General features: G+C 42.2%; 3 protein-coding genes across 19 annotated transcripts in view; all 3 read right to left on the bottom strand.

The window, feature by feature from the left end:
* Positions 1-233978: 233978 nt before the first annotated feature.
* On the bottom strand, positions 233979-390741 carry NEK10 (NIMA related kinase 10). 9 transcript variants are annotated; one of them, XM_069958654.1, is made up of 38 exons: positions 390561-390741; positions 354465-354577; positions 353180-353240; positions 347808-347923; positions 344688-344786; positions 343678-343762; positions 342738-342779; positions 339648-339726; positions 337845-337912; positions 334236-334315; positions 333910-333996; positions 332106-332330; positions 329080-329219; positions 327522-327583; positions 326285-326368; positions 323594-323658; positions 319202-319304; positions 318979-319107; positions 317419-317556; positions 315933-315978; positions 312511-312632; positions 311515-311617; positions 300852-300927; positions 287891-288020; positions 283684-283754; positions 278969-279182; positions 262826-262883; positions 262703-262735; positions 261530-261598; positions 259239-259290; positions 254390-254427; positions 254162-254302; positions 251973-252073; positions 249672-249782; positions 240984-241083; positions 238478-238530; positions 236587-236642; positions 233979-234384 (listed from the first exon to the last, which is right to left on the bottom strand). In XM_069958654.1, exons 2-38 carry the CDS (start codon positions 354536-354538, stop codon positions 234333-234335), a joined length of 3363 nt encoding a protein of 1120 aa, XP_069814755.1. In that variant the 5' UTR covers positions 354539-354577; positions 390561-390741; the 3' UTR covers positions 233979-234332. The 9 variants fall into 9 exon arrangements, with proteins under 9 accessions (XP_069814755.1, XP_069814752.1, XP_069814753.1 ...); XM_069958651.1 differs by having other exon boundaries at positions 262703-262883; XM_069958652.1 differs by lacking the exon at positions 390561-390741 and adding an exon at positions 367948-368110 and having other exon boundaries at positions 262703-262883.
* A 6025-nt stretch (positions 390742-396766) lies between these two features.
* SLC4A7 (solute carrier family 4 member 7) lies at positions 396767-500306 on the bottom strand. 9 transcript variants are annotated; one of them, XM_069958645.1, is made up of 28 exons: positions 500130-500306; positions 454893-454974; positions 449772-449915; positions 446807-446945; positions 445419-445579; positions 439997-440185; positions 435737-436063; positions 432181-432296; positions 427902-428059; positions 426551-426638; positions 426206-426352; positions 424123-424226; positions 421348-421522; positions 418937-419070; positions 417521-417766; positions 416110-416215; positions 414673-414834; positions 414369-414482; positions 414001-414162; positions 410463-410714; positions 410100-410168; positions 409081-409254; positions 408873-409004; positions 408703-408723; positions 406595-406695; positions 404736-404843; positions 404159-404203; positions 397851-397938 (listed from the first exon to the last, which is right to left on the bottom strand). In XM_069958645.1, exons 1-27 carry the CDS (start codon positions 500175-500177, stop codon positions 404191-404193), a joined length of 3672 nt encoding a protein of 1223 aa, XP_069814746.1. In that variant the 5' UTR covers positions 500178-500306; the 3' UTR covers positions 397851-397938; positions 404159-404190. The 9 variants fall into 9 exon arrangements, with proteins under 9 accessions (XP_069814742.1, XP_069814745.1, XP_069814743.1 ...); XM_069958641.1 differs by lacking the exon at positions 404159-404203 and having other exon boundaries at positions 396767-397938; XM_069958644.1 differs by lacking the exon at positions 404159-404203 and having other exon boundaries at positions 396767-397938; positions 440036-440185.
* A 76076-nt stretch (positions 500307-576382) lies between these two features.
* EOMES (eomesodermin) overlaps positions 576383-576716 on the bottom strand; it is a 4272-nt gene continuing 3938 nt past the window's right edge. The window contains exon 6 of the mRNA XM_069960411.1: positions 576383-576716. This exon is cut by the window's right edge and continues 424 nt beyond it. Within this exon, the coding sequence (XP_069816512.1) occupies positions 576402-576716 (315 nt within the window). The 3' untranslated portion in view covers positions 576383-576401.

Raw genomic sequence — 576716 nt, 5'->3', positions numbered from 1 at the left:
TCCTCAGACAACCTGGTTTGTTCCACTGACACCAAGCAGACATCTCCTGCCACTGCAGGACCTGCGACCATTTACCCCCACCCCCGGGCACGGACAGGGCCTTTATTTATCATCTTGTTATGTATCTTCTACAGTAGTGTGCCTCACCTCCTTGAGGACCCCAGCAGAAACGCGTCGGAAGGTGGGGGACCCACATACTAGGTAGGGTAGAAACAGGGGTAGTACAAAGGGGTAGTTCAGGGAAGGGGTTGCTCTTTTTAGGGTGAGTGCTCCGCTGGTCCCTGTGCGAGCAGGGGTAGTATGGCCAAAGGGTCTCCAAAAGCTGGATTGTGGATTACTTCTGCTGCCACTTGAACATTATGAGAGGAACATCACTACGAATCTCAAGGACATCTGATTGGTGAGATACAACCCATTTTTCCTTTTCTTAGTGTATACATGGTTACTCAATAACTCTTAGTAAAGGTCCACTTACCGGGATCTATTGTCAGGTCAAGGCCCGAGCTGAACATCAGTAGTAAACGTGTTTTGTTAACTTTTCACAAACGTTGTTGAACTATTTACATACAGAACTGATGCTTATTAGTGGAAAAACTGGCATTTTTTCTCTCTCACTAGCTCTTTGAAATTAGGTACAAAGGGGGTGACTCCCCCCAGTAGTATATAGCCCCCCTGTGTGCTCTCCCCCAGTAGTATATAGCCCCCCTGTGCGCTCTCCCCCTGTAGTATATGGCCCCCCTGTGTGCTCTCCCCCAGTGGTATATAACCCCCCTGTGCGCTCTCCCCCTGTAGTATATAGCCCCCCTGTGCGCTCTTCCCCTCCATTATATAGCCCCCCTGTAGTATATAGCCCTCCTGTGCGCTCTCCCCCTGTAGTATATAGTTCCCCTATGCACTCTCCCCAGCAGTATATAGCCCCCCTTTGCGCTCTCCCCCAGTAGTATATAGCCCCCCTGTGCGCTCTCCCACTCCAGTATATAGCCCCCCTATGCGCTCTCCCCCAGTAGTATATAGTTCCCCTGTGCACTCTCCCCCAGTAGTATATCGCCCCCCTTTGCGCTCTACCCCTGTAGTATATAGTTCCCCCTGTGCTCTCTCCCCCTACCATATAGCATTAAAAAAAACTGTTATACTCACCTGGGTCATAACACCCTAAAATCTTCTGTCAGTGGACATTTAGGAGAACCTCATATACCTTACACCAATGGCCATAATAAACAGTTACAGTCATAAAAAGTACTGTATAAGGTGTATGAGGACCATAAACTATTGAGGGATGCATTGCTGTCTTTGATCCAGATAAGGTGGTGTGTTATCAGTACATCTTTAGCATACATTCTAATGTAGACATGGATCCACAGAGCCCTATTACTCCAACAGATTATCTGTCAGATAATAAGATTAGTCCACCCTTCAGGATATCATCAAGGATATGCATTTTTAAATAGGGGACATTCCCTCTTCCCCCTACCAACAATTTCACTGGAGTTCAGAAAGCATCATTTTTTTTGGAATGATACTGTGTTGATGAAAGCAAGATAATCTTTAACCCTCTCGCGCCGCTGCACAGTAAGAGTTACTGCAGAGGATGACACAGGCGTAGGAGCTACGCCTGTGTCACCCGCGGCGGGTCCCGGCTATCAGTGATAGCCGGGGACCCGCCGCAACTCTCAGCACCGAAGCGCGGTTAACCCTATAGCTACTGCGGTCAGCAAGACCGCAGTATCTATAGGGCTCTGGAGAGACAATTCTCCCTCTACTGAGGGAGAACTGTCTCTCTGGTGTCCATCGAGGCTCTGCGAACTGATGACAGAGTCCCGATGGTAGTCATAGAAACCAGAAGCCTCAGGCTTCCGGTTTCTATCTACGGAGGCCGGCAGGGGGAAGGAGGGAGGGCAGAACGCGTGCCGGGCATGCGCCTGTCAGCTCTGCCTCCTCCCCTCTCTCCCCTGCCGCTGATACAAGTTTGTAACAGTGGCAGGGGACATCGAAGAGGCGGCAGAGCAAAGAGACATCAGTTTATGGGATCTTTATGATCCCATAAGCTGATGTAAATTAACGACCTGGGGATTGAAGCATCAATGATCCAAGGTCGTGAAAGAGTTAACATCAATCAAATGGCTACATGTTTCGATGCTGGACCTGCACCTTCATCAGACCCTAACAATATTTAACAACATCAGGGGCATATATACAGTACACTAAATACACACAAATAGGAACATAGGTTCATCAAAGGTCAAAATAACCACAGACTTATAAAAATAGTACTCCAAAGTTAAAGCGGTATTCTGGGAAGAATTGCGCTCAGAAAGGTGCTGAAGAAGTTTTATGGTCTTAAATCTTCCTCTTTTAACTTCACCACAAGTATACCTTCTGAGACGACAAGAGGTGGGCACCAAGCCAAGAATATTGCATGTGCATCTATTAGACATTGCATCACACAAAATAATACTTTTTCTATTACTCCTTTTGTACCAATAGCAGCAGGGAGAACAGAGGAGCTGCCAGATAACATCGATCAAGCAAAGCACTTACTTTAAGAAGTGTTACTGTATGAGCATCAGCCTGTATTGCGGCGTTCTAGTATACTCAATTCCTCTCAACCTTGTTCCAGAGTACACTTGACAATACCTCATGCAACCATCTGGCTGTAGCCGACTGGTTCACTCATAATCATTGCATTATGAAAAGGAAAATATGCAAATATCTTACACACGTTTAAGTTTAATTCCTCACCATTTTTATCACTGTTTACTGTCAGTTAACAGAAACATTATTGTCCCTATCCAGAGAATTAAAGTCTATCCTGATTATGTGCGGCTCACATATACATACAGGATTATGCGGATCTGTCAGCTCCCCTGATAGCTCTGTGTTTTGTTAAATACTTGCATTTCTCTCTCTCTTTTTAAAAAAAAAAAAAAAGCAATTCTAGAACATTTTCTGTGATCATTCACAGAAACTGACTCATTTCTCAGTAGGTTGAAGTCCATATAATTATTACACATAGAAAGATATAGTATATACATTTCCAACAAATTATTGTCGTGACATTTTTTTTCCCTGAGCTAGGGCTGTATTACACTCAATAATGTAAATGAGCGCTGATCTGTTAGATGGGCACTCGCCTCCTGAGCCTATTACACGGCTCGACCATCATGCAGCAAGGGGTGCACGAACATTGTTAGCGATCTCCATGCAGCCTTTGCCTAGTGTAAAATAATAAGGTTCATACATACCTGACCACACTCCCATGTGCTTCTGCCCGATGCCTGGTACCTTCCTGTCTTCTGCCTTGTCCCACAAACATGATCAGCCGATGATCGTTGTCATTGATGGATTGCTGTCTTTATTACACAGAGTGACTGATTTGGCAGATTATCGCTCTGTGTAATAGGGCCCCTAGTCATCTCATGACAGATTTTAGGATATATTGAGCCATGAAGAAGGGTCAGGAAGGACACACATAAAATTATACCACACAGTGAACACAGTAGAAAAAAGTCTGTTTATTCTGTCTTTATCATATAGTAAATAGATTTTTAGAACAGGGAGGTAGAGCTTGTTCTGTCCTCTCCAAGCATTGACCTCCAAGCATTGCAGTTTAATGCAATTTCAGTGCACTAAAAAAAAAAAAAAAAATAGAATGTGGTTTTACAAAACAAAGGATTTCTTTTTTAATGTGAAGACAAAAAGATTTTTTTTTAATTTGGTATCACCATAAAAGAAGGCCCACCATCACAGAAGGCCCACCTGTGAAAAGACCTTACTTGGGATTGTCTGTAATTTTTGCGGATCAGTAATTTTTACAGGTGAATCGTCTGTAATATCTGCAAATCCATAAAAAAATATAGGTGAGTAATCATTTTAAACCATTTCCACTCATCTATCACCTTCCCCTTTTTTGGTGATCCACAAACAATACAGTTTACGAATACAATATAGATGCATTACAGACAAATATTTTGCAGATTGTGGAAGATTGCAGACATCATATACGGTCCTGAAAAACTACTGAACATGTGAGTTGGTGCAAGTAAGTTTACTAAAAAATTTGGTTAGTGGGGTTTCTTGAGTTTTACTGCAAAATTTGCAAACTTTGCAAACAGAACCTTAACAAACAATTGCAGTTGCTTAGCTGTTTTGGTGAGGAATACAAAGTTTGTTCATCTATATTTTCCTGTCCGTGCTCCCCTGGTGTCCAGGTCTTCAGTTTCTTTAGCCACCTCCAGTCTGCTCAGGCAATCACTGACTGAGGGACAGCGGAGCTGCCAGAGATTGGCTTAGCAGGCTATAACTCTTAAGACATAAGTGGCAGCCTGCTGAGCCAATCACTGGCCACTGCGCTGTCCCAAATCATGACCATTGCTTGTGGATAGGTTGGTTTCTGTAACCCCATTGGAAGTCCAGCGACACGGTATCCAGTTGTTATCGGTTTTCCATGGCAGCCAGGGCCTTCTGAAGGCCCCCAGCCATGCCAAGCATACACCTCTATACAGCCATGCTGAAGGCACAGCTATATACTTTTCTGTCTGCGTAATGCTGAAATGCAAAATACACTTATCAGCAAACAGGAGATCACTGGCGAAAGTGCACTAATGGAACTGATGCAAACTGTAAAATAAAATAAAAAAATGCTAACTAAAATATAATTTAAAAAAAATCCTCACACCCTACCCCAAGAAGTCAATTGGTTGATAGCACCAGAGAGTTATATTCCTTTAGGAGACAAGCTGATTGCACTATATTTGTATGCAGCAAATCCCCTTTGTCTTTTAGTAAATGCCAGCTTTGCCACCTCCTCTGTTTGCTTATGGTTACATGTAATTTACATGTATTGTTACGTGTGGTATTTACACCTGCTAGCAATTAAAGGGAAGTAATAAAGCATCTGTTTTTATATAGGATCCAAGATATTTTAAATAATCATACCATTTCTAAATGCTGGAATGTACAAAAGGTTGAGACGCAACAGGTGCACATGAAAATGGTTAATTATTGGCGACGTTTTCCTGGCATCAGTGATTTCTCAGGAAGTAAAATTACATGCTGCTCTTTCATCTAAAATGTCGAAAGCTAAACAAAATCTGCAGGAAGCAGAAAAAATAGAAAAGGTCAGTATTGTATATTTCAATTAATTTGGGGCAAATGTGGTAGTTTTTACATTTTGGCACCATTAGTCCTATTTTTGACTTAGCATGAAAATGATTGCAATTATTGGCTAAACAGTTAATTATAGGAAACAGCTGTCAAAGCATGAGCTCTAAAATGGCATGTACCTTCTGTGGAATTATCTCTATTGAATAAGAGGATTGATGCTAAATACACCATTCTTTCTTTGTAACTAAGCTGAGACCATGGTAATAAAAGCTGAAATTAGTCATGAATTCTAAGCATTATAACACAAGGCAAAATTACTTGGACATGTTTAGTTACAATTATTGGCAACATAAGTAGACCAACTACTGATGAGGTTTTTAGGAATAAATACTTTTTTACATGGGCTATATGATTGTTGAATACTATGGTTTTTGAATACTTAAGAGAAGTCGCCCCCTGTAAATCACTCAGAGAAGGCATCCCCTGGGCGTAACTGGGTGTAACCGCACTGTAATCACCATGGGGGACATTTATGAATCGTACAGCAGGGGAGAAGGTGCATATTTGCCCATTCTCCCTTGCGTACTTCCTGCCGTATTCTCCACTCTTAGGCAGGCAGGGGGTGCAGCAAAGTGGGGAGAAGTTGTGACCTCCTCCAGCTTGTTTAACGGCATAAATCGCAGTAGAAGTCAACACCTGCTCAGGAGCAGGTGTAGATTTTTGCGACAACAAGTGCCGACGGGAGGGGCCTAATTTAAGACCAGCATACTAGTAAGTCCTCCCATAAAATATTGTGATATACATTGTTCTTGATATTTTATTCAGTAGCAGTGGTGGCATAAGTCAGCATGTGGTGCTATTAGTAATTATGTGGTGGCATTATTTGTCCCTTGTAAACTGGTACTGTTGTCATTTTTGGTCTTAGTTTAATGGATTTGGTTTGCAGCACTGTGGTAGTATTAGTGGTCATGCTGTGGTGGTAATAGATGCCCCTTGTATACTGGTGTTTTTGGTAATATCGTTCTCTGCATATTATATTTTATTTCATGAAAGTAATTTATTACCATTAGAACTCTTTCCACATATTCCACATCTGCCTTAAACATTTGCACAGTACTGTGCATTAGTAATATTTCAGGTGAACGCCATTCATCACGCTCAAAAAGCATTTGTCTGTGCCGACTCCACAGCTCACATACCACCTTGCTAAGTTCAGGTGTCAGTCATCATGTGACCTCCACATATCATTGGACCTTGGACATTAATTGTACAACTAGGTTTTATGTCATAGTACATGTGGAAGGTAACATGGAAAAATGTAGGTCATGTGACTGAATCCATGTTTAATCTAAATACTGTCTAAGCTGGGTTCACACTATGTATATTTGAGGCTGTATTTGGTCCTCATGTCAGGTCCTCATAGCAACCAAAACCAGGAGTGGATTGAAAACACAGAAAGGATCTGTTCACACAATGTTGAAATTGAGTGGATGGCCGCCATATAACAGTAAATAACGGCCATTATTTCAATATAACAGCCGTTGTTTTAAGATAACAGCAAATATTTGCCATTAAATGACGGCCTTCCACTCAATTACAACATTATGTGAACATAGCCTTTCTGTGTTTTCAATCCACTCCTTGTTTTGGTTGCTATACAGCCTCAAACATACAGCCTCAAATATACGTAGTGTGAACATAGCACTCTGTGTAACAGCTAAAAAACTGCACAAGACTTATCATGTATTTCTAACTATAGCAACACATCTTAGCATGCCTCTCAGTCTTTTGGCCCTATTCCACGGGTCGTTTTAGAGGAGCAAACGAGCGCTATTAGCGCTCGTTTGCTCCTCGTTCGCCGCTCGCTGCCGCCGCTATTCAACACGGCTGCAGCGAGCGGGTGAGTGCGGGAGGGGCGGCGGGGAGCTGCGGGGGGGCTGCTCGGAGGATCGCTGATCATCTGGGCAGCCCTTAGGATATAGCAGCGTCTGCTGCCGATGCTCCTATTCAACGGAGCGACGGCAGCAGATCGCTGCTATATCAGTCACTTGTTTTTCAACATGTTGAAAAACAAGCGACTGCAACGATCAGCCGACATGAACGATGTCGGCTGATCGTTGCACTCTATTCCACGGAACGATTATCGTCCGTAGTGGTCGATATCGTCCGAAAACGAACGATAATCGTTCCGTGGAATAGGGCCATAAGTCTAGGAGCTTCACATCTATTCACTTAAACCCCTTTCATGACCGCAGTAAAGATTAACTCCCTTAAAGGTAAACTATCAACAGGCTAGAAGAATCTAACTGCTGATATGTCCCTATAACACATGGGATGCCGAGGATGAAGGTAAATGTCTCACCATCATCATCGGCCCCGACTTCAATGTACTTTGTAGTTTAAACCATATGCAAACGAGGCGGTATAGTGCCCTGGGGATAGGGCTACTACCTAGTGCACCAATCTACCCCTGGCCGGTGCACACCTTCTCATAAATACTAATCCAGTGCTCTGCAGTGATAGGTGATATGGCAAAGGTAGCGGTAAGTGTGAGTTCGACTGCTATTGACTTGGCGAGGTTAACCTATATGTTGTCTATACCCAAAAGACAATAGAAATATACTGGAGGAAAAAGAGGGGTAATAGGTCCTCTAGACAAGTCTGAGTGAGATGAATGATGAGATGTAATTATGAGATATATAATGAGATAAATGATGAGATGTAAAGATAGATTATGAGATATTTTTACTGATAGATAAGAAATGTAATATATTTTATGTAACCAAAAGCATAATAAAAACAAGTATTAGATCACAAATGACATGATATATCACGAATAAATAAAGATATGAACCAGAAAACATGAAAGTAATGAAAGGTGAAAAAAATAAAAATAAAAATGTAAAAAATGGAAAATAGAAAAATAGAAAAAATAATAAAAATAAAAATAAAAAATAAAAATAAAAATAAAAATAAAAAATAAAAATATGAAATGAGAAAAAATGAAATAGATGAACAGATAAAAAAAAAAAAAAGTATGGGTAAAAAGTTAAAAAATTGTGCACATAATTGGTATACCAAATAAACTCAATTCATCAGTACTATATGTTAAAATTCATAATTCATAATGATATATAGTAAATTAAAAGCTGAGTTCATAGTATGACGGCGCTTTTGTATCACTTGGTTGTGTCACACGAGTGTAGATGTGTGCTACTCCAAAACAGTTATAAAGTCTTGAGTGGTGGTACTCATATGGCGAACTGTTCTTATGGCAAATGTGCCTGATATACAGTCGGCTGGAGTAAGTTGGATGATGATTATTGCGTATATAAAGCGATGAGTATACAATTTGCTGATATATTTGTGTGGTGTATGTTACACCTCTCACCGTTCCTGCGAGATGGATAGTCCCCGGAGCGGCTGGCTCGTATGCTCAGATTTGCCGGTCTCGATCGGGCTATTCCTGTGCTGGGAGCAGATGCCGTGCTCAGATGCTGGGAGCGAGTGTCATCCTAGCACCTGAGGATGACACTCGCTCCCAGCATCTGAGCACGGCATCTGCTCCCAGCACAGGAATAGCCCGATCGAGACCGGCAAATCTGAGCATACGAGCCAGCCGCTCCGGGGACTATCCATCTCGCAGGAACGGTGAGAGGTGTAACATACACCACACAAATATATCAGCAAATTGTATACTCATCGCTTTATATACGCAATAATCATCATCCAACTTACTCCAGCCGACTGTATATCAGGCACATTTGCCATAAGAACAGTTCGCCATATGAGTACCACCACTCAAGACTTTATAACTGTTTTGGAGTAGCACACATCTACACTCGTGTGACACAACCAAGTGATACAAAAGCGCCGTCATACTATGAACTCAGCTTTTAATTTACTATATATCATTATGAATTATGAATTTTAACATATAGTACTGATGAATTGAGTTTATTTGGTATACCAATTATGTGCACAATTTTTTAACTTTTTACCCATACTTTTTTTTTTATCTGTTCATCTATTTCATTTTTTCTCATTTCATATTTTTATTTTTTATTTTTATTTTTATTTTTATTTTTTATTTTTATTTTTATTATTTTTTCTATTTTTCTATTTTCCATTTTTTACATTTTTATTTTTATTTTTTTCACCTTTCATTACTTTCATGTTTTCTGGTTCATATCTTTATTTATTCGTGATATATCATGTCATTTGTGATCTAATACTTGTTTTTATTATGCTTTTGGTTACATAAAATATATTACATTTCTTATCTATCAGTAAAAATATCTCATAATCTATCTTTACATCTCATCATTTATCTCATTATATATCTCATAATTACATCTCATCATTCATCTCACTCAGACTTGTCTAGAGGACCTATTACCCCTCTTTTTCCTCCGATAGGTGATATGGATTTAACTACAAAGTACATAGAAACAGTACAGCAAGAAGCTTACCTTCATTCCCAGCACCCCATGTCCTGTGGGACATATCAACAGGTTAGATCTTTCCCTTTAATGTTGTAGTCAGTTTTCATTTTTGTACTTTTTATTGGAACATTTTATTATACAATGTACTGTGAAACATAAAAGTTATTTGGGGTGAAACTGAAATAATAATAATAATAATAATAATAATTGATCACCGCTCGTTTACATCGTTGATCGGGCCCTCCTCGGCCCGTGGAATAGGGCCCTAAGACCTGGACCTATTTTTATCGTTGCTCGTTCGCAAAACGTTCGCAAATTGTTCGCATTGAATAAGACATTGTTCGGTTGTTCACAATAGATACGAACGCAATAGCGAATAAATAGTGAAGAAAAACGATCGCAATTACGATCATAAGTAACGATTATCGTTCCATGGAAATGAGTGAACGTTTTCAGGTCTTTCGCAATAGCGGTCGTTTGAGATCGTTAATCGTTAACGATTATGCAAACGATAATCGTCCGGTGTAATAGGGCCCTAAGACCCTGACTTTGGAGAATCTTTTTGAGGAAGATCCTGAGAGGCAACGAGTTGAAGAAAATGTTGAGAGGGCCAGACAGGGTCAGCTTCTTGCCGCAGTAGGGGATCGTACTGCATGGCTATGGAGGAAGAAAGCTTGGGAGAGGGCAAGTTTGTCTCTGATTACGAAGATGATGACGTTGCAAACCCCAGATGGAATCCAGGTCAACAAATAACATCCTCGGTGTCATCATCAGAGGATGAAACTGTGTCTCTGCCACCGACCCAGCATCAGGTCCCACTTAAAGATTCTGGGTCAGGAGGGTAGGCCTAGATGTCAGAAAGGCCCTGGCACTCAATGGGCACCACATGGCAGCAGCTGCAGCAGCTGTCCAGAAGAGGTTACCAGTGTGCCTGCCCGGAGGAAAAGTCCACTGACATCAGTGGTGTGGCAATTTTTCCGTCTTGGTGGTGGAAAAGTTCATTCTGCCATCTGCAACTATAAAGTTGGTCAGGTTTGGTTCAAGGCACCATTTCTATGCGTCAGCATATGGAGCGCCACCACCCCACTGCCTGGAAGAACTGGGACCCCCAGGGCACATGCCAATCTCCATCAAAGTAAAGTCCCCAATAAAATATTCACCCACCTTAAGTAATCTTTTTTTTTTTTTTTTTTACGTACTAAGTTATTTTACCCCTTATGCCAAAAATTAATAGGGTAATCCTGTAGCAAATACCCATAGTCAATTCAGCTATATGGGGGAAGAATCAAACTGGTGTTAAGTAGAATTTCCTCAGTTGCCCCTAGCAACCAATCAGATTCTTCCTTTCATTTTCTAAGGAATCTGTGAGGAATGAAAAGTGGAATCTGAGTGGTTGCTAGGAGCAACTAAGCAAGTTCTACTTTGCACCCCTTTGATAAATCTGCCCCTTTAAATTTAGTGCCCATGCCAAAACATTTCCAGCATATCATATATTATCCACAGCAGCTTAATGCCTTGCCAAAATACAATATGCCACCCATGCCCCAAAACAGGATTATCCAGACACACATCTCCATGACTATGATTCAAAAAGAGGACATTTTCCTTTTTGTTAACCATAGCCGTGAGTTTTCACCCCTGGCACTTGAGCCAAGGAATCTTACCATTTGTGTCCCATTTTTGCGGACAAGCATGATAACTGGACAATAACTGTTGTTGGGGCTTTTAGGATATCACAAGGATACTTAGAGCTCACACAAAGGTTCCTAATAGGGTACTTACTGTTTGACATTTTAATGGCTCTTGTGATTTTTTGGGTGGTTTCAGTCTATAAGACGGGTTCTATAGAGTAGGGTATACTGTATATCACAGAGGATGATATCCTTTAAAAGTGATATAAGAAACTTCTAAAGCTACTACCAGCAGCTATCTTGCCTTACCTTGTCTTATTTATAGTGCATTCATTTGTGAATAGTTGCTTTATGGCAGGCATGTCAAAACTTTTTTCGAAGACTGCCAAATTTGATGAAGTGAACATGTGCGAGGGCCAACCATTTTACATGCTACATGCTATATGCTTTATAACACAGGCAGATAATAGCAAGCTGTGAAATAATCGCACATCAGATAATGGAATTATAGCACAGTGAAAGGCAGTCAGGGGTTAATGAAGGGTATGACAGCTTGCTACCACAGATTCCTATATGCTCCCTTTATGTATCGTGAGTGTATAGCCCTGCTTTTCTTAGCCTACAGTAGCCAACTCCTCTACAGAGACTACCACTACCTATGTATGGCTGCAGAAATTTTTTGTTCGAGGACCCTGCTGGTCTAACCCTTCTGGAAGAGTGGGGTGGCGTTGGAACTTTTAATATATTGTCAGGAACCGGTGACACCAGACACACAGAGACAGTGAGCCCTAAGCTCAGCCCCGCCCACTGACTCTACCTACTTGCCCCCCTAGGCTAAACCCTAGGGCAGCAACTGGGCGGCGGTCCCTGTACTGGCTTGGTGGGACAAAAAGACAAGACAGACAGACAAAACACAATAAAGAATGGTCAGCAATCCGGGTCACAACAGTCTGGCAGCAATGGTACAAAATCAGGATCCAAAAGAGTAGTCGAATAACAGGCAATATGGTCGGGGGCAGGCAGCAAGCAAGCGAGGTCAAAAGATACAGGCAGAAATCAGGAGAAACAAAGACACAGAACCACAAGCAGGCAAAGACTAAGTCAATAACCGGCAAGGCACAGGCAGAAGCTGAAATCTTAAATAGGAGACCAGGAACCAAGTCCAGAAGATGATAGGAGGGACCAGCTGTCAATCACTGAGGCAAAGGCAGGTTAACCGTTACATGACCAGGGAAGCTTAGAAGCACAGACATGGGTGGGGCAGTGAAAACAATTAGCAGACCACTAGGAAAAAGACACAGTTCAGACAGGGCAAAAACAAAGGCAACCAAAACACAGAATAAATGGAAGATTATGGCCAAAAGCGGAGTCTCAGTCGTACCTTACGCACCGAGGACTGCGCCAAAGTTGCATTCATGACATATATATTATTTATATAAGTTATATATAACTAAGCTGAGGTCATCAGCCTCCTTGACCTCTGAGGAGTTGTAAGAATCTCCAGCCCTAGAACTCACGACGTGCGAGATCTCCAGCTGGCCGGATCACGGTCAGTACTCAGTACTGAAATCTCGGAAAGCCGAAATCTCGCAATGTCCGAGATGTCAGTACTCTAGTGCACGAAAAATGAAAGCCGAAATCTCGGACATCGCGAGATTTCGGCTTTCCTTTTCCGTGCACTAGAGTGGCGTGGCGACGAGAGCGGCAGCAGCAAAGCCGCAAGATATCTGCTGCTGCTGGATACCTGGGGGGGGGGGGGCGTAAAAGTTCGGAACGCGGGCCGCAAATGGCCTGCGGGCCGGACTTTGGACATGCCTGCTTTATGGTTTCTGCCGCCTATAAGCCTTAGCGGATATGCAGCTTTTTTTAAGCCACCTTTTAGTACAGGGTGGGCGATAAGCATGGATACAGCCTGATAAAATGGAAGTGGTTGCTGATATCACCTTCCCATTTGTGGCATATTAGTACATGGGAGGGGGAAAACATTTGAGGCCGGGTGACCATCTGCAAAGCCACCATTTTGGATTCAACAAACAATGGTGTGCTCATTTTTAACAGCTTTATTCATTGTGGAGTAATTGACACATTTGTGACATGGAGCAACAACAGTAACCTTCTAAAGGATGAGCCCAATGTGAAGGCACCATTCGGGTGAGGTTTTTTGCAAGTGACCAAATGAGGGTAGAAAGGTCACTCCCATACCCCATCAGGTGTATCCTCCTTCTTTGTTCATTTAATCTGGAGACAGCTTAAACATCCCAACAAATGCATGCATGGGTTATAGCTTGCACTTTGTTGAATCACTATCCCGGTGTTGATTTGTATCCATGTCTTGGAAAAAGCCAGAGGCTCAGATTCAGCAAGGTTTTTATACAAAATATTTCTACCATATTTTATTTTTTTTTAAAGATAATACAGTACAGTGGGAAAATCTTCTCCAACTTAAGGTTTTGGAAACTTTGTCACTCTTTTATTTAAAGGGGAACTCCAGATAAGAAAAACTTGTTTTTTATTAAAAGTTATATAGATGTGTAATTCTACCACACTGGTAGCTGATAGAAATCAAGGAAGTGAAGAAAAATGGCCCCTGTGCCAATCCACATTGTCTCCTGCTCCTTCTGCTATCCCCCTTTAGGAGACAAATCTTCCGTGCCTCTGTCTCACATTGTGTGTGTTCGCTGAGATCAGGCTGATGATGCAGACAGGGGGGCAGGGCGTGATGTTACAGGAGGCTTGGCTGGATCCCTCAATCCCCTGAGTGATTCACCATCTCTGACCGGACAGAAGCAGGTGCAGCACTAATTTTACTGATTGTAAGGTGGGGGACTGTGATGATCAGCTGAGGGAAAGCATTGCATTCTGGGAGCTACTCAACCAGGAAGGACAGAAACACAATACAGAACAAACCCCCCCCAAACAAATGGATTTTTGGTAGTTTCAAAACTCGGATAGACAGGTAAGTAATGCGTTATGCTTCTGCAGAAGTTTCATTTTTTTTTAACCTCTACCTGGAGTTCCCCTTTAATATAATCAATGTAAAGCCTTCTTGAATCTGGACTTTTCTCTCTTCCATTCTCCATCCCATGGTACATGGTTTTGCGGTTGCGGTTTTCTGGTCTATTTAAGTGTATCCCAATTGACAAGGTGTTCATTTCCATTCTTTGGCAGTTTGGTGGCCCATTCAGCTCAACTGTCGGTTTGCAGGGATTTTACATGGCATATTTTTTTAAAAATTAAGTTTTGCTTGTGTTTATTTATTGGGGACTTTCTTTCTCATATATTTTAAAGAAAAAAAAGGAAAGTCCTGTTACAGTTACTCAAACTAGTAGCCCATGCAGTTTAATCAACACATTTAAACATATCAGTCACAAATAAAACAACATAATGTATGTCAGAGGGCTCTTGTGGTCACATAAAACTAAATAAAATCACACTTCTCAGACTGTAAGGCTATGTTCATACTACGTTAGAGACCGGCCGTTCCGTGATCCGGCCGGGTCACGGAATGGCCGGTCTCTGGCCAGATCATCTTTACGGCCACAGAGCTCTGATGCGGGAGCATCACAGAGCTTCCCATAGCGCACAGTGAAGCAAGCAGCCGGAGCCGCTCGCTTCACTTTGTGAGTTATTTGGGGCCCCGTATGGGATCCCGGCCGAAGTGTACAATGTGTATACGCTCCGGCCGGGATCCCATAAAGAAACAGGCATTGTTCCACTGCGACAAAAGTACGGCCGTTGTTGCCATCGTAGTGTGAACATAGCCTAAAACATCTACTAAATACAGGAAAAACAGGAATAAAAATGTCTCTTGGTTAGAGAATCCTGATGTGCAAACTGTACCAAAAGGATAGCTGTACTTCAGATAGGAGATTCCAACTCCCCTCATGCACTGTGACCAGGAAGAGAATGGTGGTTGTAGTGTAGTGCCGCTGTGCACAAATGCTTTGGTGCCCACAAATCCACTCGTGTCTGTAAAGGCTATCACATCACATTACAAATCAGATCAGACTATATGATATGTTGTATAGTCCTTTCAATCACAGCTTGAGAACATACAGGGTGTGCCACAGTGTTTTCCATGGTTATAGCCCGCTAGGCAGTTCATGCTGTAGAGAAACTGTGGGTAAATCAATGTGATTGCAACCTGTATCGGGGATGATGGTGGTAGTAGTGCTCAAGTCTCTGTCAAGTCAAGTGCTGCCAACATCAAAACCACAATAATTTGCATGTTTTCATAGGGGGAGAGATGGATAGTGCTTTTGCACTGCTCACCCCGCTCAGGGTCCGGTTGGCTGGGTACGATGTCCTTGTGCCCACTGCTCCATCTCTGCAACTGTTCTCCCCGGTATTGGATGTAACTCATTCTGATTGCGCTAGTAGCATGATACTCACGGCACAGACAGCAGCGTTAGTTGTATTGGGGTAATCACAGTAGCGGTGATTGTGAATGTTACTGGCAGTCACTGAAGTTGGTAAGCTACTAGAGGAGACTGTGAATACTGGCCTAACACATTGTTGGGGTATTTCTTCCCCTTCATCAGTGGCTTGGATGAAGGGCTAGATTTCCTGTTCAGGTTACAGAGCATGCTTAGAATTGTGTCCCACACAAAGTTCTGAAGATGTTCATTTTGTCTAAAGGCCGTATTACACCAAACGATTATCACCCATACTTGGCAGATTATCAGCAGATTATCGGCTGTTTGGTGTAATAACGCTACATGTCGGCTCATTGTGGTCTTTCAATTGGTTGAAAAATCACGATCACGAAAGCCATGGTCTGCTGCCGATGTCGATGTGTAATAGGAGTGGCAGCAGCAGACCGCTGCTCTCTTTAATGCGCCACACAGACTATCTAAGCATCATCAGGGCAGCCCCTCCCGCAGCTCCCTGCGCGCCCCCCCCCCCCCCCCATTTCCTTCCACTCACTGCCTGTGCGCGTAATAGCACAGACAGCAGGAGAGGAACGAGCAGGAAGCGAGCGCTAAGCTGACAGGTCGGCACTCACTTCCTTCTCTTAACCACGCTGTGTAATATGGCCCTTAGGGTGTGTTTACACAGACAGATTTATTTGACAGATTATTGAAGCCAAAGCCAGGATCAGACTATAAACCAAGAACAGTTCGGCATAGAATGGCACCCCCATAATATTGTACGAAAAATAAACTTTAAAAAATTTGAATAAAAAATATGTAATGATTGTAATGAGTAAAAACAAATCTACAGTAGTCGATACATTCGCTTTAATGTGTGCAGACAGAGCTGTGTGTGTGAATATGTTGAGATTAAGTGTGTGTCCCGCTGCTCAAAAAAAAAAAGGCTAGTGTGGTAGGCTAAATCCCCAAAATGTGTTCTTTTAGTGCAGAAGACACATTTTAGAAATAAAACCACAAAGACATACACAGTTTTTAGACAGGAGTTAACAGGAGTTAACTTTAACACAATTCTAGACTCAGACCTTGATTTTTCCTCTGTGGCTAGATGGTCTTCTTTGACTAACTCTCTGACTAAAGAAGGTTTTTCTGATGTTTGGAGCTGTCAACATGTTAATGTTAAGACAATCCTACTCAGAAAAGGTTTCTTCTTGTTAAAGAGTCACTGTCGTATTTTTTTTTTTGCAGAAATCAATAGTCCAGGCGATTTTAAGAAACTTTGTAATTGGGTTTATTAGCCAAATCTGCCATTATCTGCATGTAAAAAGCCTTTTCCCAGGTCCCCCCCTCCTTCCTCTTTTTCATCCACTCTGAAAAATCTGAAAATTGTGACTTGTTGCAGGAGACGTCCCCTGTCTGCTCTAGGGAGAGGGGAGGGGGGAGGAGGAAGGAGGGAGTTAGCCGGCAGCAGAAAGCAGATAACAGAGGATTACAGGCACGGAGCTGGGTGACAGCTGTAATCCGAGCTCAGACAGGTCACTGGTGATGGTCAGAACAGATAACGGGTGAGGGATTTGTAGATTAACTCTTTGTTGTCCTGTTTTGGTCTTTTCTTTAGCTCTCTCCATAGGAGAACAATGAAGACAGGGGGGAGAGCTTCAAACTGCTTTTTCATGATAAAAATGCATTTTTCGGATAATAAACCCAATTACAAAGTTTCTTAAAATCGCCTGGACTATTGATTTCTGCAAAAAAAAAAATCACGACAGTGACACTTTAAATATAAAAGCTCTACTTCAAACAAGTTCTTCTCAAATTGGCACCACCACATAATACCACTCTCCCTGTGCCCTTCATAGGCATATAGAGGCCCAATGGAGGACACACAGGGAGGGGCATGGTCGCATGTTCCCCCATGCTCGGCCATCTTATGGATAGAATCATAACAGAGCAGGACAACCCAGCCTGGAGTAGGAGAGAGAGATTTTAGCTCTATGGAGGTACACAGGGAGCTGCTGTCAGTAATTATAGTGAGTATACTTACTAATACTGTACACTCAAATTTTTTTCTATAAAGTGGCCAACCCCTTTAAATAACTCCAAATCTATCCATCATGAACTCAGCCAAAAACTGTAACAGGAACTGGTTTCCTTTTTGTGTACAAATAAAGAGTCTATATGTGATCTATTCCAACTATGGAATTCTCATGAACAATGTCCCCTCTAAGCATCAGCCACTGCTAAGCAGAATGGCAAGAGAGTTGGGCAATGTTCAAGCAAAGTTGGGCAAACCAAAGACCTAACACAGAAACGTAGCCTAGCACAGGAATGTAGCTAATGTAGCATAGCAAATTATAGTGGAATAGTTAGTGTACTTTCACATGTGCATCTGTTTTAGATTTGATGCAATATTTAGAAATGTAGTTATATTGGTTTACACAGCATCAGATCAGCATCTTTAAGTGATTACAGTGCAGATACATCCACATCCAGTCACATGGGACGTCTTCTCTGATCAGAGTCATTCACTTTTCCTTTCCAACCAGGTTGGGCCATTTTAGGTTCCTTGTTCCAGCACATATAGTAGTTAAAGAGGCTGTACCACCAAAGCATTATTATAGAGATATACCTACCATCCTGTCGGTGCTGCTGTGTAGAATCCTGTGATGTGAAGCTTTTGTCCCTCCGTCGCTCGGTTCCAGTTATTTTCAATGAAATGTAGATTTGCTAATTGCCCTCAGTGAAGCACCTCCTGGAATTCAAAACTCCTCTCCTCCTGCCCTGCGCCAGCCTCTGCTCATGCTCATGCTTAGAAGCCTCTGCTCCTAGGCTAATCCTGAAACCCCTTCTCTTCTATACTAACCCCTCTATGCTGCTGCGTTGGAGAATTGTTAATACAGTGGAGAAGCATAGAGCGCATAGAGCGGGGTATGAGCCTGCTCAGTAGGACTCATACTCCACTCTGATGACGGCGATCGTGATCACGACGTGATGGCAGAGTCGCCGTGAAGAAGACAGGAGGCGGGGCTGTGCAGCAGGCCGGACTTGGTTTAGAAGAGGAGAGGTTTCAGGATTAGCATAGGAGGCGTGGCGGCATGACAAGAGGCTGTTGCGTCACAGAGGGGGGGGGGGAGAGGAGTTAGAATTCCAGGTGACGGGCTGGCCTCCAGTGCTTCCCTGAGGGTAATTAGCATATCTACATTTCTGCAAAAATAATGGGAACCGTGTGATGGAGGGACAAAAGCTCCACATCACCAGATTCTACATAGCAGTGCTGACAGGATGGTAGGTATATCTCTATATTAATGCTTTGATGGTACATCCTCTTTAAGCCCTTTTGTTCCCACTATATAGTTGTAAGGCTCTTCTGTGCCCTCTGTGCAGTCCCCATATCGTGTCAAGCCACTTTATTTAGTATTAGGTCCTTCTGTGACATCCCCATATAGTTTGAGGCCCCTTTGTGCAGCCCCTATATAGTATGAGACTCCTCTCTGTGCAGCCTTCCATATAGTATAGGCCCCTCTTTGCAGACCTATATAGTATAGACCCACCCTAAAGTAGATGGCTCCCTGTGTAGTGCTTCTATGGTAGATGGTCCCCTTTGTAGGTCCCCCTATAGTAGATGACCCCCTGTGTAGTCCCTTTATAGTATATGGCCCACTGTATAGTGCCCCTATAGTAGATGGCCCCCCTTATGAAGGTCCCCTTATAGTAGATGACTCCCTGTATTGTTTGTATATGGTAGATGACCCACTGTGTAGGTCCCTCTATAGTAGATTTCTCCCTGCTTAGTCCCGCTATAGTAGATGTCCCCCTGTATAGTAAATGGCCCCTGTGTTGTCCCCCCTTAATTAGATGGACCTCTTTGCAGCTTCTCTTAATTAGATGGCCCCCTGTGCAGCTGCCCCCCTCAATTAGATAACCCCCTCGCTGCCCTGCGTAATTAGATATTGATGAGTACCTGTCATCAAAAAATTTTAATGTGTCAAACAGACATATTTAAAGATTTTTCCAGTCAAGGTGTAAGTGTTCAGACCCTGACTAATCCATAGAGCGAGCAGGGAAATTATCACACTGCCGCATGCTCCTCTCCCAGCTCTGTGTTTTACTAAAACCCTTCAAAGAGCCAGAAGTCAATGTACTGTGTTCTGTGACACTATAATGTAGAATGTGGAAGAAACTAGATCTTCCCTTTCTTTATACCAGGGCAGTAGGGTGGCCCCTATGCATAGTAGAATGGTATAGCGTATGTATGTGTCTGTGTAATGCATACATGATTGGCTGAGAATGAGTATGAGAAATACTAAACATGGCATTGGTTACCTGAGACACACCCATCATTGTGACATATGACACAGTACAGCAACATTAGAATGATCTTCTCATAGTTTTCTTTTTTTTTTTTTTTTTTTGCACTTTCACTATATTTGCATATTTTAGAAAGGCAGTCCCTTTTAAAAAAAAAAATCTTTTGCTGTGTTGTTTCTTTCTAAATACTCTTGTACTGAGACTGGCCTGTTAAAATGCAATTGGGTGAAATGTAATTGTAGCAATTTACTGGATATTTGTTCGCTAACCTTATTTTGGCTACACATTTTAATGGGATTAGACACAGCAGTTCTATAGCAATCTAAAATATTGCTCTACTATTTGGCTCATGGTTGATGTTCCTTTTCAGATTGCAAACGATTAGAGTGGAAATGTGAAAAAAATTAACTTTAACCAATTATGTTTTTAATGAAAGCTTGAAAGTCCCAGAAGCTTCTGACTCAGGGGTTTCTGCATTATTAATAAACTAATTCGGAAATCTGAATTATGGAACTGTTTTGCCTGATGCTTAAAGCATTACGACGGGACAAAAATCACTGGGGAATTCTGTGACCTTAATACAAGGGAGGCCCATCTCTGCACACAAGAAGGGGTTATTATCCTTTTTAAAGCATTTTGAATGTCACATTTAACTAAGAAGGCAGGGAGACACTTGATCAGATAATACTGTCCATAGTGGTCATTCATTATGTGATAGTCATTTTAGTTCTGCAATGAGTGTATAAAAGTAATGGGCAAGGAAGGTTAAATAGATAATGAATTCAGTTGGAAATGTTTAGTGACTCTAAAAATAGATAGCATGCAAGGTGATTGTGACCTAGCCATTGTTTTCTACAGGACTGTTTCTTTTTATAGACGTGAGTGCCAGAAAGTGTTTGTTAAATTATGTCACAGACAGTATTGGCATTTGGCTCTAAGTAGTGGCTGACTAACCAACAGTCTAGAAACAGGACAGTTCATATACATCTAAAAAGACATGTGGCTGTCTGTGTACACAAGGTTGAAAACCAAACATGTAGACTATTAGAAGATCCACCAAAAGCAAACTTAAAAAGATCCTCAAATGTACAATAAATTGTAAAAAATTATATATATATGTGTATATTAATTTTCCCCTTTTTTAATTGTTTTTATTTTATGATGGATGTGATTATTTGAGTTTACAATCCCCTTTGCTATCTCCCATGCTTAGTTTTATAAATACTAGTTAAATAGTTTGACCAGCCACATATTGGATGTAAACTTGAAATGAGAATGTTTTGACTAGAGATGAGCGAACCGGGTTCGGGTTCGAGTCGATCCAAACCCGAACTTTCGGCATTTGATTAGCGGGGGCTGCTGAACTTGGATAACGCTCTAAGGTTGTCTGGAAAACATGGATACAGCCAATGACTATATCCATGTTTTCCACAAAGCCTTAGGGCTTTATCCAAGTTCAGCAGCCACCACTAATCAAATGCCGAAAGTTCGGGTTCGGATCGAGGTTCGCTCATCTCTAGTTTTGACAATAGTAACCTATATGATTTTAAAATTTACCTTGGGAAAATAGGAAACATAAGATCTCATTGCTTTTCTACAGGCAATACCTATAGCTGCTAAGGAAGAATACACCTTTTATAAATTATTGTACAGTCTCTGTGAATTGGGATTTTAGAGAAACTATAGAAACCCTCAATAATCCTAGAAGTTTCTACACCCCAATGGACAGCTAGCTAATGAGTTGTTCATCTTGAAAGATTTTTTTTCCATTTAAAGTTTTAACTTTAAAAAGTTGCAGGAAACACTGTTGTTAGGATTATCATCACAAGTACATCATAGTAAATGAACCATAAATTCTCAGATACTAAGGGTCGCATGTTGTCCTTAAATAAAAAAAAATCTATTATCTGGTTTATTCCATTTGATGTCTTTTGTGTCCTCATTTGATGTTGGGATAGGATCTCTTGGTAAAACATATTATTGAGTCAGCTAATATGTTGTTAGATATAGGATGACAAGTAGCAGTTTGGCCTCTTGCATGCTCCTAAAATAAATGCATTAGGCCTGTAGCACTATGCTGCTCATGGAAATGGCTGTCAGACCATTGTAGTACAAAAGACAATGCCAAAGGGGAGAAGAGTTCCATCCAACTTGACAGTTTAATTACTAAAAGCAGATCTACCCAGCACCATCCCAGTCCTAGCACAATATAACTGTTTCAGAGCCAAAACATTGAGTATTTCACGTGGTAAATATGTTATAAACCTAAAATGCACATAAATTTACATGAGGCTATCAGTGAATGGTCGGTAAAATGAATCAAGGTTAACTAATGCAGTAGAGAACCTGCAGTCAAGGGTTTATATTCACATTCTGTACTGGTTTTATTTGATTTTTGTTTGCCATACTTCAGTTGAAGTTTTAATTATTTTAAGAATTAAGATTATATTAAGATTTTATACCTTAAAAATTTACAGAAAGAATGTTTTAAGTGATACTGTCACCCCCTTGCTCTATGTGCTGTTCTCCACACCATTCACAGATGCTGCACATTTGATATATGTCTGTATAACACTTGTCTGTGTCTTCTTTCTGCTCTAAAATTCTTTCCGTGGAATAGGGCCTTAAGCTAGAGGTTTAATATTGGAGCAGCTAAGGCTTAAGTGGGCCCCCAACCTGTGCAATGTATATTTAGAGTTGCAGAGGCACAACCCTAATTAGCTTTGAACAGGCACTGTCGACTGTATGAGTGATTACCCTCTGATTGCAATCATTCCCTTTCATTTTCCTCTCCTTTTGGCCCAGACTGCCATGAGGGCTTCTTCCAGCTACAACTTGTCTGGGCAGAATTTACCATTCAGGTATCTTTGGCTGCATGCTTTTTGAGCACCCTACCTGCCTCTACGTCACCTTCTTCATTAACCTCCCAAACTGCTGCTCCTTTAATACTACCATTCTGCTTCTTTCCCCAGTACCTTGTCTGCTTCCCCTTATACCTAAAGTTACACCTTCCACCACCCACCACCAACCCTGAAACAAAGAGTGGCAAATAAAGAGTGGTAATAGTGATGAGCAAACTTGAAAAACGTTCGAGTTTGTCCTGGTGGCTGGAGAAGTTGAATGCAGTTCTAGGGCTGCCAGGGAAACATGGATACATCCTATGGCTGTATTCATGTTTTCTAGGACTCCCTAGGGCTGCAACCAACTTATCCAGCCACCAAAAGTCAAATGAGCATTCTGGTTTGAATGAACCAGAACATTTGGTAAGTTCACTTATCACTAGTAATAGTGTCTTACACAATAATAATAGTGATGATAATTGTGCCCTTGTTTGTTGCCCACATAGTAATAGTGCTCTTCTTTTTGTCCACACAAAGCAATAGTGTCCCTTAGGGCCTTCCTCACAGTAATAGTGCTCCCACACCAAAAAGGTGCTACCTTAGTGCTCTCTTTACATCGAGTCATTAAATTGGTAGTGCCACCCCTTACTGCCCTTACACAGGAATAGTATGCCTTCCTCAAACTAATAGTACTCCCATAGTGCACTCCTAAAAATAATAGGTCACCCAAGCAGAAAACAACACCTTTATAATGCCTCTTCACATTGATAGTGCCCCCGCACAGTTTAGATGTCTCTGTACAATAATCATGCTCACCCCTAAAAAATACTTCCTCTACCCCAACTCTCCTAATAAGCAGAGCAGTTAAGGCCATAGGCTTTTCCGTTTTATGGCCTTCACTATAATCAGTGTAATGCTGACAGTAGTGATGATGCCACTGCATGTACCATAATGCATCTTGTAGGCAGCAGCCTAAGGATACAATTATTATTTTTTAAAGATGGCCGCCCTCTCTGGCCCTGCCAGCTACACTCCGCCATCCACATCCTGCGCAGCTATTCCTTACAATTTTTGCATAATTTGAGCAAATTTGTCCATATAGCTAGAGTATAATAGTAATTAAAATATTATTATTTACACGATTAAATTCAAATATCTCTATTTAAACCCCTATATTTTCTAGTCCTATCACATTGCATAATGAACTCAATGCCTTATCACAGAAGTCAAATTCTTGTACCAACATTATAGGATTACAGTTATGGAAAAGGAGAATTGTGTTTGTACTGAGCATGTAATCGGACTTAAGCAAAACCTCTCTACACAAAGCTTCCAACCGTATAACTTGTATTCATTTAACCTTTTTCCACTAAACCCCTTATCTGGTCAGTTCCAACACCAATACAACTTACTGAGAAACAGAATGATACTATCAGGATAATATTGTCACCCTATAGTTTTACATCACAATTTGGAATTAGTCATAGATGCTGGGGGGATTAATGTGAATGCAGCAGTGGGCCTGGCAGGAAATGTGTGAACACTAAAGTATGAGTCACGAGTCTGTTGTTCCATAACAGCAGATAGCGCAGATTGAATGGATAATGCTTCATTGAGAGATAAAGAAACCCTAAAATATATGTAGCTATGTGTAACAAAGCAAATACAGAAGTAAATATTTGTCTCCTTACCGCATATGTGCCTCACAAATATGTGTCTCATCCTAGTATAAATGCTAACACAAGACTCATGTTCTTTAATTAGGTAGAAGCCATTCTGACACCTGGATCATCTAGTTATTTATTTTAATTTTTTTTGCATCCGTTTAAGAAACAAAGTCATCCATCCCCCATATGACCCATGTGAAGAATCGAGCACCCACTTCAATCTACTTATCAAACAAATCTAATGTATAATTAAATTCAGCCTAATAAAGCACAATCAAGTCCTATTGCAGCCAGCTACAGTATGTTACATTTAAAAATCAGTATGTAAGAAATTCTGCCACAGCAGTAAAGTAGATGTTACAATGTTTTTGGGACTACAAGTGCATCTCAATAAATAAGAATATCAATTTTTTTTTTCTTTCCGTAAATTAATTCAAAAAGTGAAACATCTATACATTGCAAACAGAATTAACTTTTTCAAGTGTTTATTTATGTTGATGTTTGGCCCCATATGCTGATGATTATGCCTTACAGCCAAGGAAAACACAAAATTCATTATCTTATCTATTAAAGTTTGGTAGAAAATGGTGCGCAAGCATCCGGGATAACTGCAGCCTTTATAAGATTAAACAAAGGGCATTCAAAAATTTGGGGGAGATTCACAAGGAGTGGACTGCTGCTGGAGTCAGTGCTTCAAGAGCCACAACGCAGACGTATCCAGGATGGGGGCTACGACTGTTGCATTCCATGTGTCAGGCCATTCATGATTTAAGGCCGTATTGCACATAGCGATTTAAAGATTGGCTATACGTCCTTTTTACGTTGTTATATGGTCGCTAATCGTTTCTCAGGACAACCCACAAAACATGTTTTATCAGCAAACGACTTATTACACGAACAGATATGCAAACGGCGAACTACCAACAATAGTTTTTTAACACGTTGGAAAACATTCAATGTTTGATCACTGGGTGTTATTACACAGACAGATAATTGCTCATTTTCAATCGTTATATTATTTTTTTTTTAAAAAAAACAATAATCACTCTGTGTAATAGGGCCAAGGAGAAGAACTGGACTGTTGCTCAATGGTCAGACGTGGTGTTTTTAGAGGAAAGTAAATTTTGCTTTTCATTTGTAAATCCCCAAGGTCCCAGAGTCTGGAGGAAGAGTGGAGATCCAAGCCGTTTCAGGTCTAGTGTGAAGTTTGCACAACCAGTGATGGTTTGGAAAGCCATGTCATCTGCTGGGGGAGGTCCACTGTGTTTTATCAAGACCAAAGTCAGTGCAGCTGTCTACCAGGAAATATTATATGCCGACAAGCTTTTTTATTTTCCAGCAGGACTTGTCACCTGTCCACACTGCCAAAAGTACCAATACTTGGTTTAATATCTACAGTATCACTGTGCTTCATTGGCCAACAAACTCGCCTGACCTTTAAGCCCATAGAGAATGTATAGGGTATTGTCTAGAAGAAGATGAGAGACACCAGACCAAACAATGCAGACAAGCTGAAGGGTGCTATCAAAGCAACCTGGGCTTCCATAACACCTCCATGCCACACCATGATCGCCTCCATGTTACGCTGCATTCTGCAAAAGGAGCCCTGACCAAGTTATGAGTGCATTAATTGTACATACTTTTCATTTTGGCCAATATTTCTGTGTTAACAGTTTTTTTTTTGTTTTAAAGTTGGTCTTATATAATATTCAAATTTTCAGAGATAATGGATAATTTGGGAGGGGGGGGGGGGTTGGCTGTTAGCCATAATCAACATTAACAGAAATAAACACTAGAAAAAGTTCACTCTGTTTGTAATGACTCTATATGTGTTTTACTTTTTGAATTAAATTACTGAGAAAAAAAAAACTTTTTGATGATATTCTAATTTAATGGGACGCACTTGTATATTCTATTATATTGTATATGATATTACAATGAAACTCTATAAGTTATTTAGAAAATATTCTTGCCTTTAAGTGGTTTGAAGAAATTACTATTCAAGAGTAACGTCCTTCATCACTTGCAAACATAAAAAAGGTGAACTATTTATGCTGTATAAAATAAGGCCTCTTAGAATTATCACATTATAAGCAACCAAGGTAATTTTGGCATTATGTGTCAGTATGGGGTAAAGGTTTTCTGGGGTGAAAACTAATCTCAGCCATACACTATTTCATATGTCTTGAGCCATAATTGGGATTCCTGAGGATATTGGTATATTAATCAGGGCATATGAGTTTATTTTAACCAGCTTTGAGCAAAACATTGTGGCAAAAAATCAGACAAGTTCTCCTACTTACAGTAAAGTACATATTATTACAAAATGCTGTATATTCATACCATTATCCTGAGAACTTAAAGTAGTATTACGATTTATTTAAAAACGTTGACTGGTAAGGGGTGAAAAATAGCAAAGCCTTTTTAGCTCACCTGGTCCAGCGCTGGTGACCCATTCCACCCTGATGTCTGTGTTTTCTTACAATGATGATGTCCTCTCCTCTTCTCTCAGAATACCCTTTATTAGAGGAAGAAATGCATGCTATCCACAGTGCCTGTTACTGCACTTAAAAGACAAACATATTTTTATAGGTTATTGAAACAAGGCCTATCTGGTGCACGTAAATTATCTAGAAAAAAACAAACAGTTATTTACTTATTGTTTTACACATAACTAAAACTTTATAAAAAATATATATATCTTAAGCATACACAAGTATAAGGAAGTGCATTAACCAATGGAAGAGTAATACACCCTATAGCCAAAAATTAAATATTAAATGTGATATTTAGTCGAGTAGGACAGTTGGGGGATGAGAGGAGAAAAGTGGAGAGAGAGAGAAAGAGAAAAAGAAAGAGAGAAAGAGAGAGAGAAAGAGAAGAATGGGAGAAAGGCCTTGAATTAGGAACCCTCTGAAGAGATACCATGACAAGCCAATCAGGGTGTCCAGGTTCGAACATACACAGGATGTGTGAGATTTGCTCAGCTAGTGATTTCTTCCAGATATCTTCCATTTAACAGATTTAACTTCGGTCTATATTAAAATGTGAAGTTTAAGGAATTTGTTAAGTATTACCCTTTAAAAAAGGAAACTAACTAAACAGATTATATAATAGAGGTGTCTTGGAACCTCATTGCTTAAGCAGGGTTTAGAGGCAGAAGAAGTCTTATAAAACTTAAGGCAAAGTGGCTAACATTCAGCAGCCTTTTACTAAAGTGACTGTCCCAGCAGCTGAAAGATACAGACAGGGCACCAGGATATAAGACCAACATAAACACTGCAGTGGCATCGGTGGTGGCCAAAGAAAGAGCAGCAGAGATGAGGAAACATGTCACAGCAGTGGGAGACTATGGGAATTGTTCAATAACAATTTGCTAATAAAATAAATAAAAATAAAAGGTACCAGTGATCAGCGCTGCCCAAAAGGAACATCCACAGCCGTCAGATAAAATAAAAGTAGTGATTTATTCATAAGCACTCATATGACTTGTTTCGGAAACAAAACAGGTTCCCTTTCTCAAATCAAAGTGCATCTCAGTGAGTCATATCAGTGCTTTTTATGAATAAATCACTACTTTTATTTTATCTGACGGCTGTGGATGTTCCTTTTGGGCAGCGCTGATCACTGGTACCTTTTGTTTTTATTTATTTTATTTGCAATTCGTTACACGGGCCCCTTATCGGGAACATCCCGTTTTGGTACTATCAGCCCCTGCAGCCCTGAAATGTCCTAGCCTCATTTCCAGGAGACATCCTGTGGACAATAACCACACTGGTACCCCCACAGATTTGAGGGGTGATATGCAAAAAGCTCAATGGGCAACAAGGTGAGCAGCCTGTATTATTATTACATTTCCAGTTTTCTCTCAGAAGGTATCACACGAGGCGCAGGGCCTTTTTCTCTTTCTTTTATTTTAATAACAATTTGGTAGACAGCATTGTGGAGGACTGCTACTTAATCTATGTGCACGTCACCCTGTGTATCCAGTGCCACCATCACTCCAATGTACTGCATGAGGGAGAGTGGGTGAGTCACTGAGGGGAGGACTACAAGTCCCAGCACAACACAGCTGTAGTCCTTCCATAGTACATATAACACTATCAGATGTCTGCAGCAGGTGCCCCCACCTCCATGCCTGACATTATCCTACAGTGTAATGAGAGCAGATGACTGTATCTAATCCCACTGTGTGTGATACCATCTGTTGGGGCTCTGTATCTAATCTTACATTGTAATACTGTATGCTGGAGCTGAATCTGATCCTGCTATGTGTGATACATCTGCTAAGGTGCTGCTCAGTGAATGGAGGGACGCAGCCAGGGAGATGAGGGATAGGCCATGCCCACTTTCATGCAGCCAGGAGAAAAATTCATTTATTCCTCTGAGCCAAAGAACTGGGGATATTTCAGCGAGCGCACACACTGCACACATCAATGCAGTTTAGGGCTCTTTTTAAAGGGTAACACATGGGCTTTTTATTTGAGGAATTTCATTTTTTGGCTACTGAAATTATAGTTACGCTTTAAATTAGATTCTGCCTCCATTCAGCTAACTGGAATTACTAAGAGGCAAAGGCCTCTTAGTGAATACAGCAGGGTCTGCGTCTGCTGCAGAATTCTACCCTTGCTCCAGAGCAGGTATAGATTTCTGCCATGATTTCTGCCTGTTTTAATGCATAAATCATAATAAATTAAGCTTGGGATGAGACTACGCCTCCTTCCCGCCTTGCCATGTAATCTCACCCGCTCATTAGGCTGGTGGGCTGTATGTCCTGGAAAAGTGCAGATTTTTGCTCAAATAGGGTGGGTTCCCCAACAATTTGCACATTTTCCCTGGCGTATGCTGGAGCTTAATTGATAAATGTGTCGCTTTCTGTCTATTTTAGTTCACGGATTTTCAAATGAAATTGCTGAAAAATATTAGTACAGGAAGAATCCTACTGTAAATGCAGCACTCTCTTTATTATCAATAATCATACTTTAGGTTTGCTTATATATTTTATAGCTCATTTTGCAGTTTTGCAGAAAATAACTCCACAGTAACAATGAAATAGTTTTCACTGAAAAAATGTCAATTTAATGGTTGTTAATAAAAAAATATATAGCTTACTTTACGTCAACAAAACAATGGTGCATTACTAAATGAAGCAGCTTAATGTGCAAATTGTACATTACGCAAGTACAATAACTGCAGGCGTAAAGCTTTCTGAGACACGATATACCCAGGCATGCTGGTTTATAATAGTATACTGTATTCTTCAAGCCCAATTTGTGGGATTGATTTCTTCTCTACCTAATCTATATCTTTAGAACTAACAAAAATACAGCATCTTGACAAAGAAACATTACCCCTTTCATGTGCAACATTTCTATATCCAAAATAACACTCCATCTCCCATGGCACCTCCTGTCACCACAAGTACGAAGCTTTAATAAGATATGAAACAAGGATTTCATCTGTTCGTTTGTTACTAGCACGTTTCACTTTGGTTATCATTTTTCATAGATCTCAGTCATGGAGATAAAAAAAAATGGTGTTTCAATGTTATTAAGATTTAAATAAATGACTTGATACCATAAGTTACAGTGAAAGTAACATATTTCATTTGGTCTGTTATATTCAAGGTCCATAAATCTACTAATAAATCGACCAATTAGAGTAAATTAAAATATAGACCTTTTTAGTAAAGCTGCTCCAGTATCTATCAATAAATATTAATTCATGAGAGGGAGCTTGGGAAGGGAATGTTAGGTTTTGGCAGATGAAAGATACTTGTATGATTTATAAATTAAAGACTAAGAATTAGCAAGAAATCAATAATAAGAATATAATAAGAATTTATTAAGAATAACACTCAAAAAGTTTAGAAATTTCCTTGGTCTTTCAAAGAAAACCCTATACTGTTGGGAGGGAGGACGACTACAATGACCTTATGTTGGTTTGGTACCTGTCATTTCATTTCAAAAAGTGGCACTATTTCTGGCCATCACATAACTTGTATATGGCATTTTCCATCAGATTTCTACTCTGTAGTTTCCATGTAATTTTCAGTTGTCCCTGAGCCAGTGGTTGAGCCTAATGCCTAAGGTGTCTGGCAGACACAAGGGATCCTACAATTCCATGTCTCTATACACACAAGAATTCGCAGGATGGAAGGCATTATAGAGTAAGGCTATGTTCACACAATCCAAAACAACAGCCGTTGCTGCATTGAAAATAGCATTGAAATAAATGCAGAACAGCTGGAAATAATTGACATGTCAATTTTTTCCACAGCCGTAGAGGACAAAGGCGGTTGAACAACGGCCGCTGTTTGCATTGACTTCAATGCAACACATTTCAATATGAAAAGAAAAGCCGTTGTTTTGATTGCAAACAATGCTTATTTTTTTCATAACAAATACATTGTGTGAACATAGCCTAATGGCGAATCAAGAATACAGAGGATCATGCAGTTATATTTCTAAATTATAACAGGCCTCTGTCCACCCATAGGGAAGCAGCCCTTGAGTTTGTAAGTAGGGGTGGAAAGGACCATGTGCCCAGAGTAGTCTAGTGTGGTAGTTGAGTGTAGACAGCTGTATGTTCCTCTCTTTGCAAGAACCAAGAACCAGAAGTATGCAGTGCTAATCCACAAAGGGTGCGAAATTTCAAGTTCCATAAGAAATATAGTCTTAAAATTCTAGAGCATAATTCATTGGGGGAGATTTATCAAAGGGTGTAAAATTTAGATTGGTGCAAACTACCCACTGCAACCAATCACAGCTCAGCTTTAGGCAGTGCTGAAAGGAAAGAGGAGCTGTGATTGGTTGCTGTGGGCAGTTTGCACCAGTCTAAATTTTACACCCTTTGATAAATCTCCCCCATTGTGTACATCCATAGGACAATCAAGAGGTTGAAAATTTTCTTACCTGTAGTTCTCATTTCCTGAACCGGAAGTATGCAGTGCTAAACCAAGGGTGCAAGTTTTCAACTTCCTAATTGCCCTACAGCAGCACACAATGGGAGTTTATACTCCACAATTTGAAGACTATTTTCCTAATGGTGTGTAGAAACCCGCAGATCTCCAAGAGAACCCAGTACTCTCCTCCTGTACTTACAGAATAGCTTGGGTAGGGGCCTTGGGTACATGCCACAGCAATAAATGCTCACATGGAGGGGGTCTGATGTCAGATTTTTCAGGGCCATAGAAAAGCCCAGACATTGGGAGACATTGGGAGATCCTCGTTCCCTGGATCCTTTGGCTGGCCCAGGGGGTTTAAAGGTGAGAGTCCATCTGCACTTTCATTTATTCATACACCTCATATATAACAGGATTACACAAGGCTCCATCCTCCTGGCCTTTTTCTCTCTCGCATATTTATAGAAAAGCTAAGGCCCTCCTAACATAATCCAATTCCATCCTGGCATTTGTCTGTCGTTTTGAGACATCTGGGTAATAGTCCCTTTAAACCTTTACAGTCTAAGGCTCGATTCACACGTTGTAAGAGTGCGGCTGTATTTGCGGCTGTAATTGTGCGGCGGTATTTTTGGTGGTTCGTGTGTATGCTTGGAAGTATAGGATATGCGGCTGCACAGTGCACACTATGTATGAATCTACGGCCCTATCGTAAACGGACCCGTAAAAAATGAACAAGACCATTGTTTGCGGCTGAATATGCGGCCGTGGATTGACAGGCGGTCCGTACGGAGTACTTCAAAAATAGCCGGCAATGATGCCGAATGCCGATGCCTCTAATAGTTAATATATTAAATAATTCAAACACATTTTCTTTGTATTCAAGACACTTTCGTTGATCAATAATTTATTTCTAACGAATCCATCATTTTGCAATTAAATATACTGTTAAAAAAAATAGATATATAAATAAATGTATATTTATCTATATATTTATTTTTTGACAGTATATTGAATTGCACAATGATGGATTCGTTAGAAATAAATTATTGACCAACAAAACTGTATTTATTTCAACGAAAATGTGTTTTTTTAATTAAATATTAATTAGTACAGGAAGCTCTATAAGCCGTTAATTCATATGCCGGCAATAGAGCATTCTGTACTAATCATCACTTTACTTTAATGAAAACATCAAATGTTTCTTCTAATTATGTTATGACAATAGCATTATTAGAAGAAACATTTAGAATTATATGTGCGCTCAGCTGATTGGCTGTTCGGCTGAGCGCACATATAATAAGCCGGTCCGCAGCACAGTGACTTCATTGTGCTGCGGACCAGCGAAGAGGACACATCAGGGTGAGTATAGAGCTCTCCACACCCCCTCCCCAGCACTGCACCCCTCCCAGCAAGGAAGGGGGGGTCAGTTAACCCCTTCCTTGCTGGGATGGGTGCAGTCTGACATCAGTCTGGCCCCCAGGGGGTTAAGGGGGATGCAATACATCCTCCCTTAACCCCTTGGGGGCCAGACTGTAAGCAGCGATCTGTAAAGATGCTGCATACTGTAAGGTGCACAACACCGCTCACAATGATGGGTGTTGTGCTCCTGTTTGTGTGTTTTTGTGTGTTTCTCCCTTTTTGTTTTTCAGATATCGGTATCCTGGGGATTACGTCGGATTCCATGGACTACGTCGATGACCAGCGTTTTTTTAATGTTTTTTTTAATAAAATGGTCAATGAGGGGTGTGGGGGTGTTTTTATTTGAATAAAAAAATTTGTAAACTTGTGTCTTGTCTTTATTTCTTTACTTTATAGACTTAGTAGTGGAAGCCGTCTAATAGACGGAATCCATTACTAAGTCGGGGCCTAGTGTTAGCCGGTATAAAATGGCTAACACTAACCCCCTATTATTACCCCAGTACCCAATGCCACCAGGGGTACTGGGAAGAGCCGGGTGCCAGTGGTCCTGGAGCGTCAAAATTGGCGCTCCTGGACCGGGTGGCAGCAGGCTGGTAAGATTTAGGCTGGGGAGGGCCTAAACCAATGGCTCTTCCCACCCTGGTGTTACCAGGCTGCTGTCGTTTGGTTTTTAACCCGGCTGGTTATAAAAATAGGGGGGACCCTATGCGTTTTTTTTAAATTATTTATTTATTTTAAAAAAAAAAACGCAATCCCCAGGATACCGATATCTGAAAAACAAAAAGGGAGAAACACACAAAAACACACAAACAGGAGCACAACACCCATCATTGTGAGCGGTGTTGTGCACCTTACAGTATGCAGCATCTTTACAGATCGCTGCTTACAGTCTGACCCCCAAGGGGTTAAGGGAGGATGTATTGCATCCCCCTTAACCCCCTGGGGGCCAGACTGATGTCAGACTGCACCCATCCCAGCAAGGAAGGGGTTAAGTGACCCCCCTTCCTTGCTGCGAGGGGTGCAGTGCTGGGGAGGGGGTGGGGAGAGCTCTATACTCACCCCGATGCGTCCTCTTCGCTGGTCCGCAGCACAATGAAGTCACTGTGCTGCGGACCCGCTAATTATATGTGCGCTGAGCCGATCAGCCAATCAGCTGAGCGCACATATAATTCTAAATGTTTCTTCTAATAATGCTATTGTCATAACATAATTAGAAGAAACATTTGATGTTTTCATTAAAGTAAAGTGATGATTAGTACAGAATGCTCTATTGCCGGCATATGAATTACCGGCTTATGGAGTTTCCTGTACTAATTAATATTTAATTAAGAAAACACATTTTCGTTTAAATAAATTCAGTTTCGTTGGTCAATAATTTAATTCTAACGAATCCATCATTGTGCAATTAAATATACTGTCAAAAAATAAATATATATATAAATATACATTTATTTATATATATATTTATTTTAACAGTATATTTAATTGCAAAATGATGGAATCGTTTACATTTAATTATTGAACAATAAAAGGGACTTTATTAGACAGAAAATGTGTTTTATTAATTCAATATATTAACCATGAGAGACATCGGCTATAGTGCAGAGGATCGCAAACCCCGGTAATAGCGATTCATGTAAACTGTGTTCCCTGCTTTCCCAGATGCATCCAGAGGTGTTTCCATCACTTTCTTAACATTTTATTTGTTATTTTTAGTTGAACCAGATTTCCAAGTAAATGACCGTATGTTTTGAGCCGCATGTCTATTTTTTCCCACGGCCGGAGTTTCACCCGCACATTTACAGCCGCATAAAAAATACAGCCGCACAGTTACAGCGTGTGAATCCAGCCTAATGGTGTCAATATGCTATCATAAAGAAATGTTTTTTTGTTGCTATAACATTTAAAAGAAGAATCAGTGGATCACAAGCCTTATCCTGCAGGGATCCTTACTTACACATACTTCCTCATGCTGGTATCCTTAGGTCAATGCCAGTATTCCTACCAAAGGTTTTATTATCTGCCAACCTTGATCAGGAAATCATCCTAGCTCTGGTTGAAGATACTCCAGATCTAGATCTTTATCTTTTTTATGTCAAAAGGACCATTTAATGCTTTTTTAGTGAGAACAGCAGAAGCCAGAACCTCAGAAGCTCTCTTCATGCTCGACTCAGGCTCAGGCTGCGGGCAGCCGGACTATCGCGCGACGACTGTTTACACGTAACGATCGGCGAATTTTTTGCGAATGACGATTTGATGACATGTTGAAAGATCAAAACGAACGATTTCTCACTCGTCGTTTGATCGTTCGCTGCGTTTACATGTACGATTATCGTTGGAATTCGAATTCGTTCAAATTCGCACGATAATCGTTACGTGTAAACGTATCTATCAAGGTAGATGATGTCAAGTTAAACTCTGAGGAACCAGCCTGTCCACACTGCAAGGGTCATTGTCTCAATTCAAGGTCTGTGAACCACGGAGGTACTACACAAGTCTAGTCAGGGATTTGAAAAGTTGCCTCTTGCCGAAAGTGCTCCCCTGCTTCCAGCAAGTCCTGCTTTCAGATAACACCAAGAACTTCCTGGGCAGTGTCTTTTCATGTAGTCGCCCTTCTCTCTGCTGCAAAGTTTTTCTATATAGTTTGTTTATAATTCTACAGTTAACCTGCATATAGCAGGGGTATGTGTATCTTAAGGGGAAGTGTCTGACAGATTTGCTCCCAAGCTATCTCATCTTGTGAAAATGGACTGTGTATCTTTGCCATATTGCACCTTAAAGACTTTCCAGTAAAAGTTAAAATCCCCCCCTGACTCCTTGTGATGAATGTCCTCCACCAACACAAAGTAGGAAGGGGTTAACTGAGTTTAATTTTCAAAGGGCTTGCTGTGACTGTGGTAGACACTAGCTAGCAGGTCCTGTGACAAGTGCCACAGTAGTATCGCATCACCTGCAGATCCCTGCACAAAGTCACTTGTGATAATTACTTGTTGCTGTCGATAAACAACTAAATCTTCTAAAGTAACAAATTTGGACACTTCAAGATTCTTTAAGAATCCTTAAAAAAATCTATGGAACATTTCTTTCTTTTCTTCTATGAATATTAATCTGTGTGTATTCTAGTTTCCCATTTGTTTTGCCTCTTGCTTATATGCACATAATAATGCTAATAATAAATATATTAATTTTAATGAATCCTTACAAAGAAAAGAATCATAGCCACTCCGCAGGCAGCTGTAGATGTATGTTACGGTAGATGCAAATTAGATGGTATTTTTCTTTAGTACTAAATATTGAAGAAACACAAAATCAAAGTCATATAAAAATAATCCTCACGAATAGAATTGTTTACATAAATACATCCACAACTTGTGCGCTGATAACAGAACAGGGTAGTTTATTTTAGTTGGGCAGAGCACTTAGTAGACCAGACCACTCATGTTTGATCATGGAGGAGGCAGCTGTATCATGTCAATTTATCTCCGGCACTGCACATCAAGAACATAAGGGCCACCAGTTGAGTATCACTGCCATTTTATTTAGCTCTTATTTTAATTGCATTTATTCGCAAATTCTAACATGTTATTCAGCCTAATATGTAAAACAAATTTGAGATAAACGGTGGGAATTATATTGCTGTCTACAGCAAGGTTCTCTTTATTCCCCATAGCAACAAAGCAGAGCTTAGCTTTCATGCAATCTGAGAGGTGAAAACTGACCTGTAATTGATTTCTAAGTACAACAAAGAAAATCTTAAGTCAGTGTGATTGATAAATCTCCTTGAAACACTGCAGTAGATGATCTTAGCAACCAATCAGGGCACTGTTTTCATCTCCAAACCTGCAAAGACTGACTGATTGACTGCTATGGTCCCCACCTTTCTTTTCCCCATTAAAGGGTTGGTGACCTTTATGCACTGTAAAACTCCAGTACAGTCATGTGTATCGTGACCCTCCCCCCCCCCCCCTTCCCCACTTAAGAAGCTATGTATGGACAGGGGAGCCGTCAGCCATAGGAAACCAGAACAGGGTATCAGCGGGGGTGGAGCAGCATAGTAATAACATGGAAACAACAATGGATCTGCAGTAAATGCACTATATATCATTAAATGCTGCACTATAAATTTAACTGGAGTTTTACAAAAAGTGTGCCAAAGTGCCACCCCCTTAACTTTTATGCCTTTTTTTAAGACTAATAATTATCCTTCTTAGTATATTTCATATATAAAAACTGTGATCGAAAGGAGGTATAGCAAGCAGATTCCTAATTCTTTTTTTATGGAAAATCTGAAGATGGAACCTAATTGTTTGCTGTGGACAATCTGACATGTTTAGCGCACTCTTTATGCATACAGCTCACTCATAACTCACACATTGGTGGATACAGTCATTATTAACTGTAATTAAAGTATAATCCTTTAGCTGCGTATAATAATAAATAAGCTTTGACATGAACATTTGTCTATGTAAATCTGATTTTTATTAGGACTTAGGAAGGACATATCATTAATCATCTTGAGATACTTAACATTTTACACGTGATTTCATCTCAAGCATTAGCCATTAGCTTTATATATATTTAAATTGATTTATGGTTTTATACATTTCCCTCTTATTAAGGAACACATTCAGAGTGTTTAAATAGAAGTCATTTTATCAGTATCATTCTTTTTTTTTTTTTAGTTAGCAAATCTTAGAATCTACATTAAGTGGGCCAGCTAGTTTAACCCCTTAACGACCGCGGGCGTAAGTGTACGCCCCCAAAACCTGTGCCTTAATGCAAACGGGCGTACATTTACGTCTGCGGTTTCCCCGATCGCTGCGTGTACACAGCGATCGGGGAAGATGGCCTGCTATAATGTATAGCAGGCCATCCCTGCTTGTCGGCACGGGGGGTGATTAACCCCTCCCGTGCTGACGATCGCCGCTATTGGCTGATCAATTCAGATCAGCCAATGGCGGCGATCTGCAGCTTTCCGGGTCATCGGTGACCCGATGGCCCGGAAAGCAATGGCGGTCGGTGCTGTCTGAGAACGGCACTGACCGCCATTACTGTTAAAAGTAATGGTGGCCACAGTGCCACGTCCTGACCGCCGGGACCGGCCGGCCGTTCACGGCGATATAAGTACCCCATGAAAGGGTTAAATGCTTTGGACACCTCAGCTAGGACACCAGAAGGACACCATTTTCCAGTGTGACACCTGTCCTGATCCCCCCGGCCTCTGCATACAGGATCGCTTCAAGGCGCACCACACGTCATTGGAGTTCTACATATTCTAAATTGTGTCCCTTCTTCCTATTTCAGGGGTCACGTTGATCCAGGGATTATTCTGATCGCCATTATGGAGTTGGGAAGGAATTTTTTCCCAGTGATGAGACTACTGTCGTCTGCCTCACGAGGGTTTTTTGCCTTCCTCTGGATCAACACAGGTTGAATTTGATGGACACCTGTCATTTTCAACCTTATAAACTAATAATTGGCCTAATACCCCCAAATAAATTAATAATTGTCCCTTTTACCCAGCTAAATAGGTATGGCCACCATTCCCATTAGAGGATGCCATGATGCAATTACAAAGCCTCTGTGCGGCCAGGACAGTAGAAACCCCCCACAAGTGACCCCATTCTGGAAACTATACCCCATAAGGAATCTAACAAAGGGGGCAGCGGGGATATGGCCCCCTTGGTGACGGCCACATTTTGGACGTGAAAATGAAAAAAAATGGTATTTTTTATTTTCACGGCACATGTTCTACATATGTGCCTGTTACCAGTGGGGTCCATATGCTCACTGCACCCCTTGTTAGATTCCTTATGGGGTATAATTTCCAGAATGGGGTCACTTGTGGGGGGTTTCTACTGTCTTGGCAGAACAGGAGCTTTGTAATTGCGACATGGCCTCCATCCTCCATTCCAGCCTCTAAATAGCGCTCTGTCTCTTTGGTGGCTTGCCCTGTGCCCATATGGCACATTATGTCCATTATGTGGGGTATTTTCGTACTCAGGGGAAATTACCCTACACGCTTTGCATTTATTTTCTTTTTTAACCCCTTGTGGAAATGGAAAAAAATCAAGGCTAGAGCAACATTTTGTGTAATTTGTTTTAAATTTTTACTCTAAATCATTGATCTTGTCTTGATTTTTTCATTTTCACAAGGGGCTAAAAATAAAAAAAACACAAATTGTATAGAGCAATTTCCCCACATGTGGACGGAAATACCCCACATGTGGACATAAACCGCCATGCGGGTGCAGGGTAAGCATCCAAAGGGAAGGAGCGCCATTTGTTTTTTTGAGGCTGGATTTGGCTGGAATGGATTTCGAGGGGCCATGTTGCATTTAAAAGGTCCCTGTGTTGCCAAGACAGTTAAAACCCCCCACAAGTGAACCCCTTATGGAAACTACACCCCTCAGGGAAAGTAACAAGGGGTGTAGTGAGCATATGGACCCCACTGGTGACGGGCACAAATGTGGAACAATGTGGCGTGAAAATGAAATATTAAATTTTTTACACTATAATGTTGGTCTAGCCTTAAATTTTTCATTTTCACAAGGGGTTAAAAGAGAAAAAAAACACACAAAATGTGTAGAGCAATTTCCCCCGAGTCCGTAAATACCCCACATGTGGACATAAAGCGCCATGTGGGCGCAGGGCAAGCCTCCGAAGGGAAGGGGCGCCATTTGGATTTTGGAGGTTGGATTTGGCTAGAATGGATGATGAACGCCATGTCGCATTTACAGAGCCCTTGTGCTGCCAAGACAGTGGAAACCCCCCCACAAGTGACCCCATTCTGGAAACTACACCCCTCAAGGAATCTAACAAGGGGTGCAGTGAGGATATGGACCCCTTGATAACGGGCACATTTGTGCCGTGAAAGTGAAAAAATGAAAATTTTCACTTTCACGTCACATTGTTCCACATTTGTGCCCGTCACCAGTGGGGTCCATATGCTCACTGCACCCCTTGTTAGATTCCTTGAGGGGTGTAGTTTCCAGAATGGGGTCACATGTTGAGGGTTTCTGGTGTTTTGGCATCACGAGGGCTCTGTAAATGCGACGTGGCCCTTGAAATCCATTCCAGTGAAATCCAGCTTCCAAAAGCTAATCGGCGCTCCTTCCCTTTGGAGGCTCGTCCTGCGCCCGCTTGGCACTTAATGTCCACATGTGGGGTATTTCTGTACTCGGGAGAAACTGCGCTACATGTTTTGTGTTTTTTTTTTCCTTTTTTCCCTTTGTGAAAATGAAAAATTGAAGGGTAGAACAACGTTTTAGTGTAAAAAATACTTTTGTCTTTTTTCACGCCGTATTGTTGGGAAAATCTGTGAAGCACCTGTGGGGTCCAGATGCTCACCGCACCCCTTGTTACATTCCTGAGGGGTGTAGTTTTCTGAATGGTGTCCCTTAATGGGTGTTTTTTAGGTTTTGGCACCCCAGAGCCTCTGCCAACCTGAAGTGGTACAGTCAGAAATGACCAAATATAACGGAGCCATTAAAATGCACTAGGCGCTCCTTTATATCTAAAGCTTGTGGTTGCGTCAAATAGCGCAATAGGGCCACATATGGGGTATTTTTATAAACTACAGAAACGGGGCAATAAATATTGGGGTGCATTTCTCTGGTAATAAGTTTATAATTATGAAAAATATTGGATTACAATAAAATCTCTGCACAGAAAATTAAAATTTTCAAATTTCTTACACACTTAGCTTTTATTTCTGTGACTCCCCTAAAGGGTTAAAAAAACTTTCTGGATGTTCTTTTGCAGAGTTTTGGGGGTGCAGTTTCTGAAATGGGGTGCTTTGTGGGGCTTTCTAACATACAGGACCCTCAAATACACTTTGAACCTGAACAGGTCCCTAAAAATATCTGATTTTGAAATTTTACTGAAAATTTGGAAATTTGCTGCTAATGTTTTACGCTTTCTATTGTCTAAAAAAAATTAAATATAGTTTAATAAATGCCACCAACATAAAGTAGACATGTTGCTAATGCTATTTAATATATAATTTATGTGGCATAACCATTTTCTGTATAAGCAGAAAAGTTTTAAAGTTGGAAAAATGCATTTTTTTTACAATTTTTCACGTTATTTTGTTTTTTTTCATAAAGATTTGTTATAAGTATCGACTCCAATTTACAAGAAATGTAAAGTACAATATGTCACGAGAAAACAATCTCAGAATCAGCCGGATAGGTGAAAGCATCCTGAAGTTATTAATGAATAAAGTGACACAGGTCATATTCATAAAATTTGCTCCGGTCCTTAAGGCCATTTCAGGCCCGGTCCTTAAGGGGTTAAATATTGACTACAAACTGACACTTTTTTTTGTTTCTTCAATTGCACATGCGCTGTAGCAATTCCAAACGGTGCAGGCCTAGGGTCTCTACAGCACGTACAGTTGAGCAGAGATTCGGCCCAAGGGCAGTACAGGAATACCACTACAGAGACATCACAGGCCTAGGGCATAAATGCTTTAGGCCCGTCTCATTGACACCGCTACTGAGGAATAAAAGATGATTTTTCACCCAAAAGACGAGACCAGCAGCATTTTGGAAAAGACATCCAGGAAGGACTTTACCTCATCTAAGAAACAGTATGAGTAGTCTGGGAGTGGGTCAGTGGGTACAGATTCCCTTTAAATTACCCATGGGGGATGGATGGAGTGCAAGATCCAAATCAGAGAAGCCACTCTCCCAACCTATGTAATATAGAAATACAGAAAATTTGTCAGCACATCTAATAGAAGTAGTATAACTAAACAGGTGCGCATCTTATCTGGAAATCTGGACGGATTTCTGGATCATAGAGGTACATTAGTGATGGACACCCTTAAGGATTTTTCCTGAAGGGTTTTTGATCCAGAAAATACGTCAGGATGTTATAAATGCTATCCTATTTTCATCTGAAAGCATCTGGAATTCTGGATTGGTTGAGTAAGAGTGCCCCCTGTTGGGCCCAGCACTGGGCCTCAGCAGCAATCCCTATCCTAACCCTCAGACCTCAGCAGCAGTGATCCCCCGTAATGACCACCCCCTAACCCCAGACCTTAGCAGTAGGGATGGTCCGAACCTGCCGAGGTCCGGGTTCGTACGAATCTGAACTCTCGGCAATGATTCCCGCTGTCTGCCCGCTCCGTGAAGAGGGTCGATACAGCCGGAGGACCTCCTGGAAAACTGGGATACAGCCATAGCCATAGGCTGTATCCCAGTTCTCCAGGTGGTCCTCCGGCTGTATCCACCCTCTCCACGGAGGTGGAAGACAGGGGGAATCATTGCTGAGAGTTCAGGTTCGTACGAACCCAAACCTCGGCAGGTTCGGACCATCCCTACTTAGCAGCAATCCCTGCAATCCCCCCCAATACATCCCCCCATGACAGCAGCAGTGATTCTCTGCCCTTCAGCCGGACCTCAGCAGTGTTCGACCGTCGTCCAACTCCCCCCCAGCGTCCAGTAAATCGAGGACAGGTGAGACTACACAAAACATTACCCTGTAATAGTCCTACTATTGTAGCTGCAATAGTTTGGCTGTTTTGTTGAGATTCATTTGCATGCGATTCGCGAATCTGACCAAATATTAGCAAAACAAACTCATCTCAACTCATCCGTATTTTTTTTTTACGGAAATACGGATGCCAATCAGGTTACAGTCCATAAAAGATAGCAAATCACATTGATTTCTATGAGAGGATCCGAAAAAAAAAAAAAATAAAATCCTAGGACATGTCCTTTTTTTCCAGCCTTGGTTTGCGTCCTTGTAATCTACTGATCCTGTAAATAGCCCAATAGACAACAATGTTCACTAACTTGAATATGGAAATACAGATCCATAGATACTTGTAAAAAAGGCCTTAGTGTTTGCATTGTGCTGCTGTACAGTTTTACATTTTAAGGGACAATACCCCCCCACCCAATAAGCTGTCGGATCTCTTCCACCTCTTTCCCTGACCAAATGATCCCCACCCCCCAGAAAGTGAAATAAAGGAATACTAAAATACTAACCTATTGACTGTCAACCACGTCAACTTCTCCCGGCGCCAGCTATATTACTTCCATTGGATGCTGCATTTCTATATTATATAAGGGCAGGAATAAATGCAGGAAAGGCTGTTTTGCTAAATTTTAACATACAGTAAGAGCCAGGAGAGGCATCAGGGCATCAATCAAACAGATCAACTTCATATACCTTACAGAGGTTATAAGTATGAAATATTGACACATGTGTTAGGGTCCCTGGCCCATGGACCCCTGCACTGGTCCATTGAGCAAGATTCTATTACAACACGGGAACAGGGACTGGTAAGTATATTTTCTTTATTATCCTCCCGCACCCCCCTGCCTGTTTGAGATGTTAGTTTTCTGGGAGTTCTCCTTTCAAGAAACTTAAGTGGCACGCTATATATGCACAATTTACTAGCAGTGTGCTAGCATCGCTGGTCACATACACAGCTCTGTGCAAAGTTGTTATAGTAATAGGAAAGGTTTGGTGCTGGTTATATGTGGTTTATGCAGGGTGGTCCCCGAGAATCACATTCCTTGGTGGGCCCAGGGTACCCCAGTCCAACCCCACTCTGTGTAGCTGCTTTGACAAATCTGCTACTATGACTTGCTATAGTCACAACGTAGTTCAGATTTTCATTCACGACATTGCCAAATCTTCTGCTGCTAAGCTAATGGGTAAGGATGCAAGACTTCAGTAGTAATGGCCATTTTGTAGTCACTAATGCTTCTTCATAGTCGACTTGCCAGTTACGCTATATTTTATGTAATGAAAGAGTGTCAGTCAATGTATAGACTTTTCCTGCATTAAAAATGTAATGTACTTCTCTTTTTGCTGGACCACAGTTAGGATGTTGTGGATTTCATGTGGATTTGCAGTGTAGATTCCATACCACAAAATCATGGGAAATTACTATACAACTTTCTAAATATACCAGAAAAAGTTTGCACAAAAATCAGAAATTGCAATGCATAGAGCTTGATCCACACCAAATGTACATGTAACATATGTAGATTTTGCACATGTTAATTGTGGATTTGTAACAAAATCTGCAGAGTAAATTATTTGCCACATCTGAACCCAACTTTAGAGAGTTAAAGAAATATTTATCATTTATATATCAATATCATTTATATCTGAAATGTATATTAGTCACATTTACCCTCAGAGTTTATTTGCAGGAAGCATTTTTTGTAGTTTACTTATTCATACCTTTTGTCACTGCCAGTCATTTGCAATTCTAGACACATCTCTGACAGTACAATCTGACACATTCACTTTGGCAATTTAGCATCTTTTGATTCACTTGGGTGCACACAGACATGATTGCTGCATTTTTTATATTTGATTCGAAGGATAACTCTTTGTACTGTAAACACCAGAAATAAGAGAATATCCTGCTATTATACAAATTAGGAAGAAAATAGCTTTAGTGAACTTTTATGTGCCAGTAAAGGATATCTTACTGTAGTTGAATAACAGAGTTATTTGGGCCCTTAAATGGTTGTCTAGTACTGAAAACCCGTATTTGAATACCCTATTGGTAATTCTGTTCAGGATCCTCATCTATAAACCAGATTATAGGTAGGATTATAGGTCAGTATTTTGGTCAGTATTTGCAGCCAAAATTAGGAGAGGAACCAACTGAGAAAAAGTAATGGAACAGTTCCGCAGTTTGGCACACAATTTTTATTGGACAGCCATCATTTAATGGCACATATTGGCCGATACTTTAAAAAAAAAAACTGTTTATTTTAAAATAATGGCCGCTATAAAATTAGACGTCAATATGATTGTGTGTGAACATAGTCTTACTGTGTTTTGGGTAAAAAAAATACTGATCAAATTACTCAGCAAAATGCTGTGTGTGAACATAGCCCACATAGCCTAATAATTGCCACATTTTCAGCAGATTTTAAGGTTAGTCAAAAATAGTTGAAATAAAAATATTTTTCTAGGATTTACATCAGTAGCGTTTACATATCAGAACATCTGTTAGTTGGCATCCCTGTTGAATTTTTTAAGCATAATGGAGAGTTCATAAATGGAAGTTATTAGCAAATAAGAAGCTATACTAGACATCTTACTGTGGGCCAGTGATGTGTTAAGATGATTCAGACAGCTAAATATTAAATCATTATCACAAAGCATGTTACATTTAATATGTGTTATAGCCACTTTGTTAATTTTCACTTTATCCTTATAAAACATGGCAAGAAGGCCATATTCTGAGCAGGTGTGAAATTTTAATCAGTATTAATGAGAACAAGAAATCACATGCTCATGAATGAGTATATCCACAGTGTTAACGAAAACCATGACACCATCAAGCTGTAGGAAGTCTGCTAGCTATCAGAAAGAGAAGCGTGTAAAACCAAGAATGATCTAACGTTATCGATCATCTAAAGACCAGAGTCTTGTACAGGTTCTTGCAACCCATTGTAAAGTGAATAGAAAAGGGAATCCTGGAATGGTTTAATGTTGTGGTTATGCTGTGTTTACACAGAACGATTATCGTGCAAATTTGCACGATAACGATCGGATTCGAACAATAATTGTACGTGTAAATGCAGCGAACGATCAAGCGACGAGCGAGAAATCGTTCATTTTGATCTTTAAACATGTTCTCAAAACGTCATTGGTCGTTCGCAAACAATTCGCCGATCGTTCCGTGTAAACAGTCGTTCACCGATTTAACCTATGTTCGAGATAGGCTTAAGCGATTGCAAAACGATTTTTCCGTACGATATATCGTTCCGTCTAAACGCTGATCGTTATAAAAAAAACGTTACTTCGAAATTGATAATCGTACGATCGGGCGAATTATCGCTCCGTGTAAACGCAGCATAACACTACCTGATCAATTTAATAAACGAGTGCCTATCTGCTAGGTCGTCATTCGTTTACTGAGCCTATTACATGGCTTCATTATTTTGCCGCAAGGGCTGCACAGACATCGTTAGTGATGTCCGTGCAGCCCTTGCTGTATATAGTAAATAGTAAATGTTACCTCTCCATGCTCCGCTGTGTCTTGCTGGGTTTTCTTAACTCCCCGCAACCGCCGGTAGAACTGATCTCTGAATTGACAAGCCGCTCAGTCAATCATTGGCTGTGGCGTTCCCATCCCAGCCCCTGATTGACTGAACGGCCCATAACTTCAGAGAGCGGCTCTAAAGTTGTACCAGCGGCTGCAGGGAGCAAGGAGAACCCAGGAGGACACAGCGTAACGTGTACAGTTTATTACAATTCTTTACAGATTCATCAGGCCGCGCATCACTTTACAGATTCATTCGGCCGCGCATCACTATTACACGTAGCGAGGCACACCTGGCAGCTGATGATTTTTGGTCAGGAGCTAAAGAGACGATCAACCTATGATCATTTTCATCGGCTAATCGTTGTCTTTATTACACAGAGGGATGATCTGCCAAGTCGGCCTGATATGGCAGATTATTTCTCCAGATAATAAGGCCCTTAGTTTCAGTAATGTGATTTTTTTAACTTTTGTGCTTAAATTTGCTTTCAGTATTGATTGTTTAACATATGAATTTCCTTATCCAGCCACCAATATCATCTGGCCATTTGCCTACCTCTTATTTGCTTTGCCCTCCCTTTTCATCCCTTTTCTAAATACGCTACCATGTCTGTGCATATCTGAATAACGCACATTTAAGATGCTGATAGTATAAACACAAAATAAAACTGTTCCTCTCGTTTCACATTTGGTACCCTATGGTAATTTGCATTTTTTACACATGATGTACAGCATCTTTATCAGTAGCGAGAGAACAGCATGAATAAGTTTCAGAGATGCAGAAGCACACTGTTCTGTGTACTGCTATAGGACTGCCTGGAGGTATAGCACAACTGCACTCAGAGGGTCAATTTTAGAGCTCATTAATTAGCTCATACTCTTTAATAATGTTACTTCCCTAATTTAAAGAAGAATGTGGCAGAATATCTCGTTGGAAATATAGTACATAAGCAATGACAAGTGACATTTTACCAATATAATACTATAGTATTATATCAGTAAAATGTCACTTTGTCATTGCTAGAAGGATTATAGAAAATGAAGAGAATGGAAGAGAAATAAACAAAAGGAGAACACTAAAGAGGTGCAAAAAATGGGACGAAGAATATTTTAGAGATTCTAGAGGGGGAGATTTATCAAAGGGTGTAAAATTTAGACTGGTGCAAACTGCCCACACCAACCAATCACAGTTCAGCTTTCCTTTCAGCACTGCCTAAAGCTGAGCTGTGATTGGTTGCTGTGGGCAGTTTGCACCAGTCTAAATTTTACACCCTTTGATAAATCTCCCCTGTAATGTCTTAACCAGATCCAATCACCAAGTGGGGGAATCAACTCCAACCAGAAGAGATTTCTATAACTCCAAAGCATCCAGCAAATATGTTTCTGATATAGCATACTTTATATGCATACACATACAGGAGGCAGACACATACAGCTTACGGCTGGGTTCACACGCTGTAACTGTGCGGCTGTATTTTTTATGCGGCTGTAAATGTGCGGGTGAAACTCCGGCCGTGGGAAAAAATAGACATGCGGCTCAAAACATACGGTCATTTACTTGGAAATCTGGTTCAACTAAAAATAACAAATAAAATGTTAAGAAAGTGATGCAAACACCTCTGGATGCATCTGGGAAAGCAGGGAACACAGTTTACATGAATCGCTATTACCGGGGTTTGCGATCCTCTGCACTATAGCCGATGTGTCTCATGGTTAATATATTGAATTAATAAAACACATTTTCTGTCTAATAAAGTCCCTTTTATTGTTCAATAATTAAATGTAAACGATTCCATCATTTTGCAATTAAATATACTGTTAAAATAAATATATATATAAATAAATGTATATTTATATATATATTTATTTTTTGACAGTATATTTAATTGCACAATGATGGATTCGTTAGAATTAAATTATTGACCAACGAAACTGAATTTATTTAAACGAAAATGTGTTTTCTTAATTAAATATTAATTAGTACAGGAAACTCCATAAGCCGGTAATTCATATGCCGGCAATAGAGCATTCTGTACTAATCATCACTTAACTTTAATGAAAACATCAAATGTTTCTTCTAATTATGTTATGACAATAGCATTATTAGAAGAAACATTTAGAATTATATGTGCGCTCAGCTGATTGGCTGTTCGGCTGAGCGCACATATAATGAGCCGGTCCGCAGTACAGTGACTTCATTGTGCTGCGGACCAGCGAAGAGGACACATCGGGGTGAGTATAGAGCTCTCCCCACCCCCTCCCCAGCACTGCACCCCTCCCAGCAAGGAAGGGGGGGTCACTTAACCCCTTCCTTGCTGGGATGGGTGCAGTCTGACATCAGTCTGTCCCCCAGGGGGTTAAGGGGGATGCAATACATCCTCCCTTAACCCCTTGGGGGTCAGACTGTAAGCAGCGATCTGTAAAGATGCTGCATACTGTAAGGTGCACAACACCGCTCACAATGATGGGTGTTGTGCTCCTGTTTGTGTGTTTTTTGTGTGTTTCTCCCTTTTTGTTTTTCAGATATCGGTATCCTGGGGATTACGTCGGATTCCGTGGACTACGTCGATGACCAGCGTTTTTTTAATGTTTTTTTTAATAAAATGGTCAATGAGGGGTGTGGGGGTGTTTTTACCAGGCTGCTGTCGTTTGGTTTTTAACCCGGCTGGTTATAAAAATAGGGGGGACCCTATGCGTTTTTTTTTAATTATTTATTTATTTAAAAAAAAAAAACGCATAGGGTCCCCCCTATTTTTAGAACCAGCCGGGTTAAAAACCAAGCGACAGCAGCCTGGTAACACCAGGGTGGGAAGAGCCATTGGTTTAGGCCCTCCCCAGCCTAAATCTTACCAGCCTGCTGCCGCCCGGTCCAGGAGCGCCAATTTTGACGCTCCGGGACCACTGGCACCCGGCTCTTCCCAGTACCCCTGGTGGCATTGGGTACTGGGGTAATAATGGGGGGTTAGTGTTAGCCATTTTATACCGGCTAACACTAGGCCCCAACTTAGTAATGGATTCCGTCTATTAGACGGCTTCCACTACTAAGTCTATAAAGTAAAGAAATAAAGACAAGACACAAGTTTACAAATTTTTTTATTCAAATAAAAACACCCCCACACCCCTCATTGACCATTTTATTAAAAAAAACATTAAAAAAACGCTGGTCATCGACGTAGTCCACGGAATCCGACGTAATCCACAGGATACCGATATCTGAAAAACAAAAAGGGAGAAACACACAAAAACACACAAACAGGAGCACAACACCCATCATTGTGAGCGGTGTTGTGCTCCTTACAGTATGCAGCATCTTTACAGATCGCTGCTTACAGTCTGGCCCCCAAGGGGTTAAGGGAGGATGTATTGCATCCCCCTTAACCCCCTGGGGGCCAGACTGATGTCAGACTGCACCCATCCCAGCAAGGAAGGGGTTAAGTGACCCCTCCTTCCTTGCTGGGAGGGGTGCAGTGCTGGGGAGGGGGTGGGGAGAGCTCTATACTCACCCCGATGTTGTCTCTTCGCTGGTCCGCAGCACAATGAAGTCACTGTGCTGCGGACCGGCTCATTATATGTGCGCTCAGCCGATCAGCCAATCAGCTGAGCGCACATATAATTCTAAATGTTTCTTCTAATAATGTTATTGTCATAACATAATTAGAAGAAACATTTGATGTTTTCATTAAAGTAAAGTGATGATTAGTACAGAATGCTCTATTGCCGGCATATGAATTAACGGCTTATAGAGCTTCCTGTACTAATTAATATTTAATTAAAAAAACACATTTTCGTTGAAATAAATACAGTTTCGTTGGTCAATAATTTATTTCTAACGAATCCATCATTGTGCAATTCAATATACTGTCAAAAAATAAATATATAGATAAATATACATTTATTTATATATCTATTTTTTTTAACAGTATATTTAATTGCAAAATGATGGATTCGTTAGAAATAAATTATTGATCAACGAAAGTGTCTTGATTACAAAGAAAATGTGTTTGATTAATTTAATATATTAACTATTAGAGGCATCGGCATTCGGCATCATTGCCGGCTATTTTTGAAGTACTCCGTACGGACCGCCTGTCAATCCATGGCCGCATATTCAGCCGCAAACAATGGTCTTGTTCATTTTTTACGGGTCCGTTTACGATAGGGCCGTAGATTCATACATAGTGTGCACTGTGCAGCCGCATATCCTATACTTTCCAGCATACACACGAACCATCAAATATACCGCCGCACAATTACAGCCGCACATACAGCCGCACTCTTACAACGTGTGAATCGAGCCCCCAGATGTAGGTAGCGGACTCACTCAAAGGCAAGAAAGGGCGTACATAATAATAATAAAAAAAAAGCTGTACCTTTTATATTAAATAGTAGTTATGGCTATTTCTATATATGTTTTCCAGTAATTGTAATAGAGGATAAGAAGGGGGGAGTGGCAGCAAATATCTGGTACAGGTTTGTGGAGCGATCAGTGTTGTTATCAACTTACTGTACTTGGACCATGGGAGTATAGAAGAGAGGCGTCTTCACATTGACATGAGACCACTACTCCCTTTAGATAATATTCCTTTGTATATTTTTATGCCCCCAACATTTTTTTTTTAATATTTTAGTATTTTATTACAATTGGTATTACAACTTGACAGCGTACCTTACACATTTGCATGTAAACTAGGAATAGGCATCTCTGTTAATGATGAGCGAGCATGCTCGTCCGGGCTTGGTTCTCGTTCGAGTATTAGGGTACTCGATGGTAGTCATTACTCGGACGAGCATCTCGCGATACTTAAGAAAATCTCATCATCCGTATCCTGTAAGTTTGGGCGCTATTTCTCAGCCAATAAACATGCAGGAGACTCTTTGGTACATCCTGCGATCACGTGGGACCCATACATGTCGATAGCAGCGATTGGTTGGCCAGATCAGATGACCCTGCCATATACAGTAAAATGCGCAGCCGGCAGTACTCGTTTCAGACACATGCTGTGAGTGATCAGGGACAGAGCTGCTTCTTAGAGAGAGCGTCAGTGTAGGATTTAGCGTTCCAGTAGGCAGGGAATACTAGCAATACAAACAAACAGCCCTTTTCAGGACTTCAACTCGTTTTTTAATAGTATTATTACAGACTGCTGGCTGGGACTTGCAGTGCTGCTACCACGATATCAGCAGCACACTGTGGTGACCGGCTGCTGGCAGAAAGGGGACATTAGGTGTTGCATACAGACCCCTAAGAAGTGCTCAGTGTACTCTTTTTTGATTTGGGGGCTGGTGGTCCTGCTGTACTACATTGGATTGCTGGGATTTGTAGTACACCTTTATAAAACTTCACTGTTCATTGAACGGGGGTATCACAGCGTGTATCTAGGTCCAGCCACTACCAGATAGTACTGTACAGCCCCCCTAAACTAGTGGGTACTACACTGTATTGCTGGGATTTGTAGTACACCTTTATAAAACTTCACTGCTCATTGTAAGGGGGTATCACAGCGTGTATCTAGGTCTAGCCACTACCACATAGTACTGTACAGCCCCCCTAAACTAGTGGGTACTACACTGTATTGCTGGGATTTGTAGTACACCTTTATAAAACTTCACTGCTCATTGTAAGGGGGTATCACAGCATGTATCTAGGTCCAGCCACTACCAGATAGTACCGTACAGACCCCCTAAACTAGTGGGTACTACACTGTATTGCTGGGATTTGTAGTACACCTTTATAAAACTTCACTGCTCATTGTAAGGGGATATCACAGCGTGTATCTAGGTCCAGCCCCTACCAGATAGTACCGTACAGCCCCCCAAAACTTGTGGGAGCACAAGTATTTTTCCTGATTTCTGTTCCATACTGTGCAGTGTCCATAAAATGGTGAACCCCAGGAGGCCGTGGTTCAGGGCAGGGTGACATAGCAGCACCTGTTGAGGAGGGAGCAGTGGCACACCGCAGACGTCCACTCCCTAGCTTCTTTGCCCAACTTACGGGGTCTCAAGGTAGACCGATATTGAAACTGCAGCCATAAGAACAGGTGATCATGTGGATAGCGGATAATGTGTCCAGTAACTTATCCACCACCCAGTCTTCCAAGCAGTCCACCCACGCTACCCAAGGGAGTGGAACCCTTGCTCTATTAGCTCAGCCTCCTTCCCCACAACCTGGCCCCTCCAGGGAAAGAAGGGATTCAGATCCACCACCATGCTCCCAGGAACTCTTTTCTGGACCCTTCCCTGAGTCAGAGCAACCGGAGCAGTCGATCTGTCCTGATGCTCAAACTATGCAGCTTACGCAGTCAGTGGGTGATGAGAGTGGGGACTTGCAAGCGGGGTTGGAAGAGGTGTCCGATGATGACGATGAGACCCGGTTGTCAGACAGTGAGGTTGTTGTCATGTATGTAACTCAAAGTGAGGAGGAGAGTGAGGAAATGGAGTTGACAAAAATGACGTTTAGGATACACACCGCCACAGTTAATAGTTTGTTAATGGTGTTTGTGCCTTAAAGGGGAGGGTAACTATCACTTCAGAGAAAGATTGACGTGACTATAACTTTCATATTGACATGTCAGCCTCCTTACCTCCAACAGTTGCCAAAATAGGGCAGAGGTGGTCAGGTCGTCACCTTTTTGTTTCTGTTTGTCTATTCGGGAAGTAAGCAAGTAGGGTTAGGGTCAGCACTTGGACCCTAACAAGTTTGGTGACATGTCAGAAATTTGGAAATGATGGTTACCATTCAGTTTAATTTGTTGGGATATATACATATTGTAAGTTTGCACAGTATGAGAGAGAAATCTATCTAGCTGTGCTCATGCTTATTTGTTAGCACTTAAACCAGTTAGCACTTAGAATTGTGACTTGTCACATTAGTCAACTAGGGATGTCACTATTGATGGGTTCATAGTTTTCAGTTTATAGTTCACATTGTAAAAGTTTAAAGTTCTGCACTTATCTCACTTTTCATTGGTTGTTGTTTGATTGCACAATTTGTGTTCACTTTTGCCACTTTGATAGTTTAGAAGGATGTGTGCTCCCCCCCCCCCAAACATTTGCACTATGATGTACCACACCATGTATAGATATAGTGTACTTTTTTCTTAATTTAATATTTTCTTATTTTTTCTTAAAGGGGAACTCCAGATCGAGGCAAGAAAAAATGAAACTTCTGCAGAAGCATATAGCATTATTTATTACCTATCTATCTCAGTTTTGAAACAACCAAAAATCCATTTGTTTTGTGTTTTTTTGTTCTGTTTTGTGTTTCTGTATTTCCTGGTTGAGCAGAGGTACTACAGGTTCCAGAATGCATTGCTGTCCCTCTGTTTTAATCAGGCTGTTGCACAGAATTAGGCACAAGGGTGCCATTAGGCAGCCTCAGAGACATGCATACATGCTGCCCCTGCTGTTTCCTGCCCATTTCCGTTGTGTTTCCATCAATTTCTGAGGTTGACAGGTTTTCACATGACCTTCCCTCTACCGAACTTGAGTCTCCTGCAAAAATACTCGAGTCTCCCATTGATTTCAATGGGGTTCGTTACTCGAAACGAGCACTTGAGTATCGGGAAATGCCTGTCTCGAGTAACGAGCACCCGAGTATTTTAGTACTCGCTCATCACTAATCTCTGTGTCTCCATAAAATACACAGTTCACGTTCACTGTATAATGCACAAGTGTTCTCAAAGATTTCAAGTGGTCTCTTCTGACATCTTAGTAAATGTTTTAGTAAACACTTGCCTTTTACCCTGAAATAAAATTTCTACAATATTTCCATGTAGTGTTTTATCTCTATTGAGCCTCCAGGAATGATATAAATAAATTGATAACTAGATGTTGCATTTGCTCTTTTGTCTCACTGACCAAAGGAATTACTAATAACAGCACTACAAACCTTGTTTTTTGGAGTTCCGTGGTGTCAAAATAACACCAACCTAGTCAACACCCAAATCTACTCCTCCCCCCCCTTCCGCCATGACAAGGGCTGTTCCTCTGTCCTAGTATGACCCAAGATGTTCATGTTTTAGGTTGTCTTGCTGTCCCTACTATATCACTTCTTTTGACATGAAGATGTGGAGCCATGTCAAGAAGGATGTAAGCAGTGCTTTTCTTTTACAACAATTCATATTTAAAGCGACTCTGTATCCACAATCTGACCTTCCTAAAGCACTTGTACCTTCGGATAGCTACTTTTTGTCCTGCAGTCCGTTCGGCAGGTAATGCAGTTCCCTGATGAAGGTGTCCGTGTACACTGAAATGCATAGGATAACTTCTGGCTTGCACTAGGATCCACACCTAAGGAGAGTGACGTCACTCAGGATCCCACTTTTTTGCCACGGAAAACTGGACTGTGTGAACTTATGTGCAGTGCTACCGGCCGCAGCATCTGCCGAGTTCAGAAGATTTCTTCCCATTGATAAACTTCTCTACACTGCATAAAAGCTGGATGTGGACTTCGTCTGAACTCCATTGATATCGGCATTTGGGCAAGTGACATATTCACCTTTCCAGCTGGATTTCTATACAGGTATTTGTCACCTATATAATCCTCCTTATTCTGACTGACCCACTAATTATCTGCGGCATGTGTATCTATATGTTTAGGTAATGCAGTTATTGTCCTAAAAAAAACTTTTAAACTTGCAGCCCGTGCCAAACGGGAGTATCTGTGCCCTAAATTTGCACCTCCCCTCCTCCCCACCCACTTCATCATTAGGAATGCTCCAGGCAGATTGCCTCCTATTCAGCACCTGTGTCAGCCCTGCACATAGGCTGGATCGTTAAGCACCTGTGCAATGTTCAGCATGGAGGAAATATTCCAGTGGCATTCCTAATGATGAAGAGGGTGGGGAGGAGGGACGGAAGGGTGGTGCAAAGATAGGGCACAGATACTCCCATTTGGCATGAGGCTGCAAGTTTAAAAGTTGTTTTTTAGGAAAATAACTGCATCACCTGCCGAAAGAACCTTAGGACAGATCTTGGATTAAAAGCAGCTATCCGAAGGTACAAGTGGTTTGGGGGGTCAGATTGTGGGTACAGAGTCGCTTTAACAATTAAATCATGGTTATCTATAAAAGTTGTGGCATTATATTTTGTGTTGTGCATGGGGAGAGGGGCCCTGTACAGTTTTTTTTTCTGTTGGGCCCCAAGAATCCTAGTTACACCCCTGGGGGGATACCTACATGGGGGGGGGGGGATAACTACCATGGAAGATGACTACATTGGTGGGAGGGGGAAAACTCTCAGGGGAAAATACTTACATGGGAGAAAGGGGAGTAACTAGCAGGGAAAATGCCTACATGGATTACCTAAAGGGGATGCTTACACTGGGAATACTACATCCTGTAAGGAGACCAGCAATACTACCATATCTCATTCAAATCTCAAGCAAATCTCATTAAAAACAGCCAAACTATAGTAGTACTATAACAGAGTAACTATTTTTTTCAACAAATGTTGTTGTTACAGTGTCAAAAATTAGAAAATGACAGTTTAAAAAAAAATTTCATTGAATTTCTGCTATGGAAAGCAGTGGACATTGGTATATCAGCAGCATAAAATAGGAAAGCTTCCTAACAAAACATTTCACAGGTTCCAATCCCCCTTCAAATCCCTTTTCAACTCCCCATTCTTTGTCTCCCCCGTCAATTTAAGTGGCATCAATTTAAGTGTTAATTTTATTTCAATTAATTTAATTTAGTTTTATTTATTTTCAATTCATTTTTATTCAAATGGACATAAATGTTTTAATTTTTCAATAATTCAGTTTCAATTTGAGGTTTTATTTATTTTTTTAATTAATTTCAATTTAATTTGAAGTTTTAATTGTTTGGTCGTTACGAGCGTCCAGTGCGCAGTAGCTAAGTAGTCATCCCCCTTTTGGTGGTGTGGCAGCAACACGCAGTAGAGGTCACACCACTCTGGACCTCACCCTGTTATGACGACGTAACACACCCTATCCCTTGGTAATAAACTATTTAATACGTTCCAATCATCCTTCAAGTACACTTTCATCTCCCCTTGTGTTGCAATAAATTGTCCTCTGCAAGGATGTCGAAGTGCCTAAATAAAGTCTGTCCCTTTTCAGGGTTCGCCAGTGGCAGTGGGAGGAGTAGCAGTCAAGGGTGTGGAAGTGGTGGAACATGTGGTTGAAATAGTGCCCATCCTAACTGGCTTGGACGAAAGTTGCAGCTCTCATTAAGACCCAGTGGTGAGGTAAATACTAGCCAGGATGGTATTGTGGAAATGATCCTTCAAAGTCCAGCTCCACAGCATCAGTAGTAAATCTCAGAGAAAGCAATCATCAGAAGGGTCCTAACAAAGCCATGCCAACAACAATCCCTGCTAAGGTCAGGACATTTCCTCTGCCCCTTCTCCCCCAGTTGTCAGGGCCGTATTTACCACTAGGCACCCCTGATCCGGTGCCTAGGGCAACACTTATTTTTTTAGTCTCCCACCTTTCGTTCAGACTTGCCAGTAAATCTAGTGTATTTTTGAAGGGGTGGGGGGTGTATGGTGCTATTGGTCAGGCCTGGTATGGTATGTTGCTAATTGGTGAGTGAAGATGGGGCGTCTTCAGGTTTAGTGCCTAGGACAGCAGCAGCTGTTAATACAGCCCTGCCTGTTGTGTGTCTGCCACAAGTCAGCTTTAAAGGACCATCAGCAAAATAGCTTCTGTCAAGCCTAGCTCTCCCTCTAGACTCTCAGCCACTGTGCTGTTTGGATTTTTTTTGAGGATTGTCAGGACAGTCAGGGATTGAAAGGCAGCATTGAGACTCCAGGGGTTTCTTGGCCACAAAGAAGCCAGGAGAGCAAGGGAGGGTCAGCCTATGACAAAAGTACGGTATCACACCACATGCCTCTGAAAGTGGAGGACTTAGGAGAGGATAACTTTGTCCTAAACTATGATGAGGGGATGAAGATGTATTTTTTCCACCCAGCCAGTGTCAGGTCCCATCTACAGCTCATCGTTCCAGAGGCAAAAGGAGGAGGGGTACAGTGTCAACTAGTTGACAGACAGTTGTTAAGGAAGGCATAGGCACTCAACAGGTACCCCAAGGCATTAGGACATTGCCACAATTTTTCCAAACAGGGAATGGACTACTATGCCACGTGCTGCTGTGGCTTAACCCAACCCCAGATGGCCCAAAAGGAATTTATTGGTTGATATGACACTCAGTACCGTACCTCATTTTTTCCAAACAGGGAATGGACTACTATGCCACGTGCCTTTGGGGGTTAACCTCACCCCAGATGGCCAGAAAGGACATTATTTCTTAATAAAACACTTAGATAAGTCCTGTAATCTTTACAAACAGGGAATGGATGTTATATGCCACCTGCCTCCGTGGGTTAAACATACCCAAGATTGCTAGAAAAGATGTTACTTCTTAATAAAACACTTAGGAAAATGCCACAATTTTTCCAAACGGAATTGACGTACTATGCCACCTAAAACCAAAAAATAACTAATGAATGCAAGACCAAAATATAGAAATGTTATCTTTTATTGATATATCAAAAAAATTTATTAAAAATACATATCAAAGGAGCTGGAGCTATACAAATCCCCAACAAACCAGTGGACACAAGGTTCAATTATATAGAGTATTAAATCACACAATAAATAACAATAAATACAGAACCTATATATATACACATATAATGGGCACTGGGTAAGTATTGCATAAAGTAAATAAACCTCCAAGTACTATGCCACCTGCCTCAGTGGGTTAAATTCACCCAAGATGGCCTGAAAAAATATTGTTGGGAACACACTAAACACAGTGAACTGATGGAAACTAAAAGTGCCTCAGTCAATCAATAGATAAACAGAGTGACAGCTCCTATACTAAAGCAGTCCTGCCTCACTGCAACCTACTCTAAATTGCCCTGCCTGAACCTTTAATGTCCCTCTCTCTCTCTCTCTCTCTCTCTCTCTCTCTCTCTCTCTCTCTCTCTCTCTTTCTCTTTCTCTTTCTCTCTCTCTGTCCCTCACCACTCTATCCAGATCCATAACTAGAAATGGATGGGCACCATAGCAAACTCCTGCAGCTGAATGTCCAACTCTTTGGGGAACATTAATCAAAATGTGCCCCAGGTGTCCACAATGGAAAAGGGGCAGATTTGTCCCTTTTCAGTGGCGTACACCAGCTGTATTCCCTACTTGCCTGATTGGAAGCAGGAGGGGGAGTGGTAAGATGGGGAGGAGGCTTAGTGTAAATCATGGCAGAAATCTACGAATTTACTAAGAGTTGTCCGCCTCCTAGTAAATCAGTCCGGGAAACTGGAGGCAGGGCTTCATATAGGACTGGCATACTTGTACACCAGTCTTGATAAATGTCCCCCTTTCTGTTCAAACTCTAATGAAGTGAATGAGTGGCATTTAATTGACATGCTGCCACGCTCTCCCCCCGCTTGTATCTTGGGATCGGATCTCAGCAGTGAGACGATCAGTGCAATGGCCATGCACCCCTGCCCTGATGCATGTTTCAGAGTTTTCCTTCGTTCACACCTTGACAAAGGCAGATACCAAAATATGCGTCGGGGCATGAGCGAGTGGCAATCCAGGAAATACCAGTATACATTACTGTCTGAGACATCATCCATCTTTACAAGCAAAACTGCCAATCACCTGATTGCTGAAATAAACTAAAGTGTAACATAAAAGGGACACATTTATGGTGCCTTTAATGTGTGGTGGGGACCCTTGTAATTAATAATGAATCCAGCATTACTACCAGCTGCTGAAGAACATCTTTGGAAGTGGACTTTATGTGGAATTATACAGCAGAAGGACAGCAAGAGGGGACAGAAAACAAGGAAGACATCTTCCAGTACATAGATCATTTGGTAGATGTTCATAGCATTAAAAATCAGAAACTAGCATAAATAGCAGCTGTGCAGAAAGTTTTTGGAAGCAGACCTATGCAACACCTGATAAAATTGCAAAATGGGGCAATATATAAGGGAAACGTTTTCTATTTGCAATGGGGTAGGGGGAATTATAACTAGTACAACCCAGCATGAATTGCAGCTGTTGCACACACACACACACACACACACACACACACTCCACTGACACAGACACACATAATAGACACACACATGATAACCCACACACAACTATAGATCTGTCTCTCCCTCTTCCCCTCAGGTTACACAGCATCTCTGTATGCTGCCCCAGAGGTGTCTGCTCAGCAGTGTTTCAGGAGCCGTAAGGAGGGAAGTCTGAGGTACTGGGTCTCTAATGTAGTGGGGTCGGGTCTCTAGTGTAGTGGGGGGGGGGGGGGGGCTGCAGTATACACTATTCCCAGGTTAGCCAGTTTCAGGTCAAAGGTCCTGAATGGTTAAACATGGACATTGCAGGGCAGAACAGGTTACATGCCCCCTGATGTGGAAAGCTCCGTTATGGCTGCTACTGGGGTAGTTCCGCCTCTGATCCACATGCTTCTTTTCCTCACTCCAGCAACTGAATGACGATTTTCTGTTCCCTGCTGCACTATATTGAAGGGGAGTGGCCATCAATAGGGGAACACTGAAAAAAGGTTTATGGATATTCCCATGCTCATGCCACTGTCCTAAAACAGTTTAAAAATGTCTAAAACCGACATTTTGTTAAAGGTTCGTTCGAAGTCAGCAAAAATTTCGGTGAGTCAACAAACCAAACTTTTGCTGAAGTTCGAGATGAAGCCGGGTTTGATGAGTTCGGTTCGCTCATCGTTAGTTAATATATATTCTATATTTTAAGAAGATGTCTCTATTTATGGTATAATTGTAAGTTTCCTATTACCTGTCTCTTTATCTGTCTATCTATCTATTTATGCATCGTTTGTGCTTATAAATCTTAAGTAAAAAGACTATTCATAGTCAATTCTATACCAGCATTTTACTCTAAGAAGAGACAAAGGGCCAGAACCTGCATTACAGCATGCAAAAAAAGGAAGAATCTATCTCACATTTCTCAAGTCAGACTAATGAATGCTGGCATGAGAATTACAAAGTTAGCGTCTTCATTAAAACTTCAATTTCAGCTAATGATCAAGATAGCAGAAGGGAAGACATTTCTTCCAAGATAACAATGCTGTGACTTTACACACAACATCGATATATAATGCTCTCGTTTACACTATAGATGAGACTATAATCGCAATTTTTTTGTGAACTTTTTACTATGTAAACCTAAAAAAGGCTTAATAGAGAGATAAAGTATTCAGTTTAAAAAAGTTGAATTTTATGGTTAACATATAAATTATTCAAAGTAATTTATAGACTTCCCAACCATTTTTTGTTCTATATAGACCTATTTGACCGTGACCCAGTAGCAGTGAGACAATATCTTGTACCCAGCCTCCTGGAAACAAGAACTCAACAAGCTCTTGTTTTCATAACTGGCCCACAAGTCCGCTGAGTCGAGGTCAGGGTCAAGCTTAGATCCTTCTCCTATTTTAGCAGGTAGGGGGTAGGTAAGGCTCAGGTGGAGAAATCAAATCAGGGTATACTAATGACAGAGTGTAGACCAAAAACAAAAAATTCCCAAAATATATAGTCCGCACAACAAGATACAAATAAAACAAAAAAGGATCCACAAAGGGATACAAAGAATGCAGGACAATCAAAAATAAATATTATTGTAATCTTTATTTAAATAATTAATACTTAAATTAATTCATTAAAACAATGAAAAAAGATGAAACAGAACCATACAATAAAGAAATTGGTGAGGGGATATACATATATACTTTATGGAATAATATATTGCACATGCATAGAGAATGCTCATAGAAAAAAGTATAGATGTTGTAATGCAGGCAGCCTCCACTAGATGGCGAACAAATACAAATGCAGGAAGAAAGACATAGAATGGCAAGAGAAAAATAGTTTTTTCTTCAAACAGGCAAAAACCTATAAAGTGCCAAGGGTACTAGATAGGTACCAAAGAACAGGTGAAGTCACCCAATCATGTTACATGTATACTAACCCAGGAGGATGCGTGTATTCAGCCAAGTCCCTCTCACCCACTCACCCTACATACGTTTCGCTTAGCTTTATCAAGGGATGTGAGTCGAGGTCAGGGTGAAGCTTAGATCCTTCTCCTATTTTAGCAGGTAGGGGGTAGGTAAGGCTCAGGTGGAGAAATCAAATCAGGGTATACTAATGACAGAGTGTGGTATACTCGGCCCTCACTACCACAGAGGCACTTGAAGTAGTTTTTTAAGGGCAGGAATTGAGTAAGAGCAGGTAGATACTAAAAAAAGTGATTTAGCTGGGTTATTCTTCAAGCGCCTTGGGGGACAGGGTCTAACATGGTCTCCAATTCAGATAGTGATTTCCAAGCCGAGGTGCTGGTAAACTGTGAGGCTCTAAATATCTGAGCCTTAAACCAGGTTTGGAAACCTGGATCTGTGATCCTAGGAGTGAATTTTGGAGGCTTAGGAATGGGGACCTGGGTGAGGATAAGGCAAGGAACTGAGCACGGATGCCCGAATAATCACAAGCTCAAATTGTAGCACCTATGGGAGAGACCAAAAATCTGTGAGCAGTTGTTGGGTAGCCATGGTATGCAACTCTAGGGGCTGCCAGAAAAGGACTGCTAATTAGTTACTCATTTGCTAAGAGAGCCATTACGAGTCTACAGTTTACAACTTTGGTCAGAAGTGACGCCAAATAGTATCCCTGCGAGTTCGGGAGCAACCCCAGGGATTTTTTGAGATGCCCAGGTTTAGAGCCCAAAATAAATTTAGTTTGAGTTTCAACACAGAGATTTGAAAAAAGATTAAGTAATCCTTACCAGGAGGTACTGAAAAGCGTAAAAAAGTTAGGGCAGAAGGGTCATCTTAAATATTGCAAAGCACCCACATCAAAGTGACCCCTTTACCCCAAAGCCTGATTGCATGATTAAACAGTGGCCAGCAAGGGCAGAAAATTAAACCTGAACAGATCTTTTGTACTAGCGACGAGGTGGATGCCAAGATACTTGATAGAGCCAGATGCCCAACAAAACCTGAAGGAGGACCGAAGGGTGGAAACCATGACCTGAGACAGAGAAATGTTAAGAGCCTCAGTTTTCAAAAAGTTTATTTTAAATTTAAAGAGAGAGGCAAAAATCTCAAACTTTCACATAAGAATCAGGAGTGAGACAATCGGATTCGAGATAAAAAATTAGAGGTCATCTGCACATGCTGCAACTCTATAGCCGGTCTCTCCCACACAACATCGCCCCCCCCCCCCCAGGTCCTTGTGAGCACAGACCTTACCTGGAAAGGGTTCCAGAGGCAGAATGAAAATAAGTGGGGGCATAGGTGTATGTTGAAAATGTCTGAGAGGATGCCGTTTACCCGAACACTGGCAGATGGATTTTGGTAAAACAGAAGGATCGAGTTCGGTAGGGTTGCGCCAAGGCCTAACACTCAAACTTTTCCTCCATAAACATCCATCCAATTGACCCCATCAAAAGGCCTTTTCAACATCTGTCGAAAGGAGCATCAGTGAGGTCTTGAAAATTTGTGCCCTATAGACCAGGTCAGCTGCATGCACAGTGTTACCGTGGGCCTAAGACCAGGGCAGAATCCTGTTTGATCCAGGTGAATGACATCATAATGAATGGACATTGCAACGTTTTGATTTATTTTTGGAAAGTGATTTTCTCCCAACAGTGACATCACACCCCATAGAAACAACAATAAAATAACAATTAAACCTGCCGATAAGGGAGGTGCAATCGTTATTTTGGACACTAGTGACTATCTACAGGAGGCATACAAACAATTGTATAACACCAAAGTATATCTCCTTTTAGCTCAGGATCCCACTCTCAGATTGAAACACCGCCTCAAGAACATCATTGATAATGCATAAACCAACCAGATTATAGACAAAAAATTGAGAGGTTTCCTTTGCATTGAACCTCCAAGGATACCAAAACTCTATCTCTTACCTAAAATTCACAAAGGTTTAACCCCCCCCCCCCCCCCCGGGTGTCGGATTGTGTGAGGCCGGGGACCGATTACCATATGTGTTTACTAGGGATGAGCAAAAAGTTTGGTTCAGTTCAATGCGGCGAACTTCTGTGAAGTTGGAACTAAGTGAACTAAACCTAAAACAAACCTTGCTATAACGGCTGAATAATTGCAGCTACAATAGTGGGTGTCTGATACGGTATAGTTTCATTTAGTTGCAATTGCTATTACAATGAAAAAAGTGGAAAAAATCAAAGTGCAAAAATAGTGAAAAAAAATTAGCCGAGGTGTAAGTGATTACATGGGACATAGGACACAAAGTTCCTTGGACCCAGTAGGGTGGAAAACAGACATTTGACAGTGGAACCAGCACCAGTAATAGTACTGTATTGGACCCAGTATGGTTGAAAACAGACAATTGACTGAGGAGGAGGAGGCAGCAGCACTTGATTGCACCCAGGCCAGTATGGTTGAGAAGGGACTATTGGAGGAGGCGGCACCACTTAATTGCACCCAGCCCAGTATGGTTGAGAACAAACTATTTGAGGAGGAGAAGGAGGCGGCAGTACCTGATTGCACCCAGGCCAGTATGGGTGAGAACAGACAATTGACAGAGGAGGAGTAGGAGGAGAATGTTCAGCCTTGGAGTGGTGGCCTGGGAATCCTCGCTGATGATGTTAATTAGCGCACTTTCCAGAACACGGACGAGTGGGATGATGTCGTTGAATCCATAGTCATGCCTGCTCACAGAGTCGCGTCCTCAAAAGGGATCAACAATTGGCAGGAAATGTTCGAAGAGACCTGTGCACTATGATGGAATGTTGACCCAATGGGCAGTAACAGACATGTACTGCCCTTGCCCATAATTAAAGGACCAGACATCAGCACTGGGGTGCACGGTCTTGGACACCAAGAATCCCAATGAAACGCCAACATTTTTCTTCACAACTTTGCAGTGATGGGACAGCTGATGGGACTTTTTTTTTTGATGCGGCTAAACAGGGTTTTCCTATTTTTTGAACCTTTATTGTAAAGATATGAACTGAGATTTTCACTTAATAAAGTAGATCATCTTGAACACTGAAGTTGCTTTCATGTGACTTGGTTGATACTCACAGACAGCTGTAACATTACATTTTTGATTAGGCAGCACCCAGGAGACTAACTGAGGAGACTAACTTAAGGTCTCACTCTTAACAGGGGTGACGGCACACATCTTGATATTTACAGAAAACCAGGATACAAGGGATTATAGGAGTAATAATCCCTTGTATCCTGGTCTATTCCGTGATTTTATTTGTTATTGTTATTTTAACCAGATTCTTTACAAACTTCCTCAAAGTTCGGTTCGGTGACGAACCGAACTTTTTCCAAAGTTCGTAACGAATCTGGTTCATTATGGTTTGGTTCGCTCATCCCTAGTGTTTACTATGAAGTGAAAGAAACCACAGATATTCTCAACAAATTGAATATGATTGAATATTTTGAGAACATGATACTGGCCTTCTTAGACATTAAAAGCCTATACACGTTAATACAGAATGACAAGGGTATGTTAGCTATGAGGAATTTTTTTGTAGAATTCTTATTTTTCTGATAAAGCTTTGTCTTTCATTTTTTTAGCTTATGGAGTTTATTCTTACCTGTAATTATTTTTCATTAGACAGGATGTTTTACTTACAGCAGATGAGAGTTGTGATGGGCTCCAATATGGCACCAAGGTATGCAAATTTGTAGGCAACACTTGAGGAAACATCTATGTGTCCCACCATGCCCGCCATTGCAGTGCTGGTGGAGATACATAGATGATGTCTTCCTCATCTGGACTGGGTCAGTTCATGAGCTCCATGAATTTTGGGGCTTCCTCAATCAGATGGATCCTGACATTCAATTTACTTTAAATTAGATACATACCAAGTTACATGTAAAACCGACAGACAGAAACACTTTACTTCAAGTTGAATCTAGCCATCCTCCCAATATGAAAAATAGTCTCCCTAGGAGTCAGCTCCTTCGAGCTCGACGTATCATCAGTGAAGAATCGTAAGTACCTCCTACACTTCAAGTGTATGTCACAGAATTTCATTGACAGGGGTTACTCTAGAAGATTGGTTGAACAACAATGCTCAGAGGTTACTCAGACAAATAGACAGTAACTACTATGTAAACACCAATCCAAGTCTAGTTCTAGTCTCAACATATAACTCTATGAGTCCTTTAATTTCCAGAATCATTAATTAACACTGGTATGTGGTCAAAAACAGCTTCCCACAGATTTCCAATTTCCAGGAGAGATCCCATATGTCCTTTAAGAGGGCTAAGAATCTGAGCGACCAACTAGTTAAATCAGAGATCTCTAGGGACAAAAGTGATACAACATTATCTTCTACCATTTTAGGGCCCAAAGTCATTGGTTGTTACCTGTGCCATAGCTGTGTTAGTTGTACATATATTTTCAAAAAAGTCCTACATTTACTTACCCTACCACTGGGAAGACAGATATTTTTATTTTTTACCTGTAGCTCTAATTGAATTGTTTATCTACTGTGGTGTCCATGCAACCTACCATATTTTTCACTTTATAAGAAGCAAACGACTAAGACGCACCCCTGATTTAAACCACTGAAAACAGGGAAAAAATTTTTCATGCTAATTAAACTTCCCTGGTGGTCTTAGGTCATGAAGGGGATAATGCAGTGAAGGGGTCAAGGTTTATTGAAATGACAGGGCCTTGCACCTACACATACACAACTGCTGCATGCACAATAAACACTCAGATCTGCTACAACATACACACTCAGCTCTACTACGTCATATACACCCAGCTACACCATACACACTCAGCTCTACTACGTCATATACACCCAACTACATCATGCACACTTGGCTCTGCTGTGTCATACACACGCAGCTCGGCTGTACAAACATATCTACAGGCACACACAATGTTGTATCAATACACATACACACACACCTCAGCTACACCACCATAGAAAAAACAGTTCTGCAAAATGCACACAGACAGACACAGACAAATTTAAATACAGATTGTATTTACCTGCAGTATAACAGTATTACTACAGGTATAGTGTAAAAGTAATTTACAATGGTATTGCCAACAGACACAATTTTTATAGATTTGTATGCCTCTATAGAGATTAAAACTTAATGCTTTATTTTTCTTGTATATTTACCAACATAATAAATTACAGCAATATTATGCCATCATTATACAGCATTAACTCCAGAATTGTACAGGTAATGTACAGTAGTTATGATACATTAAGTGCAGGACCTTCCAGGATGTCAGTGATGTGATTAGTCACATGGCTGTGACATCACCAAAGGTCCTTCATCTTGGGGGGCGGATCCTGACCGGGGATGGAGTAAGACGTGTGTGGTGAGAGCTCCCGCATCCCGGAGTCATATACATGCTCCTGCGGGCTGGAGGACAGCAGCACCCACATACCTCGCATACCGGAGGTTCGAGGACGCGGCGGGGACCCGATATGGCTGGCAGGACCACAAAAAAGAGCACCCGGGAGCCCAAGGAGACCGTGGCACCTCCACACAGGGTCCTCTGAGATAGCGCTGGCTCCTCTGTGGAGCAGTACGGTAAGGCGCCCGCGCTGAATGCGGCAGAAAAGCTGGCTGCATATGCCAGGAATCAGCCTGAGGAGAACAGGGGAAGCCTTCAGGATTCCTTTCTGCAGGCAGAGGAGAACCACATTGCAAATAACTCTGCCGCTACGGCAGTTAGACTTAGAGAAGCCCAAAAGGCACTTACAGACTTTTACTTAGAATCAGCCGCCCACAAAAGAAACTTTGCTGAACACATGTTCTTTGTGGAGGGGGAGCGTACTAGGCATCTTTTATCAGTTATTACTAGTTCCCATAAAAGCCCAGCTTTCCTTACCCTTATAGCTTTCCCTGCTATACTGGAAGTATTTTATTCTTACTATACGAACCTATATAGCTTTAAATCTGAAGCCACCCCCAATCACATTAAGGAATTCCTGTCCTCCATCTCTCTACCTGCTCTAACTCCCGATGTCAGGGAATCATAAGATGCCCCACTGGCCTTACAAGAACTAGAGGCCTTAGCCTCCTCTATCACCAATAACAGAGCACCGAGGATAGATGGGCTACCGGGGGAACTGTTTAAAAAGGTCAGGGAGGTGCTATTACCCAAGTTGCTGGAGGTGTGGCAGGCCTTCGTAGAGTTAGGCTTCTTAGTCCTTAGTCCATGAGGGAAGCAATAATAATAGTTCTGCCCAAGCCCGGCAGGGATGCGTTCTTGCCGGGTTCTTATAGACCCATATCTCTATTGTCTACAGACATTAAGATAGTGCCCAAGGCCATAGCTAATAGACTCTCTCTCTCTATATGAGAGCCCTAATCCATCCCAAACAAACGGGATTCATCCCTGCCAGGTCTACTGCCATGAATATTAGGCGTTTGTATGTCAACCTCCAGTTGCCTCTGGAGAATCCGGGGAGTAGGGCGGTATGTTCATTCGACGCTGTCAAAGCTTTTGACAGCGTCCAGTGGCCCTTTTTGTGGGCGGTGTTGAAGAGGATGGGGTTTGGGCCACAATTTATTTCCTGGATCCAGTTGCTATACTCCTCACCATCAATTGGTTGGGACAAGTCGGCGTTGCTGCCGCTCGATGTAGATGTGGACCACATGCCTACTTTTCCTATCCCTTCCTATCCCCCTACCCCAATACGTTACTTTCACAAAATGCATAGTCTATTCAGACACCTAATCTGGGATTCCCATCGCCCTCGTATAAAGTTAGAAACCCTACAGAGAGCTAAAACATCAGGAGGTTTGGCAGTGCCCAATGCCATGATCTACTTCTTAGCCTCCCAACTGCAGCATCTCAGAGGGTGGGAAACTGACATGCTACCAGACCATACTTCCCAATTGTTACAGGCCCACTTTGGTACAGGGAAACTGTTTGAGGTCCTGGAAGCTAAACGTTTCTCCACAGCTGCAGCAGGAGTGCCCACGATCCAGCTTTACCATAGAGTCTGGTGGAAGGTTAGAGACATTACGGGTTACCTGGATGCTCTGCATATGCCTCTATATGGGACACCCCCTGGTTGGGTGAGCTATTCTTCTTAGAAGGGTTTACACAATGGCGGGCACTTGGTTTTAGAAGGGTTGGGCAGTTGTATACTAATGGCCGACTTAAAAGCTTCCAACATTTGAGTGAAGAATTCCCCATACCTAAGACGCACTTTTATAAATATCTGCAGCTGCGCCACACGTGCGAGAGTGAGGGGGACATTCTATCTCGGGAGCGAGTTGTCATCCCCCCTATTAATATAGTAGGCACATCTAAATCCACATCTGGTTAAATTTCCATATTGTACACCCATGTACATGATAAGTTTCTAGAGAAACACCCACTGACCATTAAGGAGAGGTGGGAGGCCGACCTGGGCCCCCTAGAGGATGAGCTATGGAAGGAAATTCTGGAAATGACACCCCAGTTATCCGTGGGGGAGCAGCACCACTTGTCCCAGCTATACCTACTACACCGTGTTCACAGAACCACTGAGTTCTTATATAGATTGGGGATTCGCCCCGATGCTTTGTGTCCTCGGTGCGGAAGGACGAGGGAGGGGTCCTGCACATGTTCTGGCGATGTCCTAAACTAAAAAAGTATAGGACATTGTATAGGACATTGCCTCCATCGTCCAGAAAGTCTATTCTGTTCAACTTGATCAATCTCCCTTATTCTGTGTTCTGGGCTACGTAGAAGATATAGCTTTAACCAACCCTGAAAAACTAGCTGACGCTAGAATATTATATACAGTATGGCCAGAAAATTAATAACCCAGTCCTGGCTCGACCAGGACCCCCCAAGACGTACGGCCTTGGTGGGCAAGGTCAATTGGCTTATTGCCAATGATAAATATGCCTATGAAAAGCGGGAGGCAATGAAAAAAATTGAAAAAATCTGGGCCCGCTGGCTAGATACCCCTGACATGGCGCCATGATCGCTTACTAGAGGCAGAACTGCTCCCTCAACGGGCACCTGAACATAGTTCTGTGAGTGGCACCGCAATGGTGTTTTCCTACCACTTGACTCTCTACTACCATTTAGATTTTTCCAGTTACGATGGAAGACACAGAGACTTTTTTCATGCTAACAGTCTTTATTATCATACATTCTTTCCTTCAGTTGGACATTTTCCATAATATGTTGGACATTGCCAATACGGTTTTTGTACCGTCTGTTGTGTTTTGTTCTATGCAGGGACAGGACTACTGTTCCGTCCTTCCCTGTTGTTGTTTGTTTCTAAAATGAAAAACTTTCAATAAAAACTATTTGATTAAAAAAAAAAAAAAAGGTCCTTCATCTCGGTAAGTTGCCGTGCATATCCCCTCCAGATTTCTCTCCTGTGGGGCACTGATATCACTGATCAGTACTGACAGGAGAAGGGAGAGGACTGCACAGCTTCTCCAGTCATCAGCACTGTGCCCGACCATGAGGGAAGGAGTCACGGCAGTATGACAGTGTTGGGCTGCCCTGTCTCCTGAATATAAGACACAGGCACTTTTTAGCAAGATATTGCAATTAAATGAATAGAGCTTTCCTTAGAGTGAGGTCCCCAATGTAATTCAGTTACATGCTTTTTGCTTCTCCCTTTGTGTATACCTTTGTTGAACACATTCACACTACTCACTACTCACTTATACATATCCTGTTGAATTTCAATTTTTTTTTTCAGATCCAAACCAAAGCCTTCAGATAGAGAACAATTGGATCGCAATCTCCAGCATCTGGACACCATTGCTATTCTCCTTTCAGCCACCTGTCATCAGTTTTGTTTTTTACTTTATTTTTATTCCAAATGTTGCTGTTTATTTTTATTTTTATTATTTTTATTTATTTTTTATAAATATTTTTATCTTTTCATTTATTCACTCAGTCCTCCATTTATACATCCATTAGCCTTTCCAGTTGGACACTGGGTGGTATGTTTGTATCCTTTCCCCTCAGCGCCCCTACAGGTATGCACGGACCCTTTCCTGGCTGACCAGACTGGTGTGCTGGATCAGCAATCCCTGCTATGGTGAGAACTCACATAGCTACACAGTTTGTGAATGATCCCGCCTGTGCTAATTGGTGCAGCCCTGAAGTCTTGGCCAGTATTCAGACTAACCAGTGCGTATGTGTTCATGATGGTCTCCCGATTGTCCACAGATGCGCTTAAGGGCAGCTAGTATATTTATGTTTAGAAGGTCTTTTATGATCTTTACACATTCATGATACATTTCTGATATAAAAAAAAAAATTCTAAAAATATATATATTTTTTAAAAAATCCATTTTTTTCAGTCTCTGGTTTACATTTATTTTGTGGCTATTTACCTCCCTTATACTTGCGAGTCTTTATGAGACCACACATAGGCTAAACCTATGGACATGCACTTTGTTGCGTATCACCGAGTTTGCACCAAGGAGCTACTACACAGGTTGGCTAATTATCCTTTTTAGGCATGTAGTATCACAGTATCGCCTCCAATATGTGACTATGTATGTAACTTCAGATATTTGCTTTTTGCCTTTTTAATTTACACTGTTGATCTGCCTGATATTATTACACGATCAAGCTATCGTATTTTTGAAACTTTTGTTCCCCTCTATGTTTAACACTTTGCTGTTTTGCATTTTTTGTTCACCTTGTTTTCACTTGTGCTGTCACTAATCATGCAAACATAATTGTATTTCACATGTGTGTACAAATATCCTGAAAATAGGGATGTTTTCATTTGTCTTGAGAACGGTGCCGATTGTAGGCGCTGAAATGTTGCTGCTTTTATCCTTTGAGCTTTAAATAAATCATGTTATTCTTTTGGAATGCTGTCAACATTTTTGTGGACATAAATTTTCTGGTGGCTAAATTCTAGATATAAATTGTATAGGTTGTTAGTGGGGAGGAATGTGGGAGTGTGGGGATGGACTTATGGTGTGTTTTATTATAATTAGTTGATTTTTATTTATTTATTTATTTAAGTTCAGATATGGTAGGTGTGTTTTTGAATTTTTTTATTTACATTATTGATGTTAGAAATACATAGCAATAAACGTAGCCATTTATCATGTTTGCCATAGTGTGGGTGCTAACGTATTGCTGTCTTATTGTGATGGCTTCAGACAGCAACTGTTGACTTTCAGCAGTGGCAATGTTTTTTCACGGGTCCCTATGGAGGAGGCAGAGGAAGATGTGAGGGACCTACTTCTTCCAAGTGAGGCTGCTGACCCCTGACTTGCAGAGATGGGTCTGAGCAATGGTAGCTGTAGCTGTTGGTGGTTATGGGCAAGAAAAGGCATGGGCGTCCAGGTTCTTACTTACAGGCAGTTGATCAACTTCATTTTCACAGATGCTACAGACACCTTTATGGTCTTTTAAGCCACAGACACAGAAAAACTGCCACACTACAGATTGCAGTGGGTGGTTCCTTTTTGCAGGCTAGACTGTAACTAGTAATTGTGCCTTCCTAAACACCAGTCTGTTGAATAGCTGACACTGTACCCCTTCCCCTTTTGCCTCTGGAATGACGAGCTGTGGATAGGACCTGACGCTGACTCTGTAAAACAAATCCATCGTCATCCCTTGAAGATGATGATGACATCTGGTGACCAAGATTTCACATCATTGTAGCCTGGAACAAAGTTATCCTCTCCTAACCTTCCTCTTCTAGTTGCATGTGGTGCGATCCTGTACTTTTGTCATAGGCTGCCCCTCCCTTACTCTCCTGACTGCTTTGTGGTCTAGAAACCAGTGGAGTTTCTGCCTTCCAATAGATGACTGTCCTGACATTCCTCCAAAAGATCTTCAGTGTAGAGCAGCTAAGACTCTGAGGGGAACGCTAAGCTTGACAAAAGCTCTTTTGCTGATGGTCCCTGAAAGCCGACTTGATGCCGAGACATGGCACGAATTGGTGTTGACACCACTACATAATGACCCTACTGATGAGTGCTGGCTCTGGGATTGACTACTGAATGCCATGGAGCTTAAACTGTAACCCTTAAAGGACTGGCCAATTAAAATTTTTGCTTTTTCGTTTTTTTCCTCCTTGTGCTTAAAAGGCCATAGCACTTGCATTTTTTCACCTAGAAACCCACATGAGCCCTTATTTTTTGCACCACTAATTGTACTTTGCAATGACAGGCTGAACTTTTTCATAAAGTACACTGCGAAACCAGAAAAAAAAAATCAATGTGTGATGAAATTGGAAAAAAAAACACATTTCTTTTATTTGTTTTTTTTTCTTTTTTACGCCGCTCACCCTGGGGTAAAACTTGTTATATATGTTCCTCAAGTTGTTACAATTACAACGATATGTAACATGCATAACGTTTATTTTATCTGATGGCTTGTAAAAAGATCAAACCATTGTTAACAAATATATGTTCCTTAACCCCTTCCCCCAATATGACGTCCAGGGACGTCATGAAAAGCAGTGCCATTCTGCATCATGACGTCCCTGGACGTCATGCCTTCTCTGCCTCCCCCTACTGTCCCTATATGAGATCTGGCAGCAGGAGGAGGCTGTGTCACACAGCCTCCTCCTGCTGCCCCTGCCCGGAGGGGAGCCGCGCTCCCCCCGGGCAATTAACCCTATAGACGCCGCGGTCGTTGCGACCGCAGCGTCTATGGAGAGATCCGCAGGCTCCCTCGTCCATCGGGCAGCAGGAGGAGGCTGTGGCACATTGCCTCTTCCTGCTGCCACTGCCGATGTCCTCTCCAGGCCCCCCGTCCTCCCCGTGCTTCCAGCGCCCCCCCTCCCCCGCCGCCCGGAGCTTACAGCACCATGCCCCCTACCCGCGTCCGGAGCTTACAGCCCCCCACCCGCGCCCAGAGCTTACAGCCCCCCGGCGCGCGCCCGGAGCTTGCGGCCCACCATCTCCCCCGGAGCCAGCAACCCCCCGGAGAAGCCCCCCCGCCGGGAGCTTCCAGCGCTATCCGCCTCCGCCTCCCCCACGCCCGGAGCTTCCAGGCTCCCCCCCCCCAGAGGTGGCCCCCGTCCGGAGCTTCCAGCACCTCCTGGGGGTTACCATAGTAACCCGGACGCTACCCGGTGCGTCTGGGTTACTATGGATAGTAACGATCAGGACCCTGCACTGCAGGGACCTGATCGTTTGAATGAATGGTCAGTGTGTTACACTGACCACTCATTCAGTATATAATGCAGTACAGCACAGATCAGGTGCTGTACTGCATTATATATATACCTGCAAAAGTAAAAGTAAAAAAAAACACACACACACAAATAAATAAATAAATACATACATACATACATAAATTAAATAAATAATTAATTAAAATAAATAAAATATATAAATATACACATTCCCCATCCCCCTTTATAAATGATCCCCTATAAATAAGATACATATGTTTGGTATCATTGCGTCCGTAATGACGCCGTCTATTAACCAGTTACATTATTTAACCCACCTCATTAACGCCATAAAAAAAAAATGAAAAACTAATCAAAATAAAAAATTTTTTTGTTAATCCCGCCCCTAAAAAAATAAAGAAAACAGCTATCAAAACATCACATGTACCCAAAAGGTGTACCACTAAAAACTTTAGCTTATGCCGCAAAAGAAAAATCCCTCACATAAGTCCCTTGGCGAAAAAATTTAAATATTACTGCCCTTACAATATGCAAGACACAAACAGTGTATATAGTATCAATGGCATAAACTATAACAAAAGCTATATAACATGGATATCACTGTAATCGTACCGACCTGACGAATAAAGATAACATGTCTTATGTGACGTATAGTAAGCTGCAAACATAAAAATGGTGAAAAAAAGCTGCTAAATTGTGTTTTTTATTCGTACCACCTCATAAAAGATTAATCAAAAAATTATCAGGGTGTCACATGTTCCCCAGAATTGTACCAATGGAAACGTCAACTTGTCTTACACAAATATTTTGGCACCGCAAGGCCTCTGTGACATGATATACTGGCTAAAAAAAACCTGAAATAAAAAAAGGCCCCAAAATTCTCCAGGTCTCTGTCATGTCTGCAGCCTGTGGTTGAGTCAAGTGACGGACTGCAGCCACATATGGCGGATTTCTAGAAACATTGGAACAAGCAGAATAAATATGGAGTTCCATTTCTCAGTTAGTATTTGCTGTGTTAGAGGAAAAAATGGATTAAAATGGAATATCTGCCCAAAAAATGAAAATTTTAAATTTCCCCTCCAACTTGCTTAAATTTCTGTGAAAAACCTAAAGGGTTAATAAACTTATGAAATGTTACTTTGAATACTTTGAGGGGTGCAGTCTTTACAGTGGAGAGATTTATGGGGGTAACTAACATACAGGCCCCACAAATCCACTTCAGAACTGAACTGGTCCCTAATAAAATCAGAATTTGAAATTTTCCTGAAAATTTAAAAAATCGCTGCAATATTTCAAAGTCCTCTAACATCCTAACAAGTAAAAGGACGTTCACCAAATGACGGCACCATAAAGTAGACATGTTGTAGATGTTGCAGTAATAATTATTTTATGTGATATGACTATCTTTCTTAGAACAAGAGAATTTTGAATAGAAAGAAATGTAAATTTTTCAAATTTTTGCGCAAATGTTGTGCTTTTTACAAAAAACTACTGAGTGTATCAACAAAAGTATACCACAAACATAAAGAGGAGTATGTCACAAAAAAACAATCTCAGAGTAACCGCAATAGTTAAAAGCATCGCAGAGTTATCACTACAAAAAGAGAAACAGGTCAGATTTGAAAAATAGGCCCTGGTCATTAAGGCCAAAACAGGCTGCGGAGGCAAGGGGTTAAAATCGCTTCATTCCCAGGCTTATAGCACTCTTATGTACATAAATCATCCGCCAAAAAGAAAGGAAGCTGCGGGCACTCACCGTTCAGTAGACCAACTTTATTCGTGTAAACTGTGTACAGAGTTCATCGTGGCAGGTAAGATGCGGAGAGACGCCAACCCCCCTGCTATGACAGGCGTTTCACGTGACTCTACCGCGCTTCATCATTATAGCACTTTTATCCTTTGGTCTATGGGGCTGTTTGAGGTGTTATTTTTTGCGCCATGATGTGTTCTTTATATTGTTACCTTGATTGCGCATATGCAACTTTTTGATCGCTTTTTATTACAATTTTTCTGGATTTAATGCGACCAAAAATGAGCAATTTAGCACTTCGGGATTTTTTTTGCGTTTACCCTGCAAGGTCAGGAATGTGATAAATTATTAGTTTGCTTGATTACGCACGCGGTGATAACAAACATGTTTATTTTTATTCATTTTTATTTATAACATCGGACCGTGCCCACAATACCAGCCTGGCTAGTATTCACCTGGCCAATGGGTCTTACTGGGAGCTGCAGCCTTCATCAAAGCCTGTTGGGATTGCCACTAAAACAACCCCTGAGTCGTTCTTGAAGGCTGTTAACAATGGTGGCCTGTCAGTTGAACTGTTAGAAGACTTCAGCTGATGCTTGGTCACTCTGGGGGAGATTTATCAAAGGGTGTAAAATTTAGACTGGTGCAAACTACCCACAGCAACCAATCACAGCTCAGCTTTAGGCAGTACTGAAAGGAAAGCTGAGCTGTGATTGGTTGCTGTGGGCAGTTTGCACCAGTCTAAATTTTACACCCTTTGAAAAATCTCCCCCATTATGTTTATATTAAACTCTAAACTTAATTGAAATAAAAATGAAATTGGTGGCATTTAAACTAATGGGATACAAAGGATGCCACACAAGAGGAGTGGAAAGGGTACTTAAATGGTTAATTAGTTTATTTTATGCCTCTGTCTCACCAATGTCCACTGCTGTCCATGGTGGATATTGAATAATTGACTAGCTGATTGACATTTTTTTAATTGTTATTTTCCATTTTTAGACACTAAAACTGTAAGTGGGGGCTCCCCAAGATACAGTGAAGTCACGAACGGGAAAAGCAACTCTAATGCCAGTTTAACTTAAACTACACTTTACTGAAAAAAACACAATTGTGTATACCAAAGGTGATAGCAATTTAGATAGCTCCTGTGCTACACAGCATGTCGCCCAGATATATGTTGTACTAGAAAATGTACCCGGCGCTGCCCGGGTATAAAGTGTCAGTGTGTTAATTAGATTTATTCTAAGGTGCCCAGGAGGCCAATCTATGTCCTTGTATAGCAAAAGAGGATTGTATCAGCTCACCCTTTGTCCTTGGGTTAAGGCATCAACCATCTTGAAGCACGGAAAATCGAGTCGGGCCGACTCCCGATGCATATATCAAATACAAGTGAATGCTGTTCGGCTCCATATCATAAAATCTTTTCTTTATTGTAACATGTTAAAATCTGTACATGACAGTATCATAAACGCCAACGCGTTTCGGAAAAAGCATCCTTAATCATGGCATGTGATGCAGTAAAAAACACTTCTATTTATACAGACATTTAGTGGGAATAACAGGGGGAGGGAACAAGAAAAGAAACAGGAAAAGGCAATGCTCTATGCCAAACACCTGTGAGAGCATAGACGTGGAGTTACACACATAAAACCAGGGATGGATGGATTACCTGGATGGAAAAAACGCATGGTAAGCTAAGAAAAAACGCAGCATGTGAACATATTCCAAAAATAAAAATTCAGGAACTAGGCTAAATATAGTTTAACACACAAAAAATTAACACATTATAGAGAAAATGTAATATATATATAGTAAAGAACATTCCAAATAAGTGACTAGCACATGATAACTAGTAAATATAGGCTAGATCGTTCTTCATATTAAGACCGAGTGGTGAACGGCAATCTAATTCTAGAACCCAAAAGGCTTCTCGTAATCTAACCTGATGTAGCCAATCCCCGCCTCTCTGTGGTCTATTAACCCTTTCGATGTCGCATACGGAAAGAGATGACACATCTCCCCCATGTCGCTCGACAAAATGTCTGGAGAGGCCAGACATGGGGCGATGTAACATCATTCTGGTGGCCACTGATATGTCCCCAAGAGGTTCGGCTATCCTTTTCTTAAGTTTTCGTATTGTACATCCTACGTATTGTACGTTACATTCTGTACATGTGGCAAATATACCACATGATTAGTTTCACAATTGATCAAGGTGGAGATATAGTAATTCCTCTTCGTTACACTAGAGACAAAGTGTCTTTGAGCTGTCATAAATTTACAAATAGGACATCTGGGGGGAGAGCACCTAAAACAGCCCGTAGTAGCTAGCCAGTTACTTGCAGTTTGTTTTTTGAGGACAGTAGGTGATAAAATATTAGCAAGGGATCTGCCCCTTTTGGCTACACACCTAATGCCTTGGGACAACACAGCAGCACATTCCCCATCAGGAAAAAGCACAGGAAGATTTTTGTGAATCACCGCTTGTATATCATAAAACTGCGTACTGTAGGGAGTAGAAAAAGTTATCGGAACTCTCTGAGTGTTTCTTTTTTGATATTCTCTGTCACGAAGATGGTAATCGCGATTATGTGATTCTGCAATCTTCCTTGCTCTAGTGATGACATTCCTAGTGTATCCCCTTGCCTGCAGTATATGTGTGAGATTATTGCATTGGGAGAGATAAGTGGAATTGTCAGAACACGCACGACGTGTTCTGACAAATTCTTCAATGGGAAGGCTTCTGATAGTATGCCAGGGATGACTGCTAGATGCATGCAAGATGCCACCATTTTCTGAGGTGGGCTTGCGATAAAGGGAAGTGGCAATGTTACTGTTCCCACAATCGGCAATTAGAGTAATGTCAAGGAAAGAAACAGTGTGTGAATCTGAGTGTATTGTAAAGACTAAATTAAGGCTGTTGTCATTAAGAAATGAGAGAAAGGGTGTGATATGACTCTGCTCTCCCCGCCATATTAGGAGAAGGTCATCTATATAGCGACAATACCAAAATATGGAATCTCGGTATGGATTGGATTCTGCATATAGGTGAACCTCCTCCCAATAGCCCATGTAAAGATTAGCCAATGAAGGGGAGAACTTGGCTCCCATGGGACAGCCCTCCGTCTGTAAATAGAATGTACTGTTAAAGCAAAAAAAGTTGTGTTGTAACACAAACTCAACCACCAGAAATAATGTAATCTTGCAATATTTTTTCATAATTGGTGTATTTCTGAAGGTGGAAATGTAATGCTACCAGGGCCAAATGGTGAGGAATACATGTGTATAGTGCGGGGACATCGCACGTTACCCATGTGTAGGTGGGTGCCCAAGTGAGACCGTCAAATGCCGCTAGGAGAGACTTGCTGTCCCTGATGTATCCGGGAATCCGGACCACCAGGGGTTGAAGCAAGTCATCAACCCATGAGCAAAGTCTCTCACACAGGGAGCCCACTCCGGACACAATGGGGCATAAGGGAGGTGGGAAAATCCCTTTGTGGGTTTTGGGGAGGGCATGAAATGCTGGTACCATAGGATGTTCTACAAATAGAAAATCATATTGACGTTGTGTGATAATGTTAGCATCTAAACCACATTTAAGTATCTCAATAAGTTTAGTCGTTATCCAGGTGGTGGGATCCGAGGACAGAGGTCTGTATGTGCGACGGTCAGACAGCATGTTGTTGACCTCTCGCTCATACAAAGCCCTGTCCAAAACCACCACTGACCCACCCTTATCCAAAGGGCGAATGACTGTGTAGGGGTTTTCTGCTAGATCTTTTAACCCTCTCCGTTCAGCAACTGTTAAATTGCAGCCAGTATTTTGCTGTTTGCCAACAAGATTCCGTAAATCCGATTCTACCCGGGACTGGAAAATGTCCATGGCAGAAACCCGGGACTGTACGGGATAGAAATTCACATTAAGTAATTTAAGACGATTCGCAGTGGAATGTACTTTAGGAGAGGGTTCATCCTCCTGTAAGTCCATAAGTGCCTGTACCGCAAGCTGCTCCTGAAAAGTCATAGATAACAAAGCGGTACCACGACCGCGTGTGTTAAGATCAGGAGCAGTAAATGCGGCAGGGGCATCCGAATTAGTGGAATCAACATGTAAGAAATGTTTTTTTAACTGTAATTAACCGAATGAATTTATTCACATCTCTGATAGTTTGGTACAAATTAAACTGGCTATCCGGCACAAAATTCAGTCCTTTCCTAAGTACATTAGGCTGGGCACTATTCAGAATGCAAGCCGACATATTATATACATCAAATGTAGTCTCTAAGTCTCACAGTATCATTGCTTACTTTGTCTTTTTCTTCGGCAGTTGTTTGCCCTTTGCTTTTATGTTTCCTCCCTGCCCAGTGGCGGTATCTCCGTTTTTTGGCAAAGGAGTAGCAACATGGTCAGAGACGCCATCTTGATCCCTTTGTACGGACTTTGTCTTGGGGCGGTAATAGGTATAGGTTTTGTGGTATCTGCGTTGTCTCACAGGTGGAGACTGATTATAGTCCTCAGAAGCGGAAAGCTCTGTCTGCGTATCTGATGTCTCACCATCTGTGGTACTAAATGTTACAGACCTCTTAACCCCCGAAGCACCTGGGCCCGTGTTGTCCTTGAGGATCGGGCGTGGGGTTCTAAGACGTCTGCGTTTCTCCTGCCAGGTGTAACTCCACGTCTATGCTCTCACAGGTGTTTGGCATAGAGCATTGCCTTTTCCTGTTTCTTTTCTTGTTCCCTCCCCCTGTTATTCCCACTAAATGTCTGTATAAATAGAAGTGTTTTTTACTGCATCACATGCCATGATTAAGGAAGCTTTTTCCGAAACGCGTTGGCGTTTATAATACTGTCATGTACAGATTTTAACATGTTACAATAAAGAAAAGATTTTATGATTTGGAGCCGGACAGCATTCACTTGTATTCAATCTATGTTTTTGTTTTTTTTGTTTAAAGGAGAAGTCCGGCGAAAATTATTTTTTTATATGTTATTACTGATGGAAAGTTATACAATTTTCTAATGTACATTAATTATGGGAAATGCTCCTATACTGCTATTTCCCTTAATTTAGTGTACCAGGAAGGGTTAGAATTCTCTCAGAAGCAGTGACGTCACGACGAAAGGTGTAATTCCCATGGAGTGTCCAGCAGGGGGCGCACTATATATATATAGAAGTCAATGAGTACCATTGACTTCTATATATAGTGCGCCCCTGCTGGACACTCCATTGGAATTACAATGGATGTGTATGTAATGTAATATACAGTGTTTTTGATTGAATACATTTATGAAATACTTTGGGGAGCAAGGACACTTGTATTCAATCAAAAACACTGTATATTACATTACATACACATCCATTGTAATTCCAATGGAGTGTCCAGCAGGGGCGCACTATATATAGAAGTCAATGGTACTCATTGACTTCTATATATAGTGCGCCCCCTGCTGGACACTCCATAGGAATTACACCTTTCGTCGTGACGTCACTGCTTCTGAGAGAATTCTAACACTTCCTGGTACACTAAATTAAGGGAAATAGCAGTATAGGAGCATTTCCCATAATTAATGTACATTAGAAAATTGTATAACTTTCCATCAGTAATAACATATAAAAAAATAATTTTCGCCGGACTTCTCCTTTAAGGGAAAATTGCCAGTAGCCCTATATGCCCCTATATAGCGGGCACTGTTTATGTAAATTGTAGCTTATGCACATTAGAAATAAACTAAAAAACTTCAAACATCCGTCCTTTATACCTGTAGTGTATATTTTAGGGGTCCTGTGTACCTGTAGTTTATAGTTGGTAGAGGTCTTGCATACCTTGAACAAGCAATAATTTTACCAACTAGCGAGCTCAGGTAGGTCGTCCGCCATATACCTATTAATCCCCTAAAAAAACTGGAACAATGATGTGGGGGTGCATCTCATGGGTGTTTGTAGTGTAACACAGCAGCTTACAATCTTATAAACTATTTACACTGTTCCCTAAACCACAAAGAACAATATAACTAAACAAATAGCCGAATATGCTGTGATGTTCCTTACACAATATAATGTAGCCTGTCACAGACAATAGCCCTGACTAAACTGTCCACAGGCCCAATATCTTTCCCAGAAAGTTTGGCGTGCACGCTTACTGACCCGGGTCTCCTTTAGATAGATGGCTGATCATGGTTACTGAACAAGGGGGTCCCTCTTGCCAAAGTCCTGTAACAAAGATGGCGGTCGTTTCTTTGCACAACTGGATTTGACACAGTTCCTATGCTGTCTCAGTAAATATCTCAACAGGACCTAGTATAGCTGCTATCCACAGCAGTTATGGGGTCCTTAAAGGAGGATACTTCATGTGGAGGGCATCAGGTCTTTCAGTGTGCGTCTGCTACAGCCAGCTGTCTCATCAAAATGGCTGCTCCAGACTTCCCTCAGGTTACATCTTACAACTGTCTGGTTCGTCTCCCTTAACAACAACACAGGCTGTGTACTGCAAACACTGACATCTTGTGGCCAAATGCAGAACTTCAGTTTAAAACCATATGTCATACATACTATTGTTACATCTCACTGGTTGTTTCACCATCTCACATAACAACAACATCTGTGTTACAGCTTGGTGCACTTCAGGAGCTTGGGAAAGCCTCTTTGACTCTTCCTACTATATCATAAAAGCATGTTTCTACATCCCTGAATCACAGACAGATATATGAAAGGTATTATGTGTCTCCCTGTCATAAAAGCTATCTAACAGTATCAGCAGTTTGGAACGTGAATTGCAGCTGACAGATTCCCTTTAAGAAAAAGCTAAGGAATCTAGGTAGATCCATACACTGATTTTTCAATCAACAAAGTAGAGTTGTGCCAAATTGCATTCTTATATTTAATACTTCTTCATTTATGGCAAATTAAAGTAGCTTTATTAAAAAGGAGTCGGGAATGTTTCCATAACAGATATAAAATGGGGCATTCTAAGGATTACTCCGAAAATAATAAAAGACCTTTTCATCTGAACAGCACTTTATAGATATTGATTTCTTTTATTCTCAAACAAACTACTATTGATAATTGTAATCCCAACAGTAATCCCAATATTAATCAAAACAGTAATCCCAATATTAATCAGAAATGTAATCTGAAAAAGCTTACTCTTTTCTCAGGCATAAAAAGAAAGCTTAACATTACATGAGTGGCTCTGATTGTTCACATCTTTCATGTCATTTACATTTTCTTATTGGAATAGAACCAACACTGAAGAAAGATATGTTCCCTAGAAAGAAAACCAAATCTAAGTTATTATTCTGGCTAGGATTACTGTTTATTATTTCGTTTTCTTCATGGTGTTACTATTCCCTGTTTCATATAGTCTGAAACCTCGCAGGAATATTGAATCTCTTTAGACAGAATAAATAAGTAGGCATGAAGATTCAAGCAAGACTGTCTTGGTAAAAAGACAGGTGAAAGGTAATAGATCTCTCTGTTTACCTGCTAGTCAATGTGTTACTTCAAAATAAGTCTTAGGACATTACATGTGTACCAAGTAACCACAGATCACTTCAGGACTGATCTATTTCAGCCTTTTAGACATCAATACAGAATTGCCTCATATCTCCCTATCTCTTTGCTGATTCTATCTGTGTTCTGTTCCAGTGAGTCTATATCCATGGCATCTGCTCTGTACTGATAATGTCCAAAAGACTGAAACAGATGTGTCCATGGATTGAAATCTCTCTCATGTTCACCCTGATCAGAACGGTCTTGTTCTGAGGCTTTTAAGTCAGACATTGAATTACAAGACGTACTGTACAGGACGTAGGCACCTTGGGCTCACCTGTGAAATGTATTCTGTGTACCTGACTACGCAATGTAGACATATTCTCCCAAACTGTGCTGTTATTATTCTGCACATTGGTGATATAGTGAATACATTCTGATGTTACTTGTAAATTAACCTCTTAAGGACCCATGACATTCTAGTACTCCCTGGAAGCCTGTCACGTAAGGATCCAAGAAGTATTGGTATACCATTAAGTTCTGCAGCTTTATGAAGTGATATCAAGAGCTGAGCTTGCTTCATAAATTGTGAGGACATCAATGACAGGCAGTAGTATGCTAATAAAAACTAGAGATCGTGGTACAAAAAAATGCAAAAATTATGTAAATTGCAAATTTTCCTGGTCCTTAAAAGGAATCTGTGATCAGGTTTATGTGGCCTTAAATGAGGGCAGCATAAACTAGTGACAGAAATACCGAACAGATCAGTGTATTACTTACATCATTCTGTTCAGCCGTTCTCCTAATATGCAGGAGAATAGGATTTTTGCCACACCCCTCCCCCCGCCCTCCAACTGCTGATTGACAGTAGAGTGCCTATACACAGCATGGATAGATAACTGCCAATCAGCAGCTTATAGGCTGAGTTTTCTGCTTCTCATGAATATTGAGGACTAACAGGCTCATGCACATAATGGGGAGGACTACTTATTTTTCATGTTATTCAGAATGATATCTCTGAATCAGCTGCACAGATGCACAAGTGATACATCATTCTGTTTAGCTTCTCTGACACCATTTTATGCTACCCTAAGATAGGACAGCATTAACCCACTGACAGTGTCTTTAAGGCCACTGTGTCCTTAAGTGGTCAAAGGGGTACTCTGGAGAAAGAAAAATGTTTTCAAACCAACTGGTGTTCTTTATAAATAATAGAAATTATTCTTCTGTATGTCCTGCAGGAATAACTCTACCAAACTGAAAAGAAACCTTTACTTCCTGCAGGACATACAGCAGCCAAGAAGTACTGAAAGGCATCAGATTTTTTAAAAGAAGTAATTTTTTTTTTTTTTATACAAACAAAATTTTTATTGTGGAATTGAGCAATGCAGCAAGAATATCAGTAAACAGACGATACATTGATCATGGACACGTAGGTCCTAATGAAGCAATCGGCATGAGAATACATCTGTTAGAAGGGAATAACATTTTCCACATGTTTTAAAGTTTTATGCTGAAGATTGCTGAAATGACAGTGGGTAAACCATGAACAAAACAAAACAAAAACAGAGAACAAAAACTATTACTGGGTATTGTTGTTCCGAGATAATGGTATTGCCATATAAGAGATGTCCCCCAGTGTAATTTAACAAATCTGTATAACTTTCTGACATCAGATGATTTGAAATTTTTTCTTCCACTGAGTACCCCTTTAGGTTTATAGGAACTATCTCTAAAGGAAAATGTTGCCTTTAAATCACATTCAAATAGCACTATCTTCTATTGGATCTTTGGGATATGGTACTATCCCAAAGAATAATGAGCCTTAAGGGTATAAACCCACACACCGTATACACAGCGTATTTACTGCTGCGATACGCAGCGAATACGCAGCAAAAACGCAACAAATACGCAACAAAAACGCAGCAGATTAGATCTAAATAACTGAACTCAGCATTAAATCTTCACCATCAAACTGCTGCGTATTTGCTGCGTATTTGTTGCGTATTTGTTGCGTATTTGCTGCGTATACGGTGTGTGGGTTTGTACCCTAAGAAATGGTTTAGACTACAATTAATTTGAAAGAGGGAATGTGTCACCCGAAAATGATCTATTGTTTTAAATAAAGATTTAATTCTAAACATATTTCCGAGAATTTATTTTATTTTTTTTTTCAATTTTTCCATTTTACAATTAAAGGACAATTCCGACCAAAATCTGCTTTTCAACACGTTATTTCATAAGCTAAGTTAGACCAATGTTTAATGTAAACTCACTATGGGAAAACATATACAGTGGTGCCTTGGATTACGAGCATAATTCGTTCTGGGACTTTGCTTGTAATCCAAATCCACTCTTAAACCAAAGCAAATTTTCCCATAAGAAATCATAGAAATGCAGACAATTGGTTCCACTCCCCAAAAATAATGATTTTATATTTTGAGTAACATGTAAGACAAATGAAACAGACATTTATAAACAGCTGAATATGTGATATTATAGGTTACTGTGCAGTATAGCAATCAGCATGTGGAGTAAAATGTATAATAAGTGCATAAACCTGAAACACAGCAGCAGTTTGTAGATACAGGGTGGAACTGCAGATCCCTATAATGCAGTAGCGTAGTACAACATGCTAGAATAGAGAAGCAGGGCTGCTGTCAGAGGTCTGTGTGGTCACATGACAGCACATGGAGAAGGGGTGTGTGCTCAGCATGGACCAATCAGGACTGACAGAGACTGCAGGGAGCATGAAGGACCGAGCAGTACAGATGTGGGTACATACATGCAGCACTCTGTCCGGGGAGAGAGGGGTTACAGATATGCAGAGATTACCTCCACAGTTCCGTCCCCTGATGTGAGCCCCAGCCTGAAGTGGATTTGCTATGATTTGGAAGGCAAGGGAGACTTCCTAGGTTAGAGTACAGGGCTGTAGACCCCGCTATATACTATGTACCTCCCCAACTTGCGCTCCCACCTAGTACAGGGAGCTCTTAAACCAAAAAAATTCTCTTAAACCAAGTCACAATTTTGAAAAACTGTGAGCTCTTAAACCAAAACGCTCTTAAACCAAGTTACTCTTAAACCAAGGTACCACTGTAGTGCTATTTCCCTCAATTTAGTAGACCAGGCAGGCTTCAATTTCTCAAAAAAAATGTGACATCACAACCCCGTCTATACCTGAAGGGTCCAGCAGTATATGTAGAAATTACATGTAAAAAATGATAACAGGGCCCTTCCTGCACTTTCTGCTACAGTTCTGCCATAATTTGCAAAACATTGCTGCTTTTTTTGCACAAATCAGGGCAAAACTGTGGTAAGGAGACAATTAAATAACATAAAAGAACATACTGAAGGACCTTATCATGTGACTATGATATCACCACAGATCCTGTACAGTCTGCACTATGGAGGAGCAATACTAAAGATATAGTTACAGTGGAGTAGGGGGGGGGGGGCCCAGGCTTGGCGAACAGCCCGGGGCCTATGGTAAAGTTAATCCGCTCCTGCCTGCCACCCCCTGCAGCTGCCTGATCGCACCTGAACCACCAGCCTCATCCTATGCAGAGGGGCGAATGCTCCATATTTACCAGCCTCTAACGCTCCGACGGCTGGGTAAAAGTGCTATCGTGCAGCCATGGTCACGATCGTGCGGCCTCCTTATATACTGGTGCTTCAATATTTACCCTAATACTATTTAAAAATCAAATCAAAAGTTTGCTATGGGGCTCGGCCATTTCTAGTTAAGCCCCTGCTTCTGACTCTTGACAGAACTGTAGTTAACCCCTTGTCTGATGATTTTTGGATTCTAAATCTATGGTCTCCTGACTTTGTGACTCCAGAGTGTAAACTGGTGTAACCCAATATACATTATGCTGTATTGGTCAATTGGTGCACTCCTGTTATCGACCTGAGCTAGCTGCCTTTTCTCTTGCTCATTCCTCATTGCTTCTTTTTGGCCTTTGTTTCACATTAATAATTTCAGAAATGACTCCACAGATGATGCCTGAATTCCTAACGGGAAAGTCCATCCGGCCTTGCAGCAGGCTCTGATAATTATTAAGGGGTTGCCTTAGAATCTGTCAATCTGAGTGGAGATATATATATATATATATATATACACTGTATATGTATATATATATTATACCTTTTATTTTTCAAAAGAGAAGAAAAGCATACACTTACAAAAAAAAAGAACCAACGGTAAAAAAACCCCCACTAACATATATTCCCCTCGACCCTCCCAACCGTAGATTTTGGAGAGGTATTATATTTTTGTAGCCTTTTTTTTATCTCATGCGGTTGTCATCCCTAAACCTTGGTGTGTATCATAACAGTTTTCTTGTCGTATATATGAGGTGTAATATTGCACAGCTGTCCAAGACTTGTTACAAATCAATAAAAGGTATATGGTATAAAAATATATTTACTCTGTTGAGCACATGGTGTTGGATTTAACATTATTTCCCACTAGAGTAACATAGTACTGCAGGTTTGTATTAAGTAAATGATAAATCAATGTAATCCATATTAGGGGCAATATATTATCATTAGTTTCCCAATCCCTCCTATGTGACAGAATTATGGCAGAATAAAACATTAAGTGATAATTGGCATTAAAATCAAGTATTCCTGTGATAATACAAAGAAAGACTAAATCATAATCATGATAATGGCCATAACAATTAAATATGCCAGTTATAATAGCCTGGGATAATCTGTCAGTTATAAGAATATAAAAAATCTAATAGTTTAATAATAGTATGATATAAGCTAATATAACAGTGATAAAAATAAATTAAAGGGAGAACAAGAGAGTAATAAAAGTCTACACAGTTTACGATTTTTCAAGTATAGTAAGAATTATCTTAATAAAACACAGGGGAAAATCCCTCTCAATAACTTGATCTCATATTGTTAAGCTTTCATTTTAAGTGAGTAATTTGATAAAGGTCGTCTGTGATTAGAATACAAGTTCTGCTTTTTCTTTCAGGAACAGCGTTATTCTTCTGCATGGGCCTTGCCTGGAAATGTATTTTACACACGTGAAAGTAAGCTGTAGCACCAAAACTACCAAATGGGCAAAAGTAGACTCTTCTTTCTAATCCTGGACAAAACCTTTAAAAAATTTTCTGCTATTCTTTTTTTGCATGGCTCTCTGTTGAATGTTTTATGCTATTCTATATAGGCATGGCTCAATGAATTATGAATTGAATGAATTTAGCAATAAATGTTTATATACATACATTTATTTTGCATGCATCCACTACATCTATGGTGTAATACATTGTATATAGAAGCTAAAATACCTGGATGCAGACTAGAGATGAGTGAATATACCCTTCTGAGCTCACTATTTGCTCAAGTATCACAGTACTCGAAAGTACTTGATAATTTTTAGGACTATAAAATATAATATATAATATAATATTATATAATATAATATATAAATATAAAAAAATATTGTATTTTCCAGTGTAACCAGTGTCATAGGGAGAAGGTCTAATGGTGGTGACTGAGTATATGCTGTTGTATACTACTTGTTGTATTTTCATAATAAAAAAAATAAATAGGCAAAATAATTGGACATGGACATACTGATAAAAGTGCAGGCACAAGCCAATTGGCCTGGGTGGTTTGAATCAGAGCCTGCTTCTGAGGCACAAAACCACAGCCTTTGCAGGATTCCTTGCCACCACTTCCAGTTAGCAGGGGAATTCAGTACTATTTACTAGTGAATACAGAGCAGTGTGACCAGGTGTTGACGAGGATGGCAGATAACACAGCCAGTTTGCCACCACGCACTCTGAGCTAACAGTTCAGCTGGCACTAGAGGAGATTGTGTCCACTGATCCCCAAAGCAAAAGCTTTCGATGTCTCAGGGTAGTGGAGGAGGATGTAGATGAGGAAGCAATTGGTCTGACTGGTGAGCTGACTGGATCCAGTGTTCTAGAGGCAGAGGGATCTGCAGCGCCAGCTGCAATAGGCAGTGGTGTGGCCAGAGGGAGAAGGCGGGCCATAGCAAGTGCTCCCGCTCGCAGAGGGGGAAGGTTTTCTGCGGTTTGGCATTATTTTGATGAAAGTGCCAAAGACAAACGATTTGCCTTTAGCAAAATGTGCTAGGCAAAGATCAGCAGGGAAGCCACCACCATCAGGCTGACCTAGCTTCACTAGCATCTGCCGACGCATGTTGGCAAAGTACCCAAATAGCTGGGATGAAGGTTGTGCTCCTTAATGAGCACTTGTGGGTCACACCACTGCTTCCTGCCTGTACCTCACCCACAATTTTTTTAGAGAGTCACGACAGTCTCTCACCCACAATTTTCTTAAAGGGTCACAACAAGCTCTTGCTCACAAGTTTTTAGATGGTCACAACAGGCTCTTACCCTCAATTTTATCAGGGTCATAGCAGGCACTTATACACAATTCTTATGAGGGTCACTACAGGCTCTTATCCACATTTTTAACAGGGTTACAACAGGTTTTTACCCAAAGATATAATGTGGGTCAAAACAGGCCCTAATCCATAATTAAAATCAGGGTAACAACTGGCTGTTATCCACAATTATTATAAGGGTCATAACAGGTTCTTATCCACAATTATAATTAGGATCACAGAAGGCCCTTATAATGAGGGCCATGAAAGGCTCTTATCCACAATTTTACAGGGTCACAACAGGCTCTTACCCGCAGGTATAATGAGGATCACAACAGACTCTTATCCACATTTTTTAACAGGGTCAGAAGAGGCTCTTACCCACAATTATAAGGTGGGTCACAACAGACTCTCAACTACAATTTTTACAGGGGGCACCATCAGACTCTCTCCCTCAATTATGAAGAAGGCTGCCACCAGGCCCTGGCCCAAAATTTTTTACAGCCTTTGCATGAGGCTCTTCTTTATGAGAAATGAAACGTGTATGGGATTCCCTCTTTCCTTTCAATTTTTGGCAGCACTTGCACTTGGTGCATTGGCTTGATGAGTCTACAAATCCATCCTTCAAAATTTAAGCATGATGGGTCTGACCATGTCACACACAGTAACCGGTGGGTGTAGTATGAGTTGCCCCTTGTCTACAGCATATATGGTTCTTAGAGATGATGGGAACTAAAGTAAGAGACGGGCCAGCTTTTATTGAACTTTATCTTGGGTTGGGTGGGCAATATTGTCAGTATGTAAAAATTCGTCCATGCATGCTTCCCCTGCGGTGCCTGTTTCCAGCACTTTCTGAGGTTTTCAGGTGTGCCAAGCACCCTCCTCTTTGCTGAATAGGAGGCCCCTGAAAATATGTTCCACTCTCCCATTGACTTTGGAAAATACTCAACTTGAGTAAAAAGCATTAAAGCATTTCAGTACTCGCTCATCTCTATAGCTGAATTTTTTTTTCTTTTTATTTTATTAGTGATATTTTACTATGTTTGTGCTTGTTTGTAAGCAGTTCAAGCTGAAGAATTTCTAACTGGAAAACATTTATGCATTTTCTTAATTCTTATGTTTTTTAGCTTCCTACTTTGCATTAATGTATTCTTTCTCCAGGACAAATAAATAATAAATTATGTGTGAAGCCAACGTGAATACCAAACACAAAAAACGTGCAAAAAAACTTTATGCCATGTAAACAAAGAGCTTGTTTGTAGTGTATTACCTATAATATGGGAATCTATATGCGTTACTTATAACTTCCACTTACAGCAAACATTCTTAAACATAGATCGTCTCAAAATGTTAACAAATTCCATCTTAAAGTGACAAATAAGTATTTCAATGTGCGTGTTTCCCAGAACAGTTCATTTTATATATTCTCATTAAATACACTCATTAATAATAAAAAACAGCTGAATCTAATAGCATCCATCCCTTTAAGATATATTGCAATTCACTTTGTAGTATAGACATTTCCTTTGACATAGCGTCTTGCATAAATTTAATTAATAAAACAATAATGAAAAATAACTGGAATTGAGCGCAAAGCCTTCAAAACCATTCACATTTGATAGTCTTTTAGAATACCCATTGCCTCTTTCATTTTATTTACTGACTGTTCTCAACACTTGTTTGAACTATGGATTCCCTGAGCACCGATCACAATCATTAATATAGACAGAGTTTTACTGAACAATGTAGACAAAAATGAATAATAAAAAAAGGGCAGACAGTACATGCACCTTACCTTGTAATGTCAATAACTGCAGCTTCTCAAGTATACCGCAAGCAACCAGTAAATCAGTTGTTGGTTAAAGTGTAGTGATGAGCGAGTGCTAAAATGCTTGGGTGCTCGTTACTCGAAACGGAGGGAAGGTCGTGTGAAACCTCAGAAATTGATGGAAACACAACAGAAATGGACAGGAAACAATAAGAAAATATTAAATTAAGAAAAATTGACACATGAAAAAGAAACCAGACCGGTTTAGAAACGCGTTGTGTCTTCATGAATTTTTATATTACTAATGAATTTTAAATAATGAAGTTTTTTGCATCTCTTCTGGATCTGCGCCCAAACACACCCTGGTTGGAGGGAGGTCTGTTTTATTGCTATCCATCTTGTATGGTTTACCTGGGAGCGGCAGAGATCCTTCTCATGCGGTTGTTGAGTGTTGTGCCTCCTCTTGCACAACCCCACAAGGTGAGAGTTTTCATTAATTTCATTAATTTCTCTCACCTACCACATATCCTCTTGATCTGTGCTATGGAGCGCTGTTCAAATTTCTTTTTTATCCTAAAGGAGGGAGACAGATGGATCCTTTAAAAACACCAATACCAACACCAAATACTACTTGTCAGTCCATCTGCACAGGATTCTGCCCAGGACCTCACTTCAGGTGTTCAATAAGTGGACTGAGATTTTTATTTTTTTTTAAACTCTTGTTGGCGCCTACTATCTACCCCTGTGTTCTCATCTGGTCTTTTCCCTCCTATGACTCAGTCTCACTCCTCCCCCTCCTAGGCCCTATGCAACTTACTTGAATTGTTTGGCTCTTAACCAACAGAATCCTTTCCAATCAAAGTTCTACCATTTAACACCTTTTTCCCCCTGTTATCTACCCCAGAGAGTATGAAATCACAGACAATAGCCCCGTAGTTAGCGGCAAAACTCTTTCATTATGTGAAGGTGGTTGATCCCCTTAAACGAGCCCTAGTGCCTTTTACTTTCTTGACGGAAAAGTTCTCTTTACCTTTACAGGTCCTTTCCTTATATGAAGAGTACTATGTGGCTTCTCAAAGTTTTCTAAACCAACGTCCTTTGAGTGGCTGATTAAATTCCCAGTGTCCACCAGGGGTATTATTATTGCGATCTATCACATCTTATCCTATCCCTCAGACTCCCCAGAGCTAAAGTATAGCTACATGATTAAGTGGGATACATACTTAGATAGTGATCTCCCATTAGAGATGTGGCAAATTATCTGGTCATAGGCGGCTAAACCCTTGTCCTGTGTGGCCTGTAAAGAAAATGAATACAAAATTCTTATGCATTGGCCCTACACTGGACCTGCGCCACTATCTATTCCGACTATCTAGTTCTTTAAAAAAAAATAAAAAAATCCCAAATTACTCCCCCATAAATAACTTTGGATAAAGTGTCTATATTACCCAAAACTTAATTACCTTGTAATAATGTATATATTAGATTTATTGCAACAGGAAAATATCCTCAGGCTTATGCAAATATCAATAAAGCTCAATTCTTTACAAATTTGATACATATTTGATTCAATTTGATAAATTTGATTTAATACAAGTGAATTTGCCCTCTTAACTCCTATTACCGCCTATTGACCTATAATTTATCCATCTCCTTGTTCACCTTCTTATGTTGAAACACAAAAAATGGCATTTATATTTCCTAATTTAGAATTCTGATTTTTAAGCACTCTGGATGTCTAAGGTGCCGGTTATAAACAAATGCCAAAATGCAAATCAATTCTTTTGATTCCTATTCTACTCTACACTGATAAGTAATTCTACCCTTCACTTAGTTTATCAAATTCTTAGAAATCAGAACCATTATTCCCCTGGAGTAGAAGGTATGAAAAATGGTAGTGATATATATATATATATATATATATATATACACACACACACACACACACAATTTCTATACTTTGACCATTCTGATTGAAAGTGTGTATATCACATCCCTCTATGTTGACTACTGCTGGGACTTAACTGGCATCCATGTTAACTACTGCTGCTCCTGCCTGGCCTCCATGTTGGCTACTGCTGCTCCTGCTTGGCCTCCATGTTGGCTACTGCTGCACCTGCCTGGCCTCCATGTTGGCTACTGTTGCTCCTGCCTGTCCTCCATGATGTCTACTGCTGCTCCTGCCTGGCCTCCATGTTGGCTACTGCTGATCCTGCCTGGCCTCCATGTTGGCTACTGCTGATCCTGCCTGGCCTCCATGTTGGCTACTGCTGATCCTGCCTGGCCTCCATGTTGGCTACTGCTGATCCTGCCTGGCCCCCATGTTGGCTACTGCTGATCTTGCCTGCCCTCCATGTTGACTACTGTTGCTCCTGCCTGGCCTCCATGTTGGCTACTGCTGATCCTGCCTGGCCTCCATGTTGACTACTGCTGCTCCTGTACTGGCCTGAAATGACTATTGCTGGACCTCCACTGGCCTCCAATGACTACTGCTGCTCCTTCACTGAATTTGTGACTTTTTTCCTGCATAGACCCTGTAATGGTGAATATTGAAGTCTAAAAAAAAAAATGAGTTTGAGGTATCGAAAAGATAATGATGTTACTGACATGTAGAGCCCTAAATTCAACCAAATACACTACCCCCGTATCATATAGATGCTTTAAACTAGGAAATCCGAAGAAATCAGAAATTCGGTCGAACCGAACTTTCCGAAAAAATCCGAAACTCCGGTCGGACCGAACTTTTGAAAAGTTTGCTCATCTCTAGTGATCGGCTGCTGGCAGAAAGGGGACATTAGGTATTGCATACAGACCCCTAAGAAGTGCTCAGTACTCTTATGATTTTGTGGCTGGCGGTGCTGCTATTGTCGATTGTATTGCTGTGATTTGTAGTACACCTGCATAGAACTTCACTGCTCATTGTCTTGTGTAACAGTTGCCATAGACCACAGCCCACCACTTACACACAGACTCTATAGACAGCCTCCAAATACTAGTGTGACACTGACCACCAGTATATTTGCTGATTTCTGTATTTACTACTCAAGGCATATCTAAGCTCAGTAGTGATTGCCCAGTGTAAGGGGGTGTCACACAGTAGTGTATAGCTGCAGCCACCACCAGATTGTATACCACAGCTTCCCATAAACTAGTGGGGCCACAAGTATATTTGCTGATTTCTGTCTTTCTTACTCAAGGCATATGTAGGCTCACCACTGATTACTTTGTGTAAGGGGGTGTTATACAGTGTATAGGTGCAGCCACCAACAGATTGTATACCACAGCCTCCAGCTATCTCAGCCTTGACTGTGCAGTGTGCATAAAATGATGAACTCCAGGGGTAAGGATCGAGGATGAGGGCAGAGGCCGTGGTTCAGGGCAGGGTGACACAGCAGCACCCCTTGAGGAAGGAGCAGTGGTACATGGCAGACATTCACTTCCTAGCTTCTTCGAGCAACTTACGGGGTCTCATGGTAGACCAATATTGAAACCGCTGCAGTGTGAACAGGTGATGACGTGCATAGCAGATAATGTGTCCAATAACTTATCCACCACCCAGTTTTTCACGCAGTCCACCCACGTTACCCAAGGAAGTGGAACCCTTGCTACAGCAGCTCAGCCTTCTTCCCCACAGCCTGGCCCCTCCAGGAAAAGGAGGGATTCAGATCCACCACCATGCTCCCAGGAACTCTTTTCTTAACCCTTCCCTGAGTCAGAGCAACTGGAGCAGTCGATTTGTCCTGATGCCCAAACTATGTAGCTCACATAGTCAGTGGGTGATGAGAGCGGGGACTTGCACGCAGGGTTTGAAGATGTGTCTGATGATGACGATGAGGTTCTTGTCATGGATGTTACTCAAAGTGGGGAGCAGAGTGATGAATTGGAGGAAGAGCTGGTGGATGAGGACGAGGTAACTGACCTGAGCTGGGTGGATAAGCCTAGTGAAGAGAGTGGTTCTGAGGGGGAGGCAAGTTCAGCCACAGGACCGGTTGGAAGAAGAAGAGGGGTGGGCAGAAGGAGAAGCAGGGCCAGAGCAAGTAGACTGTTTCAGTGAGTCATACTCCCTTGACCAGGCCTAGATGATCGCAAGTCTGGAGGTTCTTTAAAGAAACTGCGGATGACCAACGGACTGTAATGTGCAACATTTGCCATACCTGGATCAGCAGGGGAGCCATCACTACCAGCCTAACTGCTACCAGCATGCACAGTCATATGAGTACTAAACACCCCTGCTCCTTCCCCTGTGTCTTGTGCTTGCTCTGTCAATTTCCCCGCCAAGGCCTCCTCCACACCCTCCAGCAAGGTTTTCAAGCGCAGCGTTCAACTGTCCCTACAACAGACCTTTGAACGGAAGCACAAATAAACTGCCACTCACCCACATGCACAAGCCTTAAATGTGCACAAGCCTTAAATGTGCACATAGGAAAACTGCTGCCCTATCGGCTGGTAGAGACAGAGGCTTTTAGTAACCTCATGGCGGTGGCTGTCCCTCGGTACTCTGTCCCCAGCCACCACTACTTTTCATGGTGTGCCGTCCCAGCCCTACACCAGCACGTGTCAGATATCATCATCCGTGCCCTGACCAACGCGGTCAGCGACAAGGTCCACCTAACCAGGGACACGTTGACAAGTGCTGGCGGGCAGGTACACTATATCTCCCTGATGGCACATTGGGTCAACTTGGTGGAGGCTGGGACAGAGTCTGACCCTGGTTCCGCTCATGTGCTGCCCACACCAAGGATTGCGGGGCCTACCTCGGTCGCGGTCTCTCATGATTTGTTTACCTCTTTCTCCTCCTTTTCTTCCTCCTCCTTTCTATTACCCTCCACGAGCACGTCGCCTCCATTTAATAGCGCTAGCTGCATCAGCACTGCGGTCGGTAAGCATTAACAGGCGGTGTTGAAACTGCTGAGCTTAGTGGAGGAGGAATTGGTGGAGGAGGAGGAGGAAATTGAGAGTCAGCCTATTGAGGAGAGGGAATTCTTGCGTGTTGGGACCCTGGCGCACATGGCTGAATTTATGTTAGGCTGTCTTTCCATAACCCTCAGGTTAAAAAGAAATTGACAACACCGATAACTGCGTGTTCACCCTCCTGGACCCTCAGTACAAATAGAACTTTTCCACACTCATTCCTGCTGAGGAACGCAGTATGAGAGTGAATCAATATCAACAGGCCCTGGTGCAGAAGCTGAAAGTTTATTTCCCATCTGACACCACTAGCGCAAGAGGACAGAGTTCTGTGGGTCAAACAGCGAGGGAGAGGAGGGGTGGAGCAGGCAGCTTGTCAAGGGGCAGGGGAACACTCTCCAAGGCCTTTGACAGTTTCATGGCACCCCAGCAAGACTATATCAACCGTCCCCAGTCTAGACAGAGTAGGGGGGAGGCCTTCATAAAGATGGTGAGAGAGTACCTTACTGACCATACCAACATCCTTCCCGATCACTCTGCTACATACAACATACTGGGTTGCAAAGCTGGATATGTGGCCTGAACTGGCGTTTTACGCCTTGGAGGTGCTGGGCTGCCCTGCCGCTAGCGTGTTGTCAGAGTGGGTCTTCAGTGCAGCTGGTGCCATCATCACTGATAAACGCACCTGCCTGTCAACTGACAGCGCTGACAGGCTGACGTTTCTAAAAATAACAAAGCCTGGATTTCACCTGAATTCAACTGTCCACCCGGGAAAAGCAGCTCAACATAAGGATTCTTGGTATCTTCTCTCCTCCTCTTCCTCATCCTCCTTCAATTCTCAGCCAACAGCCAATTCTTCTTCCACCATGCTGTGTGTGGCATAATTTTTGGGAGGCTTACCTGCTACCGCACTCACTTTTATTGGTTCTCTATGTCCTCACTGCCATGCTGTGTCAGACTAAGTTTTTGGTTGGTTCATATGCTACCCGTATTTTAATGGTTGACAGTGTTCTCACTACCATGCTGTGTCAGGCTAAGTTTTTGGTTGGTTCATATGCTACCTCTGTTTTAATGGTTCACTGTGCTCACCGCCATGTTGTGTCAGGCTAAATTTTGGGGTGCTTCATATGCTAACTCTGTTTTAATGGTTCCCTGTGTTCTCACCGCCATGCTGTGTCAGGCTAAGTTTTTGGGGTGCTTCATATGCCAACTCTGTTTTAATGGTTCCCTGTGTTCTCAATGCCATGCTGTGTCAAACTAAATTTTGGGGTGTTTCATATGCTAACTCTGTTTTAATGGTTCCCTGTGTTCTCACTGCCATGCTGTGACAGGCCAAGTTTTTGGTTCATATGCCTACCTCTGTTTTAACCAGGCTGTTGCCCAGAATTTGGCATAATGGTGCGATTAGGCAGCCTCAGAGGAATCCATGCATGCTGCCCCTGCTGTTTCCTGTCCATTTCCGTGGTGTTACCATCATTTTCTTAGGTTGACAGGTTTTCACACAACCTCCCCTCCACCAAACTTGGGTCCCCTGCAAAAATGCTTGAATTTCCCATTGACTTCAATGGGGTTCGTTACTCAAAATGAGTATCGGAAAATATTCGTCTCGAGTAACGAGCACCCGAGCATTTTAGTATTCGCTTATCACTATTTGCAACTATTTAAAAAAATCACACAAACTGGTGCAGTCTTACACCTAGTCAGTACCAAGTGAATTTGTTGGTGTAATTTTTTGCGAATATTCTATTAAAAAAATTATGAAAAGTTTGTTGAATTAGTCCTATTTGTCAGGGTAACAAAAAACAGGCAAATTCCTTTCAAAACAAACTTTTTAAAATAAATAATTTTATCATTTAATCATTTAATAATTTTATCATATGTATTGTGCAATTTTTTTTTAAGTTCCCTTAGGTTGGAATCACACATGGCAGTTTTTTGGGGAAAAACTGCCACTGCAGTTTTTGTCATAAAACCAGTAGAGGATCCAATAGTAATGAGTACAAGTCCTCCCTTTTCCATCCCATTTGAATCCACTTTTGATTTTAGCATGATGTGGTAGTTTTCCCCCTAAAAAAACTGCCATGTGTGATTCCAACCTAAGGGAACTTGAAACTGCACAATAAATATAAGGTTTAAATTATAAAGTATTTATTTTAAAAAGTTTGCTTTAAAGTGAAGTCCCTGGTGTATTCAGCAAACCTCTTATGCACCAATATAATATACATACTTATTAAGATTATAATAACAGAATCAAGTGTATTTTTAGATATAGATGTTCACTGTATTGAAAGCACAGCTTGCCTTAGACAACATTCCACATACACACACCACAGTAGGTTCACAATGACAGGTCCTTGGATCATTAATACTGTTATTTTGCCACCCTCTCTATTAATATATGCAGAATTGTTTTATATTTGAAACAGCAGATGGTTGTAAAAATAATTGATTATTTTTAGCTTTTATTGCTCTAGGAAAATGAAACACTGTTGTATTTTACATGTATTGTAAACATGTACAATTATTAGAATTTACCTTTACATAATTGTATAATAAATACAATTGCTAAATATTCAGTGGGTGATCTGGACTATAACTTTAGAGAATGATCCACATTGATTCATGCCTACTGCTGTGTAATTGCAGTAACTAGAAATCAATTGGAGCGCCTTTCTATTCACCTGGATGTTGCCATAAAACAGGTCGGCACTGGCTCACATATAACCTTGTGTAACAATAAAAGACAACTTAATCAGAGCTGAGCATCTTGTTCATCTTTAACTTACATCAATAAATGAATTATGAAGAATAAGCTGTAGAAATGTTAATGTGTTTTTCAAAGCATGATTCAGGCAGGGAACACAGAGATTACAACTGGTGAATGTGCACCACAAATTGCCATGTAAATATGACATTTAAAGGCACTGGCTGTTCTTTTCTATTTATTTTTATATTTGTTTCATCTAAATGTTAAGTGATTTATGTTTAAAACACAACCCAATATGGTTTATAGAATAGTAACAATAAGTCTCTACACAAACCTGGGTTACAGGGAATTGGTCAACTGCAATTTAGGCCCTAAACTGCAGCCACTCTTAGCTGTTAGGGTACATGGTAGCTTTCATATACAGTATCTGTCTGTGCTGCCATATCATAGAAAAAATACTCTCCTTCTTTGGTACAAAGAGGTTTCGGAAAGCTGTAACACCTCCTTACTCCCCTTTCCATACCTGATCCTGCTTGGGACTCAGATTCCAGGTGTCAATAAATCAGGGAGGGAGGGAAAGGAGATATTCCAGCTAATAGTTTTTTAATAGTTTGTAAAAGCCTCTTTGACTCTTTGCCCCAGAGAATAAGCATTTTACTATTACAGAAGCACAGGTGCATATATGAAAGGTACTATGTGTCCCCTTGACCTTACAGCTATCTAACAGTGTCAGCAGTTTGGAACCTGAAATACAGGTGACAGATTCACCTTCAGGGGGTCCTATAGATACCCTAATCATCTACTGCACTGTATCAGATAAAAAACACATCTGGTGGTAAAGAGTATATCTTTATTATTAAAAGGGGAATTCCATCTGGGACCCCTTTTTTTTTACAATGCCCAGATAGAGAGTGGATAAAAAAAAAAAAAAACATTAAACCCAGAGCTAGCGCCGCATTCAGCCGCTCCAGTCCCTTCCTGGTCTGAGACAGGACTTAATACATGAACAGGGAGGACTGCTCAGTCATTAAGTGCCAGAGGCGGCACAACGTTACAGCAGGTAAATGGTTAATTGGGCCTGCCTATGTCATGTCTTAAGTCTCAGACCAGTAGCGACTGGGGACTGGGGGACCAGAGTGTCGGAATGTGGGCACAGCAGGGGAGGTAAGTGGACGTTATTGTTTTCATCCACCCCCCCAAGGCATTGTGAAATAAGGGGTCCTGGATGGAATAACCCTTTATAGGGAATGTATCATGAGAAAATCACTTATTGTTTAAGGGTATAAACCCACACACCGTATATGCAGCGTATTTACTGCTGCAATACGCAGCAAACTCGCAGCAGATTAGATCTAAATAACTGAACACAGCATCAAATCTGTACCAACAAATCTGCTGCGTATTTGTTGCGTATCTGCTGCGTATACGGTGTGTGGGTTTATACCCTAAGAAATATTTTTATGTTAAACATATTTTTTAAGAATTTTTGGTGAAATTTTTCCTATTTTTTTATTTTTCTATCTATATTATATAATAATCCTGAGATCTTGGAGTTTTCAGTCTCACCACTGGGGCTTGAACTAAGCAGCGACTTCCTGTTGTGTCTGTAGTTATAAGAGAAGGCTGCTGTAAAGTGATCTGTACAGCATTGCAGCAACATGTGACACTAGTAGAGGAGACAATAGTAGCTCTGTGTGGAATGACCTCTTCAAAGGTCAGTATTATAGCCCTTTCTTAAGTAAAAAATAAATTTAGGTGACACATACCCTTTAAGAGAAGTAATGGGCAGTGGTAACATGATATATTTATAACAGAATAGTAATAATATAATATAATATTTAAACCCTATGCTGTAAGCTTTTTACAGCAGTCACTAATGGGCCTAATTCTAACTTATATGCCTTTTTACGATGTGGTCAGAATACAGTGGTGTGGGGCTTGCCGGAGATCAGATGTCAATAGACCTTCTGATGAAGCCGCTGTGAATGTCAGAATGCATAAGGTGTTCTCTCCACACTGGTCTATATGAATTACAACTTTTTGGTAACTGTATCATGATACTACATTATTGCTGGATAATGGATTGGTACACTTTCTCATTTAGCCATTGGTAGTGAAGATACAGTAGCAGGATATCCGGACTTTATTTAAAGCTGGGTATGTGTATGTTTGTTTAAATGTTTTGGCTCTGAATGGAATCCTTTGTGATTTTGGCTTGTTTACATTGGGCCTTAACTTGAAATTGTGTCTGTTTGATATCATATGCTGATAACATTATTTTGATGTGCAGACAGTTTTTTGCATGCATGTGCCTTTGTTAGTTTTGGGAAGTGATTCCCCGTGCCCACACATGACATCCACTGGCTCCTGCTGCATGCCTCCATATGAAGTCATAACAGTGTCCTGCAGTGATGTCACTCGGAGCAGTGCACTTAAAGTGTACCTGTCGTTATAACTTTCAAAATCTAAATCAACAGTACATATGATATAAAGCAAGTTTGCAATATACACTCATTATTTTTTGTTATAATGCTGTAAAACAAAGCTGAACTTACTAGAAATCCAGGTCCAGTCTCCTGAAGGCGGATTTTCTGACTTGTTCTGGATGAAAAAAAAAACAGACTAAACACAGGAATTCCAGCCAGAAAACAGGAAGAGCATTTTTTTCCATGATTTTTTCCATGCCAGCTGCTCAGCCGCGATTGGCTGAGCATAACTGTGCTCAGCCAATCGCGGCTGAGCACAGTTATGACGCGGCAGAGGGGGGCCGGCATGAGGGACGGCAGGAGTGGGTCGGCCGGCCTTGCGAAGATGACGTCTTTGACAAGATTACAGGCGGGGTCGGTCGACACGGATCAGGTATGTATACTGCACTACACTTCCGGGTACATGGGCGGGGGTTGGGGAACACAGGAAGGGGGTCATTCACATACATAACATACATTACAAAGTTGTTTAACTTTGTAATGTGTGTTATTTTGTGAATAATTTCTTAGCGCCGCACTACCCCTTTGAATAGTTGTCAACTAGAACCAAATGGCTATCAGTTCATTACTGTGGGTCAATCAGCTAAAACCTCTAGGATCAGGTTTATTTCCAGGGAAAGCTATGAACTTCTGTTGCGGGAATGACATTGGTGGCTATGTAAGGCATGGTTAGCCTGTGTAATCCAGAGCCGCAGCTGCTTTTTGTAGCAAATCTCTCTTATTCGGGGGGGGGGGGGCGTTTCTTTATGATTTTCACATACCCTAAAATGTTATATAGACAGGGGTAGTGCAGAATTCACCTTCATCTGCTGGAGCATTATTACAGTTTTTAATTATCTAATCATTCAATTTTAATGATAGTAGCAGAATGAGCATTGAACTATCCTACTTTCTGCACAGCAGCCATCTATGTGTATAAAGAGCAGCTAATCCACATGACTAGGACGGCAACACTGCCAACGTCGGATTGTGCTTATCATAGTGCAAATTGTTCCTGATATGTGAATACTTGAGAGTTATTGTCTCCGTTATGATGATAAACTTTTTCTCCCTGAGGAAGAAATCAGCCAGAGAACCTCCAGCAAAACTTGATGATGCGATGAACCCTTGCGAGTCAAAATTCTGACTCCCCAGAGACTTTTGCAGACTTGAAACATGGAAGGTATTACAACATCGATAATGCTACAGAAATAAGTGAGGTCAAAGAATAATACTAGAGGAAAGAAAATGTAAGACAGGAGTTGAGAGAAATCATAATGTTAATGATTATCTTTCCCTCCTCAGAAAGCACAGCTGTAGTCACACAGGCAGTTTAGACTTCAAAGAAGGCCAAATGCAGGGTCAGGAATTAGAGGTTTTAAATCCATTTAAATGGTAAAATAATCAAATTGCTTTATCCTGATTATGTTTTAATCCCTTATTAATGTCAGTTCTCTTTACATAATATGCCCCAAGGTTACACATATTTAGGCTTTCTTTTTTGCCATGTATTATTTTCTTAATAACTTTGTACCGACCTTCAGGCACCTGCTTTATCTGGCTGAGAGTCACATTCTCTTATTTATATGAATTCATATTGAAAACATCTGAGACTGGCCTCAGGAAGCACAATGCTTCCATAGATGCACATTACAATATGGCAATCAATAAAACGACACAACATTTGTTTTCACTGGACCAATTAATATACAACTATTTTAATTGGAATAATTTACTCATTATGTTTAGTTTCTGGTTTCAGACAATTTAATTTTTTTTATCGAAAATAAAAATGGTTGATTGGAAATTAAGTATAGGATAAATGGAAATTTAAAGTGGATCACATTAAACACACTATATATCAGTAGAGATGAGCGAGTACAAAAATGCTTGAATGTTTGTAAGGGTGCTTTTACACAAAGAGATTTATCTGCCAGATTTTTATAGCCAAAGCCAGGAATGGATTTAAAAAGTGGAGAAATCTAAGTTTTTCCTTTATGACCAGTTCCCTGTTTATAGTCTGTTCCTGGCTTTGGCATCAGGAATCTGGCAGATAAATCTCTCTGTGTAAAGGCACCCTTACTCAAGTCAAATATTTTCCAATGCTTGAGTGCTCAATTTGAGTAACAAAGCCAATTAGTCAATAGGAGACTCAAGCATTTTTTTCAGGGGCCTCCTCTTTGGCAAAGGGGAGTGTGTCTGTTGCACCTGAAAACCTCAAAGTGACAGAAACACCACGGAAATAAACTGGCACAGAAGGAAGAGCATGCTTGGATGCATTGAAGATTCTCAGTTACCTAAATCATGAAGAATATAGTCTTCCTAAGAGGCCCTGGAATTTGTATGAAAATTATCACCCCCGACATGGTGAAGCAGTGACAATAAATAGTAACACACTTTTGTGGCTATGAAATTTGGTGCTGACCCCTGTAAAAATTGATATATTTATATATAATTAGTTATAATTTGAAATAATTTTTTTTTTTTAATTACATTTAAATTGAAATTTGACATTGGTGGTAGGATGACACCTGACACTTTTGTTAAAAGGCCATAGATATTGGGGTAAAATAGAGAAAAAAGTGTGCCATCAGGAAAATGTAATGACCCTGGTCACAAGCACTGGCCTACATGTCAGTGGTAAGTAGACCTTACCTTTAATCATGTTGGTCAGAGCACAAGTCAGAGAAATTCTTTTAATAAAATCTGCTGCATCTAAAAATACTTTTAGGGTGCGGTCACAAGTACAGGATACGCAGCAGATAGCCAATAGCTTTGATCATCCAACTTAAATCAAATCTGCTGCAGATCCTGTATGTGTAAACGCACCCTTTGGCTACGTTCACACCACGTCAAAAATATTGAAAAGGCGGACGATTTTCATTTTTAAAAAGACGTCAGTTTTTGCCGCGATTTAACTAACTACAATGGCAATGCATTGAAGTCAATGAGAAGACGGACGTCCAATGCACACAGTGTATTGAATAACGGACGTTTTTGACGCGGACATCAACATAATGAACATGATCATTATTTTTGGACGTCTTTTGCAAACAGCGGACCTTTTTTATTAGTAGTCTACACACAGTTTTCCTTTTGTCACTGTTCTTTCTCCGTCTTTACTATTAAATTGAATAGACTTTTCAATTAAGACACACCCAAAGTTCAATTAGTAACCCAAACTAGAATAATGTACAAACACCAGTCATTACACAAAGGGAGGGCCAGGCTGATAAATAACATCCGTTATTTTAGACTCAAAATAATGGACGTAATTTTAACCTAAGCTGAAAAAACATTGTGTGAACATAGCCTGAGACTATGTTCACACGTGGTAAGACACTGGCCGTTCCATGACCTAGCCGGGTCACGGAATGGCTGGTGTCTGAAAAGATCATCCCAGCCGGTACTGCAGTATCAGCCTGATGATCTTCACTGCTGCTGAATTCGAAATGCCCGCTGCACACAATGGAGTGGTGGCCAGAGCCGCAGGCTCCATTGTGTGAACTGACAGGGTTTTCTGCGGCCACTATTCAGTGAATAGCGGCCGCAGAAAACTGGGGGAGATTTATGGGGGCTAGGTTCACACTATGTAACTGTGCGGCTGTATTTTTTATGCGGCTGTAAATGTGCGGGTGAAACTACTGCCGTGGGAAAAAATAGACATGCCGCTCAAAACATACGGTCATTTACTTGGAAATCTGGTTCAACTAAAAATAACAAATAAAATCTTAAGAAAGTGATGCAAACACCTCTGGATGCATCTGGGAAAGCAGGGAACACAGTTTACATGAATTGCTATTACCGGGGTTTGCGATCCTCTGCACTAATGCCGATGTCTCTCATGGTTAATCTATTAAAATAATAAAACACATTTTCGTTGTAATAAAGTCCCTTTCGTTGTTCAATAATTAAATTTAAACTAATCCATCATTTTGCAATTAAATATACTGTTAAAATAAATATATATATAAATAAATGTATATTTATATATATATATATATATATTTATTAAATTATTGAACAACGAAACTGATTTTATTTCAGCGAAAATGTGTTTTATTAATTAAATATTAATTAGTACAGGAAGCTCCATAAGCCGTTAATTCATATTGCCGGCAAAAGAGCATTCTGTACTAATCATCACTTTACTTTAATGAAAACATCAAATGTTTCTTATAATTATGTTATCACAATAGCATTATTAGAAGAAACATTTAGAACTATATGTGCGCTCAGCTGATTGGCTGATCGGCTGAGCGCACATATAATTAGCGGGTCCGCAGCACATTGACTTCATTGTGCTGCGGACCAGCGAAGAGGCAACATCGGGGTGAGTATAGAGCTCTCCCCACCCCCTCCCCAGCACTGCACCCCTCCCAGCAAGGAAGGGGGGTCACTTAACCCCTTCCTTGCTGGGATGGGTGCAGTCTGACATCAGGGAGGAATACATCCTCCCTTAACCCCTTGGGGGCCAGACTGTAAGCAACTATCTCTAAAGATGCTTCATACTGTAAGGAGCACAACACCGCTTACAATGATGGGTGTTGTGCTCCTGTTTGTGTGTTTCTCCCTTTTTGTTTTTCAGATATCGGTATCCTGGGGATTACGTCGGATTCCGTGGACTACGTCGATGACCAGCGTTTTTTTTTTTTTTTTTAATAAAATGGTCAATGAGGGGTGTGGGGGTGTTTTTATTTGAATAAAAATTTTTTTTTACTTGTGTCTTGTCTTTATTTCTTTACTTTATAGACTTAGTAGTGGAAGCCGTCTAATAGACGGAATCCATTACTAAGTTGGGGCCTAGTGTTAGCCGGTATAAAATGGCTAACACTAACCCCCTATTATTACCCCAGTACCCAATGCCACCAGGGGTACTGGGAAGAGCCGGGTGCCAGTGGTCCCGGAGCGTCAAAATTGGCGCTCCTGGACCGGGCGGCAGCAGGCTGGTAAGATTTAGGCTGGGGAGGGCCTAAACCAATGGCTCTTCCCACCCTGGTGTTACCAGGCTGCTGTCGTTTGGTTTTTAACCCGGCTGGTTATAAAAATAGGGGGGACCCTATGCGTTTTTTTTTATTATTTATTTATTTAAAAAAAACGCATAGGGTCCCCCCTATTTTATTGGTAACACCAGGGTGGGAAGAGCCATTGGTTAAGGCCCTCCCCAGCCTAAATCTTACCAGCCGGCTCCCGCCCTGTCCAGGAGCGCCAATTTTGATGCTCCGGGACCACTGGCACCCGGCTCTTCCCTGTACCCCTGGTGGCATTGGGTACTGGGGTAATAATAGGGGGTTAGTGTTAGCCATTTTATACCGGCTAACACTAGGCCCCAACTTAGTAATGGATTCCGTCTATTAGACGGCTTCCACTACTAAGTCTATAAAGTAAAGAAATAAAGACAAGACACAAGTTAAAAAAAATTTTTATTCAAATAAAAACACCCCCACACCCCTCATTGACCATTTTATATAAAAAAAAAAAAACGCTGGTCATCGACGTAGTCCACGGAATCCGACGTAATCCCCAGGATACTGATATCTGAAAAACAAAAAGGGAGAAGCACACAAAAAACACAAACAGGAGCACAACACCCATCATTGTGAGCGGTGTTGTGCTCCTTACAGTATGCAGCATCTTTACAGATCGCTGCTTACAGTCTGGCCCCCAAGGGGTTAAGGGAGGATGTATTGCATCCCCCTTAACCCCTTGGGGGCCAGACTGATGTCAGACTGCACCCATCCCAGCAAGGAAGGGGTAACTGACCCCCCCTTCCTTGCTGGGAGGGGTGCAGTGTTGGGGAGGGGGTGGGGAGAGTTCTATACTCACCCCGATGTGTCCTCTTCGCTGGTCCGCAGCACAATGAAGTCACTGTGCTGCGGACCCGCTAATTATATGTGCGCTCAGCCGATCAGCCAATCAGCTGAGCGCACATATAATTCTAAATGTTTTTTCTAATAATGCTGTTGTGATAACATAATTAGAAGAAACATTTGAAGTTTTCATTAAAGTAAAGTGATGATTAGTACAGAATGCTCTTTTGCCGGCATTATGAATTAACGGCTTATGGAGCTTCCTGTACTAATTAATATTTAATTAATAAAACACATTTACGATTAAATAAATTCAGTTTCGTTGTTCAATAATTTAATTCTAACGAATCCATCATTGTGCAATTAAATATACTGTCAAAAAATAAATATATATATATATATATATATAAATATACATTTATTTATATATATATTTATTTTAACATTATATTTAAATGCAAAATGATGGATTCGTTAGAATTAAATTATTGAACAACGAAAGGGACTTTATTACAAAGAAAATGTGTTTTATTAATTTAATATATTAACTATTAGAGGCATCGGCATTCGGCATCATTGCCGGCTATTTTTGAAGTACTCCGTACGGACCGCCTGTCAATCCTCGGCCGCGTTTCCAGCCGCAAACAATGGTCTTGTTCATTTTTTACGGGTCCGTTTACGATCGGGCCGTAGATTCATACATAGTGTGCACTGTGCAGCCGTATATCCTATACTTTCCAGCGTACGCATGAACCACCAAAAATACCGCCGCACAATTACAGCCGCAAATACAGCCGCACAGTTACATAGTCTGAACCTGGCCCTAGGCTTAGGGCAATGGAACTTTAGCATCTTACAATAAAAGAGCTTGTTTTTTTTCAGAGGAGATTAGCCACCTGAAATGTATATTATTTTTTTTTCTAAAGGTACTGTAAACGGGTAAACAATGTAGCAGCACCCAAGTCCATATATTAGCTGTCTCCCTCACTGACTGTGCAATGTATAGGAGATTCATCAATCTTCCTTTATGCTTAATAGGAGATTTTTTTTTTTACTGGTGCGTTACATTCAGCAGGAGACACAGCTGAGAAGTTTGCTACATAGCATCTGTAGCTCAGCAAATAACCAATAATAATCCCCTGTCACATAGACCAATATAGCAACTGGTGTCAAGTATTGTTTCAGTCGTAATCTCTTCATCATGCATCCCTCTTTCCAGATGCTAGTAACAGAATTATAATCTTTAATTTCTTAGTCACTAATGTCTATTTAACCCACGCAAGCCCACCAGACATCAGATTTAACACTGTTAACATTTCTAATTCTATTGATGGTATGGTTTTTTTGCTGCTTTGACACTTATTTGTATTTGAAATTTTTTTTTTATCATTTAAAGATGTTTTATTTGGAAATATTATTTACGGTTTTACAACCATTTAAAATATAGGTATAACATAGATATAATCTGTAAGTAATAGCATATCTGTAAGTAATAAGATATATTTAAATTTTAAGGCTATGCTCACACAACGTATTAATTTAATTAACAATGGACGTTATTTTCAGTGAAAAGTACGTTGGTTGGTTATGCAATTAATATGTTTGCATTCATTTCAATGCAACAACGACCATAGTGTATTCACACAGTATACCCTATGGCCGTTGTTGAACTGTGGTCGTAGAAAATAACGAGCATGTCTATTTTCTACGACCGCAGTTTGGCGAACAGCAGCTGTAGAAAATAGCTATTCTTTACATTGTGTTCCATGCTGAATTAGATTGTGGGCACACCCAAGGTGTCTGCAATCCAAGGGGGAAAAAGATAATGTGGGAGATTTATCAAACTGGTTTAAAGTAGAATTGTCTTAGTTGCCCCAGCAACCAATAAGATTCCACCTTTCATTCCTCACAGAAAAATGAAAGGTGGAATCTGATTGGTTGCTAGGGGCAACTAAGACAATTCTACTTTACACCAGTTTGATAAATCTCCCCCAATGTTCCTGCGGCTGATATGGCAGTGTCGGACACAGGAACATGTAACACAGCGGCCGTAGTTTGCCACTGACTACAGCGGCCATAGTAAAATACGGCTGCTGTATTATGGTGTGTGAACATAGCTTAACCCCTTGCCTCTTCAGCCTGTTTTGGCCTTAAAGGAAATCTGTCACCCCGGCTCTCAAGGTGAAGCACGCCAGACCCCCCAGTGGAGCCCCTTATACTTACTGCTTCCTCAAAGTCGAATGTACTGCATGAGGGAGAGTGGGTGAGTCACTAAGGGGAGGACTACAAGTGCCAGGACAACACAGCTGTAGTCCTTCCATAGTACATATAACATTCACTATAAGATGTCTGCAGCAGGTGCCGCCACCTCCATGGCTGACATTATCCTACAGTGTAATGAGAGCAGATGACTGTATCTAATCCCACTGTGTGTGATACCATCTGCTGGGGCTCTGTATCTAATCTTACATTGTGATACTGTATGCTGGGGCTCTATCTGATCCTGCTATGTGTGATACATCTGCTAAGCTACTGCTCAGTGAATGGAGGGAGCAAGCCAGGGAGATAAGGGATAGGCCACGCCCACTTTCTGTCAGCCAGAAGAAAAAATCATTTATTCTTCTGAGCCAAACAACTGGGGATATCTCAGCGAGTGTACACACTATCAACGCAGTTTAGAGCTCTTTTTAAAGGGTAACACGTGGGCTTTTTATTTGAGGAATTTCATTTTTTGGCTACTGAAATTATAGTTACGCTTTAACTTATTTGTTTATTTATGTATTTGTTTAATTGTGTGTTTGTTTAACCCGGGCGTATAGTTAAGCCATGGAAGTCTGTCCCCAGACGACCTAGGGCGTAACTGTACGCCCTGGGTGTTTCTCCCGCTATGAAGCGTGCTCCGGAGCGCGCTTCACAGCAGGTGGGGGCCGGCTGCAATTAGCAGCCGGGACCTCACCGGTAATGACACGCTGCAGCGATCACGCTGACGCATGTCATTAACTCCTTAAACGCCGCGATCGTGGCGCGACAGCGGCGTTTAAGTGTAAGTGACAGGGGGAGTCCCCTGTCACTTACAAATCGGGACCCCCGCAGTGTGACTGCGGGGGTCCCGATTGGTAAAACGGACTGCCGGAGGTCTCTTACCTGCCTCCGTGCGGTCTGATCAGCGATCTGCTGCACTGAGCCTGCACAGGCAGGCTCAATGAGCAGATCGCCGATAACACTGATCAATGCTATGCCTATGGCATAGCAATGATCAGTGTAAAAATCCAAGTACTGGATGTAAAAGTCCCCCAAAGGGACTTCAAATGTGTAAAAAAAAAAAGTTAAAAACACTAACACACTACTCCAAAACCCCTCCCCCAATAAAAGTTTAAATCACCCCTCTTTCCCATTATATAAATAAAACATTTAAAAATAAATAAACAAATAAACATATAATATACCGTAGCGTGCGTAATTGTCTGATCTATTAAAATAAAACAAGCGTCATTGCGAACGGTAAACGGCGTACACGAAAATTGGGAAAAAAGTGCGCGGATTACCGATTTTATGTTACATTATATATTTAAAAAAATTAATAAAAAGTGATCAAAAAGTCCGATCTTCACAAATATGGTATTAATAAAAACTAGAGATCATGGCGGAAAAAATGACACCCCATACAGCCCCGTATGTGAAAAAATAAAACCGTTATAAGCGTCACAATAGTCCCATTTTATTTATAATTAATTGCCAAAAAAAAGGATTTCATTTAAAAAAAAATATATAACATTAGAGAATCTGTGTAACCTGCATATGGTTGTGTTCGGGCTGACCTATAGAATAATTGTGTCATGTCGCTTTTACCATATAGTGCATTACGTAGACACAGGAACCCCCCAAACGTTACCATATTGCATTCTTTTTTGAGATTTCTTCAATTTATATCTTCATAAATAATATATTTGGAATTCCATCATACATGTTATGGTAAAATGAAAGACGCCATTACAAAGTAAAACTATTCCTGTAACAAATAAGCCCTTACATGGCCCTGTAGATAGAAAACTGTAAGTGCTAGAGCTCTTAGAAGGGGAGGAGGGAAAAACGAAAACACTAAGATCAAAATTTGCGCGGTCCACTGGGTCATTTTGGGCCTGGTCCTCAAAGGGTTAACTTTCACTTTACAGGTACATCTATAATACATTACAGCACATGATCAGTGCTGTAATGCATTATAGAATGAATGAGCTGTTAGAACAGCTCATTCATACGATCAGGGCCTGATTCTTCTCATCCATAGCAGCCCAAACGCATAAAGCAGTGTCTGTGTTGCTATGGTAACCCCCGCATAGCTCACGCGGCTCCAGGGGGGGTAAAGGGGGGGGGGGTCGGATGGAGCGGATCTCCCATGGACCAGGGTGCCTATGAGGTTAACTGCCTGGGGGGAGACCCTGCTGCCCGATCGCCATTAGGAACAAGGGGGGAGGCAGGGACAGCATGACGTTCCAGGAACGTCATTTTTCAGCAAGGCGTTAAAGGTACTATTTCACTATATGAACATTTTATATCTGTTGGAAAAAAATGCTTTGTAATCAAATAAATGTGTAGACCTTATGTATGAAAACTATCACGGAGAAGAAGTAGGCTTGTTACCTGTGGAATCAACAGAGGGGAAAGATATTATAGAATGGCCATTGAATACGCATTCAGGCTGGTTACACCGAATAAAATGTTTGCAAAAATGCAAAAAAAAAAAACAACCTACCATGGCTTTTTGAGCCAAAACATCATAATCAGATGTGAGCTGTGAGTCAAGGGAATTTTATGAAATGCCATACCATTTTTTCGATGGTGCTTTTCTCTATTCTCTTCCATTTTGGGGGGGTTTGTTGCAGTTTTTCCAAAATGCGGCGTGGTGAGGGTTTGACCTTTTTTTTTCTTCATTAAATCATTAGTATGTTTCTCACATGATCTAGGCCCTGCCGATACAAAACCTTCCATATTTTTTTATCATTCCTGAAAGTGTCACTCGTTTAAGAAAATTTTTGACATGTTATAGAGACATGTCAAAAGTTTTTATTGGTCTAAGTGTTCAGACTTGTACCGATCAAGAGAAAGAGCAGGGAGAGGACCGCATTGCAGCATGTCCTCTCCCTGCTGTGTAAGAAAAAAAGAGTCGGGCTCCATAGACTTACATTATAAGCCTTCCTCTCCCCACTTGTACTCCTGATCGGTACAGCTCTCTGACCGATCAAAACTTTTGACATGTCTCTATTATATGTCAAAAGTTTTTACAAACAACAGTGACACTTAAGACTAGGTTCACACTATGTAACTGTGCGGCTGTATTTTTTATGCGGCTGTAAATGTGCGGATGAAACTACGGCCGTGGGAAAAAATAGACATGCGGCTCAAAACATACGGTCATTTACTTGGAAATCTTTTTCAACTAAGAATAACAAATAAAATGTTAAGAAAGTGATGCAAACACCTCTGGATGCATCTGGGAAAGCAGGGAAACAGTTTACATGAATCGCTATTACCGGGGTTTGCGATCCTCTGCACTAATGCCGATGTCTCTCATGGTTAATTTATTAAAATAATAAAACACATTTTCATTGTAATAAAGTCCCTTTCGTTGTTCAATAATTAAATTTAAACTAATCCATCATTTTGCAATTAAATATACTGTTAAAATAAATATATATATATAAATAAATGTATATTTATATATATATTTATTTTTTGACAGTATATTTAATTGCACAATGATGGATTCATTAGAATTAAATTATTTAACAACGAAACTGAATTTATTTAATCGAAAATGTGTTTTATTAATTAAATATTAATTAGTACAGGAAGCTCCATAAGCCGTTAATTCATAATGCCGGCAAAAGAGCATTCTGTACTAATCATCACTTTACTTTAATGAAAACATCAAATGTTTCTTCTAATTATGTTATCACAATAGCATTATTAGAAGAAACATTTAGAATTATATGTGCGCTCAGCTGATAGGCTGATCGGCTCAGCGCACATATAAAGAGCCGGTCCGCAGTACAGTGACTTCATTGTGCTGCGGACCAGCGAAGAGACAACTTTAGGGTGAGTATAGAGCTCTCCCCACCCCCTCCCCAGCACTGCACCCCTCCCAGCAAGGATGGGGGGGTCAGTTAACCCCTTCTTTGCTGGGATGGGTGCAGTCTGACATCAGTCTGGCCCCCATGGGGTTATGGGGGATGAAATACATCCTCCCTTAACCCCTTGGGGGCCAGACTGTAAGCAGCGATCTGTAAAGATGCTGCATACTGTAAGGAGCACAACACCGCTCACAATGATGGGTGTTGTGCTCCTGTTTGTGTGTTTTTTGTGTGTTTCTCCCTTTTTGTTTTTCAGATATCGGTATCCTGGGGATTACGTCGGATTCCGTGGACAACGTCGATGACCAGCGTTTTTTTTTTTTTTATAAAATGGTCAATGAGGGGTGTGGGGGTGTTTTTATTTGAATAAAAAAAATTTTTAACTTGTGTCTTGTCTTTATTTCTTTACTTTATAGACTTAGTAGTGGAAGCCGTCTAATAGACGTAATCCATTACTAAGTTGGGGCCTAGTGTTAGCCGGTATAAAATGGCTAACACTAACCCCCTATTATTACCCCAGTACCCAATGCCACCAGGGGTACTGGGAAGAGCCGGGTGCCAGTGGTCCCGGAGCGTCAAAATAGCGCTCCTGGACCGGGCGGCAGCAGGCTGGTAAGATTTAGGCTGGGGAGGGCCTAAACCAATGGCTCTTCCCACCCTGGTGTTACCAGGTTGCTGTCGTTTGGTTTTTAACCCGGCTGGTTATAAAAATAGGGGGGACCCTATACGTGTTTTTTTTAAAATAAATAAATAATTTTAAAAACCCGCATAGGGTCCCCCCTATTTATATAACCAGCCTGGTTAAAAACCAAACGACAGCAGCCTGGTAACACCAGGGTGGGAAGAGCCATTGGTTTAGGCCCTCCCCAGCCTAAATCTTACCAGCCTGCTGCCGCCCGGTCCAGGAGCGCCAATTTTGACGCTCCGGGACCACTGGCACCCGGCTCTTCCCAGTACCCCTGGTGGCATTGGGTACTGGGGTAATAATGGGGGGTTAGTGTTAGCCATTTTATACCGGCTAACACTAGGCCCCAACTTAGTAATGGATTCCGTCTATTAGACGGCTTCCACTACTAAGTCTATAAAGTAAAGAAATAAAGACAAGACACAAGTTAAAAAATTTTTTTATTCAAATAACACCCCCACACCCCTCATTGACCATTTTATAAAAAAAACAAACAAAAAAAAACGCTGGTCATCGACGTAGTCCACGGAATCCGACGTAATCCCCAGGATACCGATATCTGAAAAACAAAAAGGGAGAAACACACAAAAAACACACAAACAGGAGCACAACACCCATCATTGTGAGCGGTGTTGTGCACCTTACAGTATGCAGCATCTTTACAGATCGCTGCTTACAGTCTGGCCCCCAAGGGGTTAAGGGAGGATGTATTGCATCCCCCTTAACCCCTTGGGGGCCAGACTGATGTCAGACTGCACCCATCCCAGCAAGGAAGGGGTTAACTGACCCCCCCTTCCTTGCTGGGAGGGGTGCAGTGCTGGGGAGGGGGTGGGTAAAGCTCTATATTCACCCCGATGTTGTCTCTTCGCTGGTCCGCAGCACAATGAAGTCACTGTGCTGCGGACCCGCTAATTATATGTGCGCTCAGCCGATCAGCCAATCAGCTGAGCGCACATATAATTCTAAATGTTTCTTCTAATAATGCTATTGTGATAACATAATTAGAAGAAACATTTGATGTTTTCATTAAAGTAAAGTGATGATTAGTACAGAAAGCTCTTTTGCCGGCAATATGAATTAACGGCTTATGGAGCTTCTTGTACTAATTAATATTTAATTAATAAAACACATTTTCGATGAAATAAATTGAGTTTCGTTGTTCAATAATTTAATTCTAACGAATCCATCATTGTGCAATTAAATATATTGTCAAAAAATAAATATATATATAAATATACATTTATTTATATATATATTTATTTTAACAGTATATTTAATTGCAAAATGATGGATTCGTTAGAATTAAATTATTGACCAACGAAAGGGACTTTATTACAAAGAAAATGTGTTTTAATAATTTAATATATTAACTATTAGAGGCATCGGCATTCGGCATCATTGCCGGCTATTTTTGAAGTACTCCGTACGGACCGCCTGTCAATCCACGGCCGCGTTTCCAGCCGCAAACAATGGTCTTGTTCATTTTTTACCGGTCCGTTTACGATCGGGCCGTAGATTCATACATAGTGTGCACTGTGCAGCCGTATATCCTATACTTTCCAGCGTACGCATGAACCACCAAAAATACCGCCGCACAATTACAGCCGCAAATACAGCCGCACAGTTACATAGTCTGAACCTAGCCTAAGGGTGCCCCCAGACACAGCTTTTTCATGGTGTTTTTGTGGCCTCCAAAAAAAAAAACGCCAGTAAAACTGCCAAAGATTATCATGTTTTTGACTTTAGGTGAGAGTGGGGTTTTTTTTTTTTTTTTTGCCTTTGAGATGAACAGAAAAAAATTCCATAAAATTCTATTGGAGAGAAATATCACAGTTCACAGAAAAAAAAAAAACCCTGCAGCATACTTCATATTGGAAAAACTGCCACAAAGCCAAAAAATGCCACAGAAACAAAAAGCCAAGTACTGCATTTCTTAAAGTTCCACTGAGCGAGGGCAGCTTTTTTTTTTTTTTTGGAGTGTTTAAATCTTGAATTATTCTTTACTGAGTTAAACTTTACTAGATTTTTTTTTAGATTACATAATAAGAATTCTATTCTTTGCATATAAAATGATTTTATTGTAATATATATATATGATGAAGTAATTAAACAGCCTTCCATAAATGCAAATGGAAGACATGGTTCCAAGAACTGGATATACTGTATATTTCTAAAAATGTGTGGCTGCCAACAAGCTTCTTCAGCAATCCCATTATTTCTGAGGAACCTTCTAGCTACTACACATTTCCTGATGTTTATGACAATTTAGGGTTCTTCCATCTCAGCCAGGGAATTTTGCAAACTCTTTAGATTTGACGACTTTTCCACTGACTTTCATGAACAGTGCCTGTGCCATACCCATCCCAAAAGGATATACTGTAAATTTATTAACTGAACTAGTAACTGGTAGTTATTTATTGAGAAGAAGCCATTATTAATTTTCATCTGTCCCAAAGGTATAACACTGAATCTTGTTTAAAGCTCACCTGAACATCAGAAAGCTATGTCTGATCCCAGGCATACTCAACATAGTATTAGCATTTGGGAACATGACACCTGAATAGATAGTCACAATATCTTGGTCAGTGAGTTTCTAGTTCAGCTGTCAACACTGTCTAGGAGCAAAAAAGTTCATTAAAATGCAAATTAGATTGTGTTGTATTATTCATTTTGTATTCATCAGTGCTCAATCATCTTCAAGAATGAAGCCCTTTATTAGCATATCATGGATTTTAAATATGTTCTTTATGTTACAGAATATGCATGACTTACTCCTGAACTGCTTAAGTGAAATATGCAGTATTGCAATGTAATTCAAGGCAGATGAACTTATAGACTGATGGAGAAATAGCTGAAGGAAAAAAAGAATCATATATATATATATATATATATATATATATATATATATATATAACTGTAACGCCTGGAGTAGTGGATCCACTGGACCGGCACCAGCGATGGCACAAACCTCACCAGGGAGCGGAGTCTAAGGGGCCGCTGGTTTTCACCAGAGCCCGCCGCAAAGCGGGATGGACTTGCTGCGGCAGACGACCCCCAGGTCGCTACCCCTGGCTTGGTTGCTGGTGACGGCAGGCGAGGCGTGACAGGAGCAGGTACTGACAGTGGCGTGTAAGCGTACCGCAGGTGACAGGCTGAACACAGGAACAGCAGAGAGACGGGAAGCAGGAACCAGGGACTAGGAGTAGGGACTGGGTAGCGGACAGGAGTCAGGAACAAGGACTAGGGACCAGGTAGCGGACAGGTATCAGGAACAACAGGGAGCTGGGCCAAACGCTATGGGAAGCATGTAAAGGCTCCAACACTAAGGACAGGGCATGCTGGGATTTATAGGGGAGTGATTGGTGCCACTAACCAATTAGGAGCGCACTGCCCCTTTAAATCTGAGACAGCCGACGCGCGCGCGCCCTTGGAGGCGGGGACGCGCGCGCCGGCCGTCACAGACCGCGACATGCACGGAGGAGAGGTGAGGCGCCGCAGGGGCCGAAGCAGCAGCAGCGCCGGGTCCCTACACAAGGACCCCGGCGGCTGCACGGGACAGGAGGCGGTCGCGGCGGCAACCCGGGACGCGGGAAGCCGCCGCGGCCGTGACAGTACCCCCCCCCCTTTGGCCTCCCCCTCTTTTCTTGCCTGCAAATGGCACAGGAAGCCACAAAGTCTTTGACATCTTGAGATAGACTGGGCCACCAGTAGTGGCGAGAGATTCGTTGGCCGGTCTTACGGACTCCAGGGTGCCCGGCCTCCAACGAGGAATGTCCCCACTTCAAAATACCTCTTCGAAGCGCAGGGTGAACATGAGTCTTTCCGGGGGGTACTCTCCGAAGAGTGGAGGTGACGACTGGTACTAGGCGATCAGGCGGTAAAACGTGGCAAGGGAATGTGGGTCTGTGGACGAGGACCTTCTGTAAGTTCTCCCGGTGGTGAGAGGACATGACCTCAGTCTTGGGTACGGAGAGAGGGTACACCTTGGCAGAGAAGGCATCCGCCGAGTTTTGGTCTTCTGCCGGTAGGCCGGATAGAGGCTTGGCAGGGACAGAAAACGACATAGTACACTTGGTCTGAGGAGACTTGAGACACTGGTTGGAACAGTCCTGACCCCAACTGAGAATCTCCCCGGTTCTCCAGTCCAGCTGAGGGGCATGTTCTTGCAGCCACGGGAGTCCCAGGAGGACCGCGGGGGAAGAATGGGGCAGGACGTAGAAGGATATCTCTTCTTGATGTAAAGGACCCACCTGGAGGACTAAAGGTGCGGTCTGGTAGTACACACGGTCGGTAAGAATTTCGCCCGTGACCGAGGAGATAGTCAGGGGCCTGGCTAGTCGTGTCACGGGTAGCCGCCATCTTTGGACCAATGTTGCCGCAATAAAACTGCCTGCTGACCCAGAATCGAGGAAGGCAGTAGTCTGATGATTTTGTCCTGAGGGAGTCCGGATGGAAACTGGCATAGACAGACTTGGAAAGGTGGCATTCACACCTAGGGACACCTGTCCCACCGGACCTAGGTGCGAGCATTTTCCGGATGTTTGGGGACGTAGGGGACATCCCAGCCGGAAGTGATCGGAACCACCGCAATAGAGACAGAGATTCCGCTCCAGGCGCCGGATTCTTTCATCAGGCGTCAGGTGAGCCCGTTCCACCTGCATAGGAATCTCAGGAGAGGGCTGGGACATCGAAAGGTCAGGATTCTGGAAAACCGGCGCCAGCTGGGGATGGCGACGGGAACGGCTTAGTAAATGTTCATGCCGAACCTCCTCCTCCCTCTCCGAAAAACGAGTATCAACTCGGGTGGCCAGTAGAATGAGTTCGTTCAGGGAGGTAGGCAGGTTTTGGGCAGCGAGCACGTCTCTCACTCGACTAGACAGACCCTTCTTGAAGGTGGCCAATAGGGCGGCCTCGTTCCAGTCCAATTCAGCTGCCAGGGTGCGGAACTGGATGGCGTAGTCACCAACAGAGGAGCTGCCTTGAGAGAGGTTGAGGAGAGCAGTCTCGGCTGAAGAAGCACGGGCAGGTTCCTCAAAGACGGAGCGAAACTCGAATAGGAAGGCCCGGAGATTGGCAGCAACAGGATCATCACGGTCCCACAGTGGCGCGGCCCAGGCCAGGGCTCTACCTTCCAATAGGCTGATGATGAAAGCCACTTTAGAGCGCTCGGTGGAAAACTGACTACTCAAAAGTTCAATGTGCATGGTGCACTGAGTCAAGAATCCTCTGCACAACTTAGAGTCCCCAGAGTACTTGCTTGGGAGAGCCAGTCGGAGTGAAGAAGAAGCGTCAGGAGGTGGTGTGCGCTGGGCAGTAGTCTGCTGCTGTAAGGCGGTAGTGAGTTGCTGGATCTGCTGCGACTGTTTCTGGATTTGTTGCGCCTGCTGAGTGACCACTCTGGCGACGTCACGGAGATCAGGCACCTCGCCGGGATCCATGGTTGGAGCCTACTGTAACGCCTGGAGTAGTGGATCCACTGGACCGGCACCAGCGATGGCACAAACCTCACCAGGGAGCGGAGTCTAAGGGGCCGCTGGTTTTCACCAGAGCCCGCCGCAAAGCGGGATGGACTTGCTGCGGCAGACGACCCCCAGGTCGCTACCCCTGGCTTGGTTGTTGGTGACGGCAGGCGAGGCGTGACAGGAGCAGGTACTGACAGTGGCGTGTAAGCGTACCGCAGGTGACAGGCTGAACACAGGAACAGCAGAGAGACGGGAAGCAGGAACCAGGGACTAGGAGTAGGGACTGGGTAGCGGACAGGAGTCAGGAACAAGGACTAGGGACCAGGTAGCGGACAGGTATCAGGAACAACAGGGAGCTGGGCCAAACGCTATGGGAAGCATGTAGAGGCTCCAACACTAAGGACAGGGCATGCTGGGATTTATAGGGGAGTGATTGGTGCCACTAACCAATTAGGAGCGCACTGCCCCTTTAAATCTGAGACAGCCGGCGCGCGCGCGCCCTAGGACGCGGGGACGTGCGCGCCGGCCGGCACAGACCGCGACATGCACGGAGGAGAGGTGAGGCGCCCCAGGGGCCGAAGCAGCAGCAGCGCCGGGTCCCTACACAAGGACCCCGGCGGCTGCACGGGACAGGAGGCGGTCGCGGCGGCAACCCGGGACGCGGGAAGCCGCCGCGGCCGTGACAATATCACGCAGTGGGGAAAAAAGTATTTAGTCAGTCACCAATAGTGCAAGTTCCACCACTTAAAAAGATGAGAAAGGCCTGTAATTGACACCATATGTAGACCTCAACTATGGGAGACAAAATGAGAAAACAAATCCAGAAAATCACATTGTCTGATTTTGTAAGAATTTATTTGCTAATTATGGTGGAAAATAAGTATTTGGTCAGTAACAAAATTTCATCTCAATACTTTGTTATATATCCTTTGTTGGCAATGACAGAGGTCACACGTTTTCTGTAAGTTTTCACAAGGTTGGCACACACTGTTGTTGGTATGTTGGCCCATTCCTCCATGCAGATCTCCTCTAGAGCAGTGATGTTTTGGGGCTGTCGCTTGGCAACATGGACTTTCAACTCCCTCCAAAGGTTTTCTATAGGGTTGAGATCTGGAGACTGGCTAGGCCACTCCAGGACCTTGAAATGCTTCTTACGAAGCCACTCCTTTGTTGCCCTGGCAGTGTTCTTTGATCATTGTCATGTTGAAAGACCCAGCCACGTTTCATCTTCAATGCCCTTGCTGATGGAAGGAGGTTTGCACTCAAAATCTCACGATACATGGCCCCATTCATTCTTTCATGTACCCGGATCAGTCGTCCTGGCCCCTTTGCAGAGAAACAGCCCCAAAGCATGATGTTTCCACCCCCATGCTTTACAGTAGGTATGGTGTTTGATGGATGCAACTCAGTATTCTTTTTCCTCCAAACACGACAAGTTGTGTTTCTACCAAACAGTTCCACTTTGGTTTCATCAGACCATAGGACATTCTCCCAATACTCTTCTGGATCATCCAACTTCAGACGGGCCCAGACATGTACTGGCTTAAGCAGTGGGACACGTCTGGCACTGCAGGATCTGAGTCCCTGGCGGCGTAGTGTGTTACTGATGGTAGGCTTTGTTACATTGGTCTTAGCTCCCTGCAGTTCATTCACTAGGCCCCTCTGCGTGGTTCTGGGATTTTTGCTCACCGTTCTTGTGATCATTTTGACCCCACGGGGTGAGATTTTGCGTGGAGCCCCAGATCCATTTTCTAATTATTGCTCCCACAGTTGATTTCTTCACTCCAAGCTGGTTGCCTATTGCAGATTCAGTCTTCCCAGCCTGGTGCAGGGCTACAATTTTTTTCCTGGTGTCCTTTGACAGCTCTTTGGTCTTCACCATAGTGGAGTTTGGAGTCTGACTGTTTGAGGGTGTGCACAGGTGTCTTTTTATACTGATAACAAGTTTAGACAGGTGCCATTACTACAGGTAATGAGTGGAGGAAAGAGGAGACTCTTAAAGAAGAAGTTACAGGTATGTGAGAGCCAGAAATCTTGATTGTTTGTAGGTGACCAAATACTTATTTTCCACCATAATTTGCAAATAAATTCTTACAAAATCAGACAATGTGATTTTCGGGTCCCGACTATTATGTTCCAATATATATTATATCCCACATGCATGAAAACAGCAAGATTTGACTGTTCTACCCAGAAAACCTACATAAAACGTAGAATTTAGTTTGATTCCTAAGTCAATAAAGTTAATTAGAGCCTTGAGGAAAAGGTGTTTGCTAGAAAGAAATTTGCATATATGAATAAGATACTCGCATCATGGGGGAGTGAGAGGAAGACACCCAGGCATGAATTAGGGAAGGTGTTAAAAGACATTTCCCTAGTTTTTCCTGTTATACATGTATTGTTGAGCATGGCATTTCATTGTGATTTCCATACTTCCATAACAGTGTACACCGTGGCATACCAGAATTAACAAACATGTCTGTTTCCGTTAGCAGGCTATTCTGGTGGATAAGTATATTAAGCAATATGCATTCTAATTGCATATGGATAATAGATCAGAGAATAGAAGCAGCACAGAACATTTGAAATCTGCCTGCAGTCATATAAGAGCATCTCAGCTGTATATAGAAGACATTGCAAACTAGGGAATCTCTGTTTTATTTCTTAAGAAAATAATTTACTGGAAAATTCTCGAAACACTTCAGTTGTTTCCAAATATAAAATAATGCACAATGGGAGCGATAATCCTCTATGAATATTGGATTTGCTGTTTTGTATTAGCCAGGACTTAAAGGGGTACTCCAGTACTAAATTAAACTATCACCCTAAGATATATAACTTTCTAATATAGTGTTATTACCAATAGTCCTCACTTCAGTGGCTTTTCTGGCTTTTCACCACAGTACAGTGTGCTGTTACAGGAAGAGAATACAGTGTGCTGTGTGGTGTTACAGGTGGAGATTACAGCGTACTGTGTGCTGTGAGGTGTTACAGGTAGCATACAGCATATTGTTTGGTGTTACAGGTAGAGAATACAGCGTGCTGTGTGGTGTTACAGGTGGAGAATACAGCTAGGGATAGTCCGAACCCGCCGCGGTTCGGGTTCCGCTGAACACGAACGCTCGGCATCGGATTCCCGCTGTCTGCCCGCTCCTTGCAGCGGGCGGATACAGCGGGAGGAACGCCTGCAAAACTGGGATACAGCCTATGGCTATGGCTGTATCCCAGTTTTCCAGGCGTTCCTCCCGCTGGATCCGCCTGCTGCACGGAGCGGGCAGTAATCATTGCGGTGGGTTCGGGTTTGTATGAACCCCGTCCGAACCAGGTTCGGACCATCCCTAAATACAGCGTGCTGTGTGGTGTTACAGGTAGAGAATACAATATGCTGTGTGGTGTTGCAGATAGAGAATACAGCATTAAACACCTATCAACACATCTGGCATCAATAAGGAAAATCAGATGAAAATTTGAATATGTATGCCCAAAACTTTATTGAAAACATCGCAGAAGAAAAGGGGAAGGAAAAACATTAAAATCAAGACCTGGGAGGTGGGAGACCATACAAGAGGACAGGTATATGTTAACAATAAAATGCAAGTGCAAATATTAGGTATAAATACAGTAACTCATTACAGCCAGGTTGTAAACCAAGAAATATATATAAAGTGCAAGTGCTAAAATGTATAAACCACAGGCTGTATAAGCTAGATGTTCACCATATGTAAGCAAGTGCACACGAACAAAATTACCCGGGGATATAATCCCTAAAGCTGAGGCCTCCCACCTCACACTCCAACGTCGTTTCGCTATACCGCTTCCTCAGAGAATACAGCATGCTGTGTGGGTGTTAAAGGTAGAGAATACAGCGTGCTGTGTTGTGGGACCACAATGACATGATGCAGTGCTGCAAATGATAAAACACTTCAATTAAATAATTCAGTAACATAATGAAACCAGGAAGTACAACCACAGAAAAACCGAACCTTGATACTGATTTAAAGCAAATGTACCAGGTACATCACTGCAATTTTTTTACCTTAATCAATCGGTGCCGGGATGCTGGTGACACGGTCCTTTGAATTGCCACACCGACCCCCCAGTGCTCCGTGATAGGCCGGTGCTTGGGAAAAGACTTACGCCGAGCAGGGGCGGATTAACTTTACCATAGGCTCCAGGCTGTTCATCCAACTGTTACTATGGCAGCACTAGCGTAGTGTTCATAGTAGGTAATGTCATAAAGCTGTGATTTTTTGCAAATTATGGCACAACTGTAGCCAGGAGACAATACATCACTGAAAATGTCTTTTTGGGTGGCCATGGGCCCCCCAAAAGCTCAGGCCCCGGGCTACCGCCCAAAATGGACCTATTATAATCTGCTACTGACGTCGAGCGTGGGAATTGGATGGCAATTCAAAAAATGGAAAACGCTGTCCTTTAGATACACCAGACTAATCAGCCTTATACACTTTATACATTTGATGACTATGCAAGTTTGCACTAAGAATGATACATTTTTAGAAAATTTCTGCCACTGTGTTTAGTTGTTAAGATCCCACCTTCAAAAACCATAATGATATAGAACACATCAGACAAAGGACAACAAAAAGGTGTCTCAAGCATACAACATATAAAAAAGGGTGAAAGAGAGGTTTTCCTGTGAAAAAAATCCAATGGAGTACTCATTTAAGAGTCTCCACTGATTGCCCCCTACAACCTTACCTTACCTAACCTTACAGCTATCTAACAGTGTCAGCAGTTTGGAACATAAATTGCAGCTGACATTCTCTTTAAATTGCAGCAGCACAACAAGGAAACACTAAACCGCTACTAAAGATAATAACAATGATGATAACAAGCCAGTAGCCTAAAGGGAGGAGAGAAGGAAAAAGAGGCAGCACTGTGTAGAGTATTAGGAACTGGTATTTATTCAAAGGACCGCTGCCCAGAGATTTAGTTATGCAAATGGATGACATCAATTCCCTGATTTTTACTTTTAGGCATAGTATGGGCCCTCTGGAGGAGGAAACAGGAGGTTACAGAAACACAGCCCAAACTTTCTATGTACACACTCCTGTACATACAAAAATCTACCTTCCTAAATAATGTGCTCCATCCTGGTGTCTTTCAGAAAAAAAGACAAATTTGGTCAGCTCTCCTAGAACACCATTCACACTAGGAAGGAGCACGTTGCTATGGCTAAAATTACCAAAACACTGAAAAATGCAAATGTTAGGACTCGGGCCGTGCGTTCGACTCCTGACACCGCCGATGCATGCGGTCAAAGCATACATAACCGCTCAGGCCAATTGCTACGGGCGCGACGTCGGCGCCCATAGCGGCTGGACTGCTTCTTGTGTTTTTTACCAACTCGGCTCTGCTATTCTGTGTTGTAGCAGAGGCCAGAGTTTCACTCCCCTGGCAGAGCAGCATAGGTGTTGTGTGTGTTTAGCTGATTGTAGATTGACAGCTGACACTGCCAATCAGCTGTCAGTAATTTGAGTCTGGGGCCTATAAGTATCCTCCCCAGTCTACTATGCCTTGCCTGTGAAAGTTCCTGGCTTGTCTGGTGTTACTTGAGCTAGCATTCCCTGCATTTCATATTCTGGTTACCTGACCTCTGGTTTTGACTATTTGACTATCCCCTTGGACACGACTTGGTACTTCATTGCTCGGCTGGTTTTGACTTGGTTCTCTGACTTTTCCTTATTGTGTGTGTATTGTTCTGTGTATCCACTTTAGTAAGATCAGGGACTGCCTTCAAGTTGTCCGTTTGCTGCTAGATCATCTGAGGCAAGCAGGTAGGGGCAGTGGGGCGGGTGCCAGCTTCAGGGTTCACCTGTCCTTGTGTCTCCCTGTCCCAATCCTAACAGCAACAGCTCACCGCAATGGCAAGATACAGACCCACTACAGACATGAAAATAGTTAAAAGCAGCCCCCCCCCAACTGCTTAAAAAATAATAATGAGGGTTTTGGTTACCATTTGCAAACAGTGTAAGCCACCCCACCACGATAAGGTGGCCTCATATTCGGGGCAGACCCTACACTGTACTATGGCCTCTCGTAATATGCCTATGCTCTGGGCATGCAAGATCCCAGTGTCTCTGTTACGAGGGCCAGAATTTCCTAACAGACAGTAAACAGCAGATTGCAGGGAATTAAGAAACTTAGTTTCCAGGACTTTTTCCACTGTGTACCTCATGGAGATAAAATCAGACTCTCCTCCTCCAGGCTGTGATGTCCTGCTCTGTGGTGATTCTGTACATGAGATGGCTGACATGGAGGAACATGTGACAATGTCCTCTAAAGGCATATACAGGTTTACTGGTGGACACTGAGGGCGGGGCATTGTTACATGCCCCTCAATGCTTGGTCATCTTATGGACAGAATCACCATTCCATATACAGACCAGGATGGCACAGTGTGGAGTAGGATAGTCTGATTTTAGGTCTATGAGGTGCACAGGGAGCTGCTGTCAGACTTGCCAGAACTGTGCACTTGAGATTTCCCCAGAATGGCTTAATGATATTGAAGTCAGGAGACTAAGATGGCAACTTTAGAACCTTTACTTTGTTCTGCTGTAGCCAGTGACAGGTTGACTTGGCCTTATGTTTTGGATTGTTGTCATGTTGGAACATCCAAGTACGTCCCATGTGCAGGTTCCAGGCTTATAAGTGCTGATAACATGCTGCATTCCTTGTAGCTAACACATCCCCAAAACATCAGCGATCCAGCTCCGTGCTTTACAGCAGGAATGGTGTTTTTTTTTATTATAGGTCTTGTTGACACCTCTCCAAATGTAATGTTTATGGTTGTGGCCATAAAGTTTGATTTTGGTCTCATCACTCCAAATTACCTTGTTCCAGAAGTTTTCTTCAAGTGTCTCCTTATTGTGCATCTTCAAACAGATCACTCCAAATTACCTTGTTCCAGAAGTTTGGTTTTTCTTTGTATCCCTAACAATTTTCTTGGAAGTTGTGGCCGAAATTTTAGTCAATTTGTGTCAACTTCTGTGCATGTTATCAGGCCAAAATCACCAAGGTATGTGAACTTTGGATGTTTTCGGTTGTTATGATTGACCTGTGATTGGCTACAGCAGAACAAAGTGAAGGTTCTGGAGTGGCCATCTGAGTCTCCTGACCTCAATATCAAATCTCAAGCGCACAGTTCATGCAAGACAGCCCAGGAATTTACAGGAACTGGAGGCTGCAAGGGTATGTAACGTTTTGAGCACGACTGTAGTGTGATATAGGGGACAAAAGCTCTGTGTCACTGAAGTATCACTTACTGCACTTAAGACTTAGCACTTAGAGTAGGGATGATATTTCTTTCTATCCCTCTCCAATGTAGAATGCCATATCAGAGGGAACATAATGAGGCCTTTTTTATACTAAGAAAATGTACATACAAAGTGGGAGAAGGCGGCCATTAAACATGAACTGAGGGGGGCATCTGAGAAGGAGTAGAAGATGCTTCGTACAGATGATGCTGAAAAAATGTTTACAAATAGAAAAATGAATGAACTGCTCTATACATTCACTATTGAATCCTCAATTGTGCTTTCCAGCATCTGAGCAAAAATATAACTTATTTTTCTCAAGCTAATTTCACAATTTCTTCTTAATTCACTGTCCCTGTCAGAGATTCTTTGAAACATCCAGAGATGCCATCATCCCAAGTTATGCATTATTTCACATAGCCGGGCATTTTTGCCAGCTTCCAAATGTTAACAGCCTCTGACACAGCAGTGAGCTTTCTGTGTGTGCTGTTTATAAAGGTCATTACTGAACTGTCAATGAAAAAGGTCATTCCTTGCCCGGCTTGATTTTGACATGTACTGTGCTGCTGTGACAAGCCAAATCTTTTGCAGTAAGAAAACCAGCTTTATGCCCATGATGCTACTGTAGCTTGGATGGATTACATTTGAATGTGCACTCATTGTCATATGCCACCATGAAATGAAAGAGAGAATTCATTGAGTGTTTGAAGACACATGGGGGATGATGTATAAAAATGTCAAAAGTGTTGAGATAGCCTAAAGCAAGCAATCATTGGGATAAATGAAATTGTTATATTAGCTAGAATTGTGCTGGAGTGATTATAATGTGGTTTTTATTACCAATTATGTAGCTACAACTTGTAACTTAATTAACTCTACTTCAGTAATGAAAATTTAAAGGGATATTTTGGACATTATATATTGACGGCCTATTCCCAGGATAGGATATTAATGTCTGATCAGTACAAATACCTGGCATCCTGTTATTCAGCTGTTTGGCACATACAGTACATAATGAACATGGTTGGAAGCGTGGGACGTTCATTGTGTAGTGGTGGCGCCAGGCTACTGCAGCTCATCTCCCTCTAAAGTGAATAGCAACAGTACCACCACTACTCAGGAAATGACACTTGACCTCCGGACCTATGGCCCGGTCTTCTTTTGCATCAACACTGCAGGGTAATACACTGATAGGTAATTTCATTATGTCACTAAATTAATACTTACAGTTGCCAAGCCAGAGCCTTGACTAGAACCTAAAATCTCTGGAGAAACCTGAAAATGGCTATATACTGACTGTCCCCATGCAACCTGACAGGTTAAGAGGATCTGCAGAGAAGAATGGCAGAAATTTCCCAAATCCATCTGGAGACCATCATCATCCACAAGACTGGAGACCATCATCGTCAAAGCTGCTTCACGTAAATACTGAGTAAGGCTTATTCATGCGTACTGTAAATTAGGGGTCCTATAGACAGTGAAGCTCTGTACTGGTGTGTTTCCTCCGCCCAGCATGATTTATTATCATGACAGAAGTGGAAAAACTCTTTGAATCTCCATGGCACTGTAGTAGTGATAGAACCGCATGGCCATTCAAAGAGTTTCTCTGCTCCCAGCATGATATTGATTCATCATGTTGGGTGGAGAAACATCCCATCACAGGGCTTTCCCATCTGCAGGGCCCTCAATTTATGGGGTCGCAGGATGCAGAATGATACTGAGGATTTAAAGGATTCGGCTGTACACATACAACTTATATAAATATAAGAAATAAGCCTGTAGATATATAAGGTTATATAGGTTCTGCAAGATGGAAATAAACCATTTACAGAACCCCACATTAATAAGTTTAAATGGGCACTAACTACTCACAAGCAAACATGTAAGTTATTTATTGCCTCCTAAAAATGTGTCTAACACTTCAGCCAATAGAGGCCTCACTTCCACTAAATTTGCTGTTCAATGCCTGTTGTTAGTCTCTCTTTATAAACAGAGACATTAATAGAGACAAGGACAGCAGGTGAGTGGAGCAATGCTTATCCAGGTTGCTCCTGTCTGCTCATACAGCCAGTGCCCCAGCTTCAAGCTACAGAATCACTACAAGTAAGTCAGTCCCTGCTTTATTGTGGTCAAATATCTTCCATAGTTTGTTAGATACACATATCTACACTTGTGTCTGTTCAGATATTTCTCAGTTGACATGCAAAAACAATTTTATTAAGTAAAAATCCATTATATTACATACACTCATGTGTGGGCTATAGTCATTGGCAGTATAGGAAGTGAGTACAACATAGAGAAGTGCTGGCAAGAAGGTTCATGCCCACTTAAAAATAGAGAAACGAGAGGGTGACAATTAGAAAAAAACAACAACATAACAGCAAATCTATGGCTCATTACGAAGTAATAGCAGTGCATATTTTTCAGATTCTGTTGAAAATGTAAATGCCCTTTAATTTTCCATAAGAATATATTAACTTACATTTACCTGTGTTTGATTCAATTATATGGATTAGCATACATTTTGTAGCCGTTAAGTTCCATCATGTCATTGTATTATACAGATTCCAATCTAATTTAAGTTATTCCAATGACATTTTTTTCTTGGAAGTATCCCTATTTGCTTAATCCTATCACTTCAAGAAATTAATTTTAGCAAAAGAAATATAACACTTTCATTTTACTGTCACTTTTTTATGTGCTGTTTAGAATTTCAGAAAAAAATGCTGAAAGAGCTTAAAATAATTTTGTTGATAACTACCCTTAGAATCTCACATGGTTTTTATTTTACACAGGGGCTGTCCTGTGATTTCTCCTTGCATGATAACAGACAAAAAAAAGTGTTATTGTGATAATAAAACGTGTTGATGGCTTACTGAAATGCAGGGAAGTAACATGAGGACGGCTGAAAATTTACAGCTACATTAACACTTGCCCCTGTGTAGTAATAAGTAGCTTGCCCTGGTGATCACACCTTCAAGGCAACAAGACCTATTTTCTATTAGACAAGTAAATAAGTAGGAAATAAAAATAGGAAATGTTTCCACTTTTCAGTATAGCTAAAAAGTATGGGAGCAATAAGTAACTCAGCTATAGAGCTATAACTATAGATATAAAATATAACAGATAGCAAATAAGGAAAACATTCAGTGGTAATAAAATACCATCCGTGTTCTTCTTATACAAGCGCAAGTGCAGTATGTGCAATAGGTTTCAGCTTCTATGACACTGAATACATATCATATAGCCAATAAAAAGAGATAATATAATATGTGTAGGAAAGAAGTGACAAAGAAACAGTTATCATATGCAAAGAATTTTAAGATTCTAAGCATTTTCCAAATTCTGCATAAAATATCATCTGGTAATGCACTCTTTTTGTCTTCAGATACCCATATACTAGAAGCCATTAATTATTCTGTTTAGGTTAATTTTAGCAGACAGGCATCTCGGCGCTCCGGTCTTCGGTTCCCGGCCGCTTCCTTGTGTCTGACGCGGATTTAGCGGACCTGAGACGTATCACCGGGGAGGTGAGTGGATGTCGTTTCTCTCAGCCACCTCCTCCCCGGTGTCAGGAAAAAAAGTACCCCTTTAAAAAGTTACACACAAGAGTTGTGAGCAAATGTAAGTACTTTTTTACATCATTTAAAAAATGGATAGTTCATAATAGCCGTCCAATCAGCTGAAATCAGCTGATCCGTGACACCGCCCCACCCAACACTACATAGGCTGAATGCTTCCTGGAGGCGGGCAGTCAGCATGTACTCTATTTCTGACAGATAGTGAAAGTGAAGGGGAGGAGAAGAGGGGTAGAGGAGAGGTGCTGGAGGTGTAGTGGAGTAGTGCAGAGGGAGTAAGGTCCTGGGAGGAGGATTGCCCAGCTTGCATGGTGCTAAAAACAGCCCTGAAGCTAGAAGGGTTAGAATTAGAGATGAGTGAATCGGAAATTCATTTTGCGAAGTTCGCAAATATTCGCACGAATTTGCGAATCGCATACAATCGAATTTCATTAAAAATAGTGGTGAGCGAACATGTCGCTAATTGTTCATGTTCGCTAATACAAACAATTTGATGATCGGAATGGTTATAACGATCATTTTTGAACATGCGGATGTTTTCAAAATATTCGCGTAATGACGCGTAACAACTGCGTAATGTTCGCAACTGCGTAAGTGTAACCTAACATGTACAATCGCTATTGCGGCCGCCATGTTTTACGATTTTGCAAAGCAAATCTGTCGAATTCGCATATCGCAATGAGGCGAATTAATCGCCCAATTTGCGGAGAATAGTAATTCGTCAGATTCGCTTCACTCATCTCTAGTCAGAATTTTCATGTTGTATAGACAAAGCAGGAGCTGTATACATGAAAACTTCAAGGTAAAGCATGTTTGTGTTGTATACTCAAAGCAGGAGCTGTATACAGGAGAACTAAAAGGTCCAGCATGTTTGTGTTATATACACTACCGTTTAAAAGTTTGGGGTCACATTGAAATAGGGGGAAAGATCAGAAGCAATGTAAGAAAATATTATTTTACTGAAAGAGTAGTAGATACCTGGAACAAACTTCCAGCAGAGGTGGTTGGTAAATCTACAATAACAGAATTTAAACACGCCTGGGATAGACATATATCTATCCTAAGATAATAAGGAAGAAAATACTAAAAGGGCGGACTAGATGGACCCAGTGGTCTTTTTCTGCCGACAATCTTCTATGTTTCTATGTTTCTATGAAATGTCCTTATTTTTGAAGGAAAAGCACTGTACTTTTCAATGAAGATAACTTTAAACTAGTCCTAACTTTAAACAAATACACTCTATACATTGCTAATGTGGTAAATGACTATTCTAGCTGCAAATGTCTGGTTTTTGGTGCAATATCTTCATAGGTGTATAGAGGCTCATTTCCAGCATCACTCCAGTGTTCTAATGGTACAATGTGTTTGCTCATTGGCTCAGAAGGCTAATTGATGATTAGAAAACCCTTGTGCAATCATGTTCACACATTTGAAAGCAGTCTAGATTGTTACAGAAGCTACAAAACTGACCTTCCTTTGAGCAGATTGTGTTTCTGGAGCATCACATTTGTGGGGTCAATTAAACGCTCAAAATGGCCAGAAAAAGAGAACTTTCATCTGAAACTCTACAGTCTATTCTTGTTCTTAGAAATGAAGGCTATTCCATGCGAGAAATTGCTAAGAAATTGAAGATTTCCTACAACGGTGTGTACTACTCCCTTCAGAGGACAGCACGAACAGGCTCTAACCAGAGTAGAAAAAGAAGTGGGAGGCCGCGTTGCACAACTAAGCAAGAAGATAAGCACATTAGAGTCTCTAGTTTGAGAAACAGACGCCTCACAGGTCCCCAACTGGCATCTTCATTAAATAGTACCCGCAAAACACCAGTGTCAACATCTACAGTGAAGAGGCGGCTGCGGGATTTTGGGCTTCAGGGCAGAGTGGCAAAGAAAAAGCCATATCTGGCTGGCCAATGAAAGAAAAAGATTAAGATGAGCAAAAGATCACAGACATTGGACAGAGGAAGACTGGAAAAAAGTGTTGTGGACGGATAAATCCAAGTTTGAGGTGTTTGGATCACAAAGAAGAACGTTTGTGACGCAGAACAAATGAAAAGATGCTGGAAGAATGCCTGACGCCATCTGTTAAGCATGGTGGAGGTAATGTGATGGTCTGGGGTTGCTTTGGTGCTGGTATGGTGGGAGATTTGTACAGGGTAAAAGGGATTCTGAATAAGGAAGGCTATCACTCAATTTTGCAACGCCATGCCATACCCAGTGGACAGTGCTTGATTGGAGCCAATTTCATCCTACAACAGGACAATGACCCTAAACACACCTCCAAATTGTGCAAGAACTATTTACAGCAGAAGCAGGCAGCTGGTATTCTATCGGTAATGGAGTGGCCAGCGCAGTCACCAGATCTGAGCCCCATTGAGCTGTTGTGGGAGCAGCTTGACCGTATGGTACGCCAGAATGCCCATCCAACCAATCCAACTTGTGGGAGCTGCTTCTAGAAGTGTGGGGTGCAATTTCTCCAGCTTTCCTCAACAGATTAATAGCTAGAATGCCAAAGGTGTGCAATGCTGTAATTGCTGCAAAAGGAGGATTCTTTGACGAAAGCAAAGTTTGATGTAAAAACAATGTTATTTCAAATACAAATCATTATTTCTAACCTTGTCATTGTCTTGACTCTACTTTCTATTCATTTCACAACGTATGGTGGTGAATAAGTGTGACTTTTCATGGAAAACACAAAATTGTTTGGGTGACCCCAAACTTTTGAACAGTAGTGTACATATAACAGGAGCTGTGTGACTGAGTCCTGTGGGCTGCAGCGGTGGCTAGCCTAGCAGCCCACAGTGACAGAAAAAAAGTATAGTAACAGGTGGGACTGAGCCCCTAGAGGTGCTGTGGGCCCCGGTACTTTCCCTAGAAAATCGGGGGCTGACGCCAACTTTGCCTGCCATACTAAACACCCTCTCAGATGCGACACTGCTAGCTGGGCAGGACAGCAGGGTCAGAGGGCCAGCTTTGGCCAAATATCGACCTTCTGTGCCCAGAACTGCATCGGATCAAAATATTTAAGGGCAAGGGCCAAGTATGACTCGACCTGTAATTTCAACTGCTGCTGGATGGAGAATTCAGTGTATGGCTGACTGGTTTCTTCTTTTCTTTTACGCTATTCTGACCCCAGCTTTTGTATCCCAACTTTTTTTTTTGTTATCTGGCTCCCCTGACCTTAGGCCATCATGACCTGACTGTTTTGTGGCTTTTGATTTGGTACCTCTGCCAGCCATTTGCGGTGAACTCGGCTTGCCCCTTTATGGTTTGTTCATCAAGTCAGTGTTTTGTGTTCCCAGTCAGACTGTCACCCAGTTGCCTGCAGTCACCTAGGGCTTTTCAAGGCAAGTAGGCAGGGGCAGTGTGTGTGTGTGTGTGTGTGTGTGTGTATGGGGGCAAATTTAGAGTTTACACTCCTTCTCCAACCCATCTCTTCCCTGATCGAGTTGTGTTTGTGGTATTCTGACATTTACCTTGGCTTCCCTGACCCACAGTCTAAAAAACTTGTCCAATTTCCCATGAAAGCAAGGGTCATCCAAGGTGGCCAGCCATTACTCATCCCTTCTACGGAAAGGGAAAAATATGGTTCCCAGCTGCACAGAATAGATCTACTATCCACTAATGGGTTTTTCTGCCTGTCAATCATCCCTGCACTGTGCAGACAGGCATAGAGCTGTGACTTTTCTAGGACTGCTCCCCACCCAAATGCCTAGTTGCCTCCCCTCTCCTGGCCTTGCGCAATGGAATAAAAGTCTTTTTTCCTTGATGTAAAACTACCGCTGCAGATGCTGCTGGTAGCCTTGGGGAGCTGCACAGTAGAACTATACTCAGATTAAAGGGAACCAATGAGCACGATTGTGCGGATATGGCTCCCAGATGCAGAGTGTCAAAGCATCATATGCTCTGACATGTGAGTGTCAGAGATAATGCCATTGACACTATAGTCGTTGTGGCTGACCAACAGAGTAGCTTTCTCAAATGTTACCAGCAAACGACAGTCATCACTTCTCATCTGCCAATGGGTGACCTGAAAATTACAGTTCAGCAAGGATAAAGACTTGCTTGTTAAAGACCGTTGTTATGGTCGAAACGTTGCATTTCTGTCCCAGATCGTGTGAACAAATCTGACTTGACTATTGACTATACCACAAATGCTGCAGGACTCCTCTTTTGTCTATGTCCAGTGCCCACACCTGGAATTGTAGGCCTTCAAGCATGCATCCTCCCTCTACATAAGCCATTTTGCAGGGACGTGTCAAAAGTTGATTTTTGTCACAGTGTCTTTTTTGGGGGGGAATTAAAGTGGGAACTAAAGGAACCTGTCAGCTGGGATGACTGTACTGAGCCTGCCCGACCCCCCCGGTTGAGCCCCGGATACTTACCCTTTCCTGCAAGTCCTGTTCCTGGATCTTGTCCCTGGACAGAGATCTCGCCATCAGAAGCCGTGCGCGCGCTCAGCAGAGATGAGTCCGATGCCCTTAGAGAATGACTGCTCCAGTCATTCTCTAGGGGCATAGGACTCATCTCAGGTAATTAGCATACAGCTTCCGGCGCCGATATCTCCGTCCGGGGACCGGGTCCAAGAGTGGGACTTGCAGGAAAGGGAAGGTATCCGGGGCTCCACCAGGGGGTCGGGCAGGCTCGACGCCATCCTCCTGGGTTACAGGTCCTCTTTAAAGGTAAGCTGTATTCTGAATCTATAACTGTATCCTTTCTATGTGAGCTTATTTACGGATGTGCCTGGACTGAATATGTCTTGAATGGATTTTTGGAGTGATATGGAGATATGAAGTTTGTACATTGTTAACTAAATAATAAAATAAACAATCTTAAAAATAAAATAAAAATGTGCGTAGCCAAGAAAATAATAAACAGATGAATTGCAATGATCTAATTTTACAGACAGACATTACCAGCTCCACTAAATATCATATAGCAGTTGCGTGCTTTGTGGGTATGTACAATAAAAGGAGTCACAACTGATTTCCTTGCTTTGATTGTTATATGTAAAGAAAAGGTCAAATGTTTAAACATAGGGCAAATATTAAATATTTTGGAGTCACAAGTAAAACAGAAAAAGAAATGTGAGGCCTCAAGTCAAAAACTTTATTCTTAAGGGAAGCAAATAAATGAACTTGTGTTTCCTGGTCAGATCTTATGCACAGAGGGGATAAGTTACAGGCAGTGTGGTCTGTTACTAGCCTCTCTGCCTGTCGATCATCCCTACAAGCGTGCTGACAGGCAGGTGACTAGACATGGGTGGAGAGCTGCCCAGATGACTACCTCCCCGCCTCTGCCTGTCACGTGCCTGGGGAATATAGCATCTGCAGCAGCCGCAGCAGGTACAGCGCCGGCTGCTTTATACAGCTTAAGGCTATTTTCACACTACGTATCTTTCCGTCCGTAGTGCAAACCGCGAATATACGCCCGTAGTTTTGAGGTTGATGCGTACCCTTGAAAGTATACGATATACGCCCGCACAATGCACACTACGTATGAGCTTACGGCCGGATCGTATACGAAATGAAAAATCGTATATGAAAAATTAACACGACCATTGTTTGAGGACGGAAATGTTCCAACTCACGGCCGTGGATTTCCTTGCAGTCCCGTACGGAGTACTTATTTCAGCCAAATTGAACTTGATTTTTCGATCAAAAAGGTTCTGTGAGTTTTATTGGGCTGGGCAAAGATTTCCAAGTAAATGACCTGTTTCAGATCACTTCAAATCAAGCTAGGGAAGCATAACTGTACTACGGGCGTATGTTCGTGGTTCGTACGCATCCGGCCGCATGTCGATTTTTCCCACGCCCGTAGTTTCAGCTGCACAGTCCCAGAATGTTCAGTCCACTGCACTCTCTCTCCATTTTTATGTCATGGCACAGCAGGGAAGAGTATGTGCCAGAGAAGTAAGGGAAAGGAAGTTAGGCTGGGTTCACACTACGGAACAGAGAATTTCTGACGGATTCCGTAGCGCTTACCTACGGCATCTCTCCGCCCGTGCCGTAGACACCATTGTATGCACAGGCGGATTCCAAGTTCCGCCAAAATACTTGACATGTCATTTTTTTCGGCAGATAGCAGAATCTGGCCGCGCATAGAATGGTGTCTATGAAGCCAGCAGAGAGGCACACAGCCCTGAACGGGTACGCTCTAGGGAATCCGTGAGAAATTCTCTGCTCGGGTTCCGGCGTGTGAACCCAGCCTGAGAGTGTGCATGTGTGTGTGTACTCAGGGCTGATTCTAGCTTTTCTGCCACCTGAGGCGAGAACTGACAAAGCCCCCCCCCCCCAGGCCAAAAAAATAAAATCTTTTTTTTTTTTTTTTTGAGACAATTCTCGATTTAAATCTTGATTTTTTTGTTTTTTATGTTAAATAAGCAGAAAAAATACACCAAGACACAGATAAAGCAGTACTAGCAGCTGTACTTGAATGAGCTGAAAAATTGCATTTCAGCATTATATCCCTGTTCCCCCACATTCCCCCTACAAGATTATCATGCCCCCTGCCCTCCCCACATTCCCTGTAATATCACCATGTGCATAGGACCCCTCACATTCCCCATGCAAGAACTCCAGCACTCCCAGGTCCCCCCATTCAAAATGATTAATGCCTCAGCTGAGTATCCTATCCTGTGACCTGACAGCAGTCTAAACTGCAGGGACCTCAGAGCAATAGTCAGGGAGAGAAGATCCAGGACAGGCACAGTGCAGCTATGGGACACCACTATAGATAACCTCTGACCTCTGACATCAGGAGCCAGAGAAGAGCCATAAAACGGGCTGCTCTGTTAACTCTTTCAGTACTGCAGAATGTAGAGTATTACTGTGCATCACTTACATTCTGCAATACAGAAAGAGTTAACAGCAGAGCAGAACATTACTTTTATGCCTCTTCTCCTGCTCTTGCACTATGCTGAGGTCAGCTCGGAGTTGCAGAGAAGACATAATATAGCGTCCCCGCTGCTGTTAACTTTTTCTTTTCTACAGTGTGTAAGTGATGCAGAGTATAACTCTGCATTATTGAAAGGGTTAACAGCAGGAGACACTATATCTATGTCTTATGTGATGTGAATACCTGTGAATACGAGGCTTCCAGTGCCTACTCAGCGCTTCTCATGAGGCAACTGACAGGAAACATGGCTGGGCACTGAGCCGTAACTAGTTGTAATGATAAGGACACAGGACGCTGATGCCGCCCCCCTCAAGGGCTGTGTTATCTGCCGCCTGAGGCGAACACTTCACCTCGCCTCATGGCAGATACGGGCCTATGTGTACTTCTGGCAAACAGCCCAGCTCTGGCCCTGCCATGTGACATATAATGAGAAATAGCAGTGCACCATCAAAGGGACTCAGGGGCTTAGACACAGCAGTGACAGCACTAAAATTACCTTTGCAGCACTCTGAAAGGTTAATTCTTTTGAAGCAATGGGTAGCTTTAACCTTCCTAGTTGTTGAAAAAAGTTTTTTGTCTATCTCTTGATGGCAGTGTTTTAATTGTTTTTAATTAAAGCGAAGTTTTACCTCTCATTGTGGTTTGCATCTCAGGTCAGGTCATTTTTCTGTGTGGTTCATTGTGCTTCACCAGTAAAGTAGTACTATACCGCTAGAATTTCCATACAATCTATAGCTTTCCTGTATCTCTATATTGTTATATCTTTAGACTTATAACACAACAGAAAGCTCGGTAGGCACAAAATAAACTGTGCCAGAATTGCACTAAAAAAGGAGTACCAGAAATGCACTTTTTACACCTTTCTTTACAATTTTAACCCCTTCCCGTCATCTATCTATCTATCTATCTATATATATATGTTCCTACTGCACATACAGTACCCCCTGCAGTAGGAATGTATATATACGTTCCTGCTTCCTGATAGGAGCGGGACCGCTGCAGTGAGAGTGGTCCCGCTCACATCAGTGTTGGAGGCCGGAGGTTATGAGAGTCAGCTGCGATCCCACAGCAGACTCTCATTAACCCCTTAAACGCCGTGATCTACAGTGATTGTGGCGTTTAAGGTGCTCAGTGACAGATCTAAAGTGATCAGGGCTGCGAGGGTCCTGATCGCATGTGTCGACAGGCGGTAGTAAGCTCCTTACCTCCGTCCTGTCGGTTCGGCGATCTATGTGTAGAGTCTGCTCTCAGGTAGGCTCTATACATAGATCGGCGATAACACTGATCTATGCTATGCTATGGCATATCATAGATCAGTACATGCAATCTAATGATTGCATATTTTACAGTAAATGAAAGTGTAAAAAAAAAAAAGTGTAATAAAAAACGTTTTTAAAAGTATTTAAAAACCCCTTATAAACCCCCCTCAATAATAATTTAAAAGACCCCCTTGCCCATTATAAATATAAAAATATATAAAAAATAAATATATTATACAGTGTAGCATGCAGAATTGTCCGGTCTATTAAAATATAACATTATTGTTCCTGCACGGTGAATGTCGTAAACGGGAGGGGGGGACGCGCCAAGATTGCTGATTTTATTAAACTATATGTCACAAAAAAAAGTTATAAAAAGCAATACATTTTTTCTGTTACACCAATATGATATTAATAAAAACTAGAGATCATGGTGCAAAAAATGACACCCCAACCAGCCCTGTGGGTGGAAAAATAAAAGCACTATGGCTCTTAGAAGGCGGGGATGAACATTGCATTAATCTGACCCGGACTTTTGTGCATCAAAGGGCTCTGTCTTGAAGGGGTTAAACGCTGTCTAGAAAACGTGACAATACTAAAACAGTTAAATAAAAAAGTGCCAGATATATTAAAGCCACAAAACATTAATTTGTGTAAAGTACTCTGCCAAGCCACGTACTCCATCATGAAAAATAATGCATCTTACAACAATGCTGTTAAATACATTCATATAATATCACATTATCCTAGATTTGACCTAATATTACACTATAATCAAATTTTTCATACACTTTAGTTAATGAACCTTTATATGAATATGAATAAGCTTTTGGTGCTATTCTTTTATTATTGTTTATCTATAATCCAAAGTTATTGTCTTGCTATTACACTCTGTTTACTAGAAAAATCATAGTGAATTCAACTTAGATATTGTGGAAGAGAAGTCCTGTAATGCTTCAAAGTATATCTCCTACATAGTCCCTGTGGAAATCCCCAGACAATAACTGACTAGTGTAAGTAGCATCTGCTACACCACTATTTATTGATGAGTTCACGGGTACGCGGACACATGGTTAGTGCTTCATTGTTTTTCTTCCATAAATTTTTTGTTGCTGTTCCTTTTGTTTCCCTTCTGGTATTTTTCATAATTTACATTCACAAACTGTTGTAGGGAGGTCTGGCATAATTAGCTACAATCATGACAGATGGGGTGATAAGGAGAATGGATGGATGGACAGTCTCTTGGCTAATGGAGTAAGAAATTCATACTGAATATACTGCAAGTGGCAGCCAATAACAAGCACTTGAGGCAAACAAATTCAGAACACTAAAAATATCCTCTTCTTAATCATTTCGCTTTTACAGTCTAGTAACTGGAGTTCTTCATGCATCGCAATTGTAATCTGTCCTCAGACACGTGGAGAAGTAAACAGAACGGAGACGTATATGTATACACATACTGGGGGAGGTCATAAAAACTGTCTAAAATAGTAAAACCCTCTTTTTTTTCCCATGAACCAGTTCATCTTTTGTTTTACCAGAGCTCATTAAAGTGTACCTGTCATGGTGGCCCGCTTCCGGTTCAGAGGCAAGTGCCTATGCAAAAGTTTGTGTCTCTATGGATAAAGACATGCAATGAGACTTTAATGTGTCTAATTAAAGGGCAGAGAGAGCATACTTTTTACAGGGGAAGCTACCTCTAGTTGAGATACAGGGTGGACACTACCTACAGGTGGGTACTACTTACATGGATGCCTTGCCTGCATGACCAGCCTACAAGGGGAGCAGCCTACAAACTTTGGTGCATAGTAAATTCACAAGATATCATTTACAAAGTATATGTGCCAAAACTAACCCTTATTTCTGACCAGCTGTTCTTGATCAAAATCAATTTCACTAAATGTACTTAGTTAAATATCTTTCATACACATTTTTGCCACGCAATAAACTAAAAAATAGGTAGAAAAGAATATCCAGTTTTGTCTACATCAAGATAGATATCAATTTTAATAAAGGAAGAATGTCAAAATAGTAAATAACGTAAAATAAAAAGCAAGTGAGTCAGGTAAAAAAATGCGAAAAGGGGACTGCAAGGTGCTCTGGCTGGACCCCTCTACTATGCTCGGTATTATCTTCACCCCTCTACTATGCTCGGTATTATCATCACCCCTCTACTATGCTTGATATTTGGTATTAAGTGAATATGCTGATTTACTGTGTTTGATTTTTGGCAAACATGGCGACACACTTTGTGACTAGTGATGAGGGAACATCCCAATGTTTAGTTCAGATGCCGAACATGAACATAAAAAAATTATCACGATCGGTTTGTGTTGGCTGAACATTCATGAACAAATAAGAAATGTACAGTAGAAGTGCACGATTTGGTCTACGCACATGCGTACAGATTATCGAGTGCAAAGAGTAAATTATGCAGTTGCATACACATTTGTGTGTACACAATTGCATACAGATTACGTACGTTTTGGTCTAAAGTTACACACATGCATACAGGTTATCAGATGCAAAGCGTAAATTATGCAGTTGCGTATGTCGGCAAGTTCAAATATGTTGTAAAATGATCGTTATAACCATTACTGTCATCGAACAAATTCTCCTGGCCATACAGTACTAATTGTATTGTCATTAATTGAAATATTAAAAAATAACCCCTAGAGCATTCTGGACAAAATTTATACCATTGGGAACGTTTATTTGCCCAACTCCAACCAGGGGAAGGCGTTTGTAGAGATTTGTCAGAAAGCGGACTCCTTTATTGAAGGGACATTTGTGTTGGGTGGTGATTTTAATATTGTTAAGGATTCTTCTACTGGTAGATCTTCGGTGGCTAAATCCACGATTTCTACTGTCCAGACTGCCTTGCGCTCCTATAGATTGGTTGATGTTTGGCGCTTACTTCATCCTAAAGATTAAGATTTCACCCACTTTTCTGCGGCTCATGGATCGTACGGCAGGCTGGACATGTTTTTCTTCTCTCACTCCGCTATGTTATTTTAGCCCTCTGCTTCTATTGGCACGGCAATCTGGTCGGATCACTCTCCTATTTTTCTTTCATTAGCGTTGCCCAGACTGGTGCCTCGAGAATGGATGTGGAGGCTCAATGAGTCCCTATTACGAGACACGGTTTGCAAGGCCGCTGTAGAGCAGACGATCAAGCTATTCCTTGATAAGCATGCTAATGATCAGACGGCGTTGCCGTTACAATGGGAGACTCTGAAGTGCATGGGCAGAGGGGAGCTTATTAACCAGGGGGCGAGGCTTAAACGCGAACATGGTGCACATATCCAAAAGCTCTTAACCAAAATAGAGGAACTAACTGCTATACACAAGCGACAGTCTACACCAGAAAATATTTTGGCGGTTACTGTAGTGCAAGAAAAACTGCGCAATTTACTATTGCGTAAGACCTTATGGCAGAAGGAGAGACTACGTAGCTTTCAGTATGAACACGCCAACAAGTCGAGCTCTACTTTTATTCCCACTATCCGTGGACCCGGCAGTGCAGAAGTGTCTCACCCTTGGCAAATAGCAGACCTGTTTAAAGCCTACTTCTCGGAGCTTTACTCGATCAAGGGTCGATTTGAGGATTTGCCTCCATCTTCCCTGGATGATAAAATGACAAACTATATGGCAGATACTGCTTTGCCTACGGTGGACCTAGAGCAGGCGGAACTATTGATTCTGCCTTTTCTGACACAGAGGTGGACATGGTATTGAAGTCGCTGAAGGGGGGGGGGGGGGGAAACCCTGGGCCAGATGGCTTCACTGCAGCTTTTTATAAGACATTCAAGGGTAGTCTTCTCCCCTTCATGACCCGCTGTTTTAATGCCATATCCCCTTCCTGTCCCTTCCCAAAACAAGCATTGGAGGCACATGTGGTGGTCCTTCCCAAACCTAATAAGGATCCCAAGATCTGTGGGAATTACCGCCCTATATCGTTAATCAATTGTGATATTAAAATTTACTCCAAGATCCTTGCGGTTCGGCTGGGCCGCATTATCCCTGCAGTCATACATGGAGACCAGGTGGGCTTTGTTACGGGGAGGGAGGCAAGGGACAATACCCTTAGGACCATCGGTTTAATATCCCACGCCCGGCGCAGTAAATTTCCCATGTGCCTTCTGTCAGTAGATGCAGAGAAGGCATTTGACAGAGTGCATTAGAAGTTTCTTAGAGCCTCTTTGGAGCAGATAGGCTTGGGCCCCTGCTTCATAGATAGGGTTATGGCCCTCTATTCTACCCCAACTGCGAGGGTGCGAGTCAACGGAATTCTTTCTGATTCATTCAATATCCGAAACGGTACTCGCCAGGGCTGTCCCTTGTCTCCCCTCCTATACATCCTTACTATGGAACACTTAGCTGTAGCACTTAGGAAAAATCAGGATGTTCTGGAAATTAAAATTGGGAGGGACCACTACAAATTAGCCCTATATGCCGATGACTTATTACTTTACGTCTCTTCCCCTGTGACCTCACTGCCTTTGGTTTTAAGAGAATTTGACAGATTTGGCTCCTTGAGTAATTTTAAAGCTAATATGTCCAAAACAGAGGCTTTAAACGTCTCGCTGTCTCCTGCGGAAGTGAAGAACCTGAAGGGGTCTTTCTCTTTCCTTTGGCAGTCAGACCACTTGATGTATTTAGGAATTCAGGTCCCCTCTGAACCACACCTTCTATATTCCTTGAACTATTTGCCGATGCAGCGTCGTATTCTAATGGACCTACAAAACTATATTCACAAACCGACATCGTGGTTTAGGCGTATGCATGTGGTGAAGATGGATATCCTACCCAAATTACTTTATTTGTTTCAGACGGTCCCTATATGCACACCCTCTGACTTCTTTAGAGTGTTGCAACGAGCAATCTCAAAATTTGTGTGGAATTCCAGCAGACCTAGAATTCGTTTTACCACACTTACCAAGCACAGGCTGATAGGGGGTGCTGCTCTGCCTCACCTCAGATTGTACCACGCCGCGGCGGCCCTGGTAAGGGTCTTGGATTGGTCCAGGATTACTACAGTCAAAGGTTGGGTCAGGTTGGAACGTGCGTTAGCTCCGTTTGATCTTGCCTTGGCTCCTTGGCTGGCACCTTTTGATCGAGCCTCGGCTTCTGATTGGCCGTTTTTAGTATCCCACACACTGCATATTTGGGATCATTGGGTGGACACGCACAAGATATCTAGTAGACCAGGACCTATGACTCCCATTTTGAGAAACCCGGCCTTTGCCCCAGGACTTGTAGCGTCCAGATTCCTCATTTGGGAACTATCAACACTGCCACGTCTTAGAGATGTAGTCATTGAGGGGACTATCCCTGATCTATCCACATTACAATCCCGGCATCAGGAGACGCGCTTGTCTTGGTTGGAGTTGGAGCAGATTCAATCCTTTTTCAGGGCATTGTTTCCCGAGATGTCATACTCTTCAGACTGCTCTGAGTTTGATAATCTCTTCTTGTCCAGTTCTGAGATCCCACATTCGTTATCACAATTGTACCAACTACTTCTCCAAAAAAGTAATGGCGATCCGCCTCCCTTCTTCGCACAATGGGAGCGGGACTAGGGGACTACATTCGAACAAAGTACAAAACTTAAGATTTGCACTTTGACCCATGGCTTGTCCTTGGCGTCTAGGGCAAAAGAAAAAAATTATAAGATTCTGGCTAGGTGGTATTACTGCCCTGCTAGACTGCATCGGATGTTCCCCATGGCCTCCGACCTTTGTTGGCGATGCGAAACAGCCACAGGGACATTACTACATATTTAGTGGGAGTGCCCGGCCATAAAGGCATTTTGGGACTGTATCTTACAAATTTACGAAATCTATTCAGGGAAGAGAGTGGCAAACACACCTCAAGTGACACTATTATCTGTGATACCGGGTCCGCTTGGACATATCAAAAAAGGTATGCTGAGGCACATGCTGACGGCAGCCCGCTTAGTCATCCCACGGCATTGGAAGTCACAAGTGGTGCCTACTTTGGTGGAGTGCCTGGCGGAACTGAGAGAAATCGGTAGAATGAAGGAAATAGTGGCTGAGGCGCATGACCATTCTGCTAAATTTGACCGGATCTGGTTGCCCTGGAAGACGTTTATGGACTCTCCAAGATTTTTGGAGTGTGCTGGTTAGGAGGCGGCCCCCCTCCTCCTTGTAGGGTGGATTGTTGTTTGTTATCCCCCCTTTTTTTTTTTTTCTCTTTGTTTAGTTTTCCGTGTTCCCCTGCTACCCCTTTCCTTCCCTTCCGCTTCCTCTCTCCTTCTTCTTTCTACCTATAGTCTTCGCTCTTTTCTTTCGATTCTTTCTTTCTTGTCTCAAGTTTAAGCGACAGGTTGGTTACTTTAAATTACACATCACGCTCGTGGTCAGCTAGAATTTATTGTGCATTGGCTTTCTTTCCTTATAAAAATCTGGGGTTCTGAGTGTCATAAGACTGGGCTATGACGACATAGTTTTAGCAATGTTCTTTATTGTCAATTTTGGACTTGTCATTTGTTAAAGCGCCAATGTAAGTCTATTGGATAATGTGGAATGTTTCCATTTTGCATATGTTGGAACCTCTTAATAAAAACTGATTGAACATTAAATGTCTGACGGACAACTAAGCGACACAACAATATATATATATATATATATATATATATATTTAAATAATATTTCTTGCATATACAGCAACAAACTAACTTTATTGATCTCTAATAAATAAAAATAACCTGTAGCCAATGCCCAAAAAGTAAGATGATACCAGCAACTAGCTTAAGTCTCCTGGATTACATGTGTTTTTTTTTTAGTTTCTTAATAAGCCATGCCATTCCAGAGGTATTTGGGTTTGGCAGACAAATCATCTGACAATTCAGTTAAAGGGGTATTCCCCCCAAAATTATTTTTGCATTAATACGCTGCCCACCCGTAGCTTTCCATCTTTCCAATATAAAGTTATTATGGATTCTACACAGTTTTGCTGTTATCCAGCTGCATTCACCCCCACGGATTGCCGAGAATCATCAGACCTCAGTCCACACCGACACGCTCCCAGCTCCTGGCCCCCACCCTCCGTGTCGGCATCACGTGTCCTCAGTCCCAGCACAGTGAAGTGACTGAGAACACTGATGCGGTGGCTGCTGTTAGAGAGGGAGACAGCGGCTGTGACTGTCTCCCTCTCTAACAGCAGCCACTCGGTCACCCCCAGCCCAGAGCTCACCCCCTGTGTCCAGAGCCTCCTGGCACCGTCCAGCACTCACCCGCGGCAATCTCCGCCCCCCCCCCGCGATCGCCCGTGACTAGCTCCGCCCCCCGCAATCGCTTGCGGCAAGCTACGCACCCCCGCAATCGCCCGCTGCAAGCTCGGACCCCCGCGATCACCCGCGGCAAGCTCCGCCCTCGGCAAGCTCCGCCCCTGAGATCGCCGGTGACAAGCTCTGCCCCTTGCAATCGCAGCGTCACCGCCAACTCAGCTCTGCTACACCGCCAGCGCCGACTCAGCTCTGCTACACCGCCAGCGCCGACTCAGCTCTGCTACACCGCCAGCGCCGACTCAGCTCTGCTACAGCGTCAGCGCCGACTCAGCTCTGCTACAGCGTCACTGCCGACTCAGCTCTGCTACAGCGTCACCGCCGACTCAGCTCTGCTACAGCGTCACCGCCGACTCAGCTCTGCTACAGCGTCACCGCCGACTCAGCTCTGCTACGCCGTCATCCCCAACTCAGCTCTGCTACGCCGTCATCCCCAACTCAGCTCTGCTACACCGACACCGCCATCTCAGCTCTGCTACACCGACACCGCCATCTCAGCTCTGCTTCTCTGTCATCATCTCCTTCATTGTCTCAGCTCTGCTACTTCACCATCATCAGGCAGAAGCATTGCATGATGGGAAATGTAGTTTCCTATCTTGGATATAGATCGGCTTTTAGAAAAACTTGTAACTCAGGAACGGCAGCAGCTAGAAAGATGGGAGACATCTCAAAATACTCAGGGGGACTTGGTGAGTAAGACCAGCTAGGTTTGGGAGCTTTTCATTTTTTTAGCTCTTGGGGGGAATATAATAGTGTGATTGAATATCAGGTGATAGATGTGATTATATAGTCAGAGGATAGCTGTGTTTCGCAGCTACAGTGTTACTGCACTGTCCATCCTGGTTCCCGTGTTCCTGCTGTGGTGTTTCCATGTCCTAGTGTTCCTCATGTCTAGTCCTACACTACTCCTATATTCCTGCATGATCCAATCCTTAATGTGAACCTGACCCAACCTGTTTCTGTACCACCTACCCGTTCATGCACCAAGTTGCCTGCAATGTGTGACTTGCACCATGTGACCCTCACCTGTGTCTCCTTCTGTCACCTGCATCTGGTGTGTCTTGTGCACTGTCTGTTTGGCAACTTGGGTGGTTACCACCCTTGCCATCTGGTCTGTCCAGACCTGCTGCAACGTGTTTTGTTTGTCTCAAGAGGTAGCGACCTGGCGTGTCCTTCCATCAGGAGTATCTTGTGAAGAATGGAGGATATGCTTAGACAATGCCTTTAGGGATAATTGGTCATGTGACACAGTCCTGTGATCCTGACAATTTTTTTGGAAGCTGTATTGGTATACTTAATTTTTCACGTACTGCTTATTCCCTTTTGCCTAATGTTTTATATACAATGGGTAGTATTGAGCGGTGAGGCCGAAATGTTCAGATTTGACAATGTTCTCTGAACCCATATGCTCAGTATTAGAGTTCAGCCTCTCCGTTCAACACTAATAATGATGACACATTGTCAGGGACAATCGGTTGTGTATTTGCCTCATTTTAAAGGGGTTTTTCCAGGTGTCAGTAACAATCTGTTGTGTATTTGTCTAATCTAAAGCAATCAATATTTGGTGTGACAACTCTTTACCTTCAAAACAGCATCAATTCTTATCGCCACACTTGCACAGTTAAGGAGGAGGAGTGTACAGGAACTCAGCAGGAAGGTTCTTCCAAACATTTTGGAGAACTAATAACCTATCTTCTGTGGATAAGCTAAATTGTAGAACATGAAGCTAGCCAGATCTGTCCTCATGCTTTTACTTTATTTACTAATATCTGGCCTTCCTATATTATTTGGATGTATAATTGTCATTGTATATTTGTCATTCAATGCCATGCTATTGGGGCATGTAATAGTTTTCATGTTGTCCCATGTAGGTTTTGTGTTTGTCTAATGTCTGCTCAATCTATTGTTTTTGACCATTTTAGTTCTATAAGATAAGAAGTCCGGCTACTAAAGGTCATATACTGTACTGAAAAAAAGTTCTAGTTGCTATTTTATGCTTTATTACACTATCACACTATATTTTGGCCTTGTTATATGTTAAAGTTTTATAATGTAGATCACCTGTGATGTTCAGACAAATTTTAATCAACACTGGTTATACTTTTTTTTTGGGAGGGGGGTTGTTCTGTTTTTGTAAAATAGTCACTTTTACTTTTTTATTTTCTAACCCTGTCCAGTATCAGTAGATGCTATATTCACTGTTTATAGGGTGAAAACAATTGGGATATAAAATGTACAGTGTACATATGATTTCCAAGTGCCCTGTAAAATACAACTTTTTATCTTTCTGTGGGAAGTTAAATTATATGTGTGTATATATATATATATATATATATATATATATATATATATATATATATATATATATATATGGCCTCCTGCAATAAATGTCACCACCTTATACCAACATTTTGCTTCTTTGGTACCGATCAATTCCCAGCTGTAGTGGCAGAAAAGGACTCCATTAACAACCTGAAGACTAAAGACGATAAACATTTAACACTAAGCTAAAACTTGCTGACTGAACGTTGCATCATTCCCAAGGGGAAGTTTTTGAACTTGCAGTTTAGTGAACTGTCAAAATGTAATTTAATATCTTCACTGTAAAAATGTGTTCTGTGTTCCAGGTCATGTATGAAAAACTGTGATCATATTCTGCAAACCATTCAGATGCTATGCCAGGGTAATGGGCAATCAATACATCTATAATATATAATAAGATACCTCTATAATTAAAGAATTTTTGTTTGGTTGGTTCTATTCTCCAATAATTGCAAGATTTTCATTAACATAGAAATAAAGCATAAAGAATGTACAGAGATTTAAGTACAGTAAAGAGTCAGAAAGGGCTAGAAAGACACCGAAGATCACTTGCAGAACATATTGCTGAAAATCATATAGCTTCCATATCTAACCAGAGAAGTGTATAAGAAATTCTACTATTTTCCCTTTCAAAAGACCCTGTAAGGCATTAAATGTGACCAGCCTATACTAATAATTCTTCATCATGACCTGTACCACATAAACATTAAGTAAATGTCAAACCAAACCAAAGATGGACCAGAAATTGACCAAAGACGGACATATAGGAAAAAGTAAAAGGATTTTTTAAATCATATCATATAAAACACATATAAGTCACAAATAGACAAACCAAAAATCGTGTGATTTATGTGATTATTGATAGAAATTCTTTTACTTTTTCCCATACGTTTGTCTTTGCTCCATTTCTGGTCCATTTGTTTATCATATTTGGACGTGGTTATTTTGGGCTTCTTAGGTTTTACGTTAAGTAAATAACAGTGAAATCCTCTGATTTTAGTGGCATGGGCTATTAAATATATATGGGGGGTCTATATCATGTGTATGACCGATTTTAAAAAAATAAGGCTACCTGATTATTATCAACCACAATAATTAGATGACAACCAATTTTTTATCAGACAAATGTTATCAGCCATCTGTATGAAGCCTAAAATCTCACCCATGGACTACCCAAGCCAAGCCTTGGCTCTAAAATTCGATGCCAATAATCATGGCGTGGCAAATCAAGTGATCATATCAAAAAATTATTTCTTTAAGAGGGAAAATAAACAGTATGGGAATATTATTCCATATGTTAGATGAGTGACAAAGTCATTATGGTACAAATCGGGGCAGTTGCGGCACACTCATGAACAGCGATCATCAGAGCAAAAGTGTTCACGGTCTGGTTGACCGCACGCTGTGTTGGAACTCACAGCCATCTTAGTAGGATGGAATGGCAATATCATGATATCCCAGCAACCAAATAGCGTCATGAAGAGAGGTAAACAATGAAGTAAATGTGCGATCATATCTAGTCCGATAAGACTAGTCCAAATAATGAATCCCAATCTGGCGGCATCCTCTCTCACAGGAGCACAAACCTGAGGGATCCCTGGTCATCCATGGGGGCTCATCAGTGATGGGTAAATAATAGGAACTGCCGAGCGGTCATATCTAGTTCGATGAGACCAGCCAATTATCACAGACTTCCAAATAAAGAATCCCGATCAAGCGGCATCCCCTCTCACATGAGCACAAACAATGGGGATCCCTGGTCATCTGTGGGGGCTCATCAGTAACCGGCCGTCGGTTCAAAGATGCAAGGTATAGGTTGCGGTTTATTCATGAAGAAACGTAGGTGTGAATGAGCACTGCTGCTGATAATCACTGTCAGTGGGAATCCGCACGTTCTGTCCCGAGCGATAGGCTTGCTAACATGGTAGTCTAATAAAAAAAGAGAAAAAAAAATTTTTAGTACAAGAAAAAAATATACAAATGAACAAAGTATCCATGATATTCGAATCCTGGGCTAATGCAAACAAAGGCAGATAACATGATTATGAGTCTCTATCTAGTGTAACAATACTTGGGCAGTATTTTAAAATCGACATTAAGTCCATTTGGTTTTAAAGAATTTAAACGAAATATCCACTGTAGCTCTCTTCTTTTGAGCATGGAATAGCGATCACCGCCAGAGGGCAGGGGGGGAATCTGATCAATATCAATGAATATAACTCTAAGGTCACTTTCTTTATGTTGACAGTCTGAAAAATGTTTGGACACCGGAAGGTCTTGTTTTTTTACTCCTGATCGTATATCGGTGTTGATTTAATCTAGTTTTAGCATCGTAAGTGGTTTCACCCACGTACATTAAATTACATGGGCACAACAATACAAATATTATGTAATCAGAATTGCAATTTTAGAATTTTTAATCTTGAAGATTTTACCCATTATAGGATGTTGGAATGGTGGACCCCTTTGAACATTTAACAATTAACGCAGTTGCCCCATGGGTAGCAGCCTACCGTGCGTGGACCAAGGAAGGTAAGTGTTGGTTGTTTTGGTATTGAAACATCAGTCTTCACTACCAGGTCTCTAAGATTGGGTGCCCTTTTGTATGACATAAGTGGTCTGTTATTCAGACCTTCAATATCAGGATAGCTGTTTGGTATGATGTGCCAATGTTTGTCGATGATACCAGCTATTTTGAGGCTAAGTGAATTGTGCACAGTGACAAATGGTATGCGATCCATATCAGTGCAGACTCTATGTTGTCTAAGTAAATCATCTCGATCCAGTCAAGTTACCTCTTCCTTATGTCCGTGATAATTGGCTGGTCTCATCAGACTAGATATGACCGCTCGGCAGTTCCTATTATTTACCTATCATTGATGAGTACCCATGGATGACCAGGGATCCCTCAGGTTTGTGCTCCTGTGAGAGAGGAATGCCGCCAGATTGGGATTCTTTATTTGGAAGTCCGTGATAATTGGCTGGTCTCATCGGACTAGATATGATCGCACGTTTACTTCATTGTTTACCTCTCTTCATGACGCTATTTGGTTGCTGGGATATCATGATGTTGCCATTCCATCCTACTAAGATGGCTGTGCGGTCCACCAGACCATGAAAACTTTTGCTCTGATGATCGCTGTTCGTGAGTGTGCCGCAACTGCTCCGATTTGTACCATAATGACTTTGTCACTTATCTCACATATGGAATAATATACCCATATTGTTTATTTTCACTCTTAAAGAAATTATTTTTTTTATATGATCACATGATTTGCCACGTTTGTTGATTTCACGATTGTTTACCACGCCTACTTTGCCTGATGTCACTAATTGTTACTGATATATAACACTGGTTTGAAAGCATGTATCCACTGGCTTGAAAAAGGTCCTATTGATGAAGCGAAACGTCTTCCTGTGTGTTTACTCATGCAGTAAATTTTCACTTAGCTTTTTTCACCTTTAAGTCTGGAGTGCTGCGGTCATTTTCCAAAGTTTATTTGGCTACACCTGAGGATCAAGGTGGGACGGCAGGCACACAGCATATACTACCATCTTTGAGTGCTGCGGATAATTGTTTCTTCTACATATATAGATATAAATTTGTATGACAGCTTCCTTTGCATCACAATAGCTTACAGTCAGATAAAGGTCTCAGTGATGCAGAAAGGAAATAGTGTACAGATAGACGCATTTACTGTAGTTGGCTGTAGTTGGTTTTAGAATATATGGGACTCAACTCTTTGTAAAATGAGAATGAGACAAATAATGTCAATGTCAGGATTGTGCGGTAACCTGGTGTGCACTGGGCCTGTTTTTACTTCTATGTGCCACACCCGCTTGCTTCTCAGCTTCCTGGCAATGCGGGAGTTAAACTGATTACTGGGAGACTTGATTAATGCAGCTGAGTAGGTCTTTAGACGGACTGGTTTCTCTGCCTATCTGAAACCTGGAACATCTGAGCGCCGGTCCAATGGGGATCCAGACCGGGCTCTTATTCAGCATCAAAGGAAGCTAAGGCACTCTCCCAGCGCTGGCTAATTAGGTTCATACCCTGATCCCAGCTTCACCCTGTCTATTCCTGCGATCCCCCTACCTAATCCCTCTGCTTGCTAGACTTTGTTACCTGACCTCTTGCTTGACTTTTTGACTATCTGATTGTTACCTGATTTTGTACTGCGCTGCCCGTTTGGTTCTGACCTTGCTTGTTTGACTATCCGCTATTGTGTTTGTTTGTCTGTCTTGTTCTGTGTGCATGGATCCAGTACAGGGAACATCTTCGTGGTTGTCCATGGCCGCCTAGGGCCGTTTGAGGCAAGTAGGTTGGTGGGTTCAGTATTAGGGCTCACTGTCGTGTCTGTTTCCTGCCTCCCTGTCCTGACAGTCAATTATACTAAACTCTTTGGGGGACATTTACAATGATTGTGCCCCAGTGTACATCAGAGAGAAGGCGCAGATTAGCCCTTTTTTCAAGGTTGTACACCTGCCATATCGTCGGTTCCCCTGATGCGGGGGGGCATGTGTGGCGAGTTGGGGAGGTGTTAGTTATCATAAAAATCTGCATCTGCTAGCAGTAGGTGTAGACTTCCTGCACAGAGCCTATGCCAGGCACAGGACTTGCCAGGTTTTCCTAGGTGTGTTTCTTAGTAAATCTAGATGGGGAAAAGGGGGAGGGCTTTATTTAAAACGGGTGTAATGGTACACCGGTTTTCAAAAATATCCCCCTATATGTGGACTTGGTAATGAAAGTCATAATTAAATGTATAAAATATGATGTGAGCCCACATATTACATATTGCATCAGATTTACCCTTGATAAATTGCACTTCATTGCTCTTACAAACACATCTTTGGTCTCCATTTGGTAGCAGATGTGGGTGATTAAAAATAGACCAAAGTATGTCATACTTGGCATCATATATGGGTCAGCATGATTCACTTGGCAATAGATATAAACTAGCTTTGTATACATGTGACTCTGAATGGTCCACAATTTTATAAATTTATTCCTTCACTAGGTCACCAGTTATGCCAAGGTGAAGTTTTTTATGGCATTCAGTTTACATATATAGCATACAAAACACAAAAATCACTGAACTCAGGGAGAACAGCGAAAAAAATCCAATGGAGTACTCATTTACGAGTTTCCACTGATTGCCCCCTACAAGCCTCAGTTGCGAGTCTCAAAACACGGGAATAGCCAGATATCCCTCTCTCCAGAGAAGGAAGCCTGTTGCCAAGGAGGTGCCTCCTAGTGGGAAGAGCACCAAACCACCCTGATATGTAGTCCTTCAGGTCCTCACTCTGTTGCGAGCTTTGGGACCTAAATAGGGAAACACCAGGGTGACCACTGTAAGTCAAAGTCTAATTCTACTAAGTAATCTAAATTATATCTATTTTTTAAAAGTAGGGACCGGAAAACAACTGCTCCAAGGCCTCTTAGCTAGGGAGCTCACCTGAATAGAGCAGTGCTGGGGCAGGTGAGCATTTGTGGGGAGCAGGGGCAAGGGCCACTTTTTGTCAGTGTTTCACAACCTGTGGCTCTCCATGGGGTCACAAGCTGAAGTTTTGCACCTTGGCTCCTGCCCTTGTAGCTTGGCAAATAAAGGGTAATTATTTATTTATTTATTATAATTATTATTTATTCATAATTTTTAATTATTGATATTAGCACTTAATTATTATAGAGTGTAATTATTATTATTATTGATAATAATAATAATAATACTACTACTACTACTACTACTACTACTAATAATAATAATAATAATAATAATAATAATAATAATAATAATAATAATAATAAATAATTGATATTATTATTGCTGTTATTATTATTAATAGCTTCCCTTTGATGAAGTGGGAGACATAGTAAGGGTGGACTGAGAATTATTAGTCTTCAGGGAAAAAGGGTAATAGTAAACATACAATACCCTTATAACTTCTCACTGGTGTCTACATTGTTGTTCAACAACTAGATATGGATGCTTTCAGTATACCTTCTCCTAGCAGCCAGAATGTTCTCATTTGGCTATAATACAGGAGGTATTAGATTCAGTGCACACAAGGCTCTATTCACTGTAGCAGAATGGCTTCTGTTCTAAACAGAAACCATGGTGCTGTCATCCATCATTTCCAGCATCCAAATGGTTGCTGACCAAAACCAATGACCAGGGGCGTAGCTAATGTCTCCTGGGCCCTGGTGCGAGAGGTCAATGTCAGCCCCCCCCCCCCCCCTTTCACGACCAAGTGATGCTATTTGTATATATATATATATATATATATATATATATATATATATATGTGTGTGTGTGTGTGTGTATATATATATATATATATATATATATATATATATATACACCAAGACAGATATTACCAATAACACCAGCATATAGGAAGAGAAAATATTATCACCATACATTTTACCACTATACTGTTACTGACCAAATCCTGTACACTGGGACCAATATAACCAGTATATAGGCAGAAAATATTATCACCACACCACAACCACGACCATCACCACCATATTGTTACTGACCAAATCCAGTATACTGAGACCAATAAAACACAGTACCAGATAAAAGTAACAAACAACACCACCAGATACTGACCAACACCACCACATACTGACCAACACCACCGCTGCTACTAAATAACCCACTGTACAAAGATCGCTATCACCTCATACAGTCATATACAGGTAGCCCCAGCTCTACACAGGTTCTATACACTATATACATTACAGTGCAGTTATATAAAGTGACTTACAGGGGACGTCTTCTCTGATCAAAGTCGTTTTCATTTTCTTCTCCATCTGCCCTATGCCATTATGAGAACTTCTCTGAGCCACGAATCTACATAATCTGCCAAACAGATATATTAGGCTCGTCACTCTGGCACCATCTTCATCTACAAACTACAAATCTGTATTGGCCCCTTTATGCCCTCATTTAGTGGGTAGGCTGACTGTATGTGACCATCCTTATAGTATATGCCCCTCTGTGTATCCCCTATAGTATATGCCCCCCTCTATGTAGCTTCCTTATAGGCCCCCTCTCCCCCTATGTTCTTCCCTTATAGATGGCCCCCCTCTCCTCACATTACTTATACCCCCTTATAGATGCCCCCCTTACTTACACTCCCTTATAGATGGCCCCCCTCTCCCCCCCTTATGATGGCCCCCTCTCCCACCTCCCTTATAGATGCCCCCTTACTTATACCCCCTTATAGATGGCCTCTCTCCCCCATTGATGGTCCCCCCTCCCTTATGGATGGCCCCCTCTCCCCCCTCCCTTATGGATGGCCCCTCTCTCCCCCCTCACTTATAAATGTCCCACTTACTTATACCCCATTATAGATGGCCCCCTCTCCCCCCTCCCTTATAGATGGCCCCCTCTCCCCCCTCCCTTATAGATTGGCCCCCTCTCCCCCCTCCCTTATAGATTGCCCCCCACCCCACCCTTCTTATAGATGGCCCCCCTTTCCCCCTCCCTTATAGATGCCCCCGTTCTCCCCCCTCCTTTATAGATGGCCCCCCTCTTCCCCCCTCCCTTATAGATGGCCCCCCTCTCTCAAAAAAAAAACACAACTCACCTGCCATCCGCTCCCTCGTCAATCTTTTTTCTTGGTCTGTCCCTGGCTGATGCGCAGCTGCAGGGGGTGTCCCATCCTATCCCCGGCAGCGCAGGGGCGCACAGGGAGCTCTCTGATGCACCCGCTGCCGGGGATAGGACCAGACACCCTCGGCAGCCATGCATCTGCCGGGGACAGTAAGAGCCAGACTCTTGTGACTGCAAGCAAAACAATTCTTGCGGTCACAAGAGAGTGCAGTGGCGAGGGGGGCGGGTCGCAGCGGCGACAGCTGCGACCCTTGTAGATACGCCACTGCCAATGACTTATAATGGGGTCCATAGGTCTTCTGTTGAGGTTTTTCTAATTTTGACAGCACTATTCTTATCTACAAAAGCAAGAGATCTTTATAAGGATGTAAGGCCAGCTTCTCGAGCGAGGTTGGTGCCCCCCAGTCTATTTTTAAGATAGATTCTATATTTTTTAAGGATAATGTTAGTTTGTATACCTAAGGAAGGTAGAAAATTACATCTACAGTACATCTTCACCTAGAAGATTCTTCAATGTTGTATTCTCTGTTATAGGACATCTAGTAAATTTTAATAATTTTATTGCTATTACACTGTCCGACAGTAAAGAATGGAGAATTATTTTGATCAGCTCGTGACTATGCGAGCAGCTTTATTAAACACATAATAAACATTCTGACTTTGTTTTATTTACCTTCCTCTAAGTATCGCAGTTCGTCACTCTGCTTCCACACTGTTCCGCATCATTAACTAACATTCTAAATCTTTTGCACCATTTGCAGCATGAGCTGAATTACATATTCCTGACTGCACGAATAAAACACAATTTATACAGCCATATCAAAGATTAAAGAGCCCAGAGCTCCATGCTATGGTAGTCTATGACTCAGCATCTGTCAGCAACCTTGTGAATCAGTACCAGGAGTAATACTACACAACCTGCTAAAACTAATTAATGCTACTCTCATGTTATCCAGTCAGTGGGAATGAGCATGTCAGATATGAATGAACTGCATTTACTTTACATGCTGGATTTATACAGTTAACCAAAATGCATAATTTCAGATGTTTAATGACACATAACAATTACACTTGCAGCAAGTGAACCCATTTTAATGAATTTCTTCATTGATTACTATAAAATGTGGTCTGATTATTGTCTATGTGACAATTACTAATAATTAATATTATATATTTATTATATTCTACTGTTAGGCTATGTTCCCACAGTGTTTTGGTCAGTATTTTGCAACCAAAACCAGGATTGAAAATACAGAAAGGCTATGTTTACACACTGTTAAAATTTAGTTAATGGACATCATTTAATGGCAAATAACAGCTATTATTTCAAAACAACAGCTTTTAAATGGCAGCCATTCCCTAAATTTCAACAGTGTGTGTACATAGCCTTTATGTGTTTTCAATGTTTTTGGTTGCAAAATACTGACTGAAATACTGATGAAAAATACTGTTCTATGCCCTAGTTTTTATTAATTTGGTGTGTGTGTTGGAAGAGGGGTAGTCTTATACGGCGCGTATATCTCAAACTTTCTATTTTAACTGGAAAAGTTGGGGGTCGTCTTATACGCCTAGTCGTCTTATATGCCGGAAAATATGGTAGTTTGATCCATCTTCAAATTCATTATTTCCTTAAAGATTGCAGAATGGCCGTGTCTTACAGTAAGGACGATGTTTCAGGTATCGGCCTGTAGTGTTTTCTTATCTGTACACATAGGGGGACATTTATCATGCCTAAAATGCGTACTTTTTGGCGGAAAGTGGCCAGATGCGAATAAGTTTATTCGCAAATGGTTGTTTTGCAAATAAAATATTTGCATCGGGTCACTTTCCTCCTGGTACACCAGCGGGCCCGGGAGGGGAGGGGGGGGGGGAAATAAAGGTCTGCTTAATTCATCATTTTTTGGGGCAGAAAAATAAGCAGGAAACCTACTCCAGCTCTGATCTGGTGTAGGTTTCCTGCCGCACGCACTGGTGAGCACGGGATTTATGTAGAGGCAGTCCGCCTTTATATAAATCTCCGTACTGTCGAGGGTGCGGGAAAACGCTGGACTTAATAAATGTCCCCCATAGTGTTGTCTAACCTGCCCTTTTTTCCAGAAACATTTTGAAATTTCAAGCCAAGTTGAAGTGGGATGCAAAATGTAACTACTTTATTACTGCTCCACAAACTTTCCAAGATACCGGCGGAGATAGTAGAGTACAGCAGTCGGTCACTCACAGAGAAAGTGAACAGAGTGGCAGTCACACAGGCACGCTACCACTATGCTCGCACAGGGGACTTGGGGAGTGCTTTTGTCATGATCAGTGGGTGTCACAGTGGAAAGACTGCCAGCAATTATACATTTAGCACAGTTGATGGATGTCGTTAGTTACCAAACCCCTTTAAACCACGTATTGCTTTGAAATGTCTGTCCCTAAGGGTCATATATATATAAACACATTGTAAAACCCATTACTGAAAAGAAATGTAAATGAAAATGGGTTTTCTTGACTCCATGCCATCTTCTACTGTAGCTCAATAAAAACTCATATATGTCATCTTATTATTTTTTTTTATGACTGTATGAGACCTTGTTCCTAACAGTCAACTTTCCTCACTGAGGTTCCCTTCTGATTATAAATGAATGAATTCTACTCAAGTATGATCGAATGTCCTACATAGAATTCAGGAGAGTAATCTGCCGGGAAAAGGTGTAGAAAATACTCTCATTCTGGTTTCTTTTGCCGTCATTTCCATTTGAATTCATCAGGATCTTAAAAGAAAAGATTTTAAAAAAGAAAACCGAAAAAAATATGAGGGTATAGCTGCTTTCTCCTCTCCACAACATTCATTCTGACATGTCGGTGGCACTATACTGAGGATACTGGCATTGCTGCTAATTAATGACTCTCTCTTTTTTTAATTCTATAGGGAAATGTTCCTTTCAAACAAAATCAGGGCTGAATGAACTTGGAAAATTGCTCTTGAGAATATTCTTCTCATCAAAGACACAGAGAGTCATGGGAGGAAAAGAATGACTTTGGAAAATAATATATAAAAGGTTACTGGAAAATAGATGCTGCTCGTAAAGTAGTGTCAGAAAAATAATAGCAAGCTTAATGTGTTCTAGAACCTCTGTTTTTAGTTTATTGTCTTTCAGACATAAATTCACACTTTTCACTCCTCCTTGAAGAAATGATAGATAATGTGGACAAGGAGCCAGGAATAAACTGTTACGTACAAATTCTTTAAACAGTGTTTTGATTTAGTCTTGTGCAAGAGTCAGCCAGAAAGGACAGCAATCATCAAGAAGATTTATTGTCTGTCATGAACAGAAAGTAGCAGCTATAATTGTTTTAAGTTCTTTTGATAAACAAAGACTATTCTTCAGCCGAATTGCTTGGAACAAGCATCCTAGCCAGCCTGCATTTACATTTTGCAGGTACCTGACATCACAGATGCCTTCTACCTACTCTGCCTGTATTTCTCCTCTCTACTAGTATAATCTCCTAATATTTCCTAGTCAATTAAAAAATTATTTATTATTGTATAGTTGTACTGTACTGTAATCTATGCCCTTAAGGGGTTGGCAACTTTATATAATTCCTATGATTGCTGTCTGTTAGTGACGGGAGTACACTTACTAATACTGTGCACTGAACAATTTTACTATAAAGTAGCCAACCAATAATATTATGTTAACATATTCCCTCTTTACCTGGGCAAAATGTCTAAGTACCATATTTTCCGGCGTATAAGATGACCCCAGATTTTTCCAGTTAAAATATTGAGTTTGGGATATACTTGCCGTATAAGACTACCCCTCTTCCACACTTTCCACCTGCTGCTTGCTTGCATGTATGTGACTTTTTGATTACTTTTTAGTACAATTTTTCTGGATTTGATGTAACCAAAAATGTACAATTTAGCACTTTGGCATTTTTTCCGCTTACGCCATTCAGCGTGCAAGATTAGGAATGCCATAATTTAATACTTAGGGTGATTCCGCACGTGGCGGTATCAAATATGTTCAATTATTTATTTATTTATTTACAATCTGGGAAAAGGGGGATGATTTACACTTTTAGGCCTTGTTCAGACGCTGTATGACACGGCCAATGTTTAACGTGTCAAAAAATGGACAATGCCTCAGATGTTAACCCGGCCGATACTGCAGTATATTTTACTTGTTTTAATAATAAACACGTTGTGTGAACGTGGCCTTAATATGGAATGGGATTTTTTATTTTTAAAAATAACTTTTTTTTTTTCTTTTTTACTATAATTGCTTATAGCCCGACTAGGGGGCACTAATGTACACTTTATTGAGTCCTTGCATAGATCATTGAAATACACATACAGCATATGACTGGGATGCGACCGCTCTTGAACTCCCCCCGCCATATGCGGCAACTGCACATCAGACGACTCCTGCATATAAGACGACCCCCTACTTTAGAGCAGATTTTCTAGGGGCTAAACAGTAATCCTATAGGCTGGAAAATCTGGTAAATTATAAAGGTCTTGCAGTCCACTACACTACTCAAAAGTAGGCTCTGCAGGCCTTTTTATTTGAGAGCACTATTACGCCCTCCTGACTCAAGACTCAGTGTCTTATCAGATCACACCTGTAATAATTTACATATCTGCCGGAGACATAACTGTATGCCAAGTTTTGCAGCAATCCTTTTATCCTTTTATCATTTTTATCTGGGTGTATTATTTTATTTTATTCCTTTACCAAAGAATAAACCTTATGTGATTTTAGTTAGCAGTCTATATATTAAAATATGCTATAACTAACAAAATAATAGATATGCACAGGAACCTAGCAATGAATTATTATCAATAATACATTTTCAAACCTATTTTTTTTTTCTTACTGTGTTTCGGTGTTACATAATTGCTTTAACTCCGGCTTCTTAACTTTTCATATGCAAATCCCTGTTGTTTTCTGTATCTAAAACACTATGCTCCTGCCTCAACCCACTGGTGACCAAAGGCCAGAAATGATTCTCTTCATTGAACAATAACTGCAATACCCGTTCCACTTGACAGGCACCAGCTGAGGCATGCACACTGGGGGGACAATATGGATGCCAGTGCTGGCGGTAACACAAGTACATGTCAGACTGCCACAGTCATATTAGAAGAGCTCATTCTAAAGATTTAGCTCAGGCTGTTTGTTCGCAGCAGATTATTCAGGATACTACCCAGGCAAGTGACAGATGAACAGCTTTTAAAAGGTATTTAATGAGGAGCAATAAATGCAATTCACAAATGTGTTTGTATAAGCCTAAGATGGTGATTTGTGAAGATTAGTAACAAAATTGTCTCTGATCAGTAACAATAATGGTTTTATGCAGGGGCGGACTGACCATTTCAACCTTATGGTATTACCCGGGAGCCAGTGGCATAGCTATAGATGTCACGGCACTGGGTCGCTAAGTCAGAGGAGCCCAGAGGTTCCCTTTGCCCTCCCTGTTGCTGTATCACTTTGTCACACAAACTATTGCTGGGACGCTAAATGGCCATAAGAAGAAAGGTGACAACTGAACTAAAGTGTCAGAGGGGTGGGCTGGGGATTCCAGACAGTGCGGCTGATTTAGTAACGTGCTTCCATCTGACAAGTGTCGGTTTTGTGTCCATTTTCCCTGTTTACTCTTTCGCCTTATTTACTAATAGTGTGGATGGGGGACATACTGATGGAGGGTACATAATGTGAATGTGGGATGGGTGGATGGGTGGTACACAGTATGGATGGAGACGAGCTGATTGGGCGTACATAGTGTGGATGTTGGACACACTATGTTGGACATAAGGGTGAGGGGCTTACATTGTATGAATATGGGACATGCTAATACATTTAGGTCATATCCTGCAGATACAGTATCAGCTAATTAAGGGCGCACTGGCCCTTTAAATCTCACTGAGCCAGTGTGCACATACTTTATCATTACCTTGAATATCCAGAGACAGCAGTCCTTTTTGGTCAGATTTTGCACTGTGAATTGTCCCAATCTGTACTTTTTAAATCCTGGGCCTATAACCTGTTAGCAGTGGATTCCTGCCTAACTAGTAATTATATGGGATGGTGACAGGCTATTGTAAAGCATTAGGGCTTGAAGGATAGTGGCGTCAATGTCCCAGCAAGTAGACATGTCCACACGAAGAAGCATAAAATCAGCAATTAGCAGCTGATGTGCTGGCAGATTTGGGAATTTTTATAGCCTGCTCTAAAATGTAGGAAGTGTCACCTCCAATAAGGTAAAAGCAGTTCATCCGCATGTTTTACCAATCTACAACTTGTTGACATGTGCAATGAAAAATGTGAACTTTGCTTAATCATGCCGTGTCTACTTGTCAGAAAGATGCCGCTATGATATATGGATTGAAATCATATCCTGCTTGTAAGATGACCCAGAAAGTTCTGAGTGGTTTGGCTAGCTGCCGTGTTTATGAGGTAAGCGCAAGGGAAACAGTTATCACAGAAGTACAAGGTTATCTAAGATAGTCAAAGACATGTCATAGACTTATAACCTATGATTCTAGCACAGTATAGACACCTTGATTTAGTTTATTTTGAAGCCAAATTCAAAGTTAATAAAAAAAATCCTAATATTGAGACACTTATTGTGAATAATAGGTCAATGTTCACAATACACACACATAGACCACAGTATACAGTAGAGTCTGAGAGATACCAAAAAGACCTGATCCTAGGAAAAGGGAAGAGAAAAAAGGACATCCATGCACTGTGTGTTCTGATACCTTTCTGTCACAGCATTAAAGGGGTGTTGTAGTTTAAAAAAAAATTATTTAAAAAAAACCTTGATCCCAAAACATGTAACTTATTAACCCCTTAGTGACCAAGCCTATTTGGGCCTTAATGACAAGGCTCATTTTTCAAAATCTGACCTGTCTCACTTTATGCACTTATAGCTCAGTGATGCTTTAACGTATGCTAGCGATTCTGAGATTGTTTTTTCGTAACATATGGTACTTTGTGTTAGTGGCAAAATTTGGTCACTATCTTGAGTGTTTTTTTGTGAAAAACATCAAAATCATGAAAAATTTGCACTTTACGAAATTCTCTGCTTCTAAAAAAGAAAGTCATATCACATAAATTAGTTACAAAGTCACATTAACAATATGTTCTCTTTATTCTGATTTCAGGTCGGTCAGGTCTGGTATGACGGTGTTTTCCAGTGACAGTATGGCGGTATTGTCTAGGTCTTGTGTGGCGGTGTTGTCCAGTAACAGTATGGCGGTACTGTTCAGGTCTGGTATGACGCTGTTATCCAGTCAAAGTATAGCGATATTGGGCAGGTCTGGTGTGGTGGTGTTATCCAGTCACAGTATGGCGGTATTGTCTAGGTCTAGTTTGGCGGTGTTGTCCAGTAACAGTATGGCGGTACTGTTCAGGTCTGGTATGACGCTGTTATCCAGTCAAAGTATAGCGGTATTGGGCAGGTGTGGTGGTGTTATCCAGTCACAGTATGGCAGTATTGTCTGGGTCTAGTTTGGCGGTGTTGTCCAGTAACAGTATGGCGGTACTGTTCAGGTCTGGTATGACGCTGTTATCCAGTCAAAGTATAGCGGTATTGGGCAAGTCTGGTGTGGTGGTGTTATCCAGTCACAGTATGGCGGTGTTGTTCAAGTCTGGTGTGGTGGTGGTAAATGTGATGCCTGGAGCTATTGCCTACTAATCTACCAATCTTGTGGTGAGAATTCTGTCAGACAATATGCATTGTTTCATTGATTCAATGTGGAAATTTGTTTATGTTTTAAGCAGTTAAAAACCATGAAAAACGTGACTCAGACAATGTTTCTACATGTAGAGAAATGCATGTGGCCGAAACCAGGCTCCCATTTCTTCCCCAGTAGGCATGTGCTGTTACCAGGATTAGTGGCCATACACTTATTGGTTACCGCATGAGGGTTTGGTTTCGGCTGCATGTGGTGACGTACAGTAAATGTGGGAACATGGCCTAAGACTGATCAGATATCAATATGATGTTCAGAAACTAGAAAATCCTGATGCTAATTGGTGAATGAAGATGGGTCATCTTCAGGTTTAGTGCCTAAGGGTAGCAGCAGCTGGTAATACGGCCCTGGTACCAGTTGTGATTCCTCAGAGTGAGAAACAAGTGTTCATTATTCTATAAAGCTTACTATAGGAGTGAAAGTGGCGGAATATCAAGTGGAGCCCAGCCCCAAACACAGCTTTAAATTCCACATGTCCCATTGTTTGAATGGGATTACTTGCATGCCTTTGCTTTCCGCCCAAATAACTGACATGTCAATTCTTTGGGCGGAGAGCGGAGGCAGGCAAGAAATCGCATTGAATCAATGGGACATGCAGAATTTCAAGCGGCGTCCCCGGCGCTGACTCCTCGGTAAAATTCCGCCACTTTCGCTCAGTGTGAATGGGCCCAAACTGGGAATAGACTGCCTACTGTATCCTGTGTATTGCACTACAAATATATTTCAGTAAAGACTTTGCTATGAGAAGCCATGTCAGTGTATCCAGAAATGGGAGCATACTACTCCTGGCCACCGTGATAAGTGGCCCAGCGGTACACACCACCTTACCCAGCCACATAAATATCTGGTCACCTGGGTCACTGCAAATTATAAAATGAAGGGACTATGTAATTGAGCCTATATCTTGGGGCCTCTTGCAGATCACTTGGTCCCAGGCAGCTAAATTTTCCTCCAGTATATTCTAAAAGGAGAACCAGTGCAATATTTTTTTTTTCTGGTCTCACACTCCAGACATCCTCCACCGATTTTATTGTAATATTGCATGTTTCTCTCGGCAACAGAGGCCCTGCCTCATATTTTTGGGGACTGCTGTTTATTAAAACTCTAGTAAAGGGGTATTCAGTGCCCACTAGCCATAATATATCACCAAGTAATTTCCTTGGATCCGCTCTTTTATATCCTTAATTCCCCCCCCCCCCCCCCCCCAAAAAAAAGTGTAAAAATATGCGTTGGTTTTCCACTTGGCTGCTTCTCCATATTCTTACCACAGCTAAATGCTTATTAAATAAATACTGGACTTCTGGTTCCGGCGCCATGCAGTGAGGACGCACGAGTCGGCTGCTCCGCGCCCGCCACAGCTCTAGAACTGCCTGACACCCGCACCACGGTTGCACCCTGATCCCTGAACACGCCAGAAGGGAGGGGAAGCTACATGGACCGATTCGTCCAGACGATGAAGACTAAAACCCACAGTAAATCACAGGTCAGACCGGGCAAAGATATGGCCCCTGCTCCGTCCAACATGGAGGGTGCGACGCCACGTGACTCACGAGATAGCTCTCCGTCCCGCTCCTCCACTGGCCTCACTGATTATGAGGAGAAAAGAGAGCCGTTTAAAGTGGACTATAAAAAGTTGGCCAGGAAGGTGGCAAAACAGATTGTCCCTGAGATCCAAGATACGCTGGCGGCAACCATCGCGTCGTCCCTGCAGAAATTGCAGGCAACAGTGAACAAACATGGCGATCACTTGGTGGAGGCAGAGAAACGTATAGTGCTACTGGAGGAACAGATGGAGGCTGCAGAGTCCTCTTATAGAAACCTGCGCTCTGACATTAACAAACTATGGGACAAGGTGCAAGACCTGGAGGACCGCTCCAGGCGCAATAATTTGCGCATAGTTGGCGCAGAAGGACTTGGCCAAGTTATGTGAGTCTACCATACCCACGCTGTTGGGGATTTCTCACAAATGTAAAGGCGAAAGAGCCCATCGTCTGGGTACTGGGCTTGGGGACACTTCCCATGCCTCACTGCAGCACCGTACGTGTCCACGACAAGTTATAGTGCGCTACTTAGATTACTCGGATAGAGTGGAAATTCTACAAGCCTTCCATAAGCAGCAGCAAGATCTTAAATACCAGGAGGCCAAATTGCTTATTTTTGGTGACTTTTCTGCTGAGACCACTAGGAGGCGCAAGTTATTCTCACCCATCTGCTCAGCCCTCTTTAGGAAGCACACACGCTTCGCCCTGCTGTATACGGCAACGCTCCGAGTTTTCTACCCGGACGGGTCCTATTCTACATTCCACTCACCGGAAGCGGCCAAAGCCGGTCTGGATGAGATCTTACTGGACATGCCGCATACGCCAGGATCGTCTCGACGCTCCAGATCACTGCCACCTACCCGTGACAGCAATAGCAGCCCTCCTCGCACAGCGCAACACCAGGAGGGAGATTGGTATGATGTGTCGAGAGAACAATGACACAGCCGTTCTTCCTTACCGCGGGACTGACCTGGGCCGGAGATGACAGTCTAACTGGGGTGGGGTCGTGAGTTAGACACCTCAACCAAGAGTTGGTGTGAAATGGTTCATCCTGAGGGGATCCGCTAAGGGTCACGCAGTTCAGTCTTTGTTTCAGTTCTACAACGGTTATGTGGGTACGGTACGGAGTATCCGGAAGATATGAGACTCATAACACTTAATTGAGCAGTTTAGTGCCTGTGTGGAAAAAAGTGAGGTCCGTAACCTAATGCTAGCTGGATACTGCTGTTAGGTGGGGTTCCAGTGTAGCTGGTATCTTTTTGTTTAGGGGGAGGGTTGGAGTTGGTGAATTGGCTAAGGGTAGAGGGGCGGGAGGGGGGGGGCAGACTCGTGGAGGGGATCCTGTTTGTTTTCTAGTTTATCTGCCATTTATCTATAATGTACACGCCTATGTTAAAGCTAGTTTCTTGGAACATTAAGGGATTGCGGTCCCCACAAAAACGGGTGCTTATGCTACGCCACCTCAAACGTATGAGGTCGGACTTGGTCTTACTGCAGGAGACCCACCTGACTCAGGACGATTATTTTCGTCTGAAGAAGTTGTGGGTAAAGGAGGTATACGGATCTCCTGCAGTAGACCACAAGGCGGGGGTGCTAATACTAGTGAGCCGTTCCTTCCAGGACGAAGTCATACATGTGTTGCACGATAATGCCGGCAGATTATGTAAAATCCATATCAGAATGCTCTCTGAGGACATGGTCATTTATAATGTCTACGGTCCGAATACTAACAATTCTCTTTTTCTCTGACCTCACTGACCAGATCTTGGCCGACCCAGTGCAAAACAAGCTGATAGCCGGAGACTTCAATGAGGTTATGACACCCTTGGAGGACCGCTCTAGATTCCGTGGCTCCCATGCCTCCGCAACACCGTTGCTGACATTATCGCAGCGGGCTTCCCTGACTGACATGATATTTTAATCCAGACTCAAGGGAGTATACATATTATTCTGCCCCGCACGACTCTTGGTCGAGGATTGATTATATTCTCTCATCCTCCTCCATCCTTCCTAAAATTCTGGCCCCTACAATAGAAGAAATGGTAATATCTGATCATACCCCCATATCATGCACCATAGCTACACAACTTCCTAGGGGCAGTGACTTCATTTGGAAGTTCCCTATAGGCCTAGCCAAAGACGAAGGTTTTAAAACCCTTATTAAAGGATGGTGGCTAGAATATTCCACCTCCAAGGCCGAGCATACAACCCAGCCTCAGTTATTCTGGGACGCAGCTAAGGCAGTTCTACGAGGACGAATTATGGCCTATAAATACAGTGATTCCCTTAAGGAAGATTACACTAAATTTCTAGTCACCCCCTCTGATGCCACGAGAGTGGCCTGGCAACAATCCAGAGACCAATATGAGCAATGGATGAAAAGGAGGGAGGAGGTGCATCGGTCCTACTATGAGGCTCTGTTGTTCAGGCATAGGAGCAAGGCCAGTAGACTTTTAGCCCGATTTGCTAAAGGACCGTTTTCACAGCACTCTATCACACAACTAGTCGACCCCCAGGGAACATTACATAGACACCCTGCGCGTATAAATGATGTTTTCCAAGACTTCTATAGACGCCTTTATGATAAGGGGTCGGGGGGGGGGGGGATATAAATAACTGTGACTGGCTGACTGACCTTAACTTACCGACATTATCGGACACTGACAGGGAATTTCTGAATAAACCGATATCTGGAGAGGAGATTGGGGACGCCATATCACATTTAAAGTCTCACAAGGCACCTGGTCTGTCTGGAGACTTTTATAAAATTCTTGGACCTAAAATCACACCGACTTTGAAGGCTCTATATGACACCTATCTCTCTGCCTCCCCAATACCCAGCTCTTTTAATACGGCCTATATTAAGGTTCTCCTGAAGCCAGGAAAAGACCCTAAGACCCCAAGTTCATATAGACCAATTTCACTATTGAATTTGGATATCAAAATAGTGTCTAAAATTCTGGCCGACCGGTTAGCCGTGCTTATGCCCTCTCTTATCTCTTCATCGCAGGTAGGCTTCATTAAAGGGAGATCAGCGGTGATGAACGTCCGCAAGGTAATGGCCGTATTGGACAAAGTCAAGGCACACCCTGAGAAACAGGGTGGATGTTCAAAGTGATGGGGACAATGGGCTTCTCAGGAGCTTTTCTTTCTTACGTTCAACATCTGTACCACTCTCCGGTGGCCAGGATCCATACCCCTGGTTTCCTTTCCCCTTCTTTTACCCTGTTCAAGGGGACGCAACAGGGTTGCCCGTTGTCCCCTTTGCTTTTTAACCTGGCTATCGAGCCGCTGTCTCGTAGATTGAACTTAGCCAGGGATTTTGACGGGATCAGGAGGGGGGGGGGGGGAGGAGCTGCGGGCCATTTTGTTTGCAGGCGACTTACTTATTTTTCTAAGCAACCCAACGAGGGACCTGGGTGCGGTCTTTAGACATTTAGAAGAATTCGGCAATATGGCCGGCTTCCAATTGAATAAGGATAAAAGTGACTTACTTAAGCTAACTTCTTTCCCCATTAGACAAAGCCTCCCGGTCCGCTGCACTTCTGAAACCATCACATATTTAGGTATAAAAATTGGACGTTTCCCCAACTCAATATATAAGCTTAATTATCCTCCCCTGATACATAAAATCCAATCAGAGTTGCTCAAGTGGGCCAATTTGCCACTATTTCTTATGGCCAGAGTGTCCTTGTTAAAAATTATTGGATTTGCCAGACTACTGTATCCGTTCCAGACCATTCGGATCCTTCTGTCACGGCCGCGGCGGCGTCCCGTGTTCTGGGCCGCCGCCGCAACCTCCTCCTGCCCCATGCAGCCGCCGGGGTCCTTGTGCAGGGACCCGGCGCTGCTGCTAGTTCGGCCCCTGGGGGCGCCTCACCTTCCTCCGCTCCTGTCTCTCACTGTGCCGGCCGGCGCGCGCGTCCCCGCCTCCTAGGGCGCGCGCGCCGGCTGTCTCAAAATTAAAGGGGCAGTGCGCTCCTAATTGGCCTTTATGTCAATCACTCCCCTATAAGTTCCAGCCCTGCCCCCTTCCAGGGGTTGGAGCCTCTACATGCTTCCCATAGCGTTTGGCCCAGCTCCTTGTTGTTCCTGACCTTAGTCCTTGTCCCTGTTTCCTGTCTTCAGTCCTTGTCCCTAGTCCTTGCCCGCTGCCTTCCCATTGTTCCAGAGTCCTGTCCGCCACCTGCGATCTCGTCTACAGTCCTCTGCCTGCATCTCCTGCCTACTGCTCCTGCCACGCCTCGCCTGCCGTCACTAGCAACCAAGCCAGGGGTAGCAACCTGGGGGTCGCCTGCCGCAGCAAGTCCATCCCGCCTTGCGGCGGGCTCTGGTGAAAACCAGCGGCCCCTTAGACTCCGCTCCCTGGTGAGGTTAGTGCTATCGCTAGTGACGGTCCAGTGGATCCACTAAGCCTGCCTGACTAAGCCTGTCCCGTCGCCATCACCAGCTGGCGCCGGTCTTCCAGAATCCTGACATTCCGGTGTCCCAGCCGTCTCCTGAGGTTCCTATGCAGGTGGAACGAGCTCGCCTGACGTCTGATGAGAGAATTCGTTGTCTGGAGCTGAATCCCTGCCTCTACTGCGGTGGCCCTGAACACTTTCGGCAGAGATGTCCCCAACGTCCTCAAGCGTCCGGGAAATGCTCGCACCTTGGTCCGGTGGGACAGGTGTCCCTAGGTGTGAATGCCACCTCTCCAAGATTGTCTATGCCAGTTTCCATCCAGACACCCTCAGGACAAAATCACCAGACTACTGCCTTTCTCGATTCTGGGTCAGCAGGCAGTTTTATTGCGGCAACATTGGTCCAAAGATGGGGGCTACCCGTGACCCAACTAGCCAGACCCTTGTCTATCTCCTCGGTCACGGGCGAGATTCTTACCGACCATGTGTACTACCAGACCGCACCTCTAGTCCTCCAGGTGGGCCCTTTACATCAGGAAAATATATCCTTCTACGTCCTGCCCCATTCTTCTCCCGCCATCCTCCTGGGACTCCCTTGGCTGCAATTACATGCCCCTAAGCTGGACTGGAGAACCGGGGAGATTCTCAGTTGGGGTCAGGACTGTTCCAACCAGTGTCTGAAGTCACCTCAGACCAAGTACTCTATGTCGTCACCTGACCCCGCCAAGCCTCTATCCGGCCTACCGGCGGAAGACCAAGACTTGGCGGAAGCCTTCTCTGCCGAGGAGGCGGACTCTCTACCATCTCACCGGGCGTACGATTGTCCCATAGACCTCCTTCCTGGTACTTTTTCTCCACGAGGTCGGGTGTACCCTCTCTCCGTACGCAAGACTGAGGCTGTGTCCTCCTACATCCGGGAGAACTTACAGAAGGATTTCATCCACAAATCCACATCCCCTCGCCACATTATACCTCCCGATCGCCTAGTGCCAGTCGCCACCTCTACTCTTCAGAGAATACCCCCTGGAAAGACCTATGTTCGCCCTGCGCTTCGAAGAAGGATTTTGAAGTGGGGACATTCCTCATTGGTGGCCGGGCACCCTGGAGTCCAAAAGACCGGGCAACGGATCTCCCGCCACTACTGGTGGTCCAGTCTATTCCAAGATATCAAGGATTTTGTGGCTTCCTGTACCATCTGTGCCAAAAACAAGTCCTCCCGACTAAGGCCTGCCGGCCTATTACAGCCCTTGCCAGTTCCAGACCTTCCCTGGCACCACATAGGGATGGACTTCATCACTGATTTGCCTCCATCTGCAGGCAAGAAAGAGGGGGTACTGTCACGGCCGCGGCGGCGGCCCGTGTTCCGGGCCGCCGCCGCAACCTCCTCCTGCCCCATGCAGCCGCCGGGGTCCTTGTGCAGGGACCCGGCGCTGCTGCTAGTTCAGCCCCTGGGGGCACCTCACCTTCCTCCGCTCCTGTCTCTCACTGTGCCGGCCGGCGCACGCGTCCCCGCTGTCTCAGAATTAAAGGGGCAGTGCGCTCCTAATTGGCCTTTATGTCAATCACTCCCCTATAAGTTCCAGCCCTGCCCCCTTCCAGGGGTTGGAGCCTCTACATGCTTCCCATAGCGTTTGGCCCAGCTCCCTGTTTTTCCTGACCTTAGTCCTTGTCCCTGTTTTCTGTCTTCAGTCCTTGTCCCTAGTCCTTGCCCGCTGCCTTCCCATTGTTCCAGAGTCCTGTCCGCCACCTGCGATCTCGTCTACAGTCCTCTGCCTGCACTATCTCCTGCCTACTGCTCCTGCCACGCCTTGCCTGCCGTCACTAGCAACCATGCCAGGGGTAGCGACCTGGGGGTCGCCTGCCGCAGAAAGTCCATCCCGCCTTGCGGCGGGCTCTGGTGCAAACCAGCGGCCCCTTAGACTCCGCTCCCTGGTGAGGTTAGTGCTATCGCTAGTGACGGTCCAGTGGATCCACTACTCCAGGCGTTACACCTTCTTAGCCATAGGGACGTATCAGCATTAACCTCAGCCTTCTCTAAATTTATATGGGCCTCTAAACGTCCCAGGATTGCAAGACTGAAATTGGTACTGCCCAAGGAGAAAGGAGGTCTGGCTCTACCAGACATACGGAGCTATAATTTAGCATGCCTATTAAGGCACAGAGTTGACTGGCTCAGAGGCTCTAGCAATCACTCTAATTTTCTACTGGAATCTCGCTTAGCACACCCCTGGTCGCTAAATGGCCTACTCCATACGAGGTTCGGGGCACTCCCGTCACATATTAGATCTAGTCTAGTCTTCTGGGATACCATCAAGGCCTGGCATCACAGTAGAAAATTATTGGGACTACATAGCTTGATGAGCCAACATATGGATCTTTGGCACCTTCCTGAATTTCCGCAAGGCCGTCAAAATGCATTGTTCTCCCAATGGAGGGAGTGAGGGGTTCGGACGGCAGCTGATGTGATGCAGATGTCGGGTCAAAGATACTTGACCTTCCCAGAAATGCAATCCAAATATGGATTAAGCCAGGGGCATTTCTTAGCATATCATCAGCTGCATTCCTTTCTTTCCTCCAGATTATGTAATCTGAATAAGGAATTCACTGCTAACCCATTGGCAACTTATGTTATGACAACTAACCCTGTTCATACCCTTTCCTCTCTCTCTAACACCTTGAGAAATGCCATCACGAGCGGCCCTTCCCACACTTTGTTCAAATACTGGGAGGATAAACTTCCCCTTCCTGCCCTGACAGATCTGATTTTGAAGGGGTGGGGGACGGTCCGGAGAGCTATTATTAATGAGCAGTGGAAAGAGACCCAATTGCGCATAATGCATCATGCCACATACGGCTTCCCTAGAAATGAGCTGCATCCGGACAGAATAGATGCCTGTCCGAATTGTTCTGAATATGGTACTGATCTTTACCATGGCCTCTATTCCTGTCCAAGGGTAGCTACTTTCTGGCGAAACTTACTCTCCTTTATAGGTTCTAAGCTACACCTCACTGTACCCATGGACCCGCATTTGCTGGTACTACATATCTCACCAGATAATTTGCAAACTACACAGTTATTACACATCTTTATATTAGTAGCAAAACGCTGTCTCTTGTCCCGTTGGCTGGTATCGGATATGCCCATAGTGGAACATGTTCTCCAACAGGTTAAGAGATATCTACTTATGGACCAACTAGATGCTGAGCCGGCCGGGGAAAAACGGGTCAAATCGTTCTTTAAAAAGTGGAAAAGGTTTATTGTCACTTTTCTCTTACCTCCGGAAATTCATGAGATTGTCCGACCGTTCAAAGACACGACATAGTACATGAGGAAGGATGTAGCGGGTACCTTGGGGGTTTTGCGCATTCCCGATACCCGGGTAGGCAGATAATACCTTAAAGACAAGTCTCCTGCTGGACCTCATTATCCACGAGTCTGGGTGGGGTGGGGGGGAGCTGTGTGTAGGGGGGGAGGGGGAGTTGGGTGGGGGGAGGGGGGGTGTTACTTTTGTCTTTTATATAACGTGTTCGTTGACACCGCTTATTCACCGTAAGGTGATTTGTTAGACATTTTCTTTTACGAACGGCTGTCTGCATACAGCCCCTGTATTGCGGTTGTTCACCTGTGACATTATTTCCAAACAATAAAATTAAGTTTGAAAAAAAAAAAAAAAAAAATACTGGAAACAAAGATTTATTCCCTCTCCAGTAGAGCTGATCAATTGATTTCAAGAGATCGGTAGGTTGGAGTACTTGTCAGACTCCCAGGATGGAAAAATTCCAGAAAATTTGGTCTCCCTGAGACTCCTTCTATGAGCTCTACCTGATAGGATGATTCCCCTTTACCTTTTGTTTCCTTTCTTTGTCTGTGTGTATTGTAGTTGTCTCCCCCTTGTTATTGTTATTTTTAACATCTTTTTATTTGAGCTTAAACAAAAAGTTTATATAAAACAATCTTAGCATTGCAGCGCTGATTTTATAATTTTATAGTTGTTACATCATGTACAAGGAACAACGAATCTGTGCAATACATAAGATTATGTGAATGCTCCCAAATAAGTACAAAATTTTTACACTCATCACTGTATGTCCCAGATGGGAGTTACAAATTATCTTAATGTTGGCTCTAAGTGGGAGAATTATTAAGGATGCGACCCTTAGGAAGAAGGGGCAGATTCTTACCTTCTCCCTGGCGTACTCCAGCCGTAACCCCCACTGGCCAGATGGTGGTAATGGTCGGGCAGATGGGTTTGTAGGGGGACGCAACAAGGCAGGCGAGCTAGCGTGGCCTCCTCCTACGCCTAATATATCAAGATTTATGCCAGCCTTGATAAATGTCCCCCTAAGTGTCCATATTATACTACCACCAAGTTCGAATCATGGTGGATCTATCGAGAATAATTTTTTCTTTCCAATCATTTATTGTTCCTCTCACGCACCTAACTTGTGGTGTGAAAAATTATCGGTGTCTTTATTATATACCCTCAATGTTTATGTAAAAGATGAGATGTAAAGCAATGGAAGCTTGCCAACTTCTTTATTTTTTTGAATCATATAGAGAAATTTTTTTGTGTTTCTCCTTATTGTTAAAATAATACGATGGTGTTGATGGTTAGGCTGCCAGGTGGTCATACCAAATCTTATAAATGTTCCAGATCTTTTATTTTTCCCAGATGGTGATGGTAGGTGTTTTATTTTTTCAGGTGGTGATGCCTGGGGGAGATGCCTGGGGATGATGCCTGGGGGTGATGCCAGGGGGTGATGCCAGGTAGTGATGCCAGGTGGTGATGCCAGGTGGTGATGCCAGATGTTTAACTAGTTCCAGATGGTAATGCCAGATGGAAGTCTGCTTTTTTTAAAAAAAGCTGTATGGAGTTGGAGTAGAGAGACACCAAACAATGATGTTAAAGAAAGAGGTGAAGGATATCTTTATACTTTTATTACAGTTCACATCTCATAGCTTTTTATAGAGACGAAGAAATAAATAATTCCTTTCAGAATATTCTAGGACTAGAACTGAATAAGCTGTAAAAACTCTTTACAAGTTCTAACAACACAGTAATTGCATATATGTGGGGGTAATGGTGCGTTTACACAGAGAGATTTATCTGACAGATCTTTGAAGCCAAAGCCAGGAGCAGACTATAAACAGGAGAACAGGTCATCGAGGAAACACTGAGATTTCTCCCCTTTTCAAATCCACTCCTGGCTTTGCCTTAAAAAAATCTGTCAGATAAATCTCTCTGTGTAAACGTACCATTACCAACCTTAATTATAGAGCATCCACTTCTGAGCACTCCATACGGTCTCCACCCCACTACTAATTCCTGCCTCTATATAGTCTAAGGCATGGGTCTCCAAATTGCGGCCCTCCAGCTGTTGCAAAACTACATTTCCCATCATGCCTGGACAGCCAAATCCAAAGCTTTAGCTGTCCAGGCATGATGGGAGTTGTGGTTTCGCAAAAGCCGGAGGGCCGCAGTTTGGAGACCCATGGTCTAAGGTGTATAGCGGCTTCTAATGGAACTAGTGACCCTGCAGGCATACACTTAGTGCTCTACATTACATACATCTATTGTGAACAGCACATTACAACACAGTATTAGGCTATGTTTACACTACATAGGTTACGTAATAATCAGGGCCGTTGTTGCCGATTTGCAACAACGGCCGTGATTACTACCGAACTTACATGTTGCTGCCATTTATGAAATCCCGGCCGGAGTGTATACACATAGTATACACTCCGGCCGGGATCCCTAGCGGCACTGCAAAAAACTGACATGTCAGTTTTCTGCGTCTGCTATTCATTGAATAGCAGACGCAGAAGACGCAGCGGGGAATTGAAATGCTTCCGTGCTTCCTAATTAATTAGAAGTGAAGATCATCCGGCCGCTACTGCAGTACTGGCCGGGATGATCTTCCCTAACACCGGCCATTGCGTGCCCCAGCCGGATCACGAAATGGCCGATGTCTTACGCCATGTGAACATGGCCTTACAGCGCAAGTAAGACTCTGTAAAGGCAAATGTAGAGCATTGTGGTTCACCCCTATACAGCAGCAGGGATATAGGAGGAGGTTCAAACTACATTCGGCACCTTTGTTGTAGAACTATCTTGCATATAAACTCTGCCTGCATCATTATTTGTCCCCTGTAAAATCCTGGACAGAAGTGGAAACCAGAAGGACGCTACTAAAGTGAATGGGGTCTGTTGGGCTTCATTGTGTCTATTAGTGAAGAGGAGGATCTGACATAGTGTGAACCTGGCCTAAGCAATAGGTGGAGGTCTCTGTTTCTTCTCCGGTCTTCTAGATGTTCCCTCCACTACAAATAGAGTTTAGGATAGTGTGCTGGACAAAAGATTTTTTTGAACATGGGCCGACTATCGGAAAGGAGTGTTGCTAGAAATGCTCTTTGGGCCCATAATCATGGCACGTAAAGGTGACAACGATCAGCCAAAGAGCAGGAAAACACTAGCTCAACGGCTGATCGCATCTTTTGTGTGGGTAGTAAAATCTATCGCTGTCTAAATTACTGTGTTCCAAGAAGTTTTCCCCCTGACATTTCAGAACAGTAGGTAACGGCGGCATTGTGTAGAATGAGTACAATAAGGATCTTGTATACTCACGGTTTAGTCCACAATGTTTGGGCGGCAAAAGCAGAAGAAAGATCTTAACCTAAGGAATAAGAAGAAGAAAGCTGACATGAAGAGGCCCTTAGAGACCCCTGGGGGAGGAGCGCACTGACCAACTCTCCAGCGAGCATTTCACATTGTAGGAGGTGAACTCTCTGCACAGTGTACAGTCTGTACAGAGGTCGCCAGTCCCCATCCAATGTGGCAATGCCAGGTGCTGCAGCACCTCCCAGTCTGGTGATTGGGGCCCATAAATCACAGTGGCATCTTTGTGCAGAAGGATATGCCCCATGACTGGCACCACTAGATGGCACCTGTGTGTGCAGATATATAGTAAGTGCAGACAGGTTTTATATCAGTGTATCCTATTGGGGCAGTAAGATTTTTATATGGTGGTGTGATCTATAATGTGCCTGTATGTTAGTGTATTGCATATCTCTAATTTCATAGCCAGCCTCCTCTTGATTTTTAGGGCATGACGCTCCTTCATCCTCTCTTTTTCAAGCTCTCTTAATCAGTCTCCTCCCTATTGTACATGAAACATACATCATGTTATATGTAACTATATAAAGACTGGGAAACATTATCTCAGTCTCTATCGCCAATGTGTGCAGATACAGTATATAGTAAGTGCAGACAGGTTTTATATCAGTGTATCCTATTGGGGCAGTAAGATTTTTATGTGGTGGTGTGATCTATAATGTGCCTGTATGTTAGTGTATTGCATATCTCTACTTACATAGCCAGCCTCCTCTTCCTTTTCAGGGCTTGACGCTCCTTCATTCTCTCTTTTTCAAGCTCTCTTAAACAGTCTCCTCCCTATTGTATATGAAACATACATCATGTTATATGTAACTACTGTATATAAAGACTGGGAAACATTATCTCAGTCTCTATCGCCAATGTAAGAGGATCACATAATGACTGATAGAAAAGTACAGGATCTTACCTGATAGGCTCCAAAGTGGGGCACCAAGTCTTTTTCTTACAGCCACCACTGGTAGAGGACAGAACTAGTTAGAATAACATAACATAAATGGAATTTACAGAAAATATTCGATGTTTGGAATTTTTTTTTCCTTCTTCAAGGAAGACTCCACCATACCTAAAAGCAGGAGGGGCCAAATGGATCAAGGAGAGCCATCTGCAGGAGAAGTTAGAAGAAAAAAATTGACAAGTCTTCCACAACTAGTGATAAGAGAAAGAGATTGCTGATCTCAGGGAGACCAGCCAAATGATAACACTGCCGGCTGCTAGTGAAAGCGCTCAATGCAGTGAAATCCTAGGTGAAACTAGTAATACACAGAACTTCCCCTATTTGTTTCACGAAGCAGCCTTGAGGTATAAGGAGATAAGTGGCCATGGGAGATAGGGAGATAAGTGGCCATGGGGTATAAGGAGATAAGTGACTGTGGGGTACAAGGACATAAATGGCTATAGGGTATAAAGATATAAGTGACCGTGGGGTATTAGGATATAAGTAGATATAAGGACATAAGGGCCATGGGGTATAGAAAATTAAGCGGCCATGCACAGCATCATTATTCACCTCCATGGTTATAGAGTACCCAGTGAGGCACAGTGCATTACTGTTTACTGTACTGGAGCCTGGAAACCTATCACAATGATAGAAGTCCCGGCCCCGTTTTTTGTGGTGTTCTTTGAAAGAAAAATAGCTCATGGATTGTAATCTCCTTATCATTTCTTATCCATGAGGCAGGGCATATTGATGTTACTATGGGGGAGGGGGCGGGGAGGTGATACCCATGCCTCGTCAGGTTCGTTGTTCTCATCAATCTGGGATTTGTCAATCCTGTTAAAGAGGAAAAAGGAGAATGATGATTAGTAATCTCTTATAGCAGCTATATTGGGTTATCTATTTAAAAAAAAAGTTGGATTTTTTTTTTCCTTTTACAAGGAAGACTCCACCATACCTGACAACCTGAGGGTACGGCGGTACCAACAACAGCCATCTGCAGGAGAAAACAGAATAAGAAACCTATTGACAAGTCTTCCACAACTAGTGATACAAAGAACTGCCCATATTTTTTACAGAAAGTGACCATGGGGTATAAGAGGTTAAGTGGCCATGGGGTATGAGGAGATAAGTGGCCATGGGATATAAGGAGATAAGTGGCCATGGATTATAGGGAGATAAGAGGCCATTGGGTATAAGGAGATAAGTGGCCATGGAGTATAAGGAGATGTGGCCATGGGGTATAAGGATATAAGTTGCCATGAGTTACAGGGAAATAAGTGGCCATAGAGGATATGAAATTAAGCGGCCATGCACAGCATCATCATTTACCTCCATAGAGTAACCAGTGAGGCACAGTGCATGGCTGTTTACTGTAGCGGAGCCTGGACACCTAGAAGTCCCGGCCCCATGAGGTAGGGCATTTTGTTGTCACCATACCTGGTGGTATGTGTGTGGGTTTGTTTTGTTTTGTTTTGGGGGGGGGGGTGTTGATACTCACAACTCATCAGTGTCATCATCCATGGATTCATTAAAGCGTAACTGTCATTTCAGGGTCATTTTTCTGAAAACATTAAATATCTATAGTACAAACGATTTTAAGAAACTCTGTAATAGGTTTTATGTACTAAAAGAGTTTCCTTCTGTACTGAAAAAGCAATCTCCCAGCCTCCCCCCTCACATCAAATGAAGCAGGATTTCTGTGTCCATTATGTGGCTATGGAGAGGGGAGGGGCTTGTAGGAGTGACTGAGCACGGAGCAGTCCTGCAAAGCACAACACCCTGCAATCTTCTCTCAGTAAGTTCATAGATAAGCACTGACCTTTCTGACACCTGAATTTAGCGTTTTAGGTGCCCAGGGTCTACAAACAGCTAACCTTCATGTCACCTCTTCCTGCTCCCTCATCTCCCTCAGCCCCTCCCCCCTTCATAGGCTTACAATGGAGAGAGCAGAGCACGTCTTCACTGGCTTCTCTGTAATGAAGACGTGTTTGCCTGATAATGCACAGATAAGAAGTCAGGGGGGGGAGGCTGGGAGATTGCTTCTTGAGTAAAGAAGGAGGCTTTTTTGGCTGATGAAACCTATTACAGAGTTTCTTAAAATCGCCTATACTACTGATTTCTGCAATAAAAAAAACATGACAGTTACTCTTTAATCCTGTTATAGAGGAAAGACGATGAGAATTGGTAATCCCTTATAGCAGCTATATAGGGTTAGGGGCTGTATTATAGCTTTCTGACTTCTCGATGCCACCATGCTTCCTGCCTCTGGCTGTGCTGGGCATTGTAGTTAAGCCCCAGCCACTGGAATAGAGTTGTGCTGTAATTCCTTGCACAGGGGCTAGGGACACCATTGCGCAGGAAAGAACTGAGATGGCACTGCTGCGAGGATGGGCAGGGGGTTCACTAGCGACCACAGTGATGGCTGATTATAGTAATCGCCCTCACTCCGGACATAGGAGAATCCTGACTAATGAAAGGCGCTAGGATCTGAACACTCAAGCAACAATGGTGCAACTAGACCGTACAGTGAGAATAAAGATTTACTTACCAAGGTTCTGGATCCTCAACTATAAAAAAAAACAGAGATGAGATTTACTGAGGTGTTCAGTATAAGTGAAAACACCCAATCTGAAGAGGCTGGTGGGGGTTGGCAGAGAGGCTGGTGGGGAGGATCATGGAGAGACTGACAGGAGGATGGTGGGGGTATGTAGAATGGCGAGGGTGGGGGGATAGATGGCGGGAGGGAGTAGGATGATGGGGGTGGGGGGATGGCGGGGGGCGAAGGATAGTGAACGGCGGGGGTGGACGGTGGTAGGAGGTTGGGATGATGGTGATGCTCACAGTGCAAGTCGCACCTTGTAGACCATTTCTGTAATGATAAAGGGTGAAGTGAGTTAGTGTCATCGGAGTCATTGGAAGGTTTCAGCTGTTACATTGTAATGCATAGAGAATACACTGAGGCCACACTGGACACCATTGTGCACCCCCCAACATTTCTGGCCTTAATGACATCACATCAAAACTCCTTTATGATATCTCTTCAATAAATATATATATATATATATATATATATATATATATATATATATAAACAATTTGCAGCACAGCAGTAACAGAGGAAGACCAGCAGGGGGCAGCACCAGAAACACACAGCAGGTACCTTGCTGGAGATTTATGGCTCTATCTTACAGTAAGTGTCATTGTGTTAATTAGATTTGTTCCAAGGTCGCCCAGGAGGCAAATCTATGCCCTTGTTTTTTTTGTTTAAGTGGAAATCGCCAGGAGCCCTATATATCCCTTTATACGCTATATACCCCGACAATTCTGCAGTGTTTATGTAAATTGTAGCTTAGGCACATTAGAAATAAACTAAAAACTTTAAACATCCTAAATACCTAATAGCCAAACTGAGATGTCATGTGATCAGACTGTATACAGAGCCTGGTTATATACAACATTGGCAGTTTTATATACAGCCTGGTTATATACAAAGATTGTCAGTGTTATATACAGCCTGGTTATATGCAACATTGGCAGTGTTATACAGTACACAGCCTGGTTATGTACAACATTAGTAGTGTTATGCTGAGCCTGGTTATATACAACATTGGCAGTATTATACAGTAGACAGCCTGGTATACAACATTAACAGTGTTATACTGAGCCTGGTTATATACAACATAGGCAGTGTTATATACAGCCTGGTTATATACAACAATGGCAGTGTAGAGGACCTCCAGTTCCAGCACGCACAGGATGGCAACACTGTGAAGGAGCTCCCACTGTAACTCGCCATAGACTCAGGTCCCAGCTGTTACCCATTACCACGGTAAATACCAGAACACCTGACATACTCCTTTACCCGTTAGGGACATGGAGAAACAACAGCAGCGCGCTGGGAAGCTACACAGAGCCCCCTCTTCCTCTATACCTCTCCCACAGAGGGAGAAAACAAAATCCAAGATGGCGCTGTCTCCTCACACAGCAGCACAGCACCTCAGGAGACCCCAACACTGAATCTTTTATCCCTGGACAGTCTATTTCCTGTAAATCACTGGCCATAGAAGTGGCCAAAATAATAATAACAGACATTACTGCTTCCTTGGAAGCCACTATAATGACCTCACTATCAGGGAGACATTACAGGGAGACATTTCTCACCATACCTCCCAAATACATGAATTAGAAGAGCGCCTAGAGTTAGCGGAGGATGAACTAGCCATGACTAAATCTAAGCTACAAACAACTAAGAAACTTACTGCAACATTAACCCCTTCAGGACCAGACTAATTTTCGTTTTTGCATTTTCGTTTTTTCCTCCTTGTGCTTAAAAGGCCATAGCACCTGCATTTTTACACCTAGAGACCCACATGAGCCCTTATTTTTTGCGTCACTAATTGTACTTTGCAATGACAGGCTGAATTTTTGCATAAAATATGCTGCGAAACCAGAAAAAAATTATATGCGCAGTGAAATAAAAAAAAAACACAATACTTTTTCTTTGGGGGGGTGTCGTTTTTACGCCGTGTGTCCTATGGAAAAACTGACATGTTATATATGCTCCTCAAGTTGTTACGATTACAATGATATGTAACATGTATAACTTTTCTTTTATGTGATGGCCTATAAAAAATTCAAACCATTGTTAACAAATATATGTTCCTTAACCCCTTAAAGACAGAGCCAATTTAGATTTTTGCGTTTTCGTTTTTTCCTCGTTGTGCTTAAAAGGCCATAGCAGTTTCATTTTTCCACCTAAAGACCCACATGAGCCCTTATTTTTTGCGTCACTAATTGTACTTTGCAATGACAGGCTGGATTTTTGCATAAAGTACACTGCGAAACCAGAAAAAAAATTCAAAGTGTGGTGAAATTGAAAAAAAAAACGCATTTTGTTTATTTGGGGAAAATGTATTTTTACGCCATTCGCCCTGGGGTAAAACTGACTTGTTATATATGTTCCTCAAGTCGTTATGATTACAACGATATGTAACATGTATAACTTATATTGTATTTGGTGGCCTGTAAAAAATTCAAACCATTGTCAACAAATATATGTCACTTAAAATCGCTCCATTCCCAGGCTTATAACGCTTTTATCCTTTGGTCTATGGGGCTGTATCAGGTGTCATTTTTTGCGCCATGATGTGTTTTTTCTATCGGTACCTTGATTGCGCATATACGACTTTTTTATCGCTTTTTATTTCAATTTTTCTGGATTTGATGCAACCAAAAATGCGCAATTTTGCACTTTGGGATTTTTTCGCGCTGACGCAGTTTACCGTGCGAGATCAGGAATGTGATTAATTAATAGTTTGGGAGATTACGCACGCGGCGATAGCAAACATGTTTATTTATTTATTTACTTTTATTTATAACCTGGGAAAAGGGGGGTGATTCTGACTTTTATTAGGGGAGGGGTATTTTTTATTAATAATGACACTTTTTTTTTTACTTTTACACTTATACTAGAAGCCCCCCTAGGGGACTTCTAGTATAAGTGCTTTGATTTCTCATAGAGATCTCTGCAGCATCGATAGATAGATAGGCACTCGTTTACTTCCGGCTGCTGCAGCCGGAAGTGAACGAGTGCGGAGCCGGGGACGGCGCCATCTTGGAGCGGTCCCCGTCCGGCTTCAGAAACGGAGATCGCTCCTCCGGGATAACGTCCCGGAGGAGCGATCTCCTCCACTAGACACCAGGGATAAGCTGCGTCTGGTAATCGGATGCAGCTGTCATGTTTGACAGCTGCATCTGATTACTGTATTAGCAGGCACGGCAATCGGACCGTGTCCGCTAATACATGCGGTCCCGGGCTACAAGCGGCACCCGGGACCGCCGCGGTTCAGAGCGGGGTCGTCGCGCGGCCCCGCTCTGAACGTCCTTAACGGCAACAGGGCGTAAATATATGCCCTTTGTTGTTAAGGGGTTTAAATCGCTCCATTCCCATACTTATAGCACTTGTATCCTTTGGTCTATGGGGCTGTGTGAGGTGTCATTTTTTGCGACATGATGTGTTATTTCTATCGGTACCTTGATTGCGCATATGCGACTTTTTGATCGCTTTTTATTACAATTTTTCTGAATTTGATGCAACCAAAAATGGGCAATTTTGCACTTTGGGATATTTTTGCGCTAACGCCGTTTACTGTGCGAGATCAGGAATGTGATTAATTAATAGTTCGGGCGATTACGCACGCGGCGATAGCAAACATGTTTATTTATTTATTTATTTATTTTTATTTATAACCTGGCAAAAGGGGGGTGATTCTGACTTTTATTAGGGGAGGGGGCTTTTTATTGACAACAACACTTTATTTATTTTTTTTACATATATACTAGAAGCCCCCCTGGGGGACTTCTAGTATATACACTTTGATCTCTCATTGAGATCTTTGCTGTATAGTTATACAGCAAAGATCAATGAGATCGGCACTCATTTGCTTTCAGCTGCTGCAGCCGAAAACAAACGAGTGCCGAGCCGGGGATGGCGCCATCTTGGAGAAGTCCCCGGCCGGCTTCAGTAACGGAGATCGCTCCTCCGGGACAGCGTCCTGGAGGAGCGATCTAACCCACTAGACACCAGGGAAACGCTGGATCCAGTAATCGGATGCAGCTGTCATCTTTGACAGCTGCATCTGATTACCTTATTAGCGGGCACGGCGACGTGAGGAACCGGGCTACACCGCGGCCCAGCTCTGAACGCCTGCACCCGCGCGAGGACGTACAGTTACGTCCTTGTGCGGGAAAGGGTTAAGGGACAAGACAGATGATCTAGAAAATAGATCAAGACGGAGTAACCTTCGCATAATAGGTCTGCCTGAAAGCATACCATTGTCACAATTATCCATCATCTGTACCTCAGAATTACCACAGACCCTAGGTTTACAAGGCTCTTGTCAAGTAGAAAGGGCACATCGTATAGGCCCTCCAGCAAACACTCTAACCCCTTCCAAAAAGGCGACTACTAACAAGCCGAGACAAGTAATAGTCAAATATCTTAATTATGCAGATAAAGCTGCTATTTTACAGGCGTTCAGAAAAATGAAGACTGAAGTTCTTATAAGAGGTCACAAAATTCTGACATTCAATGACTATTCTGCTACAGTAGTTCAAAAACTAAAAGCATTTGCACCAATATATACGGCTCTAGTACATCAGCAAATTAGATTTGCACTCCTCTTCCCTGCTATTCTAAAAGTCTTCAAATCAGATGGATCTACCAGTGTATACCAGACCCCTGAAGAAGCTTCAACTCTCCTAGAGAATTTGAGAGACCCGACTTTTGCTACTCCTCCTGTGGATAAGAACAAGAGACGACGTTTTGATAGTCCTGCATCTCCTTCAGTACATATGGAGTGATGAACTATACTGACTAACATGTCTAACAAGAGTCATCATCTTACTTCAGATATTTATTTATCTCTCCTATTCCTTTATATTCCATCATTTTCTCCCTTTACTTATGCTCCTCCTATTCTACTATTCCATCATTTTCCCCCTTTACTTATGCTCCTCCTATTCTACTATGACTTCCTAAGGTTTCACCTTAAAGAAAGAGTTTTCCTTTACCAAATTAGTCATGGCATTTGTTTACTTGTACAAATCCTGCTTGAATAGGAAAATGTATAGGAAGAGATATTGCTATGTAGTATTATTGATAATAGCAAGTTACGTTTTCTTGCCATGTTTCTATTTGTTTTCTATTTCTTCTTTTTCTTGTAGCTTTCTATTTTCTCACCAGGCTATATGCCCGCTCGGAGTCAGCGAATACTCCGTATGTTTCTGTGTGAAAAAAGTGAAGTCTTATACCAACTTTCTTTCGCTTATTTAGTCGTAAGATTTAGATATATTGCAATATTATTGCTATACTGCTCTCTATATATATTATGTAAGTTTTTTTTTCAGTTTTTATGCTCTCGGGTCTAATTGTAACATGAATCTCTCATCTATATTTTTCTTATCCCTACTACTGCTGTGTGCTCTTGGGGTGCCTGTCTCTTTTCACTTCATTCGCTTCTGGCTTTTATGAAAATCTTTTCTTGGAATGTGAAAGGTTTGCGCTCTCCTTCCAAAAGAGCGCTCATCCTTAAACACCTTAGAAGACTAGGAGAGTATGTGGCGTTATTACAGGAATCTCATTTGTCCGAATCAGATTATGAAGAATTGAATGAAAAGGTTTTGGGTTGGTAAAGTCTTTGGATCTCCTGCTCAAAATAGGAAGCGTGGTGTGGTAACTCTTATTCATAGAAATTTTGTCCACTCTATTGTTTCTCAAACCTCAGACTCAGAAGGGAGATTTCACCACATGGTTTTGGATACTCCATCTGGACATATAAGCTTATATAATGTTTATGGCCCTAATAACAGACAAGCTCCATTTTTCCAACACTTAGAATCGAATTAGCTAATTTAGCAAAGGGTAAACGCCCTATTTCCCATATCAAAAATATGAAAGATTATAATTAGAGATGAATGAACCTCGAGCATGCTCAAGTCCATCTGAACCCGAAAGTTCTGCATTTGATTAGCAGTGGCTGCTGACGTTGGATAAAGCCCTAAGGCTATGTGGAAAACATGGATATAGTCATTGGCTGTATCCATGTTTTCCAGACAACCTTAGAGCTTTATTCAAGTTCAGCAGCCCCCGCTAATCAAATGCCGAACATTCGGGTTCGGATGGACTCGAGCATGCTCGAGGTTCGCTCATCTGTAATCATAATGGTTTATTACATTCTGATCTAAAAACTATTTCTAATATTCTTCAAAAATTTTACCGATCCCTTTACTCCTCTAATCTTATAGATCCTTCAGCGGGTCAATAGTTTCTCCAGTCTCTGAATCTTCCCAAATTGGATGAATCTTCTCTGGCATCATTAAATGCCCCCATTTCTCCTGAAGATATCTCTAAAACAATATCTTACCTTCATAATAATAAAACACCAGGGCCAGATGGTTTCAGTGGAGAATTATATAAAGTTCTAAATACTGATCTGGTTCCAACTCTCCAAAAAGTATATCAACATATAATAGATAATAAATGCATGTTACCTTCAGGGGAAATGGCTTATATTAGATTACTGCATAAACAAGGAAAAGACCCACAACTTCCATCCTCACATCGCCCCATTTCTCTTATAAATCAAGGTTTAAAAATTCTTACGAAAATTATGGCTGACCGGCTTGCTTTATTTCTTCCTAAGTTGATTAGTAGCCACCAAGTTGGCTTTATAAAGGGCCGCTCAGCGATAACTCATATTAGGACAGTTCTAACTGTACAGGAAGTAGTAAAGGGAAAATCAAAACCATTCACCAGGACTGCTTGCTTTAGACGCCGAAAAGGCATTTGATAATCTTAACTGGGAATGGATGGAAATGACCCTCTCTCCTTATGGCATCAGCGATCTGTTTCTCTCATGGCTCTACTAGGCATTGCTCCCACCTAGCCAGAATCCTGCTCCACACTGATGAGGGGCAACACCCCGAAACAGCTGTATGTGGATGGTTACCTAGCCTTGGTTTATCCCTTGTCATTACACTGACATATAGGGCCACTTAATATGGTGGAGCTGCCGCTTGCCTGGGTCCTTCCCGGAGGGATATCTGGCTAGTCCTGTGTTTTGAGACTCTTCAGTGAGGCTCCACAGGCTCCTCTATTGCATACTTATGGCATTACAGGACCTTTTAAAGATCTTATCTCTTATCTACTATATACAATAACCCAACCGCTCGCATTCATACACCTGGATTCTTGTCTGACACTTTCCCAATCCTTAAAGGAACCAGTCAAGGTTGCCCAATGTCCCCCCTTCTTTTTGATTTTACATTAGAGCCCTTAATTAGATTTCTTCTCCTCACACCTGAATTTAAAGGCATTCAAGTAGTCAATGAAGAAGTACGTATAGCTTGCTTTGCTGATGACACCTTATTATTCCTAGAAAATCCCACATCACACATCCCTGGTGTTTTAAAAATCTTGAAAAACCTTGGCTCATTTGGCTTAATTTTAAAATTAATATTACTAAAAGCCAATCGTTACCCTTAATACCACACCTGGCTCCCCATATTTACCCTGAAGGTATAGGTATAGCAATACATCACCTTTTATATTTAGGAATTCAAATTGGACATGCCCCTTCTTCTCTCTACTCATTAAATTATATCCCAATCTTCCAAAAAATAGAACAAGAACTTGATAGATGGAAAAATTTACCCCTTTCAATCTTAGGCCATATTCATCTTATTAAGATGATGTCATTTGCTAAACTATTGTATCCCTTACAAATGATCCCCTTACTACTAAAACATAAAGATATTTCCCGACTCAGATCAGCCTTTACCAAATTTGGAGGTCAAAACGACCAACAAGAGCATAAGATACTCTCAGCTTCCCCAAACATAAAGGTGGTGCCCAATTACCTAATATCAGATTCTATAATTTGGCCTCCATTTTCAGACACATCAGAGACTGGATTAACGGTACTTCTTTCTTTTCTAATTATTCCTTGGAGTCTGCTGTTTCTTCTCCTTGGCCTTTGGCCTCGCTTCTTCACTTCTCTATTTCAGAACTACCCTCACATTTAAAACACAATGTTATTATCACTGATACCGTCGCCACATGGAAAGCTTTAAGAAAAATTGTGTAAACTCCCATTTAGTCTTTCTAAGTTTTTCCCATTGTGGGACAATCCCCTTTTTCTACATGGTAACATCAATCCTGACTATATGGTATGGAAAGAAAAACAAATCACTTAAGTAACTTACTGGACTCAGATAAGGGAGAGTTGTTATCTTGGGAAAAATTTAGAGACATGTATGATATCCTTCCCCATCACCAGGTTTTATTTGAACAACTGTGTTCTTTTGCTATTAATAGAGTTAAATCTTGTGCGACGGCAGAAACAACTAATGATTTAGATTTTCTATGCTCCAATTCTTCTCCCATCTTATCTCTTTCACAAATATACCGTAGGATATGTGTTGATTCCTTACACAAATCTCCTCCCCCTTTTCTACGGAAATGGTCTGCAGAAATACAAACAGATAATTTGGAACAGGAACAAAAATTGCTAAATAGCATCCGATATGTTACTGCAGCCACTCCCAGTGTGAGATTGAGGGAAATCCACTTCCGGCTACTCCATAAGGCAATTTACGCTTTTAACTTTTCTTACTCCACCATGCCAGATGATTTCTTGACATATTGTCCAAAATGTAAAGAACCTAGCGCAGATTTATTACACTGTATTTGGTCTTGTTCTCAAATTCAAACATACTGGCAATTAGTACAAACCTTTATTCAAAATACATGGAATGAATCCATACCTCTAACTCTACTCAGTTATGTTTTTCATGTTGTGGTGGCCGGGGATGGCGATCCCTCTGAAAAACCTATAGCCTCAAAATGTATTCATCTTACTCTGTTATTGGCCTTAAAAGGCTTATTAAACCACTGGATCTCTGACACACTTCTCCCACTTCCCAACAAAGATGTTTCCACAAAAAATTTCATTAAAAAATTGAATTTTTTTCTCATAAAGATTATGTCGCAGGTGGAGAGGGAAGCTGTTATGAAACACTTTTGTAATACTGTTTGGTATCAGACGGGGAGGCAAAGGGCACCCTAGGAGTACTGAGTTACTTAATTATATTAAAGATAGAGATTCTTTATCTATATTTCTTTCTATCCTGTAGAGCATTCATTTTTGTTCTTAAAATTCTATTGTTCTTTATAGCTAAATTGTTTTCAAACTTACTATATTGTATCCTATTTAAATCTTCCTTTGATATGTAACTGTATTGTTATTGATAAAATTTGAAAAATCTAATCAAAATATTTGGAAAAACATTGGCAGTGTTATACTGAGCCTGGTTATATACAACATTGGCAATGTTAAATACAGCCTGATTATATACAACATTGGCAGTGTTATATACAGCCTGGTTATGTATAACATTGGTAGTGTTATGCTGAGCCTGGTTATATACAACATTGACAGGGTTAGTGGAGGTCCTGTATACCTGTAGTATATAGTTGGTGGAGGTCCTGCATACCTGTAATGTATAGTTCTGCTATGGTGGTGTTAATCAGTCATTGCATTGTGGTATTTTTTTAGTTCTGTGGTGTTAATCACTCAATGTATTGTAGTATTTTTTAGTTCTGCTATGGTGGTTTTAGTCATGGTATGTGGTATTTTTTTAGTTCTGATATGTAGGTGTTAATCACTCATTGTATTGTGGTATTTTTTAGTTCTGGTATGGCTGGGTGTATTTAATTCTGCGCATTTAACAGACTTCTGCACAAATAACTATGTTAGAAGATCAGAATTTTATCAAGATAGTCATTGGCGTTTACATGTGTCTGAATGTGTTAGCACAACTCATTTCCAGCATTTACTGAACTCTTCATAGAAGCTATTTAATAAAAATAAATTTTTCTGCTTCACAAAAGCTAACAAAATATTCTAGAAGGTGGACAGGAAGGAACAGTGTAGGGTTATGGAAAGGTTTCATATTTTCACATGGAAACACTAATCTGAGTCTGATAGCAGCACAGATTAAAGAAACATGCCGGGCCTTTGTACAAAGTCTACTATTACAGTGAGAAGATTTTCTTTGTATATTAAGATAGCAATACTTGGTATCTACAGCAAGAAAGTGTAATATATTACAAGAGATTTCTCTGAACTAATACAATAAAGTGTTTTCAGAGGCCACTGTTGTAGAGGAACTTGCCTGTTCTTATCTGTCCACATGGCGCGGCAAAAAATTTACAGCTCTCAGACTATGGCGGCACAATTTATTTATTTTTTCTTGTGCAAAAGTACAAAAATACAGATTGCCCCCCAAAAAGAAATAATCATCAACATTCAAATAGCTACATGGATGGCAAAATTAAAAAGTTGTGGCTCTTGGAAGGTGGGAATAAAAAAGAATGCCATCCAGAAAGAAAAACTAAGAGGTGGTATCCGGCCAAAGATTGATGATTTTGGTGCCAAGTTTGCCCAAGCGTACACCACGAAGAACTGCCTTAGTTTTTACTTTGCGCTATCTGATGCACATTAGGGCCTTTTTACACTATCTGATGGTAGGGAGAAAGAGAGTGTCAATCACTGAGATCGGCACTTGTTTGCAGAGCCGTCATAGGGCTTGATGAACGATGGCTAGATTGTTCATGCAGCCATTTAAATGCTTTTTTATTAGCTGCACATCCCCTGTTAAAAGTGTTACATTTATGGTTATTTCATATAAATACTAGTAATAAGCGGACATCCCGATGTTCAGTTCGGATCCCAAACATGAACGTTAAAAAAAGTGATTGCGATCAGTTCGTGTTTGCCGAACATTCACAAACAAATAACTAAAGTACAGTAGAAGCGTACGTTTCTGTCTAAGCAAATGCATACAGATTATCAGGTGCAAAGCGTAAATTACGTAGTTGAATACGCATTTCATTTGCATTTATTTGCGTACACAGCTGCATACAGATTGCATACGTTTCAGTCTAGAATTCCACACATGCGTACAGATTATCAGGTGTAAAGCGTAAATTACGCAGTTGCGTACATTCGCAAGTTCGAATATGTTTGAAAATGATTTTTATAACCATTCAGATCATCGAACAAATTGTTAGTGATCGACGAACAATTAGCGTTATGTTTGTTTGAACATAGGAACATTTACGAGCATGTTCGTTCATCACTAATAAATACATAGAACTTGTGAATATCTTATTCTTTGTAATACAATACATCTTATTAGGTAAAAGTCATACGTTCCCTATATTTACATAGCCATTAGTTCCTATTCTGGTAAATGTTCAGAAATCTAGAAGAGAGAGGGGAGGAGGGGGCTGCAGCTGTACATTTTCACTCACTGTTTTAATTCATCACAGGAGAGGACTGGAAAGGCCCAACAGATTCAAATTAAGAACATTTCTGGACAAACTAGTTGTAATATAATATAAATATACAACTACCTAAATAGTGATTTTCTCTAAAGATAGGTAATCTTGAATGTATCCTCATTCTGAGGGGATTTGGTTAAATTATTACCAAGCATAAATTAAATTTACAATGTAAAATATACCAATATATTGAATGTTATAGATTGGAGAGAGCGGAATGAAAAGGTATTTCAGTTCTATCTGCTGAACTACTGTAAGATCATATAGCAATTTCCATGGGATTATAAGAGCGCTTGAATAACTATTTTCTCCAACAACACTTAGAATCTCAGGAGACTAAGGAGACTTTTGAATGCAATTCTATATCACAATATGCATGAGTAACTATAATGTTCTTTCTTAGGTCTGTAAAAATCCAATGTCTTTCATTTTACTGCTTCTGTGAATGTATAATACACTATGGGATGAATCTATACTAGTGCTTTAGAATGAGCTGCTGTGTCTTAATCTCATAATGAATGACTATTTTATTTCCCATCAATCTGCATTCAATACCCAATACTTGAAATGTGAAAACAGAAATTAAATTTTTGCTAATTTATTAAAGAGAAAATACAAAAAATTTATGTAAGTATTCAGATGATTTGTTATGACATTTGAAATTTAGCTCTGGGGGCTTCCCATTTGTCTGGATGATCTTTAAAGGGGTACTCCAGTGGGGGGGGCACTTTTGGGCTGGGAGTGGGGAGGAGGTGGCCTAGGGAAAAGATGTCCACTCACCTCCCCGGTTCCAGGAGGCGGGATCTGAGCGGACTTGAAACGGATCCCGCCTCCTTCACTGAGTGGCTGAGCAGGGAACCGGGCACTGGAGCGTCGCGATGCGGGACCCGCTGCTGGAACCGGGGAGGTGAGTGGATGTCTTTTCCCTAGGCCACCTCCCCCCGCTCCCAGTACAAAAGTGCCACCCCCCGCTGGAGTACCCCTTTAAGATGTTGGAAGCAATCAGGCCTCTTTCTATGGCTATGTTCACACAACATTTTTTCAGCTCTGTTTAAAATGACGTCTGTCATTTTGAGTCTAAAATAACAGACATCATTTAGCAGCCTGGCCTCCCCTTAGTGCAATGACGGCTGTTGGTACATTATTGTAGTTTGGGTTACTAATTGGACTTTGGATGCGGCTTAATTGAAAAGTCCATTGAATTTAAAAGTAAAAACGGAGAAAGAACGGTGACAAAAGAAAAATTGTGTGTGAACTAATAAAAACACGTCCACTGTTTGCAAAAGACTTCCGAAAATAATGATCATGTTCATTATTTTGACGTCCGCGGTAATAATGTCCGTTAGTAAATACATTGTGTGCATTGGACATCCGTCTTTCCATTGACTTCAATTCATTGCCATGGCAGTCAGTTAAATCCCGGCAATAACAGACTTTTTTTTTTATTTCAAAATGGCCCACCTTTTCTCTATTTTTCAAGTTGTGGGAACATAGCCTATAGCTGGTCACCCCACCAAACCAAAGTGATCAGGGGAGAAGAGCCCTGGCAAGAGAGGTGACCAAGAATCCAACAGTCTCCATGCGCCATGCATTACGTGACATTTAATGACATTTTTGACATGTCTAGTCTGAGTCTAGCCTAAAAAGTCAGAATAATTAGATCCATGCAATATTTTAGTTTTTCCTTTCCAATAAAGTAGCAAAGACTTCTGAGATTCTGCTTTTGCTTTGTCACTATAAACTATAAAGTACACTGCAAAAGCAGGAAAAAATTCAATGTGTGGTGAAATTGAAAAAAAAAAACACATTTTGTGTATTTAGTGGAAATGTGTTTTTACCCCGTTCGCCCTGGGGTAAAACTGACTTGTTATATATGTTCCACAAGTCGTTACGATTAAAACGATATGTAACATGTATAACTTTTATATTATGTGATGGCCTGTAAAAAATTAAAACCATTGTTTACAAATATATGTTCCTTAAAATCGCTCTATTCGCAGGCTTATAGCACTTTTATCCTTTGGTCTATGGGGCTGTGTGAGGTGTCATTTCTTGCGCCATGATGTGTTTTTTTCTATTGGTACCTTGATTGCGCATATACGACTTTTTGATCGCTTTTTATTAACATTTTTCTGGATATAATGCGACCAAAAATGCACAATTTTGCACTTTGGGATTTTTTTGCGCTTACGCAGTTTATCGTACGAGACCAGGAATGTGATTAATTAATAGTTCGGGCGATTACGCATGCGGCAATAGCAAACATGTTTATTTATTTATTTCTTTACTTTTATTAATAACCTGGGAAAAGGGGGGTGATTCTGACTTTTATTAGGGGAGGGGGCTTTTTTATTAATAACAACACTTTTTTTAAAATTTTACACTTATACTAGAAGCCCCCCTAGGGGACTTCTAGTATAAGTGCACTGATCTCTCACAGAGATCTCTGCAGCATAGATATGCTGCAGAGATTTATGAGATAGGCACTCGTTTACTTCCGGCTGCAGCAGCCAGAAGTATACGAGTGCCGAGGTGGGGACGGCGCCATCTTGGAGCGGTCTCTGGCCGGCTTCAGTAACGGAGATCGCTCCTCCGGGACAACGTCCCGGAGGAGCGATCTCCCCACTAGACACCAGGGATGACGCTGCAAATGGTAATCGGATCCGCAGTCGTTAAGGGGTTAAAAAGGAACACTAAAACGAAATATAAAATCACAAGACCTCCCATCAAAAGAGATACCAGACGGGACTAGGTGCAGAGTCCACGGACAGGGTTTCCGGGAGGAATCTTGGCACCGATTCCATAGCAAGCCGGAGCGGGGAGCAGGTGAAGTATATGCTCCGGCGGCGGCGTGGTTAACAGGGCAGGCTGCTGACATAAAGCGTGCATATGTGCATCCCGCTGCGAGTTTGTCTGCCCATACAGTATACAGAGCAGGGATCCGCAGTGGACCTTGCTGCGAATTTGCAGCGAGAAATCCGCTGCGTATCAATTACGTGTGATTGCACCCTTAGGCCGGGTTCACACTACGTAAAAAACACGGCCGTATTTCATAACAACGGCCATATTTGCGCAAACAACGGCTGTTATTTGCAAAATAATGGCCGTGTTTTTTACGTAGTGTGAACATAGCCTTAATGTGACCTGTTGACAGGTTGATCTTTTTTTTCTTTGTTTTCTTTCTTTTTAAGATGAGCCAGACCATTAAAGTAAGAGACCTCCTATCAGTCACTGCTGGGCTCATATGTTATACACCCCACATATGACATAGATACCTACAGTATGTTCATTGTTGGGAAACTTAGGGATTCTCTAGACTTTATCTATATTTTGCTTACCACCTTCTTAAAGCTCCGTTACAATCAATGGAGCCTCGTCATAGAGGGGTGGTGGATTCCTCCCACTTGGGGTGCCCCGACCCATCTCCAGTGCTTCAGCCCCGGCCTGGTACCCGTGGATAGAACGGTGCTGTACACGGGAACTGGGCCGCGGTTAAAAAAATTTACCGCGGTACTTGCTTCCCTGGGCCGGTATCGATCTATCTGTGGGTCATGTTAAAGCGAATGCACCTTATGGTACATTCGCTTTAAGTTTTGTTTCTCCTTCAGTACAGACACCACTTTTAGATTATATCCTGTTCTGTAGGGTTGCAATAAAAAGTAACACCTATATATATAAATAACACAGGATCTAGAGGTAACATCACAGATCATATACAGTACTCTCCTTCCCTGTACATTGACCTCTGCAAATATCTTTAAGGGCCTTATTTGACACCCATTAACTTCGCATTGTAAGTGAGCACCGATTTGCTTGATCAGCGCTTGCTTACCGAGCCTATAAATGGCGTGATAATAGTGCATGTGGAGCTGCACAGACATCATTAGTAATGTCTGTGCAGCCTTTTCTGTTGTATGTGGGGGGAGGGGGCTACCTTCTCTTGGCTTGCACTCCACCCATGTCTCACAAGTGTTATAAATAGAGATTTGACTCCTATCTACCCAGTTGTAGGCTTATATAGCCCAGGAGAGGCCATTGCTAGTGTGAGAATGCTAGACTAGGACCATGTCTCTGAGGACACCTTAACCTGGTGACATGGTACACTCTGATCAAATAGTTTGCTAAGATCCTTATTTTTTAATATGTATAGAGCAGGTTTTTATCGTGTGTATGCCGGGGGGAGTATGTAGGGTAAGCCCTTGCACCTGTAGGCTGCTGTTGCACTTTCTGATTTATTTTTGAACCTGTCTCTGAAGTGACAGCTCAATCACTGAACGAGATGGGACAGCTGTGCAGTGATGGCTTAGCAGGCTGTCACTGCTGTGACGGGTTAGGAAGTGTCAGCGGTGTCTGCGGGCAGCAGAGAGAGCATGGGGAAAAAGCAGGAGGACACTAGAGGAGCGTGGAGATGTAAAGTTATAAGCGCTTGCAATTTTTTTTATTTCTTTTGTCTCTCAGTAGTGCATTACAGTAGGTTATTGTATCTAGTAACCTTTTTTCTGCTAATTCTGTTATTGATTGTTCCTCTGGCTGTTTATTTTGTCCTTATGTTCTTTCCTACTCACCCAGCTAGACAACCACTTGTGTAGATTGCAGCCTAGTGGCCTGCATCTTTGCTCCATGTTTGTGCGCTAAAGATCCAACCCAGGTCACTGGTGGCTGAGTCTGGCCAATCTTAAGGAAGGGTCTGGTGAAGTCTCAGGGGATAGTGTTAGACTCTGCCAACCAGAGTGTAGTGCACAATTGTAATCTCATTATTATTATTATTATTATTATTATTATTATTATTATTATTATTATTGTTATATTATTATCCCTATCTGAACCCTAGCCATGGTTAATGGTTTCTTATAGCCACATGACTGTTATAAAGAGTTGAAATGTTGTGCATACTTCAAAACAAAGGCTCAGGCAAGATTGTTGCCTAAAAAATGATGTGCAAAATTCAAACCATATATATACATACAGTGGTACCTTGGTTTAAGAGTAACTTGGTTTAAGAGCGTTTTGGTTTAAGAGCTCACAGTTTTTCAAAATTGTGACTTGGTTTAAGAGCATTGCTTTGGTTTAAGAGCTCCAAGAACTGGGTGGGAGGTGAAGTGGGGGAGGGGCATGGCCTGAACAGGGTGCTCTACAGCACTGTACTCTGACCCAGGAAGTCTCCCTCACCTTCCAAATCATAGCAGATCCACTTAAGGCTGGGGCTTGCATCAGGGGACAGGACTGTGGGGGTAATCTGTCCATAGCAGTAAACCCTCTCTCCCCGGACAGAGAGTGCTGCTATACTGTGCCCACACCTGCCCTGCTCATTCCTTCATGCTCCCTGCAGTCTCTGTCCGCCCTTGTGTTTCCCATCCTCTCCAATACTGTACAGTAACTTATCATATCACATATTCTGCTGTTTCTGAATGTTTGTTTCATCTGTTTTACATGTTGTTCAGAATAATAACTCAATATTTTTGGGGTGTGCAACCAATTGTCTGCATTTCTATGATTCCTTATGGGAAAATGTGCTTTGGTTTAAGAGTGGATTTGGATTACAAGCGTGGACCCGGAACGAATTATGCTTGTAATCCAAGGCACCAATATATATATATATATATATATATATATATGTATATATATATATATATATATATATATATCCATAGTTTTAAATCTGTAAAAAAAAAAAAAAGTAGCCCTCTAAGAGCTTGTTTTTTCAAAGATGTGCCACACTTAAAATAATCATATTCATACACAATATTTTGGATATATTAATACACATTAGTATTATATTTTTAGTAAAAGAGAAAGACCTGGTGTAATGTTGTGCATGACAAGAGTCAGTCTCTATGGGAAGCACAACACTGTTTCATTTCTGGGCTAGGATCACAATAATGGCAAATATGCCTTACTATGCTCTAATGGTTAATATGCCTGACTATTTTGCAATAGAAACTAATATGCCATAAATAATCTGAAACCATTAGGAATCCACTCTGCTGAATGGAGTACCAAGGGAGAGGCTTTCCCTCATCTTCCCCCTGGCTTTTGGCTAATAGCTGTTGACAGATTGAGTTCTTACACTTAAGAGTAGATATTTTTATCGTCCAGCATGTGGATTGTACTTGGGGCTTCAGCAAACAGTTTTCCCTCTTTTTTAGAATTAGACTTTATATTTTCTACATAGATACAAGCAGAGTCTAAACTATTGACCCATCATTGACCCATCATTTGATTTGATTTTGTTTGGTGCAAGAATATTTTTTTCACATAGTATTCTAAACTAAATATACTCATTACACATTTATAAATTCAAATTTAGCCTCATATGATCAGCAGGACTAGAGACAAGCTGCAATGATTTATAAAGAGCTTTCTTCTAATGGAAACATCCAAATCAATGTAGACAATATGCTGTTGAGCAAGTGCTTTGCAGTAGTTTTCCATATTAAATAGATGTCCTTAAAAAGACCTTTTTATTTCTGTACTGTTCATATTGTCCATATTATGTATGCATACCATTAAGTCGAGTATTCGTCGAAAAAAACACTTAAAATTTGATTTACCCAAACACCCCCCACACACACACACACCCACACACACCTTTCTTGGTGCTTTTAACTAATAACTATGCGGGGGGGGGGGGCAGGCAATAGGAGCGCACAGGAAGTGAAAAAAAGCATCAACATTCATTGGCTGGCTAAAGCATGTGACCTCCACAGTACAAGAATAGTGGATTTCAGATTCATTTTCAGATGCTAATTGGAGCTAGACAGGGAGACAGTGTATAGCAGGGACAGTTAGGTGTTAGGTGATTTTAGCCCTTGTTAGGGCTAAAATCCTATAGACAGCAGAGCTTTAACAACAGATATACAGCTATTAGTGCTGGAGTGCACTGTGAGGAATAGGCTGCAGTGTATCTATTTGCTCAAAACTTTAGACATCGGGTATACAGCTGTATACTGCCAGTGGGAGAAATAAAAAATGTTTGGTACTACTGTTTTGCATTATGTGTGTAACATAAACCAGTTGAATGTCTGTTGCCTTAAGGCATTCAAAAAACTTCATATATCGGGTACACCGTTTTGCGCTCTGTGTATAACAGAAACCAAATTTAAAGAGACGTGTCTGACCACTTCTCACACACATACACAAACAATGACAGTTAGCGGTGGGTGCTGTTTGATTTCCCCCTTGCCTATTCCATCTGTGGTTGTCATAGGCAGCGTGATTTAGGGTGCATAAAAATGTTTCTTTTGCTTAAAATGTGGCTTTCTGTCCATACTACTGTAAAGGAAAGAAAGTATCCATGTATTTTTTCTATGTGGCCGAGAAGGTGCTAATTTTCTTGAATTTGTTCTGTTTCTGTGTTCTATTTTGTTCTCAGGTGTCTGTGCTTGGAGATCAGGGGGATGGTCCAATTACGTTCTGGATCAGAACCCTGGCTACCTCAGAACTACCCCAGTCTGTGTTCTCATTGCTGGTTATTGACTTTGTCTCTGCCTGCTTGTGTTCTGTTTCTTTGCATCTCCTGATCTTTGCTTTGTATCTTTGACCTCTCTTGCTTGCCGCTTGCCCCTGATCATATTGCCTGTGTTTTTACTATGCCTATTGGATCCTGATTTTGTACTTTTGCTGCCCGATCCTTGTGACCTGGATTGCTGACTATTCTCATTGTGTTGGTTTGTCTGTCTTGTTCTGTGTGCACATATCCAGCGCAGGAAACGTCATCGTGGTTGTCCACGGCCGCCTAGGGCCGGTTGAGGCAAGTAGGTAGGGACAGTTGGTGGGATCAACATTAGGGCTTACTGTCTCTTCCCCTGCTGTCCAAGTTGCATTCCAGAGGTGTTGGCATCATTTCCTGAGGTGTCATTGTGGACTTGTGGTGGCCTCCAAGTGGTTGAATTTTGGTTTCCAAGAAACAAGCATTTTTCTCCTATAGACTTTAATTGGATTCGATATTCAATTGAATAGTCAAGTATCGTGGTCTACTTTATTTTACTACTCGTTCATCTCTTACTATTAATACTAAGTATTGATTTTTTTTGTATAAATTTTGACAAGTACATACACTTTGACCTGAAAACTGACGTTAAACACATATTTTGTAAAGTAATTCATTGTATCAATCATATACCTGTTGTTTACCTTTACCATGATAGGTCTTCCTCCCCGGCTGAATATTTATGGCCTCTTACCTTATTTCAGAGAATATACTGTAAAAAGGAGGCTAATCACAGTGTCCTTTGCAGACAACAGGGTGAAAGGACCTTGGCTCCACCTGGACATTTTGTGCAATGCGGAGGCATCATTGGATTATTAGCTCTGCAAGGAGCAAACAAAATAAAATCTATAATTTAAAGTGGATTCTGATCTGAATCAGACAGGATGCTGGATTGAAGGAAAGTGAAATAAAAAAGTTCTGATTCTGACGAATCTATAGTATAGAGGCATAAGTGGCATAGGGTCACAGAGGTCGCAGTTGTGACTGGGACCCTAAGCCAGATGGGGCCACAGATGATGTGTCCCCTTCGCCATATTTATGCTTACTGGGATGCTAGGAGAAATGTTATTATTTTCATGGTCTGCTGCATGATACACCATGTGTGGTGGAATATCTGGTGGAGATGTTATGACAGCTCAGCCAAAGATGGTATTAAGCTTGTCCATCGCCCAGGTGTGATGTTGATACCTGCTTGTTTGAGTAGCTGGCTGTGTTCAACTGACCCACCCGGACTATCGGTACCCCAACCCACAAAAAAGGGGAACATAAGGCAAGGTGTGTATGGATGCTGGTCCGTACAAAGTATGACAGTCTCCCAGTGTTGAAATATAGAACAGCTTTACTGTACAGTCTTTCAGCAGTACAATACACTTTTAAAGAATAGATAAATCTTTGGTACAGACTCTTAATACTTCAATTTGTAGTGCCTAGGGAGGTACTTGAAGAAGAAGAGTAGAAGAGAGGTAGCTGTAGCGCAGAGAGAGTAGAGCAGAGGAGAAGAGTTTGTCGAAGGAGCCCCAATCCAGTGTAGCTGTGTAATCTGCCGCAACTTGAAGAGAGACTTTATAGTAAGAAGTTTACTTGTAGTTGTGATTTTACTGTGTCTGACCACCTTGTGCCCTACAGTGTCGAGTGACCCGTCCTGTCAGGGTAGTACAAGCCCCAGTCATGGTTATCTGGGCTTAGCTTAGTGTCTGGGGTTGTCCCAGTTACCTGCACTATGAGATAGGATACGTAGACCTTCTTTACGGTAGCTTTGTCCTATCCAGGCTAGTTCCTCTTGTACTTAGAATACTGCCCTATGTTTTTTTAGACTGTACCAGTCGGCTGGCGTCCAGGCACTTCATTTAAAGTGGTACTCCAGCAAAAAAATTCTTCCAAATCAACTAGTGTCATAAAGTGATACAGATTTATATTTTACTTTGATTTAAAAATCTGAAGTCTTCCAGTACTTATCAGCTGCTGTATGTCCTGCAGAAAGAGGTGTATTTTTTCCAGTCTGAGAGAGTGATCTCTGTTGCCACCTCTGTACATGAGCACTAGAAAATTCCAATGGAAAAACTTTCCTGCTTTGGACAGTTCTTGTCACAGACAGAGATGGCAGCAGAGAGCACTATGTCAGACTGGAAAGAATACACCACTTTCTGCAGAGTATACAGCAGATGATAAGTACTGGAATACTTCAGATTTTAAAATAAAATAATTTACATATTGTATATCTTCCTTACACCATTTGATTTAAAAAAAAGAAAATATATATATATATATATATATATATATATATATATATATATATATATATATAGATATATTTCACCAACAAAAAACCCTTTAAAACCTCTTGGATCTGTCATAATGATAGTGATAGTGCCTGTGATAGTTTTAAGTTTTGCCCTGCTACACTAGGGTTCCTTATTGTGCTTGTTCCCTGACTTTGGCTTTGTTTTTGTTCTTCACTTCTAACGGTGTTCCCGACCTTGGCTTACAGTATTCCCTTTGGTTTCTGATTCTGTACTTTGCTGCTATCTTGGTATTGATTCTTGGCCTGTTTTCTGGTTGTCCCTTTTGTACCCTAAATTGTGGCCTGACATTTCTGTTTTGGCTCGAAATTTTTGAATTCTCTCGCCCCTTGACGGCCCCAGCACTTAGCAATGTAGGGACCCTTGCCCAGTTGTCGCTTGTGGCCTAGTAGAAAACCGGCAAATAGGCAGGGACAGAGGTTGTGTATATTTTAAAAAAGAATGTGGTGGTGTCCATAAACTTACAAATGTTTTTTTAGGAACATGTTTCATGTAAATGTGAAACGTACATTAACCTACTGTGACGTCATCCCAGCCTAAGGGCCCATTCACACTGAGTTAAACCCCCACCGCGGCTCCGCTCTGAATTCCGCCTGCCTGTCTCAATGTAATGTATAGAACGCCTCCACTCTCCGCTCAAGTAATTGACATGTCGATTCTTTGAATGGAGAGTGCAGAGAGCGGAGGCGTACAACACATTAAATTGACACACAGAGGCAGGCGGAATTCCGAGCGGAGTCTGCGGCAGGGGTTCCGCTCAGAATTTTTGCCTGTTTTACTCAGCGTGAATGGGCCCTTAGATTGTTAGCTGGTCCCTCAGATGTGTATGGTTAGGCTTACTATACTAGATATATACCAAGGTCCAGGAAAGCAGGTGATGCCCCAGATTTTGGTTGAGAACATCACCAGGATTTTCCCGGTTAGAAGCAGTTTCTGCCGGTTATCATACCTGGACTAGATTGATGTTTGGTTTCCTGCTGTTGCATGTTTACGTACAGATGCTGTATCATTTTTCTATATTTCACATCAAACAATGTCTCTCTGTTTACTGCCAAAGTAATAGCCTGCCAAACTGCTATAAAAAGCATGGTTCACGAATCCATTCTGTGCTTCCACAGATTTCTCAAGGGAAAGGAGAAACAAAGCTGTATGTACCATACAGAGAAGAGGTCAGTGCGATACAATACCTCTCTTTGTTTCATCGCAGCACACACAAAAAGATATGACATTCTGGCTAATAGAAAGTATGAGTAATTACATTTACATAAAGAAAATGTCCCCAAAAAACAAAGAAATACACAAATTGATGAATATACATTGCAACACATGGTAATAACCATATTGATTAAGTAAAAGTGTAAAAGTCACAATAAGACACTTTTTTATCCTTTTTTTGCTACCATAGTACCTGTTGAGCCTACACTAGGGCCATCTTGGTTTGTAGCTAAAAAAAATATGTTCTATACTGCTCTCTTGGTGCATATGTCAGGACTGTGCGCTGGCGCTCCTCGGTTCGAGCTGTGCGGCCGAGAAGGCGCTGAGTTGGTGCATTCCAGAATCCTATCTGAACACAGGTTTATTTGAGGTTTGTTTAGCCCCACCCGTCTTACTTGTTGTGCCTTGGCAGCTTAAGGGTTAATCTGCTGCTGTGCAGGTGAGGTGTGAGGAGGATCAGGGGCTGGTTCAATTAGCTGCTGGACTGAGTTCCTGATCCTGTATAAATAGTAGGGAAGCCCAGCATTCTGAGCTGTCTATTAGTTGTTACTAGTCCCAGCTCCCCTGCTCCTTTCCCAGGGTTCCCCTGTCCTAATACCCTTGCTATTGTTCTGCCAGTTTTCTGACCTTTTGCTTGACCTCCGATTATCTGCTCTCTTTCTGATTTTGTACTGCGTTGTCCGATTGGTTTTGACTTGGCTAGCTGACTCTCCTCCATTTTGTTTGTTTGTCTGTCTGAGTTCTGTGTGTTCACCTACTCAGTGTAGGGACCGACTCCATGGTTGTCCCCGGCCAGTTAGGGCCGTGCGTGGCAAGTAGGTAGGGACATTGGTTGGGGCAAGTTCAGGGCTCACTGTCTTGTCCGTGTCTCGCCAGCCTGACAGCATATGAATATGTGCTGCATACACTTAAAAGGAACCTGTCATGTTGACAGCACAGTCCATACTGTGGGTATCATTTTGTACAGCAGAAGGTGCTGAACATGTATGTGCCATAAATGTCATTGGCTGGAAAATCTCCTTTAACCCCTTAACTGGAGATGAACGAATTTACATTAATAACAAAGTGAAGCACTTCATTATCGCTGCAATCCATTTATCAGCCTGCTGCGGTTTAATTCACTGCAACTCTACGCTGCTCTTCCCCGGCTGCTGGGAAAAGCTATATCCAGTCCTAGGAAACTTCTCCCAGTTTCCCAGGACTGGATCCAGCTTTTCGTAGCACCTTGGGAGGAGCGGCACAAAGCAGCAGTCAGTTAAAAGGCAGCACGCTGATATATGGACTGCATCGATAATCAGGTGCAATCCACTGTAAATTCGCTCATCTCTACCCTTAACGATGGATGGCATAAAATTCTGCCGTTATCTGCAAGGGGCTGTAAGAAGTAATCGCAGGAGCTTAGCTTGGTTCATAGAGGATGAGGATTGGCTGCTATTAAGGATGGTCTGAACCTGCTTCAGTTTGGGTTTGTACGAACCCGAACTCTCGGCAATGATTCCCGCTGTCTGCCCGCTCCGTGGAGACTGTGTATACAGCGGGAGGACCGCCTGGAAAACTGGGATACAGCCATAACCATAGGCTGTATCCCAGTTTTCCAGGCGGTCCTCTCGCTGTATCCACCCGCTGCACAGAGCGGCCAGACAGCGGGAATCTGATGCTGAGCGTTCGGGTTCATACGAACCCGAACCTCGGCAGGTTCAGACCATCCCTAGCTGCTATTAGCAGGCAGGTCCTCACATCCTCACGTCAATGACCGGCCTCCATTTACTCTGTAAACAACACAGTCTCAGCATTTAGGTGTAAGCGACAGAAGCCACTCCTGTCACCGATCAGTAAATCACACCCATTTCCTATTTTATAAATAGAACACATAAGTTAATAAAAATATTATATATAATAATTGTCTGATCTATTAAGTATAATATTGTTGTTCCCGCACGGTGTACAACATAAATGAAAAGAGGAAAAAAAGGCCAGGAATGCCAATTTTATTTATTTATTTTTTTTGTTACATTAAATATCAGAAAAAACGTATAAAAAGTGATCAAAAAGTACCAGCTGCACACTATGGTACCAATAAAAACTAGAGATCAAAAACGACTCCCTTAACAGCCCCATAGGTTGAAAAATCCAACTGTTCTAAGAGTGACAATAGGCAAATTTTAATCATAATCATTTGCAAAAAAAAGGTTTTGCTGTTAAAAGATAGTAATGTTAAAAAAAGCTATGTAAACATGCACATCATTATATTCAGACTGACCTATACAATAAAGATAAATTGTCAGTTTTACCTTAAGGTGCATTGCGTAGAAAGTTAAAATTTTTTATTTGATTTCAATTACACCACATAAATAATATTTTTTGGGTTTCATCGTACATTTTATGGTGGACTACAAGGTGTCATTACAAAGTACAATTGTTGCTGAAAAAAATCAAGCCCTTACATGGCCTTGTGGATATCGCTTATAAGGCAAGAAGGAAAAGAACTCAATTGCAAAAATGAAAACTAACCTGGTCATTTAGGCCATTTAGGGCTGGGTCATTAAAGGGTTAAGTGGTATTCCTATTTGAAAGGCTGTGTCAGGCAGCAGAAACAGCGCTCTTCAATTTTGTTATTTGGCTTTTATTAATGGAATAATAAGTGTACCCCAATAAAGGTTCTAGGCCTGTGAGCACATACTTTCTCAATTTCTTATTGCACTGTTATATTTTGATTTTTCGGTATCCATAGTATTGGTAAAGGGGTACATCAACATCAGGTATAAAAATGAACACCTCCTGCACCTCCCTTTCCTCCCTCCCTGCATCCTGTGCACGGAATAAACGCCAAGCTACAGAAGTTACCAGGTGAGTGCTGATTTCCTTCTAATATTTTACCCGAAAAATGAACTTCCTGCAGAAGCATAGAGCGTTGATTACCTTGCTGCCCCAGTTCTGAAACAGAACAAAAAGATATAACAACAAAAAAGTGTGGTACCGTTTTAGCAAAAAAAAATCTATATGATGGTAGCTTCTTTTGTGTCAGGTCCCCAGACTCTTTAGACATCTCACAGCTGGTTCAACCATTAGTATATTGTGTGTGGAGTTCTCCTAATTATTCACCGACAAGTGAACCTACTATAGGGGTCGGGCGTGCTGAAAAATCTTCGCTAGTCAGGAGAGATAACCAACAGGCAAACAATTGTCTGGCTGGGTTATTGCAGGTGTTTGGCCAGCCAGTATTTGTGGAGTGATACCTTTTGGAGCACAGATGCTCCTCCATTATGGAAGTTTACAAAACGTGTCTGATAAAGGGGCCTCTGTGCTTTAAAAGCATGCCGATCTAATATTTGGTTAGCCAATAAAAAAAATTACTTAAAAAAATATATTTTTAACACAATTTTTTGTACTATCAATAATGAGTATTATTAGTAGTAGCAACAAAAGTAACTATAATGTTACAATACAACTTACTTAACCCTAAAACTTCAGTACTGGGATGAAGAAATGTTACCATCTGTATTTTTCTCCAAGATTACACTACAAGTGATATTCAATTTACTTACATGGATGCTAATATTTAGTATATAGATGCTGATATTTTTTAATATCATGTTATCCGTGTGATCACAACCGTTCACATTGATGTATCTCTCACGTTTTAAATTTTGACTTACAGGCTCATTATTTGGACTGACTGCACAGCAACAGTTCGGGCGATATCCTCATCTCTAGTCGAAATGTACTTTCAAGAATTTGAATATGTACTTGGGAATCTACTGAAGTTTGTAGATTTTCCACTATTTTGCATGCTGTCGGCCCTCTGGCATGCATCAACTTTTACTTTGCCATACAGATCCTTACTTAATGGTGGCGGTGGACCCCTTATCACAGGGACATGTCAAAAGTTTTGATCTCCACTGATCACTCCCCAACCCACAGCCATATCCTAAGCAGCTCTATTATAAGTCTATGGGCTGCCGGGACGAAGATGATTGACAGCAGTATTCTCCTGCATTTTTTTTTTTAAAGATACACCTGCTATTTAACATGTTAAAATGTTAAAACATGTTCAAATTCAAACTCACAAATTCCATACACTATGGGGGACATTTATTAAGTCTGGCGTTTTCGCAAATCGGCCATTTGCGAATAAAATAATTCGCATATCGGCACTTTACGCCGAAAATCATCAGTACGCCGGATGATGCATGTCCCCCAATGTCCGCACACTTTGTGATGCACAGCTATAGGAATAGTATGGCAGTGTGCCAGCACATACTTAAAATGATCATGTAACGAATTGGAGATTTATATTACAATTCCTACCTGTCGTGGATGGAGCCTTAAAAGAAACGTTCTTCTACAGGAACTGAGCTATAATGCAATCAGGGCACAGTTATACAATAGCTGATGGCAGATATTTTGCATACTGTTTGCTGGAGAAGAATGTGATTTGAACCTGGAGAGGTATTATATAAATTTAATTTGAGAACGCTGCTCTAAGCATGAATTTAGTATGCAGTGTCATAGAAGCAATTTAACTTTTGTGTTGATTTCATTTGTGAGATAACTAAATGTCATTCGAGAGCCTTATCGTTCGGAATTCATTTGCACACTCTTCTGTTTCCAGCCGGAGCTCCGTGTTTTCTTACCTGAAGTCAAACTTTTTCCGGATGAAATTAATTAGCTGTCTTTTTGTTTAACTTTCTTTAATTAAAACGAAATTCAACAAAATCAGATGTATTTCCACAATGACGAGATGAATTTGGGGTTACTCATATTATAATAGACATTTCCAAAAAAGGAGACTTCAAGTGTCTCTGACATTCTTTTTCAGGGTGTCCTATTGCAAGAGAAGGTTTCTTTACTTGGTGCAGAGCTGTCATTCGTTTTGACAGATGGTTTTACCAATTGATGAGGAAAAACATTTTTTTGCAAGGCCCTACCTAAGGTGCTGACAGTGTGTTGTAGCTGGCAGTGAGCATGGTGCCTTTTGGTAATTTTCCGTGCAATGGAGTATGCACAATCTCAGGTCTCCTACTGTAATGAAGTATTAAAGAGGAGTTGTTTGTGCCACACTCTGGCACACCTCACCACTCCCTCCTCCCTCTTCATAAATAATCGATGCTGCCTGGCCTCCTGCTCGCTCAGCAGTCAGCCAGTGTCTTTGATAGATCAGTCCTCTGTAGGCAGTTTATGTCTGAAATAAACATTCAGATATAGTTGCATCTCTACCAACAAATGTGTTGTAGCTGTGGTCTAGGGGTAACTCACCTTCCTAGTGACCTACCAGCACTTGATTTCCTGGTTCAAATCCCCTAATGGAAATAAAATAGAGGTCTTTTTTTCTTCTTCTTCTCATTATTGTATCATTTTTAAGGCTATATTCACACAGAGTTTTTTTTTCTCAGTATTTTTGTTAGTATTTTGCAACCAAAGTTGGAAGTGGATTGAAAACACAGAAAGGCTATGTTCACACTCTATTGAAATTGACAATATGGCAGCATGCATTTTGGGCTCTAGTGTTTTTATGCTAGTTTGCACTGATTATTGGTTTGGATATGACCAGCACCATTATACAAGTAATTCTGCATACCAGGCTACAACATGGTGGCATATAGAGATGTGCAAATTTAAACTACGAACGGTGATGCGCTTAATTTGCTTTGCAGTCGGCTGCCTTTGATCACCATGCTGCTCCCTGCCGCTCAACTCTGGGTGCCTGGGAAAGCTTGATCCAGTCCAGGGAAACTTCTCCCAGTTTCACAGGACTGGATCCAGCTTTTCCAGCCACCAGGCGGCAGGAAACAGTTTGAAGATTAAAAAGTCCTGTCACCCCCTCTGCCGGCCCTATACTCACCTAATCGCATCGGGTCCCGCTTCCTGATGCGGTCGGGTCACAGAGATATCAGCTCCCGAAGCCCGGCGCGCGCGCGCACACAGCGGAGTCCGACGCTTGTAGAGAATGAATGGGGAGTCCGATGCTCCGTCATTCTCTATGGGCATCGGACTCTCCTGTGAGCACGCGCGCCGGGCTTCGGGAGCTGAAATCTCCGTGACCCGACCGGATCAGGAAGTGGGACCTGGCGCGATTAGGTAAGTATAGGGTGCTCTAACAGGGGGTCGGGAGCCTGTCACCCCGGCACGGGGGGTGACAGGTATTCTTTAAAGGCAGCTGGTGCATAAACCGACTGCCGAGCAAATGAAGCACTTTTCTTTGTAAGTTAAATTCGCTCATCTCAAGGGGCATGCATTTTGGGTTGTAGTATTTAGTGCTAATTTGTACCACCCATGGCTGAGCATGTGCGAAATGAAATCATAGAAAGATGTTTTTCTATACAATTTATTCTGCTCATCACTGTATAACCTATAAAAGTCTACAGTATATGAAAGTCTTTCTATTTTGAGCTACAATTTAGTGACATACATTTTGAGCTCTAGTCTTTGGACATGACCAGTGACATCTTTCTCTATGCATGCATATAGGATTTTATAATATATAAAAATATATATATATAATGTATATATACCTTGTTGGGAATATTTATCTATGACCCTTGAGAAACTCAATCTTATATTGACAGTATGGTTGGGATTTGGTTGGGCTGCAGGTTTTAATTTTTTTATTTGTTTAATGGATGCTTGAATGCTTACAATTAATCATTCATTCATTCATTCATATAATCATACATTATTTATTGCATCAAGCCTATAAGTCTACAATTACTGTGAACCAAAAAAGTTTTCTATAAATATCTATAGGTATTTTCTCAGTTTTATTTTTCCTTTAATCAGATCCTTCTTTTTCACTTTTTTTTATTGTTTGTAGTGTTTAATGTGGATTTAAAAAAAAAAAAAAAAAAAAAGTTTTATGGTAAAATGATGATAGGTGTGGGGGGTGCTTTATTTATTCCAGGTTTTCTTCTTTTACAGTAGTGAGGGGCCATAAATGCAATCATGGGAGGTTGTCAGAGGCGGGGGCCCATTTAAATCTCCCTCACTGGGAAGACGGGGATGTCAGCTCCTGTTCTCCTATTGGCTGGCCAGCCCTGGGATTGACAGGAGTGGTGCGGGAGCATGGACAGGTAAATTCATAACACCAGTTTCTTTCAATAATCCGTGGTGACTCTAATCATGCAGTCATGTTGCATAGTGGATATATTTGTGATTTTTTTTTAGCCATTATAAATAGCTGTGTGATGGTGCTGCAAGAAGGTGCTTATCCAGGGTCTTGACATGCTAATAAAATGAGTGGAAATGATAACCTATTCATCAAATTGTAGTGAACTATTATTTCCATTGTACACTATACCTGTCTCACGCACTCTGCTGAGCAGGCAGGTACCAGATACATAACACATCCAGCAGAGACAGGAGGTTTGGGAAACTGACAGAGGCACGGGAGCAAGCTCAGTAAGCAGCTGCAACAATATTAAAGCCCTATGTGTCTAATAAGAGAAGAAAAATAATAGGTGTAGAATATAAAAAAATAAATAGCGATTGCTTTTAGAATGTAGAATTACGAAACTTTTACGAAAGTAATGAAAGGGTTAATAATTAGAGATAACCTCTACCTGGAGTTCCCCTTTAAGTAAGAATTAGAGATGAGCGAACCGGGTTCGAGTCGATCCAAATCCGAACGTTCGGCATTTGATTAGTGGGGGCTGCTGAAGTTGGATAAAGCTCTAAGGTTGTCTGGAAAACATGGATACAGCCAATGACTATATCCATGTTTTCCACATAGCCTTAGGGCTTTATCAAACTTCAGCAGCCACCGCTAATCAAATGCTGAAAGCTTGGGTTCGGATCGACTCGAGCATGCTCCAGGTTCGCTCATCTCTATTAATAATACTTTTTACCATTCATGGTCTTTTTATTTTGCAGAAGACACAATGAGTTCTGTTCTGCTATTTAAGGAAGCGGCCCGCTCAGGACCTGTAAGGTATCTTTTTCTTAAACTGTAAACTCTGACCTCTTTTGTAGTTGTGTATCTCTTCTTCCCGCTTCTATTCTTATGCTAGTTAGGCCCAGCATCCTATCTTCACTCATCTTCTTTTAAGACATTAAGAGAAACCTTTGGATGAAATCTTCAGTTCCCTGGTAATCTGACAAATAGAATATCTGTAATATGAATTTTACAAACCAGCAATAGACTCATGTGGTTATTAGGAAGTCAGTTTTGTTTGGGTCACTTTTGAAGCCAGGATGCAGCTGTGCACAACATGTGGGTTTCTTCTTTGCCTGACATTTAATTTTAACTGTAAGCATGCCTATGTAGGACAGGTATACAGCAAATGATACTTATTTAACATAGAGATGATGAGCTGCTATTATTAGTCAGACTACTGCGGCGTTTACACGGAACGATTATCATTTGAATCTTCACGATAACAATCGCATTTGAGCGATAATCGGCTTGTGTAAACACAGTCAACGATAAATATATTCATCGTGATCTTTCAACAGGTTCTCAAATCATCGTTGGTCGTTAACTGAAAATTCGCAGATCGTTTGGTGTAAACAGTCTTTCAACGATTCACCCTATGTGTCAGATAGGCTTAAGCGATCTTAAATCGAGCACAATAATGATTTTTCTGAACGATATACCATTCCGTCTAAAGGCTGATCGTTATAAAAAAACCACATTGTTACTTCGAAATCGTTAACCGTTCGATTGGGCGAATTATCGCTCCGTGTAAACACAGCATAACAGCATGTGATTAGCCTCTGCTAATGGTGCCAGAGGCTGTTTTTCTGATGGCCAAAGACTACCCCTTTAATCACACTATAATATATGTGCTGTGAAAAAATGGGACAATAATAACATTGCTAGAATATTTTATTACACCTGCAATTTGTTCCACCAGACATCTTTGGACCCCTGCTTGTCCCACACCTGCTCTACCTGTTCCCCACCCTCCACACAAATCTTCCCTCCTGTCGCACCCAGGACAGTAATAGAGCCTCTACACTGACCCCTCTCCTAGGAAGTGAATATAAAACCACAGGTAAACAGCTCACCCTTCTCCCAGAGGAACTCAGACCCGTGCACGGTACACTGTTTGGCGATAGCCGTTCAGGAACCAGGAAAAGAGGGATGTCCAGTTGCTCATATAACGAAGTTTATTGAAGACACAATTAAAAACACTCCATAGTCCTTGTAACACCTACATGTTTTGGGCTATGCGCCCTTATACGTGGCATACAATCACTTGTTACACACTTCAATAAAAAGGGTCTTACAGATACCACATAATCACATGACCCATACCCAGGACATGTACCATTACAATAATCAATAAGTGAGTATAAAGTCCTGCCTCAAATTCAGTCTATTAGGCATTCGGGTAGCAAGAATAAACATCCAATAAGATTCCCGATTCAGGAGTTTTCTTCTGTACGTCTCGCCCTTTAAAAGAACGGATTAGGAGACACATCTCTGATAGGGTAGAAACATTCACAGCAGAGTTATGCATATCAGAGATGTGTCTCCTAATTCGTTCTTTTAAAGGGCGAGTCGTACAGAAGAAAACTCCTGAATCGGGAATCTTATTGGATGTTTATTCTTGCTACCCGAATGCCTAATGGACTGAATTTGAGGCAGGACTTTATACTCACTTATTGATTATTGTTATGGTACATATGCCAGTGCGCACCCATGCTGGATGCGTATTGACATAAACCACATCACTTTGTCCCCAATGTATTTTGTAACTATGTTTAAAATGGATGAATTTATTTCAATGATGCATGGGCCATTTCGTGTTTTAAATGTGTCCTGGGTATGGGTCATGTGATCATGTGGTATCTGTGAGACCCTTTTTATTGGAGTGTGTAACAAGTGATTGCATGCCACATATAAGGGCGCATAGCCCGAAACATGTAGATGTTACAAAGACTATGGAGTGTCTTTAATTGTGTCTTCAATAAACTTCGTTATATGTGCAACTGGATCTGGGGTGGAAAATATATATGTAGAAGGTGGAGGAAAGGGGCACTCACCAGTTATCAGTAGCAAATTTTTTACGTGCTGTAAAGTCCATTACAGAGCAAGGGAGAGAGATCATGCATAGTACGCCATGCAGCGACGGCCCGTTTCACGCCAGTCCGGCGCTTCGTCTGGCTGCGTCCTGGAGCTGGACATCCCTCTTTTCCTGTCTCCTAGGAAGTGCCCCCATATTATCTCTATACTGCCCCCACAGCTCATATATTTAAAATATAAAAATAGCATGCTTGCAGGCACACAGAACATAACCTGCACACTGGGGGATGGAGTTTGGTGTGTGTGTGTGGGGGGGCCACACAAGCTAGAGTTTAAAAAATGTTGAGATGAAGTGCATTATTATAATGGAGAATATTTTAAATCAACACGGAGAAAAATATCAGGTTTGTGATGGACATCTTTTATTGCCTATGAAATTAAGGGGCGGTTGGGGGAGGGGGGTTTCCAGGACTTTAATATGGTCTATCAATAAGATAGATAATCAATATCAGATGGTGGTCTAACTCCCAATCTTTGCTCATTGTAGGCTATGTAGTCATATGGACGGTCCTATCAGTGATTGACAGCCATCTATTTATGTTACGCCCTTGACCTGCTCTTTGGGTCATGGGCACAGCCATCCTCCCACTCTTCTCTCTCCTCTGTCTGTGGTCCGCGCTGCATTCTGGGTCTCTGGACCCCGGCATGTGTGCAGGGTTGGCCCCCAGTCTCCTCGCTTCCATGGGACGATTATCGTTCAGATTATCGTTAAGTCGTTCGAATCTAAGTGATAATCATTCGGTTGAATAGCAGTTAAGGATTAACGACCGAACGAGAAATCGTTGATCGTTTAATAAGGCCTGGACCTATTTTTATCGTTGCTCGTTCGCAAATCATTCGCATTGAATAAGATGTTGTTTGGTCATTCGCAGTAGTAATGACAAGACGACCGCAAGAACGATCATAAGTACCGATTATCGTTCCATGTAAATGGATGAACGATTTCAGGTCTTTCACAATAGCGATCGTTTATCGTTAACGATTATGCAAACGATAATCGTCCCGTGGAATAGGGCCCCTACCTTTCCTCATTCCCAACTCCCCTGCTTTCTCCTGGCACCCTTCCTGGACGCATGCATCTCAGCTTGTTGAAATTTAAAGGGCCAGTGTGTCATTAATTGGCTATTGTTGGCTACTGACCCTATCAAGTGCTGACCTCTTCCTAGGATTACTGGCAGATGTTTAGTGCATTTTGCCTATTGAAAAAGTGTACAAGAGTAGCAACATGGGGGTCGCCTGTGGCGGCAAGTCCTTCCTGCCACTGTTGAATACTAGCTCCCTGGTGTGGCTTAAACCATTGCTTTTGCTGTCTCAGTGGATCCACCATCTCAGGTCATTCCAATCTATAAGGGCACATGTAGAGGGAACTGCCCATTACTGAGTACAACCACCAACATGACTACTAAAATAAGGAAAATACTCAAGAATGACTAGTAATATGGAGAAAATAATCAAGTTGGCTTTCCTACTTAAAGGAGTTGTCCAGCTAGGATCCTTTGTTGCAGAACACCCAAGGAGGGGATGAGTAAAAAAAAAAATACTATACACTAACCTACAGTACCTGGCTCCTGCACTGCTGTCTGTACTCCATTGCTCCCATCCCTGATGTGTGATATGAGCATGCTTACAGGTTCTGAAAAGTGACGTAACAATTCAGCGGCTGTAGCAGTGCCTTACATTCCCCAACTCCTCCTCTGCACAATTTAATGTAAGGATATTAAGAGTGGACCTTACAACTTTCAGGAGGAATAACACACACATAGCACACACACAGCACAACAAAGAATTAAAAAAATTTTTTAGAATTGATATTTTATGGGAAATACAACTATTAAGAGTATAAAGCCAAGTCATGCACAAATATCCAGTAACTATAACAGTCTCTGCTAGCCTTGGCATGCCTTATTTCTCTGTGCAGTGTAGATTAATATCTACAGTATAAGGCTACAGTATGTTCACACTACGTAAAACTACGGCCGTAGTTCTCGCCACAGAACTACGGCCGTAGTTTTGCGGGGTGGGACATAGCCTTGTGTGCAATTGGATCCCGGCCGGAGCGTACACACATCGTATACGCTCAGGCCGGGATCTGTGCGGCGCCGGAAAAACTGACAGGTCAGTTTTCTGCGGCCAGAATTCAGTGAATTCTGGCCGCAGGAAGACCTGTCAGTTCACACAGTAAAGCGAGCAGCTCCGGCCACTCGCTTCACTGTGGGCTATGGTAAGCTCTGATGCGGGCGCGCGCTGATGTGCCCGCATCAGAGCCCTGCAGCCGGAAATATCATCTGGCCGGTACTTAAGTACCGGCCGAGATGATCCGGCCAGAGACCGGCTGTTCCGTGACCTGGCCGGGGTCACAGAACGGCCGGTCTCATACGTAGTGTGAACAAAGCCTAAGTATAGAAACGGGAATAGAGACAATCTAGGACTTTTCTTCCAGCCAGGGTTTTTTATTTTCTTCAAGGGGGAGAAGACTGCCCTACCTGGAAAATGTGAACCAAGGCTCAGACACTCATAAGAACCTGCGAGAATGACAAGTAACAGAATTGTTTGTCTTTGACTTTAGTTTATAAGGAAATGTGAAAATACTGAAAGCTCTCTGAATTCCAAGGAGAAATGACTTATTACATTGGAGAGGTTTTAAAGTAAATCGTGATCTATCCAGGTCTGATTATACATGTAATAAACTAAACAAGACGCAGCAACAAATCTTAAGCAGCCTTTCCAAGAAGCGTCAGGGTGTCATGAATCAGAACCCGGCTAAGCAATTCTACACATCAACACAAAAATAACTTTCAAGACAAATTGTCAAAAGTCTGTCAGCAGTAAAACTAAGATAAGACAAGCGCCATGTACAGGAGAAATAATCCTGCTGAAAGGTTTCCTGTTAGAGGTTCCTCAGAAGATATACTCTATCACCACAATAATAGGTAAAGTGAAGGTAACAATTAAAAAATTCAACTTAAATTCCACCCGAGTCCTGACTATGCTGTCCATTATATAGTGAATATTATATTATTAAGGCAAAACTTAAATAGTCTGACACTGTACAAAATGGGATGCCAGGCGCATAGAAAGGTACGCAATGAAATTACATAGTAGACTACACTATTTTATAGAAAGATATACAGTAAGGAAATGCCAACTGTGCAGCATAAGTTTTTCTACAATGTGGTCCTACGGGTGAAGTGTCCCACTCTATGCCTATACAGTGGAATACATAGCAGCCTGCTGTTGGAGGTACATGAAAACGAGAGCTGAAGCATAATGGGAAGCCAGCCTGTCGCGCCCTGCACTTTAGCTATGAGCACTCATAGTTAAAAGAAGCAAAACTGACAGAGTGGGAGCTATTGCCTCTGTCCCTGTCAGTCACGCTTGTGGCTGAAGGCAGTGTTTTACCTGCAGTCACAAGAGGCCACTCTCTCCCTAGTCTAACGCCGGCACTCAAGTGATGTCCCTTGACTGCTGCTTGCAGAGAAGAGGAGATGCGCGGACATCAAGTGAGTATAAATGTTTTTTTTGTTATGGAGGATGCTTACTAGGTGGATATGGGGTCAGCACACAAGGGGTATATACAAATGGAAAGCACACAAGGGGTATATAGTACTGAGTGAGCACAAAAGGGTATATACAACTAGGGGGAGCACAAGGGGTTTATACTACTGGGGCAGCAAACAAGGTGTCTACTACTGGGGCAGCACACAAAGGGGTCTATACTACTGGGGTAGCACAAAAAGAGGTCTATACTAATGGGGCAGCACACAAGGGGTCTATACTACTGGGGAAGCACACAAGGGGGTCTATTCTACTGGGGCAGCACACAAAGGGTTCTATACTACTGGGGCACAAAACAAAGGGACTATACTACTGGGGCAGCACACAAGGGGACTATACTACTGAGGCAGCACACAAGGGGTCTATACTACTGGGGCACAAAACAAGGGGTCTATACTATTGGGGCAGCACACAAGAAGACTATTCTACTGGGGTTAGAAAACAAGGGGTCTATACTACTAGGGCAGCACACAATGGGTCTATACTACTGAGGCATAAAGGGGTTTATACTACTTGGGCAGTGCACAAAGAGGTCTACACTACTGAGGAAGAACACAAGGGGTCTATACTACTGGTGCAGCACACAAGGGGTCTATACTACTGGTGAAGCACACAAGGGGGTCTATACTACTGGGGCAGCACTCATACTGATGAGGAAGCACTAAGGGGTCTATACTAATGAAGGGGTACACAAGGGGTATATTCTACTGGGAAGTGCACTAGGGGTTTATACTACTGAGGGAGTACACAAGGGGTATATACTATTGGGGCAGTACACAAGGAGTCTATACTACTGGGGCAGCACACAAAGCGGTCTATACTACTGGGGCAGCACACAAAGAGGTTTGTACTACTAAAGCAGCACACTAGGGGTCTATATTACTGGGGCAGCACACAAAGGGGTCTATACTACTGGGGCAGAACACAAGGGGTCTATACTACTGTGGCAGCACACAAGGGGACTATACTACTGGGGCAGCAAACAAGGGCTGTATACTACTGGGGCAGCACACCTACAATCCACTTGATCCCAAACACCGGTGAGTGAGCACACCTTAATTAGCATAACAATAAAATACATAAAAGGTTAAAAGCACAACATGTTTCCAGGCCGGGCCAGCCTCTGTCCAATTTACCTTTGTTTGTATTCTTCTTTTTGATACTTCTACACCATGGAGCACTGTCTATACTACTGGGGCACCAGACAAGGGGCCTATACTAATCGGCACTGCTGTGGCTATTGAGAATTATTATGATCTGCTGTTAACATCTTGGTGCCAGATACCCCAGGATTCCTTCAAAGGTCTTACAATGTTTATGCCTCTATGGGTCAGGGCCATTTTGGCAGCAGAAGAGGCACCTACACAATATTAGCCAGATGGTTACAGAACATTACTCTCACTCATGTCGCAGACCACCCAGACCCAAACCAATTTTTTTTAAAGTGACAATAATGCATCAAGCTTATGGCTGTCCTTAGCTTTATATTTCCTTGGTCATAAAAGTTCTAAGTAAATGCATACTGTACAATAACATAATACATTTGTAATAAATGATGTGCTTTCCCCAGTTTGGCATGACAAGAGGGAATTGAATAAACATGGCCTAAGTCATTAGTAAAATATACTATAAACTGTATATACTAACTTTTAGAATTGGCATTCACTGGTATACATAATGCATGAAGAAGAAAAATTTTAAAAGATTTAGCTTTAGCCAATTCAAATTAGTGTAAGAACAATACATTAAACTGTATCGAAGCTGCACAGGACCAGACAATAGGTATATCTGAGAATTTCAACAACAGATGGTATGTGCTCAGAACCTTCACAATGGTGACCTTACAATGAAATATTAACCGAAAGAAAAAATTAGTTTCAATAAATCTGACTAATAATTCTCATGAGGAAGACATGGCTTTAAATCATGTCCAAGGTAACCAGAAAGACGTGCATAGTTCTGGACCAGGAAATCTATATGAATATAGTAATTCCATTGGGTTTGAGTGAGAGACTGCGTTTATTACTTCACATAAGGATAGAGTCCATATATCACTCCATTTTTTTGGCAATTGCTATGCAAGCTGCTATTATGATGTGGGAAATAACCACTGATGAATCCACTGGCAAAGATTTAGGGGTAACTTACTAAGACTGTGTGAGAAGTGTGTTCCGCTTGTGTGTGGTATTGGAGCAATGGGTGTAATGCATGTTTCTAACATATGAGCCACATGTATGCATCTAGCATGTCAGTGGTCTGTACAGCATAGGGGACATGTATTACATGGCGTAGACACTATTTTGTGCTGTAAAGGGGCCCAGTGTGCATATATTTATATTTTATTTGCATTGGACCCTTTTGTAGGGCTTGCTCCAGATGTGGGGATGGAAAGGGGGTGCATATGAAGGGGCACTGCCTCTGTGTGCACTGTATTTAAACTTTTTCCGCCTGAAAAATGTCAGTGAAACCTACGCTAGTTCTGAGCTGGAGTACAGTTCACTGTGTGCGAACAGAGAGGCTCTGTGCACGTGGGATTTATGCAGAGACGCGCTGCAGAACTACACAAATTTTTTAGCCCAGCGCAAAAAACGCCAGACTTAATAAATAAATGTCCGCCCATGTGTCTGATATGTGGAGTGTGTGCCTGACATATGTAATATATAAAGTTTGTGAGTGCAATATGTTCTAATACAGTACACTAGAAAATGTACCAGATGTCCTTGTTTTTTTCGTTTAGGGGAAATCGCCAGTAGCCCTATATGCCCCTATAAACCCGACGGTTCTGCACTGTTTATGTAAATTGTAGCTTATGCACATTAGAAATAAACTAAAAACTTCAAACATCCATCCTGTATACCTGTAGTGTATAGTTGGGGGGGCTGTATACCTGTAGTGTATAGTTGAGGGGGTCCTGTATACCTGTCGTGTGCAGTTGGGGTGGGGCTGTATACCTGTAGTGTATAGTTGAGGGAGGTCCTGTATACCAGTAGTGTATAATTGGGGGGGGGGCTATATATCTGTACTGTATAGTTTGGACTGTATACCTGCAGTGTATAGCTGGTAGAGGTCCTGTATATCTGTACTGTATAGTTGGGGGTCCTGTATACCTGAAATATATAGTTGGTGAAGGTGCTGTATACCTGTAATGTATAGTTGATGGAGGTCTTCTATACCTGTAGTTTATAGTTTAAGGGTCCTGGATACCTGTAGTGTATAGTTGGTGGAGGTGCTGTATACCTGTAGTATATAGTTTGGGGGTCCTGGATACCTGTAGTCTATAGTTTGGGGGTCCTGTGTACCTGTAGTATATAGTTGATGGAGGTTCTATATACCTGTATACCTGTAGTGTATAGTTGGTGGATGTCCTGTATACCTGTAGTATATAGTTGTTGGAGATCCTGTATACCTGTAGTGTATAGTTTTAGGGTCCTGTATACCTGTAGTGTATAGTTTGGGGTCCTGTATACCTGTAGTATAGAGTTGGTGGAGATCTTGTATACCTTAAGTATATAGTTTGGGGGTCCTGTATACCTGTAGTGTATAGTTTGAGGGTCCTGTATACTTGTATATAGTTGGTGGAGTTCCTGTATACCTGTAGTGTAGAGTTTTGGGGTCCTGTATACCTGTAGTATAGAGTTGGTGGGGGTGCTGTATACCTGTAGTGTATAGTTTTGGGGTCCTGTATACCTGTAGTGTATAGTTTGGTGTCCTGTATACCTGTAGTATATAGTTGATGGAGGTCCTGTATACCTGTAGTGTATACTTTTGGGGTCCTGTATAGCTGTAGTGTATAGTTTTGGGGTCCTGTATACCTGTAGTGTTCTATAGTATATAGTTCAGGTGTCCTGTATACCTGTACTGTATAGTTTGAGGGTCCTGTATACCTGTAGTATAGAGTTGGTGGAGGTGCTGTATACCTGTAGTATAGAGTTGGTGGAGGTCCTATATACCTATAGTGTATAGCTTTGGGGTCCTGTATACCTGTAGTATATAGTTGGTGGAGTTCCTGTATACCTGTAGTGTATAGTTTTGGGTCCTGTATACCTGTAGTATATAGTCGGTGGAGGTCCTGTATACCTGTAGTATAGAGTTGGTGGAGGTCCTGTATACCTGTAGGGTATAGTTTGGGGTCCTGTATACCTGTAGTATATAGCTGGTGGAGGCCCTGTTTACCTGTAGTGTATAGTTTTGGGGTCCTGTATACCTGTAGTGTCCTGTATACCTGCAGGGTCGTGTTTACCATTAGCCACTCGTGGTCTGCCTAGGGCAGCACCTTGCATGGGGGCAGCACCAGGGAGCAGGGGGAAGGAAACAACTTTTTAATTTTTTTTATTTTCTAGTCTTCCACCTCCTGTTCAGACTTGCCAGAAAATCTAGTGTCCTATCGAAGGGGGGGTATGGTAGTATTGGTCAGGTCTGGTGTGGCAGTGTTATCCAGTCACAGTATGGCGGTATTGGTCAGGTCTGGTATGACAGTGTTATCTAGTCACAGTATGGCGGTATTAGTCAGGTGTGGTATGGCAGTGTTATCCAGTCACAGTATGGTGGTAATGGTCAGGGCTGGTATGGCAGTGTTATCCAGTCACAGTATGGTGGTATTGGTCAGGTCTGGTATGGCAGTGTTATCCAGTCACAGTATAGCGGTATTAGTCAGGTCTGGCGGTGTTATCCGGTCACAGTATGGCGGTATTGGTCAGGTCTGGTATGGCAGTGTTATCCAGTCACAGTATGGTAGTATTGGTCAGGTCTGGTATGGCAGTGTTATCCAGTCACAGTATAGCGGTATTAGTCAGGTCTGGCGGTGTTATCTAGTCACAGTATGGCGGTATTGGTCAGGTCTGGTATGACAGTGTTATCCAGTCACAGTATGGCGGTATTGGTCAGGTCTGGTATGGCAGTGTTATCCAGTCACAGTGTGTCAGTATTGGTCAGGTCTGGTATGGCGGTGTTATCCAGTCTCAGTGTGGCGGTATTGGTCACTTCTGGTATAGCAGTGTTATCCAGTCATAGTGTGGCGGTATTGGTCAGGTCTGGTATAGCGGTGTTATCCAGTCATAGTGTGGCGGTATTGGTCAGGTGTGGTATGGCAGTGTTATCCAGTCACAGTGTGGCGGTATTGGTCAGGTCTGGTATGGCAGTGTTATCCAGTCACAGTGTGGCGGTATTGGTCAGGTCTGGTATGGCAGTGTTATCCAGTCACAGTGTGGTGGTATCGGTCATGGTCTGGCAGTGATATCCAGTCACAGTGTGGCAGTATTGGTCAGGTCTGGTATGGCGGTATTGGTCAGGTCTGATATGGCGGTGTTAAATGTGGTGTTATTACCTACCAATCTATCATGATGTTAATTGGTGAGTGAGGATGGGGCATCCTCAGGTTTAGTGCTTAGGGCAGCAGCAGGGTAATACTGCCCTGTATACATGTATACTGTATAGTTGGAGTAGGGGGTTCTGTTTACCTGTAGTGCCCTGTATATACATGTACTGTATAGATGGAGTAGGGGGTCTAACAGTTATTTATGTGGATCTGTTGTGAGGCAGCTGGCCGTAGCAACCATTCAGATTCTAGCTCCCTGTGAAAATGAAAGTAGTAATCCTATTGGTTGCTAAGGCTCCCAGCTGCCGTTTACTGCTGGGCATAGCTGCAGCTAATTATGTCACCTGTGTGTGCAGTGTGGACATTTTCCCATACATTTCCATGGGGCGGTCTTCCCCCTCCCCTCCTGTACATTTGGCGGGGATGGGACCTTCGCTTTAACCTTCCCGGGCACCCAATGTATCTGTGTGCCAAATTTGGGGTCAAACGGTTCAGGCATTTGGAAGTCTATATGGGACAGACAGACAGACTTTCATTTTTATGATATAGATGTTGTGCCATAGTGACTGTCGAAGAGGCATTTGTAAAAGAAGTATTTTTTAGCAGAATTGAAGCTGCTTCATGCCTCTCAATATATACTGCATTGGTGGTGGGGGGGGGGGCACTACACAGGTGTATGAATATGCCTTTGTTGAGTCCCCTCTGCACTGTTGGTAAAAAAAAAAAATGTATATTTTGTAACTGGATTGCAAACTGGTTAAAAAATTATACCCAGAGTGTGTTGGTAAATGATTCCTGCTCTGAATGGTTCACACAAGTGGAGTACCTAAAGTTTTGCATTGGTTCTGCTTTTATTGAACCTATACATTATAAGGCCATGTTCACACAACAGCCGTGATTTATACAACACATACGCTAAATGTGAATGAATGGAATCTCAGCCGGACCAGGTATACATAGTAAACGCTGCGGCCGGGATTCCATCCAGCCGCACAAAAGTCTGACATGTCAGTTTTCTGCGGTCGCTATTCATTAAGTAGCAGCTGCACAGAACATGGCAGTTCACACAATGGAGCTTCGACCGCACACTCCATTGTGTGCAGCAGTAAATTCAAATGCAGGCGCACTGGTGCGCCCCCATCCGTATTCAGCAGAAATGAAGATCACCTGGCCAGTACTGGTGATCTTTAGTAACACCGGCCGTTCTGTGATCCGGCCGGGTCATAGAACACCTGGTGTTATACATAGTGTGCACATGGCCCAAGGGATTAGGTAGTGGGGCAGTTGTCTCCTGGGGAAGACAGGCATTGTGTAGCAGGCACACACAGGTTGCAGTCCACACCAAAAGTTGGTTTAACTGAGCGCAGGCAGTTTTATTTTTTAAGGTTATAGGAAACAGAAAACAAAACAGAAAATACAAACTTATGCCTGTCTGGTTTTAAGATTACTCTAAGGGTGTGTTCACAATGAAGCAAATGTGGCGGAACTCTACGGCAAAGCTCTCTGCTGCGGAATCCAGCCTGCCTCAGTGTGACACTGTTTCTCTATGGGACATGTTAATTCTTTGAGCGGAGAGTGGAGAAGAGTGGAGCTGCGCAAGCCGTCCCATAGAGAAACAGCGTCACACTGAGGCAGGCGGGATTCCATGACAGAGAGCTCCGCTGCGGAATTCCGCCACGTTTACTCAGTGTGAACATACCCTAACTCAAACTCCAAAACTGTCACGGATCGAAACTTTTGACATGTCTCTATGACATGCCAAAAGTTTTCCTTACTGACAGGTACACTTTAAAGAGACTCTTTCAGTAGATTTATGTCCTATCTAAGGGTAGCATAAACAAGTGACAGAGAAGCTGAACAGAATGATGTCTCACATTGTTCTGTGCTGCTGATCCAGAGATATCCTCCTGAATAACCTGTACAATAAGTAGTCCTTTTCACTATGTGCATAAGCCCAGTAGTCCTGGATATTCATGAGAAGCAGAAAATCCACCCACCAACTGCTGATTGGCAGTTATCTATCCATGCTGTGTATAGGCAGTCACCTGTCGATCAGCAGCTGGAGGGCGAGGGGAGGCAAGGTGTGGCAAGAATCCTATTTTCCTGTATATTAGGAAAATGGCTGAATAGAATGATGTAAGTAATACGACCTGTTCAGCATTTCTGTCACTAGTTTATGCTGTTGTAATTTAAGGTGGCACAAACCTAGTGACAGATTCCCTTTAAGGCTACGTTCACACAGAGCAAAAGGAGCGGATTACGCAAGGAAATATTTCCGCCTGAAATCAACTGACGCTGAATTCCGAGCAGAATATAAGCAGAATGCAAGCAGAATCCCTGCGTATTCTGCTAGGAAAGTGTTCAGCTCGTAATCAGCTCTTGACAAATTCAGCGCGGAATACTCGAGGAATCCGCGCTGAATCCGCATGCATTCAGCTCTGAAATTCAGCGAGTATTTGGTGAGTAAACTAGACTATACCAGAACATATACTAGAATCCTCCCCCCCCCCCCTTTTCCCCATTTCCGCGCTGATTCAGCGAGTAATTTCCGCTTGTATTACGCATGTATTCCGCGCTGAATCCGCGCTGAATCCGCGCTGAAACAGAAAATCAGAGCCTCATTGATTTGTATAGGCTTCCGCTAGCGGAAGAATGAACATGTTCATTCTTCTGGCGGAAAGCGGATTAGTTCAGTGCGGAAATTCCACTGTGTGAACTGCAGAGCAGAATTTCCATTCAACACAATGGAAATTAGCTCTGCACCTATTTTAACGGCTGAAATTTCAGCGCTGATTCAGCGCAGAAATTCAGCTGCTTTTGCTCAGTGGGAACGAGCCCTAAAGATGCACCAGGACTTGCTTTAAAGTCAAGAAGGTGGTTCTCCACTATTGCCCCTTAAACCTCTGTTTTCTACGCACAAATTTGTAGGGACCTGTCAGGAAGAGCAGCCTCCTTGACTTTATTCCAAAATCTGAGCTCATTCAGTCGCCAATTTGGAGTGGGAGGGAAATATTTCCTTTTTAGGGTAAAGTGGTGTTATGGGTGTCTGCCCTTCCTCTGAATCGAAAGGAAACAAAGTTATAAATTGACTCTGCCTCTATTCTTCATCCACATCTTCTAACTTGGTGAGCTTGTTGCTATTGCATGCTGCCCATACTTTGGGCAGTATGAAACTGAAGACAGATGAACAGAGCCAAAATATTGAAAAATAAATTGTGCCAGTGAGGAGAGTTTACACATTATGGAGAATGGGTGGTTTATCATGTACGGTATTCCTTTCATAATCACTTTTTTTTTAAACTTTTATTCTGTTTTTATAGTTTTCATTTTTTAGTTGGCATTTTTTAGTTTTCATTGTAATTTCCCTGTATCTGAAAAAAATCAAAGCAAAATGCTAAGGAGACTACTCAAATAAAAAAAATTATTAGCTAGACTACTAATGAGGTCTGACTTTGTAATGTTTTCAATCGGAACTAGAAGATTTTTTTTGTTTTGTTTTTTTTTGTGTTTTTTTTTCTGGGGAGAGTTGTATATATACTGCTGTTAAAAATAATTGGCTGCAGATAAAAGCAGCAAATCTTGCCCAAGTTCAGTTTATTTGCTGTTTGCTGGTTACAGTGTCATGTACCAAAGAGATCATTAAACAGGAAACAACACAAGTTGGCATATGAGTATTAAATGTATGCACAATGTATAAACTTCCAATTCTTTTATATATACAAGTTTGGCTCCACTTTTATGTGCATGTGCTTTATTACTTAGTATGTTATATATATAACTCTCAAGAATATGTAAGAGAAACAGACCACTGATCTCAGAGAGACCAGCCAAAGATAACACTGCCGGCTGCTGGTTAAAGCGCTCAATGCAGTGAAATCCTAGGTGCATTGCCCCCCTTAGAAACATAAATATGAAAAAAAGACAAGGGATGGAGCTCCATTTAAGAGTCATGAAACAAAGGACTAGCCAGATATCCCCCCAGGAAGGGCCAAGCCAAGGGGTGGCTCCTGTAGGGAAACCACTAAACCACCGTATTAAGTGGCCCTATAAATCAATGTAATGACAAGGGAAAAACCAAGGACAGGTGTCCATCCACAGACAGCTGTTTTGGGGTGTTGCCCCTCATCAGTGTGGAGCAGGATTCTGGTTAGGTGGGAGAAATGCCTAGTAGAGCCATACAGGAAACAGATCACTGACCCCCGGGAGACCAGCCAAACACTGGTCGGCTGTCGGTAAAATCACTCAATGCAATGAAATCCTAGGTGCATTGCTTCCTGGGAAACATGATGATGCATGATGTGCTTGATCAAGCACATCACGTGTCTCACTTCTGATATTGGAAAATAATATCAAGCAGAACTTAGAAAATGCAGTAGATCATGATTTTGAGTCCGACAAAATAAATGTACACGTGTGGGAAATGGACAAAACATAGCCAATAATTGTAACATGTTGGTATATGTCAGCATCCCATTTTGACAGGATGCTGATGTATGCAGTATGATGTCTTATATATGGTAAAATCATGATGTGAACTAGGGATGGTCCGAACCTGCTTTGGTTCGGGTTCGTACGAACCCGAACTCTCGGAAATGATTCCCGCTGTCTGCCCGCTTTGTGGAGAGGGTAGATACAGCGGGAGGACCGCCTGGAAAACTGGGATACAGCCATAACCATAGGCTATATCCCAGCGGGAATCCGATGCGATGGGCCGGATGAGCGGCGAGATACACTGCTAATCCAGAAATTAGGGTTTCCATGGATAGGGAGATGCAATGATGGTAAGGCGCGTGACTCCCATAGTATAATAATGTGAACTAGGTGAGATAATGACTTATAGAATATGCTGTATTTTATGTTTAATATTATCAGGAATAGGGAGGAGGTGATATGCAGCTATAACCTATTGTTTATGGCATGATCCTGTACTATCTGCCTCCAGCTTCTGATGACAGTGATATGACTACTGACCCTACTTATTCCTCTCTAGGGCCTTATATGTGTGCTAAGTTATTGGTGTGAAAACACTACTGAATATCTTTTACTAAGTATATTTAACATATATAATTGAATAAAACAACCAGTCATTGTTCACTTACAGATTCCCTTTAAGAAAACTTTGCTACATAATGAGGTAATTACATAAAGTCAATAGAACACATAAAAGGTAGCTACCAATTTCACTGAAAACCTGTTAATCATTTTTCCACTATTATTTAAATAGCAAGATTATTTTAGCTTTTATACCTTTTCACATTGAACAGTGGTTACAGTTTCTCATGTCTGGAAAATCAATGTTAAATTTATTAGCCAGAGCTCTTACCATTTTGAGAATGCTATGGATACAGCATTACAATGCGTAATATGTTCTCTTGTAGAAGCAATATTCAGTATATAGCGGATGCATTTTTTTTTTTCCAGAAAAATGGTAACTGAGCCATTACAAGACTGCAAATTGACTAGGAATGTTGTTTGGTTCAATATCTCCTTGGCTTTTATGATGATGTTTAGAAATAATGATACATTCATCTGAATATTTTATTTTGCGGTTGTCAAGATGTGCCGTGGAATGGAGTACACAGAGGCATACAAATCAAGAAAATATACTGCTAAAATCAAAATGTGGAATAAGGAGAAGTCAAGAAAGCCAAATGAGATTCTAAGGAAAACCAGGTGAGAAAATCTATACAATAAAAAGAAAATGGACACATACTGATAGATTTATTATTATCAATTATAATAACAGTATATGAAATAATACACTTACATTCTCATATTCTCATCTATAGCAGCTGCCTCAAAACCTACTGTATATTAGGGCCTCTGACCAATAGTCGCCTTATAATGGTTCCACTCATATATACACAACCAACAAAAAAAAACCTTATTGAAAAGAGAAAAAAAATGACCAAAATTATACAGCCAAAAGACTGATACTTTATTATTTCATAAATCCCAAAACAATCCCATAAAAACAACATATACACATAGGACACTTAAAAACAGCGTGCAGGGGGCCATACCAAAATACCGTACAACCAGAATCAAATTAAATTACCCCAGAGGGGGAAACAAGACATGTAGTAATGAATGGGATTCCAAATAATTAGATAAATATACCATAAAGTGCAATGTGCATATAAACTTGTAAACATATGGTACTGGGTGTAAATATGGTACAATCCAGTGGCTAAATTGCCTGTCACAAAAAATCACAAACTCAGTCCATTACCACAGATAAGAATCCCATTCCCCCATGTAACACATCCCCTGCACCTCACCCTCCAACGCGTTTCATAGACCTTGATAAAGGCTTGGATCTCCTTAAATAACCTTGCCTCAAGCTATTTTCACATATTAATTTTTTTTTTTTATTGTACTAAAAACTTTTATTTTTATTGTGAGGATTAAGCTAGAAGATGATTCACAACATAGGAACCACTGGAACACCTGAGAATATAAAGCGAATGTCAACCTTTTAACACCATTAATTTTTAAGCCCCAAATTCTGTGTTGATTGATTTCATAATAAATCCTTGTAAAGGTCAAAGCGCCATGGTTCTTACAGAGCTAAAAATCACTTGTTTCACTTTCTAAACAGTCATTGACCCATATGCAGTACAATTCTAAACTATGTGCTGCAGGCAAGGCATATAAAGGTGAATTTTAAAGAGTATTCTGGCCCTAGCGTAGTGGCTGGGAATAGAATAAAAATGCATACTTACCTAGCCCCAGTCCCCTGCTGCTCGCCAGTAGCTCCCAGTCACCTTCTTTCAGTCCCCCGATCTTATTCTGCCGGCAATGACTGGCTAGAAGGCAATAAGTTCTACTCCTGAGCACCCATCTTGGAAGCAGGAAGAAGAGAAAAGATCAGGTGATCATATGGTACAAAATGGGAGCTGAGGGAGGGCAGTGGGGAACCTGGGCTATGTAGGTATGTTTTATTTTTATTTTTTTGTTTGACCTCCCAACCCCATGCCCAGGCGGAATATTCGTTTTAATATCCTTTTAAAGTACTCTTCTGGTATAAGCATTTATCAGAATACTGCAAACACATATGAAGAATAGGTTTCATTACTGTACTCTGGGTAATAGAATCCTCCTACTAATCACAGATTATCTTTTATATTATCTTTACTATTATGAAGTGTTATTTTGGCTTGTAATGAAAATTCCTGATTTGTAGATATTCTGGGTTATTTGACTGTCAGAGTAAAAATAAAACATTAATAAGAACAGTAAACCTTTTGGAAGGCAGCCCAAATAAAACATGACAATCTACTAACATTACTCCATAACTTTAAATAAGAGTGAATATTCTCAACAGTTCTCTGCTTTCTCTTTTGTTTTTGGTCTGGATTAAAAATTGATGGATTAATGGAATATTGCTGTAAATAAGTTATCTAATATTACTTTTACAAGAAAAACAATGGTAAACCATGGCATAAATCAGCACAATAATATAAGGATAAACAGTCATTTACCAGTACTTTTATTTAAAATATTGTCCAGAACACAATCACTGGTTAAATTCCCAGAGTAGAAAATGTCAGCATGATTTTGGAAGGAGAGGTCATTAAACTGCCCGTGCAGGATCAGTCAAGAGGAAATGAATCCTGCCAAATAATTCAGATCAAACTGGCATGCAGACTGCACATGACACCAGCATCTAGATCATTAGGGAAGTGTTAAATTAGGTTTTAGAAGAGAAACAATACAATTAAAAACAAAAGACACTACTAGTATAAATGCCCGAGATATAACCCAGAGGTACCAGAAGCCACTTATGTCTGATGCATTGATCTGTGTAAAAAGTGACATTATACATCCACTGCTCATTGTGTATGAAGAAAGAACAAATGCATGAGAAAACTGTGAGATTAAAAAACAAGTACTGTAAAGCTCCCACAAAAGACTACCTCTTTAGGATGACCACCTCTAATTCTTATTACTGCTGCAAGTCTCGGCCTGACTGCAGGTCTAATGACCCAATCTGACACCTGTCATTTCAGAGTGATTAGACCCACAGTCAGGTCAGGACTTTTGTCCATAATATGCCCATATGAAACCAGCCTATTTTCAGAGGTCCACCCTTTAAGAACAATTTTTACTGTAATTATACAGTAGGTGGCTGTCCTTAAGAAGTTTCACTGTATTTCAATGATGATAAAACAGAGGTTTCAAGACATACTGTTCCGCAGGGATGGGGAAACTTCAGCCCTCTAGATGTTGCCAAATTACCATTCCAATCACGCCTAGACATCCGAAGCTAAATTTCGGCTGTCCGGACATGATGGGAATTGTAGTTTTGCAACAACTAGAGGGCCGGAAGTCCATGTCCCTGCTGTACAGTTTGGCAGATTTTTGTTTTTCGTCTAATGGGGCCAATCAAAAACATGTGGGGAGTTTTATCAAACATGGTGTAAAGTGAAACTGGTTCAGTTGCCCCTAGCAACCAATCAGATTCCACCTTTCATTTTCCAAAGAGTCTGTGAGGAATGAAAGGTGGAATCTGATTGGTTGCTAGGGGCAACTAAGCCAGTTTCACTTTACACCATGTTTGATAAATTTCCCCCATGGTTCCTAAAGCTGAAACGTTACCAGTACAGCTGTATAGTGCATTACTTTACGAGACGGTTATGTTCACCATTCGAATAAATTTGGCAGAATTAGCACAATTTTTAAATACAGTACTGTAAAGACTAAGCAAATGTAAGGTATAAAAACAGGAATGCTACACATGTGCAAATCTAATCAAGATACTGAACACACAAAACACATCAAAGTATAAAACTACATTCAATAATCCAAAAGCTCAACAAACAAAAAAATAAATAAAAGAGAACTGTAGCACAAAGGCATGACTAGAGTAACTACGTCACAAAAACTACATAGACATATTAACATGTATCCCCTGCAGAATAATTCACAGCCCCCAAAAACTATGTAGATGGAGAATAATAAGCAGCAGTTTTAAATTAAATACATACATCTCTGTGAAAACTTAACACTAATAAGATATAGAAGCCATAATTACTAACAATTCAGTAGGAAATTATTAGTTTAGCTACCCATCCCCATGTGTATTTGCTGACATCAGCAGCTTCATCACCCCGGATACCCTATGCTTCCACTCTACTTACTCTTAAGACATGTTAGGTACATTTCTCTTCCTTATATCACCTGGATACACTTTCAAAATTGCGGAGTTCAAAGCAATCTACTTGGTGTATTTCATTTCTTTGTAAAAGGAGTTTGATATGCTTTGTTTAGTAAATCTCCCAAGTGTCATATTGTATTTCTAAATATTATGCAAATATATCACCATCACAGTGACAATTAAAGCCGTCACATCCAGCTAGTATTCAACATATTGGGAGAGTATTCCAAATAAAGAAATTGTGCACAGTTTACAGCAGGACTTCAAGCGCCTCTGTACTCACAATCTGTCCCCCCCCCCCCTTCAAACCGCTTGTACCTTTCAGATAGCTGCTTTTAATCCAAGATCTGTCCTGGGGTCCGTTCGGTAGGTGATGCAGTTATTGTCCTAAAAAAACAACTTTTAAACTAACTTGCAGCCCTGTGTCACATTGGCGTGGCCTAGAGTGTCTGTGCCCAAGCTTTGCACCGCCTCTCCGTCCCTTCTCACCCCCCTCTGCATCATTAGGAATGCCCTGGGCAGGATTTTTCCTATTCATCACTTGTCTGAATACTGCACAAGTGCTGGATCGTTAAGGCACCTGTGCAGTGTTCACATACTGTAAGTGATGAATAGGAAAAATACTGCCCAGGGCCATTTCTAATGATGAGGAGGGTGGGGAGGAAAGACGGAGAGGCAGTGCAAGGTCTGGCCACACAGACTTCAGGCCACCCATATTTGGCACAGGGCTGCAAGTTTAAAGTTTTTTAGGACAATAACTGCATCACCTGACAAACGGACTCCAGGACAGATCTTGGATTAAAAGCAGCTATCCGAAGGTACAAGGGGTTTGAGGCGGGGGGCCGATTATGGGTACAGAGTCGCTTTAAGTATTCTAATAAACCATAAAAAATTGGTGATTGTGTAGGATTTCTATACTGACCCCCCTTATAGCCATAATTTTACACTGCATTCAGTCAGAACATTAGTGGTTTAATATAAAGTGTGCGTAGGTTAAGGTTTTTTTATGTTATTTTATTTTAGTTATAAAATTGCCTGGAAAACAGCCAAATGTATCCATGTTTTCCAGGCAGTCCTCTGGCTGCATCCACCTTCTCCAGGCAGCAGGATTATGCCGGTCATTCGGGTGCGTGTGAACATGAGATTTTGATAAGTTAACCCATCTCTAATTATTATATCTGTTTAACTGGTCCACGTTATTCTGCAATTCTCTTCTTAAAGAATAACTATAGATGTAAAAAAAAAAAAAAAGTAACATCTCGCAGCAACAAGTCAGAAGTTTTAATTGGTTGGGTTCCAGCTGGTGAAATGATCACTTAAACGACCAGGCCGCAGTTGGGTGCTGTGTCCATACATTTTTGCTTGTTGCCGCTGTGCTTGGACCAGCACAAGTAATATACTCTTTAATAAATATCTGAAGGCAGATATCATCCCAACCAAACAAAGGAAAGATCCTACATCCCCAGGTGCCAACTGCCCGATCTCCCAAAGTAACCTGGATCTTAAGTTGGTTTCCAGACTTTGGGCTGACCAGTTTGCCACGATTACTGCCAATCAGGTAGGATTTATACAAGGAAGATCATGATACGAAAGGTGATAGTGGTGCGGGTTATATCAGGTGCGACCCTGTTTCCCATTCCATTCCTAGCTCTGCTAACCATTGATGTTGAGATAATGTAGACTGCTCCTTATGCCCTGAAAAAGGGATGTGGCAGTTCTCCCCATTGTTATTTAATATATTGAACCCTTTTTTGCGTATGGTGGAGGTTAGTGATATAAAGGGGATCAAAGTTAGTTAGAGAGAAGGATGACTGCTTTAGCTGATGATTTGCTACTTTTTTTTTGTCATAGCCAGTGACCGATTTGCCATCCATTTTTCAAATGCTAGACATTGTAGATAAGCACGCTGGTTTTAAAATAAATGTGGAGAAAAGTGAACTGCTAGACCTCTCCCCAGCACATGATTTAAAACGTCCTCCGTCTGAGGTGGGTGGGCTGACCATTGCTATTAAACCCATTAAATATTTGGGAATTTACATAGGGCGCAGACACCAGAGTCTATTTATCATTAAATCTACCCATCGTTATTCCAGAGAATATTTTCTGAGCTAAAAGAATGGGGTCATCTTCCATTATCATTTTAGCAGGTGCCATCTGGTTAGGATGCTTAGCTTTTCTAGATTTCTTTACCCATTACAAACTATACCACTGCTTCCCTGTCACTGCTTTGCCCTGAGATATTAAACATAGTTTGGTACTGGGTGATATATTGGCAACCTGGAATTGTTAGGAAAATATATAATTTACCTCAGCTAATCTCTAGGTATGTCTCTCTTTGGAGACATCCAGAGTTTCCTCAGGGGAGAGACAATTCAATGTCTGTAAAGTAGAGGGAAGCAGGAATAGGCTCCCTTTACCATTTATTTCATGCCCAGGAACGCAGGCTGCTTATATTCTGTGAATTTTGCACCAAATATTCTCTTCAAAGTAACCAGTTTCTAACTTGTCATCAATTAGTTGGCTTCTTATGTTCTTGGTTGAAGGACCTCTCATGCATGACACAATTGACTGAGGATAGTTAAAGGGGTACTCCAGTATGAGAAAATTGTATTTAAATGAAACTATCAGCCCAAAATATATAACTTTCTAATATAATGTTATTACCAATAGTCCTCACTTTAGTGGCTTTTCTGGCTTTTTACCACTGACAGGAAATGGAAAATGGAAGGACTATAAATTTTGTATTGACCCCCAGCTTCTCTCACTTGTCAAAGCATCATCTCTGATGTCACAGGAGGCTTGGCTGGATCTCACCAATTCACCATCTCTGACCAAGTTTCTCCAGCCTACACCGGAGCAGATAAGGAAGTGACAGAAGCAGCTGCTGAAACTTTACCGATTGTGCTAAATTCACACATGTTGAGGTTTCATTGCAGTACTGCAGCGTCTTCACAAAAATGTTGCACTACTGCAAATTAATTATGCTAAATGGTACAGAGGATCAAAGCTGGCACTGCCAATCCCACATGGACAAAAAAAACTTTATTGTGGGGCTCAATTTTAAAGATAAAAGATGCTTGATCCTAATGAAATGATGCAGGACTGCAAATGATAAAGTACTGCAATTAAATAAATCAGTAACACAACGAAAATGCAATGTGTGAACACAGCCTAGAGGTTCTGCAACAGCTTTGGGCAGGGAATGGGCAGGGTGAAGGACTGTGATGAACAGCTGAGGGAAAGCATTGCATTCTGGAACTTATAGTACTGAGCAACTGCTCAATCAGGAAGTACAACCCCCAAAACAAATGGATTTTTGGTAGTTCCAGAACTGGGTCAGACAGATAAGCAATGCTATTTGCAGCTGTTTTTTTTACCTCTAGCTGGAGTACCCCTTTAATAATTTACCTGCAAATCCTACTTTATCTTATTTATATGCCAAACTTGGGGTCAGAGTGGCCAATCTGGTGTGTACAAATTTGTTTTTGTTTAATAAATGGGCCTTGATATTTAAAGACCCAGATATCCAAAAAGAAACTTGAATGGATAGGCCGTTGTCTGTAAGGCATTCCCGAGTACAAGATGGAGGGAGACATACTTTAGGCTAATACATAAAACTATTCTTGGTTTCAATATCCCTCCCCACCCACTGGCCCCAGTTAGGCTGTTGGTGTTCCTGAAATGCCATAAACCGTCCACGGATTTGACACAACGAATCTGTCCCATCTGCTCTTTTATTCTTCTATTCGGGCATTGTCTAATTTCTCCTATATAGAGGAAATTGTCAGGACACAAAATTGCATACACAATGGGGGGCATTTACTATGTATTAGTTAGTTTTTTACCCAGCTGAAAAGGACTGATTTAACAAATATTCATATATTTCTCGGGGAGGGGGGGGGGGGGGGAATCACAAAAAAAACCCTGCTACTGACCAGACGTACACCTGCACCAGTTTTTGTGATTTTTCTTTTTTTATTTGTGCACATGATAAATTGGGCACAAATCCCAGAATATGCTAACTTTTAAATGAATACTCAAGACAGGTATATAAAAATAAATTTCCTAGCAAATAATGGTTTATAATTAGAACTTAGTGTAGAAAATGGGCACAATAACCATATATTCACTAAAAAAATAGGGACAATACCCTTGATAAATGTTCCCCAATGTATCTAGATTGACAAGAGATTAAAGTTTGTTCACCATACAGTCAATCCCAAATCTCTGTGTATTCACAAACATTTGGCTGCAAATAGTGTAAATACCATACCTGAAGTTGCAGTGTGGTACAGCATTTCTCAATCAATTGGGTCTATTTTGAGATGGCCCATATTGTCCATGAACCATCTAATCTCTAAGGTTCTTAAACCTATGCAATGAAATGAAAAGGTGGGAAACTAGAACTATCGCATAGCTGATCATCCTCCACTTGTACATGCCAGTGGAGATTTATTATGTTCCTTATACACTCAGCCATGGAACGTAATTAAAACAAAAAGATACAATTTTTTGACCTCTTATCCTTTTTTATCTCTAGATTTTTTTACATCAATTGTTTGTGATTCGATTTTACTGCTTTCTTAAAAGCATGACCTATGACCCCCTTCAGGTATCCATGTTCTTTTAAACAGTGCATCAATTCTTGTGACTGTAAAAGAAAACAGCTGTAGTCACTGTTGATGCATTGTAAATGTCAACACTGTAATGATTTTTTTCACCTGCATGGGATGATAACTGTTAAAATGAAATAGCGAGTTGGCAGCTATATGTTTCGTGTACCTCTTTGTAAGAAGGGGCCGAGAGGAAGCGGGCCGCAGGTGTGCATGCGAAACAGTCATCCCCCGCTAGTCCGCATCCCAGCATCAGTCATGTAATAAAAGTTTTTCACTTTTGGTAATGTATGGTGAGTGCCACCTCTCTTCTACTATGAAAATGGCTCTTTCTATTAATGCTGCCATTACACAAATAAAATGTGTGAGCATGTGGCATGTGCGAGAAAATAATGACACAGCATACAAATAAAAACATACCATCTACCAATCAAAATAACGTATTTTTTATTTGCATCTTCCCTCTGTGCAAAACATATGTTCAGATACCATCAATCTGCATTAAAGCTGTATTATACATTATCACAGCAGGCCTAGACTAAAGGGAGATAAAGGAAGTCTTTACATTTAGATATAAAAGATATAGAATTCAATTTATAGAGCATTTCGATATGCAAAGCATCTCATAACAAGCGCAGCTCGTCGGATAATACAGTCACTTGCAAGTGTTCAGAAGTTTTCCTGCGGGATTTATTTAGTCCTTATTATCTTATTTCATATAGGTTAAGCAGCTTTAAGTTAACCAACTATTTCAGTTGGGAGAAAACACAGTAACATTGAGGCTTGTAAAGGTGAAAGCCATCATCGTTTTATTGTTAAAAGGTTCTTGACTCCCACTGGGAATGAGTAGTATCTAGAAAAAGACAGATATGATAACAACAAAATATAATTAAGTGTCTTTGTAAACAGGATAAGCCATGCGTTCAATAGTCAGGCTCCTCTCAAATGGCAGAACTAAGTTTGCAATGACCTCTGTCAGATGTAAGCTATCTACTTTGGCTGATTGATTGATAATAGAGGAAGCTATAGGTTACTAAATGTAGCTCATCTTTATTTCAATGCTACAAGATGAGAGCTCTATAGCAAGTTGTGGAACATTCAAAGTTTGCTATGATAAAGAAGAGGAAAAGTTATTCTTTGTCATACTTTTGCAGAACCAGGGAACCTCACTAAGGATTCTAATATCATTTCTATTCTTCTAAATATGCCAGTAACATAATAGTAAGCAGGCATTAAAGTTAAACACAACCTTATTCATACTGAAGCTGTCGATCTGCTTGGCCAGGGATACACTTCCAGTTAGATTAATGGATTTTTATATAATACATGGATGGCTTGAGACCTCCAGAGTCAGCCCCCTGCCCCACTGAGACATCTATATGTGTTTGCGGGGCAGGAGGCAACAATATTTGGGAGTTTAAATTACTGTAGACAATCTCTTTAACTGGTGTTTTGGTTGTAAATGTTATGTTTCCGTAGCATGGGACGCCAAGGATAAAGGTAATTTTTTTCTCATGGGCATTTTTGGGAAATCTGAACTGTATTTACTATGCAAATTAGGCACACTTTTGGTACACTGGGATGGGATCAATACCCTTGGTGCACCAATCTGCCCTGCCCCTCCACAAATATATATCCAGTGCTCTGCAGTGATGAGCGCCTGATGACATCATTGCAGAGTGCTGCACCAATATTCACTAGGAGGGGCGAGGCAGATCAGTGCATTAAGGGCGTTCCCCGCTCGCTGCTTGCACTATTACACACGTCAGCAGCGAGCGGGAAGAGCTGCGGGGGTCTGCTGCCTTCGCTCCTGTTACACGGGACGTCGGCAGCAGAACGTTGCTATCTTAGTCTTTGTCTTTCAACATGATGAAAGACAACGACAGACAATGATCAGCAGACATCGTTCGTGTCGGCTGATCGTTGTCTTCTATTACACAAGGGGATTATTGTCCGTAACGGCCGATATTGGGCGAATACAGATGATAATCGTTTACTGTAATAGGGCCTTTAGAGACACAGGTCCTTGTTAAGTAGCTCCCTACTCATTGTTTAGTTAGTTTATATACAGTATGCTATATGCATCCTGTATACTATAAATATCTGTTATGAATTAGGGTGAGATAATTACTTTTCTCTAAGACTTACCAAGGGGATGACAAATGAAACTGTTTACATGATTTAGGAAAGTGTGAAATAAAGTAAGATTTTTTTTATTTCTTTGTGTAGTTGTTCTCTATATATGCCTCATATACATCTAATAGTGGTTACATGAGTTGTAAGGTAGTGAAGAGACATCTATCCTTTTTGAGCCATTGCCACGTTCTAGTGCCCCCAGAGGTTAGCTAGGATTTATTTAACATGACTAGGTGAATAAACAGGAGCAACAGTTATTGTCAATACCAAGGAATGTAAAATGTCTATAGCATGTGGATAAGGCAGCAACTATTGATAAAAAAGGCACCGTTATGTTTTACTGAAACTATTTGTGTGCCTTTATATGTGCAGGTAGTAAAGATATATATAAGATGAGAAGGGGGTCACTAAGGGTGGAGTTTGAGCAATTAAGGTAATCTTCTGAGAGTGGGTTTCTAAATCGTATCACTTGTGGAAGAGTGTTGATGACAACAGGCTAAGACTGCTAAGAGTAGTCTAGAACACACTGAACTTTTTTTTTTTTTTGTGGTCAGATGTTCAAGTCTGAAATATGAAACACATATAATGCATTTTTTCATTGTGGTGTCTTTTTTTTTCTTCTATTGGTGGATGGTTGACCAAAGTGTGTGTCAGAGAAGTGCTATGGACAAGTATGGATATAACTTGTATGATGATATAATATCATTGAAATTAAGGTTAATGGGACACCATAAAGACCAAACGGACCGCAGGACAGATCTTGGATTAAAAGCAGCTATCTGAAGATACAGGCGGATTGGGGGGGGTCAGATTGTGGGTACAGAGTCACTTTAAATATACTGTAATCGTAGTATAGGATAGGGCGGCAGGAGGCAAGATGTATAAATACTTTTTTATTTTTCTCCCACAAAAAACTTACCTGTCTGAAGTTAAATTATAGTAGCCACTGTCCTCTAAAATTTCTTCAGTCATTGTCTGTATATTAAGAAAAACACAACATTTTTTAAAACACTTTTTTTTTTACAGACTGTATATATTGAACATATAAAGTTTATTATAATGAAATTGTATGGTCGAAGTTTGAATTCTATAGAGCACATTATTTTATCGGAGGATTGAAAAGTCCCACTCATGATTTTTTTGGTTTTAGAAATTCAAATGGGCAATAAAGCAAGTGGTACTAAAAGATCCTGCTTTTACAATAAAATAAATATTCTCCATCAAGTCCCCCTGAAAACATTGGTAACTCCATTTGTATTCAGGTACAAAGACAACAAGCAAAAGATAAAGCTATCAGTGGCGGTCTTTGGCACCAAGCACCCCAAGCAATCGCTTGGGGCCCCCAATATCCAGGGGGGCCCACATGCCCCGCTCTTGCGCTCAAGACCGCTGGACAGGGCCGCTGCCCCGCTCGCTGCTGCCATCTGAACTGTAACTATGAGCACTCGTAATGAGCGCTCACAGTTACATGCAGCAGCAGCACTGACAGGGCGGGAGACATTGGCCCCCTTCTTGTCAGTCACTCTTGTGGCCGCAGGAAGGGTTTTCCCTGCGGTCACAAGTGGCAGCTTTGTCCTTGTGGTGCCGGCGCTCCATTGACATCACTGGAGCATCGGCGCCAGTGCAAGGGGAGTGCAGCCTCTTGTGATCGCAGGGAAAACCCTTCCTGCAGCCACAAGAGTGAAGAGAAGAGGAGACGCCCGGACCCAGGTGAGTATAAGTGTTTGTTATATTGTGTTATATACTATATGGGAGGGGGAGCACACAGGGGTCTGTTTAACAGGGGGAGCGCACATCGGGGGTCTATATAAATGGGGGGAGCACACAGGGGGGCTATATAACAGGGGGAGCACACAGGGGGGCTATAGACTACTGGGGCTTCACAGAGGGGTCTATATACTACTGGGGGCAGCACACAGGGGGTCTATATACTACTTGGGGCAGCAGAATGGGGTCTATATACAACTTGGAGAGCACACAGGAGGTCTATATCCAAGTGGGGAAGCACACAGGGAGGCTATATACTACTGGGGGAGTACACAGGGGTCTATATACTACTGGTGGGGCACACAGGGGTCTATATACTACTGGGGGAACATACAGGGGGTCTATATACTACTTGTGAGGCACACAGGTGGTCTATATATAACTGGGGGAGCACAAAGGGGTCTGTATACTACTGGGGCAGCACACAAGGGGTCTATATAATACTGGTGGGGCACACAGGTGGTCTATATACTACTGAAGGAGCACACAGGGGTCTATATCCAAGTGGGGAGCACACAGGAGGTCTATATCCAAGTGGGGGAGCACACAGGGGGGCTAAATACCCCTGAGGGAGCACACAGGGGGCCTATATACTAGTGGGGGAGCACACAGGGGGTATATACAACTGGGGGCAGCACACAGGGGGTCTATATACAACTGGGGCTGCACACAGGAGGTCTATATACTTCTGGGGGAGCACACGGGGGTGCTATATATAACTGGGGGAACACACAGGGGTCTATATACTACTGGGGGAAGCAAACAAGGGGTATATACTATTGGGGGCAGCACACAAGGAGTATATATTACTGGCGGTAGCGTACAAGGGGTATATAATACTGGGGGCAACACACAGCGGTCTATTGTTTTGGAATGCGTGTTGAGGGGGGGCCCCAGACATAACTTCGCTTGGGGCCCCAGAAATGCCAAGACCGCTCCGGATAGCCATCTGTCATATTGGTACTTATTCAGGTATTAGATGCATTTAGAATACATGTTGGATGTGTCCTTACACTCAATCAATATGCAAAACACTAACATACCTGTAGTTGCTCATAAGTTATTCCACCCTCAAAATCGAAGGTGCTGGCATTTCCTGAAACCAAGAAAACAAACATGTTATACTGTATCTAGAGATGAGCGAACCGGGTTCGGTTTTTGGTTACCTGGGGCTGCTGAACTTGGATAAAGCTCTAAGGTTGTCTGGAAAACATGGATACAGCCAATGACTATATCCATGATTTCCTCATAGCCTTAGGGCTTTATCCAACTTCAGCAGCCACCGCTAATCAAATGCCGAAAGTTCGGGTTCGGATGGACTCTATCTCTAACTGTATCACTAATTTCAATTGTATATTTGTGTCGCTCTATCAAGTAAATATTTGCATTAAAGGGAATGTGTCATAAGAAAATCATCTATTCTTTAAATTATGGGGGTGATTTATCAAACATGGTGTAAAGTAAAATTGGTTCAGTTTTCCAAAGAGGAATAAAAGGTGAAATCTGATTGGTTGCTAGGGGAAACTGAGCCAGGCCTACTTTACACCAGTTTGATAAATCTCCCCCTGTGTTTTTATGTTAAACATATTTTTTAAAGAATTTGTTATGATGTTTTCTCTAATTTTCCATTTTCTATCTATATTATAAAATAATCCTGAAATTTTGCAGTTTTTTTCATTCTCACCATTGGGGCTACAACTGAGCTGAGACTTCCTGTTCTGTCTGTGGTGATAAGAGGAGGTTGCTGTAAAGTGATCAGAATTACAGTGACATGTGACAACGGTAGATAGAGGAGACAATAGCAGCTCCCTGTGGCATGACCTCTTCACAGGTCACAGAGCATGCTCAGTAATGTTTTACATTCATCTCAAGGGGACAACATCTGTCTATTGTCATCTATGTCAATGAGTCTTGCTGTAAAGCATGTCACTAAATGCTGTTAAAAATGGCTCAGGTAAGATGGCAGCCCCCATAACAATGTACAAAAAATGTACATTATTAGAAACCAAATATATTTTCAATATACTCTCTGTCTAAAAGTGATGTCATATCAAACACCCAATCATGGCACAGTACACTCCCAAACAACTGAATCAAACTAAGCAGTAACTATTGCATATATTACATACTCCAATCAAGTTCTCAAAGTTAAAAGCAGTACAGTGAGTTAAAGGTTGACCACAGCTTAACAGATAGGTAGACAGGTAGACAATTCACTAGGGCTATGGCATGTTTTTGAATAATCATGGGGTCCCAGCAGTCAAACCTCACTAATTAGAAAGTGTTGGTATACAAAAATGATGTCCCTGTGGACAAGCAGTAAAAGGCTATGTTCACACAACGTCAAAAATAGAGAAAAGGCGGACGATTATGAAATTTAAAATGACGCATTCAAGTCAATGGAAAGACGGACGTCCAATGCACACAATGTATTGAATAACGGATGTTTTTGCAGCGGACATCAAAATAAGTTTACATAGTTTTTCTTTTGTCACCGTTCTCTCTCTGTTTTGACTATTAAATTCAATGGACTTTTCAAAGACACACCCAAAGGGCAATCAGTAACCCAAACTAGAATAATGTACATTGCAGGACAGCTAAATGACGTCTGTTATTTTAGACTCAAAATGACGGACGTCATTTTAAACGGAGCATAGAAAACATTGTGTGAACATAGCCTAACACATGCTAGAAAGAGTCTATTTTTGTTTTATTTAAGAGTTTTTCTGAAATCTACCCAACTTCTAAAAACCCCTTTAAGTCATGGCATAAACAAAGACACGTGGGCAGATATAACTAAATGCAAGTCATGTAAGTAAAATAGTAAATGGAAAACAAAGCAAAGTGGTACTTAATGAGTCCAGTGTTTACAATTTCTAAAATATTCTCTTTTAAGGCCTCCTGAAAACAGAGCCAGCTCAAATTGTATTCAGGTACAAACAAGACAAGCTACAGACACAGGCAGATGTCATATTGGTGCATATTCTAATAGAAGAAGCATTTAGTTAGATTATATGGCCTTGAACACAAATAGGCTGTGAAGACAAGAACAGCAGATCAAAGCAGTGGTATTGTGTGCAAACACACAGAGCTCCCCGGCAGAGCATTCTTTGAAAACCACTGCTTTATGCCTTAATTTATGATTTCCATTTTTATTGTGTCTCTCTTATACAGAGACACTTTGATCTGTGCTCAGCTTTGATTATGACAGAACTGCAAATAAAATTTTATATAAGCACTAATAGCTTTCAATCAAACATTTTATCCATATTTTTTCTTCAGCTTGATGGCTTATGCTTTTTATGAAGTAGGGGTCCCCAGCGCCTGATTATACCTGTGTATGTATTATTCTGTCATCTAAGAGGCTTTCTCAGAACATACTAAGAGGTAAGAAAATTTCTCTGAATTGTTAACCTTGTGGGTAATGTAATAAGCTTAATTTAATCATCAAGAGGTCAGGAACCTTATATAAGTTCAATTTACTTGAAATGGAGGTAAGTAAAGTTCAAGATGTTATTTTATAAAGATTTTTTTCTTTAAAAAACAAACCTGTCCTGTCATCAGAGATCAGTGACTTCCCGTACGACTGTAGCAATCCATGGCAGTCATCAGCAAAGAATTCTATAATCTCAGGAGACCCCTGTACAACCTAAAAAAACAAAATTTACTCAAATAAACATAATTATACATATAAAACAGAATTGTATCATTATATTGGCAATCTGTAAATCTTGATACAAGCTACTCCTCCCATCACAGCAAAAACACAAAATAAACAAAAGAGTGTTCTATTTAGTATTAACCCCTTCAAGACCGAGCCCTTTGATGCACAAAAGTCTGGGTCAAATTAATGCAATGTTCCTCCCCGTCTTCTAAGAGCCATAGCACTTTTATTTTTCCACCTACAGGGCTGGTTGGGGTGTAATATTTTGTGCCATGATCTCTAGCTTTTATAAATATCATATTGGTGTAACTCAGGCATGTCCAAAGTCCGTCCGGAGGGCCATTTGCGGCCCGCGTTCCGAACTTTTACGGCCCCCCAGGTATCCAGCTTGCTATTATCTGCCTGTGTTATAAAGCATATAGCATGTAGCATGTAAAATGGTCGGCCCTCGCACATGTTCACTTCATCAAATTTAGCACTCTTCGAAAAAAGTTTGGACATGCCTGGTGTAACTGAAAAATTTTGATAGCTTTTTATTAATTTTTTTCCGATATATAATTGAAAAAAACAGCAATCCTGGTTTGTTTTTTCTCCGTTTACGGCGTTCACCGTGCGGGAACAATAATGTAATATCTTAATAGATCTAACAATTTCGATATATAATATGTTTATTAAATTTTTAAAATTATTTACATTTTTTTATAATGGGCAAGGGGGGCTTTTATTTGGGGGTATAACAGGTTTTTTTTAATACTTTTTAAAACTTTTTTTACTACACTATTTTTTTTAACACTTTTTTCACTGTAAAACATGCAATCAATCTATGCGATCCGACCCCCGCCCATCGGTACATGTGATTGGGACCCACAGCGTTTAAGGGGTTAATGAGACGCAGCTGCCTCTCACTATCCTCAGCTCCCCAGACACTGATGTGTGCGGAACCGCTCTCACTGGAGTGGTCCCGCACACATCAAAGGCCTTCAGTGTCAGGAACATGCATATATGTTCCTGCTGCACTTGGTATGTGCAGCAGTAACGTATATCTATGTATAGCTGACGTAAAGGGGTTAGTGATGTAAATCTTGATGTAATCTTAACTATCCAGCATGGTGAATGCTGTAAAAAAAAAAAAAAAAAGGCCAGTGCTGGAATTGCAATTTTTGGTCACCTCACATTCAAAACATGGAATAAAAAGTTTTAAAAAAAATCATAATTTACTGCAAAATGTTACTAAAAGTAAAGTATGCGACAAAAATTGCTCCTGCAGGAAGAGTTTAACCTAAAAAAAAAAGGAGGACAACCAGCAGAGACCAGGCATCACCAGGGCAGCAATGGCAGGAAATTGGGTTGGTAACTGGCTCAGCCACCTCTACCTACACTGTCTATTTATAAAGATGGCCGCACCATAGTAAAAACAACCCCTATAATAAAAAGAAAAGTCCCTGTAGCAGTAGTAGATTGAGTGTCCTTTTACACTAGATTGCTTGAGCAGTCTTCTGTTTCTATAATTCCTTGGCCACACATCCCCTATTACACAGAGGGAGATGTGAAGCTCACAAAAGATTTTTTAGCAGCTCAGAAAGAAGCGGCCAGCTGACAAACAAGTATTTGCTCGTTTGTTGGCTAAATGCTGGCAAGGTTACACAGGGTGATAGCAACCTGTTCATTCAATGTAACAGAGCCTTTCATTAAAATGCACTCAATATAGACCCACTCCTACACACAAATTATCAGATTTTAGATGAAGGCAGGCAAAGACAAACAGCATTAGGCTATGTTCCCACAACGTCTTTTTTTGGCAGTTTTAGGCCAAATATCGGCATCCTTTTAAGGGTAGCTTCACATGTACCGGATCTTCAGCGAATTTCATGCTGCGGGTTTGCAGTGAGAATCCTGGTAGTGTGAAGTTCTATGGGGTTAGATAATGAAAATTCTGCTGCGGATATGTAACCCAGCCCCTTTAACCCCCGCCACCATACATCACCTGCTCCAGGCTCCTTCTTGCTTCGAGGCCTCCCAGCATCTCCCGGCGGTCAGCATACATTACCTGCTTGGCACCGCGGCAGTGTGAAGCTCCCGTCATTCCACATCAGCCAATTAGTGCACGGCAGCACTGATTGGCTGATGAGCGAGGGGAGTAATGTATGCTGCGGGAATTAAATTTCCACTGCGGGTATGGGACCTCATAGAACTTCACTACACCTGGATTTGCACGGTACATGTGAAGCTACCCTTATAATAACAGACGTTATATGTACTATTTTTAAACTCTTTATTATTTTAGCTTTTCCATTAACAAAGAAAAAAGTTGGAAAGGCAGTGGTCCTCAACAACAAGGACAACTGTGTGAGAAACAATTCAGTACATTCCACACAAATAAACGGTACTAAACATCCAGCAGCAGAGCGGAGCATCACATCAAAGAATGATACACCGCTAAGAATCTCATTGTGCGAGACATAAACACATAAGAGGTATCCCTCCTCTGCTGCTGCCAACATATGTCAATAAACATCCCCCTCCCTGCCCACCCTCCCCACCCCCAAAGCCGCAGATGTGAGAGGAAAATAAATAAATAGATAAATAAAAAATAAATAAAACACAAAAATGAAGAAAAAAATACACACATCCAGGGTAACAAATTATTTTAGGCAGATCATTTACACCCAATCCTTCCAAATAAACAGGTGCTTGCGAATTCCATCCTTTTTACTTGTATACCTCAGAAGTTCATACTGCATAGTCTGGGAAACTAAATTCTTCTAGGCTTCCAACACTGGGGATTGCTGTGACAACCACCCCCTCATAATAAGCAACCTGGCGCAGAATATACATTTGGTATACAACGCTCTGTTCTTTGGTATATCCCAGGACCCGCCCAAAATCCCAATTACCGCTAACCTTGGGATGTTCTGCTTGGTTATACAATTCAGAGTATCAAAAACCGCTTTCCAGAAACCCTGGACTTTCCTACATTCCCAGATTATGTGAAAAAAGTCTGCATCATCGCAACCACATCTGGGACAGTTCGCCGACTCTCTTATCCCCATCTTAAACAAAATTAAAGGTGAATAGTAGTTACGGTGAAGAATTCTAAATTGAACCAGCTTGTGAGCTTCATTCATGGAAACGTTATCCAAGTTTGCACATATATTCTGCCATGCCTTCTCCCCGAGATTACCAACTTCCTGTTCCCACTTTACCTTCTTACTATCTAGTGCAACGTACTTAATTTCATTAGCCAAAATTTTGGCTAATGAGAGAGACCTCTTCTTGCCTTTCCCATGCCCTGTATCACTGAAAATACTCTGTGCTCATTAATCATGAAATAACTCGCACCATCTGATGCTTTACACGCGTGCTCTAGTTGTAGAAAAAAAAAACCTGTGCTTATCTTCTAGCCCATAACATTCCTTAACCTCTTGGAAAGTCATGAGCTTGCCACTCTGAAAAAGCTGCGATACCAACTTAATCCCTTTTACGTGCCAAAATTTCCAGTTTTGAATCTTCATAAATTCCAACAAGTGGAAATTGTTCCATAATGGAGAACAACTCATACTACCCACTATACCACATCTTTGCTTAGTGTAGGACCATACTTTATCGTATAGATTACATAGTGAATTGTTAGTTACCCCACCACCCCAGTAACCAGCTTCAAGCAATTCAAATACATTGTCATAATAACTAATCCCAACCTTGTGCTGAAGAGGGGAAATATTTTTCCATCCTGCTAACTTACTTAAATGTGAAGAAATAAAATATAATCTAAGATCGGGCATGGAAAAGCCACCTACCCTTTTAGGGCCACTGAAATCTCTGTATTTAAGTCTCACCCGTTTCCTCCCCCAGATGAGGTTCCCCAGTAGGATCTCAATCTTCCTAATCCACCTATCACTCACCCATACAGGGGAAGCTCCAAAAAAGAAGAGTAGCTGGGGAAGGACGACCATCTTTACAATGGCAAGTCTATCTGCCATCGAAACTGGTAGCCTTTTCGACACATTAATTCTCTTTTCCAGGTTTTTAGCAAATGGTTTAATATTCAACTCACAAAAGTAACTAACGTTGGGCCCTACCTTGATACCAAGATATTCCAGCGGCTCCATGGGCCCTAAAACCCTTAACTTACCCGCGACCGCGGAGGAGGAGGAGGATCCCAAATTTAGTAAGGAAGACTTATCTCAGTTGATGGATAACCCAGACGGGATAATATACTCACTCAGTTCATCTACAATGCGCGATAATTTACTATCAGGGTCCTTAACCAACAATAGAATGTCATCGGCATACAACAGGAGTTTGTTCTTATTACCTTCTATACCGAACCCCTCATAGTCCAACCGTGTCCTGACCCACTGTGCCAAAGGTTCTATATACAGTGAAAAGTGGACAGCCTTGCCGAGTTCCTCGGCCAAGCGCAAAGGGTTCTGAAGGGTTACCATTAATTAATAAACGGGCTATAGGATCATGATATAGTGTTTTAATCTGCCCCAGAAATACCGACCCAAAGCCAAACTTAGCTAGGACCGTTATGTGGCCTCAAATGGCCAGAAAACGATGTTGTGAGAACATAGCCTATGGTTTCTGTATGAGGACTTCTCTACACAGCTCTAAAGCCTAAATTCTGCAGGTTTCATATCTCACTTTATAATAGATTTCTGGCTTCTTGGTCCAGTGAAAAATGCTTTTTATCGTCGGAGGATTGTGCCACCTAGGTGGAGCTTCATGACTGTTGTGCCACTTTGCCCTGCCCACATGATCACCATAGGCCCCACCCCTCTATGACATCACCAGTGTCTGTGCCCTTTCCCTTTGGCAGCCATTGGAATGGACCAACCTAGAAGGGGTGGGTCATAGAACTTTAGGACAGCCCATTTCAATGGCTGTGGAGGAGGCGAGGCCTATGGCACCGGTGTGGGCGGTATTGTCCACTAACAATAACATGCATTTTTGAGAGAAGAGACCACAAAGAAATCCTATATGGTAAGATATGAAATGTCCACAATATAAGCTTAAGGAGGGTGCTGAGAACTTATATGGAGGGGGTGACCCTATTACTTTAAGCTCCATGACACGTTAGAACATAAATTAATGAAACCTGATTTTTTATTTAAATTTTTTTATTTTATGTTTTAAAGAAGAATCTTTTCCTCATTTTATAAATCTGAGCTTCTACGTTCAAATGCTCCGACAGAAGAAAGATATATGAAGAGCGACTACTTGGGACAGTGAGATGAAGCTGTCATTAATAATAAAGGTGTTGCTGACTTTGCTAATGGAGTGACTAATGGTGTCAAATTGATTGAGCATGTTCTTCATAGGACAACCGGATGATATTAATTATGGAAGCAGAATATTTAGCACTATATGGCACAGAGCATGCTGATATGAGTAAATACTATTGGAATAGTATCACAGGGTCACAAGTTTTATAGCCGATGTTTCACTTGTGAAGTTTGTTCTGTTTTAAGGTTGCTCAGTGTGAGAATAATCTAAAGGATCTGAACATTGTGTGCATTATACATTCTTACTTAAGTGAGTTAAGATATATATATATATATATATATATATATATATATATATATGTGTAAAATTATGTGTACAAAAGGGCGGCTAATATATATGTAGCTTACTAATATAAAGCCAGTAAAAATTTCTGCACTGTGAATCCTCTCCAACATACAACATATACAATATATTAGCATACTTAACTATATTTCCAGATTACAAGCTTCACTACATGGCAAACCACACCGACTGTTTCTAAGTCCGAGCATCAGTGTGTACTGCTGTCGGCACATGATGTTGCTATGGAACAATTCTCTATTGTGAGCCTCTCACAGTGCATTCTGTCTGATATTGTGTATGAATTCTCTATTTATATTTATGAACACAGCCTAAAGCTTAAGCATACATATCTTTTCTGTAAAATACAGTATAGCACATGTTAAGATTTTGTATCCTTTCACCCAGCCATGTCACTCTACTACTAGTAATTGCTCTTTGCATATGCTGTCTGGTGAAAGGACCATTACAGTGCAGAAACAAGTCACTTATGCTTTAACATTACATTTTAATAAAGAAGGTTCATCTATATGGCCAGAATATGCTGACTTCTTTGGTTGCAGTCCAAATTCTTATGTGCAAAAGTCCTGGACCAATCTCCAGGTCCTCCCTCAATGACAGCCCTGTTGCTGCATCCTGAAAATGGCCACTAAAGGAGGTGCATGTGATGCCACCCCATCCATCAATGTATCCAACTGTAACACACTGTGCCCGCACTCATTTCTGGGTGCCCAGATGCTGATGAAAGTATTATACCAAACTGTCTATGATCAATCATTAAAATATTGATGTGCAGTACTAAATCTGCAAAAAACAGGTTGCCCTTAAATATCCTGACCTTGCAACAAAGCACTTTAGTGTGGGAGGCCTTAAAAGGACTATGACAAGAATAAACTCTCTTTACTTTGTAACACGTCTCTAAGAAATGCTGTTTTCTAGTCTCTAGTTCTTTATTTTGATCATGTTAAAGTGTGAGGTTCTATGTGAAAAGGGCTGGAAGGTTCCATGTTTTTCTGAAAATATCCTTTAATTTGAAGTAATCACTGATGTGTTAAATATGCACATTTACAATTCAGAGATGTTTGTCTAGGTCATCCATAAAGGGCAAATAGCACTGTCCTTGGAAACAAGGACACCTAATAATGTACATTCATAGAAAGAAGGCATATTAACAAGGGAAAACAAGGGAATGCATTCAGGGTTTCAGCTTACAGAGATAACCAGGTGAACTTACATCGCTCATTGGGAACGAAATGTGAGATTTTATATACAGTACCATACACTACATTTACGTTATCCATTTTAGCATTTTAGTTTACCCTACAATAACGCATACTACGTTAAAAAGGTATATATATATATATATATATATATATATATATATATATATATATATATATCTATCAGGAATACAGTATAAGTGCAGGAATATATAAGTGCATACACATTTTTGTGTGTACTGGAGGCTCAAAAAACAAACTGGTATTATAGGTATGAAAACATTACATTTTGCCACAAAAATATTTGCAAAAATAAAGGAAAACAACGGCCGTTATTTATCATGATCATTAGGCTGTTGTTTTGCAACAATAGACCTTATTTGCAAATTGTGGGAAAGGAGCCTATATATATATATATATATATATATATATATATACTGTATATGTATATATATATATATATAAATAAATATATATATATATATATATATTTTATACATTGCGTAGATCACAAATTGAAGTACACAGTACACAGTGAAATGCAGAATAAACCACGACCCACAAATACCTTTATTATCAGCAGCGAATACTTAAGTGAAAACCTAGTCTTGTGTTGAGGAATTCATAACGTGAAACGTAACGTGAAAAATTGTGCACAATTTTCCAATTTAATAGAACAATGCTGATGATAAATTACCATTTTTATCCACAGCCATAAACATATTCATTCTTTAGTACGGGGAGAGGAGCAGCACGCGCCTCCCATAGAGTGTCATTATGACACGGAGGCTGGCGGCATTCCGCGGTGGACAATTCCGCCGTTCTTCTTGCTCTGGTGATCGGGGCCTTATACCTTTGATTCCTGCATCTGTGCTTTTATTTTCCAGAAAAACACAGTTATTGTGGCTGTTATTAAGAAGGAAGAGCCTAGGGACCTCCGTGTCCTAGAATCCCTAAACCTTGCTTGGCCTTAGTCCTGCCATCTCATTGTCTTACAACGTATATGCCACATGAATGACAGCTCTAAGCTCCTGTCATGACGGCACAGGCATGGAAAGTCTGGCAACTTTGGTCATGGAATCAGAAGCTTCACCACATCTGCACCAATACTATATACCATCAGTATGGTATGAGCACATGAGTAAGATCTAGAAAGCACTTGATGGGCAAAGCGGCCCTAAGGCTCAAGAAACCCCAGACCCTGCCTCTTTCACACTAATAATAATAATAATAATAATAATAACACTAATAATGCCGCAATAGTAGTGTTATTTTTGGCAGGAAATAAAAACAGACAAGGAATCGAATGTATGACAAGATTACAGTTATTAAGAGCTATTGAGCTACTCAACAATTCCAATATATCTCTATAGGCACAGGTGGGGGGGGGCAGATTTGCTTTAAGGATGCGTTCACACGAAATAGGATCTGCAGATTTGATTCAAATCTGCGTCATCAAATCTGCTGCAGATCCTGTATGTGTGAACGCACTCTAAATGGGTTATCCAGAGTTAGCAAAATCTAGCTGCTTTCTTTCATAAACAGCGTCACCCTTTCCTAAGGTTGTGTGTAGTACTGCAGCGTAGTTCCATTGAAGTGATTTTAGCTGAGTTGTAATATCCCACGCAACCAGAGGGTAGAAGCAGGGCTGTTTTTTGGAGAAAACTGTGATGTCTGTAACTATTTGCACAAGGCTTCGAGACGCTTTTGAAGATCAGCAATCCATTTCCTTGCACCAGTCCCTTGGCACCAGAGAATCTCTACAAATTATGAACATGGATATACCTTTTGAATCTCTGCTTTTAGGTTGCAGGGATTGCTCTGGAGACTGAAAAGAGATTTCTTGTATCGTTCAACAACCCTCCTTTTCAGGTTATCATGAAGAGCAGGCGGAAGCTGTAGAACACACACGAAACATATTAATGCTTTAAAAAACTGCAATATATACAATAAATAACTGCAATATATACAACAAATAAGTAACAATACACAATATATACACTACTACAGGACTACCGAATTAACGAAAATTTCCTAAATTTCAGTTTACCTGTAGGTTAGGTTTACATGGTAAAATAAAAGCAAAAGGGCCATAAAATAAAAAGAAAAAAGTTTTTCTTATCTAATAATGTGCTACATTAAACTCTATGGATAAACACCTGTCTGCAAAAAACATTGTGAACATTTTTTATAGATTTTAATGTACTACATTATTACACATAAGCACTTTTTATTAGCACATGTTCATATAGTGATTTGAATCCACACCTTGTTTACACTAATATTTATTTATTTTATACACATGATCAAATAAAATATATTTTAGATTTAGTTCACACATTTATTAGTTTTCACACTTTGTTTACACCAGCGCACAATGCACTTTATTGGTCATCATCCAACTTTTTTAATTGTATCACAATAGCACTGGTTGTATTTGTATCTTTAATGAGGGGTCACCTAACATCCTGCTCGCACGTTCACTCCATTAGATTATCCATGGCAGTGCGCATGCCCGAATGACTACTCTGTCTGCGGTGCGCGGCGGCCCACGTGACCGGCGGCGGTGTCATGGTACCAAATGATCATGTGACCGGCAATGCCGGATCACGTGATCGGGGCCATGACGCTGCTTCCGGTTGGGCCACGGCGCACTCGCAGTGATGAGATGGAGGACGATGCATGCACCGAATTAGCCACAGGTGTTGAGTAAGTAACTATGGAGAGTGATTGGTGGGACTATTTATACCCTTATCGGATGGGACGTCATTACCCCTGGACGAAGGCAACGAAACGCGCGTCGGGGTGGTGGTGTCCTGGAGGATACACACTGTATTTTACCGCAAAAGGTATCTGACTAGCTGGATCTCTAGATGTGATGGGGAAATAATAATAGATGAAGGGTGGACAAGAGATTTACTAACTGACTGTAAGTTTACTCTATGAATTGATTGCACTAGCACTTTATTATCTTTTATATTTATTATAGTGTCCTACTGTATGATTCTTTAGAATATATCCCCCTGTTCTGTGATGTATGTTGTTGGTCAGGGATTCCAGCACATGTAATTTGGTAATTACCTCCAGGATAGTCACCGTTCTTTTTAATGTTTGGTCTGTCTCTCTTTTTTATATAAATTGTTTTAAAGTATATTCAATAAAGATATATAAGTTGTTTGCTACGAAAAATCTGCATCTGTTTTCTTTTTTGGTTGTGTACATTATTACACATGTGAAACTCATGTTTTAGCCCTGATTTAATTTCATTTTACTGTTTGGGAGCTTAGCCTTAGGACCCTATTACATTAAGAGAGAATCAACTGAATCAGGCTGATTCGGCTGATTATCGTAACGTGTAAAAGAGACAACGATCAGCCAATGACAATGATCCTCGACTGATTGTGTCTTTAGGTCTAGACCTAAAATTATCAGCCGCCGACCGTGCATCGCTATGCGTAATAGTGATGCGTGGCCGATGACTAACGATTGAATAAACTCTTAGTACATTACCTCTCCACGCTCCGTCTCCTCCTGCCCTCTACTTTTTTTCTGGTGGCTGAAGCGTCAAAATGGGCTCTGAGTTGACAGGCTGTTCAGCCAATCACTGGCTAAGCAGCCTGCAGGAGAGGACTGAGAGCATGGGGAGGTAATGTATAACAGTTTAGGGCAAGGGCTGCATGGACATCACTAACAATGTCTGTACAGCCCTTACTAAATGACTATTAAGAAGTGTAATAAGCTCAGTTAATGAGCGCAGACCCAGAAGATCGGTGCTCGTTTACATTATTGATCGCCCCATCTAATAGGACCCTTAAAGTGAATCTGTCATCTGCAACTCACATTCCAAACTGCTGACACTGTTAGATAGCTGTAAGGGCAAGCATTATTAAAATTGATTCACAGACTACTTTAGACAGATGCTATACCTTTAAGAGACATGTCCCACTTTAAAAGAATTACTGACCCATGACTGTAATAACTGAGATGAGTTAACCTTTTCTCTTTGAGTAGCTGGACTTTATGAGCCATGAGAAAGCAAAATGTAATACTTCAGAAAGTCATAAAAGGAAGCATTAAAATCTGTACCTGTGTAATATAGATAATTTTATGTAGCTGGATTAATATCTGTTGAATAGGGTCACTGATCTGTCGAACTTTTCTCTGTGACACTGCAATACCTGCAGATGCTATTGTGTAGAGAAGAAAAAAACAGGAGGTGAATGGAAAGACAGCACATAATACCTCTATATTACACTATTTATCAAAATATATGCTTTGTATTTATATTCTTTCCAAAGTTTTTTTTTCTAATTTATGCACTGGTAACCGTATTCCTCAAAGCTACTCAGACTGTGGCCACACATAATTTAGCATCATTCATTGATACACTATCATGCTAAAATACATAGATTTGTTTGGTAACATAAGTTGTGAACAATATTCTGACAATTTTGGTAGGATCTACAGAAAGCCATGAAATGTGTGTAACTTCCCTATTACAATTCATTTTAACTTATTGTCGCCCCATGGCTCTCCTCCCCGGGTGCTGCGAAAAGATGAATCCAGTCCTGGGAAACTGGAAGAAGTTTTCAGGACTGGATCCAGCTTTTCCCAACACCCGAGGAGGTGCGGCATGGAGCGGCAGTCAGTTAAAAGGCAGCAGGCTGATGAGCAGATTGCAGAGATGATGAAGTGCTTCACTTCATTATTACCGTAAATATGCTAATAATAAATTCTCTGATAAATAAATTCTCTAATAATAAACATTGTTATATATTTTGTTAGAAAACACTCTCTCTTTTGGCTAGTGCATTGTCTGTAATTGCGAATTATCTCTGCACTGTGGCTATCTAGACCCTGCTACCCTGTCCTGAGTCTGCTTCTTAAAATATGATTCTATCTGATGCCTTCTGTAGAATACTGTCTCTCCTGTCGACCCAGATTGCTGACCTCAACCTGTGCTGACAGCATCAACCATGTGCCTGCCCAAGAACATGTTACAGTCCAGCGTAGGTGCAGGCTTTACTGACTGCAGTTTAAAAGCAAACAAGCATGAATAATCCCTTTAAGGAATTACTATGGCTATAGATATGATATGAATAAAAATATGAATAATATGAAGTTGGTTTAAGAGAAACATCCAGTATACATAATTTATGTACATTTCTGTTATCCATAATAACATAAATTCATGTTGGCTGTCAATGCCAATACAAAATATAATGTAAAATAAGTATAGCAAAATAAATGTGCATAGTTATCCATAGTGTGCAACCCTTAGGCATTTCACACAAATTAGTTTGAAATGTACCAGAAGAATAAAGATCAATTTGGTAAAGCACTTGAGTGATTAGTATTCTGTAGTGAATGAAGAAGAGTGCAGAGGTAAGTAGAGGAAGCACCAAAGTTCATTTCGCCCTACTAGTGTACTTTAGTTAATTACCACAATCCTACAAGTGCATGAACGCCTTATCTGAGGAAAAAATAACACATGGATAGATTCTTTAAAGCGAATGTACCATCAGGTACATTCTTTTTAAGTGTTGCACATGAATAGAACAGCGCCGGCATGCCGAAGCTTGTTTTGAACTGCGCCCGGTTCCCACACACGGTGCCAGTCTATTAACAAGCACCAGTAGAATCAATAGAGCCACGTCATAGAGGGGCGGGGGTTTCCACCCACTGGGGGCGGGCCAGCCCAACTCCAGTGCTTCAGCCCGGGACGGTGCTCGGTAATAGACCAGTGCCATGTGCAGGAACCAGGCCGCATTCCGAAAACGGACTGCAGCATCGGCTTCCCCATGCCAGTGCCATTCTATTTATGTGCAACACTTAAAGTAAATGTGCCTGATGGTAGATTCACTTTAAACTCTACAAGTATTGTGACTGTTCAATGGTCCACATTTACAATGGAGTTTGTCAGGATTTGTTGTTAAAATTACTATATTCTCTTCTTTGGACCTTAAATTTTTGGACTGTCTGTAAAGGGCTCTTTACTCTAACGTATCTAAGCTACACGCTGTATGAAAGTAAGTGGCAGGTGTACCATAAATGTTTCTGTCACTATTTGTAAGCTGATACAATTGTCTCCCATGCCTAAGAAGGTGTATCAGGCTATACTATATGAATATTATGACTGTATTAATGGTTTTAATCCATTATTTTAAGCACTGTAAAAACAGCAAGTGAAAACATGACATCTTTAAGAAAAAAATATATATATATTCAGTCAAAGGCAGAAAAGAAAGAAAATGTAATTCCACTAAAACATATACCAGAATGTTTCAGACTATGAAGAACCACAGTAGAAATACTGTGTGCAGGCCATTCTGCCCCTAACGAAGTCGCTAGCTTCCTACTTTGAGACCTGAACACCACTGAAGGAACTTTCAGAAGAAGATCAATAGGCAGCAAAGCTGAAGAAAAGAAAGCGAGAGATGGTATTTCATGTTATATCCTAAGAAAAAGTTTCAATCTTTTTTGTTCCAACAGCAAAGAATTACCTGGTCTTGGTTTAGAACCTGTGCTGCCCACGTGTTCCCTGGAAAAAAAAATATTTTTTAACATTTTAAGACAAAAGTGGATTTTATTAAATATATTAGGAAAAGTAGTTAAAGAGATGTTTTTGTTGCAGCAACCTTATTCATGCAGTTTTCCAATACACTTTTAAAATAATTGATCACATTTTCTTAAAGGGGTATTCCTATCTCAACCAACATAGTTAAACTAGTAAGGCTTGTCTAGTTAAATACTTTTGCAACTGCTTTTAGAGCAGAGTGGTGGCCTGTAACCTAGACAACGAGCTGTCTACAATGGGAGGAAGACAGAGATAAGAAAGAAAAAGATAAGTTTGCTAAAGGAATGTATCTGCATAAGTATTTAACTTGAAGAGCCCTACAAGTATAACTATGTTAGTTGAGATGGGAATACCCCTTTATCACCTCTGCTTCTAAGGGAACTTTCATTGTTTTATTCCAGGCCTCAAAATCTGTCATAGTCATAAGATGCGCACATATGTGGATTGTAAAAAAGAAATGGTGAAATTAACAGAACTGTGCAACTGTGTATCCACTGGATTACCAGGAAACACGGGATGATTATAGTGCAAAAAAACGTTAAATCGTTTAAATTTAAGCGATAATTTTCTGGTGTAAACACTCGTTCACAGTATATAGATATGAACGCAATTACGAAAATTCACAGTGTATATATACGAACGCAATTACCAGCACATTAACAACTTTTCATAGCGATTTATCTTGTCTAAATGCCTATTGTTTAAAAGAAAACATCCTCACTTGTCAGTCACTAAACAAGCAAATTATGTGACTTTTCTTACGGGTGGATGAGAAAATGATTGTTACATTACCTATTATCAATGCATTAATAGTTTCCTACATTCCACAAATTCAGCTAAAGTTAAAACTGTGTTATAACGTCTAACATAGGAAACCGATTTGGACTGTCTACCTAAATCTTTGGTTACTCCAGGGATCATCATCTTACTAAAGCAAACACAAAAGATTTGTGTCATACGTGTATACTGGCTAATAGACCTACTAGAAAGCGTACTTTGTAAATTTTTCAGTCAACTAAATGGAGTCATAAATGGTCAATAACAAGCTTAATCCAATGTTTTCATTGTGTGATCAAATGCCGTTAGCCATGGGTTGCTCCCTCTTGGTCTCATTAGATTCACAGTAGCTATGTATAATTTGTTTTTAGAGTTGTGTCAGCAATATGTATAGACAAACATGATAGACTGAAAGAATGGTGAAAAATCATTATTTAAAAGGAATTGAGGATTACTACGTGTCAAATTACAATCCGGATTTAACAAATGAATCCTGTTCTACTACAGCAATATTGTTAGGGCTTTTGGCATACATTTGATGAACAATTAACAATAATTTTGTTAATAATTAATATAAAATAATAGGTATAGAAGAAGTTTCTTTGTAGGAATATGTATTCACAAGGTTAATTACCGAATTATGGGTCAATCCGAAGCTGGGTCCCCATATTAGTAATTTAGATGTGGAATTGATCTGCAGCATTTCATAATGACTATGGATTTCATGATAGAATTGATTATAGGCCAGTAAGTAGTATTTTTTAAATCAAATCTTTTTTTATTGAACATTTTTAAAAACATTTTCACCCTGTACAAACAAAACCCCGAGAGGGCATACCCCAGTAAGTAGTATTAAATTTACTCTAAGGAGCAAATTTATCAAATGCGCCTCTGACATATGCCAGGTGCAGATTTAAGCGCAAAATACCCGGTTTCTGCTAAAAACGTTGTCTTTTCCGACCTGCTCATCTCAGGAGATTTCTGCACCACCATTTAGCAGGCGCAGGTCCAGCGGGGGTTTAACTAAGAGGCGTGCCCTTCTTGGTAAATCCAGCGGGGTTAATGGGGGCGGTACGTCGGTCTTAACAAATAGCCACTCAAGTCTGTACCCACCCTATTACTAGTTTACAAAGGGTTTGCACAGATGTGTGCAACTATGGAGGAATATGACTGCTATTAACTGCAATAACAGTGTTGCACTCTTTTTTTATCATACAGTTGTATTTCACTGCATAGTCATCTCTTGCTCAGTTGCTGAGTTCTTTAGTATGGATGGAGATGCAGGATGCTGAAATTTTCTTCCCTTGTCTACAGTCAAGAGCACCTACAATGCACAGACAAGCATCAAAACTGGCCTATAAAGCAATAAAAAACAGGTGTGTGTATGCATCATAAACATGTACCTGGGTGGTAACTGGGATGGGCTACGAGTAGAAGGCAATCCAGTTAAGGCAATTTTATGCTCTGGAAAATGTTTTGTTGAGAATCCTTGCATCCCAGAAATTATCCTAAAAATGTGTGCAGTCTGGAAGAACCCCTTTATGGCATTAGTATTCACTAATGGCAGTGGCCTTTTTAGCAGGGTGGTGCCTTACTGTAAAAGTTGGTTAGGAAAGGGAGGAAACATAACAAATTGTTCAAGGTGTTGACTTGGCCAACATGCTGGTGCCAGATACCATAGGATACCTTCAGAGGTTTTGTGTACCCCATGCCTCATCTGTCTCTGGAAGTGGGGGCAGGGTTTAACATGTGCTATGTGCAGGAGAGAGGGAGAAAAAGAGCGACCCTGGGCTGTGTGTATGCAGACTGAAGCTTTCTCCATCCCTCAGAGGAGATCAATGCTTCCTGCCTATCTCAGCAGCAGCTGTTTATTGCATGGTATAACCCCTTCCTTGCTGTGCTGACACTGTTTCTTTCATCTCTGTTTACACAGTAAATTTCAAAGCCTGTGCATCAGTACCCCCTTCTTTCTCCATATGCCATCTACACTATTGTGCCAGCTTCTTCACTCTAGTGCACATTTACCATGGCAAAGCAGAAAGTGCCATGCTATGCTGTGATTGGTCAGAGAAGTAAGTGAGGAAGTAACCACTGCCAAATGTCCCAACTCCAGTCCTGCTCTCTGAAATGTAGAGAATGAGAAATAGGTGTGCACAAAGCAGGACTCTAAGGGGTTTAATAATAGCAGTAGGAGGGGGATACCTCTGAAATCTTTTGAAACAACACTAAAATATTGTGTTCACCTGAACGTGAAGTTAATTCTTTAGTCGCTTATTTGTAGGTGATGCTCAGACACAGGTATGCATTTCCTTCTAATGTAAAACAGCACTAAAATGTTTGCTAGTTCCTTGAACTTGTTATGTTTTATTATGTAACAACATTAAGGTTGAATTCACACACAGCAGAACTGCTGCTGATATGGTGTGGATTTCAGCATGAAACTTTGCACTGAAAATCAGCACCATAAAGTAGATGTAAATGGATAGGGTTTTCTGAAATGCAGCTTTGTTTCTTTAGGTCCTAGAGCCATCTTGTTGTTTCTGAGAGGAAGAGTTAGTCCTGGGTTTCCAAAGGAACACTACAGGGACAGTGGGGTTAGTTTGTCTGGTGATATGAATAGCGTTTAGTGACTAGGTCTAGGGAAAGATGAAAGATTAGGGACATTTAGTTTAGTCTGTGTATTTGATTCTTCTTCTTTCCTGTCAACATCTATTCCAGGTATTTTTTTTAACCCACTGCCCCCCACCCCCCAACCCTGCTAGGCACAGAAACATAAGCGCCTAATAACAAATACAGCCCTGGGTTACCTGCTATTTTTTTTTTCCATCGGAGCAGTACTGGGCAACTCCCTGACTCCCCCACACTTATCCCTTGTCACCTCCCCCCCACTTCATACCCTACACACCCTCCCTCCATGAACACTTGTTCTATGTTATTTTCCGCTCCCTCCCTGGTATAAAGGGCAGAACCCTTGGCAAATAGTTTCTGGTAACATCAGAGTACTGCCCTGTCAAAAGAAGAGGGAAAGCTGCTGCCAGACTCCTCAGGCTTAGTTTTATCTCTTGAAAGAACAAAAAGTCACTGAAAATTCTAAATGCCTGGCCCATTTCTCCCACAATATTATTTGTCACAGAGACCCCCTGGTGGAGCACACCCGACCACCCCCGGTGGAGCCCAGCATACTTAACCCTCCCTGGAAGTCCCGCTCCTGGACCCGGTCCCTGGGTGAAGAAATCACGGCCCAAAGCTGAGCGGGGGCGTTATGCAAAGCAGTAGAGATGAGTCGGACATCCATAGAAAATAACTGCTCCAGTCATTTTTTATGGACGTCGGACTCCTCTCTACTGCTTTGCATAACGCGCGTGCTCAGCTTCGGGCAGTGATTTTTCCGCCCAGTTACCAGGTCCAGGGAGGGTTAAGTATGACGGGCTCCGCGGAGCATCGGGCTGTCCCGCTGTCCCGGCTGATAGGTTCCCTTTAATCAGTTCCAATTAAAATAGCAGGTTTATACAACTTTGTTCAATGTGTATGCAGGCCTTTACTTTTCATAATGGTAGGCTTCAAATGTTTGGGACCATTAAAGGGGTTATCAAGCTTAGAAAAACATGGCTCCTTTCTTCCAGAAACAGTGCCACACCTGTCCTCAGCTTAGCTGTGGTTTGGCAGCTGAGTTCCATTGAAAGAAATTGTAGTAGAACAAACAACCTGGGGACAGATATGTTGTAAATGGCTGTGCTTTTATTTCAAATCATGATAATCCCTTTTAATAGTCAAGTATCAAACAACGAGCATGATATAGTATGTAAAAGGTGGGGACCCAAATGTTTGGCAGTATGGGTCCCTAAAATTTCTAATGGTGGCCCTGCTTGTTACCAGCCAGTATTGCTGTTCATGTTCTTATTGTGACTGCAAAAACCAACATTAATAGAAGCCCTTTTAGAAATATTAGCAGAAAAACTGTTAATAAGTGTACTGTAAGAGATCTTTAATATGCCCACCTTGTTTGAGATATTTCTCCTCCAGAAGCACTGATACTACGTTTTAGTGTGCCTGCAAAAAAACAAAACAAAACAAAAAATACAATGAACTAACTTTCCGTGCAGACCATTTAAATGGTTGTGTTAACCAAAAGCATGTATTATTTATCCATCATCAATTTATCAATCATTACGGGCAGGGGGTGGGGGGGAAATAAAAAAGAAGGTTTAGTCACCTGTCCCGATGCCCACTCAGAACCGGGTCCTGCTCTTGGACCCAGCTGGCTGTCTTTTGAGATCCCCTCTGGCTATATCACAACTCGGCTGACGGATGGCGGGGCGGGACACCCCTAGAGTCACTGATTGGCTGAGCAGGCTAAATCCCAATTCGTCTGTGACGTCGAACCCAGGTCACAACATACCCGGAACCCGGGAGAACACGACAGCCGGGGGGGCGGTGATTAATTATGCATATTGTTTTTTTCATTTCCCCCCCACCCCCTGCCCGTAATGATTTTTTGCCCCCCTGCTGGACTTCTCCTTTAAGGGTACAAACCCACTTGACATATTTGCTGCGTGAATCAGTCTTAAAAATAAGCAGGCAAAACGCAGGTTGGCTTTATACAATTGTTCTGCGTTAAAATACGCAATTGCGTATTTTTGAAGCGTGAAGCTTGTTGTTAGCAAAGCATCAGTTGTTAACAACCTGTGCGAAAAACGCATGTAGCTTCACGCTTCAAAAATACGCAATTGCATATTTTAACGCAGAACAATTGTATAAAGCCAACCTGCGTTTTGCCTGCTTATTTTTAAGACTGATTCATTCAGCAAATACGTCAAGTGGGTTTGTACCCTAAAGAAAGAATGTGCTCATCGTGATGATATGGTTGTTCTGAACTAATGGGTTGCAATCTCTAATAGCATGTGAGCAGAAGTGGTTAAACATATCCAAAGCCAGATCATAAGCCCATCAAAAAAGAGAATCTGTGTCGCTACACACAATAGACGTTCCTTCACTCTGTGGCAGTGAGACTCTCTTGGTACATACATTTGTAAAAGCAGTTGTATTACTCAACTGATTATTCTCTATCTAATTAAATAGTCACAGTTGATAAATTGGATTGTATGATTGCATTTTAATGTTTCTATTTGAGTAATTGGCGTCATGTAGTTTCGACTTCAGAAACCTCTTGATTTGCATGTTGTTCTGTTTTCCTTCTTTAAAGAAAAATGTGGCTTTAAAATCAATATGTAAGTATTTGTGAACACTGCACAGTGTGGGCCTGTTGTCTATTGCCACTCTTACAACACATTTTGTGCGATTTCAAGCACATTTGTGGTCTATGATGTGGCCTGTCCTTTCCATGTGCTTAGATTGTTGGATGTCTGGAATATATGCTTTCTTATTTTTCTCCTACTCTACTCCTTTAGGATCTAATTGTCTTCTATCCAACATTTGTCAAGTTGTTCTTGTTGGAAATTATGTACACATACAGATTTTTTTATTGCAATTATTGAAGTTTAAGCCAGGAACAGACTATAAATGGAGAACAAGGAAAGACTAAGATTTTAGTTAATTTCATCCAATTTTCTGTGATTTGTAATGTACAGTAAGTGTAGGGACTCACAGGACAATAAGGACCATTGTGCTGTTTACAAGTTTGTGTATTTTGGCCACCAGAATAACAAAGATCTCATGTTTATATTAACAAAGATCCACTGTACATGTTTCTCAGGATGCTGGGAGAGCATGGTGAGTCAGTACTTTATGTAACAAATTTAGATGGTGCCTGGTAGGCTGCCATATCGAATAGTATTGGTGCAACTAATAGACAGTAGGCCAGTACAATGCACTACATGTAGCTGGCCCTATATAAACAGTTCATATGTATAATTATAATAGTAAACCTCTACTACTCCTGGTTTTCCTCTGTATGTACCCCATGCATACAATGCTACTGAAAAAAGGGTACCTGTTGTTACCCAGAGATCTGGAGTGCAGTAATGTAGTAGGCAGGTCTATATGCTGATAAGCTGACTCTCCTGACTCACACTGCCTGTTTCTCTCAGCTTTGTTCACATGTAACTAGTGTGCCACACAACCAACCACCATTTACTGCAAATTACTGTGGTTTTGTGGTGTGATTTTTGGCTAAAGAATCTTACATGTAAAAAACTACCAATGCATGTGATCCCAGCCTTAGTTATCATCGCTCTATATGTCAGATTGTGAATAAGGTAGACTCTATATGTAACTCAATATATTCTACAGTGGTACTCATATACTGTCTTTCTTATTACTCTGTTCATACCTGTAGTTGGTCCTTTAAAATAGATTGCATCAGATGTGTCTAGTTCATCTTCAACTTCAGAAAACACATCTGGCAGAAAAAAAAAATCACACTGCAGATTATAATACAATTAGCTGACAGAGTATGCAGTCATTAAAGGTTTGTAGTAGTGATATGATACCTGTATTACAGCTTAAAGGGGTTCTCTTGTAAAAAAAAAAAAAAAGTGTAGATGCAAAAGATTAACACAATGGCAGTAGCATTACACCACAATGAAGCTACAGATTCACAAATAGAAGATGCTTTTAAACATGACTATTTTTCTGTTGCTTAATGTTTTCTACTACATGCACAGCAGCAATAAAAAAATGCTGCAAAGGAAATTGTTTTCAACAGACGGAGATATCTTTAGTATAATAAATAATATTAAGGAAATCCTTAGGCTGCATTTCCCACATACATACAAAGCATACACATGAAAACCCACCCCTGTGTATCAGCTTAAAAGGAATCTGCCACTAGGTTTATGATGCTTTAAATGAGAGCAGCATAAACTAGTGACAGAAATGCTGAACAGATCGGTGTATTACATGATTCTGTTCAGCCGCTCTTCTAATATGCAGGAGAATAGGATTCTTGCCACACCCCTCCCCCCCTCTAGCTGCTGATTGACAGTTGACTGCCTATACACAGCATTGATAGATAACTGCCAGTCAGTAGATGGGGTGGGCGGAGTTTTCTGCTTCTCATGAATAATGAGGACTACTGGGCTCATGCACATAATGGAGAGGACTACTTATTGTCCATGTTATTCAGGAGGATATCTCTGAATCAGCTGATTCAAGTGATACATCATTCTGTTCAGTTTCTCTGTCACTAGTTTATGCTACCCTGAGATAGGACAGCCTAAACCCACTGACAGAGTATCCCTAAGGCTGGAATCACACAACTGCACTTTTTGTGCCAAAACCAGAAGAGGATCCAACAGGAAATAGAAGTACAAGTCCTCTCTTTATATTTTCCATCCCATTTGAATCCAGTTCTGGCTTTGGCACAAAAACTGCAGAGGCAGTTTAAAAAAAAAAAAAAACTGCCGTGTGTGATTCCAGCCCAACAAATTTCTGAATCTATTCAATCCCTCAAACTTAACATCAGATTACCTAAAGCAAAAAAAATCACGTAAATAAGCAATACCTTTGCTGAGATTGTCTGTGGAGTAGCTATGATCTGGGAGAAAAACATCAGAAACTTTATCACTGTTGTTTGGTTGAAATAACCCCATGGGAATGAAAGCGCTCTCTGAAATGTCACTCTTACAGCTTGCTATTCCACTGCTACTGCTGCTACTGCTCATGCTGGATTTCTCATATTGGTCCTGTAGGCAAACACAAATCACAAATTTAGATGTGCTCATAGTGTACACGGTGTCTACATAAATAATAGAAATAATATAACTAAAACTAGTTTTGGTAAACAAATGAAAACCCAACCTACAGTTAAAACTATTTTAGTAGTTTTGTAGTTTTGATGAGTGGCCAAATATTAGGTCAAAATCCAATATTAGTGCAAAATCAAATCCTTGAAGGCAGTGCATGACTGACAAAAAAAGTTTTTTTAAAAACTAAAACATAACAAAAACTATGTAAATTTCCTACTGGCCAGTTATTGGCTAAGCAGCCTGCCACTTCAGACACCGACTCTGCAGATCCACCGGCAGCTGCAGATAGCGGGCAGAAGACAGGAAGGTACCAGGGAGCGTGGACAGTTATGTGAGAACTTTATTATTTTTTTCATACAATCGTCAGCAGTCAGACGTGCATCACTACACACAGCAATTGCGCTCAGAGTACAATAATTTTAGGTCAGGACCTAAAGACACAATCAACCAGTGATCGGCTTATCATTGTCTTTATTACATGGAGCCACTGCCACTGATTTGGCAGATTATTGCTCTGTGTAATAGGACCCGTACATGTTTAGATTACCTGTTTATGCAATGTTATGAAAAAATCAATCTGTTCTATCAGCTCCATACTTAACTGGCTGGGTATTAGATCTTAGGCTCTGTTCACACTGGCATCATCGCTTCTAATTTTTCTGAATGATAATTCTGGTCATCACGCAGATGGAAGCACGGGTTACAGGCTTAAAAAATATTTAGACTTTAGAGTTTAGACTTTCTTGATGTAAGGGTGTAGATAAAAAATAGCAGTATTACTACTACCGGTTTTAGAAAACCCACGGCCACTAAAGCATTATTGCATTTTGAGAGTTTTTATTCCCATCACATCAGTTCTTGCAACTAAGGTGGCTCAAAAGTGAGAATGAAGAGTTTGTGCATCTATTATGGTGCATTTACACAGGCAGATTTATCTGACAGATTTTGGAAGCCAAAGCCAGGAATGGATTTGAAAAGAGGAGAAATCTCAGTCTTTCCTTTATGACCCGTTCCCTGTTTATGGCCTGTTCCTGGCTTTGGCTTAAAAAATCTGTCAGATAAATCTGCATGTGTAAACGCAGCATTAGAGGCAAGAGGTTACCCAGGCAGTGCAACTGATGCAGCATATAAAAGAGCATGTAACAGTACCTCACTACAACTACTTAATAAAAACAAAAAACTGGGATAAAACAGTGGATGGCCACCATTTAATGGCAAACAATGGCTGTTACTTCAAAACAACAGCTGTTGTTTTAAAATAACAGTAATTATTTGCCATTAAGTGACAGCCATCCACAAAATTTCAACAGTGAGTGAACATAGCCTTTCTGTGTTTTCAATCCACTCCTGGTTTTGGTTGCAAAATACTGAGCAAAAATACTGTGTGTGAACAAGACCTAAATGTGTTATGGCGTTTAGTATTATCCACAACATTCTATATTCCATTTTATGCATCTAAGCAGTTCTGCAAATATCATTTCTCTTAACATTCTCTGTGTTTATTGTATACAGTTTCTCCTGCATTACCTTTACTTTGTAAAGGTCAGCTTTATTGGAAACCGATACACAATACTGTGGGTGGAAAGTACTCAGGTAGCAGTGCTTGTCACAAGTGCCTCAAGGGCTTTTTTTGTACCTTGCATCTGTAATTATTTGCATTTCTACAATGGGCATTACTGTTATTATCTATATGGACAGTCAAGCAACCTAACCTTGTACAGTCAACTCCGGTTTAAGCTGTGTTTAGCATTTCCTTTAAATTATTTATTTGTTAACAAGTAACCACATTCATGTACAACAAGGCGTAACATCAGTACTTGTTCATTATGTTTCCAGTAAAATGCAAACCACTCAATCACTACGAACAGAGGAAGTTAATGGATTATCTGATGTACAAAGGGAACTGACATCCACACACAGGCAAACCACACAACTACATAACTTACATGCAGCTATAGATTTGATCAATGCTAAAAAGGGCTTGTTTATGTACAAAGACACATTGCATTAATTTTATTATAAAAAATGATGCGGTTTGATAATATTTTTATTAAGAGATTATTACTTGGCATTATTGCACATTATGGGGTCAAAACTGCTATGGCCAAGATTTGCTTAAAGCGACTCTGTACCCACAATCTGACCCCCCAAACCACTTGTACCTTTGGATAGCTGCTTTTAATCCAAGATCTGTCCTGGGGTCCGTTCGGCAGGTGATGCAGTTATTGTCCTAAAAAAATACTTTTAAACTTTTAAACGGGAGTATCTTTGCACCACCCCTCCGTCCCTCCTCCCCACCCTCTTCATCATTAGGAATGCCACTGAAACATTTTCTCCATGCTGAACAATGCACAAGTCCTTAACGATCCAGCCCATGTGCCTGGGCTGCCACAGGTGGGGAATAGGAGGCAATCTGCCTGGAGCATTCCTAATGATGAAGAGGGTGGGGAGGAGGGACAGAGAGGTTGTGCAAAGTTAGGGAACAGACACTCCCGTTTGGCACGGGCTTCAAGTTTAAAAGTATTTTTTAGGACAATAACTGCATCACCTGCCGAACGGACCCCAGGACAGATCTTGGATTAAAAACAGCTATCCGAAGGTACAAGTGGTTTTGGGGGGGGGGGGTCAGATTGTAGGTACAGAGTCGCTTTAATATTCAACAAGCGTTCACAATTTTTTCACTATTAGGCTAAGTTCACACAACGTAAGTTCTGTATTAATCACGGGCGTTGTTGTCCCTAGCAACCAATCAGATTTCACCTTTCATTCCTCACAGACTTTGAAAAATCAAAGGTGGAATCTGATTGGTTGTTAGGGGCAACCGAGCCAGTTTAACTTTACACCATGTTTGATAAATCTCCCCCATAGTATACACTCCGGCCGGGATCCCTAACGGCCGCACAAAAACTGATATGTCAGTTTCATTGAATAGCGGCCGCACAAGCCTGACAGGTCACACAATGGAGAGTGTGGCTCCGGTCACACAATGGAGAGTGTGGCTCCAGCCACACTCTCTATTGTCGGCTATGGTGAATTGGGATGCGGGCTTACACAGATGCGCCCGCATCCCAATTCAGCACAAATGAAGAACATCAGGCAGGATGATCTTCTTTGACACTGGGCATTTGAACCCGGCCTTACAGAGGCATATCAGCACAGTTATAATTTTCACATGCTAGGGTTATGTTCACACAATGTATATGTTTTGCATAAATCACGCCCGTTGTTGCAATTTGCAACAACAGCCGTGATTTATAAAAAACATACGTTGTATGTGAATGAATGGAATCCCGGCCAGGGCGTATACACATAATATACGCTGCGGCTGGGATTCCATCCAGCCGCATGAAAAACTGACATGTCAGTTTTCTGCAGCTGCTATTCAGTTCACACATACTGCAGTACCGGCCGGAATGATCTTCAGTACCACTGGTCGTTTTGTGACCTGGCTAGGTCACAGAACGGCTGGTGTTATACTTAGTGTGAATCCGGCTTAATAATGTATACAATTAGTAAAGGCCAAAGAACTTGTTAGGAATGATAATTTCACCATCAAAGATATTAATTAATGATCCAATATATTTTACTGTATGTCTATGGACAACTTATATTAATATCCACAGTAACATCGGCATAATTTAAGGTAATAGAATCAGGAAAAAGCAAAATAGCCTTTAGGTATACATACCATTAATAATAATATGGTGCTGGCCCCTTTCTTACCGACATACAGTATCACAATCTGAGATCCTTACTTTTCTGATCCTTACAAGTCATGTCTTTCTAAGATGTTCCGATGGCTTCACTTTGACCTCTTCACAAAAACTGTATCTCATTTTCCAGAAAATACTGTATATAACTGAATTGCTTTTAAAACTGATCTCATGTCAAACCTAAAGGAGCAGCTCGTTCATATAAATCTTCAAGTAATGGATCCACATTTGAAAGATTATGGGGGAGTTTACTTAGACTGCCATTTCATAAGCTAGTCTAAATGTAAAATACGCTGGTACGTATGCATGCGATGCATCAGAATTATAAGTTGTGTGTGTCTTTTCTTTGTCTCTCTGTGCACCATACACTAAAATGTCAGCAGTTATATGCTAGCATAGATTTGATATTAAATGTATACCATTTTCTATAGTAAATAGGTAATGAATGTGTCGGGTTGTTGAAGGTCATGCTTCTCTCGTCAACATTCACTTAAAAAAAAATCAAGGCAGCACAAAACACATGTTATTGACTTCTCTATGCCAGTTTTCTATTGTACAGAGCTTTACGAATTGCCTCCAATGTCCAATCTCTGCTATGATAGGTTTGTCAAAGAAGTCTTGGTGTCGTCTGTCTTGGTGTGTGGTGATATATTTCACAGTATACTTACTTGGAAATACTGTTGTACAGATTGTGCTATATTGATGGATATACTTGTTTTATAATATGGTATCTGAATGATCTCCAATAAAAAAAAATGAACATGTTAAATGCATTCAAAAATAGTAAGTGCGAAAATCAGTTTCTTACAGATTCCTAAAGTCAAGGACTCCCATTTATATGGCAAGAAAAGTGTAAAACTAAAATACTATACCTATCCAAGCAGAAAAGTTGAAATGACAAATGGAACCTTACTGAACCAATATTAAATCATAAGTCTACTTTTCAAATGGAAAATGGGAAATTCTGAACTGTGGAAGCTCATCCCCTAGAGAAAACACTATAAAGTGCATCAGGTCGAACACTACCTTTATGTTAGTTAAAGGTGTTTCAGTGATTTCTTACCTTAGATATCACTTTACACTGCATCTATCTATCCTGGATCCAAAAACCTCCCAGAATTCTCTGCATTTGCCTATGCCTTAAGAACAAGCATGTGAAAGTAAAATCCAATGAAAGGAATCTTTATGCAACGCCTCAAATTGTTTGACTGAAATCCAATTCTAAAACCTTTGGTGTTAGTTTGGAGTTGAGTCTCTTATTATGGCTAAAACAGCCTCCACTCCTAGGGTTATTATTATTATTTATTTATTTTTTTTACAAGATTACGAGTGTATCTGTGGCAATTTATGCACATGCAACTAAAGGAGATTGGGCACTGATGTTGGATGAGGGGGTGTTGGATGAGGGGGTGTTTGATGGGGGTCACTGCTATGTGCAACTACTGCAGTTGCTCCACACTAAACTCCTTAAACCATGGTCTTTAAAGACTTCACTTTGTATTCAGGGACACAATGTATAGGTGACCGCATCTAATTATTAGATATAAAAAGAAGGAGTTCCCTACCCTGTTTCCACAAAAAAGGACTTGCCCTGAAAATAAGACCTATTAGAGGTGCTAAATTGCTAAATATAATTGCTAAATATAAGGCCTCCGACGAAAGTAAGACCAAGCAAAGTTTTTGTTTAGAAGCATGTCCACGGAACAGAACACCAGGGCATGCAGCTGTGACTCCCCCTGCCATTGTCCCCTACCTTCACTGTCCGTTGCAGTGCAGCTGCATGCAGGACATGAAGACCATCACCTGCCGCCATCCCCTTCAGCTGGCCGGCACTTGTAAATGTGCAGGCAAGGCATCAAATGGCCCATTACCTGCCACCATACCATACGCTGTGCCTGCTGTGCTGTACAAGTGTGCGGCCCCTGGTGGCCAGAAGCTGTTACACAGTATGCTCTGTCCCTGCTGTGCTGTACGAGTGTGCTGAGGTGAGTGCCCACTGGTGGGCAGAAGCCGCTATACCATACAATCTGTCCTTGCTGTGCATGTGATGTATGAATTCTTCTTCATTGAACAAAAAATATATCCCCTGAAAATAAGACCTGGCACATCTTTGGGAGCAAAAATTTATATAAGACACTGGTTCGGGTAAAAAACACAGTATTACTAGGGATGAGCGAACTTTTGAAAAGTTCGGTTCGGTTCGATCCGGCGAACACAAACCTTGCTCTAACGGCTGAATAATTGCAGCTACAATAGTGGGAGTGTGATAGGGTATAGTTTCGTTTAGTTGCAGTTCATATTACAATGGAAAAAAGTGGGGGAAAAAAATTCCAAAAATAATGAGAAAGAAAATAATAATAATAATAATAGGAATAAAATTAATAAAATATAGTGAATCAAAGTGCCAAAATAGTGAAAAAAAATATTGGAAAAAAAAGTTTACAAGGAGGATGCGGCAGCACTTGATTGCACCCAGGCCAGTATTCTTGAGAAGAGACAAGTCGAGAACCAGGAGGAGGCAGCAGTAGATTGCTTGCCTCTCAGTCCAGTATTGTTGAGAAGAGACAAGTTGAGCAGCAGGAGGAGGCAGCAGTTGATTGATTCCAGTCCAGTATTATTGAGGAGAGGCTACTTGAGGAGGAGGCAGCAGTTGATCGATTCCAGGCCAGTATTATGGAGGAGAGGCTACTTGAGGAAGATGAGGCAGCAGTTGATTGATTCCAGGCCAGTATTATGGAGGAGAGGCTAATTGAGGAGGAGGAGGCAGCAGTTGATTGAGTCCAGGCCAGTCTTATCGAGGAGAGGCTACTTGAGGAGGATGAGGCAGCAGTTGATCAATTCCAGGCCAGTATTATTGAGGAGAGGATACTTGAGGAGGATGAGAAAGCAGTTGATGGATTCCAGGCCAGTATTATGGAGGAGAGGCTACTTGAGGAAGATGAGGCAGCAGTTGATTGATTCCAGGCCAGTATTATGGAGGAGAGGCTACTTGAGGAAGATGAGGCAGCAGTTGATTGATTCCAGGCCAGTATAATCGAGGAGAGGCTAATTGAGGAGGAGGAGGCAGCAGTTGATTGAGTCCAGGCCAGTCTTATCGAGGAGAGGCTACTTGAGGAGGATGAGGCAGCAGTTGATCGATTCCAGGCCAGTATTATTGAGGAGAGGCTACTTGAGGAGGATGAGGCAGCAGTTGATCGATTCCAGGCCAGTATTATGGAGGAGAGGCTACTTGAGGAAGATGAGGCAGCAGTTGATTGATTCCAGGCCAGTATTATGGAGGAGAGGCTACTTGAGGAAGATGAGGAAGCAGTTGATTGATTCCAGGCCAGTATTATGGAGGAGAGGCTACTTGAGGAAGATGAGGCAGCAGTTGATTGATTCCAGGCCAGTATTATGGAGGAGAAACTACTTGAGGAAGATGAGGCAGCAGTTGATTGATTCCAGGACAGTATTATGCAGGAGAGGCTAATTAAGGAGGAGAAGGCAGCAGTTGATTGATTCCAGGCCAGTATTATTAAAACCAGACTACTTCAGGAGCAGAAGGCAGCAGTTGATCGATTCCAGGCCAGGATTATCAAGGAGAGGCTACTTGATGAGGAGCAGGCAGCAGTTGATCGATTCCAGGCCAGTATTAACGAGGAGAGGCTATATGAGGAGGAGGCAGTAGTTGATCGATTCCAGGCCAGTATTATTAAAAACAGACTACTTCAGGAGCAGGAGGCAGCAGTTGATCGATTCCAGGCCAGTATTATTGAGGAGAGGCTACTTGAGGAGGAGGCAGCAGTGGATTGATTCCAGGCCAGTATAATTAAAAACAGACTACTAGTGATCAGGGGCGGATTAACTTTACCATAGGCCCCGGGCTGTTCACCAAGCCTGGGCCCCCCCACCCCACTGTAACTATGGCAGCACTAGCCTGGCGTTCATAGTACAGGATAGATAATGTCATGATGTCCTGATTTGTGCAAAATTGCAGTGATTTTTTGCAAATCATGGCAGAAGTGTAACCAGGAGACAGTACACCACTGAAAGTATAGGTCTTTTTGGGTGGTCATGGGCCCCCCAGGAGCTCAGGGCCACGGGCTGCCGCCCAAAACGCCCCTACTGCTAGTGATGATTATATTTCTATTTTTGTTCCTCGGCTTACAAAGTTCTGACAAACTAAATCTACTTACTCCTACGAAGCAGGTTCACTGGCCATGATACAATTGCATCTAGGGGGTCACATGATTGTTTTGAGAAACAAAATAACAAATGTATCATTCTTTTGTTCCTGTGTGTATATGCCAAGGTTATTTCTGCATTTTGTGTGTGTTCACATCTGAAGAGTGAAAGGAATTCACTCAATTAGCTTATTTAGAACTGTGAAGGCAAATCGATGGAGGCAGATATGGTTATCGATAAATCACTCATCGACATTTATGGACTAATCTTAGAAATGAGTATTTGATAACGCCTTGCCATTAATGAGTTAATAAATGTTGACATAGGTGGAGTTCTAACAGCTTACCGCTTTTTGGCTTATCATTGTGAGTCTGAGAAGCGATGTGTGTGAAAGTCACTTGATGTATTTTTTAGAGTTAGTGTCAAAATTAAATGTACAGGTCTGGTCTTCGAATATATCAGATATCTGTTCTTAATAATGCTTACATTCTGTCCCGGTACTTTACATTGCTTCATTTTATATATGTGTTGTTAAGGCTCTTTCCTTCCTAATTTCTCAATTACAAGTTAGTCATGAATGATCTTAATTTATGACGAAGCTAAATGTTTATTATGGATTTTTGCCCCCACCCATTGCCCTGTGTGACTACTTTGGTCACCATACATTGCTGATAGTAGTTCACATCCCTACGAATGTGTGTAATTCCTATGGCTTGCCCATAAGGGTTAGCTCTAAATCGCACTATACATTTATATTTGTTAGGGTACAAACACACACACCGTATACGCAGCAGATACGCAGCAAATACGCAGCAGATCTGCAGCAGATTTGGTGGTGCAGATTTAATGCTGTGTTCAGTTATTTAGATCTAATCTGCTGCGTATTTGTTGCGTATTTGCTGCGTATCGCAGCAGTAAATAGGCTGCGTATACGGTATGTGTGTTTGTACCCTTAGGCTATGTGTCTGTGTGAAACATAATGCAATGTATTTCCAATTGTAGCCAATGTGCCGCTAATTATGTTTGATTCGCTATGTTTGTGTAATATCTCTTCTAGGAATTTTCTTTGTTTGATCACATGTTGCTGAGAAACGAGGGTGTGACTTGTGGTTTGTGTTAGCGAGCTGTCCGTGCTGCTAACTCACTCCCCCCTCCCCCATCCCCCCTCTGGATTGTGGTGTCGAATTCACTATTACATTATGTTTGAAATATTTGAGGCTTACACTATGACCACATGATGGGAGTAGTTGTGTACTGTGTATATGATATGGGCCGGCAGCAGACATAATGGAGGGAGAGGGAGGAGGGAGGGAGTTAGCAGCACGGGAAGCTCCATAACCCACCCACATAAGTGACGTCATATTTTGTCAGTAACATTGCCTCTAAGAGTACAAACACACACACCGTATACGCAGCCTATTTACTGCTGCGATACGCAGCAAATACGCAACAAATACGCAGCAGATTAGATCTAAATAACTGAACACAGCATCAAATCTGCACCACCAAATCTGCTGCATATTTGCTGCGTATCTGCTGCGTATACGGTGTGTGTGTCTGTACCCTAACAAGGAAAAAGCCTCAACTAGCTATTACCTTACCAAGCGAGCACTGTTTGCAAGAGGTTTATATTATTTATTTATCTTTTTATTAAGGTCCATGCTCGGCCACTGCTATGGGACGGCCCTTCGCCTGGGTACACAAGCCGGCTAAGGCGGAGTGCCGCATGGAGGGAGGTTGCCCGGATTGTGTACCCAGATTGGGACAAGCATAGTAGATTACAGAAGTTGATCATTGGTAAGTTATTTACCCACTATGTCAAACAAGAAACTCTACTGTTATGGTCACCTGACGCTCATAGATTACTAATGTCTGTACGTTTTTTGCTTTCAGCCAAACATGTGGAGACCAGGTGGTCCAGTGTGAGGGACAGATTCATCAGGGAGCGACGGCAGCTGATGAGGCGTGGGGCCTCACAAGAAGAACTCGGCTCTTTGCGTTTTGCCCCAATGCTGCGTTTCATTTTGAATGCCAGCAGACGGTGCCAGTAAGTGTGTGTCTTAATTGCATCTGTCCATGCTATGATCAGATGATGTCAGTATTAGTTCAGTCTGTTATGTGTGCAGACATATAGACATGTGTTACGTAGACAGAGATTATATACATCGAGCTTCCTGCAGGGGGACCTATATATTTCTGGAACTGGATAATAATAAAGTTACTTACAATAATGCTCCCCCTGCTGTACACTCAATATTCTTTATAAATGCAGCGTGCCCTAACTGGATACTAAAAATTGTTTAATAAGTCGATGATGTAAGACCTAACTGGAGTTCGATTTAGCTACAAAGCATGGACAGGATAAATGGCGACAAATGTGCCCCAATGATTACATATGACCTAACAATGTCCCACTCATTTCTCAAGTGAGAATTTTAGGGAGCCAAGGGCTAATAAGCGCAAGATGTGAGAATAAATTACTATTTCTTTGCAGACATATTATTTTCCCTGAGCATCATGTTTGGGGAGCAGTGTGAGAATGTTGATCAATAGTCTAGATTATGCGCAAAGGTAAGGCTAACGCCAGGGGCGTAACTAGAAATGGCTGGGCCCCATAGCAAACTTTTGATTGGGCCCCCCCCCCGACTGACCACTAAACGGTCAAGTGAAGTCATAACTACATAACTGCTAGCTCTGGTCAGGTGTGCTTGCAGTTAAAGGGACATTTGCAAAACCCAGGAGACCAGCAGGGCCACCCGGTGCTGCAAATGATGACGGCTCAGGGGGCCCAGTGTATTGCAGGAGCAGGCGATGGGGCCCCCTGATGCGGCGGGCCCCATAGCAGCCGCTATGGCTGCTATAGTGGTAGTTATGCCCCTGGCTAACACATTGGACATACTGGATAAAAAAGGACACAAAAAGCCTAAGTAAAATCCTGCATTGGATGCATATTGGTTCTTGAGAATTGTTACAATGTTGCTAACATGTTTGTAATAACAGATTTTGTCCACTGTTCATTTGTCAGCAGAGATGAAGAAACTCAACAAACAGCAGAGGCCTCATCGGATGAAGAGAATAAAGAACCTCATCTGACGGAGGCACGCACCATGACTCCACCACCAAGAGGCCAAGAGGGCCCTGTTGAGCCTGGGCAGGGAGACGAACATCTGGCTTGACGTTAGAATAAATTGTGGGCGTCCTGCCTGCACTCCCTCTTATACTAAGGTTGTTGTTGGCATAAATGATTGTGATTAGTGGTCACACAGCCTCTGCCCCCCCCCAACCACTATCCTGTGCTTTATTCTATTTCGAGCAAGTAATAAAGATATTTTGTGATATATCAGTGTTTGACTATTTTCTGGATATCACAAGTTTTTTACTTCCTATCTCTGCCTATCTCTCTCTCCCTCTCTCTACCTCCCTGTAAATATCTACTTGTTTGCCTATCTATCTATGTGCTTTCCCTCCCTAACTAGCACGGAGCTCCTCTCTCTCTGCAGTCTAGACACACAATGAGAAAGAGCATGGACGCTCAGGCACTTCCTGTTCCTGTAGTGACGTCACACACCTTGATATTCACATAATAAAAGGATAAGAGGGATTATAGGAGTAATAATTCCTTATACCCTCTTCCATTCTGTGAAAACAATACAGTTTTGCGACGCCGTTGCTGTTTTAACGAACTTCGTCACAAACCTTTTGCAAAGTTCGTAACGAATCTGGTTCGTAACGGTTCGGTTCGCTCATCCCTAAGTATTACCCTTAATTTTATAAACTGTATTCATCTTCATCATCTCTTCAAATTTCATGTATAAGAGCATGTCACTGAGGCAAGTTAATGAGCTTTATGGCTGTATCCTTGTTTTCCTGGCAACCTTAGGGCTGCATCCAACTTCTTCAGCAACAGTTGATTAAATGGCGCAGGCTTGCATTCAAGCATGTTCGAGGTTTGCTCACCTCTAATAGATATATATTATATTTATATAGGATTATGTCGGCAGGATCATGTCAGTTGGAATATATATATATATATATATATATATATATATATATGGCACTATATATATATATATATATATATATATATATATATATATATATGAGGAGGGCTGGGGTAGGGCTGTAATGAAGTGTGGGTGTGAAGGCTCATACAGATCCCAAGATGGCAGGTCAGTCTCCCAGCGTTTTGTGAATCCATATGATTCAGCAGTCATGTAAGTTCTCTAAAAGGTCAGTGAATAAAGAGTAAACAAGAATGGAAAGAAACAGCTGGTCACTAGATGTTGAGTAGGGGTTTATAGTGGCCAGTCTAGGACATTTTGCAGAACCTCATTAACCCTTTCAGGGCCAGTCCAGATAGCGCTTTGAATACCAGAGTCCATTTTTTAATTCTGACCAGTCTCACTTTATGTAGTTATACCTCAGTGATATTATAATTTATCCTAGCAATTCTGAGACTGTTTTCTAGTGACATTTTGTACTTTAAGTTAGTGGTAAAATTTGGCCGATATCCATACAATATTCGTATGAAAAATGCCCACATTTCATGAAAACATGACAAAATTTGTGATTTTCATTTTTTTTTTTCTGCGGTCACCCTGCGGGTTTAGTTATGTGATCGCTTCTGCGCAGCCTCTATGGAAATAGAGGGTAGTTTCTCCCTTTATTCTACACTATAGGTGCAGTGATTGGCCTGAACACAGCACCTATAGGGTAACTGCATCCTGCGCCAATTTCATCCCAGGGCGTAACTGTACATCATTGAGCGGTAACCCACCGCATAAAAGGACGTACAGTTACGTCCTTCGTACTAAATGGGTTAAGGCACACTGATGGGGGGGGGGGGTGCAGATCATACACCACCCACGTATATTTAAGAGAAACAAAAATGAGTGGCAGTTGGCAATTAAGAGTACTAAGACTGTTCAAGAAACCATGTAGTTGACTACAATCTTTAATGTAAAATGTGAAATGTTAAGTTAAATTATAGGAAACCAAACTTCAAAGAACTTCCCAAAAACCACTTGGAATGTCACACCAGCTTGCCAGGCATGATGGGAATTGTAGTTTTGTAAAAGCTGGAGGGCATGAGTTTGACACCTGTGGCTTAGATGCAAATCTGTATTTAGCAAACCACTTTTTGACTGAGTAACGTATTTGCTGGTAATTCTTACATAAACTCGCTGTCTGACTATTGCTGTCATGTTGCTAAATGAATGGCATCAAACTAGAGAAGTGTTTAGCAGCAGTCTGTTTATAAAAATCATTACAAAGAAGATTCAGAGCACTTTATCATTTTTAGGAAGATGACAAATTTTACTGGCAGCTATTCCTTTTTTTACTGAAATTTGTATTTCATTTCATGGTCAGTAAATGTGCTGACAATCTGCATTCATGGTACAATGATCTGCTCACTACAGAGAGACAACAGCTCTGTACCATGGTTAACAAATACTCATTCCAAGATACCTGCTTGCTAGAAAAGATAAGTGCAAATGACCTTTGCTTCCTCAAGAACAGGCACTAAAATACAAAGAAACCAATGTTCTTTGTGTCAGTGTATCTTTATTGATAATAACAGTATCAGTTATTGATCACAGACTACTAAGAGAAGAGAGATGACACCAATAAAGTTTTCACCTGTGAAGCGCCTTTGTGTCTCAAGTCTCAAACAAGAAAAATCTGTAATGAAAAATGGGTGGAAAGTGGAGACTTGAGATGGAAGTGAGTGGTGTTAAATGGGCTTTCAGTATCTCGTTCATACTGTACATGTGCTGGGAACATAAACGTCCTGGTTTAAGTACTATTTACTATAGGGTAAACTATGGTATGCAGTTCATAGGCCATACATACAACCTCAATGACCCAGCAATAAGAAAGAGAAAATGGGCTGAAGTGTTGTTTTTTTACTTTAATGTCTAAATGGCAAAAAAAGACTAAAAATACTGTAGAAAAGGATAAATTCTTTTGCTAGTTAATTCCATTGAACCTACTGTAAAAGTTGAGTAAACTGCTTTTAGCTATAATAAAAAGTATAATGGAAACAATGGCAAAAGGAGGACATAATCTTTTATATCCTTGGTTGGTACATCACAAATGCGTGCCAAACAGATGAGGCCCAGGCTGCCTTTTGTTCAGGGCAGTACAGCGGCACAGAGCTAAAACATGGCAAAGCGAGACATCAGGAGAGGAGATTTTGCTGAGCAGATACTACTGCGTGACATCCAGCTAATACTGATCTGTCATTTCCACCAAATCCTCCAAGGGATTATTCCCATAAGCATTATGGCCTACACTTCATGTATACTGTACATTTCCAACTTGTCAAAATGGAATGCCGACATATAGGTGTGCATAATAGCACGGGCCACAATCACTTTAATGACCCAGATATAGTCAACTAGTAACTATGTTCAGGTCATTTCTCACATATATGTTTATAATGTGCACTTAATAAATATAGGCACTGGAAATGACCCTAACATAGTCCCTAGCTGACTTTGTTCAGAATATTAAAGTCAGTACACATTTACTGTATGTTGGTATTCCATTTTGACAGGTTGCTAAAGTAAATACAAGGCAGAATTGTGATGCAAGGCAGAATTGTGATGTAAAAGTGATGTAACACCCATGTCATTATTTGTATTGATAACAATTTGGCCATCAATGGAACTCAGGGTTTCCATGGGTCAGTTAAGGTCTGTGGCTGTCACTGATGCTGTCATTATTTGTTGCTATAGCTGGAACTAGGGGTCTGTTCCACACATTGTTTTCGATAGGAAATATTCAATCTGTCACAACAACTGATGTGGTTTTTCCTGTTGAAGAAAACAGTGTCAAAACCACAACATTTTTTTTAAATCTAAATCCAGTTTCATGTGGAATTTAAATGTGGATTTTACGGTAAAACTGTCTGAAATTATAATCTTAAAAAAAATATGTATTTTACCCCTACTGCAATTCCTCTGCCTGTCACTTTTAGGCTGGGTTCACACTATGTATATTTGAGGCTGTATTTGGTCCTCATGTCAGGTCCTCATAGCAACCAAAACCAGGAGTGGATTGAAAACACAGAAAGGCTCTGTCCATACAATGTTAAAATTGAGTGGATGGCCACCATATAACGATAAATAACTTCCATTATTTCAATACAACAGCCGTTGTTTTAAAATAACAGCACATATTTGCCATTAAATGACGGCCATCCACTAAATTACAACATTATGTGAACAGAGCCTTTCTGTGTTTTCAATCCACTCCTTGTTTTGGTTGCTATACAGCCTCAAACATACAGCCTCAAATATACGTAGTGTGAACATAGCCTAAACCATGACACTCCTATGATACTAGAGATGAGGTACCCTCATGGTGCTGGTAATACAAACCATCCAGTGGCACTGTAGATGGAAATAACGTAATGCTATTATTGCTGAGAGAATTTTATAGCTAATATTGGAGGTATTAAAGATTATGGCCTAGAAGGGCTACTTTGCTAAAAATACTCTTTATTATGGTACATCTTCTGAACCTTCAATAAATCTCTGCATCGAGGGTTGTGCACCCCAGCTTAATGTAGTCAACCCTTGATTCACAGCTTTAAAGATGCATTCTGTAAATACCATGCTATTGTGAACAAAGAATTAATTAAACAAATCAAGTTACATCATATGGCTTACAGCAGAAGCTTACTGTGACCTTAAACCAGCCACACAATGACAGTAGCACTATGGTCCGGCCCACCTTGGTGTTACCTCAATTTTCGTTAGGTGGGTATACACATTAACTTAATGTTGGCAGAACCCAAAGATTTTGTTAGGACCTGACATATTTTTCCCCAAAGGCAGATGTTGAGTTCTCTGGTACTTTAAAATGAATCAGCACATTGATAAAGTATAAAGAATAAAGAATATGCCAAACACCTAAGACACTAAAACATTACTGAAACTCTATTTAACTCTACTGAAACTCTATTACTCTACCCTATTTTAAGAAATATTTTAGCTCATGTACACATATTAGGTAGATAAATGTATCAGAGAAGACATTGTGCAAAAGAACAATATCAGGTATGTAATTATCATATATATATAGGCATGACCATGAACAATACATAGCCATAAATATTATAGTCCCATTGGTACTCACACAAGGAAGTGATGAATGGCGATGGCCGTATTTCACAGTATTTTTGTTAGCTTCTATGAAATATTTTTGTGCTCGTTTTCTCTCTCGCTCCAGTTTTTTCTCTAGAGCAATCTGACCAGAGGATAAGCTGTCCATATATCTCATCATGACATCTGAAATTAAAGCGCAAACTTCTACTATGTCCAGACGGAGATCTGCATCTGAGGTCAAGCATCTGTGGGGAAGGATACTGAGTTAGTGACGTGTCATTAATACATTTAGCCTATACTATGTCAAAAGCATGACACCATCATATATTAGCATGATTATGAGCACAGCAAAATATTTCCTTTGACATAAAGCATATCAATTATATAGTCAATCCCTTAGTACTACAGCTTTATTTCAGAAATTGTGAAAATTGCCATGCAATTGCAAAAACAGCACAGGTGTGTAAACAGTATTTTCCATAAATTATAGCTGTATATAGCAATTCTCTATTAACCCCTTCATGACCAAGGTCATTGATGCACGGATGTCCAGATGTCAATGAAGCAGTATTGTCTCGTTACCATCGAAGAGCCATAATGCCTTTATTTTTTTTCATCTACATGGCTTTTTGGGGGCTCATTTTTTTGCGCCTCGATCTCTAGTTTTTATTGATATGATTTGGTGTAAAAGAAAAATGTATCATATAAATAATCAATTCTGGTATTTTTTTTCCTCTCTTTTTGTTTACAATGTTAATTGTGCAAGAAACATATTGGAATATTTTAATAGATCGGTCAATTCCGCACACTACAATATATACTATGTTTATTTTTTTTTATTTTCTTACATATTTTTATAATGGGCAAGGAAAGAATTTAAACTTTTATTGGGGGTTTATTTTTCACTTTTATTTTTTTTAAATAAAAAAGTTAAATTTGCAATCATGAGATTGCAAATACTGATGTCTGCTATGCCATAGCATAGCATGATCAGTACTGTTGGCAATCTAAACATAGAGTCTGTCTGAGAGCAGAATCTATCCACAGATCGCCGATCTGACAGGACGGAGGTAAGTGGTTTACCCCAACATGTCAGTACAAGCAATCAGCCATGCTGCGGGGCAGTGGCATAGCTAGGATTCACAGGGACCCATAGCAAAATACTTTAAGGCCCCCCCCCCTCCCTACGCACGACACAAAGCACTGCGCAATGCTCTGTGATGTGGCCAAAAAAGGCAGAATCCTGGCTGCAGCCACAAGAGTGACTGGCAGAGCATAGAGCCAATGGCTGCTTGCTCTGTCAGTGCACTGTTTTTACCTATAAGGGCCCATTAGGAGCCCTTATGGTTAAATACATAGGTGCAGGAGCAGACTACCTTCTGCTTAACCCCTTATGTACTGCAGTTTGTAGGTGACCCAATGTTGAGAAGACAAGGAAATCTTTTCTTTACTGCTCTTGCACTGATAACCCCTGACCTCTGCATGGAGCTCATTTTCCTTTCCTACTTGTTTGCAGCAGCTGAAGAACAAAGGTCGGGGGGTATCAGAGCAGTGAAGCAGAGATCTCTGTCTTCTGTTTGTTAACCCTTTTTTTGTGTTGCAGCAAGTAAACATTGGGTCAAGCAGTACATAGGGGTTAAACAGAAGGACACAGCTCTTACCTACTCCCCCGGGCCCCCCCCCCCCCCATACCAACTGCCTACCCTGCCTCTATGGTAGCTACGCCACTGCTGCGGGGGGTCCTGATCAGTCACTGACAGGTGCTTATCCTGTCACTGACTTCCTGAAATGCCGCAATCACTGTGCACTGCAGTGTTTAAGAGATTAGTGACGCTGCTGTGTGTGGGACCACTCGCATTGGAGCGTCCCCACACAGTTCAGGAACGTATATATTTACTACTATATATTACTACTGCACTGGGCATGTGCAATAGGAATATATATATATATATATATATAGAGAGAGAGAGAGAGAGAGCTGACGTGAAGAGGTTAAAATCTCTCTCATAATCCCATATAACTGTTTCTCAAAAATCAACGTACCATAACTTTCTAAACGTGATCACAAACATGTTAGGCACAGTTGTGGTGTTTGAATGGATCACTGAAAAGAGCCCCCAGGTGTATTGTTGGTCCATGCCTATTAAACCATGCCCTTATTAAATTAGCTCTCTGTGTATTCCAAAGCAAAAAATATAAAAAAAACCCACAGCTTTAAAGGTGTATTTCTGGTAACAGAAGCTGTCTGAAACCTTCTGCTTCCGGAAGGGTTAGGACAACCAGTAGTCATGCAGGTGTCTGCTATGCTTCCAGATGCAGGAGAGGGGGTTGTGAGAGACACTGACTTTTGTGTGATATACTCAGAGAAAACAGAGTAGCATTATTAGAAGGAGAAATGAAGTCCATAGATCCAAGTTATTTCTATTTAATGAAAAGTAACTAACTTTCCTTGCTGCATTGTATTTCATTTCCATTAGAACATTTCTAATTTCTTATTTGGAGATCATTTTTCATAAACCAATAATTGTGGTGGTTTTATGAGTGGGTTTACAGGGAGGACTTTCAGACTTGGCAGAAAGGACTGGTGTAAATAAAACCCTGCCTGATCATTTAATTAGTAAGTAAACACTCTCAATAACTCAGGTACACTAACGCATTCTTTTTCTGATGCTGTATGCTTAGCCATAATAAAAAAGTCATTAGGATAATGGCGAGTAGAGCAATTAATAAGGGAGCAAAATATAATCAGGGAAAATATCTGGAAAATGATAAATGTAAACCGCTTTCACAAAGCCGAGCGGTGACAAGCAGGCACAAACTTTGCTGCCATATCTATCTTAGCAATAAGTGGCATCTTACTCACCGAACAAAACTATATACAGTGGTGCCTTGGATTACGAGCATAATTTGTTCCGGGACCATGCTTGTAATCCAAATCCACTCTTAAACCAAAGCAAATATTCCCATAAGAAATCATAGAAATGCAGACAATTGTTTCACACCCCAAAAATAATTATTTTTTATTCTGAATAACTTGTAAAACAGATGAAACAAACATTCAGAAATAGCAGAATATGTGATATTATAAGTAGGGATGGTCCGAACCGAGTTCGGTTCGGGTTCGTACGAACCCGAACTCTCGGTAATCATTCCCACTGTCTGCCCGCTCCGTGCAGTGGGCGGATCCAGCGGGAGGACCACCTGCAAAACTGGCATACAGCCATAGCCATAGGCTGTATCCCAGTTTTCCAGGCGGTCCTCCCGCTGTATCCACCCGCTCTATGGAGCAGGCAGACAGCGGGAATCTGATGCCGAGCGTTCGGACCATCCCTAATTATAAGTTACTGTACAGTAATGGAGAGGATGGGAAACACAAGGACAGACAGAGACTGTAGAGAGCATGAAGGAATGAGCAGGACATATGTGGGCACAAACATGCAGCGCTCTCTGTCGGGGGAGAGAGGGTTACAGCTATGAAGAGATTACCTCCACAATCCTGTCCCCTGATGTAAGCCCCAGCCTGAAGTAGACCTGCCATGATTTGGAAGGTGAGGGAGACTTCCTGGGTCAGAGTACAGTGCTGTAGACCCCGCTATGCAGACCATGCCCCTCCTCCACTCGCGCTCCCACCCAGTGCAGAGAGCTCTTAAACCAAGTCACAATTTTGAAAAACTGTGAGCTCTTAAACCAAGTTACTGTTAAACCAAGGTACCACTGTATATACAACTTTATCAAATACTTTGTAAGGGTGGGTTCACACATAACGAAATTGCAGTGGATTTCACGCTGAGAGTTTGCAGCTAAATCTGCTGCGATTCCTGCACTGTTAGTTTGAATAGGATTACATACTCGCAGCACAATTTTCATCCCGTTGCGAGTATGTAAATGCCTCCCCCCTTAACCCTGGCCCTGTGAATACTTTACCTGTCTGCACTCCGGTCTGCTTCTGACGTCCCGCTCAGCCAATCAGTGACTGCAGCGGGACAGGACACTGGTTGGCTAAGCAGGACATGATAATGCCAGGAGCCCAGAATTCACCACCACCACCACCGCAGGTTAAGGGAGGCCGCGTTTACATACTCGCAACAGGATGAAAATTTTGCTGTATGTAATCCTGTTCAAATTAACAATACGGGAATCGCAGCAGATTTCACTGCGATTACGTTATGTCTGAACCCACTCTGAGAGTATAGTCACATGTATGGTTTTACTGCCAATTTCTTAACTTTATTAATTATAAGAGGGAAGTAAAAATTGGCAGCTTCGCCACATCATGTGAATAAAACCTAAATCAGTGCTTCTCAAACTGTATGGCGGGCCTCACCAGTGAGGCGCCCCCTAGTTGCTGAGGAGGCACAGCTGGGGAGGTAGTTTTCACAGAAGTGACTATAAGCAGCACAGTCCTTTCCCTGGCTGCAACAATATCTGGTTTAGGAACATTAACATAAGTACAAAATGAGTCAATAATGTTATACAAAGTTTAGGAGACAAGTGAAGGGTAGACTGAGCAATAGTTTTTATATTTGCATGGACTTCCATCACGGATGGTGAGGCCCCGGCATCCTCTAGGTCAGTCTGGTGAGGCCCAGGCATCGCTCTGTTTGGCGAGGCTCCAGTACAAAAAGCTTGAGAAGAGCTGCCCTAAACGATGCTGTTATTCCTTTATCATCTGTTTTATTACTGTTAATGTTATTACCATAATACCTATTAGTTGAAAAAACATACATTTTTACACAATTAAATTACCTTTTAATTATATGTGAAACTTTTTCTGAATACAGTTCATTGGGGACTGGAACATATGCAGCTTCTACTATCTAAAAAAACAAGAAAGAAATGACTGTACTCTACATTTAATAAGGAGGTGGGAAGATTTTAATGGTGTTAAAATGAACAGCGCACGGGACATAATGTATTATAGCTAAAACAATTGTGTTCAAACATTCAATTATGTGGAATTATATGTACTGAGTATATATATACTGATATCACAGTTAATGTAGTGCAATTTGAAACAGTATGCTGCAGCTAGAAATGATGGAACATTATGAGAATGGAACTTGTCCTAAAATAGCAATTTTTCCTATTATGTTCAACATTTTTGTGTATACACATTCAAATGCATTTGAATTTACACATTCGTGTATATTGTATTTGTACATCCTGATATACATTATATATCCAGATGTTACATCATATCATACAGCATAACAAACTGAAGCGGTTGTATTACTATTAAAAAAAACACACAAAAGAAAAGCTTTTTTCAATTATCCTATTAGGGAATTCTGAGTTAATAGTGACCCTTACGGGACCTTCCACTCAGCTAGGGCTATACACCGACTCTCAGTCGCACAACCTGAAGCCATTATGTTGCGCTGCCTAATCACACAACTCCATCACTTAAATACAGTTGAATGGGGTTGTGATTCACGTCGTGTGACTGTGCATCACCATGTAGCCCCGGCCTTAAAGGGAAGGTGTCATCAGAAAATAACTTATTGTTTAAATAATGTTTTTATGTTAAACATTAACCCCTTAAGGTCAAAGCCAATTTTCGTTTTTGCACTTTTGCTTTTTCCACTTTACGTTTAAAAGTTCATAGCGCTTGCATTTTTTCACCGAGAGACCGATATGAGCCCTTTTTTTTTGCGAAACCAATTGTACTTTGCAGTGACAGGCATTATTTTTCCATAAAATATGCAGCAAAACCGGAAAAAAATCATTTGCGCTGTCAAATTGAAAAAAAAAAAAAAGACATTTGTTTGGATTTCGGGGAGTTTTGCATTTACACTGTTTGCCCTGGGGTAAAACTGACTTGTTATGCATGTTCCTCAAGTCGTTGCGATTACAACGATATGTAACATGTATAACTTTTATTGTATTTGATGGCTTTTAAAAAATTCAAACCATTGTTAACAAATATATGTTCCTTAAAATCGCTCTATTCCCAGGCTTATAGCGCTTTTATGCTTTGGTCTATGGGGCTGTGTGAGGTGTCATTTTTTGCGCCATGATCTTTACATTCAATCGGTACCTTCTTTGCGCATGTGCGACTTTTTGATCACTTTTTATTACATTTTTTTCTGGATTTGATGCAACCAAAAATGCGCAATTTTGCACTTTGGAATTTTTTTGCGCTTACGGCGTCTACCGTGCAAGATCAGGAATAAGATAATTTAATAGTTCGGGCAATTACGTGCGCGCCGATACTAAATATGTTTATTTGTTTATTTATTTATATTTATAAAATGGGAAAAGGGGGGTGATTTGGACTTTTATTAGGGGAGGGGATTTTTTATTAATAAAAACACTTTTTTACTTTTTTTTTTTACATTAACTAGAAGTCCCCCTGGGGGACTTGTATATACACAGCACTGATCTCTCATAGAGATCAATGCTGTGTATATACACAGCAAAGATCCATTAGATCAGTGATACATTGCACTGGCCTTCTGCAGGCCAGTGCAATGTATTGTCGAGCCGGAATCACATCGCGAGGGGGAGATCCGTCCCACTAGACACCAGGGACGTGAGGTCTGAAGCATTTCAATGCAGCTGTCAGGTTTGACAGCTGCATTGTCCAAGTGCTTAATTAGCCGACGCGGCAACGTGACCTGCGCTGGCTAATAGAGGTGCTCCCCGGCTGCACATATCAGCTGGGAGCAGCGCCGTTCACAGCGGGGTCCCGGTGAGACCCCTGTCTGAATTCCCCCCTCGGCACCATGACGTACTAGGTACATCATGGGTCGCTAAGGGGTTAAGAATTTTTGGTGAAATTTTTTTTTAATTTTCCATTTTTCTATCTGTATTATAAAATAACCCTAAAATCTTGCAGTTTTAGGCTATGTTCTCACAACGTTTTTTCAGCTCCTTCTTAAATGACGTCTGTCATTTTGAGTCTAGAATAACGGACGTCATTAAGCTGTCTAGCCTTTCTCTAGCAATGACGGCTGTTGGAACATAATTCTAGTTTGGGTTTACTAACTGGCCTTTGGGTGTGGCTTAAGTGCTGTTAAAAACAGCTTAGGCAAGATGACAGCCCAGATAACATGAGATGGAAAAAAAATTACAACCAGAAAGAACCAGACTGGAATAAAAGAAAAAGTTGTAGTAAGAAAATTTAGGCGACACATCCCCTTTAAGCTGAGCATAAAACATTACTGTCTAATGCTCCATTTGCCCTGTTGGGGCACGGCAGTACAGTGGTGGCTGTCAGGTGGCATACTGTAGTTCTGCTACACGTGATAACCTTTTTAATGTTGGTTTAATATGAAAGTTTTGATGAAAATGTCAAATTTCTGATCTATGATTCTCTGATCTGATTACCGTATTTTTCAGCGTATAAGACGACTTTTTAACCCCAAAAAATCTTGTCAGAAGTCGGGGGTCTTCTTATACGCCGGGTAAGGTCGCCCCATACGGTGGGGGGGCTCAAGAATGGGCCGCATCCCCACCCTATGGGGCGACCATTTAAAAAAAAACTGTTAACTCACCCGGGCCCGTTCCCGGCCTCCGAGCTTCAGGCATCCCCGGCGCAGTCAGTGTACGTCACACTGGCTGTGGAGGCCGGGAATGGGCCCGGGTGAGTTAACTTTTTGTTTTTTTCATTAGTTTAGCTGCAGTTAACGCCCGCCTGACCAGGCAGGGGTTAACATTTTCCGGCGTATAAGGCGAATCCCTGACAATCTGATTAAAAGTCAGGGGTCGTCATATACGCCCAGGCGCCTTATACGCCGGAAAATGCGGTACTGCTGATACATACAGTATAAAAATTATTATTAATTATTTTAGAATGCAAGCGGCTAATCACGGGCACATTTTCTTACAAAGCAAGTTTTCCCGATCTCATGTAGAGATTCTATTTACATGCTAACTTTGTCAATACAGAAAACATTCAAACCCCCTGGTGGTTTATTCACACCCATTACCTGATATTTACTCCCATTATTCAAATTAAGTTCACACCCATCTGACTATTAACTAAATTTTCTGACAAGGGCTTATCAAGAATCTGAAAAAAGGTGTGTGATCGGGGCCCCCTGTATTTCATGACATTTCATTTTTAGAGTTTGGCCACTGGTCCTTTTTACAGCATTATATAATAAACAATAGTAATACCTGTTTTAATTATATTTTTTATTGTCTTATACAGGGCTACTGTTTTATTCAGTGAAGTAATCTGGGATATAAGACTATTTTTTTATTAGTTTGTTGGGCTAAAAGATATCTGGTTGTAGTGGAGCCAAATGTGAAATATAAATATCAGCACTAGTTTAATGCGATGAATGAAGCTTTATTAAAAAGCATTTTGAATGCCTTTAGAATAGAACTTCATTCACTGCACTGAGCTGGGAGTTATGCCCCAATGTTGTTAGGTTCAAATAATGTAAGTTCCCATGTAGTTAGACCTTCATACTGTATACCTCCTTCTCCCCAATGTAGTTTTTCCCCACACTGTATACCTCCCCTGTTTGCAGGTAGGCCCCATACTTTATACCTCTTTCCCCATCTGTAGTTTACCCAGGTATCCTCTGCACCCCCCCCCCCCCATATTCAATGTCCCTGACTGTGCATCTTCTTAGCACTTCGGTCTCCCATGCAGCTTGTGTTGAGCAGGTGGGGGTGGAGCATAACAAGTCTGGCACTGATTGGCTGATGATCAGCCACCCAGTGTCACGGATCTAGTGAGGTGACTATAGGGCTTATTTTTGGAATAGGGCTTTCAAGCCTACTCTAAAATAAAAATAAAATCTATTTTATTTATTTTTTTGAGAAAAACTGTAGCACAGAGGATGTAACCACACAGCCCTTTAACTGTGCATTCTGCATACTGTATGCAATACTTTTTTTTTTGTGGTGTCTTACATTTATTTTCACTGGATCTTCTATTAGAGATTTTCTTCTTGACACACCAAAAAAATATGAAGGTTAACCATGCAAACCTGCGTACTTTGGTTGCTAGGGACAGCATGTTGGTACTGTGGAATGGTGGATTCAGAGTAGCCATCTGATAGAGAATACAGCCCACTGCCCACACATCAGCCTTTTCTCCGTATGGTTCACTTTTTACGACTTCTGGACTATGAATAAAAAAATAAATAAAACAATAACATTTATTAGTAATTGTTACAAAATGGACTAATTTCCATACACAGGTATAAAGCAATGGCACAGCTCTAACAGACATTCTCTGTATTTCGAATATTATATCAGCATCATGAAGAATGGAAGGTTCAAGACTGAAGTAAGAAAACAAAACTAAAAGAGTAATTAAATTTTTTTTAATTGTTAATATAGTAGAAGTGCATAGACCAGTGTGTCTTTTTAACAGTGGTGCTCATACTGTAGAACTCTTATGTGTGTACGACTGAAGACAGTCGTGTCAGTTTGTAAAGAAGAACTCATAGTGGTCACTTCCCAAGCTGCATTATGCAGGTAAGATTATATTAAGTCATGAATGCCGATTGTGTTCATAGACAAATGTGATTTATGTAAGATATTTAGGCAACAATTAATCCTTCTTCTCCAGCTTCTGCTTATAATATACCATGAGTGATTGTTTCAGTAACTACTTTATGATGAACACTATGGTCAGGTCAGGTTAAGAAGTACTTGGAGAATATTCTCCTGTCAGTAGGTATGTAAATAACCATGCTAAATCTTTTTAGCGGATTGCTTGGAAGGCAATGAGGTTCCTATAAATTTCCAGGTTTGAAGAAGCATCTGGCAACTCTCTATAAGCTGAAAATTATTTATTAAATGTGTTAGGTGGCACTGCCAACTCTTGTAATATATTTAATAAATAATTTTAGGCTTGTAAAGGATTGCCAGATGCTTCATCCAACACGCCAAATTATAATTCCATGACCACCTCAATAAAAAGCTTTAGGAATACACATAGTTCAACTAAAAATCTTGCATTGCAGTTTGCAGAGTGATTTGTGCATACATTACAAAGCTCTATGGGCAATAACTTCTAAAGAACACATTGCATAAAAACTTGTTATTCATTATAAATGTTCAATTACTGGAATTTGATAAGTGTGTTATGAATCATGCCCAATTACTATCGAGCTAAACTGTAAGCACCAGAGGTTATAAAAATTACCCAGATTTTTGTGTATACTGGAGACTAACAATACAATTTGGCCAATTCATTAATATTTAAGTATCCATTCTGATTAGGATTACTTTTTTATACAAGGGGTTTAGATTTTTCTTAAATTTCTTATATTGTATAACATTTAAAGGTAATGTGTCATCAAAAAGTGTCTTCTCGTTAAAATTAAGGTTTTATGATAAACGGGCATTACAAGTCAAAACTAATCTATTGAAAACAATCAATAAATAATCTGAAATATTGTCTTTTCAGCTCTCCAGCCCTCTGTTTTAGCGAATAATTCTATTCCACATCTAATCTTATCGTACAAATCCTTGTTGTGCCATTACTTTATTGCCTTAGAAATGTATGCATAAACATAATACTAGGTGTTACCAGTTGGGTTTGTTCATACACACTCTGTCCAATCAGTGCAGACTATATGGTGACACACCCCTTTGACAAGGGGAATGGTAACGCCCAGATGTCAATGTATTTATAAATTATTATTAGAATAATATTATGGGGGGGGGGGGTATTTACTGAAACAGACACATTTGGAGTGGTGACAGGTCCTCTTTAATGTCAACTGTAAATATAAACTGTATTTGTTTTCTGTCTATAATTAGATACCAGTCACTAAAGTGGCAGGGAATTCATTACTAGCTCTTTGCATTGGCTAATATATGGCGGGTGACATTAATATGTTTTAATAGGGATAATGGTAGAGCACTGTTCCCATATACCAAGTTTGATGTTTTTTTTGTTTTTGTTTTTTTTATCTGTATAGTTCTCCAAAAGCAAAAATACCCAAATGCCTGCTTTCCACAGCTTTTTATTGTAACTTGTTCCTATTATTCTGCACTGATATTTAGATGACCAGCATATATCAGACAAGAACTTTAAAAGGAATATATTTTTAAAAAATTCTATAAAAATATATTCAATAACTGTTCTTTTAATAGCATGACAATAGATGGTGCTTAGCAATTATAAAAAGAAACCTAATTCAAGGGCAATTACTCTGAAGAGAAGGAGTACAATTTATTAGACTAGACTAGAAAAGCTCTTATTTAAACTGTTCAATCTCAAGTAGTTCATCTGAAGCTGATAATCAAAGTTTAGATAGATAGTGGATTTGCTTTATTTCCAAGGTTTATTTTTGTACAAAAGTTTATGTATATTTCGGGACTTAACCCCTTAAGGACAGAGCCTGAAATGGCCTTAAGGACAGAGACAAATTTTATGAATATGACCAGTGTCACTTTATTCATTAATAACTTCGGGATCCTTTTACCTATCCGGCTGATTCTGAGACTGTTTTCTCGTGACATATTGTACTTTACATTTCTGGTAAAATGGAGTCGATACTCATAACGAATCTTTATGAAAAACACCAAAATAACATGAAAAATTGTGAAAAAATGCATTTTTCAAGCTTTGAAACCTTTCTGCTTACACAGAAAATGGTTATGCCACATAAATTATATATTAAATAGCATAAGCAACATGTCTACTTTATGTTGGCGGCATTTATTAAACTATATTTCATTTTTTTTAGACAATAGGAAGCTTAAAACATTAGCAGCAATTTTCCACATTTTCTGTAAAATTTCAAAATCAGATATTTTTAGGGAGCTGTTCAGGTTCAAAGTGTATTTGAGGGGCCTGTATGTTAGAAAGCCCCACAAAGCACCCCATTTCAGAAACTCCACCCCCCAAACTCTGTAAAAGCACATCCAGAAAGTTTTTTAACCCTTTAGGGGAGTCACAGAAATAAAAGCGAAGTGTGTAAGAAATTTGAAATTTTTTATTTTCTGTGCAGAGATTTTATTGTAATCCAATATCTTTCATAATGATAAACCTATTAGCAGAGAAATGCACCCCAATATTGATTGCCCCGTTTCTGCAGTTTATAGAAATACCCCATATGTGGCCCTATTGCGCTATTTGACGCAACCACAAGCCTCAGATATAAGGGAGCGCCTAGTGAATTTCAACGCCTCCGTTATATTTGGTCATTTTTGACCGTACCATTTCAGGTTGGCAGAGGCTCTGGGGTGCCAAAACCTAAAAAACACCCCTAAAGGGACACCATTTAGAAAACTGCACCCCTCAAGGAATGTAACAAGGGGTGCGGTGAGCATTTGGACCCCACAGGTGCTTCGCAGATTTTCAGAACAATTTGGTGTAAAAAAGGAGAAATTCTATTTTTTACACTAAAATGTTGTTATAGCATTAATTTTTCATTTTTACAAGGGGATAAAAGAAAAAAAAAAACATCAAACATGTAGTGCAGTTTCTCCCGAGTACGGAAATACCCCACATGTGGACATAAAGTGCCAAGCGGGCGCAGGACGAGCCTCCAAAGGGAAGGAGCGCCAATTGGCCTTTGCAAGCTGGATTTTACTGGAATGGATTTCAAGGGCCACGTCGCGTTCACAGAGCCCTCGTGCTGCCAAAACACTGGAAACCCCCCCCCCCCAAGTGACCCCATTCTGGAAACTACACCCCTCAAGGAATCTAACAAGGGGTTCAGTGAGCATATGGACCCCACTGGTGACGGGCACAAATGTGGAACAATGTGACGTGAAAGGGAAAAATTTCATTTTTTCACTTTCACGGCACAAATGTGCCCATCATCAGGGGGTCCATATCCTCACTGCACCCCTTGTTAGATTCCTTGAGGGGTGTAGTTTCCAGAATGGGGGGTTGTGGGGGGTTTCCAGTGTTTTGGCAGCTCGAGGGCTCTGTAAATGTGACATGGCATTCATCATCCATTCTGGCCAAATCCAGCCTTCAAAATCCAAATGGCGCTCCTTCCCTTCGGAGGCTTGCCCTGCACCCTCATGGCGCTTTATGTCCACATGTGAGGTATTTACGGACTTAGGGGGAATTGCTCTACACATTTTGTGTGTTTTTTTCTCTTTTAACCCCTTGTGAAAATGAAAAATTTAAGGCTAAACCAACATTATAGTGTAAAACATGTAATATTTCATTTTCACGCCATATTGTTCCACATTTGTGCCCGTCACCAGTGGGGTCCATATGCTCACTACACCCCTTGTTACATTCCCTAAGGGGTTTAGTTTCCATAATGGGGTCACTTGTGGGGGGGTTCAACTGTCTTGGCAACACAGGGGCCTTTTAAATGCAACATGGCCCCTCGAAATCCATTCCAGCCAAATCCAGCCTCAAAAAGCCAAATGGCGCTCCTTCCCTTTGGAGGCTTACCCTGCACCCTCATGGCGCTTTATGTCCACATGTGGGGTATTTCCGTACTCAGGGGAAATTGCTCTACACATTTAGTGTTTTTTTTTAATATCTTTTAACCCCTTGTGAAAATGAAAAAATCAAGACAAGACCAATGATTTAGTGTAAAAATTAAACATTTTTTACACTAAATGTTGGTCTAGCCTTGATTTTTTTCCTTTTCCACAAGGGGTTAAAAAAGAAAGTGAACACAAAACGTGTAGGGTAATTTCCCCTGAGTACGAAAATACCCCACATGTGGATATAATGTGGCATATGGGCAGAGGGCAAGCCACCAAAGGGACAGAGCGCCATTTAGAGGCTGGAATGGAGGATGGAGGCCATGTCGCAATTACAAAGCTCCTGTGCTGCCAGGACAGTAAAAAGCCCCCACAAGTGACCCCATTCTGGAAACTACACCCCATAAGGAATCCAACAAGGGGTACAGTGAGCATATGGACCCCACTGGTGACGGGCACATAAGTGGAACATGTGCCATGAAAATAAAAAATACAATTTTTTCATTTTCACGGCCCAAATGTGGCCGTCACCAGGGGGCCATATCCCCACTGCCTCCCTCGTTAGATTGCTTATGGGGTGTAGTTTCCAGAATGGGGTCACTTGTGGGGTGTTTCTACTGTCCTGGCCGCACAGAGGCTTTGTAATTGCATCATGGCATCCTCTAATGGGAATGGCGGCCATACCTATTTAGCTGGGGAAAAGGGACAATTCTAATTTATTTGGGGGTATTAGGCCAATTATTAGTTTATAAGGTTGAAAATGACAGGTGTCCATCAAATTCAACCTGTGTTGATCCAGAGGAAGGCAAAAAACCCTCGTAAGGCAGACGATAGTAGCCTCATCACAGGGAAAAAATTCCTTCCCGACTCCATAATGGTAATCAGAATAATCCCTGGATCAACGTGACCCCTGAAATAGGAATAAGGGACAGAATTTAGATAATGTAGAACTCCGGTGACGTGTGGTACGCCTTGAAGCGATCCAGTATGCAGAGGCCGGGGGGATCAGGACAGGTGTCACACTGGAAAATGGTGTCCTTCCTGATCCCCCTGTTACGCCACAGTCTGCACTTCTTCTGGGGTCTCCTGTTTTCCAGTGTGGGGGACGTCACCTGGAAATTGTTGTCCTGGTGCCAGGCCCGCTTCTGCCATGAGGCGGAATGAGTATTCCGCCTCAGGCGGCAGATTTTGCGGTCCTGCAGGGGGCGGCATGCCCGGCTGATAATCTGGCGGACCGGGCAAATGCCCACTGGGCCGCCCAGATTATCAGTTGTAGGGCCACCTGCCGGGCCCCTCCAGAACATACACTACCGCCCCCACCTCCCTGGAACACCCAGGGGATGCGGCCGCCGAAGCTCTTCAAGGCGGATCTGCCCCTTTAAAAGCAGGGGGCTCCGCTACCACTAGCTGTTCTAACCAGTCCATTGAGCTTCCGGGACAGGTCACCTGATGCACGCCGGCCCCGTAAGCTCACAGCTCCAGCCCCATGCACCGCACCTCTCCCGCGGTCTCCCGGGTTCGAGTGCCAGTGAGGGGGGCAGCAGCCTGAGGTTTGCCTCAGGCGGCACAGACCCCAGAATCGGCCCTGCCTGGTGCGATATGGGGTCCTTCATATCCAGAAGCGCTGGGTCCGCTCCATGGCTGCTAAATATTAGGGCTCTATTACTGCTTCTGATATTTACGGATCGTGTCGCAAGCTACAGTAGCTCGGGCAGCGAGGGACCAAAAGAGGGGGTGCTGGTATAAAAGTTATCCCCGTACAGGTGGTGACCTTTATCCAGCAGTGGGAAGATCAGTTCCCGAACAATCTTACCACTAACTCCGAGGATGGGGGGGGGGGTGGCATCTGGGGGCTGGATTTGGGTGTCCCTTCCTTCATACACTCTAAGGGTACATACACACTGCGGAATGGTGAAGGATAACCCTTTGTGCATTCCGCAGCTGGCACCCGCCGACGGACTGATGGAGGCGCGCGTCTCCGCTCGTGTCACACTCCATTATATGCACGTGCGGATTCTGCCCTCTGTCCAATGTGTTCATTCTTTGGACGGACGACGGAATCCGCCCGTGCATAGAATGGAGTCTATGACACGGGTGGAGACGCTCGCCTCCATCAGTCCGCCGGCGGGTGCCAGCTGCGGAATGCACAAAGGGTTATCATTTGCTATTCCGCAGTGTGCACGTACCCTAAATCTGTAAGTGTACCCTGAGATACTCTCACAGAGTTTGGAGAATTTCACGCCATACCGTCTCTTATTGGGACGGTACTGGCGGAAAAGACGTGTCTGGGGGGCAGCGTACGCTACGCTACCCCCCAGACACGTCACTGGATGATGAGGATGAATGGAGGAAAGAAGGATCCCCCATTCATCCTCACTGGCTGTTTCAGTGTCAGAGGCAATAATAACGTATGCGTCCGACACCAAAAACACCTTGGGGGCCATCTTTATACGGGGATTGGTATACGGGGTATGTAAATGTGTAGTGGTGTAGTGTAAAACTTTATTCCATGTAGTGTGGTGTAGTGTAGTGTTTTTTACGTGTTTTTTTTGACAGTAAGAAAAAATATCCCTTCGCCAAAGAAAGGAGCTGCTGCTAAATGCCGCACTTATGTGCGGCACTTATCAGCAGCCAGTGGCGGTAGGATATAGGGGGGAAAACGCCCCTACGCCAAAAAGGAGGAGTTGCTGATCAGCGGCGCACTTACGGGCGATGCTGATCAGCACTCAGCGGCGTTAGGGCGCAAAAAAAGAAAAAAATAATAATAATAATCTTTTTAACCCAAAGCAACTGATCAGTGAATGATATTCACTGATCAGCCGCTAGGGGGCGGTAGAGCGACGCTGCCGGAGATTACCGAGGCCCGCCGAACACGAGGCCCGGAGCGATTACAAAGATTTCCGACGTTGGTCGACCGAACCCGGAAGTGAAGCGATGAAGACGCGAGGACGGCGCGGACCGCAGATCGTCGCTCCGGACGTCCAGATCAGGTGAGTATGGTACACCTGCACCACACACACCTGTTCTGCACCCCTCAGCTACCTAGCTGAGGGGTGCAGAACGCGACAAAACTGTTTTTTTACAGTTTGATCGCCATGATGGGCCGGCCGGTACTGGCCGGCCTATCACGGCGATCGTGGGGGTGGCATCGGCGCCATCTTTGGTGGGGACACTAATGGCGATTGGTGCTGTCTCGGACAGCACCAATCGCCATTGCTGTCCGGGTTAACGGGTCACCGATGACCCGGAAAGCTGTTTTCAGCTGCTATATGCTGATTTAATCACCCCCCGTGCCGACGAGCAGAGATGGCCTGCTATACATTATAGCAGGCCATCTTCCCCGACCGCTGTGTGTGAACACACAGCGATCGGGGAAACATCGGGCGTAAGCATACGCCCGTTTGCGTTAAAGCCCACCCTGCGGGGGCGTATACTTACGCCCGATGTCGTTAAGGGGTTAAAGAGTCACGGTCGTTAATTTTTTTTTTTTTCAGAAATCAATAGTCCAGGCAATTTTAATAAAATCTTTGTAATTGGGTTTATAAGGCAAATATGACATTATCTGCATTTAAAAAGCCTTTTCCCAGGTCCCCCTCCTCTCCTTTCTGTCATCCACTGCTCACAATCAGGAAATCTCGACAGTTTTTTTATCAGTCGCATCCTGTCTGTGCTATGAAGAGGGGAGGGGGGAGGAGGAAGGAGTGAGATTAGTGGGCAGCAGAGAGCAGAAAACAAAGGATTCCTCAATGGGGGAGCTATTAAGAGGTCAGAGAGGTCAGTGGTGACTGTCAGAGGAGAGAGCTGGTGATGTTGCTGTAAATTAACTCTTTGTTGTCCTGTTTTGGTGCCTCATTTCCCTCTCTCCATAGGAAAACCATGAAGACAGGGGGGAGAGATTCAAACTGCTTTTTCATGAAAAAAATTAATTTTTCGGCTAATAAACCCAATTACAAAGTTTCTTAAAATCGCCTGTACTATTGATTTCCACCTAGAAACCCACATGAGCCCTTATTTTTTGCGTCACTAATTGTACTTTGCAATGACAGGCTGAATTTTTGCATAAAGTACACTGCGAAACCAGGAAAAAAATTCAAAGTATAGTAAAATTGAACAAAAAAACGCATTTCTTTTATTTGGGGGGACTGTGTTTTTACGCCATTCGCCCTGGGGTAAAACTGACTTGTTCCTCAAGTCGTTACAATTAAAACGATATATAACATGTATAACTTTTCTTGTATCTGATGGCCGGTAAAAAATTCAAACCATTGTTAACAAATATACGTTCCTTAAAATCGCTCTATTCCCAGGCTTATAGCGCTTTTATCCTTTGGTCTATGGGGCTGTGTGAGGTGTAATTTTTTGCGCCATGATGTTTACTTTCTATCGGTACCTTGATTGCGCATATACGACTTTTTGATCGCTTTTTATTACTTTTTTTACTTAGATTTGATGCAACCAAAAATGCGCAATTTTGCACTTTGGGATTTTTTTTGCGCTGACGCCGTTTACCGTGCGAGATCAGGAATGTGATTAATTAATAGTTCGGGCGATTACGGACGCGGCGATACCAAACATGTTTATTTATTTATTTACTTTTATTTAAAACCTGGGAAAAGGGGGGTGATTTATACTTTTATTAGGGGAGCGGGCTTTTTACTTATAACAATACTTTTTTTTTTTTTTTACATATACTGTATACTAGAAGCCCCCCTGGGGGACTTCTAGTATATACACTTTGATCTCTCATTGAGATCTTTGCTGTATACTTATACAGCAAAGATCAATGAGATCGGCACTCGTTTGCTTTCGGCTGCTGCAGCAGAAAACAAGCGAGTGCCGAGCCGGGGACGGCGCCATTTTGGAGAGGTCCCCGGCCAGCAGCAGGTACGGAGATCGCTCCTCCGGGACACTAGAACGCTCCTCCGGGACACTAGACACCAGGGATAAGCTGCAACCAGTAATCGGATGCAGCTGTCATGTTGTTCAACTGGTGCCAACAACACGAACAACTCTTTTTAAAAAAAAATCAGGCTATGGTTAGGTAAAGTAAAGCATTATATTGGAAGCAATATGTTTTGGATTTTCTTGATGGATTTATTTGAACAAAGATGTTGCTTATTTTGTTTTCCATTCTGTCTCACTCTAGGATGTACTAAGATTTGAGACTTTGATTTGAATTTGTCCTTTTTAGATATATATAATATACTAGAAAATGTACCCGGCGCTGCCCGGGTATAAAGTGTCAGTGTGTTAATTAGATTTGTTCTAAGGTGCCCAGGAGGCCAAGCTAAAGGTATTGTTTCATCTGAGTTAATCAGTGGAATTAGTGTAAACCTGTAGTGCATAGTTGGAGGGGTTCTGTATACCCACAATGTATAGTTTTTAGGGGTCTCGCATATCTGTAGTGCATAGTTGGGGGGGCTGTATACCTATAGTGTATAGTTGAGGGAGGTCCTGTATACCTGCAGTGTACAGTTGGTGAAGGTCCTGTATACCTGTACTGTATAGTTCGGGGGTCCTGTATACCTGTAGTATATAGTTGGTGCTGTATACCTGTAATGTATAGTTGGTGGAGGTCTTGTATACCTGTAGTTTATAGTTTGAGGGTCCTGGATACCTGTAGTGTATAATTGGTGGAGGTCTTGCATACCTGTAGTATATAGTTCGGGGGTCCTGTATACCTGTACTAAATAGTTTGAGGGTCCTGTATAACTATAGTATAGAGTTGGTGGAGGTCCTGTATACCTGTAGTGTATAGTTTGGGGTCCTATATACCTGTAGTATATAGCTGGTGGAGTTCCTGTATACCTGTAGTATATTGTAGTATAGAGTTGGTGAAGGTGTTGTATACCTGTATTATAGAGTTGGTGTAGGTCCTGTATACCTGTAGTGTATGGTTTTGAGGTCCTGTATACCTGTAGTGTATAGTTTGGGGTCCTATATACCTGTAGTATATAGTTGGTGGAGTTCCTGTATACCTGTAGTGTATAGTTTGGGGTCCTGTATACCTGTAGTGTATAGTTTGGGGTCCTGTATACCTGTAGTATATAGTTGGTGGAGGTCCTGTATACCTGAAGTATATAGTTGGTGGAGGTCCTGTATACCTGTAGTATATAGTTTTGGGGTCCTGTATACCTGTAGTGTAAAGTTTGGGGTCCTGTATACCTGTAGTATATAGTTTTGTGGAGGTCCCGTGCACTTGTAGTGTATAGTTTTGGGGTCCTGTATACCTGTACTGTCCTGTATACCTGCAGGGTTGTATTTACCCGTATGGCAGTGTTATTCAGTCACAGTGTGTCGGTATTGGTCATGTCTGGTATGGGGGTGTTATCCAGTCACAGTATGGCGGTATTGGTCAGGTCTGGTGTGGCGGTGTTATCCAGTCACGGTATGGTGGTATTGGTCAGGTTTGGTATAGCGGTGTTATCCAGTCACAGTATGAAAGAATTGGTCAGATCTGATATGATGGTGTTATCCAGTCACAGTATGGTGGTATTGGTCAGGACTCGTGTAGCGGTGTTACCCAGTCACAGTTTGCCGGTATTGGTCAGGTCTGGTATGGCAGTGTTATTCAGTCACAGTATGGCGGTATTGGTCAGGTCTGGTATGACAGTGTTATCCAGCACAGTAAGGCGGTATTGGTCCGGTCTGGTATGACAGTGTTATCCAGCACAGTATAGCGGTATTGGTCAGGTCTGGTGTGGCGGTGTTATCCATTCACAGTATGGCGGTATTGGTCAGGTCTTATATGACAGTGTTATCCAGTCACAGTATGGCGGTATTGGTCAGGTCTGGTATGACAGTGTTATCCAGTCACAGTATGGCGGTATTGGTCAGGTCTGGTGTGGCAGTGTTATCCAGTCACAGTATGGCGGTATTGGTCAGGTCTGGTATGGAGGTGTTATCCAGTCACAGTATGGCGGTATTGGTCAGGTCTGGCAGTGTTATCCAGTCACAGTATGGCGGTATTGGTCAGGTCTGGTATGACAGTGTTATCCAGCACAGTATGGCAGTATTGGTCAGGTCTGGTGTAGCAGTGTTACCCAGTCACAGTTTGGTATACCTGTTGTGCCCTGTATATACATGTACTGTATAGATGGAGTAGGGGGTCCTGTATATACATGTACTGTATAGATGGAGTAGGGGGTCCTGTATATACATGTACTGTATAGATGGAGTAGGGGGTCCTGTATATACATGTACTGTATAGATGGAGTAGGGGGTCCTGTATACATGTACTGTATGGATGGAGTAGGGGGCCCTGTATATATATGTACTGTATAGATGGAGTAGGGGGTCCTGTATATACATGTACTGTATAGATGGAGTAGGGGGTCCTGTATACATGTACTGTATAGATGGAGTAAGGGGTCCTGTATATACATGTACTGTATGGATGGAGTAGGGGTCCTGTATATACATACTGTATAGATGGAGTAGGGGGTCCTGTATATATATGTACTGTATAGATGGAGTAGGGGGCCCTGTATATACATGTACTGTATAGATGGAGTAGGGGGTCCTGTATATACATGTCCTGTATAGATGGAGTAGGGGGTCCTGTATATACATGTACTGTATAGATGGAGTAGGGGGTCCTGTATATACATGTACTGTATAGATGGAGTAGGGGGTCTACCAGTTATTACTGTGGATGTTGTGAGGCAGCTTCCCTAGCAACCATTGCTCCCTGTGAAAATGAAAGCAGTAATCCTATTGGTTGCTAAGGCTCCAACTGCCGTGTCTGCTGCAGCTAATTATATCACCTGTGTTTGCAGTGAGGAGATTTTCCCATTCATCTCTATGGGGCGCCTCTCTTTCCCCTCCCCCTCCCCTCCTGTACATCTGGCGGGGACGGGACCTTCGCAATAACCTTCCCGGGCACCCAATGTATCTGTGTGCCAAATTTGGGGTCAAACGGTTCAGGCGTTTGGAAGTCTATAGAGGACAGACAGACAGACAGAAGGACAGACAGACAGACAGACAGACTTTGATTTTTATGATATAGATATACCTGTACAAGTCTAACTATTCCCTTCTCAGCTCTAGTGTCCAGTAGTTGTTTACTATTGGCAACCCACTAGGGATTTCCCCTGCTCCTCTGTGGGTCAGTCTGAGCCCGCCTATGAATGACAGGTTTTTACACTGTAAAAATTTGTATAGGTCCCTAGGTAAAACCCTCTGGCAGGAGCTCCTGGGTAAATGTGAGACATACTGTACTTCACTGTAATCATCTTTGAAGCCTACATTCAATAAAGTATTGCATAAAATAATGTAATACTTCCTTTTCTACAGCATGTGCATATTTTGCAGTAATCTACAGAACTTGTATTACTCACTGTTCTTAATAGGACGTACAATCTAAAATCCAAATTAACTTATCAATATGGTTCTTGTGGGAGGAAGAAGGGAGAGCAAACCAAACTCTATGTAGTTGAACACAGGTCCTCAGCACTGCAAGGCGATGATGCTGAACACTGAGCCACACAACACTGAGAACTTGGATTATCACAATAGCTAATGAACAGTAGATAGCTTACCAGGAGTACAGGATAGTTCCAACAATAGAGGTTAGCTTGCTGTTTTCCTGCTTCTGTTTGGCAAGGCCAAAGTCAGCTACAAAATAACAATTATAGTTAATATTACTATGTACCCACCAAAAAAGTTAAGCATCTATTTATAGAGTAAAACAATCAATTTACATTCCAGTAGCTGTGGAGTTTTGTCTGTTCCATTTGCACGTTTTAGTAAAGTGCCATCTGTGTATTTTTAACACCTACTAATGTACCAGTTGCTATGCATTTTAATAAGCATTTCCCATATTAATAAGAGAGAAGAAATCCCAGTCAGCTCCGCAGCTTTCTCCACCAGCATGTTCACTTCTATATGTTTTGATAGTTTGCTATAATTAGATGTTTTCAAATGAGTTAGCATACAGCAAATATAAGATTTTATAGAAATAATGCGCAGAGGCATGAGAACCGCTATCTTCTGAACTTAAACTAGTGATTAGAGATGAGCGAATCTTGAGCATGCTCGAGTCGATCCGAACCCGAACTTTCGGCATTTGATTAGCGGGGGCTGCTGAAGTTGGATAAAGCCCTAAGGCTATGTGGAAAACATGGATATAGTCATTGGCTGTATCCATGTTTTCCAGACAACCTTAGAGCTTTATCCAAGTTCAGCAGCCCCAGCTAATCAAATGCCGAACGTTCGGGTTCGGATCGACTTGAACCCGAACCCGGTTTGCTCATCTCTACTAGTGATTAAAGGCAAACTACGGGTCTGGCTGGAAGCAAAAGCAGAAATGCCTTAGCAGAACTCTGTATAACAGCCCAGGGTTCCTGATGTAACCATCTGCTTAGTATTTCAATTACAAACAGACACAGAAAGGGGATGTGAGTGGCATTATTTCTGAAAGAAGACAGAAAAAAATGAGCTATTTTCTTTCAAAAACAACAATCCTCTGGTTGTGTGTGGTACTGCAGCTCAGTCTAACTGAAGTGACTAGAGTAAAACACACAAGCGTAGGACAGGTATCGTGAATACCCCCCCCCCCCCCCCCCCCAAGCTGCTGGTACTTTTGTGCAGCTGATAATAAAAGACACATAGTAAATAACATAGTAAATAACATAGTAAATAACATAGTAAATAAGGTTGAAAGAAGACAAGAGTCCATCAGGTTCAACCTAGGAAAATCCTACTGTGTTGATCCAGGAAGGCGAAAAACCCCTATGAGGCAGAAGACAAACGCCCCACCACAGGGAGAAACTCCCCCCCCCTCCCCCCTCCCCCGACTGCAATGGCAACCAGAACAATCCCCGGATCAACGTATCACCAGAAATCTAATGCCCATAACTTGTAATATTATATTGTTCAAGAAAAGCATCCAGGCCTCCCTTGAACTTATTTACTGAATCAGCCATGACAACATCATGTGGCAGAGAGTTCCACAGTCTTACCGCTCGTACAGTAAAGAACCCGCGTCGATGCTGATGATTAAATCTTCTTTCCTCTAGACGTAGAGGATGCCCCCTTGTCATTGTTACAGACCTAGGAGTAAAAAGACCACTACAAAGATCTCTGTACTGTCCATTCATATATTTGTACATTGTGATCAGATCGCCCCTAAGACGTCTTTTTTCTAGCGTAAATAACCCCAAGCGTGATAACCTGTCCTGGTACTGTAACCCACCCATTCCCTTAATGACCTTTGTTGCCCTCCTCTGCACCCGCTCTAGGTCAGCTGTGTCCTTCTTATATACCGGTGCCCAAAACTGTACACAGTATTCCAAGTGTGGTCTGACCAGTGATTTATAAAGAGGCAAAACTATGTTCTCATCTTTAGCATCTATACCTCTTTTGATGCATCCCATTATTTTATTAGCCTTGGCAGCTGCTGCCTGGCACTGATCACTAAAGTTGAGTTTACTGTCCACCAATACCCCCAGGTCCTTTTCGGAAGTAGTTTTACCCAGTGTTTTATTATTTAGCACATAACTGTACTTATTATTTCTATGGCCCAAATGCATAACCTTACATTTATCCACATTAAACTTCATTTGCCATTTCTCCGCCCAAGCCTCTAGCTTCTCCAAATCCCTCTGTAATATGATATTATCCTCCTCTGTACTGATTACTTTACCCAGTTTAGTATCATCTGCAAAAATGGAGATTCTGCTCTGTAGCCCCTCTACAAGATCATTAATAAAAATATTAAAAAGAAGTGGACCCAACACTGACCCCTGTGGTACCCCACTAGTAACTAAAACCCAATCTGAATATGTTCCATCAATGACCACCCTCTGTTTTCTATCACACAACCAGTTACTTACCCATTTGCATACGTTTTCCCCGAGTCCCAGCATCCTCATTTTGTAGACCAACCTTTCATGCGGCACAGTATCAAATGCCTTTGAAAAGTCCAGATACACAACATCCACAGCCTCCCCCAGGTCCAGTCTATAACTTACCTCTTCATAGAAGCCGATCAGATTAGTCTGACAGGACCGATCCCTCATAAATCCATGCTGGTGCTGAGTCATAAGATTATTTTCATTAAGATACTCCAGTATAGCATCTCTTACAATCCCCTCAAATACTTTACCTACTATAGATGTTAGACTTACGGGCCTGTAGTTTCCAGGATCACTCCTTGACCCCTTCTTGAATATTGGTACCACATTAGCTATGCGCCAGTCCTGTGGAAGAATCCCTGTCGTAATAGAATCTTTAAATAATAGGAATAACGGTCTGTCTAACACAGTATTTAATTCTTGCAAAACTCTAGGATGGATACCTTCTGGGCCCGGTGAACATGCCGCTGTTTTCAGAAATTATGCTTGTGGGGTCAAAGAGGCTAGTCTAAGACTGGGATAAATTTCTGTGTTTCCTTCCCGCCGTGTTTTTCAGCAACACCCCTGAGCTGGATTATAGCCCATTTTGCCGTAATATCCTACACATGCACCTTAACCCCTTAAGGACCGGACCAATTTTAATTTTTGTGTTTTCGCTTTTTCCTCCTTGTGCTTAAAAGGCCATAGCATTTTTTCACATGAGCCCTTATTTTTGCACCACTAATTGTACTTTGCAATGACAGGCTTTATTTTTGCATAAAGTACACTGCAAAACCTGAGCCAAATTAAATGTGGTGAAATTGGAAAAAAAAAACCTTTTTTTAAATTTGGGGGGTATTTGATTTTACGCCGCTCACCCTGGGGTAAAACTGTCTTGTTATGCATGTTCCTCATGTCGTTACGATTACAACGATTTGTAACATGTATAACTTTTATATTATCTGATGGCCTGTAAAAAATTCAAACCATTTTTAAGAAACATATGTTCCTTAAAATCGCTCTATTCCCAGGCTTATAACGCTTTTATCCTTTGGTCTATGGGGCTGTGTGAGGTGTCATTTTTTGCGCCATGATCTTTACTTTCTATCGGTACCTTGATTGAGCATATGCGACTTTTTGATCACTTTTTATTAAAAATTTTTCTGGATTTGATGCGTTAAAAAATATGCAATTTTGTACTTTGGGATTTTTTTGCGCTTACGCCGTTTACCTTGCGAAATCAGGAATGAAATAAATTAATAGTTTGTGCAAATACGCACGCGGCAATACCATACAGGTTTATTCCATTTATAAAATGGAAATAGGGGGGTGATTCAAACTTTTATTAGGGGAGGGGATTTTTTATTTATAATAAAACATTTTCTTTTTTTTTACACTTATACTAGAATCCCCCCTGGGGGACTTCTAGTATAAGTACATTGATCTCTCATTGAGATCTAAGCAGTATAGTCTGTATAGTATAGTATAGTATATACTGCACAGATCAATGAGATACATCAGGCTGCTGCAGCCGAAAACAATAGAGGGCCGAGCCGGGATCAGGGCCATTACGCCACAGACCCCGGCCCATGTCAGATGCAGGGATCGCTCCTCTGCAATTACGTCGCAGTGGGGCGATCCCCCCCACTAGACACCAGGGATGTGGAAAAGCTATTTTTCAAATGCAGCTGTCAACTTTGAAGGCTGCATTCGAAAAGATAATTAGCGGGAACGGCGATCGGACCATGCCTGCTAATAGCCGCAGTCCCGGGCGACAAGCAGCACCCGGGATCGCGGCGGTTCAGAGCGGGGTCGCCGCGCGGCCCCCCTCTGAACTCCCTTAACGACCTCAGGGCGTGAATATACGCCCGTGGTCGTTATGAGGTTAAGCGATTTATCTGTACGTGTTAAAGGACCCTTAAAGGAAACCTGTCACCGTGACAATATTATCTAATGTATTGTCATCATGTTATAGAGCAGAAAGAACTAAGTAGATTGATATATAACTTTGTGGGAACTGATTCAGTATAACTTGTAACATGTTGGTTGAAATCCCTGATCACACTGAGACAGGCGGGATTCTGCAGCGGAAAGTTCCGCTGTGGAATTCTGCCTGAATTACCCTTACCCTTAACATACCCTTAGATAGCTCTTAGATCATGGAGACACATGCTACTTTTCATATATCCAGCTGTGCTTTCGGAAGGTAGCAAAATGCTCGTATTTTATAGTACAAAAGAGTCAAAGAGGCTTTCCTGAGCTCCTGAAGTGCAGCAGTAGCTGTAACACCTCCTGATTCCCACTCTATACCTAACTCCCCCAAGCATACCTGCTTCCAGGAATCAATAAGCAGGGGGAGAGGAGGCATTACAGCTTGCAGCTATTCAGGAGCTCAGGAAAGCCTCTTTGACTCTTTATAGCAGGGAATAAAAACATTCTCTCACCCTGGAAGCACAGATGGACATATGAAATGAAACGTGTCTCCTTGACATAACTGCTATCTAACAGTGTCAACAGTTTGGGACGTGAATTACAGCTGACAGATTCCCTTTAATAGTTAGTCAGTCACAAGCAACCAGCATAGACATGCAGCATTTAGACCTGTGCCCTGTGATTTTATAAATTTGGCAAAGAGAAAATTCATCAGTTTGCTTGTAAAAATATTGGGCACATCGATTTGTCAGGGTTGAATTGGTTTTTTTTTTTTGTTAAATTTAAAGGGTTGGTCAAATGTCTAGTTTGGCGTGAAGAGACACAGTTCACACTGGGGAAGTGGGTTGCCAAGACAACCTTACAACCCCAGGCGAGTTCCCTACATGTGCTATAATCTAATTAATAGGACTCATACACTAAACTTGCCATATGTTTGCCTCACCTCTCCTGGTAGACCTCTGGAGAGCATGTGGAACCACATCATTGGACTGACCCCCATTCTGATCCAATGGAAATCCCGTGCAACACGGTCTCATTGGCACATATCCACAGAGAGCCGAAATGACCCGAAGAGAGGAATTTGCTGCTGCTCCCTAAGCTGTCATGCTGACAGGTACGTTTTAAAACATATACAGTTTGCCACTGGCAAATCGAACAGAAAACACCTTTGCAGGCCCCCTTAGATGCCCAACCAGCTCTTACTGCAAATACATCTGCAGCACAAACATTTGCTTTCCTTGAAGGACCCCTTCTATAAGCTCAGTGCGTCCTCACAGTGCATAGTAAAAAGGTGTTGTGTAAGCTTAAGAATAGCAGGGCTAAAAATAAAAGCTAAACCTCATCTAGGAACACATCAAACTAATTAAAGGACTGAGGAATTGTATATTACTAAGCTATACTGAGCATATTCTCTAAAATCATACAAAAACTGTACAATAGTATATAAGTAGAACAACAGCACCATGCAGTGGCAAAATGGGGGAATTGTCATTGTAATGTTAGATAGACACTCATGGTGGATGGATCCCACATATTATAGCAGATTGTGAGATCCAGCAGAAAAAACTCAGGTAATGTTTCCACTATGTAAATTGGTTAGAGATTAGCGAACCGGGTTCGGGTTCGAGTCGATCCGAACCTGAACGTTCGGTATTTGATTAGCTGGGGCTGCTAAGCTTGGATAAAGCTCTAAGGTTGTCTGGAAAACATGGATACAGCCAATGACTATATCCATGATTTCCACATAGCCTTAGGGCTTTATCCAAGTTTAGCAGCCACCGCTAATCAAATGCCGAAAGTTCGGGTTCGGATCGACTCGAGCATGCTCGGGGTTCGCTCATCTCTTTAATTGGTCCATATTTTTTGACATTTACTTCTATACATATGTGTTCCTACAGTTCTTTCAGACGTTTTGGCTTTTTGTGCATTTTTTCAGACGTTTGTGGTTCAAAATAATGTGCAGGCACAAAACCTAAGATTCACACACAGAATTGTGGGCTATTTTTTTTAACCACATTTATCCACGGTCTCTTTATGGCACCTTGTCTGTTATCACCTTTTACTGCTGTCATTTAATTCAATTTACTTTTTATTTTCATATGTTAAAAGTTGTTGTATTTTGCTTTTATAATAAACTGTGTAAAAGCGTGTCATCTGATCACCGTCGTTATAACTTTCAAAATCTAAATTGAAAAAAAATTGAAAAAAATGTTCAGCAGCACCAGAAAAACATATATGTGCGGGTGCACGTCTCACCAAACCGGACCCAGGTTCGTATAGAATGTCCAAAGAGAAGATGGAGACCGCACTTCCAAAAAAGAGTTCACACTTTATTCACACCAGATGCAACGTTTCGGCTCAATGTGTAGCCTTTCTCAAGCAGTGATACAAAATGCTCCAAGAGCTCAGTATATATACATGTGTGCATGATTATAGTTCATCAAACAATTAATTCATAGAGATATAAACAAAGTAAAATACAAGTGATCTAGTATCGTGTAAGGTTCCAAAATCAAAGTGATAAGCAAGCAAGGTGAAAAGAGGTCCTAATCAGATAGTTTACAGCAATGATCATGTTAGGAATAATGTGAAGTAACAACAAATGACATGATTAGGTGTAATACAAACAGCTGTGCAACAAATAGTAAATAAAACAAGTTATACATACATCACACCAGAGCAGGGAATCCACATGGAGGCGGCGTGTCCGGGAGCGCCGGCGTCGCCCGCTGATGACGTCACCCACAGCGCATGGTGTCCGGATCACCTAGTACCAGATCATGTGACCTGAGTGTATCACATGATCGGTGTGATCACAGGCGCATGCGTCGGGCAGTCCTCAAGCTGACAGCGGCGCGGGCATGCCCATAACAGCCACAGAATCTGATGACGCCATATTAGTAAAGGGAAGATAGCCCTTACTACCATTGTCATAGCGTGTATGGATCAGTATATCGCAAAAGATAATAAAAGTTGCAAAATAATAAATGAGAAGGGGAATATAAATGGGGAATTGGGAAATTAACCAAGTTGGGGTTGAATAAAGTACATATAAATAAATGTAAAAACAACTAAGGCAGGAGGACCAGTACCAAAGGGAGAGGGGCTGGATTGTGTCCAGGATTAGTCATAAGGGCTCAGAGAGTATAACAGCAGGCCAACACTGTAAACTATCTGATTAGGACCTCTTTTCACCTTGCTTGCTTATCACTTTGATTTTGGAACCTTACACGATACTAGATCACTTGTATTTTACTTTGTTTATATCTCTATGAATTAATTGTTTGATGAACTATAATCATGCACACATGTATATATACTGAGCTCTTGGAGCATTTTGTATCACTGCTTGAGAAAGGCTACACATTGAGCCGAAACGTTGCATCTGGTGTGAATAAAGTGTGAACTCTTTTTTGGAAGTGCGGTCTCCATCTTCTCTTTTCAAAATCTAAAGCAACAGTAGATATAAAGCAAGTTTGCAATTTACATTCATTGTTTTTTTTAGTTATCATGGAAAACTTGGCACTTCCTGTTTTCTGACTTTTTTTCTCAAAACACAGGAAACAGTCAGGAAACAGGAAGTCCTGTGTATCCTAGACCATCTGAGCGGTCACAGAGAGAAGGCAGTCATGTGACTGGTGGACATATTGAGCCATGACTCTGTACTGGCCGGAATTCCTGTGTTTAGTCTGTTTTTTTCAACAAGCGCAAGTCAGAAAATCTGCCTTCAGGACAGTGGACCTGGATTTCTGGATTTCTGGCTTTGTTTTACAGCATGATAACAACAACAAAAAAATTACTTTATATTGCAAACTTGCTTTATATCACATCTACTGTTGATTTAGATTATGAAAGTTATAACGACAGTGACACTTTAACTTCTGTTGTATCATTAAGGCTGGGGCTACATGGCGATTCCTGATCACGCAACTCCATCACTTATACAAGTGAATTAGGTTGTTACAAACGATCGCTACCCCACAGTTGCAAAAAAAAAAAAAAAAAAATTATCTTGATGTGAAGTAAGACAGTTAACGGTTAACAATAGTGAGCAATAAGACTAGGGCTACATACTGGATAGATATTTTTGCTCCTGCAGGGTCTCGGTATGCCTACTGGAAATGTACGACAGAGTGGTAAGCTCTCTTTGTCCTCCCTGCCTGACCTTATATTTTCTACTGATGAAAGTCTTAGGCATCAATTATCAGCACTCGTGGCAGTGGGCAGCTAAACAAGCACTTTGCAGGAAAGACACATGAAATTCTAGGTGTGTCAACGCATGTTCTGCTGGGCTAAATGTAAACTTGCCTGGGATAAACATATATCTATTTTGGCTGACAATCTTCTATGTTTTTATAACTGACTGGCTTCTTCCTGAGCACTACCCACCTCTACCTAGGTTTGTAATATGGGGTAAAGAACAGTTCTGTAATAGACACAACAGGTCAATGCTGTATATCATTTTGTATTTTGCATCATGCAATTATCAAAAATAAAAAATCTGACACTAATGTCACCAATAAAGATAGAAATTGTACCAAAAGGTACCAACCTCCACTCAATAGCTTGGCAAAGCAAAGAAATCTGCACATTGGAGGAACTGACCAGCATATCCACCCCACACACACTGCCTTTCTAAAAACCTAACTATAGATACAGCCTGGTCACTTTGCCTTAGGCCTCATTCCCACGACCCGTGCAATTTTTTCGTGGTGCCGCTTGCGGTGGGGGTCGAGGCATGGATCATGTGAATGGCTGCATTCACTTTAATGGTTCCTAAAATTGTCCGTGGTCGCGGATCCGCAGCCACAGACAATTTTACGGAACGTGCGCATGCAGCCTTAGACCACTCAGGATCTGCACCACCCACCAAAACTATGAACTATGTATTATGACTTCTGACTAAAAAAAAGTTACTCATTTCTGTTTCAGAGGCAAATGTGATCCTGTTATTTATTTATTGCCTACGTGCCTATGAAGTGTAAAATTCACTGTATAGCTATACCACCAAGTTTTTTTTTTAGGTTTGCTTATTCCATTTTATCATAACATTTCATTTTTATCATAACATCTAAAATTTAAATTCTCCTTGATGCCATTGGGGTTGACTGAATCCATCTGTTCTCCAACCTCGGTGGTTTTTCATCAAGGTCTCTGCTTCAGATATACATGTATATCTGACACACTGCCCACCTTCTGAACCCTCACTGCATGGAGCAGGTTTATAAACTTTATGATTTTATTCACATTTCCTCCATGATTTTCACAGTTCCTGTCAGTGTTCTTGAATCTCGTCTTGCCCACATATTGTTAAGATCAGCAGGAGTCTGGCATCTTCTATCAAATGTAATTATGTACTTTTTGCAAATACCACACACCATAATCAGTTTTTTAGTACGTGATGGTATTTGCTACAGGCCTGTACAATACAGCCCAATGTGCTATCACAATACGAAAAGATTTTTTCTGACTCGTGTTTCCCGTCTTAAAACTAGGAACACCTAGGAACTATTATTAAGCCCTGAGGAGTAATATGTTTTCTACCAAGGGGTCGATGGTAGTAGATGGATGTTGGTGTTTTTTAAGTATTGTAACTCAATTTCAGGAGAACTAAATATCAGTCTGATACACTCAGAAGTGGATTTAGGATAAAATGTTCATTTGTTACCTCTTTTTCTATTAGACATACTGAAGGGGTACTCCGGAGACTAAAAATTGTTTTTAATATATTGCTTTAATAAAGTTATATTTCTTTGTAATATACTTTTATTTAAAAAGATGTAAAGTTTTTTTATTCAGATTTTCACTTCTGTTGACTGACAACAGTAAGAGGCCCTCTCTGCTGCCACCAATGTTTCTGTCGGGAACTGCAGGACTATCTCTAAGTTTCCAACCCCCTGATCTGATTTAGCACTATAGCACATCTCGTTCCCCCTTTGTGCTGTGTGTGTGTGGGGGGGGGGGGGGGGGGGAGGAGGCCTCTGCACAGTGAGCAGCGATTATTGTCACTAATAGAGGCAGAGCGAGGGATGATCAGGGGTCCCCAACTCCTTCCGCAAAGGTTGCCAAACACAGCCTCCCTTTTATTGTGTTTCAACTTTGGAGATAATGGCAAAATGGGCTACGAATGATCAATATATGATGACTGCAACAGGGACCCAATACTCTATTTCTACTTCTATCAGAAAGTAACCTTTTCATTTGCACATTTCATCAAGCTGCTCTGTCACCTGCCTAGATGTTTTGTCACTCGTTATGTAAGCATGTTCTTCACTAATTATGTAAGCATGTTCTCACCATAAAATGTGCTGCTATAGTGTGGTTCTTAAGGCTGTTCTGGTAGATTCCCTGTTATGTAAGGTTCCTATAATTGTATGTACCTGATTTACTGCTGCTAGGTTTTACAATAAATAGCTGGATTCTGCGGAATACTTACTGACTGTTACTTTATCTTTTTCTCCCAGCATGATGTTGTTTGGTGATAAGTCTCTGTGAACAATCCTTTTTTCTTTATGTAAATATCTCAGTGCTAGGCATAACTGAAAGAAAAATGTAGAGCATAACATAAGACACATAACCATGAAGAAAATGGGATCTATAGAGACTTGTATTTGCAATAGCAAAGTGATTTTCTTCTGATTATCCTTCAAAACTATACACAATCTATTAGGGGCTTTCCACGCATGCCCTAAAAAAAAAGGTTTAAAACCCCCTGGCCCTAATCACCCCTCCCCCCCTCTAAGTTTTGATACCCCCTCCCACCCTTCTAGGTGCCTCTGTTGCTCCTTTCTAAGTTTTTGTATATGTGAAGATGCCACCCGTGAAACTACATCTCCCAGTATGCCAGGTGCCACCTTGATCTGTAGTATAAAGTCTATAGCTCTCCATTCTGGCAGCGGATTTTCATTTCACTGTGAGAATATAGTGCTATAGTCTTTCTGATGACTTGTATGCGTGTCTGAAAAGCAAAGTGTAGATAAAAGTGTAAGTGAGCAGTGCAGGCTGTGGGGGCAGATTGTAATGGGAAATGCAGGGACAAGACCAGGTTACTAATGAATAATAAAAAAGACCATACTTTACCTGTCCACGGTTCCCCAGGTGTCCTCCACCTGTGTTATTGGGTTGGGTCCCAGGTAAGTGACGGGCAGCTCAGCCAATCACATTGTAGGATGGAACAGTGATAGGACAAGCAGGCCATCACTTCAGCAGAGTCTCCAGGTTTTTAGCTGAGTGACGGCCCGCTTAGCCAATCACTGAGCTGTCCCGCAACAGCTGTCACTTAGCTGGGACCCTGCATTGCCCATTATAATCTGTCCCTGTGGCCTGCACTGCTCACTGCTATAATCTGTCCCTGTAGCTTGCTAAAAAAACAAACAAAAAAACTAACCGATATAGATGACTGCCCCATTAGCCGTTAGTATTACATGTTTACCTGTATAAAAATGTGCCAAAGCCGTTCCTCTGTAAACTGCTGCTTTTTCTCCTTAAGAGACTTTAAATGTTCACCCAGAGGTGCGCCTTCAATGAGCTCCATAACAATGTACAGTCTGTCATCTGAAACATACGTGGGGAAATATATAACTGATTTCCCAGAATCACGTATAAAATCTAACTTTTATTAGATATGAATTAAAAGTAAAAAATGTATTAAAACAAGTGTTCTACACATATGAAATAGGCACTTCACAACAGATCTAGGGTGTTGACCCTCTGATAGACTGGTATACTTAGGGATAGATTAGCACAGATGTATAAAGATGAAACCAGACTTCAGAAAAAAAATTGCGATAAACAAGTATCTCTGTCTCAATCCAAGTCTCTACGCGTTTCACCCAGATATATCCCTGGGATCATCAGACCTTCACAAAACACAGTGGTTACTGTTTAGAGATTATATAGAATTGTTGTGTTTAAATAAATAGAAAAATCAGATAAATATAGAAAAGGGTAGGAGTGGGGATATATATAGTGTGTATACTCTGTGTGTGCGTCGGGTGTTCACCCTGACCAGGCCTCCGATAAGCACTTGGAGCAACAGGTCAGGATAACCCCAAGACACAGACAAACCACACACAATCAGGAGTACACTTTTATGGCTGCAGTCTTACATGTCAGAAACTGTATGTATGACAAATAGGAATAGCAATGACCCTCAGAGACAGTCCTTTAGGGTTCAGGTTAGATACCAGTCTCCTATGATGTCACAAGCCACATGCAAATATGATAACATACATAACCTCTATGATAATCTATGGCAACCATGCATATACTAGCTATGTCTGCCAAGTACTAGAGGAACATCCAATCCTGGAAGATGAAAAAGGTCTCATACAGCAGGTACAATCACAGAAACTGGCAAGTGCATGAATCATATATACTGACAGTGTTTGCCAAGACAGCCATCATGATAGAAAGTCACAGTGCAGATATGGTGCACTCATCCCCACAGGGATTACTCACTACCTCCAGCGTGCCCAGGATGATGGTGATTCTGGCGCCAGAATCGCCATCTTGGGCACGCTGGGGGTAGTGAGTAATCCCTGTGGGGATGAGTGCACCATATCTCCTGATGATCCCAGGGATATATCTGGGTGAAACGCGTAGAGACTTGGATTGAGACAGAGATACTTGTTTATCGCAATTTTTTTCTAAAGTCTGGTTTCATCTTTATACATCTGGGTTAATCTATCCCTAAGTATACCAGTCTATCAGAGGGTCAACACCCTAGATCTGTTGTGAAGTGCCTATTTCATATGTGTCGAACACTTGTTTTAATAAATTTTTTACTTTTAATGCATATCTAATAAAAGTTAGATTTTATACGTGATTCTGGGAAATTAAATATAATTTACACATATTTTGACCGTGGTTATTGCACGCCCATACGAGGTGGTGCATCTGTGATTTCTAAATATATAACTGGTTCACCATTATACAATAACCATTCATAGTACAAGACTGCGATTACACTATTACCATTTCCAGTAAGTGCAGATCAGTTGACTGCATTGGTTTTATTATTTATATGGGCAATAATAGCACTGCCTTAACTGATACCCAGTTAATTTCTATGTCTGACATATATTTGATAAGTAATTTCCTCTCACTGATTAACAACCTATGTATTGATTTAATTCAGCTACAGCAAATGGAATTAGGCCCCAGTATTTATTAGAAGAGCAAAATGCAAGGGACATGACATACAACACAAAGATATCAACATGATTATAAAATGAGAAATACTTGAACTGACCAAGCAGAATGCTATAGGGCAATAATATTGTGTTAGTGAAACACTGCTGAAGACAGGCGCCAATGACATGGTTCTTGGTGTTAACTTCCAGAAATAGAGTACTAACCATGCAGTTTCAGAAAAATCTGGGTGAGCAATAACTTCTACAATTATGGGCACCTTCATGGGGAACTATTTTAACTGATGGAATGGATTGTAGTATGATTGTAACAACTGTAACTAGTAATGTCTGGATGGTTGGATTGGTGCACTATGTTAATCTTTTTCACTGACAATTACATAGACTAAGCCAAATGTCATACAATGGTACCTTGGTTTAAGAGTACCTTGGATTGAGAGTGTTTTGGTTTAAGAGCTCACAATTGTAACTTGGTTTAAGAGCATTGCTTTGGTTTAAAAGCTCCCTGTACTGAGTGGGAAGGGAGTGGGGAGGGGAGGAGCATGGCCTGCACAGTGGGGTCTACAGCTCTGTACTCTGAACCAGGAAGTCTTCCTCACCTTCCGAATCATAGCAAATCCACTTCAGGCTGGGGCTTGCATCAGGGGATGGGACTGTGGAGGTAATCTGTTCATAGCTGTAAGCCCTCTCTCCTCGGACAGAGAGTGCTGCTATACTGTGCCCACATCTGCCCTGCTCATTCCTTCATGCTTCCTGCAGTCTTTGTCTGTCTTTGTGTTTCCCATGCTCTCCGTTCCTGCTATAATGTGCCTGCACTCACACTCAGCTATACACACTGCTGTGTAAAAAAGTTTCTGTCACTGTCCTCCTGCACAGCTCTGTGATTCTCACTTCCCAATTGGCCCATGCTGAAAACACTCCCCCTCGTTCCATATTGCTGTCATGTGACCACACAGACCTCTGACAGCTGCTCTGGTTCTCTATTCTAGCCTGTTGTACTACGCTACTGCATTATGGGGATCTGCAGTTCCATCCTGTATCTACAAACTGCTGCTGTGTTATCAGGTTTATGCACTTACTATACATTATACTGCATATGCTGATTGTTAGGCTATGTTCACACAACGTATATTTGAGGCTGTATATTTGAGGCTGTATAGCAACCAAAACAAGGAGTGGATTGAAAACACAGAAAGGATCTGTTCACATAATGTTGTAATTGAGTGGATGGCCGTCATTTAATGGCAAATATGTGCTGTTATTTTAAAACAACGGCTGTTATATTGAAATAATGGAAGTCATTTACCGTTATATGGCGGCCATCCACTCAATTTCAACATTGTGTGGACAGAGCCTTTCTGTGTTTTCAATCCACTCCTGGTTTTGGTTGCTATGAAGACCTGACATGAGGACCAAATACTGCCTGAAATATACGTAGTGTGAACCCAACCTTCTACTGTACAGTAACTTATAATATCACATATTCATCTGTTTGTCATTGTTTGTTTCATCTGTTCTACTTGTTATTTGGAATAAAAAAACTATTATTTTTGGGATGCAGAACTAATTGTCGGCATTTCAGTGATTTCTTATGGGAAAATTTGCTTTAGTTCAAGAGTGGATTTGGATTACAGGCATGGTCCCGGAACAAATTATGCTCGTAATCCAAGACACCACTGTATATTTTACACGAATTACTTACTTTCTAAGAATGTCCTATAATAGCGCACAATGTTCGGATGGCAAAGCTGTAAGACAAAGCATGATGAATACAACCAATTGCTTGTTTAGTAGCTGTTACCATACTGTTTATTAGTCAAGAAAATATCCTCCAAGATGTAGTAAGTATAAATGACAAGCAAAGCAGGAGTAGAAATTACTTTTATGATGCCTGCAATATCGGGTGGCTTCTCCCAGTCTTGATTCAGACATATCTCCCTGTCTGGGTACAGGAAGAGATATATCAATCAAGGCCAGTGGGGTGGACAGAAGATACTGGGGACCACCCCGATAACACTGGGTGCAGGACTATCAACCTCAATGACCCGAGGGAGGTAATCCCACCCCAGTGCACCAAAGCTCCTCATTTATATATCTAATAAACGACAAAGTGGTTACATAAAATGGTCCTGAAAATCGTGCTGAGGATGATAGTAAGAACATTACCTTCATCCTGAACGCCCAGTGCACTATATGGACATATCAGCTGGTTATATACTTCTTATCTGCTGATAATTTCCCCATTAAGTAGAAAATTTAAAAAACATACACTATCAGGCAGTGCAAGCAAAACCTTATTACTGATCCAAGTAGAGCCTACTTACTGTATACTTACTTATTACATACACATACCATCACATATACTGTACACTCAAACTGAAAAGACCACAAATCTCAGCAAACCAGATACTTATATATATATGATCAGATTATAAGTGGATGGGGTGTGATGACATGTACAACTATTCTCTACCCTATAGTATAAAAGCCCCCCAGTAACGGTAAATCAGGGGGCACATAATTTATGTGAGAGGTATAAAGACGTAAAGAATCCCCCCCCTTTCACCAACTTAGAACACACTATAGGCTGTACTGTACAAGGTGATAGATGACAGTAACAGGCTGTAATTTTTCTTCTTGATGCAGCTTCCCTCTCTTTAATTCATTCATCATACACGTACAGAAATATTAAGTAAAACTTTTCATATCTCTCCCTAATCTTTTCAAAGTTAAGATCAAAGACCTAGACCTAATATTCCACCTGCAGTGTTTCAAGTCATGACTAATCTCACACGCATAGCCAATAAAAGGGTTAATTTGATCCTATTATTACGGAAGCATGTGTACTCATAGGACTCATTTCTGAATGTTTCTTTATGGAATATGTAAATGTCCTAGATATAAGCCACATCCTACAAAGTTATCTTTAACCAGTGTTCAAATATTAAACAATTTCCTATTCATTTTGGGAAAGGTCACAATTAAAATGCAATTAAAAGCAGAAACTGTTTTTCCGTGGTATTAGAAACACACAACATTATTCATTATACGAGCAATTTTCTCTATGTTATTTTTGTTCCAAATCTTCAAGTGAGAGATTGTGTTGCTATAATTGAACAATTACTCTCTGTATCGGCTCAGCAAGGACAATGATGAAAAGTGAATCATAGATCATAAACTTCTGTTACCTGCTCTCTGATTATTGTTAGTTCAGACACGATGTTCTCCGCGCTGCTATCCCGGTCCCTTTTGTCTTTGCCAAATGCTGGGTTGTGCAAATTAATTTCTTTCATTGCAAAGAGATTTTGTCCGCTACGTTTCTTGACCTACATAGAATATTATTATAAAAGATGAATGTATCAAACCTAGGAAGGCTAAATAATGGTGAGTGTACGTTCAACAATTAATTTTATTATCTTTCAGAAAGTACTGTAATTTACAGAAAATGTTATTCAAGCTTTAAAGGGGTATCCAGCCTACATAACACTTATCCCCCATCCACAGAATAGGGAATAGGGGGACTTTTACCCATATGAGCCCCTGGTGTACACCAAGGAAAAGGGGCAGATTCACCCCTTTTCTGCGGCATATGCCAGCCGTATCCCCCGCTCACCTGATGGGTGGACAGGGGGCGGGCTAGGCAGGGAACAGGTGTGGCCTCCTTCCGCACCAGATTTATCTTCATTTACCGCCGCACGCAGGCGTAAATCAAGATGCAAATCTACTCCTGCTCCCAAGCAGGTGTACATTTGTTTCGCAATGCCTGCACCAGGCACACAGTCGGCCAGCTTTAATAAGAGTAGATACAGCAGGGGAAAAGGGGGTGGGGCTTTATTTAAGACTAGCATCTCCTCCTTGCTGTTTGACTGTCCAACCCCTCTGAATGGGGTCCTGCCTCTCCCATTGAGATGTAGTAGAGGTCACATAAGTACATTGCAGTTCCATTCATGGTCAGTGGGATCTGCCGGAAGCAGCCAACAACAGTAGCTTTACAACCCCATTGCCGAGACTGCAGGGGTCCCAGGAGACAGACTCTGCCACAATCAGACACTTATGTCTTATCATGTGGGTATGTGACATACCTTTGATAGCGCTGTTTTCAGACTTTCAATGTGATATTGATGAATTCTTAGCTGACAGACAGCAAAGAAAGCGAAAGGAGCGATTATAGTATTACATAGCAGCTAATCAGATGAACAGCTGTCCATGTAAAACATTAAGGGCCTAAACACAAAGACTGCTTGTGCCACCATGTGTATAGATGTTGCAAAGGTAGTAGTAACATCTGGACCTAATGCACAAACTAGATAGAAGGTCATATTAGGGGGCATTCACAAGTTCTGTGAAGGTCCATAATTATGGACAATGTGCTATGGTATGGACTTCGGAGTTCCAGGCATCATCATTCATTATGATACCAGGAGCTCAGAAAGTGACACATGTCATTACAGTAGCGCTAAGATTTAAACAGTTTCAGAGCTTTCAGGATCATAATAAATGATGAGGCTGGGAACTCTGAAGTCCGTTCTGTAGCTTATTGTCAGTAATTAAAGACCATGCACAGAACATGTGAATGCCCTCTTACACATTTTATATCAGCATCTGGGTGCTACAGATCAGATCACAAAAAGCTATATACCTTCACACTCAGTATGCCGCTCTCATATAGGGTAGCCTGGGAGACCTGACTGATAACATAGTAACATTTTGCTTAAACTAGCAAATAAAAAAAACTCAATAATCATCACCTTATATACGCTCCCAAATGCTCCACTTCCAAGGTGGTCTAAAATTGCATAGTTTCCAATAAATTTAGTGGGTGTTTTATTTTGGTTGATGCCTTCAATACTATCGGCCACTTGCTTCAGCTCATCTTCCTGCAAAACCACGTAAAACACTGCTTAGATTTGTCCAGATGATAAACATACTAGATTTTTTTTTCATAAACAGGATTTTAAAGGAAGTACTTACTGGTAAAGAATTCAATTTAGACACAAGGTTTTCATAGGCACCGATCTTTCGAATATAATGTCCAATATCAATAAACATCTCAAACAAATCTGGAGGAAAAAATCTATAACAAATACAAAGGATATACAGTAAAAGCATCATGTTACTTTACTATCTGAAAAGAAGCAATCTATCCATGGCCATGTATTTTAAACTCTGAAGTTACAGCAGTATCCAAAGTTTAAGAATGTATTTTTGCACAGAGGTTTACCATTGTTATTGACAGCAGTATTTTTTTTTTTATTTTTTTTTTTACAAAAGTGACAACTGTGAGTTCAGTCATATTGGTTGTCACTTTTCAATTAGCTTCTCAGCTATGGATGATAAATCTTTGTAATTAACAATTAATCTTAGATTACCAGTCACAAAATAGATGATGCCGATTAAGATACAGTAAACTTCGGATTTTGAGTGGTTTGCGAGCATTTTGCGAGACAAGCAAACTTTTTTAAAAACTTGGTAATATGAGCAAAGTTTTGTAATAAGAGCTCCCCCTTGTGCCCCCATCAGGATACTGTAGGGACTATGCTAGATGAGGAGGCTTGGCAGAAATAAACCACCTCTAGGCTATTGTTGCCAATTGTCAACAATGGCTGTGATTACTACTGAACTTACATTGTGCTGCGGCTGAGGGGATCCCGGCCAGAGTGTATACACATAGGGGGAGATTTATCAAACATGGTGTAAAGTGAAACTGGCTCAGTTGCCCCTAGCAACCAATCAGATTACACATTTTATTCCTCATAGATTCTTTGGAAAATGAAAGGAGGAATCTGATTGGTTGCTAGAGGCAACTAAGCCATATTCACTTTACACCATGTTTGATAAATCTCCCCCATAGTATACACTCTGACCGGGATCGCTAGAGGCGCTACAAAAAACTGACGTCAGTTTTCTGTGGCTGCTATTCATTGAATAGCGGCCGAAGAGAACCTATCAGTTCACACAAGGGAGCGCGCACCTCCGGCCGCACACTCTATTGTGTGCAGTAGCGAATTTGGATGGAGGTGCACGTGGATGTGCCCACATCCCATTTCATCAGAAGTGAAGATAACCTGGCCAGTACTGCAGTACCAGCTGGGATGATCTTCTCTGACACCGGCCGTTCTGTGACCTGGCCGGGTCATAGAGCGGCAGGTGTCTTACGACATGTGAACATGGCCCTATACTGCAGGTCTTCTCACTTTCCGCTGTGTACCCACCCGTGCTTGGTTGCTTTGCAGGGGCACTTACATCTTGAGAGCACATGCTGTGAGGTCAGGGGTTGGGGACCCCTGTGGAAGTCTCAGATTGCATTTTAGCGATCCCTATTGCTCACTGTGTCAGAGGTGTGCAGTTTGGATTCATGTAGTGTGTTTTATGAAGCAGTCCAAGCAGTTCTGGGGAGCTGGTGCTTCAAGTGACTACTCAGGATCCAGTGGACCTTTAACCCTTAAATTGTCCATGGTGTCAGCTGTGTGGGACCTGCACGGCCGTTGCTTGCATCTGGGTCCTGGACTGTGCACAGAGGAGGTAACCATACAGTAGCTGTTACCCCCCTTCTCTGTCATTAGTATTATAATTATTTTTGGGTGGTGGAAAGAATCAATTAATCCGTATGGGAAAATTTTCTTTGCTATATGAGAAAATTGGATTACAAGCATGTTCCCAGAATGAATTATGCTAGTAATCTTCTGAGGTTCCACTGTATAGCTATACGCATAGACAATAGCTGCTGAAACATATTCTTATTTATTACAAAGAGAGTTAACCACTTGGGTCCGTTTAACCCTGTTATGACCAGACACAGGCAGAAAAAAATACTATTTGGGTGCGTTCACACCTACAGGATCTGCAGCTGATTTTCTGCAGCAGATTTCAGTTAAATAACTGAACACAGCATCAAATCTGATGCTGTGTTCAGTTATTTAACTGAAATCTGCTGCAGAAAATCAGCTGCAGATCCTGTAGGTGTGAACGCACCATTAAGAAATAGTTTAGGTTGCCCTAAATATGTACTGTTTCAAAGTTTCTTGGTATGTCCTTCCATTCCTGAGAAATGTTAGGTTATATAGTGCCTGATAATTCAGTAAATAGTCAGATGAGTGTGACCTTTAACAGACAGTCTCACCAATAAAAAACTTTTGAAAGAGACATATCAAAAGTTTTGATCAGTCAGGGTCTAAGTGTTCAGACTGCAATTGTTAGGGAGAACGAGCTGGGAGAAGTGGCAATTCCTCTCCCAGCTCTGTGTCATGTGAGGAGACGACGCATGATAAAAATCTATGGGGCACGTCTCTTCACAATGACACGCAGCGGGGAGAGGATCACACGCCAGCAGGGTCCTCTCCCTCCTCATTCAGGGTCAGGTGACATTTGGTGACAGGTACACTTTAATAATGTCCATGGATATCAGGTAATGGCCATGATTATACAATCAGGAGGTGTATGAGGAGTGATGATGCCCTGACTGTCGGGAAAATCACCGCTCTGCCCCTTTCATCTGTGGCTTAACCCTCCCCTCTTCATACAGAACACAGGAGTACTGAGCTGTGACGAATGTTCCTGTAAGATAACTGTCATCTGCGCCATCATTAGACCAGCAGGTATTAAAAGTGTATGGCCACCTTTGCCTGCCTGCCGATAATGTGATCAGCCATGCTGGATTTATTTGTCTTTGATTAGATAAAAAAAAAACTAGCCAATCATTTGCCCATAGGATTTTGGCCGATCAAAGTCCCATGTGTATGGGCAGCTTAACCAGCCAGAAGGGAAGGGTGGAGCAGAAAGCCCTCAGAAACATACACAACTCTCTTCATACACACAAACAATCTATAAAACACAACTGTATACATTTTTACTGAATCAAAAAAATTGCTTATTTGCATTCAGGAAACAAATGAACAATAAAAAAAATCTGTACAAGGGTGTTCTTAGCCATAGCCTTATCTAATGTAACAATTGTTTTCAATCCTCTTTAAGAAGCCAATGTGCCCATTATAGTTTCCTGCAGTGCTCCTGTTATAGAGCCAGCTAAAATACCCTAATTTTAAAACCAGCTTCAGTGCCATCATAACAGGGCCAACCAATGCCCCTGTAAAAGAAAGCCAATTACAGGGATTGCTAAAATAAAGGCAGTCTTCATGCAGAGCTCCATTATTGACACACTTTACATTGAAGGCTATGTTCACAGAACATTTTTCATTTTTAGTATTTTTGGACAGCTGTCATTTTGAAGCAAAAATACAGCCGTATTTTTATAATTACAGCCATAAGTAACAATGATGTTTCTTATTTACTGTCACAATTATTACAGCCATATTTTTGTCTAAAACAATGGCCTTCTAAAAATACGGTCAAAAAAAAATATTGCAAGCAACCAAAATAGAAAAAATGTAGGAGAGCAGACAAACAACATCAAGCTGACATATCTTTACGATAATAACATAGATTGAACTCACTTGTCGGAGGGGAGCATCGGATACACTTCCCCCAGCCCGGATAGCTTTAAGGATAGACTGCTCACAGCACCTTCTACCATGTGCACCGCTGCACTGCCGGCTTCTCTAACCTCAGCTTCACTTTCTTCCGCATCAACCAGGCACTTCGGAGGACTACAAGTATATTGGGCTCTCACTTCCTGAATGTCTTAGTTTTTCATGAAAGTGACACTGTCACCCCCTTTTTGCATGTTGACTGCTCTCCACAGGTGTAAAGGGTAAATTTTACAGCTTTTATTACTTATTTTATGTCACACGTCATGGTGCTTGTTCTGGTAAAAAGTGGTTTTTATTATCTGTGGATTGGGATATGTGGGCGGGGCTTCGCGGCCTAAGCACCACAGTGCCTGGTTGATGCGGACGAAAGCAAAGCAGAGATCCGAGCAGCCGACAGTGCAGCGGTGCGCATGCAAGAAGGTGCTATGAAGAGTCTATACTTAATGCTATCTGGGTTGGGGGGGAGTGTATCCAATGCTCCCCTCCGACAAGTGAGTTTAATCTATGTTACTATTGTACAGATACGTCAGCTTGATGTGGTTCAGACCTTCTGTCTGCTCTCCAATTTGTCTATTTTGGTTGCTTGCATATTCATACCAGAGCATTCATGTGCCAGTCCGGGAGAATTGTAGCGGAGGAAAAGATTTCCATTGTCTTTGGGTGTTGTTATTTAGGGAGTGGTGAAAATCTTCACCACTCGCCAACTGTAAGTGTGTCATACTGGTTGTCTGCTATTCACACATGTAGATCGGTTCCTCTACCGATTTGTGTGTTTTGTGTACTTTCAAAAAAAATATTGTGAACATAGCCTACTAGTGAGTTCCTCATTGTTATTACATTTCTTGTTGCAACTGTATTTAAAGTATGCATACTGTACCTTTTAAACAGATCTCGATTTCTTTCCATGCTAAAGAGAAATCTTAATGCTCTGAACGCATAACACTGTGGGACAAAAAAAAGGCAGAGAAGCTAAAATATTTATGCCTCAACAAGGAACAGTATCACCCAGCAGGATTCTGCATAATAATTCATTACTGCCAAGTATGGCTTTCATTTCCCATAGTCTATGATCTTAGGCCATCTGGCTGTACATCCTTATTGTAGAGATCTGCTTCCATCTGGAAGTTTGTACTACAACTATCATATTTAGCTAAATTAAATTACATGCTAAATATTGTGAAATGTCTGTGGCTATAATGAATATTATGTGAACAGCTTTTTCTTGCTTGTACTTATATATGACATACTGTATACATAAATATTGTCTAATGGAATAAAAATAGTATACACATTCAAATGGCTATGTGTCTTGAGAATAAACCCAAAATTGAGGCTCTTGGTTCTACAAAAAAAATCCACAAACAAGACAAAAACACAATAAAACATGAACTTTGTAAACACTCTGCATCACTTTATTAGTAGAAATGAGCAAGTAGTGAAATATACGACTTTCGAGAATTCGATTGGAATAGGCACCGATTCGACTATTAGAACGAATATTCGATCCCATTATAGTCTATGGGAAAAAAATTTAAGGCACTTGGAAATTCAAATTAGACCACCAAGTCCCCCATGAAACCTCCCTAAATGATGCCAACACCTCTCGAATGATACTGTGACATCAGAGGGAGCATGCCTGGGTGCACCCAACACCCCAAAATCGCAGTATAATGCCACTCTCCGCAGTTGCAAAGGAAAAATATTTGCGTCACAGCGTCACATTATTCGCGCGTATCACGCATTTTGCTGTACGAACGCTAGGCCGCAGCAGAGCAGGGATTAGGCAACTGCCACTATAGGCATCACGTGCCTTTTACTGGGCAACTGTCACAATAGGTATCACTTGTCTTTTACTGGGCAACTGGCACAATAAGTATCACTTGTCTTTTACTGGGCAACTGGCACAATAGGTATCACGTGCCTTTTACTGGGCAACTGGCAAAATATGTATAACGTTTACGTGCCTTTAGTGGGCTAAACCGGGGACACTATAAGTCACTTGTACACACAGGGTACTGGAATGAATACAGCTGCTGATGATGATGCTGATGCTGCTGTTATATCATCTATGTCTTAGCACTGAGAAGTGCTTTGGATTCAAAGATGACCTTTTTCACTGGATCTTAGCCCTGAAAAGGACTTTTGGGTTCAGTAGTAATCCTGCCTAACCAAATCACTACTAAAACCTCTTTCTCCGTGCTCGAAGATCTCTCCCTGGCTAGGTTGAAAGCGCATATGCGGTCTAGAGGCGGAAGTCAATTATTAAATATTCGAGGTCATGTTGTTCAGCCATCCAATGAGGGTAATGCGTGCGTACTCCCAGGGTCCCTCACGGCCTCCCTGCATGGTGAATAGATTAAAGAAAGCGCCAAGTGCGATGGGAGGGCTTTCAAATGTTTCCCGCATATTCGTCACACTACTCGAATTTGAATCTTTCGAATACCGCAATATTCGATCTAATACCATCATGATCGAATCGTATTCACTTATCTCTATTTATTAGTTTGTATTATGCTGCAGAGCTGTATTCACAGTTCTACCAATTGTTCCTAACAGAAAACAACCTTCCAGTTTAGCTGATTGGGGCAGTTAGTTTTTCTGGACTGACTATAGACTGGATTCTGAATTTCTATTTTGCCAACAGTTCTGGTTCATTTTAGTATATACATTTTAGGTGTATTGTGGGTTTATAAATAAATATAAATAAATATTTATATGTATATAGGCATTTCAGTAGTTGCTATAAATTAATTGTATTATAATATTTTTTAGCTGCTTAGTGTTAGTTTTCTTTAATTTCCTAGTCTCACTGTCCCTTAAAAAAAAAAACTTTTGACATGTCTCAGTCAGACCAGACCCCTATTGATTATTGGAAAGAGACAGAAGAGGCATTCTTCTCTCCCCATCAAGGTCATTGCTGCAGAAGATAACTTACTATGGAGCTCATCTTATGGAGGCCAGCACTTCTCCCGCCTTATTCTATCAATTGATGGAGGTCTGAACACCCAGTCCCTGAGTGATCTAAATGTCTGACTTGTCTTTTAGAGGTCAGCAGTTTTAGTAGTAACAGTGACACTTACTTGCCTTTTGGAGAGATTTTTGGCGCGGCATACATCCTCAGTTAATGTTCTAAGAATCCTAGATGGAGTGAAACACTGACTTGAAGGGACACTACATTACCTAAGTGGTATAAGAACCATTTTGCGAACCCCATTCTTCCCAGAATTCCCATCGAAGCAGGAATGCCATAAAAGACGTCTAGAACTAGTATTGCTTTGACCCACGGTGATACTTATAAATTTTAAACTACGAAATTTGCTAACATTGGGTAGGACACCTTTGAGCTTTATTTCTGCACAGAAGACAAAAAAACATCCTTCCACCTAGCCAAGTCTAGCTAGGAAGGGCAAAGCATGTCTTTAACAGGCTCATATTATAAGTGAATTATTTGAATATAAGTAATTTTTCTTTATAATTGTTTTTTTATTCTTTTATTGGAATACTACTGAAAATCTGCATATTGCCACCAAAATGTGTGCAAACAGTCAAAAAGAGTGTATAGTCTTACCTGTAACATAGTACCTTTGCTTTTAATACAGTCATGTTGTCTGCTTGGTAAAATCAGCATACCAATAATGTAAACACCATTCTCCTACAAAGATATCACAAGAATAAAGATCTGCTTTAGAAACAAACAGATTTGCAGATTTGCACCATTTTGCATTAATTAAAAATGAACACAATGTAAAATGAAAAAAAAAAGAGAATGTACAATCTTCAAATTAATTTTCTTTTTTCATTACCCTGTCAGCGCCAGTTTGAATTCACCAATGACGTGTGGCCATACTGTTTAAATAATGCTGTTAGTTTTGACAGTAGCATTGGAACAGTTAAAATTGGCAGCATTGGAGATAGTTCTCTGCTGGCTATTAGCTCCAGCCCTTAGCAGCTGGGTTCTCTATAAAGTGGTCTCGAGTCCCAAGCCCACTCCATACACAGGTGAGGTTCAGATGAGATTGCTTCACAGGTGAGATTGCTTCACAGAGTTGTTGGACTTATTGGAAAAGCATCCAACCCATTAATATGAAGGGCCATTTCTAAGACAGGGCCACCCGGGCGACCGCATGGGGCGCCAACAGTCAGGGGGCACTGGTAAAACCCAACCCCCACCCTCCCCCATGATTGATAGTATGATGGTTTGTTTTCTTTGTGTTGGGGCACAGCATGGCAGGAGGCAAATGCCCTGGACCGCACTCAGCAGTGATCGATAACCCTGCCCCCCCCCCTTAATACTAGTCAGTTCAGGGAGCGGGGGTCACCCTTTTATCAACAAACAAATCTGTTAAACAAGTCTAGAAAAAAATATCCACCAGCATCCTGTCTTCACCTACTAGAAAAGAGCCATTTGCAGTTGAAAAAAAGTGTTTTCATTAAAGATTGTGTTTGTAGATAGGACTAAAATGTATTAAAGGAGAGGTCCGTCAAATGTTTTTAATAAAGTATTGTATTGTCCCCTAAAAGTTATACAAAAAACACTTATTTAGGGAAATGCTTATAAAGTGCTTTTTTCCAGGTCGTGACATCACCATTTTATTCAGGAAGTGAAGCCTTGATGCAGTAGTAAGTGCAGGGAAAAAGCACTTTATAAGCATTTCCCATAATAAGTGTATATTGGTAATTTGTATAACTTTTTTTTTTGGGGGGGGGGGGGTCAATACAATACTTTAACCAAAAACTTTCGCTGGACTTCTCTTTTAATCTTAGGAATTTCCTTCCTGTAAATGTACAGAAAAATATGAATTTACCTGAACTACTTGATGAGCATTTGTATCATTGAGCACAAGTTCAGTAAGAGCTGCACAGCAAGCTAAAATGATAAAGAGATGGTCCAGATCATTTCATGAGCAATCAGATTAGGTAAAATATGGCTCAATACTTTGGTTGGGAGACAAAGACACAAACTACTTATGCAGAGAGAATATACTCAGGTCAATGTTAAATAATAATGCACAGCAGCTGCTCAGATATAACTAGAGATACTATTCTCTATATCTGACTGTAAAATACTTGTATTTATAAAATTGTACATACTATCAAAACAACAATTAACCTAAATTACTAAGTGTATCAATATACTTAAGGGGTGCAGAGTTGGAGGTTTCATGTTTTCCAGGAGGTCCGAAAAGGTCCCTCTGCCCTATATGAGGAAACTAGTTGAGGAACCCAGTTGGAGATTTTACATTGGGTACAAGAAGCTTTAGGTTACATCTTTGCAAAACAAAAGGGTTGCTTTTTCCATTGAGTGTCTCACTATTGACATGTCAGCCGAGAACCATGAGAAAACAAACACCCCCCAAACATTTCTAGAAGAACACAAGCTTGTTGTGGCTTCCTCTGAGACCACTAATCCATGTTGAAGGAACCTTCCACCAGTACGTATATGAATGCTTCCTTGAAGATCATGCCGATTGTCTTCCCTGTGGTGGATGGGATCTTCCAGCAAGGCAGGGCAAGATGTCAAAAAAACTAGAAATGTCTAACATTAATTGAAGCATGACCAAGTAATACCCTGGCTACCCTTGAGCATCTGTGGGGCCACCTTGATGGTCCTGTTTACTCTATGGTTCCTCTATCAGCTGTGTGATGCTTGGCAGTCAGCATGCCTCCAGATACCTGTCATAACCTGTCAAGACCTGTCAAGACCTTCTCAGCCGCTCTAACTGCTGATCATACTGCAAATGGCAGTTACTCTGGATATAAGCTGGTGGTCGAATGTGTACTTTGTATTTCAGAGCACTGTTCATTTGGGGGGAAAAATGAATTAACCCCTAGCTGCACCAGGATGTAACTAAACGTCCTGCTGCCACTAGGGGAGTTCAGAGGGGGGTCGCACGGTCACCCTGCTCTGAACTGCCGCGAAAATTACGTCTGCCATTGCAAAGTACAATTAGTGGTGCAAAAAATAAGGGCTCATCTGGGTCTCTAGGTCTCTATGCATGCGCTATAGCCTTAAATACACAAGGAGGAAAAAACGAAAGCGCAAAAATGAAAACTGGCTGTGTCCCTTAAGGGTTAATTATTTGGTTACCAAAATACTTTAGATTGTGTAATGAACAAAAGGAAAAGGATATTAATAAAAACTGTATTATATAAAAGCAAATGAAGCAATTTACCAATAAATGCTAGTTAAAACCCTTAGTTAATAAAAATTATGCCTTGAGAGCTGAGCTCTATCGACATCTGCTGGCTACTTTAAGCATAAATTATTTAACAAAGTGAAAGCAAAACTGTTTCCTTACTAATATTATTTAAATTATTCTTATTCTTACTTACTGCCAATTTAAAATAGATAAATGATGTTACCTGCTTGGAGTGAAAGGGTATTCTCTTGTATTTCTCTTGGACTCAAATCTTCAGATAAATAAAGATGTCGAATCCGGCCTGCAGCATTTGCACTTGACAAGCTCCCAATGGAGGAACGATCAGAAACTAGATACTGTTCCCTGGGAGAACGTAAAAGTGATATATTACATATGTGATGTTAAGCAAGAGCTTCCACTGGCACCCTTATGAATAACTGTCTGTGAGTAGAGGAGAAATGTTAGCGTTGCTTGTATTTTCCCATTTGCATACTCTATAGAGAACTTTGTGCCTTCGTTCCATATAACTGCTACAAGTTAACAAGTGCAAACAAGCTAGAAATTGTTTTCATCCTCCCTTAGCAGAAGGGAGGATGATTCTGAACTGGAATTCTTGAAACCTCAACATCTTGATATTTTGTTGTGGTTTTTTTTGTTTTTTTTTTATCTATTGAAAAGATATCACACAACTTTGTGGGTTGGCACATATTTTCATGTTACACATACATACATACATACATTAATCTATTCTATTCTAGCTTCATGAGGGTCATAAGAGGGTTTAAAGGATATTGGCTGCACCATTTTTATCACAGCATGGTAGCTATTGGGGTATAAAAACATTTTTCCAAAAGGTCTTTATTAAAAATGTTGTTCCATTCCACTACTGCTATCTGTATACTTGTGCAGTGCTGGTCACGTTGTGTAGTTTACAGTGAAAATCATCAGAACAGCTGCCTAAGGGCTCGGTCTACAGCTCTCTCCTTCTCTCCTCTTCTAAGCAGATTTATAACTGGCTAATGGCCAGGTTCACACACTGTAAAATAAAACAAAAAAGGGACATACAATAGGTATAAAAAGGGGCTTTTTTATTTTCCCTCAGTAGTGTATTCTATTAAAGTCAAAGAAGTGAACAGAATTACATTGGAATTACTGTAGTTTTTTTACACAATGAGCACACTGACAGATGTTTTGCATGGACATTAATAGTACAGATTATTAAATAAAAATAAAGAACCCCTTTTTATACCTATTTTACATCCATTTCTCTGTTTTTATTTTGCAAGTGTATAAATCTAGCCTAAAGGGCAACTATGATCTGATCATTCACTTATAAGTTCAGTCACTATATGTGAAAAACTGCAGCCTGCAGAAGAGAAACTGAAGTAGTAAGTGAAGTAGTATTGTAGTAGTACCATGCAATAATAAAATATGCATAAAAAAACTTTTTAGAGCCGTTAAATGGGCACTGTCATAGTGTTCAGACTCTCACCAATCACTAAAATTAACTGGTGACTCTATATGCCTGTTTAATCCAGCAAGGAGAGAGACGGGGTGAGAAGCGCTTCTTTATGCTCTTTTTAAGGATCGATGGGGGTCTAAGCATCCAAACCATAACCATTCAAAACCTTTAACATGTCAAAACATTTTTTTAAATGACAAGTACATTTTAGGGCTATGTTCCCACAGCGTCTTTATTATGTTAAAAACATCTGTAATTTGATTTAAAAAAAAGACTTCATAAATGATCATAATCAATAATAACATCCGTAATTTTCAAAAGGCGGACCATTTAAAAAAAAGATGTTGTGGGAACATAACCAAAGAAGCTATGTTCATTAAAAAAGAGAGAAAAGGTGACAGCTTTTTTTGGGAAAAAAAAAAAAAAAGGAATGCATTGAAGTCAATAAAATGACGGCATATTGTATTCAATAACGGGCATTGTTTCTGTAGACGTTAAATTCATGGTCATGCCAATTATTCACAGACACTGTTTTGCAAACAACGGACGTTATTTTTAGTTATTAACTTTTACTATTTAATTTAATGGACCTTCAAAAAAGAGCCACACCTAAAAGGGCCTGAACTAGAGTAACGTCTAAAGCTGCAGATTTGGGCTATTTTTCCACAGTCATACATGTGCTCATAAGGCCGGGTTTACATATGTCCGGCGGTGCGGCGGCGTTTCCCTCCGGCGCAGGAGAAAAGCGCCGGAGGGAAACGCATCTTTGAACTGATCCCATTGTTTTCAATGGGATCGTTCAAAATGTGCGGCGGTGAACTAGTGGCCGCCGCATCGCCGGACCGTCGGTGCGTTAGGTCGCATCTTGCAGCGTCCTGGCGGACCGCCGCTCCGGTGATGCAGCGCCACACCAATTCAATCGAATAGAGCGCCGGATGCCTCGCCGGGCAGGACGCATGTCGTTCGGCTCTGGCATCCGGCGTTCAGGCAAATAGTACACAAAATAAACATATATCTCCCCCTGTGTGCTCTCCCCTTCCCCTATAGTCTCCCCCTGGTCCCCCAGTAGTATATCAACCCCCCCTGTTTCTCCTCCAGTAGTATATAGCCCCCCTGTTGCCCCCCGAGTAATATTTAGCTTTCCTGTGTGCTCTCCCCAAATTAGTATACAGCATTGCTGTGCGCTCTCCCCCAATAGTATATAGCCCCCCATGTGCGCTCTCCCCCTCCCATATAGCCCCCCTGTGCGCTCTCCCCCTCCCATATAGCCCCCCTGTGCGCTCTCCCCTTGTAGTATATAGCCCCCCTGTGAGCTCCCCCAATTTAGTATATAGCCCCCCATGTGCGCTCTCCCCCTCCCATATAGCCCCCCTGTGCGCTCTCCCCCTCCCATATAGCCCCCCTGTGCGCTCTCCCCTTGTAGTATATAGCCCCCCTGTGAGCTCCCCCAATTTAGTATATAGCCCCCGTGCGCTCCCCCGCAAATCCCATTGAAAATGACAGGAAAACATACTGGGGAAAAAAATGTCAACTGATGAGCGCAACTTGTGACAACTGATGACAACTGATGGAAACTGATGGCAACTGATGGTTTTTAATGAAAAGACGGATAGAAAAACTGATCACAACTGATGCATTTTTGGCATCAGTTGTAACATTAGTTGTGGTCAGTTTTTAGGCAAAAAACGCAACTGATGCCAACTTATATATGTAAACCCAGCCTAAAAGAATCTTGACCATTTTCACCTTGCCGCACATTTCATGGACTCTGAAACCAAAGGACATACCCCTTCAAAATATGAAGCAGCTGTTTAATTCCTCCCCATATCCGAATTTCCACACTGATTTCTGGGTCTGCACAGATCTGAACCAATATCCAGACAACGCTCCAGAGCAGCTTTAGGTGGTCAGAGTGAAGCAAACTAAGCAAAGTGGGAACACCATCATAAATCTTCACTTGTTCCTTTACGTCAGCCTCTGAACAGAGAAGTCGTAGGAGCTCTGCTGAAAGCCTGCAGATTAAACAAACAGATTCATCATGCCACAATTGCAATTATTATTCCCATAGTCTCAGAAGTAAAAGCATTCTGTATTTCTTGACAAGTTTGGCTGCTAGTTCAAGAAAAATAAATGAGGACATAAAATGTAATACCATGATGTAGGGTGAAACACGGAGTGACACGGAGCTGGCATCTGCTGGCAAAACAGGCAAAGCTCCAAACTAGGGATGGTCCGAACCTGCCGAGGTTCGGGTTTGTACGAACCCGGACTCTCGGCAACGATTCCCGCTGTCTTAAACCTCCGTGCAGAGGGTGGATACAGCGGGAGGACCGCCTGGAAAACTGGGATACAGCCACAGCCATAGGCTGTATCCCAGTTTTCCAGGCGGTCTTCCCGCTTTATTCACCCTCTCCACAGAGGTTTAAGACAGCGGGAATCATTGCCGAGAGTCCGGGTTCGTACAAACCCGAACCTTGGCAGGTTTGGACCATCCCTACTCCAAACCACAAAAAGGGTCAAAGCTCAAAACCACAACTTCAAAAAGTATGGCATTCCAGATGTTCATATATAGTTAATATACAATGCTGTCATCTTTTCAATAGACTTTCTATTGACATCTAAAGGATTGGGTATATCAGATTTCACACAGATTACACCCCCCCCCCGTAAGATGGCTGACATGGAGGAGCATGTGACCATACCCCGCCCCCAGTGTCCACCACTGAGCCTGTATATGCCTATGATGGACACAGAAAGTGGTGCATGGTAACATGTTCCTCCATGTCGGCCATCTTATGAACAGAATCGCTACAGAGCAGGACAGCACAGTGTGGAGGAGTGGGGTCTGATTTTAGCTCTATGAGGTACACAGGGAGCAGCTGTCAGTATATACAGTGAGTACAGGTACTAATACTGTACACTGAGCCATTCTATTATAAAGTGGTCAACCCCATTAACATAAATTTTGATTTAAACAATAGTTCATTCTCTGATGACATATTCCCTTAAAGAAAGCTCATTACGATATTGATCATACAGCATAAGCCTAATATAATGAATACCGACAATCTATAGTACAGCTGGATAAATGTTCTGCAGAGCACCTACAGAGAGTTTAGCAGGCAGTCTTTACTTCAACATTTATCAGTGTTTTATTCTATCTGTCCTCTATCATTTAAATATCTTCTGGCTCAAGTGTGAGTTATGACAACTAAGGTCTGCTGAGGGTAGAAAGATTTAACAAATGGCATAAGATGAATCATGTCAAGTGTCTAAACTGGAAAACCCTTTTCGGGACTGGGTCATCAGCTGATCAGCTAAGTGTCATGAATCTGGCTTGTGAACCCTCAGCCTGTCAGTTGCTATTACTGGGTAAGTGAGTGGCCAAACATTTACAGGTAGAATTACACTGCACCAGTTAAATGAACTGGCAGCTGTGAGATACAGCACTATGCAGAGTCTTCTGCAGCAGGAACTACTCTTTCTAGCAGGTCTCCACTTTAGCCAACACACGGGGTTCTGAGCATCTGAATTTAGCTAAACAAAACTGTTGAGGTCTATGGGAGTAATTTTCCTGCTCAACAGGCTTACCTTTTGGAGAGCAGATCATATTCTTGTACAATCATCATCAGACTTTCCACAATGTTGAGTTTACTAATTGTAGTTCTGCATTCTGGGCTGAAAAAGTTAAAAAAGGTAAAATCCAAATTTTTTTTGTACTCAACAGTTTTTTCACAGTATGACAGATGCCATGCACATGTACTGTACATGTTTGCAACAACGTGAATGAGGTTATTTCTGCTGCATGGTTCCTGCATTCACATAAATAGGGCAGTTGCAAAAAAACTGATGATACTAAAAATAAGAATGTAAATATCATGTATTTGGGAGGACTCTCTAAGTGACCACTAACTCACCTTTCAGCCAAACTTGTAAGAGCAAGGAGAGCACCCAGTAACACGTTACTGTCTCTTGCAGCTAAGAGTTTCACTAGGGTCTGAAAGTACAAGAAAAACATGACTGTCCATGGAGGCTACAGGGTGAATGGCTGTTTTTTGTGGAACATGTTGTCCTGTCTACTTATAACATTTTGTACTTGAATACTTTTGCATTTTATTATTAGCAAGTACTAGCAAGAAAAAAAAAACAAATTCTCCAGTATGTACAGCATTTTATCAAATTTAAAATAATCTATTTTAGCTACAAAAAAAAAAAAAAAAAGTTTGGTGTTTTTTTAGTCATTAATACAAAACCTGACGTTTACTTTACTTTCAATATTTTTGGCCCATTTAGAGACTATATTTACAGACTATATTTACACTACCGTTCAAAAGTTTGGGGTCACATTGAAATGTCCTTATTTTTGAAGAAAAAGCACTGTACTTTTCAATGAAGATAACTTTAAACTAGTCCTAACTTTAAACAAATACACTCTATACATTGCTAATGTGGTAAATGACTATTCTAGCTGCAAATGTCTGGTTTTTGGTGCAATATCTACATAGGTGTATAGAGGCCCATTTCCAGCAACTATCACTCCAGTGTTCTAATGGTACAATGTGTTTGCTCATTGGCTCAGAAGGCTAATTGATGATTAGAAAACCCTTGTGCAATCATGTTCACACATCTGAAAACAGTCTAGCTCGTTACAGAAGCTACAAAACTGACCTTCTTTTGAGCAGATTGTGGGGTCAATTAAACGCTCAAAATGGCCAGAAAAAGGGAACTTTCATCTGAAACTCGACAGTCTATTCTTGTTCTTAGAAATGAAGGCTATTCCAAGCAAGAAATTGCTAAGAAATTGAAGATTTCCTTCAACGGTGTGTACTACTCCCTTCATAGGACAGCACAAACAGGCTCTAACCAGAGTAGAAAAAGAAGTGGGAGGCCGCGTTGCACAACTAAGCAAGAAGATAAGCACATTAGAGTCTCTAGTTTGAGAAACAGACGCCTCACAGGTCCCCAACTGGCATCTTCATTAAATAGTACCCGCAAAACACCAGTGTCAACATCTACAGTGAAGAGGCGGCTGCGGGATTTTGTGCTTCAGGGCAGAGTGGCAAAGAAAAAGCCATATCTGACACTGGCCAACAAAAGAAAAAGATTAAGATGGGCAAAAGAACACAGACATTAGACAGAGGAAGACTGGAAAAAAGTGTTGTGGATGGATGAATCCAAGTTTGAGGTGTTTGGATCACAAGGAAGAACGTTTGTGAGACGCAGAACAAATGAAAAGAAGCTGGAAGAATGTCTGACGCCATCTGTTAAGCATGGTGAGGTAATATGATGGTCTGGGGTTGCTTTGGTGCTGGTAGGGTGGGAGATTTGTACAGGGTAAAAGGGATTCTGAATAAGGAAGGCTATCACTCAATTTTGCAACGCCATGCCATACCCAGTGGACAGTGCTTGATTGGAGCCAATTTGATCCTACAACAGGACAATGACCCTAAACACACCTCCAAATTGTGCAAGAACTATTTACAGCAGAAGCAGGCAGCTGGTATTCTACGTGTAATGGAGTGGCAAGCGCAGTCACCAGATCTGAACCCCATTGAGCTGTTGTGGGAGCAGCTTGACCGTATGGTACGCCAAAAGTGCCCATCCAACCAATCCAACTTGTGGGAGCTGCTTCTAGAAGCGTGGGGTGCAATTTCTCCAGCTTACCTCAACAGATTAATAACTAGAATGCCAAAGGTGTGCAATGCTGTAATTGCTGCAAAAGGTGGATTCTTTGACGAAAGCAAAGTTTGATGTAAAAACAATGTTATTTCAAATACAAATCATTATTTCTAACCTTGTCAATGTCTTGACTCTATTTTCTATTCATTTCACAATGTATGATGGTGAAGAAGTGTGACTTTTCATGGAAAACACAAAATTGTTTGGGTGACCCCAAACTTTTGAACGGTAGTGTACATTTTAGTATTTATACTCACTGTAAGTTGCCATCCTTCCACATGCCAGCACATAGTACTTGTGCACAGTAGTATGCGCAGGCATATATTAGAATATAATACTAGCATGCACTCACGGCCATACACATGAGAAAGCCCTGGGGATTGGTTCAAAGTCAGACCCAAAGAATATGCCACAAGGCTGTTAATCACCAATATGAAGAGGCCCCCACCTATGTACAGTGCCATGATTGCAGCACTGAAGCGATCAGCCACTAGCATCTGAGTTTATTATGATCCTAGCCTTAACAGGAGGAACATGGCTTGGTACTGCAGCCTTGTTCCTGCTGCTTATGCTGTGGATAGCCGCCCTGACAGTAGCCTCAAAATTATCATGGCGAAACTGTGTTTACAGTTTTATCAAAAAGAGACACATCAGACATTTTTATCCCTAAAATGGACAGGCAGCAGTGCTCGAATTAACACTCTATCATTCATTTCTGATTGTCACCACTTGGTCTGCTTGGAGAGCAGTGTGAGCGCCGTGTGATTTCACAGCAAGACCAAAGTATCTTGACATGGCCCGCGATGAGTAGTGACATTTGGACCATACCAATCAAAATTTCTGACACACGTCACTATGACCTATCAGAGAGGCCATATGCTTTTCAATAACATTTCAAGATATACCCATTAAAACAGATACCATTATAGTCTATAGATGACATAGGTGGACGATTACTGCTCCGTGGAATAGAGACATCGATCAGCCAATGATCGTGTCATCGGCTAATGTTATATTTAGGTTCAAATCTAAAATCATCGGACACTGACCGCGCATCGCTGCATGTAATAGTGATGCGCGGTGGACGATGGAAGATCTTACAAGTACCATACATTACCTACACATTCTTCTTCTTTCTTCTGGTCCTGCGCGCAGCAGCAGCAGCTTCGGTGCGGCCTGTCTTAGCTGACAGACCGCTCAGCCAATCACTGGCCAGAACCGCAGCAGCCAGTGATTGGCTGAGCGGTCTGTCAGCTAAGACAGGCCGCACCGAAGCTGCTGCTGGGCGCGGGACCGGGAGTAAGAAGGAGCGCAGGAGAAGACCTGCAACATGTGTAGGTAAAGTATGGTGTTTAAACAAGGGCTGCAAGGACATCGGTAACGATGTCCCTGCAGCCCTCACTAAACAATTATCGGCCGTGGAATAGGTCCAGTAAACGAACGCTAATCTAGCAGATCGTTGCTCATTTACATTATTGATCGGGCCCCCATCGGCCCGTGGAATAGGACCCTCAGTCTTGGGACTGGCTTAGCTAGTAGACTGCTTCCTAATGTCAGCCCCTTCATACATGTCACTGACACAAAAAGCAGGGAGGCAGTGCTCTGCAGTGTTGTGACAAATGCAGAAGTAAGGGTTACAGACCCCAAAGTCCAGTGGTGACATTATGAGAATGCTGCAGCTTCTAAAATTACAATCAATTAGAATAAACTTTTAAAAACATGGTTAAAAAGCTAAGAAAATAACTTTTTTTTGTCCCAAGACAACCCCTTTAAGAGAACCACAGGCTTCTGATTTACATACTGATGTCTATCATCATTTCCACATTCACATAAAAATCATCTCTTACTTCATGTGCTCCACTTTGTATCACCCACTCTCTTTGATCTTTAGCAGCAGCAAGCTTTTGAAAGATATCTGAAAGATGAAAGTCTTTGATGAACAAGATTACAAAGCAAACCACTCTGATGGTTTTGTTCCCAAAATTGTAGACATTATGAATAAAAACCATCTCAGACAAAATGTGTCAATGTTGTTCTCAGCAGCCAATCAGATCACACTATCCAAACCTGCTCGGAAAACAAATGAGAGCCAATCGAGACATGTACCTACATAATACTTGAGGTTACCTGAGGTTTATTATACTGTGTCAACGATTCAGTTTCTATTACAGCTCATCTCTATGCCACTTTTGTTTTTCAGCTTCTCCTATTAGGCTAGAAATCTCTAGATCTCTGTGTTAACAGGCCATCCCTTTAATATCAATGTAAATGTAACATGCACGCACATTGTACTCAATAGTACTACCAGTCAGAAGAGATCATAATCCTCTGAGGCCTATAAATCAAAGAGAAGCCAAAGAAGCACCCTGCTTCCAAAACAAAGACCTCCTTTTTCTCAATATGGGTTGATCCAAGTTCATAGACCTCACTGATAATATCTTCTAAAACTAAACAGTTTCTGGTATCAAGATATGATATGATATGTAAAAGGAGCATTCTGTCAATCAGTCGCTATCAGCTATTCAGCATTGCCGGGGATGATCTAGTCAATACTGATTGGCTGAGAGTGTACAGTCTACATACCTTCAAACTGAGCATTGTAGGCAGTGGCGTAGCTACCATAAAGGCAGGGCAGGCAGCTACTATGGGGTTTGTGCAGCAAGGGGGCCTGGAGTAGAAGGTAAGAGCCGTCTGGTGTCCTTCTACTTAACCCCTTATGTACTGCAATGTGTAAGTGACCCAATGTTCACTTACATGCTGCAACACAAAGAAAGGGTTTAAAAGCAGAAGACAAGGAGATCTCTTCTTTACTGCACTGATAACCCCTGACCTCTGTTCTGCACTGCCGCAATCAAGTAGGAAAATGTGCGGAGCTCTGTGCAGAGGTCAGGGGTTATCAGTGCACAAGCAGTGAAGCAGAGATCACCTTGTCTTCAGCTTTTTAACCCTTTTTTGAGTTGCAACATGTAAGCGAACCTTGGGTCACTTACACACTGCAATATAAAAGGGGTTAAGCAGAAAATAGTCTTCTCCTGCACCAATGTATTTAACCATAAGGGCTCCGAATGGGCCCTTATAGTTAAATACAGTGGCTTCACAAAGCAAGCAGCCATTGGCTCTCTGCTCTGCCAGTCACTCTTGTAGCTGAAGGCAGGATATATATATATATATATATATATATATATATATATATATATATATATATGCACAGTGTTTTCTGTTGTCCGTAGGGGAGGGGGGCCCATACAATTTTTTGTTAAGGGGCCCCAGGAATCCTAGCTATACCCCTGATTGTAAGGGTTCTTATCAGTTAAAACCACACAACCAGGGCTGCTCTGTAAGCTACAAAGGAACACATCTACTGCAACCATGACCATAAAATCACATTTTCTTGTTTGCAATTCTTTTTTTGCCATGATAAACAACTGTAGACATACAAATATTGCAATTCTACTGACACTTGCACAAGTCACCTATTATGTAATCCCAGATATTTCTTCTTAGGAGAATAAGGCTGAAACCAATCAGTGAGCTTTCTCTCATTCAGACAATAGTAAGTGTGAAGTGTGTCAACACTTGCATCTATACATACACCCATTATTTTACAGTATTTGTTGCCCTTCCACCAAATATTCTTTCGCAAAACTTACAAGTCATATTGACCAGCTTGTCAACATTAAATTCATCCTCGCCAGATGAAAGGTAGGTATTACACGTTGTCTTCATATACTAAAAATAGAAAAATAGTCATTCAAAAAATGTCCACAAGGTGGCACACCAGCATTAGAATTCATGTAGTACATGTGCAAATGCAAAATAAATAGATCACCGCAATACCCACACATGTGAATTTACCCTAAGTTTATTTTGTGTGTGTTTTACAGCCACAAAATGCCTTTTCTATGTTGTCGTTTTTTTTTGCTTTTTTGGGGGTTGAAAAAAAAAAAAAAAAACGCCAACCACAAAATAACTGCAATTACGCTGCAGTTTACATGCAGGTTTTAACTTGTTTGTTCTTATTCATGGCATTAGTAATAGTTTGCTTACTGAAAATATACTTTAGTCTACTTTAGTTTTGTTTTGTCAGCACAATGTGCTCCCATGCTCGCTTAATAACTACGATGTGACAAGTGTACACAGTCTCAATTTGGTAAACAAAAGAATTATGACTGTAAAACAATACAGCAAGTATATGTGGGATTCACTGGCCCAGATTTATTAGGCTGCCTAAAACGTACACTACCTGTTTTGTTTTTGTTCTCACAGCAACCAGTCACGGCTCAGGTTTAATATCTTAAAGAGCCCTGGTAAAATAAAACCTGAGCTGTGATGGGGTGATGTAGGGCAAACCAGACAATGCAGCTTGGTAAATCTGCGGCAATCTGTTTCTACAATATAAACTATAAAACTATATTGCCCATTGTTTGAACTGACAGCAGAGAACAGGAAGGGTATTCAGTTGCGGAATAACAGCACCACATTTAATAGGCAACCTAGGTGATTGTCACCTCAAACAATTGGCTGTACATTTTTAGGGAAACTTAAAGGGGAACTCCGGATAAGAAAAAAATGTTTTCTATTAAAAGTTCATTAAAAGTGGCCCCTGTGCCAATTCACATTGTCTCCTGCTCCCCCTGCTCTCCCACCTTAGGAGACAAATATTCCATGCCTCTGTCTCACATTGTGTGTGTTTGCTGAGATGAGGCTGATGATGCAGACAGAGGGCAGGGTGTGATGTCACAGGAGGCTTGGCTGGATCCCCCAATCCCCTGAGTGATCCACCATCTCTGAATGGCCAGAAGCAGGAGCAGCACTAATTTTACTGATTGTGATGGGTGGGGGACTGTGATGATCAGCTGAGGGAAAGCATTGCATTCTGGGAACTGCTCAACCAGCAAGGACAGAAACACAATACAGAACAAACCCCCCCAAACAAATGGATTTTCGGTAGTTTCAAAACTGGGATAGATAGGTAAGTAATGCTATATGCTTCTGCAGAAGTTTCATTTTTTAACCTCATTAGGAATGCCACTGGAACATTTTCTCCATGCTGAACATTTGCACAGGTGTCTTAACGATCCAGCCCGTGTGCTGGGCTAACACAGCTGATGAATAGTCCTAATGATTAGGAGGGTGGGGAGGAGGGACAGAGAGGTTGTGCCAGCCTAATGCATACACAATCTAGGCCACTACCGTAGGGCACAGGGCTACCAGTTTAAAAGTTGTTTTTAAGCACAATAACTACATCACCTGCCAAACGGACCGCAGGACAGATCTTGGATTAAAAGGAGCTATCCAAAGGTACAAGTAGTTTGGGGGGGGGGGGGGGGGGGGGTCATAAGACACAAAAGTCACTGGTTACTTGACCCAACACAGTTAAAGAGGCATTGTGTGGCTGGCTTTTATAATGGCATTGTGGATGTTATCAGGGCACTATAGCTGTCACGTTTAAGAAGGTACTGTGACTGACTCTCTCATAGCAGCACAGCGCTAGGGATGACAATTTTGTGGAGGTATTGTGCTACATGAAAAAATGTATGAGTTCGCAGAGAAGCGGGGACATGTTCTGTCTGAAATGGGCAGTACTTCAAAAAACATAGCTAAATATAGCTACATAGAAAACATGGAGAGAAGAGGCTTACAGGCACTCCAGGGTTTTATATTCTCATTAGAAGAACTCAGTGTGGTATTTACAAAAAAAAAAAAATATATATATATATATATATATATATATATATATATATACTCATCAAGACATGGGCTCTCTGCTCTTCAAACCAATGCACCACTCCAATCATTGGCTGTAGCAGTAACCAATCTCAACCAATGATTGACTGAATGGGCAGTTCCTGTATGTGAAAAACAGGGCAAAAAAACCCCAGCAGCAGACACTGGCACCACTGGAATCACAGTGATGGGGGATCAGAGGCAGGTGAGTACAGTTTTTTTTTTTTCTTTAACCTGTATGTTAGATAATAGCTGTTTGAAAAATTATAAAATCATGTTTTCCTTCCAAACTTAAAACAAATCTGTCACCTCCTGACAGCTTACCAAGCTACTTGGAAGAGCTGGATAGACTGTGTCTGTGTTTTTATCTAAATTACTTTTCATTTAATAGGTGGAGCCTATTGTCCCCTGGTCCCTGGCAGCGCTATGCTTCACTGTGCTGTATGCACAGTGTATGTTGCTGATTATGCAAGGGGTGGTCATACACAACAGTGAAGCACAGTGGTGCTAGGGCCCAGGGAAAAAGGGCTTTGACACTTTTCACATGAAAAGAAAAGTAAAGTCCAAATAAAGAATATTTTTTTAATGCAAATAAAAACACAGATACAGGTAACAAAGGTATCTTCTGATTAAAGTAACACTTTTATTGATATCTATATGAGTCTCCAGCCCTGTAGGGGGTCCGGGGATGACACGTTCACTTTAATAAAGAAACTGTGCAAAGCAGCAGCATGCATGCCTCTTCCCTCCCCTACCATTCACATTAAGGGAGTTGTCCAGGTTTACCTGTCATGGAACATAGAGACATCCAACTGCAAACTAGGCAATAAGGTTGCTGAGACAACAGTGTATAATCTAGCCAGTATCGTGCATGGGTCTCATCAATAATAACAACCTGTACAACACTTACTGGGCATCAGTCAGTTGCCTCTGCAACTCGCGTGTGTATGTGTGTGTATATATATATATATATATATATATATATATATATATATTTCAACATTTATATGTACCTGTGCCAGGATGTCAACTCCATTAATTTGTTGAAGAACTCCCTATTAACAAGAAGAAGAAAAAGGTTAGTAGATAATAATAATAATAATAATAATAATAATAATAATAATAATAAAGTGGTGGGCATCTTGGCCTTTGTGTACTAGTAGACAATACGTGACCACTGCAGCCAATCAGCAGCCTCAGCAGTCTTATGCAATAGTAGTGCCAGGGTTTGACATGCCTCAGCCAGAGCAAAACACTGTGAAAAAGAGCAGCTTCTATTCTTCATGACTCAATTTCAGATACTCACTCAAGGCAATCAGCTCATGATCATACATAATAATACATGCTAAAACCACACAGTAACAGGAAAGTCCAATACATGCTGCTCTTAAAGGGAATCTGGCATCTGGGAATGTGCTTATGGTTTGGGCTGCAAAAACAGGGACAATGATGTAATTCAATCTGAAATGCTGAGGAATTTTAAAGGAATCATAGTTATAAAACAGTTTGGAAATACAAGCTACAAGTCATTGGAGAGGTTGCTGGTGGCTTCTCCTCACCTTGCCTACTTGAGTCCATCAAGTTCAACCCATAACCCTACTGTGTTGATCCACAGGAAAGCAAAAAACACAAATACCAACTGCCTCATATTAGAGAAAAATACAAATAGGGTGGGTTCACACATAACGTATATGCAGCGGCCGGGAGCCCCCGAAGCAAGCCGGAGCGCGCCCCCTGGTAATGTATGCACTGGGCCGCGGGGGGTTAAGAAAGACAATTTTGTATGTATGTAATCGTATTGAAAATGACAGTGAAGGGATCTACAGCAGATTTCGCTGCGAACGTGCAGTGTGAAATCAACTGCGGGTATGATATGTGTGAACCCACCCTTATAGAATAAATCTCTGGTATGTATAGATATGAGAAAGCAAGGTCCTTATATGACAACCATACCTGATAATATGGGTCCCGGATTAATAATCTCAAACAGATCAATACTCGCAATAAGTGCACAGATGAGGCTCTGTCAATCCATTCTCTGCAGTGGGAGGATTGAAGGAAGCAAAAACAAGTGAGTAGCAACATAGGAGGCCTTGATCTAATTGTTAAATGTCTAGATTTAATTAGATCATTATGCATTAATAGCTTTCTGTGTAATATTTTGCCGCTACATTGCCAGCTGATGCTTTGTGGAACATACCGTGTGTGGGAGATCAGCGTGGGCTATTTTACTGTTTATGTCTATGGTTATTAACGGCTGTGCTGGGAGATGGGCCAAGGAGGATAATAAAAATTTTTAGGTTTGAAAGACATGAAAGACTGTCACACAGTGAAACTTGACAGAAATGTCTGGAATCCCAACACTTTAGGAGTAAAGAGATTTTTGCAATTCCATGCAGTTGCACATTTTTGTTTTTCAGGATCAGATATTTGCAAAGACAAATGGTTCAATGTTACGTGAAATAAATTATATGACACTATTAATAATAACACAGGTCAACAGCATTTTTGGGGCCAAAGATATTTCAACGAATTTAGGGTAACTTTGGGGTGCTGATTCTGAATATTTCATCAGTTTTGCCAGATTGGCTCAAGTTTTTGAGAATTTTCGTAAAATGTGTAAAAAAAAAAAAGACGTAATTTGCTACACGCGCATTAACTTTATTGCTATTGTCATGAATACAATAAATTTTACAAAGTAAATGTTGATTTTAGTTTATTTTAACTAGTTTTAGAAAGTAATCTTCAAAAATGAACAAGACATGAAAAAAAACTTGAGCCAATCTGGCAAAACTGATAGCATATTCAGAATCAGCACCCCAAAAATACCCCAAAATCATTCAAATATTTTGGACACCAGTAAATTTTTTTTTTTTTGTTGACCTGTGTAATAATTCCTAAACTGGAAAAAAAAGAACTTACATTAAAAAATATACAAAAGTATTAATAAAAATGTATTTTACCTGTATCCAAGCCTGTTCTTTACCAGTGCCATAAATATGTCAAGGAATAAGTTATGTTGCGAATGCTGGCTAAAATTTCTTTCATTTTTATAATTAATGCTAGAAGTACAAAAACAGTGTACACTTTAGAGAACAGTAATAGATATATTATTTTAAAAAGTTAGTAAATCCATTTGCAACCCAAGGTAAAAAAAAAAAGGCGCTATTCTACTATGAGGCTATGTTCACACACTTTAAATAATCGCTGGTATTTGTTACTCAAAATAAAACCCCCATCAGTCATGTCCCAGGTGGCCTAGTTAACCCCCATCAGTCATGTCCCAGGTGGCCTAGTTAACCCCCATCAGTCATGTCCCAGGTGGCCTAGTTAACCCCCATCAGTCATGTCCCTGGTAGCCTAGTTAACCCCCATCAGTCATGTCCCAGGTGGCCTAGTTAACCCCCATCAGTCATGTCCCAGGTGGCCTAGTTAACCCCCATCAGTCATGTCCCAGGTGGCCTAGTTAACCCCCATCAGGCATGTCCCTGGTGGCCTAGTTAACCCCCATCAGGCATGTCCCTGGTGGCCTCGTTAACCCCCATCAGGCATGTCCCTGGTGGCCTAGTAAACCCCCATCAGGCATGTCCCTGGTGGCCTAGTTAACCCCCATCAGGCATATCCCTGGTGGCCTAGTTAACCCCCATCAGGCATGTCCCTGGTGGCCTAGTTAACCCCCATCAGGCATGTCCCTGGTGGCCTAGTTAACCCCCATCAGGCATGTCCCTGGTGGCTTATTTAATCCTCCATCAGGCATATCCCTGGTGGCCTAGTTAACCCCCATCAGGCATATCCCTGGTGGCCTAGTTAACCCCCATCAGGCATGTCCCTGGTGGCCTAGTTAACCCCCATCAGGCATGTCCCTGGTGGCCTAGTTAACCCCCAAATAAAAAAAATAAACATCCCACTCACCTTACCTCCGTTCCCACGCTGCCCATGTCCTCTTCTGTCCCAGGTCCTCTGTGCCGGTCTTTCTCCTGCAGGCGGCGTGCGATGAAATGACGTAATCGCGCGTGGCCCGCAGGAGACTGAAGACACGCGCCGCTCTGCTGGGGAAGAAGCCGGCATAGTAAGCATCCTCCTGTGTCCGGCAGCTGTCACAGACACCGGAGGATGCTGTGTATGCCGGATCCTTCCTCCTCCAGAGTGGCGCGCATCACAGGGGAGCTGCGGGCCGCAGGCCGCATCAGGAGGTCTCAGGGGCCGGATGTGGCCCGCGGGCCGGAGGTTCCCCACCCCTGAGGTATGCTATCGGAATTTGTTTATAGTGCTTTAGGGTGCATTCACACGTACAAGATCGCAGCAGATTTGATGCTGTGTTCCGTTATTTACTTACACTGATATCTGCGCCATCACATCTGCGCCATTAAAGGGGTAGTGCGGCGCTAAGAAATTATTCACAAAATAACACACACTACAAAGTTATACAACTTTGTAATGTATGTTATGTATGTGAATGGCCCCCTTCCCTGTGTTCCCCGACCTCCGCCCGTGGACCCGGAAGTGTAGTGCATTATACATACCTGATTCGTGTCGACCCCCGTCCGCCGTTTTCTGACAATGATGTAATCTTCGGGAGGCCGGCCGACCCGCTCCTGACATCCATCATGCCGGCCCCCCTCTGCCGCGTCATAACTGTGCTCAGCCGCGATTGGCTGAGCATAACTGTGCTCAGCCAATCGCGGCTGAGCACAGTTATGACGCAGAAGAGGGGGGCCGGCATGCGGGACGACAGGAGCGGGTCGGCCGGCCTCCCGAAGATTACATCATTGTCAGAAGAAATGCGGACGGGAGTCGACACGAATCAGGTATGTATAGCGCACTACACTTCCGGGTGCACGGGCGGGGGTCGGGGAACACGGGGAAGGGGGCCATTCACATACATAACATACATTACAAAGTTGTATAACTTTGTAATGTGTGTTATTTTGTGAATAATTTCTTAGAGCCGCCCTACCCCTTTCAATCTGCTGCGGATCCTGTATGTGTGAACGCACCATTACACAGATATTAAAGGACAACTCCGGTGGAAAGTAAAAATAAAAAACATTTCTATACACACCTTCACTCCTGGGTCAGTCTCAGTTCAAATTTCTCGCCGATCGGTGGACCCCGGAGCTCCGATCAGCGCCATCTTCTCTCTAGCACTTCCTTCTTCTTTGGCTAGCAAAATCAGATGACTTACAGCTTGCTCAGCCAATCAGAGCTGGGCAAGCTATGAGTCATCTGCTGAGGTCTTACAGTGGGGCCAGCCCGCTGTGATGATGTCTTCGACACAAGATGGCGCCGGCCATCTTTGTAATGTGTTTTAATTACCGGGAAAAAAAATCCCCGCAGTTGTCCTTTAATGCTGGACTTACCTTGTGGGGTACTATATGTTTGTATGTAATAAAATTTGAATATTATTTTTATTTTTTGGATTTGGTGTAGATTTTGTGTAGCTACATTTATAGGAGAGCAGTTTATTTTTTGCTGTGTAATAGTTGCTTTACAGTTACAACATGCTTACAATATTTCAGGTGATATAGTTAAAAAAAAATCAGAGAAACATTGGATCATCCAGGTAGCCCATAGAATATAGCGGCGGTCTGCTGCCACCCCTCCTATTACATGGAGTGACGGCAGCAGATCGTTGCTATCATTGTCTTTCGTCTTTCAACATTTTCAAATGTTGGCTTTATTACACAAAGCAATTATCGTCTCTAATGGCCGGATAATCGGCTAAATACAGCAGATAATCGCTTAGCGTAATAGGACCTAAACCCTAAGGCAAAAAAGGTAACAATAAGATGTGTGAAGCCAGTTAACCCATGTGCTGTAGGGACCTGTAGCATTGTTCACCTGTGCCATTGGGACTCATATATATATATATATATATATATATATATATATATATATATACTTAATATATCTATATGGAAATCACATATGAAAGGGAGAAAATTCCAGACCTACAAGTTCTGTTTGGTAGATATTGGCCCTGATCTCTGTTCGGTAGATGGTCCTGATCTGTACATTTTTGCAAATGAAATTTTCTTGTTTTATACTTTGTAAAGACAGAAGATACAGATTGTTTTACCTACCTAAACTTTTCAAGTTCTACAGATTCAGTGGATTCTTGCCACTGATTTTTAGATGCATGGTTCTTTCCAAACTTTTGCTGAGACTTTGGCGTGCCAGTAGTTTTTAAAGCTGGGAGCTTCAAATAAAAACAAACAAAAAAATTGATTACAGATTCAAACAACGAGATTGCTGAAAACATCGGTGTGCTTTTTTTCATATGCCAATTCCCACATAAAACACCAGGTTCACTTGTAGCATTTTGGTCAGTATTTTTTAACCAAAACCAGGAGTGGATCCAAAACGTGTGCAAATATTTCCATTTTGAAGCGGCACCATATGCCGCAGAAGGTCTTTACCTTAGTAGTAGATTGCTGTCTGCGCCTCCGCATTTTTTATAAATCCGCTAATTGCCCCTATGCAAATTTGGGGAGTGGCCTGGGTCCGGGAGCATCAATCCGTCCCGCCTAGTCCACCCCCATCTGCATTCCCCGTCCTGCTCAGCCTGCACCCCCCGCCGCCCAGCCAGCATCCGCCGTCCTGCCCAGCCCACCCTCTCCCATGCCGATAGTATAACACTGCCGATCAGGAGCCCAGGACAGTAGGGAGCTGATCGGCGCTGGGAGCCTGGGTAGAGCTGAATGGTAAAGCTCAGCCATGGTAAAGCTCAGCCCAGGCTCCCACCGCCGATTGCGTTCTTGCTATTTGCAAACTATAGCAGTGACATTTAAATTATAAATTAAATTATAATAACCTATACTACTACCTATACGTATACTACTACTGTCATCCAGAGAAAGGCAAAAATCCTCATGAAGCAGATGCCAATTTCCCCATCACAGGGAAAAAAATTACTTCCCTACTCCAATATGGCAACCATAATAAATTCCTGGATCAACGCCCCATCACATGACATCTAGTGCCCATAACTTGTAATATTATATTTTTGAGTAGAACATGACAACATCATGTGGCAGAGAGATCCATAGTCTCACTGCTCTTACAGTAAAGAATCTGTGTCTGTAGGTGGTGAAACCTTCTTTCCTCTAGACGTGGAGGATGCTCCCTTGTCATGGATACAGACCTAGGTGTAAAAAGATCACTAGAAAGATCTCTGTGGTGTCTTGGATTATGAGCATAATTCGTTCCGGGACCGTGCTTGTAATCCAAATCCATTCTTAAACCTAAGCAAATTTTCCCATAAGAAATCACTGAAATGCAGACAATTGGTTCCACATACCAAAAATAATGATTTATTATTCTGAATAACATGTAAAACAAACATTCAGAAACAGCTCAAGAAGTCATTTTATAAGTTACTGAAAAGTATAGCAATCAGCATGTGGAGTATAATGTATAGTATCTGCATAAACCTGAGAAAAACAGCAGTTTGTATATACAGTATGGGAATGCAGATCCCCATAATGCAGTAGCGTAGTACAACAGGCTAGAATACAGAAGCAGGGCTGCTGTCAGAGTTCTGTGTCACATGACAGCAATGGGGAAGGGGTGTGTGTTCAGCATGGACCAATCAGGAAGTGAGACTCAGAGCTGTGCAGGAGGACAGTGACAGAAACCCCTCTATACAGCAGTGTGAGTGAGTGTTAGTGCAGGCACATTATAGCAGCAGTGTGTATGGCTGAGTGTGAGTGCAGGCACATTATAGAAGGAATGGAGAGGATGGGAAACACAAGGGCTGACAAAGACTGCAGGGAGTATGAAGGAATGAGCAGGGCAGATGTGGGCACATAAATGCATCATTCTCTGCCTGGGAGAGAGGTGTTACAGCTATAGAGACCTCCACAGTCCTGTCCCCTGATATAAGCCCCAGCCTGAAGTGGTTCTGCTATGTTTTGAAAGGTAAGGAGTTCAGGAGGTCAGAGTACAGTGCTGTAAACCACACTATGCAGACCATGCCCCTCCCCTACTCGCCCTCCCGCCCAGTACAGGGAGCTCTTAAATCAAAGCAATACTCTTAAACCAAATTACAATTTTGAAAAACTGTGAGCTCTTCTTGCAAAACGCTCTTCATCTAAGTTACTTTTAAACCAAGGTACCACTGTATTTGTATACTGTGATACTTTTATGCACTATGTAAGGCTGGTTTACACTCCCTTTTTTGCAATCCGTTTTTTTCCATACGTTTTTGCAAAAAAAAGGATGAAAAAACAGATGCATCCGTTTTTTTATGGACTTCAATCATATAAAAACAGTTCAAAAGGCATCCGTTTTTTTTGACATACACAAAAATGTGATGCGTTTTATTCCCTTTTTTTATAATAGAAATCAATGGAAAAACTGATCAAAAGAGATGCACAAAAAGCATCCATTTTTCCATTTGTTTTTTGAAATAACTGATGAAAAAAACGGGTTGCAAAAACGTAGTGTGAACCCAGCCTAACTTTCTTCCAAACAGCCTTTGCCGTGAAGTCAAGCTTGGTTAAAAAAAAAAAAGAAAAAGCACAATGAACTAACTAGGTAAGTTGGCATCTTCCTGGAAAGTATGAAATGAAAGAATAATTTGAATGTCAATGCTCAGTTTTAAACAACAGTACTTACAATCAGCACAGAAATATATAAATCCGGGAACAACAACTTATAAGCTCCCAGCTCCTAGTAGACTATGCTGTCTGCCAAGAACATTTTTAGCAGGTAAACAATGTACAAACTAATTCTTCGGTGAATAACATCAGGCTGTTGTGTTTACTAGCTAATGTGTCCCTGTAGTATAATTTGTGCAATCCTACTGGTCTTGTAAATGTGGAGTTTCACATTTTCACATAAACTAATTAAAGCATTGGCAAGAATTAAGACACAATTCTATCGTTTAACATACCCATACATAGGCTGCCATGGAAATACAGCTCTGGTCCTTATGGCCCAACATTTAGTATAGTGTTTGCCCTAAAGAGCTTCTTACAGGTGGTTACTAATGCCACCATAAGAAAGCCCATTTGGCCTGATATGCTGCTATGCATTATGACCACAAACCTCTACTTTGGTCAAGTCTGTCCAAAGGACATTGGGAAAAATGTATCAAGCTGTGTTATATTATTTCATTTTCTTTGTTGCCCATAACAACCAATAACAGCTCAGCTTTCATTCTAACAGAGTAATGTGAGAAATGAAAGCTGAGCTCTGATTGGTTGCTATGGGCAACAAACAGAATCTTAGGGCTTATTCTCACACTCTGCTATCCACTGCTGTATCAGCAAAAACCCATGAAGATTTAAAGGGAACCAATCAGCACCAGGGAATCAATTGTGCTAATGTGGTTCCCAGCAGCACAGTATAGATCTCCTGTGCCACATACCAGACGTGGCTGCAGCAGTAGCTTTACAAAAAGGAAAAAGATGTTCTACTACGCTGTGTGAGGCCGGGAGACTTGTCACGGCTCTCTGCCTGTCAGTGTGCAGTGCAGGGATAATTGACAGGCAAAGAGATCCATTAATGTATAATGGCCGGCTCCCCGCCCAGCTGACTAATTAAAGCCACTTTACTGAGCTGCTGGGCACCATATCTCACAATACTCCCTTTAAACACTTTTAGCTCTTCCAGCTTCATATTGATACATGACGCAGGGAGAGCTGCGAGTCCACGTCACAGCTTCACACTTCGTAACCTCCGTGAATTATGGAGTTTGGAATAAGCCCTTGCTGTAAAACAGCTTGCTAAATCTTCCCCATTGTTCCATATGTCTGGTTGTTTAATATAAAGCTTTGCAAAACTAAGCCGCCCTGTCATGTTCTTTTAGGGTAGCTTCACACCTACCGCATCGCAGTGGATTTTCTGCTGCGGATCCACAGCAGATCTGCAGCAGATTTGACTAAATGAATTAACACAGCATCAAATCTGCACCATCAAATCAGCTGCGGGTCCACAGCAGATTTTACAGTGCGGATTTGATGCCGTGTTCATTCATTTAGTCAAATCTGCTGCGATCCCGTACGTGTGAAGGTACCTTTAGGCTAGGTTCACACTACGTAAGTTTCTGGCCGTAGCACGCTCCGTGAATAAGCGGCCGGAGATTTACGTAGTTTGTGTACAATGGAAAGTATACGATCTACGGCTGCACAGTTCACACTACGTAAGAACTTACGCCTGGATCGTATGCGGTGCCGTAAAAAATTAACCAGACCATTGTTTCGGGACGAAATGCTGTAACTTACGCCCATAGCGTAACATGCGGTCCCGTACAGAGTGGTGATTTCTTCTTTTTTCCACTTTGATTTGCTGATCCAAAAGGTTCTGTGGGGTGTCCGGGGCTAGCCGAAGATATCTCAGTAAAATACCGCTGTCAGATCACTACGTACGCTACTCGGGAAGCATACGTAGCTTATGGGCGTAAGTTAGCAGACCGTACGTAGCCGGCCGCAACTTGCGTAAATTCCGGCCGGAGTTTTATACGTATATGTCCGGCCGCGAAAAATATGCGGCCGGACATATACGTAGTGTAAACATAGCCTTAGGGTGCGTTCACATGTACAGGAACTGCAGCAGATTTGATGGCGCAGATTTGAAGCTGCAGATTCAAAGCAAATCAATTCTAGGCCATTAAATCTGCTGCAGATTCAAATCTGCGCCATCAAATCTGCTGCAGATCTGCAGCAGATTTGAATCTGCAGCAGGTCTGCAAGAGATCCGCAGCAGATTTGATGGCCCAGAATTGAATTGCTTTGAATCTGCAGCTTCAAATCTGCGCCATCAAATCTGCTGCAGATCCTGTACGTGTGACCCTTAAGAAAGAAAAGGCTTTCTCTGGACAACCTTTCCAAATAAGCTGTACTTTTTATGCATTTTTCTAACTGTATTATTATGAACTGTACCTCTTGAGTTTTTTTTTTTTTTTTTTTATTGCACAGACTGACTGGGTAATTTTCGTTTTTGGGAAGATTGGGCAATTGTCTGGAATGTCTTCCACTTGTGTATAGTCATTGAAGACTTATGAACTCCAATGTGTTTGGAGATGGCGTTCCAAGATTGATTAGCAGTAACAATTGCTTCTGTGGTATTATTGCTGAGGTGTTCCCACCTTGACATTTTGATTACACATGCCTGAATAGTCCAGACCAGCTGAAACTTCTTTTACAGAGGTGATCACACTTGCTGATGATCAATTAAATGGTCACTGTCATTTAAAACTTCTCCCCCATTTGATAGCCTATGGCATTCTCCTGCTGTAGCCCCTGGGTGGCCGTGAAGCCATGCATCATCACAACCCCAGAATCCAGAAGGAGCCACAGAACAGGAAATGAACAGCACAAATCCAGCTGGCGCCAGGGAAGTTCCCTGCCTGGACAACCCTTTTAAATTAGTGTTACAGAATAATATTAGAAAATAGACCAGACCAGAAAATTAGACCAGAAGAAATAGTATAAAATTAAATCAATTTTACCTGTTGTTTGCTAGCTTGTACATTTAAGAGGGACCAAAGTCTTTTGACATCAGAATATTTCCTGCAAATCAATAAATACAAAAGTAAACATTTACAGTGAACAGAAAAATGAATGCCGAAGCTACCGCACCCTGATGTAGTGACAGGCAGCCCCCCAAGTACTACCTATTCTGTGGCCAACAAGTTAGGGCTGTCAGAATATGGTGAGGAAAATGGTACCAATAAAAGCACCAGCTCACTAAATATACAAACTGGAGCTTCTTTCCTTCTAAAACCTGCCCAAACAGTTAGTTTATGATTCCATTTGGGATACTAAATTTTATGGTGCTTATTCTCGTTATGCGGTACAAATTTTGGGGTCTTTTCCCTGTAAAAATGAGAAATTTCATGGTGTAACTACATAATATTGAAAACATTTACAAGAACCTAATTCTAATTCAATGAAACATCTATTAGGGTATGTTCACACTGAGCAAACATGGCAGAATTTTGTGGTGGAGCTCTCTGTGGTGGAATCCCGTCATTCTCAGTGTCCTGCAATGAGTGAATGGGAGGGCATGCACGTCTGCTTCCTCCATTCTCCGCTCAAAGAAGCGACATGTCAAAAGCCCTTACCTTTACAGTCAAAAGCTTACTATAAATTTCTTGGGGGGGGGGGGGGTTGTTTCCAAAATGGTCTGGGGGGGGTACTTCTTATGTTTTAACACCTCAGCTCTTTTACATACCCAATATGGTGACTGTAAAAGACCCTAACAAAAAAAAGGCCTCAAAATCCACAGGGTGATACTTTATTCTATGTGACATGCCTTTGTGCGTGTCAAACATCACAAGGACACACATGGAATATTTCTAAAAACAAATACTAATAAATACTAATATTTGAAATTAAAATTCTCTGATAATTTGCAAGAAAAATATCTTTTTAAACTTCAACCCCACATTGTTTTAATTCCTGTAAACCACCTAAATGGTTAAAAAAAAATCCTAAATCCTGCTATGAATTCTTTGAGGGGTGCAGTTTTTAAAATGGAGGGATTTTTCAGGTTTTCTAGCATCTAGGCCTCTCAACGGTAACTTCAGAAATGTATTGATACCTATAAAAATTGGTTTTGAAAATGATCATAAAAAATTCACACTTTGCTACAAAGGAACCCATTCATTCAGATTAGATGAGATGCAGCACAAATTCAGCAGCACAAAATAGGAATCTGTATAATGTTATTGCTAAACACATAACTACAAGTGATAAAGAATTATAAATACTTTAACAGGAAGAATTACAAACCTTGAAGCTGCTCCTAGATTTTTCTTTTCAGAACTTTTTTCCGCTTTTTTCCCTTTCTCATCCTGATCCGGCATTATAAATGACCTCAGTTCATAGAACTGAATTTTCTATTCCTGAAATAAAAAATAGTAAACTCATTCAGAAGGATGGAGCACAACAATTGGTAAAACCAACTTGAGCTCATTCAATGACTTCACGGACATATCTTTCAAAGTTCTGTCAGTTCTCCTTTGGTTTCCCCTAAACAAAGAACTACAAATTGTAACTTCAGTGTTTACGGCGGGTCACATTGTGAGTGTCCGCTGTGCAGCAAATGTTGTTTGGGCTATGCCTGAAGATGGCGAGGTTATACCTAAGTCATCTTACACCTCTTTAGACTTTATAACAATAAGGTACTCATTGGCACTTGAGTACTAGACATCAAAATAGATACTGCTAGGGTATTTGGGAGTGTTTACATTTTCATTTCTTCAAGGTGGAGTATCACTTTAAATTTATAGAACCTACGGCGGATTTTGCAGCTATTTCACACTTAGAAGAGGTGTAATGTATCACAAGCTTGTCATGTGAACTAGTCTAAGTTTATCCTTCTGCTGTTCCTAGGTATGATAATGAGATGTCTACCGAACAGGGATAGGCAATGTGTACACACAGTATAGCTACGCTGAGCTCCTAAGCAACTATTTATTTAAGATTGTTTATTGTATGGGAAACATGTTTATTTAAGGTGGCCCAATAAAAGCATCTGGACAGGGTTGGTCACTGAATTCCTTCTATAGGGGCAGGCCACTACACAGCTTGGAACCAAAGTGGCAATGGAAACAACTCAATTCTTGTAATTGGAGTCATAATATTATTAAAGGAGAAGTCCGGGAAAATTCTTTATTTAAGTATTGTATTGCCTCCCAAAAGTTATACAAACCACCAATATACACTTATTACGGGACGTGCACATAAAGTGCTTGTTTCCCTGCACTTACTACTGCATCAAGGCTTCACTTTCTGGATAACATGGTGATGTCACTTCCTGGATAAAATGGTGATGTCACGCCCCGACTCCCAGAGCTGTGCGGGCTGTGGCTGCTGGAGAGGATGATGGCAGAGGGACATTGAGGGACACAGGGCACTGGAGGGACACTGAGCATCCCCCTGCCATCATCCTATCCAGCAGACGCACAGCTCTGGGAGTCGGGTCGTGACTAGAGATGAGCGAACCGTGTTCGAGTTCAAGTCGATCCGAACCTGAACGATCGGCATTTGATTAGCGGGGGCTGCTGAACTTGGATAAAGCTCTAAGGCTGTCTGGAAAACATGGATAGTCATTGGCTGTATCCATGTTTTCCACATAGCCTTAGGGCTTTATCCAACTTCAGCAGCCACCGCTAATCAAATGCCGAAAGTTCAGGTTCGGATTGACTCGAGCATGCTCCAGGTTCGCTCATCTCTAGTCGTGACATCACTATTTTATCCAGGAAGATCTTTGATCTTACAACATGTTCTTAAATCGTTGTTCGTCGTTCGCAAACGACGTTCTGACGTTCCGTGTAAACAATCGTTCACCGATTTAACCTATGTGTGAGATAGGCTAAAGCGATTGCAAAACGACCACAAAACGATTTTTCCGTATGATATATCATTCCGTCTAAACGCTGATCGTTATATAAAAAAAAATTGTTACTTCAAAATCGTTAATCGTACGATCAGGCGAATTATCGCTACCTGTAAACCCAGCATAAGTCATAGGGCTATATCAGGGTCTATTTACACAGGAAGATTATCTGACTATTAAGATTTGAAGCCAAAGCCAGAAGCAGACTATAAACAGAGATCAGGTCATAAAGGAAAGCCTGAGATTTTTCCTCTTTTTAAATCCATTCCTGGCTTTGGCTTCAAATCTTTGGCAGATAATCTGTCAGATAATCTTTCTGTGTAAATGGACCCTTATGGTCCATTTACACAGGCAGATTTATCTGTCAAATTTTGGAAGCCAAAGTCAGGAATGGATTTTAAAAGAGGAGAAATCTCAATCTTTTCTTTATGACCCGTTACCTGTTTATGGTCTGTTCCTGGCCTTGGCTTCAAAAATCTGTCAGATAAATCTGCCTGTGTAAATGCACCATTACATAGGGCAATATTAGCCAAACAGACTGACAATCTGACAACACTACGTAATAGGCCCAGCAATCAGCCGAGAAATCAGCTTGTTCTTTGGCTGATTGCATGGTTTAAGTCTGTGAAAAAATCCTCGTTCTTCAGCCCTGAGTAAGAAATAGGTGTTTAACGAAGTATATTAACAAAGGTCCACTAATAATAATAAAGTGGTTCCCCACAGGAAAAAAAAAAAGTTTTTAAATCCACTGGTGTCAAAAAGTTATACACATCTGTAAATTTCTTCTATTAAAAAAAAAAAAAAAAAAAAAGATAGTCCTTGAGGACTTATGCGCTGCTGTTTGTCCTGCAAGAAGAGCAGTAACAAATCACCATAGAAAACCTCCACTGTTCTGGACAGCTCCTGTCACAGAAAGAGCTGGCAGAAGAGCACTGGAAAGAATATACCACTTACTGCAGGACATACAGCAGTTGATAAGTACTGGAAAACTTGAGTTTTTTTAACCCCTTCTACATGTCAGCAATACATATATATATATTCGTTCCCGCTGCAGATGCCCGTGCAGCAGGAACGTAAATGCTGTATACATTCATGACAGTGAGGGGCTTCAGATGTGTGCAGGACCACTGCAGTGTAAGCGGTCCTACACACATCAGTGTGGCTGGAGCTGGAGATAATGGCCGCAATCCTGCAGATGCCTGTCATTAACCCCTTAAACTCCGCAATCTATAGCGATTGTGGTGTTTACGTAAGTCAGTGACAGGTTAAGCACGGGCAGGGGTAGGACACTTACTTCCATCCTGTTGGATCGGAGTTCTATAGATAGAATCTGCACTCAGTCAGGCAGGCTCTATGTACAGATCGCCAATAGTACTGATCTAAGCTACATCAGTATATGCAATCTACGATTACATGTTTAACTGTAAAATAAAAGTGTAAAAAAAAAGTATTATTAAAAAAAAAAAAAAAGGTTTTAAAAGTATAAAAAAAAACCCTTATAAACCCCCCAATAAAAGTTTAAAATACCTCCTTGCCCATTATAAAAATAAAAATATGTAAAAACAATATTATCAGAAAAAATTAATAAAAAGCAATCCAAAATTTTCTTTTACACCAATATGCTAATCTAGTCATCATGGTGGAAAAAAATTACGCCCCACCAAGTCCTGTAGGTGGAAAAATGAAAGAGCTATGGCTCTTAGAAGGTGGGAAGGAACATTGCACTAATTTGACCTGGTTATCCGGGCACTAGGGATGGTCCGAACCTGCCGAGGTTCGGGTTCGTACGAACCCGGACTCTCGGCAATGATTCCCGCTGTCTTAAACCTCCGTGCAGAGAGTGGATACAGTGGGAAGACCGCCTGGAAAACTGGGATACAGCCTATGCCTGTGGCTGTATCCCGGTTTTCCAGGCGGTCCTCCTGCTGTATCCACCCTCTCCACGGAGGTTTAAGACAGCGGGAATCATTGCAGAGAGTCCAGGTTCATACAAACCCGAACCTCGGCAGGTTCGGACCATCCCTACCGGGCACCAATGACCTTGGTCATGAAGGGGTTAAATAGATTTAAAAATCTGTACAACTTTCTTTTTTCTTTCTTATTCGCATTTTATTAAGAGTTTATAAAACAACAAACAAACAGAGTTACAAAACAACTAGGTAGGCCAAAACAAACGGCCGAATGAGGCACAAAAAACATTCTTATATAAACATACCCCAACAAGATTCCAAAGAGCCAATCTATAAAACTAGGAAATGTACCCGACACTGCCCGGGTATAAAGTGTCAGTGTGTTAATTAAATTTGTTCAAATCTATGCCCTTGTTGGTTTTTTTTTGTTTAAGGGGAAATCGCCAGGAGCCCTATATACCCCTTTATACGCTATATATCCCGACAGTTGTGCAGTTTATGTAAATTATGTAAATTGTAGCTTATGCACATTAGAAATAAACTAAAAACTTTAAACATCCTAAATCCCTAATAACCAAACTGAGATGTCATGTGATTAGACTGTATACAGAGCCTGTATACCTGTAGTGTAAAGTTTGCAGAAAGCCTGCAGCTTATAATAATAGGTGCATACACAATCCTGCATCATCATAATCTGACCCTCTTAGTCACTACCTTTCATTCTTGGTGAGGACAACACAGAAGAGGTTTCAAAGTTTCTAATACTGCATACCCCCCCCCCCCTTTGCAGGTAGCCTCCGGACTGCATACACTCCCCCCTGCAGGTAGCCCCCATAATGTATACACCCCCCCCCTGCGGGTAGCCCCCATACTCTATACACTCCCCCCACTTGCAGGTAGCCCCCATACTCTATACACCCCCTCGCCCTTGCAGGTAGTCCTTATACTGTATACACTCCACGCCACAGGTAGTCCCTATACTGTATACATCCCCCACATTTGCGGGTAGCCCCCATACTCTATACACTCCCTCACTTGCAGGTAGCCCACATACTTTATACACTTCCCCCACTTGCAGGTAGCCCCCATGCTCTATATACCCCCCCTTCAGGTAGTCCCCATACTGCCGCTGCGAGTTTGTCAGCAGCCCGCTTCGTTAACCCCCCGCCGCCCGAGCGTACACATCACCTGGTCCCCACTCCGGCTTGCTTCGGGGATTCCCAGCATGTCCTGCTCGGCCAATCAGTGCGCTGCCCCGCCGCAGCGCACTGATTGGCTGAGCTGGACGTGAAGACACCGGGAGCCCTAAAGCAAGCTGGAGCGGGGACCCGGTGATGTATACGCTCCGGCGACAGGGGGCTAACGGGGCGAGCTGCTGACAAACTTGCAGCGGGATGTTCATCCTGCTGCGAGTTTGTCTGCCCATAGAGTGTACAGGGCAGGGATCCGCAGCGAGAAATCCGCTGCGGATACACCTAGTGTGTTTGTACCCTTTCTGTATTTATTTCTGTGGATCTGTTGAGAGGCACCTGCCCTAGCAACCAATCAGATTCCAGCTCCCTGTGAAAATGAAAGTAGTAATCCTATTGGTTGCTAAGGCTTCCCGCTCCCCTCCTGTACATTTGGCAAGGACGGGACCTTCGCTGTAACCTTTCCCAGCACCCAATGTATCCCAACTTGGGGTCAAACGGTTCAGGCGTTTGGAAGTCTATAGAGGACAGACGGACAGACAGACGGAAAGACAGACTTTCATTTTTATTATATAGATACAGGAAAGTTATAGAAAAAAGAAGGACGAGAAGAAGAAAAAAAAGAGAGGAAGTTGGGGGGGGGGGGGAGAAAAGAAGTGAGGGAATGAGGAAGGGTTCATCTGCAGTAATAAAGACATCAGGGACAAATCTCTATAAATTTCTGGTGCCAGTTCATTAAAAAAAAATTTCCCCAGAATTCTCCACTTCTAAGGTGGGTTCACGGGACAGGCGGAGATGCGCGCGGCCACATGCGGGGACAAGCGACGAATTCCACCGAAACTTCTCTGCGCAGATTCCTCAATGTGAACCCACCCTAAGTGTTTATTCTTACAGACCTACCTGCCGAATAATAAGCTAAGTAGTAAGCTGAGTAAATGAGCCCTGATTTAGGAGATATATAAGGCTGTGTAACACAAGCAGTTACGCTAAAAGGCTATATTCCCACACAGTGTTTTTGCTCAGTATTTTGGTCAGCATAGTACAGAGCTAATGATGGTCAATGAAGAAATATTACAGACATATAGCAATACAGGCCTAAGGCTGTATTCACACACAGTGGACCATACGTATCAATCTGTCTCTAAAATATCAAACGATCATAGTCCATGAAAACTGAGCTGTGATTGGTTGCTATTTATTTGAGACAAAAAATTTGCTGCCTTTTTTAAGTTATTTCAGTTAGTTTTGTTTATTTTGTCCAGTAATGTTGCTGTCAGGTGTTTTTTCTCTAAAGTGAAGTATAGAAAAACAGCAACTTTTTTTTATATTTTGGGCATTGGTTGGTGAGGCAGCATTTTCACAAAATGTGCTGAGAAAAAAAATTTTTTTAACTTTTTTCATATGTTCCTCTCAGGAACTTTAAAAATTCATGTACAAAATAAATAAATAAAATTTAAAAAAAATCACAAATTTTCCTTTGAAAGGCTATGTGCACACTGAGCAATTCTCGAGGAATTGTAGCTGAAAGTTTTCAGGCAGAATTCAAGCAGAATTTAAGCCCCCCATTGACTTCTATAGGATTCCTCTAGCAGATCTACAGCAGAAAATTCTGCTCGGAAATTCTGCAGTGTGAACAACAGAGCAGAAAACCCATTGAACACAATGGGACTTTGCTCTGCACATTTTTTACGGGAGGAATTTCGAGCTGAATTTCGAGCTGAATTTCAAGCTGAATTCCTCGCCTTTTCCTCAGTGTGCACATAGCCTTAGAGTATGTGCACACTGAGGAAAAGGCGAGGAATTCAGCTTGAAATTCAGCTTGAAATTCCTCCCGTAGAAAATGTACAGAGCAAAGTCCCATTGTGTTCAATGGGTTTTCTGCTCTGTTGTTCACACTGCAGAATTTCCGAGCAGAATTTTCTGCTGTAGATCTGCTAGAGGATTCCTATAGAAGTCAAGGGGGGGGGGTTAAATTCTGCTTGAATTCTGCCTGAAAACTTTCAGCTACAATTCCTCGAGAATTGCTCAGTGTGCACATACCCCTAGGCAAACAGCTTGAGATGCTGCGTTCTCTAGAAATTGTAGGCTCTTTCCTAGAAGAGGCTCTGTCTTTTTTTTTTTTTCCCCCAATATTTTATTGGTTTTCGGCATTGTGACAAAAATAAGTATATATTATGAGAGGATGATAATTACTTAACAACATAAGATAAAAGAAAAAAATTACATTTCTGTAGTGTACAAATCAAACATAAAATGTCCCAAAAAGAGTCCCTTAGTATGTTCCGTAAAAGTTGAGAGGTGGGAAAGTTGAAGTCTGTGATGAGAGAACATCACCATATGCATATAAATTATGCTGTTAGAATGCCGTTAATAAAAGGAGGCTATATTATCCAATAATAGAACAGTTTCTTACTCGTATCTAATACCAGAATATCTTATAGAAAGACAATAGAGAGGCTCTGTCTTATAGCAGCTCACTCCTGTCGCCCAGGCACTTCTATGTGTGATGCTGAAATAGTGATATTTCATTCATTACAATGGAATTCAATGAATATACTGTATATATAGCAATGTTAAACATAACTGTGTCTATGCAACTGAATTGTATCAATGGACAAATGTAAAAGATGAAGAGGAGAGGTTTGCAGCATGCACACAATGATTTGTATGCAGCGGTTTTATTTTTGACAATCTAATCTCAGAGGGTGTCACATTGCCTCTTGTAAGCTGCCATCACATCTCATCAAGATTTCACACCACACATCCTACTTTACACATTGCATCTGCGCTCTATTTTTACCCATCTCATTTGAGACATGACATCAGTCCGTACTGTATATATCACATTCCGCAGCTCAATACAATGGAAGTCACATTACAGGCAGGTGTCAGATCAGATGGCAGCGCAGGTTCATATTCCCGGAGCAGCATACCACGAATATCCTGAAGACACAGAGACACCACAGAGATGGACACATTGGAGCCACATGTCTCACTCACTATAATGTGCGCAGAAGAAAAACGCCCTCATCATCCGGAGGGTGTAATCTCCTGCTGTGTGCTAATCCCTCATTAGCTGCAATCACATTTCCATGTATTTAAAGCAGCTCCCGGGTGTGGTATTGTGTAAGTAATTGCACTGGATTATTGGTCGCAGTACACATCATAATTTATTTAACCCCTTTAGATGCCTTATGGACATTCATCTGCTGTATTTTTCATATGTGATACATGTAAAATAATGGGAAATTATACACTGGCACTCATCATGTGCAGCAGATTCCATTGCCTACCTGAGGTCAGGGATTATTTTGGGAACAAAATGTAAAGAGCCCCAGTTTTCTAGAAAGCCCCCAAGGATGAGACTTCCAGGAGTAACTTCAAAAGTGGAGCAGAAAAACATTCCCAACTTTGTCAGTTCCATCAGATGGGAAGGAGATGTGTAATCAAACTCACTGCTCGGCCTAAAAACCAATGCAAATGACCTCCACATTGTTCCATGATTATTCTCTGGTGTACATTGGTATTAGCTTAGACAATTGGATGGAATGAAAAAAAAAAAAAAAAAAGAGTTGTCCCCATCACTGCACTTTCACCCTCTGGCTGCTTAGGCTGGGTTCACACTACATTTTTACAATCCGTTTTTCCAGCCTTTTTTTTTGCAAAAACTGATGAAAAACTGATGAGACAAAAACGGATGCAATTGTGTGCATCCATTTTGATCCGTTTTTCCATTGATTTCCATTATAAAAAAAGTATCAAAATGGATACGTTTTTTTTTTTTTTAACGTACATAAAAACATAGTCAACCTCATTTTTGTGTCCATTAAAAAAAAGGATCCGTTTTGATCATTTTTTTTTTTTTTTTATAATGGAAGTCAATGGAGAAACAGATCAAAACGGATGCACACTGCATCTGTTTTTTTTCATCCATTCTTTGCAAAAAAACGGATGAAAAACAGATAGAAAAAACGGATGCCAAGTTAGTGCATCCGTTTTTCCATTGACTTCCACTATAAAGGAAAACGGAGCAGCGACGGAGGGGGGGGGGGGGGGTTAACAAAAAAAATAAAATAAAATTTAACAAAAAATGTGTCCTGCGGGTGCTGCCCTAGGCACCGGACCACTGGTGCCTAGTGGCAAATACGGCCCTGGTCATAGGCTCTGGACAGGTACTGTGGAGTTTATGGGATTAATGGCAGGCAGCAGCATGATCACTGCTGTTTGTCATTATGCTGGCTCCTGGTACATTAATGTGTGCGGTACTGCTACTTACACTGAAGCAGCTACGCACACATTAAAACCCCTCCAGAAACTTCTATGGACGTTGAAACTGCATGGGGCATCGGAAACGTATATATATATTTAGACATACTGCTGATGTTAACAGGTTAACCTTTTGCGTCATCAGGAAACATATGGTTCAGAAACAGAGCCCACTCCAAATGTGGTGGGTACCAGCTGCTAGCTGCAGCTGGCACTCATTGTCAGTGGTCAGCATTGGATTTAAAGTAAACTAATCCGCTTGACTGTGCTGGTATGGTTCCCCGCAGCACAGTATACAGCTACTCTGCAGTAGAGATGATCAAACAGCCGCTGATGTTCAGGTTTATACAAACTCGAACCTTGGTATTTGACTCCCGCAGTCTTCCCGTTCCGTGGGGAAGGTGGAGGCAGCCCACCTGGAAAATAGGAATACAGTCTGGGCCATAGGTCGTATTCCTGTTTTCCAGGCGGGACTCAGGCTGTCTCCACCTTCTCCACGGAACGGGAAGACTGCGGGAGTCAAATACCAATGGTTTGAGTTTGTATGAACCTGAACATCAGCGGCTGTTCGATCATCTCTATTCTGCAGATCACGGAGCGTACCAGCCATGGCTGCAGCAGTAGCTTTACAGAGATAAAAAAGAAGTTTTATTATGCTGCTGGAAGCCAGGAGAGGGTCAGCAACTAGTTAGTTGAGCACGGGCCTTCATAAATATTGCACAATGTTTTGGCCTTCAAAAACTGCTAAAAAACCATATCAGGTTCTCACTGGAGTACTTGTGCACAATATTTCAATATTTTTTGTGCAAAATAAAAAAAAAAAATCACACATGATAAATGTGGCTAAAAAGTAGCCAACTTAAAGGGGTTATCCAGCACTACAAAAACATGGCCACAATTAAGCTCCATTTACTTCAATGGAACTGAGTTTCAAAACCCCACCTAAACTGGAGACAACAGTAGGGGAAAAGTGGCCATGTTTTTGTAGCACTGGATAACCCTTTAAATCACTCCCATAACATGCTCCCTATGAGCAAAAAATAAAAAATGCCGCAGCCGGAGTAAACTGCTGAAAAATAGCACAAACTGCCTCATAAATGAAGCACAAAATGTTACACCCTGCACAAAAATACAAAATACACACGAATAATAGCGCAAAAAGATTCCTAAATGTACCATTAAAACTAGTAAAACATTAGAGATGAGCGAACCGGGTTCGGGTTGGAGTCCATCCGAATCCGAACATTCGGCATTTGATTAGCGGTGGCTGCTGAAGTTGGATAAAGCCCTAAGGCTATGTGGAAAACATGGATATAGTCATTGGCTGTATCCATGTTTTCCACACAACCTTAGAGCTTTATCCAAGTTCAGCAGCCACTAGAGATGAGCGAACCGAGTTCGGGTTCGAGTCGATCCGAACCCGAACGTTCGGCATTTGATTAGCGGGGGCTGCTGAACTTGGATAAAGCTCTAAGGTTGTCTGGAAAACATGGATACAGCCAATTACTATATCCATATTTTCCACATAGCCTTAGGGCTTTATCCAACTAATCAAATGCCGAACGTTCGGGTTTGGATGGACTCGAGCATGCTCGAGGTTCGCTCATCTCTATATAAGAGTAAAAAAAACTGAAGAAATTTGCTGTTGTTCTCATTTAACTGACCGAAGGAGGAGAAAAAACACATACGTTTTATTGCAAGGTAAATTGCATAAAAAGGAACGCCCCCAAAAGGTGCTGAATTTTTTGGGGTCTTGTTTCACATTACATGAAGGCTGCTGATAAAACGAATAACTAGCCCCCAAAAAGGAAGCTGTATATGTGGAAAGTGAGAAAGAAACAACAATTTTTTTTTGCACAGGCCTATATACAGTATATACACACACACTGCTCAAAAAAATAAATAAAACACTTTAACAACACAATGTAACTTTAATTCAATAGCACTTCTGTTAAATCAACCTGTCCAGTTAGGCTGCCAGAATAGCCTAAAGGCCTTATTCCACGGAGCGATTATCTGCCGTATTCGGCCGATATCAGTCATTACGGCCGATAATCGTCCCGTGGAATAGAGGGCAACGATCGTCGGCTGATTGTTGCGTTGCTTGTTTTTCAAACATGTTGAAAAACATGCAACTATGATAGCAGCGATCTGCTGCCGTCGCTCCATGGAATACAAGTGGTGGCAGAGGACCGCTGCTATCCTCTATGGGCTGCCCACTGCTGGCGACACGTGGAATAGCGGCAGCAAGCAGGGAATGAGGAGCAAACGAGCGCTCACAGTGCTCGTTTGCTCCTCATGGTCCTTTTACACGGAACGATTGATCGTTCGTTTTTGCACGATAACGGTCGAATTCGAACGATAATCGTACATGTAAACGCAGCGAACAATCAAACGACGAGCAAAAAATCGTTCATTTTGATCTTTCAACATGTTCTCAAATCAACGTTGATCGTTCGCAAAAAATTCGCAGATCGTTCAGTGTAAACATTCTTTCAGCGATTTCACCTATGTGTGAGATAGGCTTAAACGATCGCATAGCGAATTTTCCGTACGATGCATCGTTCCGTCTAAACGCTGATCGTTATAAAAAACCATTGTTCATTCAAAATCGTTAATCGTGCGATTGGGCGAATTATCGCTCCGTGTAAAAGTACCATTAGAGTCGGCCCGTGGAATAGGGCCTTAAATGGACAGGTTAATTTAAGGGTCCATTTACACAGAAAGATTATCTGACAGATTATCTGCCAAAGATTTGAAGCGAAAGCCAGAAATGGATTTGAAAAGAGGAGAAATCTCAGGCTTTCCTTTATGAACTGATGTCTGTTTCTACTCTGTTTCTGGCTTTGGCTTCAAATCTTTGGCAGATAATCTGTCAGATAATCTTTCAGTGTAAATGGACCATAAATTGCACAAATTAAATGCTATGTGTAATGGTGCGTTTACACAGGCAGATTTATCTGACAGATCTTTGAAGCCAAAACCAGGAACAGACTTATAACAGGGATCAGGTCATAAAGGACAGGCTGGGATCTATCCTCTTTTCAAATCCATTCCTGGCTTTAGCTTCCAAAATCTGTCAGATAAATCTTTCTGTGTAAACGCACCCTAACGCAATGAAAATGTAATGTGAATGCCTCATTTAATTGCAGTTATTGCTCATTTCATTGCAGTGCTGCATCATTTCCCTGGAGGCTATGCTCACATATAGGGTCTCATTCACACGGAAAGATTATCTGACAGATTATCTGCTAAAGATTTGAAGCCAAATCCAGAAACAGACTATAAACAGAAATCAGGTCATAAAGGAAAGCCTGAGATTTCTCCTCTTTTCAAATCAATTCCTGGCTTTGGCTTCAAATCTTTGGCAGATAATCTGTCAGATAATCTTTCTGTGTAAATGGACCGTAGACAATGCAGCTAATGGTGATTTATCTGGCAGATTTTTGAAGCCTTGTCCCTGGTTTATAGTCTGTTCCTGGCTTTGGCTTCAAAAATCTGTCAGATAAATCTGTCTGTGTAAACGCACCATTAGATGGTGTCAGTGGCTGCTAAACTACAGCTGATAATGCCTGAAGGACCTACAGTGACTTTATACCTTTGTGTGTCATAAAAGGCTATACTGACACATAACTATCTACCAGGTATGTAAAAGACACTCCCCTGGGATCCATCAGGTCTATGGACGGATTCAATGTGAGCATTAGGTTGGGTTCACACTGCATTTTTGCAATATGTTTTTTGCAAAAAATGCATGAAAAAACAGATGCATCTGTGTGCATCCATTATTCCATTGACGAATCCGTTTTTTTTGACGGGCACAAAAATGAGGTGGACTGTTTTTGTGTACGATAAGAAAACGGATCCATTTTGATCCGCATTTTCATAATGGAAATCAACGGAAAGGCAGATCAAAATGGATGCACACAAATGCATCGACAAAAACGGATTGCAAAAAGGCAGTGTAAACCCAGACTTACCTGGTATTTCCTGGCCTATAAAGTAACCCTACTCTCCGTACACACTATACAAGGTGCGCATAGCGCCTTATGTCTAGATGGACCTGGGTGCCATCCCCCTCCCCTGGAAGCGTAAAGACCCTTTAAATCCAATACATGAGATGGATTGATGGAGTGACAGGACACTGGAAGCAATAATGCCCTATGTGGTGTAGTAGTACATATGGTGCCACTTACAGGACTCTCACAGTCTCCTATGCCAATACCTAGTTGTGGCAATCCTTACAGGTCTATGATATATAAGCTACTTTATGTCAATCATTTTCATTATCGTGGTACTGGGGGTAAGAAGGCAGAAAGGGGGAAGTATTCATGGGGCAGAAACTACCTGTGAAGCCCCGGCCGGCATGTGGTGGAAGGTCACCTGACAGGTGGTGAACACTACAAGGCTCAGCATGCACCCGGAGACCCACAGGCTGCGGAGAGGAAAGTTGTATCGTGGCAGCGCTGCCCGTCCCGCCCCGGCCTGGCAGAGCCCCGTGTACTCACATAGTGCGATGCTCGGTGGCCGCTCCGCGGGTCCCGGCTGCCGGTCTCCCAGGTAACGGTGTAAACAGTGACGACGGGACAATAAGAAAAAAAGCTGGAGTGACGCTGGGGGGCGGGGCCGGGCAGGCGCAGTCCGCACCGAGCCCGGAGCTGAGGCACCTGTAGTCACCCACCTGTCCTCCAGCGCCCGGGCACAGGAGCCCGCATCCCCAGCGCCCAGCGGTACAAGAGCCCACACCCCAGCCCCCGGGCACAGGAGCCCACACCCCAGCCCCCGGGCACAGGAGCCCAGATCCCCAGCCCCCGGGCACAGGAGCCCAGATCCCCAGCCCCCGGGCACAGGAGCCCAGATCCCCAGCGCCCGGGCACAGGAGCCCAGATCCCCAGCCCCCGGGCACAGGAGCCCAGATCCCCAGCCCCCGGGCACAGGAGCCCAGATCCCCAGCGCCCGGGCACAGGAGCCCACACCCCAGCCCCCGGGCACAGGAGCCCACACCCCAGCCCCCGGGCACAGGAGCCCAGATCCCCAGCGCCCGGGCACAGGAGCCAAGATCCCCAGAGCCCGGGCATAGGAGCCAAGATCCCCAGAGCCCGGGCATAGGAGCCCAGATCCCCAGCGCCCGGGCACAGGAGCCCAGATCCCCAGCCCCCGGGCACAGGAGCCCAGATCCCCAGCGCCCGGGCACAGGAGCCGCAGCCCCCGGGCACAGGAGCCCAGATCCCCAGCGCCCGGGCACAGGAGCCCAGATCCCCAGCCCCCGGGCACAGGAGCCCAGATCCCCAGCCCCCGGGCACAGGAGCCCAGATCCCCAGCGCCCGGGCACAGGAGCCCAGATCCCCAGCCCCCGGGCACAGGAGCCCAGATCCCCAGCCCCCGGGCACAGGAGCCCAGATCCCCAGCGCCCGGGCACAGGAGCCGCAGCCCCCGGGCACAGGAGCCCAGATCCCCAGCGCCCGGGCACAGGAGCCCAGATCCCCAGCCCCCGGGCACAGGAGCCCAGATCCCCAGCCCCCGGGCACAGGAGCCCAGATCCCCAGCGCCCGGGCACAGGAGCCGCAGCCCCCGGGCACAGGAGCCAAGATCCCCAGAGCCCAGGCATAGGAGACCCGGGGAACAGGAGGCCACAGCCCCAGCGCCCAGCGGTACAAGAGCCCACACCCCAGCCCCCGGGCACAGAAGCCCAGATACCCAGCCCCCGGGCACAGGAGCCGCAGCCCCCGGGCACAGGAGCCCACAGCCCCAGGGATACAAGAGCCCGCATTGCCAGTGCCCACACAGGAGGCCACATCCCCAGCGCCCGGGCACAGGAGCCCAGATCCCGGGCATAGGAGACCCAGCCCCGGGGCACAGGAGGCCACAGCCCCCGGGCACAGGAGCCCAGATCCCCAGCCCCCGGGCACAGAAGCCCACACCCCAGCCCCCGTGCACAGGAGCCCAGATCCCCAGCCCCCGGGCACAGGAGCCCAGATCCCCAGCCCCCGGGCCCAGATCCCCAACCCCCGGGCACAGAAGCCCAGATCCCCAGCCCCCGGGCACAGGAGCCCAGATCCCCAGCCCCCGGGCACAGGAGCCCACAGCCCCAGGGATACAAGAGCCCGCATCGCCAGTGCCCACACAGGAGGCCACATCCCCAGCGCCCGGGCACAGGAGCCCAGATCCCCAGCCCCCCGGCACAGAAGCGCACACCCCAGCCCCCGGGCACAGGAGCCCAGATCCCCAGCCCCCGGGCACAGGAGCCCAGATCCCCAGCCCCCGGGCACAGAAGCCCAGATCCCCAGCCCCCGGGCTAAGGAGCCCAGATCCCCAGCCCCCGGGCACAGATCCCCAGCCCCCAGGCACAGGAGACCCAGCCCCAGGGGTACAAGAGCCCGCATCCCCAGTGCCCAGCGGTACAAGAGCCCGCATCCCCAGTGCCCACACAGGAGCCCAGAGCCCGGGGCACAGGAGGCCACAGCCCCCGGGCACAGGAGCCCAGAGCCCGGGCACAGGAGACCCAGCCCCGGGGCACAGGAGGCCACAGCCCTCGGGCACAGGAGCCCAGATCCCCAGAGCCCGGGCATAGGAGACCCAGCCCCGGGGCACAGGAGCCCAGTTCCCCAGAGCCGGAGAGCAAATAATAAAATTGGTACTGGTGCTTAATACACTGTGTGACTATGTCCCAATCAAAAACCAAGCCGCTGACCCGGTATCCACATCGTTAATAACCACAGCAATGGAACTGTAATCCAACTTGAAGTTGCAAAAATATTTTTATCTTGTACTTGAAATGATACAAATAAAGTCTTTCACATAAATAACATAAAGAAAGTCACCACAGTGTAACGGACGGACAGACGCCAGATGGTCTTCGCACCATGATCCGGTGCACAGCAAGTCTCAGTCCTTACGAGGCTCTCACCCTCTGGGAAATGATGACGCAGAGACGTACGCTACGTTTCGAGGGAGGAGCCCTCTTTCTCAAGCGCTGATAGTAAGTGATCCCACCACCATATTTATACTAAATACGTAATGAATAACATGTCACTATAAAAACAAAAAATAACAAATATTTTGAAAACAAAGTAACATCATTACACTTACTAAAAACAGGGCTATAACTATGTGCATACACTCTTAATTTCTAAACTTACATAGTTTTAGTTCTAATTGCACTGATATAGCCTATTCTTACGTCATTTAAATAGATGAAATATACTCTCAACATTCTGAAATACATATAAAGCGCTCAGCTAACCTCACTTGCATTTTCTACAAAAATACGGAAAAGTTACACATTTCGTTCAGTCCTTTGGGGGCCACGCAATCCAGTGTATATATCCAATATGTTTCTTTTTGGAGTAACCTTTTTCTCATATCTGCTTTACTCCCCATTGTAATTTCCTCTAGAATAACCCATTTGAGGTCAAATACTTTGTGTCTATGTTCGTGGAAATGTCTCGCCACTGTTGTTTCTCCAAAACTTTTTTTCTCTTTTATGTCACTAAAGTGGCAGTAAAGATGAGCTTACTAGCTTTGTGGAACATTTGAATTGTGCTCATGAGCTGATAGAATTTACCGCAGAAGCGGATGAAAATGTGGTACGGTACCTAGATGTCGAGATCATGTTAAATGATGGACACCTGGATACCAAACTATACCAAAAAGAGATGGATCGTAATAACCTTTTGTTACGCACTAGCCATCATGCCCCTACAACTTTTAAGGGTATACCCAAAAGTCAGTTAAACGGAGAGTGAAACGGATATGTACAGACAACGAGACATATAAGAGACAGAGTAAACAGATGGCCGAAAAATTATGTGACAGGGGCTATAGACGTAACGAAATAAACAAAGTTGTCATGGAGGTCAATGCTATGTCAAGAGAAGACCTGCTAGAAAAAAAGAACAATAAAAAAGGAAGGGATAAAGATAATATAATGTTTATTTCTAAGTACGATAGTCATGCTACACTGATCAGAAAAACTATAAATAAATACTGGTCATTATTGGCGTTTGATGATAAATATGGTAGACTCTTTAACCCCTTAACGACATCGGGCGTAAACTTACGCCCTCGCGCCCTGGTACTTGGCGTATCAGGGCGTAAATTTACGCCCGATGTTTCCCCGATCGCTGCGTGTTCACACACAGCGGTCGGGGAAGATGGCCTGCTATAAATCATAGCAGGCCATCTTAGCTTCACGGCACGGGGGGTGGTTAACACCCCCCGTGCTTACGATCGCCGCTATTGGCTGATCAATTCAGATCAGCCAATAGCGGCGATCGGAACCTTTCTGGGTCATCGGCGACCCGATGACCCGGAAAAAAATGGCGGTCGGTGCTGTCCGAGGACGGCACCGACCGCCATTACTGTAAAAAGTAATGGTGATCGCCGTGCCACCGGCCCGATCGCCGTGAACGGCCGGCCGGCCGTTCACGGCGATCGGGCCGGTGGCACGGCGATCAGAGTCCCACAAAATAGTAAATACCTGCCCTGGACCCCTCAGCTAGGTAGCCGAGGGGTCCAGAGCAGGTATTTGTACATTACTCACCTGTCCCGGGCTCCTGATCGGCGTCTTCCGGGTTCGCGGCGTTCTCGTCTTCGTTCGGGTCTTCGGCTTCTTCCGTGACGTCACGTTCGGCTTCTCTCGGCTATTTTCGGCTCCAGCGTCGGCTCTTTCCGTATTTTGCGCTCTGCTGCCCCCTAGCGGCTGATATGTGTAATACACTTATCAGCAGCTACAGGGATATTCAGAATGTAGAATTTTTTTTTTTTTTTTTTCAAATTTTTTTTTTTCTATTTTCCGCACCCTATCGCCGCTGAGTGTTGATCAGCATCGCACGAAAGTGCGCTGCTAATCAGCAACTCCTCCTTTTTGGCGTAGGGTGTTTTTTTTCTATATCCTACTGCCACGGTCTGCTTATAAGTGCCGCACATAAGTGCGGCATTTAGCAGCAACTCCTTTGTTGGCGTAGGTTTTTTTTTTTATACTTACTGTAAAAAAACACGTAAAAAACACTACATTACACCACACTACATTGAATAAAGTTTGACACTACACCACTATATACCCCATATACCAATCCCCGTATAAAGACGGCCCCCAGGGTGTTTTCGGCGTCAGAGGGATACGTTATTATTACCTCCGACACCGAAACAGCCAGTGAGGATGAATGGGGGGATCGTTCTTTCCTCCATTCATCCTCATCATCCAGTGACGTGTCTGGGGGTAGCGTAGCGTACGCTGCCCCCCAGACACGTCTTTTCCGCCAGTACCGTCCCAATAAGAGATGACGGTATGGTGTGAAATTCTACAAACTGTGTGAGCGTACCTCTGGGTACACTTACAGATCCAGGGTACGTGCACACTGCGGAATGGCGAAGGATAACCCTTTGTGCATTCCGCAGCTGGCACCCACCGGCGGACTGATGGAGGCGCATGTCTCCACCCGTGTCATAGACTCCATTCTATGCACGGGCGGAATCCGTCGTCCATCCAAAGAATGAACACATTGGACGGAGAGCGGAATCCGCCCGTGCATAGAATGGAGTCTATGACACGGACGGAGAGGTGCGCCTGCATCAGTCCGCCGGTGGGTGCCAGCTGCGGAATGCACGAAGGGTTATCTGTTGCGATTCCGCAGTGTGCACGTACCCTTAGAGTGTATGAAGGAAGGGACACTCGAATCCAGCCCCCAGATGCCCCCTCCCCCCCCATCCTCCGAGTTAGTGGGGAGATCGTCCGGGAACTGATCTTCCCACTGCTGGATAACGGTCACCACCTGTACGGGGATAACTTTTATACCAGCACCCCCTCTTCCGGTCCCTCGCTGCCCGAGCTACTGTAGCTTGCGGCACGATCCGAACATATCAGAAGTAGTAATAGAGCCCTAATATTTAGCAGCCATGGAGCGGACCCAGCGCTTCTGGATATGAAGGACCCCGTATCGCACCAGGACAACATTTTCCAGGTGACGTCCCCCACACTGGAGAAAGGGAGACCCCAGAAGAAGTGGAGAGTGTGGCGTAACAGGGGGATCAGGAAGGACACCATTTTCCAGTGTGACACCTGTCCTGATCACCCCGGCCTCTGCATACTGGATCGCTTCAAGGCGCACCACACGTCACTGGGGTTCTACATTATCTAAATTCTGTCCCTTATTCCTATTTCAGGGGTCACGTTGATCCAGGGATTATTCTGATCGCCATTATGGAGTCAGGAAGGAATTTTTCCCCTGTGATGAGGCTACTGTCGTCTGCCTTACGAGGGTTTTTTTTTGCCTTCCTCTGGATCAACACAGGTTGAATTTGATGGACACCTGTCATTTCCAACCTTATAAACTAATAATTGGCCTAATACCCCCAAATAAATTAGAATTGTCCCTTTTCCCCAGCTAAATAGGTATGGCCGCCATTCCCATTAGAGGATGCCATGATGCAATTACAAAGCCTCTGTGCGGCCAGGACAGTAGAAACCCCCCACAAGTGACCCCATTCTGGAAACTACACCCCATAAGGAATCTAACAAGGGGGGCAGCGGGGATATGGCCCCCTGGTGACGGCCACATTTGGGACGTGAAAATGAAAAAAATTGTATTTTTTATTTTCTCGGCACATGTTCTACGTAAGTGCCCGTCACCAGTGGGGTCCATATGCCCACTGCACCCCTTGTTAGATTCCTTATGGGGTGTAGTTTCCAGAATGGGGTCACTTGTCGGGGGTTTCTACTGTCCTGGCAGCACAGGAGCTTTGTAATTGCGACATGGCCTCCATCCTCCATTCCAGCCTCTAAATGGCGCTCTGTCCCTTTGGTGACTTGCCCTGTGCCCATATGGCACATTATGCCCACATGTGGGGTATTTTCGTACTCAGGGGACACTACCCTACACGTTTTGTGTTCATTTTCTTTTTTAACCCCTTGTGGAAATGGAAAAAAATCAAGGCTAGACCAACATTTAGTGTAATTTTTGTAAAATTTTTACTCTAAATCATTAATCTTGTCATGTATTTTCATTTTCACAAGGGGTTAAAAGATAAAAAAAAACATTTAATGTGTAGAGCAATTTCCCCTGAGTACGGAAATACCCCACATGTGGACATAAAGCGCCATGCGGGTGCAGGGTAAGCCTCCGAAGGGAAGAAGCGCCATTTGGTTTTTGAAGGCTGGATTTGGATGGAATGGATTTCGAGGGGCCATGTTGCATTCAAAAGGCCCCTGTGTTGCCAAGACAGTTGAAACCCCCCACAAGTGACCCCATTATGGAAACTACACCCCTCAAGGAATGTAACAAGGGGTGTAGTGAGCATATGGACCCCACTGGTGACGGGCACAAATGTGGAACAATGTGGCGTGAAAATGAAATATTACATTTTTTACACTATAATGTTGGTTTAGCCTTGAATTTATCATTTTCACAAGGGGTTAAAAGAGAAAAAAACACACAATATGTGTAGAGCAATTTCCCCCGAGTCCGTAAATACCCCACATGTGGACATAAAGCGCCATGTGGGCGCAGGGCAAGCCTCCGAAGGGAAGGAGCGCCATTTGGATTTTGGAGGTTGGATTTGGCTAGAATGGATGATGAACGCCATGTCGCATTTACAGAGCCCTCGTGCTGCCAAAACACTGGAAACCCCCCACAAGTGACCCCATTCTGGAAACTACACCCCTCAAGGAATCTAACAAGGGGTGCAGTGAGGATATGGACCCCTTGATGACGGGCACATTTGTGCCATGAAAGTGAAAAAATGAAATTTTTCCCTTTCACGTCACATTGTTCCACATTTGTGCCCGTCACCAGTGGGGTCCATATGCTCACTGTGCCCCTTGTTAAATTCCTTGAGGGGTGTAGTTTCCAGAATGGGGTCACTTGTGGGGGGTTTCCAGTGTCTTGGCAGCACGAGGGGTCTGTAAATGCGACATGGCCCTTGAAATCCTTTTCAGTGAAATTCAGCTTCCAAAAGCCAATTGGCGCTCCTTCCCTTTGGAGGCTCGTCCTGCGCCCCCCTGGCACTCTATCGCCACATGTGGGGTATTTCTGTACTCGGGAGAAACTGCGCTACACATTTTTTGTCTTTTTTTGCCTCTTATCCCTTTAAGAAAATGAAAAATTGAAGGCTAGAACAACGTTTTAGTGTAAAAAATAAATTTTTCTTTTTTCACGCCATATTGTTCGGAAAATCTGTGAAGCACCTGTGGGGTCCAGATGCTCACCGCACCCCTTGTTACATTCCTTGAGGGGTGTAGTTTTCTAAATGGTGTCACTTTAGGGGTGTTTTTTAGGTTTTGGCACCCCAGAGCCTCTGCCAACCTGAAGTGGTACAGTCAAAAATGACCAAATATAACGGAGGCGTTGAAATTCACTAGGCGCTCCCTTATATCTGAGGCTTGTGGTTGCGTCAAATAGCGCAATAGGGCCACATATGGGGTATTTCTATAAACTGCAGAAACGGGGCAATAATTATTGGGGTGCATTTCTCTGGTAATAGGTTTATAATTATGAAAAATATTGGATTACAATAAAATCTCTGCACAGAAAATTAAAATTTTCAAATTCCTTACACACTTAGCTTTTATTTCTGTGACTCCCCTAAAGGGTTAAAACACTTTCTGGATATGCTTTTGCAGAGTTTGGGGGGTGCAGTTTCTGAAATGGGGTGCTTTGTGGGGCTTTCTAACATACAGGCCCCTCAAATACACTTTAAACCTGAACAGGTCCCTAAAAATATCTGATTTTGAAATTTTACTGAAAATTTGGAAATTTGCTGCTAATGTTTTAAGCTTCCTATCGTCTAAAAAAAATGAAAGATAGTTTAATAAATGCCGCCAACATAAAGTAGACATGTTGCTAATGCTATTTAATATATAATTTATGTGGTATAACCACTTTCTGTATACGCAAAAAAGTTTCAAAGTTGGAAAAATGCATTTTTTCACATTTTTTCACATTATTTGGGTTTTTTTCATAAAGATTTGTTATGAGTATCGACTCCAATTTACCAGAAATGTAAAGTACAATATGTCACGAGAAAACAATCTCAGAATCGTCCGGATAGGTAAAAGCATCCCGAAGTTATTAATGACTAAAGTGACACTGGTCATATTCATAAAATTTGTCTCTGTCATTAAGGCCATTTCAGGCTCTGTCCTTAAGGGGTTAAACAAATTCCATACTTTGTTTATAAAAAGGGACAGTCTATTGCTGATAATGTTATTAGGTCAGATATTGGAAAAACAATAAGGACAAGACAGATAAAGATGAGATCTTGTAAAAATGGTACTTTCCCTTGCTTATCCTGCCAGAATTGTAGCAGCATCATAAAAGGTGGCTTTATATGCCATCCACAGAATGGTAATCAAATTATATTGAAGGGAATGTTCACATGCAGAACCAGCAATGCGATTTACATGTTGAAATGCCCATGTGGGCTTGTTTACGTAGGTCAGACGTCACGAGAAGTGCGTATTAGAATCAATGAACATAGGTCAGCGATTCGTACTTACGCACAGAAATTGAAACAGACTATAGAAAGTGACATAAAAGAGAAAAAAAGTTTTGGAGAAACAACAGTGGCGAGACATTTCCACGAACATAGACACAAAGTATTTGACCTCAAATGGGTTATTCTAGAGGAAATTACAATGGGGAGTAAAGCAGATATGAGAAAAAGGTTACTCCAAAAAGAAACATATTGGATATATACACTGGATTGCGTGGCCCCCAAAGGACTGAACGAAATGTGTAACTTTTCCGTATTTTTGTAGAAAATGCAAGTGAGGTTAGCTGAGCGCTTTATATGTATTTCAGAATGTTGAGAGTATATTTCATCTATTTAAATGACGTAAGAATAGGCTATATCAGTGCAATTAGAACTAAAACTATGTAAGTTTAGAAATTAAGAGTGTATGCACATAGTTATAGCCCTGTTTTTAGTAAGTGTAATGATCTGTTACTTTGTTTTCTAAATATTTGTTATTTTTTGTTTTTATAGTGACATGTTATTCATTACGTATTTAGTATAAATATGGTGGTGGGATCACTTACTATCAGCGCTTGAGAAAGAGGGCTCCTCCCTCGAAACGTAGCGTACGTCTCTGCGTCATCATTTCCCAGAGGGTGAGAGCCTCGTAAGGACTGAGACTTGCTGTGCACCGGAGCATGGTGCGAAGACCATCTGGCGTCTGTCCGTCCGTTACACTGTGGTGACTTTCTTTATGTTATTTATGTGAAAGACTTTATTTGTATCATTTCAAGTACAAGATAAAAATATTTTTGCAACCCCAGAGCCGGAGAGCCACAGCTTGGGGCCCATTGGTATAACAATACTTGTACACTTTGTTTGGCGGTGAGGAAGAGCAGGCTGTCAGAGCTGAATGTGAACAGTTGCCTAATCTGATGTACCTAAAATATGTAGAGTGCAATGGCAGAATTGACGCACCACTGGGAAGATTTATCAAACATGGTGTAAAGTAGAATTGGCCCAGTTGCCCCTAGCAACCAGGTTCCACTTTTTATTCCTCACAGATTCCTTGGAAAATGAAAGGTAGAATCTGTGGTTGCTAGGGGCAACTGAGACATTTCTACTTTACACCAGTTTTGATAAATCTCCCACCGTGATTTATGTTTCACCATGGATTCCACTAGAGAAATACCATAGAAGTCAATAGCTCCCCTATGACATTCTGGTTCAGCTATCCCAACCCCCTCTCACCCTCCTCCCCTAGTTAAAAAATACAAAGTATTGTCTGTGTTCTATATGTCAAGACTGTTCTGACTGCTTTCCGCCCTCCTTTGTTACAACAGGTTAAATTTGGATTGTACTTGTTTTTTTTTTTCTTTTGCCTACCTGAAAATATGCCTGTACAATCTGTTGTTCTCTTTCAAATGTACTTTTGAATAAAAAGAGTTTTAAAAGAAAAAATAAATAAGTCAATGGGGCTTTGAATTTAAAGGGAATCTGTAAGCACCTGGGCTGGTCCGAGGTGCTGACAGTGTAGTGCAGATGTGTGTCCCACATTGTCTGGGCTCCCATTCTTTTTGTCCTTGGTGCTATAGTTTGTCACCAATCCGTCCTGTTAACTTGGTATCAAGTGTCATAGAGGTGTAGCAGTGAGGCCTTCCTGCCGCACATTGGCACGCCTCACCACTACTGCCTCCTCCCTGTGTTGGCGTGGCTGGTCATTGCGGCCCGCCCTCCTGCTTCCCAGGCTTGTGCCTGCTCCCTGGAGCATGCGGCCTGCGCGCTCCCGTCGGCATTAACGCGCATGCGCTGTAGTGCGGGGGGTAGCGGCGCAGGCCTGCGCCACCCCACCCCTCTTCGCACTACGGCGCATGTCCGTTAACACCGTCAGGAGCGCGCAGGACACACACATCCAGGGAGCAGGCGCGAGCCAGCAAATGGCCGCACACGGCCCGTGCCAGCAACGGCGCATGCGCGCATGAAGATTCTGTCACCGGCAAGCAGGAGGGTGGGCCGCATTGACCAGCCACGCCAAACAATGAGGAGGCAGTAGTGGTGAGGCGTGCCGAGGTGTGGCACGAACGCCTCGCCACTACACTTCTATGACACTTGATACGAAGGTAACGGGACGGATTGGGGTTAAACTATAGCACTGCGGAAAAAAAGAATGAGAGGCCAGACAATGTGGGACACACATCTGGACTACACTGTCAGCACCTCGGGACAAGCCCAGGTGCTGACAGATTCCCTTTAGGGTAGCTTCACACCTGCCGACTCGCAGCGTAAATCTCGCTGCGAGTCTGGCAGGTCCTGGCAGTTCCCTGTCACTACATACTCTCAGCAGTCTGAGAGACGGGGGCCAGTTCCAGCCTTCCTCTTGTGACCGTAAGCAAAACACTGCTTGCGGTCACAAGTGGGAGGGGGGCAGTGTGGTGGCAAGGAGGGGCTCCGAGGGCCCCCCCTTGCCAGCGGCGCAGTCACGGCGGCGACCGCGGTTGCTATGCCACTGTCTGTATATACATTACCTGTCTCCTTGCTGCACTGGGTCCCGGGTACAGCTCTTCCGCCCAGCCAATCAGTGTGTTGCCCAGGCACAGCCACTGATTGGGAGGGCGGGAGAGCAGGACGCAGGGACCCTGTGCAGCAAGGAGACAGGTAATGTATATACAGACACATCGGAGCAGGAGCCAAAGGGGTTAAGGGGGCGGCAGAATTATATACTCGCAGCGGTCTTTCAGACAGCTGAGAGTATGTAGTGACAGGGAACTGCCAGGACCTGCCAGACTCACAGCGAGACTTACGCTGCAAGTCGGTAAGTGTGAAGGCACCCTTAAAGTGCTTTTTCCCCTGCACTTACTACTGCATCAAGGCTTCACTTTCTGGATAACATGGTGATGTCACGACCCGACTCCCAGAGCGGTGCGGGCTGTGGCTGCTGGAGAGGATGATGGTAGGGGGATGCTCAGTGTCCCTCCAGTGCCCTGTGTTCTTCAGTGTCCCTCTGCCATCATCCTCTCCAGCAGCCACAGCCCTCACAGAGTCGGGTCGTGACATCACCATTTTACCCAGGAACTGAAGCCTTGATGCAGTAGTAAGTGCAGGGAAAAAGCATTTCCCGTAATAAGTGTATATTGGGGATTTTTATAACTTTAAGGCTGGGTTCACATGCAGTATATTTCAGGCAGTATTTGGTCCTCATGTCAGGTCCTCATAGCAACCAAAACCAGGAGTGGATTAAAAACACAGAAAGGCTCTGTTCACACAATGGTGAAATTGAGTGGATGGCCGCCATATAACGGTAAAGAACTGCCATTATTTCAATACAACAGCCGTTGTTTTAAGATAACAGCAAATATTTGCCATTAAATGGCGGCCATCCACTCAATTTCAACATTGTGTGAAGAGAGCCTTTCTGTGTTTTTAATCCACTCCTGGTTTTGGTTGCTATGAGGACCTGACATGAGGACCAAATACTGCCTGAAATATACTGTGTGTGAACCCAGCCTTAAGGGGCAATACAATATTTTAAAGCAGAGTTTCTCAACTCCAGTCCTCAAGACCCACCAACAGATCATGTTTTGCAGATATCCCATACAATGAACAGCTGTGCCAGTTAATGGTGCACTGACTATCATTATATCACCTGTGAAATCCTCAAAACATGACCTGTTGATGGGTCTTGTGGACTGAAGTTGAGAAACACTGCTTTAGGGTGCGTGCACACTACGGAATAGCCGCGTATAACCCGCGGCATATTCCGTCGCTCGTCCCCGCACGCGGCGCTGTGCATATCCGCCCGTGCCATAGACACTATTCTGTGCACGGACGATTTCCACGTTCCGTCGAAAGAATTGACATGTCACTTCTTTCGACGGCACGCGGAATCCGCCCGTACATAGAATAGTATCTATGGCATGGGCGGATATGCGCGCCGCTGAGTGCAGGGACAAGAGACGGAATACGCCGCGGGTTATACGTGGCAATTCCGTAGTGTGCACGCACCCTTAGGGTAGCTTTACACATACCGGATCCACAGCGGATTTCACGCTGTGAGTTTGCAGCGAAATCCGCTGCGGATCCTGTAGTGTGAAGCTGAATGGGTCCCATACCCCAGCCCTGAGCATACATTACCTGCTCAGCACCGCGGCTGTGTGTGACACTCCCGGGAGCGTCACACACAGCCGCGGCGCTGAGCAGGTAATGTATGCTCGGGGCTACGGCGGCAGGGGGTTAAAGGGGCCAGGTCCCGCTGCAGATCCGGTACGTGTGAGGCTACCCTAAAAGGGAAACAACCAGCCCTAAACCGCTGTATACAGCTCCTGCAGCAGCCGTGCCACATACCGGCCGCGGCTGCAGCAGGAGATGTATAACCGAAAAACTGTTTAATCCCCCGGGGGTGTGACAAGCAGAGGTAGGAAGGTAGCCATCTGGGAGGCTCCCCGCCCGTATCTAGTCACCGCTCTCTGCCTGTCAGTGCGCTCGTAGGGGATGATTGACAGGCAGAGAGGCCAGTAAGGGACCTCTTTGCCTGTCAATCATCCCCTCTGAGCACGCCATCAGGCAGAGAGCAGTGACTAGATATGGGCGGGGAGCCGCCCAGATGACTACTTCCCCGCCGCTGCCTGTCATGCGCCCGGGGCATTAAACAGTTTTTCTTTCCGGGTATACAGCTTCTGCTGCAGCTGCGGCCGGTACGTATACAGTGGTTCAGGGAACCATATGAGCCCGATTGGGCTGATTGGTTCCCTTTAATAAAAATTTTTGCCAGACTTTTCCTTTAATACCTTTTGTAGAGGTAGAGAGAAGAGGAGTTGCCAGAGGACCCCTGCCCAAGGTCGATCCTGTACTCTGACGTGACTGTATATATATATATATGTATGTAGATAAGTGATACTCGTACTCACGTTTAAACTAATGTCTGACCGCCTTCTGCCCCCAGCCTTCCTCTGACTCTTAGGAAATCGCCCTGCGCGGTTTCGAGGGGTTCCTGGCATGGGCTAGGGTGTTCTACTTGGCTTCTCTCCCCCAAATCTGCAGCAGATTTGATGCTGTGTTCAGTTATTTAGATCTAATCTGCTGCGTATTTGTTGCGTATTTGCTGCGTATCGCAGCAGTATATTTGCTGCGTATACGGTGTGTGTGTTTATACCCTAAAGGTGGCTTAGCACTGCATAGTGAAAGTAGTGGTTGCTTGTATAAAGAAAGTATCTCTCAGAGCTAATCTCTCCTGCATCTGTCCCCTTGGATCTCCAACAACTAACTCCCTTTTCTGGTTCCTGTCAGAGATCCTGGCCACCCTTTAAAGAGGATGTACCACCAGGTACCGATGCCGCGGTCCGTTTTTCGAACCGCGGCCCGCTCCCCCCCCCACAACTATCACCCCCAGCTACCCCCAACTATCACCCCCAGCTACCCCCCAACTATCACCCCCAGCTACCCCACAACTATCACCCCCAGCTACCCCCACAACTATCACCCCCAGCTCTCCCACACACAACTATCACCCCCAGCCTCCCCTCACAACTATCACTCCCAGCCCCCCGAAACAACTATCACCCCCAGCCTCCCCCCACAACTATCACTCCCAGTCCCCCGAAACAACTATCTCCCCCAGCCCTCCCACACACACACAACTATCACCCCCAGCCCCCTGAAACAGCTATCACCCCCAGCCCTCCCACAAAACTATCACCCCCAGCGCCCCCACAACTATCACCCCCAGCTTCCCCCAACTACCACCCCCAGCCCTCACACACACACAACTATCACCCCCAGCCTCCCCCCACAAATATCACCCCCAGCTCTCCCACATAACTATAACCCCAAGCCCCCCTACAACTATCACCCCCAGCCCCCCTACAACTATCACCCCAACCTCCCCCCACAACTATCACCCCCAGCCCTCACACACACACAACTAACACACCCAGCCCCCCCACAACTATCACTCCCAGCCCTCACACACAACTATCACCCCCAGCCCCCCCACAACTATCACCCCCAGCCCCCCCACAACTATCACTCCCAGCCCTCACACACACACAACTATCACCCCCAGCCCTCACACACACACAACTATCACCCCCAGCCCCCCCACAACTATCACCCCCAGCCTCACCCCCACAACTATCACTCCCAGCCCCCCAAAACAACTATCACCCCCAGCCCTTCCACACACACAACCATCACCCCCCGGCCCCCTGAAACAGCTATCACCCCCAGCCTCCCACACACAACTATCACCCCCAGCCCTCCCACACACAACTATCACCCCCAGCCTCCCCCACAACTATCACCCCCAGCCCTCACACAACTATCACCCCAGCCCTCACACACACACACACAACTATCACCCCCACCCTCCCCCTACAAATATGACCCCCAGCCCTCCCACACAACTATTACCCCCAGCTCTCCCACACAAAACTATCACCCCCAGCCCCCCACAACTATCACCCCCAGCCCTCACACACACACAACTATCACCCCCAGCCTCCCCCCCCCACAACTATCACTCCCAGCCCCCCGAAACAACTATCACCCCCAGCCCTCCCACACACAACTATCACCCCCAGCCCCCCTATAACTATCACCTCCAGCCCATCCACACAGAACTATCAGCCCCAGCCTCCCCCCACAACTATCACCCCCAGCCCTCCCACACACACAACTATCACTCCCAGCTCTCCCACAACTACCACCCCCAGCCTCCCCCACACACAACTATCACCCCCAGCCTCCCCCACACACAACTATCACCCCCAGCCCCCCCCCCACAACTATGAACCCCAGCCTCCCCCCACAACTATCACTCCCAGCCCCCGAAACAACTATCACCCCCCAGCCCCCCCATGCACACAACTATCAGCCCCCCACACACAACTATCATCCCCAGTTCTCTTACCTGAGCGCCGGCGTGGCATGACTTCACCCAGTGTTCAGCTCCTCTCCTCCCCTGTGCAGCGCTGGAGCATGACATCACCTGGACCGCACTTCGGTAAGGGGACATGTGGTCCGGGTGACGTCATGCTCCGGCACCGTGCAGGGGAGGAGAGGAGCTGAGTGCTGCAGGAGGGGGGTGGTCAGGGGCGCTCCGGCAGAAACACAGCACATCTAACTTCTATTTGTAGTTAGATGTGCAGTGCATTTCTTTGCCGGAGCGCCCCCCAGCTGGCCGGGAGTGAGGCGCTCTGTGCAAGCGCACAAGTCCCACACCCCAAAGGCCCACCCTGAACCCCACCAAGGCACTTCATCTCCAACTTTTACCTGAGTGCACGACTCACTGGGGTGCACATACGCAACACCCATGGTGGGACACCACAGGGGTATTACTCAAATGCCGAACAATCAGACTCGAGCATGCTCAAGTTGAGCTCATCTTTAGTATCTATAGGACTGACAAAAATCAGCATCCTATATGTAGACCTGCAATTGAAGGGAAACTGGTACATTTAAATGTATCTAGTACAGAAAAACTAGTCACAAACAACTCAACTTTGCATGCAGGAAGTTGTAGTCTTCGACATATACAATAACTCACAATGTTCTAGTAGTTGGAGAATTTACTTGAGCAAGGAGAATCTGTAGAGTGCCCAAGAAAAAGATCAGCCACTGCTAGGCTCATAGGGAATATTTCAAAAAGGTAGAAGATCATACTATTAATATCTCTAAAGTACATTCTAGGTTCCAATTATTTAATGGCAAAAGATCTGCTCCAACTAGAGAGAGAATTACCTCTATCGCCAAATAGTGACTTTGATTACAGTAACTGAATATAAACATGGGCTAAACATATATTTATCCTAAGATAATAAAAGGAAATAATATATAGATCAGTGTCGGACAGGGGTACCTGGGGCCCACCAGAGGAAATGATCCTAGTCCTTTCCTGGATTCTGTATCTGTGACAAATCCCTTGTGAATAACATTTTCAGTCAAACTACAACTCTCAGAACACCCTTCATTTATAAAGCTCTCAGGTTATGCTGGGAGTTGTAGTTTCTCAGAGAACAAACCCTCTAATAAATCACTGTGTGCAATGGTTCCTGTTAGCTGCAATCTGTGGGTGACAACCATCAGCCCTGAAGGTGCGGCAATACATCTGTCTACAGCGGCAGTTATCAGAGGATCATCTCCTTACTGTATTACAACTCCCAGCATATTCTGAGGGCTGCAGACTGTCAGTAAATGCTGAGAGTTGTAGTGCCTGCAGATGTTGTAGTTGGGTCCTAGGCAGGGGCATTGCTAGGGTCCTAAAACAAATGGGGCACGGGCCCTCTGAGTTCCGTCATAAGCGGTTAGCGTAGGAGCCCAGTGCAGAAGCTAGTAACCCCAATGACTACTCTAGCTCTATTCCCGCCACTTATAATAACTGCGGCTAAGAAGACACAAGTAGCAACCTGCCCTGGGCTCCTGTTAGGCTCACTGTCATTGGTCATGGTACACCCCAGTGGTGCCCACCACTGCGAGAGTGACCCAGGAAGCTCCCTCTGTACACACTGGGGAACTCCTATCAGAAAACATTATACAAAATGCAAAAACCTCATTCAGTGACTCACATGTGACGTCTTCTTTGATCTGAGATGTTCTTTTTCCCTTCTCCTCTCTATCTGGCTCAGACCACCATGATTTCTTCCAGCTACAATTCATCTCTTCAGAACCTGCCAGACAAACATATTAGGCTCCACACTTTTCCACCAACTTCCTTCCTTTTTCCACTCCTATAGGCTCCCATACAGTAGAAACTCCACTGTTTGGTATCATGGGCATTTAATTGAGTAGGTAAGTGTGATGGCCCCTGTATGTAGGAACCCGTTGTACTCCCATATCGTAATAATGCCCCCTGCTGTGCTCCCATATAGTAATAATGTCTCTTGTTGTGCCGCCAAAAATTAATATAATGCCTCCTGCTGTGCCCCCATATAGTAATAATGTCTCCTGCTGTGCCCCATATAGTAATAATGCCTCCCGCTGTACCCCTAATATAATAATAATGTGTCCTGCTGTGCCTCCATATAGTAATAATGCCCCCTTCTGTAAGCCCATATAGTAATAATACCCCGACTGTGCCCTCTATAATAATGCGCCTGCTGTACCCACCATAGTAATAAAGTTCCCCCCTCTGCCTGCAATTAAGCTGACCCCCCCACGCACAAACTACCCCACCTTACCCCCCCACAGACTCTACCCCACCTGACCCCACACACACACACATCCCCACCTGACACTCTCCACAAACACACACTACCCCTCTGACCCCCCCCCCCCACACACACACAACCTCACCTTAAACTCCCCTCCCCCCACCACCAGGCACTACAGGTTGGGGCAACAGTGCAGTAAATGAGGAAAGACCCATGGCCAGGGGAAGACTCCGACCACTCAGTGCCCACTATACTAATGCCTACAGCAGCGCGGAAGCAGTGAGGACGCCACTGGGGAGACCATCAGCTGTCACCGACACAGCTCACTCAGCAGTCCACATGGAACAGTCCAGGTCATAAGGGTTCAGGATGCCAGGGTGAAGAAGATGATCGTCCAAACTCCAAAGGCAGGTGAGAGGCTGGGCGGGAGCTGGGCACCTCTACGGCTGGCCGTGGCGCACTCATGCAATGACGTCATCCGCCACTTGTTCATTGGATGCGTGTGCCGCGGCGGTACCTGGGGACAGGCAATGCGAGCAGGCCAGGGATCACTATTAGAGGCCGCCGCTGCAGTTTTTTCAGCGCTGGCGAGCCGTGGGTGACGGGGGGGGACTTTCGGGGCTAGGGCTTGTGCCCCGAATGTTCATGCCTAGCGACGCCACTGGCCCTAGGTGCATTGTACACTGGATGCTTTGTGGGAGATCAGAATATATAGTTCCGTGGGGGATCAGTGTAGGGAAGTGACCCCAGAACAGCACTAATAGGGATAGAACAAAACATCTACCCCTACCATATAATACCGTCACACTGTTAGTAACCAAATCCAGTACACCAAGAACAATATTACCAATAATACCTGTAAATAAGAAACTTATATTATCACCTCGTCATGACCACCACCATTACCACCACGGTGACTAAGGGGTCGTTTACACACATTCACATTCTGTACAATTGTGTCCGTACACGGTTGGTGTTCTGCAGACCTGTGACTCCTAGCATCAGGATTAAAGGGAACCAATCACGCCGAAAATCCATCTTAAGATAAGGAAACGTGCTGGCACATCACCCAGCACGTTTCCTAAACATCCCCTTGTAACCTCCGTGCCCCCCTCCATCAGTCAGTAATCTTACTTTGAAGAAGTCCCGCGCTGTATGTAAATTTCTGGCAAGTAGTCACGGTGGGCGGAATCAGTCACAGGTCCTGGGAGTCTGTAATGGCTGTAATCACACCCAGAGGGGCGTGCTTGAGGTCTGCCTTCCATCCTTGTGACCTGGCGGCTTGCGTTTCACGTCGGCGGTGCACTGACGTCATCCGCACGCAGCGCCTTCGTCTTCCGGAGTCCGCGCATGCGCAGTACGTCGGCGTCGGCTCCCGCCGTACTGCGCATGCGCGGACTACAGAAGACGTCTGCGCTGCGTGTGGATGATGTCAGCGCGCTGCCGACGTGAAACGCAAGCCGCCGGGTCACGTGGATGGAAGGCAGACCTCAAGCACGCCCCTCTGGGTGTGATTACAGCCATTACAGACGCCCAGGACCTGTGACTGATCCTGCCCACCTTGACTAAATCCGCCCACCGTGACTACTTGCCAGAAATTTACATACAGCGCGGAACTTCTTCAAAGTAAGATTACTGACTGATGGAGGGGGGCACGGAGGTTACAGGGGGATGTTTAGGAAACGTGCTGGGTGATGTGCCAGCACGTTTCCTTATCTTAAGATGGATTTTCGGGGTGATTGGTTCCCTTTAATTATGAGGTCGGGAGCTCCTAGGCAGTTTAAAAGTTTGCACTAGTGTACCCTACGCGGGGCTGTGTCAGTACACTACTGCAAACCATACACTGACCAATTTAGATACCAATGGTACACAGACCATCTGCACACTATATAAGTTGCAGTGCAGTTACTAATGATTAACAGGTGAAGGCTACTCTGATTGCTGTCACTCACTTTTCGCTTTCTTCTCCATCTGGAAAGGCCATCATGAAGACTTCTCCGGCCACAACTCATCTGCAGAAGGGCAGCTGGGGGTGACTGGGGAAGGGAGGCAGCCGGGGTTACAGGGGCAGGGGAAGCAGGTAGGGGTCCCCCATGTGCAGTGAGCTTCTGGCACAGACAAACTGTTACATAACGGCCTGGAAGCTCACTGCTGCAGCCCTGCTGTGCCCGAACTTTTCTCCTCTCCTGCTCGGTGGCGGACATGTGACGACATGTGACGGACAGTGAGCTTACGGGCGGGTGTAACAGGCTGTCTGTCCCGGAAGCTCACCATGGCCCCCTAACTGCACTGTAATCCGCAGCAGAAAATCCGCTGCGATACGGTGTGTGTGAAGCTACCCTAAGACAGGAAGGTTTGTCAGACATAGGGACCGCAAACGAGTGCTAATCAGAGAGATCGGCAGCTAGTTTGCTTTGCCTTTACACAAGAAATTGAGCGGTGGGGGCTGCATGAATGATGGCAGTGCCGGCTTGAAGTTACAGCAGCGGCTGGAGGACCAGAAAACCAGATGCTGGATCACTAGCAGCATGGCAAGTATAGACAGATTGGGACCTGGAAACTATATACATATGCCGTTTCCCCTTTATCGGCTGCACAAACCTCTGTTTACACTGGGAGATGTGCAGCCAATAAAGATACATTTTAAAACAGCTTCAAAACAGAATCAGCCGATAATCATCAGCTGATGACTCAGCTTTACACAGCCCAAATATCGGCTGCTGGAGAGTTTCTAACGCCGCCGCTGGCCAATAATTGGCCCGTTTAAAAGGCCCTTTAGGTTGAAATTTAATTGCACGCAGAGGAGTCTGTAAAATAAGATCTACCAAAAATTTACTTAAGCTTGTTACTCTGTTTTGACGAAAATGAACATTAATTTATCTGGGGCATCATAACTCTATTGTCCAGAAGTATCAAGGCAGTGTAGAGCTGCTCCAAGTAACAGCACTACATAGATTTAATAAGAGATTACTATTGGATATCGGTACCTAAAGGGGTTGTCCAGCGGAAATCTTTTTCTTTCAAATCAACTGATGAGAAAGTTTTAGAGATTTGTAATTTACTTCTATTAAAAAATCTCAAGTCTTCCCACACTTATTAGCTACTATATGTCATGCAGGAAATGTTTTATTTTCAGTCTGACACAGTGCTCTCTGCTGACATCTCCGGACGAGACAGGAACTCTTATCTCGGTTCTCTATTAATCCCCATAGAAAACCTCTCCTGCTCTGGACGGTTCCTGTCTAGGCCAGAGATGTCAGCAGAAAGCACCGTGTCAGACTGAAAATAAAACATTTCCTGCAGGACATACAGCAGCTGATAAGTATAGGAAGACTTGAGATTTTTTTTTATAGAAGTAAATTACAAATCTGTATAACTTTCTGATATCAGTTGATTTGAAAGAAAAAGATTTTCGCAGGACAACCCCTTTAATTTGAGGTATCCCTGTGGTCTAACCTGCAGAACTAACCGACTTCTATTTACTGAGATCTCATATAGTTCAACTTTTATAAATCCTTTTTTCTTACACTCATTTTGCATATTCACAATATGGTTTTGTGATCATTATACTATACAAGGTATTGGCTTAATAGACATCCAGTGTATCTGTAATACTTAGATTTTTCTGGAATATTTTTTATTTTTTTAGATTTCTATCTTTAGAATAGAAGCCTTCTTTCTATGCCAGTAGCATGCATATTCATAATTGTAATTTTCTGTCTTTTGAGCTGTTTTAATTATGACATAACACATTTTTTGCTGTTATTACCCTCTGCCAAATATCCAATAATGTGAATTTTACTCACCAGTGATTGCCTGGGGGGTGAAACTAAATATGCTGATTTTTTTGGGATTATGCATCAAGAGCTACTATGGTGCATTTTGACATAAGGCTGCAGAGGCATATAGCATTGCTAACCTCTCTACCCCAGTTCTGAAACCGCTAAATCCCATTTGTTTTGTTGATATGTAATGTTCTCCCCTACCATGTCCTCTCATTGCTATATTTATGAATCATTGCTATATTCTCCCCTTAATTATATATCTGTATGGTGTACATGACAAAGAGATGGCGATGAAGGCTGATCAGAAGTGATGACATCCCTCAGCTTGGGGCTTGAGCTCAGAAACGAGATCCAACAAGCAGCGGATGATACGACATCTTAAGAGGAGAGAGCTGCTGATACTATACCGCATTGAATAAGACAGACAAAGGGGTATTCCAGGAAAAAGTAGGAGATCGCAAGGGGGGAGGGGACCCCTTCGGCTCTGTTATGAATAGAGCCCTTGGTCGGCACTTCCGGAATAGCCCTTAAAGGTGGCCATACACCTTCAATAGCTGATGTCCGTCAGTTATCTCTCCTGTGCAGCCCCCACCCTCCACATACATAAGAATTTTCCACACAGCCAATCAATCCTGTGTTCTCTATGAGGAGGAGGGTTAAAGGGATACGGTCACTGCCCTTACTTTATGTGTGGTTCTCTGCACCATCCACAAGCTAAGACGCTGCACATTCAATATATACCTGTTAAACACTTGTCTGTGTCTTCTTTCTGATCTAAAATCGCTTTATTTTATTGATTGACAGTGTCACCATGGTGGGGCTTCACGGCAGTTGGGACCCTCTCCTATATAGGCAGTGTCATCCAAGTGGGCTGCATGGCAGTTGGGACCCTCTCCTATATAGGCAGTGTCATCCAAGTGGGCTGCATGGCAGTTGGGACCCTCTCCTATATAGGCAGTGTCATCCAAGTGGGCTGCATGGCAGTTGGGCTCCATCTCCTGAGTGCCCAACTGTTGTGAAGCCCCGCCTAGGTGACACTGTCCACCGATAAAATGAAGCTATTTTAGAGCAGAAAGAAGACACAGACAAGTGTTATACAGGTGGGTACGTTCACACTTACCGGATCCGCAGCCGATATTCTGCTGCGAATCCGCAGCAGATTTCATTTAATTAACTAAACACAGCATCAAATCTGCACCATCAAATCTGCTGCAGGGTGCCTTCACACACACCGGATCTGCAGCAGATCCGCAGCATATCTGCAGTAGATTTGATGCTGTGTTCAGTTATTTAGATCAAATCAGCTGCGGATCTGCAGCAGAAAATCTGCTGCGATACGGTGTGTGTGAAGCTACCCTTATATTGAATGTGCAGCATCTAAGCTTGCAGATAGTGTGGAGAATCGCACAGAGTAAGGTGGGTGACAATATCACTTTAAGCCACAGATAGAAAGCTCTGGCTGTGGCTTATCTCTGACAGAACAAAGTGGTTAGACAGTTATTTTCCATCACGCCCAACCCCTAGCTCCACCTACATCATCTGTCAGTCAGAAAAGCTATAAGGTGTATGGAGACCTTTCAACAACTTTCTGTTAGGGGTGTAGATTTGGACATTTTGATCTGCTCAAGAACAAGTGTTGGACAAACAATTTGTTTCAAGTCATAGCGGATTTAGTTCAAGAATTAACCTAGTGACCAAACCATTAAGAGGTAACAACTTTCTGTTTCATATGTTTATGCTCCCTCCACCTTTACATTGTAAGCTGTAGCATGTTTCCATGTCATGAGTGGGTAAGTAAAATGTGACCCATTGCAGAAATCTCCACCACTATACATTAGTGCTAACAAAAAAAACAGACACGACTTTAGAAATTTCAGTAGACTTTTATTGCTCTCATTTTACTTTGTTTTTCTTTTTAACATTACAAAATATAGTTTGCATTTTTCTAGGTTTTCCAACAGATTATAAAGGCAGGGTTTTCACATCTCAGGTAGAACAAGAAACTCACATATTTTTCATAAAAACTAACAAAATATAATTTATGGTTTTGGAACTTGCTTTGGATTTTGTTACAAAAGAAAAACAAAAAAACAAAAACAAACACTATTTTCAATACAAAAAAACAGGCATAAAAACCTGGTGCTGTGCTTTCATAAAGTTCTTCAGTATAATAAATACTAAAAAAAAATATGTCTGGCTATGTTCAGATAAGTTAACCAAACAATGGAAGACAACACAGTCGTATCCAAGAGTACTAAAGAGGAAAGATAGGAAAAAAGAAGAAAATATCTTATTTTTACTGTTATGTGAAAATGACAAAAAGCTGCAGGTAAATTCTTCCACGTTTCAAGTCCGGAACATATTAAATGCACCAAGTATCATACAAACTCACATCACCCATGTAATCTGTATGCTAAAAATATACAAAAATACTTAAATTAAAAACCGTTCTCAGTCTACTAATATACTACAAAGGGAGTTGTATAGTGTAAACATACCAACAGATTATGGATTATTACAACCAGGCCAGCCACTCACCTACTTCATGTAATCATCAGGGACCATAACTTCAGGTTAGATATCGGAATATGGATGGAAATACTTCTATACATGTATAATAAGTCAGCAGCCTTTTTGGCTTACTTTTAATGAATGTTATAACAAAACAAAATGCCCACCTAACAATCTGAAAGCGAAAGTCTTGTTTTGGGCATCGGTGCAGCACAACATATCAGATGCATATGTCTCAAGGAAATAACAGCTTCCAAATAAAGCTAGAGAATAACTACAGTACAATAAATTGAATTATATAGAGTTAAAAGGTTCTTAAAGTAAAGAAAAAAACAAGCACATAAAACCTTACAATACAATAATCTTACAAATTATATAAATTATTTTCCTGCACAAAGAACATTTCAATGGACAGAGGGAAAAGAAAAAAACAATTCATTAGACAGATTTATAATGGTGAAAAATCAATGGAAAAAAAAGAAAGAAAAAGTAATGAGGATATATACTTATATCATACTTATATATGATATACCTATATTGACATTACTGAACTTCTAGGCTCTTCTGTAAACTGCAAGATGGCAATGGCTGCAATGCAGAATACAGAAGGCCTTGTTAAATAGTAATTATAGTTCACCATTTCCCTAAGAAACTGCATATACTTCTAATAGTGAGATAAAAACACATAGATGACCTGAATGGGCTGTCACCCATTAGCCCAAACTAAATATTTACTGTAAGGCTATGTTCACACACAGTATTTTTGCAATCCAAAACCAGGAGTGGATTGAAAACACATAAAGCCTGTGTTCATACACTGTTAAAATAGAGTGGATGGCAAATAATTGTCGTTATTTTAAAACGGCCGTTGTTTTGAAAAACTTATTATTTGCCAATGAATTGCCATCCACTCAATTTTAACAGTGTATGAATATAGCCCTTCTGTGGTTTTAATCCACTCCTGGTTTTGGATTGACAAACACAGAGTAAAAATATTGTGTTGGAACATAGCCTTACTGCGTATTTGTCATTTAGAGAAACATTTGACATGTCACAGGGTATCACTGCTGAGGACCCCCACCAATCAGGGCAACGAGCAGAGAGAAGCATGTGGTAATGGGCTACACTTCCCCACTGTCAATCATCTCCCTCCAGTGGCCCACAGACTTATAATGCTGGAGCTGCTGTATGGAGATCGCTGTGAGCCAAGGAGTGAAATGCACTTCTCCCCACTCATTCTCCTGATTGATGGGGGGGGTCTCAGTAGTGAGACCCTGTGACATGTCTAAGTTTTTTCTTAATGACAGTGTGCATGTAAGTTTTATACTTAAAATAACTGAGTTCTATGAATGTATCCTGAAAAATTATTCAGCATTGTGGAGCTTATCTTATACTGGCGAGACACGTCCTTATCAGACAAAAAGCTCTGGGATCAGCAGCTGTGCCCCTTACCCAGTAGACGGGTTTGTACAGCTGTATAACACCTATTTCCATGTCCAATGAAGCAGAAGGGGATTTATTGAACAATTCATGCTAGGTTTGGGTGTTAAAAAGTTGCAAATTATAGCACACATAATACCTGCAACTTTTTGTACCTTTCACCATTTTTAAATAGTGATGTGCAAAGCTGGAAAGGGATTATGACAAAAACGGACACAAAATATAGCGAAAATCTATGTCTGTCTATAACAGGAGTGGATTTCTGGCATAAGGTCAGCCAAAGATTAGCCTAATTCATTAATAAGCACATACCCAATAAGATTTACTGCATTTTACATCAGCATTAAAGGGAACTATCGGCAGGTTCATGCAATATCCCTATGCAGCTGCGTACCTGCTGTTGGCTGCATGAGTCTTTTTCCTGTAGCTCCTGTCGTTTTTGAGCAGCAAAAAAGCAAATACGCTAATCAGCTTGTTAGGAACACCGATTCACAGAGCACCCCCCTCGGCCCGCCCACCACCTTCTTCAGTGACGTCTTCCTTATGCATATTCATAGATGCATAATTATGCCAGTCTTTGACACGCATGTGCACGAAATGTCCTAAAAACTGGGATAATTACGCATATGAGTATGCATAAGGAAAACATCACTAAAGGAGGTGACGGACGGGGCGAGGGTGGTGCTCTATAGCGCAAAGAAATGCCCCCAATGCGCCTAACAAGCTGCTTAGCATATTTGCTATTAAATTGCTCAAAAACGGCAGGAGCTACAGGAAAAAGACCAGAGCTGCAAACAGCAGGTACACAGCTGCATGGGGATATCTAGTTCCCCTTTAAGGCCCAGATTTCCAAATCTGTCTGAGCCAAAAAAAAAAAACTAAAAAAAAAAAACTAATATGAATTGGCCAAATCAACCATATCAAAGTTGATCTATCCATGGGTTATGCTATCAACAGTAGCCACCTGGCACTCCTGCTGATCCCGTTTGGTGTCAGCACTACACACAGCCAGAAGCTGTTGAAATGAACAGGAGCCAAGGTTGTTGTACCCTATTGCTGCTGCTACACCAAGTACAAACCCAATTGCTTCTGACTCTACATACTACTGGTGCTAAACAGCTGAATGTGGGGGAGCTGGGTGTTGACACCTCGCTGATCAATTATTGATAGCCTTTCTACTGGATAGGCAGTTAATAGTTTTTTCCTGGAATACCTCTGGAAGACTTCATTCACACACAAAAAGTCAGCCAAACCTGCTGCTTTTGAGAATGGCCAACCATCTAATGTGTATGGGAATGTCCTGACTCCCAACAGTAGATGGTGGTGGAAAAAAAATGACAGGGCAGGTTTGTTGTTAATATGTCTGATCCTGTTTCTGTATCTCCCATTAGTACAGACATCTTTTGTCCATAAAGAACAAATGGATCCCTGGCGGACAAGAGGGGGAAGGGTCAGATGTTTGTCCGACACCTATCTAAGCTGTATAGCCATGTTCCAACAATGTACTAAAGATTGCAAAGAACAACAGCCAGAATTTATGTTCATGATTAATTCCGACTGTAGGCAGCGTTAAGGAATGGCCGTTGTTTATATGTAGTAGGAACATAGCCTTATATTGTTCACAGACCAAAATGGTGAAATTTCCTTTAGTCTTTTCCACTGACCTCAAGAGACATACAGTAACTATAGAAGACACCAGTATCTTTCAAATTTAAACAATAATCTTTCCGTGTGCATGCAGTCAATGATCAAACGACTAAGGACAAGTCGTTCGTGTCTTGTTGATCGCATCTTTTGAGCGGACCATAAAATTATCGCTAATCGTTTGGTGTACGTACACATAGTTTGTTTGCCGGAATCAGAAGGAGTAAATGATCATATGAACGATTATAATGACGATAGGAACTAGCGACTATCGTTATGTGTTATGGTGAATGAATTCAGGTCGTTGCCAAAAGCGCTTGTTTGTGATAATTAATCAGCGAAAACAAAAAATTGCTTTGTCTAATAGGACCCTTACTGTATACTTTGCAGCTCACTTCAGCAAATGTGCACTAGTGTATGCATCACTGCCCACTTGAATGTACCCTTACTGTAGTCAACGCTAATGCACAGAGGTGTATGCACCGCCGCTCACTGGCAGCCAGCCCTACCTTCAGTGAGCAGAGATACATAAAGTGTTGTATGCATCACCTGCCCCAACCATACAGGAGCAGGGAGTCCAGGGTTAAACAGAAGTCCTTGTTTCTCTATAAGGGTATGTTCACACTGAAGATGCAGCTTAATTAGGCTGGGTTCACACTATGTATATTTCAGGCTGTATTTGGTCCTCATGTCAGGTCCTCATAGCAACCAAAACCAGGAGTGGATTGAAAACCCAGAAAGGCTCTGTTCACACAATGTTGAAATTGAGTGGATGGCCGCCATATAACGGTAAATAACTTCCATTATTTCAATATAACAGCCGTTGTTTTAAAATAACAGCAAATATTTGCAATTAAATGACGGCCATCCACTCAATTACAACATTATGTGAACATAGCCTTTCTGTGTTTTTAATCCACTCCTGGTTTTGGTTGCTATACAGCCTCAAACATACAGCCTCAAATATACGTAGTGTGAACCCAGCCTATAGTTGAGCTGCTACAGGTCTCTGTATTGTGTGTAGAAAGGAGGGAGCCCACTGTTTAAAATACATAGGGCCCAGGTCAATTAAACTAATGACTGTATCCATGCTGCATTTAAATCAGATAACACTGTTAATAGTTTGTGTTGGAAGAACAGTAAGCAACTTAGAATTTGCTAGTATATTTGTTTTTTCCAATATAGAATTATGTAAAACTTAATGTGGACCCATACTGACATTTAATATGTAGCTCTGTTTTTTATGGGCATGGCTGTATTTTCTCCTACAAATTGGGAATAGGAGATACCATTGTCAGTTTAATACCCGGCATAATCCCAAGTTTCTCAATACAAGTCACAACAAGGTATAGTTTTTAGATTGAGCCACTAATTTCATCATTTTAATTAAAAAGTAACTAAAGGGTTACACTGTCCAATGTCCATCATCTCGGCAGCCTGTAAAGGCATTACACATGAGCAGCCGAAATAAAACGGCCACATCATTTCTTTGTAGCAAATTTGGAAAAAAAAAAAAAAAGATTTTAGGTCATAAATTGGGACCTATGAACCACTTATGTAGCTTATTGCACAAACATCATGAGTAACTAACTCATGTCAAACATTGGGAGACAGCAAAATCTGTGCTCGCCGACCCATTACTTGTATCGGCCATACAGGAAAGGTCCAGGCTGCTTTATTACAGCCATTCTACCAATGTCAGGAGGCTGTTGAAGCATCTCACTTGCGAATGAGAACAATATTCTGTATCTAAAATACTTCTTATGGCACTAGTACACAGTATGACCGTGTGTTATGATGGTTTGTCTGCGGTAACTGGTGTCCTGCAAACGTGTGTACAGGTGTGGACTACACCGTGTTTTATAGAAAATGACTTATTCTTCTTCATCAGGGACCTGCTCTTTCTTTACAACTAAATAAAAAGATAAAATAAAATATAGCAATATAACAAGAGAATTACATTTTCTTATTGTGATGACCCTATTTGTAGATTTGGTAAGAAAATAATTAAAATCGATAAAAAATATTGACTTAAAAAATTAAATAGAAAGCAAAAACAGATTTGCATTATACATCAATATAGTAAAATAGGGTTTCTTTATGGAACGTATGGAAATGGAAAATGGAGAACCCTCTGGTGGTTTGGTTCTAACACTATTGCTTGATGACAGGTTATTAAATATACAATAAAATCAATTAAAATAGGTCTATAAAACTCCTATTGAATAAATAATTGCTGAGTGATCATCCTGCGCCATATTAAAACTGAGACAGCCCTCTTTAGATCCTATACAGTATTTACAGTGCTAATAATTTATGAGGTGCACATACAGTATTCTGGAAATGGTCTGATAGTCACGTGTGGTACATTCATACACTTGTCACACACACACACTCACTCTTGCACACACTTCTTTACACACTCTTCTTCTTGACGTAGCTCTATAGGGAGGTTTCAGCATCGACGTATTTTCGAAAACTTTCATCTTCTAAGGTGATTTTCACACTAACTGGTTTGTCAGGACTGAGAAAAAAAGCAAAATATTCAAATCAGTATAATACATTTCCATTAGAAAAAGATCTGTCCATTAAATAGTCACTATTAAAGAGGTGTTCTCATGTTGACACAAAGCTCCATCTGGCCAGCTTTTGGCTGTCACAGGTAGTCAGGAAGCTGAGAACATGGCAGCTAAGGGAGCCTGTCAACAATGCCATCTAATCTAGCTTCATCATGTTATAGAGCAGGAAGAACTGAGCAGACTAAATATATATTCTATATCTCTGTTGGAAAAGATTTAGTATAACTTGCAACTTGTGAATTAAAATCCCTGCTCATTCTGTGTTATGGAGTCCAGTGGTAGTGTCACTCAATGGACTGGATTCTTTAGCATGGAAACATCAGACATTTCAATCAATTAATTTACAAGTTATATATCTTTATAAGAAAATATTCAGTATTTCAATCTGTTCAGCTCTTTCTTAAACTATAACATGATGGTAATAACTTAGATAGCACTTTCATGGTGACGGCTTCAGTTTATAGGACAATTCCAGGCAAGGGAATTTTTTGCAAAACTGCCGGGGTGGGGGAAAAAAAATAAACAAAATGGATTTACCTCCCCGGCTCCTGCGCTGATGCCTGTATACCACAGCTCTGGTTCCTGGTCGCTTCCTGTTTAGGGAGGGGGAACTAGGATATGACGTTTCAGGCTTCCTCAGCCAGTCTGCAGCTGTAGCAGGGTCCTGCCTTGGCCGCTGACTGGCTGAGCAGGCCTGGAACATCACAGCGAGGTAAGAGTATGTTATTTTTTTTATCCGCTCCCTTACCAACAGTTTTGCAAAAAATCCCCCTGCCCGGAATTGTCCTTTAACTGTGATGTAGCACCATGAGCTATGTAGTTTCCCTGAGTGATGTTGACCACATAGCTTTAAGTTTGTTACAGGATGAGTTTATTGAGAAATTATTGTAAAAAAACGAAAGAAGAAAAGTAAAGTCCTCTCTAAGGCCCACACTACTGGATGGCATATAATGTGGAATAGAAATATATAAAAGAGAAAAGTTTAAATAAATAAATATATATTTATTTATTTTCTTCCCAGTACATATAAAAGGACACAGGTTTTTGTCTAATGCTAGAGATAATTATGTTTTCCGAGTGTTGCAGGATCTGAGTGGAGGGGGTATTAATGTTAAAGGACAAGTGCCATGAAAAACTTTTTCCCAGTAATTGAAGCACATTACAAAGTTATATAACTCTGTAATGTGCTTCAATGTGCTTCAATCACCTATCTGCCTCCTTTCCCTGTCTTTTCCCCCCTCCACCCCCCAGCAGGAAGTGTCCTGACTCACACAGACCTAATGACTGCCATCACCATCACCAGGCAGCTCCTTCTTGTGAGGATGAGTCATCAGCAGGAGGGCTGCTCTAGGTCCTGTTACAGCAGCCCCCCCTCCCCAGTCCAAGTGATGGCTTGCAGTTGTTAAGCCAATGGGAGCTGAGAAAGCTAAGTCACCTGACAAGGCAGGGGAGGGGAAGGCTAGTGTAACAGGAGAAGGAGCTGAGAGAAGAGCTTGGTGACAGTGACGACAGTAATCAGGTCTGTGTGAGTCAGGACACTTCCTGGTGGGGGGTGGAAAAGACAGGGAAGGGAGGCAGATAGGTGATTGAAGCATATTACACAGTTATATAACTTTGTAATGTGCTTCAATTACTGGGAAAAAGGTTTTCATGGCACTTGTCCTTTAATCAACAGACTTGCCAGAATAAGTAATATGCAGATTGGGGGACACCTGGGAAATGGTCACCAAAATATAACTTGTCAGCCTATTTTCTTCAGTGTACTCGCACAGGAAAATGAAACGCCAGGTAAACCCACAGTGATGTGCATAAAAATATGTCCCCACCCGACTCCCAGAGCTGTGCGGGCTGTGGGGGAGGATGATGGCAGGGCACTGAGCATCCCTCTGCCATCATCTTCTCCTTTAAGGACTATAGTGACATGGTCTATTCCTCAGGACTGCTTTTCTTGGGAGAAATAATATTACAGGTTATAGTCACTAGATTCTGGACATGGTCCAGATTTGGATTTAGGAAAGAATGTTTCTACCTAAAATGGGGGGGGGGGGGTAAATTTCTACCTCATGGATTTTTTTTGCCTTTCTCTGGAGAAACAATATGCTGTAACATGCTGAACTGGAAAGTTTTTTCAGTTTCACAAACTATGTGAATTGTGTAAAGCAGCCACCTCAGCTGTTTTCAGCTTCCCAAACCCCTCCATATACAAACTGAACAAACCAGTCAGGTAACACATTACATCAGGCATAAAAAGAAAAGTACTGTAGTAACTATTAAAGTCACCATTTATAATGCATTAAGGTCATTTTTTTACCCTCAGTAAGTATATTAAGGCCTCATGCAAATGTTCCATGCTCGATCTGTATATACAGACAGTGTGCAACGGAACAGATTATCACGGCAACCCCACGACTGTGTCAGTACATTAGCGTGAAAACAAACAGTTTCGGAGCTCCCGTCATCAGAATGATACATGATGTCAGGAGTTTCGATAACTCGTTGCGTTGCACACCATCAGTATATATGGACTGTGCACAGAACATGTGCATGACGCCTTAAGGAAAGGGGTCCTTAAAAATGACCCATGGTTTCACGTGAACCTGTTAGGTGACCTATGCTGACCCAAGGGCAAAATATATATAGATTTGATTTTGGAGCAGGATTTTTTGAGTAAAAGGAGGAGTAAACCTTGACAGGCGTGAGCTTTCGGGATTCAAAGATCCCTTCAGCAGACAAGTTTACATTGTCATTTGTAAACTTGACAAAAGGGATCTTTGAATGCCGAAAGCTCGCGATTATAACAAATTTTTGTTTGCCAATAAAGTTATCACTCCTAGAACACTTTGTAAAAAATCCATGTGGTGGTAAATACTTTCACTCACAGTACCATAATATTTTTTCTTTACATTAAAAAATCCTGCTCAAAATCATATACACATATCACATCTACACAGACCAGGCTTCTCTCCCTGTATTATATCCTCAGGCAGGGCAGCATAAGTCACCTGTCAGGTTGACTTCAAATCAAGTTTTTGTTCCAGGACTATAGTAAGACTGGGTTCATGCTGCATTTTTCTATCCGTTTCACTGTTTCCATTTCAGTACTTTTAAAGGGGTTTTCTGGACAAAATGGACTGATCAGTCCATTTTGCCCAGAAAAAAACGCTTTAATTCTAATGAGAAAAACGTCGTCAACCACACACCATTAAAAAAAAAAAATCGGTTTCAGTGTATAGTCACACAATATTTTTTAAGGCCAAAATATGGTTGTATCTTTACCTCAAATAATGTTGTGTTAACATAGCCTAAATCTGTTTTTTTTTCTTTTTTCTCTTAAATAACACAAGTCAAAAGATTTTTTAAAAATGCACGGTAAAAACTGATGTGGCCGTATGGCAGTATCTGTTTCCTAATAACCTATACGTTAAACGGAAAGCAAAAACTCAGTGTGAACCTAGCCTAATACTATGATAATGGTACCATTGAGTCATGTGCAAGTACTACTTCTTTCTTTCAGAGTAAAATGAAAACATGTTTTAATGTGGCCTTGGAGTGTATTGTATTTAAACCAAGATCTCATACAGGTACATGGTATCTCATTATTTTGGTTGCCATCATCCAAAACGTCTAAGCATGTACACTGGAAAAAAATGATCCTAGAATGTCATATTCACTACACAACTGGTTAACACACGTGGCAATGTTAAAGAAGATTTGTTAGTTGGGAATAAACACATACTTTTCATGCATATTGTTACTTACTAGGAAATTGCGTTTTTTATATGTGTTGGGCTACCAAGCCATACTAGGTGAAAACATAGTGAAACATGGTGGGATTTGCCTTCAGTGACATGAGAAAGTTCATGACCGAACAAACAGGTACTCTACATGCTAAGAGCAATTGTTTTTAGGATGCATGACACAGAGGAACATGTATAGAATTTGCTATACTATTAAATAGGGGTAGTCTACTGTCTATTATGGTCTGTTGAATCATCAACACCATGCTCCAAATACAGTAATACCTCAGTTCTCAAACCTAATCTGTTCTGGAAGGCTGTTCGAGAACTGGGCAGAGATTTTCCATAGGAACTCATAGAAACATTTCATAGTTTTATACATTCCATAAGTCAGGTGCAGAGAGCCTGACCCACAGAGCGCAAAAAATGTTAAGTATTGATGCAATAGCATTACTGCTTTCCTCCTCTGCGCATATAGTAAGTAGCATTGCACACTGATCCTTACTGCAGGAGAGGGGAATTCCAGCTACAAACAGGCTTTCCCAGTCTATAGAAAACTTCTGCTCTGGAGGGAGCCCTGTCTGTATTGCTCAGTTTGTCAGCTAGGCAGGAGTTGTGATGTGATGATGTGATGCTGTGCACAGAATCACCTCCTAACCCCCTAGGAGGAGCAGAACACCAAAATGCTGGGTGTTGTGCTCCTCTTTGGACCCAGGCAGAGTAAGTAAATCCTTTCCAGTCTGTATACTCATGTGCATTGCAGCCTCTAGTGACCATCATGCAGGGGCGGATTAACTTTACCATAGGCCCATAGGGATGTTCACCAAGCCTAGGCCCCCCAATCCCACTTTAACTATGGCAGCACTAGCGTGGTGTTCATAGTACAGGATAAATAATTTCATGATGCCCTGATTTGTGCAAAATTGCAGTAAAAAGGCAGCATTTTTGGGAAATCATAGCAGAACTGTAGCCAGGAGACAATACACTACTGTATTATACTAAAGTATAAGTCTCTTTGGGTGGCTATGGGCCGCTCAGGGCCCAGGGCTACCGCCCGAAATGGGCCTATTATGATCTGCTACTGCCATCATGTCACCATTACTAGAGGCTGCAGTGCACATGAGTATGCAGACTGGACCCAGGCAGAGTAAGAGAATCCTTTCCAAAGAGGAGCACAACACCCATCATTTTGGTGTTCTGCTCCTCCTGGGGAGTAAGAGGTAATTCTGTGTACAGCATTACAACTTAACCCCTGCCTGGCCAGGAAACTGAGCCAGCTCCAACCAGCAGCATGACAGATTTTTTTTCTGCTTCTGGAGGGAAACCCTGTTTAGAGGAGTGAGGAATCTCTTCATAATATAGCGATTTCCTGCTTTAAACAGTGGTACCCCAACACCTCTGATAACGGTCCGGTAAACAATACTTCAGCAGACAGTTTTGTTCAGATACAAAGCAAAGTTTGAGTAACAAAACTTTTGGGGAAATTGTAGTTTGGGAGCAAAGGTGTTTAAAAATGGAGGTACCACTGTACCATAGTGATGAATCATAATTTACTTAAAGAGAAACTGACATACCGGGGCAGAGATCGCCCGACAACCCCCCGGTGGAGCTCCGAAGCTGTGCACATGCTATATGCATATCAATAGAGAGGAGTTCGATGTCAATAGAAAATGACTGGAGCAGCCATTTTCTATGGGCGCCGGACTAATCTCTGCTGATTTGCATATAGCGCATGCACAGCTTTGGGCGGCTGTTTCTCTGCCCTGGGACCGGGTCTAGGAACGGGACTTCCTGGAAGGTTAAAGTATGTGGGCTCCACCGGGGGGGTGGCCGGGCTCTGCCCCGGCAGCCGGCGTGAGAGGTCCTCTTTAAGCCATGAGTGATCTCAAGACCAATGATACTGTACAGCCAACTGCAGAATGATCTTCATGCCTTCACTATTTTATGAAAGGAGCTGACAGTACAGATATGTATATCAATCCATGCTGCCAGTGTCACAGAGTCAGGTCTGTAACACTGTTATCTCCTGTCACCACAAAGTTGGGCGAGAGCTGACAGTGTTACAGACTCTGCTCTGTGACACTGTCAGGCCAGAATAAAGAACATTTTTGCAGAAGATGCCGGATCACACAGCATCACTAAAGATATGTGTGTGATGCTTGTGCATATGCCTGCTGTCAGTTTCCCTTTAAGCATAAGTTCACATGCTGTGGAGTTGTCTGCTGCAAATCTAAAATATGTAGAAAGATCTCTATATTTTACATGCAGAAGAACTGACGCAGATATAAATAAAGTCTGTGCCACATGTCAGTTTTTGCATACTACTGGTACTGTTTAAAACCTCACATTTCCTGTCTGCACAGGAAAGCCTCAGAGGATCAGTTTTATACATGTCCCTCTGGGTTTTTCAGCACACTGTTTCACTTACCCATACATCAATGAAAACATCAAGATTTTACATTACTTTGACAACCTGCCAGAGACAATTCATTGTTAGCCTAACTGTGGGGATGAGCATCATACAATAACCTTTTAGTCTTTTCTTTTAATAAAAAGGTCACATTACATGTTAGGTTAATGAGAACCAAACTGGTCAACAATAAAAATGTACATATATAATATACCAGAAGATGCTTCATAATGTAAAATCTTATCAATTTTATCCCCAACAGCAAAATTTTAGATTTATCAGATCTAACTGTCTAAGGTTTGCATTAATATATAGAACACATGCGGAGAATAACCACTACTCTCAGCACAGCCTATTTATGCAGTGGGCATGCAGAGAGACAGGTTTTATGGAATTTATCATCTTATGTAATGAAATATATTTAGTTATATTGAATCATAAAAATAATAGATAAAAGTAGCAAAATATGTATCAAAATGATTGCACATTATTTATACAAGTTCTATATGAGCCTGTGTCTCTGCATTTAGCGCACTGCCACTCAGAAGCTCTGCTGGATAATGGATAGGTAAATTGGTAATAGCTACATAGCTACCTCTGGTTAGATCTGGTTACTTTGGCATTTTCTGGATTCATTGAAAGAGCCTTCCATTGTGCGGTTTTTGCCATCTCATCTGATATGTTTACAACTGATGGATCAAGGCTAGAGAATAAACACAGGTTATGGTAAGTAGCCGCTTCTGCTAAAGCATTAATATAGTTACTATGTTGATCCTAATGTAGGCAAAATAGGTTTTTTTCTTCTATTTCACTTCCTCAGAAGCTTAGAAATTTCCTCAGAAAATTAGACGAGTTCTGCAGCAAAATGCAAAAAATGTCATGAAGAGATTATGCAAAAAGAAACAAATGCTTGGTATTAGTTAAAGTAAAAAAATAAAATAAAATCATATTAAGCCTTATAGGCATATCAGGGGAAAACAAAAGGAAACATTTGGCAACCATTCATAATGCCACATCCATCTGATAATCTGCAGTGAAATTATGTTAATGGGAATCTGCTTATCGGGGATAGAGCCATCACATTTCCTTATAGTACAGGATGGTATTAAGCTCTTATATTGTTTGTAAGCTAGATAACACAAGTATGCCTTTGTCAGATTATCCTGCTTTATATTTCCTGGTGTGAAAATCAGCACATATTTCTTGGACAAGTTCCTATGCATGGGACACCATGAGCTGAATTCATTCCACAATACAATGCGTCAATGTACCAAACAATTGTCTATATGAGCTGCCAGAGAATCTTGTAGTACCAGCCAAATTTACTAAAGCCCCTATTCCACGGGTCGTCAGAGGAGCAAACGAGCGCTCTCAGCGCTCGTTTGCTCCTCGTTCCCCGCTCGCTGCCGCCGCTATTCAACGCGGCTGCAGCGAGCGGGTGAGTGCGGGAGGGGCGGCGGGGAGCTGCGGGGGGCTGCCCGGGTGACTGCTAGATCATCCGGGCAGCCTATAGGATACAGCAGCGTCTGCTGCAGACGCTACTATTCAACGGAGCGCCGGCGGCAGATCGCTGCTATATCAGTCGCTTGTTTTTCAACATGTTAAAAAACAAGCGACTGCAACGATCAGCCGACATGAACAATGTCGGCTGATCGTTGCACTCTATTCCACGAGACGATTATCGTTCGTAGCGGCCGATATCGGCCGAATACGGACAATAAACGTTCCGTGGAATAGGGCCTTAACAGAATATAAAGATTTCTAAGACAGGGTTAAAAGGCCGCAAAATGCAGCCAGCCTCCATGTCATAATGACAGTCAATGGGAGGCTTGTGCGGCTCCTCTCTCCACGCTGATGAATGAACATGTTCCGCTCAATCACTGACTGAGACAGTGCTGTGGCTAGCGGTCGGCTGAGTGGGCTGTCACTGTCAAGAAGAGTTTAGGTCGGAAGTCTTGGTGGATGCAATCAGCAGGTGACAAGGAGACATGCAGGAGGACACCATAGAAGCATGGAGAGTTAGGGAAAGAATGGAGAAAAGGAAGTTTTGGGTACAGTGACTCCAGCGCTGCTGCTGTAAACCATCAAAAGGACTCCAATATAGTGGAAAACCAAAAAGGTTTATTCAAATAGGCATGAGGGTGACATGTTTCAGGAGACACCTCTCCCTTCCTCAGAACAAATGTGCACATTTGTTCTGAGAAAGGGAGAGGGGTCTCCCGAAACATCCCAACGTCACGTCTCAAGTTCCCTCTGAGATGTGAGGGACCGGAGCAACGTGATGTGGGCCCCAGAGGTAAGTGCACCCCCCTCCCTGGCAATATTGAAAAAAGGCCTCCCACCCAGAGTACTCCTTTAACTTTAAAGGCTACAGAATACTGGGTACCAAAAACATCATTTATTTGCAAACTTTGTAACACAATGCACTGCCACAAAGACTAACACATTCCATACCTGTATTTCAAGCTCTTTACAGGAATCTGAAGAAGGTTTCTGCCCTCATAGGCAAGCTGCACATTTTCACTATCATCTGCTTGGAGCATTCGTTCAGCTTCCTGAAAACCCAAGTACACGAAACTTACTACAGGTGTCTCTGACTCTCAACTCACTGCATTAAAATGTATTGGTTTGTCTAACATGGCTTGTTTAGACATGCTTTACACCAAAAACATGCTTGAGACAAAAAACAGGACCATCCAAACCCGAAGACTTAACACAAAAAACTGCCTAAATCTGTGATCAGTAAAGTCTTTCTATAAGTTACCATACTCACAGTATAAAATACTCATTGCCACTAAAGTGAAGTTATTCTTCACTACACAATACCTTTCCTTAGCTCTACAGTCCCCTTATTGCAGTACCCAAGTATCTTCGCACTTGCAGATTTGTTCCATTTCTTTACATAATTGGAGCCTTGTTGCCTGTGTGGGCTCTGCAATTTTGCTTAATTTGGCTATCTGGACTTTGCCAATCAGCATTACCAAGCTTCATTGCAGGTGTTTTTCTCGCCATAAACAATGGGATGAAGCCTGGTAACATTGATCACATAGCAAAGCCAAGGCAGTCAAAAATTGCCTACAAAAATCAAGCCCACAAAATTAATAATGTAAACCAAGAAACAAAAAATTTTGAATGATTTAAAAATGCTTCTCCTGCACTTCCTGATTGTAGAGTGGAGAGAGAAGCTGAGGTAACAAGTGCTATGTAGGGGGAGACAGGAAAAAATAATACCTTAAATAGTGTATGTTCACATGGTGTACAATATGCGCTGAATAACTTTGTGTAATTTGTGTATGGTCACCTAGCAATAGTCTTGTAAAAACAGTCTTTTTGGACAGCCTTCAATTTGACAGCAAAAGGCGGCCGCAAAACGACAGTGTGTTAACATACCCTGAAAGTTAACATTTAGATGTACCGAAAAGGAGCCTGTAGTTTTCATGTCTGAATGTAATATTGTGTTCTTGACATGCTGAAAAATCACTGGCTGCCAGCCGTACTCCTCGTGTAATTGAGGATGATGGCAGACTGTCAGAAAGGGCTGCATAAGTTCAAGCCTTGTCAAGGCTCTGTAAACAAGCATCAACCACTGAGATCAACACTCGTTTACACACGGGCTTGGTCAGTCTCTAATAGTCCACAGGCTTTTTTTTTTTTCTTCAAGCCCCTCTGCAATGTTTCCTTACTTAGGGTACGCTCAAACTTAGCACTTACACTACTGTGTAGAATTAAAGCCAATGTACCATCAGTACAGTAAATTAAGTGTATAGTCAGCGCCACTTTTTTGTATATATGCTGATTAGCTAGTACGGTGCACTGGAGGTGGGCCCAGCATCCCCAGTGCGTTAATGTTTCCTCCTTTTGATGATAGACAGGGAACCCCAAGCTTCAGCTAATTGAATAATAATGTAGTCCATCATTAATGGGAGGAAAAATAGGTTTATTGGGGATGTTGGGCCCGCCTCCAGGGCACCAGACTAGCTAATTAGAATATTTATCGACACAGCATATAGCATATATAGACACACAGTGGCAACAATCAAACATTGACTGAAGCTTGACTTACTGTATCGACTGTACATCCACTTTAAACTTGAAGAATAAATTAATAAAAATAATTAGGATACATCTTATATCCCTAGTGTATTTACTATGTGTGAACATAACCAAGAGGGAGTGTACTGGTACTCTGTCAGCCTGTGGTTGCACAATTGCCTATAGCTTGGGACCAAGAAAATTAGTGACTACAACCCAATGGCCCAGATTTATCTAAGTGTTCCAGAAACTGATCTAAACTGCCCACAGCCTACACCAGTTTTCATATTATACACTTTGATAAATAAAGGCTTTGTCTGTTTTGAAAAAGCGACAAATATAGTTTGTGCAGGAAGCCCACAGATGATATCTAAAATTTAGCAGCAAAGCACATGTGTCCAGGGGTATAAAACACTGTTCAAAAAGTTTTTCTTGAAAATACATTAAATAAAGCAATTATTTGATCTACTTTTGGGTAGCAGAATATACCTTCAATCCTCACACTTTACATGGCCATCCATACTACATACCTCAGGTGAATCATCTTCAATCTTCACGTTTTGTAAAGGAGAGAGGAAGAGGAAGGTCAAAGCCAAAATCACTCCTTTGCAAAACTAAATGAGCATATCTACCGTATACATGCAGCATACTAGAAGCACAATATCTTAGGAAATTACAGCTTTGTTGTCTATATGCATACCTCTTTCTCTTTTTTCTTCTTATCATCTTCTTTCTTTTTCTTACTTTCAGGCATAAGATCATCCAGCCAGCTCAGTTCACGCTTGGTGAAAAAGAAATCTAAAAGTTTGCGGATGAATACCAGCGCAAGAACCTTTAGGAAAGAGAAAACAGTGTGGAAAATTTTAAATAAAAACTAAATAAAATAAAATATTGAAAATACCACTTACCATCATAGGAAACACAACGGCTGCTGCAGATGCTTTGATCACCCATAAGAGCACAAGACATGTCAGCTGTATGACAGTGAACACATGGACTTTCCAGAGGGGAACATAACGCAGATAAATCAGGTCCGGCTGATGTTTGGCTGGCATTGCAAACAACTTAATACGATCGAAAAACTGCAAAACACATCAGACTGGTTTAATATTCAACAGAACAAAACAAGATGACTTAGTTCATCATGTTATTTTATATGGCTATAAGATAGGTGCTTAGTGGTAAACTGCTCTGTTATGGCACACAGGGTATAAATAGATGATGTATCAAGCACTTATTCTGTGCCAATTTAATTGCTAAAGATAAAGCTCTAGTAATAGATTTGCCAGATTATGCGCAGGCAGCAGCTTTCTTTGTCAGGGAATCTCAGGAATCAAAGCTTAACTACTGTGGAGAAGCATAGAGCATCCCCAGCCTAGTGAGAACTGCCGAGCGACAGCAACTTTCTCAACATTACTATACAATATATTAGTTAACACGGCTATTGATAATTATTTTTAGCAAATAAAGCTCGTTTTTTGTTAAAAAAAAAAGAAGTAATTTTCTAATATACTGTTTAGCTATTTTTTATGGTTTAAAGATCTGCTCGGGGCTACTGGATGGGAATCCATCTTTAAAGGGGTTCTCCAAGAAAAGAAAAAAGCACAGCTACTTTTTGACAAAGACTTCAGCTTAGTTCAGCTCCATTCACTTAAATAGAACTGAGCTGTAAAACCACACCGACAATGATGACAGGAATGGTGCTATGTCTGGAAGAAAGCAGCCATCTTCTTCTAAGCCTAGACAAACCCTTTTACTTGATAACAATGCTGTTTTAAAGGATAGCTGTATTGTAACCAGTCATGCACTGGCTTGGCAACCTTGGAAAATATAAAACATAAAACTTGTGTAAAAGGACAATGATAACTGTTGAAAACTGTCATAATCTATAAATGATCTATGTACATGAGTGCAAAAAGGAACATACCTGGATACCCTTCAATGAAGAAACACCCATATACAGGAACACACCATACAGAACCGGCATTGGAATGAACTGGAAATACACGCACATGACTGTAATTATTTTATATTGTATAAAATTACTGATGAAAATAAGACAAAACATGACAATCAGAGAGGACCAAGAGATCTATAGGATCATTTTTCAAGTATTCGTTCTAAGCTTTACATGCTTTTAATAGGTGTGCATGACCCAGGCTAAGCCATACCTTCACACAACATGAAAAAGAATGTGTGTAATCGTAGAACAAATTCTTGTATAAGGTAGCATATGCGATGCATTCACATACATTTGTCAAGCCATCAATAACTGAGCTCCTCGTCTTACCTTCAATACAGAGGTCATGAATACAGACAGTCCCATCAGAACAAAGATCAGAAGGCCTGTCACTCGCTGCTCTCTGATGCCCAGGAATTTTGGCTGTTCTCCTGGAGCAGAACATTCAGATTCCACTTTCAAGCTGTTAACATGGCTGATGGATAGAACAGTTGCAGCCACAAACCATGGTAAGCCCATGATTGAACATATTCCCAGCATGATTGAAACCATGAACAGGTCAAGATGATAGCCACACCCTTTCTGGAGAGGCAAACAAAGCATGCAAACAATCAGACATGTTACTCATAAGGGATCTAGCTTGTTACCTAGATGCAATACATGATCCCAAAATATAGTAACCTACATCTATCATAAAGAAAGCTCCACAAAAACAGGGCAACATGATAATGGACATTATAGATTATCCCTTTCTTTGCATGGGTTTTTTCCCCACCTGTGCCACAAAGAGTGCTCAAAGAAATTTTCCGCAGTGGTGTGATGTTGATACATTATGCCTTTCAGGGACACAGTCTAGGACTTGCATTTAATGTTCGTGTCCTCCGTGTTTCACGTACAGAACACGGAACGTCTAAATGCAGCCTTGGTTAGAGGCTTTTGTTCCCTGTATGTGCCAGATATAGCGCTGCTGCACACCAGACCGGATAAATTACCAATGTTCTGCCTTTGCATGGAGAACTAGCAATTACTTACACTAGGAAATTAAACAAGTGTAATAAACCCAGCTCAATAGTACAGCTACACAACCTACATGATCTCATGGTTTCTGTCTTTGCTTATATTTATAATTTAATAGCTTGTGAGCGTTATCACACCTACCTACCAATTATACTATTTTATATATTGGTGGTAACAAGTATACGGTCACTGAATACAAGTGGGTGTTTGGCACAAATCTATCCTCTGCTTATAGTGTCAATTGTGAGTAATATATGTTCACCTTGCAGGAGTATATGCAGACAAGACATGGGATGCACAAGTGCAGAGAAACCCATGAGAATATAGTAGATGAAGCATTCCACTATTTATCAAAAAGTGTCTTTAAAATCTTGAATAAAGCTTAAGGCTATGTTCACACGACGTAAAAGTACGGCCGTTGTTGCCATCGGCAACAACTGCAGTACTTTGTACGGGGTGGAATACTGCCTATTATTTACGATGTGTATACGCTACGGCCGGGATCCCATGCGGCGCCGAAAAGAACTGACATGTCAGTTTTCTGCGGCCGCAATTCACTGAATTGCGGCCGCAGATAGACCTGTGAGTTCACACAATGAAGTGAGCGGATCCGGCTGCTTGCTTCATTGCGTGCTATGGGAAGTTCTGATGTGCCCGCATCAGAACACTGTGGCCGGGTCACGAAACGGCTGGTCTCTTACGTAGTGGGAACATAGCCTAAACTTTGAAAGGAGTTATCCAGCGCTCCAAAACACGGCCACTTTCAGAGACAGCCCCACTCTTGTCTTCAGCTTGGGCGGGGTTTTGCTGCTCAGTTCCATTAAAGTGAATGGAGCTTAATTGTAAAACGCACCTGAAGACGAGAGTCGAGTTGTCTCTGAAAGAAAGTGGCCATGTTTTTGTAGCACTGGATAACCCCTTTAAGTTTCCAAAGAAAACCAGAGATACACAAAACGTAACACCAACGGAGCCCTTAAGTAGGCCATATACCTTCAAAAGCTGTTGGATTCCCCCATAGACAGCACCATGTTCTCTCCACTGTTAGGCCCAATGAAGCATTTGCTAGATGTGTGGCTGCAGGCACTGTCCTCTTTTCCCTTGTGCTCTACCCCGTCACCTTTAGCGCCCATTATCTACACTAGCTTGATTGCTGACAGCTGTACTTTTGAGACTTTGGCCCCGTGGCAGGCAGCTAACTTATTCCATTTTGCTGATGTTGTTGATCCTTTCTTTAGACCGGTGCAACCTTTCTCGGTATTAAGGGAAAGATGGGACCCCCCCATTGCGGTCGGCTTCCTACCATGAGGCCATGTCTTATGCAGCAGCGTTGATGACGGGCTATGCGCCTTTCGAGAGATTGTGTAAAAGTAACCCATTTACCAGGGGATTAATCTCCACTATATAATCTTTTCTTAATTCCCCGCAGGAGGGTCAAGTTACCAGTTATTCTTACATGGAGAAATGGGAGGCGTATCTCGGTAGAACTATGCCTCCCCAGCTCTGGCAGATGATTTGGTCACAAGCGGCCAAGTCTTCTTCCTGTATAGCATTTCGGGAGAACCAATAGAAAATATTGCTCCATTGGTACCACACACCTGATTTATTGCATCGCTTTTATCCGGACACACCCTCCATGTGCTGGCGTTGTTCTAATGATACTGGTACTCCCGCACATTTTCTGGGATTGTGACACACTTAGGTCCTACTGGGAGGGTATACAGGGGGTAGTGGCAACCGTATTAGGTAAATTGATTCCTCTGGATCCTCTGACATACCTCCTGAATCTCCCGCCCAAAACGTTACCGAAGCACTCAGCCAGACTACTTCTCCATATATTGACTGCCGCTAAGGGCTTGCTGGCTAAATACTGGAAGCAGACGCTGATTCCCACAGCTGTGGAACTTATTAACAGGATACAGGAGGTTAGGAGGATGGAATTCCTAATGGCTTCACAAGAGAATAGACTGGAGCATTTTCGGAAAATATGGGACCTCTGGGATAGGTACTATGATATGTCCCCTACCAATTCAACCTCTCTTTTGTAGTTTTCCCTCTTGCATGTCTGTCCCCCTTGGCCCTTCTGTTTCCTTTGTCTTGTCATAGTTTTTGTCTTGTCTTCTTGTGTCCTCTACATTAGTTTTCTGTTTAATTATATGTATGCTTATGTTTTCTCTGCAATTTGGTCAGATATGTTTGGATATGTTATGGAGCTGACTTTTTTCGCTACACGCTGTTGTTGTGTTACCCATTTATTATTCCTAACCTGGAAATGTTCCCTTTATTGCTCGGTTCCTTCATCTGTATCCTTGCTTTTATATTTGTATTGAAATAACTATTAAAAATAAACAACAAGATAATGAAGAACAAGGCCAGTTGGCTCAGTTGGCTGTGGCATAGAATTCCAGTGGGCTGTCCTATTTAGTGACAGATATTTCTAAATGTACACTTACAGAAGAATGCTGTCACTCCCCGAGGAGGACCTCCCAGTGGGTTTGTAGGCCCAGAATAACCAGAGGTTTACATAAATAAATTACTGTTTATTCAACTTAAATATACATCTGCTCATCTCACTGCCTTTCAGTGTGTTTTATTAAATCCTGATCATGTACAAAACAGCAGCATGTTATGGCTATTTTCACACATCTTTTGTTTTCGGGCATATTTTTTGTCAGCTGTCATTTTGAGGGCAAAATATGGCTGTAATTATCAAATTATGGCTGTATTGCCGCCTCAAAGTAACAACCGTCCAAAAATATGGGCAAAAACAAACATTGTTTGAAAAAAGCCTATACATCAACTTCCAAGACTGCAGGTTAATGCTACAGCCAGCCTGTGAGGAAAGGATTATTACCTTTAGCTTGTGTTCCTTCCGGTTAATGATCACGGCAGTGATTTGCTGATCCATGAAGATCAGAATGGTGCATAGCAAGGCTGGGATGGCTGCAGCTAGTAACGTCCACCACGGATTGGGCCCAAGAGGATCTATGATCCATCCTCTATCTTTCAGAGTAGGCTTAAAAAGGTAAAAAAAAAATTATGAATTAAATGAAAAGTGTAAAGTGATACAAGCTACATTTCTCTTCTAGAATGTCTACAATAATATAACATATAAAATTACTACTAACACTATGCAAGATACTTTCTTTACCACCAAATTAACAGCCCTGAAAGCAATTAAGAGTCTTTATAATGGGGATCCTTAAAGAAAAGTTTAGTTACCTCAAACTTTTCAGGAACATGGAGCTTTGGTGATGGGACACCCACAAGGTAGTCAATGAGGACCATTATGACTATAGTCAGGAAGACAGCAAAATCACTGATTGTAGAACGTACCTGAAGGAAACAGGGATACAAAGTTGCTAAATAGAACATTCTTAGATTGTTAATTCATGGTGACAAGCTGCTGACCTACTCTACCTTGTTATATATATATATATATGTCATATTATTCATAAAAGTAGCATAGTAGACTAAACTATTTCATCCCATGCTTTATAAACACAAAGGAAAAACATTTTTATACCTTGGTAGGAAAATAATTCTTAGTCTTGAATTGCTTCAGGAAGGATGAAAGGAAAAATGTTGTGAAAAATAAAATGACACACCAGAAGAAAACATCTGGTATATATGGACCATGATGACCACAAGCAGGACCCTCAAAAGAACCATGATGTGAGATACACTCCTAAAAGGGATCAGAAATAAAAATGTAGAATGAGTAAAATTATCCATGAAACTTACGCTTTTCAAGCAAGGACTCTTGGCAAGTTGTACACCTTGAAGAGATTTCTAGCTCAAACATTAATGTTTCTATTCACCGGCAGAAAGCAGAGGTCTTGCAAACAGTGATAAATTTAAGCAAAATTAATCACAAAGTGGTAGAACTTATAGATTAATTAAAAAGTATTGGTCATTAAAAATAACTTGACATGTCATCAGGCATGTCAAACGTTACTGATCCCAGCAAGTCTCACTGCTTCAACCAGCTGCAATTAGGAGATATAGCCAGAGAGAGGGCGCAGTGGTATGAGGCTAAATTGTCGGAATTCACAAGAGGTCGGGGAGTGGATCACATGGCCGCCACACTCTCTCCCAGCTATATCTCCTGATTGTTTTGGGTATCAGCAGCGAAACCCGCTGTGATTAATAACTTCTAAAAAATGCCAGATGACATGTCAAAAGTTATTTTTAATGACCATGACTCTTTAAAGCATTACTGTAATTATAGGAAAAAAAAAAAAAAAGAAGCCTTTCTCTATATTGCAGACAAGACAAAGGTTTTGATCAGTTGGGGTCTGAGTGCTGAGACCCCCCCACCAATTACTAGAATGAGCAGGAATAAGCACTAAGCAGCTAAGCACTTCAGAGAGGCTCTGGCAACTTTCTATACAATCTGTCTCCTGCAGTGAGGAGAGAGATAGGAAAAGAAGCACGTATGGTGCGTTTACACACAGAGACTTATCTGACAGGTTTTTGAAGCCAAAGCCAGGAAGAGACTTTAAACAGAGAATAGGTCATAAAGGAAAGGCTAAGATCTATCCCCTTTTTAAATCCATTCCTGGCTTTGGCTTCAGAAATCTGTCAAATAAATCTCTCCATAAACGCACCATTAGTCAAGCGCTAATCCCTGCACATTCTAACAATCTATGTGGGGTCTCAGCATTAAGACCTTGACAGATTTTTATTTTATTTTTAAATGATAGCTTTGCTTATATAAACCTTGAAAATCCCTTAGCTTTCCACTGCAGTATGAACTATTATTTGCATTCTGGCAATCCTTTGTAATAATATGCGCTGGGAAAATTCATATCCTGGATAGGTAAATAGTTTCTGGTAATTTTTGGAGGATGCAGGCAAATTAATATGCCCACTGTCATTTTTGGAATGCTCATTTGGGAAAATTGATCTGCTTATCCCTATGCTTTGTACACCGCTGACTACACAATACATTGCCACTTACAGACACTGTGAGATTACTCCAGGCTACTTCACTGGCAGTGATATTTTTTGCCCTCCACACAGACAGAGTGTGATTGCTGGGGGTGGCTGGCTCTTCACAAACACACCTACATGATAACAGACAAGATCAAGAAGAGTAGTTAAATACAGATGCAGCTTTTTTAGCATTCACCGATCATCCATATTAATAATACTGGACATGCATAACATCAGATGAGAAAACAAAACAAAAAAAAAATAATCGGTGAGATCGTTGGCCACTCTGACCCAGACATCAGAATTTGTGGGAAACAGAAAATATGCATGTTGGATCTCAAGAGCAGTCTAGCGTAACGTATTTTAATCCGCCCTAAAGTACTAAACGTGCAAGTTTGGCCAATATCCATTACATGTGTATGGTTCTTTTTTACTCAGCCTCCATCTAAATTATTTAAATATTAATCGAACCCCCATCAGGCAAAGTCCACTTATTATTAAATATGGCAATCGGAATAAATCCTGAGCGAAACCCATAACAAGGCGAGAAGGTTGGGGGTTTCACCTGCCTCTAAACTTATCATTGGAACACATGTGCACAATGACCTCTAATTTGCCAACCTGATTCACGGTATGACAAACTCCAGCTCCAGGAAGACAACACACTGTTCAAGATTCCTGCTTGTTTCTGTAATAAATTAATCCAGCACTACCTGTATGGCCTACACTGACCTAAGAAGTCAGAAGTGCTATCCTCAAAATGACATTATCATATGCGCCAACTTGTTGGGGGATGTCGAATCAGGGCTAGCCTTCCTGATACTCCTTTTTGTAAAAAAAAAAAATATACAGTCTGTCATAGGAAATAAATCTATTGTTCTTAGAACTCTATGTTGTGCTTGTGGTCAGCAGAATGTGTCCCTGCAGAGTCTAATACTGTCTGCAAGGACTGGACAGTGTCAGCTGGGAGAAACAAAGGGAATGGAGACATCTGGTGGGACAATTTGTACAGATTTCCAGGAGGAATACCAGGTGACCAGCACAATACAGAGTACTCTTATCTGGGCAGATTATTGACTGGTGTAAATTAAGGAAAGGATCATTGCTAAAATCAGAAAATAGCAGTTTAGTTCTGATCTTGTTTTTTAAACTGGATGGAGAAAAGCAGTGTGAACCCTACCTAAGCTGATTTTGAAAGCGGATGACAGTTTAAAAAAAAAAAAAAAAAAAAACTTTAGGGAAGGGGGGGGGGCTTGATAGGATGCTTTTTTGTCTGATAAGATACTGTATATAAAAAAGTTTCTTATATTTGCTTGTACTATTGATCTATGCAAAGTTTGCTGAAATGACAGTACCTATTTAAATTTTTATGTTCCCACATATTGTTAAAGGGATTGTTACATAAAAAGTAGTGTATTTTAAGATTAAATACTTACGAGTATGTAGTCAGCAATTCAATATCGTTGTGCATATTGAAAGCATATTTTTCTCCCAAATGGTACAGTTTCTCCAGTGCTTCATAAATAAATATAATACAAATGAGAGCAGCAAATGCCTCTTCTGTAAACCGTGTGATGTAGCAGACCAGACTACTTGCATCTGTAGCTACAAGCAATAAACACAAAAAGGCCGTCCATAGACCAATGCTGGTGCGCAGAGACAGGTAGGACAGGTGATAGTCCCTAAAAAGGAAAAACAAGTCAATACTGCAAAACAGACATATTCCGTGACAGCGTAAAGGTTTAAGAATATACTACATTTGAGATATAGATAGATAGATTTTAGAGAAATAGATTTGTTAGCCTTAATACTTTTATTTTTATTGCCTTGCTCCTCCCTAAAGCTACCCAGCATGCCTATTATGCAGGTCTATATGGACTGTTAAAAGGGAAAGTAGGTTGTGGCAATACTCAGGGCCTGAACATTTAGTGCAGAGAATGTTCACCTGAATTGGGTTTTGGGGTCAAGCCCATGGATTACTACAAGCCTCATTCAGATTAATGGAACAGCTGCAAAAAAAATTTTTGCAGCAAATTTTAGGTGTATGAATTCACCCTTACACTCAACTATATAGTCCTAAAGTCTTAAACCGTAGTTCTGTTTAGGTTTGTTTTTGTGCTCAGCTAAGACATAGGCCACATTCACGCGTGGAATGCCTGTAACGAACTCCTCAACCCACACCCCCCATCAGCATCTGTAATAAGATGCTGGAACTGTACAGATATGAGCCGCACCATAATGACAGCGCCGCGCGGCTGCTTCATTACAGCGTGGCTCATATTGATTAACACCAGTGCTTTAACTGTTTTCAGCCTCCAATCACCTCCCACAGCCAGAAGGGGGGGAATTGTCCAAAAAGACATCTTTAAAAGATAATACCACGTTAAAGGAGAAGTCTAAAAAATAAATAAATAAATCCTAGGCAGGCAGAGGGATGTGGGAAAATAATAAAGAAAGTATACTTACCCATCCCCATGCCACCGCAGCGCTGCCTTGACTGATTTCTGACAGCTGCTGGCCCACTGCAACTGCTCCTGCAATATCACATACCCAGCTGCTGAATTGCCCGCTCAGTGAATGGGGTGGGACAGCAAGCGAGCGAGCAATGCATCAGAGGGGCAGTGATGTTTCAGGGGCAGGGCCTTAATGTACCAGGAAGCTGCCCAAAAATGACATCTGTCATGTGGCTGTCTGAAAACGGTATTACAGGGGCAGGTGGAAGGGCAAGTATACATTCTTTACCATGTTCCTGCACACGATTTTTTTTTTTGTGGGGCTTCTCCTTTAGGCACTTATAATTGTATTGAACGACTGGGAATTTTTGTCAAAGATATTTTGTTTCTCATACTTACTTGCAGAACTTAAACAATATCTTTTCAAATACCAAAACAGGCCCCGTGCTTCCCAATATCGTAAGAGGTTGTCCAGCAAAGAGAGAATAGGCAATGCCTGTTAATGATGCTCCAAAAAGAGACTCTATTGCACTCTAAGAAAAACAAAAGAAAAATTCATGTTGTGTATATAGTAAAAGCTAGACACATAAAAAGGTAACAAAAAATTTAAATTAACTGTAGTTTAAGATAGACAAAAGCACACAAGCCTGAAAGCAAAACTTTTATATTCTTAATTTGTGAATTACAGATCAGAAACAGACAGCAGCTGAATTGTCACTTAAGCAAACAGATATTCTACAGCAACACAAGATTTATCTCACGTCTGTAATTTTCTTGGGAAAAAAACATCGAGATATTAAACACCAGCTTCCCAACAAGTATACAAAATACAGATAACAATTTTTCTCTCAGGCAAACAAACTTCCATCATGACACATGCTTCCTTCCATCTGTGTCCCCTTCACTATACCCCCAATAATACCTAATGACCAAACATCAGGCACTGTGCATACACTCTCCTCTGTTGCCTTCACATTTCTTCATTTTATAAATTCAATTGGGGGCCCAAGCCACCCTGTCACTTTTTGAAACCTTACAGGTTTATCATAACTAGTGAGTTACAGCTGCCATCCAAGACAATGGGGGGGGGGGGGGGGGTTATACAGGAGCCGATAAGGCCAGATCACACAGCAGTGCTGATGGTCAGTACGCACTGCTTGTGTAATCTGGAAACTCACAGCACCGATATATCATATCTGTGCTGTCAGTTTCCATGGCTGCACGAATGAATCAAGGATCATTTGTTCAGCCTGGCAGCTTGATTAATTGTGCTGCGTAAACGCACTGCAAAAGAGCACTGATCTCGCTGATCGGCGTTCATTTGCCTCCTTTCATGGCCCCATGTAAGGCCATGTAAAAGCAACCTAACACTAGAAGTGATTGTAATTATATTAGAATTGTAATTACTATTAGGATTTGAGCATATATCTAACACGTTAACAGCCATTTAGTTTTAGAGGTCTAAGTTTATGGGGTTTAAGTGGTTATCAATAGAGTTTAAATATCTATTCTGCTGTCTCATCTGTTCCTTCTTTCCAAAAGTGACAATAGCAAATATATATCATTACAGCTCAAACAGAGGATGTCACTAAGTATTCACAGAGTAGATAAGTGTCTACGTATATGCAGTGACATACATGCAGTATACAGACATGGGATGCATCACCGTATAACTAGACAGATGCTATTCTAGAGTCTAATGGCCCTATTACACGGAACATTAATCTGCCGAATCAGTCCGATTTAGCAGACATGGCTCCATATAATAGGTCCCGACATGAAATCATTGGCCGGCAGGCGTCCATCGTTACGTGTAATAGCGATTTGTAGCTGACGGCAAAAAATAATGTTCATAGATACCCGACCACACACTCTGCTACCTTCCTATCTTCTGCCCACTGTCCGCAGCCACTGGTGGAGCCACAGAGACGGCCTTTAAAGTGACAGGCTGCTCAGCCAATCACTGCAGTTCTCGCGGTGGCTGCAGGACCAGGAACAGGACAGGAAGGTACCAGGCAAAGGCCCCCAGAAGAGTGGTCAGGCAAGTATGAACGTTGTTATTTTACACTAGGAAAGGGATGCCTGGATATGATGGTTGTGCCATGTAATAGGCTCAGTAAGCGAGTGCCGATTTAGCGCTCGTTTACATACGGGCTGTGACAATTCCTGTTCGCTGCCCCAACTACCAAACCTTGTAAATTTTTTACATTTTAATCTTTTTTGGGGTGGAAATATACTTCTACATATGGTTTCACACAGCCATAATACTACAGAAATCTAACATCCCTATTGTGGCAATAGAATCTAGACTACACAGCTATACTTGATACAAACTTTTATGACCATAGGTTCTATGGTGTTCTAGCTGAATAGCATTTTGACTGTGTGAATATCACAATGTCCAATGTGTGTAGAAAGCTTATACCTGAAACAAAACGCTGTGTGGGGGAAAAGACCTGTGCAAGTTAGCTTATGTAGTTAGGAGAGAAATGACATCATCCAAACAATAAACATGACCTGGTTGTAAAGAAATATAACAATAAAAACTTTGCCTGGTTCGGTACTCTCTGCAGATCGCTGTGCGCCCATTTCTTGTTTATAGACTCTCTGACGTCGGGAATAAAACTGTTTTACCTTAAACCTTGCATCTTCTGTTCATACTGTCAGAGCTGTGAGCAGGGGGAAGGTCAAATACTGTGGGGTAGACTCTTTGGATCAAGCATGAACACGTGAGACAAATGCACAAGGACACCTTCCTGAGAAGGTCTAATAAAAGCCTGGGCACTACCAATCTTTCTTTTTGTACTCACTATGCTGTTTTGTGTGGCTTCTCCCAGAAGACCTCCAAAAGTGATTACAGGAGACATACAGGCACAGTATAGGAAAAGAACGGAGGCCAGGCACTGCAGGCTTAATGCATCCTTGAAGTCACTCAAGAAAAAAGGTGCTTTCCTTTTGATGTCAAGCATCAAACCACCAAAAAGCCTAAATAGGTGAGATGAAACTTGTCAAACTGTACACTGCAGGAGTCTAACTACTTGCTTAGTTACTGTTCTGCTTTCCTTTCTAACACAGGAGCTGTCTACCCATATAAAGGATATTAGCAACACCAAGTGGCAACAAGATGGATCGGATGTCCTGTGCAACTCCTGTTCAGGAGATACTCGGTCTTGTGTGATTATCAAACACCTAATGTAACACACAGTTATAGTCAATGCTTCCTACATAAGAGAAGGAGGCCTTCAGTTTTATGGTGCGAGATGCAAGCAGAGAGTATAACCTGAGTAAAGTTTCCAGTCATCCTAACACCCATGTTAATGGTTGTCAACCATCTCTCCTATGGGAGTTTACAAGGTATTCTTTAATATGGGTATACCTCTCCTTATGTCTTGCTTATTTTCCTCATTTTTGGGATGTCACTGTATTTAAAACTGGCAAAAGCCATTTTATTCCCACAAATGACTATACTGACTGCAAAAAGGAAAACATATGCAACACAGAACAATGATACAATATCATACAATATGCAATAGCTACAAAGAGAATCATGAAAGCTTTCCATTAACAAAATGCATCAAAATATGTTAATACATGTCAGTATGTTAATGGGAAAAGTCATGTAGTGTTCTAACAGGATGAAAAGAAAGACTATAATACAGCCCCATCCTAATATTGGGATTTAATGGCTTTTACCTTCATTGTTCATGCAGATTTACTATAGTTTCTAAAATAAACAGCCCATGATGTTTTCCCAGTAACATGATTTTCAGTTTTTAGTATAATATGTGCTCTTTGTGAATCAGAATATGCAAAATGTGTAGATTATATTGACACACCAGTTTCCAACTAAACACTATTGTTTTGTTCAAATCACACTAAGAGCCCTATGCTGAGAGGTCTCCTTATCCATATGCATCGCTCACTGTATCATCATACATTGATAAAAGGCTACAATGTAAAAAAAAAAAAAAAAAAGAAAAAAAAAAAAAAGGGGGGGGGGGGTGTACAAGATGTCAAAAGGCCTTAAAGATGGCCCTACCTATTTTAGTAGGTATCTGCTGGTATGATGTATATAACCACCAAAGACAGCACACGGTCAGTAAATCCTACTAAATTAAGGCCCATTTCACACTACACTTTGGGGCTCCATCATGGGTACACATCATGATGTCTTCAAAATGGTTCTCCAACATACACAATGGCATGGCTGTGGGCAGCCATGGAGTTCAATATCCCTAACCTAGTCTACTGGCTACTATTTGGTCTATTTAATAAATATATAGATTCAGTCTGCAGGGCACAACAGTGTCGTCCACTACAACTGAGTTCTGCAAACATAAGTTGTAAAAAGTCTAGTCACTGGAAGACAGCATTTGGACTTTTTAGGTCTATGATGGTGTGTCATGTACCTCATGCTATAAAAAGGTATCCCAACACAGACATGTAGCCAGGATTAACATTATAGTTGGCATACCACATCAATTGCAAAGAAGCATACAGCAATACTTTTTTTTACAGACAATGTCATCAGTCCCTCGAGTCAGAACACTATGGCTGGTATGTTTTCTTTAGGTCTCAGACGCTGTTCTACCGGCATTACTAAGCGGTCAGGTTTTTTTCATTGCATACGTATATGTCAAAGATATTCACACACAATTGCTAAAAACCCCAAAACAGGTTGTGTCCCATTGGGACATCCTGGTGTGCAATGATGATATGTTGCCAATTTAAAGTCCCTATTACACGGGGAGACAGAGAAGCAAATGAGTGTAATAGGGTCTTTAAGAATGTGAGATGTAAATGCACTGATAAATAGGGTATGCTTTTTCAGATTTCAGTATCTGTTATAGGGACACTCACCAATTTATATCTTCACCTATTACAATACCTAATTGTTTCTTTCAGAATATTTCAGTCTAGTCTTTTCCACCCTCCTGCTACCCATACATAATCAAAGTTAGTGTAATTTTGTGCTTAGAGCAATTGTTGTCATTAATGACAACACCCACACCCCGACGCTAATACATGGGTGACTCCTGTGGATCAGGTGGATTTCCTCCTTAATAAATAGAGCTTACTACTAAAGCTACAAGTGAGTCCTGAAATCAGACCACTTGACTGTCACTACAAAGAAAGTCTGTAGAAAAAGGAATTTTTAGCTGCAAATTCAGGTGTGGGAACCCAGTATAAAAAAAAAAAAAAAAAAAAAAGGAAAAATCTGAACAAACTCTAGTTCTCATAATTAAACTGATAGTATCTCTTTAAGTGCACATGTATTTTAGATATAGACATATGTTCTATATTATGCATCACAGTTTGCATTTTGTTATTAGAGTTTCATGATTTCCTTTGTTAATATTTGTCTAATAAAGTCACTATAAAGATATTGATTGTACACAGTCATAACATTTATAGTTACTATAATAGAATAATCCTATAGAGTTTCTCAATTAAGTCACCAGCAAAGAAACTACTCCTACAATATGAATCGGCACATATTTGAGAAATCCTATAGGTATGTACTCCTCACACTATGAAAACCATACAGGAATGGTAACACAAAAAGGTAGGTTAAAGATACACACCTTCCAGTTCTCTGAAGCTCAGGGCCAGCATGATGCTGCTCCTCCTTTATCGTCTCACCTGTTGGGGTGGAACCATTTGGTATGGTTGGGATCTTCCGCTTCTCCTGGAAGTATATAAAAAATATTTTAACAAAAGAAATATGACCAAAAGCTGGGGGCAAAACTTTTTTTGGACTGAGGGCCACACAGATTGTAAATACTACAAGGAAAAAAAAATGGCAGGGGGCTGGAGGGACTCTGGGTGGCAATCTTACTCTGTTGGCAAAGAGGTTACTTCTAGAATACACATTTTAACCTTTGACCCCTTGCTCTGTTGGCACATGGTCAGTGCTTATTTAATAAGGAGCTGTCAACCCTTTGCCCAAAATGAACAGAGGCAAGGAGCTTACTTAGGGCTCTATTACACAGAGTGATTATCCGCAGATAATCTGCTGCCTGCCGCACATCGCTATGTGTAAGGAAAATAATAAACATTATACTTACCTGTCCAGGCTCCACTGGTGTCCGGCTGCCTTTTCCCAGTGTTCCCAGCTAACCACAGTTATCCCTGACACTAACTGGCCGTAGGGCTGTCCCATCTGAATAGTCACTGAATAGTCAATGAATAGCGTCAGTACTGAATGTGGTGAGCGGGGATGCCGAGGGAGCATGGGTAAGTATACATCACAGACATCACTAACAATACCTGTGCAACCCTCACACATGATCATCAAACAGTGTATAGACTTGGTCGGCTACATTCACACGTTCTGTAAATTTGTCTGTTGATTTCAACTTTTTGCACTGTCCATAGTTTTACAGATCTGTAATGCCGCAAAAATTACTGACAAGCCCTAGCATGCACTGTAATTGTGGCACAGATTTTTCCATAGAAGTCAATGGAAGTGTCCGTAACTTTTGCAAAAAAAAAGAAATTTAACATCTGTAAATAAATATGGATGAGTAATCAAATTAAACCATTCCCACTTATTCATCACCTTGCCCTTTTTTGCGGATACGGAAAAAATACAGATTACGGATGCATTAAGGAGGAATTTTTTGCAGATTGCAGACAATTGCACACATCATACAAAACTACTGGGTGTATGAATGTAGCCTTAGAGTAGGTTTACGAGGCGGTAATCATGGCTTTATACAGTGCAATACACCTACCACATCTATCTGAAGTTTTGCTCCCTAAATAATTGTCATTTCAAGCACAAATAAAGAGGTTTTGTTAAGGATGTCATGATATGTTGTGAAGTCATTACAATATGGCGCTGACCTTCTAAACACAGAGGTTTACATTCCTTAAAGCTAGTGCTATGCAAGTAACTCTTTACGTACCTCAGCCAAAGAATGACACAAGCCCTAATAGAAAAACGTCAGCCCCCAGAATATTTATACTGCCTGCCATCTTTGAATAAATGAGATCTACTTTGACTATAAATGTGTCTATGAGATTCTTCCATGCACACAAACTTTTACCTTGTACTTTGAAGCTGACAGTCAATATGACAACACTCCTGGAGTGCATCCAAATTAGTTTGGTAACAACATTTAGCTCAAAAAATGAGCCTCATACTAACTGTGGCAACAGAGACAAAAAAAAAAAAAAAAAAGTCTTTCACCAGACTTTTTTTCCCCCCTAAATTTCTCAAACTGTATTCACTTACCAAGTACATCAATAAGAAGGCATATGAGAAGAATTCCAGGGAGGGGGCTTTCTTTTTGCCAAAGTTATGAGAAAGATTAAATAAATAATGTGCACTTACCTCCCCGCCATCAGCGCTGATGCCATATACCGCAGCTCCTGTCCCCTGGTCCCCGGGCAATTCCTGGTTACAGAGGAAACCTGGGACATGACATTCAGCCATTCAATGGCCGTACCAGGGTCCAGACTCAGCCGCTGACTGGCGGCTGTGGTACAGAGATATGGTACACGGCATCAGCGCTGGAGCCAGGGAGGTCAGTGTACATTATTTCTTTCATCCTCCCCCTCACTGGCACTTTGGCAAAAAGCCAGCCCCCTGCTTGTAATTCTCCTTTTATGCATAGTGGGTACCAGAACAGAAAACACACAGAACATAAATAGAGCTCTTACCTGGGAAGGAACACTTTTTGGTGGCTCAATACGAATGGATGGATCCCACTCTCCTGGAGGTAGGACTGTTACTTGGTCTAAAAATTCATCTATCCCTGCAAGAAGATCATTCCTATCTTTTGCCTTATAGGCTACATCATGGAATATCTGTAATGGTAGTAAAAAAAAATAAGGCTTAAAAAGGTGTCCTAATATAGAGAGAACTCTATGGCAGGACAAGTGCTACATTTCAATAGGTCGCTAACAAAAACTAAGACAAGAAATAAAAAAGATCTTCTAACTGATCTGCTAACCTCAGATATGACAACAGTACACAATAATACTGAAAAGCTGAAAATCACTTACTTCATCTGTCATTAATGTAGCAATGGATCTTCCTATTTCATGGTACTGTGCTGCCTTTCCAGTTGGACCCAATAATACAAACAGGAACCTGGTAGGAAAACAGTTACCTGCTCATCAACAATCACAGGCAATAAGTCTAGTCGATTTAATATCAACACTAAACTAGTGGAAATTCCACCAAAGGACCCCCAAAACACTGATATATCAGGCCTTAAAGGGAACCAATCAGCCTATTTGTGTTGGTATTGTTCCCTCCAGCACCTCACAGGGCGGCACATACCAGCCGCGGCTGCAGCAGTAGCTTAGGTAAGGAGAAACATAAGTTTTATTCCCCCGTACGAGGCAGGGAGAGGGGCGGTAACAAGTAATTTGTGTGAGGAGTCAACCGCCACTAGTCACTGCCCTCTGCCTGTCAGCAAGCTCTGCAGGGATGATTGACAGGGAGGGAGACCCATTAGTGGCCTCTCTGCCTGTCAATCATCCCCGCACTGCATGCTGACAGAGTGCCATGACTAGCGATGGGCAGCTCCCTGTCCAAATGACTAGTTATTGCTCATGGCTCACATTAAAGTGCATTCCCATGCTGAGGCTGCACGAGGTGAGAAATGGCCACATAATTATGCTAAAAAAACTGTGGTATTACCTCATTGCTGCTGCTGGCTACTTTATGTAGGTGTACCAGCTTTCCCATATGGCAGCACCCTTATGCCTAGCCCAGGGAACTGCACTATGAAAGATGAACTGGGATAAACCAGGAGTGAGAATAAAAGAATTAGAGGTAAAGTAAACTCTGACTTCAAAGACTTGTTTTCTCACTAAACAAACTATATAGAGTTTAGTATTGCTCAGCATAAATGTATCCAATGGAGGTGTCTTCTATTGTTCAGGGGATATGAGCAGAACACAAATTGCTTTTGATTTAATTAGTTCATTGCTAGGACACTTTACATAGATAAAAGGCCATGAAATATTGATTTATGGATTACAGCTGCTGATAGAAGCCCACTTGACTCGGAAGGCACATAATAGAAATGTGAAATGCTCAATTGATTTTACATCACATGGATGCCTGCCGCACTGGAGCGGAAGTGTCCAACTTCTTTCCCACAGTTAAAGATCTGAAGGTTTATATTATTGCCCTAATGAAACTGAAGCAGTCTCACAAAATATAAATATATATATATATATATATATATATATATATATATATATATATATATATATATATATATAGATTCTCTAGCAATATATACACTGTGCATCAGTGTTACCCAATCTTTGATTTTCACGCTAGAGAGCAACAGGTTGGGGAAGACTGCTGTACGTGAATAAGGAGGTAGGCGTCAGTTACCTTGTTGGGATTGGTACTTCTGTCAGACCCGAGAGGAGTACTGCTGGACTTAATCTCACAAAGGCAATAATTGGCCGATCCAACAAGTCCACTTCTCCTACCAGGACATTTGATGCCTCAGCTCCTGGAGGGATTTTCCTCATAAAGTTCATATCAACCTTCATGTAAAAAAGAAAAATACATACATATACTGCAATAGGTATATAAATTATTTATAACACTGTATGAATTACCTGTGGAGGAAGAAAGACATCAAGATCTAATCAAATACATGAAAACCATGTAAATCTGGGAGGTGGAAAGTAATTTCCAACGGAGGCAAATCTGTCAGCCGTAAATCTCTTCAGGCATTTTAGAAAGAGTTCTAATTTATGAAGTAGAAAAATAATTTAGGAATATTTCTAAACAAAAATACTCAATTTGTATGTGATGAAGAAGAATGGGACAGAAGTCCCTTGGTCCTAATGGACAACGACTGAAAAGATAGGAGAGTGACAGATCTACTCACTGATCACATATGGGAAAATACACTTACTATACATGAAATAAAATAATAAAACACAGTGTTGGTATTATACACAATATGCATACTAATATTAAGACTTCTGCCACAAAAGAACGCGGCTGGAGAAATGGATTTCATGGTTTACGTTTGTTGAAAATGGAAAAAAAACAAAAAACATACAAAATTGAATGAATGGGTTTGTCATATGTGTATAATAACAGGGGCTACAGCACAAATGAGTCTTCACCAGCGGACAATATGACATGATTTGCACTGTAGACTATATAGATCACCGACAGGAACTTACAGCGGACCTCTTGCGTCCCATTACAAACGTGCCACAATTACAGGGCCAGGAGTCATATTCCTGCTTGTGGAGGGGAAGGAAAAAAAAAAAGGGCCAAGCAAAAAAAATCAATCAACACTATTATATGTGTATTGTCAACTCAAGGACAATACAATCATCCAATCCATGAACAGAAAATATTTATGACATGCAGATGAAATAAAGGTGCTGGTGCACATCGTTTTATTATCAGTAAGGGCCATAATCTCCAACCATGGGGGTGGAGGGTGTTGGGCTCTGAATTGCCTATTGACTTCAATGGGAGCTTTAGCACAGGACTTTTTTTCTGTGCACTTCCCACTGGAGTCTATGGGTGCAGGGTGTGAGACACTTCACTGCTTTGTTTTAGTCATGGAAATCAGCACGGCTTAGGAGACAAAAACCATGCGACTATTGGCATTGTGAACATGCCCTTAGGTAAGGCAACCTAATGGTAGTGTCAGTTACCCATGAACTGGGAACATGACGCTCATAAGCCTGCACTGATTCTAGCCCCAGGATGAAGGGGACCGCACCCAAAAACCAATATGTTTTGTTATTAGTTTATGAATTCGTTTTTTTCTACAGCAATCCATCTAATTTTCACATACTGTACCACTTGGAATTTCAAGCCCTGCCCAACACGGTTACAAACACAACAGTGCTGCGGCACGCCGGCCCTATATAACGATCAGGGTGGAAACATATGAGCCTCTAATCAGCTCGACAAAAAGGAACTGGAAAATTTCTATGATATTTGCTGCCTTTATATAGAATATGATTGACCTCTACTAAATCATATTGGACAATATAATGTAACAACTCTTATTATTGGGACTATCTACTGTTCATTGTGTTTGGCCTATACATCAAAAGTATTTTACAATGTGTGCTGCTGCATAGCCACACAGCGACATACATCATTGAGGTAAAAAAAATAAAAAAAAATAAAAAATAAAAAAAAAAAGCATATAAAGTATAGTATATAGAATATACTATATGCTTTTTTGGTGGTGGCCCAATGTATAGAAAATATACAATCTGCTGAACTTGAAATATACCACTATGATGGTGCCAAGAGAACATGACGTTGGCTTTCCTCTGAACAGATAATATTGTTTTTCACAGAAGAGGGGAAAAACAAAACAAAACAATATTGCAATGCCTAATAATAGTTTCAGGATGGAGAACATCCTTAGGGAATACAATTCAAATCAATCTGAATCAGAAAACCCAACATTCCCATCAGACCTGTGACCAAAGCTATAATACTGTATGTAACTAAGTAATGCAAAGGATTTACCAAAAATGTTCAACTTTTTATTTAGATTACTGTAATTCTAAATGTTAAGTGTAAAACAAGGTGAGCATGAATCATTTATGCTTGATAACATAAATGTCATAGTATCTCATGTCTTATTGAAATAGCTTGCACAGTTGTTTTATGTACACTACCGTTCAAAAGTTTGGGGTCACATTGAAATGTCCTTATTTTTGAAGGAAAAGCACTGTACTTTTCAATGAAGATAACTAGTCTTAACTTTAAAGAAATACACTCTATACATTGCTTATGTGGTAAATGACTAGCTGCAAATGTCTGTTTTTTGGTGCAATATCTACATAGGTGTATAGAGGCCCATTTCCAGCAACTATCACTCCAGTGTTCTAATGGTACAATGTGTTTGCTCATTGGCTCAGAAGGCTAATTGATGATTAGAAAACCCTTGTGCAATCATGTTCACACATCTGAAAACAGTCTAGCTCGTTACAGAAGCTACAAAACTGACCTTCCTTTGATCAGATTGAGTTTCTGGAGCATCACATTTGTGGGGTCAATGAAACGCTCAAAATGGCCAGAAAAAGAGAACTTTCATCTGAAACTCGACAGTCTATTCTTGTTCTTAGAAATGAAGGCTATTCCATGCGAGAAATTGCTAAGAAATTGAAGATTTCCTACAACGGTGTGTACTACTCCCTTCAGAGAACAGCACAAACAGGCTCTAACCAGAGTAGAAAAAGAAGTGGGAGGCCGCGTTGCACAACTAAGCAAGAAGATAAGCACATTAGAGTCTCTAGTTTGAGAAACAGACGCCTCACAGGTCCCCAACTGGCATCTTCATTAAATAGTACCCGCAAAACACCAGTGTCAACATCTACACTGAAGAGGCGGCTGCGGGATTTGGGGCTTCAGGGCAGAGTGGCAAAGAAAAAGCCATATCTGAGACTGGCCAATAAAAGAAAAAGATTAAGATGGGCAAAAGAACACAGACATTAGACAGAGGAAGACTGGAAAAAAGTGTTGTGGACGGATGAATCCAAGTTTGAGATGTTTGGATCACAAAGAAGAACGTTTGTGAGACGCAGAACAAATGAAAAGATGCTGGAAGAATGCCTGACGCCATCTGTTAAGCATGGTGAGGTAATGTGATGGTCTGGGGTTGCTTTGGTGCTGGTAAGGTGGGAGATATGTACAGGGTAAAAGGGATTCTGAATAAGGAAGGATATAACTCAATTTTGCAACGCCATGCCATACCCAGTGGACAGCGCTTGATTGGAGCCAATTTCATCCTACAACAGGACAATGACCCTAAACACACCTCCAAATTGTGCAAGAACTATTTACAGCAGAAGCAGCAGCTGGTATTCTATCGGTAATGGAGTGGCCAGCGCAGTCACCAGATCTGAACCCCATTGAGCTGTTGTGGGAGCAGCTTGACCGTATGGTACGCCAGAAGTGCCCATCCAACCAATCAAACTTGTGGGAGCTGCTTCTAGAAGCAAGGGGTGCAATTTCTCCAGCTTACCTCAACAGATTAATAGCTAGAATGCCAAAGGTGTGCAATGCTGAATGCTGTAATTGCTGGAAAAGGTGGATTCTTTGACGAAAGCAAAGTTTGATGTAAAAACCATGTTATTTCAAATACAAATCCTTATTTCTAACCTTGTCAATTTCTTGACTCTATTTTCTATTCATTTCACAACGTATGGTGGTGAAGAAGTGTGACTTTTCATGGAAAACACAAAATTGTTTCGGTGACCCCAAACTTTTGAATTGTACTGTATGTTCATACTTCTTTCCCAGGAAGCAGTGCTTGGCCTATAAAAGACTCCTAATGCCAGCTGGTGGTCTTAACAAGGTCTTCACAACCCCAATATTTTAGGCCGTGTTCACACATTTCGTGAATACGGTCCATGCACAGAGGATGTGATACAGACTAGCTGGATTCATGGACCTCCGCACAGCTGTGTCAGTGGAGTGCCGCAAAGATTTAAACTGTTGCTGAGCACATGATGCTAGGAGGTCCATGAATCCGGTCCATAGCACATTAGTCTATTTGAGATTCCATTTTAAATTTAACATTCACAAATCAAGTCTGTCATTTATTACCATTCCTAAGCTGATGGAGTGGACAGTTTATTATAATATGTGTAAGGACAGAATACCATACCTTGCTGAAGTCCACGGTACTGTTCTCCTGACTGCCCCCAGTTCCATTCCGTTTCAACTCCGCAGATCTGCCAACATCTAAATTTGCTGGTGTTGACTGTGGTGAAGATAGTAGCCCTATGAACAAACACACACTTTTAGACAGGGATTTTATGAAGAAAATAAGTAAGATGGTCTTTTAGAATGTTATATAATAAAAGATTGGTCATTAGTAGTCATACACAAAGTCAAACTATGACAGGTGAATGTTCCCATATGTTTCTAGCAATTAACTCGGGGATTTTGTATGCTGAAATATATTAACTTAAAAACACTAAAAACCAAGAGGGCTTTATTACACTGCTTAACAGCAACTAAAGGTCCTAATGTGGTCTCCTGTACAAAAACATGGTCTTTTGATTAAAACTCTAAATATTGCACAAGTATACTAAGGGTACAGTACTAAGGAGTATAACACAAACTGACATACAAAGCATAGTCTCCCCCGTAAAAACTTACCCCTATTCTCAGAAATTACTTGCTATTAGTCCAATATTAATTTATCTCCATATAAAAGTTCCAGTGGAAAACTGATCAGCATTAATAAAAAAGGGCCAATCCATTGACTATTTGAAGCCAATTTAAAACCAGTGTATGATTACATTGTTTAGGACCCCAAGTGTTTTCCAAAGTGATAAGAGGGTGGTAAAATAGCTAGTCTATGATATGTCCCATTGCTATGTGAAGAGAATTTCTCCAAGTTGTGAGAATGTAATACACTTTTCCCAGCAGCTGAAGTCAAGTGCGAGCTTCCAGTTGTAATGGTGCCAGCTTCTCTATATACTTATTGTTTGTACATGGATACACAACAAACTTTATAACAATGCCAAGAATAATCCAAAAATCTAAGTCCCTGGACTAGTGAACACAGACAACGGGCATAACCTGCATAAATATATCAATGTCCGCCATACAACACGGTACAAGTCAGGTTATGCTTCCATACTGTCACTGCCCTAGTTGCACACACATATTGGCTATATAACATTGCACAGTAGTGAACAGCATGCATTTCATTGTGGACACCAAAAGCAAGTGCTGCATTTGTGTTTAGATCCAGTGCTCCTCTCAAGTAGACTATACAATGCTTTAGGAACACTCAGTGATAGGAGTTTCAAAAAAGTGTGGCCCTCTAGTCCACTGTAATGTATATGTTGTAATGACGTACATCATACATCAGGGGCATGTAGACCATGTACTCTAATATTAGCCACACGCAGAACCTGTTGTGTACTTTTTATGTCTGGTCTAGCGGCATTCCTTAGCATTACCTGAGAGGAGCACATACTACTTACGGCACAGCGACTGCATGCCCTGTGATGGCAGCCCAGTGACATCTCCACACAAATGCAATGTGGTTAGGAGAGCAAGCAGAGAAACCACACACACATTCCAACACTAGCCAAGATATATCACATATATCAGATCAGCGGCCGGGTAAGGAACCTATTATACGGCTTGGCTGTCTTGCTGGCAGGTTGTGTTTACACGTTTGCAGTATAGTCACAATACCATGATTTTTTGACAAGTTTTTGGCATGAAAGACCGAACAACGCAACATGTAAACCCATCATTCATCAAAAAACAATGTGATGTACAGATGAATGAGAGTTTGAGCATTCGTCAGCTGATGGCTTAGCCTATGACAGAGCTATAGTGGCCTGTTGTGATAATAATCATCCTGTTCAATACGGCCCTAAGCTTAAAGGGGTTATCGAGGATTAGAAAAACATGGCAGCTTTCTTAAAAGATACAGTGCCTTATCTGGAGAAGATAGAGGGATCCAACAGCACCAAAAAGTCCTAATGTAGCAGAGAATAGATGCACGCTGGTTAGTCCAGAATCCCAACTGGACAAGGTATCTAGTAGCAAGGAGCCCAACAGCATCCAAGTGGAATAATCTTCAAAGCTATATTGGAGGATCAAGAACACAATACGATATTTCGGCTCACATTGAACCTTTCTCAAGTATCTTGATACTTGAGAAAGGCTCAATGTGAGCAGAAACGCCATTCTTGATCCTCCGATAAAGCTTAAAAGATTATTCCACTTGGATGCTGTTGGTCTCCTTGCTACAGTGCCATAACTGTCCCCTGTTTGTGGTGTATTGTGGCTCAGTCACAACCAGGGGACAGCTGTAACACTATTTCTTTAGGAAATCAGCTGTGGTTTTCTAATCCTACATAACTCCTAACTATTAGCATTTTCTTAATACAGGGCCGACACCACAACACCCTCTGTACTGTACTGCACTGTACAAACAAGATGGCAGCCTGCATCCTTAGTATAGAAATGATGTCTATAGTATAATCATTGAAGAAGAACACCAGCAGTGCAACATAAGGCTTACATCCTATAAGATTAACCCTACTTGTATGAGGCCTTTGTTATGTGTCTCCACCACAGGACAAATTTATGTAAGCACTGTAACTCAGGATCAGGTGGCCATATATTATCTGGCATCAACTGCAGTACCTGTACAAGGAAATAGAATGTACAAATAGTCTGGGACTGAATGGAGGCTGGATAATGGAGAGGTATAAATCACCCACAGCATGGACCATTGCATCCAATGCCCCAACCAAATTCAGTAGATGTCCTTTATGCATAAGGTCAGGAAATCATTACTGGCCCAAGACATTATTTCCAGTAAGGAAAACTTTCATTATAAGTCATTAAAAAAAGGTCCCTGTGTACTGCTGTTCCTTACATCCTATGCCCCCTGATGTTCTATTGAAGCTCTCACAGAGCATTTTCCCAACGTGTCGGATGATGGCGGTCACACATGCTCAGTAGAACAAACTCTTTACCTAGATCCTCTTGTCCAGCAAACAACAATTGGTCTACTAGATAAGAGGAGGATTCTGAAAAAGTCGTTGTACTTGTAGCTGTACTTCACCAGGAAGCACCAGCAGGAAGACAGCAAGACACTAGATAGTTTGTTGATGGACTGGGGCATGGGATAATCCATAACACACAACACTTCTTTACCCCCCTGCCTCACTCCCAAAGACTATAAGGTAACTGTGTAAAGCTTACAAAAATCTGAAAAGAAACAATGTGACAGATCTCCACAAAAGTGTGTCATTCTACAAAAAGAGGAATTTCCCATGAACCCTTACTACAGAAAGTTCCAGTTTTTGTGGTAGTTTCATGTAATTGTAAGAGGCACCTTCTCGCATGACTCGTCTTCCTAGTGATTTCTTGGGTGTAACACATGGACTATCACTAACATAATGTTGTACTCAGCCCCTCCTGCTTTTTGGTTGTCACTTTATCTTAGCTGACGTAAGTCACAGGTACACACAGGTGATGGAATAAGTTATACTGCTTCAGGATCAGAATTTGATCACAGTATGCACTGTAGATGAATACAAAATGCATGCACATTGAAGCAACTTAGTAAGTTGTCAATAAATGAAGCCAATGACATATGCTAAAGCAATGTGATCAAACGCATTCCAGTGTGAGAGTTTCAGCGGCAAGGTGCATCACACAGGTAGAGGAACAATAGTTGCCTGGATAAATATCACCGTCTTCTTGGTTCTTTATGACGGGGACTTCGTGGTTTTCGCCATCGTCCTCTGGTGGATGAACTATTACAGTAGGAATTACGTCAACAGTACAAGGCTGTGGGGCCCATTGCTCACTCTGCTGAGAACTTGACGACTGCAGCCGACTGATTTTGGGGCTGGAGGGTGGTGTGTTTTGGGGGGTTGGTACAGGGGTGGTTTGCCTGGAGCCAGCTGGAGTTCCACCTCGCGAGGGAGGGAGAAGATAATTGAGGAGAAGGGAAAGGCGAGATTCTGCTCGCAATGAGTTGCGGGAGGCTGAAAGGCCTTCCCCTGAGGTAAAACAAGAGAAGAAAAATAAAAAAAAGTTTTTGCTCTGTCTGTAACATAATTCCCTTATTTTCACATTGGCATAATGTTCATCAGAAATGTCACAAAAAAATTAACTTTCAGAATACACATGCATTATTGTGCCTTGGGTATCAAAACTGTCTCAAAGGGGCTTTTATACTACCTTAGGAAGAAGAATTAAACCTGAATTCTGATCCAATATGGCAGTGTTTTCCTTTGAGAAAATTTTCATACACAAGACTTCTGCCCTCTGTTTCTGCCCTCTGTCCCCAGCCGCCGGTGGAATGTCAGAGCCGGCTCTGCAGTATTCGCGGCAGCTGTGGGATCAGGCAGAGGTCAGGAAGGTATCGGGGAGCGAGCAGAAGGCCCAGGGAGCATGCTTAGGTATGTACGAACTTTATTATTTTACATTAGGCAAGGGCTGCATGGACATTGCTAACAATATCCATGCAGCCCTTGCTGCATGATGGTCAAGCCATGTAATAGGCTCACTAAGGGAGCTCCAATCCAGCAGATCAGCACTCGTTTACATTATTGATTGGGCTGCCAGATTTATTAAGGCGTATTAGGCAGAGTGATAAACAAAGTATCTGAAGACTGTGTAGTCTTTAGTTTAGAACAACTATTGCATGGCTTATGTCAAAACAGAACTGTGCACATTTTAGGGCACACCCTTTTATAACCAAAATCACTCAACGTTTACTAAGCCTCCGTTAGACCCAGCGCAAAAGTATCTAAACAGTGTCTCATTTCATAATACATAAAAAAAAAATATATAATAATAATAATAATAATAATAATAAAAAATGTGGCACAAGTCATGTATGTTTTTGGTGCAAACAGCATCAGAATTCTGACATATTTGCAGTAGTAAATCTCAGCCAATCAGTCTTGGACACAAGGCTCTTTTACGCGGAATGATTATTGCTAAAGAGCATTCCTAGGAACACTTATTCAGTCAATAATCAGCCATGTAGAAGTGCCAAAGATCGACTGAGGGATAATCAAACGTCTGCCCATTGGCTGATTTCAGCTTTTGTGCGGCCATAAAAAGTCATTGTCATCGGCCACACATCTCTCTATGTAAACAAGACATGCGTGTCTGGTAACCATAATTGTTAATGGCCGCACGACTGGTACAGCAGTTGTTTGTGCGGCCGTACTCTGCCGAATATCAGGTCATGTAAAAGGACCCATATACTTGCAGAAAATTGCAGCCTACTGGCTGCATTGGATCTGAAAACTGTACTTGTAAACTCGCCATGTCCCGATTCAGTCTAGTACCATAGAAACCACTGTATGATAGTGATTTTTCTGCTGCACAATTTTGGCGTGAAACCGACAGAAGTTCCTAAGAAAAGTGTATGACTCTCCTAGGAAATGCTGTATGATAAAAAGGTAGACTTTCCAATACTAGGTAAGCAGCAACCCTGACCCACACTTTTATGTGTATTTTCTATCATAATGTTTTTGAAGATTTCATTGCTTCCAGTAGTTTTAGTCCTTAGCTTGCTCTAATGCGTTCCCATCCATGCTGATTTACTGGTAGAAGAAGCAAAGCACCAGCATCACAGCCCATCCCCTCATTACTGCTCAGGGCGGACAGTCAATTATCTACATCCATGTCTGTGCAGTCACTGAGCTGACATTGCTCCCCAGGTCAGGATGTCAGGGGCAGGGCACTGGAATAATCTCACATTCAGGCTTGAAGTAGACTGTCCTGCAGGCATGTTAATGTTTCTAACCAAGGGAGTGAAATAAATGGATGCCATCATATCGGTTTAAGTCAGAAAAATTTGAAATAGCTCTTATGGGTAATTTAGGTCTCAGGAATCCTCTACAGCAGCACCATTACATAAGCTTCTGTAATAAACTGCTTAATTTTTTCAGGCAACCTGTTACAGAACTCTCCAGTGTTTGCCTTCAAAAGTAAGAAAATCCCTTTAAATGATCACAAAAAAAAAACAACGTTTGATATGTCAAAGACATCAAAAGATTTTTGATCAAATCGAGGTCCATCTGTTCATACCCCGACTGATCAGAGGAGGAGCTGGGAGAAGTCGACGCTTAGTGCATTCTCTCCTGGCTCTGTGTCACATGATCTCAATGGACTCAATGTAAATGTATGGGACCAAGCAGGTCTGAAAAACACAGAGCAGGGAAAGGAGGATGTGACAGTGCTCATCTCTCTCCATTCATTCTACGAATTGGTCAGGGTCTGAAAACTCAAACGCTGACCAATAAGCTTTTTTTGCTTACAGGTACACTTTAAAAGGGGTACTCCAATGTGGAAAATCTTCTGACATGCTACAGTTATATAGAAAAAGGAAGCTATTATTACCTGACCACGCTCCCCCGGTGCCCTCCTGTGGCATCTCAGGGTGGCTACCACTTCCAATATGGACTTTTCTCAGCAGCAGGATCGATCAGTAGGGGGACTGAAGATGCCACAGGAGGACACCAGGGGGGAGTGTGGAGAGGGAGAATAGCTTCTTTACTATTTTCTATATAACTGCAGCACTGTATTAAGGGGGAGATTTATCAAGGACTTTGCACCTATTTTTTATATTTCCGTGAATAATTGGATTTTTCAACCATTTTTTATATTTCCGTGAATAATTGGATTTTTCAACCATTTTTTTATATTTCCGTGAATAATTGGATATTTCAACCATTTTTGGGTCTAAATTCTATTTATGAACCAGTATTCGACAGGCAAATATTTATTAGATGTAAATTTTTTTAACCTGCCGAAAAGTTAGTATAATTCAGGATTAGCGCCCAATTTATCATTTTTAAAAAGTCGCACAAACAGGTGCAGGCTTACACCTAGTCAGTATCAGGTGAATATGCTTGCGCAATTTTTGCGACTTTATGTGTGACTTTTTACTTAGATAAATTAAAATGTAGCACTGCTATAGTAAATGTATCAGTCACAAGACAGTGGAACAAAATACACACCAATCCCCATTAGAATAGTTACACACATTAGACTCCTTAGTAAATGTCCCTCTAAAGGTTTTCTCATACCGGAGTACTCCTTTGAGCAGACTTATAATTAATTTAAATTCTAAAGGATCTGCTGACAATTTGTCACATTAATCCGTCCCTGATGCAGATAACCAGAAGGCATGGAGTATCATTCTGGTCTGCAAGGCTTACTATAATCTGAAGTTCATGGTACATGTGGACATTGGTGATTAATCTGACGCTATAGAAGAGAACTTCTTTCACTTATCCTGGTAAAGAAGGGATATTTAAGAAAAATTACCCCTGTATTTCATCCATCATCTGTACATTGTTGTAAATGATTAAAAGGGATATTGGGCAATTGTACAAACCAAAGGTCATATGGCTGACATATCATAAGTAAATATTTCTATAGCGTTAGATGGTGGAATGTACATCAGGAACCAGTGTGTCTCACATTCGTGCATGTAGTGAATGTGGCATTTGTGTAACTTCCTCCGCTATTTAATTAAAGTCATATGCGGTATTCTGCTAAACAAGCTATTTGACTGTTTACTGTTGACTCACTGAGGACATAAGGGAAATAAAAGAAACCTCACATTTGGTAAAACCATGTTGAGAACAATATGCAATAAAGAACTGAACAGGAGATAAAAGATAAAGAAAGAGTAAAGCAGTAGCCAAGGACTTTACTAATGTTAGCAAGGCAGATTAATGTAAAACACACAGTATCATTGTACTGCTGACTGGGGCAGAAAATTCCGCACCTTTGAATTTGCTCCCGATGTGACAGATAGTAGAGGGACAGTGGCTATAGACAGGTTAATTCTGCAAGCAGTTGTGCAAATTAAGATTCAGACAAAAGTTAAGGCCTGCTGCTGCTTTACGAGTGGATAGAAATAGCGAAATAGGTTAGAATAAGCTGCTGGCGACAACTTATCTCACCGTTTCGTTCAAGCAAGTGAGGTTCAGAATGTTTCTTGCCTATGTCAGCGAAGGACCGCACCAGAGGAATACGGTTACTCAGCTTCTTCTCGTTCTGGTGGTGATGCCTCTTCAGAAGAGCTTCTCTAACATACTCCCTCATGGAGTCATCCAGCTGTCCTGACGCAGTCATGTTATCCAGTACCATATCTGCGGAGAAACGATTTCCAGAACATTTATGTTAGCAGACTAATAAAGTGAAATTCACATTTGTACAAAATACAGGCCTCTAAAAAACACAAAGAGCTGCCTATTGTAAATTTCCTGAGATCAAAAAAAATCACAACAACCCCGCTCCCAATTCTAACCTCACATACAAAGAGCTGGAAGCAGCCAGCTCCATAAATTGTATGGGCATCATGGTGGGTTACTCCCTATCAGCTCCTATTGAAGAGATCACATGAATGCCTCATCAAAAGTCATCAAAAAAAAAAAAAAAAAAGGCCCAGAAAATCCCTTGAAGTGGAAGTAAAAGGAATGCATTCGTAATTAAGTAAAAATACATCTGTATTTTCTTAATAATGTACTCCATTGAAGTCAATGGAAATTGTCCGGCAGTGCACACACTGTATAAAGTAACTGCCTTTAAAGGGATACTCCGGGGGGGGGGGGGGGCTGTTTTCAAATCAACTGGTGTTAGAAATGTATACAGGTTTGTAATTTACTTTTATTTAAAAATCTCAAGTACTTCTAGCACTTATCAGTTGCTGTATGTCCTGAAGGAACATTCTACTCAGACATAGTGCTCTATTCTGACACCCGTGACAGGAACAAGCAGTAGCAAATCCCATAGAAAACCTCACTTGCTTTGGACATGTCCTATCACAGACAGAGGTGGCAGCAGAGTGCACTGTGTCAGACTGGAAAGAATACACCACTTCCTGCAGGACATACAGCATCTGATAAATACTGGAATACTGCAAGTCTTTATAACCAGATGATTTGAAAATATTTTGCTTTCATCTGGAGTACCCTTTTAATTGCTTACAACCATCCAAATAATAACCACGCTCATTACTACCTGCTTTTGCAGGTGGTGAACTTTGTTTTATTTTTACTCAAAATGATGGCCATAGGTTTGTATTATTTTACTGTGTGAACACAGCCTTAAAGCAGAAATGTTTCAATGACAGAATTTTTTTTATCTAACTAGATTTATTTTTTTTAACAAAAAAGGATAAATCAGTATACATGGTTTCCCTCTTCTGTACATGTATTTGCATAGTGTAAAGCTTTTTCATTCATGGAATGGAGTTAATTTTTAAATCAACAGATAGACAGGTGCAAAGCTACAGACTGAGTAACACAGCAAACACCCAACACACCCTAACAGAACAATGAAGCCATCGCCTAAGCTTATTTAAGAGAGGAAATAAACGTAAATTATGTTCTCTTTGCCTGCAAGTTTAAGCGTCCCTATATTTACTGGGCGACAACATATTATACAACAGCACAGTGTATACAAGGCATTCACCAACACCACTTCCTTTTCCCTATCAGAGTCAGAGGCTATGAGTGGTTTCACAAGATGACAATTAAAGGCAATGTCCATCTCAGTAACTGCTTTTCTCCTGAATGACCTCTATTAGTGGGGGAAGCTATGGACAGCTGAACAACTCTGCAGAAGTCACTAACAGGTTAACTGAGAGGTCATATCAGGACAACCCATTTGCAACGGTCACCTTTTTTTTTTTTTTAACTCTTTCAGGACTACAGACAACAGTGCTGAGAAAAAATACACCTCCTATATAGAACAGCATAAAAGACTGCCGGACTTAAGGACTTTCTGTTGTCACGTGTGTGGAAGGACCGGTCATGGGCCCCTACCTGACGCAGTGGGACAAGGTATATGTCTGCCATCCCAGCGCACAGCAGTGTCTGTCTGCAGTTACTTAGATCATCATAGAACGTGGCATAACAAGAAACATTTGCCATTGGTGGAGATGTCCTTGTAATAATAACACAACAAACATTTACATTAGACGTCACTTAAAATGTGTTTCATTATTTGTGTATTTTATTACAGTAAAGCAGCTGAAAATGTGCTGGTCCTGATAGAATGTTAAGTATTAAAGAACTAAAATGTAGGGCATGGTGCATCTTCATGTAGTTTATTGGTTCCACATGCTTGAGACATTGTAAGGAGCCCTTTCACCATAATACTATGCGTACAGACATTTAAGGGAGGGAGAAAAGGAAGGGGTGGGGGGACTGAAATCCTGAATAAATCATCCAGTCTGATGATGCTATCCTGGTCGCACAGGCAGACCTACAAACCAGAGACAGCTGGTTGTGCTATAGCCAGGGGTCCAGGTGGGCTTATGATAGTGGTCAAAATACAGTGAAGCTTCTCTACTGTAAATGGCTCCTTCTTATCCAGACCAGATTTCTGTGAGACGCTCTCAGTTCCACCACATACTATGTATACAGGCCATCTTATCTGAGAAGTCTCAAAGAGGTTTCACTGTACTCAGCAGTGGTGACACCTACTTCAGAGACACTGACATATACCAGTGCCAATAAGAACAGGATCTGCTAAGTGAGTAAGAAAACCTTGTGTAATAGCCGTGTATGAGTATGAAATGAGTCATAGCTTCCTTATGCATCATTGCAGCTTGGATAAACAGGCAAATGTATCCTTTACATTGCTCTCTGCCTCTCAAGGAGGAGATTAAAAAAAAAATTAAAAAATAGAGCCACATTAGGAATAATTACTCTCTAAAACGGGGATCAATGCACTCTGGCATTTACTGTACATTATTTATGTCAAGGATAAAATCAGCCTAAGGATGCTTTCCCACGTAACGGATCCGCAGCGCATTTCATGCTGCAATTTGCAGCAAAATCCACTGCGGATCCTGGTATAGTAAACTTCTATAGAACTTCTATAGACCCCATAGAACTTCACTATACCAGGATCCGCAGCAAAAAAAAAAAAAAAAAAACAACAACAACAAAAAAGCGGGATGCATGTGTGCATCCGTTTTGATCAGTTTTTGCATTGACTTTAATTATAAATAAGAAAAAAGGGATAAAAACAGATCAGGTTTTTTTTTAACATACACAAAAACATAGTCGACCTTATTTGTGTCTGTTAAAAAAAAACGGATCAAAACGGATGCACACAAATGCATCTTTTTTATTTGTTTTTAATCATTTTTTTGCAAAAAACGGACTGCTAAATTGTAGTTTGAACATAGCCTTATCTCTCTACCAGTACAATAAAGATATGTACACACATCTATTGACATCTTTCTTTATCACCTTTATCTATAGATAGAGGTGGCTTCACAGATACACAGAAACATTTGACCGAATAGATATGCGTAGATGAAGCTTAAAGAAGGATATCCCAGTGTAAAAAGATAAACAACAAATATCTATCTATCTAAGAAAAGGAAAGTCAGTACATATCCAAGCACCTACAGTTTGTAGAAGCACAATAGAAATCAAATAACCCTTGCCAGACAAGTCAAAGATATCAACCCTTAGGCCTTATTCACACGTTCCGTAATTTACGGATCCGTATTTCCGTATCCGAGTTAGTGCACATTGAAGTCTATTGGGCTATTCACACGATCAGTAGCAGAAATGGATGAAAATCAATCCGTAAAAAAAAAAGGACATGTCCTAGTGCGGACCGGGTGCGGACCCAGATTTTTTCACGGATGCTCTCATTGACATCAATTGTCTACGGATTGTTTGCGGATTGCAACATGTTTGGCATCTGTATTTCCGTAGAAAAATATGGATAACTCATGCTCCTATTGTGCACAGCAGTATATAGAAGTGCTGGGATCTATAGTTCTCCGGATCTCCGGGCGGACAGCTGACGGAATTCCGCGGACATTTTCCGCGAGAATTCCTCAGTCTGAACCTGCGGCTGCATCAGACCCCCTCCTGCGGCGGCATCAGACCCCCTCTGCGGCATCAGACCCCCTCCTGCGGCATCATCAGACCTCCTCTGCGGCGGCATCAGACCCCCTCCTGCGGCATCAGACCCCCTCCTGCATCATCAGACCCCCTCTGCGGCATCAGACCCCCTCCTGCGGCATCAGACCCCCTCCTGCATCATCAGACCCCCTCTGCGGCATCAGACCCCCTCCGGCGGCATCAGACCCCCTCCTGCGGCATCATCAGACCCCTCCTGCGGTAAGGATACGATCTCCTATGCGATCCTCCTGTGCCGTTCTGCCTTCAGTGCTCTTAATTGATTCATTGATACTTTCCTAACCACATAGTAAACACCAATTTATTGAGCTAATTGGTAATGATGATTGGCAGCTGGGCTACAAAGGTACAAGTACCAATTACCTCAATAAATTGGGGTGTTGATTGTAAACACCCCAATTTATTGAGGTAATTGGTACTTGTACCTTTGTAGCCCAGCTGCCAATCATCATTACCAATTAGCTCAATAAATTGGTGTTTACTATGTGGTTAGGAAAGTATCAATGAATCAATTAAGAGCACTGAAGGCAGAACGGCACAGGAGGATCGCATAGGAGATCGCATCCTTACCGCAGGAGGGGTCTGATGATGCCGCAGAGGGGGTCTGATGCCGCCGCAGGAGGGGGTCTGATGCCGCCGCAGGAGGGGGTCTGATGCAGCCGCAGGAGGGGGTCTGATGCAGCCGCAGGAGGGGGTCTGATGCCGCCGCAGGAGGGGGTCTGATGCCGCCGCAGGAGGGGGTCTGATGCCGCCGCAGGAGGGGGTCTGATGCCGCCGCAGGAGGGGGTCTGATGCAGCCGCAGGAGGGGGTCTGATGCAGCCGCAGGAGGGGGTCTGATGCAGCCGCAGGAGGGGGTCTGATGCAGCCGCAGAGGGGGTCTGCAGAGGGGGTCTGCCATTCATTCACTGCTCAGTTGAAGTCTGGTCCAGCAACGGATGGAATACGGATGGAATACGGATGGAATACGGATGTCCAATCCGCAATTTCTCACGGGTTGTTTCAGGACCAGAAAAAAATACTGAACGTGTGCATAAGGCCTTAGTAAGCAAGTAAGAATAGGCAGGTAAGTGAAGAAGACTCACTCACTTGAACTAAAGCTTAATATCATTCATACATGTGTCTGGCTTTGTTTTGAAGGCAGCACATTCAAGATTGTATGATTCCCACTGCACCCCTACAAACCATAGGCGCTGGGATATATACTAGATTTCCAGTTCCTTTTGATGTATCTTACTGTTCTGTATTATGTTCTATACATATATAGAAAAAAACATTTCAATGGGGGCATACAATAAATATCTACGAGACCAGCTTTCAGGTTTCCTGGAGTGTGTCGGGTCACCGATACATTGTAAAACAAGTGCTTCCCCCCCGTACTCTTTTATTCACATGTATTAGTATTGCATGTATTCCATATTACAAGTGGGGTACCTGCAATTTCCTCAATAGTGCTGGCTCTCATGTCCAACATCACTGTGCCATTGAGTATGCAGCTTCTCAGCTCAAAGAGGCTATGTAGAGAGAGGGTGGCCACGTAAGGCTTACTCCACCTGTCTCCGCCATCTTCAACATCCTCCTCGAACTTAAGCCACCTTTACAAAAAAAAGGGGGGAAATTAATAGTGCATGAATATAAGTGTAATAACACTGGAAACCAATGAACCACATTGACAATCCTTTACACATCCAAACATAAATCAGTGTTTTCTTTCCAATGTACAACATACATCCACCAACGTACTATAATATGGGCACAGAGCAATGTGCAGCTACAAGGGACAAGTATATGCTTTTAGCAGAGTAATACTCAGTAGTTATACAAAAACTAAGCTTATGGGTTATAAGGATACCATAGAACCTTTATACAACCCACAGTAGCCCATGGGCACTAAGGAAATACTCAGGTCAGCAAAACCAAGTGTTGGTCTGGTCTTTATGCATGTGGTCACGTGTATGCCCATCACATGCCTGATCATGAAGTTTTATGGCTCATAGAACCTCTTTGGCACTTCCCGTAAATTTCTGTTACTGGAACTCACTGAAAGGGCGTACCAAGAAAAACACCACAGAACTGAATGGACCTCTATATGAATGTTGTGCCAGATTTCAGCGATGGAAAGCAGAGCAGAGCTATAGAGATGGTATGGTCAGAAGTTCAGGAAATCAGCAGATGTCAGTTTAAAAAACAAAACAAAAAAAAACTGTACAAAAGTAATCGTCTTCTTCCACCAGGACATGAGATCAGTGCCCAGTCTCTACATATAGGGGGGCAACTGATCTGTCCTATCATGCCAGTAAAACAAACATATACAGAACTAAAGGATGCCTCTCCACTGAATATATGATGGCGTCTGGTTACAAAGGTCATGCCACCCATATACTGCCCTGTCACCACTCATTACCAGCTTTCTAGGACAACTCCATCTATGTGAACGGGAATAAAATAAAGACACACACACCAATGCTCATCTCTGCAAGTATTCAGTTTCCTCTTATTCTATACATTAAGCCCCATATTAGGTTACATTATACTGGGGGCATATCGGCAGACTGTTTTCAGTGCAGCCTATTTACACTGGAGCATGTAAACCTTTAGAGGAATGTCCCACATCTAGAGCAGACAACATGTGGATCCAGGTGTTAGGGAAATGCAAGTTATAACATATCCTGAACAGTCAACTATTCACTACTCAGAGCAGATGGTAAAAGGGACTCTTGTAGATAGAATATACATATAACGTGAGATATTCATTCTATCACTGGAGCCTCCTGAGCTCACGCTTAACCGGAAAGTGAAAAGTAGGAAGAAGGGGCCCTCACCTTGCAGTCTCCTTCCATTCACATTCCTCTCCATCCCGAAAGCATAGCTCATCCATTTCTGTGAAGAGGTCATGGGGGATGTGTTCTTCATCATCATCCTCAGTGCCCAGAATAAACTGAACGCGCTGGGATGGGGTGTCTGCACAAGGTCGAAGAAAAAAGTGGCAGCTTAGAATAGCATTACAAATGAACACAAAAAAAGGCTCCCACATTTAACAGGGTATTTGTCTGCATGATCTATTTAACCCATTCATGACCACCAAGGCTAGTGTTTTAGATCAAGTATTTGTAGGCCACTCCTAGTTGTGGCTTACAAATACCAGTGTAAAATACTGACCAATATAGTGGCCTAAGGGCTTTCTTATTATTTAACATTAGACTGGATATTATTCAGTCACAAATGACTGCACACAGACAGGTATGTGCTGACAACAATAAGTAAGAAAGCCAAGTCATAAGATGCAGGCTAAACATTGCACTTGCCTGAAGTTATGTTTACATTGATATTATTATTATGGATGGAGAGAAGAGTCTTCTTTGTATTGAAGGTTCCTGTAGGACTGATGAGATGTATTGAACAAAGCACAGAACATGCTAAAATGTCTCAATATGTTTCCCACTTGTAGCCATGAGCACCTGTCTCAGGATTAGAGACTACAGGGGATATAGTTTCTGCTTACATGTAGTTTGACCATAAACCGGAAAGAATTACATAGAACTCGAAAGCCCTGTATGTATGTAAAGCCCGAGATGTTCATGAGCTTATAGATCGGGGTGGGAAGTGGTGCACAGTCACTGGACAGAGGCCAAGATACAGTAGATCTCTGGAATTGTAATTACTTATGTTACATGGTAACTGCTGAACATCACAGCCACAACATTGAAACTACAGTCTTGATAATGGATAGGTCTTTCTCATGCTACCAAAAAGCTCTGACCCATTGAGGTATGGACTCCCCCAAAACCTCTGTGGCAACTGGCAATTCGACATTAACAGCAGATACCATAAAGGGCTGAAGCCTTCTACTCCCCAGCCACTCACTTTCTGAGATCCCACGTCTTGGAAGTATTTTGCTCAGCATTGTCACTATAAATGGTCTGTAACTGTGTGGTCCCATACACAACAAGCTACCATGTCTTGTATCTTCTGACACTTTCCATTATAGCCATCATTACCTTTTTCAACAATTTCTGCTAGCGTGCTAGCCTTTCCTCTTGGGCGAGTCTGACCAGTTCACCTGTCATCCTTCCTTAGATCATGAGTGGTAGGTACTAAAGGCCTTTTTACACAAATTAGTCAGATATCGCCTTGTTTAATAAGGTAAGCAATCAGCCAACCAGTATATCCCACCCCTAGAAAGATGCCAATGTCATGTTCTCGATACTCAACTATGTGTCCGATGCACCTCTGGACCCCAATGTGTGTTTATTCAGCACCTTAAGTGAGGAGGTGTGGACCCATTACATGACAGTCTTTCTTATAGAAACTTTTTAGCGAGTAAGGCTATCACGCTTAGATGGACTGATAGGAGACCACCTACTAAAATGATGTGGATCTCATTAATTAACACAAAGTGTTGCATGAACGTATTGTGTTCATACAAAGGGACTGTCCTACAGAGTTCGAGAAAATATGGGATTTGTGGTGCCGTTCCCCCCGGATGGTAATATATGAATCTGAGGCACCTGCAGATTGATCTTTGTGTGAATGAGAAGACCCCTTACTCTATGGTTATTTGTACGCTGCTTCTCTACTGTTTAGATGATATGTTTATGTAGCTGTATTTCTTGCTGTGCTGATAAGACCCTAGTCAGTGATACATGTGGACAAGAATAAGACTTTTGTTGTATGCTAAAACAGTGCTCTTTTATTCTTCAGTTCATTCTGCAACATTGTATCGGTTTTGCATTGTATGTATTCATGTCAAACATCTTCTAATAAGAATTCAGTTTTCTAACTTTCACAGTTTAAAAAATTACAACTAAAATGTGGAATTTCCAGTATCCCTCACATTCACAGCCTCTCCCTGCTGCCTCACAATGACATGCAGTAAATCGCAAGTGAACTCGTTTCCATCAGACATGGGTCATATATCTAAAGGCAAGTGTCTCACTGATGTCTACAAATAGTTATACTGGGATTGTGCACAGACAAGCAACAGTGGTAGTAAAGGATCATGGCTTTATTTGGTATAACAATGTGCACGACATTCATTGATGCGTTAATAGATAGACCTGTAAAACAAGCTGATGTACCAGGGATTAGAGGTCTTAAGTGGATTATAGTATATTTCTCTAAAAGCAAAGATACATAATTCTGTCTACAACCAGGTGCTATGCATTTAATACATAAAGTTGATGTTCTGTTAATGTGGAAGATTACTCTAGTGTGAGATTATATTATATTATATATATATATATATATATATATATGTGTGTGTGTGTGTGTGTGTGCATAAATGTATATATACACACACACACACACACACACACATTTTTTAGATTATATATTAGTTTTCTTTCCCAATGGCATAATTCTGACCAGTCCATTATACCAGTCCTTTATATTCCAGTCCTCAAGGACTATATAGATCCTATATAAAGAATACCTGTGGCGATACATGATGCACTGACTATCATTAAATTGCCTGTGAAATACTAAAGAAATCCAACCTGGCCTGTTGATGGTCCCTGAGGACTGGAGTTGGGGAACACTGCAGCAGACAAATAAACCTACACATATTGGGTTATAATACGCAGAACGTCAGTGAATGTGGTTGTACTACGGAGCCCTGCACCGCTGGCGGCTGGGAGCAGTGGTGTCCAGAGAAGAGATGGAAGCAGCACTCTTGCATCTTCATGCTCCACATTGGTAGAGGTCCTTGCTATTATTTTATTAGATAGATTTGTCTCTTGATGACAATAGAGAAAAGGGGTAATTTTAAAGGAGAAACTACATGTTTACCATAGTTTGGAGACTCCCGGCCATCTTCTTTATCGTTTTCTTTTTCTCTTCTTCTCCGGTGATGCCTGTGCCCTCGATGTCTATGGCGTCTACGGCTCTGTCTGCCTAGTGGTACATGAACCCCAATATAAACTGCTCTGTGACCTAGATGGGAAATAGAAAAACTTTAGCAAAGTGTATATGAAAGCACAGACATTTTTACATAATGCCTATGATTTTATAGGGCTGATTTTAACTTGCAGATTTAAAGCAAATACGTGTGAACGCACCCTAAAGGGGTTTTCCAAAAATGTCAAATAGGAGTATGCGTGCTTTCAAAAATAAATAAATAAACAAACACATACACAAACACACACACACTCATCTGCATCAATCCCCTGAAGCTGTTGTTCTGATGGCTCCTGGTCCCCACTAGTCGCCGTTGCTCTCAAATTCAGATGACATTTCCTTCCTGCAGAAAGTGAATTGCAGCCAATCACTGGCCACAGTGGTGACCCACCTCAGATAGAGATTGGCTGGGCAAGCAGTTCCTGCAGGAATCCTCAGAGGCGAAGAACATCGATGACCAGAAGCCGTCCAAACAGCAGCTGCGGGTTATCGGGGAAAGCAATTATAGCTTGTTTCGTATTGTCAAAGTGTTCCTAACATAGTATAAAACCTTTTGTATGCCCAAAATAACCTTCAAATTTTTTTTTTACTGAATAGTTTATAACCATTGTCTCTAAAAGGGATGAATGTATTTATTATTGAAGCTCTCCATCAATTAGAGTATACAATTGTTTTATACGTATTCATATATATATGGCATATTCCTATAATATACCAATAAAATTACTATTACTGGTCAACCACACTAAACTCTATAGGCAAAAAAGCCATAACTAAAAACAGACCAAGTAAACATCTTCTAGTACAACTTCTATAATAGCAACCATATTTATGTTGTCATTCCTTCTGGAGAGTCTTAGAAGTAGAGAGAAGCAAGAGAGTAGCGATCATGGAGGCAGACATCAATCTGAACCTATAGTCTTACCAAAGTCTGCTAATACAGTAGAAAGATGGCATTCAGCTGCTCAGTGAAAAGAGACAAGAAAGTATTGTGTCCCTGTTATAGGAGAAGCCAATAACTGCATTTCATTTTGCAATTTTTTTCTACAGATTTGTTTTCAACCTTTGTTGTTAGAAAAACAGAATAAGTGGCAGCAGATGTTCCTGGCTGCGGCTTTCTCTCCGTCCCTTAATGCACATACAAAAACTGATGCAACTGGCTCTACTGAACAGTGTTGTTACACCATTACCTGTATGGCCCGCTTTAGGCTATGCTCCTATACTGTTTGTTTTGGTAGTTTTTTTGTAGCCATACCAAAAAAATTATTATTATATATGTACTAATTGACAATTTTCTATTAACAACAGAGGAACACAAGAAAATGGTCCAGCCATTTAAAGCGAAGGTACATTGCCTGGCTATTGCCGAGCACCAGTTGGGCACAAGGCACTGGAGGCGGGCCCGCTGGCCTGCAGTGTGACCAAACCCCTTCCCCTCTGTGACGCGGCTCCATTAGAATTAGGCCCTTTTATGGTGCGTTTACACAGAGAGATTTATCTGACAGATTTTTGCATCCAAAGCCAGGAACAGACAATAAACAGAGAACAGGTTTTAAAGGAAGGACTGAGATTTCTCCTCTTCTCAAATCCATTCCTGGGTTTGGCTTCCAAAATCTGTCAGATAAATCTCTCTGTGTAAATGCACCATTACACAGGCTAATTATTGCCATGGGGGGGGGGGGGGGTGCTAAAAACGCTCCTTAGGCCCATAATCTGCCCCTATAAAGTGTCAGCTATAAGCCCAAGAGCCTGATTCTTGGCGGATAGCAATATATTTTTGCGCTGTACAAAAAAATGCAATCTGCCGCACATATCACTGTGTAAACAGGGGATGTATGGCCGATAGCTATATATTTCGATGGGCACACCAACAATAGTGTGATCTTTTATCTTTACATTGATATGTACATCATCCAGACATGCATGGGATGCATGAGGAGTGCACCACTTATTCCCTAAGATGTTTTATTAAACTAATATTATGCTTTTCATCAATTTATCACTTTCGTGCTGCCCAGACATTGGGGCAGTCTTCTTCCAGCTTCATCAGCCTTGTCTAATAGAAACCTGAACTGTTAGAAATGTATCTATCAAGGCCAGTGGGGCATTTAGAAGTTAGACAGGTACCCTTTAGGTACAGAAGGTTTAACTCTTAGAAAGCTAAGCCATGTGAGGAGCGTAGGGTCAATGTATTTTGTATTTTAGGCACCTTGTGTGCGTTTGTGTATCGCTCTATAAGATGTAAACAGAAGAGAGAACACCATGGCTTTGTGTAAACAGGCCTTTACCCTCTTAGGAATATTCCACTTGTTAGCATATGTCAATGATCCCAGCATTACTGAAGACCGGAATAAGAGCAATCATAATGAGAAAACAGAAGAAACCCTGTCCCCTCTGTATCACACCACGTATATACATTTCTATTATAACATACATAACGTATAAATGCATGTATGCAAAAGAAGAACAAAAACACACAAAAAAGAAAACCTAAAAAAACTTGTCGCTCATTCGTCAGCCCTTATTTGCCAAAAGCTATTTTGTAACCAAAAGGCCTTTTTGTAACCAAAAGGCCTTTTGCAACTAAACAAGGAGCAGGTCTATGATGTTATGACAAACAGCATCTTCGATGTAGATCCAATTCAAACCTTCCAGTGTCTACTGGAGCAAATAAAATCTGCAGAACCAAATAGGTAAATTTTCCAATACCAGTGTTAGGCATTGCTCTACTTTGCAGACTCCATCTACCTCTGTTACAGAAAATACTTTATTTCAGTACAAACCCATTTTTAAAGTAAAATATAATACAAACCCATTTTTAAAGTAAAATATATAACACTTTTCTGATACGGTAAAAGATTCACACAAATCATGGACGACCCTTAAACAAAACCACATCGCTGTCATGCTGCCCTAATCCAAGGGTTCTGTTCAGTATCAGATGTCAACCATGTGCCAAAGAGATAAATCTGCTGACTGCTATATAAATCAAGATACTCAGCTCTATTACAGTCTTGTGGCCAACAAAGTATAACGTGTCCTCTAACAAAATACTAAACCAAAAAAACTTAAAACCATTATGTGACCATCTAGGGCCAAACTACAACATTTCATGTGTGATTCCCAGTTATGCCAAAGTCATTCGTTTATCTTCAAAATTTCAGTGGTAAAAGGTTGTCTCTATGTAACATTAGATCTCCAGCTAAAACTTACAGGGGTGTAAGCGACACATGACTACAGCATCTTTGGTGCAATCTGAAGTTTGGTTCTGCCTTTATTAAAGTAGGGTAGATTTACAGACCATCATTTATATAATACAAATATACATTGATCAGACATACTTAAAACAGTCTGCCTAATTTTGCGCGGATACCCTCGTGCCACCAATAAATCTCCTATCCACAGGAATATGGACCCCACAGAAACCAAGCAGCAAAGTCTTAAAGCGACTCTGTATCCACAATCTGTCCCCCCCCAAACCACTTGTACCTACAGATAGATGCTTTTAATCCAAGATCTGTCCTGGGGTCAGTGTGGCAGGGGATGCAGTTATTGTCATAAAAACAACTTTTATTCCTACAGCGCTGTGTCTAACGGCCGGGGCTTACATTTGTATATGCATTAGGCTGGCACCACCTCTCAGTCCTTCCTCCCCATCATTAGGAATGATCCAGGAACATTTACTGCTGTTTGAGCTTTGCACAGGTGTATTAACGATCCAGCCCATGTTCATTATACACACAGGTGGGGAATAGGAAGCAAACTGCCTGGGAGCATTCCTAATGATGAGGAGGGCAGGGTGGAGGGACAGAAAGGTTGTGCCAGCCTAATGCATATACAAATGTAAGCCCCGGCCGTTAGACATAGCGCTGTAGGATTAAAAGTTGTTTTTATGACAATAACTGTATCCCCTGCCGAACAGACCCCAGGACAGATCTTGGAGAAAAAGCAGCTATCCGAAGGTACAAGTGGTTTGGGGAGGATCAGATAGTGGGTACAGAGTCGCTTTAAGGTGGGGCCTGAATGGACAGGTCTTTTTTCCCCCCAGCCAGTGTTATGTCACCTGTGAATAGACTCCAACTTTTTGGCTCATCGGTGTATAGATTAAGATTAGCAGCCAGAATTTACCTTCTATTAGCACTATGTCCTACTAGTGGCTAGATGCACTGCTGTGGTATCTAAGGTGCCAGCTGACAGCTCAACTCCACCAATGTTCCTGTAAGACATTTATTGCCTGATCTCTGGTGTCTATATGTGACCTCTTTTTGTTCTTCAGGCCTCAGAACAGCAGTCATTAAAGATCACTTTATGACAATGATTGTGATAGTCTCATATGCTGGAGCTGTAAAATAATCTTACTACACAGACCTGAAAACACCTAAGATACACTGGTTTATAACCCTACTTCTAGTCACAACACTGTAAAATGTATGTTAAAAGGTGTTTATTTGGTTTTCAGCATAATTCAGCAGATTTCACCAAGTTGCTGTACAGACTGTGACATATCTATCTTTCACACCACACATCAAGCCCAACCTCCAACTTCCTACTAAAATAGTTTGCTGTGGTCTCTTGCAGGTAACATTTCCCCCCACGTCTCACCCGAAGCCTTCAGTCTGCTTTATACCTCAGGCTGCTCGGGTATACTTTGTGATGCATCATGGTATGTGCTGCTGTTAAAAGGTATTTTACTATACATTGTGGCATCTGCTAGACTTAGAGATACAACAGCTACAATAACAAGTCCCACAAATGGATATTCAGAACTTGTCAAATAGCAGATCTGAAGCAACTAAATCCAGGGCTGGAGAAGCGAGTGCACACTTCCAAGGGTATGGCATCAAGACAGAGGACAATTCATATTACACTTGTTGGTAAGCAGCTTTAAAGAGATGGTGCTTGTGTTGCCTCACAGCTGCTGTATTATGCACATTTCATACACACAAAATGACTTTATGGATTAGAGTCGTCCAAGTCACAAACAAGGAATCAGCTGCACGCAACGCCACTTACTTTCCAGTTCTTCCTTCTCATAGTTTGTGTTGACCGTAGAGCTGGTTTTTCCCAAATCAACCACCGCTTCTTCATCATGACCCTTGGAACAAAAAGAGAGAGAACACATAAATGTCACTGTATTCACAAGGAGCAGGACGGCCACAAACTGGAATGGCCGGATCCTTATGTGATGTTACTGAACAGAAAACACATTGTGCAAACTAATAATAATAATAATAATAATAATAATAATAATAATAATAATAATAATAATAATATTATTTTAGTTTACTGCAGCAGCTACATTAAACCATATGGCAGAGAAAATACTATTCTGTATGCTCTCACAATGTAAACTGCGAAGTCATTGCATTGAATGACTTTTTTCATTGCCCAACGTACGCCACAAATGAGCAACGATCAGTTTCATTGCGTTAACATCATGAAGGACGGCTATTAAATGAATTACTGCTATGAAGTGGTGCGGCACTGGAATGAAATGATCGATGACTGCAATTAAATGACGCATTCACTTGTATTACTGAATGTGTGACCACAGCCTTACAAGGCTTTATCAACTGTGACACCTGTTAAACTACCAACTACTACTACTACTACCAACCCCCACCACCACCACTACTGATAATTGTAATGTCTGTACAAAAGGTGTGATCAGCTGATGAATGATTACACTGGACAATTATTAGAAGGGAGGGTACCTGCCTGACAATAATCAGCTCACGTAAAAGGACCCTTAAGCCCCTATTACACTGGCATTTGGCGGGGGCAAGCGAGCGCCAACTTGTCAGGTCAGTGTTTGCTTGCTCCTTATTGCCTACTCACTGCAGGCACTATTACACACGCCATCAGCAAACGGGTAAGTTCGGGGGCACAGGGAGGGCTCCACGGATGATCTTAAGGAGGTAACAGCGCTATGCTGCCGCTCCTGTTGCACAGAGCGACAGCAGCAGATCATGGCTATTCTAGTCATTAGTCTTTCAACATGTTAAAAGACATTCAAAGACAACGATCAGCCGGCATCGTGCATGTCGGCTGATTATTGCCTTTTATAACACAAAGCCAAATACAGCAGATAATAACTGTGTAAAAACCTTTAGTGATTGAAGGCCGAAACTCCCCCTGCTTTAGGTCTTCAAAAGCCATTAGTTACTAAAAGGCCAATATCTGACCCTTTAAAGCATAGATGGGGCTAGATTTCCAGTCCATGGTCAATTTACAGTAAAATCCACATATGATAAAATTTATAATAGACGTTTTATTCACTCAAAGGGTGGAAGCCATCATTTGACGATTTGATCATTCCCAGTTTTATGCACCGACTGTTTCTGCAGGGAAGGAAGCTGCGCCAATAATACACAATTCTTCCAACTCTGAGCTTTGGCCAATTCACTTAAGAGTAGTGAAACCAGCAAAGATTACGCATCGGCTACACATAGTCTGTTCGGCTTGGCTTTTTCAGCCTATGCAATAGACTAAGTACAACTATCTGTGCTGTGGAAATAAACTTCTGGTAGTTTCTGATCAGAATTATTTACATTTATAAATGTACATGTACTACAATGTGAGCAACCAGTAACCTGGTACAAAAGCAGCACCTTGTTTTTCACTGATGAGCGCTTTAACAGCCTACAGTGTCTTCTTCGGCTGGCCTTCCTGAAATCAGCTATTGTTTTACCATGGTGGTCTACTAGGCATTGCTCCCACCTCCTCTAGAATCCTGATCCATACTGATGAGGGGCAACACCTCGAAACAGCTGTCTGTGGATGAATACCTGGTGTTGGTATTTCCCATTGTCATATCCTAAGGCCTTATGCACAAGTTCAGTATTTTTTTTCCCATGTCTATAGATTCCTCCTGCTATCCACCTGTGCAATCCATTAAAAATTATGGATTGGGCATCTGTATTTCCGTGTATACCTTTTTTAGAAACATAACCTTTCAACATGTGACTAATGAATCATTTTTTTATGGAAATACGGATGCCAAAAGGTTACAATCCATAGAAAATTGTGGATCCCATTGAATTCTAAGAAAGAATCCGCACTAGGACATGTGCTTTTTTTTTCTTCCAGAATTGGTTTGCATCCTTGTAATCTATTGATCGGGTGAATAGCCCAATAGACATCAACATGCACTAACTCTAGTACAGATATATGGATCTATAGATTATGGGATGTGGGAATAAGGCCTTAGACTGGTAATTTAGTTGGATATTGACAGAAAGGGCCAGCAAATGTGGGGGTGGTTTTGGAAGTCTCTGTATAGGAGCCATCCCTTTGCTAGGTCCTTTCCTGGAGGGATATCTGGCTAGCCCCATGTTTTAAGACTCTTAATTAAGGCTTTGTGAACTCTTTTGCATGGTATATAAGATGATGGACCAGCATGACCAACAGTAAGAATTAAAAAAAAAAAAAACAACAAAAAAACAAAACACACACACACACCAGAAAAAAGCTGTTGATATCAAATACCATGTCCAGCACAGAACATGAAGTTGGGTAGAGGTTCATATGAAGCAAACTCATTGGCAGAGATTAGCGAAACTGATTACTAATAGCTGCAGAAGTTGGATGCAGCCCTAAGGCTGCATGAAAAACATACATACATCCATAGGCCATGTTCCCACTACATGAGTACCGAAGTAATCAAGGCCATTGAAACAACGCCCGTGATTTCTACAGTACTTACTGTACGTAGTACTGCACCTGAAGGGATCCCGGCCGGAGTGTATACACTTGGTATAAGCTCCGGCTGGGATCCCTAGCGGCGTCGCAAGAAACCCGACGTGTCAGTTTTCTGCAGCCGCTATTCAGTGAAAAACCCTGTCAGTTCACACAATGGAGCGTGTGGCATTGCAAGCGGTGGGGAATTCTGATGCAGGCGCGCATCCAAATTCAGTGGCAGTAAAGATCATCCGGCCGGTACTGGATGATCTTTTCTGACAACGGCCGTTCCGTGACCCGGCCAGGTCACAGAACGGCCAGTCTCTTACTACGTGGGAACATGGCCATAGGCTGTAGCCATATTTTCCAGAACTCTCAAGGGCTGAATCCAACTTTTTCAGCCACCGGTAGTCAATGATGCAAACACGCTTGGTTTTGGACAAAAACAAGTGTGCTAGAGGTTTGCTCAGCTCTACTCGCTTGCAAACTTGTTAAACAGGGGTTAACTAGGTTATTGTATATCTCAGCACTGAGGAGTACACTATATGAGGAAGTGTTCCTGGAAGCTCTAGGCCCTGACACGCACAATCTCGCCATATCTGGGGTTATTATAGTGCTGTCTCATCAGCTTTCACAATTAACAAGAAATAAGCTAATACAGAAATATCAGCCGTATTATCCGCAGAGACGGCAATATGTACAGCATATGACTGCAAACCAATCTACCATCAACTCCTTTTGTGCCCTCTCTCATCAGCTACTTCCTGTTGACTGTCAGACATGAACGCCGCAGGCTTTTCTGTGGAGGAATTTTCTCAAAAGATCATCTATGGAGAAAGTCACATATTGAACACAAAGAAAGGCAGATTCGACATTAGCGTCCTGTGCTCTTCCCAGATGAGAGCAGGTTCACACTGAGCATGTGTGAGTGTCTGGAGATGCCGTGGAGTGATATGCTGCTTGCAACATCCTTCAGCATGACTGGTTTGGCAGTGGGTCAGTAATGGTGTGAGGTGGCATTTCTTTGGAAGGCCGCACAGCTCCCCATGTGCTCGCCAAAGGTAGCCTGACTGGCATTAGGTACCTAGATGAGATCCTCAGACCCCTTGTGAGACCATATGTTGGTGCAGTGTGCCCTGGGTTCCTTCTTATGCATGTGGCTGAAATGTGTCAGCAGTTCCTGCATGATGAAGGCATTGAAGCTATGGACTGGCCCCCTGTTCCCCAGACCTGAATCCAATTGAGCACACCTAGGACATCATGTCTCATTCCATCTACCAAGGCCACATTGCATCACATACTGTCCAGGAGTTGACTGATGTTTTAATCCAAGGAGGACATTAGGAGCACACACACAGGCATTGTATGACCATACAGGTGCATGGAGGCCACACACACTACTGAGTCTCATTTCCTTATCACTGAAATTGGATCATCCTGTAATTTGATTTTCCACTTTGATTTTGAGTATCATTCCTAATCTAGACCTTCATGGAGATATTAAGTTTGATTTACATTGAAAGTTTTTATTGTTCTCAACCCATTCCAACCAATTTTGTGTTGTGAACTGCACAACTGCCCATGGACGTGTCAATTTGTATATTGTACATTCTAATGCATTCAAATGTGCTAGTAATCACTGCTCACTCTGCAAAAGGCTGCCACAAAGCATTAGTGAGCCTTCCCATAGTATTGTATAATGTAATGTGTAAGGACATAATACACTGGGCAAAGGCTCTGTGTCAATAGCATTGTGTTCATGGCAGCACTTAGGTGGGCCCTAGGACATGAGCAACCTTGCAGTTCTCAACACAAACATTAGGGGAAGTAGATAGTCCTGTATTGGTTCTTACTGCTGTCACTCAATATATAAACGTTAACTCAAAAATGCAGTTCTTTTTTAAGTTAATATCAAAGTAATTTCACTTGTTTGCGTTATTAGATTTAAAATTACTTGAAATGCTGTGGGTTACACTCTGACCCGCGGCTTCATTCGTAATAAAGAAGCCGGGCACGGATCTAGAGGTCCCCCGGGGGCATGGAGGTCAGACCTACCGCAAATCTCCTATGCATTTAAAGCAACGCAGATAAACTGTTTCCCTCTGAATTCCCTGATTAAAAGGAATGTGTCATTGTTTGAATCATGATTTTATGTTAAATATTTTATTTTAAATTAATCCTTAAACGTGAAGCTGAGGCTTCCTCTTCTGTCTGTACTAAGGAGGAGACTGCTGTCAATTGCCTGTTAGGGAAACTCCATCTCTAGCAGCAGAGAGACCAAGATGGAATCCAGGAGAAGGGGGCAGGGCTTGGCTGCTGCTATATGCAGGAGAGAGACCAGACATTCGTTTTCTGTGTACCTGCATCTGTGAGACTCCAGAGGATCCTTACTTTCCCTGAAAGGTAAATCAAAAAGTTTGCAGTCACCGCAGCAGCTTAGTGTACCCCCTTCCCTACTGTGCTCCTGCAGTTTCTGCTCACACAGCATGTTGCAAAGCACTGGACAGGCTGGCACTGTGATGGGGGGAGGATTTAGACATACTAAGAACAGAAGTATTTAAACAATGGACGGCTGCCCAGAACTTTATGGGTGGTCGGAGAAAAAAAATAGAAGCCTCTGGAGGAGACAGACAGGCTCAAGATGTATGTACTCTGCCCAGGCTTTCTACCCTACATAATACTATCTAAGCCCCACCCCTACTTCTTGTGCTCTGCCTAGAGGCAGTGGACAACAATAGGAAAATGAGACACCTATTGGCAAAGATGTTGGGAGTTTTTTCTTTGGTAAGGAATAATCAAATAGAGAGAACTTGTTTGAAACCGTGACCATTTAATTCCTATTAATGTGGCTAGCCTGGATTAGAAAAATGTGAAAAAACGTAGCAGTTTCTTTCCAAAAAACAGCTCCACACCTGCCCTCAGGTCTTGTGCAGTATTGCAGTTAAGCTCAATTTACTTCAATGGAGCCAAGCTGCAATACCACACACAAACTATGGAAAAGAGTGGTGCTGTTTCTTGGAGAGAAGCCATGTTTTTCTAATCGTGCATAACCCCTTTGAAATGCAACTAAACAAAATACATTCTCTCACATCACTGTCCATCATAGGGAATCCTCCGAGAGAACTCTACTAGAAATTCCTAAATCATAAAACACTTTTGGATTCACACTTGCATTATGTTTCATCCTAAAACTAAAAGATTACAATAAGGTTACAGCATACCAGGATAATGGTAAGCTCTGTGCCCTGGCTCAAAGCAGAAACCCCCATTCACGTGGAGGCTGCATGTTTGTTTGGGTAGTGTTACAGACAGGCATGCCCCTGTAAATCTTGATGTTACATTATATTGCAGTTAACTAAATGGAATGCAAGAGACGATCCAGGAATAAAACCACTGGCAACCAAGAGGTATCTCACAAGGTAGAGAACATGGCCATTCATAACTGGTACACGATAACACTGATATGTGCAATAAAGCACAATTGTATCAGTCTGGGGCAAACACAGAAGGTTATATTTCTCACCTTTGGAGTTTGCCACCCATCTACAAGCCTGGTTATAAATGTCTATTTGCTGGGAGGCCACTGATCACATGAAGGGGGTTCTGAGTGCTGCATTGAATTTCTGTCAGCCCGATAGACAATGATAAGAGCGGCAGGATGTACCTTCAAAACTGCTGCATATGCGTACCAAAGTATTCTGGAGAGGAGTGATAAGAGTCGATGATCACATCTCCTGGTCCTTATCTATTTACAGGATAGTTACAAACTAATTGGTCAGCGTGGTTAGAGTGCCCCCTCAGTGAATGGCCTGACAACATGCATTCTTGGCTCCAGATCCACTCATTTCACTTGCATAGGGTCTACTGAATCCCATAGTGACTGAGTAAGCGTTAGCTTAACTACACAATTAAAAAAGGTATTTCACTTAGGTAAAATACATGTAAAATCATCCATTCCACCCATATGGAGATTAACCATTCATTCCATACATGTCATTATTTTTTTCTGTCTCCTTTGCCTGCTGCTTTCTGCTGAAGACACAGAAAACTGTATGTGAGCTGTTTACTAGTCTCCCCTCCTCCCCCCACTCTTCCGAGACGGCTCATGTAAACAGTGCCCCTGGCTATGTGTGGCACAGTAAGGTCACAAATAACTTAACTTTAGATTAACTCTCTTGCATTACACAGTGCAAAGACAGCCGGCCAACTCACAGTGACACTTTTCTGTGTCTTCAGCAGAAAGCAGCAGGCTGAGAACTGGGGGAAGGCAACAGAAAAAAGTAATGACATGTATGGAATGAATTGCATTGCGCAATAGGGCCATATCAGCAGGTTAGATTCGTCTAACCTGCAGATAGTTCCCCTTTAACAGGTTACCTTTTAAGTACAAGACAGCACTGCATACATCGGGGCCATTAAATCATGAATCTATGATCACATTGGCATCATCACTTCCATTTATAACATAAGCCATGATGTGGTGTCTGTGCAATGGTCCTCACTGGCTTGTAACATTGTATGAGGTTTTTTAGTGTATTTGAATAGCTTGAGCATTGATTCTGTCAGCCATACCCAGTTCTTGGATGCAGTAGTAGTCTTGGCTGTGAACTCCCCCCCAGAAAGCCACAGCTATTATTATTAACAGTCACTGAAAAAGAATAGTGTTAGTTACACCACAGCTTATGTAACTATATGGAGGAGGAAGGGGGGTCACGAAAACAGGGCGTAAGATACAACTACACAAAAAGGTTTTACTAAATCATTTCTCTGTATCTACTAAATGCCCATGTTGCAATCTTACCATACATCATGTAATTCTACCTGTCCTAACATCTATTCTGGAGGGGAAAAGTGAGGAAACACAAGTAGCTCTTTCATGCCGCAGCTTTACACCAACAGCCATGTGCACCATGCCAGCCCAGCTGGGGATGAGCCTCTAATCCTGACTAGGAGGACACAAGGCTGTCTATGCTGGAAATGGAACTTTCATCATTTTATAGACTAAAAAGAAGTCCATGTACACACAGATGTGTTTATGAGTTGGAGAACGCTCTGTCATGTGTCATGTTACTCTATGGAGCTCACAAAAGACTGATAGAGGGAAAACCACCGAAAGTATTTAGTAAAATAGGAAAACCATACTTCAGCTTTTCTGCATGCATACAGTATATTAGATGCATAAAGTGCTAAAAGGCTCTGGCATGCTGGGCGTACTGGATTTAATGGACGATTAATAGAGGATATATAGTGCCAACCAAGTTCAGACTACTCTTGCCCATCGCTACAGTCTATGTCCCAGACATAAAAGTATATAACCTAATATAGCACACCATGTGGCTGGAGCAGTCTGTCCTTTTTGCATGCCAATGAAAACGTCCCATCATGACGTAAGCATACTGGCAAAGCCATACAGCTAAAGCATACAGGGATTTCAGGTACCTGCTAAAAAAGCTTCTGGCCCTGAACAGAGACAAACTAAACCAAGTATATTTCTATTGGCCTAACAATGAGACTGTGATGAAGGTTATTACTGAGTCACTGGATCCAGTCTGATATACATAATATATATATATATATATATATATATATATATATATATATATATATATATATATATATATATATATATATATATATGTTATATTTAGGCAATAAAGCCTCAGGAACATGTACAGGTATGTAGTAGCACTGTATTTTCAAGCCATAGCGTAGTGCAAATGATAATGAAATCTCAATATATTTTGCATTTCACTTCATAACTTTTCAGAGCTTCTCTCTTAGGCTTTGTTCACCCAACGTCTTTTTAAGTAAAATAGAGGCCGTTGTTTGATAATGATGCTGTAAATTATGTTCATGATCATTATTCACATCGTAAAACAAGGACAGTTATTTTAAAAGCAAAACTGCCATTATTTTGCATAAAAAGACGTGTGAACATAACCTTAAAGGTCCCATTCACGTCACACTCTGCTGTAAGTTCGAGGTACATGTCAGCACCTTGGCAAAAACCTATGGCAGCATATGCTGCAGCATACAGGCGGTGGGTCCAAAGGGAAAGCATAGTCTACTAGTGATGTTTGGTCTGTTTCCTGAACCCATATGGATTATTGTGCAGGAATCAAGAACACAGCAGACCACCTTGGGAAATGGACCGTGGTACCTGGCAGAATGAGTACTAGGGTCCTAGTATTTGTAGTCAAACAAAAGGTTATATGAAAAGTATAATAAAAAATTGGCACCTTTTTCTGTGTTTCAGCCCCACTTCTGGTTTTGGCTGTACCAAATGGCTGTACCATTAAAGGAGCCTTATGCTGTGGTATAAAGCTTCCTGCTCATATGCAGATGTATACCCTGAAAGTACAGCCAAATCACAGGTGAATAATGAAAATGGTTGAAAAAACACATTAAAATACAAAAGGGGGTATTCATTAGGAGCAGCATATCAAACACTGGTCTTAAGTAATCCCCTGCCAGTGCACGGCATGCTGGATTTTCATGGAGGAGCACACCTCAATGTAAATCCCGGAACACCTAAGACGGCCGTGTGCTCGGAGCTGGCTTAGATTTCAGCTACAACTTACGCCTACATGCAGTATAATATAAAGTTGCCTAACTCTTCATTATAGTTTGATTCGGCTTTATTCACAGCTAACTAGAAACTCCCTTTAATTGCTTATATTAACCATGACGTAGCTGCCTCTGCCTGGAGATATATAAGTGTATGGCGTCACACTGTTTCCACCCGATGAATGACAGCAATCATTGAGGATACATGTGCACTGACAGGCTCTTTGTACCTCCATGGGTTTCCCATGACACACACACCAAACTTTTCCAAGCAGTCTTGGCTGAGAGAGGCACAGCGCTGAGTGCAGCCAAGCAAGTGGATTTTCCTCTAAGCACTTGTCCATTACCACAACAGTATTGTACAGCTAATATATACATAACAAGCATCAAATGGGGGAGGTCAGAGGCCCACAGCGTCCAGAAAGACAGACATTTAGCTGTAAACTGATTACCTTCAGGCATGAAATCAGCTTAGCCTAAACCTAAAGCGGATCAGTGTCATGCTGCAGCACATTTAGATGACGGTGGAGGGGTGTCACTGTGTTTTATGCTTCTTATTAACAATTCCTAGATTGGTAAAACAGATATTACAATAGGATTCATAATGCTGCATTAGTCTTTTGTGCGATGTAATAATCTGTGAGATTCTGTGATATCTTTACATACGACATGCTACTACCACCGCTATTACTAGGATTCCCTATCACGGGAAAAACAATAGTATGAAAGGACGTCAATCCACCTGCAGTAACCGTATGTACCTAGACAGTGCAGGCATTTGTTGCAGAAACAACTCAGTAATGAGGATTGGAGAGACATGCCAACGTGTGTAGACACAAAAGCGTCTGCTCCTAGCACACCACCGCCTCCTCTCCGCTGTATAGAAAATATTTTCTTCTATCTACAGTCAACAGTCAGTCAGGAAAACTTACAGCTATCATATCCTTGCGGGCACGACTTCTCTCCATGTTGATTTCCTAAGTGTAAAGCATGTCCTTGATGTGAAGCTGTGTAATGCAATCCAGCCAGTGCTGATCTGTGCAGCAGAGTACGTGACTGCTTTATGATGGTGCTGTCACACCGACAGACTCTCCAGCCTCCATCCAATCCGCAGAGAGGGCAGGCACTCGGCATCACACACCACTGAAGATTTGGGAAACATGGCAGGCAATCAAGTTTTTACTTCTGCAAATACCAAAAAAGGAGGCTGCCCCTATCCAGTTACTACACACGCTGCAAACTGCATGCCTAGGACAGGAACTTTCTCAGATGGCTTCATTTTTAAAGAGCTGGAAACTGAGGGTGCATCTCAAATATAGCAGCCAAGGGATTTCATGAGAAACTGCACAGCTGGGAAACTCAAGGCTGCTGCTAACGTGGATGCCAGCTCCTGACAATGACAGCGTCGGCCGTACCCAGAAATTGAAGGGGGGGAAAAGAGATATTTATAGCAATGAGGGACGAGACTATGTAGTGAATGCTGTCATCTACATTTATTAAGTAAACGTGGGTTACAGGAAAAGTCAGCAAACTAGCAGATTATGCCTATATATATTTCTATACTGGACTACATTTGGTACAACAGATAAATGTTTCAAACAAAGTCCCTCCATTTTGTGTGACTTCTAACATATTTGTGTATTTGTGAAGAAATTCAATAAACAAAAATGACTCCTTAAAGGTGGGCACTCCAGAGAGCAGTAAAGGTCCTCTGTCTCCGAAGATATCCTCTGAAACAATGTCGTGGCAACATCAGGCATCACTTGCAACATGCACCCGTCCACCTTGTCTTAAGGCCCTATTCCACGGAACGAATGCCGTTCGTATTCGGCCGATATCAGCCGCTACAAACGATAATCGTCCCGTGGAATAGAGTGCAACAATCAGCCGACATCGTTCATGTTGGCTGATCGTTGCAGTCGCTTGTTTTTCAACATGTTGAAAAACAAGCGACTGATACAGCAACGATCTGCTGCTGTCGCTCAGTTGAATAGGAGCATTGGCAGCAGACGCTGCTGTACCCTATGGGCTGCCCGGACGAGCGACGATCCTCCCAGCTGCCCCCCCCCCAATCCCCGCCGCCCCTCCCACTTGCTGCAGCCGCGCTGAACAGCGGCGGCAGCGAGCGGGGAACGAAGAGCAAACGAGCGCTGAGAGTGCTCGTTTGCTCCTCTTAACGACCGGTGGAATAGGGGCATTAGAAGTACCTTCCAAGACGACCAGAGGAAGGAAAGTGGTGCCCCAAAGAGGTACAGGTAGGACCTTTCCTGCTTTGCAGATAAACACCTCTAAAGTTTTGTCCACTAGGTGTCTCCCTTCTCTGCAATTTGTTCCCATTGCCTGTTGTCAGAGGAAATTTGTCTGAAGGTGACTTGAGAAAGCCGTCCGGTCTGTGAAACCGCTTAAGGGAGCTGCGTGCACGGAATAAAAAAAAAAAAGTTTGACACTTTACAGTGGATTTGATTAGTGCTGCTTTTTTGGATTCTTGTTTATTGGGACTATACATTTTATTTGTGTGCACCACATTATACTTTTTTTTTTTTTTTTTTTAGCTTTGATCCCTGCACATTAATAGCCATTACACAAATGCCAGCAAAATCCTAGTGTTATCATGATGCAGCTGTTTCTTTCTTTTATGCTCTCATAGCACCAGGGACAAATAGGGACACCCTCTGAAATGTTTAGAATGAGAAACAGCTGGGCACCACGAGAAAGCTAAAATCACATTGTCACCACTTAAGGGATAATCTAACCAAACCATGCAGCTCTACTGACATGGAAATACAATGCTGCATTGTGGCATTCCTTTGTTACTTCTCCTGGAAATGTATCAGTAAGTTCACAACCCACCACTCTTCTTGTTATAGAGTGTGTTCCTCTGCTATCCGGCACCATCTACTGGTGACACTATCCAGTCAAATTATACAGAGGATGCTGTATGTTGACAGAAGAAAGAGTTAATCTGTTTAATAAATTAACAAAAAATCAAAAATCAATTTGGATCCCCTTTACCATTGACTTCCGGAGAAAAAGCTAGGTTTTTTGTACATAAGAAGACACCATTTAAAACGGATCAGTTAAATAGACTGCAAAAACACAGTGTGGACCTACCCTTAAAAGGGATAGTGCGGTGCTACACATTTATTCACTTATACAACTTTGTAATGTGTGTTATTTAAGTTAATGGCCCCCTTCCCCTTTTTCCCCCCACCCCCCGAAGTGTGGTGCATTATACTTACCGAATTATTGTCAACCCCGGCCGCCATCTTGGGACAATGATGTCATCTTCAGGAGGCTGGCCTGACTGCTTCAGCTGTCCCTCATGCCGGTCCCCCTCCAGCGAGTCATCAGCTGCTCAGCCGCGATTGGCTGGGCATAACTAGAGAGGGGCCGGCATGAGGGAGGGCTGGAGCAGTCAGGCCAGCCTCCTGAAGATGATGTGTTGGACCCAAGATGGTGGCCGGGGTTGACAGTGATTATGTGAGTATAAAGCACTACACTTCCGGGGGGCTGGGAACAGGCGAAGGGGGCCATTAACTTAAATAACACACATTACAAAAGTTGTATAACTTTGTAATGTGTGTTACTTAGTGAATAAATGTGTAGCACCGCACTACCCCTTTAAAAAAGCAAAAAGTTTTCTTTTAAATCAGCTGGAAAGTTATATAGATTTGTAATTTACTTCTATTTAAAAATCTCAAGTCTTTCCATACTTATCAGCTGCTGTATGTCCTGCAGGAAGTGTTGTTTTCTTTTCAGTCTGACACAGGGCTCTCTGCTGACATCTCTGGCTGAGACAGGAACTGTCCAGAGCAGGAGAAGTTGTCTATGGGGATTTGCTGCTGCTCTGGACGGTTCCGGTCTTGGACAGTGATGTCAGCAGAGTGTACTGTGTCAGACTGAAAAGAAAACATTTCCAGCAGGACATACAGCAACTGATAAGTATGGGAAGACTTAAGACTTAAAAAGGTGACGGATTTGCCAGCAGCATGTTCTAGAGTAGAGAGAGCCATAGTTCGGTAGAAAGAAAGTCAGTATAATTTACTGAGCTTATTACTGTTCTTTTGGGCTAAAAAAAGAAAAGAAAAAACAGTGGGCGGTCTTATCAGTGATTGCCAGTTTTTTTTTTTTATTATTATGCACACTCATACGCGGAAGGCTGTCAATCATTGAGTAGGTCGGTCCACTGGACTCCCAGGCCTACAATGTGCAAGGATTATATATATCAATCTGTTCAGATCCTCCTGTAGATTAGGCTGCATTTTCAACATGGCATATGTAAGAAATACTGTCAAAAGTTGCACCCAAGTACTTCCATTGACTTCAGTGTAGTGATCCATTAGCACCTCCTCATTCAGTCTTCACCAGGATGCAGCTTCCCCTGACTGCAATGACTTGTACAAGGTGGTCAGGCGTCCCTCCACAGTGCCAACAAAAATGTGGGTGTTCTAAAGTAGCTTAAAGGGAACCAATCAGCACGATTGTGCCGATATGGTTTCCTGCTGCACAGTATAGCTCTGCTGTGCAGCTCCCTGAAGCTACCAGCTGCGTTTTCAGCAGTAGCTTTACAGCGGGGAAAAAGCCACGCAAGGACAGGAGAGGGGCGATAAGCAGCCCATGACTAGTCACGGCTCTCTGCCTGTCAGGGAGATATCATCACGTTCAAATTCTTCTAACCTGCTGATAGTTTTCCTTTAAGTGGTATACCAAGCCATTAAGTGGTATACCAAGCCAGACACCTCTTCAGCAGGGATCCTATTTTAATCCAGCTTTATGGGAGAGGTTTTTGGCTTAGAAGTAGTTAATAATGTTTTCGGCAGCAGCTCATCCAGGTGTTTGCCACATATCTCCAGTGCAGGATTTAGCTTAGATGCAAAACTTCCTGTATCATCAGCAGATTGTAAGCAATTCACTCATTACCACCTGTACAAAGAGGAAACGAGAACGGATCTTCACAAACATCTATGATGTAGGAGACCGGAGATCACAGCCCTTTACTACACGACACACACTAAATGAATACATACATACATAAATCTTTTCTATATATTGATCATATGCACAGTCATGATCGCATTTCCAAAGCTCGAGGCTGTAATACAGGATCAAAGAGAATGTGATATCTTAAACTTGTTTTTCACGCTAAACTAAAGAATTCATTTTTCATTTTCCTTTGGCAACTCCCAGACCATCTCTGACACCTGATGTTATTTAAGTGGTAATACCGACTAACCACTGCCCTAGGTGATTTGGTGCCTTTAGTGCATAAAAAGCTATGTAAACCCTGTACCGACCCATGGAGTGAACCTATGACCCAGGCGTACCATTCCAACAAGACGTTATTGACAGGGGGAGAGCAGTCGTGACAGCACCAGATCAAAGATCACGTACAGACATTGCACTCAGACCTACCGATTTTCCTCAAAAATTAAATTTTAAAAGATTTTTTACTACACTAACAGAGCATTCCCTATGGTAATAATACTAGAGCTAATAAGGCAGAAGTAACAGATGCAATTTACACTCCATAAGGTTACATTCACATTCAGTATATGCGTTGGTCATGTGACCAGGGATTAAAGACGCCTGTTGCTGTTATGCAGCAGAAGGAAGTAAACATGGCTTGTGTATATTAGGTACACTGTGTATGTAGCCCTTCTGTAATGTCACATTACTGGGGCTAAATATAGCTGATGTATCTGCAGTAATCCTTACCCTCCACAATGTCCTTAATAAACTAAACTATGAGGTATAACGTACCTAGTGTAGATTTGTACGAGCATTTCTGTATTCATATTGTATATGAATTTACAGTTTCACATATATTTGTTAGTAACAAAAGACTTGGAATTGAATTGTCTCCACTATGTCCTTTAAGACTGACTGCTCAGATGGCAAAGGCGGCAACATGGAGTGGTATCTGGTAACATGGTGCAGCCCAGTAAAGATTTAACCCCTTCGTGTTTAAAAGGCCATAGCAATTGTACTTTTTCCCCTACAGACCAACATGAGCCCTTATTTTTTGCGCCACTAATTGTACTTTGCAATGGCAGACTAATTCATAAAATATGCTGCGAAATTAGAAAAAAAAAAAACTATGGGGGAGATTTATCAAACATGGTGTAAAGTGAAACTGGCTCAGTTGCCCCTAGCAACCAATCAGATTCCACCTTTCATTTTCCAAGGAGCCTGTGAGGAATGAAAGGTGGAACCTGATTGGTTGCTAGGGGCAACTGAGCCTGTTTCACTTTACACCATGTTTGATAAATCTCCCCCTATATGCGCAGTGAAATAGAAAAAAAAAACTGCAATTTATTTTATTTGGGAAGGGGGTTCTTTTTACGCCCTTCATTCTATGGTGAAACTGACATGTTATATATGTTCGTCAAGTCAGTACGAATGAAACAATATGCAACTTGGATAACTTTTATATTTTTTGAGGACTTAAGTTCTTTAAAATTGCTCTATGACCCATGCTTCTAATGCTTTTATCCTATGGTCTATGGGGCTGTGTGAGAAGTAATTTTTTGCACCATGTGGTGTACTTTATATCGGTAGCTTGATTGCGTATATGCGACTTTTTGATCACTTTTATTACCATATTTCTGGAGACTCCTAATATAACTACACTGATCTCTCATAGAGATCAGTGTAGTATGTATTATACATACTCTATTCCAACTCATACCATTATGCCTACTTATAGAGAGCCTACTCACTAAAAACACATGTATTATACAGCACCGATCAATGATATCGGTGCTCGATTGGTCTGGTCTGCTGCAGAACAGATCAATAAAATACCGATCCAGGATCAGCGTCATTCCGATGCTGAGGCCCGGGACGGTAAGATGAAGGGTCATCATTGGTGGTCTAGTGGCTGGATGTGCTATGGAGGACTTTTAAATGCAGTTGTCATCTTAATTAGCAGAAGCGGTAATCGGCCGCGCCCGCTAATAGCAGTGTTCCCGGGCTGCAGATAGCGGTCGAGATTGCGGCAGTTCAGAGCAGAATCACGGCCCCCCTCTGAACTCCCTTAGCAACAAGATGGTGTAAATGTACGTCATCCGTCATTAAGGGGTTAAAGGGGAACACTGTAAGGGCCCTGTTATATGGGGCGATTATTGGTTGAACAGGCCGACATGCAATGGGGCCAGAGATCAGCTGAGGAAGAAAAAAAAACACATTTGGTAGCTGATTGCCCATCTCTCTGCAATAAATTAATAATTAATGCCTGTCTGCACAATAGTCAAGCCGTGTAAGAAGGCTGATAATCATAGCCTGTTTATAGAGTGTATTGGCCCATGTAATAGGGCCCTAAGGGTATACTCTGTTTCAATTACATTTAGTTCCTATCGTCAGAATGATAGGATAGGCTATTAATAGATGATCAGTGGGGTACAGACACCTGGCTCCCCTGCCAATCAGCTGTTTGGTGCCCGCACTACAGTGAGAATATTGGCAAAAGCAGTTGACATCAAGGTACTACAGCAACAGCAAAGTAGGAGCCGAGACTGCAGTACACCAGCACCACCGCTACACAGGGAACCGAGCTAACTGCTTCCAGCTCCGGTCTCACTGTAGTGTGGGCAACAAACAGTTGATCGCCAGGTAACTGGGTGCTGGCACCCCCTCCTCCCCAGTCAACTGATAGTCTATCCTTTAGATAAGCCATCAATTGCTTTATCATGGACAACCCCTTTAAAGTAAATCTGTCAAAATGTCTGGCCTAAAGAAAGACTTTGTTTTATGGAATAACACAGGCAGCAAAAGTATGTTTTGAATGCTGTCCCTGATATCTATCCAGCAATGCAACCAGCTCTGTAGGTAGTCAGGGGGTGAAATATTCACTTTAAAGGGTACCTATCATGTAAACTAACTTGCGACATGTCAGAGATTTAGTTTCAGTGGGGGTCCACTTGCTGAGACCCCTGCTTATCACTAGATCGAAGGGGCAGACATGCTCAGCAGGGCACTTTGCCCCTCATCTTCCCTCTCACTGCTAAAGTAGCGGTGGAAGGAATTATAATGGAGTCCTATGGAAGTTATGTTGATTACGTCTACCGGAAGTTGCATAGGCTCCATTATAATGCAGTCCTCGCTACTTTAGCAGTGAGAGTGGAGATGAAGGGGCAAAGTCCGCTGCTGAGCACATCTGCCCCTTCGTTCTAGTGTTTGGCAGGGATATTAGCATCTGGACCCCCACCAATACAAACCTCTAACATGTGGCTATAACATGTCAGAAGTTTGTTTAAATGATAGGTAAGCGTTAAGCAAGTCCATGCAAAACGTAGCCTTACATGGCAAATCAAAAGGGTTCTCTGCCATGGATAACACAGATCACAAATGGGGGACTACTTCTTCTACATCACTGCACCTGCCTACACTGCCCTCACCTGCCCTTTGCAGTGCGATCAATAGCGCAGAGATACACGATCAAAAAAGCCTGTCTCAGGTGGCCTAGAAGCGCTTACACGCCTGAACGCCCCTCCAGTCATTTCGCTGCTGGTTAATTCTGCTTCTTTGAACAACGCATTGTAGAAGAGCACCCTGCAACACAATACGCAGGTTGAACAAGACAAGTTGTCAACTTAATATTTAATAAGCCTTTCTAAATGGCTACATGTTGAAGGGTCCCTACTTGTAGAATATACTTATAGCTATAACAATACAAAGGGGACATTGCTGATTTCTGCATAATCTTCTCAACTCTAGGGAGTATTGTGGATACAAGTGGAAAATAACAAAAATAAATATTAAATAATAATTATATATTAGAAGCTGACATCAACATGCCAAAGACTAAACTGAACAGCCAAATGACCATTAGTTCAACTGCAAAACAGGATGTGACCTATAAGCAGCCTCGCCAAGATATCGTAGCTAGATATGAGCAGGATCTGAGCATGCTCAAGGCAGATCATTCGTCATTTGAATATCGGTTGCTGAAGTTGGATACAGCCGTAGGGAGTCCTGGAAAACACGGAAACTGCCATCGGCTTTATCCATGTTTTTCCAGACTCCTAGGGCTGTAACTAACTTCTTCAGCCATTGTTATTCAGATGCCGAACGATCGGGCTCTAGCACGCTCAAGTTGCTCTCATCTGGTAGGGTCATGTTATCTCTGATCTGAAAGGACATCAGGATGCTGAGACTTTAGTTACAGCTGGTTTTCTGTCTTCTATCAAGAAGTTTATTCCAGACAATGCCATGCCCAGTAGCAAGCAGTGTAATGCCCCTCCCACTGGGCCTTCCATAGACAGGAGACTGCAACAGTGACATCTCTTGGCTGCAAGCAGGTACTGCACCACATTGGAATAGCCCTTACAACAATACATTTATGACTAAATGGTTTTGCTTTCCATCCTAAAAGCTTTTAAACAGACTATATAAAGAGGGTGCATACACATTGCCATCTGTCAGAACAGTTTACAGGTTAATCTGGAAAAAGAAAAAAAAACATTTCTCTGAAAAACATTCAGCATGACTATCAGGCAGTTTTACAGGAAGATTGTTCTTTGTGGCCCAAACCAACCAGTTGGAGCTCAGTTTTCAAATATTCATGCCCCCTGGTAAATTGAAACTGAGCTTTTCTTGCACATTGAGGAATCAAGGGAGATCTTTTTAGCGCCTAAAATAAAAGGACATCTCACAACTTAACAGCGTTTCAGCCAAAATTCAATGGGAGATTTAAAAGTGGTGGCAAATTACTTTGTGTGCATTTAAACACTGATCTCAGTAAAGATCACCGTGAAAATCCGCAAGAAATTGCTGGTTTAAACCACTTCCCGACCCATGACATCTACATCACAGGTTGGGTGAGGGTATATGGCGTGGGCTTAGGAGCAGAGCCTGCCATCTGTGACCAGCACTCACCGGTAATGACCAAAATTACTCCCATGCCAGACATTCAACAATTTAGATCTATAGCGGTTACGGCAGCTAAAACAGTTGTTAGATGCCTTGTTGGTAGTGTAATCTCAGGATGCTGACAGGTTGTCACTGCAGCCCTAGGCCTTTGTTTGGCTGTAGCAGTAGAGTGACAATGCCAGTGCTGACAGCAGCCTGTATCAGTGCTGATATGATGGATCAGTGAACTGCATAAACTGTACATTGCATTGATGCCATTGAATGATTGCTTTTGATATATTTTAATAGTTTGAACAGTTAAAAAAATAGATATTATTGAACCAAAACTGCCAATTTCTGGTCACATCACACACACAAAAAAAAGAAGATTTAAAAACAAACACTGTATATGAACCAATATTCACATCCAACAGTAGTACTGATAGAATGTAATAGTCATGGTGCATGAAACTAGAAAGTATACAAATTTGTTATTGATGGAATCATACTGATCAATTACTTAATTTCTGTTGTAATTTCATCCACTTTCACTATCTTAAAAGGGGCTGTCCAGGAAAAAAAAAAAAAACAGCTGATCTGTAGGGGAGCCAGGTGTATCAATAGTTTTCTCTTTGAAAACCTCCTTATTGCAGGCAGGCGACTGCGATCTTTGGTCACTTGACATGAGTCGCCCAAAACTGCCTGCCAGCCCTATCCCAAGGCTGTTCACATCTGTTATCATGTATGACGGAGTTGTATTAGTGTTGCACTAGCACAAGTAAATGCAACCAGGGACTCATAGTAAGCACTAAAAGACTGACGCAGTAGCGTTAAATTCATGTGAATACAGTTGTAAGAGAATTTTTAGTTAAACTTTCTCCCAGTAATTTGGTGGGAGGTTTTCTTCCCCTACAGAGATACAATACAGCTGAATCAGCATCACTTCCAGAAACAGCCATGGTGCAATCTGAAGAGAGTTTGGGACATCCATAGGCACAAGCTAAATCTGTCCTGCACACTAGAAAATAAATAACGGGGCCCGTACTTTAATCATCAGTTGCACTGGTAATACTTGCAGGATGTCCCTCTTCCTTACAACATGTTATTTTAGGAGATTTTATTAAGTTATTGTTTACGGCGCAGACACTGACATCTACGTCTGTCCTCAGCCGATGTCACGGGTACATAATGCTGCTGCTGGGAACTAAATCAAGGCAGATTAAAAACTCAAGTATCTGAACATCTGGAGACACCCCATAGACAAAAGGATAAAACACAGGCAGTGCCAGGTTCCAACAAGCCACTATATTGCTGCTAATCTCCAAAGTAATACACAGCTCCCTACGCAGCACAGTCACGTATACACTGGAGTTACTGGGGGGCTCAGAATTCTTGGTGCAAATTCAGAACAGAATGAGATTTCACGGTGTATAAAATAAATGTGTACGTGGACGGATGAGTGATCTAGCTGTCTGACAATGTGCTAAGCCAGCTCTAACCAATATGAGAAAACCCAGTTACAATGTGGAATATCACGGTCTTCTACTATAAAGCGGTTAGTACAGACTGAAAAGGCTGTTGGTATTATGTGATGCAGATAGGTCTATGGTCAGGATTATGGATTCTCTGCCAAGATTCACAACAAAATTACTGTACAATGCAAGTAGTTGTGGCATTACAAAGCTCCATTTAGGAGATTCCGCTGCAAATTCCGCTGCAATACTGATTTCTATAAAAGTCTATGGCACTCCATTTTTGCACTGGATTTTCATTCCACTGCAGGAATATATCGTGCTATTAAATATATTGTGCTATCAATGTTAAATACTTAGCTCCCGACACCATGCTTACCAGGCCGCTTTTCATCAGCGCACTCCCACATGCTTCTCTCGGTTCCTGTTCAGTAACGGTCCGCTCAGCCAATCACTGGTTGCGGCGGGATAGCACAGTGATTGGCTAAGAAGGCTGTCAGTGTGCAGGGACCCGGAGAAGCATGCAGGAGCATGGACAGGTAAGCATGGTGCCGGAAACTAAGTAGTTGAAAAGAACCAATCACTCAGATTTTCTAGAAAAGGGCCCATTCACACTACAGAAAATCATATAGCATTGAAAAGGCGATATTCCGAGCGGAGTCCGCGGGCAGGGGTTCCACTCGGAATCTCCACCCGATTTCTGTAGTGGGAACAGGCCCTAAAACTACCAGCAGCACCTGGAAGATGAGCTAAAAGGCTGCCTTACTATGTATTCTAGGTCTTCTGTAGAAACTTTAGCTGGGTGGAACTAAGTTTATATATTCCTGCACGTGAAAAACATAGGTAGGACTGATCGATCTTATTTATTTAAATTAAGTTTTTATTTGCTTGTGAGAAAAGGGCAAAGCCTAAGTAATAGAAATGTCTAGCTGCAGTGTTGGTGTCACTTCAAAGTGTTTTTTTTAAGTGTTATTGGCATACCCTTAGGTAGCTGAGCCAATCAGACATTGTCAGTACTCTGCCAATGGGATATGAAGACAGGCCATCAGTATGCTTTCATTCCATTAAACTGGCAGACGACAACCCTTCTGTGTGGTGAAAAGGAGTCTGTAAGTGTGGTCACTGCAGAGATCTAAGACTAGAGGGAGGCGGTGTATGTTCAGAGATGACAACTGTGTACATAGTATCTGCCGCTAAAATACTTGAAATACAAATTCAGAACATGACATTTTCTTAGCAAACTAAAAATGTATCATTCATAACAGTAACAAAAACCAACACCCTGTATTTTCACCCAAATTAGACAATTTTATTTAAGTCATCCTAAAAAGTTGTGTAATCACATGAAGGCAAGAAACAGCATCTCTAAGTGTGACCTATGCGAAACAAGGCAGCTCGGCCCCAGCAGATGTTAGAGCCAAAAATTATATATATAAAAATAAGTGAAAATGTATTCAAAGTGACTTTATTATTGTGTCTGCCGGCTTATATCCAGAGTAACCGCTGTGTACAGCAGAGACAGCGGAAAGATGGGCTCTATAGAGTGACTCAATAAAGGTCCTGGTAGGGAGTGACAGGTATCGGGAGCCATGCTGACTGAAGCTCATCTCACTGCTGCTGGAGGATCCATAGAGCAAACATGACAATCCAGGTGGTCCCACAGATGCTCAAATGGGTTCAGTAGTGAGAAATCAGGGGGACAGTAGCACTAAGAAATGTCTGAGATTGGAAGAGAATGACCAAGACTTCCATGGTGCACTGTCTTGCTGGAATATACCATCCACCCCAGGGAACATAATCAGTGTGTACTTAAGATGACTACTTGGGGGTGATTACCATACAGCGCGCCAATCTATAAAAGTAAGATTATAAGTTGTTATTTGCAGGAACGGGGTATATAAGGATATGTATGGGAAGTGCGCTGAATGATCAGCACACTTTCTGAGCTGAATAGCCATTTTTAACATGATTGGTTCCCTTTAACGTCCATCCGTTTAATAAAGAAAAATTCCCAATTCTCCCTGGTTCATTTTGTAACCTGTGAGTCCGGACGTTCACATCTTTGTACCAGATGTTCACCTCTTACATGAATGGCACGTGGTGCAGTTCCACATCTCTTATCCATAACTGTGCCATTTTGCGTCTCGGAATACACCTTTACTATAACAGCACGAGAACAGTTCACAAATGGCACAGTTCCAGAAATATCCCAAATGACAATATTCATCCCTTTTGCAACTGGGATAAATCCCCCTTTTAACCCAGAAATGTGGGATATGTAACAGCCTATTATACACCCTACATTCCCACCAACCCAGCTGACAAGTGACTTCCTTCATAAGCCTTGAAACGTCTGGGCCTGGGGCTTCTCAAGTCATCTGAAGGTGTCCTGTGGTATCCGACACCAAAGGAGGTAGTAACATTCTGGTCCTACAAGTTGTGAGGTGGAGTCCATGAACTTGTTTTGCAGCACATCCTACAAATACTAGGCTTTTGCAGCCCAGGGAATCATCCTGTGGGCATTATTGTCTAAAACTTTTAAACCTTATACCCCAGTGACTGAGTTACATCTCCTGATTCAGGGTTGGGAGTAAAGTTTAGGTAGGTGTCAAAGTAGGATCAATATAAAAATCAGGATCCATGCTTTCCTATAAAGGAACCCTGCTGAGCACATCACACTGCATCCACTAGCTGGTCTTCTTTCCACAAAATGTAAAACCGCATCGGATTCATCAGACTAGGCCACCCTCTTCTATGAATCCATGGTCCAGTCTTGATGCTCACTTGCACTTCCAGAGGTAGACAGGGGTCAGCATGGGAATGTTGACTGCAGGTTACTGGGCACTGGATGTTCTGACCCCCTTTCTTTTATATGCAGTATTAACATATCCTTATTTGCCTTGTTTTTTAACAACGTATGCTACAATAGCCTTTGCCCTCCATACGAATCAAAGAAACTTGGGCTGATGACCATATCGCTAGTTGATCGACTGTCATTCCTTGGGCCACGTTGGTAGGTAATAACCACTGCATAGCAGGAATACTCCACAAGACCTGCTATTTTCAGGGATGTGCTAGAGATGTCATATAGCCATCAGAGTTTATCACAATCACTCAGATCCCTATACTTATGCCTCCATTACATTAACTTCAAGAACTGACTGTTTGCTTGCTGCCTAATATAACCCATGCCTTGTCAGATGCCATTGTCACAAGATGACCAATGTTATTCAAGTCACCTGTCAGTGGGTTTCATATTAAGCCTGATCAGGTCCCATGCTTGTGAGTATAGTTTACAGAAACAGTTGTGGTACTAAGAAATATTTATCAATACAGAAGAATTCTATTAGAATTTTTAAGTCTAAATTCAGAATTTAAACAAATCAAACCACAAAAACCCAATCAATAAACAGATGTCTACTTTGCATATTCCATGTCCTGACAAAACCCCAGAAGATACAAAGAAAAAGCTGCTCCACTTGCTTTTCAAGAATGAAATGTGCATGATAGCAGGGAGCGTAAAACCTCTTTGAAATACTAAAATTATGGAGGGATTGGCGTAAAGGCATGCAAAAAGAAAAATTACCCTTACATAGGAGTATATCACCTTTAGGCTATGTATGGCGTACTAATGATTGCAAAAAACGGCCATTGTTGTTAAATGGTTCATGACCATTATTTCCAGCAGTTGTTTACCAGTTGATCTTTGCAATCTTTAGTACGTCATAGGAACATAGCCTAAAACAGAAATAACTACACTGTCACAATTCCAAAGTTATTAGCAGAACACCAAAGTTAAGGGGAATCCATCAGCTGCAATTCATACAAATATGTTCTAGAACAGTGTCCCCCAGCTCCAGTCCTCAAGGAGCACCAACAGGTCCATGTTTGGAGGACTTCTTTGGCATTTCACAGGTGATGTAATTATAGTGATTGCAATGGATGTCATCTGGCAACTATTTCATTTATTTTTTTCTTCAGAGGACTCAAGTGTGATAGACTTCGCCCCTATTCCCACAAAATAAAAGCATACACAGAAACTACCACTGTTACAGGAATCCTCCAGCTATTGTGTCCTCTATTACAGCCTATGTGGGACAGTTTTTATGCAGTGGTCTCACAGCTGGTCCATTGCTTTGGATCAGTTAATCTCGGCTGAATTATTTACAATGAAGTTTCAGGATTTGGTTTTCTTCCCTTAAAAGAAAACAAAAAAAAAACCCTGCATGTGCATGTTCCGGATTATAGTATGCATCCAGAGCATCCAGGATTTCCTGTTCTAGTTTTTTTTTACCCTATTCACTCCAGTTGGTCCTAGATTGTTGTTGCTTGTTTTAGTATCTAAGGCTGCGATGGTTTATTCCATATCTCCATAGTTCACTACCTCTCAGATTTAGCTTTTGTCTTTGGGTCCTGTTGCCTGCTTGATTTTTGGTAGTGTAAAAGCATACTATCTGAAGCACATTGTATATTAGTGTTGCTTAGTGATAGGTTAGTGTTCAGGGGAAGATCAGGAATAGCTAGCTTGATCAAATTCATTATTACTCCTATTTTACATCTTCTACTACAATTTTCATCATCATCATCCTCCATATATCATTCTGCTGTTGCTGTCATTTATTGGCAAGCTGCAGTTCTTTGTACCTGCCAGCATTGATAAAAGCTTGGTATGTTTTTCTTATTACTTCGTAGCTGTTATACAATGTGATCCTACTGTGCTGTATGTCTTGGGGTTCTGAAGACTGGGAGCTACAGTTAGGACCCAAAAAAAGTAAATGCTGTATGTGAAGACCGCTTCAGTCTTCCTCCAGAGACGTGGCCACATCTGTGGTCATGCTTAACTATAGTGTATGGGAGATCTGTACACGGCACCGGTTCTCCACCAGTATATGGGATTGGGATGAGAGCTCAATGAATGAATATGCCATGAAACATACATACACACACACACACACTTTTTCTATAATTGTAGGAATAAAGTAGAATGTCCCTCATTTTTACTACACATAACATCATTTGCAGCCTACCTATTCCAATTCCTTGCACAAATTAGAACATGAACTATGCCAGATGACATTTTTCTTGGAAACAAATGGGGAGGAGGCACAATAGCTACTTCTGCTGACGTAAAACATTCTTCCTCCTAGAACTTATCAACAGTTCTGTTCTTTGCCATGTTATATTTAGTTACACGCTGTAATCCATCAATATGGCCATCAGACGACTTCCACTGCCATAATAAAAACAGAAAGCGGATAAAATGCTTTCTGACTGCAAGGCCTAGCTGTTATCTGCCAGATGAATCTGCTGGACGCGTTGGTGCTTTCAGTCTGTACTTTCATGCATGAACATGCCGAGCAGAACAAGCCCGAGTCTCGTGCAGGGTCACTGTCGTCACACACATCTGTCTCTCCATACTTAACATGGTCAATAGTACAGAATAAAATTCCATACATGTTATACCACTGACAAACAAGTTTAGAATAACACCTTGATATAGCTGAGGTATGCTACAAGTGTCTTGTCTAGGAAGGGAAAACTAAAGTTTGGGTAAACGTATAAAAATAGTACCAGGAAGAACGATGCACTGGCTTCACCTGTATAGCAGGTAACGTAAAGGAATGAGCACTAGACTGATTTATTCCATGATAATGGATGCAAAATTTACTTAATAAGTCGGTCTATTTTGCTTGTAGAATGCCAATTTTCTCTACCAGTCTCTTTTCTGTGTGTACTACATGGTGGTAGTAAAGATACAGAGAAAAAGCAACGAGTTATAACATAGTATTACAAGTTTTATCTTAGTAAATTTAATTAAAAAAAACAGCTCACTAGACAGAATGAAAAAAGATCCTACAAAAAACAGGAAACGGTCGTGTCTTTCTAAAAAAAAAAAAAAAAAAATGCCATGAACACAGGAAATCACAAGATCTGCGGAACTGTTTGCGGATTTATATAGAAAAAAAAAATACCACATCTGAGTTTCAGGTGCAAAAACCCATATATGCTGCATTTATGTAAAGAGTATTTGCTGCCATCAGTGGTGAAGAATGGCACTACAAGTAACAAAAAATAAAAATTGTCAGATATTGAGGAAGGATGTGAGAAGGGGCTGGCTTGTCATTTTTATAAGCTTTGTAACACTTTATATCTCAGCATTAGGAAGGACAATACTTCCCTTTTAATAAAAGATATAGACAAGCGTGTAGTATTTAAAGCGTAACTGTCATTTCAGGGTCATTTTTCTGAAAACATTAAATATCAGTAGTACAAGCGATTTTAGGAAACTCTAACTCTGTAAAACTCTGGTTTTATGTACTAAAAAAGTTTCCTTCTGTACTGAAAAAGCAATCTCCCAGCCTCCCCCCTCACATCAAATGAAGCAGGATTTCTGTGTCCATTATGTGGCTATGGAGAGGGGAGGGGCTGAGAGGAGTGACTGAGCATGGAGGATTTCTGCACAGCACAACACCCTGCAATCTTCTCTCAGTAAGTTCATAGATAAGCACTGACCTTTCTGACACCTGAATTTAGCGTTTTAGGTGCCAAGAGAGTCTACAAACAGCTGACCTTCATGTCACCTCTTCCTGCTCCCTCATCTCCCTCAGCCCCTCCCCCCTTCATAGGCTTACAATGGAGAGAGCAGAGCCCGTCTTCACTGGCTTCTCTGTAATGAAGACGTGTTTGCCTGATAATGCACAGATAAGAAGTTAGGGGGGGAGGCTGGGAGATTGCTTCTTGAGTACAGAAGGAGGCTTTTTTGGCTGATAAAACCTATTACAGAGTTTCTTAAAATCGCTTAGACTACTGATTTCTGCAATAAAAAAAAAAAAAACATGACAGTTACGCTTTAAACATCTTGCATGAAGTTGAGAAGTCTTTCCTAATGGCTTTTTTTGCCCTTGTGTTCACATGTACTGTATATGATTTTATGCTGCATAACTCAATCTAGATCCGTGATGGCGAACCTGACACCCTGTCAGCACTGACACGCTTAGCCATAGTCGCTGACACGCGGCCGTATACAGAAGAGTATGCGGCCGCATGCAAGCTCCAAAACAGCTCCGTGGCCTTACAGTGCGGTCTGACCCCACCACGTATTTCCCGCCCCACGTAACGCACGGACGGAGCTTCTGTGACGTCACCCGGCACAGTAGCTGTGAACGGCCGGCCGCAGCGGTGCTGCGCTCCAGCCCAGTCTTGCTCCTGCCACCAGTGTAGTCTTCCAGCGCCACAGGGGTTGTAGTTTATTTCACACAATTATTTTTAGTTTTATTAAGTACAGTTATATATTACAATTGTAACTATAAATATTGCAAAATTATGGTGTTTTTTCTCGAAGTGAAACACCATGCTGACAGACCACGCTCAAAAGGTTGCCCATCACTGATCTAGATAGTTGAACAAAGCATACAATCCTCAGCTTATACAGCCACTCAATAGATCCTGGCGGAGGCCTATTGCTTTTAGTAACACCAAACCTACAGTGCGGTAGATACAATAGGTCCTTTCAGTAAATAAGTGAACCAGAATGTTTAAGACGACATCAGCTCTAATAATACCTAGTACATATCGTGCTTAGAATATAAGGATTCTTCCTAGTCTTTTAACTTGTTACTTTCTGTACAGGAAACTGGAGGAGGAATAGCAGATTCTTCTCCCTGGGGATCATCTGTCTGTATACAGGGAATCTCTGCAGAGCAACACTGCAGCCTGTAACTCCCAGGCTGAATAATTCAGGCACCGAAGGCAATAAAGAAACATTGTTGCAGATGTTACTTCATGGCTTCTGTACCTAAGGATGTAAAGAATCACATGGAAACAACTTTCACATTTCTCATAAGTGGCAGTAGCATATCTAAAGTGATAGGAGACTTCCCTCCATCTCTGCCAGTAGCACTGATATTGAGGAACCTACAATACATGTGATTTATAGTGGCTTTAATCTGTTCTATACTGGGAAATGACTGTAAGCAAAATCTATAGGCGGCAGATTGTCTTTTACTAGACTGTAAAAAATCCAAGCATGGAGATGCACAGGAGAATGACGCACGTTCCCAGAACAGCAGGTACACATGGGATGCTCCATAACTACAAGCATGTAGGAATGAGAATTACACCTTGCACTAATGAAACACCTGTAAAATAACAAGAACAGAGTCCTGCCTAGTGACATCACCAAACCAGTCTCTGGTAAGCCATCGGGAGAAGAGTCCACCAGACATGGAAGTGAGCACAGCTATAGGTGTTCAGTGATAAGCTTTCTAAGGGGTTCCTTCAATGTGAGCAGCCCCACACGCATTAGTGTCCCAGGAGCCGGGCATGACAACAGGCAGCCGCAATCACGCAGCTGCCTGGCATTAACAGCTTAAATGCCACGGTCTAAAGCGATCGCTACGTTTAAGGAGAAGTACCTGTCACTGACTGATCAATTCCCCTGAGAAGCGGGGGCATAATACTTACCTCCATCCTTCTCATAGTCTACAGTCAGGCAGACTCTATGTACAGATCGCCAATAACACTTTTCAAAGCTAAGTAATTGCATATACAAGTCCCCTAAGAGGACTTATAAAACATTAAAAAAAAAAAGCTTAAATAACTCCCAATTTCTGATTTGCACCAATAAAAACTATAGATCATGATGCAAACAATTTACCCCCAATCAGCCCTGTAGGTGAAAAAAGAAAAGCGTTATGGCTCTTAGAAGGTGAAGAGGAACACTAGTTAAGGCTACAGTATGTTCCCACTTCAGGAACATATCATGGAAGGCGGACGTCTCTTAACATAGAACATTGTCTGGTGTTTGCTAAAAGCCAGCAGGGGGAGGGGGAAATTAATTACAAGTAACAACTTACCTCTCCTCGAGTGCGCAGTGAGTGGCCGCGGGACCCCTGCTGGGCTCTGGGATCTCCGAGGTGTCCACATCACAACCCGGCTGACGGACTGGCCACTCAGCCAGTCAGTGACTGGGGCGGGATGCCATTCCAGTTACTGATCGGCTGAGCGGCCAGTCCATGAGCAGGGCCTGCATTATCCCCTCCAAGTCGAGAAATCATCACAACTCTGGGGAAAATTACTTCCAGCGGGGGGGGGGGGGGGTCCCCTGGCTGCTCCAGGCGCTCACTGGGAGGGGTAAGTTGTTACTTGAAATCAAATTCCCCCCTCCCCTTGCCAGCTTTTAGCAAACACCAGACTTTTCCTTTAACAAGATGGCCGCATTTGTCTGATATGTTCCCAAAGTGGGTACATAGCCTCAATGTCACCTGGACATCTGTGCATCAGTGATCTTTAGTCATTAAAGAGGTTAAATCTTACTCCCACTTACAAACAAGAGATGGGAAACTGTGAAAAAGTGGTCTATCATCTTACTGAAAAACATAAGGAAGAAATAGCCATGGAGCAAGCACTAAGCCGATAGCTATATCATGTATGGCCATCCACAGCCAGCCCTTAGAGACTGTACGGTTACAGAAGCTACACTGAAGATGTAACTATACAAAAAGTAATACTAAGCAATTTACATTATGAGTTTTACTGAAATTCTGCATGGCTATATTTAGAAGGACTCCTGTAAATGTTTCTAATCTCCTTGGCAATGGGTTCACCACGAGGCTGCAGCATCTAGTAAAGTCACAACATTCCCTTAAAAGCAAATGAAATGCATATATTCCCATAAACTAAATAAGACGTGAAGGAATCAGCCAACTATAGCCACACAAAGCAGCAGTGTTTCATTCAAACCAGGGATGGGGAACCTGTGGCCCTCCAGCTGTTGCAAAACTACAATTCTCATCATGCTGGGCATAATAGAGATTGTAGTTTTACAACAGCTGGAGGGCCACAGCTTCCCAATTTCTGCTTTAAAGTGTCACTGTCGTTATAACTATCAAAATCATGGGTCTCCAAACTGCGGCCCTCCAGCTGCTGCAATAATACAATTCCCATCATACCTGGACAGCCAATTACAAAGTTTTAGCTGTCCGGGTATGATGGAATTGTGGTTTTGCAACAGCAGGAGGGCTGCAGTTTGGAGACCCAAATCAACAGTAGATGTGATATAAAGCAAGTTTGCAATGTGATATAAAGCAAGTTTTACTTTCATTATTTTTTGCTGTTATCATGCTGTAAAACAAAGCTGAACTTACCGGAAATCCAGGTCCAGTCTCCTGAAGGCAGATTTTCTGACTTGTGCTGGTTGAAGAAAACAGATTAAAAACACAGGAATTCCGGCCAGAGAGTCACGACTCAATGTGTCCATCAATCACATAACTGCCTTCTCTCTGTGAGCGCTCAGATGGCCTGGGATACACAGCAGTTCCTGTTTTCATGGGGTTTTTTTTAGAAAAAAAGAACTGTCAGAAAACAGGAAGTGCTGTGTTTTTCATGATAAAAAAAAAAAAAAAAAAAAAAAAGAGAAAGAATGTAAGTTGCAAACTTGCTTTATATCACATCTACTGTTGATTTAGAAAGTTATAATGACAGTGACAGTTTAAACAAACTAAGATAAAATAAATAATATATATATATATATATATATATATATATATTATATATATATATATATATATATATATATATATATATGAGTGAGGAACACGGAACGTGGGAATGCAGCTTAACTCTTCCCTAGTGTCTTGTTCAACAATCAAACTGCAAGTGTTTACAGAAAGAGTAAATGAATATCAGTATAAGCCAACATAGTTGTGCAAGTACAACCCTACAGGGAAGAAAGTCTCTACATGATCTTGGATTAATATTGGTCTGAAATCAGATGAGAAACAAGCTCAGACACATTGAAGATGTGTGTGCTCCAGGCTAGGCTACCATGGGGAGTAGTGTTTCTCCTTGAGGAGATCGAGCTGGCATAGGTAATCTTACAGGCAAAGCTCCCTGGGAAATGTAAGCAAATTAGCTGTCATCCAGAAAGATGCCAACTCTCTCTTTAGTGCCACCTATGGATAGCTACCCTGTAAGTCAATGTCTGCCCCAGTTAAATAGCCTCAACATAGGTATATGTACTAGAGCAGGTGTGCACAACCTGCCGTCCTCCAGCTGTTTCAGGGACACAATTTCCATCATGCCTGGATAACAAGAGGGTGTCCAGGCATGTTAGCCGTTGTAGTCTTGCAACAATTGCAGACAGAGATCAGACCCGCCAATACCTATGTACCCATCAGTTTTCATTTATTTATGCAGATTTCATCAAAAATCTCCACCCCCCACCCCCCAAAAAAAAAAAAAAATATAGTAAAAAATTCAAGATATAATATAAAACAAATATATAGGTATTCTCCATTTGTATGTTACAAATTTGCAGGACACAGGCCTAGATTTATCAAAGGGTGTAAAATATCAACAGGCGTAAACTGTCCACAGCAACCAATCACAGCTTCTCTATCATTTTACCAGAGCTGAAAGCTGAGCTGTGATTGGTTGCCATGGGCAGGTTACACCAGTGTATATTTTACAACCTATGATTAATCTCCCCCATAGAGTCCTTGAAAAATATGGACAGCATCTGTATATCATACCTAGTTGCAAATCAGTTGTCTGGCAACAAGTTGGTGACATAACTTTCAGCCTTGGCCCTTTTGGCTCAAATGGGCTGACAATGTTGCCACAGAGATGGAAGCATGGAGGGAGTTACACACCAGTTCATAGAGTGGACCGGTGTGAGAAAACCTGGAGCAGAGCTCAAATTTAATAAGAGTAATATGAAGGCACTTCAGCAGTACAACTACACTGACCTAGTAACGTTGTACCAGACTACAAGAGTGCTCCTGAAGAAAATGCCTGGCCTTCTATTAAAGGAGAAATCCAGTGATTTTAGAACATTGTCAGTTGGTACGGGTGGGGGGGGGGGGGGGGGAACATAATCACTACTTACCTCTCCCCATGCATGTGCAGCACTGGGAGAGGACTCCTGCCAGGCTTTGGGATCTCTTTTGGCTGCAGCATCACAATCCAGTTCATGGACTGCCCGCTTAGCTAGTGATAGGGCAATCCATCAGCTAAAGTCAGGTATTTTCTCCCAAGTCGTGACCACATCAGAACTTAAGAGGAAAATGCCTTTCGACAGGAGCCCCAGAACCTGTGACAACGCTTCATGGGGAGGGGTAAGTAGTGATTCCTTTTTATGTTCCCCCCTGCCAGCTGACAATTTTTTTTCTCCTTTAAATTGAATTGTGGGGGTCATTAAATATACCACACATTTACCAACACTGACAAATGGGATAAAGATAACTGCCACCGCCTTTTCACCGACAGCTCCGAGACTTGACTTTTTGATTTTCACTGATGGATTTGCTTCACCTTTGGGAAACTAATCCTTATATACAAAAGCCCTCAAAGCAAAAGGTGGGTCAGCAATCTGACAGACAGCAAAGTCAGAGTTCCCAGCCATCCCACACACTTCAAAGCTCCAAGTTAAGCGCTGATTAGGGAGTTCAGACGTGCGCTCCACACGCATCCCGGCAGATCAGCAACTTTCACCTCTATGTTGCATTTTCATAAACCAACAGATTAAGAAGAGCTTCATATGGCTCAGACAGATTTTCGCTCTATGAAAATATAAAGGGTTAATAAAAAAATAAAAAAACACTACTTTTTACACTGCACAAGTTGCATCAGTATAAATAATGGAGGAAAAAAGAATCAAGACATCACTTTATCTGCATAGTGGCATTTTCTGCAGACAGTGGGGGACAGTTGTAAGTGCCTCCAAGGCCCCCACTGGATTCAGGCACTCGCCTCTTAGTGAAAGCAACCTGACCTGCGCCTTCTGAGCAGGTGTAGATTTCTACCATGATTTACGCCTCCCCCCCACAGGCTACATAAAATAGTGCCAAAATGTTATCAAATGCCTAAATACACTCACAGGGTGCTGACCTTTCCAATGTTTCTGGTCAAGTGTCACTAAACAGGCAGGTAATCCTTTTAAAGCACGGCAAAAGTCAGTAACAATATCCTAAAATGCCCAACAAACACGGTAATCCCAATCCACATAAGATGATCCGTCTTAACTTCTTTGTGACATTATTTTTAGACGTCAAAATTGTCTCATGGTTAAACAAGGCCACGGCAGATCACACACACGTAAGCTCAACCCACACAGCGGACAATGGGGTCACTATGGGAGTAGGCACCACATTTCTGCATACATATGTATGGTAGCCACAGGCTAAATCTAGGTGGCATTGCCAGTCATCTGCCTAAACAACCAAAAAAAATCTTTTATCACAGTGTTATATATCTAACAAACAGGACAATTTTCTCCCTGTGGGTCAACAGTTTCTGATATATTCTTAGGCAATATCTGTACATGGTTGTAATGGGATAGGACCAGGAATATTCACCAGCCATCCCCAGTGACAGACAGCTGTAATCACTGAGTGGGACCACCTACTAGGCTACTAAGCCCAGACTACACAGAGATTTACAACTTATCTCTATTAGTTGATGTGATAACTAACACATACTTGTAATTTATTTAAAGGGGTACTCCAACAAAAATCTTTTTCTCTTTCAAATCAACTGGTTTTAGAAAGTTATACAGATTAAAAATCTATAAAAGTATGAAAAGTTTTCAGGTGCTGTATGTCCTGCAGGAAGTGGTGGATTAATTCCGATCTAACAGTGCTCTCTGCTGCCACCTCTGTACATGTCAGGAACTGTCCAGAGCAGTAGCAACCCCCATAGAAACCCTCTCTTGTTCTGGAGAGTTCCTGTCTTGGACAGAACTGGCAGCAGAGAGCACTGTGTCAGACTGGAAAGAATCCCACACTTCCTGCTGACATACAGCAGCTGATAAGTACTGGAAGACTGGAAGTTTTTTAAATAGAAGTAATTTACAAATCGATTTAACTTTCTGAAACCAGGTGATTTGAAAGAAAAATAAATTCATTGGAGTACCTCTTTTACTTATTTACCAAGAATAATCCCTTGCCCCAGAAAAACAGCTTCAAAATCTTGGTCAATAGGCGTCCCTCTTCTCTATGGTCTGCATGCTCACTGCCTGTTACTGGAGACAGATTTCCTCTAACAGCCTCAGCAAGACAGAAAACAGGAAATGGCATGTGCCACGTGAAGGATAGGGAAGAGAAAGCCTTGGCTGCCTACCCGGAGGCTATGAGGCTTTAACCTCCTCCAGCCACTGGGCAGTAAATTAACGTCGCTGCAGCCTATGCCCGAGGCCTCAGCTACGTTAATTAATGATCAAGGATGACACCTGCGGATGACATGGTCCCTGCTATCAGTGATAGCCGGGGACTCGCCGCAACGCTCAGCAGCGGAGCCACGCACCGATGCTGAAAGTTAACCCTATAAATGCTGTGGTCAGCACAACTGCAGCATCTATAGGGCTTCTGACAGAGAATTTTCCCTCTGCAGAGGGAGAATTCTCTGTCCGGGGTCCATCAGGGCTCTGCAAAGTGATCACAGAGCCCCGATGGTAGCCATGGAAACCGGAAGCCTCAGGCTTCTGGTTTCCTAACTAAGGAGGCCAGCGGGGGTAGGGAGTGAAGGCTGGGTGCGCGGGGAGCATGCCCGTGAGCTCTGCCCCCTCCCCCATCTCTGCTGCCGCTGTCACAAGATTGTAACAGCAGCAGGGGACAGAGGAGAGGGGGAAGACATACATTAACTTATGGGATCATTATCAGCCATAAGCTGATGTCCAAACACGAACTGGGCATTGAAGCATCAATGACCCCAGGGTGTGTTAGGGTTAAAGGATCTGCTCTATCCATAGAGGGTAAAGGCTTCCCTCGCATCTCAGCAGCAGCTCAACTAACAGGAACCAAACATCTCCCCGAGGGAGAATGAGCTGGCCCCAGAACCTTCAACACTATGCTGACCTATGCCCACCTTGCGAAGTCAGTGCATAAGTAACTCTTCCCCCCCCCCCCTCATTTATAGTAGTGGACTGTGTAAATTACCCTCCTGTTCAGCGCTTGCTGCAATGATTCTGCATCTGCTACTTCTTTCATCTCTGCTCACATAACACTTTAGAAAAAACAAACAAACAAACAAAAAAAAAACCTGTGCATCAGAAACCCGTTGTCTCTCCATATGAAATCTATAGTGCTGTAGTGTATGAATTATCAGCTCAGCGCAAGCCTGCTCAGTGCACTTTCAGCAACAATGCGTCATGGCATAGCGGAGTATGATGTGATGTGTTAACACTGGTTAGTGAAGCAAGGGAAAGAAAGTGCATGTCTGTCCTACTGACAAACAGCCCCTCCTTGGTCTTACCCCATAAAATTGTAGAAAATGAAATAGCTTTGTATCATGAAGGGGGCTATTTAAAGGAGAAGTCCAGCCAAAATAATTTTTTTAAATGTTATTACTGATGGAAAGTTATACAATTTTCTAATGTACATTAATTAAGGGAAATGCTCAAATACTGCTATTTCCCTTAATTTAGTGTATCAGGAAGTGTTAGAATTCTCTCAGAAGCAGTGACGTCACGACAAATGGTGTAATTCCTATGGAGTGTCCAGCAGGGGGCACACTATATTTAGAAGTCAATGAGTACCATTGACTTCTATATATAGTGCACCCCTGCTGGACACTCTTTAGAATCAATGGATGTGTGTATGTAATGTAATGTTATGTACTGTACTTTGTGATTGAATAATGTACATTTATGGAATACTTTGGGAAGCAAGTGTCCTTGCTCCCCAAAGTATCCCATAAATGTATTCAATGAATAGATTTGCAGGGCACAGAGCAGGGAGGGAGAGAGGGGCCCGTGCATCTACCTCCCCCCTCCCTCCCTGCTCGGTGCTGGACACATATTCACAGTACTACTCTCCCATTATCTGCAGATAATGGGGGAGTAGTACCTGTGCTATCTATCGCTGCCCGCGCCGCTGCTCACACAGGGGCTGCTCTTCATGCCCCCTCCTCCACTTAGCTTGAAACGAACTATCGTGGCGCTGACTCCCGCCGCCCGCGCTGCTCCTCACACTATCCCACCGCCGCGCCGCTCCTCACACTACCCCGCCGCCGGTCTCTGCTCCTACATATAGGCTCCCGTCCGCCCTGCATACCGGCCACGTCAGCCCTCCCCCACCCACGGCGTTCCCGGTGCTCACTGCAGGGTGAGGGAGGGCTGACGCGGCTGGCGGCAGGGTAGTGTGAGGAGCGGCGCGGGCAGCGGGATAGTGTGAGGAGCAGTGCGGAGTCAGCGGCGCGATAGTTCGTTTCAAGCTAAGAGAAGGAGGGGGAGCGGAGGAGGGGACATGAAGAGCAGCCCCTGTGTGAGCAGCGGCACAGGCGGCGATAGATAGCACAGGTACTACTCCCCCATTATCTGCAGATAATGGGAGAGTAGTACTGTGTATATGTGCCCAGCACCGAGCAGGGAGGGAGGGGGGAGGTAGATGCACAGGCCCCTCTCTCCCTCCCTGCTCCGTGCCCTGCAAATCTATTCATTGAATACATTTATGTGATAACTTTGGGGAGCAAGGACACTTGCTCCCCAAAAGTATTCCATAAATGTATTCAATCACAAAGTACAGTACATAACATTACATTACATACACACATCCATTGATTCTATAGTGTCCAACAAGGGCCCATTATATATAGGAGTCAATGGTACTCATTGACTTTTATATATAGTGCGCCCCCTGCTTGACACTCCATAGGAATTCCACCATTCGTCGTGATGTCACTGCTTCTGAGAGAATTCTAACACTTCCCGATATACTAAATTAAGGGAAATAGCAGTATATGAGCATTTCCCATAATTAATGTACATTAGAAAATTGTATAACTTTCCATCAGTGATAACATAAAAAAAAATAATTTTGCCGGACTTCTCCTTTAAAGGGGTTATCCAGCGCTACAAAAACATGGCCACTTTTCCCCCTACTGTTGTCTCCAGTTCAGGTGCAGTTTGCAATTAAGCTCCATTTACTTCAATGGAACTGAGTTTCAAAACCCCACCCAATCTGGAGACAACAGTAGGGGGAAAGTGGCCATGTTTGTGTAGCGCTGGATAACCCCTTTAAGCTAAAGCTCAACAGCAGTGAAAGCCCGAATTTCACCATGTCATCATTTGGAAGGATTAAGCTGAAAAAAAATTGTTTGGAAATTATATGTACACCACATTCACCTTATTTCTGTATTTCTGCATTGCTAGGCACCCGGGCTGGCGTCAGCACCCAGGCAAGGTACTCGGGCTGGGCCTGGCCCTTTCACTGTATGCGCTGCTGATAGGAGCACATACAGTTAAATGTGCTGCTGTGAATGACATAGCTAGGAGCCATTGGCAACCTGACTGTCCATTACTCTTGTGGCCATAGGCAGCATTATATCTCCAGCCACAAGAGGCCGCTCTCTCCCCCAGCAACCCTTGCATGCTCAAAGAGCAGGAAGGGATAAAAGAAGCTGAAGGACAGCAGGTGAATTTTCCTTTTGTCTCTTTTATCGATTTTTGCCACAATTCTATAAAATGGTGCTATTTTACCACAAACTTTGCAGTACACCAGGGAGAAGGGGCAGATCTGTGCCAGGGGCGCAACATTGATAACTGTTCCCTTTGTGAACATAGCCGCAGTTTGGAAATGCTGATTACATAGCAGAGCCTAGACTCTCAATTTAGACAAAATTACAGAGCCCGCATAACTAATTAGGCTCCAATTATGTAAACAAAGAAACACAAAAAAACTGCAAGTGTGGGAACACATCCTTAAATACAAGTTATACTACATTTTTTCCCACAATGTTGTATATCAATCTGTTCAGCACCTTTCATTTACCAGGATGCCTGCATCAGTCCGTGCTCGTTTAATGTGTGCAGTGTAAAGGTGCGTTTACACAGGCAGATTTATCTGACAGATTTTTGAAGCCAAAACCAGGAACAGACTATAAACAGAGAGCAGGCCATAAAGGAAAGACTGAGATTTCTCCTTTTTTTAAATCCATTCCTGGCTTTGGCTTCCAAAATTGATCAGATAAATCTCTCTGTGTAAACGCACCATTATCTGACTCCATTGTTTTCCACAACACCTTCCCGGACTCTGTGAAGTGGTATCATTGATAATATCTTTCTGTTTTGTTTAGAGCAGATTGGATGGTAAGATGTGCTGTCTGCTGCCACCTCTGTCCGAGACAGAAACTGTCCAAAGCAGCAGAAAATCCCCATAGAAAACCTCTCCTGCTCTGAACAGTTCCTGTCTCAGACAGAGATGGCAGCAGAGAGCACTGCGTCAAACTGAAAAGAGAACATTTCCTGCGGGACATACAGCAGCTGATAAGTATGGGAAGACTTGAGATTTAAATAGAAGTAATTTACAAATCTTATTAACTTTCTGAAACCAGTTGTTTTGAAAGAAAACGATTTTCACTGGATAACCCTATTAACCCTTTAAAGAACGGGCCCATTTCGATTTTTTTTCGAGCCCTTATTTTTTGCACCACTAATTGTACTTTGCAATGACAGGCTAAATTTATGCATAAAGTACACTGCGAAACCAGAAAAAAATAAATGTGTGGTGAAATTGAAAGAAAAAAAACAAAAAAAAAAAAAAAAACTTTCTTTTTATTTGGGGGGGTATTTGTTTTTACGCCATTTGCCCTGGGGTAAAACTGAGTTGTTATATATGTTCAAGTCGTTATGATTAATACGATATGTAACATGTATAACTTTTATTGTATCTGATAACATGTAAAAAATTCAAACCATTGTTAACAAAAATATGTTTCTTAAAATCGCTCTATTCACAGGGAAAAGGGGGGGTGATTCAAACTTTTATTAGGGGAGGGGGCTTTTTATTATTAACAACACTTTATTTTTTTTACACATATACTAGAAGCCCCCCTGGGGGACGATCCAGAGATGGGTTCTAAAGTGTCAGCGGCTTCTGCAGTCAGAGGGGAAAGCAAGAAACAAGGGGGGCACCAGGGGAGCGCGGACAAGTAAAAAAAAAAAAAAAAAAAAACTTAGTTCAGCCACGTATTAGCTATACAGTAACATGAAGCAATAAATGGCCGATGATTTTTCAACGCGTTAAAAGACAACGAAGATTTGATGATCAGCTCCTCAGCTGATTGTTGTCTTTATTACACAGTGTGATACCTGCCTGATTTAGTAGATAATCGCCCCATGTTATAGGGTCCTTAGTGATCAGAATGAAAGCTGCAAGCTTTCAGGATTACTTTAAAATACTAGACAATAAAATGGAACAATAGAAAAGTAAAAAATCCAAACATTCCTAAACAACACGTTAAACGAGTTAAAAACTTGATTTAAACAATGGTGATGATACACACATTCGCTTTAACATATTGTATTGAGCCCCTACCAAATCAGTAACAGTAGATGTAAGGCTATGTGCACACTATTTTCAGCTTTAAAGAGGTACTCCAGATATTAATTATTTTCCATATATTGCTGGGGCAGCACAGAAAATAAGAACCCATACACCTCTAACATACTCCCCCAGGGGTCCTCCTGTGACATTGTCGGATCCCCAGCTGAATAGCATTCTATGGCTTCAGTCACTGATCATCAATGGAGCGGGCAGGCCGGAAGTAGTTGTGGGGGCAGGGCAGTGCCCCTAACAGTGCTCCTGGCTGAAAATTAAGCTGACTAACAGCGCGGGAACGGCGCAGAGGATGAAGGTTACAGACTTTGTCCCCTATATCGCCCAGGACGCTGAGGAGGAAGGTAAGAGACTTACCTTCCTACTCAGCATCCCGGATACCTTAGTGGACTATCAGCAGGTTAGATTCGTCTAGTTCCCTGTCTGGATTATCAACAACACATATGTGCATATTCACATTAACCCCATGCCGCAAAATGACATTCCCAGAATGTCATGTAAAGCAGGAAGTTCCTGCAACATGCTGTCCCTGGCTCCCCCCGCTGTCCCTAACTGTGATCGGGCAGCAGGAGGAGCCTGTGTCACACAGCCTCCTCTTGCTGCCCCTGCCCGGAGGGTAGCTGCGCTCCCCCCCCCCCTGGGCGTTTAACCCCGTAGGCGCCATGGTCCATGGTACCGCAGTGTCTATGGGGCAGCCGGAGGGAGTTCCGCTCCCTCTGACACCCTGACACCCCCCGCCCCCCCTTCAACCCCCAGAGCGGCGAGAGGTTACCATATCAACCCAGCCACTTCTTTATGCATCTGGGCTGCTATGGATTAGAACGATCAGCCACCTGCACTGAATGAGCTGTCAGCCGTTCTGACAGCTCATTCATTCTATAATACATTACAGTGAAAGTTAAACACATAAATATTACACACATAAATAAACAAAGTAAGTTAAATAAATAAACAAACATACACATTCCCCATCCCCCTTTATAAATGATCCCCTATGAATAAGATACACATATTTGGTATCGCCGCGTCCATTATTACCCAGTCTATAAACTTGTTACATTAATTATCCTGCCCTATTTACGCCGTAAAAAAATAAAAAGCTAACCAAAATCACATTTTTTGTTAATCCCGCCCTCTAAAAAATATAGATAAAAGCTATCAAAACGTCACATGTACTCAAAAGGTGTACTACTTACAATATGCAAGACACAAACAGTTTTTATAGTATAAATGCCATAACCTATAACAAAAGCTATATAAAATAGATATCACTGTAATCGTACCGACCTGACGAATAACGATAACATGTCATGTGTAACGTATAGCAAATACAAAAAAAAATTGCTGCTAAATTGTGTTTTTTATTCATACCACCTCATAAAAAATACAAAATTATCAGGGTGTCACATGTCCCCCTGAATGGTACAGATGGAAACGTTAACTTGTCTTACACAAATATTTAGGCCCCTTAAGGCCTCTGTGACATGGTATAATGGCTAAAAAAACAAATAAAAAAGGCCCCAAAATTCACCAGTTCTCTGTCATGTCTCATGTCAGGTGACGCACTGCGGCCACATATGGGGGATTATTAGAAACATTAGAATAAGCGGAATAAATATTGAGTTCCATTTCTGTTAGTATTTGCTGTGTTAGAGGAAAAATGGATTAAAATGGAATATCTGCCAAAAAAAAAATAATAATAATAACTATCAATCAAAGTATACCACAAACATACAGAGGAATATGTCACGGAAAAAAAAAAAACTATCTCAGAATAACAGTGATAATTAAAAGCATCGCAGAGTTATCACTACATAAAGAGAGACAGGTCAGATTTGAAAAATAGGCCACGGGCATTAAGGCCAAAACAGGCTGAAGAGGCAAGGGGGTAAGGGTATGTTCACACTACGGTAGTGTGAACATACCCAAAAAGTAGTCCATCATCTTCAGGGAAGACTGTGAGCTGCCAGTCATGTGCCTGAACATATGGTGAGGGTCAGCCTGGTGGGATATCTAGTGGGTAAGGGCTTTGGGTGGGATTTCAATGAATTCTTATGTTACAAGGAGATTGGGTTATAGAAGTCTTTTCAGCACTTGAGTAGGAGAGAGGCCACCAGTGTGCCCATTACTGCCCCCTAGAGGGGTATTCTCCTCCTCAGAAGTTATGGCTGTCCTACTGTGGGATCACTGGTGGTCTAAGCAGTCAGCCCCCTAATGACCTGACCCTGCTGACAGTCTCCTGGGAGCTAGAAGGGAAGTGACACATACAAGCTAATAACACTGTCACTATACATTACTCACACATCACCCTGACACAGATGGACACATGACATCACTGCCTACAAATGACGTCATGTAGCTGCATCCGCTACAGACGTCATGTAGCTGTATCCACTCAGACCCTGCAGATGACGTCATGTAGCTGTATCCGCTGGGGGGGGAGGGGAGCCCGGCAGTGTGTGGCGGGGGGAGGGCGGCATTTCCGTGTGACTCATTTCCCCCAGAAGACACGAGCGGTTCCATAGGAGAAGTCACCGCTGATGAGGAAACCCCCGCACCACGTGCTCCGGTACGGGAGGCCGGGACTGTGCGCCGCCGCCTCATAACAGATCCCGGAGAGCAGTGCGGGGGGCGCCGGGGTTACGTGGCAGCTGTGTGTGATGTGTACAGCGCCCTGCTGCCCCTGTATCCCACCCTGCCTGCTGCCCCTGTATCCCACCCTGCCTGCTGCCCCTGTATCCCACCCTGCCTGCTGCCCCTGTATCCCACCCTGCCTGCTGCCCCTGTATCCCACCCTGCCTGCTGCCCCTGTATCCCACCCTGCCTGCTGCCCCTGTATCCCACCCTGCCTGCTGCCCCTGTATACCACACTGCCTGCTGCCCCTGTATACCACACTGCCTGCTGCCCCTGTATACCACACTGCCTGCTGCCCCTGTATACCACCCTGCCTGCTGCCCCTGTATCCCACCCTGCCTGCTGCCCCTGTATCCCACACTGCCTGCTGCCCCTGTATCCCACACTGCCTGCTGCCCCTGTATACCACACTGCCTGCTGCCCCTGTATCCCACACTGCCTGCTGCCCCTGTATACCACACTGCCTGCTGCCCCTGTATCCCACCCTGCCTGCTGCCCCTGTGCCACATGAGGCCGATACACTACACTGCCTTCTACCCCTGTATCACATGATGCCAGTATACTACAGTACCTCCTGCCCCCATACCATAATGCCAGTATACCAGTGCCAACTATGCCATGTACCACATACCAGTATACCAAAGTGCCTACAACCCCCTGTACCACATGATGCCAGTATACTAAAGAGCCTACTACCACTGTACCATATAATGTCAGTACACAACACCTGTACCACAAGATGCCAGTATACTATAGCACCTACTACTCCCTTTACCACATGGTGCCAGTATACTATAGCGCCTAGTACCCCCTGTACCACATGATGCCAGTATACTATAGCGCCTACTACCCCCTGTACCACATGATGCCAGTATACTATAGCGCCTACTACCCCCTGTACCACATGATGCCAGTATACTATAGCGCCTACTACCCCCTGTACCACATGATGCCAGTATACTATAGCGCCTACTACCCCCTGTATCACATGGTGCCAATATACTATAGCGCCTACTACCCCCTGTATCACATGATGCCAGTATACTATAGCGCCTAGTACCCCCTGTATCACATGATGCCAGTATACTATAGCGCCTACTACCCCCTGTATCACATGATGCCAGTATACTATAGCGCCTAGTACCCCCTGTATCACATGATGCCAGTATACTATAGCGCCTACTACCCCCTGTACCACATGATGCCAGTATACTATAGCGCCTACTACCCCCTGTATCACATGGTGCCAATATACTATAGCGCCTACTACCCCCTGTATCACATGATGCCAGTATACTATAGCGCCTAGTACCCCCTGTATCAAATGATGCCAGTATACTATAGCACCTAGTACCCCCTGTATCACATGATGCCAGTATACTATAGCACCTACTAGCCCCTGTATCACATGCTGCCAATATACTACAGTGCCTACAACCCTGTGTATATGATGCCAGTATACAAAAGCACCTACTAATCCAGTATAATGTTGTTCACTATATCACAGTACCTACCTACTACAAAATGTACCACATGATGCCAGTACAACTCTTACTACTCTGGGCACCCCACCCCCATGCCAAAGCATTATCCTAGCAGTATTACAGAATTATTACATTACAGACCATTAGTGTCCATGCACCAGTTCCAGTACCATACAGTGCCAATATATTAGTGTCCATGTACAGTACTAGTACCTGACAGTGCCCATGTACAGTAAATACAGTGTCTGTGTACAGTGCTTAGTGCCTGTACCCGACATTGTATCATCTAGTGCTAATACCTTACAGTGTTCATGTACAGAGCTTATTGCCAGTACCTTACATTGCCCATGTACAGTATATACAGTGCCCATGTACAGAGCTTACTACCAGTACCTGACAGTGGACAATATGCTAGTACCTTACAGTTCCCATGTACAGTACTTAGTGTCAGTACCTTACAGTTGACCATATAGTGCCAGTACCTTATAGTGCTTAGTGCCAGTCAGTACCTTACAGTGGACTATATAGTGCCAGTACCTTACAGTGGCCATGTACAGTGCTTAGTGCCAGTACCTTACAGTGGACCGTATAGTGCCAGTACCTTACAGTAGCCATGTACAGTACTTCGTGCCAGTACCTTACAGTGGACCGTATAGTGCCAGTACCTTACAGTAGCCATGTACAGTACTTCATGCCAGTACCTCACAGTGGACCGTATAGTGCCAGTACCTCACAGTGGACCGTATAGTGCCAGTACCTCACAGTGGACCGTATAGTGCCAGTACCTCACAGTGGACCGTATAGTGCCAGTACCTCACAGTGGACCGTATAGTGCCAGTACCTCACAGTGGACCGTATAGTGCCAGTACCTCACAGTGGACCGTATAGTGCCAGTACCTCACAGTGGACCGTATAGTGCCAGTACCTCACAGTGGACCGTATAGTGCCAGTACCTCACAGTGGACCGTATAGTGCCAGTACCTCACAGTGGACCGTATAGTGCCAGTACCTCACAGTGGACCGTATAGTGCCAGTACCTCACAGTGGACCGTATAGTGCCAGTACCTCACAGTGGACCGTATAGTGCCAGCACCCGTGTGCAGTAGTGTCCGTGTACAGTACTTGGTGCCAGTATAGTGACAATGGGCAGCAGTGTCCCATCTCTTACACAGCGGGCACATCACGGCCAGCCGGCCGGCATCACTCGGCGCAGACAATGAGGCGGCTCGTACCGTGGTGAGGAGCGGTCTCATCTGCTCCCCGGCGCGGTCCTCGTCCATGACCCCCGGCAGATGTACACGTGTGTCCCGTCTGGCGCTCCCGGCGCTCACAACATGAGATTTCCTCACACAATCCCCGGTTTGCAGTAGGATCTGTATCGGAAAGAGAGCCGTGTCGTCGGGTTCCCCCGCCCCTCTTCCTCCCCACTATCCCGCCCTCTGCCCCGCACTCTTTCTCTTCGCATGGCCCCTTGTATGTGCTGTGCTGGCTGGGCCCTCCCCTTCCCTCTATCTCTCCTGTGTCTGTGAAGCCTCCCTTCCCCCTCTGTGCTTTGTGCTCCATCCCTTGAGGTGATTTTCTACACTGCTGATGATGAGAATGATGAGCACGCCATTATTTTCCAGGATGAGGTGACTGTAATGTCTCATGACTACAGGAGTCAGTGCTCCCCCAGACTGAGCTGTAAGGAGACTACTGCTCATCTATAGCGCCTCATATACCGAGGCGCAGCCATATCTGTCACCAGATCCCCTCACAGTGTGATGTCCCTCTCACTTACATGGTCTCCTGTACATAAGTGTCACTCTCTAGGGGCTTCCTGCAATAAAGGTGCGGGCCACTCTCTCTCTTTACAGCAGAAGAGGGCACACTTTACAGCAGCATCTGTTTAGTAACACCACAATGCCTTCGCAAATCATCTTCAGTCCGTTCTATATGTGATAGCTGCTTATCTTGGTCCAGCAGTAAGATGGACCTAGGTCATTGTCTGGCCACTAGATGTTTACCTTGTTTGGCCACTAGATGGAAGCACAAGTAAAAAGTTATAGAAGTATTCAACTGTGACATAAAAGTTTAAACACCGTCCAAAATTAGTTGTTGTTCAATAAAATAACTTTAAAAAAAATATATTTGTCTAATAATAGTTTCTTTATTGTGGACAATAAGATTTTATTGTTAAATCTCTGATCAGCTCTTATTGTAGGTGAAGAGTGCTGAATCCTGCCTTTAGCTGGCGCACCTCCGCTCGAGGAATTGACAATTCTTTGAGCACAGAGAGCAGAGATGCGTGAGCCCTCCCATTCAAACAGAAGGCAGGATTCGGCACTGAGTCTGCGCGTGGGGGTTCCGCACGGAATTGTGGTGCTGATTCCGTAGTGTGAACGAGCCCGAGATCAAGTCAAAGCTCAAGGGGAGAGAGTGGCAGGAACTAAAGGTCCCCAAACACCTTAGACCGTAGACAGCCAAAACTGCTGCTTGCTGTAGATTTGCCATCAGTCTAACGTGTGTGGAGCCGGTAATTAATTCTAATGGTAGCTGTACACATACCATAGCTGTCAGCGGAACACTTATTTGGCTTATAGATCTCTTTTCCAATCCCCCAGCTCACATAAATGCTTGGCCGAGGTTTGGCATGCTCTGAATAGGGAGAGCGGTTGAACCGTCACCACTTGGCGAACACCTCTGGTGGAGGTTTATCTCCCAGGGCTGCGTGTATTTAAAGGGAATCTAGTGGCAGGTTAGAAGCCTCTAACCTGCACATATCCAAACTAGGCAGCAGCAGCACAGATAAGAAGAAGATGATAAAGTGCACGCCTCACCAAACCGGTCCCAGGTTTGTATCAAATTCATTAAGAGCAGCAAAAGACAGCACGTGAAATCAAATAGATTGTTTATTCACCGGTGTGCAACGTTTCGGTTCAACAATAGCTGACTTTCTTAAGCAGTGATACAATGCCAATGAATTCAGCCATATAAACACACATATTGACAGAAAATGCAATTAACCCTTAGGGGACACAGCTAGTTTTGGTGTTTATGACACGGCCAAATTTTTCAAATATGACATGTGTCACTTTATATATTAATAACTCTGGAATGCTTTTACCGATCCTTGTGGTTCCAAGATTGTTTTTTCGTGACATGTTCTACTTTATGTTAGTGATACATTTGGGCTGATACCTTTAACTTTTTTTTGTGAAAAACTCCAAAATGTTGTGAAAAATTGAAAAAAATTGCATTTCTCTAAATTTGAAAGTCTCTGCCAATAAGGAAGATAGTTATACCACAAAGGTTATTGATTAATTCACATCTATAACATGTCTACTTTATGTTGGCAGCATTTGGTGGGCATGCTTTAACTTTTTTAGGATTTTAGAGGCTGTAATTGTTTATTAGCAATTTTCTAAATTTTTGTGAAAATTTAAACTCAGAATTTTTTAGGGACCAGTTCAGTTTTGAAGCATATTCCAGAGGCCTGTATACTAGAAACCCCCATAACCCCCCCCCCCCCCCCATTTTGAACTCTTCACCCTTTGAAGTATTCAAATTGAAATTTAAAACAGTTTTTAACCCTTTAGGCATTTCACAGGAATAACTGCAAAGTAGGTGTGAAAAGTAAAAATTTCCATTTTCTTTGCAGACATTGCAATTCAATCCTATATTTTTCATACCAAACCTGCTATAAAAAGTAAAATGCAATAAAAAATTTATTCCTCTGAATCTGCAGTTTTTACAAATACCCCATTTGTGGACATAAAGTGTTGCACAAGCGCACAACATGGCTCAGAAGAGAAGGAGCACCCTTTAAATTTTGGAGTGTGGATTTGGCTGAAATAAATGTAGGAGAACATGTTACAGTTACAGAGCCCCCCTAGTGCCGAGACAGTGGGAACCCCCCACAGGTGACCCCATTTTGAAAACTACACCCCTTAAGGAATGTAACAAGGGGTACAGTGGGCATTTGGACCCTACAGGTTTTTCACAGTTTTTTGCAAAAGTGGACCGTGAAAATGAAAAATCACATTTTTCACACTTATGCATTGGTGAAACCCCAAATTTTTCAAATTTCCAAAAGCATGGAGGAGAAAAAGCCCCCCAATATTTGTAAAGTAATTTTTCCTGAGTACGGAAATACCCCATTTGTGAACGTAAATTATTGTACGGGTGCACAACAGGGTTCAGAAGAGAAGGAGCACCTATGTCTGTGTGCACTACTGCTGTAGCAGTAAATGCACGGACATTTACTGACACTTACTAACAGACACGGACTGACGTTTACTCACACTAACTAACGGACACTGACTGACACTTACTCACACTTACTAATGGATGCTGACTGACGATAACTAACTGACACTGATTGATGCTCAGTAACGGACACTGACGGACTCTTACTAATGGACGCTGGCTGACACTTACAGAAGGTGACTGACGCTTGCTGACACCTGCTAATGGACGCTGACTGACTCTTACCAACTGACATTGACTGATACTGACGCTTACTAACGGACACTTACTGACACCAACGCTTACTAACGGACGTTGACTGATACTGACAGACGCTTACTGACGCTTACGCTTACTAAAGGACGCTGACTGACGCTTACTAACGGACGCTGCCTGGCGCTTACTAACGGACGCTGCCTGGCGCTTACTAACGGACGCTGCCTGGCGCTTACTAACGGACGCTGACTGGCGCTTACTAACGGACGCTGCCTGGCGCTTACTAACGGATGCTGACTGACGCTTACTAACGGACGCTGACTGATGCTTACTAACGGACGCTGACTGACACTTACTAACGGACGCTGACTGACGCTTACTAACGTACGCTGACTGACGGACACTAACTAACTGATCTCCCTTATTACTGGGAGATCACAGGGGAGGGGGTACTTTTTATTATATGTGTGTGTGTGTCGGTTTTTTACAATATATGGATGCAGGCTCTGATTTCCTCACAAAGTGAAGGATCAGAGCCTGCATCCATGATCAGATACTGTGATTGGCAGCTCTGATCACAGAGCTGCCAATCACAGTATATAGCAGCATGTACCAGCGTCATTACACAGACGCTGGTACATGCTGCTGCAGCAGGAGGGGGTCACAGCAGAGATCGCTCCTTCCCCCTCCTTGCAGCACTGGCTCCCCGGTCCCGGAACCCACTCTGAGCTCCGGGATCCGGCGAGCTAGTGCTGCTGCAAGGAGGAGGGGGATGGAGCGACCTCGGCTGTGACCCTCCGGTGAGCAGCAGCGGCGGCGGTGGTGGGTGGGTGGTATGGATAGGGGGCGGGATGGCACAGCAGCAGGGGGAGGATCGGGGGAGGATACAACATCAAGGGAGGGGAAGAAACGGAGGACACGGATCAGGGGAGGACGGAGGACACAACATCGCGGGAGGTGGTGGGGTACGGAGGACACAGGACACGGGAGGGGGGGTACGGAGGACACAGGACACGGCACCGGGGGGGGGGGCAGAAACAAACGGCAACGGGGGGCGGGGACGGCGCGGCAGCAGCTTCCCCCGGATCCCGGAACTCGGCAGAGACCGGGACCGGGGGTTTACTGCTTATTTCACCGTCATCCGTGAATCGTTACCGATCCTCTGATGCCGGTGATTGGCTGTACTGGAGCCCTTCAGGGGGTCCAGTAGCAGCTACACTGAACTGTCAGCTATCAGCTGACAGTTTAGTTTCGGCTCCCGGTCACTGTTTATGTAAACAGTGAGCATCGGGAGCCGGGAAGTTATAGTACGTCCTGGTGCGGAAAGTAACCTCCTGCCAGGACGTACTATAACGTCCTAGTGCGTCTATGGGTTAAGTGGTACGGCGGACTGCCTCTACATCGGTGCGCACAGCCGAAAACCTACGCCACCTGAAAGGTGGAGTAGGTTTTCGGCATATCTTTCAGTTTAAAAAATGATGAATCGCGCGGACTCCGCGACCACCCCTCCCCCGTCCCGCCCCCTCTACACCCCCTCCCCGCCCCCCCCAACATACGCGGCGGAAAGTGGCGATTTGGGAATATTTTATTCGCAAAACAGCCATTTGTGAATAAAATAATACGCAAATCGGCACTTTCCGCCGGAAATACACAAACCGCCTCTTGATACATGTCGCCCTAAGTATCAGTACATTATTTTGCCAGTGTATAGTACTACACTTAGTGCCACTACATTACAGTGTCCTTGCACAGAGCTACTGTAAATTTAGTGCCGTACATTACATTGCCAGTGTACAGTGGTACGCTTAGTGCCAGTACATTACATGGACCGTGTATAATACTACACTTAGTGCCAGTACATTACATTGCCAGTGTACAGTGCTAAACTTAGTGCCGGTACATTACAGTGCCTTTTTACAGTGTTAAATAGGATTAACCCTATGAATGTTTGAAAAATACGGCATGATCCTATTTTCTTTATGCTCAATGTTTATGTTTAGTCATATGACTCGTTTAATAGGACGTGTGGATTGAGCTGATCAATTAGTCTACACAGACTGCAGAGGGCCCCTGTGCAAAAAATGTGTTTGGGCCCCGATAACCTATTTGTTTCTCCACCATTCTGCCTTAAAGGCAAATACATATGTACGCCCGGGTATCTGGTACATGGGTCCTGGTTTCTCGGGTGGCGGATTAAATGTACCCTGGGCCCCGGGCTGTCCACCCAACCTGGGCCCCCCCCCCCCCCCCCGGTCAATCCGCCCACATTATACTCCGCTACTGCCCCCCGCCCCCCCACCCCCGCTGTCCTCAATAAACACTGCCTGCCTCCCCTCCCTGCTGGCCCCAATAAACATAATGTTTGGTCCCTTGCTGCTCCCAGTAAGCATTGTCCACCCCACCTCCACTGCCCCCAATAAACATACTGCCACCTGGTTCCAGAAGAGGAGGGAGCTGATCTTATAGGGGAGGTCGCAGGGTCACAGCAGCACAGAGGATGTCAGGAGTGGAGGGTGCTGATCTTATAGGGGAGGTCACAGCAGCACAGAGGATGTCAGGAGAGGAGGGTGCTAATCCTATAGGAGAGGTCCCAGCAGCACAGAGGATGTCAGGAGAGGAGGATGCTAATTCTATAGGAGAGGTCCCAGCAGCACAGAGGATGTCAGGAGAGGAGGGGGCTGATCTATAGGAGAGGTCCAAGCAGCACAGAGGATGTCAGGAGAGGAGGGCGCTGATCTAATAGGGAAGGTCACAGCAGCACAGAGGATGTCAGTAGAGGAGGGGGCTGATCTTATAGGGGAGGTTTCAGCGTCCCAGCAGCACAGAGGATGTCAGGAGAGGAGGGTGCTAATCCTATAGGAGATGGTCCCCCTCTTCCCCCCTTATAGATGGTCACCCTCTTCCCCCCTTATAGATGGTACCCCTCTTCCCCCCCCCCCCCTTATAGATGGTACCCAGGGGAGGATTAACTTTATCATAGGCCCATAGGGCTGTTCACCAAGCCTGGGCCCCCCCACCCCACTGTAACTATGGAAGCACTAGCCTGGCGTTCATAGTACAGGATAGATAATGTCATGATGTCCTGATTTGTGCAAAATTGCCATAAAAAAACTGTGATTTTTTGCAAATCATGGCAGAAGTGTAGCCAGGAGACAGTACCGCCCAAAATGCCCCTGTTATAATCCACTGCTGATGGTACCCCTATTCCCCCCTTATAGATGGTACCCCTCTTCCCCCCCTTATAGATGGTCCCCCTCTTCCCCCTTATAGATGGTCCCGCTCTTCCCCCCCCCTTATACCCTTATTGATGGTCCCCCTCTTCCCCCCCTCTTATAGATGGTCCCCCTCTTCCCCCCTCTTATAGATGGTCCCCCTCTTCCCCCCTCTTATAGATGGTCCCCCTCTTCCCCCCCCCCCCTCTTATAGATGGTCCCCCTCTTCCCCCCCCTCTTATAGATGGTCCCCTCTCCCCCCCCTCTTATAGATGGTCCCCCTCTTTCCCCCCCTCTTATAGATGGTCCCCCCTCTTCCCCCCCGCCCCCTCCGTGCAGGCAGTTTAAAAAAAAAAAACTCATCTTACAACCCGTTCCCCCGTCGATCCTCTCCTGTTCTGCAGGCTCCGTCTGTCCCCCGGCTGATGCGTGGCTGCCGGGGGTGTCCCGTCTACCGGCAGCGCGCGCATCACAGAGCTCCCCGTGTGCTGGAAGTCACAGCCACAAGCGCACGGGGAGCTCTGTGATGCGCGCGCTGCCGGGGACAGGACGGGACACCTCCAGTAGCTGCGCAACAGCCGGGGGACAGTAAGAGCAGGACTCTTGTGACCACAAGCAAAACAATGCTTGAGTTCACAAGAGCCTGCAGTGGCGAGGGGGGGCCGGGCCGCAGCGGCATTATAATGTGGGCAGCGTGACATGGGCCCCCCGGAGCCTCGGGCCCCGGGCGGCCGCCCAAACCGCCCACATTATAATCCGCCATTGGCCCTACAGCATAGATGCCAGGGTCCACTAAAGCATTGCACTGCAGTCTGTGCAGGCCCCAGTGTGGGACTGAGGTACCTGTGGCCCACCAATAGAACTGATCATGGCGGGGGCAACCAAATAAAGAACCCGTAAAAAGCGACATGCCGACCTGGTCCCATCCTGCACTGATGTATCTGTGACCACAATTCCTTGAATAACAATAACTACAACTCTAAGAATGCCTTACAATTATGAAGCTCTCAGAGAATGCTGGGAGTTTTATTTTTCGAGAGGACAACCCCTTGAGTTGTCTGCTCATTTCTACTTCAAATCCCAGCGTATCCTGAGGGCTGCAGACTGTCAGTAAATGCTGGGAGTTGTATTGTTTGCAGCTGTTGTATTTGGAGGGTCCTGTGTGCATTGTACACTGAGTGCTGTGTGAGGGATCAGAATATATAGCTCAGTGTGGAAGTGACCCCAGAACAGCAGTAATAGGGGCGAGAACCCATGGGCCCTTAATCACTCTTGGGGCACAGGAGGGAGACATACACTGTATGTGGCTGCACAGGCGGGATACATGTACTGTATGTGGCTGCACAGGCGGGATACATGTACTGTATGTGGCTGCTTAGTGGGAGATAAAAGAAAAACCATGCTGCAGGGGGGCACAGGTATTGGCAAAGAAAGGCATAAACTTACAATAAAACAATAGCATCAGAGGGCATACCTCCCAACCGTCCCGGATTTCGCGGGACAGTCCCGTTTTCGGGGTGCTGTCCCACGGTCCCGGAACGGCCCCCCGTGTCCCGCATTATATGTGGCCCCAGCGAAAAAACAATAAACCAGTAACTCACCTGTCCTCCGGTCCCAGCAGCTCCTCTCCCGGCAGGCCGCGCACTCCCGTCATCCTCCAGGGCGGGCAGCGGGGTATACAGACACTGACTGTGCCGGAAGTGACATGCAGCCTCTATCAGGAATCACTTCCGGTACAGTCAGTGACTCTGTGCCCCGCTGCCCGCCCCGGAGGATGACGGGAGTGCGCGCTCTGCCGGGAGAGGAGCTGCTGGGACCGGAGGACAGGTGAGTTACTGGTTTATTGTTTTTTTCCGCTGGGGCCACACTAATGGGGGGTATTGGCTACTCTGTGGGGCGCTATATGGGGTATTGGCTACTATGTGGGGGGATTGGCTACTATGTGGGGCACTATATGGGCATTGGCTACTATGTGGGGCACTATATGGGCATTAGCTACTATGTGGGGCACTATATGGGGGATTGGCTACTATGTGGGGCACTATATGGGGATTGGCTACTATGTGGGGCATATTTGGGGGCATTGGCTACTATGTGGGGCACTATATAGGGGATTGGCTACTATGTGGGGCACTATATGGGGATTGGATACTATGTGGGGCATATATGGGGGATTGGCTACTATGTGGGGCACTATATGGGGATTGGCTACTATGTGGGGCACTATATGGGGATTGGATACTATGTGGGGCATATATGGGGGATTGGCTACTATGTGGGGCACTATATGGAGGGATTGGCTACTATGTGGGACACTATACAGGGATTGGCTACTATGTGGGGCACTATATGGGGATTGGCTACTATGTGGGGCACTATATGGGGATTGGCTACTAATGTGGGGCACTATTTGGGGATTGGCTACTATGTGGGGCACTATATGGGGGATTGGCTACTATGTGGGGCATATATGGGTGCATTGGCTACTATGTGGGGCATATATGGGGGATTGGCTACTATGTGGGGCACTATATGGGGATTGGATACTATGTGGGGCATATATGGGGGATTGGCTACTATGTGGGGCACTATATGGGGATTGGCTACTATGTGGGGCACTATATGGGGATTGGATACTATGTGGGGCATATATGGGGGATTGGCTACTATGTGGGGCACTATATGGAGGGATTGGCTACTATGTGGGACACTATACAGGGATTGGCTACTATGTGGGGCACTATATGGGGATTGGCTACTATGTGGGGCACTATATGGGGATTGGCTACTAATGTGGGGCACTATTTGGGGATTGGCTACTATGTGGGGCACTATATGGGGGATTGGCTACTATGTGGGGCATATATGGGTGCATTGGCTACTATGTGGGGCATATATGGGGGATTGGCTACTATGTGGGGCACTATATGGGGGGATTGGCTACTATGTGGGGCATATATGGGGGATTGGCTACTATGTGGGGCATATATGGGGGATTGGCTACTATGTGGGGCATATATGGGGGCATTGGCTCTTATGTGGGCACTCTATGGGGGTTTGGCTACTATGTGGGGCACTCTATGGGGGATTGGCTACTATGTGGGGCATAAATGGGGGATTGGCTACTATGTGGGGCATATATGGGGGCATTGGCTACTATGTGGGCACTCTATGGGGGTTTGGCTACTATGTGGGGCACTATATGGAGGGATTGGCTACTATGTGGGGCACTATATGGGGATTGGCTACTATGTGGGGCACTATATGGGGGGATTGGCTACTATGTGGGGCACTATATGGGGGGATTGGCTACTATGTGGGGCACTATATGGGGATTGGCTACTATGTGGGGCACTATATGGGGATTGGCTACTATGTGGGGCACTATATGGGGATTGGCTACTATGTGGGGCACTATATGGGGGGATTGGCTACTATGTGGGGCACTATATGGGGGCATTGGCTACTATGTGGGGCACTATATGGGGGCATAGGCTAGTATGTGGGGCACTATATGGGGGCATTGGATACTATGTGGGGCACTATTTAAGGGATTGGACACTATGTGGGGGATTGGATTCTATGTGGGGCACTATATGGGGATTGGACACTATGTGGGGCACTATATGGGGGCATTGGATACTATGTGGGGCACTATGTGGGGCATTGGATACTATGTGGTGCACTATGTGAGGGATTGGACACTATGTGGGGCACTATGTGGGGGATTGGATTCTATGTGGGGCACTATATGGGGATTGGACACTATGTGGGGCACTATATGAGGGCATTGGATACTATGTGGGGCACTATAATGGGGGATTGGATACTATATAGGGCATTTTTGGCGGGATTGGATACTGTATAAGGCACTATTCAGTCAGCAGCATGTGGTGACTAGGGGAGTGTCTATGGAGGGTTGCTATGGGGGGCGTGGCTATGGAGGGTTGCTATGGGGGCGTGGCTATGGAGGGTCACTATGAGGGCGTGGCTATGGGGACCACGGCGCACATGTCCCTCTTTGCTCTTTGCAAAAGTTGGGAGGTATGTCAGAGGGGGTTCTGTGCTTTCTCTTAAACAGTCACCCTCTATCTTACAACAGCAGCCTGACAGACACACTGACAATAATCGCTCACTGTCAAAGCTGCTGCTGATGCTCCTCTTCACAGTCCTGTCCCTGGCAGCCATAACCCTGCAGGATCCCTCTAACTCCTGTCACCACATGCCGTCCCTGGCAGCCATAACCCTGCAGGATTCCTCCGTCCCCTGTCATCATATGCTCTCTCCATTCCTCCTCACACAAGGTGTGCCGGACAGTAGAGTACAGAAGGGTTAGGGGCTGTCCGCCTCTACATGTCTACATGTGTGCACATTCATGCACGCAGCAATGATTGGCTGTAACTTGCTTTTAAGGGGGCACCTGGGTATTTTTCTAACGTGCCCAAGATCAAGCACCACGGCGCGAAGCTATTAAAAATTATGTTTTAACTAGAAAATGTACCCGGCGCTGCCTCGGTATAAAGTGTCAGTGTGTTAATTAGATTTGTTCAAATCTATGCCCTTGTTTTTTGTTTTTTTTTGTTTAAGGGGAAATTGCCAGGAGCCCTATATACCCCTTTATATGCTCTATATTCCGACAGTTGTGCCCAGTTTATGTAAATTGTAGCTTGCACATGTAGCTTGCACATTAGAAATAAACTAAAAACTTTAAACATCCTAAATCCCTAATAGCCAAAGTGAGACGTCATGTGATTAGACTGTATACAGAGCCTGTATACCTGTAGTGTAAAGTTTGCCCTCCCCCCCCCCCCCCCCCCCCGCTGACTGCAGACCATAAGAGTGTGTGTATGTGTTTGTGCAGAAACGCTGAGCCTGCAGCTTATAAATTATAATAATAAGTGCATACACAATCCTGCATCATCATAATCTGGCCCTCTTAGGCACTACCTTTCACCCTTGGTGAGGACAACACAGAAGAGGTTTCAAAGTTTCTAATACTGTATCCCCCCCCCCCTTTGCAGGTAGCCCCCGTACTGTATACACTCCCTCCTGCGGGTAGCCCCCATTCTCTATACACTCCCCCCACTTGTAGGTAGCCCCCATACTCTATACACCTCCTCGCCCTTGCAGGTAGTCCCTATACTGTATACACTTCACCCCCGCAGGTAGCTCCCATACTCTATACACTCCCTCCCTGCAGGTAGCCCCCATACTGTATACACTCCACCCTACAGGTAGCCCCCATACTGTATACACCCCCCACCCTTGCGGTTAGCCTCCATACTCTATACACTCCCCCCACTTGCAGGTAGTCCCCATACTGCCGCTGTGAGTTTGTCAGCAGCCCGCCCTGTTAACCCTCTGCCGCCCGAGCTTACACATTACCTGGTCCTCGCTCCGGCTTGCTTCGGGGATTCCCGGCACGTCCCCCTCGGCCAATCAGTGCCCTGCCCCGCCACATAAATCCGCTGCGGATATGCCCAGTGTGTTTGTACCCTTACTGTATTTATTTCTGTGGATCTGTTGTGAGGCACCTACCCTAGCAACCAATCAGATTCCATCTCCCTGTGAAAATGAAAGTAGTAATCCTATTGGTTGCTAAGGCTTCCCGCTCCCCTCCTGTACATTTGGCAAGGACAGGACCTTCACTCTAGCCTTTCCGGGCACCCAATGTATCTGTGGGCCAAGTTTGGGGTCAAACGGTTCAGGCGTTTGGAAGTCTATAGAGGACAGACAGAGGGACAGATAGACAGACTTTCATTTTTATGATAAAGATATTTGATATCTTCTACACGTCTTGGAGTGCTGGATCAAGAAACTGTTTCTTCTGTCTCCATGTGTCATCCATTACTACCACATACTTAAAAATATGGAGATGTAAAGTTGATGCTTAGTTATATAGAGTTAACTATAGAGAAGAGAAATGTATTTGTTCTTATGTAGATGGTGTAGCTATTATTAGTATTTTGTATTGCAGCAATATAGACACACCCTTCCGCCTTGTATTGTCTATATACTGTACTAGGGATAATCTGAACCGAGTTCGGTTCGGGTTCGTATGAACCCGAACCCTCGGTAATGATTCCCGCTGTCTGCCCGCTCCGTGCAGTGGGCGGATCCATCGGGAGGACCGCCTGGAAAACTGGGATACAGCCATAGCCATAGGCTGTATCCCAGTTTTCCAGGCATTCCTCCCGCTGTATCTGCCCACTCCACAGAGCGGGAAGACAGCGGGAATCTGATGCCGAGCGTTCGGGTTCATACGAACCCGAACCTCGGCAGGTTCGGACCATCCCTATACTGTACCATGGGTTTCCAAACTGCGGCCCTCCAGCTGTTGCAAAACTACATTTCCCATCATGCCTGGACAGCCAAATCCAAAGCTTTAGCTGTCCAGGCATGATGGGAATTGTGGTTTTGCAACAGCTGGAGGGCCGCAGTTTGGAGACCCATGCCAGTGTAGACAGTAGAGCAGGGTGTGTGGGCCTTATGGCAGTTGAGATGAATGAGGATCAGTGGACAGAAACATGTCATAGATTATTACATTCTCCGGGAAGTGATATGGCCAGCCCCCTCACCCAGAGGCTAGGGAGTGACAGGGAACATGTATAGATACCCTTTTATGTGTATATTGTACATTTCTGATATCCTGATATATCAAAGCTTTCAGAAGAACAAAAGAACAGATTGTTTCAGTAGCCAGTGTAAAACCTGGATATTTAAAAAAAAAATTTTTATGTGGACAGTAAGGCCGGGTTTACATATGACCGGCGGTGAAAAGCGCTGGAGGGAAACACATCATTAAACTGATCCCATTGTTTTCAATGGGACCGTTCAAAACATGGAAATAGTGCCCGCCGCATTGCTAGGACTGTCGGTGCGTCAGGACGTATCTTGCAGCGTTCTGGTGCACCGCCACACCGGCGATGCGGCGCCACACCCATTTAAGCAAATAGAGTGTCGGAGGCCTCGCCGGGCAGGACACATGCCGTTCGGCTCTGGCTTACGGCGTTCAGCCCAAGAGGAGTGCCCTTCAGACAGAAGCATATCTCTCCCCCAGTGCGCTCTCCCCCAGTATAGCCCCCCTGTTACTTCCCCAGTAGTATATAGCCCCCATTGTTGCTTCCCCAGTAGTATGTAGCCCCCCTGTGCGCTCTCCCCCAGTAGTATATAGCCCCATGTGTGCTTTCCCCCAGTAGTATATAGCCCCCCTGTGCACTCTCCCCCAGTATTATATAGCTCCCCCTGTGTGCTCTCTCCCTCCCAATTAGCCCCTGTATGCTCTCCCCCTCCGATATAGCCCCCCTGTGAGTTTCCCCAAGTAGTATATAGCCCCCCTGTGAGCTCCCCCCAGTAGTATATAGCCTCCCTGTGAGCTCCCCCTGTAGTATATAGCCTCCCTGTGAGCTCCCCCAATTAGTATATAGCCCCCCTGTGCACTCTCCCCCTCCCAATTAGCCCCGTGTGGCTCTACCCCTCCCATATAGCCCACCTGTAAGCTCCCCCCATTAGTATATATAGCCCCCCTTGTGCGCCCTCCCATATAGCCCCCTGTGAGCTCCCCCAATTAGTATATAGCCCCTTGTGTGCTCCTCCCATTAGTATATAGCCCCCCTGTTCGCTCCCCCCATTAGTATATAGCCCCCCTGTGCGCTCTCCCCTAGTAGTATATAGCCTCCCTTTGAGCTCCCCCAATTAGTATATGGGCCCCCTGTGCGCTTTCCCCCATTAGTATATATCCCCCTGCTGCCACTATATTCGCTGCGTGATGACAATACGCTGCAAGGACCTTAAAATCCCATTGAAAATTACAGGAAAACATTTAGGGAAAAAAATCTCTTTTTGGCATTTTTGGCATTAGTTGTGACATCAGTTGTGGTCAGTTTTTAGAAAAAAAACTGATGCAAACTTATATATGTAAACCAAGCACGAGAAATAAAAACATTTTTATAATATGCTATTTCTGTTTTGCTTTGAGTGTAAAAAAAACAGTTTGATATGGTTTGTCTTACTTCCATAATACAGTAATATAGCCTCTAGTGGCATTTGTTTAAATCAAGTTTTTATGTTAAACATATTTTGTAATCATTTTGAGTGATATTTTTAAATGTTCCATTTCCAATATTCTACATTTTTTCTTTATCTTTTTTTCTATTGTAGAGCTGTTGGGGGGGGGGGGGGGGACATGTTGGGCTGACACTCTTCTGGCAAGTGGCATGTTGAGTGGAGCGTCTGCTTTACAAACTTGAGTCATTGTGAATCTGAAAACCTGTCCTGACCATGTCTGGCTGACACAAGTGCTTGGCTTGGGATATTAGATATCAGTATACAAAGGTATTGGCAGTAATGGTTCTTCTGGCATGCCACACAGTGAAAGGAGCCTGGGAAAAAATGCAGAGCCTGCATCTGTTACATTAACAATTTCAATGATCCTTGAGTGAGGACAATTTCTCCTCTTCAGTACACACTTCTCTTGTATGTGATCAGATCTCATACAAAGAACTAGAACTGAATGTCACAGAACATGAGCTACATTGCAGAGTAATAAGGAACGCTCAATACACATTAGAAGTTTCACCTTCCCCTTCCCTCTGTAATGAGAAATAAGATCATGAACCCACTCCACTTATTGTTGTGACTTTTTTCTTGCCTGATTGCAGAAGGTGGACCTTAGTTTAATTATATACTGACTAATCTGTTATTGATTGATTATAGTAATGGATTTTTTATGTTTACTTACATTCTATTGTTTATTATTTAACATTATAGCTTTACCTATTTGTACTCTTTTTTTAAGTCAGGCTACATTCATAATTGAACGCATATATTGTAAAGTTTGTATATATACGGTGGTACTTTGGTTTAAGAGTAATTTAGATTAACGGGGTACTCCAGCGGGGGGGGGGGCACTTTTTAGCTGGGAACGGGGAGGAGGTGGCCGAGGGAAAAGACGTCCTCACCTCACCTCCCCGGTTCCAGCGCCGCGATGCGGGACCCGCCGCTGGTACCGGGGAGGTGAGTGGACATCTTTTCCCTCGGCCACCTCCTCCCCGGTCCCAGCGAAAAAGTGCCCCCCTGCTGGAGTACCCCTTTAAAAGCGTTTTGTAAGAAGTACTGTGGAGGTAATCTCTTCATAGCTGTAACCCCTCTCTCCCAGGACAAAGAGTGTTGCTATACTGTGCCCACATATACCCTGCGCATTCCTTCATACTCCCTGCAGGCACTGTCAGTCCTTGTGTTTCCTAGCCTTTCAGTTCCTGCTATAATGTGCCTGCACTTACACTTAGCTATTCACACTGCTGTATAGAAAAGTTTCTGTCACTGTTCCTGATTGATCCATGCTGAACACACTCCCCTTCCTCATTGCTGTCATGTGACCACACAGACCTCTGACAGCAGCCCTGCTTCTCTATTCTAGCCTGTTGTACTACGCTACTGCACCTCCATCCTGTATCTACAAACTGCTGCTGTTTTTTCATTCTTTTGTACTTACTATACATTATACTCCACATGCTGATTGCTATACTCTACAGTAATTTATAATATCACACATTCAACTGTTTCTAAATGTTTGAGTCATCAGTTTTACATGTTATTCAGAATAAAAAAATCATTTTTGGGGTGTGTGGAACCAATTGTCTGCTGTATGTATATAGCTGATCACACAAAGGGGCCAATGCTGTTTATGTATACGGCTGATCACACAAAGGGGCCAATGCTGTTTATGTATACGGCTGATCACACAAAGGGGATAATGCTGCTGTATGTACAGTATATGGTTGATCACACAAAGGGGGTAATACTACTGTATGTATATGACCGATCACACTAGGGGGATAATGCTGCTGTATGTATATGGCCGATCACACTAGGGGGATAATGCTGCTGTATGTATATGGCCGATCACACAAAGGGGACACTGCAGCTGTATGTATATGGCCGATCACACAAAGGGGACACTGCAGCTGTATGTATATGGCCGATCACACAAAGGGGATAATGCTGCTGTATGTATATGGCCGATCACACAAAGGGGGTAATGCTGTTTATACATATGGCCGATCACACAAAGGGGTAATGCTGTTCATGACTGAATGATACACCCTATGGCTATGGTAGAATTACCTCCGTAATGATTAAAAGTATATTTCCAATAAACTAAAGGTGGCAGGAGATTTTGCAAGAATAATACATTTCCTGTTCCTTATTCACAGATATGCATATATATTACATGCAGTAAGCATTTTGACATTGTTTAGTCATAAAACAGCGGCTGATCCAAAAGATTAGATAATTACATATTAACAAAATAATTTGTTCAGATATTACACAAATATGATCCTAATGATTCTATTAAATGAGAACGTCTCTGATTCAGCAACATTAAGTGTGATTATCTCACATCTGTTGGGGAGGACACCTGTAGCCAAATACAATAATAAGCTGTTTACCCAGTTATCCATTAAAAGGAATAATTCACAACTTTAATGAAATTACTACACAAGTACAAAGTTTTCAGGTATGATACAATAAGATTCATGAGGAAAACATGAATCATTTATTGCTACTTGATTAGTATTATGGCTGAAAGGTCTATTTATCCATTGATAGCAGATAGGGCAGATCATAAGCTGGCAGAATGTTATCACCACGACTGGAATATTTCCTAGTTGGTCCTAGGGGGAGAGGGCTACAGGTCATGTTGCTGGATCCAGGATCAGTATGTGGCTGTTACAAACTTATCAGTACTATTGCATTGAATCTCTTATCATTAAAGGGGACTTTTTATTGAAGGGCTATTCTAAGGATAAGCCCCCAATGTCTGATCAGTGGCGTACTAACACCTGGTACTCCTGCCGATCAACTGTATACAGTGAACATAGCTAGAAGCAGACATCTCTATGAATTGTGAAGGGGCTGAGCTGGGTACATACACTTTAAGGCTAGGTTCACACTATGTAACTGTGCGGCTGTATTTTTTATGCGGCTGTAAATGTGCGGATGAAACTCCGGCCGTGGGAAAAAATAGACATGCGGCTCAAAACATACGGTCATTTACTTGGAAATCTGGTTCAACTAAAAATAACAAATAAAATCTTAAGAAAGTGATGCAAACACCTCTGGATGCATCTGGGAAAGCAGGGAAACAGTTTACATGAATCGCTATTACCGGGGTTTGCGATCCTCTGCACTAATGCCGATGTCTCTCATGGTTAATCTATTAAAATAATAAAACACATTTTCTTTGTAATAAAGTCCCTTTCGTTGTTCAATAATTAAATTTAAACTAATCCATCATTTTGCAATTAAATATACTGTTAAAATAAATAGATATATAAATAAATGTATATTTATATATATATTTATTTTTTGACAGTATATTTAATTGCACAATGATGGATTCGTTAGAATTAAATTATTGACCAACGAAACTGAATTTATTTAATCGAAAATGTGTTTTATTAATTAAATATTAATTAGTACAGGAAGCTCCATAAGCCGTTAATTCATATGCGGCAATAGAGCATTCTGTACTAATCATCACTTTACTTTAATGAAAACATCAAATGTTTCTTCTAATTATGTTATCACAATAGCATTATTAGAAGAAACATTTAGAATTATATGTGCGTTCAGCTGATTGGCTGATCGGCTCAGCGCACATATAATGAGCCGGTCCGCAGTACAGTCACTTCATTGTGCTACGGACCAGCGAAGAGGACACATCGGGGTGAGTATAGAGCTCTCCCCACCCCCTCCCCAGCACTGCACCCCTCCCAGCAAGGAAGGGGGGGTCAGTTAACCCCTTCCTTGCTGGGATGGGTGCAGTCTGACATCAGTCTGGCCCCCAAGGGGTTAAGGGGGATGCAATACATCCTCCCTTAACCCCTTGGGGGCCAGACTGTAAGCAGCGATCTGTAAAGATGCTGCATACTGTAAGGAGCACAACACCGCTCACAATGAAGGGTGTTGTGCTCCTGTTTGTGTGTTTTTTGTGTGTTTCTCCCTTTTTGTTTTTCAGATATCGGTATCCTGTGGATTACGTCGGATTCCGTGGACTACGTCGATGACCAGCGTTTTTTTAATGTTTTTTTTTTAATAAAATGGTCAATGAGGGGTGTGGGGGTGTTTTTATTTGAATAAAAAATTTTTTTTACTTGTGTCTTGTCTTTATTTCTTTACTTTATAGACTTAGTAGTGGAAGCCGTCTAATAGACGGAATCCATTACTAAGTTGGGGCCTAGTGTTAGCCGGTATAAAATGGCTAACACTAACCCCCCATTATTACCCCAGTACCCAATGCCACCAGGGGTACTGGGAAGAGCCGGGTGCCAGTGGTCCCGGAGCGTCAAAATTGGCGCTCCTGGACCGGGCGGCAGCAGGCTGGTAAGATTTAGGCTGGGGAGGGCCTAAACCAATGGCTCTTCCCACCCTGGTGTTACCAGGCTGCTGTCGTTTGGTTTTTAACCCGGCTGGTTATAAAAATAGGGGGGACCCTATGCGTTTTTTTTTTATTATTTATTTAATGAAGTCACTGTGCTGCGGACCGGCTCATTATATGTGCGCTGAGCCGATCAGCCAATCAGCTGAGCGCACATATAATTCTAAATGTTTCTTCTAATAATGCTATTGTGATAACATAATTAGAAGAAACATTTGATGTTTTCATTAAAGTAAAGTGATGATTAGTACAGAATGCTCTATTGCCGCATATGAATTAACGGCTTATGGAGCTTCCTGTACTAATTAATATTTAATTAATAAAACACATTTTCGATGAAATAAATTCAGTTTCGTTGGTCAATAATTTAATTCTAACGAATCCATCATTGTGCAATTAAATATACTGTCAAAAAATAAATATATATATAAATATACATTTATTTATATATCTATTTATTTTAACAGTATATTTAATTGCAAAATGATGGATTCGTTAGAATTAAATTATTGACCAACGAAAGGGATTTTATTACAAAGAAAATGTGTTTTATTAATTTAATATATTAACTATTAGAGGCATCGGCATTCGGCATCATTGCCGGCTATTTTTGAAGTACTCTGTACGGACCGCCTGTCAATCCTCGGCCGCATGTCCAGCCGCAAACAATGGTCTTGTTCCTTTTTTTACGGGTCCGTTTACGATCGGGCCGTAGATTCATACATAGTGTGCACTGTGCAGCCGTATATCCTATACTTTCCAGCGTACGCATGAACCACCAAAAATACCGCCGCACAATTACAGCCGCAAATACAGCCGCACACTTACATAGTCTGAACCTGGCCTAACTTAGTAAGATTATCTGAACTATTTGACCATATGGAATAGAGTAAGCATCTGCTGTCCCAGACCAAGTTTGTGAACAGAGAAAGAGAGCATTTGTTCTATTCAGGATGCCTGTTTGGGGGCTACCATACCTCCCTTAATATAATATGTATGGATGCACAATGCTGTGTCATCATGCTGATCACAGAGAAAACAGCAGCTGTCATATGACAGACACTTCATTGTCTTGTACATTTCAGTACTGAGATCAGACAAAGTACCGAAAGCAAAATCTCATTGCATTGTGATAGGCTTTTGCAGGGAGAAAAGCTGCTGTGGTAGCAACAAGTATTGTTGCAATGAAACCACACGCTTTCTATATGAAATGATCTTCATACCTGGTCTTTGGGTGATTACTGTATATTCACACATTAGCCTATTGGATCATGATATGGAATCATTCTCACTGGGTCACCAGGGAATGATCCATATTCTTTGGGGTCATTATCTCTTGCATGTTACTGTATGTTAGTCACATGGAACATCAAGTAGATGCAAAAAAAAAAAAAAAAAGACACCACCCATATTAGCTGCAACACCATTGTAGACTTTGTATCATTAGGAAATCCATTGCTGCCGCTGCTTCTCTGACCCACATTGGGTTGGCAGAGTATTTAGCCAGTCCTGCTGAAAGAAATGTAACCAATGTTCTGCTGGACAATGTATTATGTGTCTCTACTCCACTTTTATTTAATCAAGTACTTCAAGGGAACCAATCATGCCAATAAGCTCCTATATGCCCCCGCCGCACTGTAATGATGATCAAATTGCTTTGTATTTAGAGCAAAGAACTACTACTACCAGCAAGAATTGGACACTAATAAAATAACCATAGAGATGTAGTTGCACCCTCTTATTCATTTACTTCAGAGATAGCTTGGGGCAAGTAGCTGTAAACTGCCCTATGCCATGATCTATGGATGGATCAATGACATTTATCCATCTTGTATTTCAGATCAATCTGTAACATATAGTATTGGGATCCATGGCAAATCAGATGTTTTTACAACCCAGTCTATCTTGTAGTCATACTGCTATGCACTATACTTCTACTATACTATCTTTTTTAAATGACACATTTTATCTAAATCTTCATTTAGCATCTCATATAGAAATGTAATAGAAGTGCAAGACTGACATCTAGTGGCCAAGAGCAGTAATGCACAGACCTATTATCTGACACTTATTTCGCCTATATCATAATACCTAACTTGGGCTCTGAGCACAGAGCTTTCTTGTTTCATGCATACAAAATTCATTAACTTGCCTTTTGCACTAAAATTAGTGCAAATGAAGAATTTAAAAAGTGCTTTTAAAAATTGCCCATAGGTGTAAATCAAACACCAGGTTTTATCTACTGTCTTATTTTACTTAGAACTAAATGTGGAAAATTGCAATATGCTTTTCATCCTTTGTTAATTTAGTCTCAAAGCTGAGATCTCAGGGGCCGCAGCCTATAAATGTTCATAATCTTCATGTATGTATTTGGGGCAATGTTCTCTCAGCCTTTCTGTATGCAATAAGTGGGTCAGTTAGGAACCCTGTTATCTCTAGATATTTCAGGAATATTTGAAACATTTAAACTAGGAATATCAATTTTTATTTCATTATTTATCACTTTTTTACAATGAAAGGATATCTGGGTGCATCCATCTAAAAATGGTAACTTTTTCTGTCCTTTTCTCCTTTTAGTATTAGCAATCGTTGGGGGCCTCATGTCAAAAGTTTTTCTTTTAAATGACAGTAACACTTAATATTAAATAAAAGCAGACCAATGCACAACCATGCTAAGAAATTTCAACTATATGGCTTTTTCAGTAAGGAATGGATTGCAATGGAATCAGGGCCCGTTCTTTACTGCAGGGATGGCATTGTATTAAAGTCAATGCAATGCCAGCCGCTGTATTCCCACATCGTTATGTTAATGCCCATTCTTTAGAAAATATTGTACCTGCCTATTATTTCCTTACGCTGTTCAGGCATTATGAATAGGTGCTTACATATTGTAAAAGAGCGCTTTAGTAACATTCCAGAATTTAAACAACCACCATAAGTGTCACATAGGTGAGGAAAAAACTTGAAAGACAGGCTGGTCCAGACTGATTGGGATCGGGATCCTGAGATACAGCGACTATTGGCACCAGGAGGGAAGGGATCTTTTCCCTGCCTGAGTTACGTAAATTGTAAATATAGTAAAAGGAAGTACATTTCAACATCCAGTGACAAAAAAGATATATAAACTACAGTATCATCTTAAATGTGTCTCTGATTGGGTAGTACAGTGGTACCTCAGTTCTCAAACATAATCGGTTCTGGAAGGGTGTTCCTGAACTAAGCAGTTTGAGAACCAAGCTGTAAGTTCCCATAGGGAACAATGTAAATGTCATTGATTGGTTTTTGCACTCTATGGGTCAGGTGCAGAGCACCCAGCCCACAGAGCATAAAAACTAGCAGTAAGTAGCGGTGCATCTAGCGCCACTACTTACTGTAAAGGGCGGGATTTCACCCCATTATGATGGGAATCCCTGCTTCTTTACAGGGTGTTCCCCGCAGCTGAGAGAAGCAGAAGCAGGGCGGCAAGTTTAAACAGCCGCCCGCTCCTGCCTTTCTCTCTCTGTTGCAGGAAACACGGAGCAGGGATTTCCGTCATTATGATGGCAATCCCCACTCCTGTTCCCGAACACCTCTGTCAGTTGAACTAAAGTTCAGCTGACAGTTATCCCCCCTGATTTTGTTCCAATACTGAGCAATTTTCTTGTACTGAATAAAACTTCAGGGGGAAATTTAGTTCAAATACAGAATTGTTTGAACACCGAGGTATTACTGTATATGTCTTGCTATGTCCCTGTAACAAACTGTATGTAGGAGAAACAACCTATGATATAAAAACAAGAATAAACCAGCATAGGTACAATGTACCAATCGATGTCCAAGCACTTAGTGGAAGCAGGAAACAGGGAGCGAGATCTAAAGTTCCTGGAGATCAATTAAGTAATACAGCCTAAGGCTATGTTCACACTGCGTAACTGCAGTACCGTCCGGATGATCTTTAGCGCCGCAGAGTTCTGATGCGGGCGGATCTGTGCGCGCCCGCATCAGAACTCCCCACAGCACACTATGGAGCATGCGGCCGAAGCCGCTCGCTCCACAGTGTGCACTGACAGGTTATTTTGCGGTCGCTATTCAATGAACAGCGGCCGCAGAAAACGGACATGTCGGTTTTCTACAGCGCCGCTAGGGATCCCGGTCTGGGTGTATACCATGTGTTTAAACTCCGCCTGGGATTCCCTCAGAAGGCACCACTACGTAAGTTACGTGGGAATCACGGCCGTTGTAACAATGGCTATAATTTCCACAGAACTTACGTTGTGTGAACACAGCCTAAGAGAGGAGGGAATAGTCAGTTATTACTGTTACTTAAAGTGTACCTCTCATTATAACTTTCAAAATCTATACCAAAAGTAGGTGTGATACAAAGCAAGTTTGCAATATACAATCATTATTATTTTATTTTTTCAGTTATCATGGAGAACACAGCACTTCCTGTTTTCTGACTCTTTTTTTCCCAGGCCATCTAAGTGCTCACAGAGAGAGAAGGCAGTCATGTCACTGATGGACGCATTGAGCCGTGACTCTCTGTACTGGCTGGAACTCCTGTGTTTAGTCTGGTTTTTTTCAACCAGCACAAGTCAGAAAATCTGCCTTCAGGAGCCTGGATTTCTGGTAAGTTCAGCTTTGTTTTACAGCATGATAACAAAAAAAAAAATTATGAATGTATACAGCAAACTTGCTTTAAATCACATCTATTGTTGATTTAGATTTTGAAAGTTATAATGACAGTGACACTTTAAAGAATTTATACTGGATACATGAGTTGAATTCATTGACAGCGATGCAAAAAAAAAAATAAAAAAATGTAATACTCATAATAACAGTTTAATTGCTCTATATGTCTACTCAATTGCATACTTTCCTACATACTGTATGATCTGGAGAGACTGAGATACTCACCCCAGTGCTGCTGAGTCCTTGTTCACACTCTGCCTGGAGAGGCAGAAATGCGGGAGAAAGGGCTTTGTTACACTCACCTGTGGGGCCTCTGTATCATGTGGGTGTAGCTCAACCCTGGTTCTCTTGTCCTTTGGATGTGGATCATCGACACTCCTGCTCTATGTATCTTTCACTGTGGAACAGTAATGAATTATGAGGACAATGCTGCAGATTGACCTATTATGGACATTATGTGTGACAATAATATGATGCACAGACTAAGTTTGTAGAGAGACTATGTTCTATGGAGTCTTTCATTATAACTGGATACAGGGATTCGCCTTATCTCGGTTTTGTTTCAGCTCACCTTAGATCAGATGGTAAAGCATATCATTCTGCGATTTATTAGAATAAATATGATATTATATATATATATACACACTATGGGGGAGATTTATCAAACATGTTGTAAAGTGAAACTGGCTCAGCTGCGCCGAGCAACCAATCAGATTCCACCTTTCATTTTCCAAAGAGTCTGTGCGGAATAAAAGGTGGAATCTGATAGGTTGCTAGGGACAAATGAGCCAGTTTCACTTTATACCATGTGTGATTCTTGAAAAATGTGAATCCCGAAAGCTCACAGCTCTAACAGTTTTTTTGTTGGCCAATAAAGGTATCACTCCTAAAATACTTTGATTTGAAGTATTTACCACGATATATATACCATGTGTGATAAATCTCCCCCTTCAAGGCTATATTCTTACACAGTATTTTTGCTCAGTATTTTGGTCAGTCTTTTGCAACCAAAACCAGGAGGTGATTGAAAACTCAGAAAGGCTATGATCACACACTGTTGAAATTCAGTGGATGGCAAATAATTTCCGTTATTTTAAAGCGCAACTATAAAATATTTTTTACAATTTAGTATTAGTTAGTTTAGGCCATTATAAGAATTTTTGCAATTTAGATTAATTACGTAAATTGAACCGTTTTTTAAATATATGAAGCAGAATGTCCCCTTAGCTGTGTGTTTGCCTCTCTGCTACTTGTGCAAAACTGTCCAGTCCTGCTGAAAATCCATACAGTGCCTGAGGAGCAGTTAGGTATGGGATTGTCAGCAAGTCACATGACAGGCAGTGAGGAGGTGTCTCCTGATCATGCTGCTGCAGGGCAGTTTCTAGGTCATTTTAGCTACAGGGCGAATGTGAAAAAAAGCGCCCCCCCCCCCCCCCCAAAAAAAAAAAAAAAAAAAAAAAAGGTTCAGATACATATACATTTTTTAAACGTCCCTATTTCCAAATAATACAATTTAGCAAATAATACTCTGAAAGGCAAATAATGTGCCAATAAGATAAATTATAAATAAAATAAATAATGACACACAGGCTCCAAACAGGAATACAGGAGCACACAGGCTCCGTACAGGAACAATACAGGAGCACTTAGGCTTCGAACAGCAGCAATACAAGAGCACACAGGCTTCAAACAGTAGTAATTCAGGAGCACACAGGGGTCTATATACTACTTGGGGAGCGCACAGGGGTCTAAATACTACTAGGGGAGTGACAGGGGGTCTATATACTACTGGGGGAGTAACAGGGGGGCTATATACTACCGGGGGAGTAACAGGGGGACTATATGCTACTGGGGGAGCGCACAGAGGTCTATATACTACTGGGGGAGTAACAGGGGGTCTATATACTACTGGGGGAGTAACAGGGGGACTATATACTACTGGGGGAGCGCACAGGGGTCTATATACTACTGGGGGAGTAACAGGGGTCTATATACTACTGAGGGAATAAGGGGGCTATATACTACTGGGGGAGTAACAGGGGGTCTATATACTACTGGGAGAGTAACAGGGGGGCTATATACTACTTGGGAAGCGCAACACGTTTACTACTGATGTTCAGCTCAGACCTTCACCTGACAATAGACCCCAGTAAGTGGCTCCTCACTAAAAGTTGTTGAATACTCCTGCCATAGATTGTGAACTACAACTCCTGGCATGCCCTGACAGCTATATACCTTCAGTAACTGCTGGGAGTTATAGATCTCCCTACAACATCCTTTTTTATTTTCATTTAATTGGGAGAACTACAACTCCCAGCAGTTCCTAAAGGTTTCTAGCTGCTAGGGCATGAAGGGAGTTGTAGTTCCCATTCTATGGGGTTGGGTGTTACATAGTTCTGGAAAATTCATTTACATGATTAAAAAATGTAACACCCAACCCCATAGATTGGGAACTGCAACTCCTAGCATGCCCTGACAGCTATATACCTTCAGTAACTGCTGGGAGTTATAGTTCTCCCTACAAAATACATCTATTTTTATTTTGTTGGGAGAACTACCACTCCCAGCAGTTCCTGAAGGTTTATAAATGACAGTGTCAGGGCATGCTGGGAGGTGTAGTTCACAATTTTTCATTATAATCTATTTTTTTTAATTCTAGGGGCCCAGCTTCCACACTTAAAGAGAACCAATCATCAATGAAAATAAAAAAATTTTTTTCCCCTAATTAGATGTATTTACTTATTTTATTAATATTTGTAAATAGAATTTATTACTTTTTTGGCTTTGTTTTTAAAATATTTACTTTTTACTTTCCTATCTTGCGCCGGCTCTTTTCAAAAGAGCCGGCGCGAGACAGGAAGCTCCCGCCATGCAAAGCGGCAAGGCCGGGCGCCGCCATCTTGATGACGTCACTTGCGTTCCACCGCTGGAACGCAAAAGACTAAATCAAGATGGCGGCGCCGGTCTTGCTGTAGCGGACCAGAGGATCAGGTAAAGTATAAGATACAGACTGCAAAGGCAGTCTGTATCTTCATTCTGTCTATTTATTAAGATACAGACTGCCTTTGCAGTCTGTATCTTATACTTTACCTGATCCTCTTGTTCGGTGCAGGAAGGCCGCGCGCCGCCATCTTGAATACGTCACTTTGCGTTCCAGCGGTGGAACGCAAGTAGCAAAATCAAGATGGCGGCGCCGGCCTTGCTGTAGCGGACCAGAGGATCAGGTAAAGTATAAGATACAGACTGTAAAGGCAGTCTGTATCTTTCTGAAGTCTATTTATGAAGATACAGACTGCATTTGCAGTCTGTATCTTATACTTTACCTGCTCCTTTGTTCCGGTGCAGTAATGTCGGGCGCCGCCATCTTGATGATGTCACGCTGGAACGCACCGCTGGAACGCACGTGACGTCATCAAGATGGCGGCGCCCAGCATTACTGCACAGAGGAAGAGGAATTAGGTAAAGAATAAGATACAGACTGCAAAGGCAGTCTGTATCTTCATAGATAGACTTAGGGAGAGAGAATCTTTGATAATAGGGATAGTAAATTTTAGGTGATTGGTTCTCTTTAAAGCTTACGTTACAGTTTTCTTATTTTTACTACCTGCTGCTGCTCCTGTGCAGCCTTTCTCTGCTCCTCACTACAGGCCAGGCGGGAATCTGCAAATGGCGGCCAAGAACAAGATCAGGGGCGGGGGCGGCGCTGGAGAGAAGAGGGAGGCCCTGGGAACGTGAGGGCGGCGTCTTAGTAGTAAGGGCAGACCTAGGGATGTGAGCCGGGAACCGTGGAGGTGACGTAGGCACGTCACAGTGGGCGGGGGATGTAGCCAGGCATAGAGGGGGCCGGGACCGGCCCAGGAGGCCAGCAACTTCACCTCACAGCACCCTCCGCGGCACACCTGATCGCCGCAACCCCCCCCCCCCATTAGTGCTTTCGGCAGAGGGCGGCGATCACATGTGCCGGGGGGCGGCGCTGCGGCAATCAGGTGTCCCGAAAGGGGCGGATATCACATGTGCCAGGGGCGGCGCTGCGGCAATCAGGTGTCCCAGGAGGGGCGGATATCACATGTGTCGGGGGGCGGCGCTGCGGCAATCAGGTGTCCCAGGAGGGGCGGATATCACATGTGTCGGGGGGTGACGCTGCGGCGACAGGTGTGCCGGGTCGTCGGCGATCACAAGTTCCTAAGGGCGACGCTGCGCCGATCAGGTGTCCCAGGAGGGGCGGCAATCAGATGTGCCGGGGGGGCGGTGATCAGATGTCAGTGCGGGTTACTGCGCCCTCCTCCCTGTCAGCGCCCCGGGCGGCCGCCCGGAGCGCACGGTGGTAGAAACGGCCCTGTGCTGCTGTCTGTGCTAGAGCTGGGTGATTGTTACCAGGCTGTGGTAAGCAGCAGACCCCAGCTCTCCTTCCTGACATGTGCTCCAGTGTCTGGTGACAGGTCAAACACTGGAGCACACATAAGTAGGAGAGCTCCGGTCCCTTCCCGCCCCTCCCCTGCTTCCTCTCACCCTGCACTGGACGGCAGCCCCATCCTCTGCAGCTCAGGCTCCTCTCTGGTATCTGTGAGTGTTATGGCTCCCTCCCCCAACTCCTGCACTTTCTTTCTATGTGCTCTGCTATCTGTACATGGAGCACACAGACAGAGGAGCGCTCAGGTCCCCTCCCTCCCTCCTCCTCCGGTCAGCCTGACACCCTTTCAGTGCTGGTGCTCTCCTGTAGTAAGCAGGAGAGCAATGCTGTCCTGCTATGTGTTTCTGTCAGGTATCAGAGCACAGAGGGAAGAGTGCTGTGCTCCCCCAGCCCCCACTCCCCTGCACAGTGTCCCACAATTTACTGTAATGCAGCCCTGTATCTAATCCCACTGTGTGGGATATCACCTACAGGGGTGCTGTATCTAATCCCACCATCCAGTGTGTATGATACCATCTGCTCTGATGCTTTATCTAATCCTACCGTCCAGTGTGTGCGATACCATCTGCTATGATGCTGTATCTAATCCCACCGTCCAGTGTGTGCGATACCATCTGCTCTGATGCTGTATCTAATCCCACCGTCCCGTGTGTGCGATACCATCTGCTCTGATGCTGTATCTAATCCCACCGTCCAGTGTGTGCGATACCATCTGCTATGGCGCTGGTCAGCAGCCAGTGGATGGAGGTACCCAGCAAGATGAGAGAGATAGGGAGGCCACGCCCACTTTCAGACAGGAGGAGACCACGCCCACTATCTCTCAGCCAGGAGAAAAATTAATTTACTATTCTGAGCCAAACAACTGGGAATATCTCAGTAACCGCACAAGATAGGAACACAGTTTAGGGCTCTTTTTAAAGGGTAACACGTGGGCTTTTTATTTGAGAAATTTCATTTTTTGGCTATTGAAATTATAGTTATGCTTTAAGACAACTGTGTGTATTCCATGCAGCGTTATTTTAACGGTCGTTCTTTAGAACAGGCGTTGAAATAATAATCATGCCTACATCTCACTGTGCTGTATACAGAGTGTACATGGCTCATAATGCAGGGAGCAGGCATGCAGCACAGTGAGGCCTAGCTACGCCAGGAAATAGCAGGCTCTGCCTCTTTGACACTATTGACAGCCCAAATAAAAGTGTTTCTTAATGTAAATGATAACACAGACAAAGGCAACAAAAGTATGTTCTGAATGCTTTCATTGATATCTATCCAGCGGAGCCATTAGCTCAAAGGGTGGTCAGAGGGGTGACAGCCTCACTTTAACCCCTTAGCATCCCATGACGTATCTGATACATCATGGTGACGCGGGGGGAGTTCAGAGAGGGGTCCCGCCAGGACCCTGCTCTGAACGGTGCAGCTCCCAGCTGATATGTACAGCCGGGCAGTGCCTCTATTAGCTGGCGCGGGTCCCGTTGCTGCGCCGGCTAATTAAGCATCTAAATGCAGCTGTCAAACCTGACAGCTGCATTTAGATGCTGTGTTCCCGATGTCCCTGGTGTCTAGTGGGACGGATCTCCCCCCTGTGATGCGATCGCGGGGGGGGGGGGGGATCCCTGCTTCTGGCTAGGACTCAGCTTCGTAATGGCGCTCATCCCGGCTCGTCAATACATTGCACTGGCCTGCAGCAGGCCAGTGTAATCTATGACCGATCTAATGGATCTTTGCTCTGTATATACACAGCATTGATCTCTATGAGAGATCAGTGCTGTGCCCCAGGGGGACTTCTAGTTACAGTAAAAAAAAAAGTAAAAATGTTTTTTTATTAACCCTATGAGGACCAGGCCCAAAATGACCCAGTGGACAGCACAAATTTTGATCTTTTTTTTACACATTTGAAGTCCCTTTGGGGGACTTGTACATACAGTACTTGGATTTTTACACTGATCATTGCTATGCCATAGGCATAGCATTGATCAGTGTTATCGGCGCTCTGCTCATTGAGCCTGCCTGTGCAGGCTCAGAGAACAAAGCGCCGATCGGAGGCAAGTGAGAGACCTCCGGCGGTCCGTTTTACACTGCCGGGTCCCGATCGATAAGTGACAGGGGACTCACCCTGTCACTTATACCTAAACACCGCGGCCGCGCCTAGATCGCAGCGTTTAAGGAGTTAATGTCACGCTGCAGCACGATCGCTGCAGCGTGTCATTAACGGTGAGGTGCTGGCTGCTGATTGCAGCCGGCCCCCACCTGCTATGAAGCTTCATAGCTTAGGACGTACCAGTACGTCCAGGGTCGTCTGGGGATAGACTTCCAGGACGTACCGGTACATCCTAGGTCGCCTAGGGGTTAATAAAAAATCCTCTCCCCTAATAAAAGTCCAACTTACCCTCCTTTTCCCATTTTATAAATATAAATAAATAAACAAATAAACATATTTGGTATTGCCGCACGTGTAATTGCCCGAACTATTAATTTATCACATTCCTGATCTCACACGGTAAACGGCGTCAGCACCCAAAAGTTCTAAAGTGCAAAATTGCGCATTTTTGGTCGCATCAAATCCAGAAAAAAATTGATAAAAAGCGATCAAAAAGTCGCATATGCGCAATAAAGGTATCGATAGAAAGAACACATCATGGCGCAAAAAATGACACCTCAAACAGCCCCATAGACCAAAGGATAAAAGCGTTATAGGTATGGGAATGGAGCGATTTCAAGGAACATATATTTGTTAACAATGGTTTGAATTTTTTAAAAGCCCTCAAATAAAATAAAAGTTATACATGTTACATATTGTTGTAATCGTAACAACTTGAGGAACATGCATAACAAGTCAGTTTTACCCCAGGGTGAACGTGGTAAACACGAAACTTCTTGAAATGAAAACAAATTCCTTTTTTTTCAATTTGACAACACAAATGATTTTTTTCTGGTTTCGCAGCATATTTTATGGGAAAATAAAGTCTGTCATTGCAAAGTACAATTGGGCTCATGTAGGTCTCTAGGGGAAAAAAGTGCTATGGCCTTTTAAACATAAAGTGGAAAAAGCTAAAGGGCAAAAACGAAAATTGGCTTTGACCTTAAGGGGTTAAAGGGGTTGTCCAGTGAAATTCTTTATCTTTCACATCAACTGGTTTAAGAAAGTTATATAGATTTGTAATGTACTTCTATTTAAAAAATCTCAAGTCTTCCCATACTTATAAGCTGCAGTATGTACTGCAGGAAATGTTTTCTTTTCAGTCTGACACAGTGCTCTCTGCTGACATCTCTGTCGGAGACAGGAACTGTCCAGAGCAGGAGAGGTTTTCTATGGGGATTTGCTGCTGCTCTGGATAGTTCCTGTCTCCAACAGAGATGTCAGCAGAGAGCACTGTGTCAGACTGATAAGAAATAGAGATGAGCGAACCGGGTTCGAGTCGATCCGAACCCGAACGATCGGCATTTGATTAGCTGGTGCTGCTGAACTTGGATAAAGCTCTATGGTTGTCTGGAAAACATGGATACAGCCAATGACTATATCCATGATTTCCACATAGCCTTAGGGCTTTATCCAGGTTCAGCAGCCACCGCTAATTAAATGCCGAAAGTTCGGGTTCGGATAGATTTGAGCATGCTGGAGGTTCGCTCATCTCTAAAAAGAAAACATTTCTTAAAAAAACAGCTAAGCAGATGGTGAAGTCATGTCGTGGACCAAGTTTTTGTAAAATTTCCTTTTTACATTTCTAGGTTGATTGGGATCTAGACTGTTCACTGTGTCATTGAGGTGATATGTCTTTCCTGAAGAAAAGCTTTTATATTGATATTGTGGGGAACAAAAATTGAACTAGAGGTGTAATGCTTGCCATGAACCAGAATTTGGTTGGAACACTAAAAGGGGTTATCCAGTGAATTTTTTTTTCTTTTAATTCAACTGATTTTAGGAAGTTCAAGTTCTCAAGTTTCCCCATACTTATCAGCTGCTGAATGTCCTGCAGGAAACAACTTGATATAGAACACTGTTTAACATTAAAGAAGATATTAGCTAAGAATTCAGACAATCATAAATGTCCGAGGAGGAGCAACAAAGTATTATTGGTATTTTTTCTTTGCAAAAAAAAAAAAAAAAGTATGATTTGATCATTGTGTGATTTTTATTTGTTATGTCATTAAAATAAGTTACTATCCTTTTGACTACAGGACAAGTTTTAGAAAAAAGAAAAAAAAACTTGCTAAAAAGTTTATGAAGAATTTAGCAAAATTGGTATTGCTTTCCGTTCCTACATAAGACCCAGCTGATGTTTTGTTTACCAGGCTTGTTAAGTGGCGCACTTCTCTTAAAGGGGTACTCCAGTGAAAATCAGTGACAGAGATATCAGCAGAGAGCACTGTGTAAGGGCCAGTTCACACTGAGTAACTCTGATGGAATTTTCGAAGCGGAATTCTCTGTCGAGGAATCCCGCCAGCCTCCGTGTCATACTGGCTGTCTATTGGCCTCCTCTCTCCGTTTGGAATAATTGATATGTCTATTCTTCCATGCGAAGAGAGCCTCCCATAGACGGCCAGTATGACACGGAGGCTGGCGGGATTCCGCGACAGAGAATTCCGCCAGTTTTTCTCCGCGTGAACTCAGCCTTAGACTGAAAAGAAAAAAATATTTCCTGCCAGACATACAGCAGGAAGTACTGGAAGACTTGAGATTTTTAAATAGAAGTAAATTACAAATCTATATAACATTCTGACACTAGTTTATTTGAAAGAAAAAGATTTTTTTGCTGGATAAGCCCTTTAATAAAACTAGTTGGTCACATGCTGCACTGCATTTTGAAATCTATGGCAGCTTTAACCCCTTAAGGTCAAAGACAATTTTCGTTTTTGCGCTTTTGCCTTTTCCACTTTATGTTAAAAAGGACATAGCATTTGCATTTTTTCACCTAGAGACTCACATGAGCTCTTATTGTTTGCGACATCAATTGTACTTTGCAATGACAGACTTTATTTTACTATAAAATATGAAAATAGAAAATAGAAAAAAATCATTTGCGCTGTCAAATTGAAAAAAAAAGGAATTTGTTTTCATTTCAGGGAGTTTCGTGTTTACGCCGTTCACCCTGGGGTAAAACTGACTTGTTATATATGTTCCTCAAATCGTTACGATTACAACAATATGTAACATGTATAACTTTTATTTTAAGTGATGGCTTTTAAAAAATTCAAACCATTGTTAACAAATATATGTTCCTTAAAATCTCCCTATTCCCAGGCTTATAGCGCTTTTATTCTTTGGTCTATGGGGCTGTGTGAGAAGTCATTTTTTGCACCATGATATGTTCTTTCTATCGGTACCTTGATTGCACACATGCGACTTTTTAATTGCTTTTTATTAAATTTTTCTGGATTTGATGCAAACAAAAATGCACTTTGGAATTTTTTTGCACTTGCGCCATTTATCGTGCGATACCAAACATGTTTATTTGTTTATTTATTTATTTATATTTGTAAAATGGGAAAAGGGGGGTGATTTGGACTTTTATTAGGGGAGTGGATTTTTTATTAATAAAAAAACAATTTTACTTTTTTTTTTAACATTAACAAGAAGTCCCCCTGGGGGACACACAGGACTGATCTCTCATAGAGTGGGATGAGTACAAGGATTATAAATATATGTTACCAGGATATGTAAGCCTGTACATGAAAAGCAAGAAAACCCATACAATGCTTACTGGGTAAATGCCCTTGTTTTCTCTCAAATGTCTTGTTTACAGCCATACAGATCTGATTCATGGAAAATTACATCTTTCCTGCTTACATCCCTGGAGGTTTTAGTAGGCTGCAGCCACAATTCTGATCTAAATAGACAAAGCAGGCAGTTTTAAGAGCTAAACTTGAAATGTGCAGGTGCATGTATGAAGCCACAGGCTACATGTCCCTTGGTGGATGATCATCTGTGACATCAAGGAGTAGTGTTTGAATTTCCCGCAGGATGAAGGAAATTTCTGATGCCTAAGGGTGCCACAGAAATCCAAGGTGTTAATGTCCCCGCTTGACTTATAACATCACGTTATATGTGGAACAGCAGAAGGGTTTTTTCATTCTGCATCAAGACTGAGTTGTCAGGAACAAATATCAGTGCATCAAAAGTTATTTATAATGTATAGAAGCTACACTGTGTTCTGCTCATCTGGACAGGTGTGAATCCGTCAACTCAGCTTAATATAGTTTCACAGCTGCAATGGACACCTATAATCATGGGCACTTTAAAAACAGAAGTGAAGAATCTTGAAGAACAAACTTATTTTCAGCCTATGGCCTTTTTGGCCATTTGACTTCTGTTAATTTAAGGCCAAATAAAAAATATTTTTTAAAAATAGTAACAAATATGATACTAATAAAAAGTAGAGATCCTGGCGCCAAGAATTACAACCCAAACAACCCTGTGGGTTTAAAAATAAAAGAGCTTTGACTAGGTTATGGTCCCAGTGAGTAAATCAGGCAGAATTGTACAGTAGTGGCAGTGACATGTCATTTCTCCAAGCAGAGAGTGGCGGAGGCGCACAAGCTCTCCCATAGAGAGGCTATGGCACACTGAGACAGGACGGATTCCACCTAATTTATGGGTGTGTGAACATACCCTTAGAAGGCAAGGAGGAAAAAATGAAAATGCAAAAATATAAATGGTCCTTAATGCCACAATGTCCCTGTGTCCTTAAGAGGTTAATTAGTATAGTACATACATTCTCTGTAAGGGTACAAATTCACTGGGTGGATCCGCAGTGAGTTCCTCGATACAAATTCGCAGCGAGACCAGCTGCGGATCCCTGCCCTGTACAGTCTATGGCAGACAAACTCGCAGCAGGATGCACATCCCGCTGCGCAGTGGCGTAGCTACAATGAAGGCAGGGAAGGCGACTGCTATGGGGCCCCTGCAGGAAGGGGGCCTGAGGAAGCCTGCCCTACCTTCATGGTAGGTACCCCACTCCCCCAGGGGTCCAGAGAGGAAGAGGGACCCCCACTGCACTGTTCAGCCCCCTCACTGTAGTGCCGGGTGAGCGGGCTGAACAGAGGAGCAGGACCTGGCAGACGGCACAGGAGAGGGATTAACCCTTTAAGGACATGGCCCATTTTCGTTTTTACGTTTTCGGTTTTTCCTCCTTGTGTTTAAAAGGTCATAGCACATGCATTTTTCCACCTAGAAACCCACATGACCCCTTATTTTTTGCGTCACTAATTGTACTTTGCAATTACAGGCTGAATTTTTGCATAAAGTACACTGCGAAACCAGAAAAAATTCGAAGTGTGGTGAAATTGAAAAAAAAAACGCATTTCTTTTATTTGGGGGAAATGTGTTTTTACGCCATTCACCCTGGGGTAAAACTGACTTGTTATGCATGTTCCTCAAGTCGTTACGATTAAAACGATATATAACATGTATAACTTATATTGTATCTGATGGCCTGTAAAAAATTCAAACCGTTGTTAACCAATATACGTTCCTTAAAATCGCTCCATTCCCAGGCTTATAGCGCTTTTATCCTTTGGTCTATGGGGCTGTGCGAGGTGTCATTTTTTGCGCCATGATTTGATCTTTCTATCGGTACCTTGATTGCCCATATACGTCTTTTTGATCGCTTTTTATTAAATTTTTTCTGGATTTGATGCGACCAAAAATGCGCAATTTTGCACTTTGGGATTTTTTTGCGCTGACGCCGTTTACCGTACGAGATCAGGAATGTGATTAATTAATAGTTCGGGCGATTACGCACGCGGCGATAGCAAACATGTTTATTTATTTATTTGTTTACTTTTATTTAAAACCTGGGAAAAGGGGGGTGATTCAGACTTTTATTAGGGGAGGGGGCTTTTTACTATTAACAACACTTTTTTTTTTTTTTACACATATACTAGAAGCCCCCCTAGGGGACTTCTAGTATATACACTTGGATCTCTCATTGAGATCTCTGCAGCATAGATATGCTGCAGAGATCCATGAGATCGGCACTCGTTTGCTTTCGGCTGCTGCAGCCGAAAACGAACGAGTGCCGAGCCGAGGACGGCGCCATCTTGGACGCGTCCCCGGCCGGCATCAGTAACGGAGATCGCTCCTCCGGGACAAGGTCCCAGAGGAGCGATCTCCCCCACTAGACACCAGGGAAACGTTGCCTCCGGTAATCGGAGGCAGCTGTCAACTTTGACAGCTGCCTCCGATTAGCTAATTAGCGGGCACGGCGATCAGACCGTGCCCGCTAATAGCGGCGGTCCCGGGCTACACGCGGCACCCGGGATCGCGGCACTTCAAAGCGGGGCCGCCGCGCGGCCCCGCTTTGAAGTGCAAGTGAGGACATAGGACGTACCGGTACGTCCTATGTCCTTAAGAGGTTAAGGACCTTTGGGTCACATGACCCAAAGGTCCTCAATACCTATGTGAAGATCAGCCCGGACTACAGGAGGAGGAGGGGGGAAGCCTGGGAGCTGTAAGTGCTGTGTATGTGTGTCAGTGAGTGTATATATGTATCTGTGGGTATATGTATATGTCAGTGTGTGTACATATGTATCTGTGGGTATATTTATATGTCAGTGTATATATGTATCTGTGGGTATATGTATATGTCAGTGTGTGTATATATGTATCTATGGGTATATGTATATGTCAGTGTGTGTATATATGTATCTGTGTATATATTTATATGTCAGTATGTGTATGTATCTGTGGCTATATGTGTGTGTATGTCAGCAATGTCTGTAGCACTGGTGTATATGTGTGTGTTTGTGTATGTCAGCAATGTCTGTAACACTGGTGTATATGTGTGTGTTTGTGTATGTCAGTAGTGTCTCAAGTGATTGACAGGTTTGCTCCCAAAGATGTTCTGCAGCAGCTTCTATTAATGCTGGGCTCTAATAAAAGAACCCACCATTAATATCTGCTGCATTTGCTTTTATTTCTGGTTGACTATTTCTTAATACACTGAGATGATTTCCCTGTGTACAGTCTACTCATGGTGTATACATCTGTACTAGTGTAATCACATTACAGCGTATATATGTGTGTATGTCAGTGGCGTATCTGTATATATGTTAATGGTGCCTCTGTGTGTGTGTGTGTGTGTGTGTGTGTGTATATATATATGTGTGTCATTGTCTGTGTTTGGGGGGGGTGTACAGGATTCATGGGGCCCCATACAGTTTTTTGCTACGGGGCCCCATGAATCCTAGCTACGCCCCTGCCGCTGCGAGTCTGTCAGCAGCCCGCTCCGTTAACCCCCGGCCACCGGAGCGTATACATCACCTGGTCCCCGCTCCGGCTTGCTTCGGGGGTTCGGCATGTCCCGCTCAGCCAATCAGTGCGCTGCCCCACCTGCTGTGCCGGGAACCCCCAAAGCAAGCCGAAGTGGGGAGCAGGTGAAGTATACGCTCCGATGGCCAGGGGTTAACGGGGCAGGCTGCTGACAAACTCGCAGCTGGATGTGCATCCTGCTGAGAGTTTGTCTGCCCATAGACCATACAGGGCAGGGATCTGCAGCAGATCTCACTGTGAATTCTGCCCAGTGAGTTTGTACCCCTAACATTATAAAATCTTATAAGGAATTGTCATTCCTTACCAATGACATAGGTATGCTCAAATAACAGGACAGCCACCAGCAGACTATGTAGCATTATACTTTGATACTTGCTCTTATATATTGCTGTCTGCTCCTGTGGAGTTTATTGCATTTTATATGCACTCATATGTACTTTTGATTCATTGCTGCTTGATTTCTTATGCTACTTTCACTTTAAGGCGGGGTTCACATGCTGTATGACACCGGCCGTTCTGTGACCCGGCCATGTCACAGAATGGCTTGTGTCAGTGAAGATCATCCCAGATGAACTTCATTTGTGCTGAATTGGGATGCAAACGCATCCGTGTGCGCCCACATCCCAATTTACCATGGCATACAATGGAAAGTCTGGAGCCGCACTTTTCATTGTGTGAGCTGTCAGGGTTGTGCGTCCGCTATTCAATGAATAGTGGCCGCAAAAAACTGACATGTCAGTTCTTTGTGCAGTAGCTTGGACTCCCGGCCGGAGTGTTTACTATGTGTTGCAGATTTTTACAGCCCAATACATGTGACAAGCAGTTTACAACCAGGTCCAGAGGCATAGCTAAAGGCTGTGGGGCCCTGGTGCCAAATTTTAACTTGGGGCCCCCCTCATCCCATCCAATAGGGCGCAGTCAAAGGCCCAAAAAAGTTATATCCAATTACTCTAAGGTGACGCACCCTAATGTGCCACCCAGTGGCATAGCTACCAGGGCCGGACTGGGACTTAAAGTCAGCCCTGGCAATCAAACCCCAGCAGCCCACATACCATATCATGGATAGCCGTGTAAAATCCGCACTGTAGCAAATTCTGCTTCATTTAGCCGTCTCCCCACTACTCCCTTAAACATGTGAACCCACCACCAGCACACAAAAATAATGATATAACATGATCTGCTGTGGAGTTGATGCAGCATATTTATGCATTCATTTCAACTGATTAAATCAGAAGCTTCAAATCTGCATTGGATTAGGTATGAACGTGCCCTTAAAGGGAACCTGTGAGATCTATACCAGGTACACAGCTGTAGATCCCAGCGTACAGGTCAGGGACTGGACCTTTAGTCCATTGTAAACCCTTGTAATCATTATTTTCATTACCAGCTGAAGTGTCACAGAGGTGGAGCCACCGCAGCACCTTCTGCCCCCGCCCCTTCCTGCTCTGACTGATGGACGTATAGGTTGGGGCTGCTGCCACTGCTTTTGTGAAACTTTAGTTGGTAATGAAAAGGACAATTATAAAGGTTTACACTGGACTAAAGGTCCTGTCAGTGATATCTCCCTCACACCTGTCTGCTGAGATCTACAGCCCTAGATATGGTATGGACCTCACAGATTCCCTTTAAAGGAGAAAAACATGGCCACCTTTTTCCAGAAACAGCGCCACACTCTTCTTCAGTTTGTGTGAGGTATTGCAGCTCAGTTCCATTGAAGTGAATGGAGCCAAGTTGTAATAACCATACACAGTCTGAGGAGAGGGTAGTGCTGTTTTTGGATAAAAGTTACCATATTTTTTAAATCCTTTTTATCCTGACTATGTCTGCACTCCATATAATGGCAGTATAAGTAGTAAGCTTTTAACTATTAAAATGTGTCTGCTACAAATATGTAATCAAAGCTACAAAATAAGCTGCTACATAGCTATTTCCTATGGGATATCTATCTCCTATTTCTCTCTCTCTCTCTTATCTATCTATCTATCTATCTATCTATCTATCTATCTATCTATCTATCTCCTATTTATCCATCCATCCATCTCCTATCTATCTATCTATCTATCTATCTATCTATCTATCTATCTATCTATCTATCTATCTATCTCCTATTTATCTCTCTCTCTCTTATCAATCTATCTATCTCCTATTTATTTATCTCTCTCTCTCTCTATTTCCTATCTATCTATCTATCTATCTATCTATCTCTCTCTCTATCTCCTATCTATTATCTATCTATCTATCTCCTATCTATCTATCTATCTATCTATCTATCTATCTATCTATCTATCTATCTATCTCCTATTTATTTATCTCTCTCTCTCTATTTCCTATCTATCTCTCTCTCTCTCTATCTCCTATCTATCTCCTATTTATCTCTCTCTCTATCTATCTTGTATCTCTCTCCAAAACTACCAGTATATAAGTAACAAATAATATCACCACACCATAAGCACTGCCATTACCACCACACAATGACTAATACCGCTATACTGTGACTGAATACAATCCACTATATAAAACACTAATATTACCAATAATACGAGTAATACCATCACACCATGCCCACTACTCCCACCATACGGTGACTGGATAATACCACTATACTGTCACCAAATAACAGCCATCATATAAACACCAATATTCTCCCAAAGCAGTGACCATAGAACACAGTTGTCAAACTCCGTCCCTCCAGCTGTTACAAAACTACAATCCCCATCATGCCTGGACAGCTAAAGCATGTTGGGAATTGTAGTTTTGCAACACCTGGAGGGCCAGAGTTTGACACCCCTGATACTTAGGTAGATCCCAGCTGTATAAAAGTTCTGCAGACCTGATAAGTTATTATAGTGCAATTACATCCTGTAACTCACAGTAGACGTCTTCTCTGCATGACGAGACGTACACTTTTCCTTTTCTTCTCCATCTGGCTCCGGCCATCATGAAGACTTCTCTGGCCATGACTCCTCTCCACGGGATCTGTCAGACATTTTAGGCTTCTTGCTCCAGCAACATCCTCATCTATACATCCCCCAATATAGAATAGCCCCCCCCTGCATCCCCCAATATAGAATAGCCCCCCTGCTGTACATCCCCCAATATAGAATAGCCCCCCCTGCATCCCCCCATATAGAATAGCCCCCCATGCTGTACATCCCCCATATAGAATAGCCCCCCCTGCATCCCCCCATATAGAATAGCCCCCCTGCATCCCCCCATATAGAATAGCCCCCTGTGCATCCCCCCATATAGAATAGCCCTCCCTGCATCCCCCCATATAGAATAGCCCCCCTGCATCCCCCCATATAGAATAGCCCCCTGTGCATCCCCCCATATAGAATAGCCCTCCCTGCATCCCCCCATATAGAATAGCCCCCTGTGCATCCCCCCATATTGAATAGCCCTCCCTGCATCCCCCCATATAGAATAGCCCCCTGCATCCCCCCATATAGAATAGCCCCCCCTGCATCCCCCCATATAGAATAGCCCCCCTTGCATCCCCCAATATAAAATAGCCCCCCTGCTGTACATCCCCCCATATAGAATAGTCCCCCTTGCATCCCCAATACAGAATAGCGCCCTTACATCCCCCCATATAGAATAGCCTCCTTACAGCCCCCCATACAGAATAGCCCCCTTACATCCCCAATACAGAATAGCCCCCTTACATCCCCCTATATAGAATAGCCCCCTTACATCCCGCTATATTGAATAGCCCCCTTACATCCCCCTATATAGAATAGCCCCCTTACATCCCCCTATATAGAATAGCCCCCTTACATCCCCCCATATAGAATAGCCCCCTTACATCCCCCCCATATAGAATAGCCCCCTTACATCCCCCCTTATAGAATAGCCCCCTTACATCCCCCCATATAGAATAGCCCCCTTACATCCCCCCATATAGAATTAGCCCCCTTACATCCCCCCATATAGAATAGCCCCCTTACATCCCCCCATATAGAATAGCCCCCTTACATCCCCCCATATAGAATAGCCCCCTTACATCCCCCCATATAGAATAGCCCCCTTACATCCCCCCATAAAGAATAGCCCCCTTACATCCCCCCATATAGAATAGCCCCCTTACATCCCCCCATATAGAATAGCCCCCTTACATCCCCCCATATAGAATAGCCCCCTTACATCCCCAATACAGAATAGCCCCCTTACATCCCCAATACAGAATAGCCCCCTTACATCCCCCCATATAGAATAGCCCCCTTACATCCCCCCCATATAGAATAGTCCCCCAATACAGAACAGCCCCCTTACATCCCCCCATATAGAATAGCCCCCCCCCTGCATCCCCCCAATAGTATAGCCCCCCTGCACCCCCCCCCATAGAATAGCCCCCCTGCGTGTCTCCCCCCTCCCGATATGTGGCCACATGTGAAGGGCTTTAAAAAAAACAGACAAAAAAACAAACAAACATTCTCACCTTACCTCGCTCCCCAGCAGCTTCTTCCTCAGCCTGGATCTTCGGTCCACAGCTGCAGCGCGGCGGCGGCGGCGGTGGCGGCTCCTCTCTCTCCTCCAGGTCCTCTGCGGCGCGTCAGGGAAGTGACGTCACCGCTGGGGGCCTGGTGGAGGTGGCTGCAGACGTGCCTGCACACGGCACGTCTGCGGCCTCGGCACTTAGAGGGATCAGGCGGGGGGGGGAAGACATGCCACCGCAGCCCCCTCCCGCTACCACAGCCCGCTCACCTCGGCCCGGCTGGCCCGCCCCTGCCCCCTCCTGACATGCTCCTCCTATTAACGAGGGGCCGCCGCATCAGCCCCACGCTCCTGCTCCACGTTGATTAGATTGGAGGAGCATGTCAGGAGCGGGCAGGGGCCGGCCGAGCGGATGCGCAGAAAGAAGTGGGCCGCAGCGGTGTTTTTTTTTTTTTTTTTGCCATCATGCAGCCTGGGCGGCCCACGGACTGGTAATCCAGCCAGCCCAGCGGGCATTTGCCCGCCTTGCCAGATTACCAGTCCGGGCCTGATAGCTACCATGGAGGCAAAGCAGGCATCTGCTATGGGGCCTGGGCTCCCTGGCAGAGTGTGACTTGTTTCCATGGTACTAGTGACCACCAGGCTCCCCCTAGACAACGCTCGCACATTCCTTCCTGCCCGCTCCTGGATGTGCGGCTGTGTGGCTGCACTGCTGGCTAAGGCCGGTCCTGTCTGCAAAATACAAACTGATTTCTGATTCTACAGGATTTGTGAAATACATGGGTTATCAAACTGCTTATCACAGTATATCTCCCAAAGCAGTGGAAATTTGTTCCCCTCTTTCACTGTCCAGTGCTCCGGCCTCATACATGTAGTGATTGCACAAAGAAATATATATGTATGAAGAACCTTGGGGAATCACATTGAGGCAATCTCTTTTCCACCGCTTATGCTCTGCTGAATCTCTGTAATCTTCATTGTCTGCCTATTGTACACCTGCCAAATGTTTGCAGAATATTGTTTAAGTCATGGCAGACATTTGTACTTTGGAAAATGTTGATAATAAAAACATTATATTTTTATTTTGTCTGAAACAACCAACCTATAAATCTGTTAATGCAGTAGTAAAAATAAAGAATTATCATAATAATGGACCGTGCAAAAAATTGCAGCAATTTGATGAACACAACCATTTGTTTATGGTAAGTGTGTCATGTGTGTAACGCCTGGAGTAGTGGATCCACTGGACCGTCACTAGCGATGGCACTAACCTCACCAGGGAGCGGAGTCTAAGTGGCCGCTGGATTTCACCAGAGGCTGCCGCAAGGCGGGATGGACATGCTGCGGCAGGCGACCCCCAGGTCGCTACCCCTGGCTTGGTTGCTAGTGACGGCAGGCGAGGCATGGCAGGAGCAGTAGGCAGGAGATGGTGCTGGCAGAGGCCTGTAGGCGTAACCGCAGGTGACAGGCTGAACACAGAAGCAATAGTGTAACAGAGGAGCAGGAACCAGGAACGAGGACTAGGGACCAGGTAGCGGACAGGAATCAGGAGCAATGACTAGGGACCAGGTAGCGGACAGGAATCAGGAACAACAGGGAGCTGGGCCAAACGCTATGGGAAGCATGTAGAGGCTCCAACACCTGGAAGGGGGCAGGGCTGGAACTTATAGGGGAGTGATTGACATACAAGCCAATTAGGAGCGCACTGCCCCTTTAAATCTGAGACAGCCGGCGCGCGCGCGCCCTAGGAGGCGGGGACGCACGCGCCGGCCGTCACAGCGACGGACAGGAGCGCGGTGAGGTGAGGCGCCCCCCGGGGCCGAAGCAACAGCAGCGCCGGGTCCCTGCATATGGACACTGGCTGCTGCAGAAGTGGGAGAGAGGGTGCGGCGGCGGTCCGGAGCACGGGACGCCGCCATGGCCCTAACAATGTGGAATAGTCTTTTAATTACACGGGATGTAGAGTATGTTTATTCTGATACGTATCCCTGTTTTCTTACAGACATACCGAACAAGACTTTAATTAACCAGACTTTTCTAATAACCAATTTTGACAAACCGACCGAGTATCCATCACTGTGACATCCACATAGAGAAGCTCATCTACAAATCTAGGGGCAGTGACAATAGGAATTTGTTGAGAGAGATCCCAGAACCTTCACCTACCAGACTGGACAGAAGGAAGCACCGACTGGCAGCTCCTTTAATAAATCTATATATGTAAAATAATATACAAATCTACAGTTATTTGCCTTTATTGAAACTATATACAAATCTAGAAACAAATTGTGTGAGGGTGCACAGCAGGGGGCATTATTACTATGTGGGGGTGCACAGCAGGGGGCATTATTACTATGTGGAGATGCACAGCAGGGGCCATTATTACCATGTGGGGGCACATCAGGGGGCATTATTACTATGTGGGAGTGAACCGAAAGGGGCATTATTACTGAATTGAGGGCACAACAGGGGTTCCTACATACATGGGAGAGCCTATGTACCTTCTCACTTTACTGCACATGACACCAAACAGCAGAATTATTACAGTTTGTGACTCTATTTTGTAAAACATTATTTGGTAGGGGTGTCACAAGATAATTTTTTTTCCAAGGGGTGCCCCAAGGTGGAAAAGGTTGGAAAACACTGGTCTATAGAAACTTTGTTAACCCTTTAGAGTTTACAGGAATTAAAGTAGAGGTTAAATAAAAAAAAAATCCTTTTTTTTTTGTAAGGCTGGGTTTACATTTATCAGTTGCATCCGTTTCATTTTTTTTTCCAGAAGGTGAACACAACTGATGCAACATCTAATGCCAAAAAGGGATCAGTTGTCATTCAGCTTTTTCTCCTTTTTTCCATCAACGGTAGGCTGTACGGCAGAACGCTGCAAGACACGTTCTGCCAAACTTTGTGCCCAGTGATCAGGCAGCAATATTAGCTTGCCGGATTCCCTTCCGTTCCGGAGATATAAAGATTCTATAAATTATAAGCGTTTAATCCTTAAAAGATGTCAGCTGGTTGTGTTCTCATGTTGAAATAATACATGTGCAATCCAACATACGTGATGAGCTGGTAGATATCGATATCTATTTCATACTGGATCTTTCTTTCTATTTCGTAATCCATTTTTATCTATCTGTCTAGAAAAATAAAGAATGTCAGCAATACCTGCACTTATTTTTTTCACTACGTCTGGAGTGCTGCAGTTGTTTCTTAAATATCTATCTAATATCCATGTGGGTAATCCCACTGTAGTAAGTGTGGTAACCCAGGGGTGCTAGGTAAAAAATTGCAAGGGCTGGTGATGTGATACCACTGCAGCACTTGTCACAGGGCTTAAAGTGGTATAAGTGGTCCCAGCGCACACCTGTTAAAGGTGTAGGTGTAGTTGTAGGCCATGGTGTCACTTGTGAGGTAAGTTCAGATAAAGCAATTGGTGCTCGAGAATAGATTGCCAGAGTTTTCACTTGAATACCGATGATAGCTACTTGGCATTGTTGGACTTTAAATATAGACACTTGAATAGTAAAGTCTCTTAGTGGCTTTAGGTGACTTGCAGTAGAGGCTGGGGGCTACCAGGAGGGACCTGTCTAGGTAGTGGAGAACTGACTTTTAGTAGAAGGTCACCTACGGTATTGGAGGAAACCACCTTGTGCTGGAAGAAATTACTGAGTGTCAGATACAGGAACATGGGCCCCAGGAGGATACATCCAAGGAAGTCCACAAAAAAACTTGAGAATAAAAGATTAATTCATTTTGTATGAATAGTGGATCTATGTTTGTTGCACCTCTCCCGGGAATTAACAGTGGTTTCCCCCATGTAAATCATATTACAAAGGCATGTTAACATATAAACAGACAGGCAGGCAAGTTAGGTATTCTCTAATCCATTTTTCTCGATCTGTTTGCGGGTGTACAAACATTGGCCCTTTCAATAGAATTGAATAATAAGTGCATCCCAACATGGGAAGCATCCACTCCTAGGGGCGGCTTTATAGGTATGTGATGTCCCATGTTGGCTTTAACTAACACATTTCTAAGATTCCGGGAGTGTCTATAAGCCATATGGAGGTTGCTCTCAAACTCCCTGAAAGTGGGGAATGCCCTCTTAGGGATCTGCCATTCTCTCTGAATAATACGGGAGATATTATTATTATTATTATTATTATTTATTTTATTATCATAATTCATAAATTACATACTGAATTCAGCACAGAGCAACATAAATTATCAAAATTTCTCCTTAATTTATATACATATTTCATTTTTTATTTAATTCCTTAGCGGACACCAATCTGGAAAACTACTTCTTTTCATTACTTTCCTCTTTCTTTAACCCCACCAAAATAAATAAAAAAATAAAAAAAATACATATATATACACACATACACATACATACATAAATTTAATATAGGAGATCTTTATACTGGCATTAGAATAACTGGAGCCAAAAGCCATGCATGGCACATCTTTTTGTACCATCCTGTCAAAGCCCAGGGGTTTGTTTTTCTGATGTTTGATCAGTGCTGTTGGGTACCATCTCTAAAAACTTCTAGCACATTTGGTCTAATCTAATGCGTAGCTTCCCAGGGTCTTGGAATCTCCTAGTGAACTGGCTATACGGTGGCGATTTAACCATAGGTCTTGGGTGAGGACTGTCGCCCAGGTGTAAGTTGTGTCTATTGATCGGTTTAACATATAAATTGGTACTTGTTACCCTCTTTGTACACCCAAGTATCTAGGAATTGGATCTCTGTACTTGAAGCACCTTAAGTGAATCTGATGTCATAATTGAAGCATTCATCAAAATCTTCCAAGGACCCTTTCCAAATGACAAAGATGTCATCTATGTATCGCCACCATCTCCACCAGGACCTGCCCAAAATGGTGGGATAAATAGACATATGGTGGCGATACGTAGATGACATCTTTGTCATTTGGAGAGGTTCCTTGGAGGAACTTGGATGAATTCTTCAATGATTTCAACACAAAATTGACATTAAATTCAATAAAGTTGTTTTAAGTATAGTGATTTGATTCCTAGATTCTTTGGTGTACATAGAGGGTAACAAGTTAAGTACTGATTTATACACTGACACAACAAATAAAGGGAACATTTAAACAACACAATAAAACTCCAGGTGAATCAAACTTCTTTGAAGTCAAACTGTCCACTTAGGAAGCAGCACTGATTGACAATCAATTTTACATGCTGTTGTGCAAATGGACTAGTCAATAGGTGGAAAATATTGGCAATTAGCAACACACTCAATAATGGAGTGGTTCTGCAGGTGGGGACCCCAGACCACTTCTTAGTACCAATGCTTTCTGGTTGATGTTTTGGTCACTTTTGAATGTTGGTGGTGCTTTCACACTCATGGTAGCATGAGATGGACTCCACAACCCACACAAGTGGCTCAGGTAGTGCAGCTCATCCAGGATGGCACATCAATGTGAGATGGCCACTCCAGCTGTCCTTCATGCCAGCCCCCCTCTGGCGCATCATCAGCTACTCAGCCGTGATTGGCTGAGCATAACTGTGCTCAGTCAATTGCGGCTGAGCAGCTGATGATGCGGCAGGGGGGGGGGGGCGGCATGAGGGATGGCTGGAGCGATCCGGCTGGCCTCCCGAAGAGGACGTCATTGTCACAAGATGACGGCCGGGGGACGACACGAATGCGGTAAGTATAATGCAGTATAATGGGCGCGGACCAGCAGCCAGGTCCCAGAAAGAAGATACACCTGGCTCTCTCACAGGAACACTGGGATTAGAATAAACATTAGATCCCTAGGCCTGCTCTAACAACCATTGTATGCTTTAGGGACCAGACTCCTATTGGTGGAGAGAGGCCTGAGGTAACTCAAGGGTATGAGGAGACTTTGGCCCTGATAGGCTGGGAATGTGTCTGGGACCAAGGATCCACAAGCAGGTGGCAGCATGACTTAGCATAAAACAAAGACAGACTTTTTTTTTTGCGCATCCTTCAGCACATGTTGAATGTCAGTGACATGAATCAGTATAGAACAAAGAAATGCAGCTTAGACCAATATACATTACATGGAACTCCTGAGAATATGAATAAAGTGTTAGCAATTGCTGTCCTACAGATAAATACATTCAGCAGCATATGAAATAGGGTTTCAGAACACTGCACAACAGATTGCCTTTAAACAGTTGTATTAAAGGGGACATATGCACAGGGTTTCCTGTGAGGAATTAAAATAACATGCTACTCCCAGGAAAATACATTTTATGCCATAAACTTTATTAATAGTGATGAGCGAATACTATTTGATCAAAAAGCTATTCGATCGAATAGTAGGCTATTCAAGGTATTCGAATGCGTTCGAATATTCGAATGCCAAACCAGTAAAAATTCGATTCGCCCTCTCACCCCCTTGGCGCTTTTTCTCCAGCCAATAAACATGCAGGGGGGAGGGATGGGCACAAGGAATAGGCAGGACTGTGATTAGCTGGCTACGTCACTGAATATAAGAATAGTGATTTCAGATTCGTGTCACTTGCTGGTTGGAGCTAGAGAGGGACAGATTGTATACCAGGCAGAGAAAGCTTTTAGGTGAAGTTAGGTAGAGAGGGACCCCCAAAAGCCCTTGTTAGGGCTAAAAGTATAAAAACCATATATTTAGAAGCTGTTGTGAGATAGGCAGTGTGTTCAGGCATCTACTGCTGTATACTGTGTGTGTGGGATAATAGCTGTTATCTTGCTACTATTGATTTGCGCAGTATGCGTCCTGTAAAGGAGTTGACCAGCTCTTTAATTTTATTCTGTTAAAAAACTTATTATATATCCAGTGTACGGCTGTAGGCTGTGAGTGTGGGATAATACCTGTTATCTTGCTACAACTGATTTGCGCAGTCTGCGTCCTGTAAAGGCGTTGACCAGCCCTTTACTTTTATTATTTTAAAAAACAATTATATATCTGGTATTCGGCTGTATACTGTGATTGAGGGATAATACCTGTTATCTTGCTACTACTGATTTGTAGTTATCGTTAATTTTCGTTATTACGTATTTTACACCGCACCTGATCTTATACGTATGCAAGTGCGTACTGCTAGACTTAAACGTAGCTTCCCCTGCTGTCCCATATGCATTCCAGAGGTGTTGGCATCATTTCCTGAGGTGTCATTGTGCACTTGGTTACCTCTTAGTGGTCGAATATTGATTATCGGTAGCTATTCGAATCGAATTTCGAATTATCGAATATTTCACTATTCGCTCATCTCTATTTATTAACCCCTGTAGTTTTCCAACAGCTGGAGGACTAACGGTTCCCTATCCCTTACTTAGTTGAAGGATCTTTAACAGCAATTACAGACTCCAGTCTTTTTGGGCATGATGCCAAAAGATTTGCACATCTGGATTTTAGGATTTCTGTTACTGTTTTCTGCAGATCCTCTCACACTCTGTCAGGATGGATGGGGACCATTGGTGGAAGCCATTTTTAGGTCTCAGGGCTCTGGCTGGGTCACACAAGGACATTTACAGAGTTTTCCCGAAGCCAGTCCTATATTGTCTTGGCTGTGTGCTTAGGGTCATTGTCTTGTTGTTGGTAAACCTTCATCCCAATCTGAGGTCAGTAGCACCCTGGATAGGGTCTTCATTAGGAATATCTCCAAAATTAGGTTTCCAATTCTGTGAGTACAATGCGAATAGTGTGCAGTTTGTTAAATACCCCCCCCCCCCCCACACACACACACACACACACACTTTTGTTATATAAAAAAGAGAAAAGGAACAATTTTAGTATTTAGAGTGTTTAGTAGTATTATAACAATATTGGAGTATGACTGCTGCAGGAAAGTTAATAAACAGTATGCCTTACTATGAATTATCAAGTTGTGCAACTGCCAAGTATAGATAAATCAATAAAAATGTAACTGTCATGGCAGTAAACCTATACAACTGTGCTATTTAAAGATTTGGAATGGAGGGCTTTTTATATTAAACAAATTGCCTTTTACAGGTTGGTTGAGATGTAATTTCGTAGTTTGGACACTAGATGGTGCAATATTCATGTATGACCTGATGTAACCATCTAGCAGTTGAACTTCACTTTTTGAACTCAAAATTTAAACTAAAGGTAGAGAGGGGGAGGTGATTTTTATTTATTTTTATTTTTTTCTAATTTCTACTCTGTTTTAATCTTTGGGCATCAGATGATATTAAATATCTCTGCTGTATTGTCTAATATAAAACACATTATGCAGTGCATATTTATGTACTTTGACAGATGTACTTTGCATCCATGTCCATAAAGCTTTGAACTAGAAAACGGTGGGTACACAATATGGAAACCCCTCAAACAAGTATTGAGTTAGAGTGTTCTGCCCATCAGCTGAATTGCTAAAATGATCACAGTGTATGATATGTGTGATGAGGAGAGAAGTGTATGCTATGTGTGATGAGGAGAGAAGTGTATGATATGTGTGATGAGGGAAGGAGTGTATGATATGTGTGATGAGGCAAGGAGTGTATGATATGTGTGATGAGTAGAGAAGTGATGGTATGTGTGATGAGGGAAGGATTGTATGATGTGTGTGATGAGGGTAGGATTGTATGATGTGTGTAATGAGGTGATGAGTGTGCTGTCAGGTGATGAGTGTGCTGTCAGTGGTGTAGTTACCCCCCACCCCCAGATGGTGGATCAGAGCGGCCAACAGAGATATAGATTAATCCAGGAAAGGACTGCGCAATGTGTCGCTTTTCACCAGTTGTTCTTTGGTGGGCCCCAAGGATTATTTCCTCTGGTGGGCCCCAGGTACCCCAGTCCCACACTGGGCTGGAGTTTCTTCCCACTAAGGGTGGGTCGGCCCGCCTCCATTGTTTCAGCCTGGGACTGGTGGTACAGTCACTTTAAGGCCCTTTTACACAGGCCAAGCAGGCCCAGATAATGTGCACTGATTATCAATTATCAGCGTTCATTTAAAGGGGTACTCCATTAAAACGTTTTTCCTTTTAAATCAACTAGTGTCAGAAAGTTATATAGATTTGTAATTTACTTCTTTTTATAAATCTCAAGTATTCCAGTACTTATCAACTGCCGTATGTCCTGCAAAAAGTTGTATTCTCTCTCGTCTGACAGTGTTTCCTGCTGCCACCTCTTTTCTACTGCTACTGCTCTGGACAGTTCCTGTCATGGAGGTGACAGAGGTGGCAGCAGAGAGCACTGTTTCAGAATAGAAAAAATACATCACTTCTTGCAGGACAAACAGCAGCTGATAAGTACCGGAAGACTTGAGATTTTTAAATAGTATTGTAACAGTAAATTACAAATCTATATAACTTTCCGACACCAGGAGTGCAGGAGTACCCCTTTATGAGCTTTCACGCTTAATCAATTGCAGGCTGAATGATTGTACTGCTCATCATTGTAAGCTGCCCATTCCTCATTTAGACAGGGCAACATGTGGCCAATAACAATGATTTAACCCCTTAAGGTCTGAGCCAATTTTCAGTTTTACATTTTTGTTTTTTCCTACCTGTGTTTAAAAGGCCATAGCGCTTGTATTTTTTCACCTACAGACCCACATGAGCCCTTATTTTTTGTGCCACAATTGTACTTTGCAATGACAGACTAAATTTTTGCATAAAGTATGCTGCGAAAGCAGAAAAAATGTATATGTCTGGTGCAAATGATTTTTTTTTTATTTGTTTTTTTTTTTTGTGTTTACGCCATTCACCCTATGGTAAAACTGACATGTTATACACTACTTTTATTTTATCTGACTGCTTTTAAAAAATTAAAATCTTTAAATAAAACGAAATGTTCCTTAAAATTTCTTTATTACCATCATTGTAATCCTTTTATCCTTTGGTCTATGGGGCTGTGTGAGGTGTCATTTTTTTGCGCCATGATATGTACATTCTATCGGTACCTTGATTGCATATATGTGACTTTTTGATCATTTTTTATAAAAAAATTTCTGCATTTGATGCGACCATAAATGTGCAATTTTGCACTTTGGAATTTTTTGCGCTTATGCCATTTACTGTGTATGATCACGACTGATAATTTAAACATACCAAATATGTTTAATTTTTTATTTATTATTATTTATTAAATGGGAAAAGGGGAGCGCTTTCACTAGCAGCTGGCAGTGATATCTTTTGGCTGGCCTCCCTGAGATCAGCGATCTGTTTCTCTTATGGCTCTACTAGGCATCGCTCCCACCTAGCCAGAAGCCTGCTCTAATACAACTACTCTGATCTCTCGTAGAGATCAGTGTAGTATACTTAATACAGCATCAATCCATCAGAGGTTTTGAGCCTGCCACTAGACACCAGGGATGACACTCTGCAGGGCATTTAAAGGCCGCTGTCATGTCCTAATAGCTGCGGTCCCAGGCTTCATAAAGCAGCCACGATAGCGGTGGTTCAGAGACTTGGGTCGTTATGGGTTAAATGCTTATACAAAAGATCCAATCACTGTTTTCTCATTCGTCTGCTCATGTTAGGTTCTCTTACATGGGCCAAGTATGGGGAACAAGCAGTGCTACAATCATTCAGCTAATTATTGGCACGCGTAAAGGGCCTTTAGTCTCTACTTTGCTATAGGAACTGTCACTTTAAGATGCTCAAACCCTTGCTGTTGTAGATTTCATGATAGGTAATAGAACATAGTAATGCACAACAAGCAAATCAATAAACAGTCTACTATAATTCCCATATACACAGGTCTACCATAATATTAAAACCCCTAATACAGTAATACCTTGGTTTCCGAACACCTTGGTGTTCGAACACTTCGGTATGCAACATTGTTCAGTATGCGAACAAAATCAGGGAAGATGGCTGTCAGCTGAGCTATTGTTCAGCTGACATTAATTGAGGTGTTCGGACACCAAGGTTACAGGAGCGGGGATTCCCATTATAATGAGTGGAATCCCCGCTCTAAACTGGTGTTACCCGTAGCAGAAGCAGGGCCACTGTTTGAGCTTGCCTTGCACCAGCCGCTGTTGGAACTCAGCACCATCCTCATCCTAGAACCAAACCCCTGGTATTGCGTCCTCCCCAAAGCCCTCTTATACCTGAAGCTGTGATAAAGACAGCTGTATAACTAGAATTTACCTCTTTAAGGGTGCGTTCACACCTACAGGATCTGCAGCAGATCTGCAGCAGATTTGATGCTGTGTTCAGTTATTTAAATGAAATCTGCTGCAGAAAATCAGCTGCAGATCCTGTAGGTGTGAACGCACCATAAAGCATTATTTGCTTTGTTAGCTCCCAACTCTACAGTAGATACTTGTACATAGTGCTGTACAGTAAGGCAAACCGCAGGGAATACCTCCGCTGGCCTGCCCCAGCTGTGGGCACCCATCTTCAGGCTCTTAGAACTGAAGCATGGGTGTATCTAGGGATGGGAGCTAATGCAGCAGATAGAGCTCTGAGGTAAATTGTAGGTGTACAGCTGTCTGTATCACAGCCTCAATAATGAGTGTGAACACCCGTGTACACACCGCTTCATGTATGAGGGGACATAGAGGAGGCAAATCTATTGCATTACCACTTAACTCTTTACACTCTGTGAGCCAGGTTGTCTGCATGGAAAATAAAAACATACATTGTAAAAATATACATTGTTCCATTTGGAATACACAGCTTGGTTCTTGAACTGCTTGTATTCGAGAACAGAGGTATCAAACCTCCCAACTTTTTGGATGGCTAAAGAGGGACACTGGCATCGGCGCCGTTCTATTCATTTAAAAAGCTTAAAGCAAATGTACCTGATGGTACATTTGCTTTAAGTCCCAGTCACACATAGTTACCCTGTATGTAATTGCAGACCCGCGACTGCGGACAGGATTACAAACGTTTTTCAGTAACTGTCCACATTTGCAGGGACCCCCTGTCAGATAGGTGACACAGACACACAATGGTTTAAACATTTTTTTTTTGTGTCATGGAACATGGCCCCAAAATGCATCCGTAACACCTACAGATGTGTGTAAAAAGTCTATTAATTCAAATCTAATTCTTAGGTCAAAAAGAGGGACATGTAAGGGGCAAAGAGGGACAGGATACTTGGGAGGTATGAAGGTATTATTGTATTGTACAGGTCCCCCAGCAACCAAACAGCTCTGACTCATTGTAGGGTGACAGCCCGCTTCTGTTGTTTGTTATTCTCAGTCAGTATTGTACCTCTACTTATACCTCCCAACCATTCTGAATCTGGCGGAACAGCCCTGATGCCCCGCCGTCCTGGAACGCCCCCCATGTGTCCCACTAGCCACCCCCACACCACCAGGAGTTGCTGCCATCGGGTTCTAACAGGTTTTATCACTGTGAGTGCGTCTAATGAGGGCTCACAGTGACACTGACAGAGCAGGAGCCATTGTCTTCCTGCTCTGTCAATACTCTTGTGGCATTATGCCTCGGAGGAGGACAGAGGTGGACAGAGGAGCCCAACTGCAGAGGTGCAGAGCCACCATGAGGCAAGATGAGTTTATTGCTAAGGGCGGCAGTTTTGTAGTTGTTTGAAGAGACGGCAGATTTTATGGAGTGGCCATAAATTATATTGTCAGCTATAAACCACTGACTTCACTGACCCCATGACCTGCAGATGATAGCTGGACACAGACGTAAAATGCAAGGAAGTCAGGACTGCAGACACTTTGCAGGGATTGTTATATGCTTCACATGTCACTATTCTACAACTGATCACTACCCCTGAAGAATTTTTGAAAACTTTGATACTTTTTCTGTCTTGTCCTCACCAAGGATGGAAGATAGTGCTGGGACAGAGTGATTTATGGCGGAGCAGGATTGTGCATGCACTTCTTATGCAAGATGCAAATACCAATGATTAGGATTTCTTCCTTAAAATAATAACCATCAAGGGGTCAATCACAACCTTAAAACCTTTGACAAATTAGTGGCCAAAAGATAATCATAAACAAATTATTTTTATTTATTTTCACGAATTTCCAAATAATCCAATTAAAAAACATACACAAAGGACATATATAAAAACAGGGTGGGGGTGGGTGGGGGAAGAGCCAATTAATCTGCAATGTGGATTAATACTTAGTGGAGTATAAACCTCATGATTACATATCATAGTAGTAGTATATAGCACTCTATATCGTCTGAGAGTTGCACAGAGGTAGTTTATCTACTATATGAGGTCATAGAGGGATTTAAGTACTATTTGAGGGTCCACATTGGGCCTAAATATTATATGGTGGCATAAAGTGAGCACTGTTACAGTATGGAGCAGTACAGATGGAGGCTGGGTTCACACTCAGTATATTTCAGGCAGTATTTGGTCCTCATGTCAGGTCCTTATGGCAACCAAAACCAGGAGTGTATTGAAAACACAGAAAGGCTATGTCCACATAATGTTGTAATTGAGTGGATGTTGAAATAACAGCAAATATTTGCCATTAATTGACGGCCATCCACTTAATTACAACATTATGTGGGCATAGCCTTTCTGTGTTTTCAATCCACTCCTGGTTTTGGTTGCCATGAGGACCTGACATGAGGACCAAATACTGCCTGAAATATGCTGTGTGTGAACCCAACCGAAGACTGTATAGATGGCGAGGATGTTGTAAAAACAAAAATCCTTAAATTTTTTTGTCTGGCAGATTCTTCGGAGACAAGGTTTTTCCAAAAGTGTTCTTCATGATGGCCTTCATGATGGCCATGCCAGATGGAGAAGAAAAGAAAAAGTGAATGACTCCAATCAAAGAAGAACCTCCCTGTGGGTTATTGAATGTAGCTACACTGTAATCACTTATATAGTGTGTAGAGTCTGTGCACCATTTGTATTTACTCCCATATGGGTTAGTGTATGGGGAGATACTGTATAGTGGATTTTATGTAGTAACGTTATGGGGGTATATGTCACTATGTAGTGAAGATGTGATGATATTTATTTCTTTGCCGTGAATGTCCCTCTTTCCTCCCAGCAAAAATTGGGAGGTATGACTCTACTAGAACCTCCAACTGTCCTTGTTCTCTTGGTGTCAGGTTTCCTGCCTGCCTGGTGTACCCTGTGTAACCCTCTGTTTTCTGTAATGGACTACTAGGCACTGCTCCCATCCTGCCAGAATTCTGTTCCAAACTGATGAGGGGCAACACCCGGAAACAGCTGTCTGTGGATGGATGCCTGGCTATGGTATTTCCCTGGTTATATTATCAGACTTGTAATTGAGTTGGATATTGACCAAGGTGCCACTTAATATGGTGGTTTTAGTGGTCTCCTAACAGGTACCATCCCTTTGCTAGGTCCTTCCCTGCAAGGATATGTAGCTAGTCCAGTGTTTTGTAACCGAGGCTCTGTGGACCTTTTTTCATACTGGTGTACCCTATTGCCTGCATGACTACTGTGTACAGTGTTTTTCTGTCTGAATGTGGTATTGCTTTGTGTGCAACATTTAATATGACTGGATGCAGTAGCTTCAGATCAATGGCGGATTATAATGTAGGCGGTTTGGGCGGCCGCCCGGGGCCCGAGGCTCCGGGGGGGCCCATGCCTTGCCGCCCACATTATAATGCCGCCCGGGAGGCCCCCTCGCCACTGCAGGCTCTTGTGACCGCAAGCATTGTTTCGCTTGCGGTCACAAGAGTCTCCGGCTGCCTCCGTCTGATGCGCGGCTGCCGGGGGTGTCCCGTCCTCTCCCCGGCAGCGCGCGCATCACACAGCTCCTAGTGCCGCCTGGGGCCCTGACTTCCGGTACTGGGAGCGCACGTACCGGAAGTCAGGGCCCAGGCGGCACTAGGAGCTGTGTGATGCGCGCGCTGCCGGGGAGAGGACGGGACACCCCCGGCAGCCGCGCATCAGACGGAGAGAGGATCGACGGGGGAACGCAGGGTAGGTGAGTTGTATTTTGTTATTTTTGTGTTATTTACTAACTGGGGGGGCATCTATAAAGGGAGGGGGGAGAGGGGGACCATCTATAAGGGGGGGAAAGGAGGACAATCTATAAGGGGGGAGAGGGAAGAGGGGGACCATCTATAAGGGGGGAAAGAGGGGGACCAGCTATAAGGGGGGGAAAGGAGGACCGGGGAAAGAGGGGGACCAGCTATAAGGGGGGGAAAGGAGGACCAGCTATAAGGGGGGGGGGGAAAGAGGGGGACCAGCTATAAGGGGGAAAGAGGGGGACCAGCTATAAGGGGGGGAAAGGAGGGGGGGACCAGCTATAAGGGGGAAAGAGGGGGACCAGCTATAAGGGGGGGAAAGGAGGACCAGCTATAAGGGGGGGGGGAAAGAGGGGGACCAGCTATAAGGGGGAAAGAGGGGGACCAGCTATAAGGGGGGGAAAGGAGGACCAGCTATAAGGGGGGAAAGGAGGACCAGCTATAAAGAGGGAAAGAGGGGGACCAGCTATAAAGAGGGAAAGAGGGGGACCAGCTATAAAGAGGGAAAGAGGGGGACCAGCTATAAAGAGGGAAAGAGGGGGACCATCTATAAGGGGGGAAAGAGGGGGACCATCTATAAGGGGGGAAAGAGGGGGACCAGCTATAAGGGGGGAAAGAGGGGGACCATCTATAAGGGGGGAAAGAGGGGGACCAGCTATAAGGGGGGAAAGGAGGACCATCTATAAGGGGGGAAAGGAGGACCAGCTATAAGGGGGGAAAGGAGGACCAGCTATAAGGGGGGAGAGGGAAGAGGGGGACCAGCTATAAGGGGGGAAAGGAGGACCAGCTATAAGGGGGGAGAGGGAAGAGGGGGACCAGCTATAAGGGAGGAAAGAGGGGGACCAGCTATAAAGAGGGAAAGAGGGGGACCAGCTATAAAGAGGGAAAGAGGGGGGACCATCTATAAGGGGGGAAAGAGGGGGACCATCTATAAGGGGGGAAAGAAGGGGACCAGCTATAAGGGGGGGAAAGAGGGGGACCACCTATAAGGGGGGGAAAGAGGGGGACCATCTATAAGGGGGGGAAAGAGGGGGACCATCTATAAGGACGGAGAGGGGGACCAGCTATAAAGGGAGGGGGGAGAGGGGGACCATCTATAAGGGAGGGGGGAGAGGGGGACCATCTATAAGGGAGGGGGGGAGAGCGGGACCATCTATAAGGGAGGGGGGAGAGCGGGACCATCTATAAGGGGGGAAAGGAGGACCAGCTATAAGGGGGGAGAGGGAAGAGGGGGACCAGCTATAAAGGGAAGGGGGAGAGGGGGACCATCTATAAGGGAGGGGGGAGAGCGGGACCATCTATAAGGGGGGAAAGGAGGACCAGCTATAAGGGGGGAGAGGGAAGAGGGGGACCAGCTATAAGGGGGGAAAGGGGGACCATCTATAAGGGGGAAAGAGGGGGACCATCTATAAGGGGGAAAGAGGGGGACCATCTATAAGGGGGGGGGGAAGAGGGAGACCATCTATAAAGGGGGACTATCTCCTATAGGATTAGCACCCTCCTCTCCTGACATCCTCTGTGCTGCTGGGACCTCCCCTATAGATCAGCACCCTCCTCTCCTGACATCCTCTGTGCTGCTCGGACCTCTCCTATAAGATCAGCACCCTCCCCTCCTGACATCCTCTGTGCTGCTGTGACCTTGGGGGGGGGGGGGGGGGGGCAACAACAGGGGACCAGGTGAAGTGGCAATATGTTTATTGGGGGCAGTGGAGGTGGGGTGGGCAATGCTTACTGGGGGTAGCAGCAAGGGACCAAACATTATGTTTATTGGGGCCAGCAGGGAGGGGAGGCAGGCAGTGTTTATTGGGGACAGTGGGGGGGGGGGCGCAGTAGCAGATTATAATGTGGGCCAATTGACTGGGGGGGGGGGGCCCAGGTTGGGTGGACAGCCCGGGGCCCAGGGTACATTTAATCCGCCACTGCTTCAGATAGTTGCTAGAAGACCAATTTAGTAGTGACTGACAGGGAAAAGGAAAAGAGTGGTGTGATCACAAGCTCTAACTGGAAGGAGGAGGTGGCAGAATGTGGCAGGGACAGTGTGGTGTGTCACAGAAGAGGCTGCTGACCACAGGCGGGAACCTGTGAATTGTAAGTTCCCCCCTGAATGTAGCAGAAGAGAGTGTAGGTTTTGAGTAGGAGCCCTGCTAAACATTTACAGGCCTTGAATCTGAGTAAGCTAAAAATTTCATAAAGTTTTATGTTATTCAGTAGTATTGGTGTTAGCCTTCAATTCCTCTTGGTAGCACAGCATAATTAAACTACCAGGTATTACAATTCTTCTTGTCCATGGGATGAGAAGCATACGTTGACACTGTTCAAACAGTGCTGATACAACCTTGCCACCTTCACAGGGATCCTTACTAAAGGAATGGGCCTTGCAGTTCCATAGTCCTGCATGACCAGGTGAACTTGAGGAGTCCTGAAGGTGTGCTCACACTCCTAAGGGCTGATGCAAGGTGCTTGGGAGCCATACTAGGTGTTGGGCTTGGTTTTACCCAGGGCACAAACTAGTGTAGCTGCCAGGAGTAATAAAGGTTGGGTTGCCCTGATGGTAATAGGTAGATAATGCCACACATGATGGGTTCAGAACAAATATAGGCAATCTCTCTCCTTACTTATTTACTCCTTACTCTCTGAATTGTATTTTTCCCTTAGCTCTTCATCACAGCCTTTTCATCTGTTTATTCTCCTCCAGGACACTCTTGTTAGTTCTCTACACATCTGCAAATGCTTCAATATTTGGCAGAAGAGTGTCCCCCGCACTGTCTCACCAGCTTGGCCTGCCCCCTCCCATGCCGCTGAGCTGACAGCCTGCTCCCAGCCCGGGACAGTGCGGGGGGCTGCTCACTGCTATAGTTTGCAAATATACAAGAACGTGATTGGCGTTGGAAGCCTGGGCTGAGCTTTACCATCCAGCTCAACCCAGGCTCCCAGCGCTGATCACACTCCTGCTATATTCAAACTATAGCAGTGAGCACCCTACTGTCCTGAACTGCTGTCAAACGGCATGGGAGGGGGTGGGCTAAGTGGGATGGGAGGATGCAGCCTGGGCAAGCTAGACTGGAGGGGAGGGGGCGGTACAGATGGGGCGGACTGGGCAGGACTGGAGGAGGCTGTGCTGGGTGAACTAAACTGGAGGCGGCGGCACAGGGCAGACTGGGCGGGACGGAGTGGTGCTCCCGGACCCAGGCGACGCCCCAAATGCTCTTCAGCCTCTAATTTGCATAGGGGCAATTAGCGATTTTAGGAAGATTGCAGAGGAGGATAGCTAACTGCTATCGACTTCTAAGGTAAAGGGCTCTTGCAGCATATCAGCAGGTTCTCTCGGCAGAACCTGCTGATAGTGCCACTTTAAAATTATATCCACTCGACACTAGCATCAGTGGGGATTCGGCCATCAATATAAGGCGTATGGGGCCAACAGATGATGTCAGTGGTGATAGTGTTCAGCTGTGATGGAAATTCATGGCTGACCCCTTTGTTCAGTCAGAGATAAGTGGCAGTGATATCGCTCCTCTCCCCATAGACAACACAGGAACGCTCAGTTGTGCCGAACGTTCCAGTGTTTTTGGTTTTTTTTAAGAGACTTTCACCAGGCAGAAGCCAGCAGCAACAACGGCCATACTTAATGCAGTGTGGAACATTGCCTCTTGTTCTATGGGATCCCGGCCGGAGCGTATACACATCGTAAACGCTCCTGCCAGGATCCCATGCCGGGCCGCAAAGAACTGACATGTCAGTTTTCTGCGACCGCAATTCACTGAATTGCGGCCGTAGGAAATCCTGTCTGTTCACACAATGAAGCGAGCGGCTCCGGCCACTTGCTTTATTGTGCGCTATGGGGAGTTCTGATGCGGGCGCGCACGGATGCGCCCGCATCAGAACACTACGGCCATAAAGCTCGTCCGGTCGGTACTGCAGTACCGGCAGGGATGATCTTGGCAGAGACCGGCCGTTCTGTGACCCAGCCAGGTCATGGAACAGCCGGTCCCATACAACGTGTGAACATAGCCTTAAAAAGAGATATGGGACAGGATCCTCAGCCAGACACACCATGCACGTTCTAACTTACATGTAGAACACTTTTTTGTATCACTATTATAATAATAATAATAATTATTATTATTATTATAAATGATCTTATTACAAAAAAATTTCAATCTAAAAACATTTGAGTTGATTGCATACATATTCTGTGACTCTTCTGTCTTTGTCTCCTTTTTTGCATCACTTCTTGTAAAACATGATCAAAGTAGTTCCTCCTTAAATATGTGTACCATGTTCTCTTCTCACCTAGTGTAACAGGATGTCTATGGTCACTGTAAGGAAAATAGCTCTATTTTAACTGCCTTTCTTTTAATATTGGCAAAATAGTTAAAAAAAAATTAGAACTCATTCTACAGTACATAGGTAATGCTTCGCGCTTTTTTTGTGGAACACATAACCTGAAATTATTGTGGACAAAAGTTCTGGATTAGCTCAGTGTTGTCACTAGGCCTTTGCGCTGAGTATTTAAGATGTTTTCACCAACTATTAGATTTCCCTTACAAAGAAAGAAATAACACATTTAAACTCTAGTCTTACTGCATTCATCTACAGTATGCTGATCACATTCAACTAGAACTCAACCATACATATACCTGCTACTTAAAGGGAACCTTTTACCCTGGCACTCGGGGCAGAACCCGCCCTACCCCTCAATAAAAATCATATACCTACCCCATCCTGCCTCAGAGAATTTGCTGCCTGCTTGTCCGCACACTCAATATGCAAATGAGGAAAGATGAGTATGAAGTCCATAGGAAATCACTGCCATCGGTGGGACTGGCATCGAGAGGATGAGGGTGAGTATATGATCCTTTATCCAGGGGTAGGGTGCCAGGATAACGGGTTCCCTTTAACTAATTACTTAATTAATATTTAGTCTAAACTTTTAAAGCTTTAGGACTGCATAGACAGACCAATTTATGGACAGAGTTACAGCTATTGTTCCATGTAATCACCACTATACAAATACATAAGACTATATTGCCGATTATTAGAGATGAGTGCAACTCGAGCATAATCGTGTTTGATTGTTTGGTATTTGAATACTGGTGGCTGAAGAAGTTGGATGCAGCCCTAGAAAGTCTGGGAAAATACGCATATAGCCTATGGCAAAGGTGTCTGTCTCGTTATATGGATGGCCGTTAATAAAGATCATGAATATTATTAGAGGCCGTCTACCGATATGTTCCTGAAGTGTGAACATGGCCTTTGTCATTACAATAAGTATATAAATAAGCCATATTTTGAATTTAATAATGTGCTACATTAAAGTCTATAATGTGCCCGAAGGCTAGATACCAACTTGCCCCAAGGTAAAATGTAACTTTTAATTAAATACTAATAAAATATACAAGTGAGTGGTAGTGTATATACAGTGTTACACTAAAATAGATATATGCTCATACACCTCGATGTGTGTCTTAACAGTGTATCCACAAACGCATAGTATTCCCTATGGCAAGATGCTGCTGGGATAAGGCGTATAATGCTAGGGATAACTCCACTCCGTACTCAATAAAAGTGCTAGTCTGCACTGGTTAGCAGTTACATCACTGTCTATATCATTGGGTTACTGGAGTCTGCGGGGCCGCAGGTAGTAGTGATTATTAGGAGTTAATAGATACACTGTGTGTAGGTACTGCAGCGCGTGACCGTAGATGAAAGCGCATATCAGTTACCACAGCGAGTGATACTGTATATGAGAGTATATACCTCTAGCGATATGTATATGCTGTGGTACTAGCGCATAGTTTGGTAGTATTACCTCAACAGTATTGATCTGAGTGCTACAGAGTATATACGATTAGTGCTAGATAGCGTAGGGGGACCGCTGTACACTAGCGGTAATGAGCCGTTGCAAGTAGTATATGCCAATGCTACACTGTGGCAATAACGCGCTATCGTAACTCTGTCCCTGGTACTAAGTATGTACAGCACTCAGCGCCAACTTTGATAAAGACGGAGTATTGCCGACGAAACTAGTCAGCAAGGAGGCTATGGCTATTTTAAATTAGATATATGCTGATACATATACAAAATCCGAACTCTATGTGATAGTGTCTAGAGTGCTGTACGTACTTAGTACCAGGGACAGAGTTACGATAGCGCGTTATTGCCACAGTGTAGCATTGGCATATACTGCTTGCAACGGCTCATTACCGCTAGTGTACAGCGGTCCCCCTATGCTATCTAGCACTAATCGTATATACTCTGTAGCACTCAGATCAATACTGTTGAGGTAATACTACCAAACTATGCGCTAGTACCACAGCATATACATATCGCTAGAGGTATATACTCTCATATACAGTATCACTCGCTGTGGTAACTGATATGCGCTTTCATCTACGGTCACGCGCTGCAGTACCTACACACAGTGTATCTATTAACTCCTGATAATCACTACTACCTGCGGGCCCGCAGACTCCAGTAACCCAATGATATAGACAGTGATGTAACTGCTAACCAGTGCAGACTAGCACTTTTATTGAGTACGGAGTGGAGTTATCCCTAGCATTATACGCCTTATCCCAGCAGCATCTTGCCATAGGGAATACTATGCGTTTGTGGATACACTGTTAAGACACACATGGAGGTGTATGAGCATATATCTATTTTAGTGTAACACTGTATATACACTACCACTCACTTGTATATTTTATTAGTATTTAATTAAAAGTTACATTTTACCTTGGGGCAAGTTGGTATCTAGCCTTCGGGCACATTATTGACCATAACTAATACCTCCCACAAGGTTGGGATCGCCAACCCCAATCTACATTAAAGTCTAGGTAGAAATGTCAGTCTGTGCGCACATTATAGAATTAGATTGTAAAATTAGATTTAAAATATGGTCATGTTTTACACCTATTCTGCTTTTATTTTACTGTCTGTGAACATAGCCTGTGTTCACAGCCTATTAAAATATCTCACCAGAAGTACCACGGTGCAGCATAGAATACCTCTACAGAAGCACATAATAACACATTGCAACACAAGATACCTCTCCAAAAGTAAAAGTATCACAATACAGCAGACAGCACTTCAACCAGGGTAAAAAACATACTAGAGCGTGAAAAAAAAAAACTTCCCAGAAGTGCCAAACAACAAAGGGGTCTAACTACTATATGAGGGCACAGAGGGGTGTTAAGTGTATATGGAGGCACAGAGGAGACTTACTACTTACCAGTGGTGTAGCGATAAGGATGCCATTGCCACCGGGCCCGTCTCCACTCACTGTCACTTTGAAGTGTACCTGAATTGGCTGTGAAAACGACAGCTAGTTCGGCAGAAATCGCTGGTGCAATTGAATAGCCCAGTGGGAGGAGAGGGGAACCCTTTGCTCCCTGTCCTGCCACTTTAATAATAATGAGGAGCAGAGGGTTTAGCTCCGCCTACATTACACAGCATCCTGCTGCCGCTAGCAATACATGCTAGGGGTAGGGACCCGGGGGTCGCCTGCCGCAGCAAGTCTGTCCCACCTTGTGGTGGGCACTAGTGAAGACCAGCAGCCCCTTAGACTCAACTTCTGGTGCAGCTTACACCAATGCTAGCGGTGGTACAGCAGATCCATGACTCCAGTTATTACAATGCTGTAGCAAATTCGGCTTTGGCCATGTGCTTATCTACTCCTGTAAATATATAAGCACATAACAATAAAGATATAACATAATCCAGATGTATATTTACGTATCGGTTTCAAACTGATTAAATTCGCAGCATTAAATGTGCAATGGATTAGATATGAATAGAGATGAGCGAATAGCGAAATATTCAATTTGATTAGATTTTATTCGAATAGCTCCTGATATTCGACTATTCCATTGAATATTGAATACCATTATAGTCTATGGGAGAAAATCCTTGGGACCTGGAAATCAAGATTCGACGAATCGGAGGTCACCAAGTCCAAGACATCTTTAGAAAGTGATGCAAACACCTCTGGAATGCATCTCTGAAAGCAGGGAAGCAGTATTACAGGGCACGGTATTAGCGGCAATTAGCAATTTCCGGCAATAATGCCGATCCCTGTAATAGTTAATATTTAATTAATAAAACAAAGTTTCATTCTAAAAATTTTCATTGTACAATAGCTTAATTAAAACTAATCCATGCTTTTGCAATTAAATATACTGTTAATAAAAAAAATAAATATATAAATAAATGTGTGTGTGTATATATATATATATATATATATATATATATATATTTATTTATTTACAGTATATTTAAATGCAAAAGTATGTATTTGTTTTAATTAAGCTATTGAACAACGAAAATAACTTTATCATTCCTATTGCCGATAATACAGCTCAATGTACTAATTAATACTTTACTTTAATTAAAACAGCAAATGTTTCTTCTAATGATGCTATTTTTTTTATCACAATAGCAACATTAGAAGAAACATTTATATGTCCGCTCCCGTTGATTGGCTGAGTGGACGTATAAAGAGTTGTTTCCATCACACTGAGCTCAGTGTGCCAGGGACCGGCGAAGAGAGAAGATAGAAGATAGAAGACATCGGAGGTTGAGTAGAGAGCTCTCCCCCCCTCCCCTGCACTGCACCTATCCCAGCAAGCTTTCTACTCAACCTCCGATGTCTTGATGTCTTCTCAGTGTGTCGGCTCGGCTCTTTATATGTCCGCTCAGCCAATCAGCTGAGCAGACATATAAATCAAAATGTTTCTTCTAATTTTGCTATAGTGATTAAAAAAAATAGCATCATTAGAAGAAACATTTGCTGTTTTAATTAAAGTAAAGTATTAATTATTACATTGAGCTGTATTATCGGCAATAGGAATTGCCATCATTAATACAGCTTCCTGTAATAGTTAATATTTAATTAATAAAACACATTTTCATTTTAATAAAGGTATTTTCGTTGTTCAATAGCTTAATTAAAACGAATACATACTTTTGCAATTAAATATACTGTAAATAAATAAATAAATATATATACACATTTATTTATATATTTATTTTTTTATTAACAGTATATTTAATTGCAAAAGCATGGATTCGTTTTAATGAAGCTATTGTACAATGAAAGAAAATTTTTTAGAACAAAACTTTTTTTATTAATTAAATATTAACTATTACAGGGATCGGCCTTATTGCCGGGGATCGCTATCCCTGGTAATACCGTGCCCTGTAATACTGCTTCCCTGCTTTGCCAGGGAGCATAAACTTTATTAAAACAGCTAAAAAATTGTAGGTTCGAATATTCGATCACATATTCGATCCCGTCGATTCCATCGAATGGTTATTCAATCGAATACTATTTGCTCATCTCTAGATATGAACATTCTCTTAAAGGGAATCTGTCAGGTTTATACCAGGTACAGAGCTGCAGATCGCACTATACAGGAGTGGGGGAGATATAAGAGACAGGACCTTTAGTCCAGTGTAAACTTTTATAATCCTCCTTTTTATTACCAGCTAAAGTGTCACAATGGTGTAGCCGAGCCACAGCTGCACCTCCTGCCCCTGCTTTCTCCTGCTCTCACCAATCATACAGGGCGGCGCTGTGGCTGTCGCTGTGACACTTCAGCTGGCTATGACAATTAGAGAGGTTTACACTGAACTAAAGGTCTTGTCAGTGATATCTATCTATCTATCTATCATATATCTTTCAGGTGGTATGAGGATTGTGCTCAGGCCGATGGGTCTAGCATGCTGCTACAGCAGTGATCAGAGGAAATTTAAGTCTGTAGAATCACGTGTGAAACAGCTGTCACGCCCCTCACAATCACGCCGAAGCTGGCGTCCTCGTACCTGACTGCATGGACAATTTTAAAGATATGAAATAAAGATTACATTTTTAATGGTGAGTGCCCTCCCTTATATTTTCTTCTATGATTTTTTGGAATTGCATCAGTATGGTTTTTCAGTGAGGAGTGAGCACCACCGCATAATATAACACATTCCACTTCCTGCGTTAATAATAATACACATATATAATATTAGCAGAAGACAATTTTCTGATAATACTGTATATCTAAATAACAGTCATAGCGACCAAATAACACCGGTATACAAGGAGCCAATATTATCACCATGCATGTTTCCACAATAGTGTTACTGGCCATACCCAGTATAACGAGACCAATATGCCTATAATACCAGTATATAAGTAACAAACAATTCCACCACACTATGATCACTACCCTTACCATTCAGTGACTGAATAATACCACTATACTCTCACTGAAAAATATCCCCTATATAAAGACCAATATTTTCCCTAAGCAGTGTCCATGAAAAAGTAGATCCAGCTCTATAAAGGTTCTGCAGACTTGATCATAGTGCACTTATATCCAGTGACTCACAGGGGTCATCTTCTCTTTAAGAATTGCTAGTGAGTAGTGATGTTTTTGTTAGTCAATATTTTTTGCTTTTTCTTTTCCTCTCCAGCTGGCTTCGACCATCAAGAAGATTTCTACTGGTGACGCCTCATCTCCACAGGTTCTTGCAGATAAACACTTTAGGCTCCTTGCTCCATAATCATCCTCATCTCTATGTTCCCATGTATTGCTCCATACTGTAACAGTGCCCCTGTTGTTCCCCCATATAAGCAGTTTTCCTCAATATATATAAGTAGAAAATATGGCACTGGCATATGGCATTGGTAGTGACTATGTTGGTTTATTGCAGAGTAGAGCTCTCACAGGGAGGGAGACATTGCAGGGGAAACCCATGTCCTGGGATGGCTGTTTTGAGTTTCCCTTCCTCTTCCTTGATATACCCATATATAGCTTCCAGTTAGTAGTCAGGCGCTGTGCCTCCATACAGTATATGCTGTGGCCCTGGTGGGCTCTGGTGTTTGGGGCACCAGTTCACAGTGGCCATGAGTGGCAATACCCACCCCCAGAAACATGGCGCTTGAAAAGTAGGAAAGTTGTGTTGTGTGAGGATGCAGGTGCAGGCGCAGCGCTAGGAAGGTGAGTCCAGCACATAACTAGTAGTTGATACTTTACTTGTAAAAGTTTCAGTGCAATACAAAAGATATACAGTGGTTAACTGCTTACAGGTACTAGGGCAAAAAATAATACAACTCTTGAGGTAGACTTTAGGTAGAGAAAGAGTTAGTGTAGTGAGGGTAGTGTAGGGGCCCTTGTCTAATTTAGTGCAGTACTCTGCCAGGATTGTAGTGTAGATACTTAAAAGTAGAACTTCTCGTACTCATGAATATATATGGACACTGCATATATGACCGCCTTCTGCCCCACCAGCTCGGAGACCATCAGGTAGCGGAGTACAAGTCCTAGGTCTCTCTCTCTTTAGGTCAAGCTGCCACTGAAGATTCCCCCAAGTGGACGAGCATTGTCAGGTAGATACTTTGGCACTTAGCAACTTTGCCTTATTGGGGATCAGTCCCTCTTCCTCTCCTTTAGAAGGGGACTGTCCTGACATTTAAGAAGGATTCCAGGTGTAGACAAGGGTTTATCCAGCTCACAGTTACTCCACCTCCAAAGCATACATACTGCAGATTTTGCACGAAGGGAAATAAAGTGAAACACCTAGTGCAGGGCCGTATTAATTGCTGCTGCTGCCCTAGGCACTAAACCTGAAAATGCCCCATCTTCACTCACCAGTTAACATCATGATTGTAAAGTTTCTGAACATCATAATGATATCTGATCAGTCTTAGGCCGTGTTCCCACATTTACTGTATGAATCATATGCAGCAGATGCCAGACCCTCATGCGTTAACCAATAGGCGTATCGGCAATAATTCTGGCACATGACAGCACATGACTACTGAGGAAGAAATGGGACCGTGGTTTCGGCCACATGCATTTCTCTACATGGAGAAGCATCGTCTGAATCGTGTTTTTTCATGGTTTTTAACTGCTTCAAATGATTCAATGATTCTGCATATTGTCTAAAGGAATTCTCACCACAGTATTGGTAGATTGGTAGGTAATAGCTCCAGGCGTCACATTTAACACCGCCACACTAGACCTGAACAATACCGCCATGCTGTGACTGGAGAACACTGCCATACCAGACCTGACCAATACTACCATACCGCCTCCCCCCGCCCCTTCCCCTCGAAAAGACACCAAATTTACTGGCAAGTCTGAATGGGAGGAGGGAGACTAAAAAAAACAAATACAAAAAAAAAAAAAGTTCTTTCCTTCCCCCTGCTCCCTGGTGCTGCCCCCCTGTAATGTGGTGCCCTGGGCCCTAGACCCCTCTGTGCCTCCATATAGTATACAGCTTATAACGGTCAATATATATTTATGTCCTTATAGCCTCTTTATTTTGTATGTATCTTACTGAGTAGAAAAAGGGGCCAAAAATATCACTTTTATTAATTTTTCTTTAAAAAAATTGTAAAAGAACGAACCAAATAAAAAATAAATAAGTCAATAACTATATAAAGCAGCCATCACCACTGACACAATAACTTCACTTTTCCTCTATCACATATTTAATGAAATAAAATTGACTATGTGGTGCATATGAAATTACCGGAACGGGACACACATGCAATGAAATAACGCATACCACTAATGTGAACAAGTGCAAAAAATATATAAAAAACGCAAACATTAGTGTGAACAAGTGCAATAAAAGGACAGTGCAAGTCAAGAAAACTGAACCTAGCATAACATTATATGTGAACTTTTATGAACTTTGATAAACTTTAATATATTGTTCCCATGGTGTCAGTGGGGATGGCTGCTTCATTTAGTTATTGGTTTATTTTTGTTTTGGTTTGTTCCTTTGCAATTTTTTAAGAAGAAATAATAAAAGTGATTTAAGCCCCCTTTTTCTACTCAGTAAGATCCATATAGTATACACCCACTCTTTCCCCCAAAATATGCCCTTTCTGTACCTCCATATAGTATAGATATAATATAAGTATAGTAGTATAGAGAATCCCTCTGTAGTAAATCCCTCCCTCCCCATAGGTAATACCACTGTAGAAAATCCCCCCTATAGGTAATCCCACTGTAGCAAGCCCTCCCCCATACATTATCCCTCTGTAGTAACCCCCCTCCCCCATATATTATCCCTCAGTAGAAATCCCTTCCCCACATATTATCCCACTATAGTAACCCCTCCCCCATACATTAACCCTCTTTAGCAACCCTCTTCCCCCATACATTATGCCTCTGTAGAAATCCCTTCCTTATACATAATCACACTGTAGTAACCTCTCCTTCCCACACATTAACCTCCCCCCCCCCCATATATTATCCCTCTGTAGCAAGTAAACAATAACCCCCTCCCCTGCACGCAGTTACCTAAAACGTCCACTCCCTACCCACCAATCAAAGGCATCTTGTTCTTGTGGTGTGTAAAATAATTATAGAAACACATAGTCACCTGGTCCAGTGCATGCCCCCGATGTTCCCTCTTTCTACCAGCTCTGTAGGCGCATAAGTGATGTCACTCATGTGCAGGGGAGCTAGGGGAGAGAGCAGCCTCTTTTGGCCAGAGGTGTAATGCTGCCAGGGCTGGGAGCCAATGGCTCCCGGGATTTGTCAGTCAGAGCATGGCCATAGCATTTAACTGTGAGTGTTCATCATGAACGCTCACAGTTAAAGGAGCAGAACAGGTTTTGCGGCACCAGGCACCGACCCTCTGTGGAGACTAACTGAATAGCGTTGTGGGGGGCGGCCACACTGATCTCACAACAACTGCTGAGGGCCAGGGCAAATACACAGTTAGACCGGTGTCCCACGGACTGGCAATCTGGGCAGCCCAGCAGGCATTTGTCCGGTACACCAGATGGACAGTTCAGGCCTGGCTGAAACATCCATTAGTTTCTCTCAGTTACTTTGAGTCTGGTTCTACTTTCGGTAGATGAGGAGGTAACATACATTTCCTAGATCTCTTTCTCTTCTTGTTACATTTTTTGCAAATAGAAAGAAAAAAAACAAGGGCACCAGCGCCTCGTGTCTTACCGAGATGACACTAAAATGAGGGGATTGGGTGATTCCACTCGCCTTTGTGCCCCTTGGGCTGTAGGCATATCACCTGTGTAGATCCGTAAGGATATAATAGTAGGTAGGTGGCTAGGATCCGGGACTGCAAAGCCGAAAATACCGAGGACGGGATACTCCCAACAAAAGGGCCCGTAAGGTAACAGCAAAACACACTAAAAAAATGGTACTAAAAACAGCGCTGTCCCAAAAGGAATCCAAATATGCACCTTAAGAACCTTTAAATATATCTAATTTATTAACAAAGCACAAAGTTTACGCGTTTCAGGAGGTAAGTAAGTCTCCCTTCATCAGAACAGTGCAATATCAATGATATTGATGTATATACTATGTGGGCGGGACTTAAAAGCATAGTATAACACTCTTTATGGTGCGTTCACACCTACAGGATCTGCAGCTGATTTTCTGCAGCAGATTTCATTTAAATAACTGAACACAGCATCAAATCTGCTGCAGATATGCTGCAGATCCTGTAGGTGTGAACGCACCCTTAAGATGCATTTTCCTATCTGGCTTCTGCACCAAAGGACACCGAAGGAAAACTGTGCCAGATGGCTAGATATTATATTATATTATCACATTATATTAAATAGCAAGAAAGTAGGTACTTTTTCTAATCAAAGATAACCTCTTTACACTTTTAATATACCACCAGGTACATTTGAGATTACATTGAAAATGTCTGAAGTGCTTGGACTGGGTTGTATACATTGCCTATGGACAAGCTAAAAAGTGGAGTAATTTCTCCTTTTTAGCTGCAATAACAGAAGAAAATGCACTCTGAAGAAATGATCAAAGATAAGCTACAAATAACTTCACACAATTCATTGTGTAGAAGGAGCTGAAAACAGGAAGAAATAAGTGAGGAAATATAATAAATTATGTTACATAATTTACTGTTATATAAGACTTTTATCATAATTGTATGAATTGTTTTACTCTGGAGTTAAAAGACTTATAGGATATAGGATTATACTCAAACTGTACTCAAGGAATTGGCGACATCCAACTTAAGATCCAACTCTTTTCTTTTGTTTAAGGATACAAATATAAACATTTTCATTAACAGTAATTATACTAAGATCTTTGGCACATGTGTCCAGGGATCTGAAGCTACTCAGGATGGGAATGCCAGATACAACATTGGCCCAAATTTAGTTAAGTGGCTAACGGGCCTCCTTGCCTGTCAATCACCCCACAGAGCGCGCTGACAGGACACAGCCATGACTAGTCACAGCACAGATGACTAGTTTCGGCTCTCCCCCTGCTTTACGTGCAGGATTAAAATGCATTTTAACAGACATGAAGGCCACTAAATCCCGGAACCCCCAACACCACAGGAGACCCTGCTGTGAGGTGTGTGCAGCTGTTCTGGAAGCCCAATCGGCACATATGTGCTGATTGGTTCCCTTTAACCCCTGAATGCTGCTGTCAAGTACACCCCCCCCAATCATGTTGAGTGCTGATTGGTTGTCATTGGTTGTCCATTTTTTCCAAGATAGGAGGCCTATGGCAGGCTGTAATAGGACATTGCTGGTTATTGCTAATTATTGCATTGAACTGAACTGAAAGTGATCAAGAAACCATATAGAAAGGTCAGCTGAGGGGGGGGGGGGGGCTGCTAAAAAATATATACAAGAAAAACCACCATTGTAAATAGTATTTAAAAAGTCCCATCAAGTCAGAAATTCTACCAATATAAACTACACATCACTGCACAAAAAAATACACAATTTTGCAAACCAAAATAAAAAAAAAAAAGTTATAGGGATCAGAATTAGAGATGAGTGAACGGGGTTTGGGTTCGAGTCGATCCGAACACGAATGTTCGCTATTTGATTAGCGGGGGCTGCTGAACTTGGATAAAGCTCTAAGGTTGTCTGGAAAACATGGATACAGCCAATGACTATATCCATGATTTCCACATAGCCTTAGGGCTTTATACAACTTCAGCAGCCACCGCTAATCAAATGCCGAAAGTTCAGGTTCGGATCGACTCGAGCATGCTTGAGGTTCGCTCATCTCTAATCAGAATATAACAATGAAAAGCTTTGTTGTTTAAAAATAACAAAACATTATAAAATCTATATAAATTGGGTATTGGTGTTCACTGTACTATCTTATAGGATTAGGTTTACTGAACTGTGAACTCAGTAAAGATAGGTGGTCCACAAACTCACACTATTTTCTTTCAATGTAACCTCCCAAATATTAATTTTGCTTTCACATTATATATATGGTAAAATAAAGTACAATTTTTCTTGGGAAAAAAAAACAGGCACCCTCAGCTTTTTTGGGTGGAATAATAAAAGTGTTATATGGCTTCAATGCAAAAGTGAAAATTGTCTGTGTCATTAAGGGGTTAATGCAGGGCATCCATGCTGGAGCTATGATGAATTGTCAGAGGTACTGTAAGTAATTGATCAATACCAGGTCTATATAATTGCTTTCTTAATCTTTATCTTCTTCTTGAAAAACATGTCAATGAGGGACATGTGTGAAAAGGCGTAAATGCCTTTTTTAGGCGCAGATGGGGCAGATTAGCGTAAAAATATTTGCAAATGGTATTTTTCCAAATATCTTTTTTGCATCTGCCCCATCTGCCAGTGGGGCGGAGAGGGGGCGTTACGGGGGTGCGGCACCACGCAAGGGGGCGCGGCCTCTATGTGCGGCGCATTGATCATTTTTCCGGTGGAAAAATTATACTGAAACCTACACCAGCTCTGAGCTGCCGCAGGTTTCAAAATTTTTGCACGGACGGGCTCTGTGAGATCGGGATTTATGTAGAGGCAATGGTCCTCTACATAAATCCCCTGAGCTCCGGAGCTAGCTGCGGGGACATTTGTAAGCCCGTTGTAAAAAAACGCCGGACTTCATAAATGTCCCCCAATGTGTTTTAATACTGTAATTTATAGAAAGAAAAAAGTGAAAAAGAGTTTACACTGTGTATGCATATACAATGTACCCCAGTGTATTGCCTCCCCTTTCACTACATATACTCACTTTCAGAAGAGTTTGGGGGGTTATATTGTAAAGGTTGAATACTATGTTATGTGATTCAGTGGCAGGAAAACACTGGGGCAAACTGATGTTAGAACCAATTCCATTGCTGTCAGTGGGGTCATTTCTGGCACCCAGTCAGTTGACACCCTGGACTGATCCAAACACCAGATAGAAGAAAAGTTCTTGCAGTGGTTTCTATCTGTCTCAGAACTTTTCATTAGAAAAAGGATGCAAAGGCCAGCTACATTTTTGCATCAGTTGTGGTTAGATTTAGTATAAAACAGATATATATATACACCCAGCCCATGCCAGTTATTACAAATTGTATACATGCAAAGCAAACTAAATGAGTCAATGTGAAGCAAGAAAATACACTATACATGTATACCAGACATATTTGTGTATAGACAATATACTACACTGCTTTAACTTACTTCCAGGATTACTTTATAATATCTGCTCTTAGTAAATTCCCATGCATAGAGTCGAGTCATGCAGTAATATAGAGTCCCCCTTGAAGTAGAATTAATGAGTAAGAGAGTCTCACTGGGATGCACTATGGAGCTTGTGTGCTTAGTTAAATAGCATTATGTCCTCTATAAAGGGGGAAAAGCAGGCTACTTAACCTTCTCTGATCAGGAGAGTAAACAAACAGCCCAGATCCCTAGGCTTGAACTCCCTTTAAATATAGACTTGTTTATCAGTGTCATCCTAGGAGGATTAATTAGATACATTTATTCACAATTTGGTGTCTGACACCACAGCTTAGGAATGCCTTATAATCACAAGGTGTTAATTGGGGCCAGGCAGGCACTTATGTTTCTATTAAACAGTGTGAGGAGGAAAACTTCTCCACTGCTTGTTGGAGAATTCTTCTTCTAGATCCAGTCCAGGGGCTTTTGTCCTGATGGTCTGTGCAGCTCCCAGTAATAGAAAGTGCAGGGAAGATCTTTGCCAGCTTCAGTCCTGAGCGTTGTCGTGAATGTAGAACGAATGGAGCGTTGTATAGTCGAGTATGTGTATTGTCTATCTATGAGCCTCTCCCCTCTCTCTTACCACAAGCGCTTTAATCTCATTATTGTTTGCATTTCCTGCAAGAGTTGTCTCTAACTGAGGTTATGCAAAGCTTACAGCGAACACCAGGGACCTGTAATTTAATTTCACCCCAATTGCATCTAAAAAAAAACAACAGAATGTAAAGTAAAATCCAGCTTGACTGCTGTTTAGCTCTATAATAGAACATTAACCCCTGATGTACATGTATGCATCGCAGTATAATTATAACATAGTGATTTAGTAAGACATATATATAAAGGGAGAGAAATAAAGAAGAAATAAAAATGTAAAAGTAAATGGTTATATGACCAATCGTCAAGGGATTTGTTTCAATTAAAATAATCATAAAAAAAAATAATAATAATAATAATAATAATAATAATTTTAATTAATATATATAATATAATAATAGTGTTGTTTTATTTTAAATAATATTAAAAATATGAATTAAAATATAAAAAAATATAAATTGTATATAAAATATATAAGATTATTATATATATATATTATATTCATTAATATATATATATATTATATATTAATATATATATATATATTATATATAATTAAAAATATTCTAAAGAAAGCACTATGCTCTTATCATGCAAGCTGTATTATATTTGTATTACTACTAGCACAACCAGATCGACTTATCTTCTAGTCTAACATCTATCTCCTATCTATTTATTTACCTATCTATTTATTTCAGTATTTATTTTCATGAAAGAAATAATAGTCAAACATAACCCAGTCACATTCATATATATATATATATATATATATATATATATATATATAAAATTTAATCTCTCTCTCCATGTCTGAAAGTCCTATGTTTTGCCTTTACTAATAGCTGATAAAATATAAATACAAAACATAAATAAATATATATATATTTTTTTTTATTATTATGAAGGTGAATTTGTGTTTTAGGAAAACGGAGGTCAATAATAAATGCAAATACTAGGAGAAAGCCTTTATAGTTGGCAGTGATCATCACTCCTCTGTCTTCTCAGCAACCATTTAAAGAAAGAGAAAGTAAATTAATAAAATAAAATATACCGGAGGTAAGACATTTATTAAAAATGACCAAGCACTATATACAGAAAAGAATTAAACGCACGTTTTTCAGATCGCATTTTTTTTTACATTTTTACAATAGTTCTTTATTGGAACCATTTCCAAGACATGATGGAAATACATTCTGGAATGGCTATGTTTATAGATAGATTTCTTTTTTTTGTGTACTACCAATACAAATTGTACAACAGAAGAGTGCAGGTAAAATGTATTTGTGATCAATCAAAACAAAGACACATAAAGGCATACAATATATTAAACTTCACAATATGCAATAGGATATCTACACGAGCTGTACAAAGGTTTCTTCTCATAAATAAATCACAATAAAAAAGGGGCAAATGAAATAAAGGTCAAGTCGATTTGTCACTGATAAAATAAACCAAATACTGTCAGGTTTAGAGTTCTGTGACAGGTTGGAACTTGCAGCAGTCAGAGGATTTGGCACCATCAGCCTGGAGAACACTGGACACCAGTTCTCTGGATCCAAGGTAAAGCCACATTTTTTGTATACTGGGGTCCACTGTGTGACCAACAGAGTGACTGACAACCTTTAAATATACCAACATACAGATTCTATTTATTTAGGAACTAGAATAGAAGGAATAGTAGCCTAAGCCTTTGGAGACATCTTTATAGTCTTCGCTGGCAATGTCCTCACACTTTATGGGGGGAGAGTTTTCATTGCTTGAAGTGCTAGGAGATAGTCTTCTTCTTTTGCATGCCCCTGTGTAAACCCCAGAATCGTTTGAGTCTAGAGACTTTATGGAAGGAGGTGTTTCCACCCAAGACGAGCTCATTTCTTCCTTGACTTTGTCTTTAGTTAGAAGGTCTTCGGAAAAGCCTGATGGACTTGATCTTGAGGACCAAGGTAGACCTGTGCTCATTTTCCTCTGATA

Source organism: Dendropsophus ebraccatus, chromosome 2 (genome assembly GCF_027789765.1).
Source record: "Dendropsophus ebraccatus isolate aDenEbr1 chromosome 2, aDenEbr1.pat, whole genome shotgun sequence".
Taxonomy (NCBI): Eukaryota; Metazoa; Chordata; class Amphibia; order Anura; family Hylidae; genus Dendropsophus; species Dendropsophus ebraccatus.
This window is presented reverse-complemented; position numbering and strand designations above follow the sequence as displayed.

What these genes read in the sequence shown, in the direction of transcription:
- NEK10 (XM_069958651.1), bottom strand. Translation starts at nt 354,538, where the DNA reads ATGCCGGATCAGGATGAGAAAGGGAAAAAAGCGGAAAAAAGTTCTGAA. An exon ending in GCAAAGGTACTATGTTACAG is followed by an intron (nt 323,659 to 326,284) that starts GTAAGACTATAC and finishes TTTGTCCCACAG; the next exon opens with TGTTATGCGTTCAGAGCATT. An exon ending in GGAGAAATATCTCAAACAAG is followed by an intron (nt 254,428 to 259,238) that starts GTGGGCATATTA and finishes TTTTTTTTCCAG; the next exon opens with GGAACACGTGGGCAGCACAG.
- SLC4A7 (XM_069958641.1), bottom strand. Translation starts at nt 500,177, where the DNA reads ATGGACGAGGACCGCGCCGGGGAGCAGATGAGACCGCTCCTCACCACG. An exon ending in AGACGGTGATATTTATCCAG is followed by an intron (nt 432,297 to 435,736) that starts GCAACTATTGTT and finishes GTTTGTTCATAG; the next exon opens with GGCTACTATCTTCACCACAG. An exon ending in AGAATTATTTTCCTACCAAG is followed by an intron (nt 414,483 to 414,672) that starts GTATAAAAATGT and finishes TGTTTCCTTCAG; the next exon opens with GTACGTTCTACAATCAGTGA.